General features: G+C 43.1%; 3 protein-coding genes, 1 non-coding gene and 1 pseudogene across 5 annotated transcripts; 3 read left to right on the top strand and 2 right to left on the bottom strand.

Annotated features, from left to right (window-relative positions):
- Positions 1-21,817: 21,817 nt before the first annotated feature.
- Positions 21,818-94,854, bottom strand: rbm45 (RNA binding motif protein 45). Of its 2 annotated transcripts, XR_013499552.1 has the most exons (12): positions 94,387-94,838; positions 82,874-82,996; positions 79,730-79,856; positions 76,903-77,040; positions 76,127-76,342; positions 74,535-74,670; positions 74,337-74,433; positions 69,194-69,354; positions 65,929-66,147; positions 38,956-39,082; positions 31,514-31,807; positions 21,818-23,769 (listed from the first exon to the last, which is right to left on the bottom strand). XR_013499552.1 is itself a non-coding variant. In XM_078228482.1 (10 exons), the coding sequence occupies exons 1-9, from the start codon at positions 94,660-94,662 to the stop codon at positions 65,955-65,957; spliced, it is 1,467 nt and encodes a 488-aa protein (XP_078084608.1). In that variant the 5' UTR covers positions 94,663-94,854; the 3' UTR covers positions 62,915-63,226; positions 65,929-65,954. The 2 variants fall into 2 exon arrangements, 1 of the variants encoding a protein (XP_078084608.1); XM_078228482.1 differs by lacking the exons at positions 21,818-23,769; positions 31,514-31,807; positions 38,956-39,082 and adding an exon at positions 62,915-63,226 and having other exon boundaries at positions 94,387-94,854.
- On the bottom strand, positions 27,956-28,027 carry trnaa-cgc (transfer RNA alanine (anticodon CGC)). The gene has a single exon. It is a non-coding gene; the product is annotated as a tRNA-Ala (tRNA).
- A 12,936-nt stretch (positions 94,855-107,790) lies between the features above and the next one.
- LOC144504056 (cytochrome c-like) lies at positions 107,791-115,464 on the top strand. The gene is made up of 3 exons (XM_078229220.1): positions 107,791-107,820; positions 115,067-115,240; positions 115,319-115,464. The coding sequence occupies exons 2-3, from the start codon at positions 115,072-115,074 to the stop codon at positions 115,462-115,464; spliced, it is 315 nt and encodes a 104-aa protein (XP_078085346.1). The 5' UTR covers positions 107,791-107,820; positions 115,067-115,071.
- Positions 115,465-149,874: 34,410 nt separating this feature from the next.
- On the top strand, positions 149,875-511,983 carry pde11a (phosphodiesterase 11a). Its single transcript, XM_078229219.1, has 20 exons — positions 149,875-150,663; positions 219,370-219,528; positions 301,413-301,502; positions 314,997-315,137; positions 315,653-315,717; positions 342,494-342,626; positions 347,057-347,132; positions 348,680-348,747; positions 356,466-356,558; positions 366,140-366,190; positions 399,273-399,419; positions 401,196-401,303; positions 408,901-409,010; positions 410,155-410,245; positions 424,553-424,653; positions 434,127-434,204; positions 442,758-442,821; positions 450,727-450,801; positions 470,037-470,120; positions 509,581-511,983. The coding sequence occupies exons 1-20, from the start codon at positions 149,875-149,877 to the stop codon at positions 509,722-509,724; spliced, it is 2,667 nt and encodes an 888-aa protein (XP_078085345.1). The 3' UTR covers positions 509,725-511,983.
- Positions 408,258-408,387, top strand: LOC144504195 (U2 spliceosomal RNA; annotated as a pseudogene).
- Positions 511,984-537,672: the final 25,689 nt, after the last annotated feature.

Below are 537,672 nucleotides of genomic sequence, written 5' to 3'. Positions count from 1 at the left end.
AAGTGCTTCTTTGACAACCAGAGTAAATAGCCCCTTGTGGGACTAGAAAGGTGTAAGAGCTTAGAATTGGATGTTGTTTCACACTGCAGCAAATAATGCAGTATTGCTTTCTTTCCATAAATGTGTGGGCAAGCAAACCTTGTTTTCAACTTTTGCTTGCACTGCTTTAACACTGGGGAAGGCAGAGCTCTGTTAATGCGGATGCAGACATATAGAATGCTGCATACTGCTCTGACTGCCAGGGAGATTTTTTTAATGGTTTGAAAAAAGCTGACAGCAGATCTTTCAGACATTAAATGTGAATGGAAATACAGTGGGCTTAAAAATAAACATTTAAAGACTTTTTATTCAGTGGGACTTTACATCTGCTGTTTTTATACTGGCTGTTACTTCACTATTACTGACAAATAAAAATCTTTGTACCAGCACGCAAAAGTATATTCCCACTTTTAGCACCATTTGGTGCCCAAGAAGGTGCAACTTAACAGACTATTGAGATCACATCCTCACTTGTAATTCCCAATTCAAAAGTCACACCTGGTTTCCCATTTAACCATGTGTGGTTAATGATTAATATGTTGGACAACATCATTGTTGGCAGTAGTTCACAAAACTCAAACATCAACTGCAATGATCTCATAGTTACTGTGATTAATAAAAAAAAAAGTGCTGACAGCATGGATTTCATCAGCTTAGTGCCAGTTTTAAAAGCAATGATAGAGCAGAAAAGACCCTCTAGTCCAGCCTGCCTGTCCCACACAATTGTCATATGGTGTGTGTGTGTTAATACATACACTCTGTACCTCTCCCGAAACCATGTGATCTCTAGGTAGCAGCAAGAAACCAAATAAATCACAGAATCGCAGAATACTACAGTGCAGAAGAGGCCCTTCAACCCATCGAGTCTGCACCGACATATGAAAGGACCTGACCACCTAATCCCACTTGCCAGCACATGGCCCATAGCCCTGAATGTTATGATGTACCAAGTACTCATTTAGGTACTTTTTAAAGGGTGTAAAATCCAATTCCAGGCCAGTTCGTGGGATTGGGGGGGGGGGGGGGGGAGGTGGTGGCAGCGGAGCTGGGGACTCGGGGAAATTTCTCCCCAATCCTCTTAGGTGATCAAAACTAATTTTGGAATCAAACCTGGCTGAATTCCAGCCAGTAACAGGCCCAGCTCTCGCTTGAAGGAATTCAGTGAAACAAGAGCTGGCAGCCTCTTTTAGAGCTCCATTCTTCACTGAGAAAAAAAAAAACACCTTCTGACATGAATCTAGATATGCTGCTACAGTGTGCTGAAGTGGACATTTGTGTGCAGCATAAATGCAAAGATGAACCATTTGAAATTAATGGCTGTGTGTCGGTGCCATTCACTCGCTCTGACTCAATGATGTAGAACTGTCCTTTTGCAACTTAAAATAGTGACCCCCCACCCCCACCCCCACCATAACCTTTTTAATTGGAAAAAACTGTCAACTGGAACAGAATCTATTCTTTTCATCATCTTATAAAGCTCAATTTATCCCCCACCCCCAAATCTATGCTTCTCTATTGTGTAGAATCCAGCTCTTCCAACCTCTCTTCAAATTGGGGACCCTGCTTTGCACCCCTTTCAAAACCTCAGTGTCATCCACCATGTGACACTATTGTAACTGAGACTGACAAGGTCTGCCTTAACTCCTCAATACATGCATTGGGATCCTTACAGTTCCACAAACTGTAAGATTGGCTTTATCGGCAACATTGTCAATAGGCCTTGAGCCATTTGCTCACCCTGCAGCTTAGTGCTGAAATAGGGCTCATCAAAGACATCTTGTGGGATAATGGCTACCCTGATATCATTTTGCTCCGTACATCGCGCAAGCTTGTGAACAGGCTGTCACTTTTGACCCTGAGAAGTACCTGGTCCACCTCATTTTACCCTGGAAAGGCAAGGCATCTCAAAATTTGAGCAACAGATGAAGCTAGCTGTTTCACACTACTGCTATGCAGGAGCAACACAAGTGGTAATCACCATTAACAGGATGCTGCCATCAAGCCAAAAAAGATGTTCTGCCTATCATGCAAATGAGTAATGTGGCATATGAATTTCAGCACCAGTGTGATGCTAGGGATGTGGGCCATGTGTCCCAAAGACTGGTGGATCGTATCAAACAGCACATTCCTTCCACTGTTTGCAGCATGCAAGGTACTGACCGCACCCATCCAGCCTGTGTTTGCAAAACCACAGTGTCCAACATTAGATGTGATTGGGCAACATTTGCTAAATAATCCTCCGTGCGCTAAAGATTATGCTGACAACCTTAATCAGCGTGCACTTGCCAACCAATCAGCACTCTCTTTTCATACAGTATAAAAGTTGTTGTTTCCCCTGGCATTGGTAATCTTGTGATTGTCCTGAGCAGTGCAAGACAAAAAGCTTTGACAAAATGTCTTTTCTTAGCAATACTTAAGTTCTGTAGTACCAAATGACTATTTAAATGATGATTGCAAATATCTTTGAAGGTGGTGGGATGGTTTAACAAACCATATGGGATCCTGGGATTTATAGAGACATACAGTACAAAAAAAACAAGAAGTTATTCTAAGCTTATATAAAACAATAGTTAGGCTCCGATTGGATTATTGTGTCCAATTTTGCATACCACACTTTAGGAAGGATGTGAAGGACTTGAAGAGGGCGCAGAAGAAATTTGCTAGAACGGTGCCAGGAATGAGGGATTACAGATACATGGATAGAATGGAGATCTATGACTGTTCTCCTTACAGTAAAGAAGGCAGAGGAGATTTGATGGACATGGTTAAAAGGTGCTTCATGCAGCGAATGGCTAGGATTTTGAATGCATTGCTTGATAGGTTGGTGCAATAAACGTTTAAAAGGGAATGAGATAAATACTTGAAAGAGAAAGAGTTGCAGGGATAGGAGGAGAGAGGAAGAGTGGAGCTAGCTGGATTGTACAGACCCTGGAAACTGAGTGGCCTCTTCCTGGGCTGCGCTATTTAACAATAATATATTGAAGTTAACAATACAGCCCCTTCATTTGTTATTTAGGAATTCTCACTAAATGGCACGCCTACACAATAACCAATTAAATGTATTCTATTCCCATGCAAGTGTTTTATGAAATAAAATTCTAAATACAACTGTGTGCCATCTAGTGGTTGCCTAAATAAACCAATTGAAGATGACAATGAACAGTATTCGTTTTTTTTTGTAACCAATATCTTTGAGTTCACAGATAATATAGGCAATCATAAATATTCTAGAACACCACCCCAACCTCATCCAACCACTAGTCCCGGTTAGATCAGCATTCTCTCACCAGTGTGGTGAATGAACTGAGGTTTAGTTGGTAACATGCTTACCTCTGAATCACAGTCCCACTCCAGATTTTAAACACAAAAATTAAGGCTGAGACTTCAGTGAAACACTGAGGGAGTGCTTCATTGTTGAAGCCGCCATCTCTCAGGTGAGACATTAAACCTAGGTCCCAGCTGCCTGCTTGGATTGATATAAAATATCCCCTGGCACTATTTTGAAGAAGAGCAGGGCAGCAATTCTCAGGGCAGAATTTTCCAGCTGCACTCGCCCAGAAACTGGAAAATCCCACCCGAGGTCAACAGACCTTTCCATGGTCCGCCACTCGCCCGCTCTGATGGGCAAAACGGGAAAATTCCCCGCTCAGTGTCCAGGCCAATATTTACCCCTCAACCGACATCACAAAAACAGTGTGCATTATCACAACGCCACTCTTGGGAGTTGATGAACCCAAACCAGAGGCTGTGTTTCTTACACTACAACAATGACAACACTTCAAAAAGTATTTCATTGGCTCTAAAGCACTTTGAGATGGCCAGTGGTTATGAAAGGTGCTCTGTAAGTGCAAGGGTTTATTTCGGTGTGGGATGATTTAGCTTCTGAGTAAAATTCTTATTTTGTATCATCAGAAAACTGTAACCAAAAGTCCGAAACAGAATCCCTTGCATATTACAGAAAATCTTTGTGATGAAGATGAACTTGCCTTGACGAATGACCATTACTAGAATCATAGAATAGCCACTACAGATAAGGAAGCCATTTAGCATGTGGTGCTTATCCACGTGCTTCTTCAATTCCCTTTCAAAAGCCACAATGCAATCGACCTTCAACACACTCTCAGACAGTGCAACCAGATCCTAAGCACCTGCCGCATAAAATAAAATTTTTGCACGTCATCGTTGGTCCTTTGCCTTAAAATCAGTGTCCTCGGGATTCTTTCCATCAATGGGACCCGTTTCTACGAATCGACTCTAATGGATCCCTCAGGATTTTCAACATTTCTTCAAAGTATCTTCTCAAAGAACAACCAGTTTCTTCATTCTATCCACTTAACTCAAGTTCTTCGTCTCGGGAACCATTCTCCTAATATTTTTCTGCACCGTTTCCAAAGTCTACCATCCATTTCAAAGTGTGGTGCCCAGACCTAAGCACAATATTCCAGCTGAGGCTGAGTTTTATAAAGGTTCATCATAACTTCTTTGCTTGTGTACTCTATGCTCTGTGTGTCAAGCACAAGATCTTGTAAGAGTTTTTAACCACTTTCAGAACCAGCCATGGCACCTTCAACAACTTGTGCACACATATCCCAGAGTCTGTCCTCTGTTATGGTCATGATGTGGAGATGCCGGCGTTGGACTGGGGTAAACACAGTAAGAAGTCTAAAAACAACAGGTTAATAAACCTGTTGGACTTTAACCTGGTGTTGTTAGACTTCTTACTCTTATGGTCCCAGTTGGTGTTATAACTGGACGGAAAGATCTCAGAATAGAACCCTGGCTCAAATCTTACGGTATCTTACCAATAAATGGCAGAGCGTTGGTTCTGGAATGTAAAAACGGAGTAGTCTGTTCCTCACCCGCTCTGATTCCGTGGCGGGCGGGCGGGGCGGTAGATTCCCAGCAAAAATGTCTGGGAAATTGTTAAAAACGTCAATGGGTTTTCCAGGTGCAAGCTGACTGTCCCTCACTATTTCAATGCAAGGGATGTAAAAGACAATGGGCGGAATTTCCAATTCCGGGACCAAGTGCTGTTCAGAGGGGGCAGGAACTGGGAGAAATTCCCCACCATGGAAGCCTGTAGGAATTTGCTCCATGTCACGTGACACTGGCCTAATTAATTATGCAATCAGGGGTTTCCCAGCATTTCTTACAGCAGAGCAGACTGGATGGTTAACACCCAGCTATCACATCCAAGTGCCATATTTAAAAGGATATTAACTGACCCACCATTGAAGATAGAAGATCCATCTCCTGTAAACCCCTGAAAATAAAAGACCCTGAAGACAGATGATCCACCTCCTGGAAGCTGCTGTAATTTGAAGATCCATCTTGTTGATATTTCACCCATCCACTGCCGCACATGGTGTTCCAGGGTCTATGCTCACTGGAGGCCTCCATCTTCCATCCCGATCTCCAGAAGCTGTCCCAAGCCTTCTTCAGGTAAGTCCCGACATCTCCACGCTACGTTGCTCCAGACGTGTTCTGGACAGGCGTGATACCTTGCTGACGATGTGGATAATCGGATAGAGGGGTAATTCCAGGTCAGGTTGACCTGGAGTAAGAATCACATAAGCAGCCAACTTCCTTAAAGGCATTTTGGACATCATGGGCTGAGTTTTACTGCAGGAATTCAACACCCCCCCCCCCCCCCGCCCCCCCACACAGCCCCACCACACAGCCCCGCCACACACAGGCTGAAAATTGGTTCCCAAGCTCACAGCAGGATCTGCTTGGTAATTCATCTGCATCCTATTAATGGGATACAAAATGGTTTCATGTCAGCCTCTGGTAAGAATGCCGACCTTATGATGGGGTCATGATGGGGGGAGCTCAAGTTCCAGTCATCCTTTTATGCCCTGGAAAAGTGATGTTTCAGTTCCTTTTGCTCTGTCCACTCCGCACCCCTCCCCTCCACGACACACACACACACCACCCCTCCACACACACCCCCCCACCCCTCCACCACACACACACCCCCCCCCACCCCACCACACACACACCCCCCCCACCCCACCACACACACACCCCCCCCACCCCACCACACACACACCCCCCCCACCCCACCACACACACACCCCCCCCACCCCACCACACACACACCCCCCCCACCCCACCACACACACACCCCCCCCACCCCACCACACACACACCCCCCCCACCCCACCACACACACACCCCCCCCACCCCACCACACACACACCCCCCCCACCCCACCACACACACACCCCCCCCCCACCCCACCACACACACACCCCCCCCCCCCACCCCACCCCACACACACCCCCCCACCCCACCCCACACACACCCCCCCACCCCACCCCACACACACCCCCCCACCCCACACACACACCCCCACCCCACCCCACACACACCCCCCCACCCCACCCCACACACACCCCCCCACCCCACCCCACACACACCCCCCCACCCCACCCCACACACACCCCCCCACCCCACCCCACACACACCCCCCCACCCCACCCCACACACACCCCCCCACCCCACCCCACACACACACACCCCCACCCCACCCCACACACACACACCCCCACCCCACCCCACACACACACACACCCCCACCCCACCACACACACACACACACCCCCCACCCCACCACACACACCCCCCACCCCCGCCCCCCCGCAATCTGTCGGCGTCGGACTGGACTGCTGTCGAGGCCTCAGCGTAATCCTCGAAGCACTTCAACTGATGGTCGAAAGTGTTCGACGCCCCAGCGGCACGCGGATCCAAGGTTAGCCGATCGGGCTTTAGCATCTGCTCCACTTTTTGTTCGAACAAAATTTTCAGTATTTTGTCGCGAATAAAATTGATGCGCGATTGATTCACACGGGAGGCTAGGACGTACCTGGGAATAAAGGCTTTTATTCACGACAAAATAGGAGCACACTACTTAACAATATTATCCCAGACTAAAGGCTACTAGGAAGTAGCAGTGACCTTTATACTCCTGTAAGAAGGCGGAGCCGAACGGAGTGTACCACATAAACAATGATAACAGGTGGAACACCCAAACCCTAACCCCAACAGTAACAAGAGTAACATATGTACAAGTACCCATAGTGGTAACCATCTATGGTTCACCACAAAGTGGTAACGCAGGTGGAGAAGGTAGTCAAGAAGGCATATGGCATGCTTGCTTTCGTCGGCCGTGGCATTGAGTTTAAAAATTGGCAAGTCATGTTGCAGCTTTATAGAACCTAAGTTAGGCTGCACTTGGAATATAGTGTTCAATTCTGGTCACCACACTACCAGAAGGATATGGAGGCTTTGGAGAGGGTACAGAAAAGATTTACCAGGGTGTTGTCTGGTATGGAGGGCATTAGCTATGAGGAGAAGTTGGAGAAACTTGGTTTGTTCTCACTGGAATGAGGGAGGTTGAGGGGTGACCTGACAGAAGTCTACAAGATTATGAGAGGCATGGACAGAATGGATAGTCAGAAGCTTTTTCCCAGGGTGGAAGAGTCAATTACTAGGGGGCACAGGTTTAAGGTGCGAGGGGCAAGGTTTAAAGGAGATGTACGAGGCAAGTTTTGTTTTATATAGAGGGTAGTGAGTTCCTGAAACTCGCTGCCAGGGGAGGTAGTGGAAGCAGATATGATAGTGACTTTTAAGGGGCGTCTTGACAAATACATGAATAGGATGGGAATACAAAGAACAAAGAACAATACAGCACAGGAACAGGCCCTTCGGCCCTCCAAGCCCGCGCCGCTCCCCGGTCCAGGATTGAATCCTGAATCCAGGATCCCCGCCCAATTTTCCAGCCTATCTACATCCTAATATCCTATCCACCGAGCTGTCCCTCACAGCTACGATGCTTTGTTCATCACAACCTATTAACTCACCCCCACCCCCCCATTCCAGACCATGTGATCTCCAGGGAGAGGCGAAAACCCAGAGTGAAAACCCCAGGGCCAATATGGGGAAAAAAAAATCTGGGAAATTCCTCTCCGACCCCCTGTGGCGATCGAAACGAGTCCAGGAGATCACACTGGCCCTGGAATAGACGGATATGATCCCTGGAAGGGTAGGGGGTTTTAGTTCAGTCGGGCAGCATGGTCGGTGCAGGCTTGGAGGGCCGAAGGGCCTGTTCCTGTGCTGTAATTTTCTTTGTTCTTTGTAATTGCATGTGAAAACTCCAGAACCTTCCAACCTCCATTGCCTTCAAAGACCCAAAAAAGAGAAAATCCTTCAGGCAGGCAATGCTTTTCATCATAAAGAACTGGTTTGTTTCTTGTTACTGTGTTGGTAATCTGAGTATGTGTTTTATCTCCAAAACTCATCTTTTCTTGTGTGTATGTGCGCCTGTATTTTTTTTTGTGTTATGTAAATAAGCATAAACATAAATAAACCCTTTCCTTTGATTTAAACTTACCAGAAAGCCTGTTTGTGCTTATTCATTAAAGTTACAACACTCAAAAAGGTTTAAAAGATTCCTTCTCAAAATATATCTTGTTGCGGTCAGCTAAAAGGTGAGAAAATATGCGGAAAGTTATCCCATCACCTCTCCCCATCCGTAACACATTGTAAGCATTGCATGTGCTTAATTATAGTTCCACAGCTGCTGCCAGCTCTCCCAAGACCTAATTTTTCACAGATGAATAGAAGAATTTAATGATGGAGTTGGAAGAAGGGTGGAAGGTGGTCTGAGGAAATCATAGGAATTGAACTGTTTGACCCCCCCTATGCTGTAAATGTTATTTAATACTACACAAGTTATTTCAACTTAGACATTACTGACACTTTTGTGCACTAGAATGTGTGCGTTTCTTTTCCAGGAATCTGGTTCTCTTTCACTGAAGCAGCATAAACATGGATGCTGACAAAAGGGGAAAAAAGAACCAATAACTTGCTAAATGAGCACGATGGGATGATGCAAATGCGTTTTAAAAGGATTTGATATCTCGAAAATTGCCACTGTGCAATTCCTAGTCTTCGATCATTCCCCATGATATGTGAAGGAGAACAAATTAAGAATCACATCTTTGCAAGCACATTCCTCGTCATCATTTGCCACCTGTGTATTGATTCACAATGGTTGGGAACTGCAGCCAACTGTAAAATGAGAGTTAACAAACTACCTTTATACAATTGCTAAAATTTTGTGAGCATGGGGATTTAATGATGGATGCTGTAGTTTGTGCACAGTAGCTTAAAACAAGGTTTGAATATGAATGCTTAACCATAGAAAGGATACAGCACAAAAAAAAGAGGCCATTCAGCCCATTGAGTGTGTGCCGGCCAAAAAGAGAGAAGAAAAAAACAACTAGCTGCTCATTTTAATCCCACTTTCCAACACCTGGGCCATAGCCTTGCAGGTTACAGCCCTTCAGGTGCAGATCCAGGTACGTTTTAAATGAGTTGAGCATTTCAGTCTAAACCACCAACTCAGGCAGTGAATTCTGGACACCCACCACCCTCTGGATGAACAAGTTTTCCTCATGCCCCTTCTAATTGTTCCACCAATCACCTCAAATCTATGCCGTCTTGCTGTCCATTTTCAAAAACATCACCCTTTGTTTCCTGTTGCTGAGCCAATTTTGGATCCAACTCACCACCTTCCCACGTATTCCATGGTATCTCGCTTTTTTGACCAGTCTGCCATGTAGGATCTTGTCAAACCCAGGAAGTTGTGGCAAACTTTTATACAACACTGGTTTCGCCTCAGCTGGAGAACTGTTTCAAACTCTGGGCACCACACTTTCAGAAGGACATGAAGGCTTCGGAGAGGCACAGAAAAGACCCACGAAAACTGTTCCCAGATGAGGGACTCCAGTCATGAGAATAGGGTGGAAAAGCCAGGGCTGTTAATTGACAGAAGAGAAAGACTTAGAGCAGATTTGACAGAGATACTCAGAATCATGAGGGGTCTGGACAGAGCAGATAGGAGAAACTATTCCCATTGGTGAAAGGGTTGAGAACTAGAAGCAACTGATTAGGACGGCACGGTGGCACAGTGGTTAGCACTGCTGCCTCACAGTGCCAGGGACCCAGGTTCAATTCCGACCTCTGATTCCTGTCTGTGTGCAGTTTGTATGTTTTCCCCTTTTCTGCCTGGGTTTCTTCCAGGTGCTCTGGTTTCTTCCCACAGTCCAAAGATGTATGGGTTAGGTTGATTGGGCCAGAATAAATTGCCCCTTGTCAGAGGGATTAACAGGGTAAATATGTGGGGTTATGAGGATAGGGACTGGGTGGGATTGTGGTCGGTGCAGACTCGATGGGCCGAATAGCCTCCTTCTGCATTGTAGGGATTCTATGATTCATCGGGATGTTTCACTGGCTTCTGGCTTAGTTTCTTTTGCTGTGTTGTGCACTGAACATCTCTTTCAATAAACTTGTGTTACTTTGGATGTACGTGTGCAAACCACATTTTTTCTTTTTGTTTAAAACCCACAATCCCCAACATAATTTGGACATTACACTGGGATAGAAAGTTAGGAAAGCTAGGAAATCAGCACGGAGCTGATTTAAATATAATAAGCTATTAGTAGGGCACTTGCTAGGAAGTTATCCTTTGCAGACGACATTGCCAGTTGGATGTTCTGGGATCCATGGAAAAAAAAGTGGATTGTACTATGCCTCAATGAGTGGATTATATATTATTTTTTATTGACCAAAACCTTGTAAGTTGCATTCTAAATTAGTGATTGTCCTTTTTGCCTACGAGGTTATTCCCCAAGAAGACTTTTCTTAATTTGGGGTTTAGTTTCGACTCTAAATCCCAACAGGAGTTAGCTTCCAAATGTGCTTTCCACCCAGTTCTACCTTGCCACCACCTGTCTTGAACCAATAGTGTGATTGGTCTGGTTATAGCAAAGCAAACAATCCGATTGCATCACTCCTTTAACAGATGGAGAGTATTGAAAAACCCAAACTTTTTTTTTCAGAATTGGGATTTGAAATTGGCTGTACCAAATCTGAGATTTTTCTGTGCAACCTAATACCAAGTGAAAAGATTTGTGAGTTGCACAATTAGAAGGGCTGGCAGGCAGACATTATACTGTACAAAAATGGCAGCAATGGTCTCACCAGCCCAAGAAGTCTGTATTCCAAATCAGGGGGGGGCCAATGTCCCAGCTGGGAGACATCAGCGGAAGCCGTTTAGCGGCTCCCCACTGGGAGCCACGGCCTCCGCGCATCTCTGGGGGGCTTGGATCTCTGGTGTCATCAGCTCTGTGCTGGAAATCGGCGCGGAGCTGATTTAAATATAATAAGCATTTAAGTCCCATTAGTGGGCCCGGGACTGAAGTCTCCGGGTCTGCTAGCCTCTGCCCCCACCTTGCCAGGAGTGGTTCACTCTAGTGGGATTTACAACAGCTCCCCACTAATGGGAAGCTGGCGGCTGACCTCACTGGATTTAAGGGAGGCCATGGAGGCTCCCCCAAGAGGTCAGGCCCCCTGAACAATGCCAGTCTGGCAGTGCCAGCCTGACCCCTGGCACTGCCCAAGGGGAAAAGTGGCAATGCCCAAGGGGCACCTTGGCTCTGCCCACCGCATATCAGGCAATGCCAAGGGGGTGGGGCCAGAGGGGCAGGGCCTCATGGGGCAGCACCTGTGGGGGTGAGATCGGTGAGGGTGGAGAGGTGCCACTGCCACTCTGCATTGGGATCAGTGGCAGAGGGAGGAAAGGGGCCAATCGGGGCTGGCCATCGGGGTGGTGGAGGTGGGGGGATCAAGGCGGAGGGTGGAGATCGAGGTGGGCTGGTGGTGGGGCGGGAGGGGTGTTGGGACTGGCCAGGAGACGTCTGGGAGGCCAGCGATCAGGGGTGTGGGGTCTACAAGCCAGCGAGGAGGCTGGCAGTGCAGGGCTACTGCGCATGCACTGATCTGTCAGAGTGGATCTCAGCACTGACAGATCAGTGCATGTGCAGTGACTCACTCAGTGTTATGTTGCTGGCCTCTCCAGCTGGAATAGGCCCCTCCCCCAGATTTTCAGCGTGAATCTCTCTGAGGCACTCTGTGATGCTCAGAATGTGGGAGATTCATTGTGAAAATCCTGCTGAAAAAACCAGCGGGAGTTACTCCAGTTCTTATGCAAATTCGTCACTTTATGAATTTTTTGGTCAAATTCCGGCCCAGATCATTTGTAATTGCAGCAGAAATTGATAATGCCTGCTGTCAAAAATATAGTATGAAATAGGAAATAGGGGAGGAGGTTGGTGGTGGAAGTGTTGTTAGGAGATTAATTTCCTGTTCTATTCCTATTTGCAGAAGATTCAGGGGAAAAGGACTAGTTAAATTACACTTGGAGTGCAAGCCAGAGCTCAACAGGCTGAATGGGCTTATTCTGTGCTGTGACGATTCTATTCAGATACGTTGATTGTAGTGGATTAGTAAATATAGGCAGCTCCCTGTGAATACTGCAACAATTAGGTTTAATCTGCAGACATCTGCCAATCCATGCAGACTGAAGAATCTTCCAATTCCATTTCAGAAAGGTGGGTTAAGGAAAACGGACAGTGAACCTTTGAAAGGGCGCAACACAGAAGAATATTCAATTTTGACATACTGGTTCAGCCCAAAGAGAATGTAGAGATTAGCCAATCTATTGATGTTGTGAATCGTGCCAAGACTGGAGAGTTAATTGAGATATAACTAGTTTTGTTTAAGAGTAGCCTGAACTCCTAAAGACCAATTTCCATAACTAGTCCAATAAAAGAGGATTCCAACACCAAAGAGGATCATGGTTTTCAATCTGTCATTGATCGTATAGTTTCACAGCATAGGCAAGATAGGTACTGAGGTTAGAAAGATACAGAATATTATCCACGTATCGAGATAATTTATATCTTTTACAAAGCTGAAATCCCCCTGGCAGAATTGAGTACTTGCATCTTTGTAGAAACTTGATGTCTGTGTCGATATGCGCGATCTTCTTGGCGATCCTCTCCACTTGGAGCCGGCAGTTTGCGGTGTCGATGGTAGCCATGATGTGGAGATGCCGGCGTTGGACTGGGGTAATTACCCCAGTCCAACGCTGGCATCTCCACATCAGAATTGGGTAGCCAGAGATTCAACAGAAAAGTTTGTATTTCTCCTGAGAAGGCTCATTACTTGTGATTGGCATAATGACCCTTTTCAGGAGGTATCAGGAGAATGTTTTTTTTATGTTTCCACAGGACACAGGCATCAATGACTAGGCCAGCATTTTTATTTCACATCCCTAATGGACGTTGAGAAGGTGGTGGTGAGCTGCCTTCTTGAATCGCTGCAGTGCATTTGGCATAGGTACACCCACAGTGCTGTTGAGGAGAGAGTTCCAGGATTTTGACCCAGTGACAGTGAAGTCAAAATGGTGAGTGGCCTGGAGGGGAACCTGCAAGTGATGGTGTTCCCATGTATCTGCTGCACTTGCCCTTCTAGATGGAAGTGATCGCAATGAGCCTTCTCAGGAGAAATGCAAACTTTTCTTTGCCTGTTGAATCTCTGGCTACCCGATTCTGCCAGAGGGGATTTCAGCTTTGTGAAAGTTATAAATTATCTCGATATGTGGATAATATTCTGTATCTTTCTAACCTCAATACCTATCTTGCCTATGCTCTGAAACTATACGATCAATGACAGATTGAAGACCATGATCCTGGATGAGGTTTCATCCTCTTTTATTGGACTAGTTATGGGTTTGGACAGTGCTGTCAAAGTAGCCTTGGTGAATTGCTATGGTGCATCTTGCAGATAGTATATACACTGCTGTCACTGTGCGTCAGTGGTAGAGGGAATGAATGTTGGAGATGTTGGATGGGGTGCCAATAAAGTGGGCTGCTTTTCCTTGGATGGCGTTGAGCTTCTTGAATGTTGCTGGAGCTGTACTCATCCAGGCAAGTAGAGAGTATTAACATCATACTCCTGACTTGTGCCTTGTAGATGGTGGACAGGCTTTGGGGGTGGAGAGTCAGGTGAGTTACGCACCACAGAATTCCTAGCCTCTGACCTGCTCTTGTAGTCACAGGATTTTTTAAGGTTGGTCCAGTTCAGTTTTGTTCAATGGTAACCCCCAGGATGTCAACAGTACAGGATTCAGTGACGGTAAGCACCATTGAATATCAAGAGACGATGGTTGGATTATTTCTTGTTGATGGTCATAACCAGGCACTGTTAGTGCAAATGTTACTTGCCAATTATCAGCCCAAGACTGAATGGTGTCCAGGTTTGCTGCAGGGCACAAACTTATGCAATGGCTGAATTAATTGGATGGTGACAGGTTTTGAGACATTGCAGTGCCTTGAACAAATAAACCTTGTTGAATCAGGAGGACTGAATTCTAGAAGCAGATTGTTCAGATACATAGCAAAGGTTTTCATGGAAATTCTGGAGTTAAAATTCAGAAGAGAAATCAGCCATCCAGGGGACTGCAAGTGGGTTTAAAGCCAAAGCCTGATGGTTTCACAGAAACGGCATCTTCAGCATAAACTTTGTATTTTCCATACAAGATTCTAGTTCCAAAGTCTAGTCCTGATAGAAGTCTACAAGATTATGAGATGATGGACAGAGTGGATAGTCAGAAGCTTTTTCTCTTTGGAAGAGTCAATTACTGGGGGGCATAGGTTTAAGGTGCGAGGGGCAAGGTTTAAAGGAGATGTACGAGGCAGATTTTTTACACAGAGCAGTGGGTGCCTGGAACCCGTTGCCAGGGGAGGTAGTGGAAGTGGATACGGTCGTGACTTTTAAGGGGCGTCTTGACAAGTACATGAATAGGATGGGAATAGAGGGATATGGTTCCTGGAAGGTTAGGGGGTTTTAGTTAAGTCGGGCAGCGTGGTCGGTGCAGGCTTGGAGGGCCGAAGGGCCTGTTCCTGTGCTGTAACTTTTTGTTCTTTGTTCCTTCATATGCACAAAATCCCATTTGTGCCTGTTTGAATACTTTGGGGATATAAGTATATGACTCAAGATATAAACATTTTATGCATTCTTCCAAGGGATTGTTCATAAATGCGGAGATTATTAATGATTTAAGAAACTATCTCTAACCATTTAATGATCGAGTTAGTATGATAAATATTAATGCATCCTTGCTACAGAATGAATTTTAAAGTTAGCTATGAACATTTTCAGAAAATCAAATTGGTTGTAAAGTACTGACAATCTAATCATTTATCTTATACACTATACAGCGTTTTCATCCATTGTAACAGTTAGGTCTTGCCATTTGCACTCGGTTAACTCAGTTGCCAAGATTGCAACTTTGTCAGTGAGCCAAGGCTAGCCAGTCCTCCATCAAAGAATTATGTCTCTGACTTGTTCAATCATATTCTCTGGGTATTTTAATTTTATAGCCTGCGTTCTGCTCTGCTTAATATTCAGCCTCTTCAAACATTTCTCATATTCATTTTTCAGCTCATTAGCCAGCCATCTCAGTGTCTTCATTCCCAAAAGCCCTAAAAACAGACACCATGGCACAGCCAGGTGCAGTAACAGATAGCATAACGCTTTTCAACCATTTAAATACAACTAGCTCAAATTATGAAAAGCTGTTCACGTCCATACTTTTTAATTCTTGCAGTTTTTTTTAGTGACACATTTTATCTGGTCTCAGAATAATACCACACAGGGAGCCGCCATTTGGCCCATTGTATCCATGCAGCTCTTTGAAAAAGGTATCCTATTGGTCCCACTCCCCTGCCCTTTCTTTCTCTGTCAAACATTTATCCAACTCATTTTTGAATGTCACTACTGTATCTGCTCCCACTACCTTATCAAGAAGTGCATTCCAAATTGTAAACCATAATGTATAAAAGAATGCATGTCTCCTCTCTGGCTCTTTTGCCATTTACTTTAAATGCATGCCCTCTGGATAGTATCTATCCTGTGGAGATGCCGGCGTTGGACTGGGGTAAACACAGTAAGAAGTTTAACAACACCAGGTTAAAGTCCAACAGGTTTATTTGGTAGCAAAAGCCACACAAGCTTTCGAGGCTCTGAGCCCCTTCTTCAGGTGAGTGGGAATTCTGTTCACAAACAGAACTTATAATGACACAGACTCAATTTACATGAATAATGGTTGGAATGCGAATACTTACAACTAATCCAGTCTTTAAGAAACAAAACAATGGGAGTGGAGAGAGCATCAAGACAGGCTAAAAAGATGTGTATTGTCTCCAGACAAGACAGCCAGTGAAACTCTGCAGGTCCACGCAACTGTGGGAGTTACAAATAGTGTGACATAAACCCAATATCCCGGTTGAGGCCGTCCTTGTGTGTGCGGAACTTGGCTATCAGTTTCTGCTCAGCGACTCTGCGCTGTCGTGTGTCGCGAAGGCCGCCTTGGAGAACGCTTACCCGAATATCAGAGGCCGAATGCCCGTGACCGCTGAAGTGCTCCCCAACAGGAAGAGAACAGTCTTGCCTGGTGATTGTCGAGCGGTGTTCATTCATCCGTTGTCGCAGCGTCTGCATAGTTTCCCCAATGTACCATGCCTCGGGACATCCTTTCTTGCAGTGTATCAGGTAGACAACGTTGGCCGAGTTGCAAGAGTATGTACCGTGTACCTGGTGGATGGTGTTCTCACGTGAGATGATGGCATCTGTGTCGATGATGATCCTGCCAGTGGAAATGGTTTAGAAAATAGGAGGAGCAGGCTATTCGGCCCTTTGAACCAGCTCTACCATGCATTTGATCATGGCTGGTCATTAATATTCTGATCCCACCTTCTCCCCATACCCTTTCATCCCTTAAGCCCCAAGAACTGTATCTAACTTCTTCCTGAAATCACACGTTTTAACAACTACTTTCTGTGGTAGTGAATTCCACAGATTCACCACTCTCTAGATGAAGAAATTTCTCCTCACCCCAGTCCTAAAAGGTTTACCCCTTACCCTCGAACTATGATCCCGAATTCTGGATTCCCCCACCATCATAAAAACATAGAATTAACTCTTAAACACCTCACAATTCTGAAAACTTCCATGCATCTTCTTAGCTCCAAGGAAAGTCCTTCTCACTAACATCTGGGGACTTGTGACCTCTACTACCTAGAAGGGCAAGGGTGGCAGGTGCATGGGAGCACCACCACAATCTGCAAGCTTCCCTTCAACTCACACACTGTCCTGACTTGGACCTATATGCCAGGATTTTACCATCGTGTTGTGACCGTTTTCAGGTGCGATGCGGTCATAAAGCGTTTAGCACGACTGGTGTCATTTTATGAGGGCCGGATTTCTGGCGCGGTCAGCCTCTCACAAAAAATGGGCGAGACACAGGTTAAATTATTTAAATAAGCATTTACATGTCATTAGCAAGCCCGGCACACAATTGTCCGGGCTTGCCTGCCTTTATGACCTCGCTGGGAAAGCTTTGCACTGGCGAGGAATAGACATGCTCCCCATGAACGGGAAGCAGTTGACTTGGCCTTACCGGTGGAACTGGAGGCCAATGAGACCCCTCAGGAGGCGAAAGGGGGGGGGGGGGGGGTGCCCCTTGGGTAGTGCCAGACTGCAGTGCTGCATCTACGGCTGCAGGCCCCCGCAATTGTGGGGAGGTGGGGGGAGCTGCTTCAGGCTACCTACACTAGCAGGGGCCAGACAGCTCTCTCATTGTCTGTCAGACCCCTGCTACTGCTAATGCGCATGTGCAACAGAGGCCTGCACATGCGCACCACTTCCCTCTACAGCTTTCGGACGTGTTAAGCCCCGACCACAGACGTCTTCAGTGAGCAACAGGCTCGCTCAGAATTGTGCAGCCAGAGTGCGTACGGGGAGGCCTGAAAACACGGATCTGAAACTCCCCCAGTTTCAAGTCCGCTCAGCAATTAGAAAAGAAATGGTAAAATACCACCCATAATCACCAATCCTTCACTGTCATTGGGTCAAAATTCTGCAACTCCCTCTCTAACAGCACTGTGGGTGTACGCACAATACATGATTGCATCAGTTCAAGAAAGTGGCTCAACAAACTTTCTCAAGGACAATTAAGGTTAGACCAAATGCTGCCTTTGCTGGTGATGCTCATATGCCATGAACAAATATATAAAAAATGTTATGCTGAGGTTTGGCCGATGTCTAAGTTACATGTTTAAAAGAGATTTATTTATATTGATGTTACAATGGGACATATCCAGTAGAAATTCCTGTCAAAAGTGTTTAAAACTCACTCTGCTGACTGATCATATGTAGCATGTCCTGACCCCAACAAGAAAGTGAAACAAAGAAACTGAAGCATCATGTGACTTATTTTTTACATTAAAGGCAATGGTCCAAATCATTCAGTCTCTGGATTGTTGGAGATAGACATAAATCTGCTCATGCACGTCAGGACCTCATGGAAGTCCAGATGCATAGAAATGCGCTATAAGTGCCTGAGGAGGTTTAAATTTCCAATGGGCCGATTTCCACTGCCTATGACCCTCCATGACTGTCTGTGACCCTGAGCTCAGGGTGGACTTAAGCCAGATACACAGGACCTACCTGCATACTTACCCCAGAAACGTTTGGCCGGCAGGATCTTCCAGACCAATGGCACACCCCTGCTGCAGGTTTCACGTTGGCAAGTGGTGCATTCAATAGGAAACCCTGTTGAAAATGCAGGACCAGAAGATCCTGCTGCTGGCCAATGGTAGGCCGCTTACATGCAGCGGGTTGCATGGTACATCCTGCTTGTTAGTTTAATACATAGATTAACACGCCGCTGTAAATTAACTGAGCAACACAACTGTCCCTAATCATCCCTGAGACGACCAGGTTACCCATTCATCCACGTAATGCATCTATCATTCACTCACTCACCCATCTACCCATTCACCTTTAAACATTAACTGGAATACGACAGCTCCTGTTGTGCAAAGGGAGAGTGTTCCTCCTTGTTCGTCAGTTCCTGCACCTAACGATCTTCCTCTGGAGAGGCTACGCTTAGCATTCCATGCTTCAGGTAGGAGTGGATGTTAGGGCTGAAAAATTGTAAAAGGGTCAGGTTATAGATACCCGTGCGGCAGTGTCAATGTCAGTTTTGGCCTTGATCAGAATATTTGGGCCAATATACTTATATATATATATAATTATTGCCACATTGTTTAATCTACTCAGAATTTGTAAACCAATCTAATTGTAGCTTTAGAGACTCCATTGTAAGAGGGATTGCTGGAATACAAACATGACTGAGTTCCATTAAATGGCGAGTAGCTTCCCAGATACCAGGGTTTGGTACTTGATTGAACAGATGGATAAAATTCCAGAATAAGAACACAAGTAGGAATGGATCACTGGATCTGTTGGGTCTGCTTTGCCATTTAGAGTGATTGTGGCTGATCTTTAGCCTCACTTTCCTATCCATTCCCCATATCCCTTGAAGGGGAGGTGATGGCCTAATGGTATTATCGCTAAACTATTAATCCAGAAATTCAGCTAATGTTCTGGGGACCCAGGTTCGAATCCCATCACAGCAACTGGTGGAATTTGAATTCGATAATAAAATCTGGAATGAAGAACCTGCTGATGACCATGAAATCATTGTCGATTGTCAGAAAAACTCATCTGGATTACTCATGTCCTTTAGGGAAGGAAATCTGCCATCCTTACCTGGTCTGGCCTACATGCGAGTTCAGAGCCACAGCAATGTGGCTGACTCTCAACTGTTTCTCTGTTGATATTAATTACTTCCTCACTCTTTAAGCCCTTTGGTTATCCTGTATTTCTGCTGTGTAATCTGTGTATTGTATTGTGAACACAGAAACAAAATATTTGTTCAATGTCTCTGCCATTTCCACATTCCTCACTATAATTTCACTACCTATTTTTCTGCATGCAACTCATCATATCATCTACCAGCTCCAAGGGCAAAGTTGAATAATAATTTAGCGAATCTTCCCTTTTACAACAACAGGACAAATTTGTTTCATCCTCAAGGAATAATGCTGCGCTTTGTATTCTATTTTTATTTTCTGCCATTGTGTGCAGTATAATTAATTTGACAGAAGATAAACTGTGATATAGTGAATTTGCAAATGCATTTAATTTTATTGCTGTCTTTTATTGAGCCTATAAACAAATATATATGGACATTTACTGCAGTTGTTGCTCAGCAACAATCCCATGCATATCAAACTGAACTCATTTTAATGTTTCAATCAAACATTCAGAGGCTTTGAAATGAACACAATTTCTTTAATTTAAAAATTCTAAGCTGCCATTCTTTTTGTGCTTAGATAATTGCTCGACCCAAAGTCATGGCAGCAGATTAGAATGAAATGGTTAAAATGAAAAGGAAATATTCAGGTTCAATAAGTACTTACTCTCTTTTAAGTCGGACAATGAAGTCCTATAAGTATTCAAGGAAAGACAATTAACAACTTTATATCAATATTCAAATACAGGACATGACATTGCTGAGTAAAAGCAGCATGCTAGTAATTTTTCAATGTAATTTTTGTTAATGTTCCTGAACATTATGTGGAGATGCCGGCGTTGGACTGGGGTGAACACAGTAAGAGTTTTAACAACACCAGGTTAAAGTCCAACAGGTTTATTTGGTAGCAAATACCATTAGCTTTCGGAGCGCTGCTCCTCCGTCAGGTGGAATGGAAATGTGCTCTCAAACAGGGCACAGAGACACAAAAATCAAGTTACAGAATATTGATTAGAATGTGAATCCCTACAACCAGCCAGATCTTAAAGATATAGACAATGTGGGTGGAGGGAGCATTAAGCACAGGTTAAAGAGATGTGTATTGTCTCCAGACAGGACAGCCTGCAAGTCCAGGAGGCAAGCTGTGGGGGTTACTGATAATGTGACATAAATCCAACATCCCGGTTTAGGCCGTCCTCATGTGTGCGGAACTTGGCTTTAATCCAGACAAATGAGAGGTAATGCATTTTGGAAGATCTAATACAGATAGGAAATATACAGTAAATGGCAGAACCCTTAAGAGTATTGATAGGCAAAGGGATCTGAGTGTACAGGTACACGGGTCACTGAAAGTGGCAATGCAGGTGGAGAAAGTAGTCAAGGCGGCATACGGCATGCTTGACTTCATCAGCCGGGGCATTGAGTTTAAAAATTGGCAAGTCATGTTGCAGCTTTATAGAACCTTAATTAGGCCGCACTTGGAATATAGTGTTCAATTCTGGTCGCCACATTACCAGAAGAATGTGGAGGCTGCCATGGGCATTCAGCCTCTGATCTTCAGGTAAGCGTTCTCCAAGACAGCCTTCACGACACATGACAGCGCAGAGTCGCTGAGCAGAAACTGATAGCCAAGTTCTGCACACATGAGGACGGCCTAAACCGGGATGTTGGATTTATGTCACATCATCAGTAACCCCCACAGCTTGCCTCCTGGACTTGCAGGCTGTCCTGTCTGGAGACAATACACATCTCTTTAACCTGTGCTTAATGCTCCCTCCACCCACATTGTCTATATCTTTAAGATCTGGTTGGCTGTAGAGATTTGCATTCTAATCAGTATTCTGTAACTTGATTTTTGTGTCTCTGTGCCCTGTTTGAGAGCACATTTCCACTCCATCTGACGAAGTAGCGCTCCGAAAGCTAATGGTATTTGCTACCAAATAAACCTGTTGGACTTTTACCTGGTGTTGTTAAAACTCTTACGCTGAACATTAGTACAGTAAAATTGTTTAGCAATAAAAGATCATGTATGCATTTACTTTCATGCTTATTTAACCATCAACTACCTTATCAATCACAACTGACATCCAATATGATTATGACAAAGATAAACTTTCCCTCCTCGATTTTCTGCAAGTTACTGACAGAAGTAAAGACAATTGTACTTTGGTTGAGTTCCTAATTTGTTAAATATATCAAGAGACTACTGGTGAAATACAATTTAATGAAACAAGGTATATTATGATCATCGTTAAATTGTGAAGACATTTCACACAAATAAAACATAACACAAAATATTTACCACAGTGCACATTTTTAATTTAAAAATCAAGAAACAATCGCTGAAACACACAAGGCAATTAAACTTCATTCATAATGGTTATAGCTGTCATAAGAAAAACGTCCAGCTACATTGCCTGAAAATGACAGAACAGAATGGTTCCCATTTCAATTTCAAAGCAGAGTGCCTGCCAATCAATGAAGGGGGAACAGGGTTAGTGATTTGGTTCAGCTTCCAAAGCAGAGATTACATAACTGTCAGAGCTGTCATTTGATTCAAATCACAGCACAAAACATCACAGCAGAAAATAGCTCAGAGGGGCATTCATCTTTAAATTAAAATTGGCCATTTGCAATTTGAAACCTGATGACGTTCTCGCTTAAGATTTCACGCACTCTTCTTTCATTCTGTAGAGTAAGTTAACTTCTGAACTTGTTTCCTGATTAAATAAATTAGATAACTTTTTCTAGGGACTCTGTTTTCTAGGCCATAATTGTGAGTCTGTACTTTGATTATCATTTCACACTCTGGCTGAACCACTGCCTTCAAAGGCAAGCAGAAATCACAGCTGGCTTGACGTGCACTTCACTGGCTCAGCACTTTCTTCAGCTTTCCAGCAATAGAACGTCCTTTGTAATATTCAAAACCAATAATCAGCTCTGCAACATGTAGGATATATTTGCAACTTCAAAGAAACAAGAAATAACTGTTCACAGGAACAATGATCCTAATTTATACATCATTAAAAACACTGTAGGGCGTGAAGTTCCAGCTTTCCCATTTTAAGGTGCTATATGTTCATTCTATATTACTGTCACCCATCCCAGTACATGTTAGCAGGCTCCAGTCACTGGAGAATGGCACTACCTCAGCGGAAAATTTCTGAAGATATATATGTACACATGTATAAGTATATACTTAGCAACTGATCACAGGCAGTGACAAAGGCACATGCGCAGATTTCATGTCCATAAACCTTCATTTAGATTTCAATTTTTGTTAAATCTAATTACCAATCTTTTATAATGGAGTTTCCTGTATTTGACAGATTATTGATTAACCAACTAAAGCACTTTGAAAAAATGTCAAAGCAAGTTAAATTACTTGTGCCTAAAATAAGATTGCGAAACAATTTAAATTTATCTATTGACTTGCTTTGTTTTTCTTAACATCTTTATAGGCTTACATTTGATATTTTTGCCACATCCTGATGTGTGGGCACACGCAATGTTAAAAATTCCTGGAACAATCAGTAACATACACAATTATGGAATGCCATTTCTTTGCCAGTCTCTAAACAACATTTTTGTTTTTCTTAAAGCTAGAGCCCAAATTTCAGAAGCTATAAAAACATTTTTAAAGTTTGTTATTTTGAGTGTGTATATAGGACAGAGGGGCAAAAATGACGGGCTGTTTATAGGCTGTAGCTTTAGCTGATGGTTGAAATATAAATGCACATATGCCCAGGGCGTCGATAGCACTGCTGTAACTATCAAGATCATTGCGACCCTCAGCTTTAATGCCACAGGCTCCTTTCAAGTTAGAACAGGCAATGTCAAAGATATCTCCCATTTTACAGTCCACTGTTGTATCAGGGATGTCACAAAGATACTCTAATCAGCGAGAATATCGATTTTTTTCCCCCGTGGATTGAATGGAGCAGGATGAGGGAGCACCAGTAAGGAGGAGGAATAGTATGAGCTGACCATGTGTCTCCAGCTGACAGATCTCAGACAGCAGCCCATCCAAGAACATTTCACCTCAACACCTCTCGTTGCCAATGCACCAGAAGTCCCGCAATTATCACCATCATCCATATTAACACCATCCAACTGCCTTCCTTTGGTTCAGCCTTATGAGTTCTGCCTTTATTTCCCTGCAAATAGAAACACCCATACTGAATTCCATACGATGTATCCATAAACTCAATTTCAATTGCAATCAAATATTTAATAGTAATGTTTAAGAATCACCTTTAGTACAATTTTGTGTGTTCATTTATATATCTGAGAGCTCTATGAGGTGTATCCCCCAAAGCTATAGCATGGGAGACAGGAGGCTTCTAAGCTTCCATTGAATACAGCAGATGGCTGCAGTGGGTGATTTTCTTGAGTACCTGGAGATGAGAACCAGAAAACCTGACAGCTGTACACGGCCTTAGTGAGACCTCATCTGGAGTACCGTAAACCATTTTGGTCCCCTTACTTAAGAAAGAATATAATGACAATAGTGACAGTTCAGAGAAGATTCACTCAGCTGTTTCCTGGGATGAAAGGTTTATCTTATGAGGAAAAGTTAAGCAGGTCAGGCCTGTACCCATTGATGTTTAGAAGAATGAGAGATGATCTTATTGAAAAATTCAAAACCTTGAGGGGACTTGACAGGTGTGAATACTGAGATGTTGTTGCCCCTTGTGTGCATTGGGGGGGGGCGGGGGGGAAGAGGTCTAGAACTAGGGGACACAGTTTAAAAATTAGGGGTTTCACGTTGAAGAGATGAGAAGATTTTTTTTCCTCCGAGATTAGTTTGTGGAATACTTTTCCCCAGAGAATAGTGGAGGCTGGGTCATTGAATATATTCAAAGATGAGTTAGACAGATTTGATCAACAAGGGAGTCAAGGGTCATGGGAGGCAGACCGAAAAATGGAGTTGAGGCCGCAATCAGATCAGCCATAATCTTACCAAATGGCAGGTGAAGGCTCGAAGGGCTGAATGGCCTACACCTGCTCCTACTTCTTGTGTTTTTGTGTTGCTCGTTTCTTGGACAGTTGGCTGAGTGAATCGAACTGGTGGAGGAGGTGGCAGGATGTAAGCATCATGTTGTCCTGAGGGCAACAAGCAGCAATTCTCACCTGGAACCATGGTGGCTGTCCTGGGACTGCAGCTTTGTACAAGCACAGGGTACAGGAATGAGGTGACACGCCTGACATTTCCTGTCGACACTGGCCCCACCAGCCAAGATAGCAGCATGAGCCATCATGGAAGCTGCCACAGCCATCACTCGAGACTCAATCCTGGTGGACACCACTTCTTATGAAGTTGACTACTCTCTCTACTTTGGCGAAAATGATATCCATAGGTCATCACTTTGTAGAAAACTGCTATTCAGTGTGCAAGTACAACCTGAGCTTCTGGTTGCTTGCCAATTTAATTATCCATCTTACTCCCAATTCTCTGTCCTCAATGTGTGATACTGTTCCAATGAAGCTCAAGGAACAGCACCTCATCTTACAGCCTTCTGGTCACAACATTATGTCCCACAACCTCAGATCATAACCAATGCTTTTATTTTTTCAAACAGCGAAGTGCTGCTAATAATTCTACTTTACTATTTACAATCCCTTTACCCATATCTTGTTTTTTTAAATTTGCCAATACCATCTCCTTTGCCTTGCACAATAATGACTCATGCCCTCCACCCTATACAGACCTTCCCTGCCATATCGTCTCCCTTTCCCGGTCTTTGTTAAAAATGGTCCAGCTTCTTCCAATTCTGATGAAAGGTCATCAACCTGGAATGTGAACTTTGTTTCTCCCTCCAGATGCTGCCCGACCTGCTGAGTATTTCCAGTATTTTGTGCTTTCATTATAGCATGGCATCCGTGCTCTGCATGAAGCCCTGACACATTGGAGCTGGACTCACTTCATGCTGAGCGAATGCACAAAAACTCAGTGCCGGGCTGCCTAAAGTTCCTAGAATTTCCTGGTGTAAGCTCACCAGCCTTTCACTGTAGTCACTGCCCTCAAGGTCAGCATCCAAGCTCTCTGCAGCAGAGCTAGTTTGCAACCTTGTTCTTTGGGGAGCTAGCACCTGTGCCGTCCAATTCCACCCTTTCTTTTGGTCCTGTACACTGTGCCTGCTATCCTATTACATGAAGGCTCATCTTTATCCTATCTCTATATTACAAGTGGTGCTCATCTGAGCTGCTGTAACAGGTGCAGAGAAATCCCCTCCTCTTTCCCAATACTGCTAAACACAAGGGGCAGGATTGTGCGGTCTCGCTCGTCCCAAAACCATAAACTCCCGCCTGAGGTCAACGGACCTTTCCATGTTCCGCCCTTTGCTCGCTCCAATTTCCTTGGCAGGCCGGGGCGGTAAAATTCTGGCCAAGGTATCTAACTGCAAATGGTAGAGTTTACAAATCATCTGTGTACTCTCAGTTTTAAAACCAAGTACATTGTAAATGCACAGGTTAAACATATAAAAATATTAATCACCTATACGGAGTAAAGGGTGGATTTTTGTTGAACTCAATCTCTAAAGCACCAGTAAATAATCGGCATGACATTTTGTATAAACTAAATTAGAAGTTCATTCACCACAAATCAGTGGCCCTGAAGTTATTCTTTGTGGCAAAAACAGAATTATTGATAAAAACCAGTAAATACTTGACTAATCACGAACATCACAAGAATATAACAGACTATAAAATCCTTGATTTGGTAGAACTTCCCGAGGCTGTATTTCCATCATTGCTCACAGTTGGAAGGATGCCAATCATCATGCCTCCAGCTATTGAAATTAATGGTCAAAGTTGTAACAGTAATCATTTTCTCTGACTAAATCCAAGCATGGCCATGGAGATTCACTAGCAGAAAGGTAGATTCCAATTATTGTTACAGAAGTATTCAGATTAAGAATTAGGTGCTGGTGTAATGTTATGAAAATCTGCTACTGTGTGTGTGTTTTTTAACCTTTTCCCACTCCTGGTTTTAGAATTAAACAGAAACAGTGTGCTAAGTTATCTAAGTACGAGGTTACAAACGCTCCTTGCAATAATGCAAAAGGAAAATAATTTAGATTTCCAGCATCTGCAGGAACAGAAAATGCTGGAATTACTCAGTAGGTCAGGCAGCATCTGTGGAGAGGAACAGAGGTTAACAGTTAAGGTTGATGCACTTTCATCAGACCCCTCTTCACATTGTTAAGATTAGTTTATTCCTTTCCATGTAATTTTTTTGTGCTGTGAAGTCCATCACAGGACATCTGTATACATTGTGTGAACTGGATGAACATGGAATTTGAACAGACACTGGACTGAGGAAGGTACATGCTTCGAGAGGCCAAAGGATGGAAGATAGAAGAGTGGGTATTTTTCAGGACGGAAGAGTTGAGGAAGTCTTATTCTATGTCTAAATGTGCTCCAGTGTTTGTGCAATAGTGGTTGATGCTGATACTGAATGTGTGATTTTTCCTAGCAGTGAACATTGTTGTCTTTATGTTGTACAGAATTCATCTTGTAACGTGCATTTCATCACTGCGATCCTGGAATGGTCAAGGAAAGGATGGTAGCAATGAATAATTCTTTGAGTGCATTCTTGTATTATTGTCATTGGCTCCATTTTGAAGCTGTAGAAAATAAAATATTCTCAAAATGTGTGAATCACAAAGTGTGCATTTAAAATTATAGTTACAAGTCAAAATTATTAAGTTAATCAAATGTAGAGCATAAGATTATCAAAGTAATGCTATTGGAAAGATGTGATGATAAAATGTGATAAAGATTCAATAGCTTTCTATTTGTATAGGGGAAAATACAGACTGATCAATGGACACTACAGTAGCAGATAGTGTGCAATACGTTGCTTTTGAACATATTCAAATTCAACATTTTTACAACGGGATAATTTTCTTTTACATAGAAATGAAATACATAGAAACACGACAGTGCAGAAGGAGGCCATTCGGCCCATCGAGTCTGCACCGACCACAATCCCACCCAGGCCCTACCCCCACATATTTACCCGCTAACTACGCATCTCAGGGACAATTTTTAACCTGGCCAATCAACCTAACCCGCACATCTTTGGACTGTGGGAGGAAACCGGAGCGCCCGGAGGAAACCCACGCAGACACGAGGAGAATGTGCAAACTCCACACAGACAGTGACCCGAGCCGGGAATCGAACCCAGGACCCTGGAGCTGTGAAGCAGCAGTGCTAACCACTGTGCTACCGTGCCGCCCACAGTCGTAATTCCGCATAATATTTGGCGTATTGTTCAAATTACAATTCTCAAACGAAGTTTTGGGTAAATTGCTCTCAAATGTTAAGCAAAATCTGTGGAGATGCCGGGGATTGAACCCGGGACCTCATACATGCGAAGCATGCGCTCTACCACTGAGCTACATCCCCTCCTTTTAATTAATCATGCTTAAAAACAAGAAATCTTACTTCAGGTTGTTTGGCACAAACACAATATTGTGTAACCAATTTCCTGCACCAACCCTATAAAGGTTCAATCTAATAATTAAGTTTGAAAATATAGATGTATAAATTAAAAAGGAAAAACTGCTTATAAAAGCAAAAAGCTAATACTGAAAACACATAATAGACCAGTCATCAAAAACAGAACATATTTTGATTGTGCACCACTATTCTAATGAATGGCGCACACACAAACATTATTTAACCTAACTTTTTCATGTAGCAGTGTCAGCTTGACTTTGAAGTAGCATGTTTACCTCTCATTTCCTTCTCTATGAACGGTATGCTTTGTCTGTATAGCATGCAAGAAACAATACTTTTCACTGTATGCTAATACATGTGACAATAATAAATCAAATCAAAATCAAATCGAAGCTAGAGAGATGTTATAGGTTCTAATCCAATTTAAGAAAATCAAGTTACATAATCTAGGCCAACACTTTAGAATAATACTGAGGGAGTGCTCCGCTATCAGCGGTACAGTTTTACAGATGGGACATTAAACCAAGATTTTGTTTGCTCCCTCAGATGGATGTAAAATACCCCATAGTACCATTCAAAAGAGAGTTCTTCTGATCTGTTGGTCTATATTTATTCCCCAACTAGAACGTATTAACTGGTAATTGATTGCAGACCCAATTTTATTTCCCCTCAATTTAAATGGTGACTACAATTCTAAATTGGCTATGAAATGTGTTGGGTTGTCTCAAGGTCAAGGAAGATGCTCTATAAATGCAAGTACTTTCTTTTTCTTCTCTTTACAGATACTGATTAACATTTTCAGCTTTTGTTTTAAAATATGCTCGTTTTGCAATACCATATTTGAGTTACAGTCGTTAAATTGCTTGGTACTAGGTCTGATTCCAGTGCAGGGAACATCAAATTTGTTAATCAGCTAAAAAATGTCTTGTGCACTTTTGTAGTATGTGTGCAAATGCTGTTTCCTGAAATTTGATACACTTCTTGGATTTAATAGGGCGCAATTAAATAACTGCTTTAATAAAAATTAAAAGCATCAGATTGCCCTCACTTGAAGGGAAGACTTTTTTCTTATATACTACAAAAGAACAATTACTATTTTACACAGAAGACTGATTCCCTGTAACATTTTCCATTAAATGTTACAAAGAGTACTCTGATCTAGTCAATGAATAATTGACATGGTTTTAATGAGCAGGCTGGTAGGTTAGAAAATTATTGAACAAGGCTTGCCAAGTTAAGTAGCGATGTTTTTTACAAGAAAAAGTAGATGGGAACATTTTGACTGAAATTCCTTGGGATGCCTTGGTTGGGGACAGGTTTGGGGCACAGCAGAATTTTTGCCAGTCCATTACAAATGTGTAAAGTCCTGGGGGTCAGAGTCATTTAAAGGTTGGGTGCATGTCCATGTTGTTACTAGTGAAACAAAGCTATCCACTTGAGGAAATTGGGGCAATGGAATGTTGCTGTGTCACGTTGCTACAGAATTGGAGAGCCTGTAGGACTCTGAGAAGGAAGGCCTAAATATAAAAGATTGTAAAAGCTTCGGTTACACCTGGTGTTATATTTTGTGTAAAATTTTAATGAATTATCTTCCTTTTCACTTCAATATATGATGGAAAACTACATCTCCATTCGAAGTAGCAAGGATGGGAGTAGGTGAAGACAAAAGGTTTGAAATATTTTTGTGACAAGGAACCACTTACATATAATGGCACAAAGTATCATAGTCACTGCAGCGAGAGAGGTCGGAAAATTATATTACATTTTATGATTGTAGTGAAATGCAAATGCTTCAAATGAATGGAATTATTTGACTTCAACGCAGCAGAAACATTAAATTTCCCTTTGTTTACCACTGATTATTGTCAAGACTGGGGACCAATAAATACATTTGTATAAAATCACCAAAATGATTTCAGCATTTCAACATCTCAGCGTTTAATGCAGTTAGCGCATGTAATACAGGCTGACGTCCATTCTAACAACAGAACACGACCTTGCTGGTTATTCATGTGAAACGAAGCATAGAACTACAGAGAGGAGGTGGTCAGAAAAGCAGTTCAAAGGGCAGAATTCCATAAATTGAAAATTTGGAATTCTGCAAAAGGCGGATAATGGAACCAAAAAGATCAGATTATCTACGACAGTACAACTATTAACATACTGTATTTAAAAAACCTAGCTCATTTGGTTGGTCTTCATACCCGAATGCCAGCAGATGACAATTGCATTAGAACTTTATTGCCTCAGTATGAGTTTTAGATGAGTGAAGAGCTGTCAGATAAAGCAGCCAATAATGAGAGGTCATCAGTTTAGAATTTAGTTTAAGAATGAGATGACAGATTAGGATTATTTGCACAGGCCTGTGAAAGTATATACGGCTTTTCCAAAGGGAGTGGTTGAGGCAGGGGTCATGGCATCTTTCAAGGGAAGGACAGATAAATGTTTGAAACAGGGAAAGATACAGGTTCAGGGGGCAAGCAACACAAGGGGATTAATTTTAGATTATTCGAGGAAAGAACAGAAACAGACATGATCAGAAGAATAAGGTCATATGATATATAAATATGTACAATTATATAGCAAATGGGGTGGAAATACTGAGCTTACAAAATAAATCTGACTACTATGATTTTTGACATCCAACAAAATCATTATGTGATAGGGTAGCCAATGGAAGATTTGAAAATTCCAAATCTTGCCTCTAAAGTGAAGCTTTTGTGCCTTGTGAAAGATGTGCTGGTTAGGTGCATTGGCCATGTTAAATTCTCCCTCGGTGTACCCAAACAAGTGCCAGAGTGTGGCAACTAGGGGGTTTTCATAGTAACTTCATTGCAGTGTTAATGTAAACCGACTGTGACTAATAAATAAATAGATAAATAAATAAATAGATATTTTGCAAAATTCAAACATATTCTGGATCAGTGGATGATTTAGCAGTTTTACTGCACATGTAAACTGTCTCCTTTTTAAATCTTAGTACAATAGCATTAAACTGCAACTTCTGAATCCTGACTTTGGCGAAAACTCCCTGCAGTAATATGATTTGACGAAAGCAAATTTTAAAATGTAGTTATCATTAAGCATTCCTATTGATATTATAATATAATTTTAGAAGTAGCTGAGAAGAGGTATCTACAGTTCAAGTACAATTTTCCAGTTAATTTACTGTAGATTATAGCTGGTATCCAGATGCAAACTTTGTCGGATTTTTCTGAAAGCAATATCACAGCACTAGCTACTGAAACTGCTAAAAATGGTAAGCATCAAATTTAATTTTTACTATTTAAAAAAAAATCAACAATAGTATAGATTCTTTAAAGCAACAGAGAAACAGGAATGTTTAAAGTTAAAAATCCAGTCTATGTTCAGATTACATTTAAAAACCATTCAACATACAATGTTAATGTTTAAGACATAATAGAATCGTACCTTTTGGTTTTTATAATTACTGTCAGCTGTGAAAAGGAGGATGGTGTTTTTTTTTGTCATTATCTCTTTGGTTCGTCATTTGCCACCGTACAGGAAATAGGGAATGCATACCTCCACAGTTTCTTTCAGCTCACGGTTATGTGGATTAAGGTTAACAACATTACTCAATAGTTCTTCATTGTCTTGTGTTAAGTTGTCACTGTGCAAATGATTTCAGTCTGAAGGAACAGCTTATTTGAGACTCTCAGTACACAATCCAGTTCTTGTATATTTTCGGCATAAAAATAATCACATCTGGAGGAGAAGAAAGATCATTAAATTATGTTTTTTTAGACTACAGATATAGTCCATTTCTGCTCTATTTTCAAGTCAGTAGGTATCAAGATACTTTATCGACTGATTTTTAAAAATATGTTAGTGTGATGTTACCACTAAACTAACTGGCTTCACAAACCAGTACATAAAGTTAATAAGTTGCCTGAAATCAGTATTAAACTCCACTAAACGTAATGAGTAAAAAACGATGCTTGATTCACCTATAATGAACATAAGTGATAATTCTGTCACCAGAATCAATTGGAAAATGACAGATACAGGAATTGGATACGGTAGTAGAGGGATCAAGAAATGGAGTGCTGCCATTGCTGGCATGCAGGTCAATTTATGCAACTGGAAGGAAGAACACCTGAGAAATGACAGAGAACAACACCATGGTTCTGAAATTCCACAGGAGGCCTAACATACCACAACTCCAGCATAATCCCAAAGCAATTTTTTCTGTCATTTATATGGTTTCCTTGGTGGTTCGGCTGAGCTCCCACCTGAGTTACAGCAGGAGACTGGTATAATCCTGTAGATTTTCCATGTCCCTATTTCTGGGATTGCCACAGATTAAATTGAATCCCCTGCTGTGGGAGCTGAAGCCAATTCTTGAAAGCTTTGACAAAGGGTCATCATCTGGATAGTGAGCCTCCCGATCGGTTGGGAACAGTTCCATGATCACCAAGTCCTCGGTTTTTTCATCCTGCTGTTAAGTGCTGTACTCTACAATGGGTTCCATGAACCATGGCTAGCAAAGCTTCCCTGGTGCAAGGAGCGAATGGAGGAAAATTTTGAAAGGGAACGATTATTGACTAAAAACAAAGTCTCCATAAATGTTAGCCCATAATGAATGAATGCCTCACTGATTTAGGAAGGTTTTCCCTTTAATGGAAACATCAGCTCTTTTCTCTCCTTACAGATGCTGCCAGACCTGCTGAGATTTTCCAGCGTTTTCTTTTGATTTCAGATTCCAGCATCCGCAGTAATTTGCTTTTATCCAGTTCTTGTCCGAATGGACAGACTTCAAGAGTCCAGTTCATCTCTCCATTGCACTGAGGTTTCAAAATATATTTTCTTACATACGCATGGTTCTTTCTTCCAGTGATTATGCAATACGTATGAATCACAACTCTTCGTCAGAAAAAAAGCAGCAGTAAGGCCAGCCAAGTAACACATAAATATATGGCGTAGGAAAGTAGAAGATAAAATGTTGGACAACAAATAATTTGACACTACAATCATCCTGTTGACTCACTGCTTTTCTCTAAAGCCTGTATATATCCTTCTTAAGGTAAGGCACTCAAAAACAAATATAATACTTCAAAATGTTCCAATTATCTGGTCAGCTTACAGCTAGTGGATACACTGTCAAGTCTCAATCCAAACTCCCTACTGGTGCTCAGGCTCACAGTTTTCACTTGTTAAATTCTCAGATGTCACACATTGGCATGTACTGCTCTCAATCTAATCAGATCTGATATCAAATATGTTTGGACTTCCCAACCTTTACAAGAAACAAAGTCTGTTGAAAGTAGAAATATATTGCTCATAATGCCAAGATCTTATTTCATGCAATAAAAATTCCCAAGTTATCTATCAGTTTATAGCCAGCCCATGCACTAAAATATACCAGCCTATCAATTTTTAGCTAAAGCGTTAATCCCCATTAAATGAGCTCACAGTAAATCTATGGTGAGTGCCTGTCCAAATGGAAAAATAATCCAGTGCCTAAATATGAATGAAACAGGAGATATTTGTATAACGACTTCAAATTTGATGGATTCCTGTCGGATAATTTGCTAAGCCTCAAATTAATACATATAGTATATACTAATTTGAAACTGGTCTTTTGACCTAATTAGTTAATGCTATTATTTCTGTTCCACACGAACCTCCAATCACCTTTTGCATCTAATAATGTCAGCAGGTCATCAGCAGATGGATCCGTTTTTTGTTCATTCATGGGCTGTGGACGCCGGTGACTAGGCCATTTATTATCTATTCCCTATTGGCCTTGAGAAGGTGGTGGTGAGCTGTCTTCTTGAACCACTGAAGTCTGTGTGGATTAGGTACACCCACAGTGCTGTTAGGAAGGGAGTTCCAGGATTTTGACCCAGCAACGGTGAAGGAATGGCAATATATTTCTAAGTCAGCATGGTGAGTGACTTGGAAGGGAATTTCCAAATAGTGGTGTTCCTGTGTGGCTGCTGACCTTGTCCTCCTTGATAGCAGTCATGTGTTTGGAAGATGTTGCGTAAGGAGCCTTGGTGTGTTCCTGCAGTGCATCTTTAGATGGTACTCTCTGCCTCCACTGCTCCTCGGTGATGGAGGGAGTGAATGTTTGTGGATGGAGTACGAATCAAGCGGGCAGCTGGAAGGTGCCAGGGTTCTTGAGTGCTGCTGGAGCTACTCATATCCAGGCAAGTTGAGAGTATTCCATTACACTCCTGACTTGTAAATGGTGGATACGCTTTGGAGAGTCAGGAGGACAGTTACTCGCTACAGGATTCCTAGCTCTTGACCTGTTTTTGTAGCCACAGTATTTATATGGCTAATCTGGTTCAATTTCTGCTCAACGGTAACCCTCAGGATGTTGACAGTCAGGAATTCAGCAATGGTAATACCAACTAATGTCAGGGGGCCATATTAGATCCTCTCTTGTTGGAGATGGTCATTGCCTGGCACTTGTGTGGTGCAAATGTTACTTGCCACATCAGCACAAGCCTGGATATTGTCCAGGTCTTGTTGCATTTGGACATGGACTGTTTCCATATCGGAGGAGTCACAAATGGTGCTGAACATTGTACAATCTTTAGCAAACATCCCCACTTCTGACCTTATGATGGAAGGAAGGTCATTGTGAAGCAGCTGAAGATGTTTGGGCCTAGGACACTATCCTGAAGAACTCCTGCAGTGATATCCTGGAACTGAGATGATTGACTTCCAACCACCATAACTATCTTCCTTTGTACTAAGTATGACTCCATGTTTTTTTACATGTTCTGTGCGTATCTGACCATTTAAAAATCTCTCAATTGTTCCGTTATCTCTTCTTCCAAGGAAACAGACATAAAAATAAATTGGCAATGGGAAACACATTGTGACATCTGTACAATGGTTGGTGGTTTGCAGGGAAGAGGTGGGAATATCATAGAATGGTAGATATAAAACAATTACGAACACCAATTGAAAAAAAAAGCCAACAAGATGACACAGTAAATAACTCATCGGTGTTTTTATCTGAATGAATGACTGTACAGTTTGACTGTTGAATGTCTATCAGTAGGAAAATCGAATTTGATGAACATTCAATACCACTTTATCTTAAGGGAGGTGACATCTCAATTGTGCTCATGTTCTTTCCAAATGCCAAAAAGTTATTGGCCTAAAAACCACTGTCAAATTAGTGGCAACTTTAATAGCAGTGTTACTCATGTTCAAATGCCGCAGTAACTTCAGGCTAGGGTAGATGTGCAATTAAATGTGGAAAGCCAAATGTTGCTGTCCAAGATGTGCCATTAGCTTCACAAAACCAATAACTGGCTAAATGGCTCCCCATTAAAATGGATTGAGTAATGTGAAATTCTTCACTTCCATACATTTAAGAACCTTTTTAATGGCCTCATAATTGTTATTATCAGTTAATCCCTCTGGCACTGAAAATTAACTATTACAAGCAGCAGGATGCAGGGGTAATGTCACTAGACTAGCAATCCAGAGTCCAGGCTAATGCTCTGGAGTTCAAACACAGGTTTATTGCCGCCATAGGGATTTCAATCAACAAATCTAGACTTAAACAAGCTGAACAAAAATGGTGATCATGAAGAGATTGTCATTAAAAATCTATCACTAACATCCTTTAAGGAAGAAAATTTGCTATCCTTACCTGGTCTGGTCTACACGTGACACCAGACCCACAGCTGACTCTTAACTGCCTTCTGCAGTGTCCTAGCAAGCCATTCGGTTGTATCAACCTTTGCAAAGTCGAGAAGGGATGATACCTGATGAACCTTCCAGTACTGACATAGACACCAGAGACAACAGCAAACCCAGCCCGGTTGGCCCTGCAAAGTCCTCCTTTTTAACATCTGGGCGCTTATGCCAAAACTGGGAGCTCTCTCACAGCACAGACTAGTCAAGAAGCAGCCTGACATAGTCATACTCACTGAATCAATGGCCCAAACACCACCATCACCATCTCTGTCGGAAGAATAGTTCATAGCCACCAAAGGTAGTATGCAGTTGAGAGGGAGTTACCTTGCCCTCAACATTAATTCCAGACTCCATACAGTCTCATGGCATCAGGTCAAACATGCGAAAGGGAACCTCCTGCTGATTACCACCTACTGGCCCCCCAATCCCTCTCAACTGATGAATCAATACTCCTCCATATTGAACACCACTTGGAAGAAGCACCAAGGGCACAGAATGAACTCTGGTTATGGTACGTCAATGTCCATCACCAGAAGTGACTCAGTAGCACCACTACTGACCAAACTGAGTCTTAATGGACACAGCTATTAGACTGGGTCTATGGCAGGTAGTGAGGGAACCAACAAGAGGGGAAAACATACTTGACCTCATCCGCACCAATCTACCTGCAACAGGTATATCTGTTCATGACAATATTGTTATAAGTGACTACCGCACAGTCTTTGCAGAAACAAGACCCATCTTCACATTGAGGATACCCCAATCTTGTTGTGTGGAACTTCCACCATGCGAAGTCGAACAGATTTCAAACAGATCCACTCAAAACTGGGAATTCATGAGGTGCTGTGGGCTATCAGCAGCAACAAAATTGTATTCAGCCATAACCTGCAATCTCATGACCCAGCATATCCCCTACTCCATTACAATCAAGCTGGGAGTTCAACATTGGTTCAAAGAAGAGTGCAGGATGGCTTGCCAGCAACACCAAACATACCTAAAAATGTCATTCTTTTGAAGTTTGAACACAGGACATCATGCATGTCAAACAATGTAAGCAGCATGCGATAGACCAGAGCTAAGCAATCTCACAATCAACGGATCAGATCTAAGCCCTGCAGTCCTGCTACATTTAGTTGTGAACGGTGGTGGACAATTAAACAATGCACTGGATGAGGAGGCTCCATCTCGACCTCCTCTCGAGGACCCCAGCATCACAGATGCCAGTCTTCAGCCAATTCAATTCACTCTATGCGAAGGCACTAGATACTGCAAAGGCTATGGGTTCTGACAACCTTCCGGCAATAGTACTGAAGATTTGTGGTCCAGAACTAGCTGTGCCCCTCACCAAACTGTTACAGTACAACTACAACATTAGCATCTACCCAAAAATGTGGAAAATTCCACCAGTATGTTATGTCCACAAAAAGCCAGACAAATCCAATCCAGCATGGGCAGCACAATGGGTCACTGTCTGTGCAGAGCCTGCATGTTCCCCCCGTGTCTGCGTGAGTTTTCTTCGAGTGCTCCAGTTTCCTCCAACAGTCCAAAGACGTGCAGCTCTTTAGGTGCATTGGCCATGCTAAATTCTCCCTCGGTGTATCCGAACAAGTGCCACAACTAGGAGATTTTCACAGTGACTTCATTGCAGTGTTAATGTAAGCCTACTTGCGATACTAATACACGTAAAACTTTAATTACCATCCCATCAGTCTACTCCCGATTATCAGCAAAGTGATGGTAAGTGTCGTTAAGACACCTACCATCAATTAACACTTACTCAGCAATAACCTGCTCACTGATGCTCAGTTTGGGTTCTGCCAGGGCCACTTAGCTTGTAACTTTATTATAGCCTTGATCCAAACCTTGAAAGAGGTGAACCCAAGAGGAGAGGTAAGTGACTGCCCAAATTGACCAACTGTGGCATCACGAAGATCGAACGAAACTGGAATTAGTGGGAATAGGGAGGAAATTTTCTGCTGATCGGAGTCATACCTAGCACAAAGGAAGATGGTTGTGGTCAAGTATTTCAGTCCCTAAACATCACTGCAGGAGTTCCTCAGGGTAGAATCCTAGATCCAATCATCTTCAGCTGCTTCATCAATGACTTTCTCCCCATAGAGTCAAAAGTAGGGTTGCTCACTCATGATTTCTTGATATTCCGCACCATTTGCAACTCTTCAGATACTGAAGCAATCTGTATCCATGTGCAGCAAGACCTGGACAACATTCCAGCTTGGATTGATAAGCGGCAAAGTCCATTTGTGCCACGAGTGCGAGGCATTGACCTCCAACAAGAGAGAATCTAACTATCTCCCTCAACATTCAATGACATTACCATTGCTGAATACCCCTCTATCAACAGCCTGGGAGTTACCATTGACCAAAAACTGAACTGGACGAGCAAATTTTCCTGTAAATTCATGTTAACGTATGTCAACAAGAGGAAATGCCACTATCTATATCTTGCATTTAATTGTGGGCGGCACAGTGGTTATCACTGCTGCCTCGCAGCGCCAGAGACCCAGGTTGGATTCCCAGCTTGGGTCACTGTCTGTGCATTCTCCCCATGTCTGCGTGGGTTTCCTCCGGGTGCTTCGGTTTCCTCCTACAGTCCAAAAGATGTGCTGGTTAGGTGCATTGGCCATGCTAAATTCTCCCTCAGTGTATCCAAACAGGTAACTAAGGGATTTTCACAGTTACTTTATTGCAGTGTTAATGTAAGCTTACTTGTGAGACCAATAAATAATTACAAATGAGGAAGACCATTCAGCCCATCTTAACTTATCTATTCAGAGAGATCTTCCTGTCTTCCTATTGTAGGATTCAATTGTTTCTTAAATTATTGCAGGATTTTTGCTTTCATTATTCCAATTTGAAATTCAGCAGATTAACTAATTATTCGTCTGTTTGATGTATGCAAATGGTCATCCATGTTGGCTCACAAAACAGTGACACCGCTTCAAAAGTAATTAATCAGCTTTAAAGAGCTTTGGGACATCCTCTGGATGGGTTTGTGAACAGCTATTATGCTAGCTAAAATGATTAGAACAAAGTAGTGCAATTTCGTTGCAAACATACAGAAAAATACAAAATCAGAATAAAAATGGTTTAAAACTTGTTTTCTTTTTTAAATGCAGGATAAAAATAAAATCCAAAATATGCTAATCAATGATTCGAGTTTTACATACCTATTGGATGAGCTCAAGTCTTCATTTTGCTCCCATTTATAGTAGCCAGGGGAGATTGTGGCGTAGTGGTAATGTCACTGGGCTGGTAATCCAGAAGCCCCAGGTTAATGCTCTGGGGACATGGCAGCTGGTGGAATTTAAATTCAGTTAATACATTTAGAATATAAAGCTAGTCTCAGTGATGGTGACAATGAAATTATCATTGATTGTCATTAAAAACTTTGGTTCACAATTGCCCTTTAGGGAAGGAAATCTGCCAAGTTTACCTAGTCTGACCTACATATGACTCCAGACTCTCAGCACTTTTGACTCTGAACTGTTCTCTGAAAATGGTTTAACAAGCCACTCAATTCAAGGGCAATTAGGAACGGGCAACAAACGCTCAATGTGATGCCCACATCCCATAAAAGAATAAAGGGAAAATGGTCAGTTTCTCTATTAGTTGGTGTTCTTTCAGCACTGAATTCAAACATTTCCACATTTATTTTAGCTCATCTCCCTCATTACATCAGGTTAAAAGTCTTCTGGCTTATATCATCAGTTAACAATTCTTTACAGCCTTCAACTGTGTAACAAACAATGTTTCTTTATGACAGAGAACTCTGAGACCTCTGCACTATTTTCTTCTGGACTTTTCAAGTCTTCATCAGATGTCATAACACTGCGATCTTTGGCTTTATCTTATTCTGAGAAAATAACCAAATTAAAGAAACATGTTCTTTCATCATCTACAGATTCAAGTGAATTTTTTTAGCAATCCCTTTTCCCAATGATGAACACGTTTTGCATTTTACGGAAGTTATAGTATCTGTGGCAATACAAGAATCATCCTTTTTAATATCTGAACAGATCATTTGACACCCAGTCTTCTCACCTTATTCAGTAGACTTCTTGCAACTCTTTAAACTCTCTAACAATGCTATGACTGTAACACTATATTCTGCGCTCTGTCATTTCTACGAACGGTATGCTTTGTCTGTATAGCACGCAAAAAACAATACTTTTCACCGTATGCTAATACATGTGACAATAATAAATCAAATCAAAATCTGCAAGAAATGTTTCATTTGCTAGTTCCTCCCATTTCATTACATTTAAAATCAACCTCATTTGTGTTTTGATCTGTATTATTGCTACCTTCAAAAACATCAATAAACTTCATTTGAGATTTTGTTTGACAAACGTACTCTCACAGGAAACATTGTTATGATTATAAACTGGAAATTCCGAAGCTACTTCTGAACAATCTGTACTTCATACAATTGATTGGGGTTTTCAAGTGGTGTTGTTTCTTTTATTGCTTCTGCAGACGCAGCTTCCTTCCCAATATCTTCTTCAGCATCACTGAATATCAATCATTTTATGCCTTGATTCCTGTATGTCGATTTTACTGTTCTATCACGTGACGCTTCATTTTCAGTAAGATCTTTGCAAACGGCATGCTGTTTCATGTTCACTTGAAATGGTTCAATGCTGCATTAGTATACAAAAGTGTTCAATACACCAGCATATTTGAAATGAGAAACAGGTAGTCAATGAACTCCATGCTAAAACATAAATCAAAATCACTGTTTAATGGTACTAAATAGATATTTTTTTGAAAATGCCAGCCAATTAACGGTAATAGTTCTCCTGTGGTTACGATATAATCTTGATTTTCAAAAGGAGATTAATAAAGTGTACTGTGTGGCAGGGATAATCACATTAGAGGTGGGGGGAATCAAACTGACTATACAGGGAAAATGATAAGCTACAAGTGAGTAGTTCAAATGAGTACTAGATCAATGCTTGCTTGATAGCACAAAATTATGTCAGAAGGGAACGATCAAGGCGTGGTAAATGGAGCAAGAAAATGGCATCTGCCAAACAAGCATGTTATTGCACAACCATTTATAATTTATTTTAATCATGGACTGTACCCACTTAATCTTTAGATGCTTGCTTTTCTCAAGGTCTACGTTCCAACTTTGTACAAACAATTCCAAATCACAGCCTTGATAATTATTTTCTAAAGGTTTCTATTCCTTCTGATCCTGAGCAAAGATTAGAAAGTTGTGAAATGTAGTTCTGGAAAAGAATGGAGCAGGTAGTTGGAGAGAACATAAGCACAATGAAGAAGTTCTCAAGAGGTTGCAGGAGGAAAGCTTGTCAATGAATATCATCGAGAAAAGGTGGCATGATCAGATTGGTCACATTCCAAGATATAAGGACTGGCTGAAGGAGGTGCATACTAAGGGCGAAAGAGAATGATGATTGACAACCTTAAACTAAAAAAGGGAGGCATCTGCAAGCAACTCCTCAGATAATGAAGCAGTACGAGTCCAAACGCAGTAAGATCTAGACAATATTCAGGGCTTGGGCTAACAAGTGGCAAGTACTCTTTGCACCACACAAGTCCCAGACAATGGCTATCTTCAACAAGAGAGAATCTAACCATTGCTTCTTGACATTCAATGGCACTACCATCGTCACTGACGATGGCAATCGTCACTATTGACATCCTGAGGGTTACCATTGACTAGAAACTGAACCAGACTAGCCATATACATAATGTGGCTAAAGCATAGGTCAGACGTTAAGAATCTTGCGGCGAGTGATTCACCTCCTGACTCCCCAAAGCCTCTCCACCATCTACAAAGCACAAGTCAGAAGTGTGATAGAATTCTCTCCACTTGCAGCTTCAATAATACTCAAGAAGCTTGACATCATCCAGCAGCCTACTTGATTGGCACCCCATCCACAAACATTCACCTCCTTCACCACTGACAAATAGTGGCAGCAATGTGCACCATCTACAAAATGCACTGCAGGAACTCACCAAGGTACCTTCTAAACCCGTGGCTGCTACCATCTGGAAGGATAAGGGGAGCAGACACATGGTGACACTACTACCTGGAAGTTCCCCTCCAAACCACTCATAATCCTGACCTGGAAATATATTGCCGTTCCTGCACTGTCACTAGGTCAGAATTCTGGAATTCCCTCCCTAACACCACTGGGGGTACCTACACCAGAGATTGCAGTGGTTCAATAAGGCAGCTCATCACCATCTTTTCAAGGGCAATTAGGAATGAGTAGTAAATGCTGGCCGAGCCAGCGATGCCCACATCCCGTGACTACATTTTTAAAATCTGAAAGGAAAGAACAAGACCACAAGCCTTGGAGAAATGAGATGATCTGCCCTTTGGAATATCTGCATTTAGTAACCTGAGGAGAAATTCTGAAAAACTCAATGTAAACAATGTTGACAATCCAGAAAATAGGACAACCTCTATAAGAGACTTTGTATTTAAACTGCTTTAAGCAAAGGTACAAACCATTGTGAACACAAGAATTTCACTGCATGTTTTGAAGCAGGGCAAATTTGTCTGAAACACCATTTTACTTTCACTACCTTTACCTGAACCAATGGTTTGAACTCCAGAACTGAGTACATTTCAAAAAATAAAAGTTCCTTCATCTAAAGTTCTTCTTTGGCTTTCAAGGTAGGGAAGTCTCAAATAGATCAAATTGCTCTTCATAGCTCAGGCTAGGTTTTGGGATAAATGTTGCAGTTTAAATATAAAAGTATTGGGTCGGATATTTGCCATTGAGGTAGGAAGCTCAAGTTGGGAAACTTCCCCACTCGGTCGACATGTCTCCACATAAAATGGTACCCACATGCACTACTTCACTCCAGAGAAGCATGGGCAGGATTGAGTCAGGCCTACTGACTCCAGAAGCAGTTTTACAGCAGGGTTTCACGGTGGCTCAGTGGTTAGCACTACTGCCTCACAGCTCCAGGGACACTGTCTGTGTGGAATTTTTTCGCTCTCCTCGGGTCTGCTTGGGTTCTCCCCAGGGGGTGCTCTGGTTTCCTCCCACAGTCCAAAGATGTGCTGGTTAGATTGATTGGCCATGCTAAATTGCCCTTTGGTGTCAGGGGGAATAGCAGGGATTGGTGTTGGTGCAGACTCGATGGGCCAGATGGCCTCCTTCTGCACTGTAGGAATCTATGATTTTAAGAATGCAGACATGGAGGTGAGTGGGTGACAGGGCGGACTGCTCGAATGTCCATCTCTGTTCTCTAGGGCTTCATGCCAGTTGTATTAAAAGTTAAGCCCTCCAACCCTCACTCCTTCACCCATTCCCATGCTACCTCCATGACCTACATCCCGCCCCCCATGCCATCTTCACAACAATTTACCCAGTATGCAATACAGAAGCAATTTAATAATAATGGCAAGTCTTTAAATTTACTTTAAAAAAATTCAAAAATTTCCTTTGAAAAAAGCTGACACTTTTATAGGGTTGTAAAAGCTAACAAAGTACCAATGACAGAAGCTTTACTTCAAAGAAACAGTTCAGAGAAAACAAATAAATTATAACCTCTAAGATGTCAATCAAAGCAAAAACTCTACTTCAGCCTTTGTAAAGAGACCCTTTGTTGAACTAACCCATTAGTAAGTCTTGGAGCTCAGCCAAGAATTCATAATCAGACCATTTGGAGAAACAGATGTCAGGTCATCTGCTTCTGTTGATACATTTCACAGCAGATGGCATTTACCTATATTTCACTCTGCCCATTGAATCACTATTTGTTTATACCAATTTTCATTATTTGCCACTGCTCCCATTTGGTGCCATACGTAAATTTAGAAAACTTCTGAAGTGTGTATGAGAGAATTTATATTTTATTTATCCAGCACTTTTTATGCTCTCTGAACATCTCAAAGTGCTGCACAGTCTAATAATGTTAATCCACATTGCCAATCTAGACATTTAACAAATTATATTTTTTCCTTAATTCGTGATATTTTTCTCAGCTTTCATCGTGAGATATTAACTTTCATAGAAATGCAAATAAACATGCTAAAATATAACATAGAACATAGAACAGTACAGCACAGAACAGGCCCTTCGGCCCACGATGTTGTGCCGAGCTTTATCTGAAACCAAGATCAAGCTATCCCACTCCCTATCATCCTGGTGTGCTCCATGTGCCTATCCAATAACCGCTTAAATGTTTCTAAAGTGTCTGACTCCACTATCACTGCAGGCAGTCCATTCCCCACCCCAACCACTCTCTGCGTAAAGAACCTACCTCTGATATCCGTCCTGTATCTCCCACCACGAACCCTATAGTTATGCCCCCTTGTAATAGCTCCATCCACCCGAGGAAATAGTCTTTGAACGTTCACTCTATCTATCCCCTTCATCATTTTATACACCTCTATTAAGTCTCCCCTCAGCCTCCTCCGCTCCAGAGAGAACAGCCCCAGCTCCCTCAACCTTTCCTCATATGACCTACCCTCCAAACCAGGCAGCATCCTGGTAAATCTCCTCTGCACTCTTTCCAGCGCTTCCACATCCTTCTTATAGTGAGGTGACCAGAACTGCACACAATATTCCAAATGTGGTCTCACCAAGGTCCTGTACAGTTGCAGCATAACCCCACGGCTCTTAAACTCCAACCCCCTGTTAATAAAAGCTAACACACTATAGGCCTTCTTCACAGCTCTATCCACTTGACTGGCAACCTTTAGAGATCTGTGGATATGGACCCCAAGATCTCTCTGTTCCTCCACAGTCTTCAGAACCCTACCTTTGACCCTGTAATCCACATTTAAATTTGTCCTACCAAAATGAATCACCTCACATTTATCAGGGTTAAACTCCATTTGCCATTTTTCAGCCCAGCTTTGCATCCTATGTCTCTTTGCAGCCTACAACAGCCCTCCACCTCATCCACTACTCCACCAATCTTGGTGTCATCAGCAAATTTACTGATCCACCCTTCAGCCCCCTCCTCTAAGTCATTAATAAAAATCACAAAGAGCAGAGGACCAAGCACTGATCCCTGCGGCACACCGCTAGCAACCTGCCTCCAATCCGAAAATTTTCCATCGACCACCACCCTCTGTCTTCGGTCAGACAGCCAGTTACCTATCCAATCGGCCAACTTTCCCTCTATCCCACACCTCCTCACTTTCATCATAAGCCGACCATGGGGGACCTTATCAAACGCCTTACTAAAATCCATGTATATGACATCAACTGCCCTACCTTCATCAACACACTTAGTTACCTCCTCAAAAAATTCTATCAAATTTGTGAGGCACGACTTGCCCTTCACGAATCCGTGCTGACTATCTCGGATTAATCCGCATCTTTCTAAATGGTCGTAAATCCCATCCCTAAGGACCCTTTCCATCAATTTACCAACCACCGAAGTAAGACTAACCGGTCTATAATTACCAGGGTCATTTCTATTCCCTTTCTTAAACAAAGGAACAACATTCGCCATTCTCCAGTCCTCTGGCACCATCCCCGTGGACAGCGAGGACCCAAAGATCAACGCCAAAGGCTCTGCAATCTCATCCCTTGCCTCCCACAGAATCCTAGGATACATTTCATCAGGCCCAGAGGACTTATCGACCTTCAGTTTATTCAAAACTGCCAAGACATCCTCCCTCCGAACATCTATTTCCTCCAGCCTATTAGCCTGTAACACCTTCTCTTCCTCAAAAACATGGCCCCTCTCCTTGGTGAACACTGAAGAAAAGTATTCATTCATCACCTCGCCTATCTCTACTGACTCCATACACAAGTTCCCACTACTGTCCTTGACCGGCCCTAACCTCACCCTGGTCATTCTTTTATTCCTCACATAAGAGTAAAAAGCCTTGGGGTTTTCCTTGATCCAACCCGCCAAGGACTTCTCATGTCCCCTCCTAGCTCTCCTAAGCCCCTTTTTCAGCTCATTCCTTGCTAACTTGTAACCCTCAATCGAGCCAATTATCATAGCTAGTGACATGAATTCTTAAATTTCAACTTGTGTGATTTAGTGCAGCATCCTCTATTTAACATGCATTTTTGATATTTTAGGTTTCTAACCAAATAACGGTGATGGCTTTATTACAGTAGTTCGTATTCTGTTTGAAATATCTTTCTTAATTAGATATTTGCAAAGATTTCTGATCTGAACCTCATCAACATAAGATCACTTTAAAATTAATTATTTTTCTTAGTGAATGTACTTCAGTAAACCAACCTTTTAGGGTAACCTTTAGTGTAGGGTAACAAAGTTTGCGGATGACACAAAGATGACTGGGAAAGCAAATTGCGTGGGGAACACAGAGTCTGCAGAGAGATTTGGATAGGCTAAGTGAGTGGGCAAGGACCTGGCAGATGGAGTATAACGTTGGTAAGTGTGAGGTTATCCATTTTGGAAGGAATAATAGTAAAATGGACTATTATTTAAACAGTGAAAAATTACAACATGCTACTGTGCAGAGGGACCTGGGGGTCCTTGTGCATGAATCACAAAAACTCAGTTTGCAGGTGCAGCAGGTAATCAAGAAGGCAAATGGAATGTTGGCCTTTATCGCGAGAGGGATGGAGTATAAAAGCAGGGAGGTCATGCTGCAACTGTACAGGGTACTGGTGAGGCCGCACCTAGAGTACTGTGTACAATTTTGGTCCCCTTATTTAAGAAAGGATATATTAGCCTTGGAGGGGTACAGAGAAGGTTCACCAGGTTGATTCCGGAGATGAGGGGGTTAGCTTATGAGGAGAGATTGAGTAGACTGGGCCTGTACTCATTGGAGTTTAGAAGGTTGAGGGGAGATCTTATGGAGACATATAAGATAACGAAGGGGCTAGACAGGGTAGAAGGAGCGAGGTTATTTCCACTTACAATGGAAACAAGAACTAGGGGGCATAGCCTCAAAATACGGGGGAGTCAATTTAGAACAGAGTTGAGGAGGAACTTCTTCTCCCAGAAGGTAGTGAATCTTTGGAATTCTCTGCCCAATGAAGCAGTAGAGGCTACCTCGTTAAATGTGTTGAAGTCACAGATAAATAGATTTTTAACCATTGAGGGAATTAAGGGTTATGGGGAGCAGGCGGGCAAGTGGAACTGAACCCACTATCAGATCAGCCATGATCTTATTGAATGGCGGAGCAGGCTTGATGGGCTAGATGGCCTACTCCTGCTCCTATTTCTTATGTTCTTATTTCAGCCATACAGTGCAGAAAAGCCCTTTCACCCCATCGAATCTGCACCAACAATAACTACCACTAACTGCGCTAATTCTATTTTCCAGCACTTGTCCCATATCCTTGAATGTTATGTTTCAAGTGCTTTTTAAAGGTTGTAAAGTTTCCGGCCTTCACTACATTCCCAGGCAGTGCATTCCAGTTTCCCACCACCCTCAGTGAAATTTATTTTTCTCAAATCCCCTCTGAATCTCCTTCCCTGACCCTAAAACTATGCCCCCTGGTGATTGACCCCTCAACCAAGACGAACAGCTGCTTCCTATTCATCCTGTCCATACCCCTCATATTATGCACCTCAATCATGTCCCCCATCAGCCTTCTCTGCTCTAAAGAAAATAATCAAAACTTAACCAGTCTCTCCTTATAGCTCAAATGCTCCATCCCAGGCAATATCCTGGTGAACCTCCTCTGTATCACCTCAAGTGCAATCACATCCTTCCTATAGTGAGGTGACCAGGATCTGCACACAGTACTCCAGCTGTGGCCTAACCAACATCCTGCACAGCTCCAACATTACCTCATAGAAATCATAGAAACCCTACAGTGCAGAAGGAGGCCATTCGGCCCATCGAGTCTGCACCGACCACAATCCCACCCAGGCCCTACCCTCACATATTTACCCGCTAATCCCACTAACCTACGCATCACAGGACTCTAAGGGGCAGTTTTTAACCTGGCCAATCAACCTAACCCGCACATCTTTGGACTGTGGGAGGAAACCGGAGCACCCGGAGGAAACCCACGCAGACACGAGGAGAATGTGCAAACTCCACACAGACAGTGACCTGAGCCGGGAATCGAACCCGGGACCCTGGAGCTGTGAAGCAGCAGTGCTAACCACTGTGCTACCGTGCCGCCTAAAAGCAAGTGTCTCATATGCCTTTTTAACTATCCTATTCACCTGCTCTATTGCCTTCAGGGATCTGTGAATAAGTACCCCAAGATCCATTTGTTCCTCTGAGCTTCCTAGTATCCTGCCATTCATTAAATACTCCCTTGTCTTGTTATTTCTTCCAAAGTGCATCACCTCGCACTTATCAGGGTTAAATATCATCTGCCATTGCTCTGCCCATCAGACCAACCCTGATGGGCAGAGCAATGGCAGATGATATTTAACCCTGATAAGTGCGAGGTGATGCACTTTGGAAGAAATAACAAGACAAGGGAGTATTTAATGAATGGCAGGATACTAGGAAGCTCAGAGGAACAAATGGATCTTGGGGTACTTATTCACAGATCCCTGAAGGCAATAGAGCAGGTGAATAGGATAGTTAAAAAGGCATATGAGACACTTGCTTCTATATCTTCCTGTAACCTACGACCTTCTTCTTCACTATTAACCACCCTACTAATCTTGGTGTCATCTGCAAACTTGCTCATCATTTTCTCCACATTATCATCTATATCATTTATGTATATAACAAAAAATAAGGGACACAGCACTGAATCTTGTGGTTCTGGACTCGGACCTCCAATCATTCAAACAGCCTTCTGCCACCACTCCTTGTATTCTATTACTAAGCCAGTTTTGGATCCATCTTGCCAAGTTTCCCTGAATTCCATGTGCTTCAACCTTCTCAATCAGTCTCCCATGTGGGACCTTGTCAAAGGCTTTGCTAAAATCCATATAAACTGCATCAACTGCACTTCCCTTATCTATGGACTTGAACACATTTTTGAAAGATTCTACCATATTTATTAGACAGGACTTCCCTATGACAAAGCCATGCTGACTATCCCTTTCTAAGTGGAGATTAATTGCCTACTTCAGAATTTTCTTCAATAATTTCCCTACCACTGATGTTCATCCCTACCACCCTTCTTGAAATGTAGAACCACATTAATCATCCTCCAGTCCTCTGGCATTTTCCCCGTGGCCAGAGAGGAATTAAAATTGTCAGAGCCCCTGCAATTTCCTGCCTTGCCTCCCAGTGCAGCCTGGGACGCAGTTCACCCAGGCCTTGAAATTGTCCACTTTAAGCCCATCAGAGCCTCCAATACCTCCTGTTTTCCTACGTCAAACTGTGCAAGCTCCTCACAGTCTCTTTCCCTAAATTCTGTACCCACGTTCTCTTTTCCTGAGTGAAGACCAATGAGAAGTATTCATTTAACACCTTCCAATGTCCTGCGTCTTCACACAGATTGCCCCTTGGTCTCTAATGAGCTCTACTCTTTCACTGGTTAACCTCTTTCCCCTAATATATTTATAGAATACCTTAGGATTCTCCCTAATGTTTTTGCCAGTCCTTTTTCATGCTCCCTTTCTGTTCTTCTAATTGCTTTCTTAAGTACCTTCTTGCACTTCCTATATTCCTCCAGGGCCACAGCTGAATTGCTTCCTTGGACTTTGGTCTTTCTCTTCTTCCTTATTCAGTCCTGAATTGTCCTAGACATCCAGGATTCCCTGAACATATTGCTCTTACATTTCCCCCTATAGGGAACCTTGGGCTTCATAAAATTCTCAGGAAGCATCTGAATAATCTTCAATAACCCACAGCATTTACATTAGGTACAATTCACACATGCCTTTTCATTGACCTTGAACAAAATGCACCACTATCATAAGCATAGCAGACGAGGCACCTTTCATGACATAAGCAAGTAAGAGCGAAGAATTAAAGTTGTAGTCTACTTTTTTGGCCAGATTACCGTATATCTAGATGAACCAACCAGCAATTTCCTATCAAAATTAGCTCAAGTTTTCAAGTGAGACTGTTCACCTAGAAAATTGTAATCTTATATTTTGGCAAAAGTAAAAACATCACTCAGCTCTGATGAAGCATCACCCAGACTCGAAATGTTGGTTCTATTCTCTCTCCACAGAAGCTGTCAGATCAGCTGAGATTTTCCAGTATTTTCTGTTTTGTGCATGTGTGTGTGTAAAAATATCACTGTTTTCTTTGTTGGTAACATGCTGCGAGCTAGTAAACTATACAATCTTTGAAATGCATTTTATATGGTGAAAAACACACTATGATTTTATATTAAGGCTATAAAACATTAACCAAACTTTGGGGTAGTTCATAACAGTTTCCTTAATGCAAAACTAGCACTGGTTATTATTAAAAACACAAGACCTGCCAGCTGCTTGTACCGTTAGCTTTAGGGGAGATCTATTGTGAGCTGCATTTCCCACCAAACTCTTCTACCAACTTTTAAGAACGAGGCAAAAATTCACTTGCATTGACAGCCAGTGACAGGTTTCACTGTTCCAATATTTATCAGATAGAAAATCGGAGACAATGTAGAAAGCTTCAATACATGTTCATGGATTACCATAATGTTTAAAAATAAATAGGGGACATGGAATAGAATCTCTTCCAGAAAGATGGCTTGCTAATTTATCAATGACAAAACCATGGCTGACTTAAACTCTTGCATGTGGAATTTTATTCTACATTCGAAAATTTTCAAAATGGCTTTGTTCCACAGGGTCTACTAAAAGGAATAAACTGTAATAAACCTTCAAAAGAGCTTATAAACTGCCTCTCCAGTGGTGAGTAAATGCCACTATAAAATTCAGACTACAGGTCAATAAGCTATTCTTCTGCAGCAACCAGCTGCAGAGTCAAGTGAAGCAGAGGCTTCAAAGAACATCTATCCAGTGGTGTAGTGCTGCTGGAGCACCACGCCGGGGTCACTCCAGCACACTCTACTTAAAGCACACTTTCCCAACTCAATAAATCCCACTAAACATGTTGAACATGGTGAGCATATCAGCAGCAAATGCAGAGAAAAACCAGCCTATGATTGAACAAACAAAAGAGTGGGAAGCTAAATTTTGTATGTATGTTCCAGGGTCCAGAGCACGAGGCAGCCAGAGCAGCGGTGCCCAGGGGAGCCCAAATCCCAGAGTGGCAGGCCCAGTGGGACATGAACAGAGTCTGTGTCGGCATGAGCCCATGCCAGCAGAGCCCAGGTGTACCTCAAGGCAGCCAGAGTATCGAGGCCCAGGAGAGCACAAGCAAAGCACAAAGCCTGGACTGTTGGGGCCCAGGGAGCATGACTTGAGTCTGCATCAGCCGGAGCAGTTTGGACCCAAGTGCAGCTCGAGGAAGCCAGAGTGGCGGAGTCCAGGGGAACCTGAGAGGAGCGCAAGTCAGTCAGTCAGAGGACTAGGGCCCAGTGGAGCCAATGTTTTACAAGGCAGCCTGAGTGGCAGGGCCCCGAGTAGCCCGAGCGGAGGACGAGACAGCCAGAATGGGGGCCCACGGCAGTTGAAGTGGTGGGGCCCAGAAGAGCTCAGAGCACAATGCAGCCAGAGTCATGGGGCCCAGGACAATCCGAGCAGAGGGAAAAGCAGTTGAAGCAGCAGAGCGCAACCAGAGAAAATGTTTTTAATTATGTTGCATAGTAATCAGACACTCTGATTGTAATGTAATGTTGCCTATTGCAGATTGTGCCATTTGCTTTAACCAGTATCCAAAGCAGTAGATATGAAAAAAATGTTCAATTGCACCTCTATATAGGAGGTAAACTATTGCCTCCAAGTTCTGTTTCTTGTTTTATTTCCTTCCAAAATCAGGTTGTTGGATTGCGAAGTAGTGTCCTGCATTGCCAGAGTTCATGCAGTTATATAATCCTTCAATCATTACTCTGGATTAAATGAGTAAGATTTGATTTGATTTATTATTGTCACATGTATTAACATAGTGAAAAGTATTGTTTCTTGCGTGCTATACAGACAAAATGTACCGTTCATAGAGAAGGAAGCGAGAGAGTACACAATGTAGTGTTACAGTCATAGCTAGGATAGATCCTACAATATCAAAGTTATGGTAGATAGCTAGATCCTACAATATGAAAAAGATATTGCTTACAATCCTCTATTTCACATTAGGAGCATTTTTTAATGCTTTGGCTAAATACCATGACACATACTCTCAGACTTAACTAAAAGGGGAATAAGGAAAATTCTTTCTAACCGGGCTTGGAAAATGGATGGCTGGCATGACATGTCACTGAATAAATGCTAATAGGTCAGAGAAACCTATTGATTCAAACTTAATCTGGGAGGAATCACTTTATCCTTGAATATGCACATTTGATATTAAATGTTTCCACCTTATAACTGAAAACCAAACAGAATTACAAAATGAAACGACATGTCAAACTTCTGATCAAGATTACTGCTGCCAGTTGTCAAGGCACCAACTGTACATCACACCAGTCAACAGTGGACAAAACAGTAACAATTCATTAATTACTTACAAATGACAATGGTAGCTTTCAAGAGGGGAGCTCAATGTAGCTATTACAGTCAATGCAAACAGAAACACGCAGATGCAAGGGACAGCAGCACCAATCTGTCAATAGCAATCAATATTATTGGAGATATAGCTAATGGAAGCCTCAAAATTGATACATTTCTCAATCATGCACTAGTCACTTAAAAAGTGGCAGGTTTCTTGTGAAACAGCTTGCTATTTTTGGTATTTGACAGTGGTTATTTCAAGGACTGTGATCTTTTAACTAAAGTTTATCATGCTTCCAAACAAAAAAAAAACCTTGTTTTCAAGGTTTGGTCTCGAATATTTTAATTCAGGTGCTATTTTTGCATTCCATTTGCTATAAGTCACAAGGCACCATGAGTGGCACTGTCAGCCTCTCTAAGGAGACTAGAGTTTCAGGTCAATGACCTTTAGTCAGAACTGATATTTACTTCGTTGTTGTGGGTTATGTGCCACAAGTCCGATTATCTACAACTCAACATACCGAATTACTCACTCATCACAATCAGGTTTTTTTTGGGGGGGGGGAAACAGGAGACAGCACAGGAGGCCATTCAGCACATTGACTCATGTTGGTTCTCTGCAATAGCAACTCATCTAATCCACTCCATCTTTTCCAGGCAGCCTCAAGAGTCTTTTCTCTTCAGACAATTAATTATCCAATTCCCTTCTGAAAACTGAAATCTGCCTTCACCACACTCTCAGGCAGTGCTTTCCAGATCCAAACCACTTGTTGCATTAAGAAGTTTTTCCTCATGTCACCTCTGGTTCTTTTGTTTTTCACCTCAGGATTCTCAACCTTCTGCCAATGGGAACGGTTTCTCTCCATTTATGCTCCCAAGACTCCTCATGATTTGAACATGTCTAAAATATCTCCTCTCAAACTTCCATTATCCAAGGAGAACAGCCACAGCTTCCCAATCTGTCCATATAACTGAAGTCTCCATGGAACCCTTCTTGTAACTTTTTTTGCACCCTTTGGGAAACCTTCACATTGTTCCTGTAGAGGTGTTTTATGAAGATTTACTCTGTGCCTTTTTTATAAGCCCAGGATTCAGTATAAATTTATTAATTGCTTTCGCAAACTGCCTTGCTACCTTCAATGATTAATGCACATTAAGTGCATTGTGTAGTGGTTATTCCCTTTTTCCTATGGACATGCAGGTAAAATGAATCCATGTCTCCTGTCACAGAGAGAACTGAATACAATAGGAGGGAAGGCATGGTGGCACAGTGGTTAGCACTGCTGCCTCAGAGCGCCTGGGACCCAGGTTCAATTCCAGCCTTGGGTGATCGTGTAGAGTTTGTACGCTCTCCTCGTGTCTGCGTGGGTTTCCTCCAGGTGCTCTGATTTACTCCCACTGTCCAAAGATGTACAGGTCAGGTGGATTGACCATACTAAATTGTCCTTTAATGTCCCAAGATGTTTAAGTTAGGGGGGAATTAGTGGGAGTAAATATGTGGGGTTATGGGGACAGGGCCTGGGTAAGATGCTCTGTCACAGTCGGTGGAGACTTGATGGACCAATTGGCCTCCCTCTGCACTGCAAGTCCCTCTGGTCCTGCATTCCCTTTAGAATTTTACCCTTTATTTTATGTCACCTCTTCTCAGTCTTCTGACCAAAAAGTATCACTTCATACTGCTCTACATTAAACTATGTCTGACACATTTCTGCCCATTCTACCAGTCTGTCTGTGCCCTCTTAAAAGTCTATCACTATCCTCCTCACAGTTCACAATTCTTCCAAGTCATCTTCAAATTTTGAAATTGTGTCCTGAACACCCAAATTTAGGTTATCAATATAAATCAAGAAAAGCATTGGTCCCTCTACATGCCATTCCCCAGTCACAAGCTAGTAAAGGCTCTGCAATTTGTGTTTTTAAATAGGATTGAATTAAATAATTAAGCCGTTTCATAATTAAATTCGGCTATGCTAAAGACCAATGATTCAAAATACCACTTAGATCAAAATAAAATGCCAACTGGCACTAACATTTTCACTTACAAAGCAGTTTTATTTATATTTGTGGGCTCACATTGGAAAACAATGCTGGATTTGGAAATGATATGTGATCCAGTAACATGGAAAAACTATTAAAATGGAAGAAAATAAGTGACAAAACTAGGGGGAGGAAAATAAAAGAATTGTGAAAAGAATGCAGCCCTATTCAATGCTATCGACCTCTTCAATATCCGTCAGTATCTTTCTCAATGTAATTTTCTTTTTAAAAACATTTGGGACAATGCTACTTTTCCTTATTGCACCTTTGCTGGCTCACTGAACAATCTACCCATTTAGTCCATTTTTACTGTTGCCATTTTTTCACGATTCACTTCATGAGAACAATCTACAACAGTTAACTGCGCAACAGTTCCTAGTAGGGCTTGCGACTGCTTTCCACCAATCCCTTGCTTGAAAATGGACTGTCCCCATTTGGAAATTAGGTGAAAGAGGTCATCCAACCACTGTCCCAATTTAATCTCAAAGTGCATCTGATGAAATGCTGATTGTAAACAGAGAAGCAGCAAGGTAGCCCGATTCATTTGGGAGACTTCTTACATATTTGAACGAGATGTTCTAGCTGTAGAATCACATTGCAATTTTCAGGTACAAGGTGTACTCTTACCAGGTGGTGATTCAGGATAGCAAATTGTAGCAGGCGTAGGAGTCCTCATCCTGGTTCAATGGTAAAGAATAAAGCTCCTTTGCTGCTACATTATGTTCAACTACTTGCAACATGGTCTTTCTCCCAAACCTCAGCTCCGACTTGCCATTCAACCGAGTGCATCTTGAACCACCAGTCAGCAGCTCATCTGACTCCAGCAAATGGATAGTTAACCTGGCCTGGTTTGAATGTATTTTCATTTTCAGGCTGAGGGATGCCAGCTTCAGTTGGACAATGGTTGTTCTGTTTGATGAAATATATTTTGCCTGTACTCCCTTTAAATATTGTCCACTGTTGCTCTTTGCATGACACGTTGGTGTGATCATTCTGCTTTATCATGCAGGGTAATCACTGAACCAGAGAGGCACCATCCCTCCGAGTCATCTATCCACTTTGGAGGAGGAACAGGGAATGTGGGTGCAGTGAGACATCCTTGCCCACCATCCTCTATCAGCTCACTGTCACCTGAGTATGTGCTCTGGTCACAACCTGGAGAGAGAAACACATGCACGCATGCGCACACACAGCTGTGAGGCATCTATAACAGCCAAGGCCTCTGACAGTCAGAGGACAGTGGAGCCAAGGCTTATGCCAAGATCCAAGCTGATGAAATGCCTCTGAAGTCACCCATGAGGCAGCAGATGCTGGAAGCTTAACATGCGGTGCATAAATATCTGGCGAAGCTTCCAAAGGGTATCCATACTCTGGTTCAGCCAGTGGAGGAGTCCATCCAGTCCCTGATCGCTGTGATCTCCCTTGTGTGAGATTGACAAATTTCAGAGAGATCCAGTTGGTTGCTGCTAGAAATGCTCGCAGATCTGCAATCAATTGCCCTGTCCCTGAATACAAGACAACACCAATCACAACTTTAGTACAATGATGTGTGGTCAATTGGGAGATGCAGCACATATCTTCAGGGGGTCTCTGGAAGGTGCCAAGACTTAGAAATCAGAGCATCTGGCATAGGATGTCCACCAATCCAATTTGAGCTAACATCCTCTGCCAGCATGGCACATAGATCAGTCATGGCCTCAGCACAGACACCAGCAAAAGATGTTGGAATCATTATCTGTAAACCCTGTCCACTTGGTACTCTCATCAGCTTTCTGTCACTTCTCCATCACAAAGCTGCCATTACAGGTAACCAGGAGGTCACTGATGTCTGCTTCCATTTGTCTGCTCTTCCCTCCCTCTCAAGCTCTCCCATCAGTGGAGGAACTTCTTTGGGAATGCATGACGCCATGTCACCTGAAAAATGCTTCTTAAATTGAGGTGGTTGGGGTGCTGATGACCATGAAATCATCGTCGATTCATTAATGCCCTTTAGGGAAGGAAATCTGCTGAAAAGTGTTGTTAGTTAGCAACATAAAGACCACAGAGAAACAGAAAGCAATCTGAGGTCAGTTGGTATACTCCAAGCTGAAGGGAACAGTTTAAGTCTCGCTAGCTGGACATGCTAGCAGATTGCTGAGGAAAATAAGTCTAAGAATCTTAAATCTTGAAGTAACAGTGAATGTCGAGCACTAGATTTCAAGAGAGATGCCAAGTTGTCAGCAGTCTACTGGGAGAGGGAATTACAAAGAGCAGGTCCTAAAGGAAAAGGAGAAAGGTCCCAGGAAGACTTTTAAGTCAAGTCAAAGGACAAGGACAGGAAATCTGAAACAAATGTGGTTCAGTGAAGTTAAAGTATGGAGCAGATGAAAATGCTCTGATTAAATAGAGAAAGTAACAGGGAGCAGCATCAAGGCAAAGTCGGCTTGCGAGAAGGCAGAAGATCTAAGATGATGACTTCTGAATACAGGCCTGTGAAGCAGTGGTGTGTTGTTGACACAGCTGAGTATCTGAAAGCATGTGGAAGGTGAAATTTGAATGCACATGGCAATTCAGGGTAGAGGAATATCAGGAGAGGTTGAAACCCTGAAGGTGGATTCTTGTGAAGGTATCCAAGTGAAAGCATAGTGCGGGAGGAAATTCCAAGGGGAGTTCTTTGAGAGTGAAGATTAGAAACCCAAGTTAAATGGTGAGGGAGTAGTCTAAGATAGTTATTTTTTTCTTGTGCAATTAATGTTTTATTTTAGTAAATGTTCACCAGCAGGCCATATTTGAAAACAAAATATAAAAGTTAGAATCTGACATATCAAGTCGTAAGGTCAGCTGAGATCATAAGTGAATCTTCATTGCATTCTTCATATCTGATATTCTTACACTTGCATGAGCTATTTTCTTTATTCTTTCATGGTATGTGGATATCACTAGCAAGTCCAGCATTTGTTGCCCATCCACAATTTCCCTTGAAACGAGTAACTAGCTAGGCTATTTCAAAGTCAACCACATTGCTATGGGATCTGAAGTCACATGTAGGCCTGACCCAGCAAGGACAGCAGATTTCCTTCCATAAAGGAAAGATGAGTTTTTATAATAAATAACAATGGCTTCATGGCTATCAAAAATTTCAGATGTTTAGTGAATTCAAATTTCATCACTTGCCATGATGGAATGCAAATTTCACAATCTGCCATGGTGGAATTCAACTTCAGTTCCCCAGAGCATTACCCTGGGTCTCTGGATTACTACTCCAGTGACAATACCACTATGACATGGCTTTCCTCAAGGCAGGGTGAAAACAAAATCTTATACTGAAAGATTGTTACAGGAACAAACTAAAATGGGGAGGGGGCAGGGAAATAGTTTGTATATATGGTACACCCGACTGTATATTTAAAATGCATAATTTATTCAAAAGATAATGCCTTTATTTATATGTAAACCGCCCAATAATGGTTATGCTTACACTTTTTAAAACATTTATGTTAGAAAAGTACAATGAGGTAACTATCTATAAGGAGAATCAGCTTCCATTTGGAATTTAATGGCTCACACCACTTAAACTACCTTAACTTTCATAAAATTTCTTCCTGATCATAGATTTTTCCAGGTGCAACCTACCAATTTTGGGACAACTAAGCAAAATGTCCTTCTTCAATTCGATAACTTGAACACCAAAATAATACAAGTCAATATCCGCAAAGGCACAATGGAAATTGCACACTAAAATGCATCTATTTCACTAATCATTTTTTTCAAAAATCTAATTACTCCATTGATAGCAGTCAATTGTTAAACTCAGCTCTGATCACTACGACTGTTACTTAGTGACCAGAGACCAAGCAGTTGTTGGCTGCCATCTCGTCTGGACAATGCTCCACTCACCTCTTGCCACTTTCAACAATATCTTGATGCAATTGTTGAGATACACACAAACTGTTGATTGTTTTTAAAACTGGTATTGCTCACTTTCTTAGAATAGGAAGGGGCTAAAAATAGAAATGGCATCAGACAACCCAAAATGAAATCTTTAAAACATGAAAATTATTTCAGAAAAACACATACTATCAGGTAGTTCCAGGGATGTTAACCGGGAAATATGGTGAAAGATCATGAAGGGATTGATTTTTTTTGGTCGACCATTTGGATTAAAAAGCTTTGATGACCAAATGCTGCCAAACATAATTTCAGAATTTAATTTGAATACAAGGTGATTAGCAAAAACAGCAATGGCAACAAGAGGAAGAACTTTTTTTTAAATCCAAGTGTTTAGAATCTGGAATGCACTGGTTGGGTGTGTGATGGAGGCAGTTTCATAAGAAAATAGGATTATCGGAAGAGAAAAAATTTGCAGGGTAACGGAAAAAGATGGGAGTAACACCAGGTGAATTGATTTTGCAGAGAGCAGATGTAGACGCAACAGATTAAATGGCCTCCTCCTGTGCTGTATATGGTTACTTCAATTAGTCGAAAAGCATTTTAGGATGTCATGAGGTCATGAAAGGCGTCACAGATTTGCAGTGTTCTCTCTTTGTTAGCTCACAGGAAATGGAACACAGAAAAATGCTTTTAGAATGGAAAATACACAAAACAAAACATGAAAAAGCAGAGAGTAGGAGATAAAAAATAAGGAAAAGGAAGATAAGTGAATAAGTCCAAGGGACAGAGAAAAAAGGTAGTTACTAAGTAAAGCACGAGGCAACATGAACCTACAGGAAAAAATGTTCAATTTACTTTCAGAAGCCACCTTTTAAGAGATTAGCCAAAGAAAAATGGATTGAGGCAGGTTGCAACACACTGGACACATCAACTTTTTGTACTTATGTGCTCATTATCATAATGTCTTTAACAAGCCAAAATAAGAACCAGTTAACCTACAACAAATGTTAAAATAAAATTTGTTTCTGTAATTACATCAGAGCACCAAGACTGCCTTTTTAATGATTAACAAATGATATATATGTCAATAGCACCACATAAACTTGTGTACACTTGGGCACATTGTTCAAATGTGTTCTATATGTACTTGGGCACAATGTTCAAGTGTGTCTTAAATGTATTAATGCACTAGTCACCAAACTGCCAAATGTACTTGCAACTTGGAAACAGGCATTTTATTTGTAAAATATTTAAAAGGTTTCACCAATACAGCTTCCTTGGCTGTATTCTTTGAAGCACAAGAATACAGCCAATGCACCCAAGTTGCTTTGAGAACTATTTAATAACTTAAAAGGTTAAGTGCATTCAAATACTGCAACTATATTGTTACATTCATTCAAAATAATTTATTTTCCAAGTAAAGCCATTTAGAATAACTTGGCTCAAAGCTTCCAACTTTAAATACAAATTTTCTTGATGCAAAAATATTCCATTACTATTGTAATAGTACTCTGGCATTCTATCCAATCACGTCTAAACTTTGGGGCAGAAATGGACCTTCATTCTTCCCACTTTACAGGTGAAAAACTGGCACAAGGGTCAATTCAGGCTACCATTATGCTGCCCCTCAAGGACTGCAGAATAACATCTGACTATGTTGGATCGAGTAATTGTTTAGGTCTAAAAATTTACTTGAGAAGTCCTTAGTCCGTCTTACATCACTGGACAGGAACTGGACTGCAACTGAGTGGAGCAGCACAGGATCTGCTCTGTACAGGAACCTTGCAAAACATATTGCTGTTGAGTCAGCGGAAGCAGGAGTGCTCCCTTGACTGCACAGTATTCATGATCTGTCCCTCTCCTGTTAATACTAGCCCAAATAATGTTAGTGAGATCAAAGTCCAATTCTAGGGCAACCTCAAACCTCCTGGTTTTGGTGTGATAACAGCACACCAGTAGTTACGTCTGAAGATGGGCCTTAATCAATTTTACCCTGTCTAAATAGAAAAGATGTGGAGATGCCGGCGTTGGACTGGGATAAACACAGTAAGAAGTTTAACAACACCAGGTTAAAGTCCAACAGGTTTATTTGGTAGCAAAAGCCACACAAGCTTTCGGAGCTCCAAGCCCCTTCTTCAGGTGAGGCACCTGAAGAAGGGGCTTGGAGCTCCGAAAGCTTGTGTGGCTTTTGCTACCAAATAAACCTGTTGGACTTTAACCTGGTGTTGTTAAACTTCTTACTGTAAATAGAAAAGAACCAATTTTAAACATTAGCTAAGATACAAAAGTCTCAGTCGTTTAAAAAGTTATGCACTAATTCACAGTCAACCACATGAAACTTTGAGCATTGGTACAGCTAATCAATAATAGCACCAGGTAAAGGGAGTTTCTTTAATTTTGATTTAAATTTAAGTTTGAATGATGGTGCTGCAAATTTAATTAATGGTCTATATTACATTTAAAAACTATTATTTTTTTTAATTGATAATACCATTAGTTCAAGAAACTAAATTCTAAATCAAGATTTTATTTACATTATATCAGTGGCTCCCAACCAGTATTCTGTGCCGTGCAGACCCCCAAGTGTGCTGCAAAAAGATTCAAAATTCACTTAATTAAACTAAAACTAACATTTGTCTTCAGCTGTGGTTGACAACGCCAAGACCTGACGAATTGTGGGCCTCCCACACATGTGCCGGTTGGGAAAGAGCCGCACATGCATGGTTCAAATTTTTTAATGCTGGTCAGGCCCATGCACATGACCAACAGGACTAGGAGCTGAAGACAAAGACCCCATGCACCCACACAAAAAGCAAAAACTCAAAAAGGGTGCAAAAATCCTGGGAGAAGAGAGAGGGGTTAAAAAAATACAGGCAAGATAGGGAGAATTTTAAAAAAGGTTCAAAGTAAGAGAGGAGGACAGCAAAAATAGGTGCGCCTCAAATTTTTTTCATGATATAGAGATGCGCCATGACATATAAAAAGGTTGGGAACCACTGTATTATATAGGTATAAAAGATATATATGGATGAGCACACCCAAGATTATCAAATGCTTTACATGATCAAATTGCTGTCTGTTGGTACATTAAGTATTTTCATCACCTTACATTTTCCTCATTAACCTGACATTTATAGCCAAATCCATTTCAAGGTGAATTTTGTAATACATTAATACAGCTCATTCTTCACCGTCTAGCTGTACTTGAGTAAAATCAAAGATTAGCATGCAATTGCAGAAGATGTGACACCTGCCCTTTCACTTCCTCCTTGTCCAAGGCTCCCGACACTCCTTTCAGGAGCAGCATTTCCCTTGCACCTCCCTCAATTTGGTCCATTGTATTCACTGCTCCCAATGCGGTCTCCTCTACATTGGGGAGACTAAATACAGATTGGGTGACCACTGTGCAAGACACCACTCAGTTCATAAGCACGAACCCAACTTTCCTGTGACTTGTCATTTCAACTCATCATCTTGCTCTCGTGCCCATGTCCATCCATGGCCTGCTGCAATGAATGCTGCAGTGAAGCCCAATGCAAATGGGAGGAACAACATCTCATTTTATGATTGGGCAGGTTACAGCCTTCTGGACTCAATATTGAGTTTGATAACTTTAGGCTATGAACTTAATTCTCCATCTTGACCCTTATCATCATCTTGGTTTGTCCTAACGCAAACCCCCACCTCTCCCACAGGGCCATCTGTCATTTGTTCTTTAGTTTTGCTTTCACTGAGCATTGACCTTTGTTCTCCCAATAAGACAATTACATATTGATGCACTGGCTTTTACTTATCTTTGTACCACTTTCAGCACCTCCTTTAGTTCTTAATTAACTCCTTGTCTTCTGTCCATGACATCTGTCAATGTCTCCTTAGCTACGACTTATCTTTGACCTATTCTGCTCCACCTTCTCCACTCCCCTCTCCAACTATATAATCCATTACATTTAGAACCCTCTTCAGCTCTGAAGAGTCATACAGACTTGAAACATTAACTGTTTCTCTCTGCTGCCAGACCTACTGAGTTTATCCAGCAATTTGTCTTTATTTCAGATTTCAAGCATCTGCAATATTTTTCTTTCATGATAAATGTGATACTGTGGGAACCAACATATAATGAACCAAAGAACTCTGCATTCGAAAAAACACTTTAGAATTCACCCGAATACTACAAACTGAGTGGAAAATCTACTCAGCATCTGAGTTACAAAACTAAACTTCTCTTTCCAGTTTTATTTGAATGTTCTTAAAATAGTGTTTCTCAACTGTAAAATTCAGTCCACTGTTGGTTCAGTGGTCTTTTTCAGAATGTATTAACACAGGTTGTTTGAAGGTAAGCAGCACTGGGGGATCAGGAGTGGAAATATTAAACTATATAAATTACTAAATACACTATACTAGCACCTCCATTTCATCCATTAAGGATGGCCTCCACTGGAAATTTAATTCTAATTATTTGTCACTTTACCGTACAAAATTGGCAATATTCAGACTTAGAATGATCGCTATTCCTTAAAATATACTGGCACTTGTAAAAAAAAATTAAAATGAAATATGCAATAAAGTACTTGAAAGTGCTCTCACCAAAGGACAGAAACAAATAAGGATGACATTTACTAAAAGTAAATTTTATTGATCATCTACAAATGAATTGTGTTCCCAGAGTAATGTGGATACTGACAAACCATGTGTTACATCCAGTGTGCTGATAGGAACTCTCAATCACAGTTTTACATATTGATGCAATGGCTTTTACGTATTGTGTACTTCAGTCACAATATTGTGAAATAAAGCCATACAGAAAGTATACGAACCAGGATGTTTCACAAGTAAGTTTTATTATGTTTTGTACAGGTTATTTGAGACAACACACAGCTAACAGGTACAATTCAAATTCTAATGGCTGGGAATGCAGAAGTTACATGGATTAGAGCAAATTTCTTAACGCTATTATTAAATTCCTATCTTAAACACTGTAATCAATCTGTCAAAGTCTTCACCCGTTGCCCATTCCCAAAAAATAAAAAAAAATTAACTGTTCAGTTACTAGCAAAGGTCACGAGTGGAAGTCACTGTGTACTGTCAAGTAGCCAGTCAGTCAGCTGATGTGTCATGTCATTTGTCCCCACTCTGCAGAAACAAAAACATTTATAAAAAGTGCTGTGAAATTGTGAAAACCATCTGTTAACAAGGAATAAAAGTCTACAGGTACAGTACAAATTATGTTCCAGGAAACTTCCTGATGAAAGTTAGGTGATTTAACTCTCTCTCTTTAAGCCATATACTCAAAACATTTGAAAATGTGCCTAGTATTAATATCACAGGTCCCTATAAGACTTCAAGCTGTTTATTTAATCAGTCATTTGCCCTGGGGAGAAAAAAAAACTTTAAAGCAAACAAGATTCTTCTCTCCCCCCCGCCCCTCCAAATTTAGTTCTGGGAATATTCATTACTACATTGCCAGTTTTGTATGTGTACACAAAGTAAGAGTTAAATGACACTAAGGGAAAAGTACTGCATTCTTAAAAATGATAAAGTTTATTTTATGTTCTTACATAATTGAGTTTTGGGGGGGGGAAAAAAATCAAAAAATTTGGAGCACTGCAAAATGTAAAAAATAGGGCCAATATATGGAATTAATCCAACAAACCAGTGATAGTTTTAGATGTAGGAAAAATATAAGCATCTGTTTAAGCTTTATATTTTAAACAAAGTTGATCAGGTAGCTAGAATGCTCACTGAACTTATACAAATCTTATGTGATTGTAGATGAAAAATATAGCACACTTCTCCTTGCCTTAAAAGTAATTGGTGAAATCAAAAATTGCACTTAATAAAATCAATTGATGTTTTTTGAAGAACTAGCATAGAGAATGATGGTCATCAAATTGTGCCAATTGATTCATAAACATCCTTTAATATTGAAGAATCTCGCTATTAATGTTTAGTAGTAGCACTCCAAGTTTGATATGTAGAAATCATTGGAAACTTTACAGCTTCCAGTTTAAAATGCTACACCAAGGCAGAAAAATCTCAGTAGGCTGTTGTCAGGTTGTCAAAGATACAAAATAAACCTAAGATTGCCTAGAGTGTAGTGAATGTATACCAAAAATTGTTATTCAGCATAATATTTTAAGCTATTTCAATTTGATAAAAAATTAATTATGGAGGTGTAATATTTGTACCCTTAATCTCAAGTGAAGAATTTTGCTGTCAGGGCATTCATTTTGTCAGTGAAGAGAGAGACTCTTAAATCATTAAAAACAATAAATCAAATTCATGGACAAGGTAGATATTGAGCAATTTCTTCACAATTTCAATGAAGTTCTACGACACAGGATCAGATAGATACTGGCAAACAAACTTTCTTTCTACATCCAATTACAGCAATGAGAATCTTCAAGATTAGATATGTGTAAAGCAGAAACCTTGAAAACAATTTTGGGTTATGTAACAAAGCCAATTTCAGAAGCACATCCCTACCATTATCAGTATTAGTTAATTCCTGCTGCCCTACACTCAACTTGCGGCACGGTAGCACAGTGGTTAGCACTGCTGCTTCACAGCTCCAGGGTCCCAGGTTCGATTCCCGACTCGGGTCACTGTCTGTGTGGAGTTTGCACATTCTCCTCGTGTCTGCGTGGGTTTTCTCCGGGTGCTCCGGTTTCCTCCCACAGTCCAAAGATGTGCGGGTTAGGTTGATTGGCCAGGTTAAAAAATTGCCCCTTAGAGTCCTGGGATGCGTAGGTTAGAGGGATTAGCGGGTAAATATGTGGGGGTAGGGCCTGTGTGGGATTGTGGTCGGTGCAGACTCGATGGGCCGAATGGCCTCCTTCTGCACTGTAGGGTTTCTATGATTCTATGATTCTAATCAAAAATCAAATCTGGTATGTTTCAGCATCAAACTGGAAGGTTGTTTTATGCTATTCTCAAAAGTCTGTCCAGATACAAAATAAGAATGCCTGGGCCAGTTTCACTTAAGACATGATAATCTTGAGTGTGATTTTCTTTAGTTTAACTTGTCTGGGCTGAATGTCAACCTAGATATAACAGGTACTCTAAAACAAATATTGCTCATGATTTGTTTAAATAATGAAGAGGCTAATAGAAGACTTCATTATTTATGCACGAATACTATAGCAACTTGCAACTGAGGCTACGGCAGATGCATTGCTAAATGCAGAATTCCAAAAGTTGCTTTCCAAGGTGCACCACTCTACATTAGCTTTATGGAAACAATATCCGGTCGACTAGCTATCCATTGTGTGGTATAAACTTGCGATACTTGTTTGTAAGATTTAAACTAAACTCACCACAAAAAGTTAATTGACCATTTTAATCTAAGTACCCTTTTTTATTTCAATAATTGTTAATTATTGTTCATCACTGTCTTTAACACTGAAAATTAATCATCATAAATGTGGAGTCTTTGTCCTTCAAATGTTAATTGCTGAAGTTTTTAAAGTGTGAAAACTCAAATCTAACTATTCCTTTCTCGTTCACGCTCTCAATTCTTTATTTGACAATTAAACCACCCATTTTAATTTACACTTCCTTCTCAGTTCTTGTGCTGTTAAATAATCAGGTTAAAGGATTATGAATTTAAGACGATGCACAGTTGCTGACCCTGGCTACCTACATGGCCGATGACCGACTTTGTTCGCTGGCCCCATCAGCTCATGCATTCAGCAACTTGCCATACAAAAATTAAAAAGCTCAACATGCATGGGCAAACTTAATTAACAGTAAGTGTTGTTAGATGATCTGTCACAGCAAATTATGGCCCACTGTATCAGTCAGTCCTGTAAATCAAGTTTTTAAAAAAAGCTTACCGTTGCACAATCTTTTCTGGAACATCTCAGTGTGTTCGCTGGCGTTTGTGCGACTCTTCTCTTGGAGGATCAGCCAACATTACTTTGAGCTTGATACCATTAACAACCTTTCCATGCAAGGTATCCATGGCATTAGTAGCACTGTGCCTGTCAGCATATTTAACATAGCCAATGTTACGTCCTGGCACCAAATATACTTCAATCAGGTTCCCAAAACGACTAGGAAAAACCAAAAAAATGCATATGAAAGAATAAACCTAGAAGTTAGGAAAAACAAATCATGTGCAAATATAGCATACAATAGTTCACTGCCAGACTCATTTCATGCATTTATTACTTTTAAATGTTACGAAATTCAAATGAAATTTTTTAGAGCAAGAGGCACTTCATGAGAGAACAGGAAAATCACTAAACTAAAAACAGAGTGAAGCTCCTTACAGATTAATTTAGGCATCAGCAAAAGCATGGTGACAAATAAATAGAGAACACACATTGTTTGGTTAACTGGTTAATGAAGGGTTAAAACAGTAGAAGAAAACATGAACAGGAGATTACTTGGCTCATTAAATCTCTCCACGAAGTTACTCCTGTGCTGCTGCTCCTTATCAATTCCAATTCTTCCTCACTTTAACCTCACTATACTTTCTAACTCTGTCTTAAAATCCTTTGCATATATTTGGCCTTCTGGATCAGTGCTTCACAATGCAACCCTTTTTGTGAATAATTGTTTTGCTGGATTCATTTTTAAACTGATATGTCCTCATGCTGTTGATTCCTGATTGCTGATGATGGTTTTGTGAGAGGGAGGTCATGCCTCACTAACCTGGTGGAGTTTTTTGAAGAAGTGACCAGAATGGTTGACGAGGGAAGGGCCGTGGATGCCGTCTATATGGCTGGTGAAAAAGGTTGGATCTCATGGGATAAAGGGGGAGGTGGCTAGATGGGTGGAGAACTGGCTTGGTCACAGAAGACAGAGGGTGGTAGTGGAAGGGTCTTTTTCTGGCTGGAGGCCTGTGACTAGTGGTGTTCCGCAGGGCTCTGTATTGGGACCTCTGCTGTTTGTGATTTATATAAATGATCTGGAAGAAGGTGTAACTGGGGTGATCACTAAGTTTGCGGACGACACAAAATTGGCAGGACTTGCAGATAGTGAGGAGCATTGTCAGAAGCTACAGAAGGATATAGATAGGCTGGAAATTTGGGCAAAGAAATGGCAGATGGAGTTCAATCCTGATAAATGCGAAGTGATGCATTTTGGTAGAAATAATGTAGGGAGGATCTATATGATAAATGGCAGAACCATAAAGGGTGTAGATACGCAGAGGGACCTGGGTGTGCAAGTCCACAGATCCTTGAAAGTGACGTCACAGGTGAAGAAGGTGGTGAAAAAGGCATATGGCATGCTTGCCTTCATAGGACGGGGCATAGAGTATAAAAGTTGGGGTCTGATGTTGCAGATGTATAGAACGTTGGTTCGGCCGCATCTGGAATACTGCGTCCAGTTCTGGTCGCCACACTACCAGAAGGACGTGGAGGCTTTGGAGAGAGTACAGAGGAGGTTTACCAGGATGTTGCCTGGTATGGAGGGCTTAGTTATGAGGAGAGATTGGGTAAACTGGGGTTGTTCTCCCTGGAAAGACGGAGGATGAGGGGAGACTTAATAGAGGTGTATAAAATTATGAAAGGCATGGATAGGGTGAACGGTGGGGAAGCTTTTCCTCAGGTCGGTGGTGACGTTCACGAGGGGTCATAGGTTCAAGGGGGGGGGGGGGGGGGGGGGAGGGAGGGGGGAGGGGGGGGGGGGAGGAGGGGGGGGGGGAGGGGGGGAGGAGGTGGGGAGGAGGTGGGGAGGAGGGGGGGAGGAGGGGGGGGAGGAGGGGGGCAGGAGGGGGCAGGAGGGGGGGAGGAGGGGGGGAGGAGGGGGGGAGGAGGGGGGGAGGAGGGGGGGAGGAGGGGGGGAGGGAGGGGGGGAGGAGGGGGGGAGGAGGGGGGGAGGAGGGGGGGAGGGGGGGGGAGGGGGGGGGGAGGGGGGAGGGGGGGGGAGGGGGGGGGAGGGGGGGGGAGGGGGGGGGAGGAGGGGGGGAGGAGGGGGAGGAGGGGGGGGGAGGGGGGGGAGGGGGGGAGGGGGGGGGGAGGGGGGGAGGAGGGGGGGGAGGAGGGGGGGGGGAGGGGGGGGGGAGGGGGGGGGGGAGGGGGGGAGGAGGGGGGGGAGGAGGGGGGGGAGGAGGGGGGAGGGGGGGGGAGGAGGGGGGAGGAGGGGGGAGGAGGGGGGAGGAGGGGGGAGGAGGGGGGAGGAGGGGGGAGGAGGGGGGAGGAGGGGGGAGGAGGGGGGAGGAGGGGGGGAGGAGGGGGGGAGGAGGGGGGGAGGAGGGGGGGAGGAGGGGGGGAGGAGGGGGGGAGGAGGGGGGGAGGAGGGGGGGAGGAGGGGGGGGAGGAGGGGGGGGAGGAGGGGGGGAGGAGGGGGGGAGGAGGGGGGGGAGGAGGGGGGGGAGGGAGGGGGGGAGGAGGGGGGGGAGGGGAGGAGGAGGAGGAGGAGGTTTAACACAGATATCAGGCGGACATATTTTACACAGAGGGTGGTGGGGGCCTGGAATGTGCTGCCAGGCAAGGTGGTGGAGGCGGACACACTGGGAATGTTTAAGACTTATCTAGACAGCCATATGAACGGAGTGGGAATGGAGGGATACAAAAGAATGGTCTAGTTTGGACCAGGGAGCGGCGCGGGCTTGGAGGGCCGAAGGGCCTGTTCCTGTGCTGTATTGTTCTTTGTTCCTCCAGGGGAAGGAAGGGCCATGCCCTAACAAGCCCTTCAATTGTGGCCAACTCAATTCCATTCAAAACATCACTGACAACTTTTTCCAAGGCCAGAATAGTGCTCAAAATTGAGAATTAGATGCAATATTCCAGATCATATTTTGCCAGTACTCAAAACCTGCACCAGTTTTTAAATGGTAGATATTCCTAAAGTCCCAAACCATTTTGTTCATCTGCTCCAAAGCATTTCTAAAATAGATCACATTTGATACTTCTGCCCTCTCACACTTGCGTTAAACTGCATCAACCATCATTCTACCCACTCACTTAATATATTATATTTTCAATTTTCTGGTCTCCTTTACAATTCACTACATTTCCAATCTTAGTACCATTTGCAAAAGAAAATGGGGCAAGATCCCTGAACCTTCATCTTTTCAGGCTAACAGCAATAAAAAAAAACATACAAAGCAATGTTATGGTACTTCAAAAGTCTAGAACAGTTCCTTACCAAAACAGGTCCTCCAGTACATCAAGGGGCAGAACAGTTGGATTGAAGACCACAAAGAGTCTCTCTCTGACAGTACTATCAGTAGTAGCAAAGTTTTGAGGTGCAGGTATTGAAAAGTCAACTTGCAACCGAGACATCTGTGGATTACTGCTTCCAAATCCCTACAAAGAAATTTAGTCAGGTTATATTTGAAAAACTCTCTTACACAGAATTACGCAATTAAGTGAATCCATACTTAATCTGCAGTATATATTGTACCTGTAACATCTAAACATTTGTGTTCAGAAATTTCTACATACCAAAAATTTTACAAAATAAAAAACATTTTGGTAATCCAGTGAATTGTGAAGGAGAATGGAGAGCTGAGAAAGGACATAAGTGTGTGGGTAGCATGATGACAGATGCAGTTTAATGTAACAATGAGAAGCAAAAATATAAAATGCGATTGGATTGTGAAATGCTTGTGGAGCAGATGAAAAAGATTTGGGGCTTTATATACCACATACTAAAAGCAGGATCACAATTTGAAAATGACTTATAAAGTATTTACATTTTTAAGAGATAGTCACTTATATCCACCAAAAAAGCGATGCACCATTATTCACTTGCAATGTCAACTATAAAGTTACCAGTTATAGGGGGAGATTCTCCCAGCCCGCATAGCGGGCCAGGAGACTCAAGCAGAGCCCGTTTAGTGGGCTTCCCGCTGGCTCCATGGCCTTTGCGAGTCTCCGGCCGCTGTATTTCCAGCGCCGTCAGCTCTGTACCAGAAATCAGCACAGAGCTGATTAAATTATGCAAATGCTGATTTCAACGTAATTTACTTTTCATTGGCAGGCCTGGGACTGAAGTCTCCAGGCCCGCTAGAATCTCCCTCACCCCCGCCAGGAATGTTTCACTACAGTGAGGTTTAACAACAGCTCCCCACTTGGAGAGCTGGTGGCCCACATCTGCTGGAGTGAAGGGGAGCCATGAAGGCCCCTGCCCCCTCCCCCAAGAGGGTCAGGCATGGGGGAGGGGGAGGTTGTCCCCTGGGCATTGCCAGCTTGGTAGTGTAGCCTAGCCCCTGGCACTGCCCAAAGGGCAAAATGGCAATGCCCAGGGAGTACCTTGGCATCACCCACTGGGCATCGGGGAGGTTCCAGGAGGCCAGTGTTCAGATGGATGCAGGGTAGTGGGGCTGGCCAGCCATCGGGAGGCTGGCAGTCAGGGTTACTGTGCATGCACCATTTTGACGCTGACAGATCGGTGCACATTCAGTGGCCTGCTCAGCACTATGCTGCCAGCCTCTCCAGTGGGAATAGGCCCCGGCCCCTGATTTTTCACAACATTCACACCAGGACTCTATGTGATACACAGTGTGTGGGAACTTCATTTAGAAAATCCCACTGAAAAAAACAGCAGGATTGACTCCAGTTTTTACACAAATTCGACACTTGGGAGAATGCCACCCACAGTGCTTCAAGTGCTCAGTTTACTTCAGGTAGAAACAGGTGTTCAGTCTGTTAATTTACATCTGCATAATTAGCACAATGCTAAAATCAACCAAGAATGTTCGGTTTAATTAATTATGGTAGGTACTACAAGCACTTAGCAGTAACTCTCAAGTCAAAGTAGAAAACTCTGCCACCGTGAAGTTAGAAATTGACTTCCAGCAGGCCACTTTTAGGTTTGTATTTTAGCCACATAAGTCAGAAGTAGTTCATGCTCTTAAATAATGGTGTTGCTAATTCATCATTTTTCCTAATTATCCTAAAATCAATATAAATCAGCATTAAAAAGCACACTTTGTATATTCTTATTATAAAGGCATGATGTGTTTGACTAACTTTGCAAATTGATCAATTTCTTTGAAGAAATAACAGATAGGGTGGAAGTAGTAGTAGGATGGATTACAGCAGTATTGCTGATGTGATTGTAAGGTGTTTGAAGTACCACCACAATAGGCATGTTAGCAAAACTGAAGCATGCGGAATTAAATGGAATGCATGGAGTGGATACAAAATTGTCTAAGAATCAGATAGTGGTGGTGAATGGTTTTGCCTTTCAGACTAGAGGAAAGTGTGAAGTGGTGGCCCCTAAGGATCAGTATTGAATCACTATTCCTTTTGATGCATATTAATGACCTGGACTTGGATACACAGGGCATAATTTGAAAGTTGTGAAGACATGAAACTCAAAGGTAGTAAAAAGAATATCAACAGACTTCATGAGATTGTAGACAGATGAGGAAAAAAGACATATGACAACTGGAATTTCTCTTCACAGAGAAGTGGGAAGAGATTTATTTTGCTTCGTCTCATTCTTTCTACCAACATAAACCAAGTGTTCTATTTTAAAGGGAGATAGAAGAACGACGAGACCTAGAGGTGCATATACACAAACCTTGAGGAATTTGAGGAGATGGTGAAAATGGCATTATGGAATCCTTAGTTTTTTTAAAGACACAGAATAGAAAATAAAGTCATTCTAAAGCTTTTGAACAACATACACTTATATAGCTCATTTAATGTCGCAGAATAGTCCATGACATTAAACAAAAGTGATATCACTTAAAACATTTTTGACACCAAGCAATGAGGAAAACCAGGAAAGATGACCAAAAGCTTGATTAAGAGGTAAGTTTTAAGCAGTGTTTTAAAAGAGGAACAAGATAAAGAGACAGATGGATATGGAAATGTCCTAGAGCATAGGACCATGGCAGCTGTAAACACAGTTCCAATAGTGGAAAGATTAAAATTAGGACACATACAGAAACCTTGAAGGCCTGTAACACCAAAGGAACCTACACAGAGGGAGGGGGGAGGCCACAGAGGAATTTGAAAATAAAGATGAAAGGTCATGGACCTGAAATATTAGGAAGAACTGGTAGCCATAAAGGTGGCTTCAGATATACGGCCCCTCCAAAACGGACAGGGGAAAAATAGCAGCCTGTCAACAGAAAGATACTGAAGAGGTTTGGGAATACGACAAACAGTTTAGGGCTGTGTGGACAGAATATTTGGGAACAGACAATGGTGGACCCAAAGAAAAGGATGCCAGTACTTTTGCACCTATGAAAGCTGCATTTGTCGCCGGCCTAAAGCCAGAGTTGGCGAAGATGGTAAAGCCAGAATGGAACAAAAATCGGATGTTGGTGGAGCAGTGTAACCAAATAGATCGGGACATGGGAGCTAAAACCCACACCCTGCAAGCAGGAAACATGAGGAAACACGAGGGTCCAGAAGGGCCCCAACAAAGAGTGGTATTGCCAACATCCTACCAGTTATTCAACACGCCTGCATGAGGCAGGATCGCTGTGGGGTTGGGTGGTGAGTAACAGATGGGCTTCCTGACCATGTTCCTCTGTCAAGGAATTTTACAGATGGTGGGACCAGAGGGCGGCACGGTAGCACAGTGGTGAACACTGCTGTTTCACAATGCCAAGGACCCGGGTTCAATTCCTGACTTGGGTCACTGTCTGTGTGGAGTTTGCACGTTCTCCCAGTGTCTGCATGGGTTTCCTCCGGGTGCTCCAGTTTCCTCCCACATTCTGAAAGGCATGCTGGTTAGGTGCATTGATCCAAACTGTGGCAACTAGGGGAATTTCACAGTAACTTAATTGCAGTGTTAATGTAAGCCTTACTTGTGACTAATAAATAAACTTTACTTTAAAGCTTTGGACAGACATCTGGTACAAAGAGACAGGAAGCAAATTTATATAAGCAACCTGGCTTTCAGTTGTATTATCAAACTGACACCTGTAGCATGCACCTTTTTTCTGTTTGATCTTAGTCTGTCTCATCCTACTCATGGAATTGCATTTCCATTGTATCCAAAACATCACTTCTTTAAAGGCAGCTCATTGTTCTGTTGCAATTCTGCTTGCCAATCTTTGATTTCAATTTACCTGGGAGAAATCTAGCCTCAAATCACTGGGGAGATGGTGGCATAATAGTAATGTCACTGGACCAGAGGCCCAGGCTAATCTCAGCTGAACACACACGTGGTGAGGATTGCGATAAACTTCTGAATAGAGATCTATGATGTTTTCATTGTAGAACAAAGGATTTAAGATAATTTATTCCAATTTAACAAATGTGCAGCATCAGTATAATCTTCTGCACCATGCATAAAACATTTTTTAGTTTAAAAGAAATGTACACTTTAAAGCAGTCACATCCAACAGAAATTATTGATTATTCATCTGTAGGGTCAAGATGATATTGTGGTCATGGAATCATAGAACTCCTAAAGAGCAGAAGGTGGTCACTTGGCCCATCAAGCCTGCACCGACAACAATCGCACCCAAGCCTTATCTCCGTATTCCCATTTATTTACCCTACTAGTTCCCCTGACACTAAGGGGTAATTTAGCATGGCCAATCAACTTAATCCGCACATCTTTGGAGTGTGGGAGGAAACCGGAGCACCCAGAGGAGACCCACAGATACGAAGAACGTGCAAACAGGCAGACACTGATCAGAGGCTGGAATTGAACCCAGGTCCTGGCTCGGAGACAGCAGTGCTAACCACTGTACCACCATGCTGCCCATGTTTTAGCTACATGCATTAATTTTAGCAGGTAAAAACCTTCCATAAACTCTCACAATGCAAGCAGATATACTTCACATCTCCTGCAACCAAAGAAGTAAAGGACTGAATTTTCACGTTTTGTCATTTTATCCTTGTGCCAGAACAAACATACAAGTACACAGATTATCTCTGGGTTTTTTACTCATTTTCTGTTCACCAATGAAATGCTATTTGTCATGTCTGAATTTCCAATCAGCTACTTTGTTGGTGGCTAACATCAGAAAACAGTTACATCAAATATCATGCTAAGTGATTACAAAATAAAACAAAGACTTCAAAGACAAGAGTATAGGTTATACTTTTACATAAGCAGGTATTCGATACTGAACCCTTCCGCTGTTCAAATATTTTTTCTGTGACAAAAGATTAATAAGGGTTACAACAGTTTTTGGTAAACTAATTTTTCTTGCTAGTAAGTGCAGGTACAGTGGGTGTTACAGACTACTTATATAGATTATTTGACCACCAGTGTTTACAACCAAAGAGATGTGCCAGTAAATTAAATATAAAATAGTTCCTTAAAATTCAAAAAGAACTACCTTTATAAACAGCTAACATTTAGTACTCACAGGTGAAGCTGGAATGATCTGCTGGCCAACAGGACTGTTGCAGGCCAGTGACATCATCTGAGCCGCGACAAGTTGTAAGGCCATCATTCCAACTGGGCTAAAATAGAATAAGAAAACAACAATTGAAATAGTCTTTCCAAAATTAATCAGACAAAAGCACTCAGATTAATTTTCTACAGTGGTCTGAAATATACCTACTTTGATCGTCTGTCACTGGCATCATCGTCAATATAATTAACTCCTATTCGATTACCAGGTGGATACTCAAATCCATGCAGCTTTTCTTTGGCATATACTGCTGATGCCACATTGTTGTATCGAACAAGAGCATATCCTAAAAGAAAATTGCTTCCTTGTTAATAGAGATTCTCTCACCTTTTAAGATTTACAGCATTTTTATACACACTACAGTCCAATGGGAGGTTATTTTCTTCTATAAAGAAAAACATTACAGTGATGATCTGTTTAAACTACAACTTTGTTACTTAGAAAATCTCAAAGAATCCTCAAGCCATTTGAGCAACCTTCACAGGTAAGACCTTAAATTTTACGTGAAATATAGTTCAAGGAATTTTCTGTAGAATTGTAGTTCCAATAGCAATTAACAATTTTAATATGAAATAGAAAATCTTTGATATTACAAAATATATTCTGCTACATTAATATTTTTATTTTGGTACATACGGTCAAACAATTGTGCCATTTATGGGTAAAGCAGGCTTTCAATTTCATGCTCATCATGAAATGAAATAAGACATTTGTGTACCATTTGCCACCAAATGCAAACAGCAAATAATAACCATTGTAAGTTACATAATTGGTACCCAATTTCTAACAAAGGACCAATTACAGTAGGAACATAATTAAATATTTTCAGACATGCATTCAAATTTCTTACCTGCTGGAATGTAGACAATACATGTCATTTTAAATCATTTAATTGCATTAGTTTTTAATATTTTAACCAGCTTAGTTGCTTTAGGACTGTTACAAATAATCTAGTTGAGCTATCTTAGATTAGAGCTTTAAAGAGAGGTCTCCAAAATTCAATATGAATTATTCAATAGTTCACCAGTTCCTTCATTTTTCTGCATACAAACTATAGTTGATGACAATTTAAAAAAAGATCCAAATATTTTCCATAAACTTCTTGAATTCAAATGAGGGAAAGATAATAATTCTCCCTGACTTCATGACTATCACCCAATCAGATCTAAATGATCCAAATGATAAAACAAAATATACAAGTAGCTTTGTTTCCTCACATCAAAACATTCCCGTGAAAATATATTATACAATATATCCATATCCATTCATATTTATGCACACCTATGAATTTATAAAGATTTACTCAAGTGCTATGACGTAAATATAGCATTTCTGCTGACATGTTGATATGGATAAAATTACATATCTTCTACAGTCTAAGAGATGTGGTTACAATCCAGTACAATCTTCAAATAAATTGTTCATGAATCTGTTGGTGAATATGCTGCAGTGTACATGGATTTACCCATGAATCATCAATATTCCTGATCTCACCCAAGGCATCAGGAAGATGTGCAATAAAGGTCAGCCCCTTTCTCCTCTGGATCAGAGAAATAGGAATGCAATAGCGCAGTGGCCGAGGACCAGGGGCAATTAGGCAATTCAAAATGCCTGGGATTAATCCCAAGAATGTGTACATGTACTGGGGGATGAATGGAATGAGCAAAGACAGTTCAAAAAGATAATAGTCAACTACCTATTTTATACACAGTTTACACTTACACAAGTTTAACAGTACTTGCCTTTGCCATAACCCATATAGGGATCTCTCTGAATTTCACAATATTCCAGTCCTGGGATAATATCAAAGAGACTATAAACTTGTTCATGAGTAAGTACTCCTCTAGTCGACACTGAAAGACATGTGGATATATTTTCTGCACTTCTCATTTCATTTCTAACTTCAGCTCTCATTTCAGCACCTCTCATTTCACTTGTTCCAAAGTTGGTAAATTCACCTGCACGAGTGGATAATCAGAAATAAAGACAAAACATTTGTGAATAAATATCTCAACCCCACTACTAACTAGGATAAAACACAGTTAAGTACAAGGGTGATGCTGCATTTTACAATCACATAAAAACTATAAGAATAGTGATATGAATTGCTGAAATACATTTTGAACAGTTATCACAGAAGAGAACTGAAATTTTAATTGGAGAAGGACAAATCACTTCCTAGAGCGATTTTAAAAAGTAGACATCATAATCAATAAATTACAAACTTTAAGCATATGTTCTGTACTTTGTTTGTTGATCAATTATTCTCTATAAATACAGAGCAGCATAATTGTGTGGAGGATCCATTTTTTAAAAAAATAACGGTTTATTTATAATGCAAAACATTCTCTGATGCAGTTTTCCAATGCTGAATCTTACCCCTCCTTATAATGCATGACAGGTTTTATGGCAGTCACATCAGCTTCATTAATGTAATTTTATGCATGTTTGATATTAACAAAAGCTAGGCTTTAACCACTTTAATCATCCAACTTTACCCATAATTATATATACTTACCAAAAGGAAACATGTTTTGACCTCTTGGAGCATCAAACCCTGACCCATAAGACAGTGGTTCTTGTCTGGCCCCACTTATATAGTCATTCTCAGAGTATGTAGGTTTGTTTCTTGGTTCAGCAAGAATTGCCTTAAAAGCTGTGCAAAAATGGAGAAATGCATATTAAGCACGAGACAAGCATAAAGTCAACTTGGTTGAGTTTGTTTTCTAATGACATGTGAATAAAAAAACTTTTCATTTGTCTCTGTCTCCCATCACAGCATTGTTTTTTTTTGCATCGAGCTTTCTTTAGTATTTTACAATCAATGCAAGGAATTCTTCAGCAACAGAAGACACAGATGGTAGTGAAATTGCAATTACATAGTTTAAACAATTAGTCACTTACACCCAAAATGGCAAAAAGTAACTTCCTGCAAATCTCAGCCTCAAACCCCAACTACTTTTTATAGCATAACTACCATTTTGCAATTTTTATTAGCATTCTAATATTTGCTGAGCTGACAGATTCCCACTAAGTAATTGGAACTCCCCAACCATTTTTGTATGATGGACCTACATGAAATGAACACAAAAGGTTTGTAATTACTGTGCACATTTTGTAATGCATTTGTGCAATTAATCACCAATTAGACATCAAGAATCAATGAAGCTTGGTGACAAACTAGAACTTTAACTTGAGATGCTTATAGTTGTGCAAGTCATGAAGCAACCTTAGGACCAGTGCAGCCACTAGGCAAACTAGGTGGTCACCTAGAGTGGCAGAAAACTGAAAGAATTATTCACAAAGGTAAACAAATAGTCTTCAGCACTGGGAATAAAGGGTTTGATCTACTGATATATATCCATTGCAGTCTTTCCCAAAATTTCCTACTATATTCCTCGTTCTGTTTATGTGACAGCTTTACAAATGTGTGCATATACATAACTATTCTAAAACGGCAATCAGTTAAATATCAAAACATGTAACTTAATCTAACAGATTCTATCGCAATGTCAACTGAATGTGTAAATTTTGCATTAAATCATCTAGGAATACATTGGTGCAGGGAACACAATTTTACATCATGCGCAACTTCCCCAGATTGGAGATCTCCAGCAGACTGCAAATCTGGATGGATTTACCCACGCTAAAAATTGCAAAGCCCTTGCCTCAGCCAAGCTTCCTCACTCAGGCTGGGTGAGACAGGATCAACAAAGGACGCCCCCGGCCGCATTGGCGAGGAGTAACTGAACTGCAGGGAAGAAAGGTGCGTGCCCATTTTACGGCACTAGCATCTGTGAAGGTGCCCACAAGAACAATTTAAAGGGAGAAGACAAGTTTCAAAGATAAGTGGAGAGAGACCTGGAAGGAGTGGTGGGGAGGGAAACCAAGAGGGCATTGGAGGGTCAGGCATTGGGGGGGGGGGGGGTGGCGGCAGGAATGATGGGATAAGAGTTGTGGCATTCCTGGGGTGGCGGGGGAGGAGAGATCATGAGTATGCATGGGGAGTCCTGTGGGGAGCTTGGTCTGGGTGTTTAAATAGTTACCCTGGTGTTAGGAAATAATTTTCAGAGTAACTATCAGAGTAAAATTGGCAGGATCATCTGAAGTTAGCAATTTAAATCACTTCTGTCAGTGGTTCCCAGCCCAGCACAATTGTCCAGAGAAAGTTAGCACTTCTGGACAATTGGCGAATAAATTCTTACATGGGAACTTCCTAGAGGGGTTCCTCAGTGCATCATGGGGTACCTCTAAATGCGACACTAGGGAATCATCAACATTATGGGCCATTACAATATGCATTTTTTGTAACATTATTCTGTGAAAAGTGTAGAATGAGAATGTACAGTGCAATATTCTCCTTTTCCATGTAAAATGTATCTAATTATGAACGCAAAATTTTAATTCATTCTTATACACAATATTCATTTCCAAAACTTAGTTGTGTACACACACAGGCACAAGGCTTAAGATTCTCCTAGGGTGTCATATACTCTTGTACTGCCTCGAGCTTCTTTTGTACCACAAATTGCTATGTGGTGACAGTTATTTCCTCTATGAGACCTTTTCAAATGTTATGCAATGTTTAAAAAGACATCCTTGCCCATACCTTCCCCTGCATGTGATTTGCATCGGAATATCGCTTCGTTATGAACATTATAGTGCACTGCTCCTTCCCCAATGTGAACAACACTTTCAAATTTAAAACAGCCTTTTACCTAGGGATTTTATTTTATGTAGTCTTAAGGAAAGTAATGTAAAGCCAGGAATACAGCTGATCACAGTTTTCAACATAAACCTCCAACATCTGATTTTACAGGGTTTTTTTTCAATGCAAATTTTTCATCTCCAATTTTTACAAGTTCCATATTGTGACCTCAGGACCCATGTTGAATTGGAACAAATCTTAACTCTACTTCACAATATAAAGTTGTAGATCTCAGTAGTTGGTCTCCAGCAGGGATTATATTATGAGCTCCCGATGCAAACTACCTTAAAAGCTGTACAATGATAATGGGTCAGGATTAATAGGTAGCTTTTATAATATACCTTCATTGGGACATTGTGGTTTGAGCTCAAATGTCACAGCCACCACATTAAAAGAAAATCACCAACTTACCATTGTAGTCAATGGCCAACCTTTAGTAATAGTGTGGATTGCTTTTAACTAAAGCTCATTTAACATAGCCAATAAATAAACATTCAATAAAACTTGGATATACACACATATCAGTTTTACAGTTATTATATTGTCTGTTTATATGAACTTTAAACGATTTTAGTCCACCTCACTCTTGGTACTGAGATCTATTTTCGATTACTTCTATTTTGCAAACAAGTCTTACAACGTTCGCAGTTTTCAATGGCCTGAGCAGCCTGAGATGGTTTCAGAAACCTCACATAGCCAAAGCCTTTGCTCTCCCCGGTACTCTTGTTCTTGATGACACTGCAGTATTCAATATCCCCAAATTCCTGTATAAATAGAAACTGAAGCTAGAGTTCAATCTTTTACTATACAAATTCAAGTCAGCCATAAACTGTCAATGTGTACAGTAGAGATATTTGAGACAGACTAAACAAGCTTGAAGGGTATTGGGTAATATCCTAAAAAGTTAAATATTACTGAAAAACAATCTTTTAAAAATATTATACTGTTTATGTTCTAAGTTTATAATTAAAGCTTTTTATCTATAATCTCTCCCTGTTAGTTGCCAAGTCTATCACTGTTAAGTGACAAGACAATGGCTGGGATTTCTTCAGCATGGGACAAGTCCCAACATTGGGACCATACACAGGTCACAGGCTCATGCAGTGCAGTGGGATCGCCATAGCAATCTTTCTAGCAGTGGAGAATTAAGAGACCACCACCACAGGTCCACAGTTCAAGTAAGGGAGGTCAGCCAGTCCACCACACCGTGGGCTCAGAGGGCCAGCAGCTCTGCGACATTGGCAGCACCAAGCAAGATGCCCCTTGCTGAGGCTGCAAAGATGAGGGGGTCTAATGCGACAAAGGGGAAGTGAAACATTTGTCAGGGCAAGACAAAGGCCCCTGTGAACAGAGGGATAACCCCTCAAGTAAAAGTGTCAGTGCCACTGGTTTGGTTCTATTTGGACCATAGAGCTCCTGAAAACAAAGATTATCTCCTCACCTCACTCATTGGTTTTGAGGGGAGGCTCCATGTAATTTGCAGCCTCTCTATCTTACAATGGTCTGTTCCACCATTAATAAATTTTCAGCAGCCTGGAAAAATGGCTGTCAACTGATCCTTTAATTGTTTCAATTGGTCACTTGGTGAGCGGCCAAGCTGTAGCCGGTCCTGCCACTGAGAAACAGGCCCAGCAATAGGATTATGCTGGGATTAAAAGGCACTGGGCATTTTACCAGAAAATCTCCACCTCCTAGCCAGCCAATGTATTTGCATCAACATCACATATTACAAGAGTCAGTTGACCAAGGCAGGGCGTTTTTCTGAGGTAGTTAAGAACTATAAAAGGTATACTCAAGAACGTAAGAAAGAAGAGAGTAGAACATTTAGCCCTGTGAGCCTCCTCTTCACTCAACAGGATCTTGGCTAATCTGCTCCCTCACCTTCCTGCACGATCCCCATATCCCTTTTATTCAAAAATTTATTGACCTCTGTCTTGAATACACTCAGGAATCATAATGCAATCCCTTTGTCTTAATATTTGAAATTTATTATTCTCTTTGCACCCAGTAGTGGAATCAAGTATTCACAAGGTAGGTATTGGAGATAAGATACAACCATTGGATCAGTGCAAAACGTCATGGTAAGGAAGGTCGCCCAACAAGCATCAACCATTCAAAGCAATCCGACAATACCAATTTTCCCATAAATAGTTCACAATACTATTAAAGAACTGTAATTTGTCACCTTTCCTGCTTCAAACTTAAAATGTTATTTAAGTGTATTTATTAGTGTCACAAGTAGGCTTACATTAATACTGCAATGAAGTTACTGTGAAAATCCCCTAGTCGCCACACTCCAGCACCTGTTAGGGTACACTGAGGGAGAATTTAGTATGGTCAGTTCACCTAACCAGCACGCCCTTCTAACTGTGGGAGGAAACCAGAGCACCCAGAGGAAACCCACAAGACACAGGGAGAAGGTGCAGACTCTGCACAGACAATGACCCAAGCCGGGAATCAAGATATTTAATGAAATTCAAAAAAACTCCACTCATCACATTATATATATTACACACATATAAGAACAAAGGAAGTTACAGCACAGGAACAGGCCCTTCAGCCCTCCAAGCCTGCACCGACCATGCTGCCCGACTTAACTAAAACCCTCTACCCTTCCGGGGATCATATCCCTCTATTCCCATCCTATTCATGTATTTGTCAAGACGCCCCTTAAAAGTCACTACCATATCCGCTTCCATTACCTCTCCCGGCAATGAGTTCCAGGCACCCATCACCCTTTGTGTAAAAAATGTTTAAACCTTGCCCCTCACACCTTAAACCTGTGCCCCCTAGTAATTGACTCTTCCACCCTGGGGAAAAGCTTCTGACTATCCACTCTGTCCACGCCCCTCATAATCTTGTAGACTTCTATCAGGTCGCCCCTCAACCTCTGTCGTTCCAGTGAAAACAAACCAAGTTTCTCCAACCTTTCCTCATAGCTAATGCCTTCCATACCAGGCAACATCCTGGTAAATCTTTTCTGTACCCTCTCCAAAGCCTCCACATCCTTCTGGTACCCTCTCCAAAGCCTCCACATCCTTCTGGCCGCTCTTGGAATATAGTGTTCGATTCTGGTCAGAATCGAACACTATATTCCAAGAGCGGCCTAACTAAGGTTCTATAAAGCGGCAACATGACTTGCCAATTTTTAAACTCAATGCCCCAACCGTTGAAGGCAAGCATGCCGTATGCCTTCTTGACTACCTTCTCCACCTGCGTTGCCACTTTGTGACCTGTGAACCTGTACACCCAGATTCCTTTGCCTATCAATTCTCTTAAGGGTTCTGCCATTTACTGTATATTTCCTATCTGTATTACACCTTCCAAAATGCATTACCTCACATTTGTCGGTATCTGTTTGCGTCTTTTAATATCTTCATTAAACTTTAAATGAACATGTAGGTAGGTGGCACCACGGTAAAAGTCTAATGCGTTGCAAACAGCCTGAGGTGACAGCTGAGATAGGAACCAGCCAAAACCCTAATCTTTCCTGTCTTTTTCCTTCCTTCCATCCCTTCAAAGACTTTGAATTCTCCAAAAATCTGCTCTTTTTTCCATCTCAATACCTCCCTTTTCCGATCATCTACTCCCACACTCTCCCATCACAAAACGCCAAACTCAACCTATTCAAATATTCCAAATGTTTTAAAAATGTATACATTTCACAAAATGTCTGTAAAAGCATGAGGCCTGCTAGTTAATAGCTGAAATAGACAAACGGAATAGGATTCATGAGGAAATATTGGAGTTAAGAGCGCAGAAAATGAATGCATAGATGTACCTTGAAGTTTTCCCTCAGATCATCTTCAACATAGAATTTTGGAATCATGACAAAGATTCTAGTCAATTCTTCATCTTCAACATCACGGTGGCTGCCAGATCCTCTAGACTGTGCAATGAAGACCTTTTTTTAAAAAAGAGAAAATTTAGACAACAAAAAAAACTCAAGTTGCTAGTGCAGCATATCTCACAGCAAGCACCCTTTTCCTTGCACTGGAAATGCAAATTGACAATGGTGCAACAGCATTACTGGATTATCAGGGACCTCAAACATGTGGCCCAATGGTCTATCTCCTAAATCACTGAAATTTAAGGATACAGAAAGACGGATTAGTAAGTAGGGTCTTTCAGAGACAAATTACATAAAGAGAAAAAGTGTGACAGAGACAAGTGACCAATTTAGATATGCTGGCTTATTAGATTGTATACTTAACATTAAAGGGTTTAGCTTATCCATATTCCAAGTGCATCACTGATTATTTTAGGATAAATCATGTAAATACATAATGTGCAGAGCTTCTTCGAGTAAGCCATTTAAAATGTTGACACTACAAAAGCCTCCTGTCGAGTAAACTTCTCAGCAAAGCTTCAAACAGCCAATTAATATGCAATTCTGATTACAGAAGATAAGAAATATTTTGGAAATTCTCCCCAGATCTGATTTAAAATTATTCTGATAATATTGGCTATATACAGATTCACTAGGATCAGAAATCCAGCCTTATTTTACAGCTGTGGTTCCCCTCTGAAAATAACAATTTTATCAATATCCCCCCACCCGAAGAACACTTAGTGCTGTTTAGTACTAACAGTGTCTATGTGAAATTCTAAGTAAACAATTAGATTGTTTCGACATGCAGATCTGATCAAACTAAGCTAAATGCCATAGATAACATAGAAATGCAACAACAGGAACACGTTGGGACTTTTTTTGTCACTAGAGTAGATGCTTTTTGCAAGTTGTGTAATTATAGTGGCAGTAGTGATTGTTGCTGTAGTTCTATCAATCTCAAGAAATATGACAATATTAATTTGCAGGTGGCTAGTTAGAGAATGGGCTCCACCTTGACCCCCCCTCTTGCCCCCCCCCCCCGCCTTTTTAATCCAATTTTTTGTCCCAACATTCAACCCCCCCAAGGGCTATATGTTACATGTTCTCAAGCTTAGTTTTCATCGAGTGTTGACACTTGTTCTTCTATCAACACATCCTGCTACATTACCTTCACACCACTATCAGCACCTACTTTAGTCTTTAACACTCAGCTTGTCTAATGCCCATGACAAATTTGTCAAATATCTGAGCTCCCATCTATCCCAGCTCCAACTCCTCTTAAATAGTGTAACATTTATCACATTTCTCCCTCTTTAGCTCTGAAGTCATACAGACGCGAAATGTTAACTGTGTTTCTCTCCACTCTTACCCAACCTTTGGAATTCAGTTATTTAGTCTATGCTTGTACCAAGATTGTCAGAAGGTCAGGAACTGATTACCCAAGGTAGAAAACAAACTAAGCATCGATGAGCAGGTTGCTGGGCAAGTGTTGCATAATAGTACTTTCAACGACACCTTTCATCACTTTGATGACTGAGAATTGACTAATGGGAACCAAATTGGCTAGATAGATTTGCCTGCTTTATGTGAGGTCATGTTTGGGAAATTTTCCACATTGGTAGGAAGACGGCAGTGTTGTAGCAGTACTGGAACAGCTTGGTTAAAGGCTTCATTAGTTCTGGAGCACAAATCTTCAGTAGTACAATCGGGATGTTGTCAGGGCCCATAGCTTTTGCTGTATTCAATGTTTTCAGCCCTTTCTTGATATCACAATGTAAATCAGGACGTGGTTGAGATAGGTGAAGGCTTTTGGCTGAAGTCAGTTGCAAAGGCTTCAACCCTGCCTTTTGCACTTAACTGCTGGACTCCCCCATCATTGAAGATGGAGATATTAGTGGTGCCTCTCTTCTGCCCAGTTGCATTATGTCCACCAGCATTCAACTGAAAGTAGCAGTATTGTTGAGCTTCAACTGATCCATTGATTGTGGGTTCACCTAGTTCTGTGTACAGAATGCTGCTTCCACTGCTTAGCATGCATCTGGTTCTTAGTTTGGCTTGTACCTTGGCTCCCAATCTCATGACAGCCATTGCCAGGTTGTCAGCTCAGTTTCAGTATGCCTGGTGCTGCTCCTGACATGCTCTCCTGCATTCCTCATTGAACCAGGCTGATTCCTCAAGCTCAATCATAATAGTAGAGTGAGGGATGTGCAGGATCATGAGGTTACAAATTGCGGTCGAATGCAATTCTGCTGCAGTTGATGGCCCACAGTGCCTCATGAATGTCTAGTTTTGAAAGGACTAGTTTTGAGCTGCCAGGTCCTTTGAGTTTACCCTATTATTCATAGTGCCACACAACATGGTGTACTCAGTGTGAAGAGGATTGTGAGATGGTCGTTCCTACCAATAGTGTCATGGACAGATGCATCTGCAACAGGTCAATTGGTGAGGACAAGATAAAGTAGGTTTTTTTCTCTCATACTAGTTTTCTCACCACCTGCTGCAGGCAAAGTCTGGCAGAAGGGATCAAAAGCTTAAGACAACTAGATGAGGAAGTAGCACTGAAAAAACAGATGGAAAATGCAGAAATTACGAGACTTTAGCCACAATATCAAATGAGACAGGGATGAGTAAAGACAGTTGTCCAAAAAGGGAAGAAGCACTGAGCCAGGCATCTACCAGGGTAAACGTGGTAATGGAGAAGTTTTTGGTGGCCGTGATATAGGAAAAAATAAATGTTGAAGAGCACAGTTTCAGGAAAACCATGGATTTGTAACGGATGGGTTGCTACTTTACAAATGTAGATGTCTAAAGAAGCAAGTGCATTTATAAGAGAAATGCAATGGATGTTTTATAACTAGACTTTAAAGTATTCCATAAGGTAATAGCACTGTTCAGTCAGCTGCACTGATTAAATATTTTTCTGAACTGAGCAGAAGCAGCAGTAAGTTTTGAAAGTTGCTTTCAATAAAAAAGCTTGAGGGCTCATTTTGAAATCTTTATTAACTTTTTGATAAATATTTACTTTTTTTGTTAGAAAGTGCATAGTAGTGGGACTACTGTTTTACACACACACATTACTTTTCTCTCTAAAGTTTCTTTTCTTTAAATTTAAACATTGAATTTTGAAGCATAAAGATTCTCTGATATTACCCGATTTTCAGGTGCTTTATTTAAAATGTTTATTTTTTTGGTAGAAGTATTTCAACTGCTGAAACTGCATTGTAAGTTGCATTTCAAAAGCTGCAACAAAGCACCTGTTTGTTATGTTATATTTTCTTGTAAAGGCTGAGACATATCCAGTAGTTAATTGGTAAAATAACATGTCTCATAATGCACAGGTGTACAGATAATGTAAGCAAATGGGAGTAATCCAACATTCTGCCTGGAATGTGTAATTTTATTCAATCATAGTCATCAGACTGGAGAGTGTTGGCTTCAAGAACAGCCTGACATTGTAGAGGCAGTGGTATAGTGCCAGCATAGGCATATCCTTGAGTTCAGACAATGTACAGTGCTAATATTGAAGGGGGTAATATGTGATGCTAATATTACATTCTAGTCTATTGGGAAACAATGCTGCAATTATTTACCCTCTATTGAGAAGGGAATTGAACAAGATCAATGCTCAAATGTGTCAGCTTTACTCCATTTATCAGTGGTCAGCACTGTCACTCCAGCACAGAAAATCTCTAAACCAGGCCTGAAATCTATGACAAGCTAGGCAGAACATTGAAACAAAAACAGAAAATGCTGGAGAAACTCAGCAGGTCTGACAGCATCTATGGAAAGAGAATAGAGTCAACGTTTCGAGTCTGAATCAGCCCCGTCAAAGAGTTATCCAGACTCAAAATGTTGGCTCTATTCTCTCTCCACAGATGCTGCCAGACCTGCTGAGTTTCTCCAGCATTTTCTGTTTTTGTTAGATTCCAGCATCCGCAGTATTTTGCCTTTATTTTAGACAGAACATTGACCTGCCAACTTGTACACTGGGCACAATTCTACAATAGGACTACACATAGAAGATTGCCACAGACAAACAGATACACCATTGCCTTTTGCTCCACAGCCGCAGACAATCGCTTTGGCACAAAAGGTGACAAATAACACACACTACATCGCTTCATCCCTAGAGCTGCTGTGCCACTTGTGTTCTATAAATGCCACCTGTTATTTTGCAGTCAAAATTTTGGTCTTTGCTTCAGCATCATGTGCTGAGATACTAAGAGAACTATGCAGCTGCTTCCCTAGTTACTGATTGCTCAAATAACCAAAAGTAGCTAAATAAGGTGGCTACAAGCGCTAACCAGTCTTGCACCAAGCCTCACTCATTCAAAAGAGTACATGATACCAATGCGTGAACCTGGACTGATGCATGTCAGGCTAAGAGCCGTACCAGATTAAAAACACCCATAAACTGGATACACCCCAGGATAAACACTGGGAGAGCAGAGGTGTGGCCATCGAGTCTAACATCAGTGGTAAGGAAATTAATGGAGAAAGATCTGAGACACAGAATTAATCTCCATGGATTAAAATGTTGGATTAAAATCCATGGCAAGGATTAATCAGGGATACTCAGCATGGCTTTGTCAGGGGGAGCTCAGGTATAACAAATTTGATTGAATTTTGAGAGGTGATGACTAGATGTGTAGAGGAGAACAGTGCAGCTGATGAAGTCTACCTGCAGTTCAGTAAGGCTTTTGACAAAGTCCCACCAGATGGGATGCTGATCAAGAAGTTAAGAGCTCATGGGATCCAGGGCAATTTGGCAAATTGGATCCAAAATAAGCTTAGTCAAAGGTTATTTTTGTGAGTGGAAACCTGCATACCGCAGGGACCAGTGCTGGGTCCCTTAGTGTAATGATCTGGACGTGAAAGTACGAGGCATGATCAGTAAGTTTGCAGATGGCATGAAAACAGGTGGTATGGTAAAAATGAGGAGGAAAGTCTTGGATTACAGGACGAAATAGATGGGCAGAACAGTGGCAAATGGAATCTAATCCTGAAAAGTGAGAGATGATGCATTTGGGGGGCCGGGAGCGGAATTCAGGATGGACAAGGCAAGGGAACACACTATGTGGGACACTAGTACAGGGAGAGAGATATCTTGGGGTGCAGGCTCACAAATCCCTTAAGACAACAGGATAGATGGATAATGTGTTTAAGGCGGCATATGGGCTTCTTGCTTTTATTAGCTGAGGCACAGATAGAAGAGCAGGGAGGTTATGATGGAGCTGTAAAAAGCACTGACAAAGCCATGCTGAGTATCTCAGATTAATCCCTGCCTCTCCATGAAGATTAATTCTCTCAGATCTTTCTCCATTAATTTCCTTACCACTGGTGTTAGACTCGATGGCCACACCTCTGCTCTCCCAGTGTTTATCCTAGGGTGTATCCAATTTATGGTTTTTTTTTTAGTCTGGTACAGTTCTTATCCTGACATGCATCAGTCCAGATTCACATATTGGTGTCATGCACTTTTGAATGAGTGAGGCTTGATGCGAGACTAATTAGTGCTTATTTAGCTGTTTTTGGTTAATTACAGCGAGAACACTTGTGCGCAGTTCTGGTCAGTTCTAGGATGGGCAGAGATTCACCAGGATGTTGCCTGGGCTGGAGCTCTTGAGAGGCTGGTTAGGCTGGGGTTATTTTCCTTAGAGCAGAGATGGCTGAGGGGTACCTGTCTGTGGTGTACAAAATTATGAGGGACACAGACGCCAATAACCAGAAAGCATAGATTTAAGGTAAGGGGCAGGAGATTGAGGGGGGATTTGAGGAAAAGCTGGTCACTCAGAGGGTGTTGAGAATCTGCAACTCACTGTCTGAAAGGGTGGTAGAGGTGAGAAATCTCAACATTTCAGAAGCATTTAGATGAGCAATTGAAACACCATAGCATATAAGGCTACAGATGATTGATAGTAAACAGGGCTAGAAGAGATAGGTGCTTGATGGCTGGTGCAGATAGGATGGGCTGAAAGGCCTCTTTTTATATACTTTGAAACTCTATGACTAACTCAGTGGGATGAGAAGCAGCAGTAGATCAGGCCCGAGAGCTCAGCAAGGCAGAAGCAAATAAAGGAGAAGTTTCCTGGATCATGTCTGCCAGGAGGTGGACACCCCACAGCAAGATAGTAGATGGTTGGCCATCCTGAGGAGTAGGAAGAGGCAGGAAGTGCAGGAATCTTCGAGCCATGTGCAACTCTTAAGCTGGTACTCCGCAATGGAGACTGCTGGGACTGTCAACATCATGAAGAAATACAATTCAGACCATGACACCAAAAGGCAAGGAACTACACAGGGGGTAAATAGCAAAGAGTAGAAATGCAGTCATTGTAAGAAATTCCACAGCTTGGGGGATAGACACTGCAACTGCCATTGAGAGTTCTACATGGTATGTTGCCAGGGTAAAGAGCCTTACTGAAAGGGCGCAGAATATTCTGAAGGGTGGAAGGTTGTGATGCACAAAGAATTTCAGGAAATTAATAGCAGCATGAAACACAGTAATAACTGAATTATTCCTAGTAACAAGTACTAGTGAACCTACAAACAGGAGGATGGGGAGGATCAACGCGCAACTTGGGATATGGAGAAGAGGGGCTTCAGATTCTTGGGGCACTTCGAATAGCTCTGGGACAGGAGTCACCTGTTCAAAAGGGACTGTTGGCATCTCAACAGTATTGGGACCAATGTGGCCTCATGGGTCAAAAAATACAGGGATCAGACAAAGGCAACATGGTATCACAAAAGAGAAATTGTATTTGAGAAATGTGTTTTCTGAGGATGCAACTAGTGGAGCGAACAAAGGGGAAGCCAGTAGATGTAACATGCTTGGATTTCCAAAAAGCATTTCATAAGGTGTCACATTAGAAAGGCTCATTGATTTGGAAGTTATATATTAGACAGGTTAATGGACAGATAGAAAATAGTTGAGATTATCAGTGAATTTTCAAGTTGGCAGGTTGTGACTAGTGGAGTACAGTGAGGATCAATACTCAGTTATTTACAATTGAGGATGACACAGAGGTTACAAGGATATAGTCAGGTTAAGTGAATGGACAAGGTGGCAGATGGAGTATTGTGGAGAAGTGTCAGATTATTAAATCTGATTGCAAGAGTAGATTTTTTTTAAGAGGCTTGAAGCTTGTAAATGAAGAGAAGAACTTGGGTGTGCAAGGAACATGAGGTTAGTATGTAGATACAGCAAATGGTATTTTGGGATTTATTACAAGACGGTTGGAGTACAAGAATAAGGAAGTCTTCCTACATTTGTACAGGGTATGGTGCTGCAGTGCAGTTTCAGTCTCCTTATTTAAGGAACAACGTACTTGCTTTTGATCTGATTTGTCACATGTATTAGTGTACAGTGAAAAGTATTGTTTCTTGCATGCTATACAAAGCATACCGTTCATAGAGAAGGAAAGGAGAGAGTGCAGAATGTAGTGTTAGTGTCATAGCTAGGGTGTAGAGAAAGATCAACTTAGTTCAAGATAGGTCCATTCAAAAGTCTGATAGCAACAGGGAAGAAGCTGTTCTTGAGTCGATTGGTACGTGACCTCAGACTTTTGCAATTTTTGCCAACAGAAGAAAGAAGGTGGGAGAGAGTACGTCCAGGGTGTGTGGGGTCCTTAATTAGGCTGGCTGTTTTTCCGAGGCAGAGGGAAGTGTAGATGGAGTCAATGGATGGGAGGCTGGTTTGCATGATGGACTGGGCTACATTCACAACCTTTTGTAGTTTCTTGCGGTGTTGGGCAGAGTAGGAGCCATGCCAAGCTGTGATACAACCAGAAAGAATGCTTTCTATGGTGCACCTGTAAAAGTTGGAGAGAGTTGTATCAGACATGCCAAATTTCCTCAGTCTTCTGAGAAAGTAGAGGCGTTGGTGGGCTTTAACTATTGTGGCGGCATTGGGGGGGGTGGGGGGGGGGAGACTAGGACAGGTTGTTGGTGATCTGGACACCTAAAAACGTGAAGCTCTCAACCATTTCTGCTTCGTCCCCATTGATGTAGACAGGGACATGTTGATGACTATCTCCTTCGTTTTGTTGACACTGACGGAGAGATTATTGTCATCACATCAGTTCACCAGATTCTCCATCTCATTCCTGTACTCTGTCTTGTCATTGTTTGTGATCCACTACGGTGGTGTCATCAGCAAACTTGAAAATTGAGTTGGAGGAGAATTTGGCCACACAGTCATAGGTGTATAAGGAGTATAGTCGGAGGCTGAGCACACAGCCTTGTGGGGCACCGGTGTTGAGTTGATCGTGGAGGAGGTGTTGTTGCCTATCCTCACAGATTGCAGTCGCAGAGAGGAGCCAAGCCCCAAAGTTTGGAGATGAGTTTAATAGGAATAATGGCGTTGAAGGCTGAGCTGTAGTCAATAAATAGGAGTCTGACATAGGTGTCTTTGTTATCTAAATGTTCCAGGGTTGAATGCAGGGCCAGGGAGATGGCATCCACTGTGGCAGTAGGCAATCTGGGAGGTTGGAATGGATTTGTTCCATGACTAACCTTTCAAAACACTTCATAATGATGGCTGTCCAAGGTACCAGACAATAGTGATTAAGGCATGCTGCTTGGCTTTTCTTTGGTACTGGGATGATAAGGACCTCAGATTGTTGTAAAGACAGGTTGAAGATGTCTGCAAATACTCCCCCAGCTGGTCCGTGCAGGATCTGATTGCTCGCCCAGGTACCCCATTTGGGCCAGTCACTTTCCGTGGGTTGACCTTCAAGAAGGTTGCATTGGAGGTGATACAGCTAACTCAATTAGTTCCTGGGGTGACAGGGTTGTCCTGTGCTGAGAGGCTGAGTAAGTTAGGCCTACACTCTGTAGTTTAAAAGACAGAGTGGTTATCACTGAAACATACAGGATTCTGAAAGAACTTAGGGTTACATGGAGAAGTTGTTTTCCTTGGTCGAGGAATCCAGAACACAGGGGTAGTGTCAGGCTAAGGAGCTGATGATTTGAATGTAAATGGAGATTTTTCTTCACTGAGGTTCTCTATCTCAGAAGGTTGGCAATGCTCCATCAGTGGACATATTTAAGGCTGAGACAGAAAGATATTTAACCTCGGGGAATCACAGGATGCAAGGAGCAGACAAGAAAGTAGAGTTGAAGCTGAAAAATCAGCCTCGATCATATTGAATGGCAGAGCAGGCCCAGTGGGCCGTATTATCCACTCCTGCTCCTACTACTTAGGTTGTCATGAGAGATTCGCTATGGTGGTTGGGAGGGTCTAAACTACATTGGTAGAGGGGGTGGGCACCACCATATAGAAGTAGAAAAGAGGACTAAGGTGCGTAAAGTGTGTTGGAGGATACTGGAGAAGGCAGTAGTATATTAGATAGGTGCAGATTAAGAAGAACTACAAGGGATACAAAAAAAACAAGTTTAGAATGCTTGTATTCAAACTCAAATGCCATGAATAAGATTGGTGAGCGACAAATGCAAATGAAGGAATATGAAACACTGGCAATAATGGAAACATGGCTTAAAAATGGTGATGGCTGGGTGCTTAATATTCATGGATACAAGCAAGCGTTTAGAAAAGACAGGACAGGAAAGGGGGGAGATGGAACCATAAGAAAAAATGCTGGAAAAGGGAGATGGGATTCCCTCTCAATTATAAACAGCACCCTTAAACCCAATACTACTGTGGTGGAAATCTGAAGTGAAAACATTTTCTAATTTGTGAACCTTACTGAAATTGCTTGTATAATTGTGTCAACATTGACTGACCTCCCTTATCCTTTCTAATCTGTTTTGCTATTTTCGATATTCAGCTTGATTTTATTTTGTATTAGCTTTAAATTATTTTCTTTGTTTTATGGTCAGGTCTTCTCCAAATCTATAAAAGCAAAATAATGCAAATGCTGGAAATTTGAAATAAAACACTGAAATTGCTGGAAATACTTAAACAGATCTGGCAGCATTTGTAAGTGAGGAACAGTCAACATTTCTTAAGAACTGAAGGATAGAAATAAAATGGGTTAATGTCAGCCAAAAAGTGTTGAGGAGGAAGAACAAAAGGGAAGGTCTGGGGTAAATTAGTGTGGAAAGATTAAATGGCATATGTCCTTGGACAAAAGGCAGAGAAACGGTAATGGTTGTAGCAAAGAGACAAAGCACTTGCCCAGAGTGAATGCAAATACCAGAATAATGAACAGCTGTGCGTGTAAGTGAAGACATGAAAAACAAGATTCACATTTTGTCTTCAATAGCTTAAACTCATCACATTCTCCCCTCCTTCAGTTCTGAAGTCATATTGGAGTTGAAATGTTAACTGTTTTTCTCTCCAGGGATGCTGAATATTTCCCACTTTGTTTTAATTTCATCGCTCAGTTAATTTTATAGGTCTACCCTCAGAATCCCTACAGTGCAGAAGGAGGCCATTTGGTCCATCAAGTCTGCATCCAGGCCCTATTCCTGTAACCCCACATATTTACCCTGCTAATCCCCCTGACACTAGGGTCGATTTAGCATGGCCATCAACCTAACCATCTTTGGACTGTGGGAGGAAACCGGAGCACCCGGAGGAAACCCACACAGACACAGGGAAAATGAGCAAACTCCCCACAGACAGTGACTCAAGGCCGGAATTGAACCCAGGTTTCTGGCGCTGAGGCAACAGGGCTAACCACTGTGCCACCCCGTACCTTAAATGTCAGATGTTTGAACATTCGCCCTTGTTTATCTAGGCCAATTTTGTTTTTTCATTACAATAGAGACCTGGGTTCAATACCAGCCTCAGGTCACTGTCTGTGTGGAGTTAGCACGTTCACCCAGTGTCTGTTTGGGTTTCCTCCGGTTCCCTCACACGCTCCAAAGATTTATGGGTTAGGTTGATTGGCTATGCTAAATTGCCCCTCAGTGTCGGGGGGGGGGGGGATTACGAAGGTAAATACTTGGGGTTACAGGGGTAGGGCCTGGGGGATTGTTGTCGGTGCAGGCTCGATGGGCCGAATGGCCTCCTTCTGCACTGTAGGGGTTCTATGAATAACAGGCGTTCATCCGCAACCAATTCCCATGAATTATTCCCTCTTCTTGTCTCAGCACTTTAGGAAAAATAAGTCTGTTTTTACCAAAACATAGAATCGTATTAGCTCCTAATGGTTTCCTGACTCCACAAGCAAAATAACTGAGCAATCTTAACACAAAATATTCAAGTACTCTAAAGCTCCAACTGAGTCCAAAACACCGACCGCCAATTCTCTACCGCGGCTTTGGCTGCAGCGTAAAACATAAAAATCTTACAAACAAAGATCAGGAAGGCCGGTAACTGCACCAGAATAATGGTGTCCCAGAACAGACAACTAGCTGCGAGTCTGCACCGAGGGAGATGCACAGAACGACCTTCCCGCCTCCCACTCTAGGACACAAGGCCTAACGCCTTTGGTGCCGAAAACTGAGCCCGCCGGTCCCCATTATGAAGAGGAGTGGGGGTAGCAGCTACGCCGTACCTTGATGGGCTTGGTGTCCTCGGTCAAGGCCTTGCCATGCATGTCCTCCATTGCTCTACAGGCCTGCGACGATTTGGCGAACTTCACGTACGCGATGCCTTTGTGGTCCTTGGACTGCTTGTCCCGGACGACCCAAATGTCCTGGATATCCCCGAAGTAGGAAAACTTGTCCCGGATCACCTCCTCCGACGTCGATTTGCTGATGACCAAAAAGAGCCGGCTGTTGGGTGGATGATCAAGATTGGCCATCGGACGCGAGCTTCCACTCTCCTCCATGATTGCAAATCCGACACAAACTGCCAACCGTCCGCTCCACTCCCCGCAGCTCTGACCCCGCCTCTCTCTGTGACTCCACAGCGCTGACCCCGCCCCTCTCCGTGACTCCACAACGCTGACCCCGCCCCGTTACTCGGCAGCTCTGACCCCACCCCTCTCTGTGACTCCTCAGCTCTGACCCCGCCCCTCTCTGTGACTCCACAGCGCTGACCCTGCCCCATTACTCGACAGCTCTGACTCCGCCCCTCTCTGACTCCACAGCGATGACCCCGCCCCATTACTCGGCAGCTCTGGCCCCGCCCCATTCTGTGACTCCACAGCGCTGACCCCACCCCGTTACTCGGCAGCTCTGGCCCCGCCCCTCTCTGTGACTCCACAGCGCTGACTCCGCCCCTCTCTGTGACTCCACAGCTCTGGCCCCGCCCCTCCACAGCACTGACTCCGCCCCGTTACTCGGCAGCTCTGGCCCCACCCCTCTCTGTGACTCCACGCCCCATTGCGTGCTGCACGCAAGTCCACCATGTCGTGTTCAGATCATTACGTCCAAATATAAATTGAGAATTGTGATGGCTGTAAATTGGGAGAGTGCAACGGGACCTGGGTGTCCTTGTGCACTAGTCGCTAAAGGTAAGCATGCAGGTGCAGCAGGCGGTAAAGAAGGTGAATGCTATGTTGGCCTTCATTGCGAGAGGTTTCCAGTCCAGGAGCAGGGATGTGTTGTTGCAATTACAGTAAGAAGTCTCACAACACCAGGTTAAAGTCCAACAGGTTTATTTGGTAGCACAAGCCACAAGCTTTCGGAGCACTGCCCCTTCATCAGGTAAGTGGGAGTTCTGTTCACAAACAGGGCATATAAAGACACAACCTCAATTTACAAAATAATGGTTGGAATGCGAGTCTTTACAGGTAATCAAGTCTTAAAGGTACAGACAATGTGAGTGGAGAGAGGTTTAAGCTCAGGCTAAAGAGATGTGTATTGTCTCCAGTTAGTGAGATTTTGCAAGCCCAGGCAAGGGTTACACATAGTGTGACATGAACCCAAGATCCCGGTTGAGGCCGTCCTCATGTGTGCGGAACTTGGCTATCAGTCTCTGCTCAGTGATTCTGTGCTGTCGTGTGTCGTGAAGGCAGCCTTGGAGAACGCTTACCGGAAGATCAGAGGCCGAATGCCCGTGACTGCTGAAATGTTCCCCAACAGGAAGAGAACACTCTTGCCTGGTGATTGTCGAGCAGTGTTCATTCATCTGTTGTCGTAGCGTCTGCATGGTCTCCCCAATGAACCATGCCTTGGGACATCCTTTCCTGCAGCGTATCAGGTAGACAATGTTGGCCGAGTTGCAAGTGTATGTACTGTGTACCTGGTGGATGGTGTTCTCATGTGAGATGATGGCATCCATGTCAATTATCCGGCACATCTTGCAGAGGTTGCTGTGGCAGGGTTGTGTGGTGCCGTGGTCACTGTTCTCCTGAAGGCTGAGTAGTTTGCTGGGAACAATGGTCTGTTTGAGGTTGTGCGGTTGTCTGAAGGCAAGAAGTGGGGACGTGGGAATGGCCTTGGCAAGATGTTCGTCTTCATCGATGACATGTTGAAGGCTCTGAAGAAGATGTCGAAGCTTCTCCGCTCCAGGGAAGTACTGGATGACGAAGGGTACTCTGTCAGCCATGTCCTGTGTTTGTCTTCTGAGGAGGTCGTTGCGGTTTTTAGCTGTGCCGCGTCAGAACTGTCGATCGATGAGTCGAGTGTCATATCCTGTTCTTATGAGGGCATCTTTCAGCGTCTGGAGGTGTCTGTTGCGATCCTCCTCATCTGAGCAGATCCTGTGTATACGGAGGGCTTGTCTGTAGCAGATGGCTTTTTGACGTGTTTAGGGTGGATGCTGAGAAGTGGAGCATCGTGAGGTTATCCGTGGGCTTGCGGTACAGTGAAGTGCTGAGGTGACCGTCCTTGATGAGATGCGTGTGTCCAAGAATGCAACCGATTCCAGATTAGTCCATTGTGAACGTGATGGTGGGATGGAACTTGTTGAGGTCATCATATAGCTGTTTCAGTGATTGTTCACCATGAGTTCAAAGGAAGAAAATGTCATTGATTATATCTAGTGTATAGCATCGGTTGAAGGTCCTGTGCGGTGAAGAAGTCTTGTTCGAACCTGTGCATGAAGATGTTGGCATATTGAGGTGCGAATTTGGTCCCCGTGGCTGTTCCGTGTGTCTGGATGAAGAACTGGTTGTTGAAGATGAAGACATTGTGGTCCTGGATGAAGCGGATGAGTTGTAAAATTGCATCTGGAGATTGGCAGTTGTCGGCGTTGAGTACTGAGGCAGTTGCAGCAATGCCATCATCGTGGGGGGATGCTGATGTAGAGTGCCGAGACATCCATTGTGATGAGGAATGCTCCTGGTTCAACTGCTCCATGTGTGCCGAGTTTCTGTAGGAAGTCCGTAGTGCCGCGACAAAAGCTGGGGGTTCTTTGTACAATGGGTTTCAGGATGCCCTCGATGTAGCCGGAGAGGTTCTCACGCAGAGTCCCATTGCCCGATACGATGGGACGGCCGGGTGTGTTGGCCTTGTGTATCTTCGGGAGGCAGTAGAGATCTCCAATGTGGAGAGTACGTGGGATGAGAGCATGGAGGGTGCTCTGAAGGACCGGATCAAAGGTCTTGATCAGTCTGTTGAGTTGACGGGTGTGTTCTTTGGTCGGATCTGCAGGTAACTGTCATTAGTGTTCCTCGTTGTTCAGTTGTCGGTACACTTCTTTGCAGTAATCCGTTCTGTTCAGTATGACGATGGCCCCTCCTTTGTCTGCTGGTTTGATGACGATGTTGCGGTTGGTCTTGAGAGCGCGGATGGCGTTGCATTGTGCTTGGGTGATGTTAAAGAAGAACACGTTAAAGACGTCATCTCCTACGGACAAGCCCTCCGTATACACAGGATCTGCTCAGATGAGGAGGATCACAACAGACACCTCCAGACGCTGAAAGATGCCCTTATAAGAACAGGATATGGCGCTCGACTCACCGACCTCCTCAGAAGACAAACACAGGACTCGGCGGACAGAGTACCCTTGGTCGTCCAGTACTTCCCTGGAATGAAGAAGCTACGACATCTTCTCCGGAGCCTTCAACATGTCATCGATGAAGATGAACATCTCGCCAAGGCCATCCCCACACCCCCACTTCTTGCTGTCAAACAACCGCACAACCTCAAACAGACCATTGTCTGCAGCAAACTACCCAGCCTTCAGGAGAACAGTGACCACGACACCACACAACCCTGCCACAGCAACCTCTGCAAGACGTGCCGGATAATTGACATGGATGCCAGCATCTCTCGTGAGAACAGCATGCACCAGGTACACGGTACACACATTTGCAACTCGGCCAACGTTGTCTACCTGATACGCTGCAGGAAAGGATGTCCTGAAGCATGGTACATTGGGGAAACCATGCAGACGCTACAACAACGGATGAATGAACACCGCTCGACAATCACCAGGCAAGAGTGTTCTTTTCCTGTTGGGGAACACTTTCAGCGGTCATGGGCATTCGGCCTCTGATCTTCGAGTAAGCGTTCTCCAAGGTGGCCTTCATGACACACGACAACGCAGAGTCGCTGAGCAGAAACTGATAGCCAAGTTCCGCACACATGAGGACGGCCTCAACCGGGATCTTGGGTTCATGTCACACTATCTGTAACCCCCACGACTTGCCTTGGCTTGCAAAATCTCACTAACTGTCCTGGCTGGAGACAATACACACTTCCTTAACTTGTGCTTAACCCTCTCTCCACTCACATTGTCTGTACCTTTAAGACTTGATTGCCTGTAAAGACTCGCATTCCAGCCATTATTTTGTAAATTGAGTTTGTGTCTTTATATGCGCTGTTTGTGAACAGAACTCCCACTCATCTGATGAAGGGGCAGCGCTCCGAAAGCTTGTGGTTTGTGCTACCAAATAAACCTGACTTCTTACTGTGCACAAAAAGCAGGACAAATCCAACCCAGCCAATTACCACCCCATCAGTTTATTCTCAATGATCAGTAAAGTGACAGAAGGGGTCATCAACGGTGCTATCGAACAGCACCTGCTCAGTGATGCACAGTTTGGGTTTCGCCAGGTTCACTCAGCTCCTGAGCTCTTTACAACCTTGGCAAACATGGACAAAAGAGCTGAATTCCAGAGGTGAGGTGAGAGTGACAGCCCTTGACATCAAGGCCGCATTTGACTGAGTGCTGCATCAGGGAGCCCAAGAAAACTGGAATTGAGTATCATTGATTCTCCGCTGGTTGGAGTCATACCTGGCACATAGGAAGATGGTTGTGGGGGGGGTGGTGGTCAGTCATCTCAGCTCCAGGATATTTCTGCAGAAGTCCCTCAGGCTAGTGTCCCAGGTCCAATCATCTTCAGCTCCTTCATCAATGACCTTCCTTCCATCGTAAAATCAGAAGTGGGGATGTTTGTCGATGGTTGCACAATGTTCAGCACTATTTGTGACTCCCCAGACACTGAAGGAGTCCATGTGCAAATGCAGCAAGATCTGAACAATATATAGGCTTGGGTGAAGAAGTGGCAAGTAACATTCGCGCCACACAAATGCCAGACAATGACCATTACCAATAATAGACAATCCAACACCGCCCCTGACATTGAATGGTGTTATCATCAGTGAATCCCCACTGTCAACATCCTTGGGGTTACCATTGACAAGAAACTCAACTGGATTCAACACATAAACAGAGTGGCTACAAAAACAGGTCAGAGGCTAGGAACACAGGTGAGTAACTCACCTCCTGACTCCCCAAAGCCTGTCCACCATCTACAAGCACAAGTGAGGAGTGTGATGTAATACTCCTCACTTGCCTAGATGGGTGCAGCTCCAACAACACTCGAAGCTTGACACCATCCAGGACAAAGCAGCCCACTTGATTCACACCACATCCACAAACATCCACTCCCTTCACCACTGACGCTCAGTAGCAACAGTGCGTATTATCTCCAAGATGTAAGATAAAGTCCAGGTATAGAGCTTAATGGGTACAAAATATTGTTGACAATGATGAAGACATTCTGGGTTACTTATATAGAGTGCAAGGTAGTGATGTGATTTGAAGAAGACTTCGATGAGACCAAAGTTTTAAAATGTTCAGTTCTGAAAACCCCCATTCTAGGAAGAAAATAGAAACACCAAATATTATGGCACAGAAAAGGCTATTCAGCCCATCAACTAACTATGCACCAGTATTTTTCAACACAAGACAACTCAGCTAATGCTTTCCTCCTGCATGCTCCCCATATACTTCAATGTTTCTCTTGTACAGAGAACTATCTAATTCACTTTTAAAACAACAATTGTCTGCATTTGAAATTTTCCCTGTCTAACTATCCTCTCTGTACATATCTTTTCCTTTCATTTCTTTAAATTCTTCTGGTATTTACAGTATCTTAGATCAGTGCCCTTTTGATACTACTTTGCCACACAGTGGAAACAATCTGTTGCTTTGCACTGAATCATAATCCTTCATAATCTAGAATCTTATTATTGCCTCCATTATTACTGCTATAATAAAAAGAGCCAACCTTCACGAATCTCCCTTCATAACTTTGAACCTGTTTGACATTCAATGTGATCATGATTGATTGGTATCCACTCACCTTTGCTCTGTATCCCTTAATACTTTTAGCTATCAGCCTCCAATTTAAAATTGTTAATTGAGCTAACATCTACTGCTTTTTGGGGAAGAGCTCTCCATATTCCTACAACCCTTTGCATGAAGAAGTATATCCAAACTTTTTTCCTGCATGGCCTGGCTCTGATGTTAAGGTTAAATTCATCTCTCCTAGACTCCCACAAGAACAGAAAGAGTTAATCTCAAGTTACCCAATCCTTTTCAAATCACCCTTAACCTTATATATTTCAGGCAATGCAAGTCTAGTTTATCCAATTGCTCCTCATAATCTAGAAACCCTGGTAATATTCTGTGAATTTGTGCCAATCTTCCCTGGCCAAAAAAATACAATTTGGCTATTTAAGCTTTGACCAATTAAGACCCAGACAAAGTGTTTATGAAATAATTATCCTAAATTTTAAATTTGATTCCTTCCAAGGCCAATATATCCCATCTAAGGTGTAGTGTCCAGTACTATACACAACACAACAGATTTTATTTAATTAGGGCTTTGTACAGCTGTAGCAAAACTTTCTATCCATTATATTCTTGACCTCCATATGTAAAGGTCAACATTCTATTAGCCTTCCTGATTTTTGTCCCTGACCACTAAATTTTGGAATCTCTGTGGACCTCTAAACCTTATTCAACCTCCAGACTTCCTAGCTTTCCACTACATAAAGAATACTCGGATAGGTCCTTCTTGGTTCAAAATGGATGCCCTCACATTTATCCTGTTTTAAAATCTGCCTGCCACAGTTTTGTCTACTTCCCTTAATCTATTAATATTTCTTTTTAATGTTATGTTCCCATCCACACTACTAACTATGCTACCAATCTCTGTCTTCTCTCCTTGTGGAGCAGGTTTGTCCATTATCATTATGTGTCCCAGAAACCCTTGATATTCAGAACAGCCAACAACCGAGGAGATAACAACAATACCCCCAGTCAAAGAGGTGAAAGAGAGTGATCAGCAGTCCAAGAAGTCTCTTCCTCCGTCCCTGACGATGTTACAGCAGGTCAACATTGCAACCATTATGTATAAGCTGCAACTACCAAAGGGCATGACAAAGCCACAAGAGATGCTGGAACCTGGTAGCAGCCCTCCATGGCTGACAACAAAGAGCAAAGGTGAGCATACCACAAAATCTTCTCATCACAGGAACACTCTTCCTCATCCACAGAGAACATTGAGAGGACCCACACGACAACGGAAAAAGGGAAAGAAGTGACAAGGAGACAAGTACAATGTTTGCCCATCGTATAAGAAACAAGTTAGGGTAATAACAACCACCGATCAATGCAACAGTGATGAAGTGCGGTTCAAGATGAAGGAATGGAAGAAAAGACCAGAAGCATACCCAGATGTCAGCTTAACCTCCAGACCAAAAGGAAGAATCAGCAATGACAGAGCCTTGGGGTTCTTGGCCTTTGGATCTTGGAGCCTTGGATCTTGGGGTTCAAGTCCAGAGGCTCCCTGAAAGTAGCCACACATGTAAATAGGGTGATAAAGAAGGCATATGGTATGCTTGCCTTTATTGGTCGGGGCATTGAGTACAAGAGTCAGGATGTTATGTTGCAGCTTTATAAAACCTTGGTGAGGCCACACTTCGAGTATTGCATTCAATTCTAGTTGCCACATTGCAGGAAGGATGTGGAGGCTTTGGAGAGGATGCAGAAGAGATTACCAGGATGCTGCCCAGATTAGAGAGTATGGGCTATAAGGAGAGGCTGGACAAACTAGCGTTGTTTTCCCTAGAGCGGCAGAGGCTGAGGGGAAACCTGATAGAAGTCTATAAAATTATGGGAGGCATAGATAGGGTTGACAGAATCTTCTTCCCAGAGATGAAATGTCTAATACTAGGGGGGCATGCACTTAAGGTGAAAGTGGGAAAGTTCAAAGGAGATGTGAGGGCAAGTTGTTTTACACAGAAAATGAGTGGTAAGCGTCTGGAATGCCAGGTGTGGTGGTGTAGGCAGATATGAGAGGGGGATTTAAGGGACTTTTAGATAAGCACATGAATATGCAAGGAATAGAGCGATATGGACCAAGGGCAGGCAGAAGGGATTAGTTTAATTTGGTGTCATGTTTGGCACAAAATCGTGGGCTGAAGGGCTTGTTCCTGTGCTGTACTGTCCTATGTTCTATGTACCATTCCTCTGACAGAACTGCAAATGATATATGGAAGGATTATAAGGTCTCCAGACCACCTGAACATTTAAATTCAAGGATTTGAAGGGGGGAGATGGGGTAGTGATAATATAGTAATAGGTTAAGATAGTAATAGTGATAATGTAGTATTAACAAGGTAACTATGGGATTGATAGCAATGTAACACAAGAGGTAAACTATTAAAACTCAAAATGCATTGGCTAAAGGATTTGGGGGAGGTGTAGTAAAAGGGTCTGACACATATAGGGTTAATGTGAATACAATACCATCCACATGGTGTGATGTAAGAAGGCACATGACCCAGGATCAGTGTGGTGTTGAGCAGAAATGATATAGAGCTAGCTCTACACCTTTACTGTACATGTATTATCCTTTACTGTATATTCTCCCTTACTGTATATACTGCATATCCCTTTACATGTATAAATAGTTCTAGTAGTTAATAAAGACTTATAGTTAATCAACAGAAGACTACAGAAACTTATTTAAGACATAATGTTCTGTAACCATCTGTCTCCCAACAGATAGGTTATGATTACAATTACTGTCATTGTTTCCATTGGTTGGTAACTGAGTAACAAGTGGGCACATATTAATGTTTTGTACTTGGGTATACAGGGCCTAAATCACAAAGATTGCACGTGACATGAAACGGGAAATGTAATAACAGTGAGGTGGAAAGTGACAGACTTTGGGAGGACATAGACAACCTGTTGAAATGTGCAGACACATGGCAGATGAAATTTAATGCAGATAAGTGATGCATTTTAGTAGGAGGACGGACAATATAAACTAATTGGTCATTTAAAAACAGGTGGAAGAAGAGTGAGACCTGGGGATTTACATACTATAGTCTTTGAAGGTGGCAGGAAAGATTGAGAAGGTGTCATAAAGGCATACATGATCATTGGCTGGAAACAGTACAAAAACAAGGAAGTAATGCTAAATCTTTATAAATAAGTGGTTTGCCCCAGCTGGGATAATGTGGCCAATTCTGGGCACTATGCATTCGGAAGGATGTCAACATCTTAGAGAAGGTGTAGAGGAGATTTACTAGAATGATATGAGGGATGAAAGAATTCAGACCAGAGAAATTGTGGATTTGCTCCTTGGACCAGAGGGGGTTAATGGGAGATTTGCTAGAAGTGTTCTTGAAGGCGCTTGACTAGAGTAATTAAGGATACAGTGGGCAGAATTAATGTAGGGGACAGGGGTCTCGCTGGCTGGAGAGCCAGTAACAGCCCCGTGTCGCATCTTTTTGCAAATCAGGCACTTAATTGGACAGCATTGGGCCTCCTCGGGATTCAAAAACACCAGGAGTGGAAATTCCATCTGCCAATCAGAAGGCAGCAGTTTCTTGTTATTTTGCAGTCTCACCAGGGAGACAGTGGCTGCTGCCAGTAATGCACCCACCAGAGGCACAGGATTGCAAGGGTATCCAAGCTTTGAGGCATGATACACAATGGTTAGCACTGCTGCCTCACAGTGCCAAGGACCCAGGTTCGATTCCAGCCTTGGGGTCTGTGTAGAGTTTGCACGTTCTCCCTGTATCTGCATAGATTTCCTAAGGGTGTTCTGGTTTCCTCCCACAGTCCAAAGATGTGCAGATTAGGTAGATTGATCATGCTAAATCGCCCTTTAGTGTCCAAAGATGGGTAGGATGGTAAATGCTCAGGGTTACGGGGAAGTTGGGGGGGGTGTACTGGCCAAGATGTTCTTTCAGAGAGTTGGTGCAGACTTGATGGGCTGAATGGCCTTCTGCAGATTCTATGACAATCTAAAGCCACAGCTGAGTGATGGCAGGAGATGTATCACAGGATAAGGATTGGTGATTGCGTCAGCAGCAAAGCAGAGGGTGACTCTCAGAAGGCTCTCCTTCCTCATAGCAGGTCCCTCAATGAGGCCCTGGTAACCTGCAAGCAACCCCACCTAGTTTTACTTTTTGGGTTTCTCGCAAGGTGAGATGAGACCCTTAAGGCGTTAATTGCCCCTTAAGGGGGGCAATTAAGGCCCTTAAGGGCCTCAATTGTTAATGGGCGAGGAAGGACTTAACTGGGGTAAAGACAGGGAGGCTTGCCATCCTCCTGCCTGATGCAACACCCCCTCACCATCAAACTCACATGGGAGGGCATTAAATTCTCCCCATTGTTTCCAGTGATAGAATGACCAGTATCCCAAGGGATACAGATTTAAGATAATTGGCAAAATAACACGAGGAGACATGAGAGGGAAAAATACACTTACAAAATGGGTTGAACTGTCTGAAATCAACTGTAGGCAGTGGAATTAGCTTCAATAATAACTTTCAAAAGACAGTTGGATAAATGCATTGAAAGAAATGTTGGGGAAAGAGCAGGGAAATGGGACATATTGGATACTTTTGGAAAGAGCCAAAATAGACACAATGGATAAATAGCCTCTGACTGTGCTGCATGTTCTTTGATTAACAGTATAAGAATGAACTGGAATGTTAGAACCTTTTTTACATAAGGTTATTACAGCAACAACCCATCACACCTGCGCTTGCTGATCTATATTGACTCAAAATCCAGCAAAGTAATGAATTTAAAATTCTCATTCTCATATTCAAATCTCTCCATGACCTGGCCCCTGCTGGTGTGTGTAACCTCTTCCAGCTTTACAACACTGACAACTCTGTGTCCTCCAATTATAGTTCCTTTGGGTGCCAACCATTCTAAGAGGATCGGAAGAATGAAATTGCTGCTGCATCTTGCCCTTAGGTGGCTGACTGAAAAATAGAAGTTGTTTTTCAATGATAAAAATTAAATTTGCTGCTTCAGTAGGTGCTTTAAGAGGAATCTAGATAAGTACATGAGAGAAAATGATAAATTTTTGGATGAGTGAGATGAAGTAGGGTGGGAGGAAGTTTATGTGGAGCAAAAACTCTGAGAAAGCCAGTCAGGTCAAATGTAAACTCACAGGGACCGGGAGGCATTTTAAGTTTCATTTGTGATTTGGTTTTATTTAAGGCAGTATCCTTTAAGGGGCTGTACCCTAAATTTGTCCTTCTGTTTAGTTGATTTATTTTAATTAGTTATTTGATTTACCTCAAAATAGGGTAAACTCCGATGGTCCAGAATTTGTGAAAACTGCTGGTGTTCTGTATTAATACCACTTTGAAATTGATCACAACTTAAAGATTTAACGCAAGCACAGATTAAGTCGGAAATGCTGAAGATTGCCATCTGTGCTGTGTCCACTTCAGTGTTCTGCCAGAAGCTATGCTGTTTCCCCGTTGATTGAGTGAGAATTTCCTCTGCTCCACCCTTGTATTTTTGTTGCAAACCCGATAACAAGTTAAGAACATAGAACTAGGAGCAAGAGTAAGCGATTCAGCCCCTCAAGCCTCCTCTGCCATTCAATATGATCAAGGCTGATCTTGTCTCAGCTTCAACTCCATTTTCCTTTCTCCATAACCCTTCAACCCTAATTAAAAATCTGTCTATCTCCTCCTTAAATTTACTCAATGTCCCAGCATTCACCACAGCCTGGGTAGTGAATTTCACAAATTCATAACCCTTTGAGAGAAGTAGTTTCTCTTCATCTTTTTAACCCCTTATCCTAAAACTATGATCTCTTGTTCTAGATTGCCCCATAAGAAGAAGCATCTGCTCTACGTTTATTTTGTCAATGTCTTTTATCATTTTATATACTTCAATTAGATCTCCTCTCATTCTTCTAAACTCTAGAGAGCATAGGCTTAAACTGCTCAAATCTCTTCATAAAACAAAGCCCTCATCTCTGGAATCAATCTGGAGAACCTCCTCTGAACTGTCTCGAGTATCACCACATCCTTCCTCAAATAAGAGGACAACAGATCTGACCCTAAAAGGTGGAATGTTGTTAATTGTCTCCATTATGATTAATCACTAGATTTGTTGAACTAGATTTTAAAATATTTAACTTCAAACAATATTCCGGCTTTTACCTTCACTCGATGTGTATGGTCCTATCTTTATTTTTTTCTGTGTGCAAAATCTCAAAGTGATTCGGTTATTACTGTTTTCATTTCCTGGTGTTATTGGTGACATCACAGCAGCTTAATGCTGGGGATTCTCTCATAAATAATGGTACAATCAATTGCACAGAAAGGTCTCACCACAAAACTCTCTAGATTGTTTTCCTTTGAGATCAGTGGCAATCACCCTCACTTTGCTGCTGACAGCAAAATCCGCGCCCACATATATTCGAGGAGATTTGCTTCTCCATGTTAATTTGTCCCACTGTTGGTGGCCGTGTCTTCAACTGGCTACAGCCTAATTGTTATGTATGTTGGGGTGTAGCCCCTTTAAGGGAATGGGTTAGGTATCTGGGGTGTGGGGTGATCTACCTGATAGGGCAGTTATCCTTTGGAGTGTGCAACAAGAAAGACTGCAATAAAGATCTGTGTTTCCTGACGCCTACCTGTGGAGTGAGTTCTTGAAGATAGTCCTTGGTACTAAAGAATTTAATACTAATGATCTGAGATTCCCTCGCTAAACCTAATCTCTAGCTATCCTCCATTCAAATACTCCCTAAAATGTAGCTGTTTGAGTTTGACTCCCAACTTTTACATTCAGCCCCTCTTTCACTTACTTTTGATAGCAGGCTTCTCTGTTGGTTACTGAGTTTGAAATTTATTTATTAGTGTCACAAGTAGGCCGACATCAACACTGCAATGAAGTTATTGTAAAAAATCCCCGAATCACCACACTCGGGCGCACGTCCGGGTACATTGAAGGATAATTCAGCATGGCCAATGCACCTAACCAGAATGTCTTTCAGACTGTGGGAGGAAACCGGAGGAGCACCCGGAGGAAACCCATGCAGACACGGGGAGGGCGTGCAGACCCTGCACAGGCAGTAACCCAAGCCGGGAATCAAACCCTGGTCCCTGTGCTAACCACTGTGCCACCCAATATTGGAACCTGGAATGAATGTGGCGGCAGGCCGCCGCTATTGTGACGTTACTGCCCAAGTTCTCGAGGGGCAGGGCACACTGGCACGTGCACGCTTAGAACGTGCTGCTTTTTGGAGCGCGAGGGTGGCTAACGGTTGTTAGCCGCCTGCAGCAGGTGGCGAGTGAGAGACTGAGGCGAAGGCAAGGGTAAGTGGCCGTCAGACTCACTCTCACCCTTACATCGATGATTACTTTTCACATATGGCCCACTGCGTACAGCTGACGGAGTAATGATCGTGATTCTTTTGAGATTTCGATCTTCCGACGGCTCTCACAGGACTGAGAGTTGTGGAGAAGAGTTTCCACGATAATGGGGATAAGTTGCGGGTAAAGTGAGCAAACGTTTTTAAGAGATGGAGGTTAGTAGGTTTAGTGGGGAAATTGGATGTCAGATTTGAAACATGCCCACCCTGTCAAAGATAACAGCCTGGGCTACCCGTCAGGGTGCATGCATGTACGTAAAAGGTGCAGAGTTTTGGTGGGGTCAGGGTATCCAATATTGAATTGTATACAATTTGCCAAAACGCTGCAGCGTTTCACCCTCCAGGAAAGACCGTGGAGTAATAGGATTTGGCTTAGCTGAAAGAAGCGTGGCAATGCTCAATGTAGTTTATTTGACAGTGGTCGAAGAGTGTTTATGTGCTGGATGCACTTGAATCTATGGTCCTCTGCTATAAGGGTGTAAAGAGGAAAACTTGGACCTGAGATTTGCCTGGGTGGGAGGTGGTGAGTTACTTGACGTGGTGGATAAGGGTCTCCCCGAAGCAGGAGTGCTACAACAAGACTGCAGTAGTATAACGGTGTGATGCCAGGAGAGCCAGAGGTAAAGAAGTTGAATGACACAGTGAATTGAAGAGGAAGCTGTGAAGCAAAATTTACTCCAGCGTGAAGGGTAATCTAGGGGAACTGATGTTTAATTATTATTTTAGTTTACACACAAAGTTAATCCAATATGGTTTTATGCTGAATTCTGGGACATAAGCTCATCACATGACTTGGTCTGGCTCTTGAAGCTATTGATTCAGTCCTGTGAATTAAATGTGTGCAGTTTAACTTGTGATATCTAAAGAAAAAATCACTTTATTTCACAGTATGTAACCATTTCTGATTTTGTAAGCTTAGAATTAAGTTCTGTAATTAACCATTGTAACTCTATACAACTAATTTTAATGTTAGTTGAATGTACTGTTATATTTAGCACACCAATCACTTTCAAGCATTGTGTATTTTATATGGACTTACAATTGCTGTAACTTATGTTTTACAAAACTATTCTGTGAGTTTTATTGACTTATTGTAGTGTTGTAGTGGGAGACTTCAATTTCCCTGGTATAGACTGGAAAGTGCTTAGGGCTGGGGGTCTGGACGGGGAGGAATTTGTAAAATGTGTACTGGAAGGTTCTTTGGAACAGTATGTAGATAGCCCAACTAGAGAGAGGGCTATACTGGATCTAGTCCTAGGAAATGAGCCCGGTCAGGTCGTCAAAGTTTTGGTAGGGGAACATGTGGCAAATAGTGACCACAACTCTTAACTTTAGGATAGTAATGGACAAGGATGAGTGTTGTCCTAAGGGTAGGGTGCTAAATTGGGGGAAGGCTAACTATAGCCGAATTAGGCAGGAATTGATGGCCGTTGATTGGGAGAGGCTGTTCGGGGGTAAGTCCACGTCTGGCATGTGGGAGTCTTTTAAGGAACAGTTGATAAGGCTGCAGGACAGGCATGTGCCTGTAAAAAGGAAAGATAGGAAAGGTAGGATTCGAGAGCCGTGGATAACCAGGGAAATTGAGGATCTGATCAAAAATAAAAGAGAGGCGTATGTTAGGTCCAGGCAACTGAAAACAGATGGAGCTCTGGAGGAATACAGAGAGAGTAGGAAAGAACTCAAACAGGGAGTTAGAAGGGCAAAAAGAGGTCACGAAATGTTCTTGGTAGACAGGATTAAGGAGAATCCTAAGGCATTTTATTCATATGTTAGGAACAAAAGAGTTGTCAGGGAAAAAGTCGGACCTCTCAGGGACAAAGGAGGGGAATTATGCTGAGAACCCAAGGGAATAGGGGAGATCCTAAATGAATACTTTGCATCGGTATTCACAAAGGAGAGGGACTTGTTGACTGGGAGTGTCTCAGAGGGAGGTGTTGACCTGTTAGAGAGAATCTCCATTACAAGGGAGGGAGTGTTAGGTTTTTTAGGTAACATTAAAACTGACAAATCCCCAGGGCCTGATGGCATCAATCCTAGACTGCTCAGGGAGACAAGAGATGTAATTGCTGGGCCTCTGACGGAAATCTTTGTCTCTTCATTGGACACAGGTGAGGTCCCTGAGGATTGGAGGAAAGCGAATGTGGTACCGTTATTTAAGAAGGGTAGCAGGGATAACCCGGGTAATTATAGGCCAGTGAGCGTGACGTCTGTGGTAGGGAAGTTGTTGGAGAGGATTCTTAGAGACAGGATGTATATGCATTTAGAACGGAACAATCTCATTAGTGACAGACAGCATGGTTTTGTAAGAGGGAGGTCATGCCTTACAAATTTGGTGGAGTTTTTTGAGGAAATGACAAAAACGGTTGACGAAGGAAGGGCCGTGGATGTCGTCTATATGGATTTCAGTAAGGCATTTGACAAAGTCCCTCGTGGCAGGTTGGTTAAGAAGGTTAAGGCTCATGGGATACAAGGAGAAGTGGCTAGATGGGTAGAAAACTGGCTTGGCCACAGGTGACAGAGGGTAGCAGTAGAAGGGTCTTTTTCCGGCTGGAGGTCTGTGACCAGTGGAGTTCCGCAGGGCTCTCTACTGGGACCTCTGCTATTTGTGATATATATATAAATGATTTGGAAGAAGGTGTAACTGGTGTTATCAGCAAGTTTGCGGATGACACGAAGATGGCTGGACTTGCGGATAGCGATGAACATTGTCGGACAATACAGCAGGATATAGATAGGCTGGAAAATTGGGCGGAGAAATGGCAGATGGAATTTAATCCAGATAAATGCGAAGTGATGCATTTTGGAAGAACTAATGTAGGGGGGAGTTATACAATAAATGGCAGAGCCATCAAGAGTATAGAAACACAGAGGGACCTGGGTGTGCAAGTCCACAAATCCTTGAAGGTGGCAGCACAGGTGGAGAAGGTGGTGAAGAAGGCATATGGTATGCTTGCCTTTATAGGACGGGGTATAGAATATAAAAGCTGGAGTCTGATGTTGCAGCTGTATAGAACGCTGGTTAGGCCATATTTGAAGTACTGCGTCCAGTTCTGGTCACCGCACTACCAGAAGGACGTAGAGGCTTTAGAGAGAGTGCAGAAAAGGTTTACCAGGATGTTGCCTGGTATGGAGGGTCTTAGCTATGAGGAGAGATTGGGTAGACTGGGGTTGTTCTTCCTGGAAAGACGGAGAATGAGGGGAGACCTAATAGAGGTGTACAAAATTATGAAGGGTATAAATAGGGTGAACAGTGGGAAGCTTTTTCCCAGGTCGGAGGTGACGATCACGAGGGGTCACGGGCTCAAGGTGAGAGGGGCGAGGTATAACTCAGATATCAGAGGGACGTATTTTATACAGAGAGTGGTGGGGGCCTGGAATGTGCTGCCAAGTAGGGTGGTGGAGGCAGACACGCTGGCACATCAGCAGTCTGGGAATGGAGGGATACAAACAAATGGTCTAGTTGGACCAATGAGCGGCACAGGCTTGGAGGGCCGAAGGGCCTGTTTCCTGTGCTGTACTGTTCTTTGTTCTTTCCGAACACTGACAAAACAAGTACAGTAAAGCAGCTGTCTCAGCAAAAATACATTACTAAGCCGATAAACACCTGTTTTAGTTAAGTTCTATAAATCAATTAGACATGAAGTGAATCCATGTTCCCAGACATCACATGTTTTCTTATCGCAATTAAAAGCAGACATAAACTATTCCATTCTACACATATGCACTATATTAGTACTTTATAAACTTCTTTATTAGCTTTAAGGTTATAAGCAACTTTACCACTCTTTCACTCTTTGTCTTAAAAGTAAAGTAACTAATTCAAAGTAACCAGACAGAAGAAAAAAAATCTTCATGTAACTTGTACACAAAAGAGTCACTGATAAGGGTCTGATTTAATACCAGTTAAATGAGGTTTTCAGCCAATGAGCTCAAGATGTCAATCACAAGAGCATGACAGCATATTTCCCCTACCCTGTACAAATGGAAAAGGGACATCTTTTGTTGATAAATGGAAAGGAGAGATATATTAAACATTTTTTTATCTTAACAAGAGGTAAGTAAAGTAACAAACTTTAATGAGAAAGATATTTCCACAAGTAATTGACACTTTAGAGGGCCAGTCAGGAGACTATGGGAAATAACATCAACAGATAATTGATCATGGCCACCAGACCAATCACAGATTGATCACACACCCCTTAAGCCAATTAAGAATTAGCCTTGCTTCATTTAGGCCAATTAGAATGCATTAACAAAATTGATCACATTGTGGGTTGTGGTTTGGAATGAGTTAATAAGTGGAAGCTTTCACTGAGCAAATTGTGCAGCAAGTGGCTGCTGTCCAGAGGGAAGCAGATGTTACACACACGCGCTCACACCAGAGGCCGAGTGTTAACCTGCGCCCAAGGCTGAACTGGAAAACAAGAGCCTAGTATGTTAGTCAAGCCCTGCCCTTCATAGGTATTATTCTATAAGCTATTAAAGTTTCCCTGAGTTACTTAACCAAACTGTCTCCTGTTGTCTAAATGGTTAAAGTCTGAAATTAACACTTAAAATTTAAGTTCAATGAATACCTAGAACTTACAGTAAGGACTGAGAGACTGGAGGTTGGTGTGGACAGGAAGGGAGAGTAGAAAATTGTTGTTGAGGCTATATTAGCAATTTTATAACCAGTCAGGACTATGTGAGTTGATGAGGTTGAGGGGTTCCCTTAGTTCTGGCTAGGCCAGTTGATATGATGGATGGAATTAAGGGAAAGCATTAGGCCATTGAAATAGAGATATTAGTGGAAGCTAAAGTAGAAGTTGCAGTCACTGAGGGTGAGAAACCATTTGCTGCGCAGGTTGAGGGAGGAGAGGAAGGATGTAAAGTCCCTTCCTAACAACATTATGGAGTACCTACACCACAAACTGGTGTGGTTCAAGGCCTCAGCTCACCGCCACTTTCTCATGGTCAACTAGTTTTGGGCAATAAACACTGACCTAGCTATCAATGCCCATGTCCCATGAAAGAATAAAACAAAATGGGTGCCAGTCTTTAGTGTAAACACACTGCTACTGTAACCTTGTAAATCTGATGTCTAATTGCAGTCATTTAAGTGCCTTTAACTTTTGTACTGTGGTGTAACTTCAGGCTAAAATTGGGTGAAGTACTAACATTATCCAAAGAGCCATGCACAATTGTAATATGCATTGAATGATTGAGACCTGGGACAGTGATATCAAGGTTTGTAGGCCATGCCAAATGTGAGATATTCTTTATTCTGTAAGAAAGCAGCAAATTAACTTTAATAAATTCATTTTATTATTATAGGGTGGCATGGTGGCGCAGCAGGATGGCACAGTGGTTAGCACTGCTGCCTCACAGCACCAGGGACCCACGTTCGATTCCCAGCTTGGGTCACTGTCTGTGCTAAGTCTGCACGTTCTCCCTGTGTCTGTGTGGGTTTTCTCCGGGTGCTCTGGTTTCCTCCCACAGTCCGAAAGATTGGCCATGCTAAATTCTCCCTTAGTGTACCCAAACAGGTGTCGTCGGAATGTGGCGACCAGTGGATTTTCACAGTAACTTCAGTGTAGTGTTAACGTAAGCCTACTTTTGGCACTAATAAACTTTACAAAAAAGTCAGGATAGGACCAGAAGGTGGGAGATGGAGTTTCAATGTTAGTAAGTGCGATATACTACATTGTGATTTTTTTTTGGGGGGGTGGTTGTGATTTGCAAACTTTGAAATGCACTACCTTATTTTTAAAAATCCTCGCTCTTTAAACTGTTGAAAGCCTTTAAATCATGCAAAAGAATGTGATTTCCTCTCCAGCCGTGGAATAGTTCTAAATTGCAGCATTACTATCTTGTGTTTGTAGCTGGAAGCATCTGAAGACTATGATAATTATGTGACTCTGGAAATACATGTGGAATAAAGTTCAGGAAGGTGCTCTTCTTCCCAAACTTCATTTCTGGTTGGGTATTACGCCTATTCAGCAAATATAGGCCAATATTTGAATATTGTGATTTCAGACCTAAAAGTCAGGGATATTTGATGTCCCCAGACCTATCAATGCATCTGAAATGCTGCTTTAACATTCCTACAATGATAGATCTGGTAGAATTGTGCACTTCACTGTACTGTGATCTGCTGGTGTATAGGCAATGCCACAGAAAGGTTAGAAACCAAGGCAGCAGAGCATATTTGTGGTCTCTTAGGATCTAACCCATGACTTCCTGGATATCAGCAAATGCGGGTGCACGATGGACTGCCATAAAATGAACACGTCATGAATGAATGCTATTAGAGTATCTGTAGTTTATCTGCTGTATTCAGTGAAACTGGTGGCAGACAAGCTCAACATTGATGCAATAAAATGTCTCCCAGCTTGCATATGGTGCATTTCTGTGATATTAATTGCCATTTAAAGAGTTCTGTCCTGTTGCTCTGCTTGCCCTGGCAAACAATAAACCAAACATCGATAGTAGAGACTGAGTGGTATAATTAGTAACTCCATTGGCTCCCTGGGAAGTGCCGGGGGCAACATAAATGAAGGAAATTGTTACCTTCACTGTCACTTGCAGCACCATGTTTAGTTTTGCGATGAGTTGCAGTTTATCCTCCCTGATGAATCAGAATCTCAGAAGGCATTGCTAATCTGGCAGATCGAGATAATTCCTTTGGGATTGATGCACTTTGCAGTACAATGATATTTAGGAACTCTCTTCTCACAGTGGATCTTTACTTGCCTGGATTTTAAAAGTTCTTCCTTGTCCTTCTAACACATGTGGTCTCCAAATGAAATATCCATTGTGCTAAGAGAGAACAGTGGGAACCAAAAAGTGCATTCAACTCTCCTTAACTCCTGGTCAAGATGCTGGCCAAATGCAGCAAAAAGGTGGCAATGTTATCTCCTCCCAGAAGTCAGTTTTCCATTCCAAATGGAAGCCTGCCCTTTTAAAGTTAATTTCAGGCACAGCCCAGCAACTGAGAACACAGTTGTTATGTGCCATACCATCATGCTGATCAGTGTTAGGGAAAAAGGTTGATGTAGAAGCTGGGCTGAAGTCACTGCTACTTGTTTAAAATTAAATTTAATGTTCCTTTCATGTGCATTTTTCCAGGCTAAGTCTGACTTGCAACTGGGAGTGCTTGTCAAATATAAATGGGGTGGAGACTAGATATGATGGACTTCTACTTTTTCTTTTTGAAATGGGCATACGTGGGCATTTGGTATGGAAAATTTAGCCCCATCAAGTTAAATTAATGTTGTAGAAGAATAATAAAACCTCAAATTAATTTATGATTTTATTCGTGATTTACAGAAGTATATTTTGAATCAATTCATGCTGAAATTTGACAGCAAGTTACTATAGTTAACATACAATCCCTAATGTTTTCCTTTTTGTCATGTTATAGCCTAAATGGGTGATCCAGAGAAAGGAAAGAAAATCTTTGTACAGAAATGTGTTTTGTGCCACACAATTGAAAAAGGTGGAAAACATATGGTTGGCCCAAACCTCTGGGGTATTTTTGGGCGTACAACCGGATCAGCTGCAGGATATACTTACACGGATGCAAACAAGAATAAAGGTAGTGCAATTTAGACTGCAACTTTGCTTGCATTTCAGTATTATATGTCCTTGGTATAAAATTTGAATTTATATGCAGGCATCACATGGAAAGAAAGTACGCTAATGGAATATTTGGAGAACCCCAAAAAATATATTCCTGGAACAAAAATGCTGTTTGCTGGTATCAAGAAGAAAGATGAACGTGCTGATCTCATTGCTTATTTAAAGAAAGCATCGTCATAGTCAAAGATTTAATGAAATGCTTAATTTACTTTTGAAATGTACTTTTTTGTTAGTCATCCAAAAATTTAGTCAGGAGCAAATCACCTACGTAGTTCATCTGTTCTCTATGTTCAGTGCTAATTTGTTAGTTGTTTCTTCCTTCGGCAATGCAAATGATTTGAATGTGTAACAAACTTTCAATTTCTATAATAAAGTTAGGTGCCTTTTCAACCTGCCTGTAATATGAAAATAATTTGTTGCATTACCATAAGAAAGTTTGGTTCCAAGCCACATGTTACTTTGCTTGAGCAAGTTCTGAAACTCTCCTTTGTGACATGTAAGCAAGAAACATCTCCATGGGCATGCCCAGGTGACTATCAACTGGCCTTGACTAGCAGGAGTAGATGACATTTAATGGATATACCTGCATTTCTGTGGAACTTCTCATCCTCTCATTCCCTGGGGGCAGGAGGGGTTCCCAGAGGAATGTCCTTCTAAATGACATGTATTACTGAAATAAAAAGCAAAATTCCTTTCAACGAGAGGTTAAAAAAGTAAATCAAAGCAGTGCAAAAACAAACGCTAGCCAATAAGCCAAAAATAATAGTAACTCATACTTGTGCTAACCCAGTAAAAAAAATCTTCAAGCAATCCCAGTTCAAATTGATGTTGTATTTCTGGAGCAAATTGTGAAACTCAGCCTTACGGTACATCATTGGTGCCAAGCTGCTCTCCAGCAGAGTGGTAGGCATGAAATGCAGCACATCACACACTCTTCTACAAGCCCCCCAACACCACACCCATCCAGCCAGTACTCAACATGTTACCTCCTCTCCTGACAGCTGAAGCTGCTCCTGCACAGATGTATGTAGCGTAGTCTTTGTAGCTGGGTCCTCTCAGGTTCCAACACTCAGAGGTCGTTAGCCAAGAGCATTTCGGGTATCAGCAGAATGCCTCTACCTCAGTTGGAAAACCATGAAGGAGTAGTAAGGAAAGGAATAGTTCATTAAAGATACACAAATGCAATGTTCGAGAAACTATTATGATAAGTTTCCGTTATTACTGGAATCCCATAACATTTATTAATTTGTACTGCTTTGCCATGTTTGCCGTTCTTGGTTGCTAATGGTAAAATATATATTAACGGGGAGCAATGGGTGAATGATTGGTTACTGCTTTTGTCAGTGGGATTGAAGTAGTAGTGGGGCAGGCGTGAGATTAGCCATTAGATGTGATTGTTACATTCAGTGGGAGTGACTAACTGAACCTTATAGCTATAAAGGAATCATGAGCAGCCGGTGCTGCATTGGGTTTGCTATCCTCCTGTTTTTCATTGGATTCATCAGTAGATGATGTGTGCTCAGTATCTTGTTCCTCCTGCAACTCCAATCTTCATTGCTATGCAGTGTTGGGCTGAGCACAGTACACCACAATCATTCTGAACCACCCTTACTGGCGAATACTGAAGAGTGCCTCCAGATCTGTCAGACATCTGATTTGCATCATGAGCATTCTGATTGCTTGTTCAACGGTATATCTGGTTGTCATATGGCTTTCATGGTACCACTCTATGGCTTCACTGATTGAATTTTGTTGTAAGAGTCTGTTCAGTATGTCTCTCAGAGGTTCAGAGGCTTGTAAGGTTGAACAGTAGTGTTTATTGATAGCACATAGCTATATACATACTCTAGGCTCTCCATATAATTCTGTCTACTGTCATGTGCCTCTCTACTTCGGATGTAGATGGTACAGTCCTCCAGTCCCGCATTAACCTTTGCTATGCCGAACACTATTATACTACAAATTTCTCATCAGTGTCTCATGGCATCAACTGAATTTGAAGGAGGCATCTTTTGTCTCATGGCAGCCTTCCATTAAGTCTGCCTGCAAGTTTGTAGAAGTTGGGAAGCATGGACTGAAAGTATCAAGGCAGCTCCCTGGGATTCTGGCACACAGCTGCATAAATCTTTTCTTGTGATAAAATAAAACCACTGCAATTTACAAAAACTTCTGTTGGTCTGACTGAGTGTGTGCATTGCCATGTGTGCAGTCAATGACATCCTGCACCTGCCTGTGAACTGCCTAATGCGTTTGTGTGGCCAACTGAAATATCGTGGATAAGTTTCCAGCAGCGCCTTGGAATTATCCATAGACAAATAAGTTTCACAGCCACTGGTAATGCAGGCACCAGGTACAGAATGGATAAGCCTTCCTGTTGGAGACTGCAGAAGTCTGCCACCATTTAATGCAACAAATGTAACCTTTGAAGCACTGCTCCTCTGATGGGTCAAGGAAGTCTTTATTTACCTATACACCTAGTTATGCAGTTAGTACCTTCTTTGAGGTCAACCCTAAACTACTATTTCTGCTGACCACGATAGATCTCTGCACAGCAAGTTGTTGCTCCTGCTGATGTTAATCTTGTTCCTCATCTGAGGTCCAAACCAAGGCAACAATGGTGCAACCCATCCTTATTGTGAGTCTCAACACTTCCAAGGTGCAAAAATTAACCTTTCATCATAACCACCCTCTCCAACTTCTTCCCCATTGGAATATAAGAAAGCAGCAGGGAGCAGTGACTATTTGCTGTTTTTGTATGCCTTACTTCAAATGAACCCTACTGTTCTTTTCTCCCCTTGGGTGCAATGCCTACTTTCAGGAAGTCTAGATGCATGTGCTATTGATGATTTCTCTTTTTTTAATGCAATCAGATTTATGGCAGAAAATGACATTTTGCTGTCCAGGAAATTGTGTTGTTTCAATTTAACATCGGAGAACTGCTGAAACCAGGACATTAGTCTTTAGTCCATTTATCGAATATATCTTCAAAATTGATTTCAGATTCAGAATTAGAATGTATGTTTCACTATAATCTGATAACCAATTAGTTCTAAATAATCATTGTGTAATTCTACTATTTTCTGTACAATTGTTCCGCCACTTTTTTTCTTTGCTAACCACTCTCTTATAGTTGTTTAAAACTGTTTTGTTATTGTGCTTGACATTCTTTGCAGTGTTTATCTCTGGTGATATTTTTCTATCCCTTGACTATTTTATAGCCCATTTTAACATACGGTTTTCCGCTCCTTTTGTTTGTAGATTGTGTTTTTGCAAGTGAGCTGCTCACTTTATTCGTTTAGTTCGCACCTCATTCCATTCAGTTTGTCTTGCTGAAATGACCCATCCCTTGCACTGGTTGCCAGAAGATCTCATCATTGGTCATTTTGTGGCAATTTGTGTTTCGTAACTTTTATATTGATACCATGTGTTAACTTACTTGATTAAAATTTGGATGCAATTTCCTCCTAATGTGGAAATATGACACACAATATATGTAGTTTTGGACAGCATTTACAAGGTTCAATTCTATCTCATTTCTACTGGAGCATGTCCCATGTATGTTGGTTCAATTAGAATAACCTGTGATTATTGTGTCCAAATATACATTTATATTTCCTCAGACGGTGTTGTCTTTTAATTTATCTGCAATAGGAGACTGTAATTACTAACTTTGCCCACTACCTAATAGTTAACTCTAGCCTAGTTGTTTCATTTTGCTTTCCCATGAAATATTAGGCCTTATTTTCATCTTCAGATGTAAATCAATTTGAAGTGGTTAAGGATAGGAGTTAATCTCACGCGATGGTAAAGAGCTAATGGCACTCAAATTTCTTGATTCATTCTGTTTGCATTATTATTCACAGATTGGGGCCGATTTAGGTAGGTGTAGGGAGCACACAAGTGTTGAGAGTAGAACTTTAGAAGTCTGTTCTGTTAGCCTTCCATCTCATGAGATGATGGTTTGTACCTTGGTGGCCATCATTGTGTTAAGCATCACCTGATGTGACTCAGGAGCCTGGCAGACAAAGGCAGTGAGCTGTGAAGATGCAGGATTTGCTGGCTTCTGTTTTCTCTTGGCCCTCGTCTTAGCCAACTGAGTCTTTTCATTTCTCCTTGCCTCTTCTAATGACCCTTTGAAGCCTCCAGAGAACCCTCCCAGTTGTTTGTGTCTAGGTATGCTACCTTGTGGCAGAGGTATGGATGTTTGTTTGTTTATTTATTTTATTTATTAGTGTCACAAGTAGGCTTACATTAGCACTGCAATGAAGTTACTGTGAAAATTCCCTAGTCATCACACTCCGGCACCTGTTCATAAACATTCAGGGAGAATTTAGCTTGGCCAATGCACCAAATCAGCACGTCTTTCGGACTATGGAAGGAAACCGGAGCACCAGGAGGAAACCCATGCAGACACGGGGAGAGTGTGCAGACTCCACACAGATAATGACTCAAGCCAGCAATCGAACCCAGGTCCCTGGCACTGTGAGGCAGTAGAGCTAACCGCTGTGCCACCGTGCCAGCCCCTATAGGTCATGACACTCTAGCGAGTTCAGTGTACAGAAAATCTTTTGTATATCATAGAATCATAGAAACCCTACAGTGCAGAAGGAGGCCATTCGGCCCATCGAGTCTGCACCGACCACAATCCCACCCAGGCCCTACCCCCACATATTTACCCGCTAATCCCTCTAACCTACGCATCTCAGGGGCAATTTTAACCTGGCCAATCAACCTAACCCGCACATCTTTGGACTGTGGGAGGAAACCGGAGCACCCGGAGGAAACCCACGCAAACACGAGGAGAATGTGCAAACTCCACATAGACAGTGACCCGAGCCGGGAATCTAACCCAGGACCCTGGAGCTGTGAAGCAGCAGTGCTAACCACTGTGCTACCGTGCCGTGGCTATTATCATCTGATGAATGTGGCTGAGCCAGTGCCAGCGTCATTGATATATGCTCTAGGATGTCTGAGTTACTGACCTTATTCTGCCAAGGATATTTCTGAGACAGTGAAATTGGAAACTATTCAGCCTGTTCTCCTGCCAAGCCTATGTTGCCCAGGTCAGGTTGCTGCTGGTCCACACCCTCTTATCTTGGACATAACAGCTGCAGATTTTACAATGCATGTGTTGATTTTAGTATGAAATGACAGATTGCTGGTGAGTGTGGAGTCTAGATATGTGAAGCTATCAACAACCCCCAGTTGCTTGATGTTGGTATAGCAACATCCTGGACCAAGTCATTTGTTTTCCTGATGTTGCTAATCAAGCTAAACTCTTTACGGGCATGAGAGAGTCTTTCCACTTGCTAAGTTTCTTCATAAGGAATGTGTAGCATCATTGGTACAGAGCAATTCTGAGGAGGACTTGGTGCATTTTTGTCTTGGATCAGGCAAGACTGTAGAGCTTTCCATTGATTATGGTGTGTAAGGAAATACCCTCATTAGATCATATGAAAGCATGTGACAGAGCAAAAAGAAAAATATGCCAGAGTGTCGGTGACAAAATATAACACTGCTTGACTCCACTACAGATCTCAAAGGATTCCGATGTTGCCCCATCATAATTGACCTTACCCATTATGTTGTAATAGAAAGAGGAGATCACACTGGGTAGTTTCGCTGGGCAGCCAGTTTTCTTCAGCTTAAATAGACCACTTCTGCTCAGATAATCAAATTAAGGTAAATGAAGGCAATATAAAATGGTCTCCTTTGTTCACTACATTTCTCTTGCAGCTGATGGAAAGTGAAGATCATGTTAGTCTTCCAGTTCTGAAATCAAACTGGTTCAGGATAGATGCGTTCTGTCAAGATCTGCAAAGGACCACATGGACAAACACATTTCCGCATGATGCTTAGCAGGAAAATATATTGATAGCTGCTACAATCTCTGTGGACGCCCTTGTTCCTGTTCAAAGTCACAGCCTTTGCATCATACATATCTTGTGGCACTGCCCTTTTTGTCCAGTATAGACAGAGAGGTGTGTGCAGATGCTGCAAGAGTTGCTGGTCTCCCATCTTCGAAGAGTTCAGATGGTATAAAATCTTCACCTGGCGCTTTGTCAATGGTAAGCAAGTTAATAGGTTTGCTAAGCTTCACTGAGAGTTTACTGTCAAGCTCTTCCCTGACAAACAGACTCACTATAATGTCTGGAGCTTCCTTGGTGTTGTGTTGTCGTTGGGTGCAGAGATCAGTTCCATTCAGGAGGTCCACACAAGTTTTAATAAACAGCAGGCAGGTTTATTTTAGGTGTTCACTGTACAGGCTCCAATCACTAACTGCCAACAGGCTGTGGAGACCCCGATGAAGTTATGGAATGATCACGTGACTGTCCTCTTAAAGGGGGCCACATCATCCACAGTAATTCCTCGAGTACAGTGTCAGTGTTTTCTCTAGAGTACAACTCAAAATAGTGTTCCACCCATCTATCTGTTTATTGAAATCAATGATGACCTTTGTTTTCAATGCATTACTTTACCTTTGCTCATGGACCCATTGATTTTTTTGATCCCATCAAACATGCTCTTGTATCAGGACATGTGAATATTCTGGTGAAGTTGTAACCAGTTGTCAGTGGTACACCACCCAGCAATCCATAGGATTTTACTTTTACTGCTATCGTGCATTCAGAGTTATCTATCCGGATCTGTCTTGTAATTGATGAGCCAATTGATTTATTTGACAGGTTCCATTACAGCGATATTACTCTTAAACTAGTTTGTAATTTTGTTCTTATTTTATGTTGAGTACAGTACTATAAATTTTGTCTCAAAGTATGTTCCATTTCACTTCTGCACTGTGTGGGATTGCTAGAGAGTGCCTGCTTAGAAGAGTCGAGGAATTGTTGGTTCTTATCTGTGTAGGTGATATGGCTGAAGTTGATAAGATGTCCTTTTTGCTTTGAATTAAAAAAGGTTCAAGGGTTGCATCGTGATCCTGGTGGACACCAGAGACTGGTCTGTGTTTCTGTCAGCATAATGGTGGCTGCATGTGTCACTGCCAGCGTTATTGGTGGCAGTGTGTGTCACGTCTAGTGATGGACCTGCTGGACCTGATCAGTGTCCTGATCTTGGATGTCTCCAGGACATGTTGTGGCACGGTTTGTTCTGGAAAGAAAAGTGGTAGCTACAAAAGCTCATAGTAATAGCACGGTTCAAGTAGTCTGTCCATTTTCATTTATCTAGCCTGCCCTTGATGCCTGAGACAAATGGGCCATGCCCATTCTTGTGTTGAAATTCTCCATCTTAGTTTCCATCTTAGGAACTTTGCTGATGCTGGTGTCAAGCTCCTATGGTGCTCCACTGAGTAATGCAGTACAATATTGGAATGTAGATATTCAAATGGTTAACAGAGTAGATTTTGAGTAGAAATGGAGAGCAAATAGATGATGGAAACAGAAAATTGGAAATGAATAAAACTTACCTGTATGCATCTGTGGATTCAAACTATTATTAATATCTGTATTTGCTACTTATATCTATTGATTAAATCAATCATGATACACAGACTGAACTTCAAATAAAAAACATTCAAAATTCTTGCATAGTTGGATGAATGTGTAGTCTTAAATTATCTGACATATTTGCCTTGAATATCTTTAAAAAATACACTAAATGTTAATGCTTGATAGATAAAAAAATGTAGCAGAAAACCTGTGTAAACTACTTAAATTTACCACTATCTAAAACCACAATACTGTGCTGTATAATTATTTATAATAGTTATTTACATCCTGTATAAACTGCTTTGAAACTGATCAAAATAACAATTGATGGTTTAAAACGTTGGGTGGGGAGTGGGGAAATTCATTCACTACAGGCCATGCCTGTGCTGACCACTGCACTGCCTGTCCCTGGTGAATAGATATATGCTACCTAGTATTGTGTGATTCTGTATTCTGTTTATTCTGTATTCTGTAATTTGATTTCTGTGTCTGTGCCCTGTTTGAGAACAGATATCCACTCCATCTGACGAAGGAGCTCTGCTCCGAAAGCTTATGGTATTTGCTACCAAATAAACCTGTTGGACTTTAACCTGGTGTTGTGAGACTTCTTACTAGTATTGTGTGAAGCAGTTCTATGGAAAGAATATATTTCCTGCAGACTTCAGAATTCTGCTTTCAAGCTCTAAAGGGGTCAGAAGCCCACACTTTGTAGTAAACAGTCACTCTCTGTAATTTTCCCTGAATTGACCAGTTAATAGCAAGAGATTGGGCTCAGTGTCCAATTAAGGATGGTCGGTGGATTCTCAAAGCTGGAGGGACAATAGAAGGCTCTCGAGCTTGAAAACAGCAGCAGCAGGATGCATGGCAGGCAAGTGTGAGAGAGGGGCTGTAGGAAACCCCTCCAAAAGAGTGGCCTGTGTCTGCTATTGAACCCAGACAAGTATTTAGGCCCTCTTGGCTTGTATGGAGTGCTGGCCCTCTGGTCTGCCTCCAGGAGGCTGTCTCCAGGCAACTAATCTATTCCCTGCTACTTGCAGGGAGACTTGGAGGTCAGGCTCCTACAATAGGCCTTTAATCATTTCAATTCACTACTCACCGCTTAGGGACATTTCCCCCCACCCTTGGGAAAATGACCCATGGGCAGGATGGAGCTGGAGATGCATGGTGGCCAGTGGTGTAATTTTGAGCAATAATCTGCCTCTCTGCTGGTCTCTGGTCCCTAGTGAAAACCTGCTCAATTTCTCCTTCCCTAAGTTTCTTAATTTTAAGAATAATTAGGAATAAATGGTTATTGACACACTTTGACTCAAAGCCTGTTGAAAAACGTATTTCATATCCGTAAGAGACACAAAATCTAAACAATTTGCATTCTATCTATCTCAGTAAAAATGTCTTTACAATTAAAAGAAAATATTGATTTATATAGAAACTAAGGAAATCGAAGGTATCATGGTCGACATAAACTAGCACAACTTCTTGTGTGTTAGACATACTCCTGAGTCAGTTACTTATTACAATATAAAGAAATAAAGCAATTTCTTACACTTTTCTATTTGTTGCTTTTTTTTTTTCTTGGCAAAGATATCAAGGATCATAGTGATGGATAAGGAACATCAACTTGTGTACTACATAATTTGACCATTATCCCGTGTGATTAGGCTTGACAGTTTTTGCCTTGATTGATATTGCTAACACACAGCTTCTTTAAAGTATTAACAATAATGGTTGTATTATTGATGGATTTTTCCACATCTTTTGCTGTCACCTGTATTAGGGGTAGGGATGTGACAGAAACATGCTCCCTGCTAGCAGCCAGTAGATCCATTGTTTATTTTGTAATTCTTTCTACCTTCCTCAAAGCACTATCATTGATCGACAGTTCCACGGAGATGACATCCAACCAAAATTGGCAGTTTTTCAAATGTGAGTGTATACAATGAATGTCAGCTGTAAGGGTAGATGGACCAAATTGAATTGTAAAAGTAAGGTTTTACTGCTCGACTGAAATGGCTATATGGGAATGAGTGGTAGAGAGGATTAATGATTCATGGAATGTCCCAGTGAAATAAAACATCAAAGTCATGCACAACAAACAGCTACCACTAAACAAGCTTGCATGTCAACAACATACATACAAACCATAACAGGGTGTGGTAGCTACATTTGTAATCTATAAAAATACACTGGAGCTTTTGTGAAGGGGTGAAGATTTAATATCACCTTGCTGAGTTTAGCACAAGCAGTTAAGATGACACCCTTACTTACAATCCCCTGATGCATGAGTTCTCGTTGATACCAATCTCATTCATACACTATAAGGGAAACTACTTTTAATTTAAAAAAACCCACAGGTGTTTCAGTGTTTCCTAGTCCTTAAACTTGTGTTAGATATAAAGGATATAACAATAACATCAATTTTTATAACCCACTTTTAATGTAGTAAAACATCACAAGACACCACGTCAAACTAAGTTTGATACTAAGCCACATAAGCAGATATTAGAGCAAATGACCAAAACCTTGGTCAAAGAGGTATATTATAAGGGGTGTTTTATGTAAAGAGAAATTTAAGGAGGGAATTCCAGAGTTTCAAGGCTTCAGCAGATGAAAGCTTGCCTTTCGAAGGTGGGACAATTAAAATCGGGCATGTACAAGAGAGCAGAATTGGAGGCATGCTGATGCCTAGGAGATCTGTAGAGCTGGGGGAGACTATAGAGATGGGGAAGTGGGAGGCTCCGGCGTATTTCTAAAAAAAAGAAAATTTTAAAATTTGATGTATTGCTTAACCAGGAGTCAACAAAAGTCAGAAAACATGGGTGATGGATAAACAGGACTTGGTGCAAGTTAGAATATAGGCAGCAATTTTAAATGGCCTTAGGTTAATGGAGGGTAACAAATGAGAAGCTGGAAAGGAGTGTGTGAGAATAGTCAAGTCTAGGGTAAGAAAGACTTGGATAAGGGCAGCAGCAGATAAGCTAACAATATTCACACAAAGACAATAGATATCTGATATAGACCCAATGGTCTGAACTTTACAAGGCATATGGCTCGCCATCAGCCCCATCCCTAATCCACCCGGTGGCGTCCTACTTTTTTTTTAAAAGGCTGCCTTGCATCAATAACATGCTGTGGGTGATCCAACAGTTGGATTTCTGCCCCTCAGTGGAAAGAGGTCCTGCCCTCAAGCTGCAAGCCAGCAATCTCAGCAGCGCCAGAAGAAAGTAGTGGGCATTGTTGGGACTGCATGGAGTCCCACAAAGGTTGAAGATGGACACTACACAAGAGGTTAAATCCAGGATTTTTGGGTCGGAAGGGATCGGGCACCCGAAGGAGGGGATGGTGGGGTTTTGGAACCAGGCAGGGTGGCACAGAGGAGGGTTTGATCTTGGTTGGGGTGGGGGGGAACCCCAGTGTACACAAGGCCCACCACCCACCAAATGTAGGTAACCTCGCCTTTCCTGCTCTTTCATCAACTTCAGTGGAAAAGTAGGTTGACCACTCATCTGCCTTCCACTGTAATATGTCGGTGGAAGATGAATGATGCCCTTACCTGCCATTTAATTGGGCAGTTAAGGGCCTCAGTAGACCTAAGAGCAGGCTGCCCACCATATAATTGGGGACAGGTCTGGAATGGGCAGGAAGATCGTGAGCCGTCCTCCATTCTATTTTACATGCTTGCTGGTGGTGGGGAGGTTGAACACACAAATTTCGCCCCAACATCAAATCATTATAACTGGAGAACATGGTAGCTGAGCCTAACAGACCCCCCCCACATCTGATGCCTATACATAAAATTTTCTGTAGGAATCACTAGGCCGCTTTCAGAAACACAATTGTAACTTTTTTTTCTGTCTTGGATTAAATTAGCTAAATAAACAAACAGCAGGAATCTAGCAAGGATCCTAATGGGCTGAATGAACCATTAGATAACTGGGGGAGCTATTTGTCATTTTTTTCTCCCATGGAGGCAGCAGAAGGAAATATATGTGCACTGATCCTAATAAAACATGAAAAGAAGTGTGATACACCAAATCATCCCGCAATTGTTGTTATATAGGAAGACTCAATTCTTACCATGATCTTTTAGTCACTCTTTGCTAAGGTTTTGTGTTGATTGACGTAAGTCTGAAAAAAATGTGTATACTGTTTGATTCTATGCAAGTTCTGCTTTAATAAATCACAGGTAGAAACAGTGGATTGTGAATACTCAACTCATAGCACCACTGGACCAGAAGTTTGTGGTGCCATTTGAAGGGCATTCTATGTAAAACATTAATATTCTGACTACTCCGGATCCAATTTTTTTCCTGGCTTTTTCCTCTTTCTCTCCTTAATCAATCCTTGTTCTCCTCTCTGTCTTTTCTGTATCTAATTAATCTATCCTATTTCCTTTTCTGTCATTTCTTGTTCTTAAAACTCTTTGGTTAAGGAGATGGATGTTTGGTCCCCTCATCCACCAAGATCCCTGAGGCCCATTTAAGGTCATCATGCTGTTATCGGTTCGCAGTTCAGTAACTTGCAGCATATAACAAAATTTCAGATGAAGAATGAGGTAAGAACTAACAAACCGGATGAACAATGCCATGCACCAGCACATTCTGGACTGTTTTAAATACAAGGTCTTTCATTCCAAGATTAAGGAAACGTCATGGCTCAAGAACACCTTATACTGCTCATTAGGTTTGGAAGTTTGACTAGTACACAATCTAAAAGTTTGAAAGAAGAGTTATAATCCACTAAGATGGGGAGATGCCGGTGTTGGACTGGGGTAGGCACAGTAAGAAGTCTCACAACACCAGGTTAAAGTCCAACAGGTTTATTTGGTAGCACGAGCTTTCGGAGCGCTGCCCCTTCATCAGGTGAGTGAAGAGTTGGGTTCACAAGCAGGGCACATATAGACACAGATTCAATTACAAGATAATGGTTGGAATGCGTGTCTTAACAGGTAATCAAGTCTTTACAGGTGCAGACAATGCGAGTGGAGAGAGGGTTAAACACAGGTTAAAGAGGTGTGACTCAAGCCAGGACAGTTAGTAAGATTTTGCAAGCCCAGGCAAGTCGTGGGGGTTACAGGTAGTGTGACATGAACCCAAGGTCCCAGTTGAGGCTGGCCTCACGTGTGTGGAACTTGGCTATCAGTTTCTGCTTGGCGATTCTGCGTTGGTTGGCTGATTACCTGTTAAGACCATTATCTTGTAATTGAATCTGTGTCCATATATGCCCTGCTTGTGAACTCAACTCTTCACTCACCTGATGAAGGGGTAGCGCTCCGAAAGCTCGTGCTACCAAATAAACCTGTTGGGCTTTAACCTGGTGTTGTGAGACTTCTTACTATAATTCACTAACAATATAGGAAGAAAGATTTCCATTCCTATTTGCACATCTTCATGAACTTAGGACATCCTAAAGCATTTTGCAGCAAATGAAGTACTTTTCAAAGTATAATCACTGTTATAATCGAAGAAAGTAACAGATGAAAAGGCTATTTGTTCAATCAAATCTATTAATTTTCAAGTAGATGTAAGATTGATCTAGTCTGCTTTGATAGGCCTGCATTACATAAATGATATTGCTATCTTTATTGTAATGGGAAGAAAAGGTAATACATCTTTAGATGTATTCTTAAGAAATCTGGCCACATGACACCAGCGTCTGATCATATGGCAGCTGCAATTTGCACGTTATATTTATCTTAAATGTTGAGTATCCTATAAGTGTGTTTATTCATGGGTTTTGTGCCAACAGTTCTGCAAAATGATCTGAGAATTGATAGGCTGATGTTTGAAGTTTATCTTACTTAAAGTTAAAACCTTTGTGATTCGCTCTGTTCCCTCTCAAACCTGAAATCAAATTCAATCATATTATAATATCACCCCTATTCAGGGGGTTATATTCTGGAACCATATTTCTGTTCTTCTCCAGCCCCATATATTTTTGGACAGATGAACAGAACATTGCAGACTAAAAATATTTCTCCATGAATCTTAACATCTACAGTATAGATGGTTATAATTTGACAGACCATTCTCGCAAGGCGCTCAAAGCAGTGCCTAGAGATCAATCCTTAACCCTGGGAGCCTCCAGGACAATCTAGGAAGAATGTCAACCCTGAGACGAAAAGAGTATTTTTGGCTTGGTTGAGATATTGTACCCTTTCTGAGTGGGAGAAAGCAAAGTTACAACCAGGATGGGATCAGGAAGCAGATAAAGGCATTCTTCAGGTTAACCAGTTGGCACCAAATGTTCATTCTTAACTATATTAATTCATAACTATACTATTAACTGATTTTGACTTAAATTGCGATGTCTGCTTTGTGAAAAATGCATTTTGAGTCGATCCCACGTTAGTCAATTGAGCTTACAGTCCACATGGACACTTAGACAGGGACATTTTCACCAGGGTATGCTGCACGAATATCACAGATTGTTTATTGGATCTGCAAAATACTGTAATGAGAAATGGCCACTAAACATGAAAAATTAATGCCAAACCATCATTTGGCTGCTTCAAATGTTACAAGTGCACTTATGTTAGACTATAGTTAATGTGTATTTTGATCACAATCTTAAAACTTTCTTAAATTTATCATAGAACAAAATGGGTGTCTGTTATGATGAAACACTCCATTACAAAGGTATAATATAGCCCCTAATAGAGCTACAAATAATATAGTTTGCAAAAGAAGATTTGATTTGATTTATCATTGTCACATGTATTGGTGAAAAGTATTGTTTCTTGCTCACTATACAGACAAAGCATACCGTTCTTAGGGTACACAGAGAAGAGGGAAAGGAGAGGATGCACAATATCGTGTTACAGTCATAGCTAGGGTGTAGAAAAAGATCAACTTCATATAAGGAAGGTCCATTCAAAAGTCTGATGGCAGCAGGGAAGAAGCTGTTCTTGTGTTGGTTGGTATGTGACCTCAGACTTTTGTATCTTTTTCCCGACACAGGAAGGTGGAAGAAAGAATGTCTGGGGTGCATGGGGTCCTTGAATATGCTGGCTGCTTTTCTAAGGCAGCGGGAAGTGTAGACAGAGTCAATGGATGGGAGGCTAGTTTGTATAGTAGACTGGGCTTCGTTCACGACCCTTTATAATTTCTTGAAGTCTTGGTCAGAGCAGGAGCTATACCAAGCTGTAATACATCCAGAAAGGATGCTTTCTATTGTGCATCTGTAAAATTGGTGAGAGTTGTAGCAGGCATGCCAAATTAGGTTGATAATGCCATGATACTTGAAGCCTAACTGATTCATGTTGGTTTTCTGAACCAAACAAAATCAATTTTCACTTTGACGATGGTACATTTCTTAAAGTAATCTATTTTAATCGACTAAACTGGTGTACAAGTATAGTTTGACCTAGACCAAAAATTGTTCATTTCTGTCACAATACACCCTTCATGGGTGACAGCGTGAGCGCTGTTATCACATCGGTTGAGTATTGTGTTTGTATTTTAGTTCTGCTTGGTGCTGGTATCATGGCATAATCAACCTATTTAGGTTAAATATCCATATGATTCATTTAGAGGTATCTTCCATTAGGTTCACAGCATTGCTAGATATTAATAGAAGCATTAAAAGGTTTTGAAATGCAGTATTTTAAGAGTATCTGTTTTTTCCACCCATTCATGTTAACAGTTTTATTGGAATGTTGAACATATTTAATTTTTTTTAAGTCATCCAACATGAGAACCCAGGCAAAATTTTGTGATTGATGGGTTTGAGAAAGTAGAATGTAAATAAAGGGTTGATTCTGAAAGTATGGGCTAGCATGACTTGACAGATTAGAGACGATAGCATGAGCTGAATAAAATGAAGGCATACAAAGAATGGAATGCTCTAGGAAGAAAGTTAAAATCACATTAGTGATTTAATTATCGGTGTAATTGTATTCTGGTAAAGATTTATTGGGTAAACAAGGTAGGAAATCCATTGTATTGTGGAATGTGATTAGATCTGTAGAGAATTGAATACACTCATATGATTAGATCTGTAAAAAAAACAGCTGATGTGATTAGATCTGTACAGAATTGAATATACTTGTATGATTAGCACTGTATAAAAGATGGCTGGAACAGAACAACTGGGAGCAGATCCTTCTGATCATTCCCAATGGCCATTGTAAGCACAAAATAAAGCAATATTGTGTGGATTTGCCGCAATGTAGGTTGTTCTTTAAAATTTCCTTTAATAGTTCATGGTGCCATGACTCGGATGACAGTGGTTCGCCAGTGAAGGAAAAATCCTGGAGAAAAGAGGTGAAAAATCCTCCCGAGGCCAGCAAAGACAAACGGGAAGATCCCTGATCTCGACCAACATCATCCAAATACCGAATACTGCAGCTCACAATATTACAGTATAAGTGGAAGACTGTAAGGGAATTTTGAGTTATTTATAGGAAATTAGACCAAGTGGTATAAGCATAAAGAAGCAGTAACTGCTATATGAAATAGCTGCAAAATGGGAGAGAAATCCTCAAAGGATATTCCGGTCCCCCCAAAAAACTCCCCGGCATATTTTATGTTTTATTATTATGAGAAAGAAACTTGCAAGTGGTTAGATCAATGGAATTGGGAAACAAGAGATGATCCTAAGCTGCAGTCCCCCTTGATGTGAACCTGTAATCTAGACAAAATAGTGGACTTAAAAGGATTTTTGTCTACAAGAAAAGGAAGGATCAGACAGCCTCAATGGGAGACTTTCTTTGTTGGTATGAAGTAGCTTCAAAAAGACAGGTCAAATATTCCTGGACTCCAAAATACACATGCAAAACTAAAAAAAAGGAAGTGCAGGAATTAGAGAAAAAAGCTAAGACTTAAAAACTCCCCTCCGCTGCCTACTGCACCCCTATATCCACAAATAACAAAGGAACCTGCAAGTCCAGAACAAGAGTGGTCTGAAGATTTACTCGAATGGCCCATGCCCCCGCCACTTTAACGAAAGAACCTCTACCCCTAATGTCTCAACAGCAGCCGAGACCACTGCTAATAGTACAGGCTCACTTGACAGCCCTTGAGACAAGAACGAAGGGACTCTAGTATCCTCCAAGTTACTGTGAAGAAGTAGATTATGAAGGGAAAAACCTGTGCCCTTTAAAAGAATTACTGGGTGCAGGAGATTCGGACCAACTGGTGACCGTGCATGCCCCATTGACGCCAGAAGATCTAATGATCATGACCTAGAACTTCCCTAACATTAGGGAACAACCAGAAGCTTTTGTCCAGGAACTCTGAACTATACAACAATGCTATCACCCCAGTTGGGCTGATATCAACCAACTCTTGGGAGTTGTAATACTAGAAGAAGTATGAAAACTTTACGAGGCTGCTCACTGGCCCCATGATGATCCTGGTTGAACTAGAAGTATAGAAGACCAAATAGGTCAGTTGCTTGATGCAGTTACTCAGATCTGCCCTGCTAAAACTAATTGGGCCAAAACAAACAATACTAAATTCAAAAGAGTAGAAAGCCCAGCCGATTATATGGAGCACTTGGAAAACGTGTTTAAATCATGTTCAGGTGATAAGAGAACCGTGGGAAAAAGCACCCCAGGCTGTCGGAGCAGCCTTTGTAAATGGGTTACCAGCTAAAGTACAAATTCAATTGCGCAGCATCTGCATTGGATGGCAAACAAAGCCTCTAGAGGAATTGGTCGCAGTTGCAGTACATTGCCATAGGTGTTGCGAGCAAAAAGCTGAAGCCAAACAAGAGAAGCTGATGGCTTTCCAGTTACAAAACCTACAAGCCCCATCTAGAGGCAACTTCCAGTACCCCAATAGAGGACGTGGAAGGGGACGAGGAAGAGGAAGGGGTAGAGGAAAACCAGGCTTCAGTCAGGATTGCAATAGTTGTTACAATTGTGGCCAAATAGGATATTGGAAAAATGAGTGTCCTCAGCCTCCCCAGCAAAACCCCTTGGGAATTACCTACGGCCCCCAAAACTCACAGAATAATTCGACAAACTCCCAATGACAACCTGTGAGGGAAACTGAAACCTTTATTACCAATAGATGAAGAAGACCCATACGTAACAGTAACGATAAACGGGAAATCGCTAGAATCTTTAGTTGACACAGGCACCTCTATCTCAACCTTACAAGCCCAGACATAACCCAATTTCCCCTCTCGGGAAGAACAGTCACAGCTGTAGGAGTAAGCAATCAACCTACCATAAACCCGATAACCGCCCCTCTCCCCTTGTCAGACCAACATACCTTCCTCCTTAGCTCTACCTCTCCTGTAAACTTACTGGGAAAAGACATACTTTGGAGTTGGAATTATACAATACATTGCAGACCTGATGGTGTGAACTTGGAAGTACACATTTGTAATCTCAAGACACTGACAATGTGCAAGAGGTCTTATCATATGCTCCAACCTACCCATTAATATTGAATTCAGAGCTCCCAAAGGAACCTGATGACTTACCGAGCCATTTGTGGGCAGAGCACTCTAATGATGTGGGCATGTTAAAGTCTGCTAGTCCAGTCTAAATATTACTGAAGCCAAATACAAAGCTCCCCCAAGTACCATAGTACCCGTTAGGACCTGAGGCAAAACAAAGAATATTCCCAGTAATCCAGTCTTTACTAGCACAGGGAATTATTATACCTATGACTAGCCTTTGTAATACCCCAATCCTGCCAGTGCGAAAACCTGGAAAAGATACATGGCATTTTGTACAAGATTTAAGGGCTGTGAACAAGGCACTGCAACTCTCTTTCCCTGTGGTACCAAACCCTGCCATCATTTTAGCCCATGTCCAATCAGCCTCAAAATGGTTTACAGTGGTTAATCTATGTTCAGCCTTTTTTAGCATACCTGTACAGCAACAGAGTCAGTATTTATTTGCTTTTGCAGATAAAGGCCAACAATATACTTGGACCAGACACCCCCAAGGATATATTGAATCCTCATCCTTTTTCTCACAAGCTTTGAAAAAGGACCTTGAAAACTTTGAGTTCCCTGAAAACTCTACCCTTATCCAGTATGTAGACAACCTACTTTTAGCATCAGATACAAAAGAAGCAAATTTGAAGGATACATTGTACCTCCTCTCTAAATTAGCCCAGAAAGGACATAAGGATCCAAGAATAAATTGCAGTGGTGCACCCAGAAGATATCCAGGACACGAATTGTCCCATGGTCTATGACACTTAATTGAGCCACGAATAAAGGCTGTACAGTGCATTCCCAAGCCCACTACTGTTAAACAAATGCTGTCCCTATTAGGGATGACTGGATATGGTAGACAATGGATAATTGGATATGCTCAGTTGATCCAACCCCTGCAGGACTGTACGGCCACATCCACTGCAGAATTCTTGCAGTGGTCCCCTGAAATGGAACAAGCCATTACAGCACTAAAATAGCACTATCTGCATCTGCTTTGGGTCTACCTAATTATGAAATGCCATTTATCCTATACTGTCATAAAATTAATGGATATGCCCAAGCTGTATTAGTACAAGATCACAGAGGAACACAATGCCCATTAGCTTATTACAGCACTAGATTAGATCCAGTGGCGAAAGGACTACCGTAGCAGCAGCAGCATTAGCAGTGGAATCCACCTCTAATATAGTCCTTGGGAGTCCTCTTATTCTACGGGTTCCCCTTGCCGTCCATCTCTCCTCACCAAAAACAAGGCACAGCACCTCTAATATTTGCCTTACTAGATATGAATTGATTCTTTTAACTGTTTGGCGTGCCTCTGATGATCGTCATGTAGCGCCCCACAACTGTTCCCATATTTGGCAAATATTGCTCACGGTTTTACCTACTTGAGCAAAGGGGGGGATGATAGACATCATTAAGAAATATTGGTATGCATCTGCATTTGCAGCAATGGCTACAAAATATTATGTAGGATGCACAACATGTCAAAAATTTAATGTTGGGAAAGCAACAAAGGCCATAGGTGCAGTGTTATCACAGTCTGAAGGCTCATTTGTAAATGTGCAATTTTGTACAATTGCCAAAAGTAAATGGACATGAATATATACTCGTAATAGTAGATACATTCTCAAGATGGAAGAAGCTTTTGCAACCCGAAATGCTGACGTGCTAACAGTTGCTAAAATTTTAATGAAAGAAGTTATCTGTAGATATGGACTGCCACAATATGTAAATACATAGGAAATGTAGTAAAGGAATTGTGTAAAGCATTGGACGTCAAACAGAAACTGTACTGCCCGTACCATTCACAATCCCCAGGAATTGTGGAAAGGTAAAATGGCACGTTGAAGACCAAATTTGCAAAATTATGCAGTGAAACAGGAATGAAGTGGTCCAATGCATTACCTCTGGTACTAATAAACATGAGAATGACAACCCACCAAAAGATAGGTCTAAGCCCATATGAAATCCTGATGGGAAGACATATGAGCACTGGAATAAGCCCTAACTAGAACCAACAATCAGTTAGTCTACCTGAAGTAAGAAGTGAATGGGTACAATACTGTCTTACTCTAATGAAAAATCTGAGATCCATTCACACACAGGTTAAAGAATCTCAACCCCCGCTGAATGACAAACCCTGTTACCAGATAAAACCAGGAGACTGGGTCCTGTCAAAGGTCTTCAGGAACAGGACTCCCAACTTGTACACCTATAATTGTCACCAAATGTTTTAAATGTGACTTTTATTGTAAAATATGACCAAGTGGTGTAACATACCCAAATGGTGTAACATCAGTAAGATCCAAATGAAACTGGAAAGATAAGAAACAAAAAGGAGTTGGGAACCATTCTGGGAGGAGAAGGGACAGGAATAGGAGCTATTAATGCAATGGATTTGGAAACCTTACAAAACAAAATACAAAAGGTGGGATCATTGATAGGAGAAGGATATAGGTTTCGATCAAAACTGACAGAAGTAGGTACCAAGCTACACCTTAGATGTTGGTACTCGGATAAGATGCAGTGGAAACAGATAAAGGTAGTAGGTGAAGAACAGGAAATGGTTCATGAAAATTCTATTTGGGAACAGAATAACACTTTCTGTTGGAGAAAAGAGATTGTACAAGAACTCTTCAGAGCAAGACTAGGAAGATATACCTATACCTATACTGACCTTTACTGATGCTTTATTTAACTTTACCAATCCTCAATGACAAATTGAATCAGACTTATAATGCACAAGATGTGATACCTCAGGATGTAATTTTACTATGCAAGTTGTGAATATTACAAAAGTTCACGCATGGTGTGAATTTGTAGTTCTCTGTATCATATGCCATAATCAGACTGGAATGAGGTCGAACCTATTGTAGAGTGTTGGTTTTAGTTTGGAAGCTCTTAAGAAATCTTTGTAGTCATATGTAGATTAATTGCAAGTCTTTAACTCTTACAACAATTTTCAAATATACAGTCAAGGGTATAAGTTAGGAACTGTCTCCACAGTTGTTGGTGGAAATGGTTCTGTCCAACATGTGGGCAGAGCTGCACTCGATCCCACATTAACCCCATATGTGCCAGAACCGTATACGATAGAACCAAGTTTCAGCCCACGGCCACTGTTAGTGGATGTGGCAATATAATCTACAATAGCAGCTGCAGATGGAATAACTCAACTATTGCCTCTCTGCTGACATAAATCTTGAGAAGATATTTTTCCCTGGTTATTGCTGGGTCATTGTGATAGGTTCTTAAGAAATGTTTGGTGGCTTATTCACAGGTTCTGTCAATTAAGGTATACCCTTGGCTTTCTGATCATAATTCATGCAGTGCCACTGAGAGATTGGCATCTGGGGCGGCATGGTGGCACAGTGGTTATCACTGTTGTCTCACAGCGTCAAGGATCCAGGTTCGATTCCCGGCTTGGGTGACTGTGCAGAGTCTGCACGTTCTCCCTGTGTCTGCGTGGGTTTCCTCTGGGTGCTCCAGTTTCCTCCCACAGACCGAAAGATGTGCTGGTTAGATGTATTGGCCATTCTAAATTCTCCCTCTCAGTGTACTCGAACATACACCGGAGTGTGGCGACTAGGGGATTTTCACAGTAACTTCATTGTAGTATTAATGTAAGCCTACTTGCGACACTAATAAAGTAAACATCTCTGACTAAGTTTCTACTAAGCAAACACATAACATTGCAGTTAATTGAGAATTCACCTTTCTGTTATTTTGGTCTAGTGTGCCGGCTTCCTTCAGGAAGAAAAGCTGATACATGGTCTACCAAAGCAAGTTAAGGCTATCTCTAATTATACATGCAGTTGTGTCAGTATTGGAGCAATTTCCTGTTAAGTGGATATTATTTACATTTTCATGTTCAGCATGCCAGAATACATTCCCATGCTAATACTTGAATGAAGCTCCTACCTATCTGCAGCACTGCTTCCTCTAATGTTGACCCTATTCACAAGCAATAGGGACAAAATGGGTGGAGTTCTGGAGACACAGGGTTTCTTTCCATTTTTCTTTCCTGGCCACAAAATCTAGACTAAGGTCACTGTCTATCTGTAATTGACACTGACATTGAGCTTGACAATGGCACTGATGACATCAAAAGGTTGCCTATTCAGATAGAGGAGTTTAAAATATCTGTCATGTTCCTGATAACATTGATGTCTCTCAAAACTATTTGTATTTTTCCTTTCATAAATGTTTTGGCCAAAGTAATAGCAGTGTGCACTAACATATTTGTAAATTATCTGTCCCATTCCTGAAATTGATGACAAAATTCTCATACAATGTTACAGACACCTTAAAAAGAACATTGACAGCAGACAGTACACATTGGATAACTTTACAGGGCTGAATTTACAGAGAATTTGACAAAATTGATGTAGCTTTTATGATGTATCATTTCATAGTAAGTGGAAGAGAAAAAGAGACACTGACTTATTTTAATCAATGAAAAGTGCAGGAGAAAATCTTTCGATCATAAGGTCCATTTCAAAATCATCCCATTTACAACATTACTTTGCGGAAATGTATGGCAGCATCAGCTGGATTGTAGGTAGAATAATAATAAGTTTACCTTTCTACCTTAAATAGAATTGAAATATGCACCAAAATGTACAGTGATTCATAATGAACATTGAGAAAAAAGAAAAACCAGTTGGTCTCGAATAAACATGAGACTCTTTTTTTCATTTTCTCATGAAATGTACCGATATAAAAATAGAACATTTTTCAGTTAATGATGTATAAAAAGCAATCCACAACTGTTATAAACCAAGTCCTAAAATTTTAATTACAGTGCATGTTTAGACCAGTACTTTGGTCATATGTCAAATGCGACATAGGGATAACAGTACATTGAAGTACAATCCTTTTGGTATAATAGGATGTCTTTGGAGATACAATGTTATGAGAATGTAGAATGAACCAAGTATCTCCATCAATTTACACTACTCGGGCCAATGCATGCCACTGCTGGGAAACGTAAAAATAAATCTGTTCTCAGGCAGTCCATCAACATTAAATTTAGAGTTTGCTACCAAAATGCATTAGAATGTATTGTTCCTGTTATGGAACATGTAAAACGGTATTGGATAAAAGGCTGCTACAAAATTGTTGCTATTGCTGAATCTTGTGTCATGTGGTCAGTTTGAACATTGACACCAGAGGGCAGCAGTCTGAAAAGGAAGCCTGCCTTAATTGCAACCGTTATAGTTTCCTGACTCTTAAACTAATCTCAAAACTGACCACATTGTGATCATTTGAATAGATATTCTCACTGGAACACTGGAATGTCCCCATTCTATCAAGTGTGACAGAATCCATTTGTGACACAATGAGCGGAATTTTATTAACTTAGTTCCTGCCAAAACAGCCTTTAAAATCTGTGAATGGAAACTAAAATGTTGTCTTCGAGCATAAGTGAGGTGATGTTAGTACGTCAGACTCACACATTTGTGATTGAGAACCCAGAGAACTCCTCAGTGGAGTTTGCTGTGGCTCTTCAACTTATACACAATGTTAGAATCCCAGTTCTAAGTTTCCTGACCTGGTGGCGTGAGCAAGATGCCCTCCACCAGATTAGTCTTAAATGATTTGCATTTGGAAAGACTCCAGTTGTTTGGATTTAGTATTACAAAGGAGAACTCTTTCAAGATGGAAGTCACTGGCTTTCAGAATTGTCCCTGGTGGTAATAATGGAAGCAATCAGAGCCAGGAAAGAAGTTCTCTTTCTTCAGGATGTGAGAAGTAGCTCAGTTGCCTTGATGAGGCAAGCGTGGCTGGAGATTGTTGAGACAGTCAGCAGTCAAAGTGCCATCCCAGGACCAGTAAGGTGAGTGTCACCCCACTTTCAGATGACATCCATCCATCTCATTGAATGAAAGCACAGAACTCCAGGCATAGACAAACCTAGGCAGTTCCTCAGAGTAATGCAGGTCTCCAAGCAGCTACCCATTCAGTCTGCTTGGAGATGCAAACACCTGTGGTAGACTTTACTGGCACAGGATGTAGATGTTCTGTCATCTTTCAAGAAATCTTGCACACAAATGCATAGTAAATAATCAGCACATTCAGGGAGTGGAATCCTTGGCCGTATTGATTAACACTCCAAAGATTATCCAATGGTACCTTGATTGCCACATGTTTGTATTCTATGCTGCCCTGAACCTGTGCAAATCCAGCCAGTAGATCAAGGATTTCACACTCTTAAAACAAGTGTTCAGAGTACAAGCCTTACACGACTGTTCAGATTATCTATTTAAATGCTTTCTAGTATGTCAGTTTCATTGGTGAATGACTTCTCACTGTGCTCTTGTCTTGTGCAAGACCCACACAGGAAATTTGTGCACTGGGAGTTAAAGCCAGAATGGAAAGTTAAATTGTCATTTAAGCACTATTTAACTATCAGAATCTGTACTTCAAGGGAGTTTCATGCTTGCTTCTAAACATGTCCTTGTTAAAATTGGAAGAAAGTGGAATGTTGGATTTCTTAAGCACCAACTCCCAACTGCAATGTGCAGTTAAGACAGATCATGACACAAATCAGAGTGCAACATTGATTTGATGCTAGCACTGCCATTTTCTGAATGTGAGTAGTATAGATGCATTTAAGGGGAAGTTAAAAAAAACATGTGACAGAGAAGGGAATTGAGGCTTATGCTGATATATTTTGACAAGGAAAGATGGGAGGAGGCTTGCCGGGATCACAAATACTAGCATGGCCTGGTTGGGCCGAATGGCCTGCTTCTGTGCTGCAGGTAGTTGTATGAATTGATGAGGCTGGTGGTGCTGTCAGTAAAATGTGCCAGTTCAAAATGAACTCTCTAACTTTGATGACCCTTATTAGATTGTTAAACTTCTTTCAGTACAGCATCCATGTTCTTGGAGCTGTGCACCTGACATTGATCTCTGTTGCTATTTCTTCCCATTGCCCTCTAAGCACATGACCAGTGGGACTCCTGTGAATACAGAATGTCTCTTTTCCACATCAAAACCCTAATGCATTGTGTTAAAATCTTGGTGCATGCTTTCGCGTGTTCAGCCATTCCACAAAGTATCACAACACAGATTTGATTTTTACAAACAACTTGCAGCCACAAAACCCCTCCGTTTACCAAATGCAGACTCCCTTTAAATAGTGCTAACCACCCATGATATCAGGATTCCTATTACTGTGTGCAGCCAACGAACAGCTTCTTGCAGCAATTGTTTAATCAGCAGGTAACATGAATTTAATGGGCTGCTGTATTGCAATGAACAGGAATTGGTTCACCAGGTATAACAATCCACATGTGCTTTTTCAAGGGTTAGCCAATTTCACCATACTGACACGAAATATATTGCTGTTTCTTCACTGTCGCTGGGTCAAAATCCTGTAACTCCTTCCCTAACGGCACTGTGGGTATCCCTACACCCCAAGGAGTGCAGTGGTTCAAGAAGGTCATTCACCAAAATGGGCAATAAATGCTGAACTTGTCAATAATGCCCTCATTCCATGACCAAATTATATATATATATGTGTGTGTGTTCTCCACTGTTGCCTTTAAAATCTGTGAATGGAAACTAACATGTTGTCTTTGAGCATAAGTGAGGTGATGTTAGTACGTCAGACTCACACATCAATGTCATTGTGCGATTGATAATAAAAATCTATTAAAAGATTCCAGTCTATGAGAATTCTTAGCAAAATGAAGACATGACGACAAGCCCTGAGAAACATTAATAGTAACTAGCTGTAAATGTAAAATGACACACTCCACATCAAATAATTCAGCTGATGTAAGTCGGTTATCAATATCACCAAAGGTTTGTTGAGGGAGAAATGTATTCGTAGAGCAGAGATTTCTTACGTTGATTCCCTGGGGCAGGCAGCCCTGCAAGTCAATAACTGCATGACCCCTATAATGTTTCACTATGACATCAACAAGGAACACGGTATGGGCTCTGCAGGTAGCAATGCCTGCCTCCGCAGAATAAGTATATGTCCGCATAGTGCCACTTCAAGCGGTACTACGCAGACAAATTTCCCTCTCCAGGGGTCATGGGTTTTGCGCAAGGAGAAGGGAACAATAAATAAATAGTCTGTCTTACACAAATTAACCTTGTGAACCCTTTTTTCACATTTATCATGCAAATCACAGGGAATAAAGGTGGTTTATGGAGGAATGATAAAATTACTTGACTTTTCAGGCTTGTAAAGTCACATAAGCAAACACTGTTCAGTTACTTAATGCTACCTAGGCAAACAGTCTTAATGCTACCTAGGCAAACAGTGTGTAGCTAAGAAACTGAGTGCAGGCTTGGAGTTTGGTGAGAAGGGAAGTTCAATGAGGGAGGTGCAGGTGGAAAGATGGTGTTTGTTTCCCTTTGCTTTTCAATCTTTCTCACCCTTTAGGATTAGTTCTTACTCTACTACAGGGAAAGGAGCTAGCTGTTGGTGAGAACCTGGTAAATGGGTAAATTCTACTCTATCCCGAACGTAGTCTCATTTCTTTTTCTTGTTGCAATTCAAACTGTTTCAATTCTTTTTCATGTTCAAGCTGTTTCCTTAGTAATTGAATTCTAGCCATTTCCAATGATTCTGACTGTTTCTGGCAATTTTAAATGCTGTGAATTCACCACAATTATCTTCCCGTTCCTTAGACTGTCAGGTAATATCAACTGCAATGTTTTTACCAATTCCTAAAACTTTGTTTTAGTCACTTTTCGTAAACTCCCCTGCTTGACTTCTCCCACTCCCAGGAACATCTTAGCCTCTGAATGAGCCATTATTCCACAAGGCACTCATTTAAACCTGAATACAACACCTGAAAAGAAAATGCAAATATTCTCACCACTCACTGTCTTTGAGTCCAATAATTCCAAATCAATCAAGAAATATAGATTTTAATTCAGGATGAGCCCCCAATTGTTGTAATGCAGGTCAGAAACTCCAAAGTGTGGTATGAAGTCCGCCTGGATCATGAGTTTTGCAATTTCAATTTGGCTAGGGTGAGCATGAGATGTTTCACTTCAGATATGATTCAACTGACCCATCAGGGAGCTTTTATCATACAAAGTTTATTTAAAAATACAGTTAACATGAATGGAAAGAGAATTAGCAATAACTTTTACCAATTACAAACAAGAGAAAAAAAGCCATGATATTGTATAAATCTTAACAAATACATGAAATGTTCCAGCCAAACAAACTTCCTTAAACAAAACCCTTGCCACAGGTTTAGCGCACAAATTACGAATGTTCATGTGATGCTGGAACTTAGTCTTTTGGTTGAATGCTGCAGTTCCCTTGAGACGCGCGCACACACACACACACACACATACGCTTCAAAGCTTCCCAAAGCACCAGGGAGACACTGTAGGTACTAGCTAGCAAAACCAACAACAGCAGAATTTTCACTCCAGGAAGGTAAGGAGCCTTGTTTCCAGCTAGCCGGCAGAATTTCCAATACTAGGGAGAGAGAGAAAGAGAGAAAAATGCTGCCTTTCGGTCTGATGTGCATCCCCTTCTAAACTAAAACTGCAGCCAGCAGCCAAACTGAAAATGAAACCTTGAATTCACTAGGAAGAAAAGGAAAACTGTTCAAAACACATGGCCTGTCAACCAGTCTTCCTCCTAACAATACAGGGTCATAAAATAAATCCCAGAAAGTACCTGATGCCCAGAGTAAAAATAAACAAAACCCCATTTAAACCATTGAAGCAGCAATAAAAGGACTTCTAGCAGATGTGTCAGCAACAATGAAACAAAAGGCCTGCTTACAACTGCAGAGAACAAGATTTTTAAAAACATTTCTTCAAGAGTTTGATTTGATTTGACTTATTGTCACATGGATTAGTATACCGTGAAAAGTATTGTTTCCTGCGCAATTTACAGACAAAGCATATCATTCATAGAGAAGGAAAGGGCAGAGTGCAGAATGTAGTGTTACAGTCATAGCTAGGGTGTAGAGAAGGATCAACTTAATGCAAGGTAGGTCCATTCAAAAGTCTGATGGCAGCAGGGAAGAAGCTGGTCGTGTGTTGGTTGGTACGTGACCTGACTTTTGTCTCTTTTTCCCGATGGAAGAAGGTGGAAGAGAGCATGTCCGGAGTGCGTGGGGCCCTTAATTATACTGGCTGCTTTTCCAAGGCAGCGGGAAGTGTAGACAGAGTCCATGGATGGGAGGCTGGTTTGCGTAATTAGGCTACATTCACAACCTTTTGTACTTTCTTGTGGTGTTGGGAGTATACCATTCTTTCTGGTTGTAGCACAACAGAAGCCATACCAAGCTGTGATACAACCAGAAAGAATGCTTTCTATGGTACATCTGTAAATGTTGGTGAGAGTCGTAGCGGATTGCCAAATTTCCTTAGTCTTCTGAGAAAGTAGAGGCGTTGGTGGGCTTTCCTAACTACAGTGTCAGCATGGGGGGACCAGGACAGCTTGTCGGTGATCTGGACAGCTAAAGACCTGAAGCTCTCGACCATTTCTACTTCATCTCCATTGATGTGGATAGGTGCATGTTCTCCACTATGATTCCTGAAGTCGATGACAATCTCCTTCATTTTGTTGACATTGAGGGAGAGGTTATTGTCACACCTGTTCACCAGATTCTCTATCTCATTCCTGTACTCTGTCTCGTCATTGTTTGAGAACTGACCCACTATGGTGGTATCCTCAGCAAACATGAAAATCGAGTTGGAGAGGAATTTGTCCAGTCATAACTGTATAAGGAGTATAGTAGGGTGCTGAGGACACAGCCTTGTGAGGCACCGCTGTTGAGGATGATCGTGGAGGAGGTGTTGTTGCCTATCCTTACTGATTGTGGTCTGCGGGTTAGGAAGTCGCAGAGGGAGGAGCCAACGTCCAGGTCCAGTTTGGAGATGAGTTTTGTAGGAATAACGGTGTTGAAGCTGAGCTGTAGTCAATAAATAGGAGAGTGACATAGGTGTCTTTGTTATCTAGGTGTCCCAGGGTTGAATGCTGGGTCAGGGAGATGGTGTCTGCTGTGGACCTGTTGCAGCAGTAGGCGAACTGTAGTGGATCCAGGCAGTCCGGGAGGCTGGAATTGATTCATGTCATGGCTAACCTTTCGAAGCACTTCAAAATGATGGATGTCAGAGCCACTGGACGATGTCATTAAGGCACGCTGCTTGGTTTTTCTTTGTTACCGGGATGATGGTCATCTTCTTGAAGGAGATAGGGATCTCAGATTATTGTAAAGAGAGGTCGAAGATGTCTGCGAATACCCCCGCCAGCTGATCCACACAAGATTTGAGTGCTTGTCTGGGTACCCCATTGGTGCCAGTCGCTTTACATGGGTTGACCTTCGAGAAGGTTGCTCTGAAATCTGCAATGGTGACCTCAGATACAGGTTCATCCATGGCTTCCGGGGTGGAGAGCGGGCTCTCACTGACCTCTTGCTCAAAACGGGCATAGAATGCATTGAGCTTGGCAGGGTTGGAGCCGACGATTTTATATGCCTTCATCTTGTATCCTGTTATGTCTTGCAGAGCTTGCCATAGTCGGCGGGGGTCTGTGTGGCTAGCTTGGGACTCTAGCTTGGTCCGGTACTGTCTTTTGGCATCTTTGATGGATCTCCTTAGATCACATCTGGTGCACTTATGTCACAATATCAAAGGAGGAAGTGTTGGCTATCCTAAATTGCATTAAGGTAGACAAGACCCTGGGGCCGGATGGGATCTATCCCAGGTTACTGCGGGAGGCAAGGGAAGAAATAGCTGGGGCCTTAACAGATATCTTCACATCCTCTTTGACCTCAAGCTGGCTCGGCCATAGAAGACAGAGTAGCAGTGAAAGGTTGTTTTTTTCAGAATGGAGATCTGTAGCTAGTGGTGTTCCGCAAGGTTAGTGCTGGGACCTATGTTGCTTGTAGTATGCATAAATGATCTGGAGGAAAATGTGGGCAGTCTGATTAGTAAGTTTGCGGATGACACGAAGATTGGTTGAGTTGCTGATAGTGCGGGGATTGTCCAAGGATATAACAGATATGGATAGATTGGATACTTGGGCACAAAAATGGCAAATGGAATTTAATCCAGAAAAATGTGAGGCGATGCATTTTGGAGGTTCAAATTTAGGTGTGAATTATGCTGTAAATGGCAGAACCCTTAGGAACATTAACACACAGAGAGATCTCTGCGTGCAGGTCCATAGTTCCCTAAAAGTGGCAATACAAGTGGCCAAGGTGATTAAGAAGGCATATGGTATGCTTGCCTTCATCAGCCAGGGCATTAAGTACAAGAGTTGGGAAATCATGTTGCAGCTATACAAAATCTTGGTTCAGCCTCATTTGGAGTATTTAAAGTTTATTTATTTATTGGTCACAAGTAGGCTTACATTAACAATGCAATGAAGTGACTGTGAAAATCCCCTTGTCGCCACACTCCTACAGCTGTTTAGGTACACTGAGGGAGAATTTAGCATGGCCAATGCACTAATCAGCATGTCTTTCAGACTGTGGGATGAAACTGGAGCACCCGGAGGAAACCCACTCAGACACGGGGAGAATGTACAGACTCCGCACAGACAGTGACCTAAGCTGAGAATCGAACCTGGGTCCCTGGTGCTGTGAGTAGCTCTGTGCCACCGTGCTGCCCCCTTTGCATGCAGTTCTGGCTGCCACACTATCAGAAGGACGTGGAAGCTTTGGAGAGAGTGCAAAAAAAGTTCATCAGGATGTTGCCTGGTCTCGACGGCGTTGGTTATGAGAAGAGGTTGAATAAATTTGGATTATTTTCTCTGGAAAGACGTAAGCTGAGGGGAGACCTGATGGAGGTCTACAAAATTATGGGAGGTGTAGACAGGGTGGATAGTCAGAGGCTCTTTCCCCGGGTGGAAGTGTCCATTACAAGGGGGCGCAGGTTCAAAGTGAGAGGAGGAAGTTTAAAGGAGTTGTGTGTGTGGGGGGGGGGGGGGGGGGGGGGCGGAGTTTTTCATGCAGAGAATGGTGGGTGCCTGGAACATGCTGCCATAGGAGGTGGTGGAAGCAGGCACATTAGCAGCATTTAAGAGGCATTTGGATGAGTGCATGAATAGGGAGAGAATAGAGGGATGCAGACCGAGTGAGGGCAGAAGGTTTTTTTTAGTTAGAGCACCATGATCTGTACGGGCTTGGAGGACCGAAGGGCCTGTTCCTGTGCTGTACTTTTCTTTGTTCTTTGTTCAAACTGCTACCGGTGGACCACACTCACGGATACCGGCCCTTAAAAGCCTAGGCTTTCTTATTTGACTCAAAGTTAGTTGCATTGCCTCAGAATCAGAAGATCATTGATTGAAGTGCCTCTTCAGGACATTAACTCATAATCTAACCTGACATTCAGTGCAATGCAGAGTTAGTTAATGATTGATTGTCAGATGTCAAAGGTGCTATCTTCTAACTGAGACACAAATCTGGACCTGGTTTGTGGACGTCAAAGGCCCAAAGCAGTCACTACGCGAAGAACACGCAAGTTTTTCTGATGTCACATAAATGTACTGTATCCTTTCTCCATGCCATCAGAAACAATCTGGCTGCCGATTTATCTTATTGCTGTTTGCAGTTATTAATTGACTGCTAGGTCTATCTATCTAAAACGGTGAAAATAGACTTTGAATAATTGGCTGTGAAGCGTTTTGCCATGCCCTGAGGATGTGTAAACACTTTAACAAATAAGGCTTTGCATTCATAATGTGTCCTTTTTGAATTTTGTCCGCCTGCAGTCTGGAGAAGATAGCTACCTTCACTCGTGGATAAACGCTCAATTTGCATGTGTTGCCATCAGCTATTTATAATATGTGCAAATTACCGGGATCATCAATTTAAATATCCGCTCCCACTGTTGCCCCTTCTTCCCCGCCTCCGCTCCATGGTCCTCATGATGGGACATAATGGACACCTCTGGCTTAAATGCCTCAAACTCGAATTATTTAAAACAGTCCTGAGCAGTATTGTGCGAAGAAGATGAAACACAAACCTGCGTTTGTCAAAAATCATCCGATTAATAGTTAAAATATATTGGGCAGTATAAATAACGGCAGAAGAAGTGGACCAGAAGTAGCCGGACCGCCGTTTCAAGCTCCGATTGCGGAAAGCACATTGGCAGCAGACCACCAGCAACAGCATGGTTTAATTTACAACCACCTTCACCTAGGCAAATCTATCACGGGTAAATTTTGGAGGCGGCAGTGTATTTGTTTCCTCCAGATCACATGATTCAGCTTGCTGGAAGTGAATATTAAACCAGTCACCAGGATTTGACGATGCTATCACGACACATTCTAATTGTACTAGGACTGGAATGACAGCACAGCGGGTAGTGACTAGCAGCTGCTCCATGTATTCCGAGATCAGAAACAACGATATAGTTTCTCCTAAAATTGACTCTGGGTGGTCACAACCTTACTCGTTGATATCAATATTTTCAAAGTTTTGCCATCAATATCCCATAATAATGGGGCAGCACGGTGGCACAGTGGTTAGCACTGCTGCCTCACAGCGCCAGGTTCGATTCCCGGCTTGGTCACTGTACGGAGTCTGCACATTCTGTGTGGGTTTCCTCCGGGTGCTCCGGTTTCCCCTCACAGTCAGGTTAGGTGGATTGACCATGCTAAGTTGCCCCTTAGTGTCAAGAGGACTAGTTAGGATAAATACATTGGGTTATGGTGATAGGGCCTGGGTGGTATTGTGGTCGGAGCAGACTCGATGGGCCGAAGAGCCTCCTTCAGCACTGCAGGGATTCTATGATTTCAACGATTTTTTCCCCACCCGGAAGACTTGATGTTGAAGTCTAAAGTCAAACCTAAATCATTGACTGTAGGTGATTTGGTTCTTTCATTTAAATAAGAAGAACGGCTTTGGTAAGAAGGCAAATATTAATTACCAATAGATAATATGGGACTAATTATTAGAGACTACGAGACTGCCAAACCACAGACCGCCGGCTCCCTGACAGAACAATAGCTTATTGTCACTGGCCATTCATAACGACGGCCAATGTTGACGGAACCATGGAATTGATTCGCACCAGGATAATATTAACATCAGGGGATCGGAGCTGCAGAAATACTTTCAGCGTACGGGATAAATATTGTGCGAGATGACTTTGCAGTCCTATGTTTGTTTCTACCTGACTAATTGTTGTTTTGTTTTGTGTGTCAGGGAGGGAGGTGAGAGCTATCACTTCACTGAGAGCCGCACAGGCAATGGGAAGGAACTGTGTGCGCATGTGAACACTGAACCTGCCAAATAGCTTTCGTCATCAACCCGAAAGTCTTTCAGAAAATTCAAGCCTGTTCATTAAAACGGCGCTACTCCGAAATTCAGCCGCTTGCTGATTTCAAATTGCTTTACAGCACAGGGGCTGTGTTGACTCTCACTCCAGACTGGGCTGCAGGGGCGTTTGCCCATCAAGGAGACACTTGCCAACAAATCACACTTCCATCAATCCACATGAAAGAGGATCAAGACCCGCGATTCTTAACAATGTACTTGTTCCACCCGGTTGGCTCTGTGAGAATCAGAGTGCTTTTTTTTAAAAGGCTGCTCGTGTTACTACCGTTGTGTTTCCTGTAGTAACACATTTCACTGTGAGCACCAGCCCCCTTCAGTTGTGGGCGCGGCGCATATAAATAAATTGTAATGACACTGGATCTGGCGCTGGATCTTTTCATGACACCATGGAAGGAAAAGCGCCAGCTTCCAACCGGGAAGCCTACGACACAGGATATACATCAGCCCTTCGGTTGTGGGACATGTTTAGGGGTGGGCGCAAGAAATCTCAGGCGCTTTGCGTAAATTGCATTGAGCATTTCTCCCCATTGAAGTCGCTGCTTGTTAGAGCCAATTATAATCCATTCATTTCAGGACCTTGGCGGGATTGGACTGCGAATTGTGCCTCACCTATCCCCCCATCTGTTTAACTCTCTGGCTATTAATTTAATAGTATATTGATTAGTTGGACAGAACAATAAAATGAGCATTGTGCTTGTTGCTGCAAACAATAAAAATCATTGTTTTCAACAATGTCTGGCTTATAGATGCGCCCGGATTTATTATGGTCCTAAGATCTACATGTTAATTTAAAAGATCGGAGGGTTATTAGTGATCCTTTATTTACCAGCCCCTGGTTTTCTGATATTCTGACAGTTGATATCGTTCTGATACGTCAGGGAACCTGTTCAGAAGAGTTTCTCAATGAGTACCAGTTTGTTAGAAAATACATTCTAATTTTTCCAAGAAGATTTACCAGAAATTGTACAAATCTCTTATCCTTGTAAGGACAGGGGAAATAACACTTCGATTTTGCTGCACCAGTCAAGCAATTGTTTTCATATGATCAGAGTAGACTTCGCCTGCAAACAGTGACCGCCTACGTCAGTGGATCAGGAGGATCCACGCTTTATCTGTCATTACTGGCCGTGCCTTCTTACGCAGCTCCAGCACTCCCAACATGGGAAGATAACAGAGCGGACTGGACTGTCATCTGTTTCTCAGGAAGTCATCAGAAGGCATCAAACAGCAGCCTGCTCACATCAATCGTCAGTGAGAGATCATTTCACCCACAAGTTAGTGCGGTTGTATCCACCTTCCAGTATGCAGCTTGGCACTCAAAGCGATTATTCACTTTAAACATGCGCGAATTTTAACCTGTGTAGACTACTGGACTCAAACAGGTTAAATACAGGGTCATGCTGCTATGATATTTCTGTGGGGCATAATTCGTTACGTTGGCTAAGACTTCCCGAGTCGCAGCTATGTCGAGTTCCACAAAGCTTGACTTCTCCGAAGTGGAAACTTTTCTGGATAATCATCCGGATCTTTTCGAAGAATACCTGCTGAGGAAAGGCAAATCTAGCACAGTGGAAAAATGGCTCAAAGAGCTTCATCTCAGCAAAACCCCGTCAACTCCCACTTCAGGGGAGAAGAGCCTTCCTGCCAAGGAGTGCTGGGCGACCAAAGGAGACGGGCTGCAGAGAAGACCTTCTCAGAAAGAGCTCAGGAAACATTTTGCCAGGTCCAAGGCGCTGACCGTCAACAGGACTTACGACGAACATGTCAACTCCAGAGACAAGGAACCACTGTCCAGCATGAGGAGGCGAGCTCTCCTCAGGAAAGCCAGTTCGCTACCTCCCACCACAGCTCACATATTGAGCGCCTTACTGGAATCTCGGGTCAACATCCCCCAATACGCTCCGACGGCGATCGACTATAAATACGAGCTCAGGGACACCAATGAGAGAGAATTCTTCCTGGAACTCGTCAAAGACATTTCCAACGACTTGGACCTGACCAGCCTGAGCTACAAGATCCTCATTTTTGTCTGTATCCTAGTTGATGCGGATCGCTGTTCTTTGTTCCTTGTGGAGGGAACTTCCAACAAAAAGATTCTAGTATCCAAATTCTTTGATGTGCACGCAGGGACCACAGTGCTGCCCTCGTGCAGTATGGAAAACTCCAACGAAGTGCAGGTGCCCTGGGGAAAAGGAATCATTGGTTATGTGGCTGAACACGGGCAGACAGTTAATATCCCTGATGCCTATCAGGTAAGATCACCTTGCGTGAAAGAGCCCAGAAGGTTGCATTTGTTTCAGACAGTTTACAATCCGAAGAATTCACTGAGAATGCATAGTATCTGTACTAAAGATGACAATGATAAAAATGCCATAAAATTACCAGAAAAAAATAAAGAAAACTTTCTCTCCCTACCCCTTGCCCCGGCGTTCATTAAATAAAACGACGAACATTTCATTTCAACGTTGCAGCTGAAATAAAGGTTGTTCTTTTTTCATAGTATGTGTAAGGAAAACATTTTCATCGTGTAAAGGATTAGCGTACACTTTGTTATTACAGTGTTTAATTCGTCAATCATCAGTTCTTCAGTTAATTGGTGAAATCAGTGATACAGTGCACTGGCCTAAACATCAATATTGGCACCACTTTCACCTCATTTGTTTATCTGGGCAAACCTGATGTAATAACTAACACACATGTCTGGGTATTTAAAAATCGATCTCTTTCTCACCTGTATATATGTAATACATATATGAAATTCTATCTTACTTCAGTTTGTGTCCGTGTTGGGTAAAACGTGATATGAAAACATTCCCTCTGATATTTTAAACTAAGAAATGCAACGCAAGGTCTGTGAGTTGATCCTTTGCATGGTAATCTGATTTATATAGTTCCTAGAAACTGGTTATCGGAGTGGGAATAGGTCTAACAATTATTTATTTAGACATTTACCAGCTAGTCTGTGCACAGCAATACTAGCCGGAATAAATATTGTAGCTTAAAATTAAGGCAGCAGTAGTAATTTATTTGGGAATCATTAACAAAGGGGGGATTAAAATGCGATTGCGAAGAAAGGAAATGGGGTTTCTGCCAGGAAATATTATCAGCAGGTCCAACTGAGGTAGAAATTTTCCTTGCTTCAATATTTTGTAAGAAAAGTTAAAACATACAAAAATAGTTTGCATCTGCCGTGAGCACTGTCTAAGCGCGCTTCAGCGAAATAGTATGACATCTTTTGTTTGACACAACAAATATGTTTGTGATGTTTGACATAGTTTCCTATTCCTGATCCGGATCAGCAGCAAGACAAAACAGTCAGAACCTTTCCAAACAGGGTGATTCATAAAACCCGGCATCGCTGGCTGATTTCCCGCAATGTTAACCACTGGAGTCAAATCTCCACAACACCTTTGTTTGACCAGTTACACAGTGTCGGTAAATCGTAACATTCATTCCAGTCATGCGTTTTAGTATGACAATTATGATACAAGGCAAAAGGCAATCGAGTTTTTTAAGCTCTTAAAAACTAGAACATCAAACAAATAATGTATGCCAATCTTGAACTGTATACAGTCATGCTAAATAATGCAGAGCATTTTTTATTCATGCTGCGTCTTGCCCGGAATATTTCAATTTCTGATAACTCTTGGTGCGGATTTTGGTTAGTCCCCATGGGATCGATCCCCATCACTATCGAGAAGCGGGGTGGAACATGTGATCTTATACCATAATAAGATAATGATGCGGGATCAAGTCAAAGAACTCGCTTGGAGTTTGTATATTGCAGAAATTTGCAGAAGTCACTGACACAATGACAATAGAGGAGGCTCACGATGCCTTTGAAATGCATCGTTTGGAAATCATTCCCAAGAGCACAACACTGAGTGTGACGTAGAAATTGCTTATTGCAAGTGAAGTGATTTATGGTGCCAGAAGTGATAAGATATAAACTCTGCCATTCATCTCGACAATCATTTCTCCAAGCGTTCGGGACAGTAGGCGGCGCTCCAAAGTTCAGCATTTCACTTTGCGTCAATATCTGTTTTACTGCAGAGAAAAGTAAATATTTTGAAAAAGGGCTTGTCTTAGCGTTTGCTTCTGTCAGTTGTTCACATGCTAGTGTGCCACCCATGCTGTTGCGACTTGCACTTTCGGCAAAACGTGAGAAAGTGCTTTGCGACCACAATTTCGACCTTTCTTGACATGAGCAAAATTGTAACGTCTATTTCCATACTGCTCATAAATTCGAGATGAGGAACCTCCCTATTGATAGTTCCTTTTTGTTTCTCTTTCAATTGGACATGGGGATTAAAACAGCACCTCACACTCCAATGTGTAAAATAGCCCAACCAACCACTAAAACTTTTCTGATATTTGCCTCGCAAAATATATTGGTAACATTTTGTGTTTCAAGAAATGAATTCGATCTTTAGATAAACTAACACTAACAGACTTGAATTTTTAAGGGATTTTTTTTCTGTTTCCTCACTCCCCCCATTGCCCAGTTTCCCATTGGATGCTGGTCTTCACAGTTGGCTGGTCGGAGTATTCATTTAACAAAAATAGTATTGATCATTCTAGAGCAAATTTATTAAATAGATTCAAGAAACAATTGACTACTTTCTGGCTCTGTTCAGGAATTCTGCATGTTCGTCCCATGGTGTTGTTGATGCTGCTTCTTTCTGAACACATTTCTTTCCTGCTCTCTCAACAACGCAGCTGAAAATAAGGGTAACAAAAGCTTGTAAAAGACTGGAATTTGAACTTGGTTCATTAACTCAAGTTTAAGCTGCAGTTACGGACTGCTTTTCTTTGCTGTCACATCTAACGAGGAACCTACTATCCACTGCAATCACTTAACTGCATCCCAAATTACTTGGTGTTGAGATGAAGATAACATTTTCCTCCATAAATTGTTCAGTGTGCTCCAGATCATGGTCACTTCATTCATTCATTAGGACTGCCCGGTTCGGATCTAAAGAGCTGAGTGAAACTCGAATAAAGCTGAGACCCAGGGGCACTGAAAGAAAGAAATGACTCATCCTCATGCTGTCAGACCTAAGTTGACGTTTGTAGGCATTATCATGAACACAAAGCTCATTTGGATAGTAATCCAACTTGTAATGCTTTCCCAACTGAAGGTATCAAAATTGATAGCTGTGTTCACCGCTGCTAGGTTCTACATGTCTTTTGCCACATATACAATCATTTGAGTAGAAAGGCCTGTGTGTGCGTGGTACTGTGATTCTGGGATACAGTAACGTCATCCATGTTAATTCCAGCCATGTCATTACAACTGGAAATTGCTTCACCTACTGATCAGTGTGAGTTCAATAAAGCTTTTTGAACGTAATCAAGCATATGGAAAACAGAGGCTAAAGTTTGGCCCAGGCCAAATGAATAGGCCTATTACACAGCAGTCTGCTATCAATGGGAGAGATGCTACAACTGACATTAGGGCCCTGTCCATGCAGCCCTGCTGCTTGTATCTGTAGAACTGCCTCTTGCCAGGCAGTTCTGCAAATCCATTCATTTGTACTGTACAGATGCAGATAGTGATCAAGACCATTGCTAGCTGGCAATTGCAGCAAATTGAGTAGCAACAGTTCCTTTGATTATAATTCAGCTCTTTGTTCTTTCTGAAGTTGGTCCCATCAGGACGTACATTGGTTGGTCTTTTGGATGGGAGATTCCACTATTTCAATGCTACTGCCATGTGCTCTTTGTTTCTGCCGAGTTGTGTCCTGTGCATTTTGCAATGTAAATCTGCTAGCATGGAGATGCCTTGGCTGGGGTTTGTGCTGATATGAGAGTGACACTGGGTGCTTGGAGGTCCTTGGTAGGTATAGACTACTGGTCACACCTTCCTCGAGACTACCCGAGAGGTAGAGAAATGGAAGGTAGCACAGTGGTTAGCACTGCTGCTTCACAGCTCCAGGGTCCCGGGTTCGATTCCCGGCTCGGGTCACTGTCTGTGTGGAGTTTGCACATTCTCCTCGTGTCTGCGTGGGTTTCCTCCGGGTGCTCCGGTTTTCTCCCACAGTCCAAAGATGTGCGGGTTAGGTTGATTGGCCAGGTTAAAAAAAAATTGCCCCTTAGAGTCCTGGGATGCGTGGATTAACGGGTAAAATATGTGGGGGTAGGGCCTGGGTGGGATTGTGGTTGGTGCAGACTCGATGGGCCGAATGGCCTCCTTCTGCACTGTAGGGTTTCTATGATTTCAGATTACGGTACTATTATTGCAACACCTCTTGAAATAGAATTCATTGTGTTTTGATGCCAGTAAAAATAAATAGGATGAGAAGTTTTATTGAATCATGGTGATCAGTCTGACCAGCAGGATGTTAAAATATCTTTGGGGTCCATTGTACATCATTGGATCCAGATTTACATGAATTCCCAAACTCTCACCTGTTTTAGCCAAGCACTTTGAATACCTTTTAGTAGGAAATGGGATAAATGATGGCAGAATAGCAATGGAACAATAACAGTTTGTTAATGCATAAAAAGATGAAAACCACATTTCTACTTTGGGAATCAGTTATGGCAAACTGCTCAACATCACCAAATAACCTTCTAAAAGCAAAGTTATAAAATGAGTGTGGCTAAGAGAGAACGGGATTGGAGACCCATAGTTAAAATCATCCTTGGGGAGTCAGTGAGAGTCAGAGAGAGTCTGAGAGAAGAATGATGGAGACCTGCAGTTAAAAGCATTGGTGGGAAATTAATGGAAGTCAGAGCAAGCAAAAAGACCATTTATCTCCAAGTCAGTATATCAACAATCTTTTTTTCGCAAGGAACATTGCACATTATAACAAGCTGCCAAAGGAAATATCACAGCTTCACCATTTGAAATTGTCTAGACCCAACTTTAGATAATTTCCATTTAAGAGTTTCCATTATCATAAAATCATAGAATCATACAGCGCAAAAGAGGCCCTTCGGCCCATCGAGTCTGCGCCAACACATTAGAAACACTTGAACTCCCACCTATTCTTGTCTGCCAGCACTTGGCCCATAGCCTTGAATGTTATGATGTGCCAAGTACTCATCCAAATACTTTTTAAAGAATGTGAGGCAACCCAGGCAGCGCATTCTAGACTGTCACCACCCCTGGGTAGAAAAGCTTTTCCTCACTTCCCCTCCTAAACTTCCTGCCCCTCACTTTGAACCAATGTCCCCTCATGATTGACCCTTCAACTAAGGGGAACAGCTGATCCATATCCACTCTGTCCATGTCTCTCATAACCTTGTACACCTCGATTAGGTCGCCCCTCAGTCTTCTCTGCACTAACAAAAACAACCCAGCCTATCCAACCTCTCTTCATAACTTAAATGTTCCATCCCAGGCAGCGTCCTGGTAAATCTCCTCTGCAGCCCCTCCAGTGCAGTCATTTCCTTCCAATAATGTGGCAACCAGAACTGTATACACTGCTCGAGCTGTGGCCTCACCAAAGTTCTATACAACTCCAACATGACTTCCCCGTTTTTGTAATCTATGCCTTGAATGATAAAGGCGAATGTCCCATCTGCCTTTTTCACCACCCTACTAACATGCTCTTCCACTTTCAGAGATCTGTGGACAAACACACCAAGATCCCTTTGTTCCACAGAATTTCCTAGTGTCCTACCATTCATTAAATACTTTCTTGTCAAATTATTCCTTCCAAAGTGTATCACCTCACACTTTTCATGGTTAAATTCCATCTGCCACTTATTTGCCCATTTGACCATTCCGTCTATGTCTTCTTGTAGCCTAACACATTCCACCTCACTGTTACCCCACACATCCAATCTTTGTGTCATCCGCAAACTTGCTAATCCTACCCCCCACATAAAGTCATCAATGTCATTAATAATAGGGGACCCAGCACAGATCCCTGCGGTACGCCACTGGACACTGGCTTCCAGTCACTATGTGGAGATGCCGGCGTTGGACTGGGGTAAGCACAGTAAGAAGTCTCACAACACCAGGTTAAAGTCCAACAGGTTTATTTGGTAGCAAATACCATAAGCTTTCGGAGCAATGCTCCTTCGTCAGATGGGGTGGTCTCTGCCAGTCACTAAAGCAGTCTTCTGTCATCACCCTCTGTCTCCTACAACTGAGCCAATTTTGAATCCACTTTATCAAATTACCTTGTATCCCATTGGATCCAGATTTACATGAATTCATGATTTACAGAGGGTGATGACAAAAGACTGCTTTAGTGACTTGAAGCCAGTGTCGAGTGGCGTACCACAGGGATCTGTGCTCGGTCCCCCATTATTTGTCCCCTATTATTAATGACATTGATGACTATATGAATTTATCTTCTTTACAAGTCTCTCATATGGGACCTTGTCAAAGGCTTTGCTGAAATCCATATAAACTACATCGACTGCACTACCCTTGTCTACACACCTGGTCACCTCCTCGAAAAATTCAGTCAAATATGTTAGACATGACCTCCCTCTGACGAAGCCATGCTGACTATCCCTGATCAAGCCCTGCCTCTCCAAGTGGAGATAGACAGTCTCCTACAGAAGTTTCTCTAATAGTTTCCCTACCACTGACGTGAGACTCACTGGTCTGTAGTTCCCTGGTTTATCCCTACAACCCTTCTTAAATAGCGGAACCACATTAGCTGTTCTCCAGTCATCGCGCAACTCCCCCGTGGCCAGAGAAGAATTGAAAATTTGTGTCAGAGTCCCTGCAATCTCTTCCCTTGCCTCTCACAGCAGCCTAGGGCACAATTCATCTGGACCTGGAGATTTATCCATTTTTAAGGCTGCCAACACCTCCAATATCTTGCCCTTCCCTATGTCAATTTGCTCAAGAGCCTTAAACTCTATCTGCCTGAGTTCCATACCATCGTCCTCATTCTCTTGGTGAAGACGGATGTGAAGTATTCATCCAACAGTCTACCAATGTCCTCCAGCTCTATGCACAGATTGCCCCCTTCGTCCCTAATGGGCCCTACTCTTTCCCTGGTTACCCTCTTCCCATTGATAAACTGATAGAATATCTTGGGATTTTCCCTAATTTTACCAGCCGGAATTTTTTCATATCCCCTCATTGCTTTCCTAATTGCTTTCTTAAAATCCACCCTGCACTTTCTATACCTCACTAATGATTTGCTCCCCTTGTACTTTTTAAAAGCCTTTCTTTTCCTTCTCATTGTATCCTGAATATCTCTGGTCATCCATGGTTCTCTGGGCTTGTTATTCCTACCTAGCAACGTAGAGGGAACATGCTGGGCTTGCACCTTCCCCATTTCCTTTTTGAATGCCCCCCCCCCCCCCCCCCCTGCTCTTCTGTAGATTTTTCCCATCTGTCGCTTTTGCCAGTTTACTTTGGCCAGATCCTGTCTTATTTTACTACAATCCGCTCTCCACCAATCCAAAATATTTTTTGCAGCTTGTCTATTTCCTTGTCCATAACAAGCTTAAATTTGTGCCATGTTGTGATTGCTATCACTAAAATGCTCCTCCACCATCACCTCAACCACCTGTCTGGCTTCATTCTCCAGAATCAGGTCCAGCACAATTCCCTCCCTTGTTGACCCTTCACATATTGATTTAAAAAGTTCTCCTGTACACATTTCAAGAAATCTACTCCATCCAAGCTCTTAACACTATGTATATCCCAGTTAATGTTGGGAAAGTTGAAATCATCTAATATAATAACCCTATTGTTATTGGTTTTACACACCTCCACAAACAGAACACATATTTGCTCCTCACTATCCCTCTGACTGTTGGGCGGTCTATAATAAACACTTAACCATGTGGCTGCCCCTTTTTTTATTCCTAAGCTCTTCCCACAAAGCTTCATTTGATGCCTTCACCAATATATCATCTCTCCTTACTGCAGTAACTGACTCCTTAACTAATAATGCAATGCCTCCTCCTGTTATACCTCCCCCCACTGTCTCGCCTGAAGATCCTATATCCCGGAATGTTGAGTTGCCAATTGTGTCCTTTCTTTAAACATGTCTTTGTGATGGCTACTATATCACACTTTCATGTGTCAATCATTGCTCTCAACTCATCTGTTTTACCTGCAATACTCCTGGCGTTAAAATAGAGGCCATCCAGCCTGGCCTTACTCCCTTGAAACTTAATACAGTTGCACTCCCTCTGATTTGTTTGTTTTGCTGTATGATTCCTTGCCCTTATTCTGCTAACAGTCTGTATCTCCTTCCCCTGTCAAATTAGTTTAAACTCCTCCCAACCGCACTAGCAAAACATCCCGCAAGGATGTTAGTCCTGTTCTGGTTCAGATGTAAACCGTCCCATTTGTACAGGTCCCACCTTCCCCAGAAACGCTCCCAGTGATCTAGGAATCTAAAACCCTCCCTCCTGCACCAACCCTTAAACCACGCATTCATCTGTACTATCCTCCTATTTCTGTGCTCGCTAGCACGTGTAATCCTGAGATTACAACCCACGAGGTCTTGCTTTTTAGTCTACTGCCTAACTCCCAGAATTCTTGATGCAAGACCTCATCCCTCTTTCTATCTGTGACATTGGTACCAACATGTACCATGACCTCTGCCTTATCACCCTCCCCCTGCAGCTGTTTAGTAACATCCCAGACCCTAGCACCAGGGAGGCAACATACCATCCTGGAGTCACGTTGACGGTCACAGTAGCGCCTATCTGTACCTCTGACTATAGAGTCCCCTATTACTATTGCCCTGCCTCTCTTCCCCCCTCCTCCCCCCTCCTGTACAGACAGGCTGCTTGTGGTGCCAGAAGCTTGGCTCTGTCTGCACTCCCTGGAGGAACCAGTGCCCTCACCAGCCTCTAAAATGGGATACTGATTTGCGAGTGAGACCCCAGGGGACTCCTGTACTATCTGCCTATATCTCTTGGACTGCCTGGTGGTTATCCATTCCCTTCCTTCCTCAAGTCCCTTCATGTGACCATCTCTCTAAACGTGCTATCCCTGATGCTCTCAGACTCACGAATGCTCCACACTCTCCCCAGCCACTGTTCCAGCTCTGAAACCCAAGCTTCCAGGAGCTGCAGCTGGACACACTTTCTGCACACATACTGGTCCCAGGCACTGGAAATGTGCCCAGCATCCCACAAAGCAAGAAGAGCAAACCACAGCTTCGAGCTCTCCTGCCATAAAAGTTTAAAAACTATCATATTTTTAAAAAAAGAAATAAAGCAAATAATTCGCTACCCTTGCCTAAACAATGAGTTTCAATTTAATATGGTTTGGAAATACCCACCAAGACTTACCAATCAGCTGTGTCCGTTGGTCTAATGTCACTTTTTGACCTGTAATGTCTTTTTTTAAAATTCATTCGTGGGACATGGGCGCGCTGGCTGGCCAGCATTTATTGCCCATCCCTAGTTGCCCAAGGGCAGTTGAGAGTCAACCACATTGCTGTGGTTCTGAAATCACATGTAGGGCTGACCAGGTAAGGATGGCAGATTTCCTTACCTAAAGGACATTAGTGAACCTGTGCCCTTAGTCTGTGCCCTTTGTTTGGTCAGAGGAGGAGGAAGGGAGTGAAGCACTGATGTAGAGTTTCAGGCTTAACCGCTCCTTGACACCAGTTCTTCTGCTTCCCATTTTTTAGTAGATGTGACTGTGCCAACGTCTCCCAGAATGCACCTCAGCGAAGTCTCACTGCCACCTCTGCTGGATGCTCTTCCTCCTGTTTATCACTGGAGGGGTTCTTCCGCTTCCCACTTTTCAGTAGATGTGACTGTGCCAACATCTCCAGAATGCACCTCTGCTGGAGGACTACCATCTCAGCAGGTCATACCTGGTTTAGCGAGCATTACACTCACATGAATGTCAACAGAATGTAGATATTAGTCTTTGATGCTGACATAACTAAAGCAGAAGAAGCAGAAGAAGAGGACCAAGCCTGAGAGAGAACACTATTGGAGACCCAATAGGAAGGAGACATCATTGGTGATGGGTAAAGAGATGGGCCAAGTGGACCAAACATCTGTGAGGGAACACTTGAACATGAGTGATTGTTGTAAGGTAAGGTGTAGATTAGCAGTGGAGAAAAGCAAGGAACAATCTAAAACAGAACTTCTAAATTGGAAGAGGATTAACTTTAATGGGAGGAGAAGGGTAAAATGAAACCAATCTTGACAGGAAAAACTATAGTGGGAAAAATGGATGATCCTTAAGGAAGTGATGTTTCAGGTACATTCCAACAAGGGTGAAATTTAGGTGAACTAAATCCCAGACTCCTTGGATGAATAGGATAATAAGAAATGTGATGAAACCAATGATGCATGTTAGGTTAATTCTTCATGCAAGAACCAGGCCAAATACAATAAGTTTGGAGAAGTGAAGGGGAAGTATTTCTCAAAAAGAGAGAATACCAGAATACAATGACAGTTAATATAAAAGAGAACTCTAAAATTTTCTACTGACATGTAAATAGTAAAGAGGTAGTCAGTGGTAGGGTGGAGCCTAATAGAGACAAAGAGGGTGATCTGCACTTGGAGGTGCAGGGCTTGGCTAGAATATCCAATTAGTACTTTGTATTCGAGTTTACTAAGGAAGAGGATACTGATAAAATGTCAGAAGAAGTGTAGATGGTAGAAGCAATGGAGAGGGTAATAATTGATAGGAAGGATGTTCCTAAAAGGCTTGCTATGTTGAGAATGGATAAATAACCTGACCTGGATGGCTTGCATCCCAGCTTGCGAAAGGAAGTGGGAGTGGAGCTGGTGGAAGGGCTTGCCATAATCTTCCAATCTTCCTGAGATGTGGGGAGGTACCATATGATAGTAGAATGGCAGAGTGTGCAGCCATTATTCAAGAAAGGGTGTAAGGGCATTTATAGTAACCACAGGTGAGTCAGTTTAATATCAGTGATGTGTAGGATTTTAGAAATAATTATCAGGGATAATGGATGCCCAGTTTGGAGTTTTTAGATCTGTTTGAAATCTATCAAATTTAGCATGGCAGTAGTGCCACACAACACGGTGGTGGGTATTCTCATTGTGAAGACAGGACTTCATTTCCAGAAGGAGTGTGTGGTGATCATCCTACTGATACTGCCAAAGACAGATGCATCTGTGAAAGGTAGATTGGTGAGGATGGGGTCAAGTAGGTTTTTCTCTCTTGTTGGTTCCCTCACCACCTGCTTCAGACCCAGTCTAGCAGCTATGTCCTTTAGCACTCAACCAGCTCGGCCAGTAGTGGTACCACTCGGTGATGGACATGAAATCTTCCACCCAGAGTACATTCTGAGCCTGAGATACCTACACTGCATCCTCTAAGTGGCATTCAACATGGAGGAGTACTGATTCAGCAGCTGAGGGGTGGTGTGGTTTGTGATAATCAACAGCAGGTTTCCTTGCCCACGTTTGACCTGACTTTGTGGTGTCCAGAGTCAATGTTGAGAACTCCCAGGGTAACTCCCTCATGACTGCATACCACAATGCTGCCACCTCTGGTTGGTCTGTCCTATCAGTGTAACTGGACATAACTAGGGATGGTCATGGTGGTACATTGCCTGCAAGGTATGATTCCATGTGTATGGCTGGGATTTTCCACCCCATGCAGGATGCAGGATGCAGTGGGTCATTCAAATGTCCACTGACCTTCGGTAGGACTGGAAGATCCCAGCAGTGGTTGAGGCTGCAAACTACTGGCCTATGACTATGTCAGGCGGTTACTTGTGTCTGTGGGACAGCTCTCCAAAATTTGGCACAAGCCCTCAGATGTTAGTAAGGCGGACTTTGCAGGGCTGACAGGGTTGGGCTTGATGTGGAGATGCCGGCATTGGACTGGGGTAAACACAGTAAGAAGTCTCACAACACCAGGTTAAAGTCCAACAGGTTTATTTGATAGCACAAGCCACTAGCTTTCGGAGCACTGCTCCGAAAACAAAGGGTTGGGCTTGCCATTGTTGTTTCAAGTGCCGGATGATCTGTCCAGTTTCATTCCTTTTTATAAACTTCGTAGTGGTTTGATACAGCTGAGTGGCTTGCTCGGCCATTTCAGAGGGTATGTAAGAGTCAACACGTTATAGAGGATTTGGAGTCACATGTAGTCCATACCAGGTAAGGACAGCAGATTTCCTTCTCTAAAGGGCATTAGTGAACTAAATGGGTCTTTACGACAATCAGCAATGGTTTCATGGTGACTATTACAAATACAAGCTCATTAATTCATGAATTATTAATAGAATTAAAATTCCACCAGCTGCCATGGTGGGATTCCATCCCATATTCCCAGAGCATTGGTCTGGGGCCTTGGAGTCCTAATCCAGTGACATTACCATTAGACCATTGCCTCTCCAACTGAGGTGATGCACTTTAGAAGGAATAGGGAGAGGCAATACAGACTAAATGGCATAGTTCTAAAGGGTGCACCAGTTAAGAAGTACCTGGAGGTCCATATGCAAAGATCTTTGACGGTAGTAAGACATATTAAGAGAGCAGTTAGCAAAACATATAGGATCTTGGACTTCATAAACAGAGGTCTTGAGCATGAAAGCAAGGAAGTTATACTGAACCTATAAAGCTCTGGTTGTACCACAAATAAAGTATTGTGACAATTCTGGTCATCACGCTTTCAGAAGGTTGTAAATTTCCTTGAGATTTACGAGAATGGTTCCAGGCATAAGGGATTTTAGCTGCAAGGTTAGGTTGGGGGAACTGAGTGTTGTTCTCCTAGGAGCATCTTGCGGATAGTGATGAGCATTGTCGGACAATATAGCAGGATATAGATAGGCTGGAAAATTGGGCGGAGAGGTGGCAGATGGAATTTAATCCAGATAAATGCGAAGTGATGCATTTTGGAAGAAATAATGTAGGGAGGAGTTATACAATAAATGGCAGAGCCATCAAGAGTATAGAAACACAGAGGGACCTGGGTGTGCACGTCCACAAATCCTTGAAGGTGGCAGCACAGGTGGAGAAGGTGGTGAAGAAGGCATATGGTATGCTTGCCTTTATAGGACGGGGTATAGAGTATAAAAGCTGGAGTCTGATGATGCAGCTGTATAGAACGCTGGTTAGGCCACATTTGGAGTACTGCGTCCAGTTCTGGTCGCCGCACTACCAGAAGGACGTGGAGGCGTTAGAGAGAGTGCAGAGAAGGTTTACCAGGATGTTGCCTGGTATGGAGGGTCTTAGCTATGAGGAGAGATTGGGTAAACTGGGGTTGTTCTCCCTGGAAAGACGGAGAATGAGGGGAGATCTGACAGAGGTGTACAAGATTATGAAGGGGATAGATAGGGTGAACGGTGGGAAGCTTTTTCCCAGATCAGAAGTGACGATCACGAGGGGTCACGGGCTCAAGGTGAGAGGGGCGAAGTATAACTCAGATGTTAGAGGGATGTTTTTTTACACAGAGGGTGGTGGGAGCCTGGAATGCGCTGCCAAGTAGTGTGGTGGAGGCAGACACGCTGACATCATTTAAGACTTACCTGGATAGTCACATGAGCAGCCTGGGAATGGAGGGATACAAATGATTCGTCTAGTTGGACCAAGGAGTGGCACAGGCTTGGAGGGTTGAATGGCCTGTTTCCTGTGCTGTACTGTTCTTTGTTCTTTGAGCAAAGGAGATTGAGAGATTTGACAGAGATGACAGGTTTAGATAAGGTAGACGTAGGAAAGTTTTTTCCAATATCTGATAATGCAAGGGCTAGAGGACACGGATTTAAGCTTTTGGGCAAGAGCTCGGGGGGATAGGAGGAAGAACTCTTCAGCAGAATGTGGTAATGACATAGAACTCTGAGTGGTGGAACTGGAGGCAATGAATGATTTCAAAAGGATATTCGATGGGCACTTGAACAAAATAAATTTACAAAGCACGGGTATAAAGCAGGGGAATGGAACTGATCGGATTGCTCTCCAGAGAGCTAACATGGACACAATGGGCCAAATGGCCTCCTTCTGTGCCATAATACCTCTCTGATTCTATGAAGGTGTACATACACAGTTTGTGAGATTGTTTATGCCCACTGCCCATTTAAGGTATTTTCCCATTCACACTGGTAAGTAATTATAAAACCTAAAGCATTGCAAAGCAGTTGGACACTTGCATATTTTTTGTGGTAACTGTGTCTGCTTTTTGTCCATGAAATGGCAATGACTGAATTCAATTTGTTCCAAAATGTTTTACATGGAAACTTTAAATGACATTATTCACAAAGCAAATCCATTTTAAATTGGGTCATATAATTAATTAACTTGTCACATTAAAATTGTGTGTTTGCACACTTTTATTTAGTTTTTAGAATGCTTATGTTATTGGTTTGTTCGGTATTTTTGAGGTCGAGAGCAGTGTTACTGAAAAGCTTACTATTAATAAAAAGTTTTAGCATATCCAAGGAATATGATTGTATAGTTCCTTAGATTTCTGTACTTGTACTTAAAAGATTCATCATTATTAACATGTAGTAAATTGCTTTGGCAGATGGTACATTTTAGGCATCTTAAGCACACACTTTGAATGTTGTAAGAGATCTCTGGCTGCTAAAAAATAATACTTTAATTCATTTTCTGTGTACATATTCGTTGAGAAAGTGTTCACTGAGCCACTACTTAATATGTTCACTCCATGGAGCTGTGACATCCATCTAAATTGTTAAATAATTTATTTCAGTTTCACTGACTTACATCTTTTCAATAAATATTTGCAATGATTTTTTAAAACACATTCAAGCTTATCCAGGCTTTCATATTTTCACCAGCTGGACAGTTCAGCTCATGAGTATCTCCAGAACGCAGATCCTTTGTCAAAATACTACCTGTTTATTCTTGACTTTGTTATTGTTGAGACCAGTGACCTAAAGAACTGAACCGACCAAGTGACTCTAATGGCAGAAAGAGATGGACAAGATTTCACTTTTTATAACACTTACTTTAACAATCAAACCAAAATCAACATAAATTAAATATGAATTAACAGGCAAATTGTATTCAGTAAAAACTATAAATTATATTTTAAGTAGCTAATACAACAAAGATAGGTCTCTCAGATTTACTAACAGTCCCCTTAGCACATATAGCTGCCACAAATTCCTTCACAATTCTAATGTTTTATAGATTCCCCACAGTGCAGAAAGAGGCCATTTGGCCTATTGAGTTTGCACTATTTCTCCAAAACAGCATCTTACCCAGACCCACCCTCCTACCCTATCCCTGTAACCCCATGCATTTACCATGGTCAATCCACCTCACCTAAACATCTTTAGATTGTGGGAAGAAACTGGAGCATCCAAAGGAAACCCATGCAGACACGGGGAGAATGTGGTTCCCTTAGGTAAAGTTTCCAGTCCTTTCCTTCCTGCAAAATTTGGTCCTCAAGTTGCCCCTGATAGCAACTTCTCTCTATCCTCACTCGGAGAGCTTTTCCCACAGCCTCCCCAATCCGCTTTCCTTTCCTTCGCAACCCAAGTACATCACAGTCTGATGTCATGTTCAGGAATCCAAAGTTGCTATCCCCCTTTCCCAGAAAACCAAAGTTTTGGTTTCACTTTTGGCTGGGGACCGTCTCAAAAAATAAGGTTTTGAAACCAAAGTTAGTGCAGACAACAGCTTGCACACACTAACCATGGCCACCGCACCCCACCCACCCCCCCCCCCCCCCCACCCACCCCCAACCCGCAACCCAACCCAACCCCCTTAGTCTCACAAACAACAACTTCAATTTGCATGGGCAAAGATCATCTTGATAATTAGACTTGCCCACTTTCCCCATGACCAGCTAGGACAGGCAACTGTAACTCTCAATTGAAGCCTGAGTATGGAACGTAAAAACAGGGGAAGGCCATTCAACTTCTCAAGCCTGTTCTGCCATTCAGCTAAATTATGGCTCATGTGTAACAAAAATCCAGCAATCTCCATTTGCAAATGTTACCAGCTTATTTCTTGGTGAAGTGGCCAATAGTTAAGCATTGTAGCTGACAGTCTACATTGCCATGTGGGGTATCATTTTAGCGGTATTACATAATGAGCACATTTACATTACAGAAAAATAGAAAACAAAGAGCAAGATAGGAAATAAATAATGTAGAATCATTGAATAATTTAGGAGTAAACATGTGGACCATTTGCATTGTAACAATCCAACAAACAGTTGCCAACATGAATTCAGAAGGGGAAGATTCTGTCTGCTCAAACTGTTAGACTTTTTTGAGAAAGTGGCAGTCCATGTGGACTGTGAAACCCCGATGGCATGGTGTACCATAACTTCCAAAAGGATTTTGATAAATTTCCATGCAAAGGCTGTTAATTAAATCTATTGTTGTGGGAATTCATGGTAAATCAGAAACTTGTGGAAGGATAGGAAATAACAAATACTCAGCAGGGAAGTTATGTCAGAGTGGGAGAGAAATTATTGAGTGGAGCACTTCAGAGTTTGGCATTGCGATTACTAATTTCTAATTTACATAAATGACCTAGATTCAGAAACTCAAATCAAAGTGGTCAAACTGACAATTTATACCAAAGGATCAGTGAGTTGGAAGAGAAACTCAGAAATTAGAGTGAGTTTGCAAAGATATGAAGGTGAGTAGCATAATGACAATTGAAATAAAATGCAGACAAATGTAAAGTGTTATATACAGGAAGGAGAAATAAATGAAATGCATACTCCATGATTGGTACTCAAATGGGTAAAGATAAATCTGAAAGAAAACAAGATTTTTATTAGACTTGGGGCTATCGCTGAGCAGCAATAAACAAAGTCAATAGGATGTTGACTACACAGCCAACATCATAGAATATAAAATTAGAGGAGATGTGATCATATTTAATAGTGCTCTGGTTAAATCACAGCTTGAACTGCATCTAGTTCCAGTCACTAAGAAACAAAAGAGAAACAGTCAAGTGCTGGAAGCAGTATAGAGAAGAGGCATGACATTGATCTCTAGCCCCCGAGGCTATGAGTTTGAAGAAAGATAGAGGAGCTTAGGGTTTTCAGCTTTGTAGGGAGAAACTGATTTTATTAGAGGTAAACTAATTGTTAAGGGTATAGAAAAAAAGAGATATCCTATCAAAGCTTTTCATCTTGCACTGAATTACACTGAGAACCAATTTATGATTATTAGTCAGGCTCACATTGTAGCTCACTTACACTTACCACAAGCCATGTATACTCATAGGCAGGAACAAGAGTTCTTCGGGCAAAAGGAACGTCCAATCATTGAGCAATTTCTTGAATTAAACAAAAGCTTGGGGGACAATTGCTCCCTGATACATTCTCCATGGCAATGCCTCAACCAATCAGAACTAACTCGCCAACCAATCAGCACCCTTATCTCATGCAATATAAAGTGCTGCTCCCTTTGAAATTTGTTACTCCTGTATCTGTCCTGAAACACACAAGATCCTGAGGGGACTTGACAGGGTGGAACTGGGGGATAGAGTTTAAAAATAAGAGGTCTCCCTTTTAAGATGGAGGTAAGGAGAACAGACTGTGAAATTATTCTCAACACATTCAGGATTGTTCATAGGAACATAGGAAAATAAGACTTAGGAGCCGGAGTAAGCCATTCGACCTTTTAAGTCTACTATATCATTCAATAAGATTGTTGTTGATCTGATTGTGGTCTGTCTGCCCCAGTAATCCTTTGATTCCCTCGTATGTCAAAAATCCATCTAACTTATCCTTAAATAAATGGCCCAGTCTCCATAGCTTTCTGGGAAGATAATTTCACAGTCTATTCTCCTTACCTCCATCTTAAAAGGGAGACCTCTTATTTTTAAACTCTATCCCCTAGTTCCACACTGTCAAGTCCCCTCAGGATCTTGTGTGTTTCAATAAGATTACCTCTCATTCTGCTACACTCAAATGGGAATAAAGACAATCTGTTCAACCTTTCTTCGTAGGATAAGCCCTTCAGCACAGGAATGAGTCAACTGAACCTTCTCTGAACTGCTTCTAACATAATTATATCCTTTTTATAATGAGACCAAAACCATACACAGTATTCCAGATGTGGTCTCACCAACACCTTGTACAGCTGCAGTAAAACTTCCTTACTTTTATATTCCACTCCCCTTGCAATAAACACCAACATTCCACTTGCCTTCTTCTTCACTTACATTTTAACTTTTTGTGATTCGTGTACCAGGACACCCAAGTCCCTCTGCACTAGTGAATTCTATAATCTCTCTCCATTTAAACAGCATACTGCTTTTCAATTCTTCCTGCCAAAGTGGACAAGTTCACATTTTCCCACATTATACCCCATCTGCCAAAGTTTTGGCCACTCACCAGGATAAATGTCTCCTTAAAAGATTGCCACTGCCTATTGTTAAGACCACCATTCACCCTCTCCCCCACAGTTGTTGATCCAGGTGAGACCCCTCGATTGCTCACCATCCAGCTGGGATATCCCCAAATTGTTACAAACCCGGGTGAGGAGGGATGAACTGGCTCCCTGTTCTTATTCAACCCCCTGTGCTGGTAGCAACAAGATTTAATCCAAAAAGCATTTGTTTTCGTGGATACCTTTACCCAGAACTGAGTGTTTATGTTTTAAAAGGGAACCAATTTAACCAGGCTTTCTTGAGTTAAAGGTAGAGTTTATTAGTTGCTAAAAGGCAAGGAAAAAATGGCATAACACATTCATACAAATTAGAAGTGAGAATTGAGTTCAAAGTAAGTAAATATAAAAAGGTATACAGGAACAGTCTTTGACTCACAAGGACTGGAGGATGAAGTGTTGCCGTCATTACAATTCGAGATTTCAGTAGAATTGACTTAAGTAGGCAATAGTTTTGAGGCTCCAGTAGAGTTGACTTCAGCAGACGAATAGTTGGTCTTCCAATTCCAGTGTCCTGTAGTTTGGCAGCGAAGCTTCCCATCTCTTTTCAGCTGTGATTCTTTGGCTGATTGGGGCTGAATTCCACAGCCAGACCGAGAGAGAGTGAGAGATACCTGCAAAAATGGCTAATTTGCAGGGGCACTGTGTATGCTTGCTGTTTTTTCTTCTGTCCAACTTTCAACAAACACCACCCACCTTTCAGCAATTCAGCCAGTGACTGACTTTGCATTTTCAGCCATCTTGGGTTTGTGGTGTCCCTTTTTAAAAAATAAAACTCAGGTCTTATTTAAAGTTCATATATGATACAAAGGGCATACATCCCAATGACTGGCAGATTGTATCAAGCAGCATGTTCCTCGGCTGTTCGCAACCGACAGAGCAAAGATTATACTCAACCAGTCTGTACTTGCAAAATTCAGAACATAATTTCTAACATTAGATGTGATTCTGCGATTGGACAGTACTTGCTGACCAATCCTGAATGTGCTAAGAATTGCACCAACAACTCACAATGTGGCTCTCATATGCTTGCTAGAGACTACAGATGTTCATATGCAGAGATGTGTCCACTGCAGGCAAAATGATTATGTCCAGGGATTGCACCTTTTTTGAATTAAACAAAAGAATGGAGAATAATAGCACCCTGGTGCATTCTCTATGGCAACGTTTCAACCAACTGGAGCCAACTTTATAACTAATAGCACCCTTTTCTTATGCACACTTGTGTTGCACCCTTTGAAATTTGCCATTCTTGCACCTGTCCTGTTGAATACAAGATGAAAGGCTTTGACAGGATGTCTCTTTTTACAACAAAACTGAAGTTCTGTACTCTAAGTGATTAATGGTGTAGAAAACGTTAATCACGAATACTATTTTAAAATAAATTGTAGGAATAGAACAAGCGGTCTTTTTGGTCAGAGGCACAAATTTACTATGTAGTCTCACACTGCATTGAAATCTGCAATGTAAGCATTTCCAGTGGGAATTCCAATACGTACACATTTACGTGTTGTCAGTAATGTCACCAAGTGGCATTATAATGGAAATTCCACTATAGCATTTCAGTACAACACTGTAGCACATAGAAAAACAGAATTAGCTGGCAATAATTCATCCTACATCCCAATCTGTGATGGGATTGCAAACTCAATGATATTTTATGTGAATGCTTTCTTCTCAGGTTAGATCCAACGTGTTATGCTGCAAAGCCTGGGCACCTCAATTCATAGATAATGGGATTCTTAATCGCAGAGGCATCATTTTGAGTCCCATGGACTTTTTCTTAAATATTCCAGTCAAAATATTCTATCTTTAAACGAAATATTATAATAAATTCTCTGCATTGGAAGTTGAGAATCTCATTCACCGAAATACCCTGATTATGTATTTTTATCATTACTGAAATTTTAAAAGTATGTTTTACAGAGGGAACAGTTGCTAAATGATAGGTGGACTAAATATAAGAACTTACAATTGGTTAAGTACTGCACAGGCCTAAAAATGGGTAACTTGTACTTTATTGTTAGTCTGTGCCAAGGTTAATGCTGTCAGTTGACACTCTGGGACTGCATGAGGACAAGTTCAGGAAGTGCCCCCCTTAATGTTGCAGCACAAATAAACAGCCTTATAGGTGAAGTTGGGTGAGATCGGATCTAACTCTGATTGCAACTCCACAGCAGTTCAGGTACGTACTTACGTTGGAAGCAGTGAGAGAAGGTTTACTGGGCTGAATCCTGAAATTAAGAGGTTGTCAAATTTGGAAAGGTTGATCAGATTGGGCCTATTCTCACCTGAGTCTAGAAGAATGAGAGGTGATAGTATTGAAATATAAGATTCTGAAGGGGCTTGACAGGATGGATGCTGAGAGGATGTATCCTCTTGTGCGAGAATCTAAAACTAAGGGACATAGTTGAAAACTGAGGGGCTTCTCAATTTAGACAGCGATAAGGAGGAATTTCTTCTCTCAGAGATTTGTTAGCATTCTCTTACACAGAGAGCAGTGGAGGTTGGCTCATTGAATATATTCAAGGCTGAATTAGACAGATTGTTGATTTATAAGGGAATCAAGTATTATGGGGGACAGGCAGGAAAGTAGAGTTAAAGCCACAATTAGATCAGCCATGATCTTATTTAATAGTGGAGCAATCTTGATAGGTGAAATGGCCTACTGCTGCTGCTGTTTCTTCTGAGCTTATTATCTTATACACTGGCAAATCATTGGGATTGGGCAGTAACTTCTCAACTCCAGGGCAGTATAATTGGTTACAATTAGGTGGGGGCTGTGGGGTGTGGGGGGTGGGGCGTTTGGGTAGTTGGGGGCCTGACCTGCCCGACACCCAACTTCTGATCCCTCATGACTGTTGTGGGGTACCCAAAGTTGCACTGGGGCATCCGCAAGCCCCCCACCATTCCACCCAGATGTTTCCAGGTAAGGATTGCATTGCAATTGCCTGGGAAGTGCAAACTTCCAATGGGCAATTGTCCACCACTGAGAACTATCTGGAAATGTGATTTGAATCACAAATTTGAGATTTTTCTGACTGGGTTACTTCAATAGTTATCTAGAAAAAGTTAGAAGAATTAAAACCACTTCTAGCTTCTGGGTAACTATTATACAGATTCACACTGACCACCCCCCCCCCCCCCCCCCACCATGAGAATCACCCAATTACCCCAAGGGACTCCCGCCAACCCATCCGATTAACTTCATCTCTGCCCCCTGCCTTCCCTTCTCTGACCACAGGACTTCCCTCAACCCCAAAATAACCTCCCAAGCCCGGCCTGACTGACCCCTGCATCTGTCCAGCAGTCCGAATACTCTCTCCCCCCCCCGCCCCCCCCCACAACGACTGCCCAACTGCCCGACATCCGACTTCTAACCGCCAACCGTTGTCCACACTCCGACTGCCTGAGCTGTTGCCTGTCTCATCCGTGACTACCTGACCCCCCAGGACAGCCTGACCGCTCACCCCCCCCCCCCCCCCCCCCCCCCCCCCCACCCACCCCCAACTACCCAATCCTCACCAACTGCCCGATCCCTCCCGGCAGCCCCCCTCAAACCAAATTCTAACCATTTCTTCAGACCTATCTACTTCTTGGCATGAAAGTGACTGGGCCTTTAGACTCACCTGATCAATGGCAGCTGGTGCAGCAAAAAAGGGAGCATAGTCTCTGACTCTGAAGCCTTGAACAGAAGGCTCCAGGCACGCACTACCCTACACAATGCTCACCCAGCCTGAGTTGGAAGGTTGGGCGAGATTGGATTGAAAGGATTTTGAGGTTGGAAAGTAGGAGCGGAGTGTCAATGAAGCTGGTCAAATGTACTCCCACTGCAACATCTAGGAAAAACTAAATGCAAAACTGAAATATTATCCAAAATATTAAGCAAAGTTTATGACAGAATAATTGTGACAAATTCATTCGTGGGCTAGTTTTGTGTTAACAGAAGGTCTGGTTTTAGAAAGTCATCAGATTCCTATGCATGCGTGGATATCGAATAGCATTGCTGTCAAGTCTGGAGGAAGTTAATGACTCACTCTGCAAACTGAAGGGGCCTTCCTGTTTAAAGGAAGGAATGAAGAATGCACGTTAAAGAAATTATTGACTCGTTGATATTAATGTACTTCCTGAATTTTGATCGGAATTCTGTTGACTTCATAATTCTAGAGGGATTAATCATCTCTGTTAAAAATCTGAAATGATGTAGAAGGTGAGGCTCAGCACAATAGGATAATATTAGCTGAATTGTGATTACCAGCACTACTGGTTAATAAAATAGAGAATACTGTTTAAATGCCTCCAGAAGGGATAAATTTTATTAAAACCATTCATCTTTTTAAGAACCACTGTCATGAAAATAACTATTCCACATAAACCTTTTACTAGTGGTTTCATCTATTCTATCAACTTAGTAAAATTCTTTGGTAAAGTTATTCATGATTCTAGTACAGGCTTGAGGGACAAACATTAATGAACCTCAAAGGATAAGCATAATAAACATGAGAAAAAAAATCATGATTTGTCAATGTATTGGGTAACAATGAATATTTTGTGGTATAGAGTATCATGGAGGTCTTGTAAGTAGCATCCCTGCCTCTGAGCCAGAAGCTCTGGGTTTGAGTTCCACCCAGGACTTGATGGCCAAGGAAGGTGAATTCATAATGTAGCCAACAGGTTGAGTATCAAGTTGCAAAATCCTTCCAACAAGCTAAAGGCAGGCAGTAAGAGCAGGAGAGACTCCTGGTCAGCCAGGTTTGATGCAGAGTGGCACCCCTCAAGCAATAAGCTTCTGGTGACGGGCTAGCAACCTGTTCCAGGTAAAACTCACAATGGGACCTGATGAAAATCTGCCCTGTGCACCACCAGGTGTGGGAAGAGAAACAAAACAATAGCATGTCATGTTAATTAATTTTGAGTTCATTGTCCACAATTGGGTATATAGATTCATAGAGTCATAGATTTTTACAGCATCACAAAAGGCCTTTCAGCCCATGCTATGAGGGTTCCCATCTTTACCATCCTTTCAGGTGATGAGTTCCAGATTTCCACCATCTTGCGGATGAAAACGTTTTTCCTCAAATCTGCTCCAAATCTTCTTCCCCTTCCCTTAAATCTATGTCCCCGGTTATTGATGCCTCTACTAAGGGGAAAAGTTCCTTTCTATCTACCCTATCTATGTCCCTCATAATTTTGTACACCTCAATCAGAGTCCCCCCTCAGCCTTCACAGCTCTAAGGAAAATAACCCCAGCCTGACCAGCCTCTCTTCATAGCTGAAACGCTGCAGCCCAGGCAACATCCTGGTGAATCTCCTCTGCACCCTTTCCAGTGCAATCACATCGTTTCTGTAGTGTGGTGACCAGAACTGCAAACAGTACTCTAGCTGTGGCCTAACGAGTGTTTTATACAACTCCATGATAACCTCCTTGCTCTTATATTCTTTGCCTCAGCTAATAAAGGCAAGTATCCCATATGCCTTTTTAAACACGATATCACTGGAACCGACGTCGACCCCAACCTTGTTTGCTAGTGTTGTGGCACAGCACTCCCCCCATCCGTTCGCTGTGATGCTGCAACCTTGCCAGTGAATAGAGAATCATGAACATCTCCCCATCCACCTGGACCTCAACACTGCATGAAGTTGTGCAAGCCCCCTGAACCTTCAATGATTTGCCTTCAAACCTGATGAAACATAAGAAGCTGAATTAAGTTCACAGTGAGTCACAAGCAAATGCCTTCTGATCAAAATAATCCATGCAAACAATTCCTGACTTGGAAATGCCACGAAGCTCCTGAGTAACAGTAAACTGCAATTGCACAAACTGTGGCAGATGCAGATACTTGATGCACAAAACTAAAATTAAAAACTCCCCTATGTGCAACTGTGATCATCCAGAACAGGCCATGGAACATATAACAACTCAATGCCTGTGTCACAATTATGAAAGGAGCCATCACAACAAAACACTCTTTCTCCTGACACAACTATCTAGTTAATCTTTGAATATAAAAATTGGATTTTGCCATTGTGGTGATGGCACAACTGCCTGTGTTCACCAAAAATACTCCATGAAACTGACAGCAACATCTGGTGTTCAGAGATGCCCTGTTAAAATATGGAAATCTAGAAGTTTCCGTTGGGGATAACCTGCAATCAACACAGAATCACCGATCTGACACGAATGTCAACTTTAGGCACTATTCTCACTGTAAAAACTGTTGAAAATGTTACATCTTGTTCAATGAATTGTAGCTGAGATTTTAACAGTATTCTAAGTCAAAATTGGTGTGTATGTGGTGTCGTCTCTTTAAGACAACATAGCAGCAGGGAGTCACCTGAGTTGAGAAACCAATAGGACCCAAGAGTGAGTAATCACCACAAGGGTTGGGGTCTTCTCTCGGGCAAAATCATTGAGCAGCCATGTAATAGAAATGCAAGGACTGGAGCTGTTGCTCCAGGACAGCCAAGGGCTGCAAACCCCTGTACCACGATTCTCTTTATCAATAAACGTCTTTTGTTCCTGAAGCCTGAAATCTCTTGACACCACTAGAGTGGCACAATATAACAATAATTACTGACAGAAAACTTCTCCGGCCCTTACAAATTAATTTTAGGTGTCTGGAATGTCATTGCCTCCATTTCATGATAGCAATTTCCATAGATTTATAAAGTAATAAAATTTACTTTTTAACCTTTTGAAGGTTTATGATATTTCAGCTCCTATCTTATTCCCTTACATATGAATCAATCTTTATTTCACTCTCTGTAAAATGATTAAAAACTTAATGATAATTAGTCCTTTTAAATTCTGATTGCTGCTAATGAAGATTCTGCAGTCTGATTGGCTATCCAGTCTGCTTAGTGATTTCACTATTTCTAGACATCAGTGATCTGTTACTGGAACCAGATTGAAATTGATGTTCTACCAGGGGAAATCAATGCCACAGAGCTTATTAGATGTGCAGCTTTCTTTGAGGTTAGCACTGTCTCATTGTCACTGATCACAAAATCTGTGCCAATATTTAATACTAATATTACAATTATTTCAATAATACATTTCGATGCATGCTGTCAAATCTTAAATTTAAGATGATTAAACAAAGTAACAGCTAATCTTTGAGTATAAACTGCAAATATAATAGCACTGATAAAATACTGCAAATGTAATAGCACTGATAAAGTACCTCTTGCGTACAATTAGGTTCTAATCAGCTCCACTACTTTGACGTCAACAAAAACGATGCAGTTATTACCAGTGAGAATAATGATCTATTTTATTCTTGATTATCGTTTAGCTATGTGTGGAATTAAGTGTTCACTCTAATGATAGCTACTAAGCATGCATATTGAAAGCTATGTCACAATGATGTCAGTCACTGAGAGGAGTTGGGTGTAAAGCATTTCAGAGTAACTCCAGTTCTGCCTTGATCTTATTTAACTTCTGTAAATAGTTGGCATGTCAATCAATAGTTTTGAATAAAAGATCATTGCCTCCAGCACCATCTCTTCCGGAGTAAGATGCCAATGATTCCCAAGATAAACCCACGATAACAGATAGTGACAGCAGTGACTAAACCCACCGAGAAATGGTAGAAAACAAAGGGAAGATCTTCAGGTGAAGCCCAGGGACAGTGCAGCTCAACAGGTGAGAGACTTTGAGGCCATCCCAGAAACCACACCAAAATCAAGAAAATAATGATGGCAGCCCAGTGACTGTCAAGGCAAACAGTGCAGGAAAAGACAATCACCAACCAAGGTGACAAATCACTACTACTTTCCCCTGACAAAATACTTTCAAAATGTAGAGGTTCCTAGACAGACTGAAGAATGGAAAAATTGGCAAAGGTGTTTTACCTGATACTGCCATGCCTCAGCTCTTGCAAGTAAAGAGAACAAAGATCAAGTTTTCACTTTGTTCTATACTATTGGGAGCATAGCAGATGACATGTTGACCTGAGAGTGGCTAAACGAAAATACATCTTCCTGCAAAGATGTCATTGGAGCTTTGACTGATACTTCACTCTTCGTAAAAATATTGTCATTAAAAGAGCAAAGTTTAACTGACACAGTCAAAAACAGAGTGAAGGGATTCATTCATTCACCCTAGCCAAAAATTGTTTGTATTAAACTTAAGAGATGACCAGATCAGAGATAGAATAGTTGATAAAAGCAAATTACTACAGATGCTGGAATCTGAAACCAAAAGAGAAAATGCTGGAAAATCTCAGCAGGTCTGGCAGCATCTGTAAGGAGATAAAAGAGCTTACATTTTGAGTCCAGGTGACCCTTTGTCAAAGCTGACAAAGTTGACCAGAAACTCAACTGGACTCACCACATAAACACAGTGGCTACAAGAGCAGGTCAGAGGTCAGGAATACTGAGGCGAGTAACTCACCTCCTGACTCCCCAAAACCTATCCACCATCTACAAGGCACAAGTCAGGAGTGTGATGGAATACCCCCCACTTGTCTGGATGGGTGCAGCTTTAACAACACTCAAGAAGCTTGACACCATCCAGGACAAAGCAGCCCGCTTGATTGGCACCACATCTACAAATGTTCAATCCCTCCACCACCGATGCTCAGCAGCAGCAGTGTGTACTATCTACAAGATGCGTTGCAGCAATTCACCAAAGATCCTTAGATAGCACCTTCCAAACCCATGACCACTTCCATCTAGAAGGACAAGGGCAGCAGATGAATGGGAACACCATCACCTGCAAGTTCCCCACCAAGCCACTCACCATCCTGACTTGGAAATATATCGCCATTCCTTCGCAGTAGCTGAGTCAAAATCCTGGAATTCCCTCCCTAGCGGCATTGTGGGTGACCCACAGAACATGGACTGCAGTGATTCAAGAAGACAGCTCACCAGCACCTTCTCAAGGGCAACTAGGGATGGGCAATAAATGCTGGCCAGCCAGTGACACCCATGTTCCACAAATGATTTTTAAAAAAATTACAGGAAATCTGTATTTACCAAACAGAAGAAGAATTTACTAAAGGAACCTCCATTCAAGAAATTCAATGCCTTGGCAACCAGGACAGAACATTTCTAGGAGAAATAAAGGAAAATTAAAAACCTGTATTGAAGTGCTGACATTGATATTTATCAGCATCCAACTGAATTCAAGCTAGATACAGGAACTGGTGTCTCAGTGTTATCTGATAGAGTGTCATGGTTGAATAAGGTGAGACAACAACCATCCTCTTATTCAACTCCAGGGAGGATCAAGTTGAATGTTCAAGGCTAACTAGAGACAGCACTAAAATACATAGAAAGAGAAATTTCTGAAATATTGTAAATTATCAAGAATGAAGAATGCTCTTTGTTAAACAGAAAAGCTGCATAGCTCTGAACCTGCTCAGAAAAGTTGGTATGTCCACAAAAGAAACACAAGATAATGAATCTAGGAGGGAGTACCCCACACTTTTTAAAGGCTTAGAGAAGATTGTGTATCATATTACACACAAGACAGAGGTGAAACCCATTTGTCTATTTATGCCAAGGAAGGTCCCACACCCACTTCTGAATTGAGTCAGGAGCGAGATAGAGATGATGCTACAACAAGGGATAATTTCACCCATCACTGCACCAACCACGCGGTCCCAAAGCCCCAAAGCCTTGTGGCTTCATTCAGATCTGCATTGATCTAAAACATCTCAAAAAGACAGTTGAAAGTGAAATACATCCAATGGCATTGGTAGATGAAAACTTGGCCAAACTTGCAAAAAGCACAACTGTCACCAAATTTGATGCCAACTGGACTTTGGCAGTTATCATTGGACCAAGTCAAAACTCTTATCTACTTTCGTTACATCCTTTGGACAGTACTGTTTTAACCATCTGCTGTTTGGCATCATGTCAGCCCCTGAAATATTTCAAAGAACAATGTCCTATGTACTACAGGGCATTGATGATGTTATTTGCCGCATGGCTGACATTTTGATCCATGGGTCAATAAGCAGAAACACGACAAATGGGTTGTGCTAGAGGAGGCTGACCTGATGCTGACTGACAAATGTGAATTTTCTAGGGCCGCAATAAAGTTTCTAGGGCACATTATACAAGCAACTGGGATTAACGCAGACCCACAGGAAATAAAGTCAATGAGGGAATTCCTGCCACCTAGAAATACAACAAGGCTACAAAGGTCATGGTCAACCAAATAGGCAAATTCCTTCCCCACTTAGCACAGATAAATGAACCTCCTAGACATATTTTAAGATAAGACCAGGTGTGGTCTTGGACTAAGCATCAGCAGTGGTCATTTGAACAAATCAAAATGATTCTAAGATCCTCAGAGATCCTTGCCCACTATGACCCAGAACTTCCCGCGATTGTAGCAGCTGATATATCTGCAATGAGACTGGAAACGGTGATGTTCCATGTCCAAAGTGATGACAAAAGACTTGTTTACTACGCATCCAGGTCATTAACCGAGATTAGACAGCCCTTGAAGTGAAGAAATATCTCAGGGGCTGACATGATGCCAAACAGCAGACGTTAAAACAGTACTGTCCAAAGGATGTAACGAAAGTAGATAAGAGTTTTGACTTGGTCCAGTGATAACTGCCAAAATCCACAGTTGGCATCAAATTTGGTGAAGGTTGTGTTTTTTGCAAGTTTGGCTAAGTTCTCATCTACCAATGCCATTGAATGTACAGGCAGTCCCCGGATTATGAACGCCCAACTTACGAACTCCCGTACTTACATACCGACCTCCGTAAAGCCTATTATTTTTAAAAATTGAGTTACATACAATGGTTCGTACTAACGAACGGGCGGACTACATTGCGCCACGCTCAAAACACTGCGCGTTTTCAGCGGTTTGTTGGCCCGAGGGAGAACAACGCCACGCCGTTGTCGCCATTTTAAGTCAGATCGCGTAAACACTGTTGTGTGCGTTGTGTTTTGACTTAAATTTTTAGTGTGTTTACCCTCGTAACTGTTCCGACCTTCATACAAATTCGACTTACAGACAGACTTAAAAACGGAACTCATTCGTAACCTGGGGACTGCCTGTATTTCGTTTTCAACTGCCATCGGTTTGTAAAAAATTGACACTGATCATAAACCATTAGTAACCCTGTTAAACAAAATAAGCAGCACAATGCCACCCAAGATTCAGTGATTCTGACTTAGACTCATGATATGACACCACTACAGAGTACGCACAGGGCAAATCTCCGACTATGGATGATACACTGTCCAGGATATGCACTCCTTACCCAGTACGGGAAGTCAAAACTTTTATAACAGAGGTTTAAGCCTTTGAGCCTTGACTTGCAAATTCTTGCTGGCAACGGGCCAGAAGTGAATTCTGTATGGCTCAAAAGCAAGATGAAGAATGTATCCAGATTTGCACATACTGCCTGGACAGATGGTCACAGTACACTTGAGGCAACCCCATTTTGAGGCAATATTTCAAACACCGACACCACTTCAGCATATAGATTATCTCCTGGTACAAAATGCCAGGGTGGTGGTGCCATGAGCTCTTTGCCTGGAAGTCCTTCACAAGATCCAACATGGACATCTTGGTATAACCAAGTGTTCAGCCAGTGTACAGACGCCAGGGCACAGCAGTCTGTATTGTGGCCAGGGATTTCACATTATATTGAAGAGATGGTCTCCAGCTATGTCACCTGTGCCATCCACAGGCAGTAATAGAAAGAGCCACTTCTGCCTTCCTCCTTCCCATTAATGCCATGGGAATGCATTGGCATGGAAAATATTTCTTACAGTGGAAAATATTTCTTAGAGTGTAGGGTACAGTTCCCACGAGATAGAGGTGCAAAGGTGACATGGGTTCACCTCTGAAGCCACTATTATCCAATTGAAGAAAATATTCTCTACATGTAGCATACTAGACATTTGCTATCGCTGACAGTGGACCAGAATTCATCAATGAGTGTTCCCAGTCTTTAGCAGTGTCATATGAATTTATACATGACACAAGCTCCTCAAAACACCCACAGTTTAATGGAGAAGTGAGTGAGGACTACACAATATAAAAGACCTACTAAAGAAGAATGACAACGCGGAGCTCATTCTGCTTAGTTATCACTTCATCTCTTTACAAAATAAGTTTCCCTGAAGTGAGCTTCTGATGAGCCATAGACTAAAGAACCAACTTTCTTTCTAGCCCCACACCTTATTATCAATTGTCATGGTGCAAGACCATGATTGAGCTGGGAAGAAGGAAGAAGCCTACTGAACAAGTCAAGCTTGTATGTTAAGCATAGGACTCAATACCTTCTGATTCTTGGAAGGGGAGAGAGGTTATGTATCAGAGATCAAGACTGTGCTGGTCCAATAATTGAGAAGCTTATCAGGAAGTAACTGAAATCCTATCTGGTCAAGACACAGTCAGGCATCATTCAAAAGAACAAATCTGCTCTAATTTCAATGAACAGAAAACCATGAACAGCATGGTCAGAGTACCCTGAACCTCAAGAAAAGATCACACCTACAAAACCATAAATGAGGAAAACCAGGAGTGACAACTCCCACAACCTGACCTCTGAGCAACAGGATTCCCATTTACCTCAGAAGGAGCTCCACATTCATTCAGGATAATAGGTGAAACCACTGAGGAGACATCCCCTTTAAGAGAAGAGACTTTTTGGAGCGGTGAAAGTGAATGTGTGTATAATAGTATGGGGATAAAGACTCGGAGGAAGGTGTAGAGTAAAGGGTTAACTCTAATGATACCTATCGAGCATGTGCATAGGGATTGGGTCACAGTGGTGTCACTTGCTGAGAGGAGCTGTGTCTTGATCTTATTTAACCTTTGTAAATATTTAGCATGTAAGTAAATGGTTTTGAATAAAAGAACAATGCTACCAGCAACCTTTTCCAATGAATCCCAAGATAAACCTATAACAGACCAAATTGTTGCTTTTGGTTAATTGTTAAGTGGTTGCCACTTCACAGTGCTGAGGAAATGGCAACTTATCCCTAGAATCCAGTGTGAGGTAAAATTAGTGTTGGATTTTGCACCACATACATTTAGTGTTATTGTCAAACAGGGTTAAAGATTGCTAATGGGATCCATTGAAAAATTCAAATTTGCAAGTTGGGAGCAGTGTATTGCAGAATTTTGTTAACGTGTATGTGAAGAACTCTGTCGTGTTGTCAGAATGCAATCCATAGTATCATACAGATGCTGCCAGCTCCTCTCTACAGCTAATGGTCTCAGCCATAAAGCCTAAGTTATAAAGCACAATAATCAAAAATATTTTGCAAAACCTGAGCTCCCTTGTCAGCGATTATCTTGTAAACACCATCCATCAGGCTGCATTCACTTTAGTTGACACAAAAATGAAGAATAATGAACATTTTTCAACACAAGTGATAAACTTAAGGGTCTGCAGTTCAATATTTAGTTTATAAGTTCAGTCCTGAGAACTCAACAAACAGGATTTTGCCTCCTCCTAAGGCAATGGCCTGGAATTGTGTTCAGTAGTGCCTACACTTTTGGTTGCCACAAGGTCCCTTAAGATTCCAAAATGGCGACATTGGCACATCTGATGTGAAGTGTGTTGGGCATCATATTGGTAAAGGAGTTAGTGCACATGCACCTAATGTCTGCTGGCAGCATGCAGATCATGATGTCAATCGGTGTGCAATGCTGACTTGAGGCAGGTGCTGCCATTTTGGAGATCCACGCCCCAGCCTATGCCCTTTCCAAACTGCTACACTGGGTCTGGTGGTGAGGCAACCAACAAAAGGGAAAAACATTCTTGACTTCATCCTCACCAACCTGCCTGCCACAGATGCATCTACCCATGAGAGAATTAGTAGAAATGACCACCACACCATTCTTGTGGAGGCAAAGTTCGTCATGTTCTGTGGCAACACCACCGTGATAAATTGGATAGATTTCTAACAGATCTAGCAACTCAAGACCGAGCAAACACGAGGCACTGTGGACCATCAGCAGCTGAATTGTAGACAACAACAATCTGTAACTTCACAGCCTGGCATATCAGTTGAAGTGTGTCTACTTCAATGCAAGGAGCATCCGGAACAAGGTAGATGAACTTGGGACGTGGATTGGTACTTGGGACTACGATGTTGTGGCCAATACGGAGACATGGGTAGAACAAGGACAGGAATGGTTGTTGGACGTTCCGGGGTATAGATGTTTCACTAAGTGTAGGGAAGCTGGTAAAAGAGGTGGAGGAGTAGCATTGTTAATCAAGGATAGTTTAACGGCTGCAGAAAGGCACTTCGAGGGGGATCTGCATACTGAGGTAATATGGGCTGAAGTTAGAAATAGGAAAGGAGCGGTCACGTTGTTAGGAGTTTACTATAGGCCCCCAAATAGTAATAGAGATGTGGAGGAAGAAATTGCTAAGCAGATTATGGATATGTGTGGGGGTCACAGGGTAGTTGTCATGGGGGACTTTAACTTTCCAAATATTGATTGGAACCTTTGTAGGTCGAATAGTTTGGATGGGGCAGTTTTTGTGCAGTGTGTGCAGGAGGGTTTCCTGACACAATATGTAGATAGGCCGACAAGAGGTGGGGCCACATTGGATTTGGTACTGAGAAATGAACCGGGCCAAGTGTTAGATTTGGTTGTGGGAGAGCACTTTGGAGATAGTGACCACAATTCGGTGTCTTTTGTTATTGCAATGGAGAGGGATAGGACCGTATGGCAGGGCAAGGTTTATAATTGGGGGAGAGGTAATTATGATGCGATTAGGCAAGAATTAGAGGGCATAAGATGGGAACAGAAACTGTCAGGGAAAGGCACTAATGAAAAGTGGAACTTTTTCAAGGAACAAATACTGTGTGTCCTTGATAGGTATGTCCCTGTCAGGCAGGGAGGAAATGGCCGAGTGAGGGAACCATGGTTCACAAAAGAGGTGGAATGTCTTGCAAAAAGGAAGAGGGAAGCTTATGTAGGGATGAGGAAACAAGGTTCAGATGGCTCGATTGAGGGTTACAAGCTAGCAAAGAATGAGCTGAAAAAGGGGCTTCGGAGAGCTAAGAGGGGGCACGAGAAGTCCTTGGCGGGTCGGATCAAGGAAAACCCCAAGGCTTTTTACTCTTATGTGAGGAATAAAAGAATGACCAGGGTGAGGTTAGGTCCAGTCAAGGACAGTAGTGGGAACTTGTGTATGGAGTCAGTAGAGATAGGAGAGGTGATGAATGAATACTTTTCTTCAGTGTTCACCAAGGACAGGGGCCATGTTTTTGAGGAAGAGAAAGTGTTACAGGCGAATAGGCTGGAGGAAGTAGATGTTTGGAGGGAGGATGTCTTGGCAGTTTTGAATAAACTGAAGGTCGATAAGTCCCCTGGGCCTGATGAAATATATCCTAGGATTCTTTGGGAGGCAAGGGATGAGATTGCAGAGCCTTTGGCTTTGATCTTTGGGTCCTCACTGTCCTCGGGGATGGTCACAGTAAGAAGTTTAACAACACCAGGTTAAAGTCCAATAGGTTTATTTACTCACTCACTTTATGAAAATAAACCTGTTGGACTTTAACCTGGTGTTGTTAAACTTCTTACTGTGTTTACCCCAGTCCAACGCCGGCATCTCCAAAATAAACCTGTTGGACTTTAACCTGGTGTTGTTAAACTTCTTACTGTGTTTACCCCAGTCCAACGCCGGCATCTCCACATCATGACTACCTCTGGGATGGTGCCAGAGGACTGGAGAGTGGCGAATGTTGTTCCTCTGTTTAAGAAAGGGAATAGAAATGACCCTGCTAATTATAGGCCGGTTAGTATTACTTCGGTGGTTGGTAAGTTGATGGAAAAGGTCCTTACGGATGGGATTTACGACTATTTAGAAAGATGTGGATTAATCCGAGATAGTCAGCACGGATTCGTGAAGGGCAAGTCGTGCCTCACAAATTTGATTGAATTTTTTGAGGAGGTAACTAAGTGTGTTGATGAAGGTAGGGCAGTTGATGTCATATACATGGATTTTAGTAAGGCGTTTGATAAGGTCCCCCATGGTCGGCTTATGATGAAAGTAAGGAGGTGTGGGATAGAGGGAAAGTTGGCCGATTGGATAGGTAACTGGCTATCTGATCGAAGACAGAGGGTGGTGGTGGATGGAAAATTTTCGGACTGGAGGCAGGTTGCTAGCAGAGTGCCACAGGGATCAGTGCTTGGTCCTCTGCTATTTGTGATTTTTATTATTGACCTAGAGGAGGGGGCTGAAGGGTGGATCAGTAAATTTGCTGATGACACCAAGATTGGTGGAGTAGTGGATGAGGTGGAGGGCTGTTGTAGACTGCAAAGAGACATAGATAGGATGCAAAGCTGGGCTGAAAAATGGCAGATGGAGTTTAACCCTGATAAATGTGAGGTGATTCATTTTGGTAGGACAAATTTAAATGTGGATTACAGGGTCAAAGGTAGGGTTCTGAAGACTGTGGAGGAACAGAGAGATCTTGGGGTCCATATCCACAGATCTCTGAAGGTTGCCACTCAAGTGGATAGAGCTGCGAAGAAGGCCTATAGTGTGTTAGCTTTTATTAACAGGGGGTTGGAGTTTAAGAGCTGTGGGGTTATGCTGCAACTGTACAGGACCTTGGTGAGACCACATTTGGAATATTGTGTGCAGTTCTGGTCACCTCACTATAAGAAGGATGTGGAAGTGCTGGAAAGAGTGCAAAGGAGATTTACCAGGATGCTGCCTGGTTTGGAGGGTAGGTCTTATGAGGAAAGGTTGAGGGAGCTAGGGCTGTTCTCTCTGGAGCGGAGGAGGTTGAGGGGTGACTTAATAGAGGTTTATAAAATGATGAAGGGGATAGATAGAGTGAACGTTCAAAGACTATTTCCTCGGGTGGATGGAGCTATTACAAGGGGGCATAACTATAGGGTTCATGGTGGGAGATATAGGAAGGATGTCCGAGGTAGGTTCTTTACTCAGAGAGTGGTTGGGGTGTGGAATGGACTGCCTGCAGTGATAGTGGAGTCAGACACTTTAGGAACATTTAAGCGGTTATTGGATAGGCACATGGAGCACACCAGGATGATAGGGAGTGGGATAGCTTGATCTTGGTTTCAGATAAAGCTCGGCACAACATAGTGGGCCGAAGGGCCTGTTCTGTGCTATACTGTTCTATGTTCTATCCCCCAATTTACCGTTACCATCATGCCAAGGTACCAACCCTGTTTGATTGACGAGTGCAGGAAGGCATGCCAGGAATAGCACTAACCATACCTAAAACTGATGTCTCAACCTGGTGAAGCTACAACACAGAACTACTTGCATGCCAAACAACGTATGCAGCAAGTGATGGATCTAAGTGATTCCACAACCAATGGAACAGATCTAAGCTCTGCAGCCCTACCACATCAGGTTGTGAATGCTGATGGACAATTAAACACTCACTGGAGGAGGAGGCTCCACAAATAGTCCCATCCTCAATGATGTGGAAGCCCAGCACATCAGTGCAAAAGATAAGGCTGAAGTAGTTGCAACAAACTTCAGCCAGACACGCTGAGTGGATGATCCATCTGGGCCTCCTCCAGAGGTCCCCAGCATCACAGATGTCAGTCATCTGTCAATTCAATTCACTCCACGAGATATCAAGAAATAGCTAAAGGCACTGGATATTGTAAGGCTATGGGCCCTGACAACATTCCAGCAATAGTACTGAAGACTTGTGATCCAAAACTAGCTATGCCCTCAGCCAAGCTGTTTTAGTACAGTTACAATACTGGCATCAACCGGCACTGTGGAAAATTGCCCAAGTATGTCCTGTACACAAAAAGCAGGACAAATCCAACCCGACCAATTACCGCCCCATCGGTGTACTCTCAATCATCAGCAAATTTATGGAAAAGGTTGTCAACAGTGCTATCAATTGACACTTGTTTAGCAATAAGCTGCTCACTGATGCTCAGTTTGGGTTCTGCCAGGATCACTCAGCTCCTGATTTTATTACAGCCTTGGTTCAAACATGGACAAAAGAGCTGAACTCCAGTTGTGGGTCGAGAGTGACTGTCCTTGACTTTAAGGCAGCATTTGACTAAGTGTAACATTAAGGGATTCCTGTAAAACTGGCGTCAATAGGAATCAGGGGAAAATTCTCCAATGGTTGGAGTCATACTTGGCATAAAGGAAGATGGATGTGATTATTGGAAGTCAAGCATCTCAGTCCAGGACATCATTGCAGGAGTCCCTCAGTGTGCTGCCCTAGGCCCAGCCATCTTCAGCTGCTTCATCAGTGACCTTCCTTTTATCATAAAGTCAGAAGTGGGGATGTTTGCTTATGACTGCACAACGTTCATCACCATTCATGACTCAGATACTGAAGCAATCTGTGTCCAAATGCAGCATGGATGGGACAATGTCCAGGCTTGGGCTGACAGGTGGCAGGTAACATTTGTGCCACATAAGTGCCTGGCAATGACCATCTGCAACATGAAAGAATTTGACTTGATTCATGGGGTCCTGAGTCAATGTGGGAGCAATTCCCTCCCGACTGTATCGTACATTGCTGCCACCTCTGGTGAGTCTGTCCTGCTACTGGGACAGAACATATCCAGGAATGGTGATGCTGGTGTCTGGGATATTGTCTGTAAGGTAAGATCCTGTGAGTATGACTCTGTCAGGCTGTTGCTTGACGAATCTGTGGGACACTCTCTCCCAATTCTGGCAGCAGTTAGTTAGGAAGACTGCAGATTTGACAGAACTGGGTATGTTTGTCATTTCTGTTGCTTAGATTGAGGCCTGGTGGTTCTTCCATTTTTGTTCCTTCTTGACTTTTCTGTAGCAGTTTGATACTAGGTCATTTCAGGAGGCATTTAAGAGTCAGTCACATTACTGTGGGTCTGGGGTCACATGTAGGCCGGACCTGCTTTGGGCCTTGAAGGCCTGGCCTCAGATTTCACCATCTCAGCATGGGCAGCAGCATTGTGGGTGGGCACTGGCAGATAACAGCAAAGGCAATGGCAGTGTGGTAGCGGTGGGAGGACCGGGGTTGTCCTCCCGAGTGAGGATAGCACGTTTGTGCTCCATGGAGCCATTGTTACTCAGGCAGTGCCTGATCAGCAATCTTACTAATCTTTTGGGGAAGATATTGCGGGACAGCTGTGATGCCCTGAAAACCCCGCGAATCAGCTGCCATGGGATTCTCCCAGCCCGCTGCGCTGAAAGATTGGCACAGCAGGATGGGAGAATTGCAGCCCAGATGTCGGATGCTGCATCATGGTCGGTGCTACGTGCGTTGATGGAGGTAACCACCCATTCCATGATTCAAGGGATCGGTTCCAAGTGTGCAAAGCCCTATGCCAAATTGATGTTGGACTCCTGCAATCTCTTTGACATTGAACACAGGTTTTCTGGCAGGCTTATTTATGCACTGACCTTTTTTCACCCATCAAAGTTCTTCTGTAGTCTGGCACAGGTAAGTTGCACACTGCGATTCTCTTGTCCATTTTTGGGTGCGAATCAATTTACCCCCAATGCATCTACCCAGATGAACTTGGCTTGATCTGACATTTAGTTTTAATATATTTTCTAACATATACATTTTCAAGTGAAGTTTGAGAAATGTTCACATTCATGAGCAAAATTGATGCTTTAGCAGAAAGCTGAAGAGAACCTACAATTTGGTCATAAACCGTGTACTTCGGTATAATAAGAAACAAAATTGTGATTAGTATATGTGTCAGTGAGCATCTTAGCTTCTATCAACTAAACATGGTTGGAAAATGCAATGAAAAACAGCAAATGAACATATCTAAATAATACATATTGCAGAAGGAAAAGAAACAAACTAAAACTCACCCCTGAGGAGGCTTTAAATGCAGTTCATTTGTACATAAGGTTAATTATTTTATATATACCTCGATAATCCTTGACCTAATTATACAATAGGAAATAAAGAAATAAAAGAAACAAATTATCAATTTTAAAAATTACATACCCTGTTTTTTCTAATATATTCCAAACATGCAGTTGTGGAAATTATGTTGTAATTCCAGCTGTGGCCAAATATTTAATTCACTTTGCTCTGCAAAATTCAAATAAAGCACCATGGGGTTGCTGGGATTTGTGAAACTATAGTTAAAAGCAGTTAAAAATCGCAGATGCTGGTGTGGAAATAAGTTACAACAACAATGGCAGCCAACTCTGTCAGCAAATATGGAAACAAGGCCTTCAGTGAGGCCAGCGCTTGCGTATTCAGGATAAACGACTAATCTAAACCATGTATCAGTTTCATAAACACTCTGTTCCCAGCCTTGGCCACAAGATGAAAATAAGACCCTTTCAATAACAAAATTCCAAAGAGCAGGACCTGGTAAACTACAACTGCTACATTGTCTGTATGAATCGGGAGAACACCTTGCAGTGCATTGTGCTGAATGTGCGTTCTCCTTGCTAGCAATTAATTAAAGCTTGGAAGTTTGAGTACTCACAGTGTCTAGTTTGTACCCAAGTCAACTATAGTGCCTAGTGTTGTTTGTGCCCAGATATTTGACAGTTTCTTGGAGGTTCCACCGAGATGGCAAACCCCGGAGTGTCTACACGGGAGAAAAGCTGACCAATGGTTCGACGACCGTGCCTGCCTAATTTTGGCATATCGAGCTATTTGACCAGGGGAATGCACACACTGTCCTATGTAGCACTACCATGGTTGACGACCAGCAGCGGTGTTAGAGGGGAGGTTCAAGTCCCCCTTAGCCTCCTTGAAGACCGCCCTAGCCTCTGCACCTGCATTAAGGCTGCCAGATTATAACAAGCCTTCCAACCTTTATGTCCATGAGCGAAATGGGTTCTCCCATGCTGTCCTCACCCAATCCCAGTGCCTAGTGTTGTTTGTACCCAGATATTTGACACAGTACATGATACACAGTATTGTAATTTGTTTGAATTTGAGCTTCTAAATTAATATTTCATTTAGATGAAATTTCTGTTGGCAAATAGGGTAATAGTTTTGTTAGAATCACAGATGTAACCTAAACATTCAAGGTCCTTTTGAATGGTTTTAATGCTCCTCTGAAGCACAATGGGATCACAAATACAAATACTGATTATTATTGGTTTTAAAAAAGAAGCATTAAGATTTTTAGACTCCTTTTTGTATCAGACTGTAACTTCAAATTGCTTTAATAATCTTTACAGGATAAAATTGTGATATGCTTATGACCCTATTGCTATATTTGAAATGCTACTTTTTCTTGGCTGACCTGTAAGTAAGAAATTCTGAATGATCAATAAGTTTGACATTTTCATTCCAAAAGATGACATTACAATTTGTCCTAAGTTGCATACTTCAAGCCAATAGTTAAGACATTTTAGTAATAAATAGAACGGTCAACATCTTGGTTGGGTATGTAAATGAAGACTGGAAGTTAAAATCTCTGGCTCACATTCTCAGAGGCTGGGTGGCTCACCATCTCTTTGACCCATGCCTCTAATTCCCACCCGAGTTAAAATTATCACGAACGGTACATTGTTTTGGGAGTTTATATAATCTGAGCAACCAGAAAAACCTAAGGAAAAATAACAAACTGATCTTGCTGGAGCATGGCCGCTTAAAAGTAAAGTTTATTTATTAGTCACAAGTAGGCTTACATTAACACTGCAATGAGGTTACTGTGAAATTCCCCTAGTCGCCACAATCCGGCACCTGTTCGGGTCAAAGCACCTCTGTGCAGCTTTATTCTGCACCATTCAGGACAAAACCACAGGAGTTGCTTGGGGCTGTGTCTGAGGCTCCACTAACTTCAGATGCTTCATCAATGAGCTTACCTTCATCAGAAGGCCATTAGAGCAGATGTTCGCTGATGATTAGACAGTATTTAGTTGCATTTGCAACTCCTCAGATAATCAGGCAGTGTGTGTCCATATATAGTAATGTCTAGACAGCATTTTAACTAGGGCTGATAAGTGACAAGCCTAACCACTTCCTCTTGACAATCAGTGGCATAATCATTGCTGCATCCCCCACTTGCAACATTCTGAGGGTGACCATTAGTCAGAAATTTAATTGGACAGGTACATAGCTACTATGGATGAAAGTCGATCAGAGGCTATATGTAATGTGGCAAGTAACTCATCTCCTGATTCCCCCAAAACTTGTACACCACCTATAAGACACAATCCAGCAGTGTAATGGAATACACTCCACTTGCACCAGTGCAGTTCCAACAACACTAAGAAACTAGAAAACAATTTCACCATAGCTTGCTAGATACGTGAGCTAATAATGGTACAGCAAGGGCGATGAAGCATCTGGAACCTTATTGAGTTATTGATCCAACAATGTATTTCCTTAGCTGAGGAGATTTAAGGATTAAGATAAAAACAATGGAACCATAGAGAAGGAAGGAGAATTAAAGGTATATAAGATGTAGTAAGAGATACAAAGAGAGGAAAAGAAAAATTGGGTTGGAGAGTAGGAAGAGACAATAAGGACAAGTAAGAAAAACAACTTGAAATTTAAAATTTGACATTTTTAAAACTCAAATAACAATTGATTTTACACAGAAATGAGATTGAATTCTTCAAATTATTTGCTTTCTGGGTCAGAAAGATTTATTGACATTGGATTAATGATCAATTAACAATTAAAGAATATCTATGTAATAATTATTGGAATTACCTTTCTGTGGCACTTTTAATGAGTACTTAATCTGCCAATCCAGCAAATTCTTAAAAATAATGGGGAGATTGAGGACTGGATGCTGGTTTTGCAAAGCAAGCAGCAGAGTAGGGGAAATTAACCAGCGAGATTCGGTCCAATCATTCTGAGAATGATAGCTAAAGAGAGTTTGAAGGATTTCATGAGTCTTATCTATTTATAGCATTGTGCAATGTATACATATAAATTCAGGTTGGCATACAGATGAAACCAAATACTAAAGGTGGGACACAGAAGAACAAAAGTCTGGCAAGCCAGATAAGTATGTCTACATTCTTAGTCTCATTCAATTGTCAGGGGATTTGTGAGAAATGATAAATAAATATGGGCAGTCACAGGTATCTTAATGTTCTATGCTTCATCACAACAGGATGTCTAAACCTTCTGAATCCACAGTGATAAATGGAGATGAAAGAAGAGTACAAGTTGGTAAACAACAGCTGATTCTGTAATACTTCCAATACCTGGAGTGGAGTGGGGTGGGGCTGGAATGAATACTAACAATAATAGGCATATACATGAGAAGTCAGGAGCAGTAACTAAGGGGCTTTTTTGATATTCTGAAGAACAATAACAGATTATAAATGTGTACAAAATCTATTGATTATTCAAACTTTTAATTCTGCTTTGAAATTTTTAAAAGGTGAATGATTTTGGATAGGATTTTTAAAAATCTCCACTGTTATAACTTCTTTTTGGTTTCTTTGTTGGATTTTATTTAAATAACAATATGTAAGTTAAATGACTTGTTTCAACTTCATCAAATATTTATTGATCTACCACTAACAGTGAACTCTTAACTGGGGTATTGAGGCATTCAATTGGAAAATTGCTAAAGTCACACCATTATTTAAGAAGGGTGAGAAGGAAGATTCAGGTAAGGGCAGGCCCTTACTTGTAGGGAAATTCTTTTTCTTCAGTTTTCTGCCTGCCACCAGGTCTGACCCACAATGCCACAACCTCCACCATGGTTACAGCAAGGAGACAAATCCTGAATCCACCCCAGCCAGAACAGGGATTGAACCCTGTGCTGTTGGCATCAATCTGAATCAGCAATAGGCCCCCCAAGGAGACAGAGTTGCTGTGGCGATGAGCACTTACATGTTGTGAACCGGAGATATCAATAGTGATGGTAGAGCCTCCAATTTTCTACGGAAATTATTAGCATCAATCATTAAAAATAGAATGATTCAGTACTTGTGAAAATTTGAGCTGATCAGAGAGAACCAGTGTGACCTTGTGAAAGATAACTCGTATTTGATTAACCAATTGAACATTTTGAAGAAGTTACTGATATGGTAGAACCCTTTAAGGGGCTATCTCTTTAGTTCACTTGGCTATTTGTTTTACACCAAAAATAGGGTAGACAAAGGAATATCTATGGATGTTATTTATATGGACTGGCAGAAAATATTTGATAAGGTTAAAAATAAAAGATTATTGGAAGAATTGAGAGTGAATGGAATGGGATTGGGAATTGGCCTGGAGATTGTGGATGGAGAATGAGAATAATGGACAAATATTCAAAATGATGGGATGTGACGTGTGGGCTGGCATTTTCTGGGGGAGGCAGTGGCTTGCCATTGGCTGCTGGCACGATCTTTCAGTCCTGCCAAAGTCAATGATGTTTTGCATGGCTTGCTGACCACGTCATTGGGGAACTGTCCAGCCAATGGGGAGCTGCCTCCGCCTCTGAAAAACGCACCGCGGTCAGAGGCGGAAAATCCCAGCTGTGGTGTTCCCAGGAATCTGTTTTGTGACATCATATTTATTAATGACTCAGTTGAAGGAATGCAGAATTGTATATTGTAGCTTGTAGATGGCACTAAATTAGGAGGTGCAGTAAGTAGGAACAGAAATTTGCAGGTGTAGGGATAACTGAATGCCAGAGTTGCTGCTCCAGTTGATGACGGGACTTGGCTTACCTGTAAAAGCCTGTAAGGTCAGAAAGATGAGATGTATCAGAATCCAGATTGCAGGTAGCAGTAGCAATCTGGAGTTCCTGCAGGAAGGTTTTGCCAGACCAGCCAACTAATACAGGGGCTCATAGACATATGACCAGTAGTGGGGTGATGAGGAAACCCCATTGTAAATATTGATGTGGTCAATGTTAGAAGACATTAACAGTTCAATCCTCAATGCCAGAATTACATGTCCCAAGGAGTTTGGCTCATATGTATCTACCAATTTGCATGTACATTTTCAGCAGTCACATTTTCTTCTTTAATGTAAAATAATTAAATAGAGTTGAAACTGCTTTATATTACTGCAACACATTTCAAATAAACTGCTTTAATTAATGATGAATTTAAAGATGCATTTTCACATTTTTCTTTAAAAGAAAGGTAGAAATGTAAGTCCGCATTAAGAAAACTACAATATTGTTAAAGTAGATTATCGTTCCAGGCAGTATTCAAATTTGATAATATAGCCTGTAATCCAGCTGTTTATAGTAATTAAATTTGTATTTCCGAAGTTATGAAGTGAGATACAAAGAGCCAACCCTTCTGCATTGTAGGCAGGACATTTATAACAGCACACATTCTACCTTTAGTGTTGTCAACCCTCTGCCACCAAGAACCCACCATATCCTGCCCCATCCCACCCCACTCCAGCCAGAATCACCTGAATGGAGTTTTCTTCTGCCAAAAGAGAAAATGCTGAAAAATCTCAGCAGGTCTGGCAGCATCTATAAGGAGTGAAAAGAGCTTTGACAAAGGGTCATCTGGACTCAAAACATTGCTCTTTTCTCTCCTTATAGATGCTGCCAGAACCTGCTGAGATTTTCCAGCATTTTCTCTTTTGGTTTCAGATTCCAGCATCCACAGTATTTTGCGTTTATCCAGAGTTTTCTTCAGGGAAGGCTGGGAGCTGAAGTTACATTATGGTTAATTTTGAACACATTCTTTTCACATTTATAGAAACAAACTAAATAACTTTTGAGTTAATCAACATTAGACAGACCATCCAATTATCACCTATGAGCCAGTGACGTGTCTAGGAATTGAAACTTGGATTCATCCAATGTGGTGAATGGAAGATAACTAAAGGTCTGATGCCGAGCAAATCATTTAGATTGCAAGTAGTTGAAAACTCCATCTATGTGAAGTAGCAGCTCCGAATGTGGATGGAAAGAAAGCAAACTGCATAAAGGCACATTTATGTTTGGTATACACACAGGCTCAGATTTGTGTGGGGCTGAGTCCTAGACCTACCCAGATTCAATAGTGCTTTAGTCACTGCATATCATTACCTATACAGTATAACAGTGAGGTTGAGTGTCTTGGGTTACAGGAAAATATAGACAAGATGGTCAAATGGGCAGATGAGTGGCAGATGGAATTTAACCCTGAAAAGTGTGAGGTGATGCACTTTGGAAGGAGTAATTGGACAAGGAAGTATACTATGAAAGGACTGACACTGGGACGTTTCGAAGAGCAAAGGGACCTTGGCGTGTTTGTCCATAGATCTCTGAAGGCGGAAAGGCAGGTAAATAGGGTGGTGAAAAAGGCATATGGCATACTGGCCTTTATCAATCGGGGTATAGATTACAAAAGCAGAGAGGTCATAATGGAGTTGTATAGAACTTTGGTGAGGCCACAGTTGGAGTACTGCGTGCAGTTCTGGTCACCACATTGTAGGAAGGACGTGAAAGCGCTGGAGGGGGTACAGAGAAGGTTTATCAGGATGCTACCTGGGATGGAACATTTAAGTTATGAAGGGAGGTTGGATAGGCTTGGGTTGTTTTCGGTGGGGAAGACTGAGGGGCGACCTGATTGAGGTGCTCAAGATTATGAGGGACATGGACAGGGTGGATAGGGAGTAGCTGTTCCCCTTAGTTGAAGGGTCAATTATGAGGGGACACAAGTTAAAAGTGAGGGGTGGGAGGTTCAGGGTGGATTTGAGGAAAAACCTTTTTACTCAGAGGGTGGTGAATGCACTGCCTAGGAGGGTGGTGGGGGCAGGATGCCTCACATCCTTTAAAAAGTACCTGGATGAGTACTTGGCACGCCATAACATTCAAGGCTATGGACCAAGTGTTGCCAAGTGGGATTAGGTGAGCAAGGCAGGGCATTTCATGTGTTGGTGCAGACTTGATGGGCCGAAGGGCCTCTTCTGTACTGTAGTATTCTGTGATTCTATAAAGTTCCTGTATATAGAAACACTCTGGGGGCGATTCTCCCAAAAAAGTTCCAAGTGCTGAATTCGCAGGCTAACTGGTGTAAATCACGATTGTTTTTTCAGTGGGAGTTCAGACTTGAATCTCCCCACTCTGTGCACTGCAGAGGTCACAATGATGAATACTACTAAAAGCTCGGGGGGGCGGGGTCTATTCACCCTGGAATCTGACAGTTCCGGAACTCTGTGCATGCTCAATGGCCCCGAACTGTCAGTCTCCCATTTGCTGGCCATCCCGGGACTCCTGCACTGCTGCCTCTCCACCCCGTCCCTGACCCCACGGCCAGATCGAGGCCCCCATAAGCATTCCTGGCTCACCCCTGACCCCTCCTCTCCCGGTGTGCCCCGATCTCCAGCACCCCACCCCCAGCAGTGACGATCCCCACCCATCCTGGTGGACGTCCCCCAAGGGAGACAGACTTCCCCCCGGGAGGCAGACCCCCCCCCACCCTGGCAGATTGCCCCCCTTCTCCCCCCCAGCCCATCCCGCTCGCTGGCCTCCCTCCAGGCCCAACCGATTCCCATGCAGAGTGGCAGCGAGACACCACTACCCCTACTGATCACCCCTAAGCCCCATCCCCATCAGACCCCACCCCCTTGGCACTGCCCAATGGGCATTACCAAGATTCCCTCTGTGCATTGGCATTTTGCCCCTTGGGCAGTGCCAGGGGGCACAGGCTGGCACTGACAGGGTGCCCATGCCCAGGGGGCACCCCCCCCGACAGGGTGCCCATGCCCAAGGGGCACCCCCCCCCCCCCCCCCCCACCGCCTGAGCCCTTGGGGGACCCCAATTACACCCCTTCACTCCACTAGTTCCCCGAAAATAGGGAGCTACTCTAAACCCCACTGAAGTGAAATAGTCCAGGCAGGGTGGGAGATGCTGTCGGGCCTAGAGAATTCAGTCCCAGGCCCGATAATGACATTTAAATTACATTTAAAATAGATTTAAAGTACTTACCTGGTCTTCCCACCAGTTTCCTGACAGTCCTGACCGCGTGTGCTTTCCGCCGGGGGGAGACGTGCATATGTCGGGGATGCATGCGCAAATCAGGCGCACACACAACTCCCAACCCGACCCACCAAAAAGTTAGAGGGTTGGAATGGGAGAATGCCTCCTCTATTTCCTCTACTCTCTCATAATCACAAAAGCGTATTTCAGTCTTCTTCTAGCTCGGTCACTGAAGTACTCCTCATTTCAAATTCCACTTATCCTTTTAACTTCCCAACGCCGCTGCCCTGCTCTCTCGGTTCACAGAGACTCCCCATTCTCCAGCTTCTTCTTCATCTGGTTCTTTGATGCTTGCTATCTCCTTGACAATATTCATATTGTTGGTCCCAATTGCAGCTCTGAGACTGCACTTGTCCTGTCGGTGATAATACTTGATCTGTCATGGAATTAGGGATTTCCACTTGCACCCTACAAGACATTCCCCTCCCTGAGAGGCAACAGTGAGAAAGAAAAGCTGCAGTAAGAGCTGGCAGTGAGAATATGAAGGAGTGGAGCAGCAGTCATTTCTTGGTCAAATCTCTGGGCAAGATCTCCGCTGTTCTATGATGAACTTGTTAACTTGTCATAACAGGGGATACAATATACAGAGTTGTGTACAGTGCATGCATCTGGATTCGCCCCTACTATCACATTTGAAGCATACACTGATAATCTGAGGGGCTTTAAAGCCAAATTGCTTTTCAGTTTTAAATCAGGGCGAATATACGCTATGAATTAGTCTGTGACTAACACAAATGTCAATAGTCAGAGTAAAAGGTTATTATCTGAGACCACAGAGTGGAATTGTGACAGAGAATAATGTGGTGGGGTTGATATTAATGCAAAAGACACCAAATAAAATCCTTTCCAATTAGGCCACAGCCAATTAAAGGTAACACTGAACTTTCTGCAACATCACCCATTCATCCACAAGAATTCTTCCCTCTAATATTGCATTCTATATATATGACTTTTTAGAGAAGCCATTTTTCTAATCTGTCAAAACTGTTATGTGTTTATTGGGAGACTATAACACTTGAGTTTCTGTTTACTGTGAGCCAAATGCTAAAAGCAGGAGCCTTCTGCAAAACATCATTGGTCATCAAACCCAGAACGGAGTGAGTGACATAATAGAGCTGTTGTGGGTAGCACTCTGTGCCTGACACTCTGTGACTCACACACATGCATGGAGTACAACCAAACACAGTAGGAAGTCAAATGGCACATATCCCAGAAAAGATTAATTTTCAAAAGCCAAGACATAATGGAAACTGCAAGCCTAATGCCACTCTGAAAATAGGAACGGTTATGTAATACTAAGCTCTATGCTTTATTTAAAGAAACCTACAACATTTAGATGTTTGTTCTGTTGGACACTGGAATTTCCACATACCCCGCTGTGTGGGGAAGAGATAGGGGTGGTTGCATGAAAAATAGGTCAGGTGGCTAGACTACCACCTTCCCAGCCACCCCCGACCTGGTCCCCTGAATACGCTAGGTGGACGGGCACTGAAATCGGCAGATCACCCGTCATATTTAAATCAATAATCAAAGGTCAGCTAGGCGGGCTGGCAAATCTATTGACCCGAATAATGTGCTAGCCATGCCAAAATAAGATTGGTGTGGACAATTGGGTGAGAGTGGGCAAGCCATTTTTTAAGGCTTTAATGAGAAAAGCTGGAGAATAAGTGGGGGTGGGGGGTGCGGCGGGGGGTGGGGGGGAGGCAACACCTCACTCAGGGGTGTGCATTGAGAGCAATCCCCTAAGATGTCAACCTCTTCTGTCCACACCACCTCTCCTACGAAACCCATTTCCTCACTATCCCAACTCCCCTCCCACCCTGGGCTCCAGGGTCCCTCTCCACCTTAAAAGCCTGGAGCTTTCTATGGCCTTCTTCCTGTAGCCTCAGCAGCACTGACAACTGAGCACTGACGCTGTAAGATTGAGGGTGGGATTTCCTCCCATTGAGGGAGAGAAGTCCCACTCTTAAGCAATTTGACCCACCTGCAATATGTTATGGCTGTGGGGTAGGCTCCCTCGGCCCGTGGCAGCTTCAGGCTGACTTTCCTTGCAGTGGGAGGCAGGGGGCAAGCATTCTGCTCCCACTACCATCACCCACTGTAAAATGCAGCCCTTTATTTATAGTGGATATGTGGTGGGATATCGGTGGAGAAGCAAAAAAGATGCTGAAGGAAGAAAAACAGAATACTATAAATGCAGGAAGTCTGAAATAAAGCGGATTGAATTTCACAGCCCTCTGAACAGGGGCTCGTAGGCGGGGGGGGGGGGTCACAGAGCTCATCTCTATATGGTGAGGGAAGGTGGGGGTGGAATGCCATCATCCTCCTGCTGCCATAACATTCTGCCAACAGTGGAGAAGGTAGCAGACAGTCCTCCTCTACAGAAGTTAATTGAGCCACTTAAGTGGTCAATTAGAGTCTCTACTCGCTGCTGCTGGCACTTTACCAGTGGCAGGTGAGCCTCCCACTGTGTGTTGAGCTTATCACCATGTAAACCCTCCCAGTGGCTTGGGCAGATGCCCTCCCATTCAGGGGTTTTTGGCCCACGGGGTGGGGCGCAGTGGAAAAGGCTGCCCCTCCTGAAAGCAGCACTACATACCATCACCAACTCTACCCTCAATCATCGGTGCCTGTCAGACTGGCCATGGTGCCACCCCCAACCCCTCACCTAAATTCCATGTATCTGATTGGAAGGGTGGTGTCTTCTTTCTCCAGGCGTAGTCCCAGCAGTAACCACTCCTGCTGGTGGCGCTGCTGGCCCTCCGACTGGCCCTCCGGCTGGCCAACTACTCCTGTGGGCGAGCAGTAGTCCTTACTAGGGTTGGCAGATCCTTTGGCGACTAATTTGTTGCCTGATCCTTGAGAAATGCGGCTCCAGATCCCACAGATGGCTGAGATGGGGTTACACTGGTTTTTGGGACAGTCATCGGGACACCCTCCATGAGCACAAAACTCCAGCCAACATTTCAGATCTATGACCAGAGCTGCTGAAAGGATTTTGTAAACAATGTGCAGAGACAGTGAAGTAAGTGTGCAAATAATTTACAGCACAGAATGAGGCCATTCAGCCTCTCACACATGTGCTGACTCCTTGTCAGTGTTTAATTGTTTCCTGGAGCTGAATGCCCTGAGTTAAAATCAGGACTTCTTAACATTCTACTATTCTTATATCCCAGCTTTCTCTGTAGTGAATGTCTAGCACTTTAGGTGGTTGTGTTACATATAAAATGGGACCAATTCTGATTTGGATGCTGCTTTACTTTCCTCCGGGAGCTTAACTGCTACTTAACTAGTATATCTAACACTTGGTGATATGAAAAAAGCTACAGAGAATGCAATTCCAGACCTCCAAGCCTCAGCAGCCTCCAAAAAAAAACTTGCTCGAGGAAAAATCTCTGCTCGCGTTTGTAAATACTGTCCTGGGGCGAAGAGAGGCACTTTTCAACTCAGCAGGTTGTGAGATCACCAGGAACAGCATGCATGACAGGAGCTGGCTAACAGGTCTCCCTGACCTCCAAAGAGCATGGATGAGGCAGTGACCGGTTCCAGCAGCATCAACAATATCACAAAGGTAAGCCAATATTAATACAGGAACAAAGGGTCGGGGGAAGCTATGTATTCTGAGGTCATCGGCGACAAACTGCTTGTGCAGTAAATATTTTATTGCCATGATAATATAATGCAGCTATGATGTGACAGTTCAAATTAATGTGTTATTGGCTAGGATTGGTGCAGATCCTCAAATAAGGATATACTTAACCTGGGTGTTATTGCAAATTGATATCTCTAAGGGAAACATACCAATTAATCTTATGAAAATAGAGGACAAAGTACAACAGGGGTGAAATGTATGTACGTTCACCTTCTGTATTTCAATTAGTGCAAGTTAATTGATATGCCATATGCATGAATTGGTACAGCAAGGCATGAATGACATATGTTATCCTTAGACTTGAATGTCCTACCCTCCACTCATCCATGCAGATAAAATTGCTACATCTGTTCACTTTATCAGTGTCATTTGTTAAGAGAATATTTTCCTTCTTCTAGGTCAAGCTGAATTAGAATACCAGAACACGTGAGAGGACAGTTCAAGGAGAATATTCTGCTATCCTAGAGAACTGTCTATTTGGGATAACTGGCAAACTCTTTCTAGAAATTAATATCCTACCTAAATGGGTGACCCACAACCTTACAAAGGTAAATATGTTCCTATGTGCACAGCATGTAGTGAGCAGAGTATATCTGTATCAACCATCATAGCATTCAAGCAGTAAAGTTAGTCATTTAAAATACACTTCTGTCTTTACATAGTAATAATCTGCTGCCTCATGTGTTCTTTCCACAGGTTAAGGATGCACAAGTCTAGTCATTGACAATTCTCAAGAAGAGGAAGAAGAGAACCATTCCAGTTTTCTACATTTTAACAGCATAAAATTACCTAATTTTTCCAATAGGAAGGGAACAGCAGGATTAATTTGGTGAAGGTAACAAAATGATTGTCAGCAGGGGAGTCCTTAGAGGATTGGAGGCATTGAGTGAAGGCCTCAACCACTCCAAATCCTTTTCTTAATGAAGTTTGAGAAGAAAGATCTCTCAACTGATCCCTCAAGTAGAAGGTGTTGGACCATATGTATGGTGCATTCACTTCACTTGTCTCCACTAATGCAACTAATTCTTGATGCTCTGATTTGAGTCTGTGTCCAGATCTTGAGCAACCAGAATAATGTACAAACAATATGCTTAAAAAAGGTTTCTCTACCTTGAGATGTGAAGTGCAGCATGTGTCAGGTATTGTGGCATACTCCATAACAACTTTACATTCAGCTATGAAAGTCTCGAGTGAGGCACGATTATTGCATGAGGAAAACTTGCAAAACACTCCCTGGAAGGAATGCAATCGCTCCAAAAGCTGCACTTTTCTGTGTTCAAAAGCATGTGAACTGCCTTCACAAGGAAATGCATCCTACATTATAAGAAGAGGTAAGTTTGTGAGCAAGTTGGTGGAGTCCTCTATAAATGGGAGTGAGATTGTCAGTGAAGTATACCTCTGACCTCTTGGAATGTAAGGCAACAGCATCTTAGGAAACTTGGGATTGGTTGTGGCTAGAAGCAGAGGGCCTTCTGCTTTCTTAGACATCTCATAATCACCAACCCTTGGTACATCCTGAGGGACAGAACAAGTAGAGGTAAGTTAAGAATCATAAGTTTCCATAGGTGCATAAACACACACATCTGCTCAAGTTTGCATGCTTAATAAATCAATCTCACCAATTCATTTGTTACATGTAAATCTTTTCACATAAATACAACTTTTTGGACACCACAGTTTGCTACAGAGATATTTAGGAGATGCACAGTGATCTTATAGCAATGCATATTACTGTACCACACATCAGACTGCTTATGTCTAGTTTGTAATTGCCAAAGGATAGCTGCATATGCTCATGTTGATGATCTACTGATGAAATGTAGGCGAACGGTGGTAAATTAGATAGGAAGGGATTCATTATACTGCCATAAGATAAATGTATCCTGCAACAGCTAAGGTGAGGAAGTTCTCAATTAGTTGCAGCCAATGTTCTTTTCCAGTCCGTAGTTTTTCTTCCTGAAGGGACAGATGTTGTTGCGCTGGTGTTTGCTCATCATGTTGAACTGCATGTTGGTGGCTCTGTCAATGCCAATGTTACTCAGCATGCAGCACACCTTCACTGTTGCAGATACGTTTCTGAAGTGGCTGTCATGATTCAGGCACTTGAATTTTTGTGCTCAAATAGAATTTAGACACAATCAATTATTCTATGAATACTTGGGAACTGTGCACATATGTGGATGTTTTGCTTGCTTTAGGAGGACACATGTTCAGAGACTGGTGAACATGACCAAACAGTGCATTAATTGCTCTACAGACTAAATAGTGGTGGTCAGAATAATCCTTTCTGAGAGACTGGAGCTACCATTAATCTAGAAACTGAGAGCTACTGTACCTGTTCATCCCTCTGTCTTTTATGGCAATGCAGGACAGCAGACACAGCAGTTGCAATGTTCACCAGCATGCTTACTTAGTCTAAAAAATAAAATGGAGTAGATTCTCAGAATTAGTCGCTGGTCGGGCATTCGTCATCCAGTGCACTTTTAGCACCTGTCTGACTTTTGCTGTGTGGATGCCACCTGATTTTATTCATATGATGTGGCCCTTTTAGACCACATGGAGCCTGGCATGTGAGTTTACTGGGGTGAGGAGAAAGAACAAAACATCACAAGGGGTGGTTTTCACAGTTTTTTTTATTGCATAGAGACTGTAAGAGTAATAATTAGACATTAAAACATGCTGCATTTTTTAAAAGTATGAAATCTTAATAAAAATCTTGTTGAAGTGGAAACATTATCTATCATTATATTCACACAATGTTGTTGGTTCCAAAAATTGCACATCTCTTGTTCTCTTGCAGTACGGTTACTGAATCATTCTATTATGCTTTTCTCCAACACAATCTTCTCCATGCTTTTTCTCCATGCTCCAAGGCAATGAAAATGTTGTTTCTTTCAATTTTTTAAAGGATCTATTTCTTTATGTCTCTTGTAAGTCTACGCAACAATCTTCACCTTTAGTTGTCCATCTGTGTAATTTTTCCATTGGTGTTCTGCACCTTATTTCCCCTGACCTCAAACAGAGCTGCCACATCTCTTAGGATTACTGCAGCACACTCAAAGAAGCTTGGAGGTCCTTTTGCTTTCAACAGTTATTATTTCTCCAGAAAATGCACTTCCATTTAAGAGCAAAAGACTACTCATGTACCCCTCTTGCACATCTCTCACATTTATGGGTGGCAAGTAAAGAAAAAACTAGTTATCTGTTATGATGGCCATGGTGGGTTGTCAATAGATCTCCCCCGTGACCCTTGTTGAATATGAGCTCCCCTATTAAGTGAGTGGAGGCTTGCCCAATAGAGGCGGAGTAGTGGGGGGGTTTAAAACCATCTGGCTCCACTCATGCCAGCAGTCGAAAGACTTGGGGCTGATCTGCACTCTAGCCGTTGTGCAGCACTTTGAGCACATTGTAAATAAAGAGTGATGCTGATGGAAGACTGTCCTTGGTAAGATTACTACATTGGCAAGAGGATGGGATCATAGTTGTCCCTTGCTCAGAGTGATGTCCGATATTTATGGAATTATACCATGGCCACCCTAGGATTTCAAAGATAAAAATGGTAGCCAGGGGCTACGTATGGTCTTGATGCATACATTACTGACTTGGTCAGACAGCGTGAGTTGTGCTAAGAGAATCAAGACCTCTCCCCCTCCCCCTTCAGCCTCCCTACATCCATGGGAGTGCTCTGGTTGGCCCTAGATTCAGATGCACGTGGATTTCGAACGGCCTTTTTTTGGTTCCATGTTCTTAATTATGGTCGATGGGCATTCCAACTGGTTGGAGGTACATCACATGAGCTCCACCACTTTCCATGCTACCATTGAGAAACTACAACAAAATTTCTGCACGCATGGGATAACTGAAGTCCTGGTCTCTGACAATGGCACTGCCTTTACAAGCACCAAGTTTCAGACCTTCATGCTCTACTGTGGAATCAAACACATCAGCACCCTATCATCCATCAATGAATGGGTTGTCTGAACAGGTGGTGCAGACTTTTAAGCTTGGCATGAAGGAGCAACTTGCAGCATCCATCAAGACCAAACGGGCACGATTTTTATTTGACTATAGGAATACTCCTCACGCAAACACAGGAATTGCCCCGTCGGAATTGTTATGAGACAAATTTAATCTTCAGACAAGATTAAACTTACTGTTTCCAAACCTAGCGGAGAGGGTGGAGTTCCAACAAGAGAACCAGAAGAAGAACTATGATTCTGTAAGGACAGAAAGAACATTGAAAACTGGCAACCCAATCCACGTGAGAAACTTCAGGGATGGTCTCAGTTGGGTCCCCAGGATCATAACGGAAGACCACAAGACCATAAGATACAGGAGAGAATTAGGCCATTCGGCCTATTAAGTCTGCTCCACCATTCAATTATGACTGATAAGTTTCTCAACTCCATTCTCCTGCTTTTTCCCTGTAACCTTAGATCTCCTTACCAATCAAGAACCTATTTATCTTTGTCTTAAATACACTCAGTGATCTGGCCTCCACAGCAATTCAGCACCCTCTGGTTGAAGAAATTCCTCCTCATCTTGTTTCTAAAGTCACTTTACTATGAGGCTGTGCCCTCAGATCCTAGTCTCTCCTACTAATGGAAACATCTTCCCCATGTCCACTCTATCCAGACCTTTCAGTATTCTGTAAGTTTCAATGAGATCCCCCCTCATCCTCCTAAACTCCATTGAGGACAGACTCAGTGTCCTCAAACACTCCTCATATATCAAGTTTTTCATTCCCGGGATCATTCTCATGAATCTCCTCTGGATCCTCTACAAGGCCAGCACATCCTTCTTTAGATATGAGGCCGTGAATTGCGCATATTCCAAATGTGGCCTCACCAGAGCTTTATAAAGCCTCAGCAGTACATCCCTGCTTTTGTACCCTAGTCCTCTCGAAATGAATGCTAACATTGCATTTGCCTTCCTAACTACCAAGTCAGAAGTTAACCTTAAGAGAACCCTGAACTAAGACTCCCAAGTCCCTTTGCACTTCCAGGGCCTGTCTTATAAGGTCAAAGTGCAGGGCAAAGTTATGAGGAAACTCCTGGACCATCTCAGGAGTAGGGAGCCTGTGCCAGTGCAGGCTTCATTACCAGCCATGGGGATGACCACTGCCAGAGTTGAGCCACAACTAGAAGTGAACCCTACGCCTGCCCCTCCGGGTGATGAGGACACGGATTCTGAGATGGAAGCAAAAGAGACTGATGCCCCAACTGAAGTAAGACTTTAGGAAGAACCAGCATCAGTGGCTTTACGATGCTCCCTTCAGAATCAAAGGTCTCCAATCCCTTTCACAATCCTGATCCAGTTCTGCCTCCAATCTGCTCCAGGCCGATTGCTAAGCAGAGAAAAAGGCCTTCTGTGGCGAGGGTATTGGGGAAGAAATGGACTTGAAGGGGGGGGAAGGGGTGTTATGGTGCCCACGGGGGTTGTCAATAGATCTCCCTGTGGGCCTCATAGAATACAAGCTCCCTCATTGGGCGAGAGGAGGCTCACCAATGGGGAAGGAGCAGCGGGATTTTAGGTGGCACAGTAATTAGCACTGCTCCTTATAGTGCCAGGGACCTGGGTTCGGTTCCCACCTTGGGTGACTGTGTGGAGTTTGCATGTTCTCCCCGTGTCCAGGTGGATTTTCTCTGGGAGCTCCAGTTTCCTCCTACACTCCAAAGTTGTGCAAGCTCGATGGATTGGCAATGTTAAATTGCCCTGAATGTCCCAAGATGTATAGTTTCGGAGGATTAGTGGAGTAAATGCATGGGGTTACGGTGATGGGGCAGGGGGTGGAGAGATAGTCAATGCAGACTCAATGGGCCGAATGGCCTACTTCTCTACTAGAGGGATTCTATGATTCCACTCAGGTCAGCATTCAAAACACTTCTGGGCCTACCCATACTCTAACTGCTGTGCGGCACATTGAGCACACTGTGAATAAAGGATAATGGTAACAGAAGACTGGCCTCGGTAAGATTACTACATTGTCTAATCAGCAGACTCTCACACTTCTAATCTCCAAATGCTGCCTTTCCTAACGTTCCTAGGTTTCCTGCATTTTATTAGTACAACATCCTCTGAACTTGCTGTTCCAATTCCGCCTACATATCCCTCCTTGCGTTCTGCGTTAGTATCAAGATTTCTTACTCTAACTGATTCGCCAAAATCTTGCTGGCATTCATGCTGGTGGGATCTTACGGTCCTGCTGACAGCGCACCTCTGCCATGGGTTTCCCGGCGGCAAGGGATGTGTTCAGCAGGAAACCCCGTTGACACCAAAGGGACCCTACGATCCCATTAACATTGAAGAGGAGGAATATCCCACCCATTATTTCCCAGAACCTGTAAACTATGGTACTTTGGAGCATCTGCAGGAATTCCTTCACCTTTTCGTCTTGAAGCATATTGTCTCAGATGCAGTTTTAATTCAGTTCCCAGTGAATGTGAGGCCAAAATTAAGAATGTTTCTAATTTCACATTACCTACGTATTTTTGCATGCAATATTAATGAAGTAAGAAATTGAAATATTAGACTAATAAATGTACTTGAATAATAAGTGCCCGAGGGAGATTATTAGTCTTAAGCACTACAAACTACAACAGCTAATTTGAAGATGTTTGATGGTGTAACTGGTTTGTAAGTAGCGGAATTTACATTCTGTAGTAAAATCAATTCTTAACTTGAGGGTAAGTATGTAAAACGTGGCTCTTTAACTCATGTTAAGATTATAAGAAAGAAATAATGACATTTATTTTTCAAACAACCAATGACTAGTTCTAAAATGAATAATTAAGTTTTATGTTACATTGTTATTTGACTTGGTAGGGTGATTTCATTGTGCCCGCTGCCCCCATGCCAGCTGTGTATGTTTGAATCCAACTCATCTTAAACTTGGCTGAGCCAACTTAGGTTTCCAGGTTCAGTGTTTTTGTACGTGCTGGGGATATGTGGTTGAGAATACTGCATGGGAGTGGGTATTGGCCCATGTGGGTGGAGGCAAGTTATGTGCTGCAATCTTGATTCTGCAAAACCAGTGGTGAAACTGCCAACATCTGCACAGTAAATGTTTGATTACAACGTTTCTTGCAGCCTTTTATTAGATCCACTAAACAAAATGTTAACCAGCAACCTCTAATGTTTATTTTTGGAGGCATGGTAATGTTATCCCTGTGTGATTTGCAGGTGTTCTCTGCCTATGTCTTGAGGTTACCCCAGAAAATCCATCCCAACGCAAAAGGCACCAAAGATGTGATGGGTCCCTACTCGAGTTTTGTCTGCCTAATTGTTCAGATTGTGACGTACACAATGAAGGAGGTACACAAGGGCAGCACGGTGGCACAGTGGTTAGCACTGCTGCTTCACAGCGCCAGGGACCTGGGTTTGATTCCCGGCTTGGGTCACTGTCTGTGCGGAGTCTGCACGTTCTTCCCATGTCTGCGTGGGTTTCCTCCAGGTGCTCTGGTTTCCTCCCACAGTCTGAAAGACGTGCTGGTTACGTGCATTGACCCAAACAGGTGCCGGACTGTGGCAACTAGGGGAATTTCACAGTGCGTTCATTGCAGTGTTAATGTAATCCTTACTTGTAACTACTAAATAAGCTTTAACACAAGCCATTTGGCAGAGAAAAGAATGGGTTGTTGTTTAAGTGGGGAAAGGGAGAAATGTAGAAATGAAGTTTTCAGTAAATTAACCCAACCTACCATCTCCTGAACTGTTAATATAAATCCAGCACTGCTACCTGAGCTGATCTTGGCTTTTGACCTGTGTATTTCTATCATAATATTATCAACACTACATGTAAAGATTGGAATAAAGCACTTTTATTAATATAGGTTTCAATGTTATGGATTACTTTTCCGTAAATCTGAACTGAAACCAGTTGCAACTGTGGACACCCTAGAAACCTGGCTGAAACAAATTAAACCTTGTGCCATAAGACCTTGTAAAACCATGTGCATGAACCCTATTGTGCCCATTTAACACTTGAACACCTCCAGTCTCTTGTGGTACAGTTACTGAATCATTCCATTATGATTTCCTCCAGTGTAATCTTATCACTGCCTTTAACAAGACAGGAACCACACCCATGATTTTTGCATACTCCTACTACCTGTGTGTATGATCAAACCCTCCGGCAGCAGTTCAGGTCTTTGCAAGATTTATCCTAAACCTCTCTTTGCCAAACTGACTGAGTGGAGACAGGTTCAATAGAAAAAGTTGCCAATAGCCCACATTGCGTGATAATGCTTTATGATATATTTGTTAATAAGCAGATTCAATTTATTGTTCATTATTTCAAATTATTGATTATTGCTACTTTTCTTTTAAGTTTCTTTCAGCTAACACTTCGAAGAATGTCTCCAGAGAGTCTCCAGAGGTTGTATTCAACAAATTATTCCTGAATTAAATTCCTACCCTAGTGGAAATTCCAATTGCTTCCACTGAGATGGTTTCTTCTGGTCAACAGTTGCAATTGTGTTTTAAAGCTTGGTTAGCTGGCCAAGTTAGACACCTGATAGCAATTGAATCGATATTCAGGGAAGAACTTAACTTTCTTTCTATTCACTCGAATGTGTGCACATTCCTCAGTAATGTCAAAATCCGGCCTTTTCAGATGATAATGTGTTCCACAACTTTTTTAAAGTTTCTTCTTCAACGTTGAGAAATATTCTGTGTGCAACAGTGTCTGAGGGATATCTCACTTTGGTTCACTAAGGATCATTAACTACTATGTTTTGAAAAAATCTTTATTCGTGAACAGGCAGCTATTGGAATTTCTACAAGGGTACAGCATGCTTTGCATCTTTTAACTCAAAGTTTGAATGTAATAAGGAATGACTATCTTTACTGCATACTATTTGTATTACTTTAACACATGTATCACATTGAACATTTCATACATTATCCTAGTTAAAAAATTAAAACTAAAATCTGGAAATTTATCATGTGTAAGACTTTACTCTTAAGAACATAATGCAGAAATAGTAGAAAATCCTATTAAAAATTCCTACTGCTGATGAAATGCAGAGTTCCCAGTAGAAACCAATAAGAAACCTGTTCATCTAGCTTGTGGCCAGCAGGTATGATTACTGTATGAAAAAAAACAACTCTGTTGACAAGCCAACAATCCCTAAGTGATGTTAAGGATTGGTATGCTTGAGGAACAAGTTCTGAATTCTTAAAACAGACTTTCACCCTGCATTCCCCCGCCCCCACCAAAGCAAAGCAGGTGAGAACAGAACAAACAGTATCTCATTCCCTCCCATGAGGGGATGAAGATGAAAAATATTTAATCGGAGCTGCCTATAATTGAATTTCTCAGGAACAGATGGCTACGAACTGATAAATCTTGACTTTTTAAATCTAATGAGCCGTCTATTCTATAGTCAGTATATAACCAGTTTAGTTATAAGCTAAGATAGTGAGATGTTATTAATAATCTGGTGGATGCATGCACTTCTTGTGATGATTTTGATCAAGTTTGAGGAACAAATTCAGAATCCTTAAAACAACAGACTTCCATCCACTCATCTCAACAATGAATATTGAAAGTGCTTATGGAAGCATTTAGAGTGAAATCCTGGGTGGAATTTAGTCAGTGGAGCACCAGCGGAACTGGAAGTGTGCCCCACTTCTGCTCCCTTGCTTCTTCCCCTTTCCCAAGGGATTAGGATTAAAGTTTGAAGTGTTGATAGCACACAGGGAAACATGCAATTCCACAGCATTGGGTGCTTTTCAGAAACTCACTGTCAGCTGGCAATGCTCCAGCTATAAAAGGAGGGGGCTGTGGAGGGATATAAAACAGCCTCTTGGTCAAACGTAGAGACTCTGTATCATGATCACAACTTTCCTGTCCAACTCCATTATCATCAACATTGGACTTATTGAGAGAACAAAGGTACCAAGGGTTTTTAAATGTCATTTGTATATAATTCGTATTGCATTGTTTTCACTTTATTTCATGTGTGCATCACTTTACTTGTTGGAATTATCCTAGTCAGAGAGGTAAACATGAACATACGAAATAGAAGCAGAAGTAGGCAATGCGGCCCCTCAAATTTGCTCTACCATTCAATAAGATCATGGCTGTCCTGTTTGTGTTTCGAATTTCACATTCCCATCTACGGTTGATGAAGGAAGGGCTGTGGATGTCGTCTATATGGATTTCAGTAAGGCATTTGACAAAGTCCCACATGGCAGGTTGGTTAAGAAGGTTAAGGCTCATGGGATACAAGGAGAAGTGGCTAGATGGGTGGAGAACTGGCTTGGCCATAGGAGACAGAGGGTAGTGGTCGAAGGGTCTTTTTCCGGCTGGAGGTCTGTGACCAGTGGTGTTCCGCAGGGCTCTGTACTGGGACCTCTGCTATTTGTGATATATATAAATGATTTGGAAGAAGGTGTAACTGGTGTAATCAGCAAGTTTGCGGATGACACGAAAATGGCTGGACTTGCGGATAGCGAAGAGCATTGTCGGGCAATACAGCAGGATATAGATAGGCTGGAAAATTGGGCGGAGAGGTGGCAGATGGAGTTTAATCCAGATAAATGCGAAGTGATGCATTTTGGAAGAAATAATGTAGGGAGGAGTTATACAATAAATGGCAGAGTCATCAGGAGTATAGAAACACAGAGGGATCTAGGTGTGCAAGTCCACAAATCCTTGAAGGTGGCAACACAGGTGGAGAAGGTGGTGAAGAAGGCATATGGTATGCTTGCCTTTATAGGACGGGGTATAGAGGATAAAAGCTGGAGTCTGATGATGCAGCTGTATAGAACGCTGGTTAGGCCACATTTGGAGTACTGCGTCCAGTTCTGGTCGCCGCACTACCAGAAGGACGTGGAGGCGTTAGAGAGAGTGCAGAGAAGGTTTACCAGGATGTTGCCTGGTATGGAGGGTCTTAGCTATGAGGAGAGATTGGGTAAACTGGGGTTGTTCTCCTGGAAAGACGGAGAATGAGGGGAGATCTAATAGAGGTGTACAAGATTATGAAGGGGATAGATAGGGTGAACGGTGGGAAGCTTTTTCCCAGATCAGAAGTGACGTTCACGAGGGGTCACAGGCTCGAGGTGAGAGGAGCGAAGTATAACTCAGATATTAGAGGGATGTTTTTTACACAGAGGTTGGGGGGGGCCTGGAATGCGCTGCCAAGTAGGGTGGTGGAGGCAGGCACGCTGACATAGTTTAAGACTTACCTGGATACTGACATGAGCAGCCTGGGAATGGAGGGATACAAACGATTGGTCTAGTTGGACCGGAGCGGCACAGGCTTGGAGGGCCGAAGGGCCTGTTTCCTGTGCTGTACTGTTCTTTGTTCTTTGTACCCTGATAACCTTTGATTCCCTCGCCTAACAAAAATCTATCTACCTCCACCTTAAAAATATTAAATGACCTTGCTTCCACCACCTTCTATGGCAGAGAGTTCCAAAGTCGAATAACCCTCTAAGAAAACAATTGTCCTCATTTCTGTCCTAAAAGGACGATTTTCAGTTTTAAAATGGTGCTCCCTAGTCCTGGACTCCGATGCAAGGTGAAACATCCTTTTCATGTCCGATTCCGGGGGCGGGTGAGGCTCGGAGAATGGCATTCTCCTTTGGCCTCGGGCAGGATTGTATGAACCTTGGGCCGGCATGCCGGTAAAATTCCGCCCAGAATTTGAGATGTGATCTTACCGATGCCCTATAGTACTACAACATAACATTTTTACTTTTATGTTCAGCTCTTCTCATAATAAAGGATAGCACTCCATCGGCCTTCCTAATTACTTGCTGTATCTCCATACTAACTATTTGTGTTTCATACACCAGAATACTTAGTTCCTGCTGCACCTCAAAATTCTACACTAATTCTCCATTTAAGTAATGGTCTGCTTTTTTTAATTTTTCCTGCCAAAGTGAACAATTTCACATTTTCCCACTTTATGCTCCATTTGCCAGATTTTTCCCCACTCACTTAACCTATCTATATCCATCTGCAACCTTCTTATGTAATCTTCACAACATAATTTCCTACCTAGCTTTGTATCATTTGCAAATTTAGCTACCATGCCTTCACTCCCCTCATTTAAGTAATTGATGTAAATTGTTAAAAGTTGAGGCCCCAGCACAGACTCCTGGAGGACTCCATTCATCAGATCCTGCCAATAAGACAAAGACTAATTTATGCATACTCTCTGTTTTCTGCTAGCCAGCCAATCTTCAATCCAGGCTAATCTATTACCCTTACACCACGAGCAATAAACTTTGACGTAACACTTTATTGAATGCCTACATTATGGGGGAAGGGTGATCGGCCAGGGCCGTGATTGGGTGGCTGATCGTCCAGGGCTGCAATCGGGGGGCGGGCGGGGGGTGGGTTGGGGGGTGGGGGGGGGGGGCAATTGGCCGGGCAGCAATGGGGAGGGGGGGGACGTTGGTTGTTGGTTGGGGTAGTGGCAGATCTGGAAGATTGGGCACCTGCGCTGGAATTTTCTGATAATGAATTATAGTTTCATGGCATTGTTACTGAGATTAGCTTTCAATTTCAGACTTTTTATAATTACAACTGCACATGGTGGTAGAAGGGGGAGAACAAGTAGTGGACTCAGTGGAAGCATAGATACAAAAGACCCAGTCAGGAGGTGATGAGGTTTGATCTCACTATCTGAAATTTTCATCATTCTTCATTATGACCCCACCTAAATGTTCAATGCAGTGGCTCTGAAGGTTTTTACTGCACTGAACATTTTTGTCAGCAAGTGCTTCCAGGGATTCACTGAAGACTTTTGCAGCATCTTATTGGTGGCACATACATATATAAGGTAGGTGACAGTTGCCTTTTGCAATAAAACTCACCATTTTGTCCAGTTCCACATGGATAATGCAAGCTAGGCTGCCAGAGCTGTTGAATTCACAGTAATATCAGGTTCTCTGTAAATACAGAGTGACATCAACTGTACACATGTGGCCTTGAGAGCTCTCGGCAGCAGCCTATGAGATTCATCAATCAAAAAGATTTCACTCTCTGAATGTTCAGCTAATTTATGATCACAGAAAGCAGATCCTGTATGTTTGTGCGAGGTAGCCAGGGGGTTCTCGCGACTCTTATATCTTGACCCACTCGCAGCAACCACTCGCGAGACCTTGGCGCTTATAGGGTTGACACCCTTGGGACAATGGGTCCCCCAGAGAACATAGCTGATGACATCCATTTGCAGTCTATATAGTACAGCTGAAGAGAGGTATGATGCTGCATATTCCACCACAAGATCCTTGATAGAGCTGAAGATTGACTTCCTGAAGATGTGTTTCTGATGTTTGGACCGTTCAGATGGGCTTTCCAATACTCACCACAGAGAATGTCCCGGATCATTGCTCTTTGCTGCATCCTGCACAACCTTGCACTGCAAAGTGGGGATGTGTTGCTTCAGGGAGAAATGGAGGAGCAAGACAACTGCTTGGATGAAGGGGAAGGATCTGATGAGGGGCAGGATGTAGATGAGCCACATGAAGAGGCAATTGCATGGTTGCAAAGCAACAGACGTGACAATGACAATCTGATAGCTACAAGATTCCAGGAGGAGTAAAGGCCAGACATATTCTCACAATGGCTAGTTTCTTTAGACTTTGTTGCATGGAGTGCCCGATCACCTTCAATCTCAACAAGAAAATATCCTGAAAGTTCAATGCTGTTATAACAATTATGGAAATATCAATATAAAAGAAGAATACTGCAGATGATGGAAATCTGAAAAGAAAACAGAAAACTCTGGATAAATTCAGTGGTCTGGCAGCATCTCTGGAAAGAGAAACAGAGTTGACGTTTCAAATCCATATGACCCTTCTACAGATGATTTCCACATCATGGAGCAGTAACCATAACATCGAGATCATGCAGTAAAGTTTTGAGGTTTGCTTGCATTGTGCTCACTGAGTGCCTCACCAGGACTATGGGTTGCTGAGATGTAACCACTCGGGACCCTGCAATCATCAGAAGTCTGACAAGACTCTCCCCCTGATGACCTTTGCATTTTGATGAAACCTTGAACAGTTATTCTCAACACAACAACCAATTAATAATTATTTCCTTCATAGATTCTGTAAAAACCTTAGGAGCATTGTATATGCAGTACTTTGACAACATAACAGTCCTCAAGACAGTACAGATCACAAAGGCCAGTCCTATCTATATATCCTAAGTCAATGAGAGCCCCGTCATGCAATGATTTCCACATTTAAATGTTGTGCCTTTACCCAAGTATTGAAAGCCCCACAGCTTCAAATAAACATCATATGAGCTGAGGATATGGTTTCACCAAATGAACACACACCTCTTACATCACACACTCTAACTCTTTTTGCAGTCAAGTCTAAATTGTCCAGTGCTCCCTATTTGCCTAGTTCAGCAGGCAAAGAGTGAGAAATGACCAAAGAATGACATTCAGTATTAAATGCAGACACTATGGGCCTGATTTTAACATCACGTTGTGCCCTTTTTGGGCGTGAAAACATGGTAAAGTCGGGTGTGAAGTGCGGAGCACGATCCACATTTAAATTGGCTTTATGGGCTACACGCCCAACCTTACTGGCACTGCCCCTTTACCACCACATTTGCCCATCCGGAATCGGCGTGAAACAGATGCTCCATATAAGTCTGGTTCAGGCACTCCATCAGTGACGGCTAGTGAGGAGGTGAGTGCCGAGTGTCCGACGGCTCTCTGCTTGAGATCGGTGGGGGGAGGGCTCCGCGATTGATCTGCGTGGTGGGGTGTGGGGGGGGGGGATAAGGGGGTCAGTAATGTTGGGAGGGTGAGGCAATGTCTGTGGGGGCCAGGGGGAGGCATTATCCGGCCCGGGAGGGATGTGGCCAGAGAGCAGCATTGGTGTGTTGGTAAGGCAGCAGTGTCACAAAGATGTGCATTAGCTGATGTTGTGGATGTGGAATTATGGACTTCTGACTGTGGTGAAAATGTGGTTGAATTTATGCAACTGAAGCTCCTGATGGGATTTAATTCTAGTGGTGCTACATTCTAGCGCCTTAAATTACTGTAAAACATGGAATCCAATTGAATAAAAGTGGAATTCATGAGACTTGGAGAAGATTAGATGCAACATATAGTTACAAAAGTGAAAACTATATACAAAGAGTGAATACCCATGTGCATTTAATTCTTCTTAATTTTTCCAACCCTATCACTTTGTCTGGGTGCAGCCCCAATATCTGCAGCTGAAGTGAATGCAGGCGAGCATTCTCTGATGGCCCGAGGCCTTGAGGGGCCCAATCTGCGAATGGTATCCTGCTCTGGTGCAGGTGCACCCTTCTTGTCTAATAGAGTTACTGATAGAGGGAAGTTGGAGTGGCCGGGCTCCTTGGAGTGTCCTTGGTGGATGCCCCAGGGGTATCTGGCTGCTATTGCTCTTTCTGATGGCCTCTCCAAACCAGCCATCACCCCTCCAATGGAACTTGGATACATTTGCTTGCTGGGGCCACAGCAGTAGATATACTGTGGACAGACTATTCCACTCTACAGTATGGTGACAACCTTTGACAACTCTGCCCGATGTTCCCCTGCCTGTCTCTGTATCTCCAATATGTCTGTTAGGGCCGGGTCCAGAGGCTGGTCACTAGACAGCTTCAGCAGGGGCCTGGTTTCCAGCAGTCCTCCGAGTGTCAGGCACCTCGGCTGTCACTGCCCCCCACCTGCTGTGGACCCGTGTTTGAGATGATCACCAGTTTGTGAATGTGAGCCTGCTCTAGAACTAGGACTCACTGAGGTGCCTGTATCTGTTTTGGTGGAGGGTGCAGGTGAACACAATGATGGTGCTGTCGTGTAGCGAGCTAAGGCTCAAACTCAAGTCAGTGAACTAACAAAGGTTTATTAACAGAATAACTATACACATTTCAGAGCCAGGAAAATGGTCTTAACTCCACAGGCCCAAAACTCCGACTAACTGGAACAAGCCCAGGCAAGCCTGAGTGAGTCCTCAACTTGGCTTTCGATTGGACCAGTGGGTTACATGACCCTTTCAAGGCAATGCCCTTAAAGGGCTACTACACCACAGGTGCTTTCTCTAAGGATATGGCAGCTTCCTCTCAGAGGTGGGCCTAGGGGCTAGGACTCTTGCATCTGGAGGATGACATCCTCCCTCTTTTCTTGATGGTACCTGGAGTAGAGAAAAGAGAATTAGTGATTGACTAAGCAGGCTTATGCATTAAAGATCATTGACAGTCATTGTGGTCCCAGATCTTGTCGATATACTCTGGATGCATCCTCACTGCCTTCTTGGGAGAGGTGGATCTCACCATCTGTGCAGAAACAATCTTCTCTTCTCTAGCGAGCTCTGCGGCCTGTTCTTCGAAGTTTGAGAGGGCATGGATCTCAGGGGTGCCACCTCTGGTCTTGGCACATTCTCTCTTGTTAGGGGTAATCTTGTCCTGCTTAAAGCCACAAGGATTGACTGTGATCCCAATGGGTGAATGAACAGTTCAAAAAAAATGCACGCCTTTGTTGCTGCTGATCCCTCCCCAGTAAGTGATTAAGAAGCCATTTGTCCAGGAACTAATATGAGTTGGAGAGTTTAAAGTGTGGCACACATTCAGTGCTGATGTCCCACCTGCCAGTTGTAATGTAACAACCTTGTGGATTCTAACCCTTAGACTGTCTGATACCCTTGTGAGTGTGTGAGTTTGCAGTGAGTGGATATTGCATTTACCCTAGTGGAGTGCAGCAGATCATTCATCTGTTTCGTGCACTGCAGGGAGTCCTTTTGGCCCCATGGGTGCTGATCTTCCAGGTGAGCTCCTCCCAGGCCGGCACAGTCAGGTGGGAGGCCCTCTGCTCCCATTCCTTGGAAAGAGGACCTCCCGCTTTTCCTGGACAGTCTTGAGGAGAACCCGCAGGGATGATTTGCCGAAATGAAGAGCTGAAGGTTGTTTGCATTACGGTGCAATATTGGACATCTTATTCGCAGTACCTGGCCTACAGTAAGCGAATGTCTGTCTGGGTGCTGTTCAAATATGGCGCCAGGACCATTGACCCCATGATGGAATGAAGTAATGGCAACATGGCAAATCCCTGGCCACCCCTACCCCGGGATTTGCTGAGCTCCTCACTGATGCATAATTAATGAGCTGAAAAGTGGAGGATTGTGCTTATTCATGAATCCCACTGCACAACAGGAATCAGGTCTGTTTGAATGGTGGAATAAGCTTGATGGGTTGAATGGACTACTACTGCTCCTATGTTCCTATAAGAAATTATGTTATGAGAAAAGAGTTGAAACATTAGCAATAATTTCACAGAAGCAGGAATGGCCAACGTGCAAGCACTTAAAGGATGTTACAGTTATGATTTTAATAGAGCAAGTAGGCAAAGACTATTTCTTTTGATTGAGCAATCAGAAACAAGAGCTCAATAATTTAAACTGATTACTGAGATTGAAAAATGAGCTTAGGAGAAATGTTTTATGTTAGGACATGGAATGACGTGCTACAGGGAGTAGTTGAGACTCCCATTGTATCATATGAGGCAGAAGTTGATGAGCATTTGAAGGAGAGGAAGTCATGGGGAGTATGGTGAGATTTGGGGTATAGGTTTAGTTTTGGATCAATTTCGCAAAGTGACAATACAGATAAGATGGGCTGAATGGCCTCCTGCTAGGGGAATTTCACAGTAACTTCATTGCAGTGTTAATGTAAGCCTTACTTGTGACTAATAAATAAACTTTACCTTTACTAATAAATAAACTTTACCTTTACTTTGTGTCTATGGTTCTGCAACAATCGGGATCAGGAACTTCAGGAGTACTGAAGGGATTTGTATTGCCTCTGTTGTAACCCAGATAATTGAGCTACCTCAACACAATCCAGTGCTCAAAACCTATCCGGTGTGCATGGTTCAGTAATGCATTTCTTGACTGGTTCATCAGGAGCACTCTCGCCTTCTAAAGAATGTACAAGAATTTAAATGATTTATTTGCAGCGTTTGAGATTAAATTAAATTTCTGATACTTAAACGGGTACTTGGGCTATAAGAATATTTTAGATTAGTTAGTTTATTTGACCAATAAACCAAATCATTCTAGAATTTATGATGTTCAATGAATAAAGGCAGAAATGTGCCTTAATTCTTTTAAGACTGACACATCATTTAGGCTTGCATTTTTGCTCCCTCTGGGACATTTCCCAGATCTGCAAACCTGACCTGGGACGAAGGCCTGCATCTGTGCTCCAGCACTGTGTTGAAAATTTTCAAAGATAAAAGGAACGATAAAACAGCCCTCGCCCCTCACACCTCAAACCCTATGCACTGCCCATGCCCTTTCCATGCCAGCCACTGGCCCCTACCCATGTCACCATGGCACTCTCCAATTCATCTCATGCCCACCCTTACCCATTATCCCTCATATCCTCCATGCCAATCTATGCCCATCTGCCCAGCCTTCATAGACCCTTAAATCCCCATATCATCTCATGGTCCTGCCCTGCTCCATGGCCCTTTTTGGCGTTTAAAGGTCTGTGCCAACTTAGTGCCAATTCATGCCAACCCCATCTACCATTTGCCCTTATACCTGCCATGACAACTCATTCAGTATCCACCATATTCAGAGGGGATTTGAGAAAACAAAGTTCACTCAGAGGATGGTGAGAATCTGGAATGCACTGCCTGGGAAGGTAGTGGAGGCCGGAAACCTGATAAACTTTAAAAAAGAATTTGGATGAGCACTTAGAATATCGTAACATTCATGGATATGGGACAAGTGCTGAAAAATGGAATTAGTGTGACTTTAGTGGTCATTATTGTCAGTGCAGATTTGATGGGTTGAAGGGCCTTTTTTGTGCTGTACAACTATATGACCATGGATAGATCTCAAGAGCCAGATTAAGACTAAATAAAGTAAAAGTAACATGTGCCTATTGTTGAATTCATTGTTTAATAAAAACTCTTTCTTTCATAAAAACCCATTCAGTACATTTACATTCCTTTAGCTACATCTTTATAAAAATAACCATTTCATTCAAGTGCTTAATCCTTTATAAGACAAACATTGCAATTCATAGTTCCACTTCAAAGAGTCTTATCAACCACTTGGAGCCATCAGTCAAACTGTGAACTGGAAGGCACCCTACTGTGAAAATGAAATGTTGTGAAATCAGTCATGCAGCACTAATCCAGTAATGGCAACCTTTATGCTTATGTAAATCTGTACACCACTAAAACAGTAACTGGGTAACCAATGCATTGTTTTCTTGCATAGGACCGTCGCTTCAGAGACGAAATTGATAAATTGACAGGATACAAGACAAAATCCCTGTTGTGCATGCCAATTCGAAACAGTGATGGTGAGATTATTGGTGTAGCCCAAGCTATAAACAAAAATTCAGGAGGAATTCCCTTCACTGAGGACGATGAAAAGGTTGGAATTTATTTGTTGTTCATCAATGATTATCTTTTAATGGTTTTATTTATAACAAAATGAAACATAGCACAAAGCTATCCTTAGTTATCCTTTATATTTTTTGATGATTTCGATAGAGCTCTTTATCAAAGGCCATTAAATACCAAATCCAATGTGGTTAGAGGAAAGTCATTACATAAAATGGATTCCAATGCGACTAAAATAATTTGACAATGATAAAAATTTAAGGTTGCTTGGAACACATAATGTTTTATTGCTGTGCGCAATTTGATACTTTGATCAAAGTTAAATTAACTGTAAGCATTGTAATTTCCTGAGATACTAGAGATGAAAAAAAATGACATGCAGAATTGAAAAGTGAATGAGTATGCTATTTTATTTTTAGTATGGGTGAATATTACAGCAATATTATGTGATTTACACAAAATGTTATAACGATTTGCTCTTGCAAGACTTAATGGAGAAGCCCAAGGTCAATTTTACAGGGTTGTATCAGCAATTTAAAAAATTAAAAATGTACCCATTTTAAAACTGCTACTAGAAGCAACACCAAATTTGTTGAGTTTATGAAATTGTGAATTTATTTGAATAGAATGATTTCTGATTTGTATCATTGCTTTAATTAGTAGGACATTGTGACAATACCATACTTATTAAAAATAAATTACAGCACTGTAATGACCTATAAGAATTTAACCAATGCTTGTTCAATCTATCATTAAGGAAACAGATGTTTCTGTAAAGACTTTGCAATTGTCAAAACATACATACAAGAGAACAATTGTAAGTCAACTGAGACTAGCAGTAAAGAAAAACATTCGGGATGAAATTTGTCTTTGGTATTAGAGCAAAATGGATAATAGCGAATTCCCAATCTATTTTACACTTCATTTTTCCCATTTTATTACTTTATGATCAAAATGTACTTGATATGAATGATATCTTTGAAGTAACGTTTTGCATGCAAGACAGTCTGTGGAAAGCAAATAAGCAGTAACTATGTTTAACGTTTTCACCATAACTCATAGGGATTAAAAATAAATAACCCTATTGTGTTAGATTCCCCTATTTGTTATAGTGTGACCCCTCTGAGTTTATAGTATAAAATAGAAGATAAGAAATACAGACTTGCATTTATATATTGTCTTTCAAAACACCTGGGGCGGGGGTGGGGGGGGGGGAGGGTGGGGAGGGGGGGGAACAATCTTAGCAAAAAAATTCTAAGTGCCGAACCAATGTGAAAAACAGGAGAGAATTGCACCCATTGTTTGGGTGAGCTCCTACTCGCAATCGTACGGTACTTAGTGCCAAATGAAAGTCAAAGTATGATTCACATCAGTAGGGGAAGTGTTTTCATCGGGAAGTCGGCTGCTGACTATGAGGAGCACTATTACGCAGCACCTTGATCTCTCAGTGCACTGTGTACAAGTGTATATAATACACTGAGAGATCTGACACTACCCCCTCCCCCCCCAGACATTGCCCCCCCCCCCCGATCGCTGTTCTCCCAGGCTGATCACTGGCTGGTTGCCACGCTGCTATCTACCCCCAGCTGATCACCGCCGTGCCTGATCCCCAATGCAGAGTACTTCTCCTACCTCCCCATTGTGACACTGCCCCCATCATGGCCCCAGCCCATCATGGCCCTGCTCCCTCCAATTAGGCCCTGCCCCTTGGCACTGCCAGGGTGCCAGGCTGGCAGTATCAGGTTGACCAGTGGGCACTGCCATGGTCCCAGGCTGGCACTGTCCAATGGGCATGACCTGGCCTTGCTCCTGTCCACCCAAAAGCCATCACATCTGGTCTCCGTTGCTGGGGACCACACAATATGTGATCCTTGCTGGTGAGAACCTCAAACAAATTTGTAACCCCATGGCTTTCTTTGGCCTGTTCTGGTCTCAAAGCTTTCTCCATGACAACATGAATCACATGGGCCTTGTATCCAGGTAGAGATGTTCATTATCTATCCACTAAACCGCCTACTTCATTTTATCTTGGAATCAAATAGACAGTGTAATGTATAACCATTCACAAAAGCTAACGTTGCTAACACCTCCCTGTGACTGAGAGGCTAACTGTCTATCTACTGTCAGCATAGCTGCTCTGCTCATTTTTTACTGATGTGAATATCTTCTATCTTCGTCCTAGTAGAACGACTTCAACTTTTAACAACCAAGCTTGTTGCCAGGCAGAGTTTAAAACAGGTCACCCCCCCCCCCCCATCCTTTCCTCATTTACCCCAAATTAAACAGACAATCCAAAAACATAACAATCTTATAAATTTCATATTTGTAACAGATGACATAAAACAAAGTGCATTTTTGAATGTTTAGCCAACTTGCCCTTTAATTACTGTTGCTCAAAGTGTGTTGATAAATATGGAAACTGTTAACTTGTACTGTTTTAGCTAGGAGCACAAATTGCAGCAGGTAAGTTCCCTAATAGGGAGAAGAAGATTTTTGATTAGTCCCTAGCAAATTTGAGACTATCAGAAAAGCAAGACAGATTTCTTTGTGCTGCCCATTTATTAAATGTACTATGTTATACATCTGCATTAATATATTAATATTTTTAACGACTATAATTATTTTTTCTTTAAAGACATTAATTGGCCCAAAATAAAGGATTTCTTCATGATACCCTTCAAAGTAAGCTTGTTCTGTTTGAGTTCATACTACAGACAAAGGTTTCATAGATATATTTGAAATTTATGAGACTTGAATCAAATAATTATGGAACATATCATGAAATGTTGATAATGGTAGTAATCAGGACCTATTTAATTTGCAATTTCATCAATGGTGATTATTTTTGCGTGAACAGATGAGCTATAATGCTGATAAATAATGTATCAAGTGCTTATATTTTCATTTTCTGATGACACAGGAAGAATGAGTCTCACTACTGTTTCGGGACAGGTCTGAGGATCAACGGATCAATGTGCTGCCTAAAATTTGTACTAAAATGTCTCATAGTGGATTGCATATTGTTGTGGTTGTACTTAAAAAACAGCATTTATTACAGGGAAATTAGATATAATATTAACATAATTGTGCACATTGATACACTGATTTTACATACTTTTGGATCTGTGAGGTTGATGGGTAAGGGGCAATTGGAATGTGGAGGTCTTGACCTTTCTGTGTATTCCTGAGTGCACCGCGACTATCTTTGGGGTTACTGATTGCTGGGGTTTGTGAGGTGCTAGGAGATTGTCAAGGAGGAACTTGAATGGACTCCGCTGAATGAATTGACATTATCCATTAGTTGCTGCCTCCTTGTGGCGGATAATTGATGATGCACATCTTTTAGGTTGGAATAAAGTTATTTGGAATTGGTTTGGTGGCTTCAGGCTTAATAACCATCATGGGTTACTAGAGTTCTATTATACCTGGTCACCATGTGCTAGTATCTAAAATTACTTGGGATGGGCGTCAAATACTCTTGAGCTTAGAAAAATGCAGAAACTTGAAATTAATTTTCCACCATTTGCCTTCCCAAAGGGACTTAGCCAGGAGCCTGTCAGAATCACAAAAACGTTGAGCCACAACAAGCAAAAAGGTCGGGGGGAGAGAGCTGCATTCATCTTTATTGTGGCTTAGGTGTGATATAGGCAGGCTATCCCATCTAACTGAGTCAGTGTTCCTGTTTTCTGCGAGTGGTGTGGGAGAGGGACAGAGCTGCATACTAGGTTGAAAATGCAGTGGGTTATGTTATTTCAAAGGATTCAAATGTCTTTAACTGGCTTCACAAACTTCCAGGATACCCACATGTAGGCAGTGATTTATCTTAAAAGCAGCTTTCTTCACGAACCATCTCCTCTTTAAAGGGCAAATCCGGTCTCATCCCAATCAAATTGGCCCTTCCCCAGTTAGTTACTTTTACTCTGGATTGCTCCTTTTTTTCTGTGGTTAACCCAAGCCATATGAAACTCTCATCACTGTCCCCAAAATGTCCCTCGACTTAACCCACCTCATTTCACAGAAGCAGGTACATCAATACCTTCTTCCTTGTGTTGGGTTGGAAACATACTGACCTAGAAAATTCTCCTGGATACACTTAAGAAACTCTTATCTCTCTGGGTAGTTAAATCTTCCATTATTACCACACTTTTCACCTCTCTGCAATTTTCCTGCAAATGTGTTCCTCTGTTCCTTTTCCACTAGTCAGTGGCCTATAGAATATACTAACCCACCCAGTTCAAGACGTTTGAGTCATAGAACTTCCATTCAAGCATCACCCTGCAATATTTAAAAATTAGCTATAAACTTAATTTATTATGAGATAAAATCTTTCAGATGTAGTAATATTTTTAAAAATGGTTTGTAAAAGGCAGAAGTTAGAGAAAGATTTCTGAAGCTATTGTCAGCATTCAATTATTTGTCCCTGGGAATGAGCAGGAATGCGACCAAAGTATCAGACTGCGGGCGCTGATCAAGGTATCAGATTGTGGCAGAAGCCACAGTTTAGTGTTTGCACTTGTACTGCTGTGTGTTCCTCCTGTATCTGAGATTCTGTGGCTTTTTGGTGCTGCCTGTAAAGTCTCACTGTGACCCATATCGAGATTAAATTGTAACAAATGGTTATTTTGAGCGCATAATGTTGTGATGTATTGCAAGGTTATTTTCTTCTGGTATTGTGTGAGGTGCAAAATAACATGAATTTAACAGGAATTTTTTACAAGATCTGGATGCATGTTACTATTTTCTTATTCTGTCAGTGAAATTATTTAATAATTTACTTTTTTCATTTGAGAATTGGAGAGAAGTGGCAAAAGGCCACATCTATGTTCTATGTTCTATATATGTACATTGGTGTGTTATTACCCAACCACTGCGCCAGACTACAGCTACAAAAATAATAGCCAAAACTGTGGCTGGGATATTCTCAAGGCTTTGGGAATGGGTTGAGAGGTGTTCGGGGTCATAAAATAGCAGCAAAAGCTGTTGGGGAAGCACAATGTGACTGGATATCTCCAGTGGCAGCTGTGCTGGTGAGAGGACATTGCAGTGGAACACAATGAGAAGGTAATTAAGCCTGTAAAACAGACAATTAACTGTGATTTTACCAGATTTTATTTTCCAATTTATGAGAGTTGCACAGGAACAATGAAGTTTCAGAGCCTCACTAAGTATAATGAGGCAGAAGATCAGCAGAAGGTCAATGTTGGCTGCAGTTGGCAGCCATTGTGAGAGGTGACATGGTTTGGTAAGCTTGGTATCAGCAATCTGGAGCAAAGACAAACTTGGCCTACACACCAAGATTAGTTGAGTGTCCTCTTTGACTTGGCAAATGCATGTACACAGTAAGACGCAGGAAAGGGTGGGAGGCCTATAGAACTGAGTGTAGCAGTTTGTTATGGGTCTCACTCGTGCAGGTTTTGAGACCTCCAGTGAGAAGCAACATCAGAGAAGGAGAGAGCTCTAGCCATGGACAGCAGGGCAGCACACCCAAAGGAACATCTAGATGATGAGGCTGAAAAGGAAGGTGGATAAGGAATGCAGAGAACAGCATGCAACCAGCCTCTCACAGGGAGATGGTAGTACTCACCAGGAAGGTTCTACTGTCAGAGGCTCAGCTTCCTTCAAATGTCGGAACAGCAGTATTGCCAAAGACTACACCTCCCCAGGAATATGGTAAGTGAGCTGTGCGCCATGATAGAGGATGAGCTACACCAATGTGAAACAATGGGCATCCGTTGACTGTTAGGTTGAAGGTCACCATATGCCTAACAGTCATTGCTGGGATCTTCTGGAGTTATGTGTGGATCACTCAGCCTGTGGCTCTTCATTGCAACAAGATGACATCTTCAAATGAGGGTTAGCATTGCAAGTGCTTTTGTGTCATTCTGGACAGTCAAGCTGAAAGATTGGTAGGATTCAGGACTATCACTGGATTCCCCAGGTGCAGGATGCCATTGACTGCACCTCTATACCTGGCAATGTGTAATGAGAAAGGCTAATGAATGACCTCATCATCATGGATGCTCTTGGTAAGAGTGATCATATCATTATGGAATTTCACAGTCAGTTTGAGGCTGAAAAATGTGGTTCTGATGCTGGAATATTAAACTTAAATGAAAATTTTGAAGACAGAATTGGCTAAAGTTGAATGGGAAAATAGTTTAAAAGTTAAGGCAGAAGAGAAACAGGGACAGACATTTAACAAGATATTTCATAACTCTCAACAAAGATATATTCCATTGAGTATGAAAGACCCTATGAGAAAGGTACACCATCCGTGGCTAATTAATGAACTTAAAGATGGTATCAAATTGAAAGAAAAGACATTTAGTGCTGCAACGATTAGTGGTAGCCAAGAAAATTGAGAAAACTATAGAAATCAGGATGCCCTTGCTGTTCTGTACTGGACTGCTACATATACATATATGGTTGGCTGTCTTTTAAAGATGGTGCCAGCATTACCTCAGCCAGATCTTTCCCCTGCCCTCGTTGCCTAACTGGCAAGGTCCTCCCTCCACCTTCCACCACCAGCCATTAATTGGCCTGTGCTGAGAATATTGGATTTGTAAGTCCAGCCCCCGCCCACACCACCCATTTGCTTTCTATCCTGATGTTGAGACTTGGCAGTTGCCAGTAAAATCCTGGCCCATGTACTTGTGACAATAAGTCCTCTCTGAAAAGATTGTCATGTGGCTTTATATGTCAGGGATGTATGAAATATTAGAAGCTCTTAGACAATGCAAACATCTCCAACAAGAACAACTTGTCTTTGTATAGCACCTTTAACATAAGCTATCTCAAGGTATACCCAGGAACATTATAAAACATATCTTGATCCACATAAGGCAATGTTAGGGCTGATGTCAAAAAAGCTTGACCAGAAGGGTAAGTTTTAAGGAGCATTTTAAAGGAGAAAAGTGAGGGTGGAGAGGTTCAGGGAAGGAACTACAAAGCTTAATGGTTAGACAGCTGAAGGGACAGCCTCCAAAAATGAAGCAATTAAAATCAGGGATGCTCAAGAGGCTAGGGTTGAAGGCATGAAGATATTTTTTGAAGATTGAGGGGCTGGAAGAGGTTACCGAGTTAGAGGGAGGTGAGGTCATGCAGGGATTTGAAAACAAGGATGGAAATTTTAAAACTTAAATAAAAATATTCGAAACTCAAAGAAAAACTCTAAGCTGACATTAATCAAGTTAATTAGCCAGTAATGTAGTCTTCAATAAGAAGCTATTAATTACCGATGTGATTAAATCATTAATCATTTTTATACATTTAAAATCATACCATTTGCTCTGAATCCCAGAAGATTATATCTTTGTAAAGCTTACAAATCAATTTTATATAAAAGAAAGATCTGATGAAGTAACAGTATTTACTGAGACTATAAACACTGAGAACAGATTGAGCAGTTGTAGGATGAAATAAAACTGATACAAGTGATTCATTAAATACTTTCATTTCATTTTTTAAAAATCAGAATAATTATTGAGTGCTGAGCCTATGCAGCTGCATTCTGAGCTTTTGCTCCATATGATTCACTGCATAAGTGCTGGCTGCCAGATGTTAAAGCTTCAATGACCCAGAGAGCCATTTCTAAAATGCTTACTACACTCCCTGGTGTTATCACTGCAGCTGACCATATTTCTATGTCTACCAAAATGCACTGCTAGCAAAATCAGTAATGTTCTACAATAACAAATAACTTCCAATGGACTGTACAATGGAAATTGTTCAGAGGCAGCATTAAGACTTTCTGAATTTGATGAAAGCTTTGTTTTTGCATTTTATGACACCCTTAGAACTCAGTGTTTTATTACCCCAATAGCTCACTCCAAACAATGTTAATGTGACACATAAAATACCCAAAATGTCTCCCAAATTCATGTGTTGTAAATTCTGTTGATTTTTTTTGCTTGTGTGAGGTAACGGTTTAACATAATTCTGGAGTTTTCTTTTAGATATAACCTGCATTGCAAGAGTAACAGACACCACTTTCTGTCACCCATAAGGGTATGAAATATTCTGGTGCAGGTTCATAAAATAAAACAGACCCCACAAAATCAAGTTGTTCGGCATGAGTTAACATTAAAGCCACAATGCAGTTGAAGGTCGTAAAAGTGCCTGGTGTGAGAATCACCAGGATGAAAAGGTCTTCTGAGTTTGAAGTTAAAACAGGAAAGAGGAAGCAGACTATTATTTAAATGGAGAGAGACTGTGGTAAGGAGGATCTGGGAGCCCTTGTACATGAATCACAAAAACCCAGTATGCATGTACAACAAATGATTGGGAAGGCTAATAGAATCTTAATCTTTATTTTAAGGAGAATTGAGTATCAAAGTAGGGAAGTATTACTATAGCTGTGCAGGGGCTTGATGAAACTGCATCTGGAATACTGTGTATAGTTTTGGTCTCCTTACCTACAGAGGGATATACTTTTATTGGAAGCAGATCAGAGAAGATTTATTGGGCTGATTCCTGGGATGAAAGTGTTATCTTATGAGGATAGGTTGAGCAGATTTGGCTATACTCATTGGAGTTCGGAAGAATGAGAGGTGATCTTATTGTAACATACAAGATCCTGAGGGGAATTGACAGGGTGAATGCTAGGAGGATGTTTCCCCTTGCAGAGGAACCTAGAATTTAGAATTCTCTTCTCCAGAGAGCAGTGGAGGCTGGGTCATTGATTATATTCAAGGGTGAGCTAGACAGATCTTTGATCTATAAGGCAGTTATGGATTATGGGGTAGGCAGGAAAGTGGAATTGAGGCCACAATCCAATCACCATTGATCTTATTGAATGGCAGAGCAGGTTTGATGATCTACTCCAGCTACTATTTCTTATGATCTTGTTAAGAACAATGTATCATTTTTAATTTGTTGTATATGAGTTAAGAAGGGTAAAGTTGTTTCAGTTTCATTTTGGTTGTTTCTGAGATGTGGAGCCTAGAAGACTAGATGGACTAGTGGCTTAAAGATCAGTCTTTTGGGCATGCTTATATTTATATACATATATATGATATACATATCTATACATTTTTACAACCTGTGAAGTTAAAGAGATGGGTTAAAAAGGGGTTAAAAGTTTAGTGATTTTTGGAAAAACAAAGTAGAAAAAACTGGACTGTTGCCTGGCAACAGCGGTCAAGTGACACAAAAACACAAAGACAGGGAAGAGTTCCATGTGTCAGAGAGTGAAGACGGATTTTACAACCTTCTGAGAAGAGAAAAAATACAAGGCTAGTGGCACAGGAGTTAACTGACTTCAGTTATAGGACTGGGTAACCTGATCAATTTAACAGTATTGCTACTCAGACAGTGGTTGGAATTTTCCATCCCCTCTGTGTCGTGCTTTACAGCAGTGGAGGTGGACTGCCATTGGCAGGATCTTCCAGTCCCGCTGCTGTCAATGGATATTCCTGTTTTTTTACACCCTCTGCCACCAGGCAGCGGGTTCATCTTTGGCGGGACCCCGCTGGTGGGAACAGCTGGAAAGCTTTGGCTAGTGAGTTTAAAGTGCAATTATTTTGGGGTATCTCAGGGAAAGATACAAGTTGGGTGAGAAGGATCAAGTGAATGTTCAAAGATTCACTGGAAGAAAACTGTTTGCACATGTGTCAGTCCCAAGCAAGGAGCTTTTGTGTCAGGCTGGATGTAACTCTTCATTGGTTTATGTCGAAAAAAATTGCTGGGTAAAGGAATATTGGGGAACTGAATCATCATCTTGTGTTTGCATTGAGATATTCCCAACTTTTTCGAATGTTGTAATATAATTCATTTTACATGTTTTAATATTTGATTCTTTGTATGAAAGGTTCATCAGCCACTCTCCTGTGAATTTGTTCAGGAACTCTCCTCCATAGCTTCTAAAAAAAAGTTAGGATTTATCAAGTCAGGTTTCACTCCGGAATTGGACTTATCCAGTATTCACATCAGCTGGGACTGGAGGATCTTATGACCGTACGAACTCACTTTGTACCTGACCAGAATCAACTTGACCTGGGATCGTTTATTCCGGATCGTTCAATTTCCACCAACTGACTGGGCTCATAGCTCTTCAGTTACAAATGATAAAGACTCAGGGAGTGACAGTACCAAAAAACTTCTCAGTCCAGGATAGGCATGAAAACGGGAGAGTTTAAGGTCTGCTTTTTGAGTGAGTTCAAATCTGCGCTCTTATCCACTTAAGAGTAAAAAAAATCAGAAATGGTTTCTCGTCTGTAGGGGGAGGGGCCAGGGCATAAATCACCCAAATGCTGGCTGAGAACAGCAGAGGGTGCAATTGCGCATGTACAAGTTTCCAGTAGCAGAGGCCTGTCACTCAGCCTTTGCTGCTCTCAGCCAGCCTAAACGAAGCACCATCCCCCCTGTTACAATGGGGACCCATATCCTATCGCGACACCCCCCACCTCCCCAAACCGATCGACCCTGCACCTGCCCAGACCAATACACCTCTCCCTCCCAATCATCGGCCCGACCCCACCCCCCATGGCCAGCCCCAATCCTCCCCCCCCCACCAATCCCTAGTCAGAGTGGCAGTGAGTGCGAGGCTGATCGCACCAAATATCCGGTGCCGGTAATATTGTGAGTGGCAAGAATTCAAGCGTTAACCTGATTTCTAGGTTCTTGTGTAATCTTACCAGTTCGCACCGTCCATTGGCTGGCGGGGTGCAATGGTAAGATCGCCCCCTCAGTTTATGTCTGGATTTGCCTTTCCAAAATATGTTGGACAGGAACTTCAGTTTACAAAAGCTTTTAATTTTAAGATCATCCAGGACCTCAATGTCACTCAGCTAGAGGTTGTCAACATCAAAATCATTCAGCTCCAGACCTCATCATGGACATGATCCTGGAGCTGAGCATCAGAGAATAGTTAATATTAGCTTCTTTTGACATTGAGGCAGCAATCAATCATTTATTGCACCCAAAAGCCTAAGCAAAACTGAAACCAATAAAAGAAATAAATATTTATATTTATATTGTACCTTTCATGACCATTGGATGTCCCAAGATGTGTTACAGTCAGTGAACTGTAGTCACTGTAGCAATGAGGCTGTGGTGATTTGTGGGGACATTAGAGGAGCAAAGTGAAAAATCTCCAGTGGCTGCAGCCATATCTGACACGAAGGAAAATTGTCAATGTTGTTGGAAATCAATAAATAGCAACTCTAGAAGTTCCTCAGAGCAATGTCCTCAGCATAGTCATCTCCAGCTACTTCATTAATAACCATTTCTCTGTCTCAGTGTCACATGCGGATCTGTTCATTAATTATTCCAGCGTTCTGCTCCATTAACAACTCCTCTGCCAATGAGGTAGCTCAATCCAGCTTGCAGGACATTAGCAGTAGCTAAAATGTGACAGTAACAGCCATACCTTATAATACTTGGCAACGACAATCTCTAACACTAACACAGAATCTTCAGCTGCACTACCATCTCCTAATGCCAAAATCACCACCCCGAAATAGAAACAGAAAATGCTATAAATACTCAGATCAGACAGCATGTGTGCAGAGGGAAAGAAATTCTGATGTGAGTTCATCAGCATAACTGTGTTTCTCGCTGCACAGATGCTGTCAGACTTGCTGAGTATTTCTAGCATTTTCTGTTTTTTATTTCAGATTTCCAGCAAGCACTCTATATGTGTGTGTTTTTTGAAGTACCAGAAACTTAAAGAATACTCTTTTATCAGCACCAGGGATTTAAGAGCAGGGAAAGTGCTGGGTACTGTAAAATTAATTGTTCACTTCTTGACTCCCCAAAGTCTCGATACAAAGAAAGGTGGATGGGCAGGTTGGGATGAGAATATTGCGATTTTGCAACAGGATATAAATAGATTTGGTGGCTGGACAAAAACCTGGCAAATGGAGTTTAGTTCATTTATTAGTGTCACAAGTAGGCTTACATTAACACTACAATGAAGTTACTGTGGAAAATCCCCTAATTACTACCCTTGGGCACCTGTTTGGGTACACTGAGGGAGAATTTAGCGTGGCCAGTGCACCTAACCAGCACATCTTTTGGACTGTGGGAGGAAACCGGCGCACCCGGAGGAAACCCATGCAGACACGGGGAGAACTTGCAGACTCTGTACAGACAGTGACCCAAGCCAGGAATCAAACTGGGATCCCTGATGCTGTAAGGCAGCAGTGCTAACCACTGTGCCACCGTGCTGCCCACTTAATGTGGGAAAGTGTCCGGTCATGCACTTCAGTCGGAGGAATCAAAAGGCAGAGCATAATCTAAATGGAGAGAGACCGCAGGTGAGTAAAATACAGAAGGATCCAGGTATTCTGGTGCATAAATCACAAAAAGCTAGCAAGCAGGTCCAACAAATAGTTAAGAAGGCAAATGGCATTTTGACCTTTTATTGCAAAGGGGTTGGAGTTTAAAAATAGGGACGTTTTGTTACAATTGTATAGGGTGTTGCTGAGGCCTCATGTGGAATACAGAATATAATTTTGGTCCCCTTACCTTGAAAAGGATATAGTAACATTGGAACCAGTCCAAAGGAGATTCACCCGGCTGATTCCTGGGATGAGAAGGTTGTCCTATCAAGAGAGACGAAATAATCTGGGTCTGTATTACTTGGAGTTTAGAAGAGTGAGAGGTGACTTTATTCCAATATATAAGATCCTGAGGGGGCTCGACAGGGTAGATGATGAGATGTTTTCACTAGTGGGAGGTCTCCAACAAGGGAACATAGCTACAAGATAAAGGGTCAGCCATTTAAAACTGAGGTACATAGAAAGTACTTCTCTCAGAGGTTGATGAATCTCTGGAATTCTCTGCCCCAAAGGGTAGTGGAGGCTGGAACATCAGAAGTATTTAAGGTGGAGTGGATAAATATTTCATAGATTGAGGGATAGATGGCAAAGGGGAAATGGCACAAAAAAGGAGTTGAGGCTGGCATAGATCAGCCATGATTGTACTGAATGGCGGGGAAGACTTGAAGCGCCTGATGGCCTACTCCTGCTTCTATTTCCTGTGTTCTTGTGTGTTCAACCATCTATAGAGGTTGGATAGATTAATCACCACTCCCCTAAATACATCTACAACAACATCCATGAAGCTTCCAAGACAGAGCAGTTTGCTTGATCAGTTTCCCTGTCATTGTACTCAGTATGAATCCCCTCTGCATCACCACACAGTGAGCGTAGATTTTACTTTCTATTCTGTGGGATGCACTGCAACACCTTGCCATAAACTTCCTTTCTTCACAATCTCCGAGAAAGGCAATTGCAGTAATTTTTTGCTAACTTCATTTTCTAGTTCCTCTCCAGCTCAGACCATCTTGAGTTGGACACATAGCACTGTTCCTTCATGGTCACTGGATCAATACCCTGAAATGCTCTTCCAACCGATTGAGGCACGTGGATGTTTAAGCTGGTGGATAGAATGCTGGTCAAGTATTCTGCTTTGAATTGATTAGTGTTGAACTTCTTGAACTTCAGCCATCCAGACAAGTGACTAGTATTCTATCACACTCTTCACTTGTACCTTGTAGGTGATGGATAGGATTTAGGGAGTCAGGCGTTACTACAGAGTGTGCAGCCCCTGATCTGCTCCAATAATCATGGTATGAATGTAGTTGGTCCAGTTGAGCTTACAGTTAATTGGTGGGGATTCAGCAATGGGAATGTTATTGAATGCGAGGGAAAGTACTTACTTTTTCCTTCGTTCAAAATGATTATTGTCTGTCACTTGTGTGGTGAGAATGTTAACACATCTCAGCCCAGGCTAAGATGAAGTCAAGATCTTGCTGCATGCAGGGACAGCTTCATTATCTGAGAAACTCTGAATGGAATTGAACAGTGTGTCATCACCAGTCAAGCTTCTGGCATTACGATGGAAGGAAGTTCATTGCTACAGACAGTTGGACCTAAAACAGTGCCCTGAGGAATTCCTGCAATCTTGCTCCATCATTTGTGATGATTTGTTTCCAATTAGCACAGCCGTCTTCATTGTGCCAACTATGACTTTAGATGCTGGAGAGAGCCCCCCCCATTCAATTGTCTGCAGTTTTATTATGACTCCTTGGTGCCAAATTCTGTTCAATACTGCCATGATGTCAAGGGCAATCATTCTCATCTCACTTCTGGAATTTGGCTCCATTTTTGGAACAATGAGATCTGAAACCAAGTGGCCCTGGAGGAACCCAAACTGGCTATTGCTGAGCAAGTTATTGTTGAGTTAGAGCCCCTCGCCAGCATAATGACATCTTTCGTGATGATGATTGAGAGTAAGCTGACTATGATGTATTCCTCAGACTTGGCTTCTTATTTTGTTGCTTCAATTTAATTGACTCATTTTATTGTCATTTGAAAAGTTACTGCATCACAGAATGTTGATTAATGTTGTATTCTAATTGAATTTTGTTCCATATATTCTAATTTAAGCTTGGTGTAATAACTTTAGCATTTTACACCCTTGAGACCATATTACTTCATAATTAGTTTGATGGACCAAGATATTCATTCATTTTCATAAGAAAATTGCAATTCACAAAAAAGTGATAATTATTTTGTAATGAAACAAATTAAGATTAGCAAATTTAAATAACTTTCAAATTTTTCATTCTAATTATAAACAAATTATTTTTGGTGCCATATAAACAGCCCAAAATATTTCACATTTTTATTTAAAGTAACAGTTTCCATTTTTATTATAAGGAGTCAGTCAGACCTTTGCAACTATGGGCCCATTAGTTTGACATCAGTAATAGAAAGATGCTTGAGGGAATCAGTAGAAATGAAATATATGATTACTTGGATTGAGAGGAACATATAGGCCTCTTAAAAGCAAGTCATAACCTATAAAAGTAAAATACTGGATTCTGAAAGTCTGAAATAAAAACAGAATGTTAAAATACTCCAAGGTCTGGTGGCATCACTCAGGTTGATGACCTTTCATCACAACTGGAAAAAATTAGAAATGTAATAGGTTTTTAATCAAGTGAAAGGGGGTATGGTGGGAAGAAGAAAAGGGAAGGTAAGGTGACAGGTAAGAAATATCAAATAACAAGAGAATTAAATTTATAAGGTCAATGGAAGTGGCAATGGGACAAGTAAAAGAACAAATGATGTATCTAAAGTAGGTGTGAATAGCAGGATCCTGAATGTTTAAGAATTCATTCATGGGACATGGGCATCGCTGACTGGTCAGCATTTGTTGCCCATCCCTAATTGCCCTTGGAGGGCAGTTGGGAGCCAATCACATTGTTGTGGCTCTGGAGTCACATGTAGGCCAGACCAGGTAAGGACGGCAGATTTCCTTCCCTAAAGGTCATTAGTGAACCGGATGGGGGTTTTCCAACAATCAATAATGGTTTCATGGTCATTGATAGATTCTTAATTCCAGATATCTTTTATTGAGTTCACATTCCACTATCTGCTATGGTGGGATTCAAACCCAGGTCCCCAGAACATTAGCTGAGTTTTCTGGATTAATAGTCTAGTGATAATACCACTAGGTGATCGCCTCCCCTCAATCGGGAGCCTCCCGATTGCTGGCCATACCCCCAACCCCCCCGATTGCTGGCCTTCCTGACTCCCCCACCTCCTGATCGCTAGCCTACTGGACCTCCCTGGACCAGCCCCGATGTGTCCCCCGCCCCCCCCCCCCCCCCCCCCCACCGGCCAGCACCGACCCCTTCCCACCACCCTGATGGCCAGCCCCATTGGCCCTCCTCCCTCCCACTCCCAATACTCCCAGTGCAGAGTGGCAAAGGGTTGGCCCCATCCCCTTGGCACTCCCTAGTGCCCAGCGGGAAGTGCCTGTTTGCACCTTGGGTAGTGCCAGGGGACACCTCACTTGACTCCGACCTCCTGGAGGGGGGGGGGGGGGTGCCTCAAGGCCTCTGTCCCCACCAGCGGGGTAAGGACGCCTGTTCCCCACTGGTGGGGAGCAGTCATAAACCCTGCTGGACGGAAGCACTCTGGCGGGGGTGGGGAGATGGTAGCAGGCCCAGAGAATACCGTCCCAGGCCCACTAATCATATTGGAATTCTAATTTCAATATGATAATCAGCTCTGCACCGATCGTAGAATCCCAACAGTACAGAACGAGGCCATTCGACCCATTGGTCTGCACCGACCACAATCCCATCCAAGCCCTATTCCGTAACCCCAAATATTTACCCTACTAATCCCCCTGACACTAGGGTCAATTTAGCATGGCCAATCAACTTAACCTGCACACCTTTGGACTGTGGGAGGAAACCGGAGCACCCAGAGCAGACAAGGGGAGAATGTGCAAACTCCACACAGACAGTCACCCGAGGCCATGTCCCTGACACTATGAGGCAGCAGTGCTAACCACTGTGCCACCGATATCCAGCACAGAACTGACTGCGCTAAAAAAAGCACTTGGGAGACTCGCGACTGGTCACGAACCTCTCCAGACACCCCCCGCTGCGCTACCCGAACACTGCAGCAGGCTGGGATACTACCAGCCTCTATCTTACATTGAACATTATGCTAATTATTTGCAGGGTAGTTTCTGCACAAGGCTCTCTCCATGTTCTACTATCATGTGATCTTACATCACTGATGATTTAGACTGTGGGCGAAATTTTACCAAAAATGGCAGTGTCATTTCTCCAGAGAAACTGGTTGGTTTTCTCTCCAGATTTTACTACTCTGCCAAAAAATATCAAGGGGGAGTGATTCCTGCCGTCATTGAAGGGGCGGGGCCCAATCATGCTGGCAAATCCCAGCTACACAGCGATCAGAACTCCATTTGAACCCCCGATCAGAGCTACAATAAACCTCTCCTGGCCCACTACTGAGGCCTCAGGAACTTCCCTCTCCACCCCCGATTGGAGCCATCATTCACCTCCCATCCCACAATGGCTACCGCTGGCATTCTTTGCTCGTCTGTCTGCTTCCAGTCCACAACTACATCCGCATTAATCCTACGTGCCCCCCCCCCCCTCCCCCATGAGGCTCCCACTGGGGCCCGCCCCTTAACACAGGTTGGCACTGCCATGATGCCAACCTGTGCCAAGGAGCAGTGCAAGGGGGCAGTGCCAGGGCACTGCCTGGCCATGTCCCTCTCCCCAGCATTTATGCCCTTAGGGAGACCCCCACAACAGGTTCACATCTACCTTGACCTGCTCCTTTCTAGTCTTTTCTATGTGTTCCGATCCTATTCTGTACTTTGTAAACTTACAACACCAGTTGTGCCACTTCTTGGTTTGATTCAGGTCTTCTACATGGTCAAAGCATTTTGGTAAAGGTAGGATTTATTCCAAATCTCCAGAGAAGGCAGCTCACCACCATGTCCCACCAATGAATTTAAAAAATTCTCCCTTTTACAGTTGCTTCTTTAAGAGTATGGTTGAAAATCTTCCTTCACTGTCCTTGTCCTGAAATTGTTTCTTTTACTGCTGCTTTTAGTCACTGGGTCTTCAGTTGTTGCTTCTTTCATCATGTTTAACTGTTGCCACCATTTAGTACTGTTATTCTTGGCCTTGGAATAGGTAGTCATGGATTTATTGATGAGGTAGGAGATGATTCTGTTAGCAAATGTTATCTTTTTTTGGATATTATGCTATTTATCAGGTAGACTCTGCATGAGGCTCTACATAGAACTCTCTCTCTCCATGGTTTCGTTATCATGTGATCATATATCACTGATGATGTAGACTATATATTTACATGATTAACACTAACTCTTTGTACTATAGTTCTCAACTTGAACAACTTTTGAGTCAAATCCATTCATTTTCTCCAAATAAAAGGTTTTGCTTTGAGTACTCCCATGGGTTCAAGCTAGGCCTGCCTTTTTGTGGGATAGGTAGAACATTCCTTGTTCTACTCTGACTTGGTCCTATTCCCTCACTGCTTTTTCTGTTATGCCATGTATCGGTAGCATTTCCTGCTCTCAACCTGATATGGAAAATTGCACTGACTCTATTTCTAATGTCCATCATCCTTCCCTTCCTTGACTTCCCTATCTGCATTCCTACAGCCTAATTATCAATCGATATTCTCTATAAGCCAACTGACTCTCATAGCTACCAAGACGATAGTTCCTCCACCCTCCCTTCCTGTATGGGCTCTATTCTGTTCCCTCAATTTCTCTCAGTTGCATTGCGACCTTCCAGACCCATCCTTCTGATATCTCTTTCCTTTTCCTAAACCAACAGTTCCACGCAGCATGGTTGACAGGGACCTTGACCCATTCTATTGTCCGTACATCTGCTCTCACCCTTCTTCTCCCTCTCAGAAACACAACAGAGCTCGCCTTGTCCTCACCTTCCACCCCACCAGCCTCTATATTTAATGGATCACTCCTCACCATCTCTGCTACCAGTCTGATGCCACCACCAAACACATCTTTCCCTTTCTTCCGCTTTGAGAGTTCCAAGCCGGCCTTTTCTTCCCTGGCCCACTCTTCAGTCACCACCAACATCCCATCCCTTCCTTATAGCACCTTTCCATGCAAGCACAGAGATGCAACACCTAGCCTTTCAGCTCCTCCCTTCTCACCATCCAAGGCCCCAAACTTTAAGATGGAACAGTGATTTATTTGTGCCTATTTCAGCTTAGGATATATTTTTCACTTCCCATGACATAGTTTCCTCAGCATTTTAAGGAAAATCTCTGTTCAGTTTGCAAGCACGACTCTGAGCGACTTGTTACCTGTCATTTTAATTTAAGATCTTACTCCTGCTCTGATCTTTCCGGCCTCGGTGCAATTTTCCAGTGATGCTTGAGGAGCAGTGCCAATTCTGGACACTACAGCTTTCTGGACTCAACATTTAATTCAACAATTTTAGATAAGAACATTGGTTTCCATTTTGTTTCTTTGCCTGTTTGTTTTTTTTCTCATTTCTCGATTATTTCCTTTGCTTTCAGATGGCAGCTATTCAGAGGTATGACATTCATACCTCTGTTAGATACATCTGTGCCAGATTTTTGTGGAGTCCGACCATCTCCAAAGGCCTTTAAAAATGGTGAGCGAAACCTGATTCTGGGATTCCTGCCCCATTCCCAAGGTAGCAATTATAGCTGGTGGAGGATGAAGCTGTAATGAGCCAGTACACTGTGTTCCTGAACCATTGGTTCCATTGCATGACTGGCATTTCATATACTCATACTCTCCTCCCACAAATGTCATGAAGTCAGGCAAACTTCTTGAAGGCTCATGATTTGTGTGCCCTCAGAGGAGTTGTGATCCATGGTCTTGATTTGGGAACCTTCTGAAAGACAACTTTAAAAGATCTTACCCATGTTCCCTTCATGCTGCCCCATGCCCCCTATATGCCCCTATGCTCCTTCCATGCCCACTCACCCAGTATGCACTATATACAGTACCAATGAACAAAATATTAACAATAGCAAGTCTTGAGGTACTCATGACAAGAAAGTCCATTCAGCTATTTTGAAAAAAATTGCAACTCTTACAACCTATCAATCAAACAGAGCCAATGTTTCAATAACAGATGCTTTATTTCACACCTCTTAATCTTGTCCAAAAATCATAGATATTGAAAAACAGATAAAAGAATAACTTATTATCACATCATAAAGATGTCAATGAATCAAAGCTCACATTCCACTTCAGCCTGTGTAAACAGATCTCTTGCTGGGCTAATAGATTAGTGAGTCTTGGAGTTCAGCATTCATAAAGAGATCCTCTGGAGAAACATAGGTCTCCATCTGTTTCCATTGTTGCTGTTTTCTGTTCTTATTTCATAACTTTCGAATTTGAAGGATTCACCAAGGTGGTGGATGTGGGAAGACCAGTAGGTATTGTTTACTTAGACTTCCAAAAAGCTTTTGACAAGGTACTGTACAAAAGGATTTTCACCAAAGTCAAAACATTTTTAAAAAATCTTTCATGGGATATGGGCATCGCTGGGAAGGCCAACAGTTGTTGCCAATTCCTAATTGGCCTTTGAAAAGGTGGTGGTGAGTCAGCTTCTTGAACAACGTCTAATTCGCGTATATCCACAGTGCTGTTAGGGACAGAGCTCCATGACTTTGATCCAGTGACAGTGAATGAAAGATGATATGATTCCAAGAGAGGGCTTGGTGGGGAACTTGGATGGTGGTGATCCATGAATCTGGTGCCCTTGTCCTAGGTGGTAAGGGCCATGAGTTTGGAAGATGTTGTTGAAGGAACCTTGTTGAGTTGCTGCAGTGTATCTTATATATAGTATACATCGCTGCTATGGTGCATGGATGGTGGAGTGAATGTTTAAGTTGGATGGGATGCTGATCAAGTGGAATGCTTTCTCCTGGATGGTGTCAAGCTTCTTGAGTGTTATTCGAGACACAGTCATCCAGGTAAATGGACAGTACCCTTAACTTGTGCCTTGTAGATAGGCTTTGGAGAGTCAGAAGATGAGTTACTCACCTTTGAATTCCCCGCTTCTGACCTATCTTGTAGCCAAAGTATTTAGATGGCCGGTCCAGTTATGTTTCTGGATTTGAAAGCAGAGGATTTAATTATGGTAATACCAAGAGGAGATGATCATAGCCCGGCACTTGTGTGGCGCGAATGTTACTTGCCACTTGTCATCCCAAGCCGGAATGTTGTCCAGGTCTTAGTGCAGGAGGACATGGACTGCTTCAGTGTCTGATGAATCGAGAATGGTGCTGAACATTGTGTTATCATCAACAAACACCCCCACTTCTGTCTTTATGATAGAGGGAAGGTCATTGATGAAGCAGTTGAAGATGGCTAGGTCTAGAACACTTCTCTGAGGAACTCCTGCAATTGTGTCCTGGGAGTGAGATAAGTTCCAACAACCACAACCATCTTTTTTGTGCTAGGTATGACTCTAGCCATTATGAAGACTAGCTCTAATATCTTTATTTCCCTTGTTGGTTTCCTCACCACCTGCCAAAGGCCAAGTCTGGTAGATATGGCTTTCAGGATTCAAACAGCCCAATCAGTAGTGGTGCTACAGAAGCACTCTTGGTGATGGACATTGAAGTTTCCATTCACAATACATTTCTTCCCCTACAATCCTTATTGTTTCCTCCATGTGTTTTTCAACATGGAAGAGTTCTGATTCATCAGCTCAAGGAGGATTGTAGATATTAATCAGCAGAATTCCTTACCAATGTTTGAACTGAAGCCATGCGACTTAATGGGGTCCAGAGTCAATGTTGAGGACTCCAAGGGCATCTTCCTCCTAACTCTATACACAGTGCTGTATAGTATGCCCTATCAGGAATGGTGATGGTGGTGTCTGGGACTTTGTCTTTCAGGTATCGTTCGATGACTATGACTATGCCAGGCTAGTCTGTGGGGCATCTGTACCAATTTTGGCACAAGCCCCCAGTTAGTAAGGAGGGCTTAATAGGGTTGGGTGAGCCATTGCTGATCTCATTGTCCAAGTTGATGCCAGGTGGTCCATCTGGTTTTATTCCTTTTGGACTTTTCTGCAGCAGTTTGATACAACTGAGTGGGTTTCTAGGGTGTTTCAGAGGTTGATTAAGAATCAAACACACTGCTGTGGTTCTGGAGTCCCATTTGGCCAGAACAGGTAAGGATGGCAGATTTCCTTTCCTAAAAGACAATAGTGAACCAGATGGTTCTTTATGACAATCAATGTTAGTCCCATTGTACTACAACTCAGATTAGTTTTTAATTCAGATTTTAATCAATTCAATTGATTAATTAATTGAATTTCAATTCCACCAGCTGCTGTGGTAGGAATTGCACCCTTGTCTCAGGCATTAGCCTGAGCCTCTGGATTAATAACCCACGTCTCCCATCGTTTTAATGACAATATATGTGCTGGATTGAGAACAGGCTGGAAGGATGGAAATATAATAGCTATAGATAGATGTGAATCTGTTTGCAAATTTGTGGTGTTCTGGAGTGATTAGGGATGGCGCATTTTCTCTTCATTAAAGATCTAGATGTAGGAGTTGGGTCATGATCTTCAAACTTATAGATGATATCAAGATCTATTCGATTGATAAGATTGTAGATGATTTTTGACTGCTATTGGTAGATCTTCTATTGGTGGAGTATTGAGCTCAATTGATAGACTAAAAGAACTGGGAGCCTATAATTTAGAGAAGTACAGAATTCAGGGTGATCTGATTGAGATTTAAAAGATGAAGGAACTAGACTGTGATCAAGTTTATAGTTTGTTCCGATTAAACAGGTTAGTGGGAACCTGGGGTTACTATTTTCAGTTGTAGATGTGTTAGACGACTGGAGAACAGCTAATGTGATTCCACTATTTAAGAAGGGTTGTAGAGATAAACCAGGGAACTCCAGACCAGTGAGTGTCATGTCAGTGTTAGGGAAACTATTGGAGAAACTTCTGAAGGAGAAACTTCACTTGGAGAGGCAAAGCTTGATCAGGGATAGTCAGCATGGCTTCATTAGAGGGAGGTCATGCCTAACAAATTTGATTGAATCTTTTGAGGAGGTTACCAGGTGTGTAGGTGAGGGTAGTGCAGTCGATGTAGTTTATATGGATTTCAGCAAAGCCTTTGACAAGGTCTCACATGGGAGAATTGTAAAGAAGGCAAATGCACATGGGATACAGGGTAATTTGAAAAAGTGGATTCAAAATTGGCTCAGTTGTAGGAGACAGAGGGTGATGACAGAAGGCTGCTTTAGTGACTGGAAGCCAGTGTCCAGTCGTGTACCACAGAGATCTGTGTTGGGTCCCCTATTATTCGTCATTTATATAAACTATGTGGGGGGTAGGATTAGTAAGTTTGCAGATGACACAAAGATTGGCCGGGTGGTTAACAGTGAGGCTGAGTATCTTGGGCTACAAGAAGATATAGACGGAACGGTCAAATGGACAGATAAGTGGCAGATGGAATTTAACCCTGAAAAGTGTGAGGTGGTATACTTTGGAAGAAGTAATTTGACAAGGAAGTATTCAATGAAGTGCAGGGCACTAGGAAGTTCTGTGGAACAAAGGGACGTTGGCGTGTTTGTCCACAGATCTCTGAAGTCGGAAGAGCATATTAGTAGCTGGCGAAAAAGACATATGGGACACTTGCCTTTATCAATCGAGTTATAGATTACAAAAGAGGGAAGTCATATTGGAGTTGTATAGAACTTTGGTGAGGCCACAGCGAGAGTACTATATGCAGTACTGGTCGCCACATTATAGGAAGGATGTGGTTGCACTGGAAGGGGTGCAGAGGAGAGGGGCAGGAGGTTTAAGGAGGGATGTGAGAAAACCCTTTTTACCCAGAGGGTGGTGATGGTCTAGAATGCGCTGCCTGGGAGGGTGGTAGAGTGGTGCCTCACATCTTTTAAAAAGTACCTAGAAGAGCACTTGGCACGTCATAACATTCAAGGCTACGGGCCAAGTGCTGATAGATGGGATTAGGTTGGGGTTCAGGTATTTCTAATGTTTTGGTGCAAACTTGATGGGCCAAAGGGCTTCCTCTGCACTGTAAGATTTTATATTTCTGTAAGACCTGATTTAGGTTGATGGCAGTAGTGGTGGTTAGTGGTCCTCTAGAATAGAATAGGCTGCATGTCCTAGTGGTGGACACAGGTTTCCTTAATTTCTTCAAGTGAAAGCTGACCCACAAATTGCCTCCTACAAAAGGTAACAGAAATATATATATAGAAACATCAGGGCCGCAGTGAGTGACCTCCTGGACTAGCTAAAATTGCCTAAGGGGTCAGAGAGGAATTTCTCAGACTCTATCCTCCACAAACTGACCTGTTTTTAAAACCTGTTTTAGTATCTCTCTCGGGAGGTCGCATGGTTAGGTGGAGTGGTGTGTGTATTTTTTGTGATACACAATTACGTGGACAAATTGGATGGACTTATTTCCTGTCCATTATTATTTGCATGTTCATGATATATATCAAATAACATTTTCACTTGTTGTGACAAAGAAAGACTTCATCCTTTGCTCTCTGCCTGTCTCCATTCTGATGTCCACTCAATTGCCTCCATTTTCACACCTCTTCTTTGAAACCAGAGGAGGTGGTGATAGAAATGAAAAACTTTCCGCAACTCCATTTAGCTGTTATAGATTAATCGGGGGTAGGGGTGGGAGGGGGCACTGTATTCATATAGGCAGCTTACTATACTAAAGGTCTGACGCTCACTTGTGGACTTTTAAGAATATAATTTATGGGGAGGCAGTGGTGTAGTGGTATTGCCACTGGATTAATAATCCAGAGACCCAGGGTAATGCTCTTGGGACATCTCGAATCCCATCATGGCAGATGGTGAAATTTGAATTTAATAAAGATCTGTAATTAAAAGGCTAATGATGACAATTAAACCATTGTTGTAAAAACCCATCAGGGTCATTAATGTCCTTTAGTAAAGGAAATCTGTCATCCTTACCTGGATTGGCCTACATGTGACTCCAGAATCTTAAATGCTCTTGGGGATGGGCAATAAATGCTGGCCTAGCAAGCAACGCCCACATCCCATTAATGAATAAAAATAAACTGATGAGCACACTTATTTTCTGTCAGAAATCTAGAAACAAAAAAAACAGATGGAGGCCCTTTAACACCGTTCCACCATTCAATGAGATTATGGCTGATCTGCCATCTTTCTATCTCTATGCACCCATCTTTGCTTCATATCCTTTAATACCTTTGATCAACAAAGATCCATCATTCTTAGTTCTAAAATTAACAACGTTTTAATTTATGGAGGAGAATTCCAAACTTTTACCAACCTTTATAAGAATTATGTCATAAATTCACTCCTGAAAGATATACCTCTCACTTTTTGACTATATCCCCTAGTCCTAATGTCCCCAATTTACGGAAATAATTTCTATCAACTGTATCTGTTCCCCTTAATATCTTGAAAACTTTAATTAAATCATTCCTTAACCTTCCAAATCCCAGTATACGACCCTAGTTAGTGTAATCTTTCTTTGAATATTAATCCTTGGGGAAAATATTTGTGTTGCCGTGCAGACTTACATCAATTTCTCAGCACAGACGGCACCACTTGATGCTACCTGTATGGACCAGGATATCAATGGAGAATGATACTCGGGCAATTCACATAGTGGCCGCAGCATGTCTGCCCTTGGGTCTCCTTGAATTAACATGAATCTGTATAGCAACGCTACATGAATAAATTTCTCCCTGATAAGACTCCTCTGTATGCCCTCCAATGTCAATATTTGTGTACTTTTATGCTGTTAATATTGGCACAGCATGTAAAATGTGCAGTAGATTTCATTGCAGCGAAAAACAACATTTTAGACAATGTAGGGTTATGCAGATACTAAATAATCTTAAATGCTTTATTGATATATATTCTTGTTACTAGGAGATAATAACAACACACAGAATAATGTATAGAGTGAAGTGATTGGAACTGGTGATCAAATCCAGAGTGGTTTGGGTAATGTTATTAACTGCAATGGCAATGACCCAGTAATTTATAACCATCATTTGAGCCAAGGGATTAGATTATTGTCTTCAATCACTCCATGCTAAGTATAAATGTGTATACTATGTACTGTTTCAATTTATGGTTTAATTTAATTCCAGGCAATTTTTGTCAACCTTACCAACCAGTGCACTTCATGTATGAGGAAGAATGGCTACATTGCAAGTTTATTGAGAGCATTTACTTACAAATTTTATGTATAGTGTGTATTATATTCCATTAATAGAATTTCAGCCGATTCAGCTTCTCACCAGGCAAGCAACTAAAATGAATTTATTTGTAGGTTTCTCACAATATTGAATTCAAACTACAACAAACATATACATTCGTTTAAAAGCAAAATACTGTGGATGCTTAAGATCTGAAATAAAAACAGAAAGTGCTGGAATAACTCAGCAGGTCTGGCATGATCAGATCGGAGAAGTGTCCTGTTGAACTTGAAACATTGGGTCATTTTGGGTGAGAAAACCAATGTGATTCACGCTGGCATGTCCACAATTTTCCCCATGCTATGTCAGTTTTTGGTAGAGGGGTGAGTTTTGCACCGGTTCTGAGGGGGGAGATACAAAGATCTGAGATCTTGTACCAACTGACTCAAAAATAGCTTCTTCCTTGCTGCCATCAGACTTTTGAATGGACCTACCTAGCGTTAAGTTGATCTTTCTCTACTTCCTAGCTATGACTGTAACACTACAATCTCCACTCTCTCCTTCTCTATGTACGGTATGCTTTGTCTGTATAGTGCACAAGAAACAATACTTTTTACTGTATACTAATACACGTGTTAATAATCAATTCAAAAGATTGCCAAGGACAGTGCCATTGGAGTGAGGCCTGAGGGAGCTGGGGTCTGAAGGGGGTGGGGCCTGAGGGGGCTAGAGTCTAAACACCCCAGCAAGCCAGCCTTCACAGAGATCGGGCACCGTTTTTAAAAGATGCCCGATCGCAAAGTGAAATTGAAGACCCACCTCCCTCCCCCCATTGGACATCAGGAACCCCCCACCTCCCCTACTGAAGACATGCTTCCCTTCTCCCCCCACACCCCACAACAAAGATAGCCGACATCAGGGCATTGGGGCCTTCCCAGTGGGTCCCCCTTCACGTCCCCAACATGGCTCAGCCCTCTCAGGCCCCACCCCCTTCAGACCCCAGCTCCGTCAGGCCCCACTGTCCTTGGCAACCTTTTGAATTGATTTATTATTGATACATGTATTAGTATACAGTAGAAAGTACTGTTTCTTGTGCACTATACAGACAAAGCATACCGTACATAGAGGAGTGTGTGGAGAATGTAGTGTTACAGTCATAGCTAGGATGTAGAGAAAGATCAACTTAACACTAGGTAGGTCCATTCAAAAGTCTGATGGCAGCAGGGAATAAGCTGTTTTTGAGTCAGTTGGTACTAGATCTCAGACTTTTGTATCTTTTTCCCGACGGAAGAAGGTGGAAGAGAGTGTGTCTAGGGTACGTGGGGTCCTTGATTATGCAGGCTGCTTTTCTGAGGCAGTGGGAAGTGTCGACAGTGTCAATGGATGGAAGGCTTGTTTGAGTGATGGACTGAGCTTCATTCATGACCCTTTGTAGTTTCTCGTGGTCTTGGGCAGAGCAGGAGCCATACCAAACTGCGATACAACCAGAAAGAATGCTTTCTATGGTGCATCTGTAAAAGTCGGTGAGAATTGTAGCGGACATGCCAAATTTCCTCAGTCTCCTGAGAAAGTAGAGGCGTTGGTGGGCTTTCATAACTATAGCGTCCTCATGGAGGGACCAGGACAGGCTGTTGGTGATCTGAAACACCTAAAAACTTGAAGTGCTTGACCATCTCTACTTCGTCCCGATTGATGTAGACAGGGACATGCCCTCCACTGCGCTTCCTGAAGTGGATGACTATCTCATTGAGGGATATATTATTGTTGTCGCACCAGTTCACCAGATTCTCTATATCTTTTCTGTACAATGTCTCGTCATTATTTGAGATCTGACCCACAATGGTGGTGTCCACCCTGGCAGTGCCACCTGGTACCCAGACAGTGCCCACCTGACACACTGGCAGTGCCCACCTGACACTGCCAATGTGCCAATTGGTGCTGCCAGTGTGCCAGTTGGCACTGCCATGTCTCCAACCATCATGGGGCTTCAATGGCCTCTGAGCCCCCTGACGTAGCCAGCATGCCTGCTTTTTTTTTTGGAGATTGGTAGTGATTCTCGCCGGGTTCCCGCGATGCCCAAGGATCGGAGAATCCTGGGAGCAGGGAGAATCTGGCCTCAAACGAACTTAGCATTTTAAAATGTTTACTTAAACGTGCTAATCAGTTAAGGTTGGGACCATATTACGTCCGGGAGCGGTGGCTGGGAGGATTCCAACGGGGTTTCATGCCAGCGCTGAACGCGCTAGACCCCTCACCTGCAATTCTCCAACCCTGCTCTGCTCAAACATGATCTGCACCAGGCGCAATGCAGCCAGAAAATTGTGGCCCTTAACTTTGTCCCTCTCTTCACAGATGCTGCCAGACCTGCTGAGTTTTTCCAACACTTTCTGAACTTATTTGTTTGCATTGCTTCTAATTTTGAGTCTTACCTCTTTAACATACTTTCATCAGAAAACACAAAAGGAAATCGTCTGGTTCAGAAAAAAGATGTTGATAAATTATTGATTATATGAAATCGTTAATTCCTTCTAATTATTCATTGGGGAAAATATGGCCATAATCAGTAAGAATCAAAGTAAAATCAATTACTCCCAACAGCAACATGCTGAAGATTCAAGAAAAAAAGGTTCAAAACAGCTGGAGCACCAAATCCAGCCTTAAATAGTATAAGCTCTGAACAGGGCTGTGAAGACGAAGGGGACTACCAGCTAATCTGATGATGGGTGCTTGACGATCACATCAACTAAATGTAAATCGGTGGAGCTGATGTCTGATGGGCTGCCAGTTAACGGAGTGGAGGAGACACACACAATAAGCAAAATTGAAACAGGGCAGCTGGGCGGAATCTTCCGGCCTTAGTCCTTGCAGGAATGGCAGGATCACTTTTAGGTAGGAAACCTGATTTCCTAATAGGCAGGCTTTACTGAGGATCTGAGCCACACCACTGGCACCCTGCCTCCAGACTCACTGACCAACCAGAGAAAATGAGCAGGATGACCCACCCACTATGTCAAAGGAAAGATCTCTAATGAATGGGACTTTGGTTACAGTGCATTGGTTACAATGGCTCGTCTGCACGTGAATGTTTGAGGCTTCAACAAACACAGGAGTGAATAGGAGACCTGGAAAGGTTGCTCCCTGGGACTCTCAAACTTACCTGAAGGTCCTGTTGCATGGTTGGTTTGGGCTGCAGTGGGATGAGATGGCCTAATGATGGGATGAAGAGGACAACCTCACCATTGGGTGGCGCAGTGGTTAACACTGCTGCCTCACAGCACAGTAAGAAGTCTCACAACACGAGGTTAAAGTCCAACAGGTTTATTTGGTAGCAAATACCATAAGCTTTCGGAGCACAGCTCCTTCGTCAGATGGAGTGGTTATCTGTTCTCAAACAGTGCAAACAGACACAGAAATCAAATTACAGAATACTGATTCTGTAATTTGATTTCTGTGTCTGTTTGCACTGTTTGAGAACAGATAACCACTCCATCTGACGAAGGAGCTGTGCTCCGAAAGCTTATGGTATTTGCTACCAAATAAACCTGTTGGACTTTAACCTCGTGTTGTGAGACTTCTTACTGTGCTTACCCCAGTCCAACGCCGGCATCTCCACATCATGACTACCATCGACGCCTCACAGCGCCAGGGACCCGGGTTCAATTCTGGCCTTGGGTGACTGTGTGGAGTTTGCACATTCTCCCCGTGTCTCTGTGGGTTTCCTCCAGGTATTGCGGTTTCCTCCAACAGTCCAAAGATGTGCGGGTTAGGTTGATTGGCCATGATAAATTGCTCCTCAGTGTCAGGGGGATTAGCAAGGTAAATACGTGGGGTTACGGGGATAGGGTGGAATTGTTGTCAGTACGGCTCAATGGGCTGAATGGTGTCCTTCTGGACTAGGGATTCTATGATTCTATGAATTGAACAGACATGGACATAAGTGGCCGAGGAAGTCACCAGTCAAAGTGTGTTCCTTTGAACCTGCAGACAGTGCACAAAAGGATCCAAGAACTCAGGAATGTGGGAAAGTTGAATAGCATAATATTCTGTTGTCAAGCTCCAAAATATGACTTTTCTAGGACTTGCAGCTCCACTCTTCCCTCTCTCTAGTCACCTCATGGCCTCATCTGAACAGCCAACACTCACACTCATCTTCAGCCTATTGTTCTTCTATATCCTTGCCTCCTGTCCACCCAGCCATTATGAACATACACATCTCTCTGCTTTTGCTCTTTGCAAGAGAAGAAGCAGAATCCTGGGATGGGGCAGTGGGGCTGATCACCTGGGGAGAGGCACCTTATCAACCACTGGAAATGCATGCCCATCTACTCCACTGGGAAGGAGGTTGCAGATGTCAGCAATGGCCTACTGTGAAAGCCTGAGCCTCCTGAGAAACTGGTGCTCAGACGCACTGAGAGAGCTGACCTTCCATTAGAGTACACTGGATTTCCGTCCACATGGAGAAGCATGTGGCCAAGGAGAAGGCAGCTGCTGCTGGTGTTAGTGTTACTGCTGCTGGAGCAGTTCGTAGCTGCGTAGTTCCTCCTCTGCTCCCTCCACCAGAAATGGAGCGGCATAAACTGCTCCCACTCTGTGGTGAAGGCTGGTAGCTGAATGCAGCTGAAGCTAAGTGAATGCGTGGCAAGTGAAATACATTCCTAGAAGTTAGAACTAACCATACAAGGCCATTCGGCCCATCAAGTCTGCACCAACTCTCTGAAAGAGTACCCCTTCCCTCTACCATATCCCCGTAACCCTGTGCATTTATCATGGCTAATCCCCCTAACCTACATCTCTTTGGACACTAAGTGGCAACTTACTTCTCTCAAAAGGACAGCATATGTCCTCCCACATTGTTACTCCACCAATGCCTTTACTGTTGATTATCAGCCAGTAAGCTGCTGCCCATGCTGATACGATGCAGTCTGAAGCCAGGCCTTTTAGGCCCCCAGATCTGCTAGAGGTCACCTCCAACATCACCTGCAGTCTCCACCACATCTACCAGCCATGCTGTGGGTACTTAGCTAGCATTGCAGAGGAGCTGCCCAGGAGTATGTGGGTTATGCACTGGAGTTGTGAACCATGTTGTCGAAGGACAGCCCTTGTTGTTCAGCAGCCATCTTCTGGTTTGTTGTGGAGGCTTACATACAGTTGGCACAGCAGACTGCCACTGAACGAGGGCGTTGTCAGTGCATGATACACTGTGTATAGTCAGAAATCAACAGAATATTGAAGGAGTACAATTCCTTCCAGTTACAATACATCTCATGTGATGCTTGTAAAGCAACATGTGTGCAGTGTGCACCATGAGGAAGCCTGCAAGCCTCATAAAGCCATGTCCTGTTCCACCTGCCTCTCTCTCTGAAGAGTGAAATATATTTGGTTATTTTGGAAAGAGAGCCTCAGTGACCTCCATTTTGCAATAGTGGCAGACGGCAAGTTGGGAGATACGCCAGCCTAAACATACATAGCTACAGTCACTGGCACAGCCACTGGCAATGCTGTGTTTGGCCTGACCTGAGGCTGCAGTTGAGGCCGCAGCAGGTGGAGGATGTCCTTAGTGAAGCAGAGGTGTTAGACACATTGTTCCTCCCCTGAAGTTCAGACAGGAGAATTGTTTCCTGCACACCCTAACCAGATATGGCCTCAAAGCCTTTCTGCCGCTCCTTCTTTTGCTCATTTTCCCTGTCATGCTATACAGGCCATGAGGTTGCAAAGTACTGCACCCATGTCTGGGAGCAAATATTTTGTGCAGGATCCTTGAAGTTAGGACAAAGTCCTTCAGTGTGAGTTGTGTCACCCTCTGCAATTTTGTCGACTTGAAACAACACTAGGAACCAAACACTTCTACAATTGCATGAGCCAACAGATAACAATCAGCAACAAACCGGAAATTAGTGGATTACCCTTGTTAAAAAGGCCTGACGGGGTTTCTTTGAGCAGCTGAATGTGTTTCAGTTGTGTGAAGTTAAGTATGGGTCCTAGCTGGAACACTAAGCTTCAACGGTGACTTGAAATCAATGATGCTACAAACTGTCTACTCTACATCCTTCTGGTTAATGTTCCCAGTGCTTACCTACCAATACCCGCAGCAAAATGGCATCTGATGCTGCAGCATGCTGTGGGTACAATCTGGATGAAAAGTGGTACTAGTGCTAGAAAACATGCGCTAAAAAGCAACATTTCACAACCAGAGTCACTAAAATTTGTTTTTGGCGACTTTGTTTTGACCACTATATTTGCATGATTCCTACAAGCAATAACCAATAAAATTATTCCATTATATTATAAACAAAATGTTTCATTTCTTGCATGTCTGTCATTAGTAGTTTTTAATTACCTGATTATTCACTTTGTGAAAAAGAGCTACTCAGAGCTAATACATCACATTGCACCGAACAGTTTGAACCTGTAATAGATGAGTCGCTGAAGTCTGAAGTCAATGATTGATTGGTTTGGAAGATCCCCCGAAAATGTCTAATCACTGCAGAGCAGCAGCCAACAAAGCAAATAGAACAATTCATTATATTGTTAAAACAGTCAGAGGAATCACGGTTAAACTGCACACTGCTCTGATTAGGCCATACTTTGAGTTTCTTCGCTGCTAAAACCAGCATGTCTTCCTCATTCCTAATTGCCCTTGTGAAAGTGGTAATGAACTGACTTCTCTGCAGTCCATGTGGTGTAAGACCACCCACAGTGCTGTTAGGAAGGAAGCTCCAGGATTTTGATGCATTGACAAGAAGGAATGGCGATAAATCCAAGTCAGGATGGTGTTTGGTTTGAGGGGGGGGAACCTACAGCCAGATAAATACTGTGGTTACAAGAGCAGGTCAGAGGCTCAAAATTCTGGTAAATAACTTACTTCCTGATATCTCCAAAGCCTATCCACCATCTACAAGACATAATTCAGGAATATAGTGGAATACTCTCCACTTGCCTGGATGAGTGCACTTTCAACGCCACTCAAGAAGCCTAACAGGATAAAGCAGCCCACTTGAGTGGCACCCCCATCCACCAACTTAAACACTCACTTCCTCCACTATCAACACACAGTGGCATTAGTATGTGCAATAAACCAAGATGTACTGCAGGAACTCACCAAGCCTTCTTTGGCAGCAGTGAAATGGGAAAACCACCACCTGCAAATTCTTCTCCAAGCCACACACCATCCTGTCTTGGAAATATATCATTCCTTCACTGTTGGTGAGTCAAAAACTTAGAACACCCTTCTTAACAGCTGTGTGTGTACCTACACCACATGGACTGTAGCAGTTTAAGAAGGTGGCTCATCATCACCTTCTTTAGGGCAATTAGCAATGGGCAACAAATTCTAGCCTATCCAGGCACTCATTCCATGAATGAATGAAAAATAGTTGATGGTATTTTGCCCTTATCCTTCTAGGAAGTCTCACAACACCAGATTAAAGTCCAACAGGTTTATTTGGAATCACGAGCTTTCGGAGTGCTGCTCCTTCATCATCGACAATCCCTTCAGCGGTGCCATCGGGAGCTCCTTGCTCCTAGTAAGGTCACCCATGGCAGCAAGGCCGGGGTGAGGTGTCAAATTGTTGTCCAAAATGTTCTCAACAGCAGAATGTAAGAAGAAGGACCGGGCAGAAATTTCCCAAAAAATTACTAAGTGTCATAATGGTGAGAAAAATGGGGTGAAAGGGCTGGTCTTTAGGCGCTCTCTGGATCACAGTCTTTCAACACTCAGTCACCTTTTTGGAGAGTGGTGTGTTGTGCGCTGGTACTGAGGGGGCAGGGCCTAAACAGGCTAGTGAGCCAGCTGCAGAGAGCTTGGGCACCGTTTCGCAAGGGTGCCCCATTCGCATAGTGCACTGGGAGACCCTTCCCTCCCCCCCCCCCCATGGACATCAGGCTACCACCATCACCGGGATGCTCCCTCCCCGACATGAGTCACCCGCTTCGGGGCATCCAGGTCATCCCAAAAGATGCCCCTGCCGGGCTCCCGACGTGTCCCCTATCATGACCCCTCCACAATCCACCTCTGCATGGCCCCCATCCCTCGGTACTGTTTCTGGCACATTGGCAGTACCCAACTGGCACAGCTGGGGTTTCTGGTGGGCACCATCAGCTAGACACTGCCCTATGGGCACTGCACAGCCATGCCTCGACCACCCGGGAAGCTTTAATGGCTTCCAAGTCCTTGGCGTGACCATCACACCTAGTATGCGCTAGTGGAGACCTGTAATGATTCTTGCCATATGGCATCATGCCCAAAGGCTGGAAGATTCCGTGCACTTGGTTTTGAATGGGCTATGCATATTGAGATGCTACTTTAGATATGCCAATTAGCTTTGCTCCCTTTCTGGGCACAAAATGGTTTGCGCCCTTGGAGAGGGGCTGGGGACATAGCAAATCATTTGGGGCCAAGTGGATTTGGCTGATTTTTAGCATCGCATGCTACTTTCCCAGCTCGCTGTTCAGCCGGCGCAGTGAGGTGAAAAAATCACAGCCTGTGTGTCTCACCTGCTGAGAAGGTAGGGGATGGCAGCAGTGATGAGGTGGCCCTGATCACCGTGGTTTGACACGTCACCAAAAGCTGTCCACTAAAACTTGTGAGATTGTGCGGCCAGTGATGGCACCCAGATCCCCACATTAAATAAAGTCATGTGTGGGCTTCTACCAGGGTCCATTTGCCAAGTGCTTTAGTGATGGAAAATTGGTGATGGGGACAGAGCTGTGATCCTGACAGACCCCAATTAAGAATCTGTACACAGATGGCAGCTGCATGAAAATTGTTAGACACCTGTTGGGACAGACGTGTCTTTGGGCAGCAGCATCTGTGACTGAGCAGTCCTCTTCAGGATATTCTCTGCTCACCGGAAATAGAGGAGGAGTTGGAAAAGGTGCTCCATGTGCCCAAAGATCTACCAGTCGAAAATTGGCTTGTTCAGTCACATGAAAACCCATGGCAGAAACTTCAGACCCTGAGAACCAAGGAACAGACGCTGATGCCAGATGGTATAAGATGGTAAATGGTATAGAGGAGTGAATCTGGAATGCTACTTCACCTGAGATGTAGCAGCAGATCAACAGAGTCCAGGTTTAAGGAAATGGAAAGTATGGCTATAAATGATATCAGAAAGTTACAGATACAAAGAATGGTCAGAAATGAAATAGATTTCTGGGTAGGGTCTTGGACGAATAACCCTGAAACTGTATATGATATATTTAAATGCTTTAATGGAGTGACTGTGGATAAATGACCTAAATTGGGTAACTCATATTCCTTATATAAATTCTTGAGGCCTAAACAGGACTTTAAAAAAAATCAATAATAACATTGGCCAAGTGATTGTATGATGATAGTGTGTTGTTGCTATAAATATGTATATTACAGATTAAGCTCTATTCTGCAGGCAGTCAGTGTGTTTGTAAAACATTTAGCTCAGCTGCTAGGAGAGCAGGGTAATTACTAATTTTAGCCATGTAGTGTTTACCTGGGATAGACTTGAGAGTTGACTGGTACTCTAAGGAAACAATATAAACTTTTCCCAACTGCCTTGTTATTCCCTCAGAAAATCTGGCCAATTAAGCACAATTCAACAGTAGACACAGTTCAATTTTTTCAAATTTTGTGAGATACTGGCAATTCATTTATTGTCCTTCTCCTGTAGTTGTTGAGAAGGAGTTAATTATTCTTCCTTATCTGGTAAGGTTTTATTCTGAAATATAATCTTTGATTGTGTTGTATATAGCAATCAGTTGTATGCTTTTGCTACAAATTTTTACAAACATAAAGTTGAAATGCAAGCAGAAATGAAAATACGAAAGACTAAAAGGCAGATATTGGAAGTTTTAATTAAGGTAATCTGTGAAGAATTAACACCTGCTCCATTTCTATGGCACTGCTGTAGTCCAGCCCCAGTGGCATCATGGGAGCTAATGACATGATTCAAACTGAAGCCATGTTCTTGTGTTCACAGAAAGAAAAGCAATAATGCTGAAAGTATTGGAGAAAATATTGAAACATTTCTCCTTATGATTAATGTCACCATCATTTACCTCGACAGAGCCTCTTCTGCCAAAAGAGCATAACACGGCTAAAAGGCAAATCCTCTCTTTGCCAGCAGTTGTTAGGGAAGGTTACAGGACTTGAATCTCCATTATGCCTACTGCTGAGGATTAACAACCCAAATTTCCTGTTCATTCCAGATTTCAGTATCAATGGACACCTGTTCCAATTGTTATCTGATTGTGAATTAAATAATAGTTGGCTTGTTTAGAAAGGGCAGAGAACACTGCTATCAAGTCTGACTGTGCAGGAAATGCATATCTGCCCTTGATGTCAAGCTGGGGAATCATGGCAGGCACGACAATAAGAAAAAATAATTTGGCATGAATGATTTCAGTAAGTGGCAATTCTGTGCTTGACCACTCCAGTGAACAAGCTATTAATATTTAATCGCATCCCGTTAGAGGAGATGAGCTTGTTTTTGGTGTGCTGGAAAGCATGATGGATCATGAATAAGAAAAGAGCACATTGTAAAATAAGAGATATCGAACTACCACAGAAAAACGTAAGATAAACATTTTTAAAATTCATTCATGGGATGTAGCCATCCCCTGGCTATGCTGGCATTTACTGTCCATTGAGAATGTAGTGGTGAGTGAACTTCATGAACAACTGCAGTTCACGCAGTGCTTGTACACCCATAATGCCTTTCAGTCAAAAGTTCCTGCATGTTGACCTAGCAACAATGGAGCAACGGGATATATTTTCAAATTGGGACGGCATGTAACATGGAGGGGAACTTGCAGGTGGTGGTGTTCCCATCTGGTTGCTGTCCTTTAGGTAGTAGATGTCACGAGTTTGGAAGGCTCTGCCAAAGGAGCCATGGCCAGTTGCTGCAGTGCTTCTTGTAGATGGTATACACTGCTGCCACTGTGTCAGTGGTGGACAGAGTGAATGTTTAAAGTGGTATAAGGAGTACCAGTGAAGCTTTGTCCTAGATGCTTTCGTGTTTATTTAATGTTGTAGGAGCTGCAGTTATCCAGGGAAGTGGAGAGTGTTCCATCATGCCTTATAGGTGGATGACAGGCTCTGAGGAGTCAGGAGGTGAGTTTCTCACATTTGAATTCCTACTCTTGTAGCCACAGTATTTATGTGGCTGGTACAGTTCAGTTCCTGGTCAATGGTAACCCCAAGGATGTTGACAGTGACAGATTCAGAGATGGGAATGCCATTGAATGTCAAGGGAAGATTATAGATTCTCTCTTGTTGAAGGTGGTCATGGCCTGGTACTTATGTGGTGAAAATGTTACTTGCCACTTATCAGCCTAAGTTTGAATGTTGTCCATGCGGGCAACAACTACCTCAATATCTGAGGAGCAGTGAATAATAATGAACACTGCAATCATCAACATTCATCTCACTTCTGATCTTATGATGGAGGAAGATCTTTCATGAAGTAGCTGAAGATGGTTCAGCCTAGTCCATTGGCTGTGGAACACCTGCAGTGATATCTTACTGCTGGGATAGTTGGCTTCCAATAACAACTATCTTCTTTTGTGTTAAGTATGACTCCAACCAATGTAAAGTTTTCCTCCTGATTCCCATTGAGTTCAATTTTGCTGGGTTCCTTGATGCTACACTGGATTAAATGTTGCCTCAATGTCAAGGGCAGTAACTCTCATCTCACTGCTGGAATTCAGCTCTTTTATCTATCTTTGGACTAAGGCCCAGAGGTCTCGGGATCTAGGTCTGAGGTCCAGAGCTGAGTACTTGGTGGAACACAAACTGAATATCAGTAAGCAGACTGTTGCTGAATAAATGCTGCTTGATAGCACTGTCAATGGCACCTTCTATCACTTTGTTGATGATTGGGAGTTGACTGATGAGGTGGTAATTCGCTGGATTGGATTTTTCCTGTTTTTTATCCAAACATAATTCCATCTGGGTGATTTTCCACATTGTTAGCTAGATGCCAGTGTTGTAATTGTGTTGGAACAGCTTATCAAAGGCACGACTAGTGCTGGAATACAAGTCTTCAGCACCACAGCTGTGATGCTGTCAGGGCCCATAGCTTTTAGTGTGTTCAATGCACTCAACCATTTCCTTATACAATTTGAAAATATATTTATGAAGCTCTACACAGGATATTTTGTTACAAGGGAAGAATAACTGTGTGAGCTCCTGTCTTCTGACTAATTTATTTATCCTCAGGGTTTCAAAACAAAAATAGTTCCACTGTGCCTTTGTAAAGAGAAGTGTTTGTAAAGAAAAGGTTATCATAACAAGTGATTTGGCAGCCTGAAATATTCATGATTGCTATTTAGCTACAAGTGATTTGAGGGTATTTAATTTTTTTGAAATGTGCAAGCACATTAAGAGGTTTACAGCTTTTTCAGTAGGTAGCACTAGGGGCCGAATTCTCTGATCTTGCCTGCGGCTTGGATTCTCTGGTCCGGCTGCAGTGAACGGAGATTTGGCAGAGTGCCAAATTCTCCATTCTCACTGGCAGCGGGAGTGGGACATCAACGGTTGGAGAATTCCAGCCCAGGCATCAGTCCAATTCTATCCATCATCATCCAGAAGAGAACAGCTAATTCAGCACAAGTCAGTCAAATGTCAGAAATTCCTGAACTCAATGAGACAGTATTATACCAGATAGGGACTTACTCATTCAGCTGTCAGGTAACCTCCAAGAACTATTTCTCAGTACACCACAGATTAGAATGGAGCGATTTTATCACTTTTGTTCAATTTTTAAAAATTTAGTACTGATACTTTTTCAATACTTCAATGGTTAACAACAACCGAGTCAAATATTCTTGAGTTCACTTAGTGTAATTTAGTGTAGTTAGTGTAATAAGTTAGTGTAATTTGAACAGGTATGTTAAATGCTCACATTTATGCAGCACCATGGAAATTGTAGCAGAATCACAACACTTTAGAAAGCAAGCAAACTCCTGATACACCTGTCTACTTTCTGACTGTGTATCCTCAGTTTTAAAGAAAAGACAAAGCCAAGGATGTAACTAAAGAATACATACCATTAGTCAAAGTCACAATTTTTACCGATAAGTGGATAGAAGCTGTCTGCCAGTTTTCAAACCTACTCCTTGTGCTATTGCCAGTGATTTGTTCCGTCTCTGTCAAGCTCTCATTTCATTATCTCAACTGGCTTAAGCCACAGACTCCTTCTGAAATGCTGGACGGCTGCTTCAGACGTTTTGCTTACCAGGTCAGAGGTATTGCCTGCCAGTTCAAAAATGAAATGCAGCTAAAATCACAATTTTTATGCAAAGAGCGAGGCAAGCGGCAGGGATCTGATGGGGGGAAAATTTCTATCATTATCCTGCTGCTGCTGAGCATTGGGTGGGATAAGGTTTAGCTAAATGCCAGATGGGATCCATCCCAGGTTACTGCGGGAGGCAAGGGGAGAAATAGCTGGGGCCTTAACAGATATCTTCACATCCTCTTTGACCACAGGCGAGGTTCCAGAGGACTGGAGAATAGCCAATGTTGAAAGAAAGCAGGGATAATCCAGCAAATAATAGGCCAATGGGCCTGACATCGGTGGTGGGGAAGCTTTTGGAGAAGATACATGCACATTGGAGGAAAATGGACGAGTTAGTGACATGGTTCTGTACGGGGAAGGTCATGTCTCACCAACTTTATTGAGTTTTTTGAAGAGGTGACAAAGAGAATTGATGAGGGATGGGCTGTAGATGTAGTTTATATGGACTTTAATAAGGCATTTGACCAGGTCCCACATGGCAGACTGGTACAAAAACTAAAATCACAGGAGATTCAGGGTGGGCTGGCTAGATGGATACAGAACTGGCTTGGTTATAGAAGTGATGTAGAGATGCCGGCGTTGGACTGGGGTGAACACAGTAAGAAGTCTCACAACACCAGGTTAAAGTCCAACAGGTTTATTTGGTAGCAAATACCATAAGCTTTCAGAGCGCTGCTCCTTCGTCAGATGGAGTGGAAATGTGCTCTCAAACAGTGCACAGAGACACAGAAATCAAGTTACAGAATACTAATTAGAATGCGAATCCCTACAGCCAGCCAGGTCTTAAAGGTACAGACAATGTGGGTGGAGGGAGCATTAAGCACAGGTTAAAGAGATGTGTATTGTCTCCAGACAGAACAGCTAGTGAGATTCTGCAAGTCCAGGGGGCAAGCTGTGGGGGTTACTGATAATGTGACATAAATCCAACATCCCGGTTTAGGCCGTCCTCATGTGTGCGGAACTTGGCTATCAGTTTCTGCTCAGCGACTCTGCGCTGTCGTGTGTCGTGAAGGCCGCCTTGGAGAACTCTTACCCGAAGATCCAAGGCCGAATGCCCGTGACTGCCCCTGGACTTGCAGAATCTCACTAGCTGTTCTGTCTGGAGACAATACACATCTCTTTAACCTGTGTTTAATGCTCCCTCCACCCACATTGTCTATACCTTTAAGATCTGGCTGGCTGTAGGGATTCGCATTCTAATCAGTATTTTGTAACTTGATTTCTGTGTCTCTGTGCACTGTTTGAGAGCACATTTCCACTCCATCTGATGAAGGAGCAGCGCTCTGAAAGCTAATGGTATTTGCTACCAAATAAACCTGTTGGACTTTAACCTGGTGTTGTGAGACTTCTTACTTGGTTATAGAAGACAGAGAGTACTGGTGGAAGGGTGTTTTTCAGAATGGAGCTATGTAGCAAGTGGTGTTCCACACGGATCAGTGCTGGGAGCTCTGTTGTTTGTAGTATATATAAATGATCTGGAGGAAAATGTGGGTGGTCTGATTAGTAAGTTTGCGAATGACACGAAGATTGACGGAGTTACTGATAGTGCCGAGGATTGTCAGGGAATACAATATGATAGAGATAGATTGGAGACTTGGGCACAGAAATGGCAGATGGAGTTAATCCAGACAAATGCGAGGTGATGCATTTTGGGGGATCAAATTTAGGTGTGAATTATACTGTAAATGGCAGAGCCTTTAGGAATATTAACATACAGAGGGATCTGGGCATGCCACAGTTCCGTAAAATTGGCAACACAGGTTGCCAAGTTGATTTAAGAAGTTATATGGCATGCTTGCCTTCATCAGCCAGGGCACTGGGTACAGGAGTTGGGAAATCATGTTGCAGCTATATAAAACCTTGGTTAAGCCGCACTTGGAGTATTCGTGCAGTTCTGATCACCACATTATCAGAAGGACATGGAAGCTTTGGAGAGAGTGCAACGGAGGTTCACCAGGATGTCGCCTGGTCTCGAGGGTGTTGACTATTAGGAGAGGTTGAATAAACTAGGATTGTTTTCACTGGAAAGATGGAGGCTGAGGGGAGACCTGATAGAGGTCTACAAAATTATGGGAGGCATAGACAGGGTGGATAGTCAGAGACTTTTTCCAAAGGTGGAAGTGTCAATTACAAGGGGGCACAGGTTCAAGGTGAGAGGGGGAAAGATTAAGGGAGATATGCAGGGGAAGTTTTTCATGCAAAAGGTGGTGGGTGCCTGGAACGCGCTGCCAGAGGATGTGGTGGAAGCAGCAACATTGAAGAGGCATCTAGATGTGTACATGAATAGGGAGGAAATAGAGGGATATGGAGCGAGTAAGGGCAGAGGTTTTTTTAGTTAGGGCATCATGATCGGCAGAGGTTTGGAGGGCTGAAGGGCCTGTTCCTGTGCTGTACTTTTCTCTGTTCTTTGTAAAAGGGCCAGGCATAATGCCGGATTGCAGAAGGTCAGAGAGTAATTGGGCAGTTAAAATGGCAATGGGCTCTCCAACGTCTTCCCCTGTCCAGTATCTACCAGTTCCAGATACTGCCAAACACCAGAATCCCTATGAAATAATGTTACTTCCTGCAACAAGCTCTCTCTCTTCTTCAGTTAACATGGATCAGGAATTTCTTTGGGCACAAGTAAACACGGTTTCCACTGCAATCCCTCAAAATAACAGCAGTGCAGCCAGAGGTACTGTAAGGAAATTCCTGATCAATCTCTGTTTACCCTCCAAATAGTGCCATGTCCCCATACCCCAGTTTCCAGGTAGTTCAGGCCCAATTCCTCTTATTTTGTGTCCAATTCTGGACACCATAATTTAGGAATTGTTGTGAAGGTTGTTTAGTGTCTCACTGAGTGGTCTAGAGACCTGTATGTTTGACTATTAAGTCTTTAACAATTCACAACTATATTCATCTCCAAGGTGTTGCTCTGCAAGGGTGCTATCTCCGTACTTGCTCCTTCCAGACTCTTCTACACACTATCATGTGACTCTACATCCTATGTGGGCAATACTGTTTCCTCTGTCCTTGCTCTGCCCAAACATCCTTATACTGCGGGAAGAATGTGAAGGCTCTGAAAAGGGTAATTAAGAGATGGACTAGAATGAGTTCAGGGGTGAGGGATTATAGTAAAGTGGATAGACTGGAGAAGCTGGGGTCGTTCTCCTTAGAGCAGAGAAGGCTTTTGATTGATTAAAAATCATGAGGGGTTCAGATAGAATAATAATGAGAACCTGTTTCCAACAGCTAAAGGCTCATTAACCAGTGGGCACTGATTTAAGATGATGGACAAATGAACCAGAGGCGACATGAGGAAAATCTGTCTTGTGCAATGACTGGTTAGGATTTGAAATGCACTGCCTGATAGGGTGGCGAATGCAGATGTAGTAGTGAAATACAAAAGGGAAATGGATAAGTATTTGAATGAGGAAAAAATTGCTGTGACATGGTGTTATATATTTAAGTAGTTGCATGATTGCTTTAAGAGTCACACAATTTGATGATGTCATTACGGTGTTGCACAAGCTGCTGTTTCAGTTTCACTTTGTCCTCTGTGGAGGACAGAGCTCCGAGAATAAATCTGTTGTTGCTAGTTTGAATATACGCGTGAAAACCACATCTTTTCTTTTTGTTTAAAATCCACAACCCCGAACATAGTTAGGACATTCCACATGGAGAAAGAGTCAGGGACTGGGAAAACTGGATTTCTCTTTTAAAAAAGAAACACATTGTGTAATACATGCTGGATACAAATTTATTTTATACATGAGCAGGTCTCCCATGTAGTCTTGGCAAGTCTGGCACTTTCTTGGTTTACAGGAGAACTTACAGAATTACAGAAGGAGGCCATTTTGATCCAATGTGTTTATTAAAAAGAGAAAAAGCTTGTGATGACCAACATGTGTTTTATTTTCTCTTCATCCTGCCTCTTTCCACAGAAAAGAGCCAATCCACATAAACCTCTTTCAATCACTTTAGGAAAGATGTGAAGGCATTAGAGAGAGTGCAGAAAAGATTCACAAAAATGGTTGCAGGATTGAGGAACTTCACTTATGCAGGTAGATTGGAGAAGTTGGGCTTGTTTTCTTCGAGAAGGTTGAGAGGGGATTTAATGGAGACATTCAGAATCATGTGGGGTCTGGATAGAGTAGAAAGGGAAAAATTGGGGCGATTCTCCCAAAAGTGCTGAATTGGTGGGAAAACTGTTCTGGAGCACGACTGTTTTCTCAGTTCAACTTCACACTCGAATCTCCCCTCTCTGTGCACTGCAGAGGTCCCAATTGTGAATCTCATTAAAAACCCAGGGCGATGGGGCCTATTAGCGCCAGAGTCTGACAGTTCTGGAACTCTGTGGATGCGCAGTGGTCCATATCTGTCAGTCTCCCCATTTGCTGGCCAGCTCGATTGCTGGCCAACCTGGGACCCCCGCAGTGCTGCCCCTCCAGCCGCCACACCCCCCCACTCCCCATTGCCCGATCGTGGCCCACTCAACAATTCCCGGGCCAGCCCTGAACCACTCTGCTCCAGAGCGCCCTGATGTCCAGCTCACCCCCCCCCAACAGTGGTGATCCCCCCCTCACCCCAGCAGACACCCCGCTCCAATTGTTGCCCTCCCTCCATCCCAGACCAAACCCCATGCAGAGTGGTAACGGGACCCCCCCACTCCCACCGATTGCCCCTAGGCCCCGTCCACAATAGGTCCCACCCTTTGCTACTGTCCAATGCTGATGGGCAGTGCCAAGGTGCCCCTGGGCATAGCCACTTTGCCCCCTGGGCAGTGCCAGGGCACCCATGCCCAGCAGGCACCATCCCCCGCCGCCCAACTCCCTGGGGGGCTCTGATTGCCCCCCCTTCATTTCAGCGGGGTCTCCCACTAATTCCCCAAATGTGGAAGTACTCCTGCAGGGTGGGAGATTCAATTGGGACCAGCAAGTTCCCGATAACGAAATGTAAAACATATTTAAAATACATTTTTAAAAGATTTGAATGACTGTCTTCCTGCCGGTTTCCAGCGTGGTGTGGTCTCCGACTGTTCTCCGGCTCTGGGAGATGTGCATGCGTTCCCGGCACATGCACAAATCCCGGAACAAGGCCGGCGCGCGTATCTCCCACCCCGACTTGCCAGAAAAGTTGCGGGTCAGAATAGGAGAATCGCCCCCATTGTTTTTCCTGATGGAAGGATTGAGAATGAGAGAGCACAGATTTAAGGTAATTGGCAAAAGAAGCAATGAAGATATGATGCAAAACTTTTTCGTGCAGTGAGTGGTTAAGGTCGGGAATGCGCTGCCTGGGAGTGTGGCAGAGGCAGATTCAATCAAGGCATTCAGGAGGAAATTTGATTATTATCTGAAAAGAAAGAGTGTGCAGGATTATGGGGGGAATGAGGGGAATGGCAAAAGGTGTTTGCTCATTTGGAGAACTGGTGCAAACACGATGGGCTGTAATAATTTTGTAATTCTGTTATCATTGACTTCGGCATAGCTATATTTAGATGATTTCCGCATACGCAGTATCAGAGACAGCCTTAAAGAGACAGGCATGTTAAATACAGATCGAACTTATTACCTTCAAACTCACCACCTGTGAGCAACTGATAGTTTTCACAATAATTACTGTATAACATCACATGATCTATAAAGCAAACATAAGGTTAGAATTGAAGGCCTAGTTTTAGTAATTGACTCAATCTCTTTGAACATATAAAGGACTCAAACTACAGAGAAATTTACATTTTGTTGAGTATTTTGCTAACTGTGTTCCACAGGCACTGGTCCATCATCAAATAATTTCCAGTAATTGTTCCGGCATGGAACAACTTCTCCCCACTACAGATTCCATTGTTTGTCAGTTATTAAATAGCAGTTTCCCTGCCAAATAAAGGACAGCAATAATAACACCAATCTGGCAACCAGTAATTACAGTCTTCATAGATACTAAAACAATTTGCAGTGTTACATTGGTGGTTATACAATATAAACCACATAGCAGAATGCTTGTAAATTACTGACATGTTTAAAACATGCATCATTAAAACTTTTTAAAATATATATATTTATTTTTGTGATGTGGGCATCATTGGCAAGGTTGGCACTTTTTGTCCATCCCTTGGTGTTGTGTGAAGATGGTATTCAATCTTCTTGAACTGTTGCACTCTGTGTGGTGAAGGGGCTCCCACGCAGCAATAATTCTCTCTTGGTTTAATAGAATCAAATGCATTACTCTGAGGGGCAGTTAAGAGTCAATCATATTGGATATGGATCACATGTAGGCCAGCAGGTTTCCTGCCCCATCAGTATATCAGATGGATTTTTATGACAGTGCAGCAGCTGCAGGGTCACTTTTACTGATACTACATTTTTATTTTCACACTTCCTTTCGAACTGAATTCAAATTCTCAAACTTCCATGGTAGAATTTGAACCAATGCTCTCTGGATTACTAGTCCAGTAACATGACTGCTATAAAATATATATTTAAACACATGAGTGAGAACAAGAAAAATCAGATTGTTGAAAGGTTTCAAATGACATTGGACAATGTGGTGAAGAGGGTAATTTAATAGTTAATCTTCAATGGAAGGGGTCATTTAGTGTCGGACTCAAATGATTTGTTTAATCTGTAGCACTACCTCTTGAGCTCCTGACTGCGTCCATGATTTTGTTTAGCAATTAAAGTAATTGGCCTCTATGGCTGACTGTTAATTATGGGGAAATCTGCCAGTGACTGTGAAAAGGAGTCTCTGAATACTATGCAATGACAAGCCATTAGTGAAGCAGCCTGCAGTGCGAGGTGTAACATGTCAACTTAACTCTGACACCTAGTCAACAAGACAAACTTACTGTGTTTCCAAGAAGCAGACATCAAAGCACAACAAGCTTTACATGGGATCTTTCCTCCAAAGAATTCACTCTAGCCAAATGTTGTTTCTTTCCTTTCTGCCTCTGTTTACCAATTTAAAAATCTGTTATTTATGTATATTTAGAAATTTTCAGGCTCAATTTGGTGACAATTCTTTTTTTAAATGTTAATTAATTGCTGGTTTCCTGGCCCATAGCAGGCAAAAGAAAGATTCAAAGTAACATCTGTTAGAATTAATCAAAGGCCAATGTTTCATAATCATGTGGTTCCTTCCCAATGTTCACAGAAGAAGGCTGGAAGCTGTGGGTATAAAAAACACCACTGCTATTAAATGTCAGAATTTCATATCTGTAACTGGCTCCTATTCTACTGAATTCGGCAGCTTTGGTTAAAAAGGAGGGAAATAACTAACATCAAAACTTAATTGCAGACATTAATATTAATCACACTCATCCTAGCTAAATGAGTGAATGTATTTGCCTCTGCCATTTAAAGACAGAACAGTAAAATATCAAACTTAAATTCTCAAATTTAAATTGTTTTGTGCATTTCAAAATATGTATATTTACCATCGGATAAGAATGGGTATGTAACTTTGTTTGCAGTTGTAATTCTGAATATTATATTTCAAAATAAAAGCTGTGTTATAAGCCAACAAATTTTCTATAAGATGTATAGGATTGCTTGACTAGATTAACATTATTCGATGGACATCATTATTTCTAATATGTGGAAGTGGTATTTCATAAATGGAAAATGACTGTCATGAATGAAATCAGTATTTGGTTCTTTGGAAGATTTATATATACAAAACCAAGTGATTTTTCTTTATTGATGCACTTGAATTTTCTCGAACGATTTCATGAAGTAAAAATGTATGAATGAGAACACCATCACCTGCTAGTTCCTCTCTAGGTCACGCACTGTCCTGATTTAGGATTATAGCTGCTTCTTCTCTGCATCAAAGTGCAGGAAAACTGCGTCTAACAACATTGTGCTATTACCTTCAGCACACAGACTGCAGAAATTTAAGAAAGCAGCCTAATCAACACCTTCCCAGGGCAATTAGGGATGGACAATAATTGCCATCCTTGCCAGTGTAGAATAAGTAAATAAATAGATACTTTTTATGTCTTCTTCCCTGAGTGTTAATTTTATCTCCAAAGTTTATTCATTACAGATTTTAGGCTAATTGTCTAATAGTTAACAAATGTTACAAATTCATGTCCACCTGAGATGCTCTGCTGATACAATGGCATTAGCTCTCTTAGCAGTCTGAGTGCCTTCTTATTGTTGTGGATTAAATTATAATGCTCAATATCTGCCACATAGTAAGTGCAAGTTGTGTAGCTGTTACTTTTAGAAGGTTAAAATTATTGGTTCAGAAAGAATAAAAGGGAAAGTGGCCAATGTATTACCTTGCCTGATTTCATTACGTCATTAAATATTTTGCGATAATGGTCTGCACTTGGGGTGTGGTGGGGCATCTTTCTTCACATGGGTTCAGTGAGGTTTTTGGCAGGTTTCCTGCCATGGATACAGATAACTCTGTAATTCCTCCATTTTATGCAGCTTGGCTAAAGAAGACACTTTTCCCTCTTGTATATTGGCATAAAAACATTTATGAGCTATCAGCTCAAGCTAAAGTGTGAACTCAATGAGTTATTCCTCATTTACTTCTGTTATTCCAGACTTCAGCTGCAATCTTCAGCCAGAATTGTCTCCGACATCAATGCAACCCATCTCATTGCTCCTGTTTTACACCAACTATTACTCTAATAGTCATGAAAATGAGTAGACACACGAGATTCTGGTGTAAATACCTCTTCAGGCCAGCAGGAAGCACAATTAGTTTTCCACCTATGTATAAGTAAGGCAACTCTAATGTGGAAATTTGCTGTTTCATGCCTGGGAATGTGCAGAACGTTTTGATAGTGTTGTAGTAAAGATTCTTTGAGGGGATATTCCACATTTCAGAATTTTCTATTATTCCAGACGAAGTATTTGAGACAAGGCTACTTTTCAATCTTCGATCTTATAAGTTAAATGTATTCCCCAAAATGTTGTTTTTTGTAAATCAAGAGATAGGAGAGTAAAAGACCTCCTAATAAGTGAAACTTTAGTGTTAATTCCTTTGAAGTTGTAAGTGACGAGCACTTTCTTTGCCTGACTTGGTAACTGGCTGAGAATACTCGGGGTGGAATTCTCCCAGAAAATTTCTAAGTGTCGTAATGGTGAGAATAATGGAGTGATCCGCGCCGATCTCTCAGGTGCACTCCACATTGCAATCCTCCCACACCCAGTCACTTTTTTGGTTTCGTGTCAGTACTGGGGAAGGGGGAGAGGGCCTAAACACCCCCGTGTGCCCACCTTCAGAGTGCTCACGCGCTGTTCCGCAAGGTCTCTGCTTGTGGAGACACATGGTGATTTTCGCTGTTATCGCACCACTCCCGAAGACTGGAGAATTCTGTGCGTTGGGATTTGAATGGGCTATGCATATTTAAATGCTACTTTAAATATGCTAATCAGTGTCCTGTCTTTTCTGGGCACCACCCGGTTCATGCCATTAGGAAGAGGCCGGGAGAATCGCAAACTGTTTGGCGCCAGATGTAAAACCGATTTTTACGCCCACACACTAGCATCCAGGATCGACGGAATCTGCTACTGGTGCGATGTGGTCAGAGAATCGCCGCCTTGATAAAACTAGAAATTAACTTTTTAACAGAAGATGTAAAATGCTCCGAAGGGTGGCACAGTGGCACAGTAGTTAGCACTGCTGCCTCACAGCGCCAGGGACCCGGGTTCAATTCTGGCCTCAGGTCATTGTCTGTGCGGACTTTGCATGTTCTCCCTGTGCCTGCATTGGTTTCCTCCGGGTGCTCTGGTTTCCTCCCACAGTCCAAAGATATGCAGGTTAGGTTGATTGGCCATACTAAAAGAATTGCACCATAGTGTCAGGGAGGACTAGCATGGTAAATATGTGGGGTTACCAGATAGGGCCTGGGTGCAAGTTTGATTGGTGAATTGCCTCTGCACTGTAGGGATTCTATGATTTTCTCAAATCAAATAAGACAATCTACTAAGTCACATAGTCTGTTTGGTATTTTTATATTATTTTCAAACATTGAATTAATGATTCCGATTATAACTGTCACTCCGTATGCTTACTCCCTGTGAACTAAGGCAGCTCAAATATTTGTATCAGACCTTGTTTACCAAATGTTTTCTTGGTTTAACTTAAGATTGATGAAGGGATGTGAGAGACACCATATAAAACAAAGAAAAGAAACATAGAATAGAATCCCTTAAGTGCAGAAGGAAGCCATTCAGTCCATCGAGCCTGCACCAACAACAATCCCTCCCAGGCCCTATCCCTATAATCCCACACATTTACCCCATCAATCCCCCTAACACTAAAGGGCAATTTAGCATGGCCAATCAACCTAACCTGCAATCTTTGGAAAGACTTCCACTTTTCAAGAGCACTGGACATCTCAAAGCACTTTACAGTCAACTAAGTACTTTTTGAAGTGTAGTCACTATTGTAATGTAGGAGATACAACAGTCAAATTGCGCACATCAAACGCTTGCGAAAAAGCAGGATAGTAACCAGATTATATGTTTTTTTGTGATGTTGATTGAGAATTACATTTTGGCCAAAACACTAGGTGTAACTCTCCTGCTCTCTTCCAAATTGTACCATAGAGTCTTTTCCATCGACCCATGCAGGCATTTAGGGCCTCGGTTTAATGTTTCATCCAAACGTCAGCGCCTTCAACAATGCAGAATTCCCTCACGAGTGTCACCATAGATTTTAGTATTCAAGCCCTGAAGTGGTACTTCAGGACCTTATGACTCAGAGGCAAGAGTTTTATTCATCTGTTACTTATTTCATGGGATCTGGACAATGTTGGCAAGGCCAGCATTTGCTGCCTACCCCTAATTACCCTTGAATTGAGTGACATGATAGGGCATTTCAGAGGGCAGTTATAAGTCATATAAGCCATTACTGTGGATCTGGAGTCATATTTAGACCAGACCAGCTGAGGATGGCAAAATTACTTCCCTAAAGAAGCATGGCTAACCCAGATGAAATTTTATCACAATTGATGACAGTTTCATGTTCATCGTTACTGGCTTGCTTTCAATTCCAGATTTTATGAATTGACTTTAAATTTCACCAGCTGCCATGGTGAGATTTAACACATGTTCCCAGAGCATTAACCGTGGTCTCTTGATTACTAGTTCAGTGATGTTATCATTAAACCATTGTCTCTCTGACACAGCAATTTTATATCTAGGCTGATGCAGTCTAAACTTTCTGGTTTACACTCAAATAAGTAGATATTGGATCCTGAGAGTCATCTTTGGAATGGAAAAGCATGGGTTCTGCCGACAGAAATGCCTGAGGCTACTGAACCAGAATGTTTTCTGCAACAGATCTTTAACTTGTAACAAGTTATAATCATGTCTCAAGTTCCAGCATGAATTGATATAAATGGCTTGCTAAAATGGATATTGTCATCAAAATTTTAACTTGAGTCAAAGCCCATATATAACAAGAATAACTCTACACAAATGCAGTAGCAAGAAACTGAACAATATTTTGCTTGAAGATAGTATATATGGTACATAACTAAACAGAGCCTTGATTAGGCCACATCTGGAGCAGTGTACATTTCTGGGTACCACCCCTTAGATAGGATACGTTGGCTTTGATGCAATGATCTTGATAGCGACCAGTAACCTTTTTAAAAGAGGAAATCTAAAATTCCCGGTTATTCACAAAAAGAAAGAAGCCACAAGATTCCACAGTTTAAAATGAAAGAATCTTTTTACTATACAACAATCAACAAAGTAAACACTAAACACTATTTCACTTAATCATCTTTACTCTACAACCTTGAATTAACATATTTTAGTCAATGAATTAATAGGCAGATTGTAGTCAATAATAAATGATAAATTATGCAATAAATATAACTAAGACAGATCTTGTGAATTAACTCAGCAGTCAATCCAATATGTAAGTCATCAATCTCTGTCACAAGGTCCTCATGAAGAATTTCGGCGCCTCCACTTCTCGGATTTAACCTGATTTTCAGCTGACAGCAGCGCACAACCAATCGGGCAAGGTCTTTACCAAAAATGACAAATGTCTGCAGAACTTCGACAACTTTGCTAACAATGGGCAGGATAGCAGATATACGCCAATATTATCTTCAAGTAACAGGAACAGCTGCAGCAACTATGGGCACGATCTTACCACCCGTTCATGCCACGCTCCTGCTGCAGCAAAGATGGAGAATTTGGCAACAAGCCAAATCTCCATTCACTGCAGTGGGATGGGAAAATCTCGCTGGCGTGAATAGTCAGAACATTTCGGCCAATAACTTTGCTTATCAGCTTATGGATTTAGCCTTTGCCTTCTTCAGCCTGCCTGTACTGCACTACTGGGTTCATCATCTACTACTGAACTCTGACTGTATCCTTTTATATGGTTTCAACCAGTTTCAGTCTTTCCAGAAACTTTGGTTTCCAATCTCAGTTCCAGTCTTAGTTTCCCTAGAAACTGGGAAAACCAGTTTCCTTTTGGTTTCCCTTTTCAATAAGGGTCTGTAGCAAAAATAGACATTTTGAAACTATAGATTCCATCACACTTGGAAAGGGCGCAACACAGATTCACCAGAATGTTACAGGGCTCCCAGGGGTTAAGTCATGTGGAGTGATTCATGGGAAAGGGAAATCATGCTTGACATGTCCATTGGAATTTGTTGAGGATGTAACTAGTAGAGTTGACCGAGGAGAACCAGTGGATATGGTTTATTTAGACTTTCAGAAGGCTTTCGACAAAGTCTCATATAACAGACTACTATGTAAAGTTAAAGCACATAGGATTGCAGGTAATGTCTTGAGATGGATAGAAAGTTGGTTAGCAGATAGGGAGAAAAGAGTTGGCATAAATGGGTCTTTTTCTAATTGGCAGTCAGTGACTAGTGGGATTCCGCAGGGATCTGTGCTAGGGCCCTAACTGTTCACATTCTATATTAATGATTTGGAAGAGGGAACTGAATATATTATCTCTAAATTTGGGTCTCCGAGAGTGTTTTTCCGCTTGCCTAGAAGTTACTGATGTGTTGTCTACTTTTTCAAAGTAGAAGATATTCCAGTTTGAGCAGTCTGACAAATTGCCAGATAGTGGAAACCTTGAAAGTCCATCCACGTTACCATGTAGACTTGACTGTCAGTACTTAGTGTAAATGTATCCAGACCAGAGCAATGCCCACCTTTGCATTCTACTTGTCACAAGAGATGGAATTCCTGCGTGTGGTCCAAAAATGGTAGTGAGTGGACAATGGTCTGTCAGCAATGTAAACTTTCCCATACAGGAACTTAAGGAATTTTGGACACAAGAGGTTATTTAATAGTTTCAGAATTGTTGCCAAGTTTGGGACAAATCTTCCATAATAATTCAACAATCACAGGAAGGAATGTAACTGGTTAATATTCTGAGGTACAGCACTTCTGCAATGGCCTTAACCTTAGAAGGAGATTTGTGATGGCCAGTGTTGTCAATCACGTGTCCCAAATTCTCAATGGAAGATTGGAAATACTCACATTTGTCCTTATGGACTCTCAGACCAAAGTCTTCCAATCTCTGGAGAGTGGCATCCAAGTTTTAAAGGTGTTCCTCTTCATCTCTTCCAATGAGTAGGATGACATCCAGATAGATTGGATTCCACTCAGGATCTGATCCATTGCACTTTGAAACATTGCAGGAGCAGATGTGATATTAAATGGCAATCTTTGGTACCGGAACAAGCCTGTGTGTGTCATGATTGTCAGAAGTTCCTGTGACTTCTTGTCCACCTTCACCTGCAAGAGTGTCTGGCTCAGGTCAATATTTCTGAAATGTTGGCCTCCTGCCAATCCTGCATGCAGATCTTCATTGTGCGGTAATGGGTACTGTTCGGCACATAACACTGGATTTATGGTGACCTTGAAGTCCCCGCGAATCCTTACAGATCCATCTTTCTTGATGACTGGAACAATGGGCATGACCCATTCACTGATGCTGACAGGTTCTAGAACTCGTCTTCAACAGTTGCTCTAAGTCAGCCCCCACCTTTGGCCTAATAGTATATGGTACAAATCTTGCCTTCAAGAATTTTGTTTGGCTTCTGTCTTTCATTTTCAGTTTGACTATAATGTCTTTCATGCTCCCTAATTCTCCATCAAAAAACAACAGTATGCTTCTTTAAACTTTTTGTGAGGTTGATTCTCCATTGGTCATCATGTTGACTTCAGCCCAGTTCAGTGGAATCTTCTTCAGCCATGTATGCCCCATTGGCACTGGATAGTTTCTCTTCACTATGTGTAGAGGCGAATCTGTTGTTTGCCATTATGTTGCACAGCCACTTCAATGCGACCCTTCAAAGGAATCACTTCACTTGTGTACATCCTCAGTAATATCCTTGATGGCCCTAACGGAATGAGTCAGTATTTCTCATTATAGGTAGTCTCTGGCACCAGCGAGACTGCTGTCCTAGTGTCAATTTCTGTGCTTACTGGCTGTCCATCCAACACTGGAATGACCCAGTATCTGTGTGAAGTGCCAATGATGGCTAGCTCGTGTTAACTCCTCCTCTGACTGAGTCTCTTCGCTCTTTTCAACCCCGTTGTACAGCATGGACATTTCACCTTTTAGTTTGTTTAAATGTTGTCTTGATTTGTTCTTATTTTTTTTCATGGCTTGCTTGCTCTATGTGTCCTTATTTTCCACAGCTTCGACATCCCATGTCTTCAAACCCGTATTCAGTAGCAGTATGCCCTGGCTTTGCATACCAGTAACAGGTATGGGTTTTGGCAAACCTGGGTGTCGATTCGGTGAATATTTGTGTCTTTGAGTACACCAACTTAATTGCTGGGCTACCTTTGCATCATCTCCATAGAAACAGCAATTTTAATGGTCTTCTGCAGATTAAGATTTCTCTGTTAACAAATGTTTTTGTGTTACTTCATTGTGTAGACCACAAACAAATCTGTCCCGAATAGTGTCATTCAGCACATTTCCAACTCACAATATTCTGCAAGTCTTTTAAACACTGCCACGAATTGCACGATTGATTCCCCCGTCCTCTTGGTTTCTTTAATGGATTCAAAGTGTTCTGCAATCACCAGGGGTTTCGGTGAAAAATGTGCCTTGAGATTATCCAGAATCTGCTAGTACGTTTGAGTTTCATGTTTGTCAGGCTGCACTAAATATAAAGGAGATTAAAAGTTTCCCCATCACGTTCAGAAAAGAGGGCACCATAACATCTTCAACTAGTTTATTTGCCTGCATAAAATAGTCAAAATGTTCTGTATAAGAGCTCCATTGGTCCCCATTTTCATCAAAAGGTCCCATGATTCCAAAAACTTTTTTTTTGCCTAAGCAGGTTTTTCATATGCACGCTTCACACCCATGTTTCTAGAAGCTCCCTTGATTTTCTTAAACACAAGGCACCTAAATGAGCTTCAGCCTCTTATTTATCACAGCAGCTCTTTTATCTGCTTGCAAGGTATCATTTATTCATGTCCGCCTAGCCTGTTAGTCTCTGTAGCATGTGTCAAAGTTTTCTTTTTATGTTCTGACTTGTCCTCGGTTAATTTTTTCTTTCCAAGTGGCTAGCAAGTGCACATCGGTAGTCTTCATCACCAGTTTTTGTTGTGTATTCGAGACATGATATGCTAGACAAACTTTGGTTAAAATATGAATGGAGCTTTATTGGTGTCTGATCTCGTCCATGGCTGCTGCTTCTCTGTCTGTTTCCCGCACTAGGTCTATTACATCACCTCTGGTGCATACATTAATACAGCAGAGCCCATCCCAAGCAGTCCCAGCAGTTGGGCCCTGTAGGCCATGGCATTCCCAGCACCCACTGGACCCTGGGACTGCCCCCCACCCCCACCATACCCAGTCTCCTCCCTAGGCAGCGTGGAACAGCGTCTTCAGGAGCCCAATGCACCACTTGACAATGGACTGGGTGGCAGTGTGGATCTCATTGTAGCAGTCTCCACATCTCAGCTCTCCGCAGTGGTGTCATCGGCCATGACCAAAGCGGGTAGCCCTTGTTGCCCACGAGCCATTCTGGCAGCCGATGTTGGTCCACAAAGACACCAGGGATATCCAAACTCCAGCAGATGTAACTATCATGCACAGTCCCTGGGTGCCATGCACATGTGTGAATGATGTTCATCCTGTAGTCTGCACGATCAGAGACTGGAACTCCTTTCTGTTGATGAAGAACAGTGCCTGATCATGTGGGGAGCGCAGGGCGATGTGCGTGCCATCTACAGTCCCCTGTACATGGAGCATCCCGGTGATGGCGGCAAAGCCTGCAGCCTGGGCTTCCTGTTGGGGCTGGCCCACGTCGAAGTGGATATAATTACCTGCTTGGACGAACAGGGCATCCGTCACCTCATAGACACATTTGTGCATGGAGGACTGGGAGATGCCTCAGATGTCTTTGCAGAAGGCCTGGAAGGACCTGGTGGCGTAAAAGTTGAGGGCCACATGACATTCACTTCCACCAGGGGCAGGTGTCCTCCTGTCTCACAAGGTGCCAGATCCACGAGGACATGACACAGCTGTCACACTGTCTCCTCACTCAGCCGAAGCCTGCGGCAGCACACGACACCCGTCCACCCATGGAATGACATGTGAGTCCTGTACACTCTGAGTCTCCATCTCCTCCTGTCCTTCTGTTGCAGCCTCTGGCCTGGGCTGGCCTTGCAGTGAGGGGATGTCTCCCTCTTCCTCCTTCTCAGCAGCTATGGGAATGACCCCCAGCCTGGCTGGAGCCTCCAAACCCGTGCACCTATGCAAGCCCCTCACCAATCCCGTAATATAATAGTGGCTGAGAATCCTCCCACCATCACTCTGGGGTTGGTGCTCAGTGGTACTCACTTCCTTGCTCCACTTTGTTACTGCTGTGCCTAACCCAGACCTTTATAGAGTATCCGTGATTCACGCCAACGTGACGTCATGTCGGTGAGGTGGGAAACATCCAGGAGGGGGAAAGTGGTTCGCGCCAGGAAAAGGTGGCTGGGACGATACCAAACCGTTTGATGCCGGGCGTGAATCTGATTTTTTTGCATCATGCGCTATTTTCCAGCCCTGCCACGCTAATCGACCAGTGCAGCGGGCCGGTAAGATCGCGCCCAATGTTTAGTCAATAATGCTTTTCATCTTTTATTACAGTAAGAGTCATAACCAAAACCAGGTTGGTTCATCCTTTCAGTTATTAATGAAAGTTTGAAATGCTTTTTAAAAGTTATTGGTCTCTATGGTATTATAACATAAGGGTTATGTTAACCCAATTTCCTCAACATTTTCAATATTGATTTATATAACATTTCCCCAATTTGTAAATTGATTTTCAAAAATAATTTTTTTTAATATAATGCTGTTATTGTTAATGTACTTCCACATAAACCAAAAGGCAATACTTTCATTAATTTTCAGGTAGAAAATCTTCTGAAGAATTGAGATTATACATTTCAAAAAGAATGGCGAGTTAGGGAGCACTGGAAGATACTGTTTATGTGCTAAGATCTCATTGATTTATAGAATGTGATTTTACACAGCATTAACAGTGAATTAAATCCAGTCCTTCATTAAATACTCCACAGGATTTAGCAGCTCATCAAGACGTAGAAGCAGCTAATAGTGCTGTGACTTGTTGATGAAATATAAATGTGAAGAGTACAAATAAACTGAGTTGAAGGTCGTGCTGTAATGTAGACCTGGAAAAAAAATCCAAGGGGTGGAATTTTACAGGGCGGGGCCAGAAAATGTGGTGAGTCTTTTTCTGGCGGGACCAGAAAATCCCCCCGGCAGGAGGAGCGGTCAAATTTTGCCCAAGATAACTTGCAGGGTACAGGGTAGACAGTACACAATGATGATTAGCCCCAAAACACTCATCTGGTGAAGCAGCAGCGCTCTGAAAGCTCGTGATTCTAAATAGACCTGTTGGACTTTAACCTGGTGTTGTGAGACTTCTTATTGCTATTTTTAGGCGTTGGTTTGGAAAAGTTATGTTGTAATTTTTATAAGATAGCACCCGAAAATTTTACACATTAATCACAAATATAAAGGGGTAAAATAATCACCTGCTGTTTGATTTACAATTTGTCAATTGGATGCTCAGCCCTTGATTGTTTAATTCAACACAATGCTGATAATATAACATAATCACTCAGTGTATATCCTTTTCATCCCATCTTGGTCACTTTACATCTCTAAATAATTGGGGACTAGAGAGATTCATACCAATCCTATGTTGATTTATATTGATTTGATTATTGTCCTGTGAAGCATCTGGAGATGCCGCAACTGTACAGGACCTTGGTGAGACCACATTTGGAATATTGTGTGCAGTTCTGGTCACCTCACTATAAGAAGGATGTGGAAGCGCTGGAAAGAGTGCAGAGGAGATTTACCAGGATGCTGCCTGGTTTGGAGGGTAGGTCTTATGAGGAAAGGTTGAGGGAGCTAGGGCTGTTCTCTCTGGAGCGGAGGAGGCTGAGGGGAGACTTAATAAAGGTTTATAAAATGATGAAGGGGAAGGATAGAGTGAACGTTCAAAGGCTATTTCCTCGGGTGGATGGAGCTATTACAAGGGGGCATAACTATAGGGTTCATGGTGGGAGATATAGGAAGGATATTCGAGGTAGGTTCTTTACGCAGAGAGTGGTTGGGGTGTGGAATAGACTGCTTGCAGTGATAGTGGTGTCAGACACTTTAGGAACATTTAAGCGGTTATTGGATAGGCACATGGAGCACACCAGGATGATAGGGAGTGGGATAGCTTGATCTTGGTTTCAGATAAAGCTTGGCACAACCTTGTTATGGGTGGTATCTGAGGTAGATTTACAGTAAAACACCCCATGTCCAGACATAAGGCCCTGACCCATGGCGAAGCCCCGCTGCCGGCCGGCCTGTTGTGCCGCGAGACCCAGTCAAAGTCAGCTCAGCTGGCGCGCGCATCAACAGGGCCAGACCGTTAGCAGGGCATCCAATCAAAGGCCGGTTACTCCCTGAATTTGCTGCTGATTGACTCGGTCTAGTGGGCCAATCGACAGCAAAGTCAGAGCAAACTCAGATCCTGAGGGTGATGGTTGGCCTCTTTTAAGGTCAAACCAAATTAACAAACTCAAGTTAAATCAGGACAAAGTAAAAGGGGCAGCTCCCCAAAAGGAGGGGGAAGGTTGGTTGCACGCACACGCTCAGATGCGAGAATGGGTGTGTGGGGGGGGGGGGCTGCAATGCACCCGCCCCCGCCATAGAGCAGCAACAGGCGCACAAGTAATGAGAAACAGAGTGGACGTTTTAGGTAGATAACGTCGCATCAGATTCTTAGGTTTGGTGGTCCGTTTAGTTATTTCAAGAGACAAGTTATTCCAGCCTCTCTTGCTATGAGTTTGCTCAGAAATGTTTGTGTGTGACATTGGAGAGACACAAAGCGGCTACAGCGAGCGGACTGCTTGTTTAACATACATCAAAATGCAATTCATGTTGAGCTGCTTTTGGCTTTATAAAGCACTGGTTAGGCCCCATTTGGAGTACTGTGAGCAATTTTGGGCCCCACACCTCAGGAAGGACATACTGGCACTGGAGCGGGTCCAGCGGAGATTCACACGGATGATCCCAGGAATGGTAGGCCTGACATACGATGAACGTCTGAGGATCGTGGGATTATATTCATTGGAGTTTAGGAGGTTGAGGGGAGATCTGATAGAAACTTACAAGATAATGAACGGCTTAGATAGGATGGACGTAGGGAAGTTGTTTCCATTAACAGGGGAGACTAGGACGCGGGGGCACAGCCTTAGAATAAAAGGGAGTCACTTTAGAACAGAGATGAGGAGAAATTTCTTCAGCCAGAGAGTGGTGGGTCTGTGGAATTCATTGCCACAGAGGGCTGTGGAGGCCGAGACGTTGAGCGTCTTCAAGACAGAAATTGATAAATTCTTGATTTCTCGAGGAATTAAGGGCTATGGGGAGAGAGCGGGTAAATGGAGTTGAAATCAACCATGATTGAATGGTGGAGTGGACTCGATGGGCCGAATGGCCTTACTTCCGCTCCTATGTCTTATGGTCTTATGGTCTTATGGCGCTGCAGTGTTGGAGCCGGCAGAACGGATGTAACCCTGAATATTCTAACATAGCTCTTGAAGGCAAACCGTGATCCTTGTCTTTGAATCAGTGCCAGTTGCTTTACAAGGTAGTACTTATTGTGAGTGGTCCCAGATCATGCACACTCTCGTTTAAGATATACAAACGCCATGTATGCAGAAATCCTGTCTGTTCGGATGCCATTTCCCTCATTCTGAATATCCCCAATTTCACCCCATCCACCAATACTCGCCATGCCTTCAGCTTCCTGGGCTCTTGAATTCTCTCTGCATCTCTCTGCCTCACTTTTCTTCTTTAAAACATTCTCTAAATCATATTTCATTAACCAATATTTCTCCATCTGATGTCATATTTCCTCACGTCTCGGTCGCACTTTGTTTTATTATGTTTCAATGGGGCTCCTTGGGATGATTTCATATGTTAAAGGTGATATCTAAATATAAATTATTGTCGTTTTGTCATACTATTGGGTAGATTTCTCTGTTCAGAAACTGTGATTGTGTATGTTTTATTACCGGCATGGTTCATGTGTTGTGCCGATGACGTGTAATTGATTCCAGGGCACCAAGGAAAGACCGCTTAATGGATAAGTGGTTGGCACTAAATCTAGTTTGTGTGGCGTTTTGAGAAGTTGAAACTTATTTTTCACCCATGGGACCCTTCAGTCAGTGGAGCCATCCTGATATATTCCTTCACTGTCACTGGGTCAAAGTACTGGAACTCCCTTCCGAACAGCACTGTGGGTGTACTTACACCTCAGGGGCTGCAGAGGTTCAACAAGACAACTTACCACCACCTTCGCAAGGTGATTAGAAATGGGCAACAAATGCTGCCCTGGCCAACAAAGTCCACATCCCTGAATGAATTTTTAAAAACTGTATAACTATTTTATCAATATTCTGGTCCGACAGCGATACATTTAGTGGTACTCAAGTATAATATCCCTAAATGTTAAGTGTAAATCAAACCTTCCACATAATGGAATTGTAATTCCATTTGGAATCAAATGTCCTTTTCAATATTTAACCGCATGCTTTCTCTTGCAGCATATTATCTCTATTGTTCATTAAGAAGGAATTTAAATAGAAAATAAACTAGTAATGCTCAAGGAAGTTTAATTTGTGAATGAATATGAGAAGCATCTTATTTCCAATAAGGTTTGCAATGAACTATAATTAGAAATTAGTGTTTGTTGGGTAAAAGTATACAGTAATAGTGGCATTTTGCTGATACAATGGGCCGATGGCTATCATGTATAGTGCACATCCAGACCAACATGCAAATGATTCTATAGTGGGAGTAGTCAGGATGGGGAAAAGATGTTGAAAATTGTGGTCCATTTAACCTGACTTAATTTAGAAAGGGGTCTGAACAAAGCTTCAAGAGTGCTAAATGGTAATTAGCTAAACATGTTGAGACCTGCCAGAATTTTCAGAGCTGTATACTGTCTTAAAGACAAGAATGCCTTCTGTATGTCTCTGCTCCCACTACAGAAGTATCTCTACTTCAATTCTAAGTTCACCGGGAGTTCTTAAAGCGGCAATTTAAAAGTTGTTTAAAATGGCTGAAACCAACATTGCTTCTCAAGATTCACTCATAGAACATAGAACAGTACAGCACAGAACAGGCCCTTCGGCCCACGATGTTGTGCCGAGCTTTATCTGAAACCAAGATCAAGCTATCCCACTCCCTACCATCCTGGTGTGCTCCATGTGCCTATCCAATAACCGCTTAAATGTTTCTAAAGTGTCTGACTCCACTATCACTGCAGGCAGTCCATTCCACACCCCAACCACTCTCTGCGTAAAGAACCTACCTCTGATATCCGTCCTGTATCTCCCACCACGAACCCTATAGTTATGCCCCCTTGTAATAGCTCCATCCACCCGAGGAAATAGTCTTTGAACGTTCACTCTATCTATCCCCTTCATCATTTTATACACCTCTATTAAGTCTCCCCTCAGCCTCCTCCGCTCCAGAGAGAACAGCCCTAGCTCCCTCAACCTTTCCTCATATGACCTACCCTCCAAACCAGGCAGCATCCTGGTAAATCTCCTCTGCACTCCTTCCAGCGCTTCCACATCCTTCCTATAGTGAGGTGACCAGAACTGCACACAATATTCCAAATGTGGTCTCACCAAGGTCCTGTACAGTTGCAGCATAACCCCACGGCTCTTAAACTCCAACCCCCTGTTAATAAAAGCTAACACACTACAGGCCTTCTTCACAGCTCTATCCACTTGAGTGGCAACCTTTAGAGATCTGTGGATATGGACCCCAAGATCTCTCTGTTCCTCCACAGTCTTCAGAACCCTACCTTTGACCCTGTAATCCACATTTAAATTTGTCCTACCAAAATGAATCACCTCACATTTATCAGGGTTAAACTCCATTTGCCATTTTTCAGCCCAGCTTTGCATCCTATCTATGTCTCTTTGCAGCCTACAACAGCCCTCCACCTCATCCACTACTCCACCAATCTTGGTGTCATCAGCAAATTTACTGATCCACCCTTCAGCCCCCTCCTCTAAGTCATTAATAAAAATCACAAAGAGCAGAGGACCAAGCACTGATCCCTGCGGCACACCGCTAGCAACCTGCCTCCAATCCGAAAATTTTCCATCGACCACCACCCTCTGTCTTCGGTCAGACAGCCAGTTGCCTATCCAATCGGCCAACTTTCCCTCTATCCCACACCTCCTCACTTTCATCATAAGCCGACCATGGGGGACCTTATCAAACGCCTTACTAAAATCCATGTATATGACATCAACTGCCCTACCTTCATCAACACACTTAGTTACCTCCTCAAAAAATTCTATCAAATTTGTGAGGCACGACTTGCCCTTCACGAATCCGTGCTGACTATCTCGGATTAATCCGCATCTTTCTAAATGGTCGTAAATCCCATCCCTAAGGACCCTTTCCATCAATTTACCAACCACCGAAGTAAGACTAACCGGTCTATAATTACCAGGGTCATTTCTATTCCCTTTCTTAAACAGAGGAACAACATTCGCCATTCTCCAGTCCTCTGGCACCATCCCCGTGGACAGCGAGGACCCAAAGATCAACGCCAAAGGCTCTGCAATCTCATCCCTTGCCTCCCAAAGAATCCTAGGATACATTTCATCAGGCCCAGGGGACTTATCGACCTTCAGTTTATTCAAAACTGCCAAGACATCCTCCCTCCGAACATCTATTTCCTCCAGCCTATTAGCCTGTAACACCTTCTCTTCCTCAAAAACATGGCCCCTCTCCTTGGTGAACACTGAAGAAAAGTATTCATTCATCACCTCGCCTATCTCTACTGACTCCATACACAAGTTCCCACTACTGTCCTTGACCGGCCCTAACCTCACCCTGGTCATTCTTTTATTCCTCACATAAGAGTAAAAAGCCTTGGGGTTTTCCTTGATCCGACCCGCCAAGGACTTCTCATGTCCCCTCCTAGCTCTCCTAAGCCCCTTTTTCAGCTCATTCCTTGCTAACTTGTAACCCTCAATCGAGCCATCTGAACCTTGTTTCCTCATCCCGACATAAGCTTCCCTCTTCCTTTTCACAAGACATTCCACCTCTTTTGTGAACCATGGTTCCCTCACTCGGCCATTTCCTCCCTGCCTGACAGGAACATACCTATCAAGGACATCCAGTATTTGTTCCTTGAAAAAATTCCACTTTTCATTAGTTCCTTTCTCTGACAGTTTCTGTTCCCAACTTATGCCCCCTAATTCTTGCCTAATCGCATCATAATTACCCCTCCCCCAATTGTAAACCTTGCTCTGCCGTACGGCCCTATCCCTCTCCATTGCAATAACAAAAGACACCGAATTGTGGTCACTATCTCCAAATTGCTCTCCCACAACCAAATCTAACACTTGGCCCGGTTCATTTCCCAGTACCAAATCCAATGTGGCCTCACCTCTAGTCGGCCCATCCACATATTGTGTCAGGAAACCCTCCCGCACGCTGCACAAAAACTGCCCCATCCAAACTATTTGACCTACAAAGGTTCCAATCAATATTTGGAAAGTTAAAGTCCCCCATGACAACTACCCTGTGACCCCCACACATATCCATAATCTGCTTAGCAATTTCTTCCTCCACATCTCTATTACTATTTGGGGGCCTATAGTAAACTCCTAGCAACGTGACCGCTCCTTTCCTATTTCTAACTTCAGCCCATATTACCTCAGTGTGCAGATCCCCCACGAAGTGCCTTTCCGCAGCCGTTAAACTATCCTTGATTAACAATGCCACTCCTCCACCTCTTTTACCAGCTTCCCTACACTTAGTGAAACATCTATACCCCGGAACGTCCAACAACCATTCCTGTCCTTGTTCTACCCACGTCTCCGTAATGGCCACAACATCGTAGTCCCAAGTACCAATCCACGCCCCAAGTTCATCTACCTTGTTCCGGATGCTCCTTGCATTGAAGTAGACACACTTCAACCCACGTTCCTGTCTACCAGTACCCACCCTTGACCCTGATACCTTCCCCAATACCTCACCACCCTCACTGACTTCTGGACTACAACTCCCTTTCCCACTCCCCTGATAAATTAGTTTAAACCCCCCTGAAGAGCCGTAACAAATTTCCCTCCGAGGATATTGGTGCCCCTCTGGTTCAGGTGCACCCCGTCCTGTTTGTACAGGTCCCACCTTCCCCAGAACGTGTTCCAATTATCCACGTATCTGAAACCCTCCCTCCTACACCATCCCTGCAACCACATATTTAACTGCACTCTTCTCCCTGTTTCAGTAAATTGAAGCCACAGGTTTCAATTGCTGCAGTCACAGTGGGCACCTGGCTCCATCTTCATCCTTTGCTGCCATCTATGTCCTCTGCTCCTTGTATTGTTTGCTTCATCGGGTGACCCGCCAACCTTTTCTTTCCCAATCCTCAAACTGACTGACCTGGAGTTTCTTCTATGAACGTTAGACCTGAAATTGCGATCGATGCTGCAACCGTTTTGCCGACATCACTGTACACAAGTAGCCTCCCAATCTTATTTGAATCTGTCAAACTTAACACCAACATAAACAATCGGGGTCCAAGGAGACCTCCAACCCCACATTCTGAATGTGTGAAAACTTCAAGTTGTATAACCAGGATATACATTTTAGGAATCTGGCATTGGAGATGATATTAAATTTTTAATGTGACTTATGCAATAAGCATGATTTAAAAGAACAAGAGAATACAGAACAGCGTTCTGAGGCTAATTTTTATTTTTAAGGCAGCTGAACACATTGTAATAGAACACCAGAAGAATTATTTTGTTTCCTGCACATCTAAGCAATGATTTCTCCATCCATTCTAAACTGATAGCAAAGCAGGCTATTCGTCAGATCCAATATGCACTTTGTGACCTGCTACGTCTGATACTGCAAGCTGGTGACCAGTCTTTCCATCAAGATGCACGTGGGCTCAAAAGCTTGAAACACCATGGCACCCATATTAAAGATGGCTTCCTCCAATCTCTCTCCAGCTATGCACAATTCGACTCGAAAGGCTGACAAAACTCTCACATCTTCTGCTGCTGCTCCAGAATTATTCTCTTCTTCAATGGCCTCCGAGGCTCAGCATCTGCATCCAGCTGAGTAGAGCTTGGAAAGTCCTGTGTCCTCTGGGGACTTGCCACTGCTGCCCCAGTCTCCATCGCCTGCTCTTGCTCACTTGTGATGTGTGAAACATGTATCAACCCAACTACCTGGCTTGCTGCTCCCACTGATATCTGTGTACTGGAACAGAGAACGGTCTTCATGGGTCAGATCATGCTATTATCTCACAATGAATGACCTCCACTGAACTGTAGAAAAGTTACAGTGCAGAAAGAGGCCATTCAGTCCATCATTTCTGCACTGGCCAAAAAGAGAAAAATGAAACTAGCCTCTCATTTTAATCTAATTTTCCAGCACCTGGTCCATAGCCTTGCAGGTTACAGCACTGGATTCTATTTCCTTAAAAGAGAAGTTTTATAAAAAACAAGGGGCAAATCTTGGGACAATAGACTAAATAAAAAGAAAGTCATGACTTTATTATTAACTGTAGGAGTAATTGTTTGTTGTTGACTGACTAAAAGTCAGCAACTGTTCGAGAGTCTTGATGAAGCTTTTGTTTTCATACGTTCACCTTCCAGTGAATAAAAAAGTGCTAACAAATGGACCAGGTTCACATCATATTAATAAAAAAATCACATCATTACTACTGATGTGTGGTCAGACTAACAGAGGTTTTGATGCACCCCTATTGTACTCACGAGAGCAGATGACTGTCAGCAGTGAACATAGAACATAGAACATAGAACATTACAGCGCAGAACAGGCCCTTCGGCCCACGATGTTGCACCGACCAGTTAAAAAAAAAACTGTGACCCTCCAACCTAAACCAATTTCTTTTCGTCCATGAACCTATCTACGGATCTCTTAAACGCCCCCAAACTAGGCGCATTTACTACTGATGCTGGCAGGGCATTCCAATCCCTCACCACCCTCTGGGTAAAGAACCTACCCCTGACATCGGTTCTATAACTACCCCCCCTCAACTATTGCTCCAAACTATTGTATCAATATCAACATTAACAATTCATTGCTCAGAAGCACTGCCAGTTCTTTACTATAACATTTGCCTATTGAATATGAACATAATTCTCATATCTCAATGCTAATTGTCAAAGATGATCAAATTACAACATTAAACAGTCAGTAGTGACAGATAAGTTGTTTTTTGAAAACCATTTGTTAACAGGCATTTGTTGACATTCTTATATAATCAACACTACCTGGCTCAATGTAAAATAAATAAACTTGGACATTTTTTTACCCCGAACCTATCCCTCAGTGTACCATTCCCGATTTTAAACTGATTGTTTATGTTGATTTTAGATGCAAGTATATTGTAAAAATGTTAATGGAATACAATTTTATCCACATCCACTTGCTCAAAGATACTCCAAACACGCAAGCTTCAAATATAATGTTCGAAGTATTTTTCCAGTTAGTTCTGTGAGACCCTCAGGAGTACGAAAGAACCAATTTCCCAATTGCAACAATCACACTCGCTGTTGTGCTGATAGAATGGATTCCATTTTGCAGGCAATTATTTAAATAATTTTCCATAAGTGGGGAAGCAGTTTTAAAGCTGCCCTTAATTTAATGTTCATTATTTTATGAAGGGTTCAAGCATAATTTTACAGAAATTTCCCAATATGGCATGCAGCATTTGGAGACTGACCCATTTGAAGAGAGTAAGAAGTTTAACAACACCAGGTTAAAGTCCAACAGGTTTATTTGGTAGCAAAAGCCACACAAGCTTTAACCTTTAACCTGGTGTTGTTAAACTTCTTACTGTGTTTACCCCAGTCCAACGCCGGCATCTCCACACCATTTGAAGAGAACAAAGAAAAATGCAGCAGAGGAACAGGCCCTTCAGCCCTCCAAACCTATGCTAATCATGATGCCCTAACTAAACCAAAACAAACCTTCTGTCATTACTCGGTCCATATCCCTCTATTCCTTCCCTATTCATGTGCCCGTCCAGATGCCTCTTAAATGTTGCTAATGTGCCTGCTTCCATCACCTCCTCTGGCAGCACATTCCAGGCACGCACCGCTCTCTGTATGAAAAACTCCCCGCACATCTCCCTTAAACTTTCCCCCCCCTCACCTGAACCGGTGTCCTCTTGCAATTGACACTTCCACTCTAGGAAAATGCCTCTGATTATCCACTCTGTCTATACCATAATTTTGTAGATCTCTATCAGGTCTCTCCTCAGCCTCTGTCTTTCCAGTGAAAACAATCCTAGTTTATTCAAGCTCTCCGCATAGTCAACACCCTCGTGACCAAGCAACATCCTGGTGAACCTTCTTTGCACTCTCTCCAAACCTTCCACGTCATTCTGGTAGTATGGTGACAAGAACTGCACGTAATATTCTAAATGCGGCCTAACCAAGGTTTTAGATAGCTGCAACATAATTTCCCAACTCTTGTACTCAATGCCCCGGCTGATGAAGGCAGGCATACAATATGTCTTCTTAAATCATCTTGGCCACCTTTGTTGCCCATTTTAGGGAATTGTGGACCTGCACACCCAAATGCCTCTGTATGTTAATGTTCCTAAGGGTTCTGCCATCTTTCAAACAAGTCTCGATGAGCTGTCAAAAAAACCAAGAGAGGAAAATGGTGACATTTGGGGCTGAGGGAGATCCTTCACATCAAATACAATGTGTTTACGGGTGGCCACTTGAGTAAATGCATTTTCCTATAGTCTGTAGGAGTAAGTGATGAATAAGTTCTCCGCACTGAGGTGAAGCATTGAAGGAGGGTTGATGTGGTTTTCATTCAAAGGGAAGGAATACCCTTTACATGCACTATGCACTGGCCACGAAACATGGTGCCACATGCAGCCTGGAAAGCATCATACTTGCTTGTGCCACTGATGTAGTTCTAAATTGAGGTGCCATTTGTATTAGCTATTTCATATGATGTGCACTCGGCCAACATTTATAGCCTATCCCTAATTGCCTTTGAGAAAGTGGTGGTGGTGAGCCACCTTCTTGAACTGCACTAGTCCATTTGATGTAGGTACCCAGTGACAGGGAAAAAATGGGGTATGTTTCCAAGTCAGGATGGTGTGTGGCTTCAAGGGGAACTTGCAAATGGTGGTGTTCCCATGCATTTGTTATCCTTTTACTTCAAGGTGATAGTGGTCTCGAGTTTGGAAGGTACTGTTGAAGGAGCCTTGGTGAGTTGCTGCAGTGCACCTTGTAGATGGTACACACTGTTGCCACTGTGCATCAGTGGCAGAGGGCTTGGATATTTAAAGCGATGGGTGAGATCAAGCAAACTGCTTTATTCTGGATGATGTCAAGCTTCTTGAGTGTTATTAGAACAGCACTTATCCAGGAAAGTAGAGAGTATTCCATCATGCTCATGACTTGTGCATTCTGGGTGGTGGACAGGTTTTGGGCAGTCAGGAGGTGAGTTACTCACTGCAGCATTTTTAGCCTCTGATTTGTTCTTGTAGCCACGCTATTTATGTGGCTAGTCCAGTTCAGTTTCTGGTCAATAGTAGCCCCCTCAGAAAATCCTTGAACATCTCATCCTTCAGCGCATATCCCCAATCGTAGAAGAAGTCCTTAGTGTTGACCAAGCTAGTTTCCGCAAGGACCGCAGCACAGGGGAACAACTTCTAGCCCTCACCACTTGCATTGAAAATGGCTTTCAAAAAAACTTGAAGATAGGTGCTTTGCTCCTTCACCCCACAGCTGCCTATGACACCATTTGGTACACTGGTCTCCTCCTGAAGCTGTCACGGGCCCTCCTCTCCTGAGCGACTAAAAGCATCAAAACAATCGAAAGTTCAGAGTTCACCCTTGGATAGGCAAAAACTACATGGAAAAGACAAACCAATGGACTCCTGCAAGGCTCAGTACTGGCTCCAATCCTGTTCAAACTGTACATAAGTGATCTTTCAAAAACTACCTCCCAGAAATTCACATATGCCGACAACATCTGTCTCTCAATTCGAGCCCTCAACTTTGACAACCTCGACCCGACTCTAAAAGAGGACTTGTCAAAACCTGAACAATACCACAACACAGGGCAATTCAAGCCAAGCCCTGCAAAAACAGTATCCAGCTTATTCCATCTGCACAATGTAAAGCCAATAAAGAGCACAACATTCAAATGAATGGCTACAATTTAAACCACTATCCAACTCCAACATACTTTGGAGTGATTCTAGATAGGACACTGACCTCCTGGGAACACCTAAAAGCCACTGCAGCCAAGGTCAAGTCCAGAAACAACTTGATTTCCAAAACAGCCAGCTCAATGTGGGGTGCTGCTTACCACCACCCTCCAAACTTCAGCACTCACGCTCTCATACTCAGTAACAGAATATTGCGCGTTGTTAGGTCAAGATCATCATACAGACTTAGTTGACACCCAGCTAAATGCTACCATGCGTATCGTTACTGGAACACATGCTCAACATTATTCCCTTGGTCCCCTGTCCTGGAAATACTCTGATTAGAAGTCTCTAAATGTAATCTTTTGGAGCAAACAGAAAATAAAACTATTGAAAAAGCTACAATGTAGGAACAGCAGTGATGAAATAAACAGTGTGACAAAGGTAAATATCCCAATACAAATTCAAGGATGTCCTCACCCAGAACCTCAGGGTCAGAGGAAGGGTGCATTTCATTTTGGGTGTATGCAAGGGTGCCTGCCAGGTTCTTCTCCTTAACGGAGCCCTGTGTAATCTCAATATGGAGACTTTCCATAGCAACGTGTCAGGACAGTCAATCTGTATTTTGTGGCCTATTTTCCAAGGCAAGTAATGGAATTACACCAAAGGCGCTGGAGTTTTGGCCCCATCTCACTAACAGTCACAGGCCTGGACAAAAATATAAAATCCACACCCTGACTTTCAGGAGAGCTTGAGGCCTTCAGGGAAACTTACAGACAAGCCTTTTAAAGACAATTCAATGAAAATATAATCATGTTATTGTAAAATACATATTTTTGTTTCAGCCCTTATTTTGCACTAAGGAAATGGTTTTGCGAAAAGAGTGACTGGAAGGAATTTCAGAAAACAGTTTGAGTGATTTATGGAAATACTGTGGCTCGAATGCAGAACCTCAGAGTAACATTTACTAGGCATGAGATAACAACTTGTGTATTTAACACTGGAAACGTCAGTCGCAGCACCAATTACAAGAGAAACCTTATATATTTGTGATTAAGTTGCCGGAGGGCTGCTTAAAATTATATTTTCTGTTGTTTTATGATTATGCTCTGAAGATTTGGTTACAAAAATGCGAGCCAAGTACAATTCAGAAAATGACATTTCCAGCCATTTTAATGACACTCCGGAGGGCAGGTTAGGTGAGCAGTGTAACACCTTCAGTGCCAAGCTCCACAGTGACTCCACAGCATTCTCCTGCAGAGCGCTCCTCTGAGCAGCTCACCTTACAGCCCCACTTATTCCTGTCTTTCTCCAGACATCTCCTCACACCCCCATCTGAACATCCAAGATTCACTCTCATCTTCGTAATATTTCACACTCACGTCTCATAGTCACTCATCTCAACTGTTCCCCTTTTCTCCATTTGTCTCACTTACAGTTCTGTGGACGGGATTTACTACCCGGCAATGTGTTTTGCAGTGGCAGAGGCAGCCTTTCATGATGGTCGCTGTCAATGCATGCCCACCTGGTCCATTTGAAAAGAGGTTTGCTCCAGGAGACTACAGGTGTCAACAATGACTTGCTATGAAAGCCTGGACTTTCCAATGCACTGGTGCTCACACATTTCAAGAAAATTAATCCTCAACATTTAGACCTTGTTTTGGGAGTCTCACTTTCTTTGAGTTGGTGTTGGAAATGCTGCTCTTGGTGCTGCCGGTATTGATGGTGCTGCTCCCGGTATTGATGGTGATGCTGCTCCCGGTGTTGGTGGTGGTGATGATCCCGGTGGTGGTGGTGATGCTGCTCATGGTGGTGGTGATGCTGCTGCCGGTGTTGGTGGTGATGCTGCTGCCGGTGTTGGTGGTGATGCTGCTCCCGGTGGTGGTGGTGATGCTGCCGGTGTTGGTGATGATGCTGCTGCCGGTGGTGGTGGTGGTGATGATCCCGGTGCTGCTGGTGGTGATTATCCTGGGTGCTGCTGGTGCTGATGGTTCTGTCCCCGGTGCTGCTGGTGTTGGAGGTGCTGCTCCCAGTGCTGCCGGTAGTGGTGGTGATGCTGCTCCCGGTGGTGGTGGTGATGCTGCTGCCGGTGTTGGAGGTGCTGCTCCCGGTGCTGCCGGTGGTGGTGGTGATGCTGCTCCTGGTGGTGGTGGTGATGATCCCAGTGTTGGTGGTTATGCTGCTCCCGGTGGTGGTGGTGATGCTGCTGCCGGTGTTAGTGGTGATGCTGCTGCCGGTGTTGGTGGTGCTGCTCCCGGTGTTGGTGGTGCTGCTCCCGGTGCTGCCAGTGTTGGTGGTGATGCTGCTCCCAGTGTTGGTGGTGATGCTGTTGCCGGTGTTGGAGGTGCTGCTCCCGGTGCTGCCGGTGGTGGTGGTGATGCTGCTGCCGGTGTTGGTAGTGATGCTGCTGCCGGTGTTGGTGGTGATGCTGTTGCCGGTGTTGGAGGTGCTGCTCCCGGTGCTGCCGGTGGTGGTGGTGATGCTGCTGCCGGTGTTGGTAGTGATGCTGCTGCCGGTGTTGGTGGTGATGCTGCTCCTGGTGGTGGTGGTGGTGATGATCCCGGTCTTGGTGGTGGTGATGATCCTGGTGCTGATGGTTCTGTCCCCGGTGCTGCCGGTGTTGGAGGTGCTGCTCCCGGTGCTGCCGGTGTTGGCTGTCCCGCCCTCTTATTCCGTATCTGAAGTGCATGTAGAGTTGCTTAAGCTGTTCTGATGCCTCAGTGAAAGCTCACAGATCAAGGTGATGAACTCGGGTGACTATATAAAAGTATTAGAAGAAGTTCAGAGACATTTTCCTTGACTGATTCCTGGGGAAGAATGTGTTGTCTTATGAGGAACGGTTGGAATGTTGGGACTCTATCCATTAGAGTTTAGAGAATTGAGGGGTGATCTTATTAAAACATGTTAGGTCCTGAGGAATTGACAGGGTGGATGCTGAGAGAATGTTTCCCCTTGCGGGAGAGATGAGAATAAGGGGTCTCCCATTCAAGATGAAGATTGAGAATTTTTTTTTCTCAGAGGGTTTGGTCAGAGGAATTCTCTTTCTTGGAGGGTGCTGGAGGCAAAGTCACTGAATATCTTTAAGGCTGAGTTAGATAGATTTGTGAATGACAAGGGAGTCGAGGGGTACAAAGGGGTTTTGAGGCCACAGTCAGATCAGCCATGATCTTATCAAATGGTGGCTCGAGGGGCTGAATGGCTCTGAATTTGTATATGTTTGAATGAATCAAATTTTGTATGATAATGCCGCTGTGAAGTGCTTTGGGGCATTTCACTATGTTAAAGGCTATAAATATAGATTGTTGTTGCAGTATTTTGTTTCAAGCCAAATCTCTCTCAGTATAGTATATACCATTCCCTTTACTGGTCTCTTTTGCACATGTAGGGCACGATCTTAACAGCTTACCACACCTGTCGATCAGAGTGGTAAGCCAGAAAGATAACCCCAGAAAGGGCGCAAAGCCTATTAGCATGGAATTGACTACATATGAATGCAGTTATTGAGTCCAGCATGGCTGCTTCCCCCCCCCTTGCGAGCGAGAAGCACTACTGTTCTGCAGTAGCGGGAACCAGGCACCATGACCATGCCAGGGGCCATTAATGCCACTAGGTGGTCAGGAGCATGGCTGGGCAGTGCCCCCTGGCACCCTTGCAGTGCCTGGTTTTGCACCATATGTGTGCTGGGGAAGTGCCAAGGGGATGGGGACTGAGTGAAGGTGGGGCTATGACAGGGGTTATGCACAAAGACGGGGCACTTGTGCAAAGGGGGCCACAGTTCATGAAAAATTATGCATAAAATATATTAATCTTGCAAATATTACATTTACCAATAATTTGCTAGATTGATCTAATGCTTTCAAAAATGGACTGTTTTATAATAAAATGATCACATTACAAAGTTACTAAATATCATCCTCTTAGAAAGTAATTTGTTCCATGCTCCAATACTTTCATTAGAGTAAACAACATAATTGTGTTCTAATATTTTTTCAAATTTCAGGAGGCAACAATGCCAATTTTTATTTATACTGGGGAAATTGTAATTCGACAACAAATAATTAAACTTGTGAAACCATCAACTCAATTGCCCTGTTTTATTCTGCTTTCAGATAAAGTACTACCTCTTTTAGATAGACTTTTGCTTCCGATTTTCTCAGCTTGATTTTAGGATTGTGCTGTAGGCAATCTGCAAAACTCACCTAGAACCCCCCACGGCGGCTGAATTTTACAGCCCTGTTGTGATGGGAGTAGTGCAGCAAATCGCAGTGAGCCATTCAAATGTCCCTTGATGTAAAGCTCCCCCCCTCCCCGCCCCCCAAAAATGAGCATTATCAACATTCGCGTGACATTTTTTTGTCAATTGCTTTAACCAAGCCATGAATCCATTGAAGATAAAACTATTTTTAAATGCTGTAAAATCCCACTTTTCGCCAATTCCCCTTTTGTGAATTCATTTACTTGCACAAAAGTCTTTGTGCACCAGATCGCCCATTGCGGGCCCAAATGTTCACTTATCCGCAGTTTTAAAAATAAAAAATATGGCAGAAGCCAACTTTAGAATTGTACCGAGGGGGGAAAAAAGTGGACCTGCCTAAATGAAGATGAAAGTGTGACAAATTTTACATTTGTTCCTGTGTCATTGTTATATTAAACAATTTCTCCAGTAACTTTCTCTTTAAATTGATTAAGAGCATATTTTTATTGCCCTTCATAGAAACCCTACAGTACAGAAAGAGGCCATTCGGCCCATCGAGTCTGCACCGACCACAATCCCACCCAGGCCCTACCCACATATCCCTACATATTTTACCCGCTAATCCCTCTAATCTACGCATCCCAGGACACTAAGGGGCAATTTTAGCATGGCCAATCAACCTAACCCGCACATCTTTGGACTGTGGGAGGAAACCGGAGCACCCGGAGGAAACCCACGCAGACACGAGGAGAATGTGCAAACTCCACACAGACAGTGACCCAAGCCGGGAATCGAACCCAGGTCCCTGGAGCTGTGAAACAGCAGTGCTAACCACTGTGCTACCGTGCCGCCCATGATCCTTTCTACATGCAAAATTTTAGGATGGCTGGAACCCATCTAATTGATTCCCATTGTAAAGCATGTTTGTCTTTTGCGGTTTCTCCCTTGGCAAGATTTTGTGGGAACGTAGCCCCCATGAACAGCAGGATTTTACTGTAGCTTTCAAAACATTTTCAGCAATCTGGCCAGATTGCACAACCTCCAGGTAATCCAATCTGTAAATCATTGTTATCATTGCTGTTGAATTATGATTTCCCCAGTGTGAACAACATTTGACATTGTTCTCATGAAATTTGAAAAAATTATTTTAACCTGATCAAGTTGTTTACTGTATTGGAGCATGAAACAAATTATTTTCTGAAAGGACAATGTTTCGTAATTTTGTAACGTGCTGATTAACATGTCACTAATATTGTCAACAAACATTCATTACAGGAAGGATGTGGAAAAGATTGAAAGGGTGCAGAGGAGATTTACAAGGATGTTGCCTGGATTGAGTGACATGCCTTATGAGGATAGGCTGAGGGAGCTCGGTCTTTTCTCCTTGGAGAGACGTAGGATGAGAGGAGACCTAATAGAGGTGTATAAGATGTTGAGAGGCATAGATCGGGTGGACTCTTAGAGGCTTTTTCCCAGGGTGGAAATGGCTGCTACGAGAGGACACAGGTTTAAGGTGCTGGGGGGTAGGTACAAGGGAAATGTTAGGGGGAAGTTTTTCACACACAGGGTGGTGGGCGAGTGGAATCGGCTGCCGTCAGTGGTGGTGGAGGCAAACTCAATAGGGTCTTTTAAGAGACTCCTGGATGAGTACATGGGACTTAATAGGATGGAGGGTTATAGGTAGGCCTAAAAGGTAGGGATATGTTCGGCACAACTTGTGGGGCCGAAGGGCCTGTTTTGTGCTGTAGTTTTTCTATGTTTCATAGTCGAAAAGAAGGTTCGGGTAGATCATTTCGTTAAAGTAAGTTCTAAGATTACATTTTGCATAAGCCAAACTTCAATGTGACTTAAAACTCAGTATCTGCACCAATATAAGCTGAATAGTAACATGTAAAGACATTGAGTAATTGCAATTCTTACTAAAGAGAACATACTTTATATTACGTGCATCAAATATCAGAAACAAGAAGCAGTTCCAGGAAGCTCTATTAGAAGGTGAATTAAATGATGTAATTATAATTGATCTTCGTGAAAACAATCAAAGTGCCGGTGGATTTGATAATGAAGAATGATAAGGAACAGCTCTGTTTATTTAGAACTCCAAAAGATCTTCTCACAATTCCTCAAAATGATGCACATTAATCATGTGATATTGGCAAGTTGCTCCCAGAGGCATGCAAATATATGTGTTTACCTGCAGGTTCGCTGGTGCTGATATCAAAGGAAGATTAAATGTTTTCACAGAAAGTACTATGGTGTGGAAATATTAGCAGTTACTCTTTCATTGTCACAATTATAATTTTTCTGTTTTAGATGGGTGGAAGTCCATCTTTTTTCTCTCTTCTTTCACAGTGTTCCCCCTCCCCCCGCCACCCCCAAACTAATCACCAATGACACAAGAGGGGGACAAAAAGGAAATTGTCTTGTTCTACTTCGGAATGTGTTTGATTTTTCATTCTCCTATCATCTATTCAGCACTTATCTTGGAGGGATGGATGAGATCATGATAGCAGTGGTATGGGAGCTATAAATCAGTTTCTCATGTGCTGTGGTATTACATGTTAGTGCTGCAATGGACTATGTTATTTCCAGGATTATTTCATAAGTAATGTTGGTCTGAAACATTTGCATAACAGTGGTTAGCACTGCTGCCTCAGCAGCTAGGCACCCGGGTTCAAATCCTGGCCTGGGTCACTGTTTGTGCGGAGTTTGCACGTTCTCCCCATGCGTGCGTGGGTTTCCTCTGGGTGCTCCGGTTTCCTCCTACAGTCCAAAAATGCGCAGGTTAGGTGCACCTGAACAGGCACCGGAGTGTGGTGACTAGGGGATTTTCATTGTGTGTTAATGTAAACCTACTTGTGACAAATAAATAAATATAAGCAGTTGCTACAAGAGTATCCAGTTCCTGTTGCCTATTTAATATTCAGCAAGCGAAAGAACTGCTGGAAGAAGTTTTTTTTTCATGTTGCAAATGCTATTTTCTAAGTGGAATTTACCCGCACTGAAAAATACAGACAGCTCGCCAACTTTGATATCTGTGGACAGGCAGCAATAACTGTGCTGTTTATTGGCTGCATGTGTCGATGGGCAGTTCAAAATCTTAATTTCTGAGCCCCACTTAAAACGAGCCTGCGTCACTTAAAGTTAGTCTGTATTTTTAAAAATTCATTTATGGGATGTGGGCATCGCTGGCTGGGCCAGCATTTATTGCTCATCCCTAGTTGCCCTTCAGAAGGTGGTGGTGAGCTGCCTTCATTTAAACCGTTGCAGTCCCTAAGGTGTTGGTACACCGTCTGTGCAATTAGAGAGGGGATTCCAGGATTTTGACACAGCGACAGTGAAGGAACATTGATATATTTCCAAGTCAGTATGATGAGTGACTTGGAGGAGAAGCTCCAGGTGGTGGTGTTCCCAGGTATCTGCTTCTCTTATCCTTCTAGGTGGTAGTGGTTGTGGGTTTGGGAGATGCTGCCTCAGGAACTTTGGTGAGTTCCTGCAGTGACGTTGATCTTGCTGGATATCCAGGCCTGGAAAGATCAGGCCAGGGGAGAAATCAGGTGCGAACCGGGTCGAATTGTGGTCTACACTTCCCGCTGCCTCGGAAAAACAGCCAGCATAATCAAGGATCCCATGCACCTCGTACATACTCTTTTCCACCTTCTTCAGGAAAAAGCTACAAAAGTCTGAGATCCTGTACCAACCGACGGCTTCTTCCCTGCTGCCAACAGATTTTTGCATGGACCTACCTTATATTAAGTTGATCTTTCTCTACACCGTAGCTATGACTAACAATACATTTACTCCCTCTCCTTTTCTTCTCTATGAACGGTATGCTTTGTCTATACAGCGCGCAAGAAACAATACTTTTCACTGTATACCAATACATGTAACAGTAATATATCAAATCAAAATCTTCCCGGCTTGCCCCTTCCCATTGGCTGGCAGGAGAAGGCAAGATCACCCCCAGTCTTTGACTTGCTCTGGTAACCACAGTATTTATATTGCTAGTTCAGTTTCTGTTCAATGGTAATCCCCAGTATGTTGATAGTGGGAGATTCAGTGATAGTAATGCCATTGAATGTCATGGGGAAATGGTTAGATCCTCTCTTGTTGGAGGTGGTCATTGCCTGGTGCTTTTGTGGTGTGAATGTTTCTTGCTATTTGTCAGCCCAAGCCCAGATATTACCCAGGTCTTGATGCATTTGTACATGGACTGCTTTTGTATCTGAGGAGTTGTGTACGGTACTGAACATTTTGCAGTCATCAGCAAACGTCCCCACACCTGATCTTATGATGGAAGGAAGTTCATTGATGATAGTTGGGCATAGGACACTACCCTGAGGAACTCCTGCAGTGATGTCCTGGAGCGAACCACCACTACCATCTTCTTTTGAGACAGGTATGAGTCCAAGCAATGGTGAGTTTTCTCCCTGATTCCATTTTGCAAGGGCTCCTTGATGCCACACTTGGTCAAATAGTGCTTTGATGTCAAGGGCAGTCATTCTCACCTCACCTCTGGAATTCAGTTCTTTTATCCATGCTTGAACCAAGGCTGTAATGAGGTCAGGAGCTGAGTGGTCTTGACAGAACCCAAACTGGGTGTCCATGAGCAGGTTACTGCTGAGTAACTGCCACTTGATAGCACTGTTGATGGCTCCTTCCATTGCTGATGATTGGGAGTAGCATGATGGGGTGATAATTGGCTAGGTTGGATTTGTCCTGTTTCTTGTGTACAGGACATACTTTGCTGGGTAAATGCCAGTGGTAGCTACGCATGAATGGTTTAACTGTATTGCTTAAAGCTAGCTTGGACCACTTAAAGCTAGCCTGCACCACCTAAAGGGGAGGTGAATTGTGGCAGGAGCAGGTGCTGGGAGTCATTTAGGAAGTGACTCTTCTAGGAAAGAGCAAGGAATAACACAACATTGCTCCAAGTTTTTCAGATACTTCACTGGAGATCTTGGTGGAACAAGTGGAAGGGAGGAGAGATGTCCTCTATCCACAGGGGGCCAGGAGTCCTCCAGATTCATGATCAGGCAGTGGGAACAGATAGCTGTGTGTTAATGAAAGGACACCAGCCCTGAGAGTTTGATGAGCTCACAAAGGCTCAAGGTCAGTGAATGTATCTTCAAATACCATGGGTGGGATTCTCCCAAAAAGTTAAGTGACAAATTTGTGTAAAAACTGGAGTAAATCCCGCTGTGTTTTTCAGCGGGAGTTTCAAATGAATCTTCCACACTCTGTGCAACAAAGAGAGCCCTAGCGCGAATCTCGCTAAGAATCGGTTGCGGGGGGGCGGGTGGGGGGGCGGGGAGATTCCTGCTGAAGAGGCGTGGAGCATAGTACTGAGCAGGCCACTGTGCGTGCGCTGATCTGTCAGTGCCGAGATTGGCGCATGTGCAGTAGCCGCGCACTGCCAGCCTCCTGATTATTGGATAGTGCGATCACTGGACAGCCCCACGACCCTGCATTGCTGGCATGCGACCCCCCAACACCGATCGCTGGCCTTCCAGATGTGTCCGCATTGTTGGCCTCCCTCCCTCTAACTACGATCCCAAGTTCCCAAGTCAGAGTGGCAGCGGGATCTCCCCATCCCCACCGATCTCCCCCTCCATCCCACCACCTCAGAGGCCCTGCCCCCTTTTGGCCCCACCCCCTTGGCAGTGCCTGATGTCTGGTGGGCAGTGCCAAGGTGCCCCTGGGGCATTTCCAGTTGGCCAGACTGGCACTGCCAAGCTAGCAATGCCCAGGTGGCACCCCCATTACCCTGCCCTCCTGGGGTGGGGTTCTCCATGGCCCCTCTTTTACTCCAGCGGGTTTGGGCTCCCAGCTCCCTGCTAGTGGGGAGCGATTGTAAACTCTGCTGGAGTGAAACACTCCTAGCGGAGGTGGGGAGATGCAAGCGGCCCTGGAGACTTCAGTCCTGGGGCCGCTAATGAGATGGAAATCCCCATTTACATAATTTATTCAGCTCCGTGTGGAGCTGACAATGCCGGAAATCCGGCAGCCAGAGACGCAAGGAGGCCGTGGCACCCAGCGGGAGAGCCTGCTAAATGGCTGCACTACTAGAGTAGCTCTAGGAGAATCGCTCCCGAGATCTTACAAACTGCACCACTAACCTCAACCACTATTGAACTAACCACAGCCTCGTCATTCACCAACAATCTCGAGGAGGACTCTTACCAAACATTCATATGCTACGCCTCGCCCTCACACACTTTGCACTGCTGAAAGCCTCATACCCACATTTTCCAGCTTGCACAGACTGCAAGATATTCAATCATAAAAGACACAGCATTCAAGCAGATTGCACCACACTCACTGAGACGTTTTCCCCTCTCATGCAGGACTGGCACAAGACTGGGGACAGCAGGAGCTAAATGGAAACGACAGGGTACCTAAGCCTGATGGAGGTGAGAATGCTGGCCATCAGAGTGACCACTGTTGTGACCAAATCATCAAAGATGATAGGATCCTCATAACTAATCAGCCCCCCAACACACACATCCCACTTCCCCCTCATCACGCTCTCTTCTGATTTACACGCTTCAGATGGCATAAGCATTCATCTCATGGTCTCCCCCTTTCCCCTCACTACGAGGTGCCTGTAAGGGGGGTGGGGAATGGGATGGTTGTTGTGCTGTCCGGTATCTGTGGGCAGTTCTTGGGCACCAATCAGAGCCCGAAAACTCTGCATTTGCTGATAAGATCATCAGCAGGCAATGCACAGTGACATGGTGGCAACGTGGTTAGCGCTGCTGTCTCACAACACCAGGGTGTTCAATTTGGCCTTGGGTGACTGTGGAGTTTTCATGTTCTCTCTGTGTCTGTGCGGGTTTCCTCCAGGTGCTCCGGTTTCCTTCCCCACCCAAAACATGTGCAAGTTAGGTGGATTAGTCATGCTAAATTGCCCCTTAGTGTCCCAAGGTGTGTAGGTTCAGGGGATTACTGGGGTAAATATATGGGGGTACAGGGGTAGGGTCTGGGTAAGATGCTGTGTCGGAAAGCTGGTGCAGGCTCGATGGACTGAATAGCCACCTTCTGCACTTTAGGGATTCTATGATGACATCAAACTCTGGTCCGGTCCCCTTAGAGCGAGAAATACTGATCCGAAGGTGTTGAGGTGACTAAGAGGTAGAGAGGCAACAGCCAAGGCAAAGATCTCTTCCTGTGTTTTTGGAAAAAAGGAGCAGGTTTCTTGATTTCGATCCAGGGCTGAGAAGGACAGGCCATAGCCAGGCAGCCTGAGCCAGCAGCAAAGTGACCCAGTCATCATTAAGGTGAGCTGTGAGGCGCTGGTCATTGAGGAGAGCAGCGGAGCGACTCGACCCCCAGGCCAGGGCTGAAGACGGTTGAGCAGGACATAGCCAGGCAGCCTGAGCCAGCAGTGAGGTGAAGTGCTGGTCGTCAAGAGGAACAATAGACCTGTCTAACCCCTCTGAGACCTAAAAATGCCTCTTAAATCCAATTAAACGATTTACTTCAACAGCTTCCGATGGTAAATTATTCTACAACGTTAATATCCTTGGGATAAAACTATTTACCAATCTCACAAGCCTGGTGTCTTCACCCAGTTCAATATGTTGTATTATGAATTTTAAACATCAGCCTGAATGATCTCCAATTCATTCAGATTGGTTTCTCAGCTGTATATAGGTAAGCTGCACAATTAATAACTTAAGTCTGAAATATACAACTCACTGGTAGTACTGTGTGTTGCAGCAGTATTGCCAGTCTGAGATTGAACAGAGTCCAAGGACTCTGTGCTGGTCATTAAGGGGAGGGGTGTGACACAATTGGGGGGCCCAGAAACTTTGTGAGCTCAGGGCCCCACAAAGTGCAAGTCTGCCACTGCCTCCACCTGCTCCTCAGCTGCTTGAAAGTTCTCTGGTGGTAATGGCTGACCTTCACGATGTCTGGGTGTGCAGCATCCAGCAGACCCCCAAGAATCTTGACGCTCATTCTGCTGAATACTGCAGGATTCCTTCAGAGTGGTCCAGGCAGCAGAAGCATCATTTCAGCACAACAATCTGCTGTATCACATTTTGAGTGGCAGAATGATTTTCATTATTTACATGCTGTGCATGTGTATGCGAGGCGTGCACAGGAGTCACGAACCACGTCATCAGCCTTATTCTCCAATAGCCACCCTTGTAATTGAAGGTTAAGTGATTGATAATCAACAACCAAACGATTTATTTATATTCCTGTATTTTTACACTAACATTTTGATGAAATGATTACCTGTGCTGTTACAGTGTCTAGGAAAGAGAGACGTCTGAACTCCATGGGATACTCCCTATCAGGACACACAGATTGGGATTTTCAAACCCCCCCCCCAATTAAAGCAATGGATGCCCATTGCTTTAAGTTTAAAGCAATTTGCGCAATTAGCTAGATTCGATGAAGTTAACCCTTACAATTATTGACAATATAGATCAATTAGCCATTTACAACAACTTGGCTAACATGGGCTTTTAACATCTTTAGGGTATAAAAAAGGACCACTGGAACTATCTTTGGGTGCAACAATTGAAGGGAAATCAGTTTTGATCTTTGGTGACGGAAGTGAGAATTCCTGTCAGCCCAGAGATTGTGATTGTAGCACTGGAGCCAGGGACAGAGGAGAGAATTCCTGTCCACATGGATCCCAGAAAGGTGCAGAGTTCTTCGGAGACAGATGTGAATTCCTTTCGGCACAAAGGGTTGAGATGATTGATATCCTGTGGACGGAAGCAGATTCCTGTCAGCCAGGGATCGGGTCTGTAGGGTTTAGTTGATGAGTATACTACTGTTTTCTTTTTCAATTAACTGATATGTGTATCATTGTTTTATTTTGCTTATGTTCAGTAGACTTTGATATTATTTGACAAGTCTTTGCCTGATGGTTATTTCTCTGTCGATCTCAAATAGTTTAAAAGGTTAATTTGGGATCTAGTAATTAGGTTGCATGTAACTAAATTAAATCAAGTCTAAATTCAAGAGAACTCTCTTTTAAAACCTGTTGTAGTGTCTCTTGTACATGGCTGGATGTTAGAATTTGTTCCATGTTGTTTGAAATGTCCTTCCTCTTACGAAATAGACAGATGTAAAATGTCGCAAGGACCTAATATGCAAAATTCTGACTGCTTTGCCTTTGGATTTTTGATAAACTGACTTTTTAAATATTGAACATTTAAGTGCCAATGTTTATTTTTGTCCAGGTGCTGGGGATGTACCTCCCATTCTGTGGAATTGCAATCTCAAATGCTCAACTGTTTGCTGCTTCCAGAAAGGAGTACGAAAGGAGCAGAGTAAGTAAAGAGAGTGGGCTACTGGGACTTCATTTTCTCATCCCATCCTTTTCCACAATCAGTGTGGTGCTGACTGTATGTTCAAAGTCAGCAACTTTCTTAACTAAAGTGGTTAGTTCAGTGAGGCTGGAAATAATATTTTCTTTAAATTAGTTTACTTTTAAGGGCATGAAATCCTCTCTTTGTTCTTCTTCAGCTCCTTATGTAGGTCTTATCAAATGTCATATTACCTTCGCCTGACCACAGCATCAAGATGGCAATGACTCTTACTCGGGGGAGGTGCCTTGCCCTTTGTGGACCCACATGTCAGGCTGTGGGTGGGGGGGGGGGGGGGGTTTGTTATTTGGAATTCAAAACATACTAGCTTGGTATCGTTGGGAAGATTATGAAATATTTTATAAAGGGAGGAATTTAAAAGAATCTAGCAAAAGAGTGGCACTGAATAAAACCAAGTAGGTTCATAAAAAGGCAATGCCTCCTAAGTTTAATGGTATTCTTTGAAGATTTAACCATATAAGCAGCTGTGAGAATAAGGTGGCGAATATCATATAGTTAGCGTGTAATAACGTTTTCATCAGGCCATTTATGACTAAAAATCTATGACGTTCTGATGTAAAAATTATGGACCTGGTAATATAGTAACTAGATAAGAGAAAGTCATTCTAATTATAAAGCTATGACCAGTAGAATTTCCTAATCTGATCATAGTATTTTTGATGGCTTTAATGAAAATATTAGAAGCAGGCTGTTGCAGAAGACAAATTTATGTGTGAAATGTTTTCAAAGATTCATAGTTGCATATTAAGCCGGCAAATAGTATTACAAATGATATTTAATATAAGATTCATTTAAGATAATGTTAATTAGTGCATTATGTTATGAGGGGTTCAACACTAAAAACGTATTACAGGGAAAAAATTTGGTATGACCTGATATTAATATGTTATCATTTTCATGCTGTAGAAATATAAAGGTATACAGAATGTTGGGAGACTGGATATCAGTCGGGTTCATTCACCTCTGATTCATTTTGTTGAAGACGGGATTGGGGGCCAGCAGCCCACTCACATGCCATAAGTAGCTGATTAGGCTTGTTGAGGTCTAATTAAGTCCGGTTAAAGGAGGCCGACTAGAGTTTTCCAGTTAACCTCCAAGTTCCCACCCTGGCAGGGGTCAGCTTTGGTTTCTGAAAGTGAGCACCCAGTGACACACTGGGGGTCCAGTGCCCAAGGCTGGACTGGAGACCTTTCCTGCCTTTGTGGGTAAGAGAGCAGCCACAGGCCCTTCTCCTGCCCCAAGATGGTGGGTGGCTGTTTTGTGGAAGTTTAACTTAGTCTATGAGTAAATTGAGAAAGTCGGTATGTAGTTTTTCTAAAAAGTATTTATTAACACTGCTTACAATATTTCATTATAAGTACCTGGTTTCCAGGAGATAGACTTCAGTGTCTTGCTCTCTTGGCGCCTCTTGGTCACCTGACCCTGATGTCACACCGACATCATTAGTAACACCACGGTCTCATTAATATAACTAACCCATTATTCTACAATGGTCTGTTGAATCTCCTTTTTAATAAATTATTTTAAAAGGTTGAGGGGAGTATGCCTCCATGTTGAATTGCCCTCTCTCTGTTTCCTTCCATTGCAACCTCCTGTCCTCCTCAAACTGCCAGGTCTGTTATTAACCGCCCAGCTTCAAATGCCCACCTGCCACCTTCAGTTGGATAAAGAACTTGTCTTTGTGCCAACATTGCACCATGAAAATCCAAAAGAGTGACTCTGTTCCCCAGGAGTGATTTTGAGACCCGAAACAGTTCTGATTTCAGTTTTCCAGTGCTAGAAGGAAAATACAGCCCATAGTGTGTTTATGTGAATACATACATTTCAAGGAACTGAGACTGAAACTGCAGGTAGTATTAATGAAATCAAACTTGACTGTTGGTGAAGGCAAGGGAACGATTCTTGCTAGAAAGATGAAAAGTGAAGAGGTCTTGTCAATAATATTATTAAGACCTTGCATTTAAATGTCACGCTTATTTCAAATCATTTTGTTTATTATTCCAAGTAAATAGATACCAAATCATTGAAACGATAAGGAATTGTTATGATTCAGGTTAGAAACTCCGAAGTGTTTTATGAAGCCCATCTGAATCATAAGTTTTGCATCTTGAATTTGGCTAGGATAAGCATGATATGTTCCACTTCAGTTGTGATTCAAAAGACCCACTCGGGAGCTTTCATCAAACAAAGTTTATTTATGAATATAGTTAACATGTACAGAACAAAAATTAGCAATAACTTTTATCAATTACAAGCAAAAACAAAACAACCACAATAATGTATAACCCTTAACCAAGATATATCAGACATTCCAATCAAAACCAATATCCACTAAACAAAACCCTTTAACCAGATTTTATCATTGCACAGGCTAAAGCTTACATGATACTGGAATCCAGTTCCCTGGGTTGAATGTTGATTTCAAATGATCTTGAAAACTCAGAGCAGTTTGTAGTCAGATCAGCTCCCCAAAACACCAAAGCACATATTTTTTTTTACTGCAGCATGGCAACAAGCCTTTCTTTCAGCTAACTGGTAAAATTTTCAAAGCAGAACAGAGAGAGAAAGAGACTTCTTTCCAGCTTGCTTCTAAGACTGCTTCTGACAATGCAGCCAAAATGAAACTGAAAGCTGAAAGACACCTGACATGCTAACTTTTCTTTCCTCCTTCCAGCAAAGACATCACCCAAGGCTGTGACCATGATTTTTTTAAAAAAACCTCTTAAAGGTACATTAACATCACAGAATGTACAAATCTGATGTGAGAAAAGGAGCTTGAAAAATCAGTAGGTCTGAAAGCACCTTGTTTTACAACAGTTGCTGCTCAATGTTACCTTTGATACACTATGTGCAACATCATGGAATTTGACTAATGTCTAGTTTATTTTACATTTCTTGGTTTTTTCTTTTTGTCATAGCTATTTTCCATTGACATGATTCAGTGATGGTTCACTGCAGTTAGGAATGCTTTTTCACAATCATTTCAGTATATGGCACTGCAAGGTACTGACAGAAATGCACGCAATACCTATTTGATTGTTGGGCTCTTTTTTATGGCCTCTGCTTCTCTGTGCAACATTACTCTCTGTTTTACGCTGTTTACAGTTTTCACTGAACCCTCAGGTCCCAGCTGCTACAAGAAAATAACTAACTCTCCCAGCCTCTACTTTAGTACCACTCTTCCTACTGACTCCCTCCATTTTAAACTTACTGGCATGAATTTTATAGCGATAAAAGACTGTGAAACTGTCAACGTTCACCATCATTTCTCCACTGAAACGTGCAACTTTGTGAATTCATGTACGTGCAGAAATCCAGAGGTGTCTGTCAGAGTTGCTATGGTCTAGCAGAGGGTGTGCTGTCAAGGTTCCCCACCCACATCTCCGCTATTTACACTCCTTAAGCAATCAGTGAATTAATGAAAACTTCCACCTCTACGCTGTTAGTCTTGCTGTTAAAGACATAAAGTTAGACCAGGTTGAATTGGCTGTGACTGGGTTTTTAATGGCATACTAATTTCATAACTACTGCCAGACATCCTTGCTGGTCCTGGAAAACTAATTTTATATTTGCGAATTGTCAAATTTCTCCATTATGATAGAAAAGCTTAATTATATTTGTTTATATTGCAAATTGAAAATACAAATGAAATGTAAAGGAATTCTGTACTTCCTGCTTTGCTGACTGTGAGAATAATTCATTGTGATTTGCTGATTATCTTGGTTGTTGATATTGTTGGACACCTGAAGATCTCCTTGACCTGGTGCCAAATTCAAAATGCTGTCAGGAAAGATGAATTCGAGGGGATTGCTCAATTTTTGTGGGCATCTTTCTTCAAGGGCAATGACGAGCACTGTTGCTTTGCCACAGATGAAAAATCCATTCCAATATTTTTGGAAACATTTACATTTTCCCTGCAAATGAATCATCGATTCTATTCCCACTGTTGCCCTTTCATAAATTTTTAAAGAAATAAATCAATGCTGTCATCGGCTTTTGAATTTAAAGGCTGATAAAATCAATCCTTATAGAAACAATTTCATTTGCACTTGTTGCCTTTTATCAGTTGCCCAAAACTACAACTTGGTAAATGAATACACGTGCTATCATTCCTATGGCAAACGAACGTCAAGAAAATTAATTCCCTAGCTCTCCTTCATTCCATACATCATACCAATCTTAATGTCTGCAAATTTCATTCCTAGTTCCAGCCTTTAATATATAAATTACCCCAATAATATTATAGAATACTTAAAATGTCGTATGCTCTGACTCATCATCAGTGATGCCAAGGAGATTCATGACTATGACTTCAAAAAACATTTTGTATCAGCTACGTACCCATTGTAGCACCCAGACGTCACTTAGTTACAAAGACATAATCACCCGTTACTGATGTAAAATAATCTTAAATAAAGAAATTTAATCATGGACTTGAATCTTAACATTTACAAGCAATTGCAACTGTCATCTGATCAGACTTTTCATCTCAAATAGCTCCGGTTACCTGGATTTGCTTGTTTATTAGCAACAGCCTTAAAGGCACGGGCCAAGATAGCAGGCTATCGCTGAGCCCACACTATTACAAATCTGCTTGAGATTGTAATTTCATGGACAGCAGTGAAACTGTGGCCACAAAATTCAGTTGCATAGTGCTCATGATTTTGGCACAGTGGCTGCTATTTTGGGTCCAAAATTGTGTCTGTGCCAATAGTGCACATTTCTGGTGCAGCAGCACCAGATGCTATTTTGGATATATGATTAATGTAGGCACTGGGAGTTTGCACCAGGTGTATAAAGAGTAGGTAGTTGTGACACCACTCAGTATGAAGCACTATCTTGAGTCTAGCAGTAGCATTTTCAATATAAATAATTCTGACTAACATCCTCTTTTAACCTCACATATTTGAACATTCAACAACCGGAAGGACTTCCCATTGCCAGTTCTATTTAAAGGTACCACTGTTGAATAACTAAAGCCATTGATGCTCTGTTGGCAAAGAAAGAAGGAGATAGAGATAGTAGTTTCACCAAGATAATAGGCTTCCCCATGCTGTAATGTACCACTGACTGCATTTCTGCTGCCTTGTGAGTGCCACATGTAAACTCTGAGATGTACTACTCCCTCAATGCAGCTAGTATGTCATTATGCTCAGCACAACCATGCAGGTCAATGCCCAATATCGTGGTGGCAGTCATGATGTCTTTATTTTCGGCCAGTCCACCTTACCATCAGCATTTGTGCCAGCATGAGAAACCAGAGGGTGGGTGCTGGATACCTGGGCTTTCCACTGACCATCCGGCTTGTGACTTCGATGTGCAATCTGGGCATTAATGCATCTAAAGAGAGGCATGCTGCCACACAAAATGTCCTTGAGCAGTCCATTGGGATGTTTAAGCAGTGTTTTTGTTGCCTGGAGTGATTTGGAGGATTCCTGAAGTACTCAGTAGAACACATGTCACGATTTGTCTGCTGCAAACTATACAATTTCGCCATCATGGGGTCACAGCCCTTGCCACAAGGTTTACAGCAGGGACAGCTGAAGGGGTGGAGGAGAAAGAAAGGAGGAAATAACCAACATTCCCCCTTTCAGCCATACCTGATACCAGTAAACGCAACCTCAACGTCCCTTCCAAATGCAGGCCCACACCTTGCCCTCCTTCCATTACTGAGAAGCATGGTGTCTTCTTGGTCACAATATTGCAATAAAAGGCACGACAGAACAAACATTCCCAATTAACTTCATCAATAAAACCACTTAATATGTCATATAAAAGTCAACTATTCACTTGTGTATTGTCTGTCTTCCATGTGTCTTTGCCTGGTCTAGGTCCTATGCAGCACTTGCCAGTGAGGGCAGCATTGCTGGGGCGTGTTGCTAACTTTTGGAGATGGTGGGGAGGTGGTGCACAGTGCAAACAACAGCTGGCCTTTCAGGATTTTCTTGAGCAGCTCTTGAGCCTTAAGGGCCTGGCTTTGGATGGCATCATCTTGGCCAGGGCTGACTGGCTTACAGGCAATATCAAGAACACTGACAAAGTGGCAGTGTTGGGAGAACATATGCTGTCATCCTGAAGTAGGACAGCAGCTTGGTGCTCCACGGAGCCATTGCCTTTCCCCTGGGTGGAACCTCAGCAATCCTACGAATGTTTTGCAGGACAGATTGCGGAACTGTTTTGAGACCCTACAGACCCCTTTAAGCATTTGTCTTGCAGCTGTGATAGCAGCAATCTGAGCCTTTAGGGCAGCAAGCTGCACATGCATGACTTCAAAGTTCCACTGTCACACCCAGATAGTGCGTGGCTTCTACCTGTGCTGCTATGGAAACTGAGACATCAGCCAGCAGACTCCATGGGCTGAATTTTCATCTTCAAGGAGGAAATTGTGAGTCGGCCATTTCCCATTGTCATGATCATGCCTTCTATCTGGCAGTGCCCACCCATGCTATATTTATGGTGGGGTGGCCGAGGTGGCTGGAGTCAGGGTCTCCACTTTCAGAAGCAGGCCCAAGGTAAAAACAGAGGCCGAAAAGGACAGATTAGAAAGCCTGCTTTTGTATGCTGGGTCATCTGCCTAGTTCTGTATATGAGTCTGAGGCCCCTTGCTCCCCATGCTCCTTCCATGATTCCTTCATACCCCCCTTGCCCACTCTTGCACCTTCCAATACTTCTCACCCTGTATCCACTATGTACAGAACTCTTGATCCCTATAATAACATTGGGAAGTCTTTGAGCTGTTCATAAAACTGTCAAAATAAGCAAGCAATCAGTCAGCAACTGCTGCAGAAAAACCATAATCCTATTAGTTAGTCATCAAGCTGTCAAGTGAAACAATCTGTCCTCTTGACAGTAAGGTAGCAATGTTTGTTGAGCTGAATCCATAATGGGGTTTGGAACTCAGCCAAGCACCCACAATGAGATTCAATTGCACAACTGTGCCAAAATAAACCTCCAAAGCTGAATTCATTAAAGCCTTTGAAATCTTTGAAAGAGCTCAGCCATCTATTCAAGCTTCGAAGCAAGGAAATAGATTTCTGAACGAATGTCAATGAAAAGATTAAATCACAAGGGACAACTGATGCAATCAAATCTGAATATCAAAATTGTTCAATGCAGAAGAGCACATTATCCAGTGCTTCTGAAGACTTTTCCACTTATACAATGCTGATCAAATGAATTGTCAGTTACCTTTTAAGAGCAAAATTATATCATTAATCACTGCATTTGAAACATATTTAAATTATCATTCAGCATTTCACTATGGCATGTGAAGCTGGCAACACCTTTTGAGTTTACCCGTCAAAGGGTTCCCGATTCTAGACTAGGGTTCCCCCACAGTTCACGATTCCACGCAGCTGATGTGAACCACATCACCTGCAGGGGTTGGCCTGACTCATTTCAAAATTGCAGCAAATCTGAAATGCCCACTCCCACAATGATGTGACTACTGCATGTGGACTCACTACCTTATCCTGTGCTGCTAAAAACTGAAATGTCAGCATTGGAAATGGGCATGGGAATTCCAGAATCATTCCAGTGGATGGAGGCATGAAAATCTGGGTTGATATGATAGGTCCACAATTTTTCTCAGAATTGGCCACCAATTCCAGGCTGAAAAGGATAAGCTCAAGCTGTGTGCGAAGCTGTGTGCAAGGTTGATAGTGGATGCTTCCACTGACCTTGATAGCAACAGCAGGCGTATCAATGCATAAAGCATATCCCACTTCTAAGCTACCTTCCAAATTACATAAGATATGCATGGCTACAGCATCTGCAACTTGTAAACCAGAAGAGATTGTGGGATGAGGCAGTAAAGTGAGGGGTGAAAAAGAGGACTATGTTTGGGGATACCTCATCGATGGTTTCAGCCCTGCCGGTGGCCATGGTCTCAGTAATGGCCGCTCCAATGCTGGGGAGCACCATCTCCTGCATCAGAGCATGATGTGCCTGTCCCTTGCTGGTTTACAGCAGCTGCCTTGTCCTGCAAGAGTGAGGGAAGTGTGTCAGTGTATGTGGTGCATTGTGTTTGGGTGATGTGTGTGCCATAGTTAAGTTTTTGTGTACAAACTCTATGATGTGGGTGAGAGGTTTGCAGTAGTACTAAGTGTGTGAGTGTAAGGTGAAGCTATGACTGTGAAGTGTGATGCATAGTTAATAGAGATTGTTGGGAGGTGAGTGAAGGGATGGAGGAAGATGAATTCAGCAGTGTGTGAGGCTCAAAGTTCTGTTGTAAGGATGTAGCAATTGGAGATTCATTCACTCACCTTCACCACTTCCATGAGGTCACTATGTTCTTGTGACACTGCATCCAGATCCATGTGGGCCAGAGTACTGGCATTGAATGCTTGACCATCTCCTCCCACTGCCTTGAGGGATTCCTGCTTTCTATGGACAGAGGACTTCTATCCTCCAACACCAAGGCATCCTATGCAGAATCGGAGAAACCTGGAGTGTGCTCTCTACCTTGTTGTGCCATTATTTTTCTTTCTCCAGGTCCAAATCATTTTTAGAATCCTTTCCGGCACTTTACCCAGTCAAAATGCCTCTCCCACCTCCACCCGCCTTGAGCTAGCTTTAATTGATCCAGTCTTTTCACAATATTGTGCTGGCTGCTCTAGTGTGCAGCACACAACAGCATGGTTAGTTGTAGTTGCATTCTGCAATCATGTACATGTGAAGGCAGCACAAGGTTTACATGCTACCTTCATTAGAACACAGAAAAGGTTGGGGGCGGGGGCAGCGGCAGAGATGAGGATTGTGATTCCTGGAACCATTTTTAGAGGCTATTGGATTTTGCCTCCTGTGTAAGATGAACTAGCTGAATGTTGGCATGATACCAAGTAGGATTTCTATTTCAGTCCTAAGAGAGATTTATTGAACGTAAACATGGCAACAAAAAAGTAATTATGTCTGTTATACTTACAAGTCGGATACCCACCAAGAATCAGGAACATTGCTAATCCAGGCCACAATGGCCACAGGTTATTAAGTAACCCTAACATCCTTTGAAACTGACTTAAACTGTTAGCTATGAGATCTCATCTCTCAAAGTTACTGCACAATGATTATTTCTTACAGTGTCCTGCTAAGCTCATCCCAATATCATTCAACTGGGACTGAGCTTATCTGGTCAGGATGTAACTTTAACCCTTTCTCTACTAAAATTATGTCATCTGTATGTTCCCTCTGTGTTAAGCAACCTCCTTATCTATAACTAGTTTTCTGTGCAGCTTTTAGTTACACTTATGCCATTTGCTTGCAGGCCCATTATTCTTGTGTGGTGGACCTCAGTTGTGCCTTTGTCCTATATGGACCACCGTTGTGTGTGTTTGTCATACCTGGACACATCCCCTTCCAGTTTGGTTCCTCCCCTCAGCACCTAGTATAAAGGTGGCTGTCTCCTCCCCCTTGTTCAGTCCAGGTCGGTTAATTGTTGGGATCTGCTCCTGATTCTGTTGTGAATAAAAGCCTACACTTATATTGGCATATCGGTAGTCTTTCGCCTTATTGATAGCGCATCATCTTGCTCATGCAACCAAGTTTTGCATATGAGTAGAATTCAACTAGTCTCTCTTGTTTGTCTGCACACCCTCCCTCTGTGATGATTTGTGGTGATTGTCCCTTTTAAGGGCAAAACAGCAGAAAGGTGCAGCTATAAGGCTGCTGTTTTCTTAATGAACCCTTTTTTATTCACAAATGAAGTCTGTGAAGATGCATCATTACACCCTCTTTCACTATATTTTCAATACTAGCTAGTCCCTGATGCACATCACTTGCACCAAACCATCAAACACACTATCCTACAGTGAATGTAACTAATAGAAAAACTATTTCACATTCAAGGATATGTTTACCTCTGCGGATAAAATTTAACATCATTAAGCATGGAGAAATAGCTGAGCAAGCTCAGCAGTAAGCACTAATGTCATTTTCTTTCATTATTTTTGCTGAAATATGTGTGAAAATTAGCTCAGTACAGTGAAGAAAGTGCATGTTAAGTAGGATTAAGATTTTACTATAGTGTTCCACAGGCTGGGTAATTACAAACATTTGAGTTCATTACTCAGTCATACCTATGGATTAGTGTTACGAAAAAAGGACATAGTATGTAAAGAGATTGTGAATCTGGGGTAACTTACACCGACTCATGATGGTGATTCACACGCTGAAATGAAATAAATTTAGAGCTGTACGTTTCCTTGTCTTAAAGAGAGAGCATTCCATTTATTTACACCTTGCCTTAAAAATATTGAAACTTAAAACTTGCATACGATGGCCAGAATCTTATGCTCTCACTGCTGGCTTGGATGTAGGAAGGACATTTACTTAGGCATGATGGGGATGTGCAAAAATCCTGCCACATTCCAGCCACCGTCTGAATTCAGTTCTGGGCGGAAAGGCCCAAAATTGACCTTCCTGCCCTGCTGCAAATAAAGTCCTTGCAGTGGCCAATTAATGACAAATTAAGAGCTTCGTCCCACTGGTATTAACTCAGGCCTTCACCATGTGACATGCGTAACCGAGTAGAGGGGTGCCTAATCGAGGGACTGGACATTGGAAAGGCTGAGTGAGGGGAGGCAACAACCTCATGCAACATCCCTTCCTCGATCCCCCACATTACTTACCTTTGGCCTGGGTCACTCTGTGATCCTGGGACTTTGGTGCCTGTCATTCCAGCAGCAGCACCACAGCCTTCCCCAAGGTGCTGCTGAGCATGAGACTACCAGCCTTTGTTTGGCTGACAGGTCTCTGGGTAGCCTTGCCACTGCTTGATTTACGAGATTCAATGGGTCTTTCTGAGAAGAAGCAGTGTGGGTCACTGAGCAACATTGCACCTGGCAGGGAAGACCCCTGACACCTCAACAAGATTCCACCCCATTCTTTCCATCTTTAAGCTGAGACAGTTTGTCATTTGCAAGTTCATTCAGTTGCTAGCAATGAGTTGTCAAGAAGAGTTAGGTGAGAAATCAGATTGAGTCAGCGATTCACAAGATCATCTTTAGGCAATTTCAACTGCACCCAATGGATGCTGTGGCACGATTAAGAAATTTCTTAATTTTTTTTATTTTAGGTATTTCAGTATTTTTATAAAATAAAAGCAAGTAACTCTTTCCAAAATTAATAAAATATACCACTTATCTTTAAGGATCAAGCATTTGGAAGAGTCTTCAGCCAGAAGTGCCGAGTGGATGATCCATCCCTGCCTCCTGTGGAGGTCCTCAGCATCACAGATGCTAGTCTTCAGCCAATTCGATTCACTCTATGTGATATAAAGAAATGGTTGAAGGCAGTGGATACTGCAAAGGCTTTGGGACCTGACAATATTCCAACAATAATACTGAAGACAGGTGTGCTCCAGATCTAGCCAAGCTGTTTCACTATAGCCAAAACATTACACCTACACAGCAGTGTGAAAAATTGCCCAGGTATGTCCTGTACAGAAAAAGGACAAATCCAATCTCACCAATTACCACTCCATCAATCCACTCTCGATGGAAGGGGTCATCAACAGTGCTATCAAGCGATACTTGCTTAGGAATAACCTGCTCACTGATGTTCAGTTTGGGTCTGGTCTGGGCCAGTCAGCTCCTGATCCATTACAGCCTTTGTTCAAACTTGGACAGAAGAGCTGAACTCCAGAGGTGAGGTGAGAGTGACTGCTCATGACATCAAGGCAGCATTTGACCGAGTGTGGCATCAAGGAGCCCAAGCAAAACTCGAGCCAATGGGAATTGGGGGAAAACTCCCCATTCATACTTGGCACAAAGGAAGATGGTTGTGGTTGTTGGAGATCAATCATCTCAGTCCTAGGCCCAACCATCTTCAGCTGCTTCATCAATGACTTTTCTTCCATCATAAGGTTGGAAGTGATCATGTTTGATGATGATTGAACAATTTTCAGCACCATTCGCATCTCCTTTGGTACAAAAGCAGTCCGTGTACAAATACATCAAGATCTGGACAAATCCAGGCTTGTGTTGACAAGTGGCAAATAACATGCGCGTTACACAAGCACCAGGCAATGACCGGCTCCAACAAGAGAGAATCTAACCATCGCACCTTGACGTTCAATGTCATTACCATCACTAAATCCTCCTCTTATTAACATCCTGGGAGTTACCACCATTGTCCAGGAACTGAACCGGACTAGCCATATAAATGCTGTGACTACAAGAGCAGGTCACAGTGGTTAACACTGCTGCTTCACAGCGCCAGGGACCCGGGTTTGATTTCCCGGCTTGGGTCACTGTCTGTGTGGTGCCTGCACGTTCTCACCGTGTGGCTTTCCTCCGGGTGCTCCGGTTTCCTCCCACAGTCTGAAAGACGTGCTGGTTAGATGTATTGGCCATACTAAATTTTCTCTCAGTGTACCCGAACAGGCGCCGGAGTGTAGCGACTAGTGGATTTTCACAGTAACTTCATTGCAGTGTTAATGTAAGCATGTGACTAATAAATAAACTTTTACTTTAGGTCAGAGGCTAGGAATTCCACAGAAAATAACTCATCTTCTGACTCCCCAAAGCTTTTCCACCATCTACAAGACTCTAGTCAGGAGTCTGAGGGACTACTCTCCACTTGCCTGGATGAGTGCAGCTCCAACAACAAACACCTCCACATCATCTTGGACAATGCAGCCCGATTGATTGGTATCCCATCCACTCCCTCCACCATCGATGCACAATGGCAGCAGTGTGTATCATCTACAAGATGCACTGCAGGAACTCACCAAGGCTGCTTAGACAGCAGTTCCCTAAACCACAACCACTACCATCTAGAAAGACAAGGGCAACAAATGCATGGGAACACCATCACGGACCATCTTAACTTGGAAATATATCACTGTTCCTTCACTGTCACTGGGTCAAAATCCTGGAACTTCCTTTCTAATAGCACTGTGGATGTACCTAAACCACATGGACTGCAGCAGTCAAGAAGGCAGCAGACTACCACCGTTTCTAGATCAATTAGGGACGGCAATATATGTTGGCCCACCCAGCGATGCCCAGATCTCTTGAATGAATTTTGAAAAAAATGTGTATTGGTTATCAGCAAGCATCTGAATGAAGGCTCCTCTTAAGAATTTCAAACACAAAACACAGTTAACGGCTTTAACAGGGAAAAGTCGAATGAGGTCATAGAGACAAGGTAAAAAGAATTAATGCTGTGTGTATCTTGAATATTGATCTAAACAACAGGGAAAAACAGAAGCTGCATGACATTTCCTAAGCTCTAGTTTGGTTTCAAATGGAAAAAAATACACAAAAATAATGGAAAATAAAATTTATGAATTAACAGTCTCTAAGATCAGACATACATGTGAAGCATGTCTTTCATTCCTGGTGTTTTTCAATTACTAGCATTTTTCACTTCTCACATTGTCATTGAATTAGATGCATCAATACTAATGTGCTATGTTATCCCTATTGTATTAAACAGGCTCTGCTGGAAGTAGTTAATGATCTGTTTGAAGAGCAAACAGATTTGGAAAAGGTTGTGAGGAAAATAATGCACCGTGCGCAAACACTGCTCAAATGTGAACGCTGTTCTGTACTGCTCCTTGAAGACATCGAGTCACCGGTAAGTTGGCTCCAAAAGGCACAAAGGAAAACCCAATATAAATATGAAGTGAGAAACAAAATGCTTTAAAATTGACAGAAAGCCTTTTTGGAACTAAAATCTCCATGAGAAATGCAAGAAGCTGAATCCAAGAATATCTAACCATCCATTTGTTTGTATAGTAAGAGGTGTATCCTTTAGAAAAAGATATTCTTTCCATTTGCTTTTTCTAATCTGATGGAAAGATCACAGTTAGCAACTGAATTCAGTAAAAATACCCTTTCGAGATCTGAAAGTATTAACATCGGTGAATCTTTCAATTTTACTTCTGTTGGAAGTGTTCTACAAATCTATTGCTTTCAATTCATTTTACCTCCTGTCTCAGTGTTTCTTTTCTTTCAACTGAAATAATCTGCTTAATAGAGCAACTCCAAATCTGAGGTGGACATTTTAACTGAATGATCTATCTGAATGGAATAAAGACATTTTTCTTCTGCACATTATGACTCACATTTTCTCTCTTTTTTTTGTGGCAGGTGGTAAAGTTTACAAAATCTTTCGAGCTCTTGTCTCCCAAATGCAGCGCAGATGCTGAAAGCAGGTAAGGTCCATCCATGTTAGATTGAACAAGAATACTGCGGGGTCTAAGATTCCCCGTTATGAGCAAACGGCAAGTCCACTTGTTTGCTGTCCACACAAATTGGAAAAGTATGGACCATGTAGATGTAAACTTGGGAGATTGAAGTTTGGGATATAGAGAATGAAAGATGCAAATTCACTGCAAAACTTGAACTTAAACAAGTACTTCATAGTTATTACCATTAACTACAAAGCAAAGTTCAATATAAATCTGATCTAAATGACAAGATTGCATTGTGTGGTGAACCATAGATGGTTATCACTATGGGTACTTGTACATATGTTACTCTTGTTACTGTTGGGGTTAGGGTTGGGGTGTTCCACCTGTTGGTATTGTTCTGTGGTACACTCCGGTTGACTCCGCCTTCCTATAGGAGTATAAAGGTCACTGCACTTCCTAGTGACCCTTTAGTCTGGGATTGTATTGTTAAGCAGTATGCTCCATTCTTGTTGCTAATAAAAGCCTTTATTTCCCGGGTACGATCCAGCCTCCCGAATGAATTAATCGCGCATCAATTTTATTAGCAATAAATTTTGTTTGAAGAAAAAAAAACCATGGAGCAAATGTTAAAACCCGATCGGCTTACCTTAGATCCACGTGCAGCTGGGGTGTCGAACACTTTCGATCATTGGTTGAAGTGTTTCCAGGATTATATCGACACCTTAACAGCAGTCCAAAACGACACTGACAGATTGTGGGTCCTCCACGCAAGGGTAAGCGACACTGTGTATGCAACAATCCGTGATTCCCAAGACTACAAAGGGGCCATCGAACTACTTAAGAAGCTGTACAATAAACCACCAAACGAGATTCATGCTCGGCACCTACTAGCCACTCGACGGCGGCAGCCCGGCGAAACGACGGGACAGTACCTGCGCGAACTTCAGCAGCTCGCCAGAGCCTGCAATTGCAAGCCAGTGTCGGCTACTCAATATACTAACGATTTGATCCGAGATGCGTTCGTGGCGGGAATCGGCTCATCCTATATTCGCCTACGGCTGCTAGAGCAAGGTAACTTGGACCTAGCTAAGACGGTGGAATTGGCTGATGTGATGGAAACGGCCTCCAGAAGTCTTGAAACTTACCCCACCGACCACGTGGGAACATCGTGGCAAGTACAGCCACCGACTCAACTCTACCCAGCGGCTCCAAGAAACTGCGCAATCGTGCTTTCAACCTCAGACCTGACGACGGCGGCAGCTCCAGGCGGCCCACGGTGCTATTTCTGTGGATTGGCGAAGCACCCTCGTCAGCGATGTCCGGCCAGAACGGTATTTTGCTCCGCGTGTGGGAAGAAAGGGCACTATGCTAAAGTGTGCCGAGCGAAACCACCTTCGAAGCCAAGCAGTGCTGCGTGTGACTCTCCAGGATCTGTCTCCTCGTCTCCGGCTTCATCGAGGTCTTCAACCACGTGCGATTCACGAGCGCCGCCATTCCTGAGGACGACGACGCAAGACACGTGTGACCTGCGAGTGCCGCCACTGTCAACGCCATCGACCACGTGCGAACCATGGGCGCAGCCATTTTGGTCAACACCGACCGCAGACGACCAGCAGGGGTCATCATCATCGACCATCTCAGCTGCCTGCAGTTGCACTCAAGATTCAACGGTGGCGTCAATCATCCTGGACCAGGCCAAGCCTCACAGACTCGACAAGTCCATGATGGACATAGAGGTAAACGGACGCCTGATACATTGTCTGTTTGACAGCGGGAGCACGGAGAGTTTCATTCATCCAGACACCGTGAAACGGTGCGGTCTCCGAGTACAGACTGTCAGACAGACAATTTCTATGGCGTCGAGGTCCCGATCTGTTACCGTTCTTGGGAGCTGCGTGGTAAACCTAACGGTGCGGGGCACAGTTTATGAGAACTTCAGGCTCCTCGTGTTACCGCACCTTTGCGCTCCGGTACTCCTGGGACTAGACTTTATGGTCCACCTTAGGAGTGTGACCCTGCAGTACGATGGGCCACTCCCTCCACTTTCAGTGGGAGAACAGCAGCCTCCAAATTGCCCAACGCGCTCCACGTGCAGTCTCTCGACACTCAGAATCACCCCGCCGTCTTTATTTGAAAATCTCGTGCCAGGCTGCAAGCCCATCGCAACTAAGAGCAGGCGTTACAGCGCTGAGGATCGGATCTTTATTCGATCTGAGGTTCAGCGGCTCCTCAGGGAAGGGATCATTCAACCTAGCACTAGCCCATGGAGAGCACAAGTCGTGGTGGTTAAGACTGGAGACAAGCCCCGGATGGTCATAGACTATAGTCAGACCATTAATAGGTACACGCAGCTGGACGCGTACCCTCTCCCGCGCATATCTGACATGGTCAATCAGATTGCGCAGTACCAGGTGTTCTCCACCATCGACTTGAAGTCAGCCTATCACCAGCTCCCCATTCGCCCAGAGGACCGAAAATATATGGCCTTTGAGGCGGATGGTCGTCTCTACCACTTCTTAAGGGTCCCCTTTGGCGTCACTAATGGGGTCTCGGTCTTCCAGTGTGCAATGGACCAAATGGTGGACCAAAACAGGCTACGGGCTACCTTCCCGTACCTGAACAACGTCACTATCTGCGGCCATGACCAGCAGGACCACGATGCCAACCTCCTAAAGTTTTTACGCACTGCGTCTCGCCTGAATCTGACCTATAACAGGGAGAAGTGTGTATTCAGCAAGCGCCGCCTAGCAATTCTCGGATATGTGGTGGAAAATGGGGTCCTCGGCCCTGATCCAGACCGCATGCGTCCCCTCCTTGAACTTCCCCTACCCACTAGCGTCAAAGCACTGAGAAGGTGCTTAGGCTTCTTTTCGTATTACGCACAGTGGGTTCCCAATTATGCGGACAAAGCCCGTCCGCTCATAAAGTCTACTTCTTTTCCCCTGGCAGCAGAGGCTCGCTTAGCCTTTGAAGGGATAAAAGCTGACATCGCGAAAGCACCGATGCACGCTGTCGATGAGTCCATCCCCTTCCAGGTGGAGAATGATGCCTCTGATTTCGCCCTGGCCGCCACACGTAACGAGGCGGGCAGGCCCGTCGCCTTTTTCTCTCGCACCCTCCAAGGCCCTGAAATTCGGCACTCCGCTGTGGAAAAAGAGGCTCAGGCCATTGTGGAGGCCGTCCGGCATTGGTGCCATTACTTGGCTGGAAAACGATTTACCCTGCTCACGGACCAGCAGTCCGTGGCATTCATGTTCAACAACACGTTAAGGGGTAAGATCAAAAATGATAAAATCTTGAGGTGGAGAATCGAACTCTCCACCTACAACTATGATATCATGTACCGTCCGGGGAAGCTCAATGAGCCCTCAGATGCCCTGTCGCGTGGAACATGTGCCAGTGTGCAGGAGGACCGGCTACAGGCCCTCCACAATGATCTCTGCCATCCGGGGATCACTCGGATCTTCCATTTTGTAAAGGCCCGGAATCTGCCCTACTCCGTAGACGATGTCAGGTCGATAACTCGAAGCTGCCAGGTATGCGCAGAATGCAAGCCGCACTTCTACCGACCTGACAGGGCACACCTCATTAAGGCCACTCGCCCTTTTGAACGACTGAGTGTTGATTTCAAGGGCCCCCTTCCTTCGACAGATCGGAATGTGTACTTCCTCAACGTGGTTGACGAGTACTCCCGATTCCCTTTTGCCATTCCCTGTTCAGACATGTCCGCTGCCACAGTTATCAAAGCCTTGCGGGATCTTTTCACCCTGTTTGGTTACCCCAGTTATATCCACAGTGATAGGGGTTCGTCGTTTATGAGCGACGACTTGAGGCAATACCTGCTCTCTAAAGGGATTGCCTCAAGTAGGACTACGAGTTACAACCCCAGGGGTAACGGGCAGGTCGAAAGAGAAAACGCTACAGTCTGGAAGGCTGTCTTACTGGCGTTGAGGTCTCGGGGTCTTCCAGTCTCCCGTTGGCAAGAGGTACTTTCTAATGCGCTCCAATCAATCCGGTCCCTCCTGTGTACTGCAACCAACGCTACCCCACATGAGCGGATGTTTACCTTCCCTAGGAAGTCTTCCTCTGGGACCTCACTGCCGTCTTGGTTGACGTACTCAGGACCTGTCCTCCTGCGGCGGCATGTTAGGACCCGCAAGTCCAACCCTTTGGTTGAACAGGTCCATCTCCTCCACGCCAACCCTCAATATGCCTATGTAGCATATCCTGACGGGCGAGAGGACACGGTCTCTATCCGAGATCTGGCACCTGCAGGGGACCTGGAAACCCCCGTCGCTCCCGCACCCCTGGTTAGGGACCCCTTGCCCTTTATCTCCCCTCCTGACACGGCGCGGGCAGTATCGGGACCACCACTTAATCCTTTTACTCCCATGTACAGCTTGCCTGAGTCCAGGAGATTGTCGCCACCTCGGGGCTTGCCTGAGTCCAGGAGATTGTCGCCACTTCGAGGTCCACCCGTCCGTGAGGAACTGGAGGAGTCACTGGACACCACCTTGGAGAGAGGGTCATCATGGTCACCAGAACCGGTGCTACCGCCAGTGTTGAGGAGGTCGCAGAGACGGTGCGGCCCTCCGATACGACTGAACTTGTGAATATATGGACAGTTCATACTGTTTTTTTGCCCCACCGGCCTTTGTTTTTAAAGGAGGGGTGAATGTGGTGAACCATAGATGGTCACCACTATGGGTACTGAACCATAGATGGTTATCACTATGGGTACTTGTACATATGTTACTCTTGTTACTGTTGGGGTTAGGGTTGGGGTGTTCCACCTGTTGGTATTGTTCTGTGGTACACTCCGGTTGGCTCCGCCTTCCTATAGGAGTATAAAGGTCACTGCACTTCCTAGTGACCCTTTAGTCTGGGATTGTATTGTTAGTAAGAAGTCTCACAACACCAGGTTAAAGTCCAACAGGTTTATTTGGTAGCAAATACCATAAGCTTTTGGAGCGCTGCCCCTTCGTCAGATGGAGTGGATATCTGTTCTCCAACAGTGCACAGACACAGAAATCAAGTTACAGAATACTAATTAGAATGCAAATCTCTACAGCCAGCCAGGTCTTAAAGGTACAGATAATGTGGGTGGAGGGAGCATTCAACACAGGTTAAAGAGATGTGTATTGTCTCCAGACAGAACAGCTAGTGAGATTCTGCAAGATCAGGAGGCAAGCTGTGGGGGTTACTGATAATGTGACATAAATCCAACATTGTATTGTTAAGCAGTATGCTCTATTCTTATTGCTAATAAAAGCCTTTATTTCCCGGGTACGATCCAGCCTCCCGAGTGAATTAATCGCGCATCACAGTGTGTTGTTGAAACCACTTGTTATTAATATATATGTTCTTGGCTTTACTAGGTTTTCTGTTCTGTATTTTAAGAAACCGCTTTCAGATGTATAAGTGCTGATTTTAACACCAGTTGGAATAGAATGGAATGGTGACTGAGGGAGCAGTAAACTGCCCTGATGTCAGCATGAGCTCTGGATGATTTTAACTCCCATTCCTCATTTTTAATATGTTTGATAGGCTGTTCCCCCCCTGCACAATCTAGTAAAAAATAAACAGTCCATTTCTTCGCACTCTGTAATTTCTGGAAAGGTCTCTGAGCCTACTTAAAGATAGTCCGTATCCCTTAAATGAGGTTGCATTTTCTTCTGCCTGTTTTAATTGGAATTTTGTGGATGAGGTTGTTGCAGAGCTGAGTTAGAGCTGCACAGTTCACCAGCACCTTTAACAAATGTACTTTAATCTAAGTTTTCAAAGATGAACAAATGGTATCCCTTAATCAACACCACCAGTGCGTTTTTCATCTTTTTGCTGTTTGATGTAACTTGCTATCTTTAAATTAGCTGCAGCCTTTGCCAAAAAGACAATAAGCTATGCTTCGTTGTGTATTGAACCTCCGGAAATGATATATAAAAGGTTCTTAATGCTAAAGTATGAAACTCTTCAGGTTGTGTTGCGCTGGTTTGAAAACACAGCAGAGTAAATTCCTTTCTTCAACCTCAAAAAGGTACATTCTGTGTCACTTTACCTTTCAATTTCCAATGCATAAAGACATAGGACGGAATTCTTCCATTTTGAAAATAAGTGGTGGCTGGTTCTGGCGACACCTTTCCCGCTGACTAGAATAAGCATGCCAGATTCAGTATTTTGAATGTCATTAATTATGCACAGGTGAGTTCCCCTCTGACTCTCCTGGTGGGCCAGTAAACAATATGGTATCCCTTTGATCCCCTTTACTGTGAGCTTTTCATGCAGCTTTGCTGGGGTCCAGCTTTCTTCCCTTTGGTTTTTCCTCTGCTTCCCATTGTTCTTCATCCTCATCCAATTCCTTGCCCCTCTGCGTGCCACCATGAGCTCACACCCTTCCCCTATCCCTTTCTCGCACAACCCTTCTTCCACATTGCCCTCACTGTCTTTGTTAAGCCATCACCTCCCTCACTTCACATTTCACCCCGGTCGTTCTTCAGACCTTTGTTGCAGCAGCTGCATGAGTCCTGCAACTTAGTGCTGTCCAGATAGATACTGGACAGTGTGTGACACCTAGGGAAAGGAAATTCATGTAATCCCCAACCCCACGCGCAGTACTGATCTGACATGGTGACACAGGAGGATCAATGATTCCAACAGAATGGTGCCATCCATTAAGACCAGCTTGGCATAGAGATGGAGGCAGGAACCAGTCTGCCCTGGAAGAGTGGTGTATAGCACAATAGCAGAAAGTCTTTGGTGAACTGAGGACCAACTTGCGCACGTCACCCATTAGCAATCAGGTTTGACACCAACATAAATTCCCGCTGACGTGATGCAAGATTGGAAGGCCTGAAGGGATGCCAGTGGGCAGCTGTTTTAATGAACAAATCATGAGATGCAAATGAATGTAAATGGTGTTTGCGCCACCTATGGGAAGAGCGACCTGCCATTAACCTGCTATTGGGAGAATTGTAACATGATTTTTACACTGACAGGTTTCCAACTTATTGACTCTTGCCAGATTCACAATGTCCACCCGCCACCAAACTCGGGTAATACTATTGAATGTTGCAGGTTGGCTGGAGAATTCTGCCCTTGGTTTCAGATTTTGAGAAAAATGGATTTGACCTGTCTCCCAGCACTGGAAAACCTATGTTGGCAGCCCAGAGGATGGATAAGTTTTGCAAGACAAGTTGCAGGATCTTCATCACCTTTGAATTAAACCACAGATGCCAAGTATCTGGAGGGAGGCTTCCAAGTGAATATGCCCCAAACCAAGCTGTTCCAGTGCAGCCACAACATTGGCATCTACCCAGCAACGTGGAAAATTGTCCAGATATATCCTGTGCACAAGAAACGGGACAAATCCAAACCCACCAATTACTGCCCCATCAGTCTACTCTTGTTCATCAGTAAAGTCTTGGAAGGGGTCATCAACACCGTTATATTAAGCGGCACTTACTCAGCAATAACCTGCTCATGGACACTCAGTTCGGGTTTCGTCAGGGTCACTCAGCTCCTGATCTCATTACAGCCTTGGTTCGAACATGGACAAAAGAGCTGAATGTTTGAGGTGAGGTGAGAGTGCCCTTGACATCAAGGCAGCATTTGACTGAGTGTGGCATCAAGGAGCCCTAGCAAAATTGAGTCAATGGGAATCGGGGAAAAACGCTTTGTTGGTTGGAGTCATACTTAGCACAAAGTAAGATTACTGTGGTGGTTAGAGGTCAATCATCTCAGCCCCAGGACATTGCTGCAGGAGTTCCTCAGGGTAGTGTCCTAGGCCCAGCCTTCAGCTGCTTCATCAATGACGTTCCTTCCATCACAAGATCAGAAGTGGGGTTGTTCGCTGATGACTGCACAATGTTCAATACCATTTGCTACTCCTAAGATACTGAAGCATTCCAAGTTCAAACGCGTCAAGACCTGGACAACATCCAGGCATGGGCTGACAAGTGGCACCACACAAGTGCTAGATAATGACCATCTCCAACAAGAGAGGATCTAACCAGCATCCCTTGACATTCAATAGTATTACCATCGTTGAATTCCCCACTATCACCATCCTGGGGGTTACCATTGACCAGAAGCTGAACTGAACTAGCGATATAAATACTGTGGCTACCTGAGGTGGTCAAAGGCTAGGAATCCTGCTGCAAATAACTCACCCCCTGACTCCACAAAGCCTGTCCACCATCTACAAGACACAAGTCAGTAGTTAATGCAATACCTTCCACTTGCCTGCATGAGTGCAGATCCAACAACACTCAAAAAGCATGACACCATCTAGGACAAAATAGCCCACTTGATTTCTACCCCTTAGAGTCATAGAGGTTTACAGCATGGAAACAGGCCCTTCGGCCCAACTTGTCCATGCCGCCCTTTTTTTTAAAACCCCTAAGCTAATCCCAATTGCCCATATCCCTCTATACCCATCGTACCTATGTAACTATCTAAATGCTTTTTAAAAGAGAAAATTGTACCTGCCTCTACTACTACCTCTGGCAGCTTGTTCCAGACACTCACCACCCTCGGTGTGAAAACATTGCCCCTCTGGACACTTTTGTATCTCTCTCCTCTCACCTTAAACCTATGCCCTCTAGTTTTAGACTCCCCTACCTTTGGGAAAAGATATTGACTATCTAGCTGATCTGTGCCCCTCATTATTTTATAGACCTCTATAAGATCACCCCTCAGCCTCCTACGCTCCAGAGAAAAAAGTCCCAGTCTATTCAGCCTCTCCTTTTAACTCAATCCATCAAGTCCCGGTAACATCCTAGTAAATCTTTTCTGCACTCTTTCTAGTTTAATAATATCCTTTCTATAATTGGGTGACCAGAATTGCACACAGTATTCCAAGTGTGGCCTTACCAATGTCTTGTACAACTTCAACAAGACATTCCAACTCCTGTATTCAATGTTCTGGCCGATGAAACCAAGCATGCCGAATGCCTTCTTCACCACTCTCTCCACCTGTGACATCACTTTCAGGGAGCTATGAACATGTACCCCCAGATCTCTTTGTTCTGTAACTCTCCCCAACGCCCTACCATTAACTGAGTAAGTCCTGCCCTGGTTCAATCTACCAAAATGCATCACCTCGCATTTGTCTAAATTAAACTCCATCTGCCATTCGTCATCCCACTGGCCCAATTGATCAAGATCCCGTTGCAATTAGAGATAGCTTTCTTCACTGTCCACTATGCCACCAATCTTGGTGTCATCTGCAAACTTATTAACCATGCCTCCTATATTCTCATCCAAATCATTAATATAAATGACAAATAACAGTGGACCCAGCACTGATCCCTGAGGCACACCGCTGGTCACAGGCCTCCAGTTTGAAAAACAATTCTCTACAACCACCCTCCTGGCTTCTGTCAAGAAGCCAATTTTGTATCCATTTAGATACCTCACCCTGGATCCCGTGAGAGTTAACTTTATGCAACAACCTACCATGTGGTACCTTGTGAAAGGCCTTGCTAAAGACCATGTAGACAACATCAACTGCACTGCCCTCATCTACTTTTTTGGTTACCCCTTCAAAAAACTCAATCAAATTTGTGAGACATGATTTTCCACTCACAAAGCCATGCTGACTGTCCCTAATCAGTACTTGCATCTCTAAATGCCTGTAGATCTTGTCTCTCAAAATACCTTCCAACAATTTACCCACCACAGATGTGAGGCTCACTGGGCTGTAGTTCCCAGGTTTTTTCCTGCAGCCCTTTTTAAACAAAGGCACAACATTTGCCAGTCTCCAATCTTCAGGCACCTCACCCGTGACTATCGATGATTCAAATATCTCGGCTACGGGACCCTTAATTTCCTCCCTAGCCTCCCACAATGTCCTGGGATGCACTTCCTCGGGTCCCGGGGATTTATCTACCTTGATGCGCTTTAAGACTTCCAGCACCTCCTTCTCTGTAATATGTACACTCCTCAAGACATCACTCTTTATTTCCCCAAGTTCCCTAACATCCATGCTTTTCTCAACAGAGAAATATTCATTTAGGATCTCACCCATCTCTTGTGGATGACCTTGTTGATCCTTAAGAGGCCCTATTCTCTCCCTTGTTACTCTTTTGCCCTTTATGTATTTGTAGAAGCTCTTTGGATTCTCCTTTGCCTTATCTGCCAAAACAATCTCATGTCCCCTTTTTGCCCTCCTGATTTCTCTCTTAACTCTACTCCTACACCCCCTATACTCTTCAAGGGATTCACTTGATCCCAGCTGCCTATGCATGTCATGTGCCTCTTTCTTCTTCTTGGCCAGGGCCTGAATATTCCGAGTCGTCCAGGGTTTCCAACTTCTGCCAGCCTTGCCCTTCACTCTAAGAGGAATGTGTTTACCCTGAACCCTGGTTAACACATTTTTGAAAGCGTGCCACTTACCAGACTTTCCTTTGCCTTCCCACAGACTCCCCCAATTAACTTTTGAAAGTTCCTGCCTGATCCCATCAAAATAGGCCTTGCCCCAATTTAGAATTTTAACTTTTGGGCCAGACCTATCATTCTCCATAGCTATCTTAAAACCAATTGAATTATGGTCACTGGTCCCAAAGTGATCCCTCACTAATACTTCTGTCACCTGTCCTTCCTTATTTCCCAAGGGGAGTCCACAAACATTCAATCCTTCCACAAACATTCAATCCCTCCACCACCGATGAACAGTGGCAGCTGTGTGTACCATCTACAAGATGCACTGCAGGAACTCATCAATGTTCCTTAGGCAAAACCCACGAGCACTATCATCTAGAAGAACAAGAGCAGCAGACACCTGGAAACACCATCACTTGGAAGCTTCCGTCCAAGCCACTCACCATTCTAACTTGGAAATATATCGCCATTCCTTCGCTGTCATTAGCTCAAAATCCTGGAACACCCTCCCTAACACCACTATAGCTGTACCTACACCATAGGTCTCAAGAAGGCAGCTCACCACCACCTTTGCAAGGGCAACTAGGGATGGGCAATAAATGCTGGTCTGGCCAGCGACGCCCACATCCCATAAATCATTTTTTAAAAATGGTGCAATCAACTGGGTGTCTTGATCTAACTTCAAATTAGGAAACAGTTGACTGCTATCAACAGAAGAATGGAGGTATTTAATACTCCCTCGTTTTGCTCACATCCTTCTGATCCTATCAAACATGGTGCAGCCCTAAACTGAGAACTGCCATAAGGTCAGAGGTACCGTTTAAAATATTATGCACAACCACTTACACTTTGTACGCATAGGTTCTTTCAATGTGAAAACTGCACAACCCATGTGAAGGTGGCTGCCGAGGAACAGCAAATACATGCCAAGACCACAAGGCTGAAGTTGTTTTCCTGTTTAGTGATTTTTCAGTGGGATCAGCAGCAATGGATGCAGGAAATAACCCTGTGCTCCTAAAAGAATAAAATTCTCTCAATTCAAATATTTCTGGCATTCTGGCACTAAAGCACCGGGGCTGCTTTCTGGAGAACAAGAAATCATGTGGAAAATGATCAGATATCGACTTTATAATAATTGAGTGAAAATGATCACTTATTGAGTTGATTCACAGTCTCGTACTCATGCAAGTGCCATCTTAGGCAACTTGCTCGCAAAAGAATCCTGCACTTGGTGAAATATGTACACCATGTCCTACCACAGTCTCCTAGCCACATAAACTTGCAAAAGTGTTGCCCTTGCCATCAAAGTACAGGTCAATTGTTTGACACAAGTAAGCCCTGCAGACTGCCTAATGTATCACACAGTAAAACTGTGTCCCAGGTAGTCATGGTAGTCAGAAGCTAGCCTCCTCTCTCATGCTGAGGTACATGTTGAAGGCTCCATTAGTACAGGTCTCCAGATAGTGATGGTTGTGGCCTAAACATCTCAGGCTTTGTTGCACCAAAACTTGACCGTCCATCATGAATTCCTCTTCCTCCTCAAATTATCTAGAATGTCCAGAACCCTCAAAGGAACATCTCTCCCCGCCACTCCTCATGAAGCGATTTCAAAGCCAGCATTAACCACGAATAATGAAGTAAACTATTGACTGTGATAAATGAAACAGACGTTTAGGACACAATTCAGGTAAAGCCAATTAATACAAAGAGCAAAATAAGACACCAGCTAGCTTGTTGAACCTGCGTTGCTGCAGCATATATAAGGGAAATCATTGTCCTGCCCATTGGTATCTCCGTACAATTTTTCCCATGTTTGCTAATACCATGGATGCGATGCATGACAGGCCTGTCCTTGTTACCACTGATGTGGAGATGCCGGCGTTGGACTGGGATAAACACAGTAAGAAGTTTAACAACACCAGGTTAAAGTCCAACAGGTTTATTTGTGTGGCTTTTGCTACCAAATAAACCTGTTGGACTTTAACCTGGTGTTGTTAAACTTCTTACTTGTTACCACTGCCATCAGCTATTGTTAGAGCAAGATCTATTGATCAATCAATCGATCGATCAATTTATCTATCAATCTACCTGTCTACCGATCGATCTACTGTTTGATCTATCAACTGATCAATTTATCTAACTATCGCTGTCAATAAATCTATCCCCATGGAGCAGCAACCACTATCAAATTGCTACTCTCCTAATTACTTACCTCACACTGGAGATCCACATTTCTTAGCGAACGTCTGAACTGGGCCTGCTGAGAAATGTGGATCAGACCTGCCCCTGGAGTCTTTCCCTCGTGCAGCAGCAGTGGGGGGAGCCAAGCCATGCCCACCTTTTACAGCACTAGCTGCCATATTCCGGTAAGTTTAAATGTTCCCTAACCTCTTTGACATAGACAAGGTACGTGGGTGAGGGAATAGGTTGATAGGTGGGTTGGAGAGGTTGGGAGGATAGTTGTGGGGTAGCTGGGGATTGGGGTAGGGTAGCAGGTGAGTGGTTGAGGGTCTAGGGTGTGCCGGATGTCCAGAGAGTGGTCGGTGGTAGTTTAGGAGTTGTTGGAGGTCAAGGATAGTCAGGGGGTGGGAGTAGCTGGGGTGTTAGGGATAAAGTTTACCTTCAACTTTAGTGGATATAGTGGTAGTCAAGGGGTTGGGTATTGTTGGGGTATAGTGGGTGTTCTGGGCAGTAGTCAGAGGTGGGTGGGTAGTCATAGGTGAGGAGGGTCGTAGGGGGTGGGAGTGTAATGGCAGGTAGTTATGGTGAGGGTATTCACGGAGCCTGGAGGTAGTCAGGTCAGGGGAGGAAGTTGGGCAATCTGGGAGTAGTCATGGGGTCAGGGATGTTGTGGGAGGGGGGGTCCAGTGGGGAATTGTGATGTCAGTAGAATAGTGACCCTTCAACTAGAACTTGTTTTAAACTTTCTAATGTTTCCTGGATAACTATTCTGCTAATTGAGTCAGAACCATCCAAAGTCTCTGATTCTAATTCAAAGTTTTGGAGAGTTCCAGATACTGGATAATTGACTAATGGAATTTGAAACTTCCCGGGCAATTCCTGTGGAGTCCTTGTGTTGGGGCGTTCAGGGGGGGGGGGGGGGGGGTCCCCAGTGCATCTTCCAGGCTACCTCCAGGGAATGACCATCTGGAGAGAGGAAGATCTGGTTCTGACTGTCGATGTGTCTGTCTGTCTTTCCCTCCATGTCAGTAAGGATTAATGATGTCAAAATGCTGGTCCAGACTCCCCAGAAATTGGGAGTTAGGGGCCATAATACTGTTGGAATTATCTTAATACCTTTCATGAAATAAAACACCACGTTCCCCATGAAATAACTCCTCTGAGGCTGGTGTCCCTACGCCAAATTTAAATTTATTTGCATAATAAGCAACACTCAGACTGGTACTTCCTCATACAGGATATAAACCTGGAGTTCCAGTAACCCTGAAACTCCACTTTATGTACACATGCAGGCCTCTTTGGCTGGACAAGCCATTACTGCCTTAATCTGGGAACTCATATTCTAAGAGGTCCACACTGTGGGCCTCATTAAAGTCATTACATACCTCCCCCTCTAGGTTGAAGGAACCTCAACAGGTTGTTCGCCTTGAAAGCTTCATGAGGTGTTTAAGTGCCGGGTCTGGTTTCTCAAGCTCTGCGTCTGATGTTGGTGGGGTGTAGTGAATCGGTGCCCGTCTCTTGCATCTAGAACGTCGAGGCACGGGTTCACTCCCTTGAATGAACAAAGAACAATACAGCACAGGAACAGGCCCTTCGGCCCTCCAAGCCTGCGCCGCTCATGTGCCCAACTGGACCATTCGTTTGTATGCCTCTATTCCCAGTCTGTTCGTGTAGCTATCTAGATAAGTCTTAAACGATCCCAGCATGTCCGCCTCAATCACCTTGCTTGGCAGTGCATTCCAGGCCCCCACCACCCTCTGTGTAAAATACGTCCCCCTGACATCTGTGTTGAACCTTGCCCCCTTCACCTTGAACCCGTGACCCCTTGTGTTCGTCACCTCTGACCTGGGAAAAAGATTCCCACTGTTCACCCTATCTATGCCCTTCATAATTTTATACACCTCTATTAGGTCGTCTCTCACCTCCGTCTTTCCAGGGAGAACAACCCCAGTTTACCCAATCTCTCCTCATAGCTAAGACCCTCCATACCAGGCAACATCCTGGTAAACCTTTTCTGTACTCACTCCAAAGCCTCCACGTCCTTCTGGTAGGGAGTAGACTCGGCTACGTCCACCGTGTCTATTTCAGACTCAACGATTGCAATGACTGGAAACGGAGAGTGGGAGCTGGCAGAGCCTCAAAGTCTTTCTGAGGCTCCGGTCGTGCTGAACTTTGTTTGTTCCTGAACGGTCCAGGTGTTTTCTCAGGATGGCATCCTCTATATGAAACTGATCCCATCCTTGTCGCCACTGAAATAACTCCGAAGCCGGCGTCCCTTCACCAACTTTAAATTTATTTATATAGTAAGCAATACTCAGACAGGTACTTCCTCATACAGAGTATAAACCTGGAGTTCCAGTAACACTGACACTTAGGTACATGTGCAGGACTCCTTGACTGGACAAGCCATTACTGTCTTAATCTGGGAGCTCGTATTCTAAGATGTCCACACCGTGGGCCTCATTATAGTCATAACATCCCACGGATGGTTTCTGAAGAGCATGGTATGTAAGGAAGCAACTGAACCAATGGAACAGGCTCTTTGATTCTCCTTTGATTCATGTAAGGTTTGCACTTTCGAATCATGGCAGCCTCTTCACTGCTGGAATTGCTGTCCATCTGAGTCTGCCACCTAAACCTACAATCGACTCCAACGTTATCCTAAGGAAGCATTCTAGTGGAATAAATCCATCGTATATTGTTAGCTTACCTATTGGGTGGTATTGATAATAGGTGTATCTACTGATAACAAACAGCATAGAAAGACTCAATGAAGCATTTCTAAAATGAAGTAATAAAATTTCAATTTTGTCCCTTCTGATGGGTCTTTCTAACTTGTTGATTTGGGTCAATGTTAGATGGTAATGAGGCTGGTTGATTTGTATGGTAGATAACAAGTAGCACTATTGGAGAAAGCAGTAAGGCAAGTTGATGGTCTTATATTGCATTGATCTTCACACTTATAATTACATTCATAAATCTGAACTTGTCAGCTAATCTTTTTAGGAGTGTCCTTGTGCTGCACTTCAGCTAAAAGTACAGACAGAAGTGGGCCGGTGTACAAAATGTATGCTTGTTCGTTACTATTTTATGAAACTGAAAATAAACAAAACAGCCAGACTAAGAAATCTTTGCCTTGGTTACATTAACTGCTTCTGATTCTTAAAAGTTCTGTTCAGCTAACCAAATAATGTGTAAAGTTCAGATGTTAAACTTGGCCCACAACCAGGATTGGTGTGGGGATTGGGGGCAATAGGGAGTTGTGATGAGGGGTGATAGGAAGAAGCATCAATTTTGATTCCTGTAAACAAGGCCCAGGAAATAAAATCTGTTAACTTGATCACTCCAGTGGCCTCAGTGGTTTGTTGCCATCTTCAAGTTGAAATTGTCCCTTAAATAGCTAGATTCCTATTGCCATAATGAGAGAATAGAATAAACAGCCTTTTAGAAAGGAAGGAAAAAAACAGACTGGCATTTATATGATGCCTTTCATTATATCAGGGTGTCCCAAAGTGCATTACAGCCAATTAAATACTATTGGAAGCCTGTTCTTTATTCAGTTATGGGATTTGGGCATCACTGGTAACGTCTGCATTTATTGCTCATCCCTAATTATTCTTGAAAAGTGGTGAAATTTGAATCGTTACAGTTCATGTAATGCAAGTTCATCCACATTGCTGCTGGTATTAAGTTTCAGGCCTTTGATGTAGCAATGATGAAGGAACAGTGATATATTTCCAAATCAGGCTGGTGGTCTGACAGATGTCTCACCCACCAGTCAGAGAACCGACAGAGGCCCCTTATCAGTTCCCTGGGATGGCCCGGTAAAATCAAGTGTCTTTCAAGTACTTCAGTACTCTGACTCTTTTACACTCTTGAGGTCCCCGGCGGTGGAAGTCTTGACCACCAAGAGCTGCTGGACAATCAGCCTGACAACTCCTCATTGCCGCCAGCACCAGCAAGAGCGGTGACAACTGGCAGCAATGTACTGGCAGCTGCAGATTGCTGACCTTGGTCTAGTCAGGGAGAATGAGAGAATAATTGACCTGAGTTATAGGGAACTAGTTACACCGGGGCATCGGGAGGAAGACACGTGGGTCACAGTTAGGAGGAGTATAGGTCAGAAGGGTAATGTACCAGAGAGTACTCCAGTGGCTGTCTCTCATAATAGGAAGGGCTCGGCGACAGGTGTGAGAGGGGAGGGGAGTGAGCAATTAGTGGAGGGGTCACCTGTGGTTGTCCCACTCCAAAACAAGTATATTGTTTTGGATAGTGGGGAGGAGGATGACTCTCCAGGGGTAAGCCACAGTGACCAGGTCACTGGCACAGAGTCAGGCTCTGTGGCCCGGAAAGGAAAGAGAGGGGTTAGGAGAGCAATAGTGGTGGGGGATGCGTTGGTTAGAGGCACGGACAGGCGATTCTGTGGGTGCGAACGGGACTCCAGGATGGTAGACTGCCTACCTGGTGCTGGGGTAATGGATGTCACCAAGCGGATAGGAGGCATCTTAAAAGGGGAAGATAAAGAAACGGATGTCATTGTACACATTGGTGCAAATGACGTAGTTAGGAAGAGCAGGGGGATCCTACGAGAGCAATTCAGGGAGTTGGGAAATAGACTAAAAAGTAGGGCCTCCAGGGTGGCCATCTCTGGGCTGCTCCCAATGCCTCGTGCCAGTGAGGCTAAGAATAGGGAGTTAGTACAATTGAATGCTTGGCTAAAGGACTGGTCCAGGAGGGAGGGCTTCATTTTCCTAGATCAATGGGAAGTTTTCAGGAGAGGATGGCACCTGTACAAGAAGGATGGGTCACAACTAAGTTGGAAGGGCACGAATATCCTGCCTGGGAGTTTTGCTAGTGCAGTTCGGGGGGGTTTAAACTAGTATGGCAGGGGGGTGGGGATCAAAATATTAGGTCTACAAGTGTAGAGGCTGGGGACGAGCTTGGGGCTGGGACAAGGCTGGCAAAGAAGAAGAGCACTCTGGGGGAGGATGACCTCACTGGGCCTGGAGGTCTGGAGTGCTTATACTTCAATGCAAGGAGCGTAGCAGGTAAGACAGGGCCTTAATGCTCATGAAGAATTTGGATGTGGTTGCGGTGACAGAGACTTGGTTGAAAGAGGGACAGGACTGGCAGCTGAATATTCCGGGGTACAAGTGTTTTAGGCGAGACAGAGGAGGGGCCAAAAGAGGTGGGGGAGTAGCAGTATTAGTTGGAGAGCATATTACAGCGGTGCAGAGGGAGGACAATTCAGAGGGGTCGTGTAACGAGTCACTCTGGGTGGAGCTTAGAAACAGGAAGGGCGCAGTCACTATGTTGGGGGTATACTACAGGCCCCCCAACAGCCCAAGGGAAGTGGAAGAACGGATATGTCAGGAGACACTGGATAGGTGCAGGAAAAATAGGGTTGTTGTAGTGGGAGACTTCAATTTCCCTGGTATAGACTGGAAATCGCTGAGAGCTGGGACTCTGAATGGGGAGGAATTTGTAAAATGCGTACAGGAGGGTTCTTTGGAACAATATGTAGATAGCCCGACTGGAGAGGGGGCTCTCCTGGACCTCGTACTGGGGAATGAGCCCGGTCAGGTCTTCAAAGTTTCGGTAGGGGAACATGTGGCAAATAGTGACCACAATTCTGTTAGCTTTAGGATAGTGATGGAAAAGGATGAGTGGTGTCCCAAGGGTAAGGTGTTGGATTGGGGGAAGGCTAACTTTAGTGGGATTAGGCAGAAATTGGCAGCTCTTGATTGGGAGAGGCTGTTTGAGGGTAAATCCACATCTGGCATGTGGGAGTCTTTTAAGGAACAGTGGTTAGGGCTACAGGACAGGCATGTGCCTGTAAAAAAGAAGGATAGGAAGGGTAGGATTCGAGAACCGTGGATAACCAGGGAAATTGAGGGACTGGTCAAAAAGAAAAGAGAGGCGTATGTTAGGTCCAGGCAGCTATAAATGGAGGGAGCTCTGGAGGAGTACAAAGAAAGTAGGAAAGAACTCAAATGGGGAATTAGAAGGGCAAAAAGGGGTCACAAAATGTCCTTGGCAGACAGGATTAAGGAGAATCCCAAGGCATTTTATTCATAGGGTTGTCAGGGAAAAAATCGGACCTCTCAGGGATAAAAGTGGGGAATTATGCTTGGAGCCCAAAGAAGTAGGGGAGATCCTAAATGAATACTTTGCGTCAGTATTCACAAAGGAGAGGGATGTGTTGACTGAGAGTGTCTCGGAGGGGAGTGTTGAACCGTTGGAGAAAATCTCCATTACAAGGGAGGAAGTGTTAGGTTTGTTAGAGAATATAAAGACTGACAAATCCCCAGGGCCTGATGAAATCTATCCAAGGCTGCTCAGGGAGACGAGAGATGAAATCGTTGGGCCTCTGACACAAATCTTTGTCTCGTCACTGGACGCAGGTGAGGTCTAATGTGGTCCCGTTATTTAAGAAGGGTAGGAAGGATAACCCGGGTAATTATAGGCCGGTGAGCTTGACGTCCGTGGTGGGAAAGTTGTTGGAGAAGATTCTTAGAGATAGGATGTATGCGCATTTAGAAAGGAATAAACTCATTAACGATAGTCAGCATGGTTTTGTGAGAGGGAGGTCATGCCTCACTAACCTGGTGGAGCTTTTTGAAGAGGTGACCAGAATGGTTGACGAGGGAAGGGATGTCGTCTATATGGACTTTAGTAAAGCGTTTGACAAAGTCCCTCATGGTAGGCTGGTGAAAAAGGTTGGATCCCATGGGATAAAGGGGGAGGGGGAGGTGGCTAGATGGGTGGAGAACTGGCGTGGTCACAGAAGACAGAGGGTGGTAGTGGAAGGGTCTTTTTCCGGCTGGAGGCCTGTGACTAGTGGTGTTCCGCAGGGCTCTGTACTGGGACCTCTGCTGTTTGTGATTTATATAAACGATCTGGAAGAAGGTGTAACTGGGGTGATCAGTAAGTTTGCGGACGACACAAAATTGGCAGGACTTGCAGATAGTGAGGAGCATTGTCAGTCATCTAGACCATATTCGTATTCCATTACAATCCTGCTACAGAAGGATATAGATAGGCTGGAAATTTGGGCAAAGAAATGGCAGATGGAGTTCAATCCTGATAAATGCGAAGTGATGCATTTTGGTAGAAATAATGTAGGGAGGATCTATACGATAAATGGCGGAACCATAAAGGGTGTAGATACGCAGTGGGACCTGGGTGTGCAAGTCCACAGATCCTTGAAGGTGACGTCACAGGTGGAGAAGGTGGTGAAGAAGGCATATGGCATGCTTGCCTTTATAGGACGGGGCATAGAGTATAAAAGTTGGGGTCTGATGTTGCAGATGTATAGAACGTTGGTTCGGCCGCATTTGGAATACTGCGTCCAGTTCTGGTCGCCACACTACCAGAAGGACGTGGAGGCTTTGGAGAGAGTACAGAGGAGGTTTACCAGGATGTTGCCTGGTATGGAGGGGCTTAGTTATGAGGAGAGATTGGGTAAACTGGGGTTGTTCTCCCTGGAAAGACGGAGGATGAGGGGAGACTTAATAGAGGTGTATAAAATTATGAAAGGCATAGATAGGGTGAACGGTGGGAAGCTTTCCCCCAGGTCGGTGGTGACGTTCACGAGGAGTCATAGGTTCAAGGTGAAGGGGGGGAGGTTTAACACAGATATCAGAAGGACATATTTTACACAGAGGGTGGTGGGGGCCTGGAATGCGCTGCCAGGCAAGATGGTGGAGGTGGACACACTGGGAACATTTAAGACTTATCTAGACAGCCATATGAACGGAGTGGGAATGGAGGGATACAAAAGAATGGTCTAGTTTGGACCACGGAGCGGCACGGGCTTGGAGGGCTGAAGGGCCTGTTCCTGTGCTGTATTGTTCTTTGTTCTTTGTACCCAACAGCAGTCCAGGAGCATCGTGCAACCACTGGCCAAAGGTGAGTGAAGGCAGAGTGGGGCTTGCATGGTAGAGGGGGAAGGAGGTGAGTATGGTTGCGGGATGGGGGGCGTGTGGGAATCAATGGCCTTCCCAACACCCAGAGCACGGGATGGGTATTAGTGGCCTTCCCAACACCAGTCCTCTAATTAGATACAGAGTGGCTGAAGAATGTGCGGCCTTCCCAGGGGTGTTGGAAAGCCACGTAACACCTGTTTAATCCCTGAGCCACCATTAAATTGTGAGGGTCCAGGGTTAATGGATGTCAATTGGCTTATTAATGAGCTAATTGGCATCCTACCACCAGCAGATAGGAATCCAGCAGCAGTCTCTCCCAGTCTCTGATGTAATCAGGGGAGGTTTTGCAGCCATTAGGAGACTGACATGGGGTCCCTTCTGCAAATAAGTGTGCTCAGCCACAATGTTTTCCACCATAACAGGCTGCATAAAATCTAGCCGAGTGTGTGACATGGATGGGAACTTGAAGGTGGTTGTGTAATCATGCACCTGCAGCCCTTGTCTTTCAGGACAGCAGGAACCATGGGATTGGGTGGTTCTGTTGAAGAGCCTTGGGGAGTTGCTGGGGTGCTTCTTGTAGATACCTCACACTGCTGTCAATGTGCACAGGAGGGTGTGAACGTTCAAGATGCCAAATCAAGCAGGCTGTTTTATTTTGGATGGCATTGAGCTTTGAGTATTGCTGGAGTTGCACCCATGCAGGCGTGGCAAGTATTCCATTACAATCCTGACATTCTGTCTTGTAAGTCAGTGGAAAAGTGCTGGCGAATGTGGAAGTGAGCCATTGGCCACAAAACGTTCAGCCTCGGACCTCCTCCTGTGGTCACAGTATTCATTTGGCTGGTCCAGTTAAGTTTCTGGTCATGGCCCACATGATTTTGATGATGGGGAATTCAGTGATGGTATTTCTTTTTTAATTCTTTCATGGGATGTGGACATCTCTGGCTAGGCCATTATTTATTGCCCAACCCTAATTGCCCACGAGAAGAGCTGGTGATCCAGCTTCTTGAACTGCTGCAGTCCCTGTGGTGTAGGTACACCCTCATTAATGTTAAGGAGGGAGTTCCAGGGTTTTGATCTAGTGACAGTGAAGTAACAACAGATGATATGATTCCAAATCAGGATGATGTCTAAGGCAAAATACTGTGGATGCTGGAATCTAAAACGAAACCAGAAAATGCTGGAGAAACTCACCAGGTCTGACAGCATTTGTGGAGAACACAGAGCCAATGTCGGTTCTATTCTGTCTCCACAGATGCTGTCAGACCTGCTGAGTTTCTCCAGCATTATCTGTTTTTGTTTCAGGATGATGTCTGTTTTGCAGGGGAACTTGAACTTGCATGTGGTGGTATACCCATGCATATGCTGCCTTGTCCTGTTTGTTGGTAGAGGTCATGGGTCTGGAAGGTGCTCTCAAAGGAACTTTGATGAGTTGGTGCAGTGCATCTTGTAGATGGTACAGTGCTGTCACTGTGCATTGGTGGTGTGGTGGATGGGATGCTAATCTAGTAGACTGTGTTCTGGATGGAGTTGAGTTTCTTGAGCTTTTTCAGTTGGAGCTGCAATCACCCAAGCAAGTGGAGAATGTATTAGATTCTGTTATTGGGGATGGTCATTGCTACTTACCACTTATCAGCCCAAGTCTGAATCTTGTTGAGGTCTTGATGCACATGGACACGAACTACTTCATATCTGAGGAGTCACGAATGGTGCTTAACATTGTGCAATTGTGCGAACATCCCCACTTCTGACCTTATGATGAAGGGAGGGTCATTGACTAAGCAGCTGGGGATGGTTGGGCCTAGGATACTACCCTGAGGAACTCCTGCAGTGATGTCCTGGAATTGAGATGTTTGACCATCAACCACCACAGCCATCTTCCTTTGTGCCATATATGACTCTAGCCAATGGAGAGTCTACTCCTTGATTCCCATTGACTCCAGTTTTGCGAGGGCTCCTTGATGCCACACACAGTCAAAAATGCTGCCTTAATATCAAGGGCAGTCACTCTCACCTTACCTCTAGAATTCAGCTCTCATGTCAATGTTTAAATCAAAACTGTAATGAGGTCAGGTGCTGAGTGGTCCTAGTGGAATTCGAACTGAGTGTCCATGAGCAGGTTATTGCAGAGTAAGTATTGCTTGATAGTACTGTGGATGACCCCTTCAACACTTTGCTGGTGATCAAGAGTAGACTGAAGGGGCAATAACTGGCTGGGTTGGATTTGTCCTGATTTTTAAGCATAGGAAATAACTGGGCAATTTTCCAAGTTGCCAGTATTGCAGACTGGCAAGTTCTGTGCTCTTGCTCCCAGCTTACAAGCAAAAACTGAAGCAGGAGAATCCATCAAAGAGTCGTGCAATGTTGGTCTGAGGAATCAGATGATCTTCCACGGTGCTGCTTGGAGTCAGTGGACTGGTCAGTATTTAAAAACTCTGCGACCAGCCTGAACGAGTACGCCACTACAGTAACTGACTTCATTAGTAAGTGTGTGGAAGACTGTGTGCCAAAGAAGCAAATCCGTGTGTTCCTCAACCAGAAACCATGGATGAACAAGGACATCCACTGCTTGCTGAAGTCCAGGTCTGAGGCGTTCAAGTCAGGCGTCACTGACCTATACAAGAAAGCCAGATACGACCTAAGGAGATCCATCAAAGACACCAAAAGACAATACCATACCAAGCTAGAGTCCCAGGCTAGCCACACCGACACCTGCCAACTATGGCAAGGTCTGCAAGACATAACAGGCTACAAGATGAAGGCATGTAAAATTGCTGGCTCCAACGCACCCCTCCCTGATGAGCTCAATGCATTCTATGTCCGTTTTGAGCAAGAGGTCAGCGAGAGCATGCCCTCCACCCTGGAAGCCCTGGATGAACCTGTATCTGGGGTCACCATTGCAGATATCAGAGCAGCTTTCTTGAAGGTCAACCCACGGAAAGCAACTGGCCCAGATGGGGTACTCGGACATGCACTCAGATCCTGTGTGGATCAGCTGGTGAGGGTATTCACAGACATCTTCAACCTCTCTTTACAACAACCTGAGGTCCCTATCTGCTTCAAGAAGACGACCATCATCCCGGTACCTAAGAAAAACCAAGCAGTGTGCCTTAATGACTATCAGCCGGTGGCTCTGACATCCATCATTATGAAGTGCTTCGAAAGGTTAGTCATGGCACGAATCAATTCCAGCCTCCCAGACTACCTGGATCCAGTACAGTTTGCCTACCACCGCAACAGGTCCACAGCAGACATCATTTCCCTGGCCCTGCACTCAACCCTGGAACGCCTAGATAACAAGGACACCTACGTCAGACTCCTATTTATTGACTATAGCTCAGCCTTCAACACTATTATTCCCCTGAAACTCATCTCCAAACTCCGTGGCCTGCACCTCGGCACCTCCCTCTGTGACTGGATCCTGAACTTCCTAACCCACAGACCACAATCAGTAAGGATAGGCAACAACACCTCCTTCATGATCATCCTCAACACCGGTGCCCCATAAGGCTGTGTTCTCAGCCCCTTACTATACTCCTTATACACCCATGACTGCGCGGCCAAATTCCCCTCCAATTCGATTTTCAACTTTGCTGACGACACCTCCATAGTGGGTCAGATCTCAAACAATGACGAGACAGAGTACAGGAATGAGATAGAGAATCTGGTCAACTGGTGTGGTGACAATAATCTCTCCCTCAATGTCAACAAAACGAAGGAGATTGTCATCGACTTCAGGAAGTGTAAAGGAGAACATGCCCCTGTCTACATCAATGGTGTCGAAATAGAAAGGGTCAAGAGCTTCAAGTTTTTTGGTGTCCAGATCACCAACAATCTGTCCTGATCCCCCCCCCCCCATGCCGACACTATAGTTAAGAAAGCCCACCAACGCCTCTACTTTCTCAGAAGACTAAGCAAATTTGGCATGTCAGCTATGACTCTCTCCAATTTTTACACCATAGAAAGCATTCTTTCCAGTTGTATCACAGCTTGGTATGGCTCCTGCTCTGTCCAAGACCGCAAGGAACTACAAAAGGTCATGAATGTAGCCTGATCCATCACACAAACCAACCTCCCATCTATTGACTTTGCCTCGGCAAAGCAGCCAGCATAATTAAGGACCCCACGCACCCCGGACATTCTCTCTTCCATCGGGAAAAAGATACAAAAGTCTGAGGTCACGTACCAACCGACTCAAGAACAGCTTCTTCCTTGCTGCTGTCAGACTTTTGAATGGACTTACCTTGCATTAAGTTGATCGTCCTCTACACCCTAGCTATGACTGTAACACTACATTCTGTACTCTCTCATTTCCTTCTCTATGAATGGTATGTTTTGTCTGTATAGTGCGCAAGAAACAATACTTTTCACTGTATGTTAATACATGTGGCAATAATAAATCAAATCAAAGATGTACTAGAATAGATTGGTTATAGGTGCCTAATGCCTAAAGATAATGGGGTGATACTCCCATCCCGCTACGCTAATTTTTTAGCACAGTGGGCCGGGAGATTCAAGCAGCGTGGGATCTGTGCCAGGTATCTTGCCCAAGCTGTGTCTCCCGGTGCCGCTTTTCCAGCGTCACATCCATGCCGGAAATTAGTGGGGAGCTGCATAAATTATTCAAGTAAGTATCACCATGCAATTTAAATATCAGTCCCGGGCCCGCTAGCCTCTCCCCCTCCTGCCAGGAGTATTTCACGCCTGCAGGGTTCACAGTAGCTCCGCACTTTTGGGGAGCTGGCGGCCCAACCCTGCTGGAGTGAAAGGGGGGAAATTGGGGCCCCCCAGAGGGTCAGGTGCCAGTAGGGTGCATCTTGGCAGTGCCAGTCTGGGACCCTTGGCATGGCTCAAGGGGCAAAGTGCCAATGCCCAGGGGGTACCTTGGCACTCACTGCCCATCGGGCATAGGGCAGTGCCGGGGGGGGGGGGCTGATGGGGGCAGGGCCTCTGGGGGTGATCTGTGGGGGTGGGGGGTCCTGCTGCCACTCTGCACTCGGGCTGAGTGACAGAGGGAGGGACACCAGCGATTGGGGCTGGCCATCAGGGTGAGGGGGTGCGTGCAGCCTGCTGGGGTGTCGGGGCAGGGGGTTGGCGCTGTGCGGGAGTTCCAAATTGTTCAGGGGGTGGGATATCGGGGCTGGGAGGGGCAGTCAAGGCTGGGCTCAGGCATGCTTGGGGGGCCAGTGGTCAAGCCATGGAGGGAGGGCAATATGGGGGTTGCTGTCACTGGCCAGCAATCGGGAAGCCAGCAGACAAGAGCCACTGCGCATGCACCGATCTTGGCACTGACGATCTGCGCATGTGCAGTGTCCCACTCAGTGCTATGCTGCCAGCCTCTCCGGTGGGAATACTGGGCCTCTGAATTTCAGCATGATTCCTGCAGTACACAGAGTGTGGGAGATTCTTTTTGAAACTCTCGCTGAAAAAATCAGCGGGATTTATTCCAGCTTTCACACAAATTCAACACTTAGAATTTTTCTGGGAGAATCCTGGCCAATGCCTTTGCCTGCCAACAGCTGGTGGTTAGACTCTCTCTTGTTGGGGATAGTCTTTGCTTGGCACCTGTTTGACACAAATATTACTTGCTGTTTATCAGTTGAATCCTGAATGTTGTCCAGCTCTTGCTGTGAGCAGGCATTCAGTGCTTCTTATCTGAGGAATTGCGAATGGAGCTGAACACTGCAAACATTAGCCGACATGCCTACTTCAGACCTTATGATGGAGAGAGTACCATTGATCTGGAGATAGTTGAGCTTAGGATCCTTCCCTGAGGAACTCCTACAGCAATGTCCTGGGGCTGAAATGCTTGGTCTCCACCAACCACAACAAGCTTCCTTTGTGTTGGGTTTGATTACAACCAGTAAAGAGCTTCCCTACTGATTCCCCTTAACTTCAATATTTCTCGAACTCCTTGGTGCTAAGCTCACTCAAATGCTGCCTGGGTGCCAAGGGCAGTCATTCTCAATTTACCTCTGAATTCAGCTCTTTTTGGACAAAGGTTTTTGGTCTCTGTTTGGACCAAGTCTGTACTGAGGCCTGGAAATGACTGGTCTTGGAAGAACTTAAACTGAGCAGTGGTAACTGGATGTTGGTGAGTAATGCTACTTGATGGCACTGTCAGAGACACTCTGGTGATGACTTTGGTGATGAAAAGTGTTTTTGAAGTGTAACTGTAATATGTTGTATTTAGGAAATAAGTTGATTAAATGCATGCCTGTCTAATTTGGCCAATTTAACTGTACAACTGTTTAAATTATGTGATGTGTGTTGTGAGTTTAGAGTAATTATGTCTTTATGTTTCTCAACAGCTCTAAAGACAGCATAGAAAAAGCATCATATTCAGATTGGCTAATTAACAACAGTATTGCTGAGCTTGTAGCTTCAACAGGTCTCCCAGTGAACATCAGTGATGCATATCAAGATCCACGGTTTGATGCTGAAGTGAGTAACCTTTAAACTAGATCTCAAAAAACAAATTCTCATGTTTTACGAGAATTAATTCTGTGAAATGCTGATCTCCATGATGCTACAGGGCTCCAATGTATAATCATGAGCCAATGGCTATGAAGTACAAATGAGAATCTACCTGCATTTAGAATGATACAAAGATGCCTCCCAAATACAGACTTGCTAGACCTACATTTTCACGGCTACGTTGCCTGAATGTCGCATTAAGCAGAGGAATGCAATTGACAAGAGGCAGGACTTGTCATCTATAGTCCTATAATGTACAATTGTTTGAAGTCAGATGATTGTAAATAATCATTAGTGGTGATGTCAGCTTACTGCCACAGAATCAATACAGGTCCACTGGGATAATTCCATACAATGTAATGTGTTACTAAAATATTTTCCATTACAATTTAAACAAAGAGGCCCATTAAAATCCCTTTAGGATGCTTCGAAATAAACCTTATTGTAAAGATTATAATGAGTATGATAACTTTGTCAAAGGCTTCTCACATATTCAGCATTTCATTCTTTGGCTGGAATTTGCCCGCAGCTGGGTTTCTCCAGTCCTGCTGCTGTGAACGGATTTTGGCTGAGCGCCAAATTCTCCATTCTCGCTGGCAGCCGTAGCAGGATGTGCGGGACCAGAGAATTCCGGCTTTTAACTTTTAAATAAAATAGTTGGTACCTTTATAGGGTTGAATGGAAGATTTTTGCCCCTGAAATGAAGCAGCCTACTCATGTATTCCCAGTTTTCAATGACAGAAAAATAATTATTGCAGGCTGTATGATTTGGGCTAACATCTATGTATCACATTTATTAAAAGTTAAAATTAAGTAGCAAAAGAACCCTCAGCACATTCTACTAAATTAGAACTTCAGTCCCCCATACTACACCATTTTTTGTGCTCATCAAGTGAGCAATGTTTACAGTGGAAAATGGAGCTCTTCCTGTTTCAGCCTTTCACCACCAAGCACTCATAGGTCAGATATATCAGCACAATAAAGCTCCTTCTATAGTGTGAACAACCTACTGTAGCCTCAGGCTGAGAAGAGCACCCTCTACTGCATCAATGTGACATTTTTCCCATTTCACACCTGCCATCCTGTGGCATCTGAGCGAGGCTGCCAATTAATACCAGGGTTTGTATTAAAGTCCATCCCCACAAGCAACTGAATTGAAATTGCCCAAACTAATTCTGTACAAAACCTTTGTAGCTAGACTCATCCATCAAACTGGACTGCATTTGAACCTGAAAAAAGAACTTGCATTTTATAACTTTTCATGACCTCAGGATGATTCAAAGTGCTTTACAACCAGTAAACTATTTTAAAATGTAGTCACTATTAATGGAGTGAAATGCAGCAGTCAATTGTTTTCACTGCAAGGTCTCACAAACTGTAATGAAATAATGACTAAATGATCCATTGGTGATGTTAGTTGAGGAATAACTTTTGGCCAGGATACCAGGTAAACTCCCCCATCTTCTTTGAATAGTGAAATAACATCTCTTACATCCACCTAAGGGAATAAAAGCTCCCTGGATATAATAGGCTTTTTTCTAACCCACTGTGCCACTCTGTTTATAACATTTAACTTACACTCCCTTGGTTCACAAACCACAGGTTGAATATCCTTTATCAATACATCCGAAAACCCAACATATCCAAAAATCAAACACCTTTTGAATGGCTATGCAGTTAATCTGTATGTTAATAAAGCAATGTAATATTATTTCACAGATGTAATAATTAAAAGGTAAGAAGTAGAGAGTGTGAGAATGGGCAAATTGAGCAAAACTTAGTATTTGCAGACTGTGGCTAGCCGAAGCTTATGCTGTTGTAAGGTAAGTAGTCCTAGGTTTACCATATATACAGTAGATCCAAAAATATCTGAATAATGACCCCAGTCAGCCCCAAGGGTTTCTGCTGAAGAATGCTCTACCTGTGATCTAATACACAACATTTCACAAACTCAATAAACTGAAAAATAAACCTGTATGTGAACTGAGATCACCCTATGAAGCCTTCATGTGTTCATTTCTACCATGCCAAAGCAAGAGCTGAAGAACTGGCAGAAAGCTACCAAACATATTTCCAAGATGGAGTTGTCAATAAATCCCTCATCATGAAAATCAGGCTACTTAATGCTCATCAGCCAAAAGGTACAATAATGCCTGGCTGACCTAAGTTTGACAACCTCATAATGGTTGTTAAATTCACACCTAATTCCATGTACCTTTATATTAAATTGACTAGTTTCAGAAGCCTATCTCCATAGAATCAGTAGAAAAACTTTCTAGAAATGAGCCTTGATCTTTCACAGGATTAACTTGGATGCATTACAGAAAGAGTTTAAAATCAATTCTATTTGTTTGTAATATATTAAAACATCTACTCCTCTGTATATATGTGTGCACAGACATGTCACAGTTGACTTGAATTCTACCATTTAAATTCCTCTGAGAGAATTTCTGGCTTGCAGATAGCTCATGCTTTAATGCAATTATGTGTAACTACAAAATACAATTCTCCATCACATTTAGATTGGAAGGCAAGCTATATTTGTTCTTTTTAAAATCAACTATTTAAAAATAAATTATTCCTCTTGCCCACCACTTCCTCTTGGTTTCTGCAGGTTGAAGCTGGGAGAACAGATGGATGACTTGCTCCCAGGTCCTATTAATGCTGCTTCCAATCAGAATTAGGAGATCTAAAAGGATGCATGTCACTGCAATAAAGGACTCAGTAGAAATGAGGAATAAAAGTTTCATAACACTATGGTACCAAACATTAGTGCAAAAAATAAAGTCCCACCAGACCCCACTACTTAGCATAGACAAAAATAATTTATCCCTGTCTATTACTTACCCAAAGAAGATTATAAACTAGTAAATGGCAGATAGCTTTCCTTTTTCTCCCCATGCACCCCCCCCCCCCCCCCCAGTACTTCAGCCGTAATTTTATAATTAAAAGCATAATTATGTGGATGCTGGAAATCTGAAGTTAAAAACGGAAAATGCTGGAAAGAAGAGTCGGACAGATTCGAAAGAGCTATACAGACTCAAAATATTAACTCTAATTTTCTCTCCACTGATGCTGCCAGCCTGCTGAGCTTTTCCAGCATTTTATGTTTTAAGTTTATAATCCTTGGTTTCAGTTTTCTCCCCCAATAATTTCAAAATTGTTAGTTTTCCAAAAGTAGAAATAATATAAATCTAGGAACTATCAAATGTGTGGGTTCAGACATTCAGCGATTATAGTACATGTGACAGGCAGCTTCAATGTAGGAACATTATATTTGACCGGTACTCATCCCGCTTCTGCCCAATGGAGCAGAAATACCCGCATTGAAATTAGAATAAAAATATGCCATCTAAAACCTCTCAAAGTGGTCACTGGGCTTGCATGAAACCTGATAAATAGATTATTCAATTATGGCTGGAGAGGGGGAACCAGAGCTGAACCTTCTTCTCATCTACATGGACATACTGGGGCCACAGGATAGTGAACTGGAACAGAAAAACTGTCTGATTTATTTTTATCCGATGACACTGAGGTCAATGAGACTAGCTAACTCTCCACAAGCTGCAAATTGAACATGGAGTCTTCTCTGTGTGGTCCAGACATACAGTGACTGTACCAACTCAATCAAACAATTGTTCAACCAACTTTCTTTAAGAAGTTTTTTTGTTTTCCTTTATAAATTTAAATGGTTAGAAAGTAGAAATCACAGATTATTGTTAAAAGAGGACATAAATCTGGAGATTTAGTTTACGATATCCATGTATAAATAGATAGTTACAAATTCCACTGATTAACAAGTTTATATGCAAAAGGATTTGAAGTCCTATTTTCGGCATTTCTATTAAAATAAATGAGATTGTTGAACTGCATATTACCTGGACAATATTATAGTTTTCATGATAAGCTCCTCCCTACCCGTAAACCTTTACATGTTATTAAAATGTCGCATATTTGGATCATAAATATTGTCCTTCATTGCGTGACTTCACATATTTGTTACTTAAAGCGATAAATGTCTTTCATCATCTAGGTACCCTGCAGCTTAATAACCTCTGAAAAAATTGATACCATATTAATGTCATATTTATTGCTGCTTGACCAAATGGAGTACACTTAACTATATTACAGTTGGAGTAATTTTATTCTCATTGTAATCTAACTTGAAATATTATTACTGATTATTTAATACTTGCTTACTTTGCCTGGATATGTACATGGATCGCTTCTGACTAAGTGCCCCATTATACCAAGCTACTTAGTTGACATCTTCAGAAGGCTTGTTGTCTGATTAACTTCTACTGTGCAGTAATTCCATCAGTGCTCAATTAAGATTAAAGCTTGACATTTGATATCGAATACGCCATTTAAATTGACTTCTTTGTTTTTGCATTTAGGCTGATCAGATTTCTGGTTTCCATACCCGTTCAGTCCTTTGCGTACCAATATGGAACAGTGGCCATCAGATAATTGGTATGTGTTTAGTGATTCTTTTAATCTGTTTTAAATTTATTTCAATATTTGATTTAATAAGTTTTCAAAACTAATATATACTTGAGCAGGGAAATGCAAAAGAGAATGGAACAGGGTGTAAAGCCTGTCATGCTGATTTCCTCTTCCTCCTGGGTCATTTCAGCAATTCTAGCCAGGCCGTGTGGGTAGCAGGGTGAGGTAATATGCTAAACTTGGATATCCCTCCATGGAGAGGAAAAAAAAGAGAGAAAAAGCTAGTACTGTTTTGATTCCTTCCTCCTCCATAATCACTCTTTCTACGGCACGGTAGCACAGTGGTTAGCACTGCTGCTTCACAGCTCCAGGGTCCCGGGTTCAATTCCCGGCTCGGGTCACTGTCTGTGTGGAGTTTGCACATTCTCCTCGTGTCTGCGTGGGTTTCCTCCGGGTGCTCCGGTTTCCTCCCACAGTCCAAAGATGTGCGGGTTAGGTTGATTGGCCAGGTTAAAAAAATTGCCCCTTAGAGTCCTGGGATGCGTAGGTTAGAGGGATTAGCGGGTAAAATATGTGGGGGTAGGGCCTGGGTGGGATTGTGGTCGGTGCAGACTCGATGGGCCGAATGGCCTCTTTCTGCACTGTAGGGTTTCTATGATACTTGTTGATGGTAGCGCACTACTGAGGACTGACTTACTTTCGGACTGTTTTATTTGATGGAAACACACAAGCTGATTAGCATATAATGAGAAGTGATTAATCTAAAGATAAACAAGGTAATAGAACAGTCTGTTGAACAATAGGGTTAGGAGATTTAGAGGAGATTTGAGGAAATACTTTTTCATCCAGAGGATGGTGGGAATCTGGAACTCACTGCCTGAAAGTATGGTAGAGGTGGTAACCCTCACAACATTTAAGAAGCACTTAGATGAGCACTTGAAAACCCAAGACAAGGCTACGGACAAAATACTGGAATACTGGATAAATAGATGCTTGATGGCTGGCACAAACATATTGGACCGTAGGGCCTCTTTCTGCACTATAAAACTCTATGATTAATAATACATGCCAAGGAGAGTTGGTACTGGAGTTCTGCCATGTCACAAAGAAGACACACCAAGCAGTATCCACACACTGCACCGATTAAGCAAGAAAAAACACCTTGGTCATTTGCACGCATGATCAGTGGATGATTTCACAATTCATTGGTGAAGCCCTGTCAGCAGGGCACAGATGAAATCTTCAGCAATATATGGTGCCCAATACAAGGAAAGGATAAATAGAGGAAGGGAAGAAAATATGAATCCCTTTAAAGAGCAAGTATTATCCTTTTAAAAAATTGAAAATAAAATTAAGTCTGCGAAAATATGAAAATATTTAAATGTTTAAAATATTAGACACATGTTAAGATGATTTATCCTCTAATTCAGTAACTGAGGCCTGGATTTACCAGGCAGAACCCATCGCAGGTGGGTTGGCAAAAAGTCTATTGACTTTCAGTGTGAATTTCGGGTAGCACTGAAAAATCCATTTCAGTTTGTCATGTCTATGTCTAACACTTACTTGACTTTCAGGTGTGGCACAGGTCCTCAATAGGCTTGATGGGAAACCCTTTGATGATGATGACCAGCGACTGTTTGAGGTAAAGAAATCAGTTAGTATTTTCTTATTCAGAGACCAGCCAGGTATTTGGTAGCACAGTAACTGCCACCATTTTGATTTAAAACCAGAGAATTTCATTGAAGCTACAATTATCAGTAATTAAATTCCTGCAGAGATATTTCTACAGCAAAATTACATACTCGGGGGTTATGCAGATGTGGCAGGCCACTTAACCCATCTCAGTTAATCCAGGTATATTAAAATTGCATTCACTACGTAGCATGTAACCCAACACTTGAGTGAATCTAAAGTTTTCACCTTCTCCATTTCATACAGCAGGCCATTCTAAATGTTGATCAGTTCTTGTGTGAACATGTTTCTCCTTGCATCTTTCCTAAATTGCCCCTTCTTCAGTTTTAACTGAAATCCCTTGTTCAAATGGTTTGAATTAATGGCCTGGATTTATATTCTCTGTTCTACCTATTTCTATAAAAGTCCCTCCTCTCAAAACAAAAGAGCACTGGTTCATTCAGATGGTTACCCTTAAGGTTATCATCTCTTCACTAATTGGCCTCTTGCTATTACAAAGGGTTTCTTGTCAGTTAGCTTAACGTCTGAAGTTGTACTCCTTCCAGACACTGCCATGATATTCTCAGCACCCCTTTAGTATGTGTTCGATGTAGAGTGTAAAATGGTGACTGCCCAAAGCCTTTCTTTATTCATATAAAATGAGATGAGATCTGCAGCCACAGTGTACGAAGCTATTTATCCAAACAACCCCCCCCCCCACCCCTCATTCACATAAAAAGAAGCTAAAGAATTTCATGCCCTATAATTTGCAAGTTACTTAACATAAAGGAAATTATTGTGCATGAACTAAAAACTGTTTTTTCTAGTCTGTTCTAATTCCATCTGCCCCCAAACACATTGCATTCATGATCTCATTGCCTCTCTGGAGTTGGTCGCTGCCATGGCGAGTATTGCTACTATTCCGTTGCAATTATTGGAGAACAGTTGACGTTTGACACTGATGGTTCAGTTCCTTGCTCAGTTGGTGAAATCAAATCTGTCTTATCAACTGGCTGCTTTGAAGGAGCAGCTTGTCTGGTTGCATGTCAATGTCTATAGTTGCGACGATAAATCTGGCTGTTCACTTTTATCATGTACGAGGAAGGTGACAACATTTCTACAACCAAGTTTTATTGGATTTGTTGAATATTTGCACTCTGACCGGCTCATCAAAGCTCAGTTCTGACAATGAATTGGCAGCTTTTTCAAAGTGGAATTCAGCTTTCTGTTATTTCACTTTGATTTTTGTCCCACCTGTTAGTACTCTGGCTTCCATATTTTAGTTGTTGGAAGAATAGTCATGATGCAATGTGAAATTAATCATCAGACTGGGCTACTTTCCATGCTTTCAGTAGGTGTGTTTTTCCACTCTGGATTGCTTTCTACACATCTCCAGGATCTACTTGATTTTTCATGATTTCTTTGACGCTGCTGCCTCAGCCTTTTCATTTGACTAGATTTAGTTTGGAAATGATATAGTGCTGATTTTCCCAAGCATTCATGAAATGCCTGAATTCTTCACTTGGGAACTGAGGCCCATTGTTGCTTAACACAGTGTTGGGAATGTTATGACAACTTTTATGCTTTCTACAATCTCATTGGTGATTATTGATGCCAGCTGGTCAAACAAATCAACTGTGACAACATAATCTGTATCAGTGAGAATAAAGATATCTACTCCAAGCTTCACCCATGGTTGTCTGTTTAGTTCACTTAACTATATGTTCAATTTGAACAATGCACTCGCTGATATATTCCTTAATCCCATTGCTCAAGAGCACGTCTCTTCTAACATGTGGAGGGTTACCAAGCTTTTGACTTGTTTCAGCTGAGATGAGGTGGTTTTGTTTAGTATCCACTACCTGGAGCTGCAGATCATATTTCCTTTTATATTAGACTCTCAGCTCAGTTTGCCCTTCTGGGATGAACAAGATTCCATTATAAAGTCTCAATTTTATCTTTGATGGTTTAATTTCTATATAACTATTATGAGCAACCTGCGAAGCTCACAGCATCAGTGTCTATCTAAGAAGGTCAATTCAATTCATTCCTGGAATGAAGGTTTTGCTTAGTATCCACTATCCCTTTATGGCAGAACCATAAAGGGTGTAGATACGCAGAGGGACCTGGGTGTGCAAGTCCACAGATCCTTGAAGGTGACGTCACAGGTGGAGAAGGTGGTGAAGAAGGCATATGGCATGCTTGCCTTTATAGGACGGGGCATAGAGTATAAAAGTTGGGGTCTGATGTTGCAGTTGTATAGAACGTTGGTTCGGCCGCATTTGGAATACTGCGCCCAGTTCTGGTCGCCACACTACCAGAAGGACGTGGAGGCTTTAGAGAGAGTGCAGAGGAGGTTTACCAGGATGTTGCCTGGTATGGAAGGGCTTAGTTACGAGGAGAGATTGGGTAAACTGGGATTGTTCTCACTGGAAAGACGGAGGATGAGGGGTGACCTAATAGAGGTGTATAAAATTATGAAAGGCATAGATAGGGTGAACTGTGGGAAGCTTTTTCCCAGGTCGGTGGTGACGTTCACGAGGGGTCATAGGTTCAAGGTGGAGGGGGGGGGAGGTTTAACACGGACATCAGAAGGACGTATTTTACACAGAGGGTGGTGGGGGCCTGGAATGCGCTGCCGGGCAAGGTGGTGGAGGCGGACACACTGGGAACGTTTAAGACTTATCTAGATAGCCACATGAATGGAGTGGGAATGGAGGGATACAAAAGAATGGTCTAGTTTGGACCAGGGAGCGGCGTGGGCTTGGAGGGCCGTAGGGCCTGTTCCTGTGCTGTATTGTTCTTTGTTCTTTGGTTATCTTACAAAGAAAGGTTGAACAGGATGGGCCTATTCCCATTGGAGTTTAGAAGAATGGGTGGTTATCTTATTGAACCATATATGATGTTGAATGGACTTGTTAAGGTAGGTACCAGGAGTATGTTTCCCCTTGTGGGTGAAACTAGAACTCAGGAACGTGCTTTAAAAATAAGTCTCTCTTTTAAGACAGAGATGAAGATAATCTTTTTCCCTGAGGGTCATTAGAATGTGGAATTATTTTCCCCAGAAGTTATTGGAGGCTAGGACTTTAAATTTATTTAAAGGTAGAATTAGATACATTTTTGAGGAAATCGGGTTATGTGGTGGTGGTGGTGTTAGGGGAGTGGCAGAGAGGAAAGAAGAGCGCGATCACAAGATAAGTCATAGTCTCATTGACTGGTAGAGTAGGTTCGATGGACCGAATGGCCTACTCTTGCTCCTATGTTCCTATAACGCTTTGCGTTAACTAGACGTTTTTCTTCTGTATTGATCATTCCAAAGGTAACAAGTCAATTTTACCTTGAGAGTTGACGCTGCCCGCCTATTTTAGGGTGTAGAGTAATTTGTCAGATTCAGCAACCAACATCTCTCCACCAGCACCTTTCGAGATTTGTTTTTCTGCTTTCCAGCAAAACACGTGCATGCAAAGTGGCTCAGCTTCTTAAAATTATAGCACTGCTTTCCCCACACTAGACATGCTTCTTTTCCATTTGTGTGGTGTTCTCCAGAACTTTGGCCCTGATCTTTCTGTTGGTCCAGCTGAAATTGTCCCTTCTTTTCTCTTTAGCGTCTGCCCCGAGTGTGTCTCCCAGTGCCAGGTTTCCGGCGTCATCAGCTCCATGCTGGAAGTAGCCGTGGAGCTGCATAATTTATGCTAATTTAAATTTTAATATAATTTAAATGCTATGAGCAGGCCCAGGACTGAAATCTCCGGGCCCGTTAGCGTCTACCCCCTGCCAGGAGTATTTCACTCCGACGGGGTTTACAGCAGCTCCCACTTTCGGGGAGCTGGCGGCCCGATCCCGCTGGAGTGAACAGGAGGCAATCGGGGCCCCCCAGAGGGTCAGGTGCTGGGGGGGTGCCGCTTGGGCTTTGGCATCTTGGCAGTGCCAGTCTGTGACCTGGGCATTGCCCAAGGGGCAAAGTGCAGATGTCTGGGGGCACCTTGGCACTGCCCATCAGGCATGGAGCAGTGCTAAGGGGGCGGGGCCTAATTGAGATGGGGTCTGATGGGGCAGGGCCTAATAGGAGGGAATGGTGGGGTGCCATTCTGCACTTTGGGATTGCGAGCAGAGGGAGAGAGGCCAGTGATTGGCGCTGGCATCAGGGTTGGGGGGGAAAGTCGGAGCTGCCATGGGGGAGGGGCGGAGAGTGGGGCCTCCAGGTGGGAGGGGGGGAGATTGGGGCTGCCGGGGTCGGTGGGGGGAGGTGGAGATTGAGGCTGCTGGGGTGAGATCAGGGGATCGAGGTGGGCTGGAGGTGAGGGGCGTCGGAGCTGGGACCGGGCACGATTGTGGGGCCAACGATTAGGCCATGGGAGGAGGGGGGGGTCGTGGTAGTGGATTTTCACAGTAACTTCATTGCAGTGTTAATGTAAGCCCACTTGTGACACTAATAAATAAACTTAAATTTAGCTTAAACTTAAGCACGGCTGGCATTGTGGGATCGTGTTGCTGGCCAGCAATCGGGAGGCCGGCAGACAGGGGCAGCCGCGTATGCGCTGATCTTGGTGCTGACAGATTGGCGCATACGCAGTGGCTCGCACAAAGCTATGCTGTCGGCCTCCTGGGTGGGGAGAGGCCTCGCCCACTGATTTTTAGCGCGAGTTACACTAGTGCACTCTGCAGTGCAGAGAGTGTCGGAGATTCTTCTCCGAACTCCCACTTAAAAACAAAACCAATGTGATTTTCACGCAAATTCGACGCTTAGAATTTTTGGGGGAGAATTCCAGCCCAGGAGTCTAAAACGCAGCAGTTGTAGATTAGAACAAGTAAGAGCTGGTTTGAGTTTGCTGGATTAATTTGGAAAGCCATTGTATTCCTTTGGATAGAGTCCTGGGCCACCTTTGGGAGAGGTAAAGCATCCCTTGGGATTATTAAATGTGAACGTGATTATGCACTTTTTATGCACAAGCTATCAGAACTGTTCAGCTGCCAAAGCTGTCCAGGAAGTGTCATAGCTGCCTAGGAACTGCCCAAGGATAGTAGATCAGCTAGCATGGGTGAGGCAAGGACAAAGACTGGTGGGTGGGGAGCATGGGTTGGCCTGAGTTGACATAGGGGGAATGGGAAAAATAGGAGTGGGTAGAGGTGTATGGTTTGGCACATGAGGGTGAGAGAGGCCATGGAGTGGGTTGGGACATGGTTTGGCATAAGGAGGGTGGTTGAGGGGGGGGGAATGGTGATGTGAAGGGCCATGGGGATGGGCTGGGTCATGAGTTGGCATAGGGTGGCATGGATAGATATAGGGAGTATGTGAGTGAGGAGGGGTGAGGGCTGGAGGGAAGTTTTTTTGTTTTCTAAATTTATTTACACGTCATGTGGGAGTATAGAGGCAGAACTTACACCTTGCCCACCTCCACACCTGGCAGCCTCCACAATCGTTTTGGGATTACCCACCCCCCACCGACTAGATATCTGGGCTGCCATTTTGAAAGATTGGGTTCACTGGGCCAGGAAATCTTTCAACTTTGCAGACTCAAGCCAGGGACAAAAATCTGGGCAATAATGTTCATAACTTACATCGGTAGAAGATTCAAAGTGGATCTTCGACACATCCAAAATTTCACAAGTCTGGCTTTTATGCTCCTCAGTGAGGTCTAGGATGTGATGCAGTTGTAGCACTCTTTCCCAGCACTGTTCGGGCTTCTTGTTCAACTCTGTGGCAATCTCAATTCCGCCATTAAGATTGAAAGAAGTTGCAATTTACTCTCAAAGCCCCCTTCATCTCCACGAAACGAATACCCCTGGAATATTCAAAACCATAATGACTCTCTCAGCAATTGATGTCCTGTACAAAATTGAGGACTGACATTTTAATGATTCTTTGCTGTTTTACAGCTATCAAAATCCACTCCATTTCAGCTGCACACTTTTGGTACCATGTTCCATGTAATGGCTACTTCTTAAAACCTTTATTTACATAAAATGACATCAGAGATCATATGAGTATGACAAGCCACAGTGTCCAAACGTATTTGTCCAAACAACATGGCCAGAATTCTCCAGCTCTTCACTCTGGCAGAATCTTCCTGCCACAGTTTTCCCGGCGACGAGGGGTGCATTCAACGGGAAACCCCATTGACAATGACAGGGCTAGAAGATCCCACTGCTGAGCAATGGTGGACTGCCTCCGCTGTGAAACACGCTGCAAGTTGCACAGAAAATCCCACCCAACGTTTCTGAAGTTTCCAATTAATTTTTCAGTTTAAATCCCCTTCGCTCTTTTTACTTTGTAAAGCTCATTTTTCTCTCTCGTTTCTTTTCTGATTGTTCCGCAAGACATTGTACTGCATTGTACTAAAAGTGTTGCTCACATAATGCCAAGTAGCACTATCCAGATCTCTAATCTCCGAGAAATATTCAGAGCTTGCTGTTTTAGCCTAAATATCAATTTACATTTGGGGATCAATTTTACAAAGTCTTATCAGTGATCCCACTGGGCAGAAAATTGCCAGCAGCATAGCTGTTGTTGTTGTTGTGATGCCTCACAAACTTTATCTCTAGTGTATACAAAAAGTCAGTTGGCAAGTTTTAAACAACAGCAAACTAATTCTGATATACGTCAATGAAAAGTTTCTGGAGGAAAAAAACAAGTAACACTCCATTTTAACTGTCTTCATTAAACTAGTGTTTAATAAAACCTCACCATCCCGACCAAAAAAGTTTTTAAATATGCACACTACTATTATTAAGTATATATCTGTACCAATATAAAAATAGTGACAAAATTATGATGCTATTTAATCAGTGCTATAGTATTTGAAACTCTTAAAATGTTATATTGACTTTATTATAGCATCTTACTTATGTATTATTTTATTTTACAACAGATTATTTGACATTTAAAAATAAAATTTGCAATGGTTTGAATGCATGAGTAAATTAATACATCAGTAGAGCATTTCTCGTTTATTTAGTAAAGCTTTCCAATTCTGAACAACCACCATAAAGTTCAGAGTGACTAAATCACTTTCACTTTGCAGAATTGAATAGAACATCGATATTTGACAACCAACCTTTTGTCCAAAATGTAAAAAATTATCGCAATATGTGATTCTATGTGGATGTAGTTGCAGATTCCTGAAAAATCACGAGAATTTTTATTATGGAATCAGTGTTGTATGAAGACACACTTCATTTATAAGAGTGATGTTGATGTCATAGATTCTATTTAGCAGTTGTAGAATTGCAAAAGAGTTCACCATTAAACATAACAGCCAATATTTAAAACCAAAGGCTCCTATTGTTCTTTCTAGAACCTGATTTTATTTTTACCAGATCAACCTTTTAAAGATCAAGGTCTAAGCCTCCATTACAATTTCCAACATTTGAATGGCCTGTATAAGTCAGGTGGCTGAAAAAAAAGTAAAATGTATTTGAAGCACATTGGTTAATATATGGAGCAATTCTAGAAAATGCTGCATCTTGATAAGCTCTAGGTTTATCTCCAATTATGAAATATAACGCAATTTTACACAAGATTGGCTTTTTTAGCATCTAAAACATAGAAGTGAAAAGTCATCAATACTTGTGGCCAATATTAACTTAAAATTTTAAGTAATTATTAATGTGGGATCTTTAACAGTGGAGAAATATCATACAGGTGGGACTTACATTTTTAAATTGTAATTCTGTTGAAATGTGTTTCAGGCATTTGTTATTTTCTGTGGCCTTGGTATCAACAACACCATAATGTATGATCAAGTGAAGAAGTCCTGGGCAAAGCAATCTGTAGCTCTTGACGTGAGTATTTACTCAGCTTTATACATTGTACTAAATCAGGAGTCTTTTTTCCATCAATAACATAGTCACTAGTCATGGTAAACTACAATCGCATCTGGAAGCCCTTGTGATTCATGAAGGTAGTGGAGTTGTGTGAAAGAACCTGCAGGGTGGCAGTAGTACAGTCTTGGGGGAACATTACAATATGTGCAAACTCCCGGGGTCTATCTTGCTGCTTCTAGCTATCCAATGGGAAAGTGATTAATGTATATGCTGTATCAAACTAGGCATTGGTCAACTGCTTGATGCAAGAATGGACTGCAGACTGAGTGATGTTACTGATATGCGTGTGGCAGCCGGAAGGAGCAAGAGGCAAAGAACCTCGGGCTGCAGTGACCTTGATTGCAACAGGCAATAATGTGATGGATGGTTACTGGTCTTGCTGTATAGAACAACACAACTCTGACAGTGTCCCTGGAGAAGTCAGGTCTCTTTATGTATTAGACCTCAGAAATATAGATAGGCTGTTCTGGGCCATACTCCATTGGGAAAGTAAAGATTCTTCCCAGTGAGGCTCTTTCTATTTAGTCTGCCTCAAACTGCAGTTATGTTTGTTCTAGCCACCTATTGTTGCTGCTTTTCTTTCTCCTCCTCCTCTTGCCAGAGTTGCATTCTCAGAAGGACCCCAATGAAGAAACAAATGAGATGGTAGAGTTCCATTAAGAGTTCAGAATGTTCCACTTTGAAACTGTCTAAGTAACAAGAAAATTCTAGAATCCCTACAGTGCAGCAGGAGGCCATTCGGCCCAGCGGGCCTGCACCGACGACAATCCCACCCAGTCCCGATCCCCATAACCCCACGTATTTACCCTGCTAGTCCCACTGACACTAAGGGGCAATTTAGCATGGCACATCTTTGGAATGTGGGAGGAAACTGGAGTACCTGGAGGAAACCCACGCAGACACGGGGAGAATGTGCAAACTCCCCACAGACAATGACCTGAGGCCAGAATGTCAGAATCAGTGCCAACAAAATGTATCCCAAAATGTGTCTGCAGTTGTACTTGAGAGCAGATCAATAATGCTTTGGCCTCAATCTTGTACTTGTTGAGAACATGCTATCGGCAGGCCCAGATTTGGCAGGCTAATTAAGTGGTGGAGCTGGGGGGGAAGTTTCCAGTAAGCTCCCGAAAGGCTGACAGCTGCTGTGGAACTGCTTCAGGGAGCTGCAGCATTGTATCAATGAAATGAACTCAAAGAAATGCTGCAAACTGTAGATTCAAGCACCTGACAACAAACCTCATTGGACCTCATCCCTGAAACATTTGCTTTTGTTTTATATCACCCAGGATGTTTCATCCTGTTGTGGAATGTTATTGTTGTGAAAATGTGAAGGTCACCTGGCCCATCCGCCAACCATAAAAGTGGACGGGTCAATTGTCTTCTTAATGGGCTTAATTGCCCGCTTAATTGTCAACAGGCGTGCTTCAGACTCCCACGTGCGCACATCGACCGCAACATTGCACACGAGTGCAGTGATTTCAGGACATGTGCCTAACACCTTCTTGCAGGACTTCACATGCTTCCGGGTTAGGCACACACCTGTTTAATCCACATAAAATTCTACCACTGCAGGGTGGCACAGTTGTTAGCACTGCTGCCTCAGTGCCAGGGACCTGGGTTTGATCCCCAGTTTGGGTCACTATCCATGTGGAGTTTGCACTTTTTCCCTGTGTCTGCGAGGGTTTGCTCTGGGTGCTCCGGTTTCCTCCCACAGTCCAAAGATGTGCAGGTTAGGTGCATTGCCCATGCTAAATTCTCTCTTAGTGTACCCAAACAGGTGCCGGAGTGTGGTGACTAGGAGATTTTCACAGTAACTTCATTGCAGTGTGAATGTAAGCCTACTTGTGACTAATAAGTAAACTTTACTTTACATTTACTTTTAAATGCCTGTCTCCTGACTTGTGCCATTCAGCATCTGTGGTTAGGAGTGGGCGGAGATGAAAATAGCATTGAGAATCGTAAGTACATCACTTAATCCCAGTTAATATGTTATTGAGACTGCACCTATTTTCACAGGAGTCCTAGTCACCTAGACAGAGGTGTGCCTAAAATTCAGCACAAACCAGAATGCAACAGGGAAGCCAGAATTTCTGTATAATTGTGGTCCTGCTGCTGCCGTTTTTGTCGGCACAAATGGGGTAGGAAGAATTTGAGTATCATTGCTATTGTGTCCAGTTTTCAATGCTCTACTTCAGCAAATATATCAAAATCATTGTGAGTCTGTGGAAAAAGTTTGGTTTTAGAGCTCTTAAATTTACAATCAAGACCAAAAGAATTAATTAAGAGATGAGGAGGCTTTTAATGAAGAAGAGTTTTGAGTCATGGAATGAACACGGAATGCACTTCTGAAACACAATCCATAATGGCCCTTAAAAAGAAAGTGAGTAATTATTTGAAAGTGAAAAATACAAAAAGAAAATATATGGAGAAAGGCAGCAGAATGAGAATGTGGATAGTCCTTTCAGAGAGCTGGTATACTACAGGAAGAATTTGAACTGGCAAGGTGGTTGGTTTGGGTATGGGCTGGAATCAAATCCCTGAAAAATTGTGTAGTATCAAAAATCCAGTTAGATTCAGCTGACTCTTACCAGAGTGCTTTTGGAGGCATGCAGAAAATAGCTGGAATGGGGAGGTTGTTTTATGAGGAAAGGTTGAACAGGCTAGACATATATCTGCTGGAGTTTTGAAGAATAAGTGATGACTTGATTGAAACATATATGATTTGAGGGGTCTTAACAGGATAGATGTGGAAAAGATGTTTCCTCGTGTGGGAGAATCTTGAACTAGTTTAAAAACAAGTGTCACCTTTTTAAGACAGAGATGAGAAGAAATATATATTTTCTGAGAGGGTCGCTAAGTCTTTTGAACTTTCTTCCTCAAAAGGCGGTGGAAGCAAAGGCAGAGCTAGATAGATTCTTAATACGCAAATGGATGAAAGGTTATCGGGGAGGTGCGAATGTGGAGTTGAGATTAAAATCAGACCAGCCATGATCTTATTAAATGGCGGAGCAGACTCAAGGGGTCTAGTGGTCTGCTGCTGCTCCTAATTCATATGTTTGTACATTAATCCCTGTGAAAGAATTAGGGGCGGAATTCTCCCGTTCCGCCCACTACGGGAATTGTAGCAGGTGGGGGACAGACCATGCAATGATCCATTGACCTTGGGCGGGATTCTCTGGTTTTGAGGTGAGCACAGCTGGAGAATCCCGCCCTAGGTCTCTAATTTAAATATGCTGAAAGGTGATTAATTCAGATTTTAACCAACATTCCAGCTTTATCAGCCAATGTATGGATTTCTTGTGCTGTCTGCAACTCACCAGGATCAGCAAGGCAAGATCACAACTGGGATACGTTGCTCTGCAAGCTTGACAGGCTGGAAAACCTTTCAAGACTGAAATTGTATAACTGGTTCCCTGCCTAAATGAAAGGCTTGTGCTCACAGGATTTGTTCTGAATGTATTTTCACTGCTTTACAAGTGATATCCTACATTTTTTAAAAAAAACATGGGATGTGGACATCTCTGGCCATGTTAGCATTTGTTACTCATCCCTAATTGCCTTTGAACTGAGAGGCTTGAGAGACCTTTTCAGAGGGCAGTTAAGAGTCAACCACATTGCTGTGGATCTGGAGCTACATGTAGGTCAGACCAGGTAAGGATGACAGATTTCTTTGTCTAGAGGACATTGGTGAACCAGATGAGTGATAGTTGTCATGGTCACCAATACTAAGACTAGCTTTCAGTTGCAAATTATGGCTGAAATTCTCCAGTCGTAATTTGTTCGTACATTGAATGTGAGCATTGCTGGCAAGGTCAGAATTGTTGTCCAATCCCCAATTTCCCTTGACAGTGGTGCTGAGCCACTTTTCAACTGGTGTAGTTACACCTCCAGTGCTGTTAAGAAGGGAGTTCCAGGTTTTGACTAAGCAATAGTGAAAGAATAGTAATATAGGGGTGGCACAGTGTTTAGCATTGCTGCCTCACAACACCAGGGACCTGGGGTCGATTCCGATCCTGAGTGACTGTCTGTGGAGTTTGCACGTTCTCCCCTTGTCTGCGTGGGTTTCCTCCAGGCGCTACGGCTTCCTCCCACAGTCCAAAGATGTGTAGGTTGGGTGGATTAACCATGGTCAATGCGCAGGGTTACGGGGATAAGGTGGAGGGGGTGGACCTGGGTAAGATGCTCTGTCGGAGAGTCAGTGCAGACTCAGTGGGCCGAATGGCCGTCTCCTGCATTTAGGGATTCTATGGTGCAATTGTTCTAAGTAGGGGTAGTTTGTGATCTGGATGGATACTTCCAAGGGGCAGTGTTCCCCTGCATTTGCTGCCCTCATCCTCTTAGGTGGTAGAGGTTGTAGGTTGGAAAGTGCTGTCAAAGGAGGCTTGTAAAATTGCTGCATTGCAACCTATAGATGGTGCACGCTGCTGCTACTGTGTGAAATATAGCTTTGGTGCGAGCATCAAACACCATGGGGCCAGATTTTAACCAACTCAAAACCCATTCACTTGCACAGCATTTGGATTGGGTCCCATATGAGTGATTTTATTTTTGGATTAAGGTGTTCTCCTTCTTTTCCAAAATCTTCTGATCTATTTTGACGTTCTTTATTTGGGAAATAGAAGTAAACTGATTAATTTGAAGTGGCAAGAAAGGCTACCACAATTAAACATGTATATTTTGACTTGGCAAAGTTCTTCAGCAATATATTCCCTTAACAAAATTATAAAGTAATTTCCTCAAACAAAGTGATTGCTGAATACTATTTGGAGCATTTGAAATATTGCACAGTTGCTTTAGTACATTTCTAATGCCAATTGCAGTATAGAATGGAAACGTATAGGCTAGATACTGCATTAACTGGCAAGGTGTTTAGACCCTTGTTGTGATATGCATACCATACGCATGTATAGGTGCTCAGCAGAGCAAGGGCTAACGTGGGACTGAAGAACCGCACCACCCGTGGTATGATGCACAGAGTCACATGGTAAGATACTCTGAGAGAACAGTCTAGAACATAGAACCTGCATGAAACAACTCCATGCATGACCATACTTAGATCTGTGAATAGTTAAACACTTCCATGATTAAATATACAACTCTACATCAATGAGACATCACCACTCACCATATTAAAATATATCATCACATGGTTGTTAGCGATGGTATCTTCTATAAGATATCACATTGGCAGTGATGACCAATGGAGAAAGTACCATGGCGATCGGCGGTGGTAATCAATGGCAATAAAAAAGGCGGCAGCTAAATGCATGAACCCAGAACAGTACCCCAAGATATGAAAAGTGAAGCCTAATTAGAGGGATGTGCACTTAAGAAGAAAAATTGTGAGAATCTGAGCAGTGTCGAGGCAAAGAACCTGGGCAGTTGCAAGACGGTGAACAATAATTAATGTAAAGAAGGTGTACTTACATTGTAGAATAGGTGGCGATCCCAAAGCTCAGCATGCAAAAGGCAGCTGAAATAGAAATGCAAGTGAAAAAACAAAGGCTAAACCAGCAAGCCTGGAAAAAAAAATGATTGGTAGAGTTAAATACAGGGACCTGCAGAGTTTAGGATAAAAGATAGAGAGATTACCCTGTAGAGCTAACAGCAAGAATTGCTGCATTTTAAAAAGTTCAAAAGCTTTATTAAAACAAAAAGCTGGCATTAGAAAGTGGTGCTGTGTCTTTAAGTTTTAAAGAAAAAGAAAGGGACCCCAGACTGGCTGAGAAGTTTCCCTGAGTGCTCCTAAACTTTAAAAAACAGAAGCTGCAGAGAAAAAAGGAAGAAAAACACAACTTGTAGAGTTGATAAAATAGTACGCACCCATCAAATCTCTTGGAGCACAGGACATTCAAAGTGTAATAGACTGAATAAGTTTTTAAAAACAAAGCAGCCACAATCATGGGGATGCTAGGCTAACACGGGAAAATTAATAAGACGAAACTGACAGGCTGCCAGCAGCCCCCATAATGTACAAGAACAGAAGAAAGACTGCAAAGTTTAGTGGCAGTGATCACTGCACTGATATATTTCAAACAAAAAAAAATCGCAAGCTATGAAAGAGATCCCAGAGAGAGGGCAAGTCTGCCGAAGGGCAAATTCAACAAGAAAATAAACAGTTGAAAGAACAGCAGATTGTCCTTCAAGATCAAATACAAAAGGAATGCATAACCATTCAACAACATGAAGAAATGAATACTGCTAAACAGCAGCATGGAAGCACAACAGAGGTGACTCCACTGAATTACAGAAACATTCAAGATGATGCAAGTGAGCTTTGCAAGGAAAAGATGAACCTGTTGAAAGACCTTCATACACTACAGGAGTTCCTTAGGTCAGGGTTTATTCCTCTGGAAAATTACAAAGAGAAGCAAAATGAATTTACTGTCTGAACAAACTGATGAACCAGTTGACAGAGAAGATTGAGCAATGTTCCATATTCCAGGAGGAAGCTGAATGCTGTAAGAAACAGACTGCAGAGCTGAAGAAGCAGCTGAATGGAAAAGAGGAGGCATTGAAGAGAAAAGCTGTGAAATCTTTCAAGCTGCAAGTGGATAATGAAGCCATGCGGAGCACCATTAAAGAACTGAAACCAGGTCAGACTTCACCGGAAACAGACCTGGCCAACAGTGAAACCAAAATGGAAGACTAGGACAAAGTCTTGAGAAAGGAGTCATGGAAATGAGATAAGAAAATATAAGTCCGACAATGGCACTAGTAGAAGATAAAGCACTGGATGTCTCAGGAGTATGGAAAAGCATTGAACTGAAAGAAAAGCTTGTAAACGGATTTGAAAACAGCAAACAAATGTTTGCCTGTAGTTGTGAAACAATTGGAAATAGACATTCCTTTTGTAAATAACCACATCCAGCAAGAATATAGCAAAAACCACCGAAAAAGAAAATTCAAATCCACCCCAGAAATGAACACAGTACACGTCATATTCCCCTCGGAAGGAATGGGACAAACCCATTGTGTCTGAAAAAAACAGGTGAGTTGTTAACAAAGAGAAACCCAACTCAAAGGAGCATAAAAAAGTGAATTGAATGGAAGTAGCCAAGTACCAGAGACACAAGTATGCTTATCATTACTCCAGATGTGACAGACTGTGATGTGGATGAACTGTCAGGCCTCAGACTGTCTAAATTTATAAATGATGTGGAGATGCCGGCGTTGGACTGGGGTAAACACAGTAAGAAGTTTAACAACACCAGGTTAAAGTCCAACAGGTTTATTTGGTAGCAAAAGCCACACTCTACCAAATAATTTGCTACCAAATAAACCTGTTGGACTTTAACCTGGTGTTGTTAAACTTCTTACTAAATTTATAAAGTCAGAGACTTGAGATGGGGGAGCAGGGATAGCAAGTAAAGATTGTACTATACTACTCCATTAGAAGTTTTAGAGAAGAAAGGGGATGGTGTGATATGTTGCTTTATCAATAAAGCCTTTGCGTTCGGAATCACCCTCGATTTATTACACCATGGAACATCTGATCCAGGCACATTTCACCTGAGCACTTCTGACCCTATATGCTCTGGAATTAACACGTCTGAGAGAACATTGAAGACACAGACTTGAATAGATCCATTCTTATCACCAATGAATAATACGGACCTGTCCAGAGGTCTCACTGTCTGTGGCTTTGCTTCACTACTTCATCCGTCATTTTAGGTTTTGCAATTAAAGAATAGAGGCTCATTCATCTGGAGTTGTGTGTCAGTATTTGCAGTGTGATCAAAAGTTTTACATTTACAAAAGAAACAAACTCTTGTGACCTACTCAGTGGTCTGCCCAACATGGCCTCTTTTCAGCCACCTCTATGTGGTGCCCCCTTATGGCATTGGATAAGATGGAAGCAGCTTTCTTGCTTCTGCCTGCTTGTGGCTGAGGCACCCATGGCAATCACCTTTGTCATGGAAGTGCCAGTGGAGGCACCTCCAGAGGTTGCTGCATCGGCATCAATGCAGGGGCAACCTCCATCACAGGGTCCTGCTGATGACCCCTCAGCTTGCGGAGCCAAGGGGGACGATGATAGTGATTTTGGAACTCTGAGGCTCCTTTATTCTCCTTGATGACAGCCTTCAGCCCGTGGCTAGCGTACCAGATTGCTGGAAGGGGGCACGAGCTGCAACGTGTTTGGCATTCCCTCCATACATCTTTGTGTCATCAGCACCACTGGTCAGGATTACTGAATGTGGAATGTACTCTGTGTAGGCTCAGCTCCTACATCCAAACAGTGTTGCTGCATATGGACTCTCAATGAAGTCGGTCACTCTCTCAATGGAGGAGCTTATGTGTTCGAAGCCCGAAGTCATGATGGTATTAATGGGCTGAATAGATTCCTCCGTTCTCAGTCTATGACCCTGCATTCTGTTAGGAAACTGCAACATATGGGAGCAGATCTTTGATTTGATTTATTATTGTCACACGTATTAATATACAGTGAAAAAATATTGCTCTTCCATGCTATACAGGCAAAACATACCGTACATAGAGAATGAAAGGAGAGAATGCAAAATGTAGTGTTACGTCATAGCTAGGGTGTAGAGAAACATCAAATAAATGCGAGGTAGGTCCATTCAAAAGTCTGATAGCAGCAGGGAAGAAGCTGTCCTTGAGTCGGTTGGTACGTGTCCTCCGCCTTTTGTATCTTTTCCCAGATGGAAGAAGGTGGAAGAGAGTATGTCCAGGGTGTGGGGCGGGGGTGGGGGGTGGGTGTGTGTCCCTAATTATGCTGGCTGCTTTTCTAAGGCAGCGGGAAGTGAAGACAGAGTCAATGGGTGGGAGACTGGTTTGAGTGATGGACTGGGCTTCGTTCGCGACCCTTTGTAGTTTCTTGGGGTCTTTGTCAGAGCAGGAGCCATACCAAACTATGATATAACCCGAAACAATGCTTCCCGTGGTGTATCTGTAAAAGTTGGTGAGAGTCGTAGCGGACATGCCAAATTTCTTTAGTCTCCTGAGACAGTAGAGGCATTAGTGGGCTTTCTTAACTATAGGGTCGGCATGGAGGGACCAGGACAGGTTGGTGATCTGGACACCTAAAAACTTGAAACTCTCGATCATTTCTACTCCTGTAGCCGCTGGCTGAAGTCAAGCCTCTCCCTGTGACTCCTAAGGCCTTGTTTCACAAGTAGACTTATGTTAACACCGCAATGAAATTACTGTGAAAATCCCCTAATCGCCACACTCCAGCACCTGTTCAGGTACACTGAGGGAGAATTTAGCAAGGCTAATCCACCTAACCAGCACATGTTTCGTACTTTGGGAGGAAACCGGAGTACCGGGAGGAAACCCACTCACACACGGGGAGAATGGGCAGACTGCACAGACAGTGACCCAAGCTGGAAATCGAACCCAGGTCCCTGGTACTATGAGACAACAGTGATAACCACTGTGCTACTGTGCCACTGTTATTCAACTCCAATAGTTTCCTCATGGAACACTTAATGATCTGCATTTTTACCACTTATTTGTAGAGAGGATTTAAAAATGTATTTTAATTCACTGTCTAATTTTGTTTAATTCTATTACAGGTCCTTTCATATCATGCTACATGTTTAAAGACTGAAGTGGACAAATTTAAGGTAGGATGCAAATGAAAATATACACTGAAAATATACACTACATCCTCTTGATTATTAAACTTCTTTCTTCAGATGATATATTACACTGTTATGAAACAGTCATGAGCGAATAATTCATGAAATATTTGGCTCCCAGGGACTGGTTTATAACAAGGAAAGAATGCATCTGTGTGAATGCAACAGAAGATTTTTTAAATTCTAACATTGTAGGAATAATACTACACGTGGATGGCATTGCAAACAATAGTTATCAGTATTTCTGGCCATTTCAAGATCATTAGATTCCTGTTGTATAAATTATGCATAGTCGGGTACAAAAGGGCTGACTGCCATTTGTACGTCAGGGAAAATATAGGGTCCTGGTGTTTAGGGTTTTGTGACCATTTTTACATGTCGGCCCACAGTCAGCAACACCCATGGATGATTTACAACAGCAACAAATAATCAGAGGTTTAGTAGGTCATAGGTTAGGAAGGTGCATACAATGTCATCATGATTTACAATTGTTAGCAGATAAGCCAACCATCTTTTTTAAGCACTTCAACAATCAATTATTGAGTTGTTTTCTTCCAATCATCAAAACAAAACAACTCACAAGCAAAGACCAGTGGCAGCCAAAAAAATAAAAGGTCCATTGTTAGGCTTTACCGTAGCAGAAAGGGATGATTCCTGTTTTCTAATGGAATACTTTCTCTGGGCATCATTTTTGAAGAGCTCTTAGAATCTTAGAAACCCTACAGCACAGAATGAGGCCATTCGGCCCATCGAGTCTGCACCGACCACAATCCCACCCAGGCCCTACCCCCATATCCCTACATATTTACCCACTAATCCCTCTAACCTACGCATCCCAGGACACTAAGGGCAATTTTAGCATGGCCAATCAACCTAACCCGCACATCTTTGGACTGTGGGAGGAAACCGGAGCACCCGGAGGAAACCCACGCAGACACGAGGAGAATGTGCAAACTCCACACAGACAGTGACCCAAGCCGGGAAGCGAACCCAGGTCCCTGGAGCTGTGAAGCAGCAGTGCTAACCACTGTGCTACCGTGCCACCCAGCTCACCTCAAGCTGAAAACTATTATGGATAGCGCATCTATTAGCATCTAATGCATATCTCACTCCTGCTGTGTGTGTATTCAACGAGATAGATTTAGAATCCATACACATTTGTCTATTGATGGATGTAAAATGATTCTATTTATGTGTGAACTGTGAGTAAACCACTTGCTAATTTCCAAGACATGCCCTAACTGTGCGGCCCTGAAAGTGTTAACAAGATTAATATTTGATCACAGGAATTAATTCACATTGTGAATATTTTTCCTTTCATTTTGCAAGTTCACCCAAAAGCTTGATAACAAATGTGTAATAAGTTTAAAAAGTAAGCTCACTGTTTTGTTCAATTTTGTTCTTTGTACTATTAAAATGCCTTATTGTTAATAGTAGTTTAGGTTCAAGACAATATTCATGCTGATAGCATAGTTTATAGCAATTCAATAATATTGATCAGAGTTCTTTATAAGGAATATGGAGTAGGCGTGAATAGTGAGTGCTTTCTTGTGAGCAATCATTGTTATTTTATTTCCAACCATCCCTTAGACAAGACAAAGTAGTCCAATTTAGTTGTAAGCACTTCTGTTACTTCTGAAGTTCTGTGCATTGGTCTAACATTGTGTTGAAACAGTATAACATCAGCAGCACATGTCCATACAAGTTTATGCTGCACCTTGTATTCTTCACCTCTGGGACCAGTAATAAAAGCATTTACATCTGTCACATATGCGAAGCTTGACCCAAGTCCTGTTTCATCAGACACAAAGACCAGAATCCTTCCCTGCGCCAGTGCATATATTAAATAATCTGGAGGAAGTTTATGGGTGCACTATGCATTAGACTCATTAAGGCCACAAATGTTATTTTGGAAATGTGTCTGGAGTGACCAAAAAGTATTTCAATTGGTGCTTCAAGGGAAATCAGTGCTCAACCACTTTTTAAGCTGGTATTTTTAAAATATGTTTCTGCCATTTATTTTTCTGACCAATGATTCTTTCATACAACAGAAATGGGTAGTAGCTGGTGATATCAACAAAGATCCACAACTGCACAATCAGCTTCTGAAGGTTACATACCATACACATCTCTGGATTTTCCCTTGGGATGTTTGAAGTAATCAGGTGTTTCTCCCTGTTTGTAGACTTGGGCAAAGATGAAGGTTAAAAAATAGCCAAGCTACTATGCTTATTTATAATTTACCCTTTGTTGTCACCGGAGAGGCAGTCGTAGCAGAAAGTTCATGACACCTGCATGCAGGAATAATTCCCATAGAAGCTGGAAAACAATTGGACACAGTCCTTCAACTAGATCAACACACTTCTGTACATATGTGCACTGGGCCCCAAGGCAGTTTCAGTGACACATCCAGGATACCTACCAAGTAACTAACCAATCCGCTGGATAGCGGATGTCTAACACAAACTGAGTGCAATCATCACCCACCAGAATCATTACCCTGCAAGCATTACATGAAAAAGACATGAAACCTTGACATTTCTGAGGTAGTGATCCCAGCCAATGGTGTCCTCCAGTGCCGAGTTCACCAGAGCATGCTGCATCAGTGTAAGAATGGCACCTCATTAACTTGCATTAGGCACAAGTATTACTTGATGCACATCCTCAGCACCCACCTGCCCAAGCCTGCAGAGTTCTCTGTTACCTGCCCATCCATAATGAGAACAAGACTCGAGGCCAAATTTATCAATAGTCCTAATGGCTCTCTGAACAACAGGGAAGATGTTCCAAATTTAAAATAAAACTTAAAATTCATGTCTGCTCTGGGCCTGCAATTAGCTTGCAGGTTGCCACTCACTTGACAATCACCCTTCTAATCCAAGTAGCAGGAACTGCTTGAATAAATCTTCACCACATGCTCCATTCCATGGCCATTAATTTCACTCCTAAGGAGTGGACAGACTTCCACTCTACACAAGGCAATTGCAATGCTCCCATGACCAGGACTATTGATAAATTTGGCCTCGAGTCTTGTTCTCATCATGGATGGGCAGGTAACAGAGAACTCTGCAGGCTTGGGCAGGTGGGTGCTGAGGATGTGCATCAAGTAATACTTGTGCCTGTGTGATCTACACACAATCCTGGCCCCAGGTATTACAAAGATGAATAATGGAGAATATGTTTGCCTTCACATATGAACACCTCAGGCTACATTTCACAGAAAGGAGCTTTGTGCAAATATCATCCTTAGTGCCTTCACGCTGTTACTTTTAATGATCACCATGTAGATGTGGTAACATTCTACTGTCCTAGGAAGGAATATGATCATATCTATGCACTTAGAAAGATGATGTGGAGATGCCGGCATTGGACTGGGGTAAACACAGTAACAACTGCCAAAAACAGTGAGTCACCTGAAGAAGGGGCTTGGGGCTCCGAAAGCTTGTGTGGCTTTTGCTACCAAATAAACCTGTTGGACTTTAACCTGGTGTTGTTAAACTTCTTACTTAGAAAGATGAACAGTTAGTTAAGTGCACTCCATTCTTTGTGATGGAAAGGGGAGAATAATAAAGATTTGTTTCCCGACATATTTAAGCTGCAGCTGAGAGTTTACATACAAGGGGCATTTGAATTTCCACCGATTCCTTGAACTGCAACTTTGGTCACTTAAAGCCTCCTCTGGTGCACAGCAATCAGTTACTATGCACCAGAAGCAGCTGATGAATACAGTGTCCAACTTTAGAGATCAGCATGAATGTGCTGAACCTGACTTGCAAATAGCTGCAAATTTTTCTTGGAATTTAAACATAATTTTGCTCAATTTTTCTATTAAGTTTAATTCATTCAGACTTCTGATCAGTAGATTTCCTGTGTAAAGCAGGGGAGAAGGCTTAAGCTGCAGTAATGGCAGAACGCAGTCCTTAAGAGGACAATCAGTAAAGAGTTAAATGATTATTAGGCAAGCTAACACAAACAGTTTACACATATGTGAATGCAGTAAGTGAATCAGAACAAGTAGTTATGATTTTAAAACATATATGCTGATATTTTAAATGTGTTGTTCACTTTGGTCAAGCAAAGTTACCAAAAGACATGGTGGTAAATGTCAGTAGTTTAAAGCCAAACGTCTGACTGGTTAGTCAGCAGTAGTCTTATCGGGAGGATTCCTGTGAGGGAACATATTCTGCAACATTTATGAAGAGATGCATTCACTGCCCAGACACAAGGATAGCTATGCCCCTGAACGCAGGAACACATGTCTATTCAACTTGGCAATGAGCCGGTGAGAATGTTCACTTTGACCTTATGGTAGCGTCTGCCGTTACAGGTAGCAGGGATGTAGTTAGAACCAAAAAGGGTGGTCACGTCCGGATTTGAAAGACAAATAATATATTACCATGCTATCAAGTATCATATGGTTGGCTGAGGTACTTGACAGAGATTTGTTCTGATGTATGACTACTAAATGAAATAGATTTTAAGCAAATGAAAGGTGGAATTATTGATTAGGGATAACTATAATTGATCTGTATTTGACTATGTACTTCAGATCTTTCAGAGTGGTACTGTAGCTCTATTCCCAGAGCTGTTTAATCCTTTGGAAGTCTCCCCAAATTCTTACCTAACACGAAGATTAGACAGTTGTTTATGTTGAAGAATAATTCTCTCAGCCCCAGAATAACACAGCAGGAGCTCCGCAGGGTAGTGTCCTAGCCCCAGTGATCTTCAGCTGCTTCATCAATGGCCTTCCCTCCATCATAAAGTCAATAGTGGGAATGTTCTCTAATAATTGTGTTCACAGTCCTTTGCAACTCCTCAGATACTGAAGCAGTCTATGTCCACATGTCGTAAGACCTGGACAACATTTAGACTTGGACTGATAATTGATAAGTAACATCACATAACATCGCACCACACAAGTGCCAGGCAATGGCCTTCTCTAACGAGAGAGAATCTAAACATCTCCCCTTGACATTAACTGGCATTGCCATTGCTGAACCTTCAACTGCCAAAAGCAGTGGGGAACATTAATTAGAAACTTAACTGGACCAGCCATATGCTATGGCTACAAGAACAGGTTAGATGTTGGTAATTCTGTGCTGAGTAACTCCCCTCCTGATGTTCCAAAACCTGTCCACCATCTCACAAGTCAGGAATGATGATACACTTGCCTGGATAAGTGCAGTTCCAACAACACCCAAGAAACTTTACACTCCCGAGGATAAAGCAGTCCACTTGATCAGCACCCCATCCATTCACATAAGACCATAAGACATAGGAGCAGAATTAGGCCACTCGGCCCATCGCGTCTGTTCCACCATACAATCATGGCTGATATTTTTCTCATCCCCATTCTCCTGCCTTTTCCCCATAACCCCTGATCCCCTTATTAATCAAGAACCTATCTATCTCTGTCTTAAAGACATTCAATGACCTGGCCTCCATAGCCTTCTGTGGCAAAGAGTTCCACAGATTCACCACTCTCTGGCTGAAGAAATTTTTTCTTATCTCTGTTTTAAAGGATCATCCCTTTAGCCTGAGGTTGTGCCCTCTGGCTCTAGTTTTTCCTACTAGTGGAAACATCCTCTCCATGTCCACTCTATCCAGGCCTTGCAGTATCCTGTAAGTTTCAATAAGATCCCCCCTCATCCTTCTAAACTCCAATGAGTATAGACCCAGAGTCCTCAGCCGTTCCTCATACGACAAGCTCTTAATTCCAGGGATCATTCTTGTGAACCTCCTCTCGACCCTTTCCAAGGCCAGCACATCCTTCCTTAGATATGGGGCCCAAAACTGCTCACAATACTCCAAATGGGGTCTGACCAGAGCATTATACTGCCTCAGAAGTACATCCCTGCTCTTGTATTCTAGCCCTCTCGACATGAATGCTAACACTGCATTTGCCTTCCTAACTGCTGACTGAACCTGCACGTTAACCTAAGAGAATCTTGAACAATGACTCCCAAGTCCCTTTGTGTTTCTGATTTCCTGAGCATTTCCGCATTTAGAAAATAGTCTATGCCTCCATTCTTCCTTCCAAAGTGCATAACCTCACACTTTTCCACATTGTATTCCATCTGCCACTTCTTTGCCCACTCTCCTAACATGTCCAAGTCCTTCTGCAGCCCCCATGCTTCCTCAATACTACCTGTCCCTCATTGTATCATCTGCAAACTTCTTAAACATTCATTCCTTCCACCGGTGCACAGTGGCAGAAGTATGTACTATATTCAATCGAGCATTTGATGAATATTTGAATGGAAACAGTGTGCAGAGTTACATGGAAAAGGCAGGAGAATGGCAGTAAGTCATAATGCTCATTCGAAGAACTGGTGCAGACACAATGGGCCAAATGGCTTCCTTCTGCACTGTAATAATTCTGTGATACATGATGCACTGCAGCAACATGCCAAGTCTCTTTCAACAGTACCTTCCAAGCCCATGACCTCAATCACCTGGAGGACCAGGCACATGGGAACACCACCACCTGCAAGTTCAGCTGGGATTACAACACAGGCTATTTAACTAACATATTTAACAAGCTCAATAACATTTTTTTTTAACAATGCAAGAACTGTAATAAAAAAGGATAGAGCTTTGCCAAATGACACTGCTATGGAGTCCCTATGCAGTATAAGATAATTCTTCCTGATCTTACCTTCTGTTATGTGGAATGTCAGTTCTAAATGTTCAAAACGTGATTCTAGAGAATTCATCACAGCTTTTCACGAGATTTTGAAAGAGGAGCAAATGAATTGCAGGATTTCACTTTGGTTCGAAATATGTTTTCAGATCATTTTATAGCAACAGCCAAGATTACTGCGAGTCTAAAACTGAATTTAATTGACAGTGCTGATCAGTTGTAAGTCATGCCTCTTCATCAATTCTATTCTTTTTGTCGCTAATTCGGAGTTGAATTCACTATTCTGACTCTCTCCCTCTGATGTCAGATTCTGGGCTGATCATTAGTAATCATTCAATCTGGTTGGTTATCACAGTTACTTGCCTGTTCATGCAAAGAACAAAGAACAGTACAGCACAGGAACAGGCCCTTCGGCCCACCAAGCCTGTGCCGATCAGTTGTCCTATCTAAATCAACCGCCTGTATCCCTCTATTCCTCACCTGTTCATGTGTCTATCCAGATAAGTCTTAAATGTTGCTCCGAGATGCTCTATAAAGCATTCTGTGCAGATTGATAGCTGACTGACCATGCAACAGCCTGTAGAAAGTCTAATGAACATCGCACAGAGTAAAACCTAGCCTGAAATGTTAAGTTAGCAAAGAAAAAACATCCTTTAGTCTTATCTAAAAAAGACAGCGTAGGTAGTCATCGCAAGTCAGCAATTAGAGTCATAGAGGTTTATAGCAAGGAAACAGGCCCTTCAGCCCAACTTGTCCTTGCCACCCTTTTTTTTTTTAACCACTAAGCCAATTGCCCATGTTTGGCCCATATCCCCCTATACCAATCCTACCCATGTAACTGTCTAAATGCTTTTTAAAAGACAAAATTATTCCCGCCTCTACTACTACCTCTGGCAGCTTGTTCCAGACACTCAACACCCTCTGTATGAAGCTATTGCCCCTCTGGACCCTTTTGTATCTCTCCCCTCTCACCTTAAATCTATGCCCTCTAGTTTTAGACTCCCCTATCTTTGAGAAAAGATGTTGACTATCTAATTGCTCTATGCCCCTCATTATTTTATAGACCTCCATAAGACCACCCCTAAGTCTCCTACTTTCCAGGGAAAAAAGTCCCAGTCTATCCAGCCTCTCCTTATTACTCAAACCATCAAGTCCCGGTAGCATCCTGGTAAATATTTTCTGCACTCTTTCCAGTTTAATAATATCCTTTCTATAATGCCACACCAAAAAACCAATGGTAAAATAAACAATATATAATGTAAAATGAGTTTCCAATTTACTGTCGTCTCTTTCACACTCTTCAACTGAGAAACCTTTGCAATCTCCTCCCAAGCAGAAATGTGGTGCTCAACTTGGTTAACCCCACATCATCACTATACCACCTGCAGCATCCATGGAGTACTCCCAAAGTAAAATCAATATAAATGTTTTCAAGAGATATTTAAATATAAAGCATTTGTAGGTGAAAGAAGAAAATAAGCAGGTTATGCCTCTGGCAAAATGTATTGCTCATTGAAGACAATATCCAGGCTTGATTTTTCTTTCTGAGTCGCGATCGTTATCCCGAGGGGAAGTAGTCACAGCCCCTGATTTTCATACTGTTCGTTGGCTAGAGTGTGATCTTAGCAACCAATTAATAACCATGGGGTTGGGAATAATAGTGGGTCAGAAAGAGAATAGGCCCAATTTAAATCCACCATGCCGGTTATTACAGTGGCTGACTTTCACTCCTGGATCAGAGGAGTCAGATGCAATGAACCGGAATTGGATGATCCCTAACATTAATGGCATCCTGACAAGACCCTTGAGCTTCGTGCCAGGCCCAGCCACCTTCATATGCACCCAGGACACTTCACTGCTCTGCATTTTACGTCTCTGCCTCTTCAGATGAGCTGTTCCCAATTAGCACTTCATGATCTTCAAGGTTCACATCTCCCGGAAGACCATGTTATGGAGAGCATAGCAGACCACCACCATGTGACTCTTGCAGGAGTATACTGCAGGGTGATACCTGACCAATCCAGGTACCTGAACCGAATCTTCAGAAGCCCAACAGCCTGTTCAGTGGTGGTTCTGGTGAGCAGGTGGCTTTGGTTGTAATGTCTCTGAGCCTCTGTTTCAGTTTCTCGTGAGAACCATCTCCTTAAGTGGGATATTCCTTTTTCCATAGAATCCATCCACACAGTTTAATGGATGGAGTGAAGACTTGCAGTTTTAGGAACACATGATCGGTGCAGGCTTGGAGGGCCGAAGGGCCTGTTCCTGTGCTGTATTGTTCTTTGTTCTTTTCAGCACCCTGGACTGCTGGAGGATGAGGGAGTCCTGACAGCTGCCTGGAAAACCTGAGGATATGGAGAGGAGATTTGTTTTTGGTCATAGAACAGTTGAATGTTGAGGGAGCAGAAGACTTTCCTGCTGATGAATCTCACTGGCTGGTCAATTGGTGTCTTGATGGCCACAACCGCTGACCCCTGCACCAGGAGAATCCAGCGATGAAGACAAATCCCACTGCCCTCTGTATCTGTGACACCCCATCCATTTGACATTGTATATACTGTACAGCTTTTGCAAATAGGTATTGAGATTCGGTGGTGTGCAGCATTTGCGAGACACCACCAAGGTTCTCTGCTGACTCTTGGAAGGAGCTAGAAGAAGCTATTGTCAGGGCATGGCAAACAATGCTGTAAAAGATCTTCCCCGACAATGGCACAGATCTTAGTGAGCCTGAACACAGTCTCCTGTGGCACTGGTACCTTTGTTCTCAACTTTGGAAACCTTGCCCCCTCCTCTTACATTGTTGCAACGTCAGGAGGGTACGATTCCCTATGCTATCTGAGTGGTTACTAACCATTACCCCAGGTGAAACCATGATCAGGTAGGGGATGAGGCTAGCCCATTCCACTTGGGATATGCTGATGCATGCGATCGTGGTTTGTCTAAGCTCGGATCGAGTAAAGGATCAGTGCAGCCAAAGAGGTTAAACCAAGGTTTTATATGATGCAATTTTTCAAAGCCATCTTGTCCTTTTGGTTAAGATGAAGTGTTCGATCAAGCCCAGAAAGGGGTGCAAAGTCTCATCCTGTCAGCTTGGATATTGTTTAATCGAGCCCAAAATGGGATGCAATATCGTCTTGTCTTGTCAGCTTAGTTTGTTCCTCATGTGGGAACCATGATTGGACTTCATTTAAATTGGCTTTGTTTATTAGAATTAAAGTACCGAAAGGTTTAAAAAAAACAAACCCAGTGGCATCTGTGCTTTTTTTTCCTTTCATGAGGTCCATTTAAGTCCTTGCATTGGTCCTAACTGGCTCCCTGCTGTGTGTCCACCTCTATGTGGCTGGTCTCCCCCCAGAAGGCGCCTGCAGCCATTGTATCTCCACAAAAACAGGACATGGCTCTCAATGAGCTATTTAATGACATTAATTGCAGTTATCAATGCATCGGTTAGTTCTCAGGGCCTCCTTCCCCCCTGCGCTGATGAAAGTTGGAGACACTGGAAATGACTATGGGAATCTAGCAAACCAGCTGGGATGGTGTTTTTATCCCCTGTCTGTCTCTGTTCCCACCCCCAGCAGGACCTAAAAATCCAACCCTTTGGCCTCTATTTTTTCGAAAATTGCTGTTAGAAGCTTACATTATTTAAACATTTTCAAAGTACTGATTGTAGTAGCATTAGTCTTAGGGCTAATAAACCAAAGTCTTTGGGAATTCTAGTCCTTTGAACGTAATTTAATTATCTGCGAAATTGTAACAGTCATAAATTGACTGACTCAAATATTAATGTAATCAGCATAAGATGAAAGATAAACACAGCAATCAGATTCATCTGTAGTGGAGCCTAAGGGAGAACATAGCGAGCACAGAAGTATTTATTACATCAAGAAGGAAAAATATGGATTCTTGAACAGAAGTGTGACGATGTGGCTAATAAGACCGTATATTACGTCAATAGTATACAAGGCAATAAATGATGCAGGAATAAACAGAACGACAAAGGTACATGGACAGAAAGAAAAAATGTACAGCATGCAAGATCCAACCGTGGACAGCAATATTTTTCTGCTGGGTGATTGACAATCAAGCAGGGAGGGAGAGTGCTTTCTGTAAAACATTAGATTAGAATTCTCATCTGTCAGGAAATGCAAAAATAAATCAATGTTTAATATCAGAACAAAAGACATTCGTATATTGAGCAGATACCACTTCATCCAGAAATCATGTGGCTTTTTTTTGGATTTACTTTGTTAATTTGCATCAACTAGCAACACACCACTTTCATAAAAGGTACGCCAATGATTTCATTCTTTTGCCGCCTTACAATTTTCTTTGACACTTCAATCTTAATGGCTGGTAGCTCAAGTGTTTCAAACCAATTCACTTTGCAACATCAGCTTCAACTGAATATTTATTTTAAATGTTTTTCTCATTAAGCAGAGAGCTTACAGCTGGAAGATTAAGGGATAGAAATTGGTCTGCACCTATTTTTGGGCACAAGGGCCACAATTTGTTGCTTGCTCCCACCTGTTGTGAGCAGCAAGCAAATCTTACCTGATTGTGGAATTGGTCTGAGAGGAACTGCACTTCTGGCTGCCTGAGTGCACAACAAGGAGTCAAGGCAGCGAATGTTATAACACATGCACCATCAGCCTGCTGCTATTAAAGGCAGTCTCATCTTCAAAAGGAAAAGCAGCATTGAATCATATGAGGTGGCTGGTGAGAGCCAGCATTTTCTGTTTATATTTCAGATTTCCAGCATCTGCAATATTTTGCTCTAATGTCACTCAAAGCTATTGTTTCAATTTTTTGAAGGAGGAAAGTAGAATTCCAAGGGAAAGACACAGTAAGAAGTCTCACAACACCAAGTTAAAATCCAGCAGGTTTATTTGGCAGCACAAGCTTTCGGAGCGCTGCTCCTTCATCAGGTGAGTTAAAGAGGTGTAAATATACCCTGCCACAGCAACCTCTGCAAGACGTGCCGGATCATCGACACGGATGCCATCATCTCACGTGAGAACACCATCCACCAGGCGCACGGTACATACTCTTGCAACGCGGCCAACGTTGTCTACCTGATACGCTGCAGGAAAGGATGTCCCGAGGCATGGTACATTGGGGAGAACATGCAGACACTATGACAACAGATGAATGGTCACCGCTCGACAATCACCAGGTAGGAGTGTTCCCTTCCTTTCGGGGAACACTTCAGCGGTCACGGGCATTCAGCCTCTGATCTTTGGGTAAGCATTCTCCAAGGCTGCCTTCACGACACACGACAACGCAGAATCGTCAAGCAAAAACTGATAGCCAAGTTCTGCACACGTGAGGACAGCCTCAGCCGGGATCTTGGGTTCATGTCACACTATCTGTAACCCCCACGACTTGCTTGGGCTTGCAAAATCTCACTAACTGTCCTGGCTTGAGACAATTTACACCTCTTTAACTTGTGCTTAACCCTCTCTCTGCTCACAGGCAGGTGAGTCTCCGCTGTAAAGACCTGATTACCTGTTAAGACTCGCATTCCAACCATTATCTTGTAAATTGAGTCTGTGCCTATATGTCCCCTGTTTGTGAATCCAACTCTTCACTCACCTGATGAAAGAGTAGCACTCTGAAAGCTTGTGCTACCAAATAAACCTGTTGGACTTTAACTTGGTGTTGTGAGATTTCTTACTGTGCCTACTCCAGTCCAACGCTGGCATCTCCACATCCAAGGGAAAGAGTGAGGTCTCCCAGGTTCACACATGTGGTACTGGAGAATTCAGTGATGGTGGTGGACGGAAGAGCGACCATTATTCCATGAGAAGGCTAGGAGACCATCCTCTGAAGAGACTGTGAGCAAGTTGCCAGAGTGGCCAATTCTTGGAATCTGGTCCCAATAATCTGGCAGCAGTGCCACAAGGAATTAAGTGAACTCTCACGAGTGGTCAAAGTCAGTGATTGTATCATCACATGACATCTCCTGCCTATCACTCCGCCAACCTTTCGCGCTGCTAAATACACTACATCCCCTTCATTCAGCTAACAGCATTCAGGACTTAGGCCTAACATTCAGATACTCCACCTCACCCTCACAAACATTTAAATGCTGCCAATCTCACTTTCCCAGATCTCCAGTTATTCAGCTGTTGCAGGCGCAACACACAAACACAATGCAATACAATCGCTGACCTTCTTCCTGCTCTCGAATGTCAAAGCCATTCATAACTGCTGGGAGCAGTGCAGAGCCTGCAGCCGACAAGAATGCCTGCATCTCCTGAGCCTCATGAAGATGATAGCTCTCTATTTCATGGCATTGGCTGCGACAGAACGTGTCATTGAGAATATTAAGGATGATAGAATGTAGTTGTCTTATGCCCTTTCTCAGCTCCTCTCTCGCCCTCATCCTGTGGAAGCTGTTGACAGTGGAACTATAGACCTCTTGCTTTATTCCCAACCCAAAACCTCTCCCGCTTTCCCCTTGCTGATTTTCTATTTTCAGACACCTAAGACCTAGCAGCTTCCCAGTTGCTCCACACCCAGGAGGAAAAGAGAGGCCTTGATGAAGAGCTCCAGTTGCTTAACCTTACACTCACAACCACCAAGTCAGAGACATAGCATAGAGTGAATACCTTAGCATAGAGTAGGGATCTGCACCTGATGAGTTACTGGACACTCCCTAGTGGACTGCAGCCAGGCCTGATGGACAGGATTGTTGGTATGCCAACTCAGTGGAACATGATTTCTATTACAGGGGCCTCAGATGATGATTTCAGAACTTTAAGAGCTCTGCTGGAAATGGACACCCAGATGCTGAGGACACATCGGGAGGTCTACAAGACAGCCTCCTGTCACTGTCAAGGAGAATGGAGGAGTTTGGCTCCAACTTGGCAGAGGGCTTCGGGCAGAACTTTCCCTCTCTATAGCCTCTGCCCCATCTCCCTATTGTTATTCAAATGCAGAGACACTGCAACTGCAGCCTCCAAACTTATTGCAGCCTTTATTATGAACAGGCCACCAAACCATTGTCCTTCCTGTCAGGACGCAGCTTCATTCCCTCCCTGCCAAATCCAGAAACTCACACAACACCTCCTGAAACACTCCACAGTAAATCCATAGACTTTGCAATAGTAGAGATTGGTGTAAGTCCACTTCCCTGAAAGTTGAATGCCTGACCCTAGTAGTGGTTCGTTCTTGCAGCTTTGTGAATGGTCTTTGGTGTGTGACAAGCGATTGCATTGAGTGGATCTTCATTTGGAAACTTTGCATCAAATCAGCCAGTAGGGTTGAAGCCACAATCTGGCAGTCATGAGGCTTCTGAAATATCCACAGCATGCCTGGGTATGTGGCCTTCTTCCTAGCATTGGAAGCCATGCAGGACATGCTGGAAGTGCCTGGAGGCACTGCATGCCCCACTCAGAGGGCTTACAGCTTCCATAGCATTGATGGGATTTAATCCAGACGATGGGGGTTGTGCTCTCCACTGGAGAGCTACGAGAGCCTGTCATTGCTTCCTTTCGGTGCAACTGCCACATTCCTCAGGCGGTCCTTTAACAATCTGTACCTTTGTTCTGCCATTCTCGCATTCTGATCACTTAATGGACACTCTTAGCGCCTTCTCTGCTTTCTGTATCCTCATTTACATTCACTTTGCCCAATTCCACCCCCCCCCCCCCCCCCCCCCCCCCCCCCCATAGTATAAATCTCTGCTGATTCTCTTGGCTTGCAGCTCTGACAAAGGGTCATCTAGACTCGAAACGTTGGCTCTATTCCCCATGATCAAGGTGACCAGTGGCGGAAATCCCACTCCTAGATAGCTCCGAGCCAATCAGAGGCCAACTGCTCTCCATTCCAGGCAGCACCACCAACCAGTGGTAGCTGCCAGCAGTGCACCCACCAACGTCCCAGGATCAGCAAGAGATCAGGCCCCAGGTGAATGAGGTCAGGATGGTGGGGTCACAGGGAGGGAGTCACTAAATAGTGGGAACAGGGGGATCAGAATAAAGATCTGTGGGGACCCCCCTTCCTGATGCTCGGTCCCTCAAAGTATCTTTGAATGACTCACCTGCCTGTGAGACGATCAGCAAACATAGCTGGGTTTGTTGTTAGGGCTCCACAAATTGGGGATTGGTCTGCCTGCTGCTGATTGAATACCAATGGCGTTGGGATGCAGCCCTTAGGTGGGCAGTATTGGCCACTTTAGGGCCTCATTTAACGCTGGAGCGGATAGACCACCACAAACCTTCCCATCCTGAATCTGTGGAATTCACTGCCCCAAAGTCGGTGGATGCCGGGACATTGAGTAAATTCAAGGAGGAGATGGACAGATTTTTAATCAGTAATGGGTTGAAGGCTTATGGAGAATGGGCAAGAAAAGTGGAGTTGAGGCCAAGACAAGATCAGCCATGATCATGTTGAATGGCAGGGCAGGCTCGAGGGGCTGAATTGCCTACTGCTCATGTTTATGTTCTTTTTTCCTAGACTTAATTGGGGCATGGGCTGCGAAGACAGCAGTGTCCCAACAACCCACTTCCCCCCCGCCCCCCACATCCGCGAGCTTGATTAAATGCTCCCACCCTCTAAACATGCCTCAGGGAAGGACATTGAATTCCACCCATAGTCTTTATGGGCCCTATTTTACCAGTGTGTGATAAAGTCGGGTGTGAGACCACTAACGAGATCCGCGCCGTCATCCGCGCAGATGGCCACTTTACCGAAACCCGGGAATGGCGGCAATCCGCTTCGTGCCCAAAACGGGCGCAACAGCAATTTCAATGCATTTGCATACATTTCAATTGAATTAATGAATTGCCTGCCCAACTTTATCAGCATTTCCCCCTTTACCGCCGTGTTCGCCAATCCAAAATCGCGCCAAAATGAACCTGCTGAATAAAAGTCTGAATCGGGCGCTCGAGATGCTGAAGAGCGAGTTCAGAGCTTCCAACGGCTCCCCCCCTCAGATCATTCTCTGGGGGGGTGGGGGGGGGTGGAGAGGAGGAGGAGGCGGGTCAGATGTATCTCTGGTGGGAAGGGGGTTGGTGGGGGAGGGAGCCTAATTGTTGTCTGGGGGGGGAGCCCGATCGTTGTCTGGGCGGAGGGGGGAGGGGGGTGGGTGGGGAGGGAGGGCTGATCGTTGTCTGGTGGTGGAGGGTGAGGGATGATTGTTGTCTGGTGGGGAGGGAGGAGGAGGCAGGTCAGATGTTCCTCTGGGGGGCAGGAGTGAGGCCAGATTGTTCTCTGGAGCGGGGGGTGGGGGGGGGCGGTGAGTGAGGCCAGATCATTCTCTGGGGGGAGGGAGCGGGGAGTGAGGCCAGATCGTTCTCCGTGGGGGAAGGGGTGGGGTGAGTGAGGCCAGATCGTTCTCTGGGGGGGGGGGCAGTGAGTGAGGCCAGATCGTTCTCGGGTGAGGGGGGCCGATCGCTCACTGGTTGCGGGGGGTGGTGGGGGGCAGATGGATCTCTGGTGGGGGGGAGGGGAGGCAGAGGGGGTCCGCTGCCACTCTGCGGGTGATCCGTGGGGGGAAGGGGCAGGGGGTCACGATCAGTCTGGTTAGTGGGGGTGGGTGGGTGGATAAGAGGGACAGTGATGTCTGTGTGCACCATCGCTCCCACTTGTTGCTCCCGAGCCGCTTTACCCGCTTTCTGCGGCTCAGGAGCAATCTGACACGGGCATGCTTTTTAAAATTGTTTTCCAACTGCGCATGCGCAGTTCAGAGCTCCGATCATTTCGGGCTCCCAGCCCACAGCGCGAATGGGACCCGCAATTTTTTTTTCACGCTGAGCGCATATGGGGACACCTGAAAGCAGATTTCTAAGTCGGATCTGAATTACGCCCAGATTCAGCACTTAGAATGAAAATGGTAAAATCAGGCCCTATGAATCCAAATTTCACACCACAAATATTAATTTCAAATATTAAACTCAAGGAGCATGTTCACAGCTACATTGTGGGGGAGCGGTAGAGAGGTAACAGTATTCAGAGTGTTGCCAATAATGTGATCAGGACACAGTGCTGTTGAAATAGCATCGGTTCGATGGACCAACCAGTCATTACCTGTCCTTCTTTAGATATTCGTATGCTTTATTCAGAATGCTGCAGTCATCTTTGATAGACTACGCTTGCTTCATTTTATAATGCAAGATCAGCTCATTTCAATGCATTCTCAGCAGTTAGTGAATGACAAGCCAGGGTCATAGGGACAGTGCAAGCAGATCCTAAAAGAGGTGTAGCTACAAAATATTTAAACAAATGGCTAAAAGCTGGATGCAGAGACAGACAGCACCAGTTCAGGATTCAGCATCAGAGGGGCAAAATGTTTGCTATAAATTTTAAAGTTGTTGAAAGCGAAAAGTCCACAAAAAGTTGAATCTAATACTCATATCAAAGGGATATCATTTGTGACAGACTTATTAGAGTTTTTTTTTGAGGATGAAATAAGCATAAAGGGGAACCAAAGGGCATTCAATCAGATGTCACATAAAAGGGTTTTACACAAGATAAAAGTTCATGGTGTGTATTAGCATGGATAAAAAATAGGCTAACTGACAGGAAACAGTGAATCAGGAAAAATGAGTCAATATTCAGCTTGGAAGCAAGTGGGGTGCCACAGGGATCAGTGCTAGGGCCTCAACTATTTATAGTCTATGTCAGCGATTTGGGTGAAAAGACCCGAGAATTGTAGCCACATATCCTGAAGATACAAAGACAGACAGGAAAGCAATTGTGAGGAGGAAACAGAGTCTGCAAGAGGATATAGAAAGGTTAAGTGAGTAGACAAAAAAAGGCAGATAATTTATAATGTAAGAAAATGTGTGAGGGTGTCTATTTTGGAGGGAAGAATAAAAAAACAATATTATTTTAAGTGATAGAAACTGAAGAATGCTACACTAGAGAGGGATCTATGTCCTCATATGTCAATCACAAAACATTAGCATTCAGGCAAATGGAATGTTAGCCTTTGTTGCAAGGACGATGAAGTACAAAAGTAGTGAAATCTTGCTGCAACTGTACAGGGCATTGCTGAGACCACACTTGGAGTACTGTGTACAGTTTTCATTTCCATGTTTAAGGAGGGATATAATTGCATTGAAGGAAATCCAGAGAAGGTTCATTAGGATATCACTGGGATGAAAGCGTTGTCTAATGAGGAATGGATGAGCTTCATTGGAGTTTAGAGGAACGAGAGGTCACCTTACTGAAACATATGACTCTGACGGGCCACATCAGGATAAATGCTAAGAGGATGTTTCCCCTCGTGAACACAGTTTAAAAATGAGTTCTCCCATTTAAGACAGAGATGCGGAGGAATTTGTTCTCTGAAAGGGTCATTAACCTTTGGAATTCTCTACAGCTGAGAGCAGTCGAGGCTGGGTCATATTTAAAGATGATAGCGACGGGTTTTTGATCTACAAGGCAGCCAAGGGTTATGGGCAGGCAAGAAAGTGTAATTAAGGCCATAATCAGAATGACCGTGATATGATTGAATAACAGATGAGGCTCGAGGGGCCAAATGGCTGTTCCTGCTCCTATTCCTTCTGTTCTTATGCTAAAGAGTGCTGTAGGAACTGTAGATGCTTGTGTTTTACTCCAATAATATTCTGCTATATACGGTGTTAATGCTTCATTGTTTGTTTACATGTGGCCCTATCAGCATCAGACATAAGCATTTATGGGCCATGTGTACAAAAACTGTTTTTAGATCTTGAAAGACATAACTGAATCCAACTGTATTCTATCCAACCATTATTAAGGATTTTACTGCACAGTTTAAATCTCAATTCCTGAGGCTTTGAAATCAGTAGGAATTATTGCAAAGTAGGAGCTGTCATCTATTCACTGGAAAATTATTCTACCAGTGCAACAGGCAGAAGATCTTTTCAGAAGCTGTTATAGTGAGAGATAAAAGTCAACTGCTGGATTTGTATAGAATATAATCATATATCCTTTTGTTCCTATGTGGAGGGTTGCGCCATACATCCTTTACCTCTAATAACAGATTTCAGAACGAGGAAATACTGAAACATCTGTTGGAATACTCTTTATTAAATCAAGCCAATGATGTAATAAAACACAAGCCCTGACATGCAACATGTATCAGATATCATCAGCACCAGGACTCGTGTAGCAAGTACTCCTTCAGGGGGTCATCAACTTATCACCCTGACTGCCTTAGCAAGACTAGGTTAAATGTTTGAGAGGCTCCTGTGTATTATATTTTTATGTGTTTAATTATAAGACAAAAGGGGTATAATATATTACCATGCTCTCATGTGTACTGTTGGCATGTAAACTCATTTAGCGTTAAGGGTAGCTGCATGCACTTGATGTCATGCATTGTTTTAAAGTCTGGATATTCCACATGAGTGCTTATTAGTTCTCTGTAATATTCATGCCTGGCCTTGTATAGCCGTTACGTTAGTGCAGAATTAATCTTTTAATATAATAAATTATATTAATTTAAATTAATATAATTTATATTAATAAAATGTTGCTGCGGCTATTCTACTTGGGGAATCACTGTCATTGACCTTTAGCAACAGAAAAACGCTTCTTACCATCATGGACCTGTCGGCATTAGTTTGGATTCCGCATCCAGTATTTAAAGGAGAAATTGTCAATTAACGTAACTGGATACATTACAATTGAATTTAATTTGCATGGATAGTTTACAGCAGAATCGTATGACTGTTCCAGAATGAATCAACAGAAATCACTCACCATTGACATTTGTTTTCACTGGGGGAGGTTCTCTAGGTTCTCTTCTTTCTTCCAGACCTATATTTAGAAATTGATATTATTAAACATATGACAAACTGAATTCCAATAACGTTTCCCTTTTTTATAATTCTCCACTTCAATTTACTTTGCAAAACAACTCGACATTCACCAATTAGATTCTTGATATTTTCTTACTCCTCTGTGCTACTTTTTTCAACCTAATCTACAGAGAGGCTGTACATCCCTTTGTCCAAGCAAATGAATAGGCTCCAGTTGGCCATTTTAACATCTCCAAGCAGCAGCACAGAAGAGAGGTTCTGCCCAGATTGAATACAAGGCTCCATCCGCACTATTTCTAGTGGTGCTTCTGTACCATCACCTACAAGACTGATTCATCTTTGCGTGTCTATCTCCTTGTGTGATGTCAACTGTATTGGAAAAATTAATTATACAGCATCAGGTTTCAACCTGTGGACCTCCGAGATGGGATACTTTATTGGATTTTGATTCTGGACTAATGAAGCAATATTTTTTTTCTGTGGTCTTTGCACTGTATATCTTTCTCTTCTTCATCCCTTTTTTATTGTACAAGTGCAATTTTCTACCCTACTCCTGCATTTGAATGTGTGCAAACCAACAAACCCTTTGGCTTATCCTAACTCAAGTACAGATCACAACAAAACTGAGGGGTTGGAAAATATGCCATCACCTATAAAGGGGGAAGAAATCAAAACACCTTTCTGTTTATGGATGGGTGGCAAGATGAGAAATCAGGGCTATTTAAATTAACCCCCTTCTGTCTGTAACAAATTAATATAAGAATTGAGGCAAGTTTCATTTAGAATGTCTGAGCTGAAATGCAGGAATTCATAGAATCTCTTGAGTGCAGAAGAGACCATGACAGAGTATCTTACTGAGGCCCTCTTCCCCACCCTATCCCCATAACCTCACACATTTCCCATGGTTAATCCCCCTAACCTTCACATCTTGGGACACTAAGGGAAGATTTAGCATGGCCAATCCACCTAACCTGCATATCTTTGGACTCTGGGAGGAAACCGGAGCACCCAGAGGAAACCCATGCAGATATGGGTAGAATGTGCAAACTCCACACAGTCACCCAAGGCCAGAATTGAACTCGAGTCCCTGGCACTGTGAGGCAGGAGTACTAACCATTATACCACCATGTTGCCCCAATTGAACCCAGTGGGCATTACAAAGGAAGGCTCCTTGACTCATATTTAGTTTTGCTGCTTGAAGTGACTTGTCACAAGGAGATTGTGTGTGTTTTCATACTATTTTGGTGCTTCTTTATCATGCAACTTTCAAAAGAAGGGACAAGTAAAAAACAAATGTGTCTGGAGGAGGTGTAAATAGGAATAGATGAATGATTATGAAATTATTATTCCGGTTTATACCTCTAGGCCCATTTTTCTTACACTATGCCTTTGTTTGCTTTAAATCATCATCCCTTTGATCATTTAATCTCTCCTGTCTTCCAGACAATCATATACCTTCCCTTGTGTTCTTACTCCTCACCTTTTGCTAATCTCTGAACTCGTTTGAAACTTTTTCAGTCTCTACGTTTTTCCCAGTTCTGACAAAAGATCATTCACCTGGAATGCTAATTGTTTCTCTCTCCACAGAGCCTGCCTGACCTGCTAAGTATTTACAGCATTAGCAAGTATAGCCAATTAGGCTGAATGGCTTGTTGCTGTGGTGCAGACTCTGTGTAACCATGCAATTCAGAGACTGTGAACCCTTCCCTGAATCAATGGGTGAAATCTTGCCAGAGAGTGTTGGTTCCAGTACAAAAAACAGAGTGATTTCCACCAATGGACCCGGCGTGATTTCAGACCGAATCTTATCATGGAATTCTTACAATGCAGAAGGAGGCTATTCGGCCCATCAAGTCTGCACTGACTCTCTGACAGAGCATCCTCCAAAGCCCTATCCCCATAATCCCACATATTTACCCCACAAATCCCCCTAACCTACACATTTTGGGACACTAAGGGGCAATTTTGCATGGCCATTTCACCTAACCTGCACATCTTTGGACTGTGGAATGAAACCGGAGCACCCAGAGGAAACGCATGCAGACACAGGGAGAATGTGCAAACTCCACACAGTAACCCAAGGCTGGAATTGAACCCAGGACCCTGGTGCTGTGAGGCATCTGTGCTAGCCACTGTGCCACCCTAATGCCTCATTAGTAATAGTTTTTGTGCCCAGGAGAATCACGCCACATCTGTGGCATCTTCCCTCTGATTCGCCCAACAATTTAACTGCTGCAATCACTGGGGAGTTCCATATAAACATTGAGTGCAGGGGGTAGCAGCCAAGAAGTCTGCAACTCGCTTTTCGGAGGAAGCCCTGACCTGCTGGATGGAGTGGAGCAGAGGCTGGACACACTTTACCCCCGCTCCAAGAGAGCAGGGTCACCACCCCCACCCTGGGATGCAGTGGCAGCCCTGGTCACTGTGAGCGTACTCCATAGGTGGATGGGACAGCAGTGTAGAAAGAAGATGAATGATCATCTTTGCTCAGGCAGGGTAAGTGAACCACCCCAGCTCCCCCTCTGGACCCCTTTGCACACCCCTTTCACCTTCAAATCCATCTCTTACCCAGCCACCTTCGGGGTTGCCAACATGAGGCACCAGCAACCCCTCTCCCTCACACAATCACCATGTTCCTCCCAGTAGCTGCTGCGCTCCTCGTACTCCAGCCCCTACTCAAGACCCAAGACTGCCACACCTCATCACCATCTTCAATCTTATGACTCATGCCTACATTCTTTTTAACTGTCATTGCAGGACAAACTCCACCACAACAAGCGTGAGCGGACACAGCCTACTGGAGTCAAGCCCGAGTTCAGAACCCTCATGCCTTTCACGGAGAGAACCCTCGAGCTGGTCAGGGAGGAGGGAGACTATGCCTGCACTGATAGTGAAGCGGGGGCAGCAGATAAACGTGAGAATCCTCAAAACACGCTGTCATTTCTCAAGTCCCAAGTGAATAATCAATATTTCCTCCATATCCCCTGTAATGCGCTGATGCTATCTCCATTCTTTTGCAGGCAAAGCAGCGAACATGTCAGACCATCCTCGCTTCCGCTGGAAACACCAGACTCCAGCAGTTCAGAGGGGGACTTCTCCAACCTCACCATGGAAGAGGCATCGCAACTCTCACCCACACCTGGCACCAACGCAGATACTCACACCTTGGTGGGATCACTAAGTAGACAGGCTTCTGGGTCACTCACTGGTGAGCACAGCTGAAGATCCACAGCAAGCAGAGGCAGGGATGTCCTAGGGAACCGGCACACAGAGAGATGCTGGAGGCCAGGACTCTGCTGAGCCCCTGGCCGATCATGTGCCACTGGGTCCGGTCATCCCTGAGCTGCTGGAGCTGCAAAGGCAGAGTCGTGAGCACCAGTAAGGATGACAGCGTCTCTCCTAGGACTGCAAGGCCAGCTTGAAGAGTCCCATCTCCTTTTGTCCAAGGAGATTGTGTGAGCTGCATGGTGCAGGCACTGGTGGAAATCTATGAGTGTCTACGCCAAAGGATGGTGGGGCTTCTGGATCTCACTCCAGCTGACCCTCTATCCCAAGGAGGAGCACAGAGGCCACTGGGAACCCAAAGAGAAAGGGATCAGCAGGAGTACAACCCTGGGGTCTCCACCCAGGGGACCCTATGCATCTCCTGTCAATCTGATATCCTCCTCCTTATGAGCAACTCACATCCAGCCCCAGACACGGAAGAGGGCAGCAGTCAAACATCTGTGCTGCCCAAAAACAGACCTGGACCTTCCAGGTCCCAGCCCCCTAGGGGATGCCCGCCAAAGTCAACTCAGGGCATGGAAGTCAGCTGGCCGCCTCAACCTCAGCTGTGGATCCTGAGGATATACCTAGACGTAGTATGAGGGAGTGAAAGAGTAAAACACCGAAGGCACTTAATGGGCATGGGTGAGCATAGACACTAGTGTAGATAGGTCACCATTATATTGAATGTTAGGCATTAAAATTCACTTTGTTCATCCACAGAGCCTCCATTCTTTCTGTTAATGCTGCCAAGCTTGGGTAACCACTGCGTTCACCCGGCGCCTCATCCATATGGTGTGTGAGAATGGCAGTGTTATATCCCCCTCACACCAGCAGCTCAGTAAGGAGGTGCTGCTGCTGGCATGCCTGAACCCCTCTATCCCTACCCCCCTCCATCAAAGCGTACCCCTCTCAGTGTTGTCTGGTGATCACGAGGCCAAGGGCTTTCGAGGTGCTGCCAGGCTGCCGACATCAGATGTAAGATGGATGTGAACACCAGGACCCCTGACATGGGTGGGGCCTGTACTAGCTGACGCTGCGCACCCCACATTTCTGAGCCCTCTGATAAGTCCATTCGATGGCAGGACACGTGAAGCGCTCTGTCAGTCATATCGCTGAGAATGAGAGGAGCATCGCTCATCCTCAAAACAAATCATCATCATTCTCTAACAGAGTCCGGCCAAATATCAATGGCTTCAGTGTCCTGCCCATGATGCTTGGCAACAGTATGGGAGCATACTGCTGGCATCACTTCACTGGTGAGATGTTAGTCCCCATGGTGGGAGAGCTGTTTGCTCCAAAGTTCTCGTTACACCTGAAGCGAGACACTATGAGGCATCCCTAATCCATCGGTCCAGTCAGGCCCTATCCAGGTTTCTACTGTCTCATCCTTTGCATGGTTACCCTCACCACCCTCCATCTCCTCCAGGTGCAGGTGCTCTCCCTTGTGCAGTGGCAAGGTGTGGAGAGCACAGCAGACTACAATAATGCGGCACATGCTACGGGGGCTATATTATAGGGTCCCCCGCAACCAGTCCAGGCACCTGAACTGCATCTTCAGCAGGCCGCTTGCTTGACCAGCACACATGTGCAGCATGATCCTCGTTGGAATGAATCTTAGCAGGTGTTGTGGCCTCCACACTGGAGTCATCAGCCATCTCCTGAGTGAATACCCATTGCCCTCGAGGAGCCATCCCTCCATCTGCTGCGTCCCTCGAAGATGGCTGGGATTTGAGAGCGTCCCAAGATGTAGCTGTCCCAAGCATTGAGCTGACATTCCCAGAAAGGCTGCAACATCACACAGCTAACACTGATGTGCACCTCTATGAAAGGCACATCATCGTGCTCCCCATAGAGGTCATGATGAGGTGCATCGGCGACATCCCTCATCAGGACGCAAACACTGGTCACGTGCATCCACTTGACTGAATGCTAACATGATGCCAAGTTTCTTTGGGGGAGCTTGGGGGCTGACGGAATGCATGCATTTGGTGCCACTATGGGGAGGCGATGACCTAGTGGTATTATCACTAGGCATTATCACCAGACTATTAATCCGGAAACTCAGTTAAAGTTCTGGAGACCTGGGTTTGAATCCCACCATGGCAGATGGTGGAATTTGAATTAAATTCAAAATATCTGGAATTAAGAATCCATTGATGACCATGTCTGCCAATGGTAGATTGCCGTGAAAACCCGTCTGGTTCATTAATGTCCTTTAGGGAAGGAAACTGTTGTCCTTATCCGTTCTGGCCTACATATGACTCCAGATCCACAGCAATGTGGTTGACTCTCAACTGCCCTCGAGCAACTAGGAATGGGCAATAAATGCTGGCCCAGCCAGCGACGCCCATGTCCCACGAATGAATAAAAAAAACATATGCTTGCAAAGGGTTAAAAGTGACCTCCACTAAATGGCTGTGCTGTTTGGCTGCATAGCATTTATTGGCAATATCACCAGTATGGGGAGTCCAGGGTGCCTTTTCAGCCAGGTTTCTTCCTCTTGTGGCAGATGAGGAACAGCTGAATCATGCAAAGCCACCAATTAGTATGCCCAGCGCGTTCCTACAGGGCAGCTTGTTTCTCCCAGGTTAGAAGAAGTGCAGAGTTGAGCAGCTTTCCATGACCCATTGAGATCTACCATTACACACAAGCACCCCTGATAATTGGTTCTGGACTGCCGGGTAGCTTCTCCCCTTTGTCCTCACACCACTGCCTGAGTGTGGGTTCCAATGACATTGCAGTCATCCTTCCCTGAGTGAGAGCGCTTTCAGGCTCCGTGAAGGGAAACACAGCCCATTCCTGAATCCCCCGCTCTTTGCTTGCAGTCAAGCCTCTCATGGGATTCCACTTGGGTAACTCACAGTCACCCCCAGACTTGTTTTCAAGCCTTCACACCCTCTTGCCAGCCCCCACTAAGGAAGATATGAGAAGAGCATGCTGATTGGTTGGCAAGTGAACTCTGATTAGTAGAGGCATTGCCATGGAGAATGCACCAGTTATTAGTGACTGACAGTTAAATGCAAAGCATTGTTTGAAATTTAAACCAAGCAGCTTGACCTTGATTGGTTAAGGCATTGTCCTGAGGAATAAGTCAGTGAATGGCTGTCATTTATTTTGTTTAGCTGAAACAAGAACAATATGTGTACATGTTCTTTCTGTCTGCAAAGAACAGGGTCCTGTGTATTAATATGTGTAGCTTCCTGTACATGCTACATCACACTACGAGCTCGACTGACAATTTTAAATTTGTTGTCAGCATAATTCGTAGTACACTGAGGATTATTTAGCAAATGTCCAATTGTGGAATCGTATCTAATGTTGGACACTGTTTTGAGTTATGCAAGCACGAGCTGGTTGCTTGCGATCTGTACCTTGTCCATTGCGAACAACGGCTGGGACATACTGCTTGATACGATTCGCCAATCTTTGGAACGTACGACCTACCACTCAGCATCACACTGGCACTGAAATTCATATATCACATTTATGTAATTGTGTAATAGGCAAAATGTCTTTTTGGCTTGATTGCAGTGTCTTGTTAGTGGCATTTACCACTTGTGTTGCTATTGCAAAGTAGTAGCACGAAACAGCTAGCTTCCCTGTTGCTCAAACGTTTGAGATACCTTGTTCTTCCAGGGTAACCTGAGGTAGACTCGTGTTATGAAGTTAGTGTTTGTAAAATTATTTTTAAAATTGTAAAAATGCTAAGAGTTGTAAAATTGTCTGTTTAAAAGGTGGTTTTGTTTTTTCTGTACTGAGAGTTTTTTTTAAAAAGAAGCAGGTGCATGCTATACATAGTGAAACAATGTATCAGAGGCAAAAAAACAACAGGCTTGCTTTGATAACAGGCTTTAGGTATTTGAATCAGAACATGTTTTTGAATTTTAACCAATCAATTTAAAATAGGCATTTGAAAAGCAACAGCCTATCAGATTTAAATTTGATGTGTTGATAACATGTAAACCAATCCTATTGTGTGAATTTTGATATGTCATCAGGGGTATAAAACCAGCTCCTGGCTCCAGAGAACTGCCAGGAGACCGCCTGCCAGCAGTTGCCACAGATCACAGCAACTAGAGAGAGAGAGACACACACAGACAGTAACTGTCTCTGTCAGTGTAACAGCATTTATGTCTTAAAAGAAAGCCTCACCTCAATCGTAAAAAATATAGTGAAAACAGAAGAAATCAGCAAAGAAGAAAGAAGGTCCCGGAAGGCGACAAACATGATTGCATTTTGAGTGTGGCTAAAAATTCTATTTTCTTTGTTAATAGATGGGAATTGTAATTATCTAAACAGCATTCCATTAGAACCGTGTTTTATTCAGTTTGTTAATAGTTTATTTAACCAGTTTATTGTTAGTTAGAAAAATAAAGTGTTACTTGTTGCTTTACAGGGAGAGTATCAGGTAGTTATTTTAATTTGACCACGAAAAGCTGTTGAAGTGCAGATAATCCCCCTTCTCACAATTTTTTAAACATATTATGAAGGATGGTTCTTCTCTTTGAATGGTTGAGTGTTAGTTCTCAGAGAGAAGATCAACCTCCCCTTCGTAACACTGGGTACTTCTCAGGGCCAAAGGTGATGGCCTTAGACCTGATTGTGAGTTTGTGTGATATACAGAGCAAAATTATCTGCCCTCAGGGTAGCCATTACCCACAAGATGTTTTTAATGAGCTGTATTTCAGCAACAAGCTGCATGGCAAGAAAATGGCTCAAGCTCTATTTACAAGGTTGTCAATAAGACTAATCTTATTCCGTGTGGAACTATAAGAATCCTAACACGTATATTGACCAGTGATGGTAGGCTTGTGGTAGACTGTGCTATTGAATTTCCAGGCAATTTTCTGAACTAGTACATCAAGGAAATGATGTTCATTTGACTGCTCCATTTCAAGGTGAATTTAAGTGCAAATGGGTCCCATTAAGACATGTCAGGAAACTATTACATGCGGCTGCAGATTTTTTATTTCCTTTGTCTTTCCCTCAGAAGAGTATAAATCCATTTAACTCCTCACAAAATTACTTAATATACTGCTCCAGTCCTTTTAGTGAGCCTGAAGTAATATTTGCTAATATCGCACTGGAGTCTGAATTATTTTTGAACCTAAGAATGTGATGTATTGGAATATTACAGTACTGTACTATCATAATGCAGTGCTTTTGTTCATATCCCAGTGAACTGGGGAAATGCCAACTATCAAACTTTGGAGAAAGCATGTTCTAACACTGGTTGGTGTCATACAAATGATTAATGACTATATTGTAAAGGTGTAGTATAAAATGCTACAAGTTGTGTTAACTTGGCCACCACTGGGAATTATATGCAAATTAATACTGATTGCTTTATCGTTGTCATGCAGCACTCATGAAGTTCTGATGCATATTCATTATATTCATGAAAGGTAGCACCTTTTCAGACGTGGCACTTTATCTGCATGTCTTATGCACTGGAAGCAATGTGCTATAAGTCACCAACCTGCAACCTGTGGCCCGGTTGGGTCAAAGGAGCAAAGATGGCACAGGAGCACTGGCAAAGGATAAATAATTTGACTGCTGTCAAGAATCAGGGTTCAGACACGAGAGGACCAGGGCTGACATGGAGAAATACGCGCTGAACAAGACTGCGGCGCTCAAGGAGCACTCCCTGGTCATCTTCAACAACGACGCGACATCTTCAACAATGTCGCGTCGCATAAACTGGTGAAGCAAATCCAGTTTGCAGATGAGAAGCAGGAGTTTAGCAGATTTCCTACCAAGACTGGTCGAAGGTCTCTATCTCGCTCCATTTTGCAGTTTTCACAGACAGCTACAGCTCAGCTGCACCCTATACAGACAGTTCTGATGACAGATTAATTGTTAAAATATCGATCCCAGAACCTCCAGCGTTTAATCAGTTATATTTGCAAATTAAATGCAAGTATTTTAGGCCACCCAATTAATTTGGATGAGATTAGTTTATTAGACAATGTATCACAGATAAAACATTTATCTGGCATTATTTAAATGGTACTATCTGTTAGCCAATCACAGAACACTATTGATGATAGCACTGCAAATACTATAATATCAGTAGTGATTCAATTGGTAGCACACTTGCCTGCGAGTCACAAGGTTGTGATTTCACATCCCATTCCGGACTTGAGCACAAATATCACGGCTCACATTCCAGTGCTGTACTGTACTGAGGCACTACTGGAGTGTTACATGAGATGTTAAACTGAGACCCCATCTGCATTATCAAGTGAACGTAAAGATCCCATGGCACTATTTTGAAGAAGAGTAGGGGAGTCATCCCGAGTCCTAACCTATGGTTAGCCCTTAAACAACATCTCAAAATATTATTATCCTATCATTATCACATTACTGTTCATGGGAGCTTGCTGTATTTCCTAAATTACAACAATGACTATGCTTCAAAACTATCTAATTGGCTGTAAAGCGCTTGGAACATCCGGAGGTCTTGGCGTAATATAAATGCAAGGTTTTTTTTATAATGCATGTGTTCTTGAATGGTGACATGGTGAGGAACAATGAGCAGCCCCAAAGGGATAAAATCCATGTTGGGGTTGAAATTCATCTTGGTTGGTAGTGCATGTTATATTCCAGAAACCCTGTTATTGAAGGAGCCAATCTTTACAAACTTTCATATTTATTTACAGAATTGCAAATTAGAAGCATACATCTCCCAACCCAACAATCACAGTTTATAGGTGATTACTTTATTTATAGGTGGCTCAAGACAATCTGCCGTTAATATACAACATTTGCACACAATTACACAAATTAATATGCAATTAATTAATATTGCATGTGGTAAGACATTGAAGGCATTATGTAGATAAATGCAAGTAGTTGTTGTTGCAAAACATACAATAATTGATTGATTGTTTGATGCTCTACTCCATTCTCTTTTTTATTGAGTAGAAATTGGGCAGGGTGTAAAATAGGCTGCTTATTTGCTATTTCCCACAATAAATTTCAACTCTGTTAAATGAAAGGGAAGAGGGATTTGAGAGCCAGCAGTGGAAGCACATTTGCAGAACAGTAATGGTTGAAACAGAATAGCTAGTTGAAATAATCTTTATTAGCACAAAAAGCCAACCTCTGGCATTGCTTACACATTATTATTTTACAAAATTAATCCATTACAAGTGTTTACTTTAACCTTCTTGAGATAAATAAAATATATTGGTGCTCCTCTCATACACTATCCAAACATTAAGTTATATAATTGTATGGACAATGGACTCAATATACACAACTGACAAACAATTGTTAAGAATTATGAAGAATCACGGTGAAATACTATTTGCATTCTGAAATGTGTTGAAAAATGAGAGCTACCCATCTGCAATGCTTAAGAGAGGCGCATATTCAACATTAGAAAATAGATTATTTTTCCATAGTATAAATCCTGAATAACACTAATTTTTAACAGAGTTTGAGGAACAGAATTGGGATGCTAAAAATATCAACTATAAAATATTGCTGAAAAGAGAGACATGTTGCGGAAGCTTTTCATCTTGAACTCATCGGTATAATACAAGAATGCCAAATTTCAAATGGTCACACCAGCAGGAGAAAGGATGCTGAGTTGACACTGGCTGAGGTGTTACCATGGAGAAAGCAATGGGAACTATACGCTCCCAAGTTCCGGAATAATGCAAAATGTCCTCAAGGTGTGAATATATTTGTTTGCAGAGAACAGATCCCTGCATATAAATGTATGTCACATCTCGCAAAACTATCTTTGTTTGTTTGTAATGGCTAGAGTACAGACTACTCAACCAATCCATGCTTAATAAATCAAAAAAATGCATCTGCTATTACATGTGATTCCACAATTGGGTAGCACTTGCTGAACAATTCTGAGTGTGCTAATACAACCAATTTAAGATAATCCACTAAGCTCATAACATGGTTCATTTACACTTGCTAGAAACAACATATATTCATACCCAAGGACCCTTTCTCAACAACAAAAAAAGTATGTTCAAACTTTGCATTTTTATTGAATTATCCAGGCGCTTGAAGAACCTATAGTTCCTCATGGTTTTCTCCATGACAATGTCGTGGCCAATCAAACAATCAGCGCCCGTTTCTCCTGTAGTATAAATTGTTATGATCATTTGAAATTTGATATTCTTGCATTTGTCCGATGAGCTCAAGATGAAGCATTGGCAACATGTCCTTCTTTTCAACAATATTCAACTTCTGTACCACCAAGAAAAATATAAAATGGGCTAAGATTTTACTTAAGAGTGTTAGGTGAACCCCAAAGCATAATTTCTTTGAAAAGGTCCGTGACTTATAATTTGATATACCGCTATCACTGAAGATTGCTTTTAAAACATCTCCCCAAGTTGTAGTTGTAGCAAAAAAATTGGATCTTTCTTTCTTGTGGAACTTTCATAGAACATAGAACATAGAAAGCCACAGCACAAACAGGCCCTTCGGCCCACAAGTTGCGCTGATCATATCCCTACCTCTAGGCCTATCTATAGCCCTCAATCCCATTAAATCCCATGTACTCATCCAGAAGTCTCTTAAAAGACCCCAACGAGTTTGCCTCCACCACCACCGACGTCAGCCGATTCCACTCACCCACCACCCTCTGAGTGAAAAACTTACCCCTGACATCTCCTCTGTACCTACCCCCCAGCACCTTAAACCTGTGTCCTCTCGTAGCAACCATTTCAGCCCTTGGAAATAGCCTCTGAGAGTCTACCCTATCCAGACCTCTCAACATCTTGTAAACCTCTATCAGGTCACCTCTCATCCTTCGTCTCTCCAGGGAGAAGAGACCAAGCTCCCTCAACCTATCCTCATAAGGCATGCCCCCCAATCCAGGCAACATCCTTGTAAATCTCCTCTGCACCCTTTCAATGGCTTCAACATCTTTCCTGTAATGAGGTGACCAGAACTGCACGCAGTACTCCAAGTGGGGTCTAACCAGGCTCCTATAAAGCTGCAGCATTATCTCCCGACTCCTAAACTCAATCCCTCGATTAATGAAGGCTAGTACGCCGTACGCCTTCTTGACCGCATCCTCCACCTGCGAGGCCGATTTAAGAGTCCTATGGACCCGGACCCCAAGGTCCTTCTGATCCTCTACACTGCTAAGAATGGTACCCTTCATATTATACTGCTGCTTCATCCCATTGGATCTGCCAAAATGGATCACTACACACTTATCCGGGTTGAAGTCCATCTGCCACTTCTCCGCCCAGTCTTGCATTCTATCTATGTCTCGCTGCAACTTCTGACATCCCTCCAAACTATCCACAACACCACCTACCTTGGTGTCGTCAGCAAACTTACCAACCCATCCCTCCACTTCCTCATCCAGGTCATTTATGAAAATGACAAACAGCAAGGGTCCCAGAACAGATCCCTGGGGCACTCCACTGGTCACTGACCTCCATGCAGAGAAAGACCCCTCCACAGCCACTCTCTGCCTTCTGCAGGCAAGCCAGTTCTGGATCCACAAGGCAACAGCCCCTTGGATCCCATGCCCTCTCACTTTCTCAAGAAGTCTTGCATGGGGGACCTTATCGAACGCCTTGCTGAAGTCCATATAGACCACATCCACCGCTCTTCCTTCGTCAATGTGTTTGGTCACATTTTCAAAGAACTCAACCAGGCTCGTAAGGCACGACCTGCCCTTGACAAAGCCGTGCTGACTACTTTAAACTTCTCTAGATGATCATAAATCCTGTCTCTCAGGATCCTCTCCATCAACTTACCAACCACTGAGGTTAGACTCACCGGTCGGTAACTTCCCGGGCTGTCCCTGTTCCCTTTCTTGAATATAGGGACCACATCTGCAATCCTCCAATCCTCCGGAACCTCTCCCGTCTCCATCGACGATGCAAAGATCATCGCCAAAGGCTCCGCAATCTCCTCCCTCGCCTCCCACAGTAACCTGGGGTACATCCCATCCGGTCCCGGCGACTTACCAACCTTGATGCCATTCAATAGTTCCAACACATCCTCTTTCTTTATGTCCACATGCTCGATCCTTTCTGTCCACCGCAAACCAGCAGTACAACCACCCAGATCCCTTTCCACCGTGAATACCGAGGTAAAGTATTCATTAAGCACCTCCGCCATTTCTAACGGTTCCGCACAAACTTTTCCCCCTTCACCTTTTAAGGGTCCTATGCCTTCACATCTCATCCTTTTACTCTTGACATATTTGTAGAAAGCCTTGGGATTCTCCTTAATCTTACCCGCCAAGGTCTTCTCATGACCCCTTCTCGCTCTCCTAATTTCCTTCTTTCAAAGAAGAACTCTCTCTCCTTATCTCAGTGTATTATTTTGCTGCAAAGAACAGGTGAAAAGTTAAAGTGAAACCTCAATTTTGAATTATTAAAAGCCTGAGAATTCTTTCCATTTGCAGGCAGCAAACATCCCACTTGCTACTGAACTCAGTATTGATGAATTCCATTTCAATGACTTCTCTCTTGACAAGGATGCTATGATCACTGCAGCTCTCAGAATGTTTATGGAGCTTGGAATGGTGCAGAAATTCAAAATTGATTACGAGGTAATTCATCCAAGTACAAGTAGAATAATTTATATATCACTTCTATGTATTATTCAGGATATTTGTTTCTTAAACTGATGTAAAATATGAAATACCTGATCTTGGGTGAGTTTATTGACACTTGAGCCCTGAGAGAAAACTGACTAATGGGTAGTAAATGGAGTGACCATCATCATCAGGTTCCATGTGGGCCTTTCTCCTCCTTTTGCCCATATTACCATCTTCCAAACCTCATACTGCCTCAATCCCTCTGTTCTAAGTATTGTTGCTAATCTAACATCCCTCTGCATGATTGTTGAATGTGCCATTGGCATCCAAAATGAGAGACAAAATGTCACCAACTGTGTGCTGTTCCTGTGATGAGAGTCCGAGTGACTTGCATCAATATTCTCTGGAGTTTAATATAATACATGGTGGGCCCAGATTTTCATCATGGAGGTGCGAATTTTGTCCAAGTCACGATCCATTCCTGCAGTGCCAACAGGCAGGGCTTTCATTTGCTGGAGGGTGGTACGGCCTGGGTTCGGGTCTGCTGCCACAGAGACAGAAGTGGAGTGATGGGAAGATACCCGGGTTAAAAAGTCTGCCTCCATTCACAGAAACTTTGACCCAGTTAATGCAAAGCCCTTTTCACCCTCACCCCTTAACACCCGATACCCAGACGCCCAACCCCTTCAAACTCCCCTCAAACACCCTTTCAATCCTCTTTACCTTTCCATTTCCTTCAAGGGGAGGGGGAGGAGGTTGGGGAGGCGATGGCCGATTGGATATATTGCTAAACTATTAATCCAGACACTCAACTATTGTCCTGGGGACCCAGGTTCAAATCCCACCACAGCAGATGGTGGAATTTGAATTCAATAAAAAAAGTCTAGAATTAAGTATCTACTGATGACCATGAAGCCATTGTTGATTGTCAGAAAAACCCATCTGGTTCATTAATTTCCTTTAGAGAAGGAAATCTGTTGCCCTTACCCTGTTTGGTCTACATGTGACTCCAGAGTCACAGTAATGTGGTTGGCTCTCAACTGCCCCCGGAACTAGGGATGGTAATAAATGCTGGCCAGTCAGCGACGCCAATGTCCCACAAATGAATTTTTAAAAAGCCCTCTTCACCCTTACCAACGCATTCACTTAGTGTCCACTTTATAAGCAGAACTTAAAAACCCTATAACATTGAAATGCTCAAAATTCACTTGCGGGGGCAGTTTCAGAAGCTTCAGAAATCTGTAACAGCCATCAAATACCCATTTCCCCAGGACATCTGTGCCAACAAACCCTGCAGGGCAGAATCCATTAGTACTTTGAAAGGTAGCCAGGCCCTCAAATTCTGATTTCCCAAGACACTGTGCAAATAAACCCGGTGATATAGAATCCATTAGTGCCTTTAAAGTCAGCCAAAACCTCATATGTCAAAGCTTTGAAATGGTCCCTCATAATCAGCATAACCGTAGCCAGATGTCACTAGCTTTGCCTTGTTATCCTTTGACCTATGCAACCCCATTGCTTCTTAATTAGTTACATAAATCTCAGTCTAGTTCCGTGAAACTCACCCTCGCTTTCTAAATCTCTTTGCCATTCTGCTTCTGACCATGTCTTTAAAAGCTTCCTCAAAGCCTAACCTTTTGACCATACATTCAACCAGCATAACTAATCCTGCCATGTGTGCCTATAATCCACTTTTGTAAAGAGCCTTGAATATTATACTACATTAAAGCTGCTATATAAATGTAAGTTGTTATTCCACACGCTGAATTTACAAGATGTATTTTACAGACTTTGTGCAGGTGGTTGCTGACTGTCCGGAAGAACTACAGGATGGTTCTTTACCACAACTGGCGGCATGCATTCAATGTGTCTCAGTGCATGTTTGCAATGTTGACAGTGAGTATTCTAAGTAATACAGTAACATATTGTTGCAAAGTATGAAAATAAATTATTCCGTTTTATTAAAAATACGTAATGGATTATTCAAATATATTTATCAAAAATATATTTTGCATTTTATTCTATCTTTGTTAATCTAGTCAAATTTAATTTGCTTGCAATACTATAAATTTAATACAGAAACCTCTAGAACCTTGAATGCAATTTCAATACTGGGATGTGCACAGTTGAACTTGGATAGGTAAATGAATGTGCGTCCTCATTATCATTTCACAATGCAGCTATTAATATGTAAACCTGGAATTCTTTTGAAAGAAATGAGTTTATGATTTTGAAGGACATTGAGTAAACAAAGCAAAGTAGATGCTTTTGTTTAAGCACATAACTATAGATTTTTACAGGATTTTGCAGCCACCATTGAACAAACTACCTTAAAGGGTGTAAATGTAAAAATTACATTTTTAGCCTATGTAATAAATTAACAAACAATAGTCACGAGCAAGGAGTAATCTTTCCAGCCATTGGACATGAAATGTGAGAAATTCAGCAATATGCATTTGGATTTTGTGGTAGCATTAACAGCAAAATGGTTAGAACTACTATTCTGAAATTGACAGGAACTTCTAGAGTCCATACATGTGCAGCTAAACATGATAATCCAGAAGTTGCTGTGGTGATTGTACAGGGGATGAGTTGTGAAAGCCCCCCTTACTGTAATGAGGTAGAAATCATTGAATTGACGAGAGGCTGCACTCTTACTCCATCAATATAACTGCAAAAACCTGTAAAAGGTTGCACATTGTTGAAAGAAGTGTAACTGGATTTTTAGTGGTGTACTAAGTTTATGCAAAATGAAATGTCGCCAAATGTAAACAATAAAGAAGTAATGACCTTGGATTGATCAAAGGATAAAAATGCATAGCTTGCGACAGCTGGCCGGGGAGGAGGTCATGCTGGTTATGAGGGGCCGTTTGAAAGCTTTGCGTATGTATGAGCTTTTGGCTGACTTTAAAGGCACCAGTGGATCCCAGATGACTATAGGCCCCTCTCCTCTTTGAGAGAGAGCTGACTGCTGGTGATTTAACCTGAGGGTCACGACACCTCAGGTGAGGGGCAAGGTTGAGAAGGCGGGCCTTCATGAATAAACTCAGCCAGTGTGAACCTACACTGTTGGTGTCACTCTGCATTTTGATTGAGCTGTCCATCCAACTAAGCTAACCTAAGTTTATCGTTACCACTGCAAAAAAGCCTTTCTGGCCCTAATCAATTAATTTTATGGCTGGAAGCATCTGCCCTTGTTGGAGGCTGGGATTTTCCAGCGCTGTTGTGAGTGGATGGAGTTTTGGCTGGAAGGCCAAATTTTTCATTCTTGCTTGCAGTAGGTCCCACCATGGATCAGACCAGAGAACCCTGCACTAGATTTTGTGGAATGTCAAACTCCTCCTTTCTGATTTAAAAATAAATATTTTTGGTACAAATAATAATCCCAATAATTTCCTTAAAATGTAATTGAAAGTGAAGTGCTGTTGTGAGTCAATGGACTTGTGGTTTGCTGCCTGTGAGAATTCTTCAATGGGATTGGCTACTAGGTGGCACGGTGGTACAGTGGTTAGCACTGCTGCCTCACAGCGCCAGGGGCCCGGGTTCGATTCCTGGCTTGGGTCACTGTCTGTGCAGAGTCTGCACGTTCTCCCCATGTCTGTGTGGCTTTCTTCTGGTTGCCCCGGATTCCTCCCACAGTCCAAAAGACGTGCTGGTTAGGTGCGTAGGCCATGCTAAATTCTCCCTCAGTGTACACGAACAGCCGCAGGAGTGTGGTGACTAGGGGATTTTCACAGTAACTTCATTGCAGTGTTAATGTAAGCCTAGTTGTGACACTAATAAATAAACTTAAAAAAATTAAATGACAAAATATGCCCAATACACAGGTCCTTAGGATAAAGGCAAGAAACTTTCCCCATCTGCTTAGAACCAATCTTGCAAGGGTATTGTGTTGAGAAGCTCCAAAAAGCCCCTTTTCCTCGTGTACAAGACAAGCAAAGGCCTGGTTTTTGCTTCCATCTATTTACTAATAGTACATTGGGTAATTTATAAATGAACGACCAAGATTTTATTAGTTAGCTGATTGAAATTTATGAAATCACCATGTAGGATATAATGTGAAGAATCTTGTAGCATTAACAAAAAACATCACGGAGGATATATAATTGAATCAAACAGACTAGATGAACCCAACTACCTTACATTGAACCTTACATTCTAATTGGATGGATGAGAGAAAAAGATAAATATCATAATAAATCAGAATTTAAAAAGAGGCACAGTTAAACATTTGACTGCAGGAACTGCAGCAAGTAAACAAAGATAATGAGCTGCCATGGAGAAAGACAAAGTCATACTTCAGTTGGTGTCTTTCCTTCAAACTGTTTGAATCTAGGGGCTGATGAAAGTCTGCTGTGATGCAGTATGTCATCTGAAATATTTCTTTCAGGTTCTGACTGACTAACAGTCCATATCTTCTGGCTTTATTTCAATTCAAGTCTGACTATGCAACCAAATCCCAGGTGTAAAATTACCTTCTAATACACTCGCTCATTTCCATTTGCAAACACACAGCAGCCAAGAGCAAGATGAGTATTCAAGTGAAGCAGGATTAGTGGGTGAGATAACTATTTGAAGGCACAGAAGAAGGAGGCAGCGGGGGTAGGGAGGGGGGGAATGGCAAGTGAAAGGAAGAAGGGGAGAAAGGATGGAACAGCAAGATGGATGGGAGAAGTTGGATGGGGACAGGAATGAAGGGAAGAGGGTGGACACACAGAAGAAGCAGACACTATCCCATTGTTTATTTTTAATCCCCTTTAAATAAGATCTGTTCATACTGCGACTATCTAACATTTGCTGTGACATGGGAAAATACCAAAACTTCCATACGGTAATTTGTTTTCTGGTAACATATATTTCTTATGTTTTACCCAGAAAATACTTTGTACTATTTATGCTGGCTGAATAATGTGTTCTATTAGAAAGGTAGAGTCACCTGACTGAAATCTGTATCTTTATTTATACAATGTAATATTTATCTAAGGAAAACAGGCACTGGGGGTTCTGTAAAACTTTGGTGAAGAATCAACAGGGACTGGCTGATAAACTGTAAGGAATGTTTCCATCTATCTTATATCCAACTTAGTGACCGATCGGGAGAACTTCCGAGGAGTTTTTGTTGATATTTTGTCAGGAATCAAACCAGAAAACAAGCAACATTTTCCGACACGTTTCAAAAAATAATTAGCTAGTGTTAACAGACCCAAGGTCTACTTTCCCAGTGTAAATCAGAGCCTTTTCCTTCTCACTGCTGACAGATTCACCAGAACATAAGAAATAGTAGCAGGGGTAGACCCTTCAGCCCATCGTGCCTGCTCCACCATTCACTATTCATTGACACTGCTTCCACCACTCTCGGGAGAAGAGAGTTACAAAGATTCACGAATCTCGGAGGGGAAGAAAAATCTTCTCATCTCCATCTTGAACTCCGTTCCCTTATTCTTGAACTCCGTCCTCTTGTTCTAGTCTGTTGCACAAGGGGAAACATCCTTTCAGCACCCACCCTGTCAAGTTCCCTCAGGATCTTATGTTTCAATCAGATCACCTTTTAATCTCCAAAATTCCAACAGATACAGGCCCAACCTGTCCAAACTTTCTTTGTAAGATAACTACCCACCATCACCACCATCAACCTCCCTCCCTCTCCCCCACTCCACCACACACTGATCCATCCCAGGTATCGGTTAAGTGAACTTTCTCTGCATTGCTTCTAACACATTTATATCCTGGGCACAATCTTACCGGCTTGCCGCACTGGTCGATTGGTGTGGCAAGTCAGTGACATAGGATGAGAGGCAAAAAATCAGGTTAGTGTCTGCCTTCTCGCCTCTCCCCCATCTCACCGGCATTGTTTTGCCAGTGAAATCAGCTTTGCGCCGACAAAAGGTGTGAGGTTGATTTCAATATTAATGTCATTCTTGAGTCCTGGATGCTATCATCTGGGCTCACTTGTACTTACCCCCTTGCCGGTTGTGGTCCTCACTGGGGTGGGGGGAGACCTGGGAAATCAGGGCGCCTGCTCAATGCTGTCCCAAGAGCTCAGCAGCTGGCTTCACCAGCAAAATTAGCCCCCCCTCCACCGGCAAGAATCGCATAACGGTCCTGTTTTGCAGAGTGCCAAAAATTTCCATTCTTTACCATAACTGGAAAAAAAAGTGAGAAAACCTACAATTTTCTCACACTTCGAATTTTTTTGGGAAACGTTTGCCCCAAAAGTCAGATTTGCACCGTGCACAGACCTGTTGGGTATTTTACCGGCCCTGTTTTGCCGTCGAGAATGGCTTTGTGCCCAGAACGGATTGCCTTAATTTAAATGGCATTAGTGTGTTCGGGACAGCTGCTTCCGCCCTTACGGCTGGTTCCCCCCTCGCTGATGAGTCATTATGCTGGCGAGAATCACTACTGCTCTGCAGCAACAGGGACTAGGTGACATGGCCACACTGGGGGAATTGGAGGCCATTGAAGTCCCCGGGTGGTTGGGGGAATGGTCAGGCAGTGCCCATCTTGCACCCTGTCAGTGCTGACCTGGTACCCCGGCAGTGCCCAGTTGGGCACAAAAGTGTGCTGGAGCAGTGCTGTGAGGGTGTGGCATGAGTTGGAGTGGGGTTATGACAGGAGTATGAATGATGGCGGGGGTGGGGGAGCTCTGAATAGGGGGGGTGGATGGCAGGGGGAAAGGCTTTGCAAGGTGTGGGGGCTCTGCAATGGGGCGGAGCTATGCAAGAGGTGGGGCATGTCTGGGTTCCACAAGGGGACTCATCGGGAGTGTCTTGATGCCCCAATGCTGGTGAACCGTGTTGGTTGGGGGGGGGGGGGGGGGGGGGTGCAAGGAGGTCTTCTGGTTCACTAGGTAAATTCTGGTCAATTGGCTTTCAGATAATGTACAGCTGGGTGTGGCCCTTGATTACAATTGGACAGCTTTAGTCATTGGTCATGTTCAGCATGTTGATTTTAATTACAATTAAGTTACAAAAAGGAACCTTTGTTCTTTGTACTTATGGTTGTACATGAGAAATCATCTCCCAGTGGCAGTGTCTTAAGTAACAGTTCCATTGTATATGTATGGAAATTTCTGTCAGCCAATGTCATTGTCAAAAATTTCAGTGCACTATCAAAATCTTCTATTATTTTGACAATGCTATTTATTCATTTAAGATAAATGTTTGTGCCAAAATCATGAAGAAAATGGTTTTGATATAAATGCACAAGAAATTACTACAATAAGATTGGTTACTGTACTTTCTAGGCTGGAATCACAAATTTCATCAGCAGATGGTCAGGTGTTTTTCTTTACAGTGGATTACTAGGTAATTAACCACAGGGGTGTAATATAGGATGTGGTGGCATTGTCACTGGACTAATTATTGGAGATCCATGGTAATGCTTTGAGGACCTGGGTTCGAATCCCACCATGGCAGATAGTGAAATTTGAATTGAATAAAAATCTGGAATTAAAAGTCTAATTCTAATGACGTTGATTGTTGTAAAAACCCATCTGGTTCACTAATGTCCTTTAGAGAACCTTACCTGGTCTGGCCTAAATGTGACTCCAGATCCACAGCATATGTTTGACTTTTAAATGGCCCAGAAAGCCTCTCAGTTCAAGGGCAATTATGAATGGGCAATAAATGCTGGCCCAGCCAGCAAGACCACATCCCATGAATAAATGTTTTTGGGATATATTTACTGAGCTTCACCTCAAATATAATGTTCTAATAATTTAATAATGTTCTGTATTATGCACTGCCAGCATCAAATCTTCCTCACGTGGAGCTCTTTCAACCCATTGCCATTGCTCAAAATTCTCCCCTTTACCTAGATGTTTAAACACAGAGTTAGTCATTGTTTGCTAAACCAAGATGGCTGATTGTGACAAATATATGAATTCCCTATTGGTAATCCACTGTAATTTCTTCAAACCTTAGCTCAATGCCAGTGAAAGCATTCCTGTCAAGTATTTTCCATGTTAGATTTCTCTGGAGCTGTATCCTGTTGTTATGGTACCTGATATATAAAGAAAGCAAAGGTTAAAACAAACCATGTAAAGGTGGAGCTGTGAGACAGTTGACAGAATTTTAAGTGAAAAATTCTAAGTGTCCAGCTAGTGTGAAAATGGGAGAATTGCAGATCTGTTTTTTGGGCAAGTTTTTATTCCCAATCTTGAGCACATGGTGCTTGAAAAAATGGGCTAGACTGTTTCTAGATACTACAGGCAATGCGCGGGACTTAATTTGTCAGCCAGCAGCAGAGGGAGTTATTGCGCATGTGCAGACCTCTCTGGCTGCACTTGCACAATTGCAACAGCAGAGGCCTGACAGAGAAAGAGAGATCGGTCAGGACTCTGCTGCTCCAACCAGCCTCAACAAAATCCCCCCACCCCACTGGCAATCACGGGGGCCCACGACATCCATACCACCCAAAAACATAGCCCCCACCACCCAGACCGATCGCCCCCCCCTTCTCCCCCACTGATCACATGCAGAGCAGCAGCAGGCCCCCTGCCTCCCTTCCATACCGATCAAGGCAAAGTGCGTGACGGGGTCCCACTCCCTTCCTCCACCGACCATAGGCAGAATGGCAGCAGTCCTCTCCTCCCTCCCTCCCCATACCTATCGCAGACAGATTGCACAGTGCGCCCCCCCTCCATACCCCCACCAATCACACATAGAGTTCGCACCAGCCCCCCGGCGAGGGCAACATGACAATTCCCTGCTCATGGGGAGCAGATGTTGTCCTCACCAGAGAGAATCTCTCCCAGCTAGACCATAAAGGCAAGTGAGCCTGGGGGATTGAATGCTGGGCTCGCTATTTTCATGTTAATAAATATTTGAATAAATTTAAATAATATATTCAGCCTCTCGGCCTTTTGGCTAAGATCAAGTGTAGTATCGGATCTGCACTTGGTTGAGGTCATGGGGTTATGCTGGGGCTTCATATGTTTCATATGAAGCAATTTTTAAAAGCGGCATCTCGGCCTTTTGGCTAAGATGCAGATGAGCTCAAGTCTTGGAGGAGGATCCTCCCCCTTCTCCAATCAGCTTGACTCATGTAGATCAGGCCCAGGACAGGGTGGCTTAGTCACCCGCCCTGTCTTGTCAGCCTGGATCGGAAATGTCTCAACTTGTTGAGACTCTGAATTGGATTTGATCTGATTGAATTGGAAAAGTATTAAAAAAAAAATTCAGCCTCTCGCCAGAAATGGATGAGAGGCTGACCTCGCCAGAAATATGGTACCGGTAAGATCACGAGAGCTGAGAAATCGGGCGCGATCCGGAGTTCTTGGCTCTAGGTAATTTTACTGGCTCGCTCCGCCCATTGATGGGCAGGGCGTACCGATAAAATTCCACCTCGTGTCACTACAGCTTATCGACCTTTCTTCCTGTAATCAAGCCACTTGCTGTGAATATTTTTATCTTGCTCTCAGTCAACGCCACTGATACAAACTATGGAGCCACCCAACATTGCCTGATACATATGTTTGTTGTTTTGCCAGACTGCAGATTTTCAGGAACTTTTAACAGACACAGAAGTTCTCGGTCTCATGGTGGGTTGCCTGTGTCATGACTTGGACCACAGAGGCACTAACAATGCTTTCCAAGCAAAGTAAGTTCTAATGGTTACAAATATAGTGTTATCTTTTTTGCCAATAATTATTTTAAACAGTTGATCTCCATCCATATCCAATGCAATGCACAATGAAAATAATTTGAAAGTAACTTTGCTCTTTCTTTATTCAGTTTTGATTTTAATCTTCTAAATCGATATATTTTGTTTACCAAACGCCTACAGCTTCAGTTACAGAAACTGGCAATTTAGATCAATGATTCGTGGCCAATTGGATTGCAGATGTAATAATACTGTATATGCTGAAATAAAAACAAAAAATGCTGGAAAGACTCCGCAGTTCTGACAGCATCTGTGGAGAAGAAAGGACGTAAACGTTTCAAGTCCAATATGACTCTCCCTCGGAACTCGTGCCTAGCTTTTCCAGCACTTTCTCTTTTTATTTCTAAATACCAAGGCCAGAATTCTCCAGTCCCATACGCCCCACCTCCGCTACCAGCAAGAACGAAGATTTTGGCACTGAGCCAAATCTCTATTGACTGCAGCGGGACCAGAGAATCCCAGCTGCAGGCGAGGTCGGTGAATTCTGGCCCAAGTTACCTTCAGATAACCCACCAGGCACTGCAGTTTTTGAGATTGAATAATTTCAGAAGTTCAATTTTCCACCCCCATCCTACGATGAAAACTGCATCTCAATTTATTATTGTGTTAATAATACAATTATTTTAAATCCTAACATTTTATTTACAGAAATCACCCTCCTATGTAATATCCAGTAAAAGTGCAGTATAACTGAAACTATTCTATCAGCAGCAGTGAATAAATTCCAACAGGAAAATAGAAATTGGATCTAAAAACACATAAAACACTTCATCCAAATTGACATTTAAGAGGACTTCGCATTTTTTATTTTGTCAAAACATTTTTTCTTATATCTGTTAATCAGATTAAATAGGCTTGTTAGTGAGTTACTTTTAGCAATTGTTTTGGAAACGCAGCCAGATGCACTCAGTTCACATGGTAAATTTCATTGAGACCTGCTTTCGCCGTAAGGAACAGAACCAATCAGTAAACTTAAAAGTGGAGGAATGTGGGAGAAATTCTGGAAGGGAGAAGATTTTAATCTTGAAAGTGAAGAAAATATATATTTTTTCTGTTTTGTTGAATCTTTTTCTTCCTCTAGGATTGGGTCTGCGCTGGCACAGCTCTATGGCACCTCAGCTACTCTAGAGCTTCATCATTTCAACCATGCGGTTATGATTCTTCAGAGTGAGGTACTGCATTCTGGCTACTCCCTCCAGGTCAAACCAAATCGCAATATAATGGGCTGGATTTTGAGGATTCTGTTGGGGTGGCCAAGATAGTGGGTGGATTTGGAGAATTGTATGGGGGACACCCACTAGAATCCCAGCAATGCAAAACAGTTCCTGATTATGTCAGCAGTGGGGGTGTAAACAAGCGGGAAACCTGCCTGTTAGCGGCAGGAACCTCATATGTATTCAAAATCAACCACTTGCATGCAATTTAAATGTGATTTGCCAGGATTGAATGCAGCGATCCCAATTAAATGAGATTAATATAAGTCTCCCATGCCTTTAATAAACTGCCTATTGAAGGCTGGTGACTTACCTAACTCAGTGTGGGAGCTCTTTTGACTTGTAGGAGAGTGAGTCCACAGGGGGCTGCGTTGCCTTTCAAGAGTTCTTCCCTGTGTTCAAACTTGATTCTGATACTCTGAGATTCAGTGTCAGAGCAAAGTATTGGTTACGAAAATTATAGGAGCAGTGCAAAATCTAAGATTCGAGGAGTCGCTCATTAAAGTGGCATCACATATCGGAGTCCCTTAGAGGAGGGTACTTAAGAGGCTGCCTTGAAAGAAAAGTAGTGTGCGTTGCACATCGAAAATCATTCACCCTGTACTCCTGCACTCTCGATTGCTGGGCGGGGGGGAGAGGGGAACAGTGCTGGAACCAGTGCAGGCAGTCCAGCACCAACAGCAGAGGGAATACAATGACAGGAGGCCAGGCAGAGAGGCAAGCGTTGGTCACTGTCACATAGGACCAGGATGACTTTCAGAGAGACTTTGAGAGTCTTTCTCACAGTCTCCTAACATTCCCTAGCCCTCCTCGTCTGGTATAATGTATGATCTATTCATTGACCTGTCTGAGATTTCTAGCACTATCGTTGGCTAAGTGAATATTCTATTCATTAGGACCATCTAGAGATACCGATGAGAATTGCTTTCTCCCTTCACTCAGTAGCTGTATTGTTCCTAAGAATGTGGTTGTTTTTACTTGACTACATTCCATCATGCCTTAGAGCTGTGTGTCATTAACCAAGGTGTATGCTTTTAACACAGAATACAATATGTTTTCAAAACTACATGTTTAAATTCTCTAACAGTGGTTATATGTGTCTCTACACAAACAGTACCTTTATAAAGTATATTCCAGGCACTCTGTGACTTCTCTATTATGTATTCACTCTGATTGTTAGTCTTTTAGTCCCAGGTTATTCTAAACTGCCGCCTTACACTATTCTATCAGTTTCCCTTGATAACTTGAAAACGCTGATGAAATCACTCCTTATCTTTCTAATATTCTGGAGAATACAACTCTCGTTTATGTAAACTCTCCTTTGTATAATTCTGGTTACTGTACACTGCAATCCTTCTCAGGCCATTATATCCTTCCTAAGGCACAGTGCCAGGACAATCCTTCTCGGATCATTATATCCTTCCTAAGGCACAGTGCCAGGACAATCCTTCTCAGACCATTATATTCCTCTTAAGGTGCGGTGCTAGAGCTGCTTGCAGTACTTCAGTTTTGATCTAACCATGGCTTTATACAGCTGAAGCATAACTTCTACTCCTTTGTATTTTAGTCCTCTCAATAAAAAGACCCGCATTGCCGTAGCATTTTTGAAGCTTCACCTTACTAACTTTTCACCATTTAGAAAGTTCCCTCTTCTACTACTTTTAGGTCCAAAGTGGATAATCTCACATTTACAAGTATCAAAATCCATTTGTTAGTTTTTTTCCATTTTTTTGCCCTAAACAGTCACTTGATGTTACAAAAATTGAATATTGCTGAAAGGTACGACATGCTACCAACATGACATCAAGACAAACACAAGAATGCTAAATTTCAAACAATCACAACAATTTATACCACACGAGAAAAGATTGCTGATTTCCCCACGGCAACACCTTGGCCAGTCAGAATCATCTTGCCACCCCCTTTTCTCCTGTGGGATGGGGAGCAGCAGCAAGGGCTGGGGGGGCAGCTTTCAGTGACCAACCTCTCCCTGATGTCAGGCCCCTTGATCAGAGACTGAGTGACCTCCCCACTCCGTCAACCCTCTGCTCTCTGGGAGCTCACTAGCAAACCCAACAGAGTTTTGCTTCTTGGGCTCCCTACATTAATTACCCACTTAAGGGCCTCAATTGGCAGTGAGGCAGGAAAGCCATCCACAAACTTTCCTGAGTCGAACTTAACACTGAGGCGGTCCTTAGGGGATGGCATTACATTCTGCCCTCTGTGTGTACCTCTGGTCAGAACAGGGCTGGGCTCAGTAATGATGATGTGGAGATGCCGGTGTTGGACTCGGGTAAACACAGTTTAACAACACCAGGTTAAAGTCCAACAGGTTTATTTAAAATAAACCTGTTGGACTTTAACCTGGTGTTGTTAAACTTCTTAATCAGTAATGATGCCATTCAAGATCGACAAGTCTGCGAGCATTCCTGTCTGGGTTCACAAAATAATAATGGTCCCCTTGGATGGGGTGCTAGAGGGCTGTAGGCACATGTGGAACTGTACCCAGCACGAGTCAGCATCATTAGAAAAGGAGGGGAAAAAACTGTCAAAACTAACTTAATTGAAATGCACATTACTGTACAACACACAATACTTCAATACTATACACAAAGTTACATACATTAAGTACACACTCTAGCTTCTTTATCTCTATATTCAAAATGAATGAATGAGGAACAGGTTGGAAGTTCAGAGCATAAATTCAAAAAATACGACTGTAAAACATCTTTTGAAAAAGGCTTTCGAGCTTTTAAAAAAATGCTCATGCATTATATATATTTTTTCAATGTTGCAACTGTAATATTGACAATTGGTGTACTACTGCTGATTCCTGGAACGAAGGGCCTATCCTATGAGGAAAGTTGGGCCTGTACCCATTGGAGTTTAGAAGAATTAGAGACGATCTTCTTGAAACAGATAAGATCCTTGTCAGGGTGGACGCTGAAAGGATGTTTCTCCTTGTTGGAGAGACTAGAGTTAGGGGGACAGTTTTAAAAATAAGAGGTCCCCCATTTAGAACAGAGACAAGGAGAATGTTTTTCTCTCCAAGAGTCATGAGTCTGTGGAACTTCCTTCCCCAGAGAGAAAAGATTCTTGATCAACAAGGGAGTCAAAAGGTATAAAGAGTAGGAAGGAAAGTGGAGATGAGACCACAATCAGATCAGCCATGATCTTATCGAATGGCTGAGCAGGTTTAAGTCGCCGAACCTCTACCCCTGCCCCTAATGCATATGTTCATAGATTCATACAGCAAGGGAATGCATCAGATCATTAATGCAACACAATACAATTTCTACTCTACTGGAAGTAGCTTGCTGCATTGGGATCATTTGCTTTCAAAAAGGAGCATGAAACTTCACTGAGTAAGTTGATCAAAGCTAGTGCAAGCCCAAATCAGTCAACGTGTCTAGTGAACATCCTTGAATGTCAGCTGGCATAATGGTTCTGACTTGTTCCCATCCAATACCATTCTTTTTTGCACTTATTGGACCATAACACACCCTCTCAACTCCTGGCTAGACTAAAAATCTGTTTTGTATTATATTTATCATAGAGATGTAAAATGTACCCCGGAACCTGAATTATAAAATACTGCATTTTAATAGGTTTCCTTTGTGAAGTATTGATGTAAACATTCACATTTCCTCTGAAAGACATCAAATATTTTCCTTCTAACTAACCGACTCCACAGAAAGTAAAGTTGAACCAGAAAAGATGTGATATGACTAGATATAAAAAATTAAATTCATCAAGTTTCCATGTAATACTGCACCATAGCAGTAATTGTAACCTTATCCTTCCTTTACTATTTGAGAAAAACAAATGTCTGCCAAAGAACACTTTGAAATTCCTTACTATTGCAGAGGCCTCCAGAATGAAAATGAATCTTGCTGCACTTCAGAAGAAACACTAAATCGTGCCCCGCATTTTAAGAGTATAAGCAGTCATTAAAAAGAACTACTGAGATTAACATTTTAAATTAAACCTTTTCAGTAACAATTAATCATTAATAATCAAGTAAATAATTTGCTTTGTTTCCAGTTAGTGGTGATAACATTTAATTTGACTGCAAAGTCTTTTTATAATTAATCTTGCAGCAGAAGCCACGGAAGAAAAGAATAATGAGCATGAACCATGTTTTGATGATTTAGACTGTGAATCCACATTCTTCCTTAGAAAGAAAACTATTGGTAACTAATTTAACTCCAAAGTGTACTAGAAAAGTACAAATTTGATGTCAAAGTTATGGCATGGTAAATAGCAAATACCAAAGCAATTTCAGGCAAGGCTAGATATGTGATTAAATATGGAAATCAAAAGATTTCTGTTGGGGATACACTGCTCCACTGTTAGTTTTGCGAGAACTAACATCTTTCTATTGGCTCCTAGTTAAATGTGTTGAGCAACATGAAATCCATGTGCTATAAATATGAAGCAAATTTGCCATAGCATGGGCAGGATGTTGTGAATTACTGACCATCCGACCCTTCCTCCCCCTCCTGAAGTGAAAAAGACGCCAGGGAACTCGACCCACTACAGTGGCTCAGGGCAAGACTTCCACCCCTTACGACCCGCTTGAGAACTACCTGTCAATCAAATGGCTGGCAGCTCTCTGATGCCAGTAATGCCACCAGGAGCAATGGCCAATGCCCATCCCAGATAAAATTGTCGCTGGAGCCATAGAGAGGAAAGGTGTGGACTGGGGTGGTTCTCAGCGGGAGCAGCTTGCAGACCTCATTGAGGGAGGTGAGGAGCCTGGGTGCACACGCTTGGGGGCGGGGGGGGGGGCGGGGGCTCCTTTGGCAAGAAGGCCAGACCTTGGGGAGGGAGTGAGCCCAAAGGGGCCTGAAAGGACATATGTTCCTTTCCTGAATGTAGTTCCAATAGTGAGAGCTGGCAGACCTCAAACCTGGCTCCTTCCTCCAACTCTGAATGAAAAATTGCAGCAGGGTGAGGGGAGTCCCTTAATCAGTGAGCATTAAGTGGTCACTTAAGAGTTTCAATTGGCCCAGGAGTGGGTGGATAACCCGAAACCCCTCCCACTACATGTGGAATTGTGGTGGAATCGGGGGTGGGTGGGTAGGCACTGGGAAAGGCACCCATAGCATCATGCCAAATGTCACACCCTATTAATGATGTGGTACGGGTGGAATTCACGAATCCTTGCCAACTGGGTCTTTTGGTTCCACCAAAGTTGACTCCCACTGAGGCTCTCTGACAGCAGCACAGATAAGGAATGTCAACCAGCATTGACTTCAGTAAGACTGGAAGATCTCACCGGCAGCCAATAGCAAGCCACCTCTGCCACCAGAAAACCCAGTAAGAAGTCTCACAACGCCAGGTTAAAGTCCAAGAGGTTTATTTGTTAGCAAAAGCCTCTAGCTTTCGGAGCGCTTGAAGGAGCAGCAAGCGCTCCGAAAGCTAGAGGCTTTTGCTAACAAATAAACCTTTTGGACTTTAACCTGGTGTTGTGAGACTTCTTACTGCGTTTACCCCAGTCCAACACCAGCATCTCCACATCATGACTACCAGAAAACCCACCATGGGGCAGAAGATTTTCTCCCAAAGTATTTCTCACTGCCAGGCAACTGTTCTGGCACTGAATATAAATGTGACAAGAGCAGAGTGCCATTTCTTTACACTTTAATTGTTTTAAATTGGGGATTTAAAAATTGCAAAAGAATCTTAATTAAAAACATGTTTTACTCTTCCTTTCTGACTCCCCTTTTCTCTTGCTTAGTGCATTTTCAATTTTCCTCTCTTTCTGTCTCTGGTTTGACATTGAGTTTACCATTTTACATTGCACTACCTTTCCAGACCTCGCACTGTTAATTTTCAATTACTTTAATCGAATGGATTAAGGCGATATCCAATTGCTTGCCCTGTTCAGTCTGAGGGTGCCAAGCTCTATCCATCTTACACTTTCAGCAACTTTAAGGTCAATATATTATTGACATTAAACTGGCAAGAGAAAATCTAACTACTAGAAGGCTTGAACCTTTGATGGGTACAGGAATTTCGGAGTCATTGGGCGGAATTTTACAACCTCATTGCGCCTGTTTTGCGGCAGGAAAATGTCATAAAATCGGGCGTGATGTGACTAGCGGGAATGGTGCCTGCTTTTGCGCCCATTCCCATTTTACCAAAACTAAATTGCTGCAATTGGGAGCCTGCCCAAAACGGGCAAAACGTCAATTTACATTTTTTTTTTACATTCATCACAAAGTCATTAGTGAGTTTCACTCCCAATTGTCCCAGATCACCTGCCTTAATGACCTCGTTGGCTGCAGCCAGATTGGTCAGGGAAACACCTCCTTTATGAAACTCAGATTCAGGCGCCTGATCAGTGAGGGTGAACGAGGAGGTAAGTCTCCACATTCAAACTGCACCGTGCTGCTCAGAGGGGATTGTTTCGTGGTGTCCTTGTTCCATTTTGGGTCAGAGGGGGCCTGCGAGTGTGTGGGAAGGGTGGGGGACTGTTGTTGCTCACAGGGTCTAACCTCGGACTCTCAGCATGGACCTAGCTCAGAGCGCTGACTTTGGGTCCGAGTGCAGGCAGCAACAAACACTGTTGCAATGGAGGTTGGGCTGGAAACTCTGTGAAGTGGCAGTGCTGTAACCTCAGGACTTGTCAAGCAGCACTGTCTATGGCCACTACTGCATGGGTTCTGGGTGTTCGAGAGTGGGGGGGAATGGAAGGGGGCCGTGTTGCCATTCTGGGATCTGTGGGGGGGTGTAAGGGGAATGTGTGGTGCTGGGAGGCTGTGGGGGGGAGGGGGTTATGGGGAGTGTGTGTTGCTAGCCTGGGAGTGAGCAGAGTTCTTTAACCTCCCCATCTGTCTCTCCCCTTCCCCAAATTCCACCCCACCCCCCTTCAGATTAACGAGATGGCTTTTGCAATGCAACCCATTGATCTTGCTGTTCTTTTGGTTTCTGCTGGAGCTGAGGAGAATGAATTACGGGCAGAGGAGGCCCAGGCCTTACCACTCACAGGAGTAGAGGGAAACAGTTGCCAGAGGCAGGACGTAGCTGCCATTTGCCCTGAGTGAGGGGGGGTGGGGGGAGGTGGCGGATGAAGTAGGGAGCGGAGACCCCGGCATTTCTGCACAAGAGAGTCCTTTGAGCAACAGTCGGACATAGTGTGCTGCCGGGGGCTCCGGCTCTGAAAGGAGACAGTGTGAGATCTGTGCCATTTGTTGCAGGACCTGGCACCTAGGGGCATGATAGGTCACCCACACCCAGTGTGTCAGGGAGATCACGGATGTCCTGTATACCTGGGCTCGCCGGTATATTAAATTTGACCTGGATCAGGCCCAGCAGAAAGCCCAGGAATGCCATCGCGGGAATGCCAAATGTTGCAGGAGCTGTAGACTGCACCCATGTTGCCATCAAGGCCCTGGTGAAGAATCAAGGACTATTCATGAACAGAAAGGGCTTCCACTCAATAAATGTGCAATTGCTGTGTGACCATCAGTTGAATATCATGCACATCTGTGTCAGACATCAGCGTACGTAATAGCTTCATATTGAGGAGTTCTGATGTCCCGGAGGTCTTTGTGGAGGACCCCAGTGTGCAAGGATGGCTCGTGGGGGACATGGGGCACCCGCTTCAGACTTTGCTGATGCACCTTTGTGAAGGCCTGAGACTGATCCAGAGACCCGATATAATGAGGCCCACGTTGCCACCTGTTCAACAGTGAAGCGGTGCATAGGGCTCCTCAAAATGCGGTTCAGGTGCCTGGAGCACTCTAGCTGGGCCCTCCAATATAGCCCCTGATATCATCTCGCATTGTGGTGGTTTGCTGTGCCCTACACAACCTGATGCAGCAGCGAGGAGATTTTTGGAGGAGGAGGACGTAGAGGCCAACCAACCGGGCGTCTATGGGGAGGAGGCCGCCCAGCAGGAGGAGGAGGACGATGAGCAAACCACAAGGCACTGGAGGGCTGGCAGCAGCAAGGATCAGGCATGCGAGGGAGGCCCTGATCACCACGCACTTTGGTCACTAGGGGCCTGTGTTGCCGCATGTGGGTTCCATACCCCCCCCACCCACTCTTGGAGTCCTAGAGTCTCCTGAAACACCAGAGTGATGGGCCTGGGTACGCTGTGTTAGGGAGTTTCTGTGGCAGGCAGGAAGATGATGACAACTCGCTAAGCACCATTGTGATGATGCCCTGGTGCAAACTAGTCTGACTCCTCCCTGAGCTTTGCATGCATGCTGGCACCTGGGCCCACGTCTGGGTGCTGAGTAAGGGAGCACTAAACCCCCAAGGAGAGCCCCGGGTGGGGAGGTGGGAGACAGAATCTCTCGTGAGTTCTTGGGATGCCATGGCAGATGCTGTAAGTCGCTGCCAATGCATGCCACCTGCTGCAGCCAGAGAATTATTTGAGCGCCTTGATTTTCTCAGAAGCAGTATGTTGAGGAGCCTTCCCCACTGACAATGTGCACAGTCCCTCCGGCGATCACCGGGGTAGGTACATCCCTGTTAGAGACTAATTAGAGACAAGTTAGTCACAGGTATGGGGTGAAATAACATTTATTGTTGTCAGTAATAGTGCTTTCAAAATAAGTGATAATATAAAAACATGTGAACGTGAGACTTTAAAGTGCCTAAATATTCTATCTACCTAGTGTTGCCCTTCACTTGTGCCACCTTAGTGCCGCTGCAACTTCTTAACTTTACGTGGCCTCCCACTACGTCTCAGTGTCTCCGCAGGATGTACATTGGGGGGTGGGGGGGAGATGGCCAGCTTTCTACCATGCCCCGTGGCCTGTGATGCCCTTGGCGAGGGTCCCCTGGAGGGCCTGGACTTGGAGGACCCTGGCTGGCTTCCAGGTTTCAGTGAAGTATCCATGACACCCTCCTCATCCCGTTGTCCCTGAGATGCCCCATTGTCAGGAACGGGGGAGTAAGAAGGTGTAGCCACAGCCGCAGTCTCCTGGGTGGTAGGCCCTGGCACAGGCTCGAGCCCTTCCCCCTCCCTCAGGGTTCCTGTGGGCCAGTGGGTCACTCCATGGGATGGCGGTGCTTCTGCAGTGAGCTCCAGAAGCTCTGGCATCACCAGACCTGCCAGTCCTGGAGTTCTTGCCATGGTGGTCGAGCCCTCTGTGATGGCTGTCTGAGTTGGGGGCCACCCGTCAATGGCCGTCAATGGCAGCAGCAGGAGCCATGGAGAAATTGTTCCAGTTTTCTTCCATGTTTACTCTGTAGGCCAGACTGTTCAGTGCTGAACAAAGGAACTCTTGTTACAAAGTCTTGTGGATCCAAAGTTTCAGTGGATTGGTCCAAATGGACTAATTATTAAAGTGTATCACAACCCCAAAAAAAGTGTTCAGCTGGAAGCAGATTTCTACACAACTAAATGCACCAATAATGAAATAACTAAGTTTGAGAAAGAGCAGAAACAGCTTGAAGATGCTGTCCTGGACTTGCAGTGTGAAGTACAACACTGGAATTCAGCCTGTCACAGTATAAAGCCATCAAAGATACCACCGAGTCACATATTTAATTTTCAATTCATTGTATTGTAACTGGGCCACGTTCTCAAGGACTGAAGCCATAGCCTGCTGTGTCTTGGCGCTGTCCTGCTGGGTTTCCTGCAAGCTCTCAAGCCTCTCAGCTATGGGCAGCAGAATCTTGAGAAGCTGGTTGAGGCCCTCAGCAGGCCTGCTGTGACTCAGCCATCGCTTGGAACCTGCCACTCATGGTGAGGATATCCTGCCCCAGGCTTTCCACCACGGACGCCGCCCTTGCAGTGTTGGCCTGGGAACCACGCAGGACAGGCAATAGCTGGTCCACCTGAAAGCTTTGGGACTCCTCACAACAACCTCGCAGTCAGTCCAGTGTTGCTGTCAGCCCCTCCTGCATTCCCTGGCTCTGTTGCTGCAAGTCCAGCGGCTGAGGGAGAAGTGATCTCAGAGGCTCAACATGTAGCCTGGGGCCAGCTGAGTCCTCGTCTCCAGCAGGCCCCGGCATGCCAGAGGCCTCGGACTTTCCTTCAACCACCCAGTGTACATCAGCAGATGTGTCGTGCATACCAGAGTCACCCAGGTTCTTCACTAACTTTACCCACCGATATGAGAGCCTCTGGGATGGTGAGTTGCGAGGTGGAAGCTGACAAAATTAGTGCTGGCTCGGTGGTCCCTTCATCCGTTTCCTCTGAGGAGTTTTCTGAGCTGTCAGGGGCAGGATGAGTGGGAGCATCACAATGGGGGCCACGATGCCAGATGGCCCAGGCGCAACGGGGTCCTTTCCTGCAACACAGGACACAAGGTTAAGTGCAAAGGGTGAGAAAGGAATCTGCGCTGCATGCAACTTGAGATTTCTCCAACATGTGGAGGATTGGCAGGTGCTCACTTCTATGCTCCAGCCTGACCATGCTGTCGCTAATGGTCTACATGCCCTCCTCTCCCGCAAGTTCCCGCTCCTCAAAGGGGGTGAGGACTGGAACTGATGACAGAACTCAGAGGGTAGTTGTGGAGGATTGTTTTTCAAACTGGAGGCCTGTGACCAGCGGTGTGCCTCAGGGTCTACTGTTATTTGTCATTTATATTAATGATTTGGATGAGAATATAGGAGGCATGGTTAGTAAGTTTGCAGATGACACCAAGATTGGTGGCATAGTAGACAGTGAAGGAGGTTATCTCGGATTGCAACAGGATCTTGATCAATTGGGCCAATGGGCTGACGAATGGCAGATGGAGTTTAATTTAGATAAATGCGAGGTGATGCATTTTGGTAGATTGAACCAGGGCAGGACTTACTCAGTTAATGGTAGGGCATTGGGGAGAGTTACAGAGCAAAGAGATCTAGGGTTACAGATTCATAGCTCCTTGAAAGTGGAGTCACAGGTGGACAGAGTGGTGCAGAAGGCATTCAGCATGCTTGGTTTCATTGGTCAGAACATTGAATACAGGAGTTGGAAGGTCTTGTTGAAGTTGTACAAGACATTGGTAAGGCCACACTTGGAATACTGTGTACAGTTCTGGTCACCCTATTATAGAAAGGATATTATTAAACTAGAAAGAGTGCAGAAAAGATTTACTAGGATGCTACCGGGACTTGATGGTTTGAGTTATAAGGAGAGGTTAGATAGACTAGGACTTTTTTCTCTGGGGCGTAGAAGGCTGAGGGGTGATCTTATAGAGGTCTATAAAATAATGAGGGGCACAGATCAGCTAGATAGTCAATATCTTTTCCCAAAAGTAGGGGAGTCTAAAACTAGAGGGCATAGGTTTAAGGTGAGAGGGGAGAGATACAAAAGTGTCCAGAGGGGCAATTTTTTCACACCGAGGGTGGTGAGTGTCTGGAACAAGCTGCCAGAGATAGTAGTAGAGGCGGGTACAATTTTCTCTTTTAAAAAGCATTTAGACAGTTACATGGGTAAGATGGGTATAGAGGGATATGGGCCAAATGCGGGCAATTGGGATTAGCTTTGGGGTTTTAAAAAAGAAAGGGCAGCATGGACAAGTTAGGCCGAAGGGTCTGTTTCCATGCTATAAACCTCTGACTCTATGACTCTATACCTCAGGCACACCACCCCCTGTCTTTGCCCTCTCCTGGCAATTATGGGTATTCTTCTCCTGTGGGGACATAAGGAGCCATGTAAAATCTGATGGCACGAGTCCTGCAGGGTTTCAAGGGGTGGCCCTCAGAGGGCAAAGGTTGTGATACTCTTGGGTGGGAGAAGGGAGGTGCTTGGAGATCAGGGGCTGGAAGTGTGCTGAGGGATGGGGGGGATTTGGGGGGGGTTCATTTAGGGGAAAAATGCCACGTGAGGTAAAACACTCACCCTTGCTGCCCGGATTAGGTCATTCAGTTTTTTGTGACACTGTTTCCTGGTTCTTCTGGCCAGTGCCCTGGCACTAACGCATGCTGCCACCACCTCCCAGGCTGCGTTTCCATCCCTTCCCCTGGGGTGGCTTCTTGCTGGGGGGGAAGAGGGTGTCCTACCTTGCCTCCACCACCTCCAGTAATCTGGTCAGATCAGCATCTGAAAAACAGAGAGCTGTCTTCCTGGAGGCCATTTCTTCCTGCACTGCGTACCTGTCTGTCCATCCTTGGGGTTTTTATGGAGCTCTCACTTGTTAGGGCAGATCAGCTGCAGGCAGTTTGGCGGAGTCACGTGCTGGTTAGAGCATTCTATTGAGTTTAATGCAGTTTGCTTTGTTGTCGTGAAGGCGAAGCAGAGTCTGCACTTGCAGGTATGCTGATGGAGTGTGTGGGGGGGGGGGGCGGTGGGGGGGAGGAATTTGTGCTCTGTGATGATCGGGGGCAGAGGAGAGAGAGGGTCATGTCAGTCAGCCATCAGGGGCAGGGGGGGTGGCGGGGGGGCGGTGATGAGCCGTGTGCCGGAGGCAGTAGTATTGGGAGTGGTCACCGATGTCCATTGGCGGGAGGGAGGGGAAGGCTATATCTGGCCTGAGAGAGGGTTCTGTCAGTAGTTTGTGGCTCCAATCTGAGCTGCCGGCTGCCTGGTGCATTAGGCCCTGCCCACTGCCTCTAGCGACTAGGAGCGGTCTCGCCCATATTTCAAAGACTAAGTGCCTAAAATTGGGAGTGAAAACTTGCCCGAGAAACAGATCAGCAACTCTCCCATTTTCACGCCAGCTGGACACTTAGAAAAAATCTTGTAAAAGTTTGCCCAATAAATATCAACTCAGGGGAGGCAATGGCCTAGTGGTATTATCGCTAGACTATTAATTCAGAAACTCAGCTAATGTTCTGAAGACCCGGTTTGAATCCCACTATGGCAGATGGTGGAATTTGAATTCAGTAAAAAATATCTGCAATTAGGAATCTACTGATGACCATGAAACCATGGCCGATTGTTGGAAAAACCTATCTGGTTCACTAATGTCCTTTAAGGAAAGAAATCTGCCATCCTTACTCACTCTGGCCTACATGTGACTCCAGAGCCACAGCATTGTGGTTGATTCTCAACTGCCCTCGGGACTTTATTCCCTGGAGCGTAGAAGATTGAGGGGAGATTTGATAGATTTTGATGGGTATAGATAGAGTGAATGCAAGCAGGCTTTTTCCGCTGAGGCTAGGGGAGAAAAAGACCAGAGGGCATGGGTTAAGGGTGAAAGGAGAAAAGTTTAAAGGGAATATTAGGGGGGGCTTCTTCACACAGAGAGTGATGGGTGTATGGAATGAGCTGCCGGATAAAGTGGTAAATGCGGGGTCACTTTTAACATTTAAGAAAAACTTGGACGGGTTCATGGATGAGAGGGGTGTGGAGGGATATAGTCCAAGTGCAGGTCAGTGGGACTAGGCAAAAAATGGTTTGGCACAGACAAGAAGGGCCAAAAGGCCTGTTTCTGAGCTGTAATTTTCTATGGTTTCTAACTAAGGATGGACAATAAATGCTGGCCAGCCAGCGACGCCCATGTCCCACGAATGAATTTTTAAAAATCTGGCCAGCAAACTGGCTGCATTAAAGTCAAGACATTTGCAACCAATTTTGGAATATCTTGTTAAACCTATGTTCGATTTCAAACAGCTGGGATTATATTGCATCCAATATTTAGGGAAAGGTTTAGTAAGGGTGTGGGGAATCTGTCATCTACACAATTTTGGTGGGTCCTGAGGAAATTAAGGCCTCAATTGGAAGCATGAACACTGCCATTAGGGTCCTGACTTCACAGGAGACATGTAATTCCAGGACTTCTCCAGTTGGATGCAACTCTGACCTGGAGAACTGCCGGCCAATCAGAGAATATATCTCTCCATTACTGACAGCGCCACTAGGAGTGTTACTGGTAATGTATACACTTGTTCCTTCACCAGGGATACCTGGCGGTAGTTCCCTGGTGAAAGGTAAGTATGAGTGGGATGGGTATTTCAAGAAGGAGTATCAGAGGAAAGGGCACGGGGGATGACTCTCATCATCATAACCCCCACATCATCATCCCCCCCCCCAACTTTCCTGATGCCAGATGTCTCGATCAGGCACAGAGTGTCTTTTAATGAGGGACCTTCCTGCAAGGCCGCAAGCAAACCTGCAAGCAAGTCTCCCCCTCCGGACTTAATTGGGAAAGGAGGCAAAAGGGTTCCCACCTTGCAACCTGATCAAACAACCCACCCACTTCAAAACTCAGCTCTGGGGAGTCGGGGAAGGAGCATTAAATTCTATCCAGTGGACCCAGTAGCAAACACAAAGAAAATCACTTGAACCAAGTAGTAGTTAGGGGTTCTTTTTGTTTCTAATATGTACTTTAATAATATTTTAACTCCAATTCTTTTCTTTCCCTTGTACAGGGGCACAATATTTTTGCAAGTCTATCCTCCAGGGTGTACAGTGACATCATGCAGCTTTTGAAACAGTCAATACTAGCAACTGACCTGACACTCTACTTTGAGTAGGTTTCAATCTACTTTTGTACATCAATCCGACAATCTGTTTATCTGAAAAACGTTCTACGAGATGCTCTTGCAGAAGTGGCAATATTTTTTGATTTCATTGGGTCTTGGGTGTTGGGTAGAGTTGATGGAGAATGCAGCAGGCAGTTACCCCCACCTGTTTTTTATAACTCATATGGCGATCCTTGATTTCAATGATGGGTTTCAATTAGCCTTAAAGAAATTTAACAGCTTTTATTTCGATCAGATGACAAAATTGGTGCTTCCACGCAGATCCAAAACCTATTACAATTCTCAGCATTAGAAATGCAAACAACATTTTTGAAATTGTAACATATAGATTTTGAAATGGAAATAATTGAGAAACTGTGTGTATACACTTAGAATATTTGGAATAATATAAATTTAAAATATATTAATCTTGGAAATTAAACTAATTCAATTTAGCAAACAGTACTATAACAGCAATGTTGTTTTATTCTTCCTCTTAATATACAGGGATGCAAGGGGATTGATATTTACTTTGTACAACAGCCTGTTTTACATTGATCCTGGTTTTTATTTGCATTGACTGCAAAGGAAGTGAAAACTGAACAGATGTACTTGCTATTATTCAGTAACACCTGTTTTATGGTCACAAAGTCAAGATCTGTCTCCTGGATCTGTATGCAGACTATTATCAGTCACAGAAATTGCAGTGCGATGCAATAGAGTTTCAGATCTTAAACTCTTCTGAGTGAAAGATTTCTTTACACAAGGAACATTGGAGCATGGAATGATTTGTCACAGGGGATATTTGAGGCAGGGACTATAAGGGAAGAATAGAGAAAAAATTGAAACCAAAGGAGACAAGACCAAGAGAAGAGAGCAATAAGGCACTGGCATTATCTTTTGATTGCACTAACAGAGACAGTACAGAGACATTGGGTCAAATGTCTTTTGTGGTTTAAATCTCCATGACGTTGGGTATTACTTTGGGTAAAGAGTGAAAGGCAAAAGTGGAGAGATTTTTTTTACAATAATTTATCCATGGCACCAATTAACATTGATCATCGAATCACAGAATAACAGCCCAGAAAGAGGTCATATGGCCTATCATGCCTGTGTCAGCTCTTTGGCAGAGCGATCCAATTAATTTCTCTCCCCTGCTCTTTCCTCATGGCCCTGTAATTGTTTTCCCTTTTCAACTGTTACTATTGAAAGTGCTTCTACCACATCAGACAGTGCATTTCAGATCACAACGTATCGCTGTTTTTAAAATAAGTTTCCTCATTTCATCTCTGCTTCTTTATCAATTACCTGAAATCTGTTTTCTCTTGTTACTAACCCTTCTGCCTCTGGAAACAGTTTCTTCTTATTTACTCTGTCAATCATTTGAACTGTTCATAATCTCTTCTTAACCTTCTTTGCTCTAAGGAAAATAACCCCATCTTCTTCAGTCTCTCCACATGAATAAAGCCTCTCACTCTTGATACCATTCCTCTCTGCGCTTTATTGAAAGCATTAACATCCTTCTAAACTGGTAACTGAACTGTAATGCTCCATCTGAGACTTAATAACCAGTAATTTTATAAAAGTTTAGGACAACTTCCATGTTTATGTATTCTATCCATCTATTAATAAAAGGAAGATCTCAACACAGTGTTAAAATTAACGAAGGAGTCAATTGAAAGGTATGCAACTGGATTCTGAAAGGAAATGATATGGGTCATATGTTGGAAGAGATCATCAAAAGTGCAATTGATCATGCAGGCAACTTTATCGGAATATTCCATCTGTTAGCTGAACTAAACTAGTTCTAAACTTATTATTTGGCAATTTGAACATCTGCAGCAGATTCCAATCTTTAAAAGTGATATATTAATGCAAGTTCTTCTTTAAGCTTTCTTGCAAGGTCAAAGTTCATCAAAATAGTACCTCATTAACAGAGACCAAGTCAAGGATATCCAACTGTGAAGGGAGAAATGAAAAACAAGACTAAATAAAAAAAGGTTAAAAGGGTAACGGCTCTACTCACTTTGGTCAAAGTTGCACAGATGTGGTTGTTGTCCAAGTTCAAGTTACTTCACACAACTACAGTACACTATTTCAAAATTCAGTTGACTGAACCTTTATGGTGCACTTATTAATTAAATTAAATTCAAAATCCAAAGATACTCAAATTGAACAAAATATCCAAGTTGGCCCTTAGACATTTTTGGCCAGAATTCTACTGACCCCAGACCAATAGGATTGGAGATGGTGGGACTGGTAAACTAGAAAGGGAATATATCAGAATGGAACCCAGACATGTCCCCGCTGCCAGTCTATTATGAAGATATGAAATAGGAGCAGAAGTAGGCCATTCAGCCCCTTGAGTCTGCTCGACTATTCAATAAAATCAGGCTGATCTGTTTGTGTTCACTTTCACTTTTCCATCTACCCCCTAATAACCTTTGATTCACTTGCCCAATAAGAATCTTTGCTTAAAAATATTCAATGACCCCACTTCCCCCATCTTCTGAGGCAGAAAACTCTAAAGTCACATAACCCTCAGAGAGAAAATAATTCTTCTCATCTCTTTCCAATAAGGATGACTCCTAATTTTAAAACAAATCCACCTTGTCAATACTATTCAGGATCTTACATACTTCAATCAAGTCACCCCTCACTCTTCTGTAATCCAGTGGAAACAAGCCCAGCCTTTCCAACCTATCCTCATAAGACAACCCGTTCATTCCAGGTGTCAATCTAGCAACCCTCCTCTAAACCACCTCACACGCATTTACATCCTTCCTTAAATAAGAAGACCAAAAGTGTACACAGAGATGCCGTCTTACCAATGCTCTGTATAACTGAAGCATAACATCCTTACTTTTATGTTCAGTTCCTCTCATAATAAAGAATAGCATTCCATTAGTCTTCTTGATTACATGCTGCACCTGCATACTAATGTTTTATGACTCATGTATGAGGACACCTAATCCCTCTGCAGCTCAGCATTCTGCAGTTGTTCAGGTAATTTTTTTTATTCATCCTGCCAAAGTGAACAAGTTCACATTTTCCCATGTTATACTCCATCTGCCAAACTTTTGCCCACTTACTCGACCAATCCAAATCCATTTACAAACTCCATATGTCTTCCTCACAACGTGCTTTCCTACCTATCTTTGTGTCATCTGAATTTAGCTACCATGCCTTTGCTCCCCTCATCTAAGCCATTGATGTAAATTGTAAAAGATTGAGGCCCCAGCACATACCTGCGAGATTCGGCTCTTCACATCCTGCTAATCAGGCAAAGACCCATTCATGCATACTCTCTGCTTTCTGCCAGCCAGCCAAACTAGGTTGAGGTTTTATGAGGTTTTATTTTTTGCAACAGCCTTTGATGTGACACCTTATCAAATGCTTTTTGAAAATCCAAGTACAGCACGTCTACAGGCTCCCCTCTATCCACAACATATGTTACTCCATCAAAGAACTCTAGTAAAATGGTTAAATGTGATTTCTCTTTCATATAACCATGTTGATTCTTCCCCTTTACATGGGGCCTGTCCATAAGTGCCCAGCTATAACCTTTTTAATGATTGATTCTAATACCTTCTCCACCAAGATGTCAAGCTAACTGGCCTATAGTTTGCTGTTTTCTGCTACCCACCCTTCCTGAATAGTAGAGTTATGTTTGCTACTTTCCAGTCTGATGGAACCTTTCCAGAATTGAAGATATTTTGGAAAATTAACACCAACGCATCTATTATCTCACTAACACCTCTTTTAAGATTCTAGGATGAAGTCCAATAGGACCTGAAGATTTGTCAGTCTGTAGCTCCATCAGTTTGCTCAGTACTGCTTTCCTAGTGATAATGATTTCAAAAAGCATTTGATAAGGTGTCACATCAAAGGCTATTGCAAAAAATAAAACCTCATAAAACCTCAACCTAGTTTGGCTGGCTGGCAGAAAGCAGAGAGTATGCATAAATGGGTCTTTGCCTGATTAGCAGGATGTGAAGAGTTGAGTCTCGCAGGTATGTGCTGGGGCCTCAACCTTTCACCAAGTTCCTCTCTCCCCTCTGTCTCCTGATTTACAGCTATTACTGGAATGTTTCTTATATCCTCTGTGAAGCAAAATATCTGTTCATTTCATCTGCCATTTCTTTATTATCTAATATTATCTCCCCATTTTCACTCTCCAGAGGATCGATACTCACTTTACCTACTCTTTCCCCGTATAAAAACCTATAGAGGTTCTCACTATCTGTTTTTACATTCCTAGCTATTTCTGTCTCTTGATTAACCTTGTAGTCATTCTCTGCTGTTCTTTATATTCTGACCAATCATTCGACCTGTCATTCATCTTTGCATAGTTATGTGTTTTCCTTAAATTATTCTGGAGATAACTGAGAGGTGGGGTTGGGGGCATGCAGAGCAGCAGTGAGCAGGAAATCAAGTTTCTAAAGAAGACAAATGAATGCTATTTTGAGGAGGTTTTAAATTTTGTCAGGCGCGAAGGATCCATGGAGCTTCAGTGGCTCGCCACCTATAAGAAGGTGAGAGCGCAGCAACAGTTGACTGTGGCTAGAGGTGGAAGTCAATGTGAGCAGCAGTGTTTCAATACAGGAAGGGTGAGAGCTGATAAAATACCAGGAAGGAGAAGCTGGAGGTACTATGTGCACATATCAAGGGCAGATTATTCAAAGGGTTTCTCTGTGGTTTATCTTATGCATAGTCTCTCATAGCCCAGCTGCACTTGCCAGTCAGTGCCAGTTTCACTGGCAGTCCTGCTGCAAGGCACCAATAAAATATAGGAGGTTTAGCATTGGCAATGCAGTGATCAATGCTGAATGACCAGGGCATCTGCTGTGAGGCAACACTGCATTTCGCTGTGAATGCTGGTGTTTAGTCATGCTGTCTGCCAGGGTCATCAACCTCTTCTCGAATTTCATTTTTGCCTTTTGTGACATCCAAGGCTGTGAGCTTGGTATAATGAGTTCAACTCACCTTGTCAAATCATAACAGGTTATTGAATGACTTACAGTACTGCAATCACGTTTGGGGCCTGCTGGGGTTGCTAATTTCCACTGCAGCTTCCAACCACACCTTCCCTGTAGGACTTGCTGGTCTCTTCCACCCATCAACTGGGCAAAACACTTCTCTCCAATCCTTTTCTGCCCGGTGGAGGACTTCCAGGGAAGTATCATAAAGTTGGGATCCACTCTTCGTATAATTGCAACCATTCCTTGAAAATCCTTGGTTAGCTCTTCTTCCTTGTGTTTTTCTGTGTGATATCTTTAAACCAAGTGCTGCTTATTCCTTTAGCTACGATGTCTGCAATTCAGAGGCTGGAACTTCCCCACTTGTCAGCTATTAATTAGATGCAAGTAACAAATTCTGCCCCTAGGTCCTGAGTCCCATGCGACCTGCCCTTTTTGCAACCTTGTGAGCCATATCTATGTTGAATGTGTTAAGACTGCATGTCCTTTTTTGTTTCCTCAAAAACCTTTTGTTGATTTTTTTGTTTGCACTTCAGTCCCACACTCCTGATCCTCGGAAACCCGGTGCGGGGGGGGGCGGAGAAGGAGGAGGACCTCCTCGTGAACCTGATTCTGGGCCTGGCAATGCTTGCCATAAACAGGTCCAAGCAGCGGGCGACCAAGAGGGCCGTCTGACCCGACTGTCTGCCCCTCTACCGTGGCTAAATTCGCAGCCGGGTGTCCCTGGAGAGGGAGCATGCAGTGTCCGAGGGTACCATTAACGCCTTCCGTGCCTGCTGGGCACCACAGAGACTGGGGTGCATTATTCACCCCTTTAGTCACCTTTTGATTTGATGTTTTAAGTTGTCTTTCCACTTTGTCTTTTGTTTCGGCCGGTTCCCTTCCTTTGGGAGCTGCCCATTTTAATTTGTCTCCTTATTAATTTGATCTAGTTTATTTGGTTGGCCCAAAAAGATTGGTCCTGAGTCCCACGCAAATTGCCGTGTGACCCAATTTGAGCCCTGATGTTGGGACTCTTCTGGTCAAATTCAGCCCTTTGAATCAGTTTGTCTTATCCCTTCAAACACATTACATCATCCTTGTACAAAGAGATGACGTACTCATTTGTGTTCCAGTTTTCATTTCTTGTTTTTTTAAATATATAATATAAATTTTCTCCTCTCCCAAATACCTTAACTGGCATACAGTTTCTCTATACACAGTCCTAAGGTCACCGTCCACATATTTCTGAACATTATACTCTGGTTTCAGGTATGGATACCAATATTTGTGATATTTGAAAAACAGACATGAAATATCTGTTTTTCCAGTACTACACTAAGTATCACCAGGCTAACTACCTTTTTCTGATCGTGTATCTAAACAAAGGTTGTGCATGTGTGAAACTGGACCCAGTTATACTTACCCAAACGTAAAATAGGTCAATTTCATGCATGGACATATCTTTGCTTCTGATGTGCCTACAGCCATTTTTTAAAATGCCCAGGTCTATATTGGTTAATGTAAATACCCACTCTCCTTAGTTTACTGGAAGCAAATTCAGAACAGCATTGCTAAATGCATTGGTACAACTCTGGGAGCTAAAATTATAGGCATTAACTCAATAGTAGATGTGCCAATAAAGAACAGCCAGGTTTCTGTGGCAATGGGGGAATTCTCACTGACTGATTTTATAGGTTAGTTACTTGTTCAGACATTTTGATTGCTTTTCCAGATGTGGTCTATTACGGTTCATTTGTATACAGCGTTTTTTTCTGAAAGTGGTCACATAATTTAATCTTAAAGCAATCACATACAAGGAATCAATTTATGTATGATCTGAGGAGGAACAAAACAATTTCCATTTGTGAGAGTTATAAATTCAAGTAGATACGTCCAGAGAAATGGGTTAAACTGCAAGTTTAACTTCAAAGGCTTTTATATTTTATGGATGGATTATCAATTTTAAGTCTGCAAATATTTCCATTGTTTTTATGCTTCTAAAATTCTAAATAAGTATAACCAGAGGACATAACAGAAGAACTGAGAGATCATTGCAATTTGGTTTGCCAATATCCGTAAAATTAATTTATAAGCTTTGCATTATTAAAAAGTGAGCTGGCCATGGTTTGGCTGCAGAAGGCTTTTGATACAGTACTATATATGACTTGTTTAACAAACTAAAGCCAATGATTAAGAAGGTTCAATTGTGGTTGTTAATTAGTGAAGAGGCTGGAAGTAGTGGGTAGTTTTAAGGGGTATTAGGCCAAAATTAGGGAGGAATTAGTTAGTATGTCTCACCTGTCCCTGCCACTTGATTCTAATTTTCAAATCCTCTCTAGCATAGGAGAGGCCTATTTTATATTTGGTTAAGTATAACTTGGTCCAGTTTCACACATGCACAACCTTTGTTTAGGTACACAATCAGAAAAATGTAGTTAACGCGGTAATACTTAGTGTAGTACTGGTCTGTACAGGAAAGAATTCAAATGTAACCACCTACCATGGTGAGATTCAAACCTGGAACCCCAGAGCATTGCTCTAGGTTTGTGGTTTACCAGTTCAGTGACCTATACCTCTAGGCCACAGGAGAGGTGCCACTTGATCTGCACAGGAACCTTTTCTGTTCCTGGTAGACATAAGTGACCAATTTGCCTGTCAATGAAAAGTAATTAAATTTGCAAACTACACCATAGTAGATGGAGGTGAGTGAAGACTGGGCGCGAGAGGAAATAATCTAGATCATGAAAAAGACTCAAAAAGACTTGCAGTTGGGCTGATAAGTGCAAATGAAGTTCAATATGGGTAACAGCAAGTTTTTGAAAATTAAAAGCAGGAGGGATGCTTCACTTATTGGGATTGAAATTGATTAACTCCAGAAGTTAGAAATCAATATTAAAGAAAGTTGGTGGGCTATAAAACAAGGCTGCTGATTCACTCCTAGCCTATCTTGGTTGTCAACCAATTTCATCCAGGCTGAGACAGAAATTGAAAGAAATTTAATTGACGTATCTCTCACTGTATCAAAACAAACAGAATGTTGAATTTTGTAGCCAAATCAGTGGAATTCAAATTCTTTAGAGGATATGCTAAAGCAGCTCAGTGCTTTCATCAAACCATACTGATGCCACACTCACTTCTGATCACTGTAACATAAAAACACCATCCAAGCCCTAGAGACAGTACAAAGGAGAGCAGCATGATTGATCCTTGGCATTAGAGTGATGAGCTGTAAAGGAACAATTTGAAAAACCAGAGCCTTTCAGCTTTGAAAATAGACATCTCTTCAAAACTTGTCGAGGAAGTTAATGCTTAATGAGATAGACCCTAAACAATGCTTTCAGATACTGCAAGGCAAGATGGTATAAACTCCAACTTGTGAATGGGATCTGAGGGGCAGATGTCTGTGGATAATTACCATATTGATACAAGAGTAGTAATTAACCGATAATCAACATGTGGATGGGTTGTGCAGAATAGTTGTAAAGCTAATTAGCTGAACCTATTTAATCAATAATTGTGTGAAGGACCTATTTCAACTGAATGAACATGGTTTCAAATGGTGACTGGAGCCTAATCACTGGCTTTCTCTTGGTCTAAACCTTGCCTGTCAAAAGCTAAACTAATCAGGAAAATGGAAAAATTTGCTTTATTTCATTCAACCTATTTCTAAAAGTGAAGGTTTAAATATTGAAGTCCAGTAATGGTTTACTGCTTTCTTTAAAAAATGGTATTGAAGTTCCATTCTGCTGAAAATTGCAAACTTCTCCCTGCACAATTTTCTGCTATGGTAATGTTCTTCCAACTGGAACTAATTATAGCAGTATCAGTTCTGGCAGTGTGTTCCCAAGGCAATTCCTTCTAAAATCCACCTTGGTTAAAGTGATCCTTGCATAAAGCTCCAGCCTGCCCTATTACTGCCACATGTCATTCATTAACATGAACAGACATTCTACCTATTAGCATGCTTTCCCCTCAAAGAAAGAATATATTTGAATTGAATGTATTATTTTGCTATGGAATGGTCAAGAGAAACAATATGTTAATATGACTCTCAACATTTTGTTTAAATATCTATTTATGCAGGATTTTACTCCACATTCTGTATGTTTTCTGTATCAATATTATGTAAAAAAGGCACCAATTAACTTCCATCAGTGCCAACTGGGAACATATATTATTCCCAGCTTCCCAAACTGCATTAGAAACAGCCACAATGTAAGAGGATTTGAATCAGCTTGAACTAAATTTGTTCCTTTTCTCCTTTGTAATATGCGCACAGTGCAACTTTAATCTGCAATTTACCATTGAACATCTGCTCTGTGTTGAGTAATTGGCATGGTTTTGTTTTGGATCAGTTTAATAATGTTGAATTTGAAACTGCTCAAAGAATATGAAGTGATTCCATCGCAACTCATAGATATATTATTTATATGTATTTCCATAGATAGCCAACAACTCTCCAACATGACTCATGTAATGTCTAGAAATATTCTAAAACTTACGACATTTTTCTTTTCTAGGCGAAGAATGAAGTTTTTTGAACTTGTCAATTCAGGGGAACACAACTGGAATGTAAAGGATCAACGAGAAATGCTCAGGTCAAGAGATCTATATTAATTGCCTGTTAATAAACACCAAAAAAAAGTTGAAATTATCACAGAATGAAGAGGCTCCATAGGGGAGAAATTGAGCTGTAAAGTGCCTATCTCTAGGGCTCCTAACACTCATTGGGTTCCAAGATGTGCGCATACACTTGCGACAAGAAGTGTGCCAGATGCCATTTTGGTAAAGGGGCTTGTGCATGTGTGCTTAATGATTGCCAGCAACATAGAGAGTTTGCAGCCTATGATGTCAATTTGATGCCAAATGTGTCATTTTGAATGACATGCTCCCTGCCTTAACTTTGCACAGCTGAACACAAGTTAAATTGAAAGGAAACCCCTCACCCCCACATCTCCAGCACTATTTAAAGAGATCATGAAGTACTTCTAGGTTAGTAGTTGGATTATGTCTTCTGTCTGCTATATAAACAATTATATATGTTTCTGGAATTTTGCTATACTTACCTAAAGTTTGAACACTCTACATAGAGTGGTCTGACTTGTGTTGATGTACTTATTTGTTGTTTTTAAAGTTTGTACTAAAACAAAAGAGTGGCTAGAAGAGGGAGGTGGAGGGGAAAAGTGCTGTCAGCAGGATGCCAGAGGGTTTTTATCTCAACTTCAGCAAGGACCAATGTCTGAGATGCCTCCACTTTACAAAAGAGCTCATGACTAAAATACCAATTGCTGCAGTCTCAACTGTAACATCAAAATAGGGCAAGGACAACATTGCTTCTGGCTGGCAAGGTGTTATGATCCTTTTAGGGACTATTAAAGAGAAATCCGAACACCCATTAATCATCCAACAGAACTATACCACAAGATTTCACGTTTTTGGTCAGAAGTTGGGCTTGGAGAGGAAAGACGAGCATTGTCAGGGAATGCCAGGGTGAGGTTGGGAGTCAGACCTGGAGAGGGGAGAGCTTAGGAGTCGAACCTTGGGTTGGGGGAGGTTGGGAGTTGGGGATGTGATAGTGGAGCTCCATGGGATCTTTAGGGGTGGGGAGAGTCCCATGGGGGCTGGGGGTGAGTGGGTGGGTATGGGTGACGTGTGGCGGGTCAGAGGGAGTGGTAATGGGGGGGGGGGGGGGGCGGAAGCGGAAGAAGTCCCATTGGGGTCAAAGGGATGGGGGGAATCCCAGTGTGAATCTGTACAATAGTTACTCAGAAGCTAGATATGGTTTTAATTCTTCTAACTTTTTCTGGGTAACTATTAAGTCACATTTCTGGATGGTTCACAGTGCAGGGCAATTGCCGAAGGAAGTTTGAACTACCCGGGCAATTGCAGTCCTCACCTGGGAACCGGGGTGCGGGGTCCCGAACACATTGAGGAAACCCCCCAGTTCTGCTATCCTGGATCACAGAGGCTCTATAGTTTATAATTATAGGTTGGTATCAATGCTATGAACCAAAGTCCCACTTTTTACTCCGCCCCCCCCACCCCCCCCAAGAATTCCATTGTACATTACAACAATCTTGAACTTCCCTAGAGACCAACTTAAAGATATGTTCAGTCCTCTGGGGTTCACTTTAATTTTCTTCAGCGTTCCAGCTCTTCTAAAGTTCCAAGGGGTTCTGCCATTAGCTTTATGGCTATGCAACCCTCCACCTTTTCTTTCTGAACTGCAGAGCTGTGGTTGCCTCAGCTCCTTGTTCTGCTTGCAAGCAGAGACCCAATTGCCTCCCCATGTCTTTCCAAGCTAACTCTGCATTCGGCCACAAAGCTCTGGGAGGACTCCCATAGATTTTTTTTCAACTAGCTGCAAGCCAGAATAAATCTTCCAGCTGCTTTTCCCTCACAAAATTCAAGTTTGTGATAGATCCTCACCCGCATTCCATGCAGTGAATGATGAAGTTAGTATTTTTTCTGCTTGAAAGACAGGCCTACTTGACTACCATCTGCCGTTGGCTCCCTCGATCCAGTGAGATACAGTCCAGACCGATGTAAAGCTGCAACTGCCCCTTTCTGTTCCCAAATTGAACTGCTTGCTTCTGTCAGCAAGCATACACAGATTAAATAAACAAAGGAATATTGCATTCCCACAGCCTGTCTCTATGACAACATGGCATGCTTTGGGATGTTCTCAAACAGAAATATAAATTATTTATTTTACCTTCCATTCTACCTTTTTATTCTTAGATCATATGAATAATTTACCTTGCGAATGGAGTTTTAAGACCCTTTCTCCAGACTTCCTGGAAACCCAATGTTTACAACATTGCAGCTTCCTCTCATCAACAAAAATAATTTAAATTTTTTATTCAAGTAAGGATGGACGTTTTGGCTCTATTATACTAAGATAGAAGACTCCACTATTGTATATGGCTTTCACACTGTTAATTCTGACCTTGAAGATAAACATAAGTTTTAAGTGTAATCAACTTCAATCTTGTTTGAATTGCATTTACATCAGGATCATTACCAGTTGCTCAATCAGGATTTTCTACTTACCGTACATTTAATACTTTAATTCCTAAAACTAAAATATATTCTAAAATATATAAACCATGAAGCATATTTTTGCAACACCAGGTGACAATTGCTGTAAACTTTTATGCTGCTGTATGGCAGGGTTATTTGCTCATGCTCCTGTCCAGAACACGTCTGCACATCATGCCTACAGTGAGAACCATACTTCCATAAGGAACATCATAGAGCACGCCATCCACATCCTTAAATTGTCTGCTGTCCAACGTGCTCTGGAGGAACCTTGTGGTACTCAGCTGAGCAAGTATCAAGATTTTTGGTAGTGCACTGCGCAACCTGGCCATTACCAGTAGGTGTAGGAACACAAAGTGGAAGGGAGGCTACATCATAGGCAGCCACTTTCACTCCATGCTCACCACAATCAAGCAATGCATTAGTTATATGAGTAGCCTTAATGACACTTCCCATTCATAAAGTCTCAAACTTTTTACCTTTCCTCTATCATTGATATCACAGAATCTTCTTTCTGGCAGCACAAAGAAAAACCTGAGAAAAGGCACTAATCCACTTCTGTAAATGCAATCATGACGTAGTACGTGAAACATTAATCATCCTTGTGCAGTCCTTTAGTGTGTGTCATCTGTGTGCCTTTGCCTATCGCAGTGCCCCTATGAGGGACTTCCCCAGAAGCTGCTGTGTGGGTGAGGAAAGGCTGTTGACCTTCAGTTGAAGAGACTGCAGGTGGTTATGATGGGCCTAAAGAAGGACTGGCTTCAAACTTTGCCACCTCAGCCCAATATCAACAATCTGAGCTGACTGGCAAGGGTAGGAGGAAAATGCTGCCATTTTAAGAAAAGACAGCAGGATTGCATTCCATAAAGCCACTGCCACTCTCCAGGTCAGCAACTCCTTTGGAAGCTCCTTTGAACATTGGTATCACCAACCATGATGGCAGCTTCTTGAGCTTCCACTGCATCACTCAGACCTTTGTTGGAAGCTGTTTGTGCTGCAATAGAAGCTATGAGATTGGACATCAGACATGCATCCTGGTGGGGTCCACCGGCATCCTGATAGAGGTGGCCACCCACTCCATGTTGGACAACTCCATCTTGTACAATGCCCTGTGTCAAATCAGTGCTGGAGTCCTACAACCTCCTTGACATTGAGCACAGCCTTTCTGACAGGCTTCCCAGTCTACCAAGCGTATTGTTATATGCACCCACAGCTTTCTTTTGTAGCCTGCCCCATCAAAGCCCTTATTCCACTCCTCTGCAAAACTTGAGTGTCAGTCTTCACCCTCCACTGAGTTGGCAGCCGTTTTTTGCCTTTTTCCTCCCCCTCCCTCACCCCTGCACATTTGTTTTTGGCGCTTCTCATGCAGATCCCTCCTTTATCCAAATTGCAAAGATATGCACCGTCAGTCTCTGGGCTGGTGCCTGCTAGTGGAAGATCGAGTAATCATTCCTCTTCATCTTCACTGTCATATTCCTCTTCATCTTCTGACTGGGAAGGTTCCAGTTCTTAGTTATCTGAAATGCAAAAGGGACAATGTTAGGTTGTGGTGAGGGAAAAGGAGAAAAGAGGAATTGTGCACTTATATCATCTGCAAATTGTGAGTCAGAAGAAATAGTGGGCTGAGGATGAAGTGGAAAGAGAAGAAAGTTTATTTATGTGGATTTCCTCATCGGCGACCCTTCCTGTGTTCATAGCCTCTGTGATTTCCCTTCTCATGATCCCCAGCACCATGTACTCCAAGGAAGTCAAAGTGTACTTGGCCCCCCTCAGTTCTTTCCTGCTGCCTGTCTTTGTGCGCCAGCCTATCCTTCAAGATTGAGGGAATTGCTTCAGTTATTTCTACAGGTACTTGAATAGGAAAAGAGTAACTAAAGCTCATGTATGTCCTCTACAGAGTGAGTCTGGGGTTTTGCTCAAGGAAAAAAAGAAATGGCAGAACAGATATTTTGTGTCTGTCTTCACGATAGAGGAGTTAAATACTGGGACCAGTGACTGCACAGACAACAGATGCATCTTCCAAAATTCCTTAAATTCTGGAAATGTTCCAGGGAATTGGAAAATTGCTACTGTAACACCTTTATTCAAAAGAAGACAGAGGCAAAAAGCAGGAAACTATAGGCCAGTTAGTCTAACATCTGTCACAGGGAAAATAGAAAAATCGATTATTAAATAGGTTATAAAGGATATTTAGATAATCACGATCTGTACAGAGTTAGGTTAGACTAGGCAGAGCCAACATGGCTTTGTGAAAGGAAAATAATTTTTTGACAAAGTTACATGGAGTGGTGCAGTGGTTAACACTGCTGCCTCACAGCGCCAGGTACTGGGGTTCGATTCCCGGCTCGGGTCGCTGTCTGTGTGAAGTTTGCATGTTCTCCCCATGTCTGCGTGGGTTTCCTCTGGGTGCTCCAGTTTCCTCCCACAGTACGAAAAACATGCTAGTGAGGTAAATTCTCCCTCAGTGTGCCCAAACAGGCACGGGAGTGTGGCGACTAGGGGATTTTCACAGTAACTTCATTGCAGTGTTAATGTAAGCCTGCTTGTGACATTAATGAATAAGCTTTCATTCAAGGTGGATAAAAAGGAACCAATAGATGTGGTCAATTATGTGGTGAACTTGGATTTCCAAACAACACTTAATAAGGTAGTGGGGAAAATTCTTGAATCCATTATCAAGGACTTTATAGCAGAGCATTTAGAAAGCAGTGGCAGGATCAGAGAGAGCCAGCATGGATTTATGAAGGGGAAATCATGCTTGACAAATCTGTTGGAATTCTTTGAAGATATAACTAGTAGAATTGACAAGGGGGAACCAGTAGATGTGGCATATTTGGACTTTCAGAAAGCGTTTGCCAAAGTCCAGCACAAGAGATTATCTTGCAAGATTAAAGTGCATTGGATTGGGGGAAGTGTATTGAGATGGATAGAAAACTGGTTGGCAGAGAGGAAACAAAGAGTAGGAATTAATGGGTGCTTTTCAAATTGGCAGGCAGTAACTAGTGGGGTGCCACAGGGATCGGTGCTGGGACGCCAGCTATTCATATACATGAATGATTTGGATGAAGGAACAAAATGTAACATCTCAAAGTTTGCAGATGATACCAAGTTGGGTGGGAGGGTGAACTGTGATGCGGATGCAGAGATCCTTCAGAATGACCTGGACAGGTTGGGTGAGTGGGCAAATCAATGGCAGATGCAGTATAATTTGGATAAATGTGAGGTTATTCACTTCAGAAACAAAAACAAGAAGGCAGACTACTACCTGAATGGCTGTAAATTGTGCAGCGGGATCTGGGTGTCCTTGTGCACCAGTCACTGAAGGTAAGCATGCAGGTGCAGCAGGTGGTAAAGAAGGCAAATGGCATGTTGGCCTTCATTGCGAGAGGTTTTGAGTACAGGAGCTGGGATGTGTTGTTGCAATTATACAGGGCCTTGGTAAGGCTGCACCTAGAGTATTGTGTGCAGTTTTGGTCTCCTTTTCTGAGGAAGGATGTTCTTGCTCTTGAGGGAGTGTTTTTAGCGAAGGTTTACCAGGCTGATTCCGGGGATGGCGGGAGTGATGTATGAGGAGAGATTGACTAGATTAGGATTGTTTACGCTGGAGTTCAGATGAATGAGGGGGAATCTCATTGAGACTTATAAAATTCTAACAGGACTAGACAGGGTAGATGCAGGGAGGATATTCCCGATGGTGGGGGAGTCCAGAACCAGGTGTCACAATCTGAGGATTCAGGGTAGACCATTTAGGACAGAGGTGAGGAGACATTTCTTCACCCAAAGAGTGGTGAGCCTATGGAATTCATTACCACAGGAAGTAGTTGATGCCAGAACATTGAATGTATTCAAGAGGCGTCTGGACATAGCACTTGGGGCGAATGAGATCAAAATTATGGGGAGAAAGCAGGATTAGGCTTTTGAGTTGGATGATCAGCCATGATCGTAATAAATGGCAGAGCAGGCTCGAAGGGCCAAATGGCCTCCTCCTGCTCCTATCTTCTATGTTTCTATCGAGCATATGAAAGGTTACTACACAAGGTCAGGGCACATAGTGTAGGAGATAACATACCATCATGGATAAAGATTTGTTGGCTAACAGGAGTCAGAGAGGAGAGATAAATGAGTATTTTTCAGATTGGCAAACTGTACCTGGTGGAGTGCCACAAGAATCACTGCTGAGTCTTCAACTATTTACAAACTATATCAATGACTTTGATATAGGAAGCGAATATATGGTAACTAAATCTGCCAATGACATCAGGATATGTAAGAAAAGTAAGTTTTCAAGAGCAGGTGGAGAGTTTACAAAGGGATATAAAAAGGCTAAGAGAATGTGGAAAAAATTGGCAGATAGAGTATGAAGTGGGTCAATGCAAACTTGTTTTCTTTGGCATGAAGAATAGAAAAGCAGCATGTATTAGAAAGATTACAGATCTGAGTGGTACAGAGGTGTCCAGTTACATCAATGACAAAAATTTAGTATAAAGCTACAGAAAATAATTAGGAAAGCAAATTGACTGTTGGTATTTATTACAAGAGGAATGGGATATAAAAGGAGGGAAGTTTTACTACAGTTGTACAAAGCCTTGGTGAGACCACATCTGGAATACTGTTTACGGTTTTGGTCTCCAATGCTTTAGAAGCATTCAGAGAAAGTTTATTGGAATCATTCGTGGGATGAAGTGCTTACCTTATGAAGAAAGGTTGAACAGGTTGGGCCTATACCTATTGGAGGTTAGAAGAATGAGAGGTGATCTTATTGAAACGTATAAGATCCTGAGAGGACTTGATCGGGTGGATACCCAAAGGAATCTTAGTTGTCTTGTGGGGAAGACTAAAACTAGGGGCATAGTTTAAAATTAGAGGTTTCTTTTTTAAGACAGAGATGAAAAGAAGCATTTTCTCCCAAAGCGTTGTTGGTGTTTGGAATTCTCTTCCCCAGAAAGCAGAGGGGACTGGGTCTTTGAATTTATTTAAGGCAGAGATACAGATTTTTGTTAGTCAATGGAGTCGTGGGCTATGGAGGGCAGACAGGGAAGTGGAGCTGAGACATCTACCAGATCAGCCATGATTTTACTGAATGGTGGAGCAGCCTCGAAGGGCCAAATGGCTTACTCTTGCTCCTGCTATGTTTCTCTGTTCATTGAGTGTTGTGCAATATGTTTGGGCAATGTGTCATGACTAAATAGCTGCAGGCGTGACTGAACTGTGAATTGTGGGTGTGATGTTTGTGACAGTGCTAAGTATGCAAGAGTGAGTTAAAATTTATGAATTGAACAGAAAAACACTGATTGACAGAAGATTGTTGGCAGATTGGTAATGAGGGTGGAATGAATTAAGCAGTGGAAAAGGTTAATGGTGCAGTTGATAAGATATGCCATTTAAAGATGAATTCACTCACCTGTCAACACGTGTCAGATCATTAAACCTCTTCCTGCAGTACATCCATGTTCATGGAGCAATATCCTTGACGTGATTCTCTACATCTACATGTTCACTTTGTCTCCTGAACATATGTCTGGAGGGCTTTCTACTACCTTGTGGACAAAAGATGATGCTTCTCTTTGCACATCCACCTGGATGCAGTGCAGTGTCCAAAAACCTTGGTACTCGTTGTATTGGATTTCTGTCATTGTTACTTATCACAAAATTTTGAAGAAAAGTCCAATCACTTTTTGAAGCCAGAATGCACCTCCCCTCTAAGGGGGTACAGGCAGTTTTCAAGTAGCACTAGCCACTTGTAGTATCTGGGCAACTATCTGGGCCCTTTGCTGGTGCATGCAACCAATGAACAATGTGGGGAGCACTAGCTGCACACAGCAATTGCTTAATAGATCAAGCAGCACCAATTTAACATGGTACCTGAAACACAATGCATGGTTAACAGCACACCATGAACGCCACGTCCATTTTGGGGGATTAGCCAATTTCTCCCCTTTTGATTCATTACAAAAACAAATTTTAAATATGCATTCAAATTACCTGCTTCAATCCACAGGAAAAAGCTTTGGAGATCATTTTAAAAATACTTACTAATATATTCAGCTTCTGAATAAAGCTGTACAGATACGTAAGGAACCTGCTGATGGAAATGCATATTGTCATTGTAGGTCGATGCTGATGACTGCCTGTGACCTGGGGGCTGTAACTAAACCTTGGGAGATATCTAGACAGGTCAGCAAGTTGCATATGCATGGCCTTTTAAACTGGCTTATCTTTTAGCTGTTAACCATATCATCTAGTCATATTTGTAATTTAAAACTTTAAAAATGAATTAATACAGAATGTGTAAAATATGCTAATGAGAGAACTTGATGATCAGGAGTCTGTCCTTCATTAAAGACCATCTTTTGCTGTAAAATAAACACGAGAACCCAATAAATCAGGTTTCAATGCTACACTGAAACATCTCACTGCTGTGGAATATAATGAGGAATGCAGGGCAAACTGGTTGTTCGTCCCAGCCAAAACTATTTTAAAGGTAAGTGTCGAGGCACCTTTACAAAATAAGTATGGGAAGATTTAGAATGTTCAGTTTTTCTTTTGAAGGTGTATCTCTTTTACATACATATTTGTTTTAACTAACAGACAGCCCTTTGCGATTAGGTGTGGAAATATGTTCCATTGAGAAAGAGACACTTTATGAGAAGGATGCAACATCCGTGGCTAACTTAGAAAGTTAAGGATAGTATCAGTAGGGCAGCACAGTGGCAGTGGTTAGCAGTGTTGCCTCATACCACCAACCTTGGGTAACTGTCTGTGTGGAGTTTGCACGTTCTCCCTGTGTCTGCACGGGTTACCTCCAGTTTCCTCCCACAATCCAACAATGTGCAGGTTAGGTGGATTGGCCATGGTAAATTGCCCCTTAGTGTCCCGAGATGTGTAGGTTAGGGGGATTAGCAGGGTAAATACATGAAGTTGCTGGGATAGGGCCTGGGTGGAGTGCTCGGTCAGAGAGTTGATGCAGACCCGATGGACCGAATGGCCTCCTTCTGCACTGTAGGGATTCTATGATCAAGTTGAAAGAAAACGCATATAATACTGCAAAGATTAGTGGTAGGTCAGGAGATTGGACAAAATTTAGAAACCAGCAAAGAATGATCAGAGCAAATCGAAGGAGATATTAGAGTTGGAGAGAAAGATGGCCAGAAATATAATAACAGACAGCAAACGTTTCTACAAGTATATAATAAGGAAAAGATTCATCAAAGTGGGCATTGGTCCCTTATAGGATGAGACTAACGAATTAAAATGGGAAACAAGGAAAAGGAAGAAGCATTGAACAGATTTTTTTAATCAATCTTCACTGTCGAAGACACAAAAAACATCCCAATAGTTGAAAATCAACCGGATAAAGGAGAAAGAAACTTTAAAGGATTACAATCATTGTGCAAAAATTATTTGGAAAACTATTGGGACTAAAGGCTGACAGGTGCCCTAGGCTTGATGGCTTAATGCCTAAATGCACCTGATGCCTAAAAGGAATTGGCTGCAGAGTGTAATCTTCTCAACTTCCTTGGATTCTGAAATGATCCCAATGGATTGGAAAACCTCAAATCTAGCACCTCTATTCAGGAAAGGAAGGAGACAGGGAAGCAGCAAATTATAGACCAGTTGACCAAACATCCATCATCGGGAAAATGCTTGAATCCATTATTAAGATGATACTAGCAGGACCTTTTAATGTAAGAGAAATCATGTTTGACTAACTTATTGGAGCACTTTGAGGAAGTAATAATTAAGTTGCATAATAGGGAACCAGTAGATGTGGTGTATTTAGATTTTCAAAAGACATCAATAAGCCACATAAAAAATTACTACACAAGGTTTGAACTCAGGTGTTGGAGATAACATATTAGTATGATAGGTTGACTAACAGGAAAGTAGGTCATTTTCAGGTTGACACACTAAATAGTGGAGTGCCACAGGGATCAGTGCTGGCCTCAGCTAATTGTAATTTATATGAATGACATGGAAACTGTATAGTAGTAGCTAATTTGCAGATGACACAAAGGCAGGTGGAAAGTAAGTTGTGAAGGTAACATAAAGGCCGGAACTCTACCACCTTGCCCGCCACAGAATCGGCACGGGCGAGGGTCCGATAACAGAAATGACCGTTGACCTCGGGTGAGAATTTCCGGTCTCACCCGAGCAAGGCTGTAAAATCCCGCCCAGGGAGTCTGCAAAGAGATATAGATAGGTTGTTAGTGGGCAAAATATTCACAGTTTAAGAAAAATATGGAAGCTTGTCTGTAAGACTGTAGAAATCTGTGGTACAGAGGGATCTGGGTGTCCTTGTGTACATGAATGACATAAAGTTAGCATGCAGTTAGAGCAAGTGTTTGAGAAATGGAATGCATTCCAGGCAAATGGAATGGTAACCTTTACTGCAAGGAGAATGGAATGTATACAAAGATCGCAAAACATCACTAAACCTGTTCAAGGTTTTCATGAGACCTCATCTGGAGTCCTATGTACAGTTTTGGTTTCCTTACTTAAAGGAGGACATAATGTTGGAGAATTGTATGGAGAATTAGAAAATCAAAGTTAAAGGAGAGGGTAGAAGTGCAGGTTAATGATGAGGATTTTCAACTAGTTAAAGGAGCCGAGGGCACAGGAGAGGTTATTAAAGTTTCAAGACCATGTCTTAGAACAGAGAATATAGAAGGTGGCAGGAATCTAACCTCAGACAGCGCAAAAAATGTGACAAGTATGAGAAGGGAGGTGATCAATCCAGGACTGAGGGTGTTGTACCTAAATGCACGCAGTATACGGAACAAGGTAAATTAGCTTGTTGCGCATATTGAAATTGGCCGGTATAATGTTGTGGACGTCACAGAGACGTGGCTGCAACGGGATCAGGGTTGGGATCTAAATATCCAAGGATATATCTGGTCGAAAGGACAGGTGGATGGGCAAAGGGGGTGGGGTTGCATTGTTAGTAAGGAATGAATCAGAAGGCATAGAATCTCTGTGGGTAACATTGAGGAATCGCAAAGGTAAAAAGACCCTGATGGGAGTTATGGACAGGCCATGATTGTATGACGGAGCAGACTCAATGGGTCGAGTGGCCTAATTCTGCTTCTATGTTTTATGGTCTTATAATTGCATTGGAAGCAGTTCGAAAAGGCTCATAATTCAGGAAAGAATGAGCAGGTAGATCTGTACTTATTAGAACAATGAAAGATGATCTCATTGAATCATATAAGATCCTGAGGGGACATGACATCGTGGATGCTGGGATTATGTTTCCTCTTGTGTCTAAAACTGGGGGGCTAAAAGTAAACATTCACCCACTTAATATGGGATGAGGAAATTTTTCTCTCAAGGTCCTTTTTATTTGTTCATGGAATGGGGGTATTGCTGGCAAGGCCAGGATTTATTGTCCATCCTTAATTACCCTTGAAGGTGGTGGTAAGCCAACGTCTTGAACTGTTGCAATCCAAGTGGTGTAGGTACACCCACAGTGTTGTTAGGGAAGGAGTTCCAGGAGTTTGACCCAGCAACAGTGAACAAACAGCGATATAGTTTCAAGTCAGGATGCTATGTGATCTGGAAGTGGTGGTATTCCCATGCATCTGAGCTCTTGTCCTAGGTGGTAGAGGTCGCAGGTTTGGAAGGTGCTGTTGAAGCCTTGATGAGTTGCTGCAGTGCATCTTGTAGATGGTACATACTGTTGCCACTGTGCATCAGTGATGGAGGAAGTGAATGTAGAAGTTGCTGGATGAAGTGCCAATCAAATGGGCTGCTTTGTCCTGGATGGTGTTGAGTTTCTTGGGTTTTGTGGGAGTCACATCCACACAGGCAAGTGGAGTTGTGCTTGAAGATAGTGGACAGGCTTTGGGGAGTCAGGAAGTGAGTTACTTGCCACAGGTTCCTGGACTCTGACCTGCTCTTGTGGCCACAGTATTTATATAGTTAGTCCAGTTCAGTTTCTGGACAATTGTAACACCTAGGATATTGATAGTGGGGAATTCAGTGATGGTAATGCCATTAAATGTCAAGTGGAAATGGTTAGACTCTTCCTTGTTGGAGATGGTCATTGCTTAGGACTTTGTGGCATGAATGTTACTTGCCACTTGTCAGCCCAAGCTTGGATATTGTCCAGGTCTTGTTGCATTTGAACATAGAATCCCTACAGAAGAATGAGGCCATTTGGCCCATCAACTCTGTACTGACTCTCCAAAAGAATATCGACGTGGGTTTGGCATTGTTTCCGGTGTCTAGATTGATGGTCTGATGGTCTGTTCAATTTCATTCTTTTTTGTAAACTTTTTACTAGTTTGATACAGCTGAGTGGCTTGCTCGGCCAATTCACAGAGCAACCATGTTAGACTTTAGAGTTCCCTTCCCCAGAAAACAGGGGAGGCTGGGTCATTGAATATATATATTCAAGGCTGAGTAAGACAGATTTTTGATTGACAAGGGAATCAACGATTATGGAGAGACAGACAGGAAAGTGGATTTAAGACCACAATCAGAACTGTCATGATCTTAACGAATAGTTGAGCATGCTTGAGGGTCCAAATTGCCTATTCCTTATGATTTTATAACCCCGATGTTTGCAGAAAATATATTTTTAGCAACTTAGTTACCAGGATAAGCCTTTAAGAATGAACTTAAGTTCTCCATAAGCTGCATTCAGATGCTATTGGGATAAATACCAACAAGGATAGTTTGGGCTTTGCTCCATTTTGTAATTTCTAAACAATTAGAACATAGAACATAGAACAGTACAGCACAGAACAGGCCCTTCGGCCCACGATGTTGTGCCGAGCTTTATCTGAAACCAAGATCAAGCTATCCCACTCCCTATCATCCTGGTGTGCTCCATGTGCCTATCCAATAACCGCTTAAATGTTTCTAAAGTGTCTGACTCCACTATCACTGCAGGCAGTCCATTCCACACCCCAACCACTCTCTGCGTAAAGAACCTACCTCTGATATCCGTCCTGTATCTCCCACCACGAACCCTATAGTTATGCCCCCTTGTAATAGCTCCATCCACCCGAGGAAATAGTCTTTGAACGTTCACTCTATCTATCCCCTTCATCATTTTATACACCTCTATTAAGTCTCCCCTCAGCCTCCTCCGCTCCAGAGAGAATAGCCCTAGCTCCCTCAACCTTTCCTCATATGACCTACCCTCCAAACCAGGCAGCATCCTGGTAAATCTCCTCTGCACTCCTTCCAGCGCTTCCACATCCTTCCTATAGTGAGGTGACCAGAACTGCACACAATATTCCAAATGTGGTCTCACCAAGGTCCTGTACAGTTGCAGCATAACCCCACGGCTCTTAAACTCCAACCCCCTGTTAATAAAAGCTAACACACTACAGGCCTTCTTCACAGCTCTATCCACTTGAGTGGCAACCTTTAGAGATCTGTGGATATGGACCCCAAGATCTCTCTGTTCCTCCACAGTCTTCAGAACCCTACCTTTGACCCTGTAATCCACATTTAAATTTGTCCTACCAAAATGAATCACCTCACATTTATCAGGGTTAAACTCCATTTGCCATTTTTCAGCCCAGCTTTGCATCCTATCTATGTCTCTTTGCAGCCTACAACAGCCCTCCACCTCATCCACTACTCCACCAATCTTGGTGTCATCAGCAAATTTACTGATCCACCCTTCAGCCCCCTCCTCTAAGTCATTAATAAAAATCACAAAGAGCAGAGGACCAAGCACTGATCCCTGCGGCACACCGCTAGCAACCTGCCTCCAATCCGAAAATTTTCCATCGACCACCACCCTCTGTCTTCGGTCAGACAGCCAGTTGCCTATCCAATCGGCCAACTTTCCCTCTATCCCACACCTCCTCACTTTCATCATAAGCCGACCATGGGGGACCTTATCAAACGCCTTACTAAAATCCATGTATATGACATCAACTGCCCTACCTTCATCAACACACTTAGTTACCTCCTCAAAAAATTCTATCAAATTTGTGAGGCACGACTTGCCCTTCACGAATCCGTGCTGACTATCTCGGATTAATCCGCATCTTTCTAAATGGTCGTAAATCCCATCCCTAAGGACCCTTTCCATCAATTTACCAACCACCGAAGTAAGACTAACCGGTCTATAATTACCAGGGTCATTTCTATTCCCTTTCTTAAACAGAGGAACAACATTCGCCATTCTCCAGTCCTCTGGCACCATCCCCGTGGACAGCGAGGACCCAAAGATCAACGCCAAAGGCTCTGCAATCTCATCCCTTGCCTCCCAAAGAATCCTAGGATACATTTCATCAGGCCCAGGGGACTTATCGACCTTCAGTTTATTCAAAACTGCCAAGACATCCTCCCTCCGAACATCTATTTCCTCCAGCCTATTAGCCTGTAACACCTTCTCTTCCTCAAAAACATGGCCCCTCTCCTTGGTGAACACTGAAGAAAAGTATTCATTCATCACCTCGCCTATCTCTACTGACTCCATACACAAGTTCCCACTACTGTCCTTGACCGGCCCTAACCTCACCCTGGTCATTCTTTTATTCCTCACATAAGAGTAAAAAGCCTTGGGGTTTTCCTTGATCCGACCCGCCAAGGACTTCTCATGTCCCCTCCTAGCTCTCCTAAGCCCCTTTTTCAGCTCATTCCTTGCTAACTTGTAACCCTCAATCGAGCCATCTGAACCTTGTTTCCTCATCCCGACATAAGCTTCCCTCTTCCTTTTCACAAGACATTCCACCTCTTTTGTGAACCATGGTTCCCTCACTCGGCCATTTCCTCCCTGCCTGACAGGAACATACCTATCAAGGACATCCAGTATTTGTTCCTTGAAAAAATTCCACTTTTCATTAGTTCCTTTCTCTGACAGTTTCTGTTCCCAACTTATGCCCCCTAATTCTTGCCTAATCGCATCATAATTACCCCTCCCCCAATTGTAAACCTTGCCCTGCCGTACGGCCCTATCCCTCTCCATTGCAATAACAAAAGACACCGAATTGTGGTCACTATCTCCAAATTACTCTCCCACAACCAAATCTAACACTTGGCCCGGTTCATTTCCCAGTACCAAATCCAATGTGGCCTCACCTCTAGTCGGCCCATCCACATATTGTGTCAGGAAACCCTCCCGCACACAGTGCACAAAAACTGCCCCATCCAAACTATTTGACCTACAAAGGTTCCAATCAATATTTGGAAAGTTAAAGTCCCCCATGACAACTACCCTGTGACCCCCACACATATCCATAATCTGCTTAGCAATTTCTTCCTCCACATCTCTATTACTATTTGGGGGCCTATAGTAAACTCCTAGCAACGTGACCGCTCCTTTCCTATTTCTAACTTCAGCCCATATTACCTCAGTGTGCAGATCCCCCACGAAGTGCCTTTCCGCAGCCGTTAAACTATCCTTGATTAACAATGCCACTCCTCCACCTCTTTTACCAGCTTCCCTACACTTAGTGAAACATCTATACCCCGGAACGTCCAACAACCATTCCTGTCCTTGTTCTACCCACGTCTCCGTAATGGCCACAACATCGTAGTCCCAAGTACCAATCCACGCCCCAAGTTCATCTACCTTGTTCCGGATGCTCCTTGCATTGAAGTAGACACACTTCAACCCAATTATTTTCTTTTATCCTCCCCCACAGCCCAGCCTCTTAATATCAACTTACTTTCCACTGAGACTTTTCTTTACATGTAGGGAATTCAAACTTCAATTTTGTCATCTGAAGTGTTCACATTTTATGAACAGCTGGCTGGTCGTGTGATAGAGGAGAACCTTTGCAGTTTGGTGTGGGAAGCTAAATTTTCAGTTCTTTTATAGTGTAGAGAGTACAGTTTTGTGTGCTACCACGCCCATTGTGAAGGTAGAAATTCCCCTCTCGTGGTTCAATTTTCAGAACTATCAAAATTCTTGTATACATTTTAATGAATGTCACATGACTCGAAATGCAATAGTACATTTACTAAAATCTGTTCAATGCTGTTCATTCATAATGATTAGCTAAGGTATTGACAAAAGGGAATTGCAAGATCTAACAATGGAGAATCAAAAGTAATATTGAAAGCTGATGAGAAAGCATTCTCTCCTTACAGAAATCTCTGATCCTCTTGCAGGTAGCAGAACTGGTTACTAGTGAATTCTTTGAACAAGGAGACAGGGAAAGATCGGAGCTGAAACTCACTCCTTCAGTAAGTGAAAGTCCATTTCTTGCACAAGTCCAACAGTTCCATAACTTATGTTCAAATCAGACAATGTGGTCCAAACTGTGATAATCACTTGAACATTTATTGTCTTTTTCCAACCAATGCAAAAATGCACACATGTTCAATTGTAGTAACCACAAATTAAGGATTTTAAAAATACTTTTCCAATTTGCTTTATATATTTCCATCATTTGCAGCTAATATACGAAGATCTAAGCTACCTCTTCAGACACTAGAAACTTGTACTTCATTCTCGATATTGCTGAAATAGTTATGAACCTTGGCCTGGAAATTGGAACATGGCTGAATTAGGGCACATGTTACTCATAACTAGAGGCAGGATGTCTATGGACAATTAGTCCATCAGCGTATTTTATTATGGGCAAAGTGCAGGAGCCAGCTTAACGGTCCAAGAAAGCATGAAGTTCCGGCCAGTTCAGACACCCCTCTGAGTCCTCTGGAGAGTCCAGAATAGAGGGCAGGAGCTATAGACAATCAGGAATATGTAAACGGTGGCCTTCAGTGAGCTGTGAATTTAATGTGAAACTATGGAGAGTGCTCCTATTCATCCCAGCTCCATAACAGAGTAACTATAAAAATGTAAAAGGAAGCTTTTTAAGAGTTGCTAGTTTGGCTGCACCATGCACAGTGCACGCTATTGTCTTTTATAAGCAAATTTTGTAAAGTGACCCTCAAACAGGCATTAGACCCTTTACTTGCATTTGCAAAAACTTAACATGTCTATAGTGCCTTTAACACTATATGGACTTCAGCAAAGCGTTCGATAAGGTCCCCCATGCAAGACTTCTTGAGAAAGTGAGAGGGCATGGGATCCAAGGGGCTGTTGCCTTGTGGATCCAGAACTGGCTTGCCTGCAGAAGGCAGAGAGTGGCTGTGGAGGGGTCTTTCTCTGCATGGAGGTCAGTGACCAGTGGAGTGCCCCAGGGATCTGTTCTGGGACCCTTGCTGTTTGTCATTTTCATAAATGACCTGGATGAGGAAGTGGAGGGATGGGTTGGTAAGTTTGCTGACGACACCAAGGTAGGTGGTGTTGTGGATAGTTTGGAGGGATGTCAGAAGTTGCAGCGAGACATAGATAGAATGCAAGACTGGGCAGAGAAGTGGCAGATGGACTTCAACCCGGATAAGTGTGTAGTGATCCATTTTGGCAGATCCAATGGGATGGAGCAGCAGTATAAAATGAAGGGTACCATTCTTAGCAGTGTAGAGGATCAGAAGGACCTTGGGGTCCGGGTCCATAGGACTCTTAAATCGGCCTCGCAGGTGGAGGATGCGGTCAAGAAGGCGTATGGCGTACTAGCCTTCATTAATCGAGGGATTGAGTTTAGGAGTCGGGAGATAATGCTGCAGCTTTATAGGACCCTGGTTAGACCCCACTTGGAGTACTGCGCGCAGTTCTGGTCACCTCATTACAGGAAAGATGTTGAAGCCATTGAAAGGGTGCAGAGGAGATTTACAAGGATGTTGCCTGGATTGGGGGGCATGCCTTATGAGGATAGGTTGAGGGAGCTTGGTCTCTTCTCCCTGGAGAGACGAAGGATGAGAGGTGACCTGATAGAGGTTTACAAGATGTTGAGGGGTCTGGATAGGGTGGACTCTCAGAGGCTATTTCCAAGGGCTGAAATGGTTGCTACGAGAGGACACAGGTTTAAGGTGCTGGGGGGTAGGTACAGGGGGGATGTCAGGGGTAAGTTTTTCACTCAGAGGGTGGTGGGTGAGTGGAATCGGCTGACGTCGGTGGTGGTGGAGGCAAACTCGTTGGGGTCTTTTAAGAGACTTCTGGATGAGTACATGGGATTTAATGGGATTGAGGGCTATAGATAGGCCTAGAGGTGGGGATGTGATCGGCGCAACTTGTGGGCCGAAGGGCCTGTTTGTGCTGTGGCTTTCTATGTTCTATGTTAACATAGTAAGCTGTCCCAAGGTGCTTTACAGAAGCGTTATCTGACGAACTTCTCCTTCTCCCTGTGTAGCCACCTTGGCTTGGTGGGGAGGCTTGTGTGCTTTGATAATCCCTTGGGCAATGCCATTGGGAACTCCTTGCTTCTGGCAATTTCCCCTATGGCAGCAAGATTGGGACGAGGTGCCAGAAAAGTATAATCAAAGAAGTACTTAGTGGCAGAACATGTGAGAGAAAACTGTGCATCTCAGCAGCTGTACAGGAGGAGAAAGATTGCAGCAGTAAGGTGGTCCTGATCACCATGGTCTGGCATGTCACTGAAATTTGACCACCAACCTGTCAAGATCATGTGGATGATGACAGGTCCCCACAGGAAACAAAGTCACTTGCAGGCTTCTACAAGGATCGGTTTGCCGAGTCCTGTGACGATGGAGAATTGGTGTCAGGGACAGCGATTAACCTGGAAGACCCTAGTTAAGAATCTGCATATAGGCAATAGAGGTGTAAAGGTCATTGGATATCTGTGTTGCCACAGTAAGAAGTTTAACAACACCAGGTTAAAGTCCAACAGGTTTATTTGGTAGCAAAAGCCACACAAGCTTTCGGAGCTGCAAGCCCCTTCTTCAGGTGAGTGGGAATTCTGTTCACAGAGCATATAAAGACACAGACTCAATTTACATGAATAATGGTTGGAATGCGAATACTTACAACTAATCAAGTCTTTAAGAAACAAAACAAAGTGAGTGGAGAGAGCATCAAGACAGAGTGTTGCGACAGAGGTGTCTTTGGGCAGTAATATTTGTAACCGAGCAATCTTTTTCAGGATATCCTCCACTCACCCTAAATAAGGAAGGAACAAGAAAAATGTGCCCTAAAAATAGGCTGTCCCATTTTCTTCTGGCTGGGGAAGCACACCCTGCAAGATCACCACCTTCATGGTCAAAAAAAGCATTTTGTGATTTAGAACATTAGATTGTGCAAGAAGATTCTCAAGGGCAACTGTAAAGAAAGAAGAACTGTATTCATCTCATGTGAAATATCAAAACTTCAAATTAACATCACTGCTTTCAATGAGACCTGCCTTCCTGAGGAGGACAACGCCGGCATCTCCACTTCCTGAGGAGGGACAGATGAAGAAATGAGCAGGGAATACACCTATGACTTCAAAGGAAAGGCTGACAGTGATCCCTGTATTGATGGGGTTGATTTGCCATCCATAAGATCATCTTGGATGCAGTAGCAGAATTTCCCAGACTCATGACACTTCACCTATAGATCAGCCATAACCAATATGCCACCGTCATCAGCACTTATACTCAGAGCCTTGATTCTGATGAAATGTTAAGGATTAGTTCTATTCTGACGTTAATGAACGTCATTATCGTAAAAGAAGACAAGATCATTATTCTGAGGTCTTTAATGCAGTGTTGGCCGTAACTCTGATGTCCAAAGTGGAACCATTTGGAACAATGGAGTGGGAAAAGCCAAAGCAAATGATGTCCTCCCACTGCCATACTGTGCTGTGATGTGGAGATGTCGGCGTTGGACTGGGGTGAGCACAGTACGAAGTCTCAGAACACCAGGTTGAAGTCCAACAATTTATTTGGAATCATGAGCTTTCGGAGTGCTGCTCCTTCATCAGGTAAGTCACTCTCACCTGATGAAGGAGCAGCGCTCCGAAAGCTCGTGATTTCAAATAAACCTGTTGGACTTTAACCTGGTGTTGTGAGACTTCTTACTGTGCTCAGCAAGGCCTTATTATAACTAAGTCCCTCTTCTGCTAGAAGAACTGTAATGTTCTAACTGTGTTAGGGGTTATGGGTTTAAACAAAAAGAAAAATAACAACAAGATGTTTATTGAAGGAACTGTTGCCTGTACAGAGTAGAAACTGAAACTAAACAAGATGACATCACCATTTATAGGGTGGCATGATGGCACAGTGGTTAGCACTGCTGCCTCACAGCGACAGGGACCCGACTTCAATTCCAGCCTTGGGTCACTGTCTGTGTGGAGTTTGCATGTTCTCCCTGTGTCTGCGTGGGTTTCCTCCGGGTGCTCTGGTTTCCTCCCACAGTCTAAAGATGCACAGATTAGGTGGATTGGTCATGCTAAATTGACCATAGTGTCAGGCGGATTAGCAGAGTAAATGTGTGGGATTATGGGAATAGGGCTTGGGTGGGATTGTGGTCGGTTCAGTACAGACTCAATGGACCGAATGGCCTCCTTCTGCACTATTGGGATTCTATGATTAAATTATGTGACTGTCTTTTAAAGCAATCATGCAACCACTTAATGATATAACAAGGACAAATATAAAACTACATGGAGGCATCCAGGATCCTCCATTGTCACCTCCTGGATTATGATCTAAGTGATGTCTGTATCACTTGATCCAGTAAGAAGTTTAACAACACCAGGTTAAAGTCCAATAGGTTTATTTGGTAGCAAAAGCCACACAAGCTTTCGGAGCCCCAAGCACCTTCTTCAGGTGAGTGGGAATTCTGTTCACAAACAGGGCATATAAAGACACAGACTCAATTTACATGAATAATGGTTGGAATGCGAATACTTACAACTAATCAAGTCTTTAAGATATAAAGAACATGAGTGGAGAGAGCATCAAGACAGGCTAAAAAGATGTGTATTGTCTCCAGACAAGACAGCCAGTGAAACTTTGCAGGTCCAGGCAAGCTGTGGGGGTTACAAATAGTGTGACATGAACCCAATATCCCGGTTGAGGCCGTCCTTGTGTGTGCGGAACTTGGCTATCAGTTTCTGCTCAGCGACTCTGCGCTGCCGTGTGTCGTGAAGGCCGCCTTGGAGAACGCTTACCCGAATATCAGAGGCCGAATGCCCATGACTGCTGAAGTGCTCCCCAACAGGAAGAGAACAGTCTTGCCTGGTGATTGTTGAGCAGTGTTCATTCATCCGTTGTCGCAGCGTCTGCATAGTTTCCCCAATGTACCATGCCTCGGGATGGTTTACCCCAGTCCAACGCCGGCATCTCCACATGATCCATGCAGGCGACTGCTGATTCTGGGCAGCTCACAGACTTGCTCAATTTCTGATGAACATTCACCTTGCAGCAAGACATTGTCAGGCCCAAAAGCCGGAATTCCTCGTGCAGTTCACAAACAATCTGGAAAATCTTCATGCATTTTACTCACTTCTGGAACTGTGGGATCAAATAATGTCAAGCTGTACTCGACCCCTTTGCCCGGGCCATTGGACTGGCGCATCGTCATCACCAGGACAAAAATGAGCAGCCTTCATCTGACAGAAAAACAAAAGGTCACAAATCAAAAAGGCAGCATCCAATGGATCAAGGTTGATGTCGAAAGACAAATCAGAAAGGCTAAAGGACATGTGGTGGGAAGAGAAAGCCCAAGAGATCCAACATATGCTGAACATAATGAAATGCAAAACTTGTTTGATGTCACCAAGCCATCATTAGACTAAAGTCAAATGGACAAAATTATTCTTGCTCACAAGATATTGTTTCTCTTCTTAAGGATGACAATACCATCAATCAACACTGGAAAGAACATTTTAAACAACTCTTCAACCATGAATCTACAGTGGGAGCTGATACGCTCCAGACGAAGCCTCCAATTCTCTGATAGAATCCATGGGTGAACCACCATCAGTGCGAAAACTGCAACAAGCAATTAGATGAATGAAAAACATCAAAGCCGGTGGCCACCATGGTATCCCAGCTAAGATTTTCAAAGCTGCTGGGATCTTGCTCACAAGCAGATTCCATGCACTCATCTTATGGATTTGGGAGGAAAAAGAACTCTCCCACAACCCCCTCCCCCCACTTCTTGATCTCAGGAATGCAACAGTTGCAACTATCTTCAAGAAGGGAGATAAATCTTGCTTTAGAAGCTATTCAGGTATTTTCCTCTTGTTCATACCTGTCATTGAGGAAATACTCCGAGAGACGCAGTGTAACTTTGGACCTTCCAGAGGAACCTCTGCAATGGTCTTTGTTGCAGATAAATCCAAGAAAAATATTGAGAACACTAAGAACTCCTCACTGCTTTTATCAACCTGAGCAAAATATCTGATCCAGTAAATCGTAAGGCTCTGTGGATTGTGCTCCAATGATTTGGATGTGCGAGAAACTCGATTACAATCCATGATGATATGACAGCATCTTGAATCAAGCAAGGCTATGAGATAGCCCCCTTACTATTTACAATCTATCTGATAGTGACAATACACCCTAAAGATCAGCTTCCCCCTGGTATGAGTATTAAATACCACCTAGATGGAAAACTCTTTAGCCTTAGTCCCCTCTGTGCCAAATCTAAACTGACCGCCATAAACATACATGATCTACAGTTTGAGGATGATTGCAATATCATTGACCACTTTGCACCAAATTTACAAGCCATTCTCTTCAGTTCTGTGTGCAAGAAACTTGGCCTGTTCTTGAATGTTGCTAAAACAAAACTCATATATCAACACATATCTGGTCAATCAAATATTCCACCTCCTGTATATGTTAAAGAAGAGATTCTGGAATATTTTGAACATTTTCCATTCCGTGGCAGCCACCTCTCTCAAAAGGCCAGCAATGATGAGATCGTAATAAATTGAAAGCGACTCCATAAGGCTCCATAAGCATTAAAGGCTTTATTGCTGAAGCAACAATTAACAATATATATACAAATAGAGTCCGACTGAATAACTATTCAACTCCTCCTCGGGTCCCCACCCCAGGATACATGCCCTAGCATTCCCACCTTGATACTTCATAGGGTCTGGCCCAACCATATGGCCCTCAGGGAACACCCCCTTAAAGGGGGTCAGGCTACCACACTCCTTGCCCCCAACTCCTGAAGTCACCTAAGGAGAAGACAAAAAAAGGCAGTTAACACAAACAAATTATTTTTTAAAAATCGGGGGAAAACCCCCATGGCAACTTGTCAGAGGTTTAATCGTCTGAGGCGTTCAAGTCAGGCAACCCTAACCTATACAAGAAATCCAGATATGACCTACGGAGATCCATCAAAGATGCCAAAAGACAATACCGAACCAAGTTGGAATTCCAGGCTAGCCACACGGACCCCCACCGACTATGGCAAGGTCTGCAAGACATAACCGGCTACAAGATGAAGGCATGTAGAATTGCTGGCACTAGTGCACTCCTCCCCGATGAGCTCAACGCATTGCTATGCCCGTTTTGAGCAAGAGATCAGAGAAAGCACGCCCTCCACCTCGGAAGCCTCAGCTGAACCCATATCCGAGGTCACCATCGCAGACGTCAGATCAGCTTTCTCGAAAGTCAACCCACGGAAAGCAACTGTCCCAGATGGGGTACCCGAACGAGCACTCGGATCCCGCGCAGACCAGTTGGTGGGGGTATTCGCAGCCATCTTTAACCTCTCTTTATACCAATCTGAAGTCCTTATCTACTTCAAGAAGACGACCATCATCCCTGTACCAAAGAAAAGTCAGGCAGCATGCCTTAATGACTATCGTCCAGTGGCTCTAATATCCATAATTATGAAGTGCTTCGAAAGGTTAGTCATGGCACGAATCAATTCCGGCCTCCTAAATTACCTGGATCCATTGTAGTTCACCTATCGCTGCAACAGGTTCACAACAGATGCCATCTCCCTGGCCCTACACTCAACCCCGCAGCACCGAGATAACAAAGACACCTATGTCAGACGCCTATTTATTGACTACAGCTCAGCCTTCAACACCATTATTCCTACGAAACTCATCTCCAAACTCTGGCTTGGGGGGGTCAGCTCTTCCCTCTGCAACTGGATCCTAGACTTCCTAATCCTGACCAATGAGCCTGGATAGGTATCCAGGTGTCAGATCTCTCAGTGGGAGAGCATCTTGGGGATAGCGATCATAACTCTATCTCCTTTATGCTTGCATTGGAAAAAGAGAGGATCAGGCAAGCTAGGAAAGTGTTTATATGGAGTAAGGGGAAATATGAAGACATAAGGCAGCAAATTAGAGGAGTAAATTGGAAGGAGGTATTCTCGGGGAAATCTACTGAAGAGAGGTGGCAGTTTTTCAAGGAATGTCTGTCTAGGGTTCTACAGGATAATGTTCCGAGCAGACAGGGAGGAGTTGGTAGGTTAAAGGAACCGTGGTGCACGAAAGCTGTGCGGGACCAAGTCGAGAAGAAAAGGAAAACACACAAAAGGTTCAGAGAGCTTGGCGAAGATAGGGATCTAGATGAGTATACGGCTTATAAGAAGGGACTAAAGAAGGAAATTAGGAGAGCCAGAAGGGGTCACGAGAAGGCCTTGGCAAGTAGAATTAAGGAAAACCCTAAGGCATTCTATAAATATGTGAAGAGTAAAAGGATGAGACGTGAAGGAATAGGGCCTATAAAAGGTGAAGGCGGGAAAATCAGTATGGAACCAGTAGAAATGGCAGAGGTGCTTAATGAGTATTTTGCCTCGGTTTTCACAGAGGGAAAGGACATGGGTGGATGTACTGTGGGCTTGCGGTGGACTGAAAAGATTGAGTATGTGGACTTTAACAAAGAGGTTGTGCTGGAATCTTTGAATGGCATCAAGATAGATAAGTCGCCGGGTCCAGATGGGATGTACCCCAGGTTACTGTGGGAGACGAAGGAAGAGATTGCAGAGCCTCTGGCGATGATTTTTGCGTCGTCGATTGCGACGGGAGAGGTGCCGGAGGATTGGAGGATTGCGGATGTGGTTCCTATTTTCAAGAAGGGGAATAGGGATAGCTCAGGAAATTACCGACCGGTGAGTCTAACCTCAGTGGTTGGTAAGCTGATGGAGAAGATCCTGAGGGACAAGATTTATGAGCATTTAGAGAGGTTTAGTATGCTCAAGAACACTCAGCATGGCTTTGTCAAAGGCAGATCGTGCCTTACGAGCCTGGTGGAGTTCTTCGAAAATGTGACCAAACACATTGACGAAGGGAAAGCGGTAGATGTGGTTTATATGGATTTTAGCAAGGCGTTCGATAAGGTCCCCCATGCAAGGCTTCTAGAAAAAGTGAGAGGGCATGGGATCCATGGGGCTGCTGCCCTGTGAATCCAGAACTGGCTTGCCCAAAGGAGGCAGAGAGTGTGTATAGATGGGTCTTTTTCTAAATGGAGGTCGGTCACCAGTGGTGTGCCCCAGGGATCTGTTCTGGGACCCTTGCTGTTTGTCATTTTTATAAATGACCTGGATGAGGAAGTGGAGGGATGGGTTGGTAAGTTTGCCGACGACACGAAGGTTGGTGGGATTGTGGATAGTCTGGAGGGATGTCAGAAGTTACAGAGGGACATAGATAGGATGCAAGACTGGGCGGAGAAGTGGCAGATGGACTTTAACACAGATAAATGCGTAGTGGTCCATTTTGGCAGGTCAAATGGGATGAAGGAGTACAATATAAAGGGAAAGACTCTTAGTACTGTGGAGGATCAGAAGGACCTTGGGGTCTGGGTCCATAGGACTCTAAAATCGGCCCCGCAGGTGGAGGAGGTGGTTAAGAAAGCGTATGGTGTGCTGGCCTTTATCAATTGAGGGATTGAGTTTAGGAGTCCGGGTATAATGATGCAGCTATATAAGACCCTCGTCAGACCCCACTTGGAGTACTGTGCTCAGTTCTGGTCGCCTCATTACAGGAAGGATGTGGAAAAGATTGAAAGGGTGCAGAGGCGATTTACAAGGATGTTGCCTGGATTGAGTGGCATGCCTTATGAGAATAGGCTGAGGGAGCTCGGTCTTTTCTCCTTGGAGAGATGAAGGATGAGAGGAGACCTAATAGAGGTATATAAGATGTTGAGAGGCATAGATCGGGTGGACTCTCAGAGGCTTTTTCCCAGGGTGGAAATGGCTGCTACGAGAGGACACAGGTTTAAGGTGCTGGGCTGTAGGTACAGGGGAAATGTTAGGGGGAAGTTTTTCACACAGAGGGTGGTGGGCGAGTGGAATCGGCTGCCGTCAGTGGTGGTGGAGGCAAACTCAATAGGGTCTTTTAAGAGACTCCTGGATGAGTACATGGGACTTAATAGGATGGAGGGTTATAGGTCGGCCTAAAAGGTAGGGATATGTTCAGCACAACTTGTGGGGCCGAAGGGCCTGTTTTGTGCTGTAGTTTTCTATGTTTCTATGTTTCTATGTTAATCCATAGACTGCAAGCAGTAAGGATAGGCAACAACACTTCCTCAGCGATCATCCACCGGTGACCTACAAGGCTGTGTCCTCAGCCCCTTATTATACTCCTTATACACCTATGACTGGCCAAATTCCCCTTCAACTTGATTTTCAAGTTTGCTGATGACACCACCATAGTGGGTCGGATCTCAAACAATGATGGGATGAGTACAGGAAAGAGATAGAGAATCTGGTGAACTGGTGTGACGACAATAATCTCCCCCTCAATGTCAACAAAACAAAGGAGATAATCATCATTTCAGGAAGCATAGTGGAGAACATCCCCTGTCTACATCAATGGGGACGAAGTTGAAATGGTCAAGAACCTCAAGTTTCTAGGTGACCCGATCACTAACAACTTGTCTTTGTCCCCCCACACCGACGCTATAGTTAAGAGAGCTCACCAACACCTCTACTTTCTCAGAAGGTGAAGGAAATTTGGCATGTCCGCTACGACTCTCACCAACTTTTACAGAAGCACCATAGAAGGCATTCTTTCTGGTTGTATCACAGCTTGGTATGGCTCCTGCTCTGTCGAAAAAAAAACACAAAGAGTCATGAACGAAGCCTAGTCCATCTCGCAAGCCAGCCTCCCATCCATGGACTCTACACTTCCCGCTGCCTTGAAAACATGGACATGCTCTCTTCCACCTTCTTCCCTCAGGAAAAGTGTACGAAAGTCTGAGGTCATATACCAACTGACAGAAGGACAGCTTCTTCCCTGCTGCAATCAGAGTTTTGAATGGACCTGCCTCGTATTAAGTTGATCTTTCTCCACACCCTAGCTATGACTGTAACACTACATTCTGCACTCTCTTGTTTCCTTCTCTATGTATGGTATGCTTTGTCTGCGCAAGAAGCAGTACTTTGCACTTATACTATACATGTGACAATGAGAAGTCAAATCAAATCGAATCAATCGATCCGATGACATCCAAAATTTTTTAGACCGTCTCAACTATGAGCTATGTTCGTCTGGATATGAAAAATCAGGTTGGCTGTGTTAAGTGGCAAACTTATCAACCCAGGATCTAGATCGCTTTTGGCAACTGCTGTGTTCTCTGTTATTGCAACAACTGGGAGTTCTGGTTCCACATCTACAACAGGCATCGCCATTCCCAGTCCAGGCGGATCTATCTATACTGCTGGAGTCACCTGTTGATCCCTTGTACTGCTCTCTTCATCATGTGATCTGGGGCAGACTCGAAACACAACATGACCTTCATCTGCTGTTTCTTATGTTTTTATTCAGCTTGTCATATCTGTGCTGGCTCTCTGCCAGAATAGCTCATCTAGTCACACTTTGCCGCCCTTTCTCCGTAGCCGTACAAAATGGTTTCTCTTCAGGAGCTTAATAAATTCCCTTTTTAAAGGCATAATTGAATCTGCCTCCACCCACACTCTCAGGCAGCGTATTCCAAGCTCTAAATACTCATTGCATGAAAACGTTTTCCTCATGTTGTCATTGGTTCTTTTGCCAATTGCCTTATGTCTAGTACTCAACATTTCTGCCGATGGGAACAGTTTCTCTCTATAAATACTACCCACACTAGCTTTGATCTTGAACACCTCCTCTCGCCTTCATTAAGGAGAACAACCCTGGCTCTTCCCACCTATCTACATAACTGAAGTCCCTCACCACTGGAATTATCCTCATAAATCTTTTCTGCACCCTCTCTGAAGCCTTTACATGCTTCCTGAAGTGTGGTACCAGAATTTGACACAATACTCCAGTTGAGGCTGAATCAGTGTTTTATAAAGATTCATTATAACCTCCTCACTGACCCAAAAATCCTATATGCCTTTTTAGCCACTTTCTCAACTTGCCCTGCCAGCTTCAACGATTTGTGTACATGTAACCCCAGGTCTCTCCTTGTTGCTGCATCCCACATCAGAATGTTATCCTTTATTTTATATTGCCTCTTTGTTCTTCTTACCAAAATGCATTACTTCACACTACTCTGTGTTAAATTTCATCTTCCACCGATTCCACTACCACCTCCACCAATAATGTCCTCAGAACGTTTCTCACTATCCTCATTAAAATTCACTATGCCTCTTTATGTTTTGTGTCATCAGCAAATTTTGAAAATGTGATCTGTACACCCAGGTCTAGGCCATTAATATGGATCAAGAAAAGCAGTGGCCCCAGTACCAACCCCTGGGAAAACCCCACTGCATACTTTCCTTCAGTTCAGAAAAACAACCATTTACCAGTGCTCTCTTCCTGTCACTCAGTCAACTTTGTCTGCATACTCCACCGTCTCTTTTATTCTTGTGAAAGCCTGTTTACATATTCTGCAAGAACTTGCCTTCCTCCTTATTTTAGAATTAAAATTCCCATCTCAGTCTGTTGAATTATAACAAAGCGTTGGTTGTAGATGTATTGGGTTCCAATAACTGGCAACCATGGACTAACAACAGTAGGTGTTAATTAACAGTAACTGAGCAGCTCTTACATGCTGTGTGTCTGCCTGTACTCCAGAACTCCTGGCACGTGACCCCTTATTAATGCACATACAATAATGTATTATACCTATTGGGTACGATCAATTAAAAATTCACCAATGGACACAGTAATGCAGTGGTTTAGTGCATTGGATAGTAACACACTGCACTAGGTCTTGGCAGGAACAGTGCTCTCACCTAAGATTTAACAAAATGAATTCCTGTTGACAATGGTTGTTTCTGGAGAAATTTGTATGGAAAAGGTCAGGCACGTTCTCACAACAACGGAGAGAGTTAATGCACAGTCACCATAGGCAATTCTTAATCATTGGACTTTGAGCAACACTGACAGAAGCTTGAAAGCACAGCCCAGCCACCTTATAGGGGATGAAAGAGTATAAGGAAAGGGAAGAGATTTTTAAAAATACAATTTTGGATAAATTATACCCAAGTAAAAAAGAAGCAACTTACTTTATAGAAAATAGAAAAAAAATTATATAATGTATATAAATAGCACTTTATTATTTAGAAAGGCTAATTTGACCACAACATTTACCCTGATGGTAAATAGCATTCTTAAAAATGAAATCTAGTGTTGCTGGTGCTAGAATCACCTCAACCCTGAAGAGAATTAAATATTTGAGGTTCAAAGAATTCAATGCAGCAAGTGAGTACCTTGTAAAATCTAAAAGACATCACAAGAGGACAATATTTAATTTTGAGGGTTCAATGTCTTCATTGCTATATGTTATGTCAGTTAAATATTTCGAGAGAAGTGACATATTAGGCATGGCATGAGGTCCGTTTGCAATGATTTGCTGAAAGGTGAATGCAGTGCATCACTCAGCATTTAGTGAGGCTTGTAGAATAAGAAATGCAGAGACAACAATACTAATGTCATAGTAATACACAAAGAAGGTTATTAATTTCAATTTAATGAGATAATGTTGCCTATATTAGGTTTACTGCAATTGTTGCATGTTGGCATTTTTGTTTGTGTATAAATATTGTTATGTAATCAAATGCCCTGATTAAATATAATTGTATATTTTAACGAACTCATTTGGACGTCACCTGTTACCTCTTCAGCATTCTGCACACCATTTTGGCATTAACATGCTAATCTTGACCCAGTTGGAGCACTCTTCCCTCTGGCTCAGAGGGATTGTGTTCAATCTCCAATGCTGACACTTGAGCACCTACTTTAAGCTGACAGTATGGAAGCAATAATAAAAGATGCTGGAAATATTCAGCATATATGGAGAGAAACACAGTTAATATTTTACATAGAAACATAGAAGGAACATACAGGCGGAGGCCATTTGGCCCTTTAGCTCTAAATAATTATATTCGAACAGGTGGTTAAAGCTAGAGATAATGCACAGTATCAAGAAAAGGACAATTTTTATCTGTTGTGGAAATTAAGTAACATAACTCAAAATAGACATAGAAACATAGAAGATAGGAGGAGGCCATTTGGCCCTTCGAGACTACTCCGCCATTCATTATGATCATGGCTGATCGTCCAACTCAATAGCCTAATCCTGCTTTTTCCCCGTAACCTTTGATCCCATTCGCCCCAAGTGCTATATCTAGCCGCCTCCTGAATACATTAAATGTTTTGGCATCAACTACTTTCTGTGGTAATGAATTCCACAGGCTCACTAAACTTTGGGTGAAGAAATGTCTCCTCACTTACGCCCTAAATGGGCTACCCTGATTCCTCAGACTATGACCCCTGGTTCTGGACTCCCCCACCATCGGGAACACCCTCCCTGCATTAACCCTGCCTAATCCTGTTAGAATTTTATAAGTCTCTATGAAATTCCCCTCATTCGTCTGAACTCCAGTGAAAACCATCCTAACTTAGTCAACCTCTTCTCATACATCAGTCCTGCCATCCCCGGAATCAGCATGGTAAACCTTCACTGCACTCCCTCGAGAACAAGAACATCCTTCCTCAGAAAAGGAGACCAAAACTGCACACAGTTCTCTAGGTGTGGCCTCACCAAGGCCCTGTATAATTGCAACAACACATCCCAGCTCCTGTACTCTAAACCTCTCGCAATGAAGGCCAACATGCCATTTGCCTTCTTTACCACCTGCTGCACCTGCATGCTTACCTTCAGTGACTGGTGCACAAGGACACCCAGGTCCCGCTGCACACTCCCCTCTCCCAATTTACAGCTATTTGGGTCGCAATCTGTCGTCTTGTGTTTGCTTCCAAAGTGAATAATCTCACATTTATCCAAATTATACTGCATCTGCCATTGATTTGCCCACTCACCCAACCTGTCCAGATCATTCTGAAGGATCTCTGCATCCGCGTCACAGTTCACCCTCCCACCCAACTTGGTATCATCTGCAAACTTTGAGATGTTACATTTTGTTCCTTCATCCAAATCATTAATATATATTGTGAATAGCTGGCGTCCCAGCACCGATCCCTGTGGCACCCTACTAGTTACTGCCTGCCAATTTGAAAAGCACCCATTAATTCCTACTTTTAGTTTCCTCTCTGCCAACCAGTTTTCTATCCATCTCAATACACTTTCCTAATTGCATGGGTCAGGCGGCGGGGTGGTGGTGCCCCCTAGGTATAGGCACCCTGGCAGTGTCAGCCTGTGCCCCCAGCACTGCCCAAAGGGCAAAGCGCCCATGTCCAGGGAACACCTTGGCACTGCCTGTCGGGCAGTGGGCGGGGCCTAGGGGTGATCGGTGGGTGTGAGGGGTCCCGCTGCCACTCTGCAGACAGAATCGGTCTGGGATGGAGGGAGGGCAGCAATTGGGGCGGGCTAGTGGGGGGTTGGTCTGCCAGGGGGGGACCCTGGGGGAGGTCAGCAGGGGGGGGGGGGTTCTGCCAGGGTGAGGGGGTCATCACTGCTGGGAGGGGGAGGGCTGTGCATCGGGGTGCTCTGGGACGGGGGGGGGGCGGTCAGGGCTGGCCTCGGAATTGCTGTGGGAGTCGCGATCGGGCCGTGGGGGGGCTGGACGGGCAGCACTGTGGGGGTCCCAGGCTGGCCAGTGGTTGAGCTGGCCAGCAAACGGGGAGTCTGGCAGATTGGGATCCCTGCGCATGCGCAGAGTTCCGGAGCTGTCAAACTCCGGCGTGAATAGGCCCTGCCTCCCTGGGCTTTTAATGATATTCACGACTGGGACCTCTGCAGTGCACAGAGTGCCGAGATTCAGGTGAAAAGCTGAACTGAGTCGGGATTTAGAACAGTTTTCCCGCCAATTCAGCACTTTTGGGAGAATCGCCCCCACTATTTCTCTCTCCACAGATGCTGCCAAACCTGCTGAGTCTTTCCTGCACTTCCTGTTTTTATTTCTGATTTCCAGAATCCACAGTATTTTGCTTTTATTTTAGTATGGAAGCAGTGCTGCACTGTCGAAGGTGATGTCTTTTGAATGAAATGCATCTTAGTTGGGTGTCAAAGATTTTATGCCGTGTTTCTTCAACAAACACAACTAAAATGCATTATTCAGTCATTTCTCATTGCTGTTTGTAGGACATTGCTGTGCAAAAATTGATTGCTGCATTACTGCTATATTACCACAGTGACTACTTTATCGGCAATGGAGTGTTGTGAAATGGGTCACGGAGGTCATTATATAAATGTAAATTCCTTTTACCATCAATGAAGCTGACCATATTGGCTTGAGTCTCTGGATCAAGCTGTCAATGTAGATTAGACACAATTGCAAACATTAACCTTCCAACCCCATGATCACCACTATCTAGAAGAACAAGTGCAGCTGACATCTTGGAACACCACCACCTAGAAGTTGTCCAAGCCACTCACCATCCTGACTTGGAAATATATCGCCATTCCTTCACTGTTGCTGGGTCAAAATCCTGGAATTCCCTCCCTAACAGCATAGTGGGCATGCCTATGTCACAGGGACTGCAGTGGTTCAAGAAGGCACCTTCTCAAGGGCAATTGGGGATGGACAATAAATGCTGGCTTAGCCTCCCATAAATAAAGTTTTAAAAAATCAACACTAATATAAGAGTATCTGGCATAGCAAGGGTTAATGTGGGATGGAGAAACACTACCACCTACAGTGTTATGTAAAGAGACATATGACCTGAGGCTAGGGGTCAGCTGTGGACTGGACACAGACCTGTGTTGAAGCAAGCATGGAGTTATCTCATAGCTTGGACAATATCCTGTGTCCATGTACAGTTGTGTCATCAATTAACAATTAACGTTCAACCCACCAAAATGTGATAAGCACAAGAAGACTTGGAAAAAGCAGTTACTGCAGCGCCATCTTTGAAACCTGCACAGCATTTAAAACTGCATTCAACTGAACTTTAAAACCATAGAAAACAAATCAACATTACCAGACTAATTTGGACTGATCCAAGGGCCAGACCAAGCATATAATTGGAGACATTGGCAGAAACGATTCCGAACCTCCGATACAGCTTCAGAATTAGATAAAAAGATGAACAAGGCCATCAAAATAAGTCTCTTTTGCACCAATGATGTGAACTGCTTTCACTACTGCTCCCCCATCCTGGTGGATTCCATCCTTAAATTTTTCTACTTTGCCACTTCCTCCTTACTTTCCAAGAGTCTCCCAGAATTGTTCTCTTCCTACTTTGGACGTGTAAACCTAACCCCGAACGAGTTCCGGCGAAGTGTCATACTGGACTCAAAATGTTAACTCTGTTTCTCTCTCGACCAGTGCTGAGTTTTTCCAGCATTTTCTGTTATTGTTTCAGATTCCAAACATCCGCAGTATTATACTTCTATTAACCTAACCCTTCCGTTTTCCTCATATTTTGTGTGTGTGTGAAGAGTGCTTTGACTATAAGATTTTTATGCCCTCCATTGAAGTATTTTTAAATAACCTTACAATCAATTGGCTTAAACTAAGCCGAAGGGAGTAGAGTTTTCGCCCATTGGCACAACCGGGTAAAATTGACTAATCAACACACATGATCGGGGAATTTTAAAGGCAAGTGAGTAACACCAAAAACACCATTTACATTTACATTTTCTGTGATTTATTACTTTGGTCACCAGGATAAAATTGCTGGATTCTATAGATTATATGCTATTTTAGGAAGGCTCTTCAAATTGTGCGCATTTTCTTGGATGCACAGGTAATGCTTTTAAATGCTTTTTCATCTCAAAAAATATTTAATTTACCAAGAAACTGACAAGTATATGCCAATGAAACTATTAAATGAATCAGTAGTTATTTTAAAACATTTTTAGTTATTTTAAATCTACTTTCTCAAAAGGTAGGGACAGGACACTCAAGCAGCGCAGCAGGCCAGGAGACTCATCGGAGGTCGTTAGCAAACTTCCCACTGGGCCTCATGGCCTCCGTGAGTCTCTGGGCACAGGATATCCAGCATCGTCAGTTCTGCGCCAGAAATCGGTACTGAGCTGTATAATTTGTTAATTCTATTTTTAATATTATTTACATATGATTGACAGGCGAGGGACTGAAATCTCTGGGCCCGCTAGCCTACCCCACTGCCCCCCACTTCCCGCCAGTGTTTCACTCCAACGGGGTTTACAATAGCTCCCCACTTGCGGGGAGCTGGTGGCCCGACCCCGCTGGAGTGAAGGAGGGCCATCAAGGACCACCAGGAGGTCGGGGGAAAGGGGGTGTACCCCCCGGGCATTGCCAGCTGGCACTGCCAAAGGGGCAAAATGGCACTGCCCACCGAGCATTGGGCAGTGCCAAGGGGGCAGGGCCTAATGGGGCAACACCTTTTGGGAGGAGGAGGGGGGCGATCAGTGGAGTGGCGGGTCCCGCTGCCACTCTGCACTGGGATCAGTGACAGAGGAAGGGAGGCGATTAGAGGAGGCCATCAGGGTGGGGGGTGGATTTGGCTTGCCAGGGGTGGGTGGGGTTGGGACATCGGGACTGCTAGTGTGAAGGGCAGGGGGGGTCAAGGCTGGCCCGGACACACCGCGGGGGGGCCAGTGATCGGGCCGTGAGGGGGTCGCACAGCCAACATTGGAGGAACACTGGGGACATAGGGCCGGCCAACGATCGGGAGGTTGGCAGTGCGGAGCTACTGCTCATGCATCGATCAGCCTCTACAGCGGGAATAAGCCCCGCTCCCTGATTTTTATCGTGATTCACGCTAGTGCACTGTGCAGTGCACAGAGTGTGGGAGATTCATTTTGAAAATCCCATTGAAGAAACCAGCGGGATTTACTCCAGGTTTTATGCAAATTCGATATTTAGAATTCTTTTAGGAGCTCCCAATGTGCTTATTTTTGGCAACTGAACCTATTTTCAGTGGTATTTATGAAACTGTACCATGTGATCACTCTTCCATCAACAGATCATTTTTCAAGGTGGAAAAAAACAATTGTGCTGGTTCGTTGATGATTTTATGTTTGTGATTCGACAGACAATTTTATTGGAACTTGATCTGTAACCCAACCTGTGCAATTTCAAGCATATTTTGGGTGCAATTTCCCAATTTCATTCAAAGCAGACTCTCTACCCTCAAGATCTCTCTCAACTACCAGTATTCGATACAGAGAAAATCAGTCCCTAACCTTTCACTACTATATCTGGCAGTACTAAAAACAATAAAGATATTTAGAACTTACCAATTTCCACAGAAAGCTGGCTATTTATTAAATATGTAAAAATGTTTATTAAATGTCAAGTCAGATTCCAGCAAGATCTAATTCCTAATTATTATTGTTTCCAGGCCATTTTTGATCGTAATAGAAAAGATGAACTTCCAAGACTACAGTTGGAATGGATTGACGGGATATGTATGCCCCTCTATGAGGTAATGCATATAAGCAGTTGAAGTCTAATATCTATAGTATGGAATCCACTACCTCTTTTCCCCATAGAATCAAATTAGGCCAGAATTATAGAAAAACTGAAATCTGTTTAATCTCCAAGGTTTGCCAGGTAACCAGTTGGTGCTTTTATTTCACTGACATCAAGGTGGAACCTCAGCTTTAAAATAAAATCATTTTTAGATTGATCAGACAGGGCAACTAATTGAATTATGAACCTGGATATTTTCTGCAGTTTTCTGAAAACAATCAAGAAGAAGTGAGCAAAGAAAACATTTCTCCTGTAAAAAACATGTCAGCTTCACTAAGCCAGCAGTTGTATCTCTGTGAATAGGCAGTTCTCACAATTTGATACTTTCAAAGCACAAATGATCTCCCCCGTATAATGAGTTTGGCCTGTAGCTAACAGTGAATTAGTTCCATGTACACTCTAATAGGTTTGTGAATCTCAGTTAATAAATGTTAGCACCGTAGGAGCAGTCTGCTCTTTTGCCATTTCTATACAGCGCAGGCAATTCTAAACATGATGGTGCAATTAATTGTCCAAGCCAAAAACACAGAATTGGTCAACTAAAGCAATCAGCAAGTTGACAAACCTATGACCCAACTTAGCTATTACTGAACAGAAAATTGTCTATGCTTTGGGCAAACGTTTGTGAAATTGACCTTCCTTTGCTGGTCACTTCGTATTCACGTCATGTCCCTCAAGGTACTGGTCTATCATCAGATCCAATTTCATCACCTCAGTAAGTTCTCACAAACATTTAAGCTACTACTTCCTTGTGAAACCTTTGTGAACATTGAAATCTTCTCATTAAAACTTTTTGTTAACAATTTTAGCTTTTCTTGTCTAGCAACCAGCAGTTATCTGCAGGAGGATCGAATCCAGATTTGTATTATGCAAATTGAATTCAGATGATTTCACAGCACAAAATCTTCTCTCCTTGGATATGGTGTAGAAGCTGCAGACCTGCTCTTATGCTACTAAACAGCCACATTCAGAAGCTGCTACCATTTGGCCCTGGCTTCTTTTATTTTAACTATATTTCCATGAAATATCTACTTTAGTGGTTAGTGATTTTTTTTAAAGAGAGAAGAGGGACCCGGGTTCAATTCCCTGCTTGGGTAACTGTCTGTGTGGAGTTTGCACATTCTCCTCCTATCTGCGTGGGTTTCCTTTGGGTGCTCTGGTTTCCTCCCAGTCCAAAGATGTGCGAGTTAGATGGATTGTCCATGCTAAACTGTCTCTTAGTGTCAGGGGGACTAGCTAGGGTCAATGCATGGGGTTATGGGGATAGGGCCTGGGTGGGATTGTGGTCGGTGCAGACTCGATGGGCTAAATGCCCTCCTTCTGCCCTGTAGGATTCTATGATTCTATGAGAGATTGATTCTAACCCCCTTTGACTGTCAATCGAAGATTTCTAACTGGTGAGTGACAAAAGCCTGGCTAGAAATATAAAAGAGCAACATCAGCAGTAAGGCTATTTTAATGGTCAATACAAAGAACAAAACAATACAGCACAGGAACAGGCCCTTCGGCCCTCCAAGCCCGCGCCGCTCCCTGGTCCAGGATTGAATCCTGAATCCAGGATCCCCGCCCAATTTTCCAGCCTATCTACATACTAATATCCTATCCACCGAGCTGTCCCTCACAGCTACGATGCTTTGTTCATTACAACCTATTAACTCACCCCCACCCCCCCATTACAGACCATGTGATCTCCAGGGAGAGGCGAAAACCCAGAGTGAAAAACCCCAGGGCCAATATGGGGAAAAAAAACCTGGGAAATTCCTCTCCGACCCCCTGAGGCGATCGAAACGAGTCCAGGAGATCACAATGGCCCTGATCGGAAAATGCTTCCCAACCCTAGTCATTTCCACTTCCACGAACACCATATGAATTCCCTGCCCCCGAGACAGGTTCCCAACTATCCGCAGTCTCGCTCTGTACTGGCACCAGCAAGATGATCATAGAATGAAGCCTTGAAACGAGAAACAAGGAACAATTAGCCCTCGCCGCTCCCTGGTCCAAACTAGACCACTCTTTTGTATCCCTCCATTCCCACTCCGTTCATATAGCTGTCTAGATAAGTCTTAAACGTTCCCAGTGTGTCCGCCTCCACCACCTTGCCCGGCAACACATTCCAGGCCCCCACGACCCTCTGTGTGAAATATGTCCTTCTGATATCTGTGTTAAACCTCCCCCCCTTCACCTTGAACCTATGACCCCTCGTGAACGTCACCACCGACCCGGGGAAAAGCTTCCCACCGTTCACCCTATCTATGCCTTTCATAATTTTATACACCTCTATTAAGTCTCCCCTCATCCTCCGTCTTTCCAAGGAGAACAACCCCAGTTTCCCCAATCTCTCCTCATAACCAAGCCCCTCCATAACAGGCAACATCCTGGTAAACCTCCTCTGTACTCTCTCCAAAGCCTCCACGTCCTTCTGGTAGTGTGGCGACCAGAACTGGACGCAGTATTCCAAATGCGGCCGAACCAACGTTCTATACATCTGCAACATCAGACCCCAACTCTTATACTCTATGCCCCGTCCTATAAAGGCAAGCATGCCATATGCCTTCTTCACCACCTTCTCCACCTGTGACGTCACCTTCAAAGATCTGTGGACTTGCACACCCAGGTCCCTCTGCGTCTCTACACCCTTTATGGTAATACATTGGCTGTCTTGATAGATCACACCTTGCTTTGTCATATCTTACCACTTGTTACTACCAGTTTGCATGTTTTATCATACTTGGGGGCCTGGAATGTGTTGCCGGGCAAGGTGGTGGAGGCGGACACACTGGGAACGTTTAAGACTTATCTAGACAGCTATATGAACGGAGTGGGAACGGAGGGATACAAAAGAGTGGTTTAGTTTGGACCAGGGAGCGGCGCGGGCTAATTGTTCTTTGTTTCTCGTTTCAAGGCTTCATTCTATGATCAACTTGCTGGTGCCAGTACAGAGCGAGACTACGGATAGTTGGGAACCTGTCTCGGGGGCAGGGAATTCATATGGTGTTCGTGGAAGTGGAAATGAATAGGGTGGGGAAGCATTTTCCGATCAGGGCCAGTGTGATCTCCTGGACTCGTTTCGATCGCCTCAGGGGGTCGGAGAGGAATTTCCCAGATTTTTTTTCCCCCACATTGGCCCTGGGGTTTTCACTCTGGGTTTTCGCCTCTCCCTGGAGATCACATGGTCTGGAATGGGGGGGTGGGAGTGAGTTAATAGGTTGTGATGAACAAAGCATCGTAGCTGTGAGGGACAGCTCGGTGGATAGGATATTAGTATGTAGATAGGCTGGAAAATTGGGCGGGGATCCTGGATTCAGGATTCAATCCTGGACCGGGGAGCGGCGTGGGCTTGGAGGGCCGAAGGGCCTGTTCCTGTGCTGTATTGTTCTTTGTTCTTTGTTCTCTTTGTTCTTTGAACCATAAAAACAACAATGTGCCAATATGCCACCTTTAACAGAGTAAAACATTGTAAGTTGCATCAAAGGAGCATGAACAAAATTTAACACTGAACTGCACAATAGGATTTGATTTATTATTGTCACATGTATTAGTATATAGTGAAAAGTACTGTTTCTTGTGTGCTATACAGACAAAGCATACCGTTCATAGAGAAGGAAACGAGAATGCAGAATGTGGTGTTACAGTCGTAGCTAGGGTGTAGAGAAAGATCAACATAGTGGTGAGGTAGGTCCATTTAAAAGTCTGATGGCAGCAGGGAAGAAGTTGTTCTCGAGTCGGTAGGTATGTGACCTCAGACTTTTGTATCTTTTTCCTGATGGAAGAAGGTGGAAGAGAGGGTGGGTGGGGTCCTTAATTATGCTGGCTGCTTTTCCGAGACAGCAGGAAGTGTAGACAGAGTCAATGGATGGGAGGCTGGTTTGCGTGATGGATTGGGCTACGTTCAGGACCTTTTGTAATTTCTTGCGGTCTTGGGCAGTGCTGGAGCCACAACAAGCTGTGATACAACCAGAAAGAATGCTTTTTGTGGTGCATCTGTAAAAGTTGGTGAGAGTCGTAGCTGACATGCCAAATTTCCTTAGTCTTCTGAGAAAGTAGAGGTGTTAGTGGGCTTCCTTAATGATAGTGTCGGCATGGGGGGACCAGGACAGGTTGCTGGTGATCTGGACACCTAAAAACTTGAAGCTTTCGAACATTTCTATTTCGTTCCTGCTGATGTAGACAGGGGCATGTTCTCCACTACGCTTCCTGAAGTCGATGACAATCTCCTTCGTTTTGTTGACATTGAGGGAGAGATTATTGTTGCCGCACCAGTTCACCAGATGCTCTATCTCATTCCTGTACTCTGTCTCGTCATTGTTTGAGATCCGACCCACTACAGTGGTGTCGTCAGCAAAGTTGAAAATCGAGTTGGAGGGGAATTTAGCCACACAGTCATAAGTGTTTAAGGAGTATCATAGGGGGCTGAGAACACAGCTTTGTGTTGAGGATGATTGTGGAGGAGGTGTTGTTGCCTATCCTTACTGATTGTGGTCTGTGGGTTAGGAAGTTCAGGATCCAGTCGCAAAGGGAGAAGCCAAGACTCAGGCCACAGAGTTTGGAGATGTTTCGTAAGAATAATGGTGTTGAAGGCTGAGCTATAGTCAATAAATAGGAATCTGACATAGGTGTCTTTGTTATCTAGGTGTTCCAGGGTTGAGTGCAGGGCCAGGGAGAAGGCGTCTGCTGTGGACCTGTTGTGGCAGTAGGCTAACTGTAGTGGATCCAGGCAATCCGGGAGGCTGGAATTGATTTGTGCCATGACTAACCTTTCGAAGCACTTCAGAATGATGGGTGTCAGAGCCACCGGACGATAGTCATTAAGACATGCTGCTTGGCTTTTCTTTAGTACTGGGTGATGGTCAGATAGGTGACCAAAAGCTTGGTCAAAGAGGTAGATTTTAAAGAGCATCTTAAAAGAGAAAGGAAAAGAAGAGAAGTTAAGGAGGTTTAGAGAGGGAATTCCAGAGCTTTAGGTCCTAGACCACTGAAGGCATGGCCCTCAATGATGGAGAAATGAAAATAGGATATTGAACAAGAAGCTGGAATTGGAGGAGCACAGAGATCTCTCAGGCTTGTAGGACTGGGGGAGATTATAGAGATAGGGAGGGATAGGCCTGGAGTGTTTTGGAAACAAGGATGATAATTTTGAGGCGTTGTAGTTCAGTAAACTTCCAGGAGCAATGAGTGAACGAGACTTGAGGTAAGTTAGGATATGGACAGCAAAGTTTTGGACTCAAGTTTATGGGGACAGTAGACCGGCTAGGGGAACATTAAGGTCTAGACCCTAAGTTATTTAAATAATACTTCCTTTTCACTGAAATAAGATTTACACTAATTCAAAATTTAGTCATTTTAACCTAATCTTACACCTAACTTTTAGAAAAAAAGAACTAGACTTTTAGCTCCTGTGAGGCGTGGGAATAGAAGTGAGTGGCTGTGGAATTTTGCACCAATGGCCAGTGTACCTATTCCATACGTCCATGCCTGCCCCTGAGCCATCTATAGGTCTATTAAGGAGTGTTGTCAGAGACTGGGGATTTTCCTGTCAGCCTCCAGGTTCCCAGAGTGGTGGGTGACAGTGCACCTGCTTGGAGATGGCCTCCCAGTGGTAGATCAGGCCATTGCTCCAGGCAGTACTGGAGGCTGTCCCTGTCTGGGTTGAGAAGCTGCTGCAGGCAATCACGTGGAGAGGACACAGATACAAGAATGACTAAAAGAGGTGATGTAGGTTATTAAAGCCCATTTCAAATAAGGATTTATTTCCAGAGCAATAGAATTGAAAAGCAGAGGAGCTATGTTAAACATGTGCACTTGGTTGGAACACACTTAATAAGAACAGTTTTGGTTTTTATTATAAAAATGATATAGAGACATAGGAGATAATACCAGACAAATGACTAGAATGATGCCAGAACTGAATGGCAAAACAGGATGGGGCTCCTTTCTCTTAAAAGGAAAAGACTGAGTGCATTAGGAAGGGGGCTGATCAAGGTCTTTAAAATTATGAATTGAAGGGGTTTGACAGAGATAAAAATGGATGATGCTGGAAGATCCAAGCCAGTTCGTGCCCCACACACTCCTCATGGCTCCACATTTTATCCCTGCCAACTCCTGGCCCTTTCATGCCCATTCACCCAGTGTTCACTATGAACAGAACAGTTGATGCCAATCATAACAATGGCTTCTGTGAAACTGCTTTGAAAAAGAGCACCCATTCTTATTTTTTGGGGAAAAATGGTGCCCTATAACAGACCATTAAAGTATCAATAATGGAACCTTTAAGCACTTGATACATCTTAACCTAGTGCAGATAAACATTGAGGCATTGACAAAATAGATCAAAAGAAAAAACCCTCATAGGGATGTCAATCAAGCAAAGTCAACACTTCTCTGATCTTGTGTAAATAAGTTCACTCACACACTCCTTTTGTAAGAGTCTGGGTTCTGCTCAATTAACATCTCTATGGGGTTAAAAGTTGCTCTCTCCCCACAACCTGTCACCTGCATCTCCCCATCCTGCTGACACCAACTTTCCTTGCATTTGTATTTGCTTAAAACCTATATCATTTCTGCAGGTCTGATGAAAGATCAGCAACCTTAAATGTTAATGGAGGTCCTCACCCCACAAATGCCATCTGACCTGCCGAATATTTCCTGCAATTTCTGTTCCAGTTCAGATTTACAGCATCTGCCGCATTTTGCTTTAATAAAGGGTTTGGCAAGGTAGATGGAGAGAAATATAATCCTGCTATTCAAGAAAGGAGAGGAAACAAAGAATGACAAGCTATTAGCCTGACATCAGTGATTTGCACAATGGTGCAAACTATTATTAAGGAAGTCTTAACAATGCATTTAGAAAATCGGAGTATGATCAGACAGAATCAACATGGTTTCACAAAAGGGAAATCAGGTTTGACAAATTTATTTAAGTCTTTTGAAGGATATCTAGTCGGGTAAATAAAGAGGAGCCAGTAGATGCAGCATGTATTGATTTCCAAACGTTATTTGAAATGAAGCCACACAGAAGGTTTGTATGCAAAACAGGGGCTCATGGATTTGAGAAGCAGTCTCAGGATAAAGAGTTGATTATTTAAGACTGAGGTGAAATGAAATTTCTTCACTCAAAGAATTGTAAATCTTTGGACTTTGAAATTCCAGAGGACTTTCAGTGCTCTACCTTTAAATAGATTTAAGGCTAAGACGGGCATATTTTTGATCAGATAAATGCAAAATACTGTGGATGCTGTGAAACAAAAACAGAAAAATGTTGGAAAATCTCAGCAGGTCTGACAGATGCTGTCGTATTTTTGATCACTCAGAGAATCAAAGGGTATGGGAGAATGGAGTTGACGCCCAAGATCAGACATGATCATACTGAATGGCAGCAGATCAGGCTTGGGAGATCCTATGGTCTACTCCTGCTCCTATTTCTTATAGAATTCCTACAGTGCAGAAGGAGGCCATTCGACCCATCACACCTACACCGACAACAATCCTATCCAGGCCCTTTCCCCATAACCCCACGTATTTATCCCACTGATCCCCCTGATACTAAAAGGCAATTTAGTACGGCCAATCCATCTAACCTGCACATCTTTGGACTGTGGGAGGAAACTGGAGCACCCGGAGGAAACCCACACAGACATGGGGAGAATGTGCAAACTCCACACAGACAGTGACCCGAGAATTGAATCCAGATCCCTGGCACTGTAAGATAGCAGTGCTAACTACTGTGCCACCGTGCCGCCCCTTACATCCTTAAGATGTTTCTACTTACAGGTTCGATCAGAATTAGGGGTCATGAATGTAAGGTAGTCACAAGTAAGCCCAACAGGGAATTCAGGAAAAGTATACTTACCCAGAGAGTGGCCAGAATGTGGAACTAGGTGCATTGAGGGAAGCTGGAATATATGAGGGAGAGAGGAATAGAAGAAATATGTTGATGCAGTTAGGTGAAGAAGGGTGGGATGAAGCTTGTCTGGAGCATAAACGCAGCTTATCTCTGTAGGGAAGTATTGCTTGATTCTTTGCAACAGATATTGGCTGCAAACTTCAAGCACTGTGCTGGCATTATGCAAGACTAAAAGGGGAGGGGAGGGCTTCTTCATCTTCTCAGGAGGAAAGAGCACATGCATTTTCCAGGCCGCTCTCCAACTCTCTGTGAAAGATTTCCAATGGTGCAGGATGTGATTTACTGTACACACACATGACTCAATAGGCCCCACATGTGAATTGGAAAATACACCATAATTGAAAGGGCTGCCTCAGTGAATATATGTGACCATGTCAAGGGGACCCTGTCAGTAAATGACTGGTATCTTGGCAGCAGCCACGATGCATGCACTTGGCACTACTTAGCTGAACCTACCATCTTTGGCAAACCAGAGACTGGTTACTTGGGGACTAGCGATACCCACTTTAAATCTGGTGCCTGGGTCCTATCTGCCCCCTGACCACATCTATAATAAGAGCCATGCTGCCACCAGGAATATCATGGAGCAAACCATCGATAATACTGAAACAACAGTTCTGCTACTGGGACTGATTGGGAGGGTGACCTCTTTACCGGAGTGCATCTCCGGGTTCAAGATAATCAGTTGTGTCTTCCACACTCTCACTGTGAAGGGAAAGCCTTTACCTTTAAACATTTGAAGGGAACCTCAGGAAAAGGAGGAAGAAAAATAATAATATAGGCCTCTGTCATTCTGAATGGATATAATATCACAATCAAACAGTTGTGAATCATCAGAATGCATTCTTCTGCCTAATTCGATAAATGGATATTCACCTATGAATGGGGAGAGTGCCAGTTTGTGTGCTTGAGTAATGTGCTCGCCATAGTTAAATAGCTAGAAGTATTTGGAAACTGGAAGAGGTAAGTGTGGGGCTGGCAGCATTGATAGGTGTGTGCAGATGTTGGGCATGAGTCCTGATTACTAATGAGTGAGTAATGGGAGTGTGATCGTTGATGGTATTGTGGGTAGGAGATGTTATGTGAAGATGCATTCACTGACCTTCACCACTGGGTGGCACAGGGCACAGTAGTTGGCACTGCTGCTTCACAGCGCCAGGAAGAATTCCGGCCTTGGGTGACTGCGTGGAGTTTGCATGTCCTTCCCGTGTCTGCGTGGGTTTCCTCCGGGTGCCCTGGTTTCCTCCCACAGTCCAAGGATATGCAGGTTAGGTGGATTGGCTGTGCTAAATTGCCCCTTAGAGTCCCAAGATGTCTAGGTTAGATGAATTAGCCATGGTAAATGTGTGGGGTACAGGGATAGGGTGGGTGAAAGGGCCTGGGTAAGGTACTCTTTCAGAGAGAGTTGGTGCAGACTCAATGGGCCAAATGACCTCCTTTTGCACTGTAGGGATTCTATGATCTATGCTATCACTCATTGATTTGATATTTGATTTGACTTATTTGATTTATTATTGTCACATGTATTAGTACACAGTGAAGAGTATTGTTTATTGCGTGCTATACAGATGAAGCATACCATTCACAGAGAAGGAAAGGAGAGAGTGCAGAATGTAGTGTTACAGTCATAGCTAGGGTGTAGAGAAAGATCAACTTAATGTAAGGTAGGTCCATTCAGAAGTCTGGCGGTGGCAGGGAAGAAGCTGTTCTTGAATCGGTTGGCACATGACCTCAGACTTTTGTATCATTTTTTCGATGGAAGAGGGTGGAAGAGAGTATATCCGAGGTGCGTAGGGTCCTTAATTATGCTGACTGCTTTTCCATGGCAGCGAGAGGTGTAGACAGAGTCAATGGATGGGAAGCTGGTTTGCATGATGGACTGGACTTCATTCATGACCCTTTGTAGTTTCTTGAGAGATCAGTGAACTATTTCAGTCCTGCAGCCAGGTACTCAGGGCCAGACTCTGGTCATTTATCTCCCAGGCCACCTGCTCCCATTCCCTTCTCACATTTGAGGATCACCTGGCCCCCTGTGGAAACGTGGCCTCTCTCCTCCTCTCACCTTCCATTACTGAGGCCTTTAATTGTGCACGTAAAAAGCTCTGTCCTTTGCTCCATTTGTAACTCTCTTTCATCCATCTTAGCGTTCCTGAGATTGTTTCACCAGCTACTGTGGCCCCTTTATGAAATGTAGGCTAACTGATCAAATAATGAAATAGCCTACTAAAATTAATTAATTAGCAGGACTAATACTGCCTAGAAAACTATTTTGCAGTGGGAGCCAGGGTCTTCAAGACACGAGTGATAAGGAAACTAAAATGGAAACCCAGAAGGAGAAGCTTTAAATTTTTGTTGTTCTATTTGGTATGATTGTATTGAATAATCCTTCTGTGAATGTCACTTCAGAATTAGCTTCAACTGACATTGCAACTGTTTTCATTTAACTCAGATTATGATTAATATTTCACAAAAGGTAACTTTACATTGTATCTATAAGCCACTTGAATTTCACCTTTGTGGTTTAAGATTTGGTCTACACCCCAAATTAGAAATAATCACTTCCAACCAAGATGTTGCTGTATTTTTTAATGTAGAATAAAATGTTCTCAATTCTTTGAGAGGAACCAACAACTTACATTTAAATAGCACCTCTAACACAGAAATAAAATCTCAAGGTGCGACACATAAGCATAATTGGACAAAAACCAGCCCTCAGCCAAAGCAGATATTAGGAGGAGTGATTACCTAAGCCCTCAGTAACAACCAACAAATAAACAAAGAAATAATCAAAAACACTGACTCTAGGCATAAGCGCCATGAACAGAGAATTCAACCTCGATTTTAAAAATGGTTCACTTCAACAATTCACTCATCATTATGATTCATTTTGAATGTTTGGGAGAAATGCAAATTGTAACTCTAATTCTTGACTGGAGGCACTCTGTGTTCCTTTTTTAACAGATAAAAAAGCAAGGCATACTTTTGCTTCAATTCTTATGTTTTATGGGGTTTTTTATTTGTGCTTTTCTCTGTTCCATGTTTTTTTGTTTTTCCTCTTTGTCTAATTAATATCTACTGTCATTGTTTAACTTTTCCGATTTGATTTTCTTTTCCTATTGAACTGGCAACCATCACAGAGAGAATAATTCCACATTAGATTTACATATATGCATGGATAAAATCTTGTCAAATACATTTATTCTGCCAAGTTGCAGATCTCTGATGAACTATTGAGACAGAGTAATTCCATTAACAAGCTAGTGTGACTATTTTCCCCTCTTTTAACTAAATCTGAAACCTCAGAGTGTTGAATTGCTTAATTGTAAACATAATTGACTATCAGACGAAAGCTAGTCTTTTGGTCTGACATTTTCCACACGAATGTGTCAGAAAGAAAGCAATATTACAAGTAAAGCCAAAATTGAGTCAAAACTCAAATTTGTAAATTGACTTTTTTCATAGTTTTGTATTATTTTGAATTCTTTGAAGTCTATTTGGTTTTTGTCTAATTCTAGGCAATTAGGTTCTTCCTCCGGTTTATTTGCATTTTTTCCTAATGGACTATAGTACTTCAAGGAAGACTTCCTCTTTTATTGTTGTATTTATGTGTCAATATTGGATGCATTTGTCATAACGGCACGCTTAGTGCACCATAGTGGGGGAGAGGACCCAAAAGAAATTTGCAGCGAGCTCCAAGTTGTACAAAAGTTCCAATACCAGTCAACTGAAACTTCTAGAAAAATCAATTACATGTGTTGTATTATGTGACTGCATGCCATTGTAATGTAACAGTACTTGGCAAAGCAGGTGTTAACGTGGGACTAGACAATAGCATTGCTCATGGTATGTGATATAGAGTCATATGGTGATAGATTCAGAGAGAACACTCTGAAAGCAGCCTGGTTGGAGAAGCAGTTCCATGCATGACATTAACTGGGATCCGTAAATAGTTAAAGACTAACAATAAATGGTTCATGTTTAAACATACAAGTCTCAAGATCTCATGATTGAGACATCAAAATAATTCATATTACAACATGAATCTGACTAATTCAACAATTGCACTCCCAGAATAATTACCGGGAATCCAGCCTGCTGCTCAAAATTCCCCCACCTCGTGATCTAGCTCCACTTAAGGTGATTACAATTCTGGAACTATGATACAAAACTGTGATAACAACTTTTGAAAATGGTTTGAAGCTGTTCCAAAATTTAGATAATGTAAAAGGAAATGGCTAAATATATTTCTGCTAAATATATTTTGAACATAATGTGTGAATTCTAATATTGAGTTGTATTTAAAAAAAATTTTGAACACTCCATCTGTAAACTAAACTAAAACACCAGTGTGGTGCCATCTGCTTCTATAACCAAAAATACATAGGGACAACTCCCTTTATCCCACACTGTCTGTAAACCACAGTCAAAACAATAGAATCAACTTAATGACTGATAAATAAAAGTTTTTCAGGCAGGCAAACTCCCCAAGAATATTTTGCTGCTTTGAATCTAGCAATGGTTTTCCGATAGGTCAATATTCATGACATTGTCTTTGAGCTATACAAATTGTCATGGTTCCAAAGTCCTTGCTAGGCTTATTAATCTCAGCCATTATAACTGGAAGCAGTATATCTGGATCCTAATTGATAAAATTCTTGTTGCAGATCAATATTCGACAGGCCCTGCCAAAAATCTATATAAATGGTGGGGCAGCAGACTTAAAATGGAACACACTTTTTTCAAATTCCCAGATTGTTCTGATATATTTCAGGTACCACCTCTACCCACCACCTGCTTCCCCACCCATCAAACTCTCAGTTCGCAGTGGCATCTTTTAAAATTTTGTCTCTTCCTTAATTCATACTAGCACCTCCCCTCCCCCCTCGGTTCCCAATGTGCTTTCCTCTCCGCTGTGTGTCTCAATTTGTTTTACCTTCTTCACAACCTTGCAGTATAAAAAACAGAATTGCTATACAGGGCAGCAGGACATAGGAATAAAAGCGTGAGTAAACTGTGGACTAAAATTGAAGTGACCAGGAAATGTGGATTATATGTATGTGGATTATATGTATACTGTGTGCACTAGTGCATGTATGGATTTGTAAAGATTAGTTTTGGCACTGACACTGATGGATTAACTATTTATGCTGACACAAAGGCCTATTGGACAAAATAGAAGAAGAGGCCTATATTCCTCTTCATGAACTAGATCTCAGTAAGGAAATCACACTTGGGGAGGAGAGAAAGGAGAAAATTGAAATTAACTTAGACCAGGCTTGTCCAACCTTTGTGTGTGTGTGTGTGTGTGTGTGTGGTGGGGGGGGCGGGGAGGTTCATTTCCATTTCTTTCACATTCAAGAGGTTGATGGGCAGACTTTGGAGTTGTAAAGCCGAAGGCAACTTGTGGCTTCAACAATGAATGATTTATTATTAATATAATATACATACAAGATAAGGGTCTGACATAATTAATAGGCTATTCTCTTCTCCTCCCTGACTCCAACTGAGGTCCCTTCCCATTCCAGGACACGGACACTTGATTGACTCAGTTTCCCGTGCGGCGTATCCATATGGTCCAGCCCAATCATGTGGCCCTCTAAGGATCGCCCCTTTAAAGGGTCCGCATTACCACAGGAATGATACGAAAAAATTTTTTAAAGCTTTGAGTATGAAAAGAAACAACTTGATCAAAAAAAAGCAATAAATTGATCATTTTGAAAATAGACTAATTCATAAAAATACCACTCTCCCTCTCTCTCACATACATACACTCACACTCTCCTCTCTCTTTCGCACACACTCTGCTGGTAGTGAGTCTCTTCAACCCTCCACCTGGGCCCAATTCCTTTCTCTATCCCCGTGCCTCGCAGCACCTTCTCTTTCCGGACCCCGGAGCACTTTCTCCCTCTGGACCCCACAACACCTCCTCTCTCTGGACCCCGGAGGACCTGCACTCTACAGGTCCTGGAGAACCTGCTGTCTCTCCGGACCCCACAGCGCCTTTTCTCTTTGGGTCCTGTGGCACCTTCTCTGGCCTTTACACTTGAAATCCTCTCTCTCACTTACCACCACCCGTGATTACTGCTCATCCAATTAGTGACAGCTTCTCTCCCAGCTGCCAAATTCTAGCTTTCTAAGGATGGTCATCATTTGCTTTTTTAAAAAAAAATCTGACCTTAAACTTTGACCAGTTAAATTTAATATTTTATTTCTGCAAAGTCAGTTTGCATCCTAGAGCTGATAGCTTTCTGCTCTGCTCCTAAATAGCATCTGAAAACAGATGCCACATAAGCTGCTCCTGAACAGAACTTCCTCACTGTTTTTTCTGGTGTCTGCAATTTTCTGTACCTGAAGAGGGCGCAACAATGTAAATAAGATGCAAATAAACATCCAAAAACCTGGCATTCGGGTTTCCTCCGACAGCTGGAAGCTGCTCATTCAAGTCTGCAGCTAGAGACTTTTGAGCTGCAGTTCATGTAGTACCACGTTTTAGGGACAGGCTGATATTGTCAAGAGAGATTCTTATTTTTGACTAAATACTGCTTTCTCTGTTTCAGAACTTGTTGAAAAATACTGTTAGTATTTTACATTTAATGATGGTGCCGATGTTTACTTCATTCCCACCATAGTCTGAGACGTAGCTCTATTTGAAGTAGGACAATTGGAAACATTATTAAGCAACATTGATAGCTGTTGATGCCATTCACCTAACTCCTCTCCTGAGTCACAGGTTCCTCTGCCACAGGAGGAATGCCCTCCCCTCTCCATCTTTCCCACGTAGCATAGTGCAGTATGGCCCCCTAAAATGGAAAAAGAAGCCACACAGCTTGTGTATGGAGAAACCAGTGTGCTCCACTGATCCTTGTATTTCATCCTTCAGACCCCCGTTCCGCCAACCTGTGCTTTGAACCACCGCGCCACTCTTACCAACTTCCTCCAGGGCAGAATGTAGCGGACCAAAGAGTGGCTCGGAGTGCTGTGCCAATACAGCAATGAAACAGCCACTTAACGGTATAGACAATCGAAGTTGGACAACCTGCTCACAAAACGGAAGTTGTCCCACTGCACTTGTTAGTATATGTATACGTATTTTTGAGAAATACAGGACATTTCAGAGGAGGATAAAACAGAGTGAAGGCAGACTAGCTGACAGTGTAAATATTCTAAATATAATTATACCTATGAGTCACATAGAATCAGATAACCAATTTTGCCTTGTCAAATAATCAGCCTTCTACTAAATCACATTTTTATTACAATCCAGTGGGTTTCCAGTTTTACCAGCTCTGAAGAAAGGTCATAGGGACTCGAAACGTTAGCCTGATAACCTAGGTCTCACAGCAAGTATGTCTGTGTTAACTAATTTTGAAGCGGGGGTTTACGTCTGTAAGAGGAATATTGCTTGAATTGGAATATTGTATCGTCCTGTTTACGTATTGTTCAATTGTTATAATTAAACTGTATTGTTAAATGAAGTTTGTTTGTTAAAAGCTTCCCAGTTTGTCAGTAAATTCACGCCTGGAGTGAAACATCTTCATACTAATGCCAAAATTTAAAATTGTTGGGGTTTAGTCTAGCTTCAAAATATACCTTAGGGTTTCTGGTTTGTTCCCAAAGGAAAGCAGAGGCATAACCAAGTTCCAAGCCCAGTGCAGTACAAAGAGCTGGAACAGTCTGTACTTTCATTGATACATTTGTTGCAAAATGCAACACCTACAAAAGCTTTTTCAAGAATCTGCCCACCTCAAAGAAAATGACAGAGAGAAGCCAAATGTATCCTAGCAACTACAGCCTGTGTAAGAAACGTTGCTACACAGTCTTAAAGAAGTAATGTAATTTAAAGCAGTAAATACAAGGAAAAGGTGGGAAAAAGCCATGGGCAGCAAATTAGAACAGACCCCAGAGAGAGAAGGCAAAATTATGGGTGGCACAATGGTTAACACTGCTGCCTCACAGTGCCAGAGACCTGGTTAAATTCCAGCCTCCAGTCACTGTCTATGTGGAGGTTTGCACGTTCTCCTTGTGTCTGCGTAGGTTTCCTCCGGGTGCTCCGGTTTCCCCTCAGTCCAAAGATGTGCGGGTTAGGTTAACTGGCCATGATAAATTGCCTTTTAGTCTCAGGGTGACTCGCAGGGTAAATACATGGGGTTACGGGGATAGGGCCTGGGTGGGATTGCTGTTGATGCAGGCTCAATGGGCCAAATGTCCTCCTGCACTGTTAGGATTCTATAATTCTATGATTGCCTTGGGCATCGAAAGATCCCGGAGAGAGGGCAGCTCCACTGAAGGCAGCAGGAGTACCTCGAGGGTGTGCAATAGAAGACTTCCGTGAGAAGGCAACAAAAGATCCCAGAGGGAGGGTAACAAGAGAACCTAGAGTGGAGGCAATGAGAGAATGAACAGTTGGTTGTCCTTCAAGATTGAATGCTAAAGGAATGCGCAATCACCCAGCTACATGAAGAAAAGAAGATTGTCTAAAGCAGCAGAATGGAAGCACAACAGAATAAACTTGAGGAGACTTTGCTGAATTACAGGAATTCTCAAGATGACACAAGTGAGCTTCACGAAGAAAAGGAGAACCTGTTGAAAGACCATCATGTGCTACAAGAGTTCCTTAGGTCAAGGTTTATTCCTCTGGAAAATTACAATGAGACACAAAATGAATTTACTGTCTCTCTGATCTGGAACTCACTGGGAGGGATTTTTCAGCCGCTCTCGCCCAAAACGGAAAATTCCCCCAGAAGTCAACGGACCTTTCTAGTGTCTGTCCCTCGCCCACTATGATTCCCGTGGCAGGAGGAATGGAAAATTCGTCCCACTGCCTGAAAGGGTGGTAGAAGCAGAAACCCTCATCGTATTTAAAAATATTTGGATTAGGTACTTAAAACCAAGGCGACGGAGCAGAAGCTAGATGGGGAATTAGACTGGATAGCTCTTTTTTAGGCTGGCTCACACATGATGGACCAAAAGGTCTCCTCCTGTGCTGTAAATTTTCTATGTTACTGCACTCAGAAAGAAAGCCTTTTCAAGATGCGTGAAACGCAAATGGAAAGAACCAGCAAGTCAGAAAACGAATGCAAATAAAATTGAGTTACCTAAACGTCGTTAGCTGGATTTTCAGAGCCCAAGAACTATAAATGGCCCACAGGACATTGTTTGACACTCTGATCTAGAATCCCTTAAATCTGAGGTAAATAGCTTTTATCAAATCAGCTATAATACTGCAGCGAGTCTAAACATTAAATAATAGATTTTAAACATTTATTATGGCATGCTAAATGCACTTCCCATGTTTTTGGTTTCCACAAATGGTGGTAGCTACACCTCACAAATTAACCATAATAATATCTGGCCTCGATGAAAGTATACTGGATACCATTAATTTTAATATCACTTAAAATTGCAGTACCTGCCTGTTTGTCCAAAAGCACCTTATAAATAGACAAACTGAAAAACAAGTCACCTCACATACATTAAAAGAATATTAGTATAAGTAAATGAATTTTTGTTGACTTTAATATTTTTATTCGTTCTTAATTTTAACAATACAGTACTAACAATCTAGAAATATAAGTAACAGTTTCTTCTCTACCCATTAGAAATTCTAAATGTGCATCTCCAAATGCTGATTAATTAGAAGCTTGAACATCTACAAGAGTAATTATCTGTGAAAGAAAGCAAATGAGACACAGGCAAAGCAAACGTGACTCTAATGGGGGATGAGGCTAAGTAATCCTTGTCATTGTTACTGTAATAATCAATGATTTTTTTTAATGCTTGTAGTAATCCTTTTTGAGAACTATATGTAATATTAGTATTGATTTTTGTTTGATCTGGGTAGTAAAATTTCATTTCGGAAATGACTAACCACCACGTTTAGTCAACAGTGAATGGCCAGTTCAGCAATTGCCTCCCTCACTGTTAAACTGTTTCCCATAAATGTCTTTATTGCTTTTGGGTGAAGTTGGGTGAATATTAAAAAGCTTTCAGGGGGAAAGAAAAATGAGATATTTGGATCATGCAAGGTAGGAGTCATGATTTATTTATGAGCGCGGTTTAATTTTTTTTAAAAAAGGACTTTAATGAGGTGAGGTGGAAAGGGAATCATTAAAGCATGCTCTCTATATGAAAACTCACTCGAAATGACAAAACCATGGTTAACCCATGGTAGAATAACTCGGGGGCGGGGGGGAGGGAGGGTGGATTCACTGACTCCTCAGACTTTTCCAAGCTTCACAGCTATGCTGTTTTGCTATTCGCCTGAAACTCACTTTCAAGAGCTTAGAAGCAACCAGCCACATGTTCAGTGCTTTACTGGTGTGGCAAATGAAACCTTCCTTATTAAATGTCTTTTTTCCCTCTAATTATCTTTTTTCTATATCCTTCTCTATAGACAGGAATAGAGTTTCCTATCTTCCCAGAATGATTGGGACTTCCCAGTCACTGACTGTAGCATTCAGCAACACTGCAACCCTCCTGTATACCAATAGTAAAAATGCATTTAAATTGCAATCTTGTTAACCACTGTAACAAACTTATTTTTTGGTGGTGTCCTATATGACAGGCCTTGGTCATTTGCCTGGGCTTCTCAAATCTAACAATATGTACATTATATCAGAATGAAAAGGCAACAATAGTATTCATCATTCCTGATCAATGCTGACTTTTTATGCATACAATGACTATAAACAAAAATTAAAATCAATGTGGACAATATAAATGACAGTAAGTTCTGAGGATAATCCAAATTTAACAGTAATACTAATGATAACAGCAGAAATTTCAATTCTTAGCTTGCCAACCATTCAAATTCAGTTTTCTGAATAAAATATATTTAAAATGATCTTTGGGAAGCAATTCATACAGGAAAGTTTATCTGGATGCGTTCTTAGCTGTTTCTATAAGGATGGGAAGAAGTGTCCAAAAAATGTAACTGTCAAGATAAAGGACCAAACTGGATATTATGCTGAGAAATTAATCTATGTAGCGCCACCTACAGTACAATAGAAGTCTTGCACTGATTTGCTGGTTCACACAATGTTACCAGCCACTTCCAGTGCAACCTCTTCAAAATGGTACAGGCCTAGCACCCCCAGTGTGTGTGCAAGACACCTCTGATGCATCACTACCCTAATGACACATGCTCCAACTGGCTGATGCAAAACCAGGAGATAGCAGGAGACCTAGTTTGGAATATACAGGTCCAGACCACAAAATTGTACATCACTCACTAAAGAGATGTTCTGCTGCATGATGGGCCCCAAACCAAGGTTGTTTAAAGGGCCACTCGACAAATTGCAGGTGCATTGCATTTGCTTAGGCAGAGTTGGTGGAGGAACCAAACTGTTCTTGAAGATGGATTTTGCCAGTTGCTGAATATGCTCAAAGAGGAGAAAGAAGTACCTGATCCCAGTATTGACATTATAACTATAAATAGAGAAAACATTACAGCAGTGGAAAATAGTAATACAGACATCGGCAGGACAGAAGTAAAATCCATACAGATCAAGATAAAAGATAATAAAGGATTAATCACACTAATTGCGTGATTGTTTACAGATCACCGGATAATGATAAGGGAGGTGGGGGAAGAAATATACAAACAAATGGGGAAATTAATTTTAAAAAAGAACAGTTATATGGGTGATTTCATTACCCTGATACTAACTTGCCAGAAAAGATAAGTAAAGAGGATGAGGGAATAAAGTTCTTACAATGTGTACAGTACTTCTTTCTAACCAATTCTGGATCTAATAATGGGAAATGAGCCGGAGCAGACAAAAGAAGTGCAAATAGGGGAACATCTAGGAAATAGAATCATAATAGTATATGCTTTAAGATAATTATAATTGAGAAAAACATGAGCGTAATGAAGATCAGGGTAAAAAATTGGACAAAAGCTGATTTTTGAGCGGCTGAGGAAATAAAATGGACAACAAATCGTCAAAAAATTATGTCAAGCAGCAATGGAAACGCTTTAAAACAATGTTCGACATATTCTAGTAAAAAACAAGAACATGGTAAACACCAATAAGTCACCATGAATGAATAAAGGCATAAGGAAGAAAAATAAAGGTAAGCATTGAGACACACACTAAGTGCATGGACAGCAGGGGACACATGATAAGCAAATATATAAATAGATTGGAAGAGAAGTTAAACAAGCAGGAGGACAGAGAGGGACTGTGAAATCAAATTATCAAAGAGCATAGAAAAAATAGTCAAATATTTTGCAGACACATAAATAAACATGGGAAGTTGTGACAGGAATAGGTCCACTTAATGATGGACATGATAATTTCACAGGCAACGATAGAGATATGGCAGAAATATTAAATAATTACTTAACCTCAGTATTTTCCAGTGACCTGGAGAAGTGGACATGACATCGGATGATGAGGTTAGAAATGAGATAACTACGTTCAAAATAAAAAGAGTTGACATTTTAAATGAAACTTGAAGAGTATAAAACCCCTGCTCTTTATAGATTACATCTGTACATTTTCAAACAGTCTAGGGAAGAGATAGCCAAGACACTAATGTACATTTTTAATAATTCACTTGGGAAAAGTGTCGTGCCAGAGAACTGGTGGATAGTTTATGTTGCAGCTATATTTAAGTAGGAAGATAGAATCTGTCCAGGGAACTGTAGCCCAGTCAATTTTACATCAGTGGTAGGAAAAATAATGTAATTCCGACTAAAGGAGAAAATGGAAGCACATTTAAAAATCAAAAATATAATAATGAATTATCAGCTTGGATTTCAAAAAGGAAGGTCTTGTTTCACCAGCTGCATTGAAATTTTTGAAGTGATAGCAAAAGGTAAAATCATAGAAAGTTTACGGCACAGAAGTAGACCACTCGGCCCGTCACAACTGTGCCAGCCAAAAATGAGCCACCCAACCTTATCTGTCTTTCCAGAATTTGGCCCATAGCCCTGCAGGTCACACCACTTGAGATGCATATCCAGGCAGCCTTTAAATGAGTTGAGAGCGTCTGCCTCTATCATCTTTTTAGGTTGTGAATTCATGACCCCTTCAACTCTCTGGGTGAAAATTGTTTCCTTCATCACCCCTCTAATTTTTCTACAATCACTTTAGATCTATGTCCCCTATTTACTATCCTCTCCGCTAGATTAAAAAGTCCCTCCCCATCAACTTCACCTAGGCGCTTCCCAATTTTGTACACTTCTCGAAGACAGCCTTCTTTCTTCAAGGGAGAAGAACCTCAGCCTATCCAATCTTCCCTCAAAGCTGGAATTTTCCAATCCTGGCACAATCCTCATAAATGTTTCCTGTACCCTCTCTAATGTAACTACATCCTATTTGTAACGCGGTGACCAGAACTGCACACAGTACTCAAGTTGTGGCCTAACTAATGTTTTATACAGTTCCAGTATAACCTCCCTGCTCTTATATTATATGCCTTAGCTAATAAAGAAAAAGCCATTTTACCAACCTGTCCTGCTACCTGCAGGAATCTGTATACATTTACTCATTATCTCGCATTCCTTCTAAACCTCTCAGTATCCTCCCATTTATTGTGTATTATCTTGCCTTGTTTGACTTCCGCAAATGCATCACCTCATGCTTCTCTGGGTTGAATTCCATTTGCCACTTTTCTGCCCACTTAACCAATCCATTGATATCTCCCTGCAGTCTACAGCGATTCTCCTCACTATCAACCTAGCAGCCAATTTTTGTGTCATCTGCAAACCTCTTGATAATTCTCTCTACATTTACATCCAAAACATTAATATCACAAAAAGCAGGGGACCTAGTACTGAGCCCTGGGGAACCCCACTGGAAACCGCTTTTCAATCAAAAGAACATCCATCAACAATTAACCTTTGTTTCCTACTTTTTATATCCAATTTTATATCCAGTTTTATAGCATATAATTGGAAAATTATTTTCAATATAGATAAACGTGATGTATGACATTTTTAGCAAGAAAAATAAGGAGTTTGCATCCTACTTAGAAAATCAGAATCTATATAGGGTAGAGGAGCAATGGAATCTGAAAGTACAAATTCACAAATCACTGGAAATAGTAATACAGTTTAACAAGGCCAGAAAATGGCAAACCAATCATTAGGGTTACCCAATATTTTGTTTAAAAAAGTATAGAGGCACTGGAGTGGGTGCATAAAGGATTTAAACGGATGATACCGGAAATGCAGGGGTGTATGTATCAAGAAAGGATGAACAGCCGGGCATCTTTTCTCTTCAAAATTATTCAAGGTTTGGATGGAGTAGACATGGTGAAAATACCTTCAGAATATAAATACAAGTCCCCGACAGCAGAGTTCATCTATGACCTCGCCCTCCGGGGAGCTGACATACAAACTATCCTTTCTTCCTGGTCTGTACCCAGTTGTACTCAGTGGCTCACCAGGTGCTTATCCTGACTGTATACTGGCCTCTAAAGTTCTTGCAGTGCCAGCATCTGAGATGGTAGCTGTGAGTGTCAGATCAAGTCTTCATTACTGTTGTGGTGTTGCTCATCTCCGTTCTGGCTGCAATGAGGCTGTCTAGTTGACAGTTCTTTGGATATCTGAATGTTATTCAAGCAGAAGGGGAGAGCTGGAGTGAGGGAAGAGGGGGAGAGGAGGCAAGTAGGCAGTCCATGGTCAGATGATCTCCAGTTTCCATCCACTTCATGCCACATCTCAGGATGAGGGTAAGGAGTGAGTTGAGAAGAAGCAGAGAGCAGTCACTTACCACCTGGATGGACATGGCAACGCCTCAACTCTGTCTGAAAAGAACAACCCTTAATTTTAAAACTGTGCCCCTCAGTTCTGAACTCACCCACAAGAGGAAACATCTTTTCCACATCCCTGACACCCTGAAAACTGAAGTTTTACTTTAATGTTCAATTGCTCTCGTAATAAAGGTTAGCATTTCATTAGTCTTCTTAATTACTCATTTTATCTGCAAACTAACCTTTTGTGACTCATGCATTACAGCACCTAGATCCCTCTGCACCTCGGAATTCTGCAGTCATTCCCCGTTTAAGTAATACTCTGCTATTTAAAACCAAAAGAGAAAATGCTGGAAAATCTCAACAGGTCTGGCAGCATCTGTAAGGAGAGAAAAGAGCTGATGTTTCGAGTCCAGGTTGACAAAGGGTCATCTGGACTCTAAACGTCAGTTCTTTTCTCTCCTTACAGATGCTGCCAGACCTGTTGAGATTTTCCAGCATTTTCTCTTTTGGTTTCAGATTCCAGCATCTGCAGTAATTTGCTTTTATTTTATTACTCTGCTATTTAATTCTTCTTGCCGAAGTGTACATATTATATTCCGTCTGTTAGAATTTTACCCGAGTGATGTAAAGATGCATTCACTTAATTTTGACCACCAATGTGAGGTTAGTAAAGCTTTTTCAGCGGTGCTGCCATATACTTGGAGCCAGACCCTGGCCATTCACCTCTCTTGCCACATGCTCCCGATTTGGAGGATGATCTTTGAGGCCCTCTGACCAATTCCCATAGAAACATGACCTCCCTCCTGGGCTCTATCTGTGGGAGAAGTACCGTGTCACTGAACCAGGGAGCCCTCTTTCTGGCCTGCTGTGTCATTTCCTTGCAGCTTTAGGGCTCGATCTTACAGCCTCATCCGCCCCGTTGTTCAGGTTCACACCCATTTTCTCGTCTCCCCCAATTTTATTGGCCCTGTTCTGCTGGTAAAATCAGCTTCGCCCAGAAACGGTGCAAAGTGATTTATTCATTAATGTCATTAGTGACATAATGATTGGTGGGGGGGGGGGATCTCTACAAACAGGGAGTGATCGGCGGGAGGGGTGGCGGTGTCCGTTGGGCGGGTGATGGGGTTAGAGCGGCACAGGGAGCGATTGGCGTGGGGTGGGTCCTGATGTCTGGGGAGAAGGTTGGCAGGAGATCCCCCAGTGCATCTCTCGCTGCAAGAATCGCACCCAGGCTCTTTTGCACTAAATGCCATTAGATTGCGACTCGTTGCTTGCCAAAAAAAACAGTACAATTCTCTCCCCTTTTCTCGCTCGTTCGGCACTGAGAATGTTTTCATAAGATTGTGCCCTTAGTCCTGCAAGGTCGTTTACCAGCAACCTTCAGTTCATGAGGACAACTTCCCTTTAAGAGGGAGTCTGCTTTTTAGAAGAGAAGGTTGGCTGCGCCATGTGATTTCAGCACAATATATGCAGCAGAGGGTTGAACAGCAGATGCAGCTGGAGGTACAGTGAGGGCGGAGACAGCATGGAATCTGCTCAGTCCTATGCTCCAGCACGCAGATGAGGTACAAGCCCAAATGTAATGAAATTGGTATGGACAGTCTGTGAATTGTGATCTCCTCGCCTGAAAACCAGAGTTAGCCCATTTATCACCCCAGCTGTCCAAAGTGCCATTCCAGAAGGCGTGTGGACTGCATGAAATTATTTCCCTGTAGCTCTATAAAGAAGTATTAAATGAAGTTAATTACAATAAAAGAGCCAGGGATTTAATGATTACATTGGTTTTTTAATTGTATACAGAGAGAATATTATTGCATTATCTTAGTGGAGGATGAGAGGAAGGTTAACAATTTTGCCCTACAAAATTATGTAAATTAAGTGAAAACTGAAACCAGGTTTGCATGAAGTCATGGGAGGCCCATCAGTGAAATCACACCATTCATGGATCCAAAGAAAATGTTAATAATCTCTGCACTCGCTGATATTTATATAACAACTTGTATTGCAAATTGAAACCAATTACTTGGAAAACAGAAACACTTCTCTGCAGCAAACCTATTGAAGTAGACTGTGCAATTACCATGAGACGATACAGGAGTAATATATAAAAGGAACAGATGGGGTTTCAATAAGAAATGCCTAACGAAATTGGCTCCATAGTTCCAAGTAATGGCAGTAAGGAAACATGAGACCTGTTACGCTGTCAAAGAGAAGGAAATACTGCCAAGAAAGTGTGTAATTAAATTACTCTGAAGAAATCAACAAGGTATTCATCCACTTGCTAACTGTACTCTGGAGCAATGTTATAAATCAGAAGCAACGCCTGAAAGGTTTTCTCATAATTTTTTAAACATCTGAAGAGAGTAAAGTCACTGTTCATGATTTGATCTGCTATTTAAAAGGAAGTATTATCAAACTTTCATGTTGTAAATTTTGATTATATAATCATCCACTCTGTTCCCCGACAAGTACAATACACCAAGGACTGTTCTATTGAAGGGAGATCCAATTGACAAGACTGCACCTGCTGCTGCTCGTCTCCTTCCAATACTGCACTTTGTGTTAACGGCTTACATTCCAGAGAGATAGCATATAACTGTCCCTCATAAATTAATATTAATGGATGCCATCATGCAACTAATTTTGCATTGATGCCAAAAGATTCCAGATGCAATTCGATGTAAAAGTTCTGGGATAGCTGCAGTGTCAAATTAACCACCAGAAGCATCAGCTCAATGAAGTCAAAGCAAACTTAATTAATGGACTTTGCACTAACTGCAATGTAACTGCTTGGGAGCTTTTTAAACTTACATTTCAACAACTCTAATGTTAGTGTTTGCTTCCCCTCGTTGTGGCAACATTAAAATTCAACCAGCCAGCAAATGAATGTCTGCACATTTTCGGGGAGATTGTGACCTGGTGAAAATGTCACTGGACTAGTAAAACGGCAATGCATTTCACATCTACTTTTGAGCATGTCTTTTTATGATGAAATGTGGTGCTGGCAAACAAGTGTGACACCATGGTGTCTCCCCTGACATCTCAGATTTTGCTATCTGGCACCTCTTGTCTATGTGCTCTGCTTCCATCGCACAAGAGTGTGCCCATTCACACATCATTCCCGACATCAGTAATGCATTCTCCTTCTTGTAAGATTTCCTGATGGGAAAACTTGCTTTACATGCTTTGTAGGCCCATGTTCGCTAATTCTTGCCTGTATAAGATTGAAGCTATTGCTTACTTCCAATTCATCTGCTTTCAGGAAAGGTTAAGGCCTGGTGTAGAAGGAGAGATGTGAAAGAGATAGAGAAGGATCATGTAAACTGGAACTCCATGTTCTTCCTTTTATGCAGTAGGGTTCCAAGCTTTTGGGTCCCTTCTTAGAGCCAGTGTGCGCTCCTGTGTAAGACTTGTGTTTCCGAATGCACATGTGGCATGCTGACCAATAATTGTGAGGACCTTGCTATCTCAATGCGCCAGGGCTATGCTCCTCTCAGCCACTTTATGGTCATGCCATTAATGCCTACATCCTTGAGTGTATTACCTTACAGTTGTTCATCCAGCAGTTGCAAGACTGTATTCACAATGTAAGGATGCAGTGCTGTGTGTAATCTGACTTCAACCCTTGCCAAGGTCAGCGATGGGATTGCAAGTGGTGAGATATTGCACTCAGTAGAGGAGGGGGGGTGGGGGGGAGGAGGAGGCGGGGGAGGAGGGGGGGGAGGGTGGGAGGAAGGGGGGGCGGGACCCAGATCATCCTCTGGTCGGGGGGGGGGGGGGGGGGGGGGGGGGGGATGGGAGGGGGAGGGGGGGGGGGGGATGGGGGGGGGGGGGGGGGGGGATGGGAGGGGGAGGAGGGGGGGGGATGGGAGGAGGGGAGGGGGAGGAGGAGGAGGGGGGGCGCGGGACCCAGATCATCCTCTAGTCGGGGGGGGTCCGCTGCCAGTCTGTGGATCTTCAAATCATCAAGATAATGTGAGCCTCGTGTAAGCACAGACAATCAGAGTGGATTGGAGACTTAAAAAGTGAGGATAGTCACACTGGTATTCATGTGGGCCCATGATGGAGGGCACAGATCCAAAAGCATAATCGGCACTGCTCATCCTCCCCCTCCTGGAATCTGGTAACTATCCATCCCTCATGTGCATGCCTGCCTCATCTGGCCTGTATTATGGCCTCTTCACCTCCAGCCTCAGCTTCCTTGACCTCACTGCCCTCATCCCCTTCAATGTCTTCCTCATCAGAGGAGACCTGCAGCTCTTCTATTACGGCATCTGGCAGCTCCCCCCTCCGCATCACCATGTTGTGAAGCGCACAGCAAGCCATGATGATTTGAGGCCTTCTGAGGAATGTACTGCAGTGAACTGCAGTATCTGTCCAGGCATCAGAATCACATTGTTAAAATTCCTATGTTGTGCTCCACCATTATTCGGATAGCGACATGAGCATCATCTATCTCTGATATAGTTTGTGTCCTTCTGAAAGGCGTCATCAGCCATGCCCTTTGTGGTTAACCCTTGTCTCCGAGAATCCAACCGTGGATGCTGTGTTGACCCTTGAAAATTTCTGGGATCTGTGATCTGCCCTGGAAAAAGCCGCTGGTATAGAGGTTCAGGGTGGTGGTGATATTCACAGCAACTGTTATCCTCCTAGTCCCCATAGCACCAAGTCATGAAGAATGTGGAATATGTGAGCCACTAGATCTTTGGACATATGGAGGTATCGGCAGCACTGTCTCGTTTATCTTCAGGAAGGACATGCGTGTCCTGTACAGCCTGGGTCTTGCAAGGTGCCTACAAATGATGTATCTGGGAGCGTCAACCTCAGAATGTGAATGGGGCCCTGCTACCCCATGTGCCTGCGGGTGAATCTCCTGTCTTTGGCATACCTGGCACTGCTGTCACTGTTTCCTCCTCCTTCGCTGACTAAACTTGGGTAAAGCTGCAAGCAGAACGATTGTAACCAACATGCGAGTCATCAGTTGCTCCTGACTCCCATTTTTCTGTGGGGAATGTTGAAGCTGTAATCAGGGGTTAATATAAGCTGATTGATTAGTGCCACTTATAGGTATTCATCTTGCATGAGTGCCTTTCATTGGTACCTTTCCTAATTTCATGCATTGTGAATAAAGGGCTCATAACCTGTCTCAGCTTTGCATCTCTCCTCATCTGAGAATACTCACATCTGTTGGGTTGCTCCTCACTCAACAACCCCCCCCACCCCCACCACAGTGCAATGTACCAATGGTCCCAGAAGTTCTCAGAGTAATCACCAGCTGAGTTCATCCTCATTTAAATTGTTTGCTGCCTAATCACTTTATGCTGAAAAATGGTAGTGCTGAGGTCTCATGGCATCATCGTAAGGATTCCAACTCTGGATCAGATTTGACGCTTTTACTTTCAGAATCGTCCTCCACAAAAACTCATCTTCCTCAATTCCTTGAATTGGATATTCCACATTTTGAACAGTCAGATGAAAGTTTGTGTACAAAGAGCACCCCACAATTTGATGACAAAACCACCAGCAGGGTAGCATGTATATTGCCAGTCTTTGGGAAGGTTTTTTCTCCATCCACCTATTCCATTTACTGCGAACATGATCCTTGAATGGCTTGTTGAGGCACACATCCACAGGTTGGGCTATAGATGTTAGACCCCCTGGAATGTGTGTGTTATTTCTACACAGACACCTCTTGATCTCATCAGTTATCCGGGCTCTCAACATGTCCCACACGAATAAACATTCCTTGCTTTGGCGACTGTGAAGTCTATTAAACACATTATCAATTCCTAACTTTACTCCATCCTTACCCATCCAACCGTTGTCATGACCATGCATAAAAGCTCCTGCAGGAAATTTGATTTTCAGCATGGTTTTACATTTGAATATTAACATCGGCTTTAATTTTGTTCCGTCAGCCACACAGGCGAGTATTACCGTGAATCTTCTCTTCTCGTCTTCTGTAGTTTTCACTAGAACTGTTTTTGAATCTTTACACCCCACAGTTCATATCGAAATTCATGGACATTTCATCCATGTTGTCAATTTCACATACTGGGCACTTGTGTTTTTGTACGGTCTGATAATGAAAGGCTGGAAATTGGTCATTTTGGCCGTTTCTGAATAATCTTCTGTCTCAACAATAGACATTTTCATTCCATAAAGTGTCTACATCAATTGGCCGTTGCTCTGAGAACTTTGCTGGACGTGAGGTTTGATTGGTTCCACATTTCTGATGGCAATGCAACAATTCTGGTGATTTCATAGAACATAGAACATTACAGCGCAGTACAGGCCCTTCGGCCCTCGATGTTGTGCCGACCAGTGAAACCAATCTAAAGCCCATCTAACCTACACTATTCCAATATCATCCATATGTTTATCCAATAACCATTTGAATGCTCTTAATGTTGACGAGTCTACTACTGCTGCAGGCAGGGCATTCCACGCCCTTACTACTCTCTGAGTAAAGAACCTACCTCTAACATCAGTCCTATATCTATCACACCTCAATTTAAAGCTATGTCCCCTAGTGTTAGCCATCACTATCCGAGGAAAAAGGCTCTCACTATCTACCCTATCTAATCCTCTGATGATTAGAGGATTAGATAGAGGATCAGAGGATCAGATGATCATCTAATCCTCTGATCATGATAGAATCATAAAATCCCCACAGTGCAGAAGGAGGCCATTCGGCCCATGGAGTCTGTACCGACCACAATCCCACCCTGGCCCTATTCCCGTAACCTCACATATTTACCCTGCTAATCCCCTGCCACTCGGGTCAATTTAGCATAGTCACATGACCACTGACAAATGGCCATTTGAAAGGAACAACTGAGCAATTTCAAAAATAATCACAGCAATGAAATAGGCAATCAGAGCAAGGTTTCTTGGAGCACTGGATACTGTTAGGCTGATCAGTGATTTGAGGGACTTTTTTCTGACTGACCCATTTGGTTTATTTTATTTTGCTGTGGCTTGGCAGAAAAGCCCAAGGCCAACATGACTGTGTGTGCATGTGTGTGAGTGAGATGTGAGTGTGGCTGTATATGTGAGGGAGAGAGAGAGAGAGAAGCATGAGTGTATGCTTTTGTGTATGAGTGAGAGACGTGAGTGTGGGTATACATGTGAGTGAGAAAGACATGAGTGTGTGTGTGTGTGTGAAGGGGAGACGTGAGTGTGTGTGTAAGTGAGAGACATGAGTTTGTATGAATGAGTGAGACATGAATGTGTGTGTGAGAGACGTGACTATGTGTGTGAGAGACAAGAGAGTGTGTGTGAGAGAGACATGAGTGTGTGTGTGTGAGAGACATGAGTGTGTGTGTGAGAGACACAAATGTGTGCATGTGTGTGAAAGAGAGACACGAGTGTGTGTGTGTGTGAAAGAGAGACTCGTGTGTGTGTGTGTGTGTGTGTGTGTGAAAGAGAGACTCGTGTGTGTGTGTGTGTGTGTGTGAAAGAGAGACACGAGTGTGTGTGTGTGAAAGAGAGACATGAGTGTGTGTGTGAAAGAGACACGAGCGTGTGTGTGTGTGAAAGAGAGACACGAGTGTGTGTGTGTGAAAGAGAGACACGAGTGTGTGTGTGAAAGAGACACGAGCGTGTGTGTGTGTGAAAGAGAGACACGAGTGTGTGTGTGTGAAAGAGAGACACGAGTGTGTGTGTGAAAGAGACACGAGCGTGTGTGTGTGTGAAAGAGAGACACGAGTGTGTGTGTGTGAAAGAGAGACACGAGTGTGTGTGTGTGAAAGAGAGACACGAGTGTGTGTGTGTGAAAGAGAGACACGAGTGTGTGTGTGTGAAAGAGAGACACGAGTGTGTGTGTGTGAAAGAGAGACTCGAGCGTGTGTGTGTGTGAAAGAGACATGAGTGTGTGTGCGCGTGTGAAAGAGAGACACGAGTGTGTGTGTGTGAAAGAGAGACACGAGTGTGTGTAAGAGAGACACGAGTGTGTGTAAGAGAGACACGAGTGTGTGTGTATGAAAGAGAGACTCGAGCGTGTGTGTGTGAGAGACACGAGTGTGTGTGTGTGTGCGTGTGAGAGACACGAGTGTGTGTGTGTAAAAGAGACACACGAGTGTGTGTGTGTGAAAGAGAGACACGAGTGTGTGTGTGTGCGTGTGAAAGAGAGACACGAGTGTGTGTGTGTGAAAGAGAGACACGAGTGTGTGTGTGTGCGTGTGAGAGACACGAGTGTGTGCGTGTAAAAGAGAGACACGAGTGTGTGCGTGTGAAAGAGAGACACGAGTGTGTGTGTGTGCGTGTGAAAGAGAGACACGAGTGTGTGTGTGTGCGTGTGAAAGAGAGACACGAGTGTGTGTGTGTGCGTGTGAGAGACACGAGTGTGTGCGTGTAAAAGAGAGACACGAGTGTGTGCGTGTGAAAGAGAGACACGAGTGTGTGTGTGTGCGTGTGAAAGAGAGACACGAGTGTGTGTGTGTGTGTGAGAGAGACACGAGTGTGTGTGTGTGTGTGTGCGTGTGAGAGACACGAGTGTGTGTGTGTGTGTGCGCGTGTGAGAGACACGAGTGTGTGTGTGTAAAAGAGAGACACGAGTGTGTGTGAGTGTGAAAGAGAGACATGAGTGTGTGTGCGTGTGCGTGTGAGAGACACGAGTGTGTGCGTGAGAGACACGAGTGTGTGTGTGTAAAAGAGAGACACGAGTGTGTGTGTGTGTGAAAGAGAGACACGAGTGTGTGTGTGAGACTCGAGTGTGTGTGTGTGTGAAAGAGAGACATGAGTGTGTGTGCGTGTGAGAGACGAGTGTGTGTATGTGTGTGAGAGACACGAGCGTGTGTATTTGTGAGAGACACGAGTGTGTGTGTGTGAGAGACACACGAGTGTGTGTGTGTGTGAGAGACACGAGTGTGTGTGTATGTGTGAGAGACACGAGTGTGTATGTGTGTGAGAGACACGAGTGTGTATGTGTGTATGTGTGTGAGAGACACGAGTGTGTGTATGTGTGAGAGACACGAGTGTATGTGTGTGTGTGTGAGACACGAGTGTGTGTGTGTGTGTGAGAGACACGAGCGTGTGTATGTGTGTGAGAGACACGAGCGTGTGTATGTGTGTGAGAGACACGAGCGTGTGTATGTGTGAGAGACACGAGTGTGTATGTGTGTGAGAGACACGAGTGTGTGTGTATGTGTGAGAGACACGAGTGTGTGTGTGTGTGAGACACGAGGGTGTGTATGTGTGTGAGAGACACGAGTGTGTGTATGTGTGTGAGAGACACGAGTGTATGTGTGTGTATGTGTGTGAGAGACACGAGTGTGTGTATGTGTGTGAGACACGAGTGTGTGTATGTGTGTGAGAGACACGAGTGTGTGTATATGTGTGAGAGACACGAGTGTATGTGTGTGTATGTGTGTGAGAGACACGAGTGTGTGTATGTGTGTGAGACACGAGTGTGTGTATGTGTGTGAGAGACACGAGTGTATGTGTGTGTGAGACACGAGTGTGTGTGTGTGTGAGACACGAGCGTGTGTATGTGTGAGAGACACGAGTGTGTATGTGTGTGAGAGACACGAGTGTGTATGTGTGAGAGACACGAGTGTGTGTGTGTGTGTGTGAGACACGAGTGTGTGTATGTGTGTGAGAGACACGAGTGTGTGTATGTGTGTGAGAGACACGAGTGTGTGTATATGTGTGAGAGACACGAGTGTATGTGTGTGTATGTGTGTGAGAGACACGAGTGTGTGTATGTGTGTGAGACACGAGTGTGTGTATGTGTGTGAGAGACACGAGTGTATGTGTGTGTGAGACACGAGTGTGTGTGTGTGTGAGACACGAGCGTGTGTATGTGTGAGAGACACGAGTGTGTATGTGTGTGAGAGACACGAGTGTGTGTGTATGTGTGAGAGACACGAGTGTGTGTGTGTGTGTGTGTGAGACACGAGTGTGTGTATGTGTGTGAGAGACACGAGTGTGTGTATGTGTGAGAGACACAAGTGTATGTGTGTGTATGTGTGTGAGAGACACGAGTGTGTGTATGTGTGTGAGACACGAGTGTGTGTGTGAGAGACACACGAGTGTGTGTGAGAGACACGAGTGTGTGTGTATGTGTGAGAGACACGAGTGTGTATGTGTGTGAGAGACACGAGTGTGTATGTGTGTATGTGTGTGAGAGACACGAGTGTATGTGTGTGTATGTGTGTGAGAGACACGAGTGTGTGTATGTGTGTGAGACACGAGTGTGTGTATGTGTGTGAGAGACACGAGTGTGTGTATATGTGTGAGAGACACGAGTGTATGTGTGTGTATGTGTGTGAGAGACACGAGTGTGTGTATGTGTGTGAGACACGAGTGTGTGTATGTGTGTGAGAGACACGAGTGTATGTGTGTGTGAGACACGAGTGTGTGTGTGTGTGAGACACGAGCGTGTGTATGTGTGAGAGACACGAGTGTGTATGTGTGTGAGAGACACGAGTGTGTGTGTATGTGTGAGAGACACGAGTGTGTGTGTGTGTGTGTGAGACACGAGTGTGTGTATGTGTGTGAGAGACACGAGTGTGTGTATATGTGTGAGAGACACGAGTGTATGTGTGTGTATGTGTGTGAGAGACACGAGTGTGTGTATGTGTGTGAGACACGAGTGTGTGTATGTGTGTGAGAGACACGAGTGTATGTGTGTGTGAGACACGAGTGTGTGTGTGTGTGAGACACGAGCGTGTGTATGTGTGAGAGACACGAGTGTGTATGTGTGTGAGAGACACGAGTGTGTGTGTATGTGTGAGAGACACGAGTGTGTGTGTGTGAGACACGAGTGTGTGTATGTGTGTGAGAGACACGAGTGTGTGTATGTGTGAGAGACACAAGTGTATGTGTGTGTATGTGTGTGAGAGACACGAGTGTGTGTATGTGTGTGAGACACGAGTGTGTGTGTGTGAGAGACACACGAGTGTGTGTGAGAGACACGAGTGTGTGTGTATGTGTGAGAGACACGAGTGTGTATGTGTGTATGTGTGTGAGAGACACGAGTGTATGTGTGTGTATGTGTGTGAGAGACACGAGTGTGTGTATGTGTGTGAGACACGAGTGTGTGTATGTGTGTGAGAGACACGAGTGTGTGTATATGTGTGAGAGACACGAGTGTATGTGTGTGTATGTGTGTGAGAGACACGAGTGTGTGTATGTGTGTGAGACACGAGTGTGTGTATGTGTGTGTGAGACACGAGTGTGTGTGTGTGTGAGACACGAGCGTGTGTGTGTGTGAGACACGAGCGTGTGTATGTGTGAGAGACACGAGTGTGTATGTGTGTGAGAGACACGAGTGTGTGTGTATGTGTGAGAGACACGAGTGTGTGTGTGTGTGAGACACGAGTGTGTGTATGTGTGTGAGAGACACGAGTGTGTGTATGTGTGTGAGAGACACGAGTGTGTGTATATGTGTGAGAGACACGAGTGTATGTGTGTGTATGTGTGTGAGAGACACGAGTGTGTGTATGTGTGTGAGACACGAGTGTGTGTATGTGTGTGAGAGACACGAGTGTATGTGTGTGTGAGACACGAGTGTGTGTGTGTGTGAGACACGAGCGTGTGTATGTGTGAGAGACACGAGTGTGTATGTGTGTGAGAGACACGAGTGTGTGTGTATGTGTGAGAGACACGAGTGTGTGTGTGTGTGTGAGACACGAGTGTGTGTATGTGTGTGAGAGACACGAGTGTGTGTATGTGTGAGAGACACAAGTGTATGTGTGTGTATGTGTGTGAGAGACACGAGTGTGTGTATGTGTGTGAGACACGAGTGTGTGTGTGTGAGAGACACACGAGTGTGTGTGAGAGACACGAGTGTGTGTGTATGTGTGAGAGACACGAGTGTGTATGTGTGTGAGAGACACGAGTGTGTATGTGTGTATGTGTGTGAGAGACACGAGTGTGTGTATGTGTGAGAGACACGAGTGTATGTGTGTGTGTGTGAGACACGAGTGTGTGTGTGTGAGAGACACGAGCGTGTGTATGTGTGTGAGAGACACGAGCGTGTGTGTGTGTGAGAGACACGAGCGTGTGTATGTGTGAGAGACACGAGTGTGTATGTGTGTGAGAGACACGAGTGTGTGTGTATGTGTGAGAGACACGAGTGTGTGTGTGTGTGAGACACGAGTGTGTGTGTGTGAGAGACACGAGTGTGTGTATGTGTGTGAGAGACACGAGTGTGTGTATGTGTGTGAGAGACACAAGTTTATGTGTGTGTATGTGTGTGAGAGACACGAGTGTGTGTATGTGTGTGAGACACGAGTGTGTGTATGTGTGTGAGAGACACAAGTGTATGTGTGTGTGAGACACGAGTGTGTGTATGTGTGTGAGAGACACAAGTGTATATGTGTGTGTATGTGTGATAGTGAGACACAAGTGTGTGTATGTGTGTGAGAGACGTGAGTGTGTGTATGTGTGAGAGGAGTATGTGTGTGAGAGACGTGAGTGTGTGTATGTGTGAGAGAGTGTGTGTGTGAGAGACGGGAGTGTATGTGAGAGAGAGAGACGTGAGTGTGGTGTGTGAGAGATGTGAGTGTGTGGATGAGAGAGAGAGAGACACGAGTGCATATGTGTGAATCAGAGAGAGTCATCAGTGCGTCAGAATCAGCTTTCCAGCATCATTCCTCCCATTAAAATGACAAAAGGTAAGACTTAAGCATTTTTTTAATAAGAGAACTTTTTAATTATTATCGGATTACCCAACCCTAAAGTGGGTACTATTTCCAGTGGTTAATGTTAAGGAACCATGGGAAGGTGGCTTGGCCTGGTATTAATGTGAGGGGGCCATGAAACTGGCAAATATATTTGGTACTCTGTGCCTATTCCTAATATATGCACAGATACAGCTGGAAATAGCTTGTTCACATTTGTTTTCGGTGTTTGCACCTATTTTGTGGATGAAAGGGGCGTTGACGTTCTGAGAATGCTTGTATTTCCCCGATGCTCTTGGGAGGTTACTAGGGGTTCCACAATTCAAAATTTGGGAAACCCTGGGCTACCTGATCCCTTGTGCCCAGTTAGAAGGTAGGTAAAACATGCAGTTTGGGGTGAAAAATTAAGATTCACTACTTATGTGAGTATAGTATGTTGTGGCTGATGAGAGTCAGCATATACACCAGGTATATGCAAAGACAAGATTTTTGGAGGGAGAAAAATGGAGCCATCTTAGACACTGGATCGACTTATACGCCAACATGTACAGTAAGGATCTGCTTTGGACTGCACAAGTCAGTCACTTCCTAAAATGGACCTCGTCCACCTTGACTGTATTGACCAGCTTTCAGCTGCTGCCACTGAAGCTCACCAGAGACTGAGATTAGAAGACAATCTGACAACTTCCACAAAATATTTGGGCGGTACGGTGGCACAGTGGTTAGCACTGCTGCCTCACAGCACCAGGGACCCGAGTTCGATTCCCAGCTTGGGTCATTGTCTGTATGGAGTCTGCACGTACTCCCTGTGTCTGTGTGGGTTTCCTCCGGGTGCTCCGGTTTCCTCCCACAGTCCTAAGATGTGCGGGTTAGGTGGATTGGCCATGCTAAATTGCCCCTTAGTGTAAGGGGGACTAGCAGGGTAAATGCATGGGGCTATGGGGATAGAGCCTGGGTGGGATTATTGTCGGTGCAGGCTCGATGGGCCAAATGGCCTCCTTCTGCTCTGTAGGATTCTATGATATTCCATTATGAGGCAAGCTCAAAGTATTGAACCTGTTTTGAGTTATTATAAAAAGACCTTAAGTAGCAAAAAAAAGGCAAAGATTAACCTTCAATTAAGTATCTCGAATTTCATCCTTCTCCCTCTCTTTCTTTAATCCTTTGGTCAATTTAATTAGCATCTTACACTTACCAAATTGCCAGTTTAACAGTTCTCCTAACTGTGTTTCCAGCTCACTGTTATAAACTCATGGTGCTGTACTGCAGTACCTCAGGTTCATCCTTTTAGTCAAATCCCAACTGCCCTGTATCTAATTGACATCTGGTCAGTATCGTACCTATGGTTGATTGACAGTTAACTGTCAATTAAGTTGTGATTGGGAGGGGTTGAGGGAGAGGAGAGGTTGGAGTCAGATTGGAGGCGAGGAGAACCCGATGGTTTCCATCCGAGGCCTGGGAACAATTCCTGTTGCTGCTGGCCCACAAGAAGTGCTAAAAGAGCAGATCATTAGCACTCGGCTTCCTGAATTGGCAGCTCCCACCTCAGATCAGCTGCCAGTTCACAGCTGCAGCCTCCCCTTCACTTCCAGTTAAATTTGCCTCATCAATGCTGATGACATAAGAAATAAATAAAGGAATAGGCCATACAGCCCCTTGAATCTGTTCTGTCATTCAATAAGATCATAGCTAGTTTTCTACCTTTGGGAGAGAGTGAGCAGAAACAGCAACTCGGAGGGGAAGTGGAAGCCTGGGATTTGAGAGATGAGAAGCCAAGGCTGAAGCCTCTAACAGTGACTGGAGAACCAGACAGTGGAAGTGGAGCAGACATGTAGCTGCTGGAGACCCAGGTGGATCCGTGGGATCCAACGTTTCGAACCTAGATGATCCTTTGTCTGATGTACCGCATCAATAATTTATTTTCTATATGTTATATTTCAAAGGAGCCTGCAGATGATCACGACATCTATGAATAATTGACGCTGCTGTCTTTATTTTGTGTTACATGGGCTGGGATTTCCCCCTCCGTCCTCCTGCAGCGGGTTTTCCGGCAGCGGAGGTGGCTCACTATTGCCGGCAGCTTCCCTGGCAGCGTGGCCGGTGAGCCATGGAAACCACTATTGCCTTCAGGTGGTCCAGAAGATCCGGCCAATGGTGAGCTGCCTCTGCCGCTGGAAAACCCACCAAGAAGGAGCCATAAAATTCCGGCAGCAGTCAAACAAAAATAGAAGTAAATGATTGTAAAATGAAAGAATGAATGATACTGTGAAATGCTGTCTTGGGGGATAGGTAATGCTTAGTGCCATTGTCAAAGAGGGAATTTGACACAATTTTTGAAGTTAAGGTCACCAAGGGCATGTAAACGAGGAAGAGAAGATTCACCAGCACAGATCCTCAGGAAACTCCAGAGATAACAGATCTGTGGTGGATAGAAATCCGTTATTAGAGATACATTGACTGTAATTGAGTGGTTAAAATTTATACGTAAAGATTTTGGGCAGTTTTCTCTTGCAAGAATATAAAAAATGAGAAAATGAAATCACCAAGTCAAGATGGTAATATCCAATGTCAGCATGCAACTCATTGTGTCATGACTTGCTCACTGTTGATTAGTTTCAGTTGCATTACAGTTAAAGCTAATGTTTATTTTATTAGTCACAAGTCAGCTTACATTAACACTGCAATGAAGTTTCTGTGAAAATCCCTTAGTTGCCACACTCCAGCGCCTGTTCGGGTACACAGAGAGAATTTAGCATGGCCAATGCATCTACCCAGCACATCGTTCGGACTGTGGGAGGAAACCGGAGCAGCTGGAATAAACCCACACAGACACGGGGACTCCATAGAAATAGTGACACAAGCCAGGAATCAAACCCGGGTCCCTGGCGCTGTAAGGCAGCAGTGCTAACCGCTGTGTCACCGTGCCAAACGTTCCCCTTTGAGTTGAATGTACAGAGAGCTTTGAGTGAAGGCTACAATCTCATGGATGTTCATTGTAAAATTCTTTAAAGTTGTGTGAGGGCAGATAAGTGTAAATATGTTTGGTATTCTGCATTAATACAAAGTGGGGATGGTGGACTTTCATTCCTTGATTGACCTGGCAAGTTCTCTGAAGATTTCCTTGCATGGTATGACTGAGCTGTCACTAACACTCCCAGCAACCTCTTCCTAGTACTCTGAGGAGCTTCCGGTGTGCATTGAAGATAGCTTCCCTACCGTGGGTCACTTCCCCTTGGAAAAGTTCAACAACCTGGCAAACTGGATAGCTCAGTGGCCAACCGCACTCTTTGTAATCTTCCTTTCTTCCAGCTTTTCAGCAAAATGGAAGAATGCCTCTGAAAGCTGGGAAAATGTAGCTGAATGAATATGATCTGGAGAGGGAGACGAGTTGCAGTCAGTCCCAAAGGGGGTCATTAACAACAGCCTTTATTTCTGTTGCAATTCATTTTAAGCAAAGCTCGTCTCTAATATTTTAACTTATTGACACTGGGAATACTCCTCTCAATCTTTAAATTACTGCAGTCAACATAAATATATCCCAGTGTTGTCAGAACACTAATTTTGATATCAGAAATAGATTAATAATAGACTGCATTGATAAGATCGCTAGCTTGAGGGATTTTACTATTAAAAGTTGGGTTGACCATTTATAGTGCAGACGTATTTTGCACCGTATTACAATCATTATTTCATGGATAGAATAATTGATATTGCAGCAAGACTTCCAAAGCTGTAGTTGGTTTCTGATTGCATCACAAGCTATGTGAGCACATATCATGTAACCGCACATGCCAGCTCGATGCCAAAATTGCACAGCGCAGTAATAAATAATTTTCTATCAGCTAGAATCATTTGTTACATTCAGTACAGCCATTTCCTGTAATGAATAAGGCATCTGAATGAATGCCCATCGTGTAGCTAGGAGACGTTATACCATAATTACATCATGAGATTGATGAATGTCACAATATTAAACATAGACTAAATTATTGAAGCTGCTTGAATTTAATACTTTAGAAATTTTTTACCCAATTGTCTTGCAAATTCAAAGAAAGAGTAACCGAGACATGTCACTGAAAACAGACAAATATGTTTTCCATTAAAATTAGTCACGTTAATTCGCTATGTGCTGGAATTCTTAACAAGAAAAATATTTTCTTTTCTTAAACGATCCCTAGGCTCTGGTGAAAGTCAACCCAAAGCTGAAGCCAATGCTACACGGGATTAAAAGGAACAGATGCAAGTGGGAGGAGATGCACCGAAAAAGACAAGGCAGCAAAGACAATGCCAGCTGCAGCATGTCCACGCAAAACATCAGTTAAAACCCCAAGCATCATTTGCGAGGATGGGCAATCAGTTTGACTTGGCTATAATTCAACTGGATAAGAAAAGTTCTTCAGTTGTGATTTGCAAGGGTTATTGACGGTGCTGAAGTCCCCAGTGAGTTACTGCACAATGCAGAACCCCTCTACTCAGAATGGAGAGAGAAAACAACAAAATAAGGAATGCAATACAACTATCTTGTTGTATGCTTATGCTGAGAAGCACAAACAGTGCGGCTTCATCTGGTGCTGCCAGTTGCTAAGGGTTTGCTGTCTTCTGCAGAAAATGTATGAAAATGATAAGCGGGTTTAATGAACATCTATTATTGAAACATCAGGATAGAGAACTAGAATGTTCTGTGCATACTTTGTTACTCTGCATCAGTCAAATCAGTTATGAGCCAGTTATTGCCTGCTTTTATGCTCTTCTTCAAATGCTGGAATGTTCTTGTGGTTTTATTTTCTATTTTTCAAATACTTAAACAATTTTCTACTTAAATTCTTCTCTGTGTGAGGATGCCTGGGAATCAGTTCTCTGTATTGAAGCAAATGGGAATGATAGATGTATATAGCGACAAAACCCTTTTACAAGCAGCCTTTGACAGGTGGAGCTATGGTGGTTAGAACTGAATCGTTGTTTACTATTGAGAACGCGAGAGCAAAGCTTTGCTTTTTTTTTTGCTTTAAGCAAGATTATTTTTAAGCCAGTGATGGTTGAAGTTGTATGTTAAACAGAATGCATGATAAAGCAAATCATATCAAAGCTGTACAATTAACAGGCTGTGGGTGGCATGGGATTTTGTCAGCATGAAAATTTCTAACTTAGCAAAATAGAATCTTCAGCTGTGTCTGACTTTCTTCACAGCTGAAATGTCAGAGGGAATACTATCAGGAATAGAAACTGAACTGGCTGCTTATCCCCGAAAGTCTCCATGGTTGAGTTGAAGAATTCTGCATGCATTTCACATTGACATCTGTAAAATGTGGTTTGTAAGATTGTTAAACCTCAGCATGGATAAATTGTTTTGGAATCTGGATACATTGTTTCCCTCCCATCCCTTTGCCACCTCTTTGTTTTGTTGCAAATACATTCTTGAAACTGCTATCTTTTCACACTTCCCACCCTGGAAAGTGATAGATACCAATCTTATTCCTTTTATCATAGAATCATACAGTGCAAAAGAGGCCCTTCAGCCCATCGAGTCTACACTAACATATGAGAAACACCTAAACTCCCACCTAATCCCAGTTACCAGCACTTAGCCCATTGCCTTGAATGTTATGAGTGTTATAATTTGTTACCATTCTTTTTGAACAGAATTCCATTTTCATCGGTTAACATCTACAATGATATTCTATGCAGCGACCCTCAATTTATTCCCCAAACCTGCTCAAATGGCCGAAGTGGTAGCACTATCACCTCCAAGTCACAAGATTCTGCACTCAAGACCCACTGTGGGACTTGAACACAAAAATCAAAGCTAACACTTCAGTGCAGTACTGAGGCAGCGCTGCATTGTCAGAGGTGTTATTGAGGCTCTGTTTGTCCTCTCAGCTGGATGTGCTATAGCACTATTTTAAAGATGAGCAGAGGAGACCTAGCTAATATTAATCCCTGAATCAACATGAATAAAAGCAGATTATCTGGTCACTGCTCTTTGTGGGACTTTGTTATACGTGAATTGGCTGCCATGTTTCCTACATTGCCACAGTGACTATACTTGATTGGCAATAAAACACTTTGAGATGTCTCATGGTCATGAAAATTGCTTTGTAAATGCAAATCTTTCTTTCGTCTAGTAGATGTTCGAAACAGGAAGCTATTCATTTTAGAATCCACCCACTACTAGACACCTTACCTAGTCCAGCATCTGAATTCAATGTGCAAATAGATTTACTTCTTTCCCACATAACCCGCATTTCCACATTACTGTCTTCAAATAGTTTTAACCTTTGAGGTATTATTTTAATCACAGCTGATCTCATTTTAATTCTGTTTCTTACCTGTTCATTTATTTTGATTAATTCCACTCCTGATGATACTTATCAGCAGTGAAATAAGAGGGCAACCCTGAAAAAAACAAAGAACATCACTTCTCAAGAACTTCCAGTCCCCAGATCTTTAGAATCCACAAGAATTTCAAATATACCGTGGTACAAATTAGGATAATCGGTCTGTATAATCGGTCATCAAACGATTCATGTTACAATTCCCCAATTGTCTTTTGTTAAAAAAAATAAAAGGCGATACTGAAACCTATACCAAAAGACGTGTTTATTTTATTTACACGAGTGCCATTTATTCATAAATTAGTTTCCATTTTATTGAATTCTCTGCCTTTTATGAGCCAGTCTCAATGGACAATGCTGTTTGGTTGGCAGGTTTTGAAATAATGGTTCTGTTGCAACAGTAGCTCAGCTGCAAGGTATGCACACAGCCAGGAACGCAAACCTTAAACACAGCAATGAATTCAACCAATTCATCATCTAAAAGACTGCGCTGTTCAGGTTGGAATCCCAATCGGTGAATGATTTCTTGGTACTTTCCTGTTTCCAGCACGAAAGCTGGAGAAACCATTTCAATACTGACTCCTACTGGAAGGGGGAAGTGTCACAAAGAACATCATTCACACTTCGTGTTTGCAACACTGAGGAAGAGAAAAGACTGATCTTTTGGCTCTTTCCCTTTAATGTAATTGTGCCTTCGTCTTGCTGTCTCGGGAAGAATGTTCACATTAGAATTATTGAAACATGGCATAAATATTCTTACAAGGATTGATGTTGGAAGTCTTAAAGAGCATCAAGGTAGATAAATCCCTGGGACCTGATGAAATGTATCCCAGGACATTGTGGGAGGCTAGGGAGGAAATTGCAGGTCCCCTCGCAGAGATATTTGAATCATCGACAGCCACAGTGAGGTGCTTGAAGATTGGAGGGCGGCAAATGTTTAAGGGCTGCAGGGAAAAGCCTGAGAACTACAGACTGGTGAGCCTAACATCTGTAGTGGGCAAGTTATTAGAAGATATTCTGAGACAGGATCTACAGGCATTTAGAGAGCAAGGACTGATTAGTGACAGTCAGCATGGCTTTGTGAGTGGAAAATCATGTCTCACAAATTTGAGTTTTTGAAGGGCTATCCAAGAAGATAGATGAGGGCAATGCAGTCGACATTGTCTACATGGACTTTAGCAAGACCATTGACAAGGTACCCCGCATGGTAGGTTGTTGTACAAGGTTAAATCTCATGGGATCCAGGGTGAGGTGGCCAATTGGATACAAAATTGGCTTGACGACAGAAGAGTGGTTCTTCAAACTGGAGGCCTGTGACCAGCAGTGTGCTTCAAGGATCGGTGCTGGGTCCATTGTTATCTGTTATTTATATTAATAATTTGGCTGAGAATTTAGCAGGCATGGTTAGTAAGTTTGCAGATGACCCCAAGATTGGTGGTATAGGGGACAAAAAATGTTATCTAGGATTGCAAAAGGATCTTGATCAATTGGGCCAGTGGGCCCTTGAATGGCAGATGGAGTTTAATTTAGATAAATGTGAGGTGATATATTTTGGTAGATCAATTCAGGGCAGAACTTACTCAGTTAATAGTCGGGTGTTGGGAAGAGTTATAAAACATAGAGGTCTAGGAATACAGGTTCATAGCTCTTTGAAAGTGGAGTCACAGGTGGACAGAGTGGTGAAGAAGGCATTCGGCATGCTTAGTTTCATTGGTCAGAACATTGAGTACAGGAGTTGGGACGTCTTGTTGAAGTTGTACAAGACATTGGTAAGGCCACACTTGGAATACTGTGTACAATTCTGGTCACCCTATTATAGAAAGGATATTATTAAACTAGAAAGAGTGCAGAAAAGATTTACTAGGATGCTACCGGGACTTGATGGATTGAGTTATAAGGAAAGGCTGGATAGACTGAGACTTTTTTTTCCCTGGAGCATAGGAGGCTTAAGGTTGATCTTATAAAAGGTCTATAAAATAATGAGGGGCATTGATAAGATAGATAGCCAACATCTTTTTCCAAAGGCAGGGGAGTCTAAAACTAGAGGGCATAGGTTTAAGGTGAGAGATATAAAAGGGCCCAGAGGGGCATTTTTTTCAGAGGTAGTAGAGGCAGGTACAATTTTGTCTTTTAAAAGGCATTTAGACAGTTACGTGGGTAAGATGGGTATAGAGGGATATGGGCCAAAAGCGGGCAATTGGGACTAGCTTAATGGTAAAAACTGGGCAGCATAGACAAGTTGGGCTGAAGGGCCTGTTTCTATGCTGTAAACCTCTTATAATCATGACGGTTTTGCTGCAGGAAGGAATTTATCTTCTATTACACTGAAAAAGGCCCTTTTACTGTTATTTTTTCCTTAATCATCACAAATCTTGTGATGAGTTGGGTAAGTGAGTGGGGGGGGGGGTTAAGGACTGTATGTAGGTGGGTAGAGGGTAGGGTTATGGTAGGTGGGTCCATGTGCAGTCAGGTCAAGGAAGTTATTAGGTCAGGTCGGATCATGTGGTAGACAGGTCAGGTTGGGAGTGTAGTTGGGAGGTTAGGAGAGTTGTCAGGTGGGGGGAGTAGTTGGGTGTCATAGAGGTTCACAGCATGGAAACAGGCCCTTCGGCCCAACTTGTCCATGCCGCCCTTTCTTTTTTAAAACCCCTAAGCTAATCCCAATTGCCCGCATTTGGCCCATATCCCTCTATACCCATCGTACCCATGTAACTATCTAAATGCTTTTTAAAAGACAAAATTGTACCCGCCTCTACTACTACCTCTGGCAGCTTGTTCCAGACACTCACCACCCTGTGTGTGAAAAAATTGCCCTCTGGACCCTTTTGTATCTCTCCCCTCTCACCTTAAACCCACCACCCTCTGTAAAAAAAAATCTGCCTCGTACAACTCCTTTAAACCTTGCCCCTCGCACCTTAAACCTGGGCCTGCTAGTAATTGACTCTTCCACCCTGGGAAAAAGCTTCTGACTATCCACTCTGTCCATGTCCCTCAATCTTGTAGACTTCCATCAGGTCGCCCCTCAACTCTCCTTATAACTCAAACCATCAAGTTCTGATAGCATCCTAGTAAATCTTTTCCACACTCTTTCTAGTTTAACAATATCCTTTCTATAATTGGGTGACCAGAACTGGACACAGTATTCCAAGTGTGGCCTTACTAATGTCTTGTACAACTTCAACAAGATGTCCCAACTCCTGAACTCAGTGTTCTGACCAATGAAACCAAGCATGCCAAATGCCTTCTTCACCACCTTGTCCACTTGTGACTCCACTTTCAAGGAGCTATGAACCTGTATTCTTAGATCTCTTTGTTCTGTAACTCTCCCCAACGCCCTACCATTAACTGAGTAAGTCGTACCCTGGTTCAATCTACCAAAATGCATCACCTCGCATTTGTCTAAATTAAACCCCATCTGCCATTCGTCAGCCCACTGGCCCAATTGATCATGATCCAGTTGCAATTGGAGATAACTTTCTTCACTGTCCACTATGCCACCAATCTTAGTGTCATCTGCAAACTTACTAACCATGCTTCCTATATTCTCATCCAGTGGTTGGGAATTAGTCAAGTGGTCAGGAGGTAGCCGAGAGATCTGGAGAATAGTCAGGTCAGGGGGTACTTAGGTCAAGTTGCAAGGTGTTGGATAGTCACAGGAGTAGTTGAGGAGTCAAGGGGTGGTGATTGACAGATAAGTTCTGCAGTTACCCAGATGTTAATCGGTCCCACATTTCCAGGGTAATTAATTTGTAGGATTTCGCAGCGACTTTCAGGATGGAGGGGAATTGCCCATCAGAAGTTGAAACTGCCCAGGCAGTTCTCACATAGGCCAGCACACCAGGACTTCCACAGATTCTCAATTTGCGTTTTTGGTTGTACATCCAGTCTTCACCAATCCAGAGACCGGGAAATTTTGCCAAATGTGTTTGTATACATGAGAGAACAAATTAGACTGAACGCACCCCTGGAAATATTATTTATAATTCCAATGGAAACATAGTATGAACTTCAAAAGGTGCATCAAATAATGTGACAGAAAAATGTACACACTGAAAAGCCTTTTCTTATTCTTATTTGAATTCTTTTTTCCTTCAACTAAGAACAGGAATTTTGGAAACTTCTTGGAAAATCAGAAAGGCTTTGAATATCATGACCATCTTTTGTTGATAATGAGAAAATGTAAGCTCTCTAATTAGCAGCAATTGTCAGGGAGAATGTGGGAGAGAAACAGATACACACAAAAAACTTAATTCAGTGTATTCTGCATTCTCTTCAAAACATATAAACCAATATCAGACAGTCACACTTGTTTTCTTTCCCCTATCCATACCGTGGGGATAAACACTTTGGCCAGAAGATCTGCAGATTCTCTGGTCCCATTGCAGTGAACAGAGATTTGGCCGAGCACCAAATTCTCCGCCCTCACTTGCAGCAGTGGTGGGGGGTGAACGGCTGGAAAATTCTGGCCTATAAATTCAATGAACCAAACCTCACTTTCTATCTCCAGTTAGACCAAGTCCCATTTGTTCCTCCACATGACACTGAATCAAAAGCTCCCAACTAATGCTTCAGGCCCCAGCTTTCCCACTCAGAGACCCAATAATAAAGATATTTTGGGGTGGCACAGTGGCTAGCACTGCTGCCTCAGCACTAGGGACCCAGGTTCGATTCCAACCTTGGGTGTCTGTGCGGACTCTGCACGTTCTCCTTGTGTCTGCATGGGTTTCCTCCAGGTGCCCCAGTTTCCGTCCACAATCCAAAGATGTGTGGGTTCAGTGGATTAGCTATGCTAAACACGTGGGGTTACGAGGATAGGCTGAGTAAGATGCTCTTTCAGGGAGTTAGTGCAGACTTGATGGGCTGAATGGCCTCCTTCTGCATTGCAGAGATTCTCTGATTAAACCCCAGATGACTTCCCATTGCAGATAGCACATCTCCAAATACGTCTAAATACCAGTGGTCTATTTCTAGCTGATACATCCTGCCTATCAACTGTGCATGCACCGCCAGCTTTACAATATGGAAGACAAAATGGCCTCTCATTTAATTTTCATAGAACAATGGGTAGAGTTAAAGAATTCAATCCCTAAAGCATCAATAAATCCCAGAGTATTTGATTTATTAATTGTCTCAAGAGTTCTCTGGATGTTATAACTCTTAATTTATCTTTACCTACATCGTTAAGAATAATTTGTTAGTCCGAGACTATAACCAGTAGGTAGTAAGAGATAATCTGGTGTCATAATATCAGGAAACATTTAAGTAATACCTATCAAAAGTTATGCAGCGACTTTATTTGCCTCCCAATTTAGCCCTAGATTGCAGATTGAAACATTGGTTTTCTCTGTCACTTCAGGTTCAGCAACCTCTTTATCTTACTGTTTATTGATGGGGCTGCAGCCTTTTACCTCTGCAAGTCTTCATTTTCTCACACTGCACAAAGGGTTGTTGGCAGCTACTGTTTTTTTCACTTTTGCCATTGCATTGCCCATACACAGGATTAGTCACAGTAACAATCTGATTGGTTTCTTTAAGGTGCCAGTCACCTGAAGAACCCCTCATTACAGAATTCTTTTGTCCTTTCATTAAATTTAATGGGTTTCTATAAAGATAATGTGGTGCATTGTGATATGCAGTATCCATCATTATAAAGTCTCCTTGACCACCTACTTGAGAGTCATGTGGTGTAGGGTGGCATTCATTACTTTGAGATTTGTTGTCTTCTGTGTTTGATGGGGGTATAGCTGTCTATATTGCATGCCCTGGAGAATTCTCATTAAAATGTGTTAGGGTGCCGAATACACCCAAGTTATATTATGAAATCAGACTAGACCCTAACAATTTTCTATTTTGGCATTGTGAGGATAGGATGTTTCAATCCAGGCACAATTCCACTGACAAACCAGGGAACTCTTATCAAAACAAACTTGATTTAACAACACAATTTAACTATAACAAATGAATTAGCTTAACTTTTAACAATTGAATATACTTAAACATGACAAGATACAAGTCTTAACTACTAACTTATCACTGAGTTCCAATTCAAGCAATATTCCTCTTATAAACTTAAACCTCCTCTTTAAAATTAGTTAGCAAACATAGACATACTTGTTGTGACTTAGGTTACCAGCCCTGGAGCTCTCAAAGCTGTCTTTTTAGAGGAGAGCCACTGCTTTCTTCTGGCAGCCCAGGCAGCAACTGCTCTTGGTTTTTAAAATGAAACTGAAAACAGTATTTCTTTCCTGCAAGCCTAGCTCCTCCCACTAATCACATGATTCCATCTCTGTCAATCAACATAATCAAAACTCAACACTGAAATCCCAGGGGAACCTAAGTAACACAAATGTATTAGTTCTGCTTAAACAAACACCCTCATGTCTAAAATGAGTACTTATCTTGTGCTCCCAGCTACTAATTTAAAGGTTTTCCTAGATAAATGGGCACCTTGCAAAATAGATATGAATTCTAAACATACCCCTTACAAGAAACATGATATAAATATATTTCTTAAAGGAACAGTATCATCACAGTGGACTTAAGTGTTATGGTTGAAGGACTGATTCACTGGTGTGAAATTCAAAGCAAGCTATGTGTGCATGGTCTGAGTTAAATAAAAGTGACCAACATAAAAAAGTGCAATGGTACATCACATAACCTCAAGGTTAATACAGAAATTACAGAACTACTTCATATATAAAACATAACATATATGAAACCAGCATATAAAGACAATTGGTGTGTAAAGATGAAGTGGCAAGATACACTTACAAAATACAGAAGTATACACTCAATTAATACATGTTCATGAGTAACAAGAGCAAAAGAAAAAATACTCGATAACTAATTACAGAACTTGATTCTTAAGCTTACAGAACCAAAGTAATACATAGGGCTGTTATATAATTTCCCACGGAAAGGAAATAGCAGTTTCTTTTTGTTGTGTCATTAACAAGTTATTGCCACATTAAAGGAATTAAGCTCATTTGAAAACATAGAACTCAAGGCTAAAGGCTGACAATTGTTCTATCATAAAATAGGTCACTGTTAACTTGGTTTTGAATCCTATGTATAGCTGATGTTAAGTTGTAATGGGCAGGGAATTTATGTCCAGTCTCAGCTCCAGGCACTAGACCATTCAACCATGACTGTCTTCACATCAATAACTCTGTCATTGAACCACAGAATCGTAGTTTTGCACGTAGACCTAGACCATGTGGCACATTTCACCTGTCAGATAGGAACAGAGCTATGTCTTCTTAAGATGCAATCACACAGGAACAGTGTCCGCCATTGATTACAATTAAGTAGATTAGGTTAATTGATTAATGTAATTTGATTACACATAACTAAACGCCAAACTAATTATTAAGCATGATTTTAAAACGATCTACCATAAACCAGTGGCCCCAATATTTTCCCATACACAAACATTCCTATTATAATGTATCTGCCCACAGCACCATTAGAGATTGGCTGTTTTCCATTTTTGTTTGGTCACCACAGCTGTTGCCCTTTGTTCATTCAGCATTCTGTGTCTGGGCTCTGTTCCCTCCCAACCAGCTATCCAGCAACCGTGGTTCCCAAGTGTCTCCGGGGTCCTACACATCGGCTGCTCCTCACTGAAGCACTCAGTCTCTAAATACTGGGAACTTTGCTGATGGTTTACTGCAGGCACCATGTTCTTTGCCTCTTATTTTCCATCTTGTTATTCGCTGTTTTAAACAGAAACAAAGCTGCAATTTGGGGTTCAAATTCTGAGAGTCTAATATGAAACCGATTAAGAAGTCAGGCCTCAAGTGCAGTGAGTTTCACATGCCGGTGAGAGACTGAGATATTGTGCCCTTTTAAGGAGCAAGCTTTCAGAGGGTCATGTGACCTGTTCGGACAATTGGGCCAGAGCCCGTGAATGCTGGTGCTGAGCATGGCTTTCCTGACAGCCAGGAGTTTGGCATCGTGGTGTAATGTAGCCTTTGTATCACTCTCTGTTCATAGTTACTTACCTTAATAAACTGCTCATTCATTAATCTGCTTGGTGTCACCCGTCTTTGCAAGATAGCACAGAGATCAAAAACTGAACACTTTAGCTCTTCATTAAGGGCTTAAAGGTATTTAATGCGGTAATCAACATTGAAATACAGCAGTACAATATTGAGATGAAGAGAACTAAAAACGAATTTACAAAAGCGTGTGACTTGTCTTAAAAAAGCAAAAATATTCAATTATTTAATCAGCTAAACTTCTAGTAAATAGAAATTCACATTATTTATTATATAAATTATATACCTTAGTATACATATGTATACTATATTGATGATATATATATATAAAATATATATTAATTAGTGTTACATCGTTACACATCCTCATAGGAATTAGAGCCATTAAGTATAATGAAGGCTCATTATGCTGAAACTGGAAACAAGAAAATTAAAATTATAAAGAAAAGCTTGACATCTTGGAGCTTTCTCACGGAACTAAGAGTATAGGGTGAGGGCTCAACACAAGTTTTCAGAATTATGAAAGTTTTGAAAGGAAATAGTGAAAGATTTTTGGCATTAGTTGGTGGATTGGTAACAAAGGGACATAGACTCACATTTGTCATTAATAAAATGAAGCAGGGATGTAGAAGACAGAGTCAGAGGTATTCCGCACGGTTAGAGAAAACATGGAGTGCTTTACCACAAATGGACATTAAGACAAATGCTATAACATTAATTAAATTGGAAAAGGGAAGTATTTAAAGAGAAGACTATAAAACGCTAGAGTGGGCAAGAAAATGGGCTAAAAGTAGTTACATCCAGGTGGAGAGTTCAAAGCTTATTGTTTGAATATAGATGCATTTCATAGACATCAATATTAAAGCCAGATCAGATTTGGGGAGTGGGGGAAGTGGGGGGCAGGGATGGAGAAAATCACTGGGATACCCGTCTCTTCAACAGATTTTAGACAAGTGTTACGGACAGGAGGGGGATTAATTTAAACAGCTCTAATTACTCCTCTCATCACCGTCCACAAAACAGAAAGGTGTTTTTGATTTCCCCCTTTTTAACCGGTGGTGTACTTTCTCCAACCCTACAGTTTGGAGTTTGTCTAATCTCTATTAACAACATCACAGCAAAGTAATTGTAAGACAAGTGGTTTATTTTAGACACAAAGCACTGGAAGAGGTTTTTACAACACCTGCCCCTTTTTGCATTCATACAAGATGGATAAGGGAGAGAAAGGGCGAGATCATGATAAAAATAAGAGTTATAGTCCCAGATTTCAGAAACAAAAGTCCAATGGTGCAGTCATTCAGAGGGTAGTAGGCTGACTGTGGCAGAGTGATCATTTTACTAATGACAAATGCGAGTCTATGTCCCTTTCCAGGATCAAGGACTTCCACAATGGGAGAAGGCACAGAGGTGAATTAGGCTTGACTAACAGAAGTCCCAATATTCCAGGAGTACACAGACAATTTACCTGGACAGAGCTCCTTCTGCTGCTACCTGTTCAATTGTAAAATGGCAGACCCTGTGGTTCAGTTCCACATGGCAATGTTACAGATTCTAGCAGCTTGGGGAATGTCATGTGACAAAACTCCCACTTCCTCTCCTGAGTGTTGGACAAAGGATGTACTTTTTCAGGTCTAGAATTTTGAGGCGTTTCCATTTTGTCCCTTGTAGAAATACCATTTCCATTGGCTGGAGCTCTGCCGTAGGAATGTAAGAGTGTTGGTGTCTTTCTTTGGGATTCACAGAGGACATTAGCACCTCTTTAAAAATGATGAGGTCCATGCTGGTTTTCTGAAGATTCAAAATTCCTTTGGTACGAGTCATTGGTACTAGTCCACTTTTAAAGTAAAAATAACAACTTTAGAGTAACCAGGCTGACGTAAATATATATTTTCCTCCCTGACAAAAGTTAGATTCTTCACATAAACTGTAGAGGGCAATATCCCAGCATTAATCCAGTTCTTCACAGCTAGAGGCATGACCATTTGTTAGTAAATAACCCTACCAGAATTCCCATATCCTTTGTCAAATTAATGCTGAAAATAAGTTAATGGCCAATTTTTAAAGTTTCAAAGTTAAAGTTTATTTATTAGGCACAAGTAAGACTTACATTAACACCGCAATGAAGTTACTGTGAAATTCCCCTAGTCGCCACAGTCTGACGCTTGTTCGGGTCAATGCATCTAACCTGCACATCTTTCAGAATGTGGGAAGAAACCGGAGCACCCGGAGGAAACCCACGTAGAAATGGGGAGAATGTGCAAACACCACACAGACAGTGACCCAAGCTGGGAATCGAATGTAATAAAGTGAAAGAACTTGCCTTACAACTTTACAATAAACAGATGGCAAATTGCAAAGGTCACAAAGTACCCAGGTTTGAAAATTATTATGCAGATCCTACAGCACTCACACACTTATATGGCTTACCTGGTCTTTCCACCCAAGACAATTCGTGCCACGAGTCCTCTTTGTTCATCTTGATCCCCTTACTGATAACTAGAACATTGAAGTACAAGCCTCTGGAATGGGCTAAGGTTTTACAATGAAATAATAATGTTAGATTCCAGGCACCGCCAAGGCAACTGTGGAAGTTGTAGGTTAGAGTTAAAAAGCTAACCTCAAGTGTAAAAAGATGAGTTAGGAGAGAATATTAGTGAATCTTAAGCTGCAGAATCCAGAGGTATTAAAAATTCAGTTGGGGGACCAACTGAAGAATATGAAACGTATTTAATAATTTAGATAAATAAAATTCAGAACACTACTTCATATTAAGCCAGCAAATTAGGATATAAATGTAAATTGGTCAGAATTAAATTTTAAATTAGGAAGAACTTGTTGAAAAGTGATAAATAAACAGAATAATTTGGTAAAACAGTAGAGACAAAAAACAGGAGTATTCAGAATGTATCTGCATGTTAGAAATGATCTCCAGCCAGATTAGCACTGTGCTCCAGGTAGCACAGTGGTTAGCACTGCTGCTTCACAGCTCCAGGGACCTGGGTTCGATTCCCGGCTTGGATCACTGCCTGTGTGGAGTTTGCACATTCTCCTCGTGTCTGCGTGGGTTTTCTCCAGGTGCTCCGGTTTCCTCCCACAGTCCAAAGATGTGTGGGTTAGGTTGATTGGCTATGCTAAAAAATTGCCCCTTAGTGTCCTGAGATGCATAGGTTAGAGAGACTAGTGGGTAAAATATGTAGGGATATGGGAGTAGGGTCTGGGTGGGATTGTGGTCGGTGCAGACTCGATGGGCCGTATGGCCTCTTTCTGTACTGTAGGGTTTCTATGATATTCTGCTCATTGAGCTTAAGAAGCCATTTAATATGAACAAGCTCTCTCTGCTTACAGGGGGGTGGCTGTCCCCGCCTGACCCTCCTCCTGAAACATGGCCCAGATTTGCAAACATCTCGGTAAATCTGCAAACCTCCACAAGCTTCGCTGTGATGGCAGTACCGTGGCACAGTGGTTAGCACTGCTGCCTCACAGCGCCAGGGACCCAGGTGCAATTCCCAGCCTTGGGTCACTATCTATGTAGAGTTTGCACTTTCTCCCCGCGTCTGCATGGGTTTCCTTCGGGTGTTCTGGTTTCCTCCCACAGTCCGAAAGATGTGCAGGTTACAGAATTAGCGGGGTAAATGTGTAAGGTTGTGGGGATAGGGCCAGAGGTAGGCCTGGGTTGCTTGCTCTTTCAGAGAGTTAGTGCAGACCTGATGGGCCGAATGGCCTCCTTGGCCTCATAGAATCATGAGAGTTTATGATCTTGCAAAATTCAACTCGAGGAATTTGAGGCCGAGGTGATCAGAGAGAGGCAGGTGGTACAGGCCAACCAGCAAGGCCCTGCTCTCTGACTCCTTTCCTTCAAAGCCTTCTCGCCTTGGCTTCCATTTCTGCTGCTTCTTCCTTACCTGAATGTCTGCATGTCTCCTGAATTTAACAGAACCCACTGGAGCAGGCATGAGGTGCCAGGCAAATTGGGCACAAGTCCCCATGTCCGATTCCAAGCATCGTGGAAACTAATTTAGCGGCGAGCAGGAAGGGCTCAACACCGGAATTCTGCCCGCCAGGCTTCCTTACAAGTCCCTTAAAGCTATTGATCCCTGAACCTGTTGGGATTTAATGGCGACCTCAGGATTGAACAGGCCTCACTGGCCAGCACTATTGTGGTGCCTGATTGTGGGATCCAGTATCAGCAAGAGATGGGCTGCTGAACAGCAGCTCCCACCCGGGCCCGCTGAGCAGCAGCTCCCACCCGGGCCCACTGAGCAGCAGCTCCCACCCGGGCCCACTGAGCAGCAGCTCCCACCCGGGCCCACTGAGCAGCAGCTCCCACCCGGGCCCACTGAGCAGCAGCTCCCACCCGGGCCCACTGAGCAGCAGCTCCCACCCGGGCCCACTGAGCAGCAGCTCCCACCCGGGCCCACTGAGCAGCAGCTCCCACCCGGGCCCACTGAGCAGCAGCTCCCACCCGGGCCCACTGAGCAGCAGCTCCCACCCGGGCCCACTGAGCAGCAGCTCCCACCCGGGCCCACTGAGCAGCAGCTCCCACCCGGGCCCACTGAGCAGCAGCTCCCACCCGGGCCCACTGAGCAGCAGCTCCCACCCGGGCCCACTGAACAACAGCTCCCACCCGGGCCCACTGAGCAGCAGCTCCCACCCGGGCCCACTGAGCAGCAGCTCCCACCCGGGCCCACTGAGCAGCAGCTCCCACCCGGGCCCACTGAGCAGCAGCTCCCACCCGGGCCCACTGAGCAGCAGCTCCCACCCGGGCCCACTGAGCAGCAGCTCCCACCCGGGCCCACTGAGCAGCAGCTCCCACCCGGGCCCACTGAGCAGCAGCTCCCACCCGGGCCACTCGCCTGTCTCTAGAGGTCCAGCAGTGATCACTGATAAAGACCTCACTGAATTACCAATAGCAGCCACCACTCCCAGTGGCGCTGCAGGCAATATGGAGCTGCTGGGCTCAGTGGCCAGCAGCTCTCGGGGAGGGGTCTTGATCACAAAGCAGGCCTGATATATTGGGCCCCCGAGACAGAAATGGGAGGGGGGTGGGGGAGAAAGAAGGCCACCTCCTTGCCCTGTGTCTGGACAGAGATTCATTTTCCTGTCCCATTCTGAAAGGACCTTTAGGTTTTTTATAAACAAAATGGATTGGTGAGGTGGCTTACAGTGGAATTGGAAGCCAGCTCTGTTCAGTTCCAGTGCCCATTGAATCATACAATCCCCACAGTGCAGGAGGCCGCCATTCAGCCCATCAAGTCTGCACCAACCACAATCCCACCCAGATCCTATCCCCATAACCCCTCATATTTACCCTAGTTAGTCTCCCTGACACGAAGGGGCAATTTAGCATGGCCAGTCCACCTAACCTGCACACCTTTGGAATGTGGGAGGAAACCGGAGCACTGAGGAGCACCTGGCAGACACTGGGAGAATGTGCAAACTCCACACAGAGAGTGTCCCACGGTACGACAGCATGGTAGCACAGTGGTTAGCACTGATGCTTCACAGCACCAGGGACCTGGGTTCGATTCCCGGCTCGGGTCACTGTCTGTGTGGAGTTTGCACATTCTCTCCGTCTCTGCGTGGGTTTCCTCCGGGTGCTCCGGTTTCCTTCCACATTCTGAAAGACACGCTGGTTAGGTGCATTGACCTGAACAGGTGCTGGACTGTGGCGACTAGGGGAATTTCACAGCAACTTTGTTGCCATGTAAATCTAAGCCTTACTTGTGACTAATAAATGAACTTTTAAAGCTGGGAATTGAACCCGGGTCCATGGCGCTGTGAGGCAGCAGTGCTAACCACTGTGCCGCACTGCGTTACTTACCTGCATCATCATCGTATACCATCAGAGGGAGGGTACTCACAGCAAAGCCCCCAGCATCATCAAATCACATTATGGCCCAGCCATATATGTGTTCCTTTCCCCCAGCTCGGTCACTGAAGAATGTTACAGAGATAGGGAGGAGCATGGCCATGAAAGGATTTAAGCACAAAGATAAGAACTTTAAATCAGAGCCATTAGGGGACTGGCAGCTAATGCAGGTCAGTGAGCACAGAGTGATGGATAAACAAGATGTAATGTTGAATTGGGCAAGGGTTCTCAACTGGGAGTCATTGAAAGGATTCTACAGGGTCCATCAAAAATAACCAGAGAATGTGCAAAGTGTAGGCCTTGCCTGATCTGCCTAAGTCTCTCTGGAATGATTTTTTAAGCCCCGCAATTAAGTGCCATGACCATTCGATTAATTCTAAAGTCAGTAACGGAGTTTCACATGTGAGGTGTCTTGTAGCTGGAACACATTACTACACCCCTCATCCAAACCTTAGTCTGGTGTCCAGCCCTACAATATAGGATAAGAGCTTACTGAAAAAGCCTGTTGGAGCTCGATTGTGCATTAGAATCCGCGACATCCATTTTTATAAATGCACTAGGCTCACGGAAAATATTTAACAGGTCTAGAAAGAAGAAAATGTGACACGAGTTACACCCATGATAATCATTACACTCAATGCTGAATAATTTAAGCTCTTGCTTTTTCTTACACTCAACATATCAGAGCATCCCACATCAAAGCAATGCCCTGGGGGTGAGAATAGGAAAAGACTGCTCTACTACAGGAACTGAGAAAACTACCACCCTGCTAAATGCAGAACTTACTCAGCAGACAGAACAAGCAAATCATGCTTTGTAAAATCATTGTTCGTTAGAGTCATCAAGGTTTACAGCATGGAAACAGGCTCTTTGGACCAACTTGTCCACACCGCCCACTTTTTTAAACCCCTAAACTAGTGCCAATTGCCCACGTTTGGCCCATTTCCCTCTATACCCATCTCGCCCATGTAACTGTCTAAACGCTTTTTAAAAGATAGAATTGTACCCACCTCTACTACTGCTTCTTGACAGCTTGTTCTAGACACTCACCACTCTGAAAAAGTTGCCCCTCTGGACTCTTTTGTATCTCTCCCCTCTCACAAACATATGCCCTCTAGTTTCAAACTCCCCTACCTTTGGGAAAAGATATTGACTATCTAGCTGATCTATGCCCCTCATTATTTTATAGACCTCTAAAAGATCACCCCTAAGCCTCCTACACTCCAGAGAAAAAAAGTCCCAGTCTATCCAGCCTCTCAAAGAACAAAGAAAATTACAGCACAGGAACAAGCCCTTCGGCCCACCAAATCTGCACCGACCATGCTGTCCGACTTAACTGAAACCCCATACCCTTCAGGGGATCATATCCTTCTATTCCCATCCTATTCATGTATTTGTCAAGATGCCCCTTAAAAGTCATTACCATATCCGCTTCCACTACCTCCCCCAGCAATGAGTTCCAGGCACCCACCACCCTCTGTAAAAAAAATCTGCCTCTTACAACTCCTTTAAACCTTGCCCCTCGCACCTTAAACCTGGGCCCGCTAGTAATTGACTCTTCCACCCTGGGAAAAGGCTTCTGACTATCCACTCTGTCCATGTCCCTCAATCTTGTAGACTTCCATCAGGTCACCCCTCAACTCTCCTTATAACTCAAACCATCAAGTCCTGATAGCATCCTAGTAAATCTTTTCCACACTCTTTCTAGTTTAACAATATCCTTTCTATAATTGGGTGACCAGAACTGGACACAGTATTCCAAGTGTGGCCTTACTAATGTCTTGTAGAACTTCAACAAGATGTCCCAACTCCTGAACTCAATGTTCTGACCAATGAAACCAAGCATGCCAAACGCCTTCTTCACTACTCTGTCCACCTGTGACTCCACTTTCAAGGAGCTATGAACCTGTACCCCTAGATCTCTTTGTTCTGTAACTCTCCCCAATGCCCTACCATTAACTGAGTAAGTCCTGCCCTGGTTCAATCTACCAAAATGCATCACCTCGCATTTATCTAAATTAAACTCCATCTGCCATTCGTCAGCCCACTGGCCCAATTGCTCAAGATCCCGTTGCAATCCTAGATATCCTTCTCACTGTCCACTATGCCACCAATCTTGTTGTCATCTGCAAACTTACTAACCATGCCTACTAAATTCTCATCCAAATCATTAATATAAATGAGAAACAACAGTGGACCCAGCACCGATCCCTGAGGCACACCGCTGGTCACAGTGGTTGCCATTGATATCCCTCAAGTCTTTCTCCGAATGCCCTTTTTACAGCTCTGACTACTTTCTTTTGCTGCTCTTCAACTCTCTCCCAATCTGTGAGATCTCCACTGTCCTTTGCATTTGAATAAACATTTTCCATCTTGCCCAAGTGGAAGTGCTAAGTGGATTATCCATTCGAGTTTCTTCCCGATATCACAAATGCTGGTTTTCAGCCAATTTGATGCACTCCACGTGATATCATGAAACAGTTGAAAGCATCGGCTGTGACAATGGCTATGAGCCCTTGCAACGTCCCAGCTGTTGTACTGAAGACTCGTGCTCAGGAAGAAGCTACACTCCTAACCAAGCTGTTCCAGTGCAGCTACAAAAACAATGTGGAAAATCACCCAGGGCTGGATATGTTCAATCACTAAATTACCCACTCATCAGTCTACTCGCAATCATTAGCAAAGTGATGGAAGGTGTTGCAAAACATGGCTACCAAGTAGGACTTTCTCAGCAATAACTTTTTCGCTATCAGTTTCGATTCTATTCTGTTTCAGACCTCAATTCAGCTCAGATCCAAATGTGAACAGAGGCTAAATTCCAGAGGTAAGCAGAGTGCGACTTTCCTCAACATCGACATTAGCAAAATTGAAGTCAATAAGAACCAGGTGGAAAACTCACCACTTGTTGTGGCTGCTGGGGTCCAATCAACACAGCCACAGGAGTTAGAGCTAGAGGAGCTAGAGTTCCTCGGGGTCACATTCTGGGCCCAAGCATCTTTAGCTGTTTTATCAATGTCCTTCCCTCCATCATGAGGGTCAAAAGTAGCGATGTTCGCTGATGACTGCGCCATTCGCAACTTCTCTGATACCAAAACAGTCCATACTGACATGCAACAAGACCTGGACTTGGGTTGATAAGTGGCAAGCAACATTCAGACCATAAATGCCAGGCAATGACCATCTCCAATAAGGGAGAATCTAACCAACTCCCCTTGACATTCAATGGCATTATCATCATTGAATCACCCACTATCAATATCCTGAGGATTACTGGACCAGCCATATAAAACGGTGGCAACAAGAGCAGGTCAGAGGCTGGGATTCTGTGACAACTAACTCGCCGCTGGCTCCCCGAAGCCTGTCCATCATCTACCTGGCACAAGATAGAGTATGAAGTACTTCTGGATAAGTGCAACTCCAACACCTTCCAGGATTAAGTAGCCTGCTTGATCTGCACCCCATCGATCACTTCAAACATAGATTCCCTTCACAAATGATGCAAACTGGCAGCCGTGTGTACTATCAACAAGATCCATTGCAGCAACTCGAGACTCTTTTGACAGTAGCTTCCAAGCTCTCAACCTTTACTACCTCGAAAGACAAGGGCAGCTAATGCATGGGACGCCATTAGCTGCATGGTCCCCTCCAGACACACACCATCCTGACTTTGAACTAATTCACCATTTCTTCTCTGTCACTGGGTCAAAATACTGGAACTCTCCCAAATGGCACTGTGGGTGCACCCACACCACATAAACTGCAGCATTTCAAGAAGGTTGCTCACCACCACCTCAAGGACAATTGGAAATGGACAGTACAGGTTGGCCTTGCCAGCAACACACACATCCCATGAACAATTATGTTGCTCTTTAAATTTAAAATTTAACAGTACCTTATCTTTTAAGTATATCCTCCGTTTTGTATAATCTATTTCTCGACTACCCACCTCCTGCTTTCAATGACACTGGTAATACCCTCTTTGACAGACAAGATACAAGTTCAGTGGCTCAGCAAAGTCCACTGCCTCTACAAGATGATCTCCTTATTGGTCCCTAATTAGTTTCACTATTCATTTGGCTACCTTTTTAACTGTCTCTAAATTTCTAAAAGACGGGTTCTTTTTTGTTACAAGATAATCTATTCTCTCACTTTCTTAGACTCTCCATTCTTTTTCCAGTTATTCTCTGTACGTTTTCTATCCAGTTTGGTTCTTTACTGGGTGAATGTACCGACACAGGGATGGAGTCACCCAATGTCAAGGATGGAAACCAGCAGTCTTAACATGGCGTGGTAATGATTAGAAGCTCACCTCAGGTCAGATATAATACCAAGGTCATGAACCTCTTCAGCCTCAGTTGCCAGGGAGAGAGATGGAACTAGTAAACTAGAGGTGGTGGTACGCGGCAGAAACTGACACTTCAGTCTTCCCAATCTTAATTGGGAAGAAATTTCAGATCATTCAGTATTGAATGTCAAACAAACAGTCTAGTAATTTTAGCAATAACACAGAACTCCAGAGGTGGTGAAGTAGAACTGGATTACGTCAACGTACATGTGATAACTAATGGGGAGTGAGGAGTCGTCGGGAAAGTATAGTGAGGAGTAAAGTATGAAGAGGGCACAGGGAGGAAATTAGGTTGGGGGAAGGAGGGAGGGAGGGGTAGGGCGGGAGGGGTGGGATGGGAGGGAAAGAACAAAGAACAAAGAACAATACAGCACAGGAACAGGCCCTTCGGCCCTCCAAGCCCGCGCCGCTCCCCAGTCCAGGATTGAATCCTGAATCCAGGATCCCCACCCAATTTTCCAGCCTATCTACATACCAATATCCTATCCACCGAGCTGTCCCTCACAGCTACGATGCTTTGTTCATTACAACCTATTAACTTACCCCCACCCCCCCATTCCAGACCATGTGATCTCCAGGGAGAGGCGAAAACCCAGAGTGAAAAACCCCAGGGCCAATATGGGGAAAAAAAAATCTGGGAAATTCCTCTCCGACCCCCTGAGGCGATCGAAACGAGTCCAGGAGATCACAATGGCCCCGATCGGAAAATGCTTCCCAACCCTAGTCATTTCCACTTCCACGAACACCATATGAATCCCCTGCCCCCGAGACAGGTTCCCAACTATCCGCAGTATCACTCTGTACTGGCACCAGCAAGATGATCGTAGAATGAAGCCTTGAAACGAGAAACCAGGAACAATTAGCCCGCGCCGCTCCCTGGTCCAAACTAGATCACTCTTTTGTATCCCTCCATTCCCACTCCGTTCATATAGCTGTCTAGATAAGTCTTAAACGTTCCCAGTGTGTCCGCCTCCACCACCTTGCCCGGCAACACATTCCAGGCCCCCACGACCCTCTGTGTGAAATATGTCCTTCTGATATCTGTGTTAAACCTCCCCCCCTTCACCTTGAACCTATGACCCCTCGTGAACGTCACCACCGACCCGGGGAAAAGCTTCCCACCGTTCACCCTATCTATGCCTTTCATAATTTTATACACCTCTATTAAGTCTCCCCTCATCCTCCGTCTTTCCAAGGAGAACAACCCCAGTTTCCCCAATCTCTCCTCATAACCAAGCCCCTCCATACCAGGCAACATCCTGGTAAACCTCCTCTGTACTCTCTCCAAAGCCTCCACGTCCTTCTGGTAGTGTGGCGACCAGAACTGGACGCAGTATTCCAAATGCGGCCGAACCAACGTTCTATACATCTGCAACATCAGACCCCAACTTTTATACTCTATGCCCCGTCCTATAAAGGCAAGCATGCCATATGCCTTCTTCACCACCTTCTCCACCTGTGACGTCACCTTCAAAGATCTGTGGACTTGCACACCCAGGTCCCTCTGCGTCTCTACACCCTTTATGGTTCTTCCATTTATCGTGTAGCTCCTCCCTACATTATTCCCACCAAAATGCATCACTTCGCATTTATCAGGATTGAACTCCATCTGCCATTTCCTTGCCCAAATTTCCAGCCTATCTATATCCTTCTGTAGCCTCTGACAATGTTCCTCACTATCTGCAAGTCCTGCCAGTTTTGTGTCGTCCGCAAACTTACTGATCACCCCAGTTACTCCTTCTTCCAGATCATTTATATAAATCACAAACAGCAGAGGTCCCAATACAGAGCCCTGCGGTACACCACTAGTCACAGGCCTCCAGCCGGAAAAAGACCCTTCCACTACCACCCTCTGTCTTCTATGACCAAGCCAGTTCTCCACCCATCTAGCCACCTCCCCCTTTATCCCATGGGATCCAACCTTTTTCACTAGCCTACCATGAGGGACTTTGTCAAACGCTTTACTAAAGTCCATATAGACAACATCCACGGCCCTTCCTTCGTCAACCATTTTGGGTTGGGAGGAAGAGAGGGAGAAGGAAGACAGAGGAAGCTAGTTCTGCACCTTAAGCAGAGAAAATGTTAGCCCTGTCAGTCACCACTCAAAACTTGGTGGGGGAGGGGAGTTTGTGCTAAGATTGGAGAGACTGGGTTTATGAGTTAAACAAGGTTGGACGATTTGCCTGGTTTGGCTAAAAGGATGAATCTCAATTCTTCCCTCACTGAGAGTCAGTTTGCGAATTAGAAGATATCCAGCATTAGTCAGCTGGAAAATGAAAAAGGAAGCAAGCCATCTGGAGAATAACTTTGGATTAGTTCCTGCAGAATGAATTGTCTACTTCAGGGGCAGAATAAAGTAAAACCATGGAGCAGCATTTTCAGACGGGGCTCTTTTCTATTGTTTAATAGTTGCATTTAGGCAATGTTGCTTCTAGTTTATTACAGTAAAACTAGAAAAGCTTGAAATCTTGTCATGGAATCCTTTCAGTCTAAGTTCAGACTGGAAATTCAAGTATCCTTCTAAAAATTAACTCTATACAGGGATTGTAACAGAGTCCAACAAGCCTGGATTTTGGAGAACAGCAGTGGCTCTGAGGTGGTTTGCAGTGAAGATAATGAAAATGGGCATTGATCAACAGTATTGAGGGCATAAGAGAGAATAAGAGATGGAGCCAGTCAGTCACAGTGTAGGTGATTTTTGACTGAAACTTTAGTTTACAACAAAACAGATTTTCAGGTCAGGCTTTGGTACTCTGAAGGGATGAGACTGGAGCCAGACTGGAGGATTTGAATACGTGTTGCAAGAGTTGGATAGCTCTCAACTAGCTAGCAAGGCTTGAAGAAAAGGTTTGAGCAAAAACAATAGTTGTAAAAATGGACAAATCGAGGTTGGTTGTCTTGGAGAGAAGTGACCATAGCAATTTTAGCAGAGGAGTGAAAAATGTCAGACCAGAGACAGTGACAAGCTGATCTTTACATTGCAAACTCATGAATGCGATGAAAGAACTGGAATGGGGATAAACTATGGAAGAAAATGATGGGGTTCATGGACAAGATGAATAAACTAAACAACTTGCATTTATATATTGTCTTCAACATAGCAAAGTGTCACGGAAATGTGTAAAGGAGGCTGATGGCAGTGTTATGTGGATTGCTGATGTGGACCCAATGAACAAGATAAGGCAGCAGCTATGAGTAAATAGCCTTAATTTATAACAAATTAAGCCAATTCCCTCACATTTAGAGTTGAGGGGAAGTGGAGTGAGGCAAGAAAAGATAGTAGAGGAAAAAGGAAGTTTAGCATTATTTGGCAGAAGTTATACTAAGCTTATTTAAGAACATAAGAACTAGGAGCAGGAGTAGGCCATCTGGCCCCTCAAGCCTGCTCCACCATTCAATAAGATCATGGCTGATCTTTTTGTGGACTCAGCTCCACTTACCCGGCCGCTCACCATAACCCTTAATTCCTTTACTGTTCAAAAATTTATCTATCTTTGCCTTAAAAACATTCAACGAGGTAGCCTCACCTGCTTCACTGGGCAGGGAATTCCACAGATTCACAACCCTTTGGGTGAAGAAGTTCCTCCTCAACTCAATCCTAAACCTGCTCCCCCTTATTTTGAGGTTCTGTCCCCTAGTTTTAGTTTCACTTGCCAGTGGAAACAACCTCCCTGCTTCTACCTTATCGATTCCCTTCATAATTTGTTTCTATAAGATCCTCCCCCCTCATTCTTCTAAATTCCAATGAGTATCGTCTCAGTTGACTCAGTCTCTCCTCATATGCCAACCCTCTCAACTCCAGAATCAATCTAGTGAATCTCCTCTGCAACCCCTCCAGTGCCAGTACATTCTCAAGTGAGACCAAAACTGTACACAGTACTCCAGGTGTGGCCTCACCAGCATCTTATACAGCTGCAACATAACCTCCCTGTTTTTAAACACCATCCCTCTAGCAATGAAGGACAAAATTCCATTTGCCTTCTTAATTATCTGCTGCACCTGCAAACCAACTTTTTGCGATCCATGCACAAGGACATGAATTTAGATCTCAAACTGCGGTACTGTGTCCAATTCTGGGCACCACATTTTAGGAATGATACAAAAACTCTGGAGATGTTGGATGAGATTCACTAGAATTGTTTCCAGAACGAGGGACTTCAATTATGTGGCTAGACTGGAGAAAATGAGAATTCTCCTTAGGTCACAGAAGGCCAAGAGATTTGATAGAAATGCTTACAATAAAAAATTGAGAGTAAATAAGGAGAAACTGTGTCTAGTAGATGAAAGATTCATAACTAGAAGCCACTGGTGATTGGCAAGAGAACTAGAGCTAACATAAAGAACAATTTCTATTGCGCAATGAGTGGTTAAGATTAGGAAAATAGTGCGTGAAAGGGTAGATTTAGGAGTAGATTGGATATATTGAGAATTGGATAGATTTGAAGGATTGCAGTGATATGGGAAAGAGCAGGAGTGTCTCTCAAAGTGGATTGCTCTTTGGAAGAGTTGGTACAGACTCAAGGGGCTACATGGCCTCCTTCTGTGCTGTATTGTAATTTTGGAATAGTAGGCAGTTTTCGCTAGGGAGAGGGAGCAAAGATATATCTCGAGGGAATCCAACCCGAGATGACAGAGAAGATGACTACAAAGTGCGCTCAAGTTTCTTTCCTGGTTAGTTGAAGTTGGAGATAGCAGGTACACCAGGAAGGGCACATGGATTTTGAAAAGACACCGTGTGGGTTGGAAGGGGAGAAAAGTATTGAAGGTGGATGTGAAAGATTTGTGGAGAAGGTTAATGTAGACATCATTATTGCAAGTGAGAGACCAAAGCAGACTGCTGGAGAAAGAATAGCTTTTATTAGGATGGAATATTACTGCAGGAGCACCAAGAAACAGGCAGCAGACTGCACAGAAGGAAGGAAAGTGATCAGAGTATATGTCTTGAGGCCATATCAGCTGTGATATAAATGAATGACAGTAAAGACTTAAAGGGCCTGTTAAGAAACACAGGTAGTTTGAAATCATTTATATTTGTAGATATAGCTTTAAGTGAATCTCCTCTGCAATGCTCTGCCTCCTGCAATGTTCCAGTGAAGCTCAACGCAAACTGGAGGAACAGCATCTCATCTTCCAGCTAGGCACTTTACAGCCTTCCAGTCTCAACATCAAATTCAACAACTTCAGATGATTAGCTCTACCCCACCTCGACCCATTTGTTTTCATATTATTTAGTTTTAAACTGTTCTCCATCTTTTATTTATCTTTATTTTTGCCTCCACTTTCCCCCTTTTTTATCCCCTTCCTGACCTTTTCTCCCCGTTTGTTTCCCCCTTTCTTCCTTTTTCGCAATTTTACCTCTCCCCTACCCATTTCCCCTCCCTCCCTCCCCACATCTTACCCTCTGATTTCAGCTTCTCTGCCTTTTTGCCTTTCACACCTTCTATTCTATGGACTGCCATTAGCAGCTTTTCCCCTTGTTTTTCTGGCTATGACTCATCTTTCATTCCCTCACCCCACAGTATAAATATCTCCCACTTTCTATGCCTTTTAGCTTTGACAAAGTGCCATCTGGACTCAAAATGCCAGCTCTTTTCTCTCCTTACAGATGCTGCCAGACCTGCTGAAATTTTCCAACATTTTCTCCTTAGCTTTAAGTTGTGTTTCTGTATTTCAAAGAATTAATGACCCATAACTGCCGACCTGTGGCAGAAAGCTATGGACCTCCAGAAATAAATACATTTTTGCACACTTACCTGCCTTGCAAAATAGCGCCCGACTCCTGATCAGGGCAACAGCCTTCAGCTTTCAGCGGAGCCATCTCCGCAGTGCCCAGCGGTATCCTAACCGGTATCCTACATGCAGGAGTATCCTAACCATGCTTGGAAATAGCAGTTTTGCATTGAAAGGATTTCCCTGCTGTTATAAAAGGTTTGTTGAAGCTTTCTGAAATTTTCTTTTGCTATTTATTTTAATTAGTTAATCCTGTTGTTGACTCATTTAAAGTGTAATTTTTATTTTATGATTGAAGATGAATATTAATGTACAAATGCAGATAGGTTTTGTTATGTGTTCTAAATTTGTGAAACTATTTAAATCAGCATATGATTATATAACTTTATATATGGCATGCTACTGAGTGTTTCTATGTTTTAATTTAGAGTATGGAAACTGAAAGTGTAATTGGGAAGATGAGAGGTTTGACCTTCGTGGGTCATGATTTGGATACCTGCATGAGATTAAGCAAAGGAGAATTCACATTTTGGCCGTGGAAAATCTAAACATCATTAATGTTCTACTGCCTTGCCTACTTCATTTATAATTCTTATATTTAACTGTTCTGTGTTTCAATGAAGCATTAGTAGAATTTTGTAGATTCTTGGGAAACATTTATTAATAAAAATAATATAAATACAGAACTTTGATAACCAAGAGGGCGGGGAGGGGAGAAGTTTATAAAGTTTATTATTGTCAAGTAGGCTTACATCAACACTGCAATGAAGTTACTGTGAAAATTCCCTAGTCGCCACACTTCGGCGCCTGCTCAGGTACACTGAGGGGGAATTGAGCATGGCCAATGCACCTAACCAGCAAGTCTTTCGGACTGTGGGAGGGACCAGAGGAAACCCACGCAGACACTGGGAGAACATGCCGACTCCGCAAAGACAGTGACCCACGCCGAGAATCGAACTCAGATCTCTAAGAGACAGTTGTGCCTATCAGAGAGATAGCTCACATTAGCTTATAGGAGACTTGCATATATCATTTTAAGGAATACTTTGCTAAAGCATTTGAACTAGCCAAGTCGCATAAGGATCAACGTTGCATCAGGGAGACTATTAAAATTGGAATAAACAATTTTCAAGTTTGCTGATGACACCATCATAATGGGTCAGATCTCAAATAATGATGAGATGGAGTACAGGAAAGAGATAGAGAATCTAATGCAATGACAATAATCTCTCCCTCAATGTCAGTAAAAGGAAGGAGGTAAAAATTACACTTTAAATGAGGCACATTCTTCGAGCTCAGGAAGCGTAGTGAAGGATATGTTCCTGTCTACATCAACAGGGATGAAGTGGAAATGGTCGAGAACTTCCAAGTTTTTAGGTGTCCAGATCACCAACAATCTGTCCTGGCCCCTCCACGTTGACGCTATAATTAAGAGAGCCCACCAATGCCTCTACTTTCTCAGGAGGCTAAGGAAATTTAGCATGTCTGCTAAGACTCCCACCAATTTTTACAAATGCACCATAGAAAGCATTCTTTCTGGTTGTATCACAACTTAGTATGGCTCCTGCTCTATCCAAGATCGCAATAAACTATAAAGAGTCGTGAATAAAGCCCAGTTAATCACAAATCAGCCTCCCATCCATTGACTCTGTCTATACGTCCCGCTGCCTTGGAAAAGCATCCAGCATAATCACAGACTCTACACACCTTGGACATACTCTCTTCCACCACCTTCCTTCGGGTGTCTGAGGTCACGTACCAACTGACTCAAGAACAGCTTCATCCCTGAATGGACCTACCTTATATTAAGTTGATTTTTCTCTACATCCTAGCTATGACTGTAACACTACATTCTACATTCTCTCCTTTCCTTCTCTATGAACACTATGCTTTGTCTGTATAGCGTGCAAGAAACAATACCTTTCATTGTATACTAATACATGTGACAATAAATCAAACCAAACACTGCTTAAAATATATCGCAAAATTCAAAT

Source organism: Mustelus asterias, chromosome 14 (assembly GCF_964213995.1).
Source record: "Mustelus asterias chromosome 14, sMusAst1.hap1.1, whole genome shotgun sequence".
NCBI classification, from domain to species: Eukaryota; Metazoa; Chordata; class Chondrichthyes; order Carcharhiniformes; family Triakidae; genus Mustelus; species Mustelus asterias.
This window is presented reverse-complemented; position numbering and strand designations above follow the sequence as displayed.

What these genes read in the sequence shown, in the direction of transcription:
- rbm45 (XM_078228482.1), bottom strand. Translation starts at nt 94,662, where the DNA reads ATGGAGGAGAGTGGAAGCTCGCGTCCGATGGCCAATCTTGATCATCCA. An exon ending in TCAAAACATGTTTCCTTTTG is followed by an intron (nt 76,343 to 76,902) that starts GTAAGTATATAT and finishes CCACTCGTGCAG; the next exon opens with GTGAATTTACCAACTTTGGA. An exon ending in GCCAGTGACAGACGATCAAA is followed by an intron (nt 74,434 to 74,534) that starts GTAGGTATATTT and finishes ATTCTATTTTAG; the next exon opens with CCCAGTTGGAATGATGGCCT.
- LOC144504056 (XM_078229220.1), top strand. Translation starts at nt 115,072, where the DNA reads ATGGGTGATCCAGAGAAAGGAAAGAAAATCTTTGTACAGAAATGTGTT. An exon ending in GGATGCAAACAAGAATAAAG is followed by an intron (nt 115,241 to 115,318) that starts GTAGTGCAATTT and finishes ATTTATATGCAG; the next exon opens with GCATCACATGGAAAGAAAGT.
- pde11a (XM_078229219.1), top strand. Translation starts at nt 149,875, where the DNA reads ATGTCGAGTTCCACAAAGCTTGACTTCTCCGAAGTGGAAACTTTTCTG. An exon ending in ATATCCCTGATGCCTATCAG is followed by an intron (nt 150,664 to 219,369) that starts GTAAGATCACCT and finishes TTTCTTGCATAG; the next exon opens with GACCGTCGCTTCAGAGACGA. An exon ending in TTATGATTCTTCAGAGTGAG is followed by an intron (nt 410,246 to 424,552) that starts GTACTGCATTCT and finishes TCCCTTGTACAG; the next exon opens with GGGCACAATATTTTTGCAAG.